General features: G+C 37.5%; 3 protein-coding genes across 10 annotated transcripts; 1 reads left to right on the top strand and 2 right to left on the bottom strand.

Moving 5' to 3' along the window:
• The first annotated feature begins 85 nt into the window (after window positions 1–85).
• LOC110674715 lies at window positions 86–20,966 on the top strand. 2 transcript variants are annotated; one of them, XM_021838771.1, is made up of 3 exons: window positions 86–202; window positions 3,351–4,174; window positions 19,534–20,966. In XM_021838771.1, exons 2-3 carry the CDS (start codon window positions 3,355–3,357, stop codon window positions 20,877–20,879), a joined length of 2,166 nt encoding a protein of 721 aa, XP_021694463.1. In that variant the 5' UTR covers window positions 86–202; window positions 3,351–3,354; the 3' UTR covers window positions 20,880–20,966. The 2 variants fall into 2 exon arrangements, with proteins under 2 accessions (XP_021694463.1, XP_021694465.1); XM_021838773.1 differs by lacking the exon at window positions 86–202 and having other exon boundaries at window positions 3,300–4,174.
• A 22,459-nt stretch (window positions 20,967–43,425) lies between these two features.
• On the bottom strand, window positions 43,426–452,931 carry LOC110674718. Of its 7 annotated transcripts, XM_021838803.1 has the most exons (10): window positions 452,625–452,931; window positions 421,445–422,191; window positions 364,532–364,866; window positions 263,010–263,058; window positions 251,755–251,924; window positions 249,420–249,728; window positions 100,399–100,704; window positions 84,948–85,732; window positions 83,504–84,499; window positions 43,426–44,583 (listed from the first exon to the last, which is right to left on the bottom strand). In XM_021838803.1, exons 3-10 carry the CDS (start codon window positions 364,721–364,723, stop codon window positions 43,470–43,472), a joined length of 3,921 nt encoding a protein of 1,306 aa, XP_021694495.1. In that variant the 5' UTR covers window positions 364,724–364,866; window positions 421,445–422,191; window positions 452,625–452,931; the 3' UTR covers window positions 43,426–43,469. The 7 variants fall into 7 exon arrangements, with proteins under 7 accessions (XP_021694495.1, XP_021694487.1, XP_021694482.1 ...); XM_021838795.1 differs by lacking the exon at window positions 452,625–452,931 and having other exon boundaries at window positions 421,445–422,381; XM_021838790.1 differs by lacking the exons at window positions 364,532–364,866; window positions 421,445–422,191; window positions 452,625–452,931 and adding an exon at window positions 312,992–313,438 and having other exon boundaries at window positions 263,010–263,709.
• A 55,610-nt stretch (window positions 452,932–508,541) lies between these two features.
• On the bottom strand, window positions 508,542–520,622 carry LOC5564150 (F-box/LRR-repeat protein 4). The gene is made up of 3 exons (XM_021838818.1): window positions 519,972–520,622; window positions 518,819–519,753; window positions 508,542–509,574 (listed from the first exon to the last, which is right to left on the bottom strand). The coding sequence occupies exons 1-3, from the start codon at window positions 520,263–520,265 to the stop codon at window positions 508,785–508,787; spliced, it is 2,019 nt and encodes a 672-aa protein (XP_021694510.1). The 5' UTR covers window positions 520,266–520,622; the 3' UTR covers window positions 508,542–508,784.
• Between the last annotated feature and the right edge of the window lie 21,282 nt (window positions 520,623–541,904).

Consider the following 541,904-nt stretch of genomic DNA (forward strand, 5'->3'; position numbering starts at 1 on the left):
GCATTCTCCCTTTCGGTGAGTTGGTCTTTCCGGCGCTTTTCAAATGATACGCGAGATTTCGGTTTGCTTCTGCTACGCCATCACTGTTTTCGACGTCTCTCGCGTCTTTCGTTCAGTTATCGGCTTTTGTTGTTCTCTCCTTTCGCGTCATTGTTTAAAGTTTCTTCTGGTGCAAAATTCGTGAAATTTTCAACAAAAGAAGGTAATTCTAGCGTAACATTTGAAAAGGGCCTATCTGCAAAACGTAAACATTGAGAAATTCTCAATTGAAGATTCCGTACCATATTTATAATTCCTATTTTAAACCCATTCGCATTTTTACTAGTTTCATACCTGTGTTCGACACCCATCAAAGTCTGTTGCGTGGCCCATTATGTTTCTAATCTCAAATAACACAACAACTCGTGAAAATTGTTGAATTCAAACATCATCGGCAGATAGGCCCTTTTATGAATCTTCAAACCAGTTAGGCCCTTTCAGTTAGGCCCTTTGATTGAACATGGTTTCAGTTAGGCCCTTTTATAATTTGCTAATTTTATTGATTTTTGAATTGGTTTGCATAAATCTTGAACAAAATTTAGCGATTATGTGAAAAAAACACTATATAATAGCTATATATTGGAAATTTTCGGTTGAAGATTCAGTACCATATTGATTATTCCTATTTCAAACCCATTCGCTTTTTACTAGTTTCATACTTGGGGAAGATCCAAAAATGACGTCCATCGTTTTTCGGGATTTCTAGAACCCTTCTACCCCCTCTGTCACGCTTTTTCTAATACCCAATCCATGCACTGTCACATTTTCGTACATCCCCCCATTGGAGGAGGCCCCAATTGATGGACGTCATTTTCGGATAACCCCTTGTGTTCGACACTTATAATGGTCTATTACGTGGCTCACAACGATTTGAATTTGAAATAGCACAACAACTTGTAAAAATAGTTCAATTCAAACATCATCCGCAGATAGGCCCTTTTACGAATTTTCAAACCAGTTAGGCCCTTTTTGAATTTGCTAATTTTATTGATTATTGAAGTGATTTGCATAATTGTTCGACAACATTTAATGATTATGTGAGAAAACAACACAATATCATACAAGCTACATATTGGAAACTATTCTATACAAAATCAGCAACATATTGATTATTGATATTTCAAACCCATTTACTTTTTTTACTAGTTTTAAACTTGTGTTAGACACTCATTATGGTTTATTACGTAGCCCAGAACGTTAGTAATCTCAAAAAGCATAACGACTCGTGAAAATGGTTGCATTCAAATATCATCAGCAGTTAGGCCCTTCAATGAATCTTCAAACCAGTTAGGCCCTTTCAGTTAGGCCCTTCGATTGAACATGGTTTCAGTTAGGCCCCTCCAGTTAGGCCCTTTTATTAAACATAGTTCCAGTTAGGCCCTTTTGGAATTTATTGATTTTTTTGCTTATTGAAGTGATTTTCATAGTTTTTAAATAAAATAAAGCGAGAGAAAAACAATGTAATAGCTAAATGTTGGATATTCTCGGTTGAAGGTTCAGTACCTTATTGATTACATCTATTGCAAACCCATTCACTTTTTTACTTGTTTTATACTTGAGGGCCTTCCTTAGCAGAGCAGTTTAAGCCCGCGGCTACAAAGCAAAGCCATTCTGAAGGTGTCTGAGTTCCATTCCCGGTCGGTCCAGGTTTTTTCGTAATGGAAATTTCCTTTACTTTCCTGAATATAGAGTACCTTCGTACTTGTCACACGATATACGAATGCGAAAATAGCAACTTGTCAAAAAAAAAGCTCTCAGTTTATAACTGAGGAAGTACTCATTGAACACAAAGCTTAGAAGCAGGCTCTGTCCCAGTGAGGACGTAATGCCAAGAAGAAGTATAAGAAGAATTCTTGCAGGGCTGTTACAAAAACAAACGAATTTGTTTTTGTGAAAATCGCGACTTTTGGAACTCGATCCACAACTAAAGGCAACAAATAAAAGTTAACAAATAAAAATTATTCAACATTTTTAATGTAATTGATTTTTTTCAGAATAAAAAATCAGTTTTTCAACTAACTTCGCATTAAGATTATGATAAAACTAGTAAAAAGAGAATGGGCTTGAAATAGGAATCAATATAGTACTGAATCTTCAATAAAGAATTTTTAATATTCAAAGTTGATTTTCTCACATACCTAATCGATTGATTTTGATCTAAAACTTTGAAAATCACTTCAATAATCAATAAAATTAACAAATTCCAAAAGGGCCTAACTGGAACTAAGTTTAAAAAAAGGGCCTAACTGGAGGGGACTAACTGAAACCATGTTCAATCAAAGGGCCTAACTGAAAGGGCCTAACTGGTTTGCAGACTATCTGCCGATGATGTTTGAATTCAACCATTTTCACGAGTTGTTTTGTTATTTAAGATTTTAAACGTTATGGGCCACCTAGTAGACTATTATGAGTGTCGAACACAAGTATAAAACTAATAAATAGGAGAAAGGGTTTGAAATATGAATAATCAATATAGTACTGAATCTTCAATAAAGAATTTTCAATATTCAATGTTGATTTTCTCACATAATCGATTGATTTTGTTCTAAAACTTTGAAAATCTATTCAATAATCAATAAAATTAACAAATTCCAAAAGGGCCTAACTGGAACTATGTTAAATAAAAGGGCCTAACTGGAGGGGCCTAACTGAAACCATGTTCAATTAAAGGGCCTAATTGAAAGGGCCTAACTGGTTTGAAGGCTCGTAAAAGGGCCTATCTGCCGATGATGTTTGAATTCAACATTTTTTACTAGTTTTTATGTTATGTTAGATTTAAAACGTTACGTGGCCCAGTAATAGACTATGAGTGTCGAACAAAAGTTTAAAACTATTAGATAGCAATGAGTTCAAAATAGTAACAATCAATATGTTACAGAATCTTCAATCGAGCATTTCTCAATTTTGAAGTTATGCTGATAGACCCTTTTCAAATATTTCACTAGGTTCCATTATGTGAGAAAAACACTACACAATGGCTAAATATTGAAAAATATGGAGGAAAATTAAAAATGCACGGAAGGGCCAATCTGATTTTGATGGAAATTTTCAGTTAGGCCCTTTTATGACCAGTTAGGCCCTCTTAGTTTTATCATTTTCAGATAGGCCCTTTTAAATTTGAATAAAATTACCATTAATAATGCATTTTGCATGCCCGTAAGAGTATGTAGGAGTAATTTACGTAAAAAATGATACGAATAATGAATGATCAAGTTTGTTTACATTTTGCAGTTAGGCCCTTTTCAAATGTTACGCTAGAATTAACAGTTTTAGTTTTATATTACCATTAATATTAAAATTAACGTTTTCAGCATCATGGAGGACTTCGACGCATCTGCGCTTAAGCAGAAAATTCTGTCGATCACTAGCAAAACACCCGATGGCGGCTACAAATGCGAAGCCTCTCAGAACTGTTCCTTCACGTCCGTAAACCGGCTGGTGGTCCGGAACTTTGCCCGGCATCTGAAATCTTTCCACTCAGCTGTGTACACCGCTCTGCTGATGACGAAAACGAGCGAAAGCAGCCGATCGACCCGGCACCGGATTCAATCGGCCAAATCCAAAAAGACGATCAAATCCAAAATTCTGACGATTGTGAAGAAAACCGAATTGGACTACATCTGCAATCTGGGAATGGGTTGCACCTATAAGCAGCCGTTGTTGAGATTGAACCCGGGAAACTTTGCTCGCCATTTGTGTAAATTCCACCCGGAAGATTACAAACGGCTTGACCTGGGTAAAATCGATGCGGACAATAAACCTACTGCCAAATTTCGGAAGACGCTGGATATGGCCGGAGTGCAGGTGCTTGCGAGAGTTAACCGGTACCAGTTCCTGTGCGGACTCATTCGGCTGGTTACTATGCACGGATTGCCATTCGATTGTCTTCTGTGGTCGGGAATGCAGGACATTATCGGTCCGCTGCTGGACGCACTCAAGATGACAATGGACACGGACAGGATCAAGGAGTTTGTCGACAAAACGGCCAAAGAGATGCGAGAGATGATTTGCGAGAGCATACGTGGGAGGTTGGTGGCGCTGCAGCTGCATGGAACTATGGTCAAGGGTGGACAGTACTTGGTGAAGGTGTCCTGTTCGTACATGAACGATAGCTACATCTGCAAGCAAATGTTGGGTAAGTAGGGCTGATGTTCGGTTGGGACTAGGGCTGTGACGATGTCCAAATGTCCTGAAAATTCAGGCTTAACTTTGTTTAAAAGAGTCACTGTGGACTTTCCAGATTGGTAAGCATGTTGATTCACATGAAGAGGCATGTTTGCGAAACAGACATCACGGATGTGATAATCGATAATGTGTTCCAGATATTACAGAAGAAAAGAGGTCAGACTGATTGGTCTGCAACTCTTCGCTTATTCATACGACTCACGTCCGTGATAAACTTCATACTAATATCACGACAGGATCTGGAAAACCCGGTAACAAAACTGCTTACATGTAGCAGGATAATTCCCATCTGCTCCTGGTGATTTGAAAGGAGCAAAACTATTGAGTGCCCATTGAATCGATTCAGTAGCTACGATACTGCGAGCCAAAGCCAGAGACTCATAACTACATGAAACGACATTTGGTTCATCCATAGAAGCTATTTCACACATCCGGGGAAATGTGTATTGAATAAACATTCTAAAACTTATTCATAAAAAAGTAAAGTCCCATCAGGTAAGCGATTTTCGTTCACTTGGAAATCCTTAGATTTTGCAAGGATCTTGTTCAGCCGACTAACTTCACTCAAACTGGAAACATTTGTACAAAGGTTTTTCCAGCCGGATCGTTCAGCAGAACGAAGTGCCTTCTTGTAAGCCTTGCGAGCCGACTTGAACGACTCTGATCCAGCTGAACGGCGTCCGTTCCAACTCCTTCTACATTGTTTCCTGAGTCTAGTCAGATCGGAATTCCACCAAAGGGTTTCCCCCATGCTTCTTCAAAAGCTTCCATAATGTAGGATGTTGTAGTATCAACGGCATCAGATCACTTGGATTTTCAATGGACGGAGAATATCCATAAAATTTAATCGCAACCAATTCAGTGTAGGGTTCCCAGTTTGTTGACCGAGGATTCCTAAAACGCTATGTCTGCGCAGTTACATGCCAATTCGTCAACTCGTGACTGATTTTATTCGAGCAGAGCGTTATGTCTAACACTTTTTCTCTATTAGATACCATGAAGGTTGGGCGATTGCCTATGTTAAGTAATCCAAGATCTGTACTACTTAAGTATTCCATCAGACTGGAGCCTCTCAAATTGACATCTGAGCTTCCCCAGATAATGTGATGAGCATTAGCATCACTGCCCACAATCAGCGGAAGGCCTTTTGTTACGCAGTGTACGACAACTCGTTTGAAGTCATCCGTTGGGGATGGTTCATTATGTGGTAAATATACCGAACAATAGACGTATTTCCTGTTGAGGTCACCAACAGAAACATCGAATGTGGCAGCACATACATCTCTGGTAGTTAACTTAGAAATGAGTGTAGCAACGATTGCTTTATTAACGAGAACGCATGCGCGGGGCATGGAGCGCGAGTTTGCCATTTCAAGTTTGCTGAAAGTAGCAAAAACTGGATCCACAAGGTTACCTAGATAGAAGTTCCCTCTACGAAAGTAGGGTTCTTGAACTTGCTCTACTCTGGCTGTACCATTTTGCATGAGTCTGCAAAGATTGATCGTTGCTGTTCTTTTATGCTGAAGATTGATCTGAGCTAACCTAAACGTAGTCACTACCCGAACTAGGCAGGATTGAGCTTTTTACAATCTTAGCACAAAAAAGACCAGCAGCGAAAAAAACCAGATCGGTATCTATTGAAAGTCGCTGTTCGCGTGTAGTCCATCCCTACATGCTGTGTAGACTTCGTGCACATCCCTCGCAAAACGTCATCATCGCAGCCGCGCGCTGCCAACATTATTCCATTTCTTTTTCCGCTAAGAGAAGACGAGAAAAAGTACAGGCGTCTGACCAATCGGTCGTAAAAAAGGTGCTCACTAAAAGTAAATGTAAAATTAAATTAATGCAGTCCATTTTGAGTTCGAAAGTAGTCCGCCGTGTTTTTTTACGTCCCGTTAGCTCCCTCGCGTACATTTTGGACCTTCGTCGCCGGATAATTCGTGAAACCGCTATGGAAACGATTCGGAAACGGAAGCCTCCTGTCGGCGAAGTGCAGAAATTTCCGAGCTTTGTGAACAGTTTGATAAGGTGCAAAGTGAAATCGAAGATCAAACTGAAGCGATTGGTGAAATCAGCTCGATTTTCAACCACCGGTTGGAATTCGAGGAGTTATACTATTGTCAGTGCAGACAAAAGCAAGAATGAACACAAACTTCGCTCAACTACTTCTCGTGATCAAAACGTCGCTGGTCGCTGGCGACCTTTTCATGTTAGTGCTCGAGCGAAACAGGCTATTTTAATGCGTCGTTGGAGCACTGAACTGCAAAGCGCTCAACAGTCCAGCGACGCGACAGTTGAGCGACGTTGCAGCGATTACTAGTATGCACAATACCAAGTGAAAGGGCGCTACATGAAGCTGCTCGAGGAACATAACCCCCACGGAAGCAGTGAAGGAACAATCGTCGAACCAGCGGATGATCTACGAGAGGCAATATGGTTGCTTTTGAATTCGCAGCGAATCTTAATTACGTCCCAGGCTGCAGCTTCGAAAAACGTGTCGCAGTTGGCTGGCCAAATCGGTTCCGTGAGTCTTTCTCATCCGGTTGCTGACGCTCAAGCGTACGGAAGCCAAGTTCCACTCAAAGTACGCTTGCCAACGATTGCCCTCCCGGTCTTCAAAGGCGACCGGAAACACTGGACCTTCAAGGATCTTTTCGATAGCTGCATTCATTCGAAAAACTTCAAAAATTCCGTGAAGCTGCAGTACCTGCTTTCCCAACCGGATGGAGAAGCGAAAAAGTTGGTTAGTTCTTTCACTATCACCGACGCCAACTATGTGAAAGTATGGGAGAGGCTGAACGAGTTTTACGACAAGAAGAAGTACATACACCGTCGCGGCAGCTCAAAGCTCTAGGAGAGCAATACGAATCCCGTGACCCGTGGCTTATTCATTTGCTGCTGGTGAAACTCGACCGAGAAACCCGTTCGTTGTGGGCACAAAAGCTAGTCGACGAGGAGAATCCTAGCTTCCAAGATTTCATCACGTTCCTTGAGCGACGATGCGATGCCTTGGAAACTTTCGCGTCCTTTTCCAAGAAGGGGACCGACACCGCAACGAAGAAGGAGCAGGATCGAAGAGTGGACCAAAGCACGAAACCGGTAAGCAAATTCAAAGCTTCCTTGCAAGCACTCAGCAGCCTTGCCCGCAGTGCTCTGAGGCCCACACCATATACCAGTGTGCCAGCTTCAAAAGGATAGCAGCGAATGACCGTCGAGATTTTGTGCAACGAGCCAAGCTCTGCTTCAATTGCCTTAAAGTGACCCATAGTGTGAAGAACTGCACGTCTGCAGTGGTGTGCAAACAATGCAAGAAAAAACATTACTCACTACTTTGTACAAGTGGTGACAGCTCTGCCTCCGATTCCGGCCAGCCCCGCGAAGGACCAGCAGCAGCAATTTAGCAACATTCAGGGCAATGGTGGACGCTGCCTGTATGAATTCGCTCATCAGCAAACCAGCCCTCAAACGTCTTGGCCTGGAAAGGCGCAACGCCAACATTCTCGTGAGTGGCATCACCGACGGGAAGTCCAGCAAGACAACAGGAGGCATACCCGTTACGCGATGCTCGGACTAACAGCAACCATGAATCTGGATCGAACGCTCCGGAAATTCTGGGAGGTGGAAGAAGTACCTGATTCCAAGCAGCTTACCCCGGACGAGCTGCGCGCTGTTGAACACTTTCACTCCACCCTCTATCGGAATGAAACTGGACGATATACAGTTCGCCTACCCTTCGATAGTTCCAAGCCGGAACTGGGCGAATCAGCTACCGCTGCCATCCGGCGGTTCAAGGCCATGGATCGGAAATTCAGCATCGATCCAGAATTACAACAGCACTACCAGAAGTTCATGACTGAGTACGAGGCTCTCGGTCACATGGAGAAGATACCGCCATGCGAGGTGGCGATTGCACCGCAACAATCCTTCTACCTTCCGCATCATGGTGTGTGGAAAGTGGACAGCGAAACGACGAAACTTCGCGTCGTTTTCGACGCCTCGAGCAAGAGTGCTTCCGGGGTGCCACTGAATGATCGCCTGCTAGTGGGACCGAACGTGAACGAATCGCTCTTCAACGTTTTCACTCGCTGGCGCACCTACAAGATTGCCTTCTGTGCCGACATCGAAAAGATGTATCGGCAAATTGTTGTCCGATTCGTCGAAGTTCTTCGATCCATTCGGGTGGATCGCCCCGATTGTCATCCGAATGAAAATACTGTTCCTCTTAGTATATTGTCGTAGAAAGAACTACTGTTTGGTTAGAGAGTTGAACAGTGAATGACAAGATTTATTTTTTCATTTTTTATCTAGGGTTACTCACGGCATAAAAAATTAATTAAATATAGTACACCGTGGGGTTACTATGATTAAACTCAGGTCCAAACGCCTACACTCAAAAAAATCCAAACGTCATTGCTACGTGAAAAATCACGTAGATCATTCCAAATTCATTTTGCCTTCACTTCACCTGACTAAGATAAAGATCACTAATAAGCGGTTTCTTCACCACCGCTTAGGCCTTAAACCTGGTTTAATCGTATGGGTAAACGTGGTTTACGGCGTAAGCGGAGGTGAAGAAATCGGCCCTAAGCCATTCATAACCATCAAATAGTGAATCGGTAATTGTTACTGAGGTTACCTATCGCACTTACATGAAATTCACGTAGGTGCCTAAGTTCATTTTGACATCTGCATATTGTACGTACATTCGGTGTTGAGCGCAAATCCTAAGATGGCGCCCGCTTGATTTTTGTAGAACTTCAGAAGCTGCTGAACTTTAAACCCTGTGTTAGATTGATTTTAAGGTAAATATGCTTTGAATACCGAAGAATCCCTGCATTACTTCATATTTTACACCTGATTTATAACCTCTACCAATTATAGCACGCGAAGGCTGCAACAAAACAGAACATACTCACAACATTTGGGAAACAAGATTCACAATGCTCAGATTGAATATAAAAATATCACAATCATTTAGATTTGTTCACATTTTCTAATTGGGAATTAGTTTTCTTCCAAAGCCTATTAGAGATAAGGTTGGTCTATTTTCTATTTAATTTAATGCAAAACCATCTAGGTCCTATTGAAACGCTTCGTAAAGGCTACCGAAAAATCCACGTAGCTCTTACTTGTAGCGCCGGTGGAATGGACGAAGTTCAAAAGTTCATGCGTTCATTCTGGGCTACCTATGATTAACGTAAGAGCTACGTGAAAAGTGCGATGGAAAAAAACACGTATGTTTTCACGTAACAATGACGTTTGGATTATTTTGAGTGTACTGATAACACTCCTCGATTGGATCTGGTCAAGGTATCTAGAAGGGAGGTACTTCAATGTGTCAGAATGTTTAATTCGCCATTTTGAAATACCAGGTGACAGTTGGCGAGTTTGTTTTGGTTTGAAGGTGCTAACTCAAGACGTACCTCCAAACATTTTTCACAGCCATTCTCCATCCCGTTTCGTTCGGCTTTTAATTTCACTAGTCATAGAAGAAATGTAGCATCCTAGTAGCTTTTCCTCACTTTAATTAATAAAACACTTGCATTTTACATCCTCTAAAACACACGAAGAAGGTAAACGTAACTCAGAAATGCGGTAGAAAATTTTCACTTACCGGTAGGATTTATTTTCTGTGGTAAACAATCCCTAACATTCCCATGGTAACGATACATGAAAACGTACTCGCCAGCTAGCCAGCTCACCAGCTGTCACTTTCACCTCCCCTGTAGCTGACCTCACTTCGCACCCACTGACTGCTTAGATCACTGAACCTCCCTTCAATCAATCTTGGATCTGGTAGTATTTCGATCATCTTTCGTATTTGCTCCAAACGTACACGTTGCCGAGGCTTCGTAAGAATATCTGCCAGCATTGTTTCGGTTGGACATTATTTCATTTTGATGACTACTTTTTGTTGCAGATCTATCACAAAGAAATGTCGTACATCAATGTGTTTGCTCCTGCGTTCGATTCGGTCACCTTCAATGAGTTTTATACAACTTTGATTATCTACAAATACGGTGATTGGTCCAATATCTTCTTCAACAATTTCTTCCAACAGTCGCTTAGTCCAAATTAATTCTTGGCATCCTTCAGCAAGGGAAATACTGTTGAACTCAAAGCTACGCTTGTCTGTTTTCTCGAACCCCAAGCAATAACTCCTCCTTCATATTTGATTAGGTACCCGGAATTCGACTTTCTGTCTCTGCAATTTCCTGCGTAGTCAACATCAACGTACATGCATAGGTTCTCTCGTGATGATCTCAGCTTCAGCTTATAATCTCTTGTTACATACAAATATCTCAGTACCTTCTTTGCTTCATTCCAATCCTGTTGACTCGGTGAACTTGATTTCTGAGCCAGTCACGAAACGCTTACGGATATATCCGGTCTGGTTTGCACTGCAATATACAGGAGACCTCCGATAAGGCTAAGATATTGCGATTTGCTAGATAACGGTTCTCTCTCCTCCTTCTCCTGTAAATAGCTTGTGTCCATCGGAACTTTGGATGGCTTCGCATTTTGCAAATTGAATCTTTCGGTTAACTTGCGAATGTATGCTTGCTGATTGAGTTTATATCCTTCATTGTCTTTCTCTACTTCGATTCCCAGAAAACTTCGTACGTCTCCTAGATTTGTAACGGCAAAGTTCTTCTCTAGCTGGTTGTAGATCGACACAAATTCCTCTTCAGTTGCTGTAATAATAATCATGTCGTCAACGTAAATCAGAATAAATTTTGTCGCTCCTCCTGTGGTCTTGCGCTTGTACAAACATTGATCAGTTCGACACTGTTTGAAACCTAACGTCTTGAATACTGAATCGACTTTTCTGTTCCAGACCCTCGCCGATTGTTTCAATCCATATAAACTTCTCCTTAATAGGGTCCTAAAGCCCTGTCCCAATTTTAGTGCCAAACGCTTAAGATTAGGCCAATAACATATGTTTACTCAATTTTCTAATGTTTTCCGTTGGTTTGAGCCCAAAAAAACATTTTTTTAGATTTTGTCACACCCCTTGGCTTAAACTCAAATTTTGGGTGTATTTTGTTTTCCGTGTCTCTTCCGAAATGTCAGATAGGAACAACCTCAGTGGTAAAACTAAAACCCCTGTGGTGTTTTTGTCGCCTAAGCGAACGTCAAACATGATCTTAAGTGTCAAGGTTCATTTATGGACCCAATTTTTAAATTAAAGTTTAAACATGATATAGCCGTTATTTGAGCGGGAAAAATTGCTAAAGTAGTTGCAGTAAGATGCTTTTTCGTGTTATTGAATAAAAACAAGATTTTATTCAAAATTTTAGGACCCAATTGACAAACTTTGCGCTCGGATCCTTCAGGTTGCCGCATATAGATAGTTTCCTCCAGTTGTCCATTAAGATAAACTGTTTTAACATCTACGTGCTTCACATGCATCTTTCTATGGCTAGCAATACTCAGCAATATGCGGAACTAACTTGTTTGGCTACATGAGCGAATACTTCATCATAATCCACTCCGTACTTTTGACTCAAAAGTTTTGAGTAAATCCTTGTGCGACAATTTTTGCTTTGTATCGGACGACGTTCCCTTTTTCATCAACCTTGGTCTTGAACAACCACTTGCATCCAATCGTTTTCGCACCGGTTTATTAACACTTCAGTCGTCGCGCTGTTGTACTTTGTACAACAGTGGTGAAAAAACCTCGCTTATCGTACACAGCATCAGCGTGGTGGTTCTGACGGTGGCAAACCACGCGACGACTGAAGGGTTAAATTATCTAAATCCCACGTATTATTCTTTAATAGCGCTTGAAACTCCTCATCCATGGCAGCTCTCCACAGCTCCGCATCATCACTGTTCAATGCTTCTGTTGGAGTTCGGGGATCTTTGATATTCCGTACTGCCTTCAAACCATGGATTGGTGGTGGTTCCTCATTCGTCTGCTGTTGTTGATGCTCACGACTGCAATTGTAATCAAGTTTAATCATTCATATTTAAGGTGAAGATAAATCGAAGCCAAACCTCAAATTTTCAAGAGCACGGATCTGGAGAACCAAGCATTCGTTTGAGCTGAAAACTTAATCGATTGGTCACTCGCTGGTGGTGACCAATCGATTAAGTTTTCAGCTCAAACGGGTGTTCGGTTCTCCAGATCCGTGCTCTTGAAAATTTGAGGTTTGGCTTCGATTCATCTTCACCTTAAACCTTAGAATCTAAGAAAATGTTTGTTAAGAACGAAATGATTTTTTAGAATCCGAAGGTTTTTCCATGCCAAAACAAACATATTTTCGAATTTGAAAAAAATGTTATCTTTATTATCGAGATTTGCAGCCAGAGGCTGACTCATTTCAGTAGTGAGGCTTTTGAATAATTTCACCAGGTATAACTGAATATCTTCGAGTAGAGTTGTTGCGATAATTATAATTTATATAAATATGTATGCCTAGAGTGGATGAGAAACGCTTGAGTTTGCATATAGTGTTACGTTTTTTGTTAACCTAGCAATATTATTATGTCTGCATGAATTTTTTTTTTCACCCGATTTTCTTTCCCAAAAATATATTACCTTCAAGTTCACAAAACCCCCCCTAGAACCAAATCCTGGTTGAAATTGTATAAAACAGGCATAATGTCGACACTTGTAGTGACGAACCATACAAAGTTTGTTTGAATATTACATAAAAGTAACGCTGTCATGAAAAAATGTGTAATCATGAGCATGAAACGAGCTCACCAGTTGGTAATCCGTCCTCGACAGAACACGAATATATTTTCGCGTTCACGCAACGCGAACCGCGTTTTCGGCGTGCCGAAAACAAAACCGTCTTGCTTGAGCTTTCCGTAGCACTCGATGTTGTTACAAACTTTGAAATTGGTTAGAAAATAACAAAGTTATGAAGACTTCGCTGAACGTCGTATTTTATAACTTGAAAATTCACTTTCAAATCGCTTACGCCACCTGTAAAGCTAGATATTTTTAGCTCAAACTTTGAAGTTTCTCTTTTTATGTGATTTGAACTCAGAAGAGCACTCGAATTTATAGTTTTGAGAACTTTCAAAAAATAAGCCGCACCTAGGCTTACCAGATGGTATCCTTTGGGAGGACATGTCCTCCTTTTTGATCATGCGTCCTCCCGTCCTCCTTTAAGCTGAAAATGTCCTCCTTTTTCAAATAAATCGAATATTCAATTTATCCATTTGTTTTCTGCTCATTTATTCTTGAGAATCTCTAGCTATATATCAGTCTTGGATACGGATAAAGGATTTATCAATTTGAAACCAATGTTGGTGGCTTTGTGAATTTTCACTTTTATCTATACGTTTACGAATTTGAAATTTTAAAATATGTTTATATATTTCCAAGATTTTTGAATCGTTTTTGAAAAAGTGTTTCTGATTTGTTTTGCTAGATAATATTTAATTGTTAGATAATGAAGGATATCTTCATGAACTCTTTCTTATCTCGTCGCTGTGCATATTCGGTCAACAGCGACCTCTCCCATGCTGCATAAAGATCTATCGGGTATAAAATGCTTTTGGGTTATCAAGATAAAAATGGTTGCACTTAAATTATGATTATATAGCACAATATTCTATAATAATAATATTGGGATTATATCAGGGCAAATTTATCAACCAAATTTAAAGGGTATCAGCTAAGTTCTTCTTGAAAATGAGAAATACAGGTCCATGTATGTTCTTATTTAACAAAAAAATAGTGAAGAAAAAACGTTTCTATGGAAATCTGTCTAGAAGAAGCACACCATCTATTCATCTTATCGAAAACGCTATTATGCAACAATTAAACCTTAGGTCTCGAACGGAATAAAAGTCCATTTATTTAACAATACAAAAGATCCTAAACATTTAGGGAAAAAAAAATCAAAATTACAAAATGATTTCCCCGTTTGCTCAGGAAATCGAAACAAAAATTTTTGCACTTCTCAGAGTAAAATAAAATATGTTTTCTAAGTATGCCCTTAAATTAAGTTTTGTATAAAAGGTAAAAAATTAAGATTCGTCTGATCATTATCACTGTTGTAAGTAGCTTTATCAGTGTTCTAATTATCACTTTGTCTAAGTGTTCTAATTGTCATTACTTAGTGTTGGGTGTAGAAACTTCGCTATTTTTGCTTCCTCAAACTGGTTTTGATTGATTCAGGTTGATTCTTGAAGAAATGGTTCACTTATCAGTATTTTCCAATAGCATTTTTTTTCCAAAAATAAACATTTGTTAAGATATGGCAAATTTTTGAAATGTCCTCCTTTTTCAAAACCAGTAAAGCAAAATGTCCTCCTTTCTGAAAAATTCTTCTGGTAAGCCTAGCCGCACCGTGTATCAAGGTATAAAAAACTGTTAATAAGCAATGGAAGCTCTCAGTTAATAATTGTGAAAATGCTTATATAAACACTTATTTGAGGAGTAGGTAGAGTAGTTGATTTATGTAATACATGTTTCAAATCATACTGAAATTTGGGTGTCATCAGAACAGATATTTAATATATTTGGAAAACTAAATCCACAACAGCACCATGGACATCAGCTTTCTCGCTGTGTGTTTTAGGAAATTTTAATGCATAACTCTTAGGGATTTTTGATGTTTTTTAAATACTGTCAAACGAGGTAGCTTAGAACAGGGGTGGAACTTGCAACATATTGACATGCAACCGATTTGACGTTCTCTGTAGCATTGAGTAAACATCTTTTAATTTATTAGACCGGTATAGACTTTATGTATAAAAAAAAAGATTTTGGCTAGAATTTAAGTTTGTTTTTTGTTATTGGTTTGCTGGAAGTGAAAATCATATCACACGTTTGATCGCATAAAATCAAGACTGAAAATCGTGCCTATACCACAAAAACGGTAAAAATATATCATTCGAAGTATTTACTATTAGTTACAGTATCTAATAGTGTACAAAAGCACCATATAGAAGATTTGCTAATTTCACGCTTGAACATTAAACAAAATCCAACTTTTGAATATCTTTGTAGGATAACTTGCAATAACAATTCTAATCACAATTTCCCTATATTTCTAGCCGTTTGTTATCAAAAAGCATGAAAGAACAAAGCTGCATTATTGGTACAATTATGTTAAAAATGTTGTATCCTAATAATTTCATTACACGTTTGGTATAACATATTAGAAGATTTACAAGGATCGCATTATCATTACAATTATTTATTTTTTCTTCCTGAAAACTGTGAATAATTTTATAAATCTGTACGAAGAGTAACCTGTAAATCTGCCATTGTGCACATTTTGCATGAAATATGTTGGAACCTTTGTCAAAAAACCAACAGGCTCAAAAATATATGGTACATTAATTCAATTTAAATATGTATAAAAAATAAGTTATATGAAGCATGACCTATGGTATATGTAGAAAAAAATGCACTAAAGCTGTAGAATGACTCCACTAGCTATTAAGTCTTGTGATTTGCCAGGGATGTTTGGACACTCATGACAATACAAATTGATTTTTCAATCGAAAAGGCTCGATACTCAGAATTATATTATTATCAATTTTCAAAGAGATTATCAATTATAAAAAATAATTAAATAAAAAATAAATAAAAAATAAAATAGATGTGGGCTTCGTGGCCGTGCGATTAGTGTCGTCAGGCATTTAGCCGCATCGTGTCAAGGAGTGTAGGTTCGATTCCCGCTTTAGTCCGGTAAACTTTTCGTGAGGAATGTTTTCCGACTGTGCCACTGGGCGTTGCATGCTAGTCCGTTGTCTAATGTGGTGCTTCCTCCAAAGGACAAATCTGTCCACTGGAAGCATTAACGTGTTGGTGTCTAAATAGATAGTCTGCTATTTCTGATTATTGTCATACTTTCACTGCACTGCCTATAAATGCATACCAGTCCCACTAGCAAAACAACGCACCTAAGAAAAACGCGATAAAAGACGTGAGCATACAAATCTTGCTTTATTCACTCCAAGTTATTTGAAAATGTGATGTTTTCGCACCCAAATTTGCACTCAAATGGTGCAATGAACTATTGACTACAGTATTAAATACATTTTGTTAATACATTTTCTCAAATAATAAGTTAATATACGGGAAAAATGTAAGTGTGACTGATATGCGTTTATTTGCTCTCGAATGAACGAAAATAAACGCATAACAGTATCAGCAGGTCCGTTGCACTCGGGCTCAAATTGGGTACCACTTCTAGTACTGCATTCGGTCCCTCGGTAGTGCAAAAGGTACCCAAGTTTGACAGATCGCAGTACACTTTTCACGGCATTCTAGATTACCTTTTGAGCCATAAAATTTTGGGCAACTGCAAGGGACATGGAGGTCTTTAATTTGTCTTTGGTATCAGTGCTTACTGTGATGAATCGTTCTTCGCATGTAAATTATTGTTGTTTTGACAGTTTAATGTCCGTATTGGCGGCCCTTTGGACAATGACGCGGGTTCTGTAGACAACTTTGGTGGCTTCGACGATAAGGACGGCTGTGACGGCAATGCTGACGGTGACGGAAGCTTTCAGTTTCCCCCGGAGCGGTACCTGAGCATCAGGTAAGCTATTTGAAATCGTTGGAGAACATTGAATATGCGACGAGGACTGATGAAACGGATTTAGCGGAAGTTATACGGCCGTTGTCATCAACGCCAAAAACGCAAGAGAACACGGTGTTCTGGGTATTGGATTCACGAGAGCAAACTAGCTGTATTCGTAAGAGTGTGGAACGAGTGTTCAAAGACGGCGTACGAGGAAGGCGGTCCAAGGAAATCCAATAGCTTTGTATTTCATCTAGCTGTATCGAACGGCTCCGTCTAAGTGTCGGAGATTTTTTTCTGAACACTCTGGGTTACGGCAACAATTGTGGGTAAAAATATTTCCCTTACTTGACTTCCTTATCAACACAATTTGTCGTGAGTCCTTATCACACAAGTCGCGAGACTGACATGCGTTTATAAGTAACGTGGGACAGACCAAGTTTGATATTGTTTATAACATTTCTAGAACAAACGTATTGTTTCCTTATAATACCATGCAAGTGCATGCAATTTAATGACGTTTCCCATAATTAAGGCCCAAGTAAAAATGGTGCAAAAGTCAAAACTGAAAAAGCAGTTTTCTCTTTTTAAACCGACAAACCGAAAAAAATAAAAACACACAACTCTTTTATTTGCCAAATAGAAAGGCTGTGTGTTCTTATTTTCATAAATTTATTGATTTAAAAGGAGAAAACTGCTTTTTCAGTTCTGACTTTTGAGCCATTTTTTCTTGCACCTTAACTAAAAATTGGCGAAAACGCACCTGGGATTGTTATACATTTATGGACAGTGCAGTAAAATGTTGAATGCTCAAAATATCACGGTATTGGTTAAGTATTTGATAGTTAACTTGAGGTAGCACTGTGTGGTACATGTAATCCTTCATGAGTGGTAGTATCAAAAATGTATATTTTCATTCTCTGCTGATTCCAGGAAATCAAATTTTAATAAAATAAATACCGCGCGGCATTATTTACGTGGCGATGAGAATACCAGATTGTTTTTGGTTAATTTGAATCTTGAAATTTTTCATCCATATAGCTTTGAAGTTGAAAAGTGCTGCAAGCTAATACCCCGTTTAAGTGTAGAACTAGCCCTCGTGCGTTAAAATACACTCTAATAAAGATTTATAAAAAAAAAAAAAAAAAATAATACCCCGTTTGACAGTAGGTACATTCAAAGTAAATTATCATCATCAAGCAGAAACATTTAATCAAGCTTTATTCAAGCACACAAATAAGGGTTCCAGAAGATCAATCAATATTTACTCTACTAGAGTTTGTTCTTGAGTACTTCAATTGACCTTCAGCGATTTCCACAGGGATTACATTAATTTTTTTCCAGCCGTTCAAAGGTTTCTCAACAATGTTCAAATGAATTCATTAATAGATTGCCTTGCAAGAACCATGCAAGAATTCCTTCAGCAGAACTCCAGACTTATTTTAATGTAAGTCTCTAAAAGTCTCAATTTTTAATGGAAGGTCACTAAAGTCTTTTTTAAACGAAAATGGTCTTTAAAGTCACTATTTTCCTCACCTTGCGTGAATTCTAATTGGAAATACTTAGCCAGAAATTGTTGCATCGATTGCTCTGAAAATTTCCCAAAATGTTATTCCAGGATTTCTGACAGGCAAATTTGTCAAACAAAATTAAACTTCCATGCCACTAACGCCGCCTGGTGACAAAATCTCGAATTTCTTGGCTCAAATAATGTTAGCCTTTGTGCTACTGAACAACTTTGCCGAAGACGCCATCTTTCCAAGTGATCAGGATCCTGAGATATTTGCAAAACTCTAGTTTCGTGCACATTAGCGCCGTCTGGTGGCGTAATTCCGTATCAGAATGATCACCGTAGCCCTTGAGCTACTAAACAACCCTTCCGAAGACATCAAATCAACCTTCCAAAATAACTAGAAGTCAGAAAAAGCGCCCTACCTGCCAAGTTCTCAAATAAAAGGATGATCCTCAATTCCTAAAAGTAGATCGTACTTAGCACTGAAACTTCGCTGAAGACAGTACTATGCTATCTCTTAATATAGATATTCAACAACACCCCCAAATTGATGAAATCTCATAAGCCATGGGTCTCGTATTTATAACGGCGTTTCTATAACGCCGCCGAACCATGTGTCTAATAGGAGACCTTACTGTATGGCGCGTACAGGGTAGTTACTCTAGCAGATCTTTCAAAGATTCATACAGGACTTCTTTCAACCAAATCCCCAAAACTCATTCAAGAGTTTCTGAGTTCTTTGCGAAATTTTCCAAGGAAGCTGAACTTTCTGTAGAACTCATTGGAGGATTCCCTGGAATAATTTCTAAAGGTATACATACATACATCAGAAACTCGAAGCCCAGATAGCCGTAGCGGTAAACGCGCAGCTATTCAGCAAGACCAAGCTGAGGGTCGTGGGTTCGCATCCCACCGGTCGAGGATCTTTTCGGGTTAGAAATTTTCTCGACTTCCCAGGGCATAGAGTATCTTCGTACCTGCCACACGATATACACATGCAAAAATGGTCATTGGCATAGTAAGCTCTCAGTTAATAACTCAGTTAATAAGCTGAGAAGCAGGCTCTGTCCCAGTGGGGACGTAACGCCAGAAAGAAGAAGAAGAAGAGAAACTCGAAGTCGTCGATAATCGGGCATTTTTCGAAATAGAATCAATTTTTAATGAAAATTGTAGAGTAGGAGTAACATTTGAAAACTCTTATTGATTGTAGGGAATCTTCAATATACCATAGGTACATCGCCATAGCCATCATTGGGTACGAGTTTTCTAACTTCTAATTTGTTTCTTTTCATACAGGTGTCTTTACCCTGGACGACACCAGCACGTGCATGGATTTCGAGGACAAATTCAACAAGATCAAGGAGCGATGCGATCTGGAACAGTGGCAAATCTACACGATCTCGATCGATTACGGTCGGGTTACCTTAAACCAGGATGAAATGGAAGAACAGCGCAATGACGCAGATGACTCAAAATTCATCGAGATCCTAGGTCAGTATAATGCCACGCTGACGGATGTAAACGTGCTCCAATGTGGTAGACATTTGCTCAGCATGGTGGCCACGGAAGCCACTCAGGAATGCGCCGATGTCGTTGAGGAGGTCATTGAAATGGTGAAGAGTTTCCGCCACGATGAGCACAAAGCTTACTTCCAATCCTGGCACGGCCGATATCCGACAACCCCGGATAAGAATAACTACGGCTTCGGGACGTATCTGATGATGAAAGCCCTGAGAGACGATCGATCGTTCTATGAGCAGTTCACTCTGAATTATCCAGGATTTGCTTTGTACATGCATTGGGACTTCATCGATGAGTTTGTGGCTGCCTTTGAACCCTTGTACGAATGTGCAGAAAAGATCGGAGATTGCGGCTTAAGCGACTTCCATCTACAATGGCTTCTAGCCTATGGGAGAATAGGCTGCTTGGAAATTAATCGCTTCAGAGACTGCATTCTCAGGGCCATGCAAACTCGACAGCAGCAGTTGCAAGAACTTGCACCATATAGAGCTGCTCTGTATATGGATCCCCGTTTGAACTTCCGCGGTTCGAAGCTCTTCGACCACAGCAAGAAAGAGAAAATTATCACATTCCTGCAATCGATCTACACCATGATGGAGGACAGCTCTGGGGACGATCAACAGGATTGCCCCACGCCATCCTCTTCCACGTCCATGCAGTCGCCGGGAGATTTTAGCATGAACGCCTTCCTGACGGAGATGCTCGGCGAGGGTTCCCCCGAATCAGCCATGGAGGACCTAATCCGGGAAATTCAACACCAGGAACGTTGCGACGCCGACGACCAGGACTTCGACATCATCAAGTATTGGGCCCAGAAGAAGATGCACGACACGCGACTGTGGACGCTGGCCAGAGTGGTTTTTGCTCCGTTGGCCACGCAGTGCGAGGTGGACGATGACCTAGGCGAAGCGATGGCAGGTTCCGAAGGTTACGTGTCGTTCCCAAAATCCCCCGCGGAAGATGATTCGCTGCTGCAGGAGGAAGGTCAGGCGGCGAACGGAAGCGGAGAGGATGCCGCGTGGAGTGCCGTTTTCGTGAAGAAGAATTCAAACTTGCTGGCAAAGGCCGTGCTGCAGGTGATCTGTAATGATAAGTCCTATGAAATGTCGTGTGACGTTTAGTTTGTAAGGCCGATCTCTGTAATCCATCACTTGTCTTAATGGTTTTTATCGAATATGACGAAATATAATTATATTTAATCAACCATAGGCGAATATTTTTCTTCTATAAGTTGAGAAATTTCTACAACTTTGTTTGATCCCGAAAGGTTAGTTCTAAATATGAAACCCAGAGTTGCATTTTTAACAGTGTATAGGGAAATACAAGTCAAATCTTTTTTGTTTGTCAGATTAAAAATGGGACACAATTTGATGCTCTATTATCAGGGTAAATGTACCATAAATGGAGCTGCTATGAGAAGACAGCTAGAATAGGCTGGTCAATTAATTTTAGAGGATTCGACTGGTATTGAATGATGATTACGGATTTTCTTTTAGATCATTGCCAACGTTTGCGTCCTATGGATTACCTACTTTGATCTTGTCCACAGTTGATCAGCAGAAGTTTTCTCGTTTTATTTTGTATGGGGAAAGGCATCTAACTTCAAATTTCTCGTAAATGAAGGCATTAATTGAAACAATATTTGGTAAGCGTGATAGTCATTATCATAACGTGCAACCGGAACCAAATATTTTTTCGAAAATAGTTCCCAATTTTAAGAAATAATTCGTTAGATGCTTTTCGCCATATAAATATTTTTCGCGTTACCTTTTAACGATTTTTCGTGCATAGGATAGAAATAGAATATTTTATTCCTTGTCCTACATGATTCAACCTCCAGAGTTTTACTTCTAGATATTTTCAAAAATAAAAAAAACCCTTGTTTCTTTTTTAATTTTTTGAAATTTTCAGTCAGTTTTTCATATCCCTTCTGTTTTAGTAAGATACAATTTTGTCGAGTGTCATTCAGCTAAAAAGGATGGTACACAAATTATGTCACACTAAATTTCGACTCTTTAGACTCCCCCCCCCCTTTGTCACGTTTTTTGTCCTTCGAAAATTTTGTAAGGCTTATAACGCTTGGCTTGACCGCCCCCCCCCCCTTGGAGCGTGACGTAATTTGTGCATGACCCCAAAGGGTCATCTAGTGGAAATAGGCCAATAAAGTGAGCATGTTACTAATTAGTATCAAAAATGCTAATAATCACTAATTAGATAGAAACCAGTTGTCTTCATTAAGAGTTGATCGAAAGCTTCAATAATATTGAATCATAATAATAGAACCTGTAGTAATCACTTTTACAATAAAACTTGAAGGAATAACATATAATAAATTAATAATCTGAGTAAATTGTAGTAGCTCTTTGAATATTTAGTGACGTATTTATCTGTACATCCATTCCATGAAAAACCGATCTAGTGGGTCACCGAGTTCCGTGAAAATTTGCTATTTTGTTCCTTATCCGAAATAAGAATACACGTATTTTTTATTTTTTGATTAGGGTGGCCATATTAAAAATAGGGTGACCAAAAAAATCGCGACATTGCATTTTTTTTAAATTATAACTATAATTTGAACCGCTTGACCGATTTTCAATTTTCTTGGACGAAATGAATGCTAAAGATTTTGACTTTTCAAAAACAATACAAAATTCCACAAAGTTTGGTTTTAAAAAATAATAAACATTTTCGTTTTTTCGTGTTTTGAAGTCCTTAGAACAAAAGGGGCTATTGCTGTTCTCATTTTTTCTCGAATGTTCAGAAAATTTTACGTTTACTGTAAAATTTTTAGCAATGTATGTTTTTTAGTTTTTGAGTTTTTTTTTGTAATAAAAAATCAGTGTTCTTATCGGTACTCACTGTAGATCTCAGCGCATTAGATTTTTTATTTTAAAAATATCATAACTTTTGAACAGCTCAACCGATTTTCAATCTTTGTTTATGGAATGAAAGCTTAAAATTTCAACTTTTTAGAAAAAAATATAAAACTCTAAAAAAAATTAGGGGAAAATATATAAATTATCAGGTAAAAAAATTGTTTTTCAGAATTTTATATTTTCTTCTAAAATGTTGAAATATTAAGCTTTCATTCCATAAAAAAAAGATTGTAAATTGGTAGAGCTGTTCAAAAGTTATAATTATTTAAAGATAAAAAATCTAATACGTTGAGACCTACAGTGTTTGCCGATAAAAAAGACTGATTTTTCATTAAAAAAAATAAAAAAATATACATACTTATGCATGGATTATCATCACTTAGTTTAAAAAAAAGGTTGTTCTAGGGTTTTTACCCTTCATTCACTGTACATCAAGAAGAACCTTCTTCACATAGATCGAAACTAGGACTGACTGACTTTTCCCTGATTAAAAACTTCCTAGGTCCTAACTGACTGACATGGAAACTGCTACCTCAGCTGATCGGGGTGCGTCGTGTCGAAGTGTTGGCCGTTGGCTTCCGTTGCTGGGCGATCAACTGCTGACTCTTCGGTTTGCTCCTGGCTGATGCAATTATGATGGCCGGATGTAAGTTGCTATTTCTGCACACCTTGTCGTCTGCTGGTAAATCGATGCTCACTGTCTCCCAGAGTTGCTTGCTGTCACTATCAACGCGCGAAATTTGCTGATTTGTACAGGCCGACTGCGATACAATTCGGATCATCCCATATCACATCAACGTCATGCTCTCTACTCCATCACCAGTGCATTGATGGCGATAGACTATGGATATCACTGATGGCCCAAGTTTAGCCTTAAATCAAGCATCTAAATTGGCAATTTATCAGTACGATATTCTTGATAGTGCTGCAGACGGATTGAAACTGTGTGTTGGTCACTGAAAAACATTAATAGCGTGGGTATTACCACGTGATCATTCATTCTGCTGTGATTGTGATCTAGAGTGCGATGTCGCATCACAGCTGTTGGTTGTCAGATCCAAGTGATATTGATAGCTCGAAACTGATATTGATAGTTTTAGTTCATCAGCCATCAGCTGATATGACCGATATTGTGCAACTCTGACTGTCTCCACGTGTTGGTCGGTTGGGTATGCGCTTCCCAACTAACAATTCAGAGCCACAAACAAGCATGCATGTTTAATTATTGTTCAATAATGGTAATGGCAGCTGAATAAAAAAATTGCTCTATAAAGAGCTGAGAAGGTGCTTTTTTAACACAAACTTAGATCAATGTTCAACGTTTTGCATTAGAATGAACAAAAGTTGAATCGCGACTTATTAAACGTTTCCAAAGATTCTCATTCGACTAGTCAAGATTGTTCTACAAATGAGCTGAACAAGACATGTTTCCCCCAATTGAAAAGCCAATATTCCACTAAACAAATGTATATGTATAAAAGGATATTCAGAAGACGAACTAACGTTTTACTTGCGTCGCACTTCAGCTATTCCCATATGTTTAACATAAGCATGAATAAGAGCTGAATAAGTATCTTATAAAATCTTATATCTTATAAGAACAGTTGATCCAATAGAGGCCAAAATGACGATTAACAAACACATTGTTCAGCAATAAATAAGCCTTGTAAAAGCGATCACACTATAGCTAAATTTCATAAAATGGACAAAATATCCGAAATGCGTGTTGAGTTCCGAATTTCAAAGCTCATAAATTATGATTTCTTAAAACTTTTGAAATAGCTGTTCAGAAAATAAACATGGTCAGTCTTCAGAAATGCAGAATTATTGTGAAAAACAAAAATATACATTTAAGCTAAGTATTCCGAGTAGGAGCAAAGTACTGACAAACAAAGCGTAATATTGACTTGATTGACATAAGAGATAAAATATCTGAATACAAAATCAAAATTTTGTTCCTGGAACGAACTGGAAGCTCGCAGCTATTGGTAAAATCTTGCAGAATCTAAATATGACATGCCAATTTTGTCCTAGTAGTTTATTTTAGATATCATTTCCAGATATTTTATATCATATATCTATCAAGTTAATATCTCTTTTAGCTATCCATATTATATTTTCTATTGCTAAGCTTTTTTCGCCTGCTCGGGATGTTTTTCCGTACAAGATAAATGGAAATTTCTTTGACAGAATTGATTAAATAAATTTCTATAGCCAGCTACATTTGAAATGACATTTCTTCACAACTGAATAAATACTACGCTCTAAGAAAAATGATTTACTTGGCCATTTCTGAAAATAAAAATCGCATCAAGATATTCGAATATTTTTCTATTCAGGTGGGTTCTGAGGACTAACCCTTAAAATGATTCAAATATATTCATTTAGAGAACTTTTACTTCAATGCATATGTAATAGGTTTATGAAAAATACAAAAAAAAAATAATCAAACTATAATTTATAAAATTATTTAGGTTAATTAATCAGTTTTGAACAAACTAAAACTTATTATGAAATTAGATTAATCATTTCAGACTGTTTTAACTCTGTGTAAATAAACATCATTTTGACCAACATCGACATAAATTTTCTCACTGTGCGCTAAAAATAGCCGACTGAACTCAGCTTGGATCAGCACTAAACAGCAGCTGAATAAAATGCTTGTTCAGTTGTAGATTAGCGTACCATGTGTTGATTAGACGTTGTCGAATAGAAGCTCGAACATGGTCAATATTCAGCTATGAGAAGTTTATATTTTGCACTGGACGGTATAATCATCAATTCTAGGATGGCGCAGATGGCAAGGCATACCGCTGACGAGGGAAGCTTCCGGGGATGAATACGTGGCGAAAAGACGTATGGTTGCTAAGGGAAAAGTGACCTACGCGTCTGTCCTCCAAAGCGGAAAAGCTGGCACGAGCCAAGCCCCGCGATCAAGAGGACATGGCAACAAAGGAGAGGCCAACACCAATCCTAAGGCCAAGAAAGCCAAGAAAAAGGAGCCACCGGTTAACCGGAACCAGGCAGTGCATCCACAGGAACCACGGGCGCAAGGCAACAGCAACCCGTGGATACGAGTTGGAAATAAGAAAAAACAGAGGAAACCGAAAACGGAGCCCAAGGAGAGCGCTAAACCGAAAACAGCGAAACGTAGGAATTTAGGCGAAGCCCTCGTTATCAAAACGGAGGAAGCAAAATACGCCGAGGTTCTGAAGGCGATGCGAAGCACAGAGAAGCTATCGCCATTGGGCGCAGACGTGCGAAGCATAAGGCGAACTAGGATTGGTGAAATGATCCTAGTCTTAAAGAAGGACGCCAAGGAAAAGGGTGCAGTCTATAAGCAACTGGCACAAGAAGTACTTGGTGACGAGGTTGATGTAAGATCCCTTACTGCTGAAGCGACTCTCCAGTGTAAAAATCTGGATGAGGTCACCGATGCAGCGGAGGTCTCGGCTGCCCTCAAAGAGCAGTGTGACATCGACGTAGCCAGTAAGGCCATCCACCTTAGAAAGGGCCCGCAGGGCACCCAGGTGGCGGCAATCAGGCTGCCGGTCGCAGAGGCCAACAAAGCGAAGAACTTGGGCATACTCAAGGTAGGCTGGTCGGTTTGCCGGCTGAGCATACAACAGCCTCCTGAAGTTTGCTTCAAGTGTTTCGGGAAGGGCCATAAGTCGTGGAATTGCAATGGTCCCGACAGAAGTAAGATGTGCAGAAAATGCGGCGCTGAAGGCCATAGGGCAAGCGATTGTAAGCAAATCGCTAAGTGCCTAATATGTGTCGACAGAGCAGACAACGGACACTTAACGGGCGGACCCAAATGTCCGGGCACAAGCGGAGTATCAAAGCAGCCAAAACGGAAGTAACACAGTTAAATTTAAACCACTGTGATGCAGCCCAGCAGCTGCTTTGACAGTCAGTCTCGGAAACCAAGACTGACGTGGTGTTATTATCGGACCCATACCGCATACCAGCCAACAACGGGAACTGGGTGGCGGATAGGTCTCAACAGCTAGCAGCTATAGGGACGACAGGACGATACCCAATCCAAGAAGTAGTCTCTAGCTCAAATGACGGTTTTGCGATAGCAAAAATCAACGGCGTGTTCTATTGCAGTTGTTACGCGCCCGCAAGGTGGTCGATTGAGGAATTTTCCCACATGGTTGACAGGATGATGGCCGAACTAGCTAATCGGCAGCCAGTAGTGATAGCTGGCGACTTTAATGCATGGGCAGTGGAGTGGGGTAGCCGCTGCACCAATCAAAGAGGCCAGCTATTGTTGGAATCCCTGGCCGCATTAAATGTAGAGCTGGCAAATGTGGGTACAGTGAGCACCTTCCGCAGAAATGGTGCAGAATCGATCATCGACGTGACGTTTTGTAGTCCTAACCTTTTAGGTACCATGAACTGGCGCGTTGATGACGGTTATACTCATAGCGATCATCAATCGATCCGCTATAGTATAATACCAGGCGGGCAGAAGGCAGCGCGATGTAACTCCACCCAAGCCCGAGGATGGAAAACAGCGCGCTTCGACGGCGAAGTATTCACTGAAGCCCTGAGGCGCGAACGAAACACTCTGGACCTAAACGGTGAAGAGCTAGTTGCTATGATATCACGAGCGTGTGATGCTTCCATGCCGAGAAAAGCCCCTCCTAGAGAGAACAGGCCGCCAGTGTATTGGTGGTGCGAATCAATTGCAAATCTTCGAGCAATCTGCCTTCGGGCTAGACGAAGAATGCGACGCGCACGCACAGAAGCACAAAGAGAGGAACGCGGTGCAGCATTCAGAGAGGCAAAGTTGGCTCTCAAAAAGGAAATCAAGAGTCGAAAACGGGCATGCTTTGAAAGTCTATGCGAGAGTGCCAATTCTAGTCCATGGGGTGACGCCTATAGAGTGGTAATGGGTAAGACCAAAGGAGCCATAGCGCCCCAAGAGAAATCGCCCGAGTTGCTGCGATCGATAATCGATGTACTCTTCCCGCACCATCCCATAAGCCCATGGCCCCCAGCGCCGTATGCGGCAGATGAAGGAGAAGAAGTGGCGAGAGTGACAAACGAAGAGCTGGCAGAAGTCGTGAAATCATTCGCGTCAAACAAGGCACCGGGACCCGATGGTATCCCGAATGTTGCCTTAAAAGCGGCAGTGAACACGGATCCGGACATGTTCAGAACCACGATGCAACGCTGCATTGATCAAGGAATCTTCCCGGATGTATGGAAGCGACAGAAATTGGTGCTACTACCAAAGGCGGGGAAACCACCAGGTGACCCGTCGGCGTATAGACCTATCTGTCTACTAGATACGACGGGCAAGTTATTGGAGAGGTTGATTCTCAACAGACTAGTACCGTATACGGAGAGTGCGGACGGCCTGTCCAACAAACCGTTTGGATTCAGAAAAGGTAAATCTACTCTGGACGCCATCCAGTCGGTCGTTCAAACAGCTGAGGTGGCAATCGAGCATAAAAGGAGCGGCATCCGTTACTGCGCGGTTGTCACTCTGGATGTGAAGAATGCGTTCAACAGCGCAAGCTGGGAAGCAATAGCACACGCGCTTCACCGCCTCAAGGTACCGGTGCAGTTGTGTAAGCTTCTAGAAAGCTATTTTGATGGTAGGATTCTACTGTATGATACAGAGGAGGGGCAGAAAAGCGTTCGAATTACCGCGGGAGTACCTCAAGGTTCAATCCTGGGCCCGCTGTTATGGAATGCGATGTACGATGACGTACTGAGGCTGCCCCTTCCGACGGGTGTTAAGATTGTTGGCTTCGCCGACGATATCACCCTAGTGGTCTATGGTGAATCGATGGAGGAAGTAGAGTTGACAGCAGCGCACTCTATTTCCCTGGTTGAGGAATGGATGAAGTCTAGGAAACTAGGACTGGCCCGTCACAAGACTGAGGTGGTGGTGGTCAACAACCGCAAGTCCGAGCAACGGGCGCTTATCTCGGTAGGTGATTGCACCATAGAGTCCAAGCGATCCCTTAGGCATCTTGGGGTAATGATCGATGACAAGCTGAGCTTCGCTAGCCACGTTGAATATGCCTGTAAAAGGGCATCTACTGCTATAGCGGCGCTTTCGAGGATGATGTCTAACAGCTCTGCTGTAATTGCCAGCAAACGCAAGCTGCTGGCAAGCGTGGCGCTATCCATACTAAGGTATGGAGGACCAATCTGGTCAAAAGCGCTTAGAACGAACAGAAACCTAAAGCGGTTGGAAAGCACGTACAGGATAATGTGCTTAAGAGTAGCAAGTGCATACCGGACGGTATCTAAAGAGGCCGTGTGCATCATAGCCGGGATGACGCCCATCGGGCTCATCATCAAGGAAGATGTTCAATGCTTCAACCAAAGGGGTACCAGAGGAGTCCGCGACACGTGTAAAGAGGAAACGCTCAGAAGCTGGCAGCAGGAATGGGATAACTCCACTAAGGGCAGATGGACCCATCGACTAATACCAAATGTGTCAGATTGGTATGGTAGAAGCCATGGGGAAGTGAACTTCCACCTGACGCAGTTTTTGTCAGGACATGGTTGCTATAGACAGTACCTGCATAGGTTCGGGCACTCAGAATCTCCTGCGTGCCCCAATTGTGCTGGTGTAGAGGAAACAGCGGAGCATGTCGTGTTCGATTGCCCCCGTTTCATTGTTGTGAGAGGTCGCATGCTCACTACATACACTCCCCCGACAATATTATAGAGAGAATGTGTGCGGATGCCGAGTGCTGGAATGCAGTAACTACGGCTGTCACTCACATTATGTTAGAATTGCAGCGTCTATGGCGCGCCGACCAAGAGTTGGCTGCAGAGGATTAGCCCTGCCGAGGCTGGTCCCTTGTAACATTGTATAAGTCGGCTAGGAGAAGCAGTTTGCCTAGGCTACTTCTGCTACACGTGTTGTGCTATATGCACTGGTCCCTTCCCGAAGAAATATCGTAAGGTGGTTCCGGGGAGATGAGGGTCTGAGTCCAAGGGTCATGTCGATGCACTGTTCACCACTTGAGCAATTCTAAATGAATTGCTCATGCACAGTGCATAGGCTGGTTTTAGCGGGTCGTCGTTGGTGCGTCATCCCCGCATTCCCTGAGTTATCTTCTCAGGAGATCTGTTTGCAGATTTCCCCCTTGTAAAAAACAAAAAAAAAAAACCGCTGACGATTGGAAGGTCTCGAGTTCAAATCCAGTATACAAGCAATTTTTAAATAAGATTGTTATACTATCACAATAATAGTGCACACTACATTTATAAAGTGCCTAGAAAAATAGTTTTTTTGTTTTTATTAGTCTTTAATTATTTTTAGACCAGCCGTATAAAAGCTGAACTAAATGCTTGAAAAACGTTTTTAAAGCTGAAAAATAAAGTTGGTATTCAACGACATGCTTTAAAGTTTCTCCAAATTTGTGTGAACAATGCTTTAACAAAGGTTGGCCATGGAAATTATTAAAATGTTATAAAACATGATGCTGGTTAAAACTGCCATAATGGTGTTTGTTGAATGAGTGAATGTTAGTTGGGAATTTACTGTTACTGCATGAACCATGAACCTCAATATGTAATTCATTACTTTTTAATTGTGTTTTTGTTAAATCTTTATTTTTGCATTGTTACTTTGACATTTTTAATGTGTTTTTTTTTTTTATTATACTTGTAAGTGTTTCATTAATTAGTAGTCTGTACGATCTAGTAGGTCGAAGACGAAATAAATAAATAAAATAAATAAAAATTTTGCAAAGTCGCGATTTTTCTGGTCATTTTATTTCGGAAATGGTCACCCTAATAAAAAAAAATCCAAAAATACGTGTATTCTTATTTCGGATAAGGAACAAAATAGCAAATTTTCACGGAATTCGGTGACCCACTAGATCGGGTTTTCATGGAATGGCTGTATGAAGTACAGCCTTCCATTTAAAGAAGGGGAAATTTCAGTAGAAATTATTAGCAGCTGCAAGCAAACACAGCCATTCTTCAAAGAACTGCATATGATTAAAAGGTAAGATTAACTTTTAAATTATCGCCTGAGATGATTCATCTCGTTTGATGCGAATGATTATTTGTCAAGTAAAATAGCCCATGTTCTGAAAATGGGATATTTTAATTTTGAAAACAAGCAGTTTTTACATTATCAATTATATTTTGAGAGAAAAAACTAAAACATCTGTTCATGTTTTACGGAACACACACTACTAACGTTGAGGTAGTGATCGACAATAGCTTCAAGATGATGTGCTTAACTGTCAGATGCGTCCCAATTCATTCATACTTTTTTTTTTTTTTTTTTTTTTTTTTTTTTTTTTTTTTTTTTTTTTTTTTTTTTTTTAGTACCCTCCGCTGACCCCCACACCAAAAAGCTCAAGTTGAGCCCCCTGGTAGTGGACTCCATAACAAAACACAAACAAACAACACAGGGTGAGGAGGACAGCTACAAAACAAAAACAAAAAAAAAAACATTGATGAGATCCCAGTGGAAATCTATTTTCCTTTTAAGGGACTCGTTATTATTTTATATAAACTATACAAACATATTCTGGCAACTTTCCAATTTAACAAATAAATTTAACAGATAAGCTACTTATACATTTTAACATTTTAAGTTTGTTTAAAATTTTATAATGAAAGGATCGAGTGATTGAAACGGTTTATATAAATTCTGTGACTTTACTTTTCAGGTATAACTTGAGTTTGGCTTTGAAACTTATTTTATTTTGATTGCATTGTAAATTGTTGGGCAGAGAATTGAAAACTTGAGGTCCTTTTACAGATATTCTATTTTGACCAAGTGTTGTATGTGCTCTAATACGCATAAGATGATTAGCTTGCCTGGTGCTGCGTGTACTATTTGATACTGGAAGATTGAGATTATGATGTTTATTATTGTTAAATTTAATATCATGAATAAGTGTACAAATTTGGAGTTCCAGTAATCCACGGATTGGGAGTATGTTATGAGATCTATCCGAGTAGAGGTTTATGGTAGGAAATAGATGTGGAAGTCCATAAATAATTTTCAAGCACCTGTTCTGTATAACTTGAAGCTTTCTTAGTCTTGACTTGCAGGCGTTTCCCCAGGCAACAACAACGTACTGGAATAAAGAATGAACACATGCATAGTAGAAATTAAGCAAAGCTTTCCTACTTACAAAATTGCTGACTTTACGCATAGCCCCGCATAGCACAGACGCCTTGTGTTCAACATAATTTATATGGCTGTTCCAAGTAAAAGTGGAATCGAAAACAACACCTAGGTATTTGAATTCGTTTACCTTCTCAATTATAAGTTGTTCGAATTTAGGATCAGAATGAGGTTCAACTCTTTTTCTGGCAGCATGAAATATTAAATACTTGGTTTTCGCGAAGTTCAAAGATAATAAATTGTTGGAGAAGTAGTCTACTAATAACTTCAGGTCGTGTTCAATATCAGACACAACTGAATTTGCATTGTTACTGGGATAAAAAATTGCTGTGTCATCCGCAAACAGCCTTGGGACGCCTATCAAGGGAATAGAGCCAAGATCATTAACGTAAATCAAGAACAGTAAGGGACCTATATTGCTACCCTGAGGAACGCCGATATCTGTTGTTTTCAATTCACTTTTAGAATTCCCAATAGCTACATACTGTTTTCTATTTGACAAATAACTTTCGATAATGCGTTTTGCAATCCCTCTAATGCCATACCGTTCTAATTTGTCCAACAGAATGTGGTGATCCAAAGTATCGAAAGCCTTTTGTATATCTAAAAATAGGCCGCCTACTAACCTTTTAGCCTCTATGTTACTTATAACAAAATCCACGAGCTCGACAATAGCCGTGCTAGTGTTGCAACCACGTCTGAATCCATATTGCAAGTTATACAGTATATTGTTGTTTTCGAAAAAAGAAACCATTCTGGAAACAAGCAGTTTTTCTAAAACTTTGGTAAATACCGATAGCGTTGCTATCGGACGATAATTGCATGGTATTGCGGTATCACCTGCTTTGAAAACTGGGGAAATTTTCGCAATTTTCAGGCAATCTGGATAGTGCCCAGTGGTAACAATCAAATTAAAAATATCCGATAATATTTTTGCAAATTGTGTAGGGTTACTTTTAAGGAGTTTTACCGAAATACCATCGTATCCGCAACTTTTCTTTGAGTCCAACGCATCGATTATGGTAATCACTTCATTTACTGTAGAAGGGCGTAGGAATATAGAGTTTCTTATACTCACAATATTAGTGCATGGATCAGTACGAGAACTATTAGGGATTTTATTCGCGAGTTCATGTCCTATCCTAGTAAAATATTTATTAAAAATTTCACACGTTTCTTTATCATCTTTAGTTTTGACTCCTTCACTAATCAAGCAAATAGACGTATTTTCCCGAGTTCTTCCAAATATAGTGTTGATGTTTTTCCAAAACTTCGAGTGGCACGTTGATTTAAGTAAATTTTCATAATATTGTCTCTTACTGAATCGTTTTGCTTTGTCTAATTTTTTACTAACATGATCAAGCATTTCTTTTAAACCACTATCATTAGGATTATCTCTAACTTTTTTTAGATAATTATTTTTCATTTTTATGAGGGCCCACACATCGTACGATAACCAGGGACATGTTTTGTTCTTAACGTTTATTTCCTTTGTAACAGTTTTTGTACAGTTTGTCAGTATGGAACTGTATTTAGACATGATGATAGATAATGTTTGCTCTGTGTCTGTTATCCTGTTTATACCGTTAATGAAGTTATTGAAATCGTGTTGAAGCTTTGCATGATTTGTTATTTGTTTCGTAACAGTCATTGTGTTTCTATAGTTTTTAAGCTTAATCGATGAAAGTATGGGAAAATGATCACTTATATCGGCGAATATCGTATCGTTGCGAATTTTGTTGGTGTCCTCTATTCTACCAACAAAATGATCGAGTATGTTTTTACTTGCTTGTCTTGTTATGATAGTGTTTGTACAAATGAAGCCGTAGGATTCCAATAACCTCTTGTATTTTGTTACAACATTATTTGATATAAGATTTATTGGTATGTTTAAATCACCAGCTATGAAACACGATCGACTTTTATTAGTGTTGTGCAACCAAATTTCTAAATTATCATGAAAGCGATGAAAATCATAGTTGGGAGGTCTGTAAATGCCATGGTAATCAATGCAACAGTTTTGATGATAAACTTCAAAATAAATATGATGCAATCCATCGGAGAATTCATTAAGTATAACTCGATATTTTATTTCTTGTTTCAAATAAACCGCTAATCCGCCACTCGAATTTGGTCTGCAAGAATGTATTGCTGTATATCCCGGTATACGGTAGAGTGAAGTATTTTCAATTTTTAGCCAAGTCTCACTCATAACAATTATATCAACAGCCACATTTATATTGTCCAAACATTGCAAAATATTATCGAATTTATTCAAATCGTTCAACCCTCTAACGTTCCACTGGAAAACACGTAAACTTCTTTCATTACTATCATTGTAGCTATTGTTGAATTCTTCAACAGAGCCGTGGAAATAGTTTTCAAGAGCATTAGCCATTTTTAAATATATATATATATAAACAAAAACAAACTTATAGAACCAAACAAAAACGTAAATGAATAGCAACCAAGATACTAATATTAACACTTAAATATTACCTACTACACGAATTAATTTTGGACTGACATGTATCGAAATTAACACGAAGTAAATGTTCGAGATCTGCCTTACATTTAATGGCAAATGGCTTAGACCTATCGTCTTTTCTTGTAAGAATTACTCCTCCTTTTCCTATCCATACATATTTAATGCCTAGCTTGGACTGTTCCTCGCGTATTTTTTTGAAAAACGACGTTGCGAGAGGAGTTAATTCATCACGTATTGTAATATTCATTGCTTTACCTTTTCGGGATAACGAAGAGTTAGTTATTTTCAATAGATTTTTATTTACAAGCACTCGATTTTTAATTGCGGTATTTTTGAACACAACTCGGATAGGTCTCACCACGTTGCAATCTGTGACACTGGAACCCATTCGCGATGCAGAAGTAATTGCATCTGATGGTATGTCAACTTTCATCACATCATTGATTAAATTCGAAACAACATCACTCGTTTTTTCATACTGTTTTTGTGGCACACCATAGATAACCGCATTGTTTACTATATTTAACCTGTTGACTTGTTCATATTCATCATCTAATTTCTGCACTACATTTTTAAGTGAAAGTTGGTTATTTTTCATGCTTTGCAATTCCTTTCTTAATTGCTCGTTTTCTAACTTCAAAGTTTTAAATTCTTCCAAAATAAAATCAAATTTTGAAGCCAAAAATTCTTGGGATTTCTCAACAGCAGAGGTTACAGATCTGACAGACTCTTTCATAGTTTGTGTTTCAGTTAAAATAGCAGTTTTTAACTCTGCACCAAGCAAGCTTATCGGTTTGTTGTTTGAATTTAGCGTTGTTGCTATGCGATTATAGTTTTCGATGCATTTAGCAGAGCAGAGATAATCGTCATGCATTGAATTGTTGATGTTTGGAGGTTTATCACAGCATTTTGAATGAGAGGCGGAGAAACAATACTTACATATAAACATTTTATTTTGATCGTTTTCAATTCTCTTGCACACAACACATGTATATTTTTTGTTGACCATGTCGCTTTTACCCAAAAGTATATACCACAGAGTAGTGAGCTACAGTTTGAGTGGAACACTACACAGAATTAGTAAACAAATTACTAACACAACTGAACACGAACGTTACTGAGTATGAAAAGTTATCGAATCAAAAATAGTTCTAATAACGATTATTAATTTATCAATTAGCTTCTGAGGATCGTCGCCCTGGTGACAAAGCTGGTACTTCAATTTATTGATGCTTGTTGTACCTACCCGAGTCCCACGCTGTTATTCACTACTCCTTGATCGCCTATCCCGCTTAACTTTTTCTGCCACACAATTAAATCCGACTCTCTATTGAGCCAGAGCCCCTCTAAAGGTGAAAACCAATAGCGGCTCTACCCGGAGTAGTCAGAACCGCTTCAGTGTATTGACGACGTACTAGAGCAGTAAAGCTGTTCTGTCGTGCAATCAAATCTGACTGCAAATTGAGCCAGAGCCCTCTAAATGTATACCAACTACTTGGTAATAGCAGTATACAATAGCGGCCCTACCCTGAGCAGCCAAAACCACCTCAGCGTATTGTTGACGTACTAGAGCCAACTAAGACAAAGCTAAATCAATTTTCGTTTTCACTACACGGAACCAACGAATAGCAAGCACAGCACAGCAGCAACAACAGCAACAGCAGAATCAACAGTTTTGGCCACTACCACTACTCTACTAAACACAGAGTCTTGCTTTTTGTTCAAGACTTGCTATTTAAAACATGTTTTTTAATACTATTTAATCGCCAGTACTAACAAATCTCGATAACATTCCAAAACTATTGCACTTTGGGCATACATAAGACGTACGATCACAATTAAAATCAAAACGTTTCACAACGAATTAAGTTAAAACTTCTAGACACTTAATGAACCGTTTCAACCACTATCAAGTGTTGCCAGACTTTCAACTTCTTGTGGAGTAACTACCATGATGGCCCTTCAATTTTTAGGTCATGCCTCTTAATCAGGGATTGAATCCAGAGAAAATTGAGAGAATCTCTCACGTATCGCTCTCTGTAACTATCATAACATGCTGCACATTATGAAAGACTGTTTATCGTATACTGCTACAAGTTTGATCAGATTGGGGGGATATTAGTGCATGATAAAACCCCTCTAAACATGCTCCAAGCCTGGGGGACACTGTTGTTATTGGAAGTTCGTGGATTGTTTATCGTGCCAGTAAAGAAAAACACCTATCCCCAACGGTAAACAAGCGAGAAAAATGGATTTTATCATCGCTCTCTCGTTGGGGCTCTCGCTCGCTGCTTCCATTTATCAGACTTGTTACACCTTGCGATACAATGACGATCGGCCTGGGGGACACTGTTGTTATTGGAAGTTCGTGGATTGTTTATCGTGCCAGTAAAGAAAAACACCTATCCCCAACGGTAAACAAGCGAGAAAAATGGATTTTATCATCGCTCTCTCGTTGGGGCTCTCGCTCGCTGCTTCCATTTATCAGACTTGTTACACCTTGCGATACAATGACGATCGTGGACCGCAACAGATGGGATGTTTTTCTTTGCTTGCTTTGATCGTGCTTCATTCTCAAATGAGAGCGAATTCTGCAACGCCTGCTCTTAATACAGTAAACTGAGCTGAGCTTATTTTTTTAAACAAACCTTCTTTCAACAACAGACCTGCCAATAGAAGTTGTCATCAATTTTCCTCCAACTATAATATCTCGGCTCTCGATTTTTGGTTCAAATCATACATAAGAAAACCATTCATTTTAAGCGATAATTAAACTTCTGTTATACTAATAAATCTGGGAAACTCTTTTGGATAAAGCTTTTGGGGAAGCAGTACATTCGGGGAAACAGTTCATTCGGGAAAATGGTTTCCGGGAAAAAATCCTTCACGGAAAAATCATTCGGGGAAATGGTTTTCGGGGAAATGTCGGACAATCGTAATATAGGGGAACCTGGTCCAATTCGGACCCTGTTCTGTCTCAATACTGGCGCAACTGTAAAGATCGTGTGTACTGTTTTTGTATCCACCGTCTGGCTTGGATCTAACACAATAAATTTGACACCTTTCAGTTAATTAGTTTGATTTTTATATTAGTTTGTTGTTTTGAAGTGCTCTAGTGTGCTGTCGATTAACAGTATTTCCAAGATGATAATAAATCTTCGAGCTGTTTAGTAGAATACCTATAAGTAGATGAAAAAACCGAATTTAGTACTATACCATTTAATTCCACTAGAGTTTGTATCCTTTGACAGATACGCGTATTTCGACCTCAACTGTAAGGCCGTCTTCAGTGTCGTGTACTAGACTCGAGTCGAGTCTCGACACGAATTCAGACTAAAATACCTAAATTTTCACATATTTTTATCGCTAGCAAAAAAACGATGCAAATGTTCATTTTACCTGCACTATGTGGGTAAAATGAACAGCTGTTGGTAGTAAACTGAACATCATGCAGAAAACGTGAGCAAAACGAATATTTTTGAAAAGTTTTGAAAAATATCCCAAAATATAACCATTAGAGATTGTAACCAATTTAAAAAGAAATTAAAAATATCAGAATTGACATCATATCATAACGATATTCACCTCACTGAAAATCCGCAAGACCTCCGAGGGAGAAGTTACGCCACACGCTATGTCTGAACCAGACGATTATAAAAATCGAATGTACATCGGATTTTTCCTCGCCAAAGATCAATATTTGGTCTATATTTTCATACTCGGAAGGTTTTAAAATATTCTATCGGTGAATTTTTTTTCCCAGACATTTGTATGGGCGAAAATGCGTCGAAAAGTTGATTTCCATGGGATTTAGTATGAAAAATGGATAAAAAGTGGAAAAAATCAAAATTTCACCGATGGAGTATTTTAAAGCTTTCCGATTATGAAAATTTAACCCAAATACTAAACTATGACGAGAAAAAATCCGATGTACATTCGATTTTTTTAATCGTCTTGTTCAGACATAGCGTGCGCCAGTTCTAATTTTCAAACGTGATTTTCTAAATTCTTAGTTTCTGTTGATATTTTCATATCAATTGACCTCCGTATCAACCAGAACACACCGATTTATGCTCTAAATCGTCCGTGCATGATAAAAATTCATTGAAATTTGATTTTTCTCGGTAAAAGGCACGGTGTTCATTTTACCATCCCTGTTCATTTTACCAATAAACCAGCTACTTGAAAAGCATCTGCAGCCTATTTTGGATACAGCTCGCCTAAAATAGTTTGACAATACGATACAAAAAACGTTTACTAGTGCTGAGAACAATACAGCCAACTTTCCCTTACTCGCTATAATATATTTTGTGCTTGAAAATTTGAAGTTTGGCTTCTTTTTATAATTACCAGGGATGGGAATGGTAATAGTAGTAGGCTTGAATTTCGCGAAAATCACGTGGCTCTCTCACTACAGTAGTTTTAAATCGTGAATCTCATCAAGTAGCCTATGTTGGGTACATGAATTTCTCTAAATTAGTAGTGCCATTGTAGGCTGTAGGGTAGATGTACCAATAGTGGAGGTATTAAGCACGATTGAACTTCATTTAACCGCCTAAATTCATGAAGCGCAATTAATGTACATGTTAATGTTGTAACGGAAAGTAACGAGCATTGACTTAACGAGAAAAATGATTTCATCGCAGTAATCCACGGCATGTCAGTGAAAAATAATACCTCCACTATTGGTACACTGTTCCTTTAGTTGCGGTATATTTTTAATTTGTGTTCCTATAGTTGCGGTATCCGTTGTTTTCTTATGGGATCCTCCACTATAGGAACACTTTACCGCAACTATTGGTACAAGTAAGAAAAGTTTTGACAATTATAGTGATATTTCATCAGTTTTAAAGCAATTTGAACGGTGTTTTCAGCTATTCCGTGTATCAACAACCTAATACGTCGATTGGCAGTGTCGGTTCTGTGAAAAGTGTAATAAAATTAGTGAAAACGGTACTACCGCAACTATAGGAACACCCACAACTAAGGGAACGCTTACCCTAAATGCGGGAAATGCAACGGGAAATAGAACATATTTCTACAGTAGTTTTGGGTTGCCCTTAGCAACGAGTGTTTTGCTATTTTCAAGGCATTTTGCCTACGGGGCTCTGTACTGTTTTGATTTTGTATGCGATTTTGACGTTTACTGGCCATGTTGTTCATTAATTTCGTGAAGGAGTAAAAGAGAGGGACAGATTATTGTTCAGAGCCCCAAAGCAGCGATAGCAGTGAGTTTCACTGGCTTTGCTGACAGTGATTTGTTACGCTTGTCTACTGTAGTGTGAATCTCATAACTTTTCCCAACCCTGATAATTACTTCAATATCGCGTACTTTGACCCTAAAATGTAAGTCGATACTTCTCCAACTTGATGCCCGACACTCTTGCTATCTTTTTTCAGTTTCCCGTACAAGTTCACTTTTTTAACCCGATATTTTCATACAATGTTTTAACGTGTTGAAATTTTACTATATTCAAAGCTAAAATGGCATTTTTGAATGTATTTTGTCATAATATCAAACAGCTCCAAAATAAAACAAAAATATGTTTTCTTTATCTCTATATCTTCCATACACGATTGTTTGTTCAAAACCGAGTTAGGGAGACTTGACTGCATTTAATGTTGAGCCAGTTTCGGATTTCAATTTTTTTTAAGAAATTCACATTTTACTTGAGCTAGTTCTGACTCGAATTAAATTGATTTTTTTCACGCATTATTTTTCAAGCTTGAGCTAACAGAAGAAGTTCAATAAGCTTAGACACCAAACAAATTGGAGTTATATTGTAAAATTACCACAGCAAAAACGATATAACAAAGGTTGGTCCGAATTAGAACATGGGAGGTCCGAATTGGAACAGGGTTGGTCCAATTCGGACCTTCTGGAGAATTTTGTTCAAACATGTCTAGTCATGTCCTGGTAGGAGATATCACAAAACTCTCTGAGAGAAAAGCGTGCGCGCTGAATCAGGCTTTCACGCATACCGTCAAACGGGGCTTCTTTTGACATTATTTCCACATTCTTTAACTTTGAGGATTTGTAACTCTTAGAATTATGGATAGATGTTGATAATTTTTGCCTATATTTAAGTTGTATATGTACGTAACAAATGTGCAAAATATGAGGCAAATCCATCAAGAAATAACAAAAATGCTTGAATAGCGAAAAAAGTGTGTCCTTCAAGACTAAAAAGGGGCTACTTTGGACATTTTCACAATTTGCTAATGAAATGATTTTTCCTTATAACTTTCAAACTGATTCAATAAATTGTCGTCCACTGTGATGTTATGGAACGTTTTTCATTGATAAGCTTAATGTAGAAAATTGCAAAGCTAGAATCAATTACACATATATAACAAATTTCAACGAAACATGCCATTCACTATTCTCAGTTTGCAGTATGAAACTTACATTTTTAACTTCCTCTACTATCAGTTACGAATGCCCGATTTTCAAGTTGACATAAACGAACGACGTAACTACTAGGTACTGCGATGATAAATGAGTTATGTACAAAAACTTTTTTTTCTATTCTTACCGTTATATGAACGATATGTTGAAGGATCACATTAATACCGGTAACTAATTCAATACCAGTAAAGGCTGATACAAATATTAAATTTCTTTTATGTCCGAGACCACTTGGAAGGCACGAGGGGGGGGATAATAATAAATAAGGAACAAAAAAATAAAAATGAAAATAAAGTTATTTTTTTGAATTTTGATTTTTAATGATAGTTGTTAAACTGTTTTTAATCGTCTTCTGGTTCATTATTTTACTTGTTTTTTACTTTGTAAATTGAAAAAACCTAACTGATGTCAAAAATATGATGAATCTTTTTTTTCTCCCCTTCAAAATTTTCGGATTTTCGAAGGGGGGGGGGGTGACATAAAAGAAAATTAATATTTGTATCAGCCTAAGTAATTTTCATTAAAAACGCCATCTATGAAGTAAAGTTTTGCAAGATCGTAAAGAAGTAAGTTTGCTTTTGTAATATGCTTTTAGCTTCTTAGCAGTTTAGAGCTCGCTTAAGAGTAGTTTAATTTAGGCATTTAAAGTATGCAACTGTTCTGTACTACAAATTCATGTAAATATGACGAAAAATAGATTTTTAGAGATTATGTTGTGAATTTGCCATTGGTACGTATTGCAATATATGTGTTTTATGTCTATTCACTTTTACAAACATTTTTTTTATTTTTTTAAGTTGTAAAATACACAAACCAAAACATTATAACAAAATAAAAGTCGCAAAAATAAGACCTTTGATCAATTATTTTAATAAAACAACAATTTTAAGCAAAACAAATCACAAGATTTTCATGAAACATGACGATTCGATAGTTTTGTGATGCTACCAATAAGTTTCCAAGACATGGGTTAAATTCAAACAATGTTTGTATATCCAATGTTTTATACCTTGTGAATATTTGTTCGGGCTTTTTTGAAATGTTTTCTTGTTTATCCTGTTATTGTTGATGTTGTTCCAAGAAAAAAATCATGCCTAGTGGTAGAGCATATATTGGTTAATAAAAGTGCTGAAGACACAAAATTGCTTTGATTAATATTTACGCTACTAATAAATACAAAAGGTGAGTGTCCAAAGTAGCCCCCTGAATCAAAAGTAGCCCCGTCCGACGGTATATAAAACTTTTCATGCCGTTCATCATGCCGAAAAGATATGGCCAAAAAACTGTTACTAGGTCCAAGTTGGACCATGTTCCCCAACTTATTCCAAATGAGCTTACTCACGACTAACATTTATCAGCTCTTCTAAATAAGTTTTAGGCAAGTAGTAAAAGGCTTTCTTTCGATCTATTGCACAGCAAAGACATGACTTCGCGCACACATGTTACTTTATTTCACAATATTTTTTAATCAGTTTGATTACACTGCCCCCATTGGGCTGATCAATGTTGTATTAAATACCTAAACATACGCTTGATTAAAAAAACGTGGTATGTATATTGTCACTGTTGCTGGGTGGAAGATTAGTCTGTTCTTCTATTGCTGTTTTTCACAGAAGTTATGCAAGAAATTAAAGGTGATATTCTAAAATACCGTCAAACGGGGTGACTTGCAACACTTTTCAACTTCAATCAACCAAAACCATGATCTAAACGTAATCTAAAAATCTAAATTCCTTGTAGAACTTTGAATGGCCGGGTCGCCTACAGAATGAGATGATAGAAAATTGAACCGAATTATTTTGTCATATCAAAAGTCATCAAAATGGTGAAATTTTTTAAACGTCCTTGTGCGGGGTGACTTGCAACACTCAATGCTAATTTAGTTTTTTCCAACAAAATGTTGATATTTTTTATTAGTCACACTTGTGAAGTATTGTTATTCATGTATTTAAAGCATTCGAACCAGTACAAGAGCATTTAGAATACATTTTTGTAAGAAAATAATTGAGCTATTTTTGTATGGGAAAAAAGGTGTTAAATCATCAAGGTCCAATATCTTAACTGAACAATATTTTTAACGAGTGTCTGTACTTGATTGATGAATTATTACTCTTTTGATTATAAAGTAGACCTAACACAAAAGTTTTTAACTTTTATAAAACTCTAAATTGCTTAGAAATAAAGTGTTGCAAGTCACCCCGCATAGGTACATGTATATAAAAATTATTTTTATTAAAAAGTTGTTGCTACAATTTCGTAAAATAAAGTTCGTCATATTATCACTTATTAGTTATAGAAACAACATGTAGAGTATTACTTTTGTACAATAAATCTATCTCATGTTTTCAGGTCACGATTTTGAACCTCCATCAAGTATCAGTTTTCAAGACATTTAAAAGAATTATGTTTATTGTATGAACATATTCATAATAACTGCTTTAATCGTGGCCCCTCCTTGAATTGTGAGTCACACGTATTGAAGCACCGATTTGAAACAAATTTTCTATTGAAAATTGTGTTTTATAGTGAAATTTTGTTGTAAATTACAATGTGTTGCAAGTCACCCCGCCGTTGCAAGTCACCCCGTTTGACGGTATGCAATTTTCGAACTCCTCCACTCCCGACACGAGACTTGAGAGACGATCTTTTAGGCATGCGTTTTATAGTTAAAAAAAGTTATTACAACAGTTTCGTAAATTCTGGCACAATTGGAAAATCTTGTTTTTACGTGTGTTGTGTGATTCGTCTTTTTTTTCGTTAAAAATGTGATTTAAAACCCATGTTATCCCCATGCATTCCCTGCAAACCTTATGAGTTTCCCCGAAGTTCAATAACGACTCCACCGCCGCCATTCGTTCCGTTGCTATGGCCGTTGCGGAATTCCTGATACTTGAGGGCGGCCGGTTGATCCGCTCGGTACCGGCTGCTGCTGGTCGTGCGGACTTCGCTGGTCTCGATCGTTTGCATACCCCATCCGTCCTTGGTGGGGACCGTTTTCTTGCTGAAGTTCCGGATGGTGTTCGTAACGCCTGGGCGGTTCGGGTCTTCCGACTTCTGCGTAATGCGGTAGCTTTCATTATGGTCTTCGGTGCTGGAGCTTCCGCGGCGCACGATTCCGGCCGTGTCCTTGTTGATGGTGATGGGCGATCGAGATCCGAGTGACGATTCCTGCTCCCGGCTGATGTACGTGTTGAGGTACTCCCGCGAGGGACTTCCAGCGTGACCGTTGTGATGGGCGTCGTGGCCATTATTGGTGGTTCCGTGCAGGGTCCGGTAAAGTTCCGGGGCTCGGTTCTGGAGGTTTTTGAGGAAGACGTTCTTCTTGTTGGTGGAGTACTCGTTGTAGTACTCGGTTCGCGACTGAACTCGTTCGTCTTCGTGGAGCGGACTCTGGGTGAGATCCCGGGTGCTTCTGCTGATCAGATTAACGATGGAGGGGCTCTTCAGCTGCATGGATTCGTTCTGGTGACGGGAAGGGGTGTGCTGGAGGTCGTCCAGATGGGAGTTGGACCGGTAGAAGGAGTTGTAGTTGTTTTTCGTGATCTTCTCCAGATAGATTGGACTAGGATCGTTGGTTCCGTTGAGGCCGTGGACGTTGAAGGATTTGCTCCGGTTGAGTGCCTTGTAGGTTCGAGCGGGTTTGACTGGGCCGGTATTGGCCGGGGGTGACTGGGGACTGACGGTGTTGACGATCGATACGTTGATGGTGGACGAGTGGAGGGGTTTGGCTTTCTGCTTCTGCTCGTAGAGCTTCCGGGGCAGGGTTTGAGAACTGCTCTGGTAGTGGTTGGACGACTGCTGCATGTAGGAGGAAGAGTTTGTGTGATGGTCGTGATGGCCGTTGCTGGATGGAAGCCGGTTGGTACTCTTACTGAAGCGGCCCAGGGTTGTGGCCGTTGGAGGTGGCGGTTGACTGTAGCTTCTGGAAGTAGATAGAGGAGTAAAGGTGGACGAGTTATTTTTAGTTGCAAAATCAACTAGAAACAAATGAGCTACCATGCGTCTCCACTGATCTAATGGGCTGTTACGGATAATGCATGGAGAACACGTGATACAGGTATGTTCCGTTTTTATCAACACGATCGGCAATTTTCAGTTGATAAAAACGGAACCGTGCCAAAAACGGAATAATTTTCTTAGACAAAATATTTTACAAATTTGAAAACAAAATTGCAGTTTTGTCAGGACAATACACATTTTCATCATTTAAACGCGCAGTATTGATGTTTAAGAGCTGTGAGGAGCATTTAGATTGTTCATTGTTATAGGTTCCTAATGAAAATTGATTGCAGACTCCTATCAATCAATATGATTTTGTAATGAATCATCAATAGTTTTAGCAAAGACAAATTAAAGACCTCCATGTCCCTTGCAGTTGCCCAACATTTTATGGCTCATAAGGTAATCTAGAATGCCGTGAAAAGTGTACTGCGATCTGTCAAACTTGGGTACCTTTTGTATGACCGAGGGATGAAATGCAGTACTAGAAGTGGTACCCAATCTGAGCCCGAGTGTGACGGACCTGGTTTTAGTTTTCTTGGTTAGAATTTCAATAAATGTAATATATAATTTTAAAATGATAATCACATAAATGTCCTATGTATCATGTGCATCGTATTTGTAAAAATAACTACAAGGAAGTGAGTCAAGCTGATCTTTGTTATTTTTGCGATTCACGGCAGTATACATAATTTGAACCACTTTTTTAACAGCTGGCGAACTTTGTGTTAAATAAATTGTATAACATTTTTAAACGTGACGAAATCATGACCGTACATTTCTAGGCATTCTGGAATCATTTTTACGAATATTTTAGCTTGACAGCAGCCTAGCTGCTTGTTGATTTCCAGTTCGCATCCCTTAGTTAAATACTGCTGGTCCCGTCAAACTTCGTTTTGCCATCAAGTAGGCTGCTGAAAAATGGCATGCAATCTTCCATACAAAACGACAGATTAGTTTTCAGTTGTTTTTCCAGTTAATCCAGAGAATTTTCCAAATCGTTTCCTTCACTCAAACACGTCGGAACACTTGACCAATGCGACAGTGAAATAATCATGTAAGTCTATTAGTCCGTTCTTGACCCCTTTCGTGACATACAAAAACCACAGACAAACAGATGTAACAGCTAGAACAATTATCAATTCAAAACATAGTCACGTGACCATTTACGCCCAATAAGGCAATCCATGAGACAGCTGCGATCAGCTGGTTTTTTTGTTTACCATGAGATTTTGACGTTTCGCGGTCGGAGTGACCGCTCTGATAACACTCTTAAGTTTTGTTTACCCTTCCGTTTCGGTTGCATGCACACTTTTAGCTGTCAGTCCTATCTCGGAAAATCCTCTTGGATAGCCTTATGCTAAAAATACTTCATTTGGCCAACCGCGAACTAAGTGGTGGTAGTGGGCAAACGTCAATCTCGAACAAAAGTGATACGAGCGCCACTAGTGGCTCGTCGGTCAACTACCAAATATTAGAATTGGGCACTGTTTTGCTGTGCGATAAAAATAATTAGAGTGTTATCTCTGTTTGTCTGTGCAAAAACCATTCCATTTTCTATTAATAAGTTTATCAAAGGCACAAAAGAGTAAAAACTCTAGACAAGCATCACCAAATTAGAACTTTTTGGTAAGAAACTCTTTTGTAAAGTTTCATGAATAAGCGTATGGCTGTTGGTATAAGGCTCTTAAGTAACCTTTAAGTCTTCATGTGGGGAAGGGGTTCATGTCTGCTTAAAGATCAAGATCCCAGTAAGTTTGGGATGGTAACATGCATGACGTGGGATATCGACTTTAAGAAATAGAAGATAATGTCTAAAATATGACGGGGACGACAGTCTCATCAAAAATAAAATAAACTCGATCATGTCTCTTGCCGTTTCCCAAACATTCTTGAGCTCATTCTCAAGTGCATCCTTTATAAAAAATCTATGGCATCGTCCATTAACCACGTAAGGGATTATGGGGGAGAGGAAGGGGTTTGAGATATCTTACATGCCATACACATTATTTTTTATTATTTTCATTAATATTTTCAGACAAAAAAATATACCATAGGGGGAGAAGGTTCGAAAAACCATCAAAATTGTTTTACGTAATTGAAGGACAGTCCCTATGTCTGTCAAATTCTCATACACAATTCTTTGAAGCCATGTTAAATAAGAAAAAGTAGAGGTCTCTGTAACTCTCTTAGGTACGTATTCAACAAATCATAAATTCAAGTTGTTGCTATGACGTAGCCAGAGCAACTCTCGATTGATGAAGGATGGGTTAATCTTGTCCAACAGACCATGCTAAGTTTGAAAACTCCAATTGATTAGTGGATAAGAAGGAGTCAAACCTTATTGAATCGTATATGACTTGACACCTACATCGTAGGTGCTCAACATTAACAAAATGTTGAAAATTCAACTCTGAGGCTTTTGAAAAGCATTTAAATTGCTTCAAAATAAGTATTTATTTTACATTCTAAACATTTTGAAATTAAAAAAAAAAACAATTTTTGTGTGTTGATAAAAACGGAATAATTTGTTGACGAAATCGGAACGTGACAAAATCGGAGAGTGACAAAATCGGAACGTGATAAAAACGGAACATACCTGTAATATGCTCATAAATTTTCTCTATGGACAAGTAGTTGGTTCTAGGTGCGTAAGTATTTTCGATATTAGTTGCAAACGTGTTTGAGGCTTCTTTTTTCTAGAGTTACGTCCCAACTCGGACGATGCCTGTTTTTCAGCTGAGAGTTCTTCCAACACTTTCACAGTTATCAACTGAGAGTTTTCTTTGGCCATTGGACCATTTTTGCATGTGTATAGCGTGAAGACCTTCTTCTTCTTGGCATTAACGTCCTCACGGGGACAGAGCCTGCTTCTCAGCTTAGTGTTCTTATGAGCACTTCCACAGTTATTAACTGAGAGCTTTCTTTGCCAAAGTTGCCATTTTCGCATTCGTATATCGTGTGGCAGGTACGATGATACTCTATACCCAGGGAAGTCAAGGAATTTTTCATTACGAAAAGATCCTGGACCGACCGGGATTCGAACCCAGACACCTTCAGCATGGCTTTGCTTTGTAGCCGCGGACTCTAACCACTCAGCTAAGGAAGGCCTCTATGTTCTGGTAAGGCAAGAAAATTTCCATTCGAACCCGACACATGCGTTTGTTTTAGAATCAAAAGAAGCCCGCAGAAGATTGCTATCTCAAGTAATTATAATTCTACAGAGTAGAAGCATTGATATTGATCGTTGTCGGCGCACTTCAAAAGGTAAAAACAGTATCTCATCAAACAGCTGTTTGCGGAATAAATACCTCGTTGGCTCGTTTACGATGACTAATTCCAGCAGCACGGCGTGAAATCAAAGCAAATTTACTCAATTGATGCTGTGCTTCGTCAACGATCGATGATGATGTTGTCATCACAACAAAACAACGCTAAATGTTAAATGCATTCAATCCTGCTAAGAAAACCAGTTTCCTATGCGTCGAAGATAAGTAATCGGTGTCCCTCGTGAGTGATGTGCATGAGATAATCATCGATATACGATATGCGGAAAAGGCAATTTTGACAAAGAAAGTTCTCAGTTAATAAGTGTGGTAGTGCTCTTAGAACACTAAGCTGAAGAGCAGAGTTTGTCTAATTTGGCACTTACGTGGTCAAAAAAAAGAAGACGAAGTCGCGCAACAAGAATGTGGTCGACCATATAACATTTTAAGGAATAACTTGAAAATGTTATGAAGGCTTTTTGAAAACCATAAAATATGTAACTATTTACATTATCTCAAGGTACTATGGCTATCAACGGAGATCAACTGCATGTGTGGAGTGGAAACAAATGATGCTATTCATGTAGATCTTGAAGGCCATAGCTGCAGAGTATTTTGGATGACATTGATTTTCTAGAAATTATTGCAACAGCATTCTAATTATTTGAGAGTGTGTGTGAATAGTATAAAATCAATTTCACAAACTTATCCCGCAATTTTGATTTTGCTATTGACTATTCAGGAATTGAGGAACAAACGTAAAGGTATAATGGTACTCTGATGCCTTAGGATGGACCATTATGAACTATTGTCTATCTATGAATCATTACGTCTGTTCATTTGTGGTCGCACGTTCATTCCATCGTACGATTACTAACTAGAACTATGCATTTTTGAAGCAATTAGAAATAATTTAATTCAATATACATCTTGTGGAATTGTGCTACTCTATGGTAGACCCTTCGCTTGTAGGATCAAATGCTGTTATAACTTTTTTTAACAACGTTTTTATTGCACCGTTATAATATCTAATCGATTGCAAAATCCTCATTCAAAACAATCACTCAAGTGCTCTTCTAGCGATCACTTGAACAAAGAACGGTTCTGGAACCCGAACGGCAAACATACACGCGAATCCCATATTTGGAAACGCGATCAACTTCCTATAAAAGGACCACGCGACGTTCAGCCTGACTGAATCAGTTCCTCTTTCCCATCCGCCTAAGATTTACCGTACAGTTCGGGTTGAGATATTGCGTTCACCATTAATCAGGTATTAGAGAGATAGACGGACGGCGACGATGACGACGAAGGCAACAACAATAACGGTGGATTAACCCATTGCGTCCTAAGTGTTAGCATCGGGAATTTGTAGGAAGAAATTTAGTATGAGTTACCGGAGGAATTCTTAGTAAATTGTATAAGAGGATTCATAGAGGGAGAACTTCGTTACAATATTATAACTTTAACTTTTTTCTATGGAAAAGTTTATGGTGGAATAACTTGTGATATTTTAGGAAAAATCTCTGGATGAATACTTGATCGCTTTTTTGAGGAATTCGTGAAGACATTCTTGTAATGAAAACCTGGAGGAATTCATGGAAACTTCCCTGGAAGAATGCTTAAAGCGTTTCTGGGATAAATCAATGAAAGAACTCACAGAGAACTTATTGAATATCGTCGTCGGGGTGAGATTGGACCAAAAATGCGTATGCCCTGATTTTTTTTAAACGACATTCTTAATGTTTCTTGAAATGTTCTTCTGAATATGATAGACAGAAATGCATAATTAAGCAAGACCAAGCTGAGGGTCGTGGGTTCGAATCCCACCGGTCGAGGATCTTTTCGGGTTGGAAATATTCTCGACTCCCCAGGGCATAAAGTATCATCGTACCTGCCACACGATATACGCATGCAAAAATGGTCATTGGCATAGTAAGCTCTCAGTTAATAACTGTGGAAGTGCTCATAAGAACACTAATCTGAGAAGCAGGCTTTGTCCCAGTTGGGACGTAACGCCAGAAAGAAGAAGAAGAAATGCATCAATCAATCAATATCTTATAGGTTTTTTTCCCTTGCCCCTGCATGATTTTTTGGAGTGATTCCTGGAGACTTTCAACGTAAAATTACTGAATTGTGTTTAAAAGGAATCGCTGGAGGAATTCACGAAATAAACTTTTGACAGTTTCGGCAGGAATCCAGGAAATATTTTAAACTTTTCTTGATCGAATGCCCAGTAGAATGCTTAGATATATCTGTCAAGAACCTTCTGCAGAAATACAAAATCTACGAAGAGAATTGCTTGAAAACTGTTCCTGGACATGACCTAAGCAAAATTGGTGGAATTCCTGGAGAATTTCTTGAGCGAAAACTTTTCTTGGAGGAACTCCTGAAGAATCTTCAAGGGAATATATGAAGGCAGTACAGATGGGCCTTCCTTAGCCGAGTGGTTAGAGTCCGCGGCTACAAAGCGAAGTCATGCTGAAGGTGTCTGGGTTCGATTCCCGGTCGTAATGGAAATTCCTTTGGCATAGAGTGTCAGTACGATGCCACACGATATACGAATGCGAAAATGGCAAATTTGGTGAAAAAAGCTCTCAGTTAATAACTGTGGAAGTGCTCATAAGAACACTACGCTGAGAAGCAGGCTCTGTCCCAGTGAGGACGTTAGTGCATATTAGAAGAAAAAGAACAGATGAAATCCTTTTAGGGATTCTTGAAGGAATGTGCAGATTTTTTTAGAAGAGCTAATAAAGGAATACAAACATGACCGACAATATTTTCCGGAACCAGTGTTACGGAAATGGTCACATTTCTGAAGATTTTCAACGAATCTTAATGCGTCCGCCGGCATTCAACTTCCTATTACCTAGTTATAGTTTCTAGGACATTTGTAAACATCTAAAAAAACATAAGCGACAGAAAAAAAAATGCTATTTGGACATGTCCTTGGAAAATGCGATAAATCTGCGGTGACCAATATGCATGGTCAACAAGTTACTGAAACTAGACCAAATTTGCCGTTGACTTCTTCCGGATGCATCTACTTTCATACATTTTTCATAAAGTTATAAGCATTTGAATTTAGAGAAAATTTTGCCTATCTTGATCATTTTGCCTATCCCCTGTACCTATAACAATCATAATGGATTTATAGCACGAAGCTCTGAATATGGTCATGGAAAAATCCTTGTAGGTGTTTTAAAATGAGTCCTTGGAGAAATTATTGGAGGAATCTTTGGAAGCATCCTCGGAAGGATTCTTAATCGCATCCTTATAGAAATTCCAAGAAAAATTCTGACATTGTTAGGGGAAAAATTCAGACGAGTTTCTGTACACCGATACACTGATAGAAAAATCGTAGTATGTTCAAACATGTAATCGTTCTTATTTTTACTATGCCATAAAATAGTAATCATGATCATGAAAACGTTTATGTTTGATCAAACATTATGACGACAACCACAAATTGGTAACATTCGAATAGTGATGATTACCATGAAACGTAATTGACTATAGTGCTTTGAAAGACTCCATTTTTTTGTAGCTTGTTCGGCCAGATGGCATTCGGGTAAACGCCAAAATGGCCAGAGACCGTGGCGGTAGAGTGAATGTAATTTGGTAATATAATAGCAAGTTCTAGCTCAGGGGTCATGCACAAATTACGTCACGCTCCAAGGGGGGGGGGGGGGTAAAGCCAAGCGTGTCAAGCCTTACAAAAGTTTCGGAGGACCCACAAAAAAAAAACATGGGGCGTTCAAACCAGTTGAAATTTAGTGTGACATAATTTGTGTACCATCCCTCATGATCCCGACAACTTAGAAAGCTCGTGTCTTTAGCAAGGTAGTTCAGAAGCTTGAAAGCAATTTGAGGCAGCTCTGTTTATTTAGCAATTTTGTCGCCACGTGGAGCTAGTGTGTAAGTGATTTGGTCATGTTCTACCTCATGATCCTAGCCATCTAAAAAGCTCATGTCATGTCTTCAGCACAGTTGTTTGAATGGTTGAAAGCAATTTGAGACAGCACTGTTTTGTTAGTAATTTTGCATCACAGAGTGTTGAAAAATATAATTTTGAGTAAAAGAGCAAAATATCCGAATAGAATTATGAACCATGAATGTTTAGAAGAAAGTATGTTTCTACGCAAGTTCTATCAGAAGCTCAACGCATCCCGTAACGGCTTCGTGCCGCGAGCCAAGATGTGCAGGGATAAGGATGGGAGAATTTTTACGAATGAGCGTGAGGTGATCGATAGGTGGAAGCAGCACTTCGACGAACATCTGAATGGCGCTGAGAGCACAGGCAACGAAGGTCGGGACAACGGAGCAAATGCCTTCGTCGGTACTGCGGAGGATGGAAACCAACCAGCCCCCCGTTTGTGGGAAGTTATCAAGCCGGCTTCGTTGACGGCCGATCGACAACGGACCAGATCTTTACTGTACGGCAAATCCTCCAAAAATGTCGTGAATACCAGGTCCCAACGCATCACGTTTTCATCGATTTCAAGGCGGCATACGACAGTATCGACCACGTAGAGCTATGGAAAATCATAGACGAGAACAGCTTTCCCGGGAAGCTCACTAGGCTGATAAGAGCGACGATATAAGGTGTGCAAAATTGTGTGAAGGTTTCAGGCGAACACTCCAGTTCGTTTGGATGATGGGTGATGGGCTTTCGTGCCTGTTGTTCAATATTGCGCTAGAAGGTGTTATGCGGAGAGCCAGGCTCAACAGCCGTGGTACGGTTTTTAACAAGATCCAGTCAATTTGTTTGCTTCGCGGATGATATGGACATTGTCGGCCGAACATTTGAAACGGTGGCAGACCTGTACACCCGCTTGAAACGCGAGGCAGCAAAAGTTGGACTGGTGGTAAATGCGGCCAAGACAAAGTACATGTTAGCTGGTGGGGCCTTGCGATTTGTATTGATTTTATTTATTTGTTATTTTGTCTCATTTCGCGGTGCATCAATGATATTTGTAAATTTATATTTTCGCTACGGAAAAGATTCATTCTTTTTGTAATCCAGTGAAAAATGATTCAAGAATTCTTGCAAAAAAAAACTCACAAGGAATGTCCAACAATTTTTTCTGGTAATCAACCATGTGGTTTGAAGAGATTCCTTTTAGGACTACTACGGGAATTTCAACATGAATTATTTTCGTACTTTTCAGTGATTTCTTCAAGAACTCCTTTTCACTGAGTTCGTCCTGGGATTCTCACAGACTTTTTGATCTCATCATAAAATTTCTCGAAAAATCGAATTGTTTAAAAATTCTCAAAGAATTCCACCAGAGAATGCTTTAGAAATTCTTTTGATCATTTCTCCTGGATGGCCCTGTACGTAATTATCAAATATAATTTGCAATTGTAAGTTTAAAGTATCCTCCAGTTGTTTATAAATAATTTGTTTAGAATGTTCAGAAATTACTGAGCGTTTCTCCAAAAATTGGTACTAAAAATTCAAAGAGTCTCACCAAAAATGTCTTCCAGATCACCAAGCAAGGATTCATTTCACGAATTCTCCAGAGAGTTCACCAACAGCTGAAGCAAAAAAAAATCGAAGCAAAATAATTATTCAGACTTTCTGCAAAAAAAAAAAGATTCTTCCAGGTGTTGCTCTAGGGCTTCCTCGTAATATTCCACAAAAACATCATGAGCAATTAAGAAGAGTTCAATTGGGAAAATGTTATTCATAATTTCTCAAAGAAGTTTTCCGCAGATCTATCTGCATTTTTTCACTAATATTTTTTTTTTAGATTTCTCTAAAGACATCCACAGCAACATCCCACATGCCTTCAAAACTCTCACGGAAATATTTTTTTATGTTTTCAAAAATGCCTAACTAAAAGTGTTTAGAGAATTCTAACATTCCTTTGAAGTTACTAGCGGAATACGTTCAACTGTTCTTTCAAAAACTCTTCCACGAAAAAAGTTTTCCCGAGTAATTTGTTAAAGGATTTCTTAGAAAACCGTATTATGGTTTTCCTAGGATCCTCCCGAAAAATTTACCAAAAATTAATCTCAGTATTTTCCAGAGATTTTTTTCTTTAAACAGCTCTAAAGATTAATTTGGGAATTTATTGAAGAAATTTTTCATCAGATTTACTAAGATTTTGCAATTTATTCTTGAAATTCTCGAAGAATTTCTTCAGAAAATTTATCAAGTATTTTTTCAGACTCTAGAATCAGCTCCATTTGTTTTGGAATGGTAATCTCAGGATTCTTCCATAAATAACATTTAAAAATTTACCTAAACTCTACATATTTTGGTTCAAAAACTTCTCCAGGAATATTTCAATATATTTAGCGATTGCTTTATAAATTCCTCTACGCATCACTCCATATCAGTTTTCTATACAGGGTGTCCGCAAATTATCCGAACAGCAAAATATTGGAAAAATGATCTCGCATTGAAAACAACGAAAAATCAATGTCCATGTACCTTTTATAATACACCTATATGTTAACACAAAGTACAACTTAAAATAATTTCTAAATGGTTGCTAGTTAATGAGATAGGCAAATTTAAATTTTTCGGAGACATTATTCCTGAAGGCCGCTAGTCATACTGGAGATGTGCTATCCCTAAAATCTAAAAGAGATGAATCCAAATGTCCTTTTATTATTTGAAGTTACCTGTAGTTTAGTGGCTTCAAGTTAGATTGGAAATAGAAAATTATACGGTTCAAATCCAGTGAGTTCTATGGACATTTATCTTCCCTCATAAAACTCGAAAAACAGCTCCTTTTAAGACACCTCAATACATTTAACTTGGTTTTGCAAATATTTGAAATCGGAAATATGTCAAACTTACTTCTTAAGAATATAGTGTAGGCCAATACTCAAAACCATGCAAGAATATTTTATTTATTATACTTGATTGTATAGAGCCATGTCTTCAAAGTTTGTGCGGATAATTTGCGGACACCCTGTACATACAAAAAATGTTCGAAGGAACTTTGTTGGTAATTTTTAGAATAATTGCAGCTTTAATACCATTCGGAAAAAAATACTAAATTCCTGTCGTAGATTCAAGAATTAAACCGTAGAGTTTCTGAAACTTGCTGACATTGTACCTCTGAGAAAAGCTTAAAAGGTCCTTAAAGGATTTACAACAGACAATTTTGTTTCTTTTTTCTTCGGATTTTTTAATAGAACACGATTGGTGTTAAAACGGATGGAACTTATTCAGTATAATAAAAATGTTAGCTAATTTTTTATATGAACTTTAAAGTTTCATGATACTACTGTGAACATATTGATGTAGAAAGAATTCATTTTCCCTACCTTTAGAAATTCCAAACAAACTTTTTTATCGATTTTTTTTTGTACTACTGTAGAAGTTTAACGCGAAAAAATTGCCGGTATTTTTAAGAACATAACCGAACATGTAGTGTAGTAAAACTCATAATGTAATATTTTAATGAATTTTAAACTTGGGGGAAACTTTTACATTACTTAAAAATTGTTGAGTAATTTCTTATGGACTTTCAGAAATCAAGAACCATACGCATAAAAATTCTGTATTTTTTTAACCTCTTCTATTTTACCTTTGTTAAGATTCTTCAAAATGTTTCCTTTTTGAAGTATGGAAAGATTTTTGTACGAAGTTTCTCAAAGCGTCATGCGAAGAAGGAAAAACAACAAAATGTTGAAGCAGGTAGAACAATAGATGGGTAACGGTGGAATGAAAGATAATTTATAATCTAGAAATTATGTAATTTACAGGATAGTTAAAACCTCTCTAATAATTTTACAAATAAAACAATTTTTTAAGAAGTTCTATCAAAATCTTAAATTATTCTTGAAATATATCCTTCCTTGACCTCTGGTTTTCTAGAATTCTATCAGAAAGCCTCTATAAATTCTGCCCTCGTATCGCACAAAAATTCAAACCAAGAATATGGATTCTAACAATTCTAACACCGACCAATTGGTGTTTAGATAGACTGGAGCAAGTATTTCTGAATGATTTCTGGAAAACGTACTTCAAGCATTTGGAATAACCAAATATTTGCCTTGTTTGCTGTAATGTTGAAGCTCATGAATTTCGTAACACATCTGTATCAAAATTTATACAGTCCTCTACTTATCTTTAGAAGGCTAAAATATCATTTAATCCGGTCTGTCTGAACACCGACCAATTGGTGAAATTATTATTAGAAGTGTTTCAAGGAAGATCAATAAAAATTTCTTTATGAATATCTTAATAAATCTTTTTTTTCATGGGGGTTGTCATCAAATTTCCTCTGAAGATTCGAAGGCAAGAGAAATTTCAAAAACAATTTTCTTTCCATTTCTGGAATAATCCGGGGAATTGAAGCAAAATTTCAAGAAAAAAAAAAAAACATAGAAGATATTTTGACGCAATTTGTGATGTATTTTGGACACATTTTTTTAAGGACTTTTGATTAACTTTGCGGATGAATTTGTAATAAAATTTTTGGGAAAAATATTGAAAGAAATTCACAGAAGAATTTCTAGTAGAACTTTCAGCAAAATGTCTCAGTATTAGATTTGACAGAATGAATGATTTTTCGGAGGAATTGCGAGGGAATACTGAACTGTTGAAAGATTTTTTTTAGGTAAATCCGGGAACATTCTCCGGAATCAATTTACCAATAAAAAGAAGACATGAAAGGAATAGAGCTTTGAATAGGTCCGACAACATTACTTGACTATTTTCCAAGAAATTTGCAAAAATTCTAAAGCTACCCTTCAATATTCCTTGAGGAATTTGACTACACTAAAATTCTATAAAGAATATTGAAAAGTTTTCTGAAAAATGTTGTTGAAATCTGTAAAAAAATAGTCAAATTATTCAGTAAATTTATTCATGTGAAAATACCTAAACAATTGAATTAAAATCAACCAAAGATTTTTTTGATGGATTTGTTTGGATTGGAAACCAGGTTAAATTTCTGCCATTCATCTGAAGAAAACTTGGCCATGCCGAAACTCCTTGAAAGTTCAGCCTTTTTTTTCGACAAGAATTCCCGCTATGTATTGTTTGAGAAATTCCTCTAGTAATTTTGTCTATTTTTCCAATTATTTTTTCGAACATTGAGCATGAGCATGAGCATGATTGACCGCCCGCAGTTGCTACTCCGTTATTGCAAGAACAGGGAACCAACAGACACTACTCGGGATCAGTAGCATCCTCAATGTGTAAGTACTGGTGCTCTCATTATTATAACAAACAATACCGGCGCCGGCTGCGTCCGAATGCAGGTCAATTAGGGAATGGGAGGGAAATGTTGACGTGTTACTTGCTTTACAGAAGCCAAGGAGTCCTCTGCACTTCCACAAGAAAACACTGGGAGTTTGGATATGGGAAAGGATTCGTTTTGGTAAACGATAAATATATAATTCGAAATGGATACGTGAGCATATACACGAATGATCGACACTGATAGTGCGGTTACCATGCAAACCGGACACGATACTGATTTCGTTGCTCGCTCGACAGGAGCATACAATAGGTTCAACGTATCAAACTCTACTGACGCGTTTTTTTTTGTTTTTCACCGGCGCATTTCGTGTTTTCTTCCGCGAAACGCGATCCGGACACAATGGATCCGGATTCCGCCGCTCGCCCACAAGGAGCAATACAGTAGACTCTCTACATCTCGATATCTCTCCATATGTCGATGATTGCTTCGGTCCCATCATTCTGCATACGATTTCTCTCTTCATATCTCGATATCTCCATATCTCTATGTGTTCCTGTTGATTATTGATTCCTAATTTTCTCTCTATATGTCGATATGAACATTATCAAAGGTTACTAGAGCAGATTTAAGTAATTTAGAATAATTTGGAAACTCGAAATCAAGTTTGTTTGGTTATTATTTTGCTAGTAACGGAGTGATTTTCAATCTAGTGTTCATAAAATTAATGTTCTTTGTCTCGATCTCTCCCTATCTCGATGGTCCCTTCGATATCGAGATGTGGAGAGGCGACTGTAATAATTGATTTCACGATCAACGCTTCATTTATCCAAGAAAACTTGAACAGTAAACTTTGAATGACTCTACTGGTAAAAACTAACTCAAAACTAAACCTTCGTAGGATTGGGCGTAGCTTTTTTGTTTCATCGTTGTAGTTGACGGCTATACGTTTGAGTGTTGGTTGTTCTTGTGTCGGAGTAGTAAGTGAACGTCTGTATTGTTCTCGTGTTCTTTTGTCAATGAGTTGTTGTATTGTTTGTCTTGTGTAACCGTTTAATTGTCCTGTTTCAAAAATGTAGTTAAGTTCCTTTCTTCTACCAGTTTCACTGAGGGGGATTGTTAGCATTCGATGTATCATGTGATTGAAGGAAGACATTTTGTGTTGGTGTGAGTGATTTGATGTATTTGGAATACAGGACATTAGATTTTGTCAGCCCCATGCTGCATTTAGAGTTGACAAAATCGGGAAAAAAATTCGACAGGTTTCAAGTTTTATTTTACCTTAAGGACTTAGTTTTATGATTTTGTAAGTATAAACATTGTTTTTTTTTTACTTGCATTTTCTATGTACCGTGATCCAAGGTAACATTGATCAATTTCTCGAATAATTATAAAAAAATTCAAATTTCAAAATTTCGGTCTTCAGATGATTGTATAGACGTGGTGAAGGTCATAATAGACTTTATGCACTCAATATTGCCGGTATAGATGGTTTTACTCTGATTAAAATAAATATGAATTTGAGGCTGACAAAATCGGGAAAAAGGATGCCAAAATCGGGGGTAGACAAAATCGGGTCATTACTGTAATACGTTGAGTGTTAGTTGGTTTTCTATAGATTTCAAATGTAAGTGATGAGTGTTCCTTTACATTTTACAATAAGTAAGTCCAAGAAAGGCAATTTGTTATCTTGTTCCACTTCGTAAGTGAATTCAATGTTTTTGTGAGCCTTATTAATTGTTTCTAAAGTTTTGGGTAAGATGTTTTTTTTTAACGATACTGAAAACATCATCAACGTATTTCCACCAGATTTCAGGGAGCTGATTTTTATCTTCTAATCGTTTCTCTAAATTTGTCATAAAAATCTTAAAAATGGAGAAAGAGGGTTTCCCATTGGGGCTCCATTTAACTGTTTATAAGTTTCATCTCTAAATCCTGATTTGCTACTGAATAGGAATCGCTGAAGTAATTTCTCGCCGATTCCTTGCAGAAATTTTCTACAGCGACTCCCATTTGAACTGACATTTCTTTTCAACTGCGTACTGCGATCAGAAAAAGCGCATTCTTGATCGATTCCTTGCAGAAATTTCCCATGCATCAAGATAGGCCGAGAAATTACTTGTCAGCAGCGAATCAGGCTCAAAGGAAAAATATTTCTCTTCCATGCAAAGTTTAGTTAATTTAATGTATGTACATACTTGTTTTATCCAATCTGTGCCTTCATATTGACTAAGTAGCCAATCTTCTAATAGGCTTATAGCCTTTTCAACAGGAATGCTGGGGAATAAAGATTTGACATTAAAAGAAACCAAAACTTCATCATCGGCTATTTTTAGATTTCCAATTACTTCTGTAAAATGTTTGGAATTTTTAACTGTTTTACTATGAAACTTTTTTGGAAAATTTTGGAATTTCTGGACTAAATACTTTGCAATCTTGTGGGTGGGTGATCCAATAGCTGAAACAATCTCACGCATTTCATTACCAGGTTTATGAACTTTAGGAAGTCCTTTAATTCTAGGTAATGAAGGGTTAGATTTGAATGACTGTTCGACGTAACTCTACCAAGTCTGAATGAGAATCGGAAGGGCCGAATATTCAACCAGTAGTTTTCTTTCCTAATGACTCCAAAATGAACGACAGGATTGGGACTAGGTCCTGCAATTAATATATCCGTATCTATGGTAACTACAGGCAATAATCGAATGCGCGAAGGCGATGTATTTCACATGTACTTCTTGGCTAGTATGGAAATGCATGCAATTACTGTAGGAAGTTACTGAAAAAAAGTTCAGTAAACCTATTTTGAGTACCTGAACACCATGAATTGAAGAAAACGAAAAAGCAGACTTTTTGGCAAGACTTGGATACTCTAAATCTTTCCTAAGTCCAGAACCATAGTTGTGAAACAGCAGAATGTACCCTCAATATTCAATTAAAGAATTGGGTAGTAGAATGATCAATTGCATTGAATCAAATGGAACGATACGATGAGAGCACGACAATAAAAAAGATTTGTATGACCTAATAAAAAAGTTACCGGAAACTGTTGTGTTCGTAAAAATTTAACCACATTATGTGGCATAATAACGGGACACTATCCTAGTAAAGATTGTTTTAAACAACTAGGTCAATTAATCGATTGTGTAAGAAAGACGGGGAAGGTCCGGAACATTTGAACAGAAGAGAAGAAATTAACACTTTGGGTCACAGTGGGTTAAAACAAACGCCTAGCTGATCTTTGTAATTTCGCAATCACGGCGTTGTTCTCAGCAGAATAAAGGCACCCACCCGGGTAGGCGAACTGATCGCGATCGATCGCTGTATTTCTCTGGGCTGTCCAACGCGAAATGCTGTTAACTCCACTACGAAGCATTAAGAACGATCGGTCACACGGAAGAATGTCCGGCGGTGCCGGCTCGGTGCTAAATAAGGAAGGCCAATAATCACACCTCACGGCCCAAAATGGGTATCGACATGAACGACAAGAACGGGCACGGTGAACCTTTACGAGCATTCTATACGACCAACGGGTGTTCATCATGATGGGATCAATTACAGCCACTCAGAGTGTATGTTCTCTCAATTTCCATAAACTAGGAGTAGGTTGCCGTAGAGTTTTGATAAAAAGGAAAGCTCCGTTCTTGGGTCGCAAGTCGCGACACGATCTTGACCTTTGCCGGGTGGATGCACTAACGATTCTTCCGGAATCATATCGTATTCATGTTTTTTAAACATCCTCCTATTGTGCGTGAGTGATAACTTCCGTCAGCTGATGGGTAAGTTTGTCAATTAATAATATGAATGCACAGATTTTAATTCGCTGCGTTCACATTCCAATCAGTGTGAGCGATCAGTAGTGAATGGCAAAACGCCTTAACGGGAATGGCGCCAGATTTGCGGAAGATGTCACCCGCACCGGATGATGAAGTTCTGTATACGGTTAGTTCTTTGTCGCACATTGTCTGCGCGAAAAGGGATGCACTGTGGGTCAGAAGTTGAAATAAGCGCTTTCATAATGAACAAAAATCAACATAAAAATAAAAATAATACAAACTCAAATATACAAAAATATAAAAAGTAGAGTTTAAAACGATTAAGATGTACAGGTCGAACTCGATTATCCGGAGTACCGTAAAACGGGGTATCTTTGATAATGCGGGTAACTTTGATAGTGCGTAACCCACCACATACTAAACGAAATATCATAATTTCTGTTAATCAGTTGGGCAAAACGAATGTAAAACTAAAGAATATTAGTATGACACTTCATGTAAGAGCGGTTTTCACTCGAATCAAGAAGATTTGAGGCTTTTTAAACGAATATCAAAAATTGACACAATTTTAGCGTTTTCGAAACGCTTACAAACAATCTGTTCTACGATCACTATTTGATGTAGTTTTGAATAGTTGGCCACTTATCTTTGACATCCTAGTTATCATAGAACATCAATACGGTATCGAATCTCTTAGCGAAAAGCATTTTCACAAACTGGGACCATTTTTGTAATCTAAGTCAGAAATTTCCATATAACGTTAAACGCCTAGAGGTATGCAATACCCTAAAAATGTTCGTTATTCATTCAATTTTGTTCGATTCATACTCCATTATCAAAGTTACCCCAAAACAGAAAACCAACTTTCGATTATATGAAGAATTATATATCTATTCAAAATAAATCTGTTGGCAATCTATCGACTACAGTCGATAGCTAGGATGCCAGTACTTTTTTTAAAAATTTAAATTATAATTCTTTGAAACAGCATACATAAATATTCAAGTTTTCTTCGAAAAATCTATCATAGTTACCCCGTTTTACGGTATCGATTTTTTTTTCACTCCGGATAATCGAATCCTCCGGATAATCGAATCACTAAGAAAAAAAAATGATATCTTTGAACTTTTTTCTAGGAAATAGTAGGGGTCTTTACAAGAAACAAAAATTTTGACCAGCATTAACAAAAAAACACTTTTTTGACCCCCCCCCCCTTTTCCTAAATACGTTCCATACTGCAAAACCATTCATATTGTATATTGCAATACCAAATTATCTCAGATTTATGCATAAAAATTGAAAAACAATAACATCAAAAACGAATTCCGAATAATCGAGTCTAAAATTCCGGATACAGTGGGGATTCGTTCATTGGAGCTCCACTACATGGAATGACTCGGAGGTTGGATGTCCGTTGATTGGAAAATATTCCAACTAAAAAGCACCCGAATGTCAAGAGTAGATGTCAAACTGACTTCGACGTCTGAGCACCGTCGCATTAAAGTCTCCATATATAGAGCAAATGTGCATGTATATGTGCCAATCGTGACGACTTGCTCTCCAGATGCGTGAGTCTGGAGCATTTTCACCAACTGTCAGTCGTTCCAACTAACGAGTCGGATTCGCTAGATGGAAGGCAATCGTGTTCCAACCAGCAAATCCCCGCTGTAATCGAATCCCGGATAATCGAGTCCCCGGATAATCGAGTCTCCGGATAATCGAGTCCGACCTGTATTATGAATTGAATTTGCCCTCAGAACCTGAGAATAGAGTAAGAGAATTTTCCTTCAGAACCTGATTTGTGCTCTTCAAAATTTTAGGTTGGGCTTCGATGCATCTTCATTTCAGTGTGTAGGCTTCCTTAAACTGATTGCAAGGCATACTAGTAATAGTAGTAGAAAATAGATGCAAAATAGTACACATTATGGGTACATTGTAAAATCAATGGACAAATCTAGAATTTGCATTTCTTTTATTTCAGATATGTACTACGTTCACATTGACATACCGATGATTTCATCGTAAGATTTTGATTTCTGGCCCATAGTGAGATGGGGCACAATGGTCATCATCGCCGCATGCTGAGCTGAAGCCAGTTGATTGGATCGCCCCCGCATACGGGAGATCGTGCGGGAAAGTGGTGGGGTCCGAGAGCAGGACCGGTTTTCCGATTATAACGAGAGGCGATTTTTAATCGGAAATTTTATGAATCGCAAAGTCGGGTACGCTGCCTTTACGATTGAATGGCTACGAGAGAACTAACAACTAGCGGACAAGTTTTATTAGCAACTCTGATCGCCGAGACTTTGTTTACGGTGTTAATCTGCTGATCTTGCATATGTAGTCAGTAATTAACAGCTTGAAGAAACAAGCATCAATTTGTGGTCGTAATGTTTGACATTTTTGCAACACTGCTTTATCAAACAACAACCGCTGCAATATGCCTGTGTGCATCATTCTCTCCTAGGGTGAAAAGTATAATATGGAAAATTTTATCGAAATGAGTAATCAATTCGATGCAGTAGTCAAATTTTCTGAGCAATAAATCCCAGTTAAGGTCCCCATGAAGGTGTTGGGGTTCGATTCCTAGTCGGTCCAGGATCTTTTCGTAATGGAAATTTGCTTGACTTCCCTGGGCATAGAGTATCATCGTACCTGCCACACGATATACGAATGCGAAAATGGCAAATGTGGCAAAGAAAGCTCTCAGTTAATAACTGTGGAAGTGCTCATTGAACACTAAGCTGAGAAGCATGCTTTGTTCCAGTGAGGACGCTATGCCAAGAAGAAGAAGAAGTTCAAGAAAAATTTCAATTTTCTGTAGACAAGAACTCAACTGTCATGTCTAGGATTGCGTCAACGCGATTAGTCTTACTTCTCTACTAATTTGACTCTATGAAAGTATCAATTTCCAACAAGTCTCAATGAATCCCGCAATCAGTGTCAGAGGTATCATATTTCCAAACCCATAAAAAATGGTATCCAATCCAAGTGTCCAATCTGCACTACACCAATGCAAATGGCACAACTGGGATCTAATCAACCATCTCTGGCCCAGATCAAATTTGCATAGTTATTGCTGCTGCTGCTAGTGCGATTGCCAGTTGCTAGTTGTCATGTATTTCAATGTGCAAAATAGTTCGGTAGATCGAGGGAGACGAAGTGGCGACATTGCTAGTGAATGCGTTGGTGTCACTTGTCCACCCGGTCAACCCCAAAACCTGCAAAATCTCGACAAAGTCCGAAGGGGCTGGACACTTTTCTCGAATCCCACACGCGATCTCTAGCACCCTCTACATGGCGAGATTTGATGCATATGAACGGACATTCAAGCGGTAGGGTAGATGTGCCGGATTTGGCCATATCACCAAATCAGCATGAAACATTTCGTGGTCATTAGAACACATTCACATGATAGAACTACATTCATTTACTTGTCCGAAATGTTTGAAGAATAATTCATTTTCTTTTTAATTTGAAATCCCACTCCTATTCTGGTCAGGGTGTTCTAAATTTGGACACTACCGTATGAAATAAATAAGATTGCCAATTTAGGAACCGAAGCTAAATATCTAACCGAAACTGTTTTTTGGTGATCTATATTGACTATCGAGATTTTCAATACGTAAAAAGGTTTCTGCACAGTTTAGATAATTTGACATATAGGACCAAAACCGGTGCTTCTACCCTATGGGTCTCTAAGCGCAACTAGACACCGAATTGTAGGTGCTCAAAAATCAATCATTCATTTGTCCCCGCAACATCGGGGGGACCTCCCATTCCTTCTGTGTTCGGACTTCAGGCCCACAATCAACAACGTGGGAAACCGTTCAGTCAGTTAGATGCGAGAATAAGGTCGTGATGTAAGGAATGACGCAGGTGTTCGAGCGTTGGGCAGTTTTAAAGCGATGTTCTGGTAATCAATTATTGTTTGCGAACAAACGGTTTATTGAATTGATATTTAAGGTACTAAAAGTCGAGTGAATAGAATTTCTGCAATCGAGTTTTTGATTCGATTTAATCTACACTGGACTCTTCACATCTCGATGTTCTACATCTCGATATCTCTCCTTGTGTCGATTTTTCGGTCCTTTCATTCTGCATACACTTTCACTCTCCTCATCTCGATATCTCCCTATCTCGATGTGATTTTCATTCCCGTTTTTCTCTCCGTATGTCGATATGCCCATTTTCAAAGATTACTAGACTAGATTTCAGGGATTTAAAACAATTTGCGAAGACGAAATGACGTTTGTTTTGTTGAGTGTATGTTTCAATCATCCCTCCTCGTATCGAGATAACTTAATTGTATGAGTACACTATGAACGTGTTGTCAGTGTTGTTATTGTTTATGCTAAGTTGAATGTAAATAAATATCATTCGTTCGAGTACTGTTGAGAAGTACACCGGTGTTTTGTTCTTTCTCCGGTCCGTTTGCTTTGTGGTTTGTTTTCTCGTTCGCTGTTGTTGTCCGCTGTGTGGTGCCTCCAACATGTTTGTTTTCAATTTTCCTGATAACGGAGTGATTTTCAATCTAGTATTAATTAAAAATTTATTCTTTGTGTCGATCCCTCCCTATCTCGACGGTCCCTTCGATATCGAGATGTAAAGAGTTGACTGTAGTAGGGCTGGTAATATAAATATGGCATATATTTTGATTTTGTATGGGATTTTGACGTATTGGCCTTGTTGTTTACTAATTTCATGGAAGAGTGAAAGATATCGATGATTTTTGTGCAGAGCCCCATAGGTCCAGTGATGTATCCAAGTAACCATGGGAGTAGTCAGGATTTCAAGGGACTTCAAAAGTTTATTCACAAATTTACACAGTCTCTGCACTCTTTTCTGTACGAAACTTTAAACTATGAAAAACATTTTTCCTCCTTTTGCTTTCACGGTGAGCCAAGTGGAGTTCAAAACATGTCTTAGTTCAATTTGTTGACCATTCAACGCCTTGGAAATTTCCAGATTGAAAAGTTTTGATTAGTAGAGTTCCTTTTAATAGTAAATTTCAGTTTTGTCAATTGAAATGGATTATAACGATTTCATACAGTTTCTCAAAAAATTCCACCAGCATTTCTTCCAGAAAAAAAACTCCCGAATTTCTCCAGGCATTTCTCTTGCTCTAGCAAGTATTCCTGATAAAAACTCAACAGAAAATCCCACAGGAAAACATCTAGGGATTCCATTAGAGATTTTTCCACGATTTGTTCTTAGTTTACCTTCTGGACAATTTGCTTCGCTTCAATAGATGTTATGAAGTATTTCCTCTTGAACTCCTTCAGGAAATGAACTCAGAATATTTTCAAGGATTGATTCAAGAATACCGTCAATGTATTTTCTGGAATCAATTTAATATTTGTTCAAGGAATTTCTTCAGACAGTACTCTTGGTAATTTTTCTGTGACTCTTCCATAAACTTTCCATTCAGGGTTCTTCCATCGATCATGACAAATTGTTCCTAGGGAAACTACAATTTTAATTACTAGACCAACGAATACGATTCGTTTTAGAGATGTCATTCTTATTTGAAATTAAATTATAGTGGTCACACTATCATGGGTCACCCACTATTATGGGTCATTTCCATTTGAAATGCGTGTTGAACAGAGTGGCTAATAATCGTGACAAGGTGACCCATAATAGTGTGAGCAGTGTAAATGAGAATATTTTTTCCGGAAGATTTCCTGGAAGTTTTAATTTTTTTGGGGATTTTTTTTAGAATTCCTTAAGAAATGGAGGAAGGGTTTCTGAAGTGATTCTGTAAATTACGTTCTTGAAAAAATCTTTCATAGATTTCCAAATATTTGTCTGGATAAATTTTCTTGAATCGTTATATGATATTTTTATTACCTAGAGTAATTTCTTTTCAGGAAGAAAGTTTCAAAAAAAAAAAAACAAGCGAAATATTTTAAATTTACAAACAAATTACAATTATCGGAGGAATTCTTTTTTTGAAGTAGTTCAAAAGGTATTTATGGGCAAGTTTTAGAATAATTTCAAAAAAACTATTTTCAGCAAATAAATTAAAAGAATACCAAGAGAAATTTCTTAGGAAAACCTTAAGGCAATATGTTCCTAGTGCATTTCCTAATTGCATGCTTGAAAAAATCTCAGAGTTATTCCTGTAGGAGTTCTTTGACAATCTAAGTAGTTTGTGATGAAATTGTTCAGTCTACTCACATTAAATTGAGTGTGAAGTCTTTAAAAAATCAGAAACAGTATTTATAAAATTTCTGTTTGAATATCTGAGAAGAATGAACGAAGGAAATTCTTGAAAAATTACGCAGAACAATTCATCTTAAAAAAATACATGGAGGAATCCCTATAATTTCTCAGTAAGGTCTTTCTTATAACTCTTGAAGCAATAAATGAAGGAATTCTTTTTGCTGTGATTTTTTTGGCAGGGATTAAAAAAATCCTTGAGGTGCTCGTTGTAGAAACTGGAAGTATTTCGAGGAACGATTTCTGGATTTAAATTCTGGAGTAGACCACTTTGTTTTTTAAGAATGATAGTTATAAATCACATGTGCTTCATTACGTTACTAAACAGCATTGCGTAATGAACCATTACGCAACTAAAATGCGTTGCGGAATGAGTCATTACCAAAAGTTTTTCAGTTGGATAATAGACTCATACGACAGGTTGGGAAAGTAGGCCATTCCATGACGGGTTGTTGTTATGAAAAACAACCTATTACGATGAGAAATTGCAAAGAATATTATAACGGAGTACGGAAAACTTTTACAATGTTGGAGAAATTCGCAACTGCTTTGTTAAATAAATGTTAATAAAAGAAACATTTCAATCAATTTGTTTGAGTAAATGTTAAGTCATAAAAACTTTGAAGAACAAACAAACTATTCAGGACCATTGATCATACGAAATGTTAAGTATTGAAAATTAAAAATTTAGGTGTACATACAGACTGGCTTTCGCAGTCTAGTGTTATGAAAACAAATAATGTTTAAGAGAAATGCAATAAATAACCTTCGCAATTAGACTAATAAGAATATGTTTTACTTATTTGGTGATTTAGTCTTTTCATGAAAATAACTACCGTAATTTCGGGTGAAATTGATCATTTTTCACGGTTCTTTCAGTCTCTTTTCTATAATGTTCACAATGCCAAACAACTAAATGCAGGAAAACAAGTACGAAGGTGAGCCTCATCGACTTATGTAACGAAATTTCCTAACAAATGTCATTTTAGTGTTAACAAATACATCTAAAATAAAAAAATCAGAGGATCTCATTTCGGGGTGAAATTGATTACTTGTCAATGCTATTATTGTTAGTTTTCAAAACAACTCTATATGATAAATTTGAGCTCCCTGAATCCGAATATGCTTGTAAAATTCTTAACAATGCAATATTTATATAAATAACGAATAGTTAAATCACAGAGAACAGACATGGAGGCTCGAACAAAATTTCATCTGAACCATGTGTAAAGGTTCGAATCAACCATCAGCGCCGCCAACGCAGACTGCCCGATATACAAACTCGTTTCGACAACACGATGTCACTAGTGAACGTCAAAATGCATTAGCACACAAAGCAACGCTAGCGACAAGTGGCAAGTTTTGATATCGACACTAGCGCCAAAGTGTAAAAAGCGGCAAATTTGTGGCGTTCTCAATCTGACGACAGCGCCACGTAACAGGAGCATAACGACACACTTTGAAATGACCAGTACAATGGTTTACACACGCTGACCGTCTGTTCTCTGTGCTTGGTCAAGAAATTATTTTTTGGAAGTACAGTGGAATTCCGTTTTAGGCATGCTCCATTTTTGTTACCCACCGATTTTGTTTTCTAGATGGTCGTGAGCTCACAATGTTTTATACCTTATTTCCAGCGAATTGTTAGTGGTATTCCAGGAAGTTCATGAGCTTTTGAGAATTTCCATAGGAGAAAATAGAATTTTCAGCAATATCACAGCGGAATCCAAGCAAAATCTGCAAAATTCTTAGCAGGCCCTTGTGTAGCCGTCAATTTCTATCTGATCCCTTAGCAAGGTCCTGAGGATTCTTAACAAGCTACTTCAGAGTTCTAGTGCGTTCCTAAGGATTATTACCGGACACCTGAAGATTCTTTTCGGGTCTCGGGGATCCTGCGCATTTCTGTTAAATTCATAAGAGTGGTTTATAACGTACAAGATCAACTTTAAAAGAAAAGACACGGACACCGTCTTCAGCCATTTAGCTGCACAGTCTGTAACTTAACACTATACAACGGACAAGCATGCTCCAATGGCACGGCCGAGAAACATTCCTGACGAAAAATGGCTGAAGCGGGAATCGAACCCACACCCCATGACACTATGCGCTTAAATGCCTAAGACACTAACCGCACGGCCACGAGGCCCTACTTCTAAACACAATTTAAAATCATTTCAACTTTTTTGTGTATTCTACGAAATAATGTTCCACAGTTGAGGGGTGCTCATGCGGCTTGCGGGTTCGCAAATTGACCACCACTGTTATATGCCATTTTGTAATTAATTCTAGAGGAAACTTTATTTCTATGGAAAAATCAAGGCTTAGTCAATATTCTGTTTCGAAAAATATCATAGTGTTTGTGTACAGTAATTGATTCCAGCGGTTTCTGTGTGCCCTTTTAATGTAGTCATTCATTTGATATGAGATGCCTTACAATGCAAGAAATATAATCTTTAAGAGCCATTTTCAAGTCACCGGATTTTGCCAGATTTGACACTTGAGCTTATAAGATGAACTGATTTGTTATGTTCATTACATTAGAAATATCATTCAGTTCTATACCACCTAGAACTATTTTTTAAATACTTCTCTTATCAAATATATTGCATTTCTGTATTCTTATACTGTTTTGAGGAATTGTACAGTTCTTGAATAAACGTCACTTAGGCTATTTGTAAACAAACAGTATATATGAAGCTTATAGAACATCATTGAAGATATTTCAGCAATGAAAAGGGTGTGGAACGTCTGTCACAATTAATATGACGGGTGTATAGATTTATAGAATAGTCCTAGGGTTCATTCACTACTTAGCCAAACTTCCGAAATAGCTGATGTATAACTGCTCTCGAAACTTTAGCCCGAAACCATCGGTTACCAAGTGGCTCGATAGCTTAGTTAGTATAGCACTCATCTAGCATACTAGATGAGTCGTGGGTTGGAATCTTTTTTCATAATTTCACTCAAAATTTGTCACGCGTAGTGGGTAATTAATTCATTGAAAATAGTTAGTCATTGTCGGAAAAAGTAATAACATTAGTAGAAATGCCTTCAAAAAAGAGACTGCAACTTAAAAGTGATTCGCTACCAGACCTGATATAGTGAAAAACAAGTGAGATTTAGGCATCGTACACAAATTACGTAACGTGTGCGCGGTGAAGTTGTAATATTGTTGTTGTCAAAAATCTCGGTTTCTAGCGTTACTTAATTTGTGTAGGGGGACTAAGGTAATTTGCCCACGTTAGGGAAAACAGCGATTTTAGATGTGAAAAACATTATTTTATGATATTTTTTAAATTATGATCAGATAAACAAACATGTTTTCTATCTAATAGTAGAAACAACTATGCATTATGCTTTTCTGGAGTTTAAAACTCAATTTAAAAAATGCTTGATTACCTGCATATGCATTGTTTTGCGAGGTAAAACGCCCCGCATGAGTTTGGCTTTACTCGTGCTATAAACGTACGCACACAATCATGCTTGCATATATGTTCCGGGCGCATCCGGGCGTTTGTTCAGATGGTATTGTTCAACAATGTATACATGCTGATGCGAAAAATGCGCATTTGTAAGGTTGAATTCCAATTTAGGCTGTGAACCGTTTCACCAATTCGTTTAACTTTTAGTTAAAATTTGACAGTTCGAGAGTTATTTCCCCTCCGGTTATAAATAACCCTGCTCTGGAGCATGGTTAAACTTGACAGTTCGAAAGCTATTTTCTGCTGCCGTGAATTTGAGAATAACTATCCATCTGTCAACTTTGTTCTGAAATAACTACTCGAATGTCAAAGCTCAAATGGGCCGACCGCGAAGTTCAATTTTATCATTTGAGGGGAAATAACTATTGAAATGTCAAATTTTAACTAATAGTTAACGAATTGGTGAAACGGTTTACAGCCTTAATGTCCAATTTGTGCGTTACTTCAGCGTGGCATTACGTTTGGTGGAATTTGAATTTAAACGGTTGTTTTGGTGTTATGAAATAGTGGTGGGCTAGTTTATTAAAGTTTGAGTTCTTCGATAAGCTTTTTAAAGACAAATTTAAGATATTTTTGCATCAAATACAAACTATGACACTGCACAAGTTGGCTCTCGGCGATAGTTTCAGAAATTTGGTTATTTATCGCCCTAGAAAATGACCTTGAAAATTGCACAAAATTGCAACGAAAACAGTGAAAAACGTTTTTATACGTTATTTACGATTTTCTTGAGAAAAACAAAATATATAATTTTTACCGATATTCTATAAAATAGGGTGAAAAAACATTCTAAATCAAATCGTTCGTCCAAATCGAGGGTTGCGCGTTTTGCTCCCTATGGGAAAATTACCCCCAGTTCCCTTACCATACTGTTACTGACTTATCGAAAATGAAATTATTGATGTATTTCGAATTGAATTTATTTTGAATTTTAAGAATAATTATAATCAAGAAATTAATGAAACTATTCGTTTGCACAAGTTTCGTACAATCTAGTAAATTACATCGATTCTTTTTATTGATTTTATAAAAGAATCAATACTGATCGTTTTGCTTTTCTTTTATTGATGACGTAGTCCTATGTCAAACCATACAATGATAGAGCTGAGGTGACTTTGGAACCACTTTGTCGTCCCGTTGATTTTTTCCAATCGAATAAACAAAACAAATCGTTGAAAAAAATCAACACTTCGCGAGCACACTTGTTTACTTATTGGTATGGTAGCTAACCAAACAACAATAATAATAGCAAAAATATATGACGATCAAAAAAAGTGAGAGGTGGAGCGCATGCGACAGTGAGACAAGAAAAAATGCAAATTGATATTTAAATGCTCCTCAACCGTGTGTGCGTCCAGTAGTATAAAAACAATCAAAGGGTAACCATAAACGAAAATAACCCGTTTTGCCACCATCGTCGGGTACCTGATTGAACGAATGAACGGCCCACTACTGATGGAACTCGGACAGGATAGCGCTAACCATCTTATTACTGAATTTGGATAGCTGAAATTGACTGCGACTTCAATTTCCATCGCCTTTTTAACGCACTGTCATCGCGTAACTTTTGGCCACAGATAAACAGACACAACAGCGGGAACAATTATCAATTTTAAACAATAGTACCGCAAAGATTAACGCCCAATGCTGTAAATACTGAGCCACGGAGCCATCCGGCTACTAGGTGGCGGTATTGGGAAGACGTCAAACTTGAATAAAAGCGATACGAGCGCCACTAGTGAGCAATAGGTCAACTACTACAATGCTACACCATGAAATCAATTCGAGTGTTATGTCTGTTTGTTTGTGCTATAGCTTTAGACAAGAGTTCGTAAAAGAAAGGGAAACTATTTTTTTGGGAGTCTAATAAAATTGGTATGCAGTTGACTGAATGCGTCGTTAAAATGGGCAATAGGTACCTAAGGAGGATTTACACAAGTAGGTTTGAGTCACAAAAAAAAAGGATGCAGCCTTTCATTCATCGAGGAGTCATCTCCAAACTTTAGTCATGTTACTGCTCTATAGAGCCGGATAAAGCTAAGTAATCCTCAAGAAGAGAAATTCTTTCATGTATTCCATTTAATTTTCTACAACAATGACTACAGTTTTTTTTGGGGATTATATAAAGAATTCCGCCAAAGTTGTTGAAATTTATATTTTTGACAAATTCCTTAAGAATTATCACAGAATTTAGGTAACTTTGTTTTCTTAGTATACCTTCAATGATTATTAATGATGTTTCCCTATAAACAACAGGTAAATCTTTTAGGGTTCAACGATTAATTCAAACAAAATTTTGAACAACAATGTCATTTCTGGGGAATTTGTCTAAAGAAACATTGCGACAAAAATAAAGTGAAACTGAGAAAAAATCACAATATTCGAAATTCATGTCAAGATCACAAATGCTTAGGTATAGATGTCAAGATCACGTAATTCATTACTGACTATCTGAACAGGACAATGGACGTTTAAATTTCATAGCCACTGCCCAGAGAAGATTCCATTCACATGTAGAATTCGATCTTCAAAAGATCATTAACAACGGCGACGCAAAAACCTGCTGCTCTGACATAACTTGCATCGCGAGCGGCCATACGACGACCCATTCCGAAAAAAAGATTAAAATCAAAGGATTAGTTTTCAATTTGCACCGCAGCAGCCAGCAACGGAGCAAACAAAATTCGCGCCATGCGGGGGCGTCCCTCCATATTACACATTTGTGTACCTACAGCACATTCATAACAAGACCAGAGCAAAAAAAAATCGAAAGAAATTCCTCACTTGTTTTTATGTGACACGACCGACCGTCGTCGGGCGTCGGAGCCGCAGTCAATCGTCTCGGTTTCGATTCGATTCTATTAAAGGCAACAAGCAAAAGAGGCGCACTAAGGAGTATTCCGGGAATATTGTTGGCCAAAACTCATTTTTAAAATTTACTCAGATTTTGACATAATGTTCTGTATATGACAAGTTTGGGAATAATTGTTCATACTCAGCTTTCAAGGTTTGAAAAAAAAAATGCGAATATAAGCTAATTCTTTTTTTAATTTATAAAAGCTCCAGAAAATCTTCAGTCTTGTGCGACCATTCCACAGGTTCTTCAGAAATTTTCTTTACATAATTCTCTCGGAAATGTGTACTTCTAGTAATTTCTCAAGAGATTTCTTCTGGAACACTTTCATGGACTCCTCCAGAGATCCTTCAATAAATTTCTCTACAGACTCTTTCGTCAATTTCACTGCGGAACACGTTTTTGTCTCCAGCGCAAAAATACCGCTATTTACTAAATTAAGGGTTGCTGAATCCATTGCCGTTTCCAACAATATCATAGCACGTCTAGTTTTTGAGATATTGACTGTTGAAAATGCAAAATTTGGCTATTTTAGCCAACTTGCATGCAAGCTTTCCTGCTTGTATGGTAATTTATTCGCTCAATTTGCCACAGAATTTAAACTTCATGTGTATAAGGGACCGTCTACGATTTTGCTACGCATCATGTATTAGGTATGGGAAAAAATAGGCTACGATGGGGGGAAGGGTGTCGAAAAGTGGCAAAAAAATGCTACGTCATTTATGGACGGTCCCTAACAATTATTATCAACAAAGTTCATAATACTTTCGATGCTTCAAAGTTATTTTTTGATGGTTTCGAAAAGTATTGTATTTTTTCATATAAGAGAAACGAAGAATTTTGTATGGAGACTGCAAGCATGTTGGAAAAATCGATTTAATCAAAATTTAATACCGTTAAGTCACCAGTCACCGTGCGGCCTCCATTCACCGTGCACGTATACAAATCCCTACAGAATATTCATACAATTTTCACAAATTATTTTTTTGTCAGCAAAATAAGATAAAACTGATGAAATGAAGTAGTTTTTGTCACAAAGCATTTTGAAAAACCTAGTTTATGTAGTAAAAATCATGTGAATTCTGTTTGATAATGAGATTTTTCAACACTCTTAGTAGAAACACCAAAAATTCACATTTTTTATTTAAACGATAGAGTATGATTTTTTTAAATTTCAACAAGTTTTCATTGTGGATACTATTAGTTTCATCGTATGAGCAATGAGAGTTTATGCAAATTAGAATTTTATATTGTGTTTCAGTCGAAACCCAAGTGCACGGTGAATGGATCCCTCTCAGTATGTATGGTTCCTATTACCGTGCATTAGTGTAAAAGGCATTAAATTATTCGGTAATATTAGATTTATTGTTATATCGTCATTAAACTACTTCATATTTAGTTTTTGAGTGAATATGGAATGATTTGGACAAAACAGTCAAACCTCCTTTAACGATTTTAATGAAAAAATAATTATTTAGCCAATTTTTAAACTTTTTATGGATTTTATTGTAAATGAAGATTTGAACAGTCTTAAAAATGAGTGTGCTCACTATGAGCAACATAGTTGCTCCATCAACAACGTTTCTTCAAGAAACAAAATTAAATCATGGCGAAATCTATACGCACGGTGAATGGTGACATAGAACGGTACGAGGCGACCTTAACATGAGATTTTCAAACATAATTTTTGAGTAATTTTTAGTTATGCATCACTAGTTTTAGATTTTTCCCTGAATTATTATATAATTGTACGCAACGTAGTGGTATTCTAATACGCTTCAAATTATTTGGAAAAGTTATATAATTTTTTGAAGTGCAAATTTTTCTTAAATGCACGGTGAATGGTAGCTTGACGGTAGTGTAATTTCAATCAAATGAAAATTTGAAATGAAAGTTAAAGCCATATATTGCATGCTTGGTGGATTAGATCACAAAAAATGTTTGATGAATCATACTTTAAATTTCATGTAAACATCAGTGAAAACCGTTGTTTTATACAACTTTGGCGACCTGTAACTAAAAATTGTGACGTGCTGGAACATTTCTGAGAATGGCATCAGATTCAGCAACCCCAAAACTACAAGAGACACATAATTTGATCCTTGAGACACGCAAAACTGTCATTTTTGTGCGAGTTGTTTTCAGAGGAATTGATCCAGAAACTCCTCCAGCGTTTTTTTGTGGAATATTTAGGAAATTTCGCCAAAATTTGCTCTAAGAAGCCCTTGAGCACTCCAGCGTTACTACCTTCAGTCCACAGGGATCACAGTTTTCCCAGGGACTACTGTAGTGTTCCCTCCTATTCTAGTGATAATTGGTTTTATTGCCTTTCATCGGTGAGCACAATACTGATTGGATAGTGTAGCTGTTCTGATAGTCTGAATGATTGTGGCCAGACCTATCACAGGGACAGAGTGAATTTTAATCGTTTCAATTCCATATAGGTTAACAAAAATATGCTAGTTGAAAAGGTGATACTCCTCCCGCTAGGCTTCAACATCTATTCTATTTTCGGGGCTACCCCGTTTGGCATAATACTATTTTGCATAATGCCGTTTAGTATAGCGTTGTTTGGCATAATACCATTTGGCATAACAGTCGTTTGGCATAATTGTTATTTGGTATTAATATAATTCTGAAAAACGGCGATTTTGACCGAATTCCTTCCAGTAAGCATTAAAATGCTCGCGGTCTTACATTTTATTGTCAGTTATTGATAGGACATAATATGTACTACTAATTTTCAGTAGTCAAGAAAACATTATCCAATAAAGCTGTAATGGTTATGGAACAGTCGGGCCATCGATATCATAAAATTGTGTCCAACAGTCCTCTAAAACTAGAAGGCACATGCTTTTTTTATGATGCACCTTATGGTCCTGAAAATTTCTGTTCCGCTGCATATTCGCATATCCACCCATGTGGGCCTCGTGGTCGTCAGGCATTTAAGCGCATAGTGTCATTAGGTGTGGGTTCGATTCCCTCTTCAGCCATTGGAACTTTTCGTCAGGGATGTTTCTCGGCTGTGCCACTGCACTGGAGCGTGCTTGTCCGTTGTCTTGAGTTGAGTTACAGTCTGTGCAGCTAAATGGCTGAAGACGGTGTCTGTGTCTTTCTTTTTTTATATATATGTATATTCACATAACAGTCCCATGTTCTATGGGATTTCCTGTATGTTATGCGAATACGGCCTTTTACAAATTATCCCAAATGGCTGATTGTGATATTTTACCCCGAATGTCGTATCCCGAACGTCAGTTCCTCGAATGACCGTTTTCCCGAATGACACTTTTCCCCGAATGCCAGTTCCCTGAATGACCCGATTCCCCAAAAAGTGATGCATTTCAATTGGATACTATAATAGGATTGCTCGACATTTTCCCGAAAACCATTTCCTCGAAAATTATTTTGCCGAATGTACCATTTCCCCGAAAAAATCGTTATATATGCTACATACTGAAAAATATTAATGATTCTGATAGCAAACGCACTAACTGCTGTAATTTTAGACGAAAATATATTAAATTTGTTATGAAATCCATGTGTAAGAAGAAGTTGATGTTCAATGTAGTGTGCACGTGCATCAAACTCAAAGCAACTTGAAAATTGTTCTTGTGCTAGCCTGCACACGAGTGCATATAATTTCATTGAAAGCGGTATGTTAGACATAAATACAGCCATTCCATGAAAAACCGATCTAGTGGGTCTCCGAATTCCGTGAAAATTTGCTATTTTGTTCTTTATCCGAAATAAGGATACACGTATTTTTGGATTTTTTGATTAGGGTGACCATTTCCAAAATAGGGTGAAAAATCGCGATTTTGCAAAATTTTTAATTTAAAAAAATTATAACTTTTGAACCGTTCGACCGATTTTTAATCTTTTTGGACGAAATGAAGGCTAAAGATTTTGACTTTTCAGGAAAAATATAAAATTTTACAAAAAATGTGTTTTTTACATGAAAAAACTCAATAGTTTCCGTTTTTTCGTGTTTTGAAGGCCTCGGGACCAAAGGGGCTATTAATGTTCTCATTTTTTTCTTGATTGTTCAGAAAATTTTACGTATACTGTCAAATTTTCAGCGATGTATGTTTTTTAGTTTTTGAGATATATTTTTTTTGAAAATAAAAAATCAGTCATTTTTTATCGACACACACTTTAGGTCTCAGCGCATTAGATTTGTAATGTTTAAAAAAAATATATAACTTTTGCACAGCTTAACCGATTTCCAATCTCTTTTGGAATGAAAGCTTGAAATTTCAACTATTCAGACAAAATTGAAAAATCTGATAAATATACGTTTAAACGTGAAAAAATATTAAAATTTCTAGTTTTTTTTAGAAATTTTTTTTTTCATTTTTTCTATTCTTTCTATTTTTTTCTATTTTTTCTGAAAAATTGAGACTTTAAGCTTTCATTCCATAAAAAAGATCGGAAATCGGTTGAGCTGTTCAAAAGTTATGATTTTTTTTAAACATTACAAATCTAATGCGCTGAGATCTACAGTGTGTGCCGATGAAATATGACTGATTTTTTATTTTCAAAAAAATATGTCTCGAAAACTAAAAAACATACATCGCTGAAAATTTGACAGTTAACGTAAAAGTTTCTGAACTTTTAAGAAAAAATGAGAGCAGCAATAGCCCATTTGGTCCCGAGGCCTTCAAAACACGAAAAAACGGAAACTAATGAGTTTTTTCATGTAAAAACACAATTTTTGTGAAATTTTATATTTTTCCCGAAAAGTCAAAATCTTTAGCCTTCATTTCGTCCAAAAAGATTGAAAATCGGTCAAACGGTTCAAAAGTTATAATTTTTTTAAAAATAAAAATTTTGCAAAATCGCGATTTTTCTGGTCACCCTATTTCGGAAATGGTCACCCTAATCAAAAAATCCAAAAATACGTGTATCCTTATTTCGGATAAGGAACAAAATAGCAAATTTGCACGGAATTCGGTGACCCACTAGATCGGTTTTTCATGGAATGGCTGCATGAAAAAATCAGTTTTAGCTTATTGAGTACCGTAAAACGGGGTAACTTTGATAGTTTTTTCGAAGAAAACTTGAATATTTTTGCATGCTGTTTCAAGGATTTACAGTTTATATTTTTAAAACAAGTACTGGCATCCTAGCTATCGATTACAGTCGATAAATTGGCAAAAGATTTATTTTGATTGGATATATAATTTTTCATATAATCGAAAGTTGGTTTTCTGTTTTGGGGTAACTTTGATAATGGAGTATGATTCGAACAAAATTGAATGAATAGCGAACATTTGTATGGCATTGCATACCTCTAGGCGTTTAACGTTATATGGAAATTTCTGACTTAGATTACAAAAATGGTCCCAGTTTGTGAAAATGCTTTTCGCTAAGAGATTTGAGACCGTATTCAAGTTCTATGATAACTAGGCTATCAAAGATAAGTGGCCAACTATTCAAAACTACATCAAATAGTGATCGTAGAACAGATTGTTTGTAAGCGTTTCGAAAATGTTAAAATTGTGTAAAATTTTTAAATTCGTATAAAAAGCCTAAAATCTTCTTGATTCAAATGAAAACCGCTCTTACATGAAGTGTCATACTAATATTCTTTAGTTTTGCATTCGTTTTGCTTAACTGATTAACAGAAATTATGATATTTCGTTTAGTATGCGGTGGGTTACGCACTATCAAAGTTACCCGCATTATCAAAGTTACCCCGTTTTACGGTATTAACGTTTAACTAGCAAAAGTTTGAAAAAATCTGTATTTTGCCTTAAAAAATCAAGTTTTTGGACAATTTGTGTTTAAAAAAACTGATTCAAAACTTTGTTTTCATAATTTATTTGTATTGATAATTTAAAAAACAACTAAATTAGCTTCAAAAGTATGTTAAAAGATTTGAAATCGGTTAGGTATCTATGAAGTTTGGTCAAACAAAAATGTTATTATATTAAACAGAGGAAAAAAATGGAGGAAACTACTCTTTACTTAGACTAGTATTGATTTTAGACAAATTTTATGTTTATGTTTTGAAGAGACTGATACTAAGAGCTCTGGAATTGGTAAAAAATAAAGTTATGAAGACTTCACTGTAGATTACATTTTATAACTTAAAAAATCACCTTTAAGTCGCTTGCATCACCTCTAAATCTCAATGTTTTTGGCTCAAAAATTGATGTTTCTCTTTTAATATTATTTGATTTAAAAAAAAAAAAAAAAATTTAAGAGGAGCCCACGAATTTTTGGTTTTCAGAACTTTTTAAAAATTAGCCGAACCCTATTGCACATCGTTCTTTTTAGTAGATTATTCTGGTACAGTTTTGAAATGCATCATATTTAGAGAAAAAGGGCCATTTGGGGAAATGACATTCGGGGAAAAGTAGCAAAATCATATTCAGGTGAGCATGGAATTGCTTGAAAACTTCATCCAGGGATTATCGCAGAAAATTTATTAGGACCTCTTTCAGGAATACCTCTATAAACGCAAGCGGGGATTCCTTACGAAGTTTCTCCGACATTTTTAAGATCAATTACACGAGCTTTTCATCCAGAAATGACTCTTCCTATTCTTTCAAACATTTCTCGAATAATTTCTTGAGTAAATCCTTCATGATTCTCCAAAATTCAATTTAAGATTTCACACGACATTAAGTTATTATTCCAGTAACTCCCCGATCAATATCACATATTTTTTTGGGTTACCTCAAGGTATTTTTAAAGAATCTCTTCAAAAAATCTGCATGAGAAACACATGGATGGAATGTTTGTTTTAATTATCTTAGCAATTTATCTAAAATATCCTTTAAGAGGAAAATAACCATCATCGTTTTACAAATTTTCATTTTTTTTGCTCAATGCCGAAGCAATGTTCATGAAAATCTATCATTGCATTGCCTATCTGTGATGCAATGATGGATTTCTATGAGGGTTTCTTTAAATTTGAACGAAAAAACTGGTTTTTCATTTTTGATGATTGCTGATGATTGAATGATGGATTCTTGAGCCTTAAGACTTGTCTAACAGTACTGGAATACTTTACGAGCTCCGAGCAGGAGTTTGTCAGAAATTTCTTAAAAAGTTTCATAAGATTTCTTGCTTATCATAATTTTCCTGATATTATTCCAATAAATTCTGAAAACTTTCCTTGACAATTCCCTCAAGACAATACTGGAGGAATTCCTGGATAAATTCTTTGGGAAATTTTACCAAGATTTCCAGGGGTAATTCCTGAAGCAATCCCTGGAGTTATTATTGAAGAGAAATTCGTGGTAGAAATATTTCAGTTTAAAACAACTAAATATTAGGAATCATTGGAGGCATCCCTGGATAAATTACTGAATTGAATTCATAAAGATGTTCAAAGCGGATATTCTTGTATAAAATCCATAGGAAGCCGCAGCCTGGATGTATTCCTAGGGGACTTGAAGCATTCTTGTGGAATATTTGAAAGAATATTTGGAGGAATTCCTTTCTAGATATAATCTCATAAATAACATTTGTTGCTATCCTTAGAAAAATACAAGTTAAATTCTTGAGGGTATCATGAACAACATTTTTGGTGGTGGAAGTCCATGAAAGAATCGCCAAATTGACTTTTCAAGAAATCTTCAGAGCACTACCTGAAAGTAACTTGGGGCAACTACCGTTTTGTCTCAAATTCCGAACACTCGGTTTTTGTAAGGCGATTTGGTTGAAATGTTTCGCTGAAATATGTCACCAAATGACAAGGAAATGGCAATCAATTTCAATTTAATTTTAACGTCTTTAATATAATTTATACCGCAGGAGTAGTGACGATTCTCTAGTTTGAGACCAGTAGAACAAGCTCAGATAAATTTATTTGCGAAATTATTCATTTGAATACGATTTATTCGTGCTGTTCGGAATTTGAATCAAGGTATTCGGAATATGAGACAGAATTAAAGGGTGTCCACGATGAAATTGCCATACTATGAAATTGCTCTAAATTTTTAACCGTTGGGTAGAATTTAATGAAAATTTAGGTGGATTTAGTTCATAGTGTATTATTTACATCCTGCAAGTTTTAAAGTCCTGTGATCAAAACTCGCGGAAATGGAGTCGAAAGAACAGCTCGTGCATGATAAAATCTTGCGCATTCATCACGAGAACAAGGATCTCTCGCATCGCTCCATCACTAAAACGTTGGGAATCGCGAAGTGATTAAGCGGTTCGAGGAACGATTGACCACCGATCGGAAGCCCAGAAGTGAAGGAAAAAGTATTCCGTACAACACCAAAATTCACAACCGCATAGTTGGGGCCTTCAACCGAAACCCGAACGCCTCCGTTCGGGATGTGGCTAAGATCCTGCACCTAAGCCGAAGTTTTGTCCAGAAGGCCAAAACTAAGGCTGGGCTTCGAACGTTCAAGGTACAAAAGGCCCCTAATCGCGATGAGAAGCAGAACAAGTCCACCAAAACCCGTGCCAGGAAGTTGTACCTCAACATGCTGACGAAAGTTTAATGCTGCATCATGGACGACGAAACATATGTGAAGGCCGACTTCAAACAGATCCCCGGCAACCTGTTTTTCAAGGCCAAGGATAAGTTCAGCGTTCTCGAGCATGTCCGCACTCAGAAGATGTCCAGATTTGCGATGAAATTCCTGGTTTGGCAAGCCATCTGCAGGGGACGGACCTGGTGTAGTGGTTAGAACACTCGCCTCTCACGCCGAGGACCTGGGATCGAATCCCATCCCCGACATAGTCACTTATGACGTAAAAAATTATAGTGACGACTTCCTTCGGAAGGGAAGTAAAGCCGTTGGTCCCGAGATGAACTAGTCTAGGGCTAAAAATCTCGTTAATAAAGTCAAACCAACCAAGCCATCTGCACGTGCGGGAAGCGGAGTGCACCTTTCGTGACCCAGGACACGATGAACGGACAGATGTACATGAAAGAGTGCCTCCAGAAGTGCTTGCTTCCTCTCCTGAAGACCCACAACGTCCCAACAATCTTCTCACCGGATTTGGCCTCATGCCACTACTCCAAGGACGTGCTGAAGTGGTATGCGGACAATAAGGTCAATTTCGTGCCGAAAAGGTTCAACCCTCCCAACATTCCGAAGCTCCACCCCATCGAGAAGTACTGGGCGATTATGAAGCAGCACCTTCTTAAACGACCTAAGGTAGTGAAGACAGTCGAGGAACTGAAGAAAGTATGGGTTTACATGCAAAAAACGGTTGATTCACAGGTTGTGCAGAATCTTATGGCCGGGGTTAAGGCCAAGGTGCGGGCATTTACGTATGGACTGTAAATAAAATACGAGTAACATGGTAAAATGAAGTTTAATAGTTATTTTTTAATCCCTGAAAATTTGATGGCGATCGGATGAAAACTCGAATTTTGCGAATCAATTTTGTGTGTGGCAATTTCATCGTGGACACCCTTTAACACAGTGTTCGGCATTTGAATCAAAATGTTGTTCCATACTTTTACGTAAAAACAATACTAAAACTAATTAAATTAACATTATTATCGGTACACCCAACATCTAACAATTTGCGAAGAAATTAAAATTTACACAAACATCAGCTAATTTATGCCAATCGGATTCATTTAAAGTCACTGTTGGCCTTAAGTGTTCGGAATATGAGTCAAAACGGTATTGAGTCGATTTTCTTCAAACACGACACAAGCTCGTTTAGCCCCTTTTTAGAGTAGCCGGAATCCGCTCAATTTTTCACAGAAGCTTCTGGAGGAATAATTAAACATTTTTTGGGGGTGTACTTTTGATTTTTATAGTTTGATAACTGTGGGCCACCATTATAAATCTGCTTGATTCATAAAAGGTGTGCTCATATCTCACTGATCAACATAACAGCAGTCGGATAGACTAACTTCTAAATTTTATAGAAACTTTTTCTTTAATTATCCAAAAAGTGATCGTAACTTTAGGGAAGGGAAGTAGAGCCGTTGGTCCCGAAATAAACTAGCCCAGGGCCCATTGATACAGACAGAAAAAAAAAACTGTAGCTGAACATGAAGAATTCGAAAAATGTCTTTTTTGGCCAGCTAGATTGTCTAAATATCCCTTAGTGCGACGTTTGCAAATTAATTGTCTTACCTCGTGTGGGACGATGTCACGATCCGTTCTTCACTGCGCTGCGGTTGTCCCCGACCTTCCCCCACCGCCCCTCCACTTCCCCGCACTTGTTGCCGCGATCCGTCCGCGTACTTATTCTCCTTGCCAAAGATGCTGCCCCCGTAGGGATTCTCGCCGAGGTAGTACTTCTGCTTCGGCGTCGGAACGCCACCACTGTTGGTCGTCATATCGGACACTATATCGGAGGAACCGCGACGGCCACCGGTACCGACGGCGAAACCGAGATTATTACTAGTAGCGTTGACGACGGGATCCGAGCGGTCCCGATCACGATCACGTCTGGAAATGTTGCCGTTCGATTTGTGACTGACACCGTTCGGAGCTGTGGCGACTCGCTGATGCTGTGACTGAGACTGGTTTTGCGCCCCTTGCGGTGCTGCTGGTGGTGGTGAATATCCTCGTCCACCGATGTGACTATCGATGACGTTGTACTGCTGATAGGTAGCACTGGACGAGCTGTTCCGTTTTTGGGCCGACGAGGACGGCGAGGGCGAACGGTGCTTGATCGATGATTTGAGGCGTAGTTTGCGCTCGGCACTGGCGGATCGTATCTTGCCGACGAGCTTCCGAATGCTGTTGCCGATGACCGAACCGACTTTGCTCTTTGGTGGGGTACTCTGGGCTCGTGTGTTGACCCCCGACCCCCGGGAAGCGTGCTGTTGTTGTTGTTGTTGATGCTGATGATGACTTAGATCTTGAATACTGCTGAAACGGGTTTTCTGATAAGGCTTCCGCAAGGTCGTCGCAGCCGGCGGAATCTGAATGGGCGAAATCGAACGGCTGCGGGGCGCATACTCGATGACTTGCGGTTCGGGTGGCGCTCGCTTCGCCAACAGCATCCCGCTGCCGTTGGTTAGCTTTCTTTCTAGGGCTTTCTTGCGCTGCGGGGCCGTTGGACGATCCTCCGGAACGTACTCGATTCGATCCGGTGACACTGAACGAGCGTCCCTGGCGTACCTGAGGGTGGGGGAACAAAGGAAAAACATGCGATAAATCTCCGATGTGTTTGCAACCATTCTACGCATAATTGTCCCATGTTCCAAAATATGCAACCGAGTTGTCTGTGTCTTGGGTTCATATTGATTCCTAATTAAATTTCATGAAATTCAATTGGATCTTCGATCTTTCCGCTGTTTTGCAAGAGAAATCAAATCCAGTTTTAAAATATAAAATCAAAAATTGGGATGGTTCATCCTGGCCTTTTTTAGCCGAGTGGTTAGAGTCTTCGTAGAATTTCTACAATGGAATACATTGACTTGGTATACCTTTCAGAACAAAGTTTTCTTTTTGTTAGTGTTTTCCAAAACTGTACTTATTTGATGACAAAATGGATAAAAAAAGTTACATGAGACTATCATGCGTATAACGGTAGTAGCATCCTTTTCAACAATCGCAATGACCTTACCTGGCATTGAAATTGCTATCCTTCATGGGCTTGGGCGACCGTGGTGTCGTAAAGTACGTAGAAGACGAAACGTACGCCGAGTCTTCCTTGTAGGAGTTCTTGCCCTCATCCATCCTGCTGTAATCCTTCCCTTTCCGATAGCCGTACTCGTCTCCGTCCACTAAATTCTCCCTGGACCCTCGCCCATACCGGCTCCTGTCGTTCCACTCACTCACCCCCTGAAAATACTTCTTCCCAATTGCTTCCTCCCTCTCCGGGGGCACAACCTTCGCCGGTGTACTCATCTGATGACCCTTGTACAAATTGCCACTACTTCCGCGTTCGTCAACCCCGTCCCCACTCTTGATTGTCACATTGAAATAGGTTTTCTTCGTGGGTTCCACAATTTCATCCAAATCGTCTCGGGATCCCCGCGAGGATCTCGACTCACTCCCAAAATGACTCTCCAACCACTTGTTCGTTTCGTTCTTCCGGGTTTCATCTTCCCGGTCGAAATCCAACGGTTTCTTCGACAGGGCATCGGTCCGATCGACCAACGGAGGTAATCCTGGTGCGGTGATGGCCGCTTCCTTCGGCGTGGAATGCCGTCCCAGCCGGCGGGCCTTTCGCAACCTATCCGAAAGGCTGTCCCATTCGGATATCAGATTCTCCGGCCGGGTGCCGTCCTTCTCCATCTGGGTGGTTTCCGCGGCGTAGCGCATTTCGTTCCCTAGCACTTCTCCGTTGGCGCCTATCAGATCGACGTGCTGTTCATCGCGTTGTTTGAAGTAGCGCTGCGACGAAGCCTGGCGGGGTGGAAGATACAAGGAAACGAGTGTTAATTGAGTGGGCTGAGATCAATGGGAAGGCCTTATCGATATCTTTGTTATAAGTAATTCGAAGCACGAGTCAGTTGGTGATGTGTCCTCGAAGGGTTCGTCACCTATGAGGAGTTGAAATCTTTCGAATTGTGGCCGTGTGAACGCTAGTGTAAGACACGGTCATATGAAAAATTTAATTTCTTGCTCCAATTTAACGTTTTGGCTCAAATTCCGAATAATCGAGTTTTGTATGGACATTTTGTTGAAACATTTAATTGAAATATGTCAATACATTTCCAAGAAAAGACGATGATTTTTTTCTTAAGTTTAATGCCTTTAACGCCAAACCAGATTCAAGGAGCTGTAACGACTCTGTAGTTCAAGGTCGTTACAACCAGGTAAGATAACATCATTTGTGATGCTATATATTGAAGCTTTTTCGAATTTGAGTCAAGGTGTTCGGAATCTTTTTCTTCTTCTTGACATTACGTCCTCACTAGGACAGAGCCTGCTTCTCAGCTTAGTGTTCTAATGAGCACTTCCACAGTTATTAACTGAGAGCTTTCTTTGCCATTTTCGTATTCGTATATCTTGGTGGCAGGTATGATGATACTCTATGCCCAGGGAAGTCAAGGAAATTTATATTACAAAAAGATCCTGGACCGACCGGTAATCGAACCGAGACACCTTCAGCATGGCTTTGCTTTGTAGCCTCGGACTCTAACCACTCGACTACGGAAGGCCCCTAATATGAGACCGATTTTAAGTGTTCGGTATTTAAAGCAAAGTTATGTTTCATATTTTCACATAAAATAAGAGTAAGACATAATACAACATACTTTTTAACAGCTCACTCTGTAGTTCAAAGTTTGATTTTGGTACGAGATAAATTTCCCGAGTTTCGGCTGATTCATGTATTTCAAGTCACTGAATGCATTAAGTGTTCGGAATATGAATCTAAACGATACTAGAGGAGAAGAAAACTAACACGAAGGCAGTTGTCATATCTCGTCTCAAATTTGGGACACTCCTGGTATATGAAAGATATAGCTTCTAGCTCTAGTTTTTGTTGGTCGCTTAATTTAAATTGCTGTTGAATTTCAAATCAACCAATGCACAGTGAGACGAATGCTAAAAATCGTGTACTTATTTATTTAGCGTGTTAACAAGTGTTTGTATCAGTATGGTGTCTTGGAACATTTACAGGTAGCGCGGCAAAGTTAAACTTTTTCGTTTGATGATGTTTATATATGGTGTCTTGAATATCCCAAGTAACAAAATTTGTCATAAATAAGGTCAAAATACACCTTTAATACATCGCCGCTGTTTTGGTTCGAATGTACAACACTAAATTTCATACGCCTTTATAACCCAAAAAGCGCAGTATCTGAAGTTGTTAAAACATCTTTCATAGTTCAATTAGATGTTCTACAAAACCTATTTCATACTTCTCATAGCATTTTGATTTGTTATATCTAATTTATATCACGCATCATTATGACCAATAAGTTATAATCAAGTTATCAAGACGTAACTTGTCGTATTTGAATACAAGTGCAAACTGTTTATTGCTTGAAATGTTTTGACAGCTGAAATATTATTAACCACTGACTTCAAGTGGTTCAAGTAGCGTAATAAAAAAAAACAAATGTCTAGCTGCAGGAAATTTAGCTAATTTTTTTTATCAGTTTACACTCGTAAACTCAAAATATAATGCAACCGTTGTGCATGTATGGTGTACTGTATTTTAGGTACCACGAAAGATTTTCAGTGAAACTGAGTGTTGTACTATGTGTTAATTGATGCGCCATTTATTAGATGCGCAATTGTAACTTGTGATCCGTGATATTTATCACATTGTGTGAAATTTTCCTCTCAAGGAACAAGCGAGAAACATGGTGGATTCAATCAAATGCGTACATTGCAGGTAAAAAACAATTTGTAATAGTTATTGGTTTAGACACCTACGATAAACTAATTGGTTTGCATGTTTTGATTCAAGAGGACGTAATATTAAAACACATCAAGCTTTTTACTTAGCTGGATCAAACACATTCTAACCTGCCGTGCTGAAAATCGTAATTCAGCTACGTGTCAATCGCTTGAAATGAAAGTACAACATTTATTGATTTTTATGACCGGTGCTGTAACATGGCATTGCTTTGGAAGGGATAGAAAACGCGGGTATTGGAAGCATTTTTGCGTTTGAATTAAGTTTTAAATATGTATTAAGTACGTGTTTAAAACAACAAACATAAATTCTGTCAATATTCGTCAATGAGATGTAATGGTCGTCATTAAAAAAAAAAACACACACATCAGACGAATTTTCATTCGCGCACGATTTTTTTTTTGTATATTTTCAATCATTTGTCTCTCCGCTTGCATTAATTACCATTTTGCTTAATTTTTCGCTACAGATTTTTTTTCGCTACATCAATTACGCTGCATCCATCTTCTAAATTGGGTTTTCAAAGAGACAAATATGTTTTTCAATTGACAGGAGAAAGCATAATTATAACATCTCTATCAAAACAATCTAACAGATATGTTCGAAATATGTTCTCAAAAGCAACTTTATAACTAAATTTAGATCGACTGAAGTTTAGTTATTGGGAATGCTTTAATTAAGTAATATATGCACTTATCAATCAGAAATATAACACAAATACGGTTTCTGTGTTTGACGAATATATATATTTTTCTAAAACATCACCAGAACTGTTTTAAAACAGTAGATGTATTGAATTTTATCTTCAACACATAGATATAACATAATTTTCAGATAGCTGACCTAGAAAATGTTTTCTGTGTTACTTGGGATTAACCCCTCTATTGGCAGCTTCATTTGTTACCGCAAAATAAATATTCAAACCGTTATAACTTTTTTGTTTTTCAATATATTTTTGCACCATTTTTTCACAAGCTCTCAAACAACTCTTCTAGTTTAGGAATCCGTGTCGATATTAATCATTGGTTATCTGGTTTTGAAGATATTTCGATGTTCCTTGGGGGACTGACATTTTCCATTTAAAATATCTTTTCCGGCGATTTTGTTTTCGGTCAATTTATGAAAAAAATAAAATGCGGGCTAATAAGGAGCTACTGTGAAAAAATCATACAAATCAAATAAAATTTTTTGGAGATATCCGAAAATTACGATATGATGGTTTTTGAAGTTTTTAAGATCTTGATTTGGCCAGCCAGTAGTTCCAGAAACATAAATGCTCATTATTTAAAGACGGTTGCACCAAATTGCTTCATACTCATTAATCACAACACAACATACTCTCATTAATGTATTGTTCCGAAGAGTGAATATCCGAATACGATTGAAATTCTGTAGCCTCAGAAATTAACGGGAGGTTATGGTTACGCATCGGTCCCCAAGGAATTTTGGAATATCTTCAAAACCAAATGACTATTGATCAATATCGACACAGATCCTAAAACTATCAGAGTTTTTTGAGCGCTTGTGAAAAAATGGTGCAAAAATATTAAAAACAAACAAATTATAATGATTTGAATATTCATTTTGCGGTAAAAAATGAAGCTGCCGGTAGAGGGGTTAAAGAAATTGAAACAAATTTGCTGAATACACCAAGTCTCTATCTGATTACGCTATCGAAATACAAAGACATTATCTGAAAAGACGTCAAAATATAATTTTATTTGAATATTTTTAAAAGTTGAATTTTTGATGGTAACGATATTCTACAAAATAAAATGTAATGTCTCCGAAATTTTCGGAGAAAGTTAAAAAAAAAACATGGAATAGCTCTTTATGATTTAGTGCTCACATCCACGAATCAATCAGCGCAATTGTTCATAATATGACATAAAAAGTTAAAATATATATATTACTTTTTCAAGGACAATAGGGTTATAAATAGTATAAACAATTATTATTATTATTATCATTATTGAAGATATTTGCAGCCCTAGGCTGGCTCATTTCAGCCGGTATAAAAAATAACATACTGTCATTTAGAGGCTAAAACAGTGCCGTGGCCCATAATATTAAGCTTCCTCGTTTGGATACTCATGATTTAAAGTGAAACCTTTAGAATATGCAACTGATTATAATGTAGTTTGAACCCAAGAAGGTTTAATCTGCATTCAAAAATTATAATTTTTTTAACCAAAAACTGGCTATAACATTTCTTGTTTGCTTTCTAGAACCCTATTCACTTTCACAAAGTTGTGTATTTTTTTATTTACCGTTGTGAATCATATTACGGACACTTAAGGCCTCAGGGAAGTATAACACAGCATAGAGCATACAAAATAAATCATTCTGAATGATTCCTCAATGTTATCGAGCGTCGGAAACCTTTAACTTTCGATTGGTGGGTAAAGAATACACTTATGCAACTTGAATAATTTAAAATAAATCAAAATGTATGGCCTTTTGATGATTCTTATTCCGGACGTTTCTTAACTTTTGCCTCATATTCCGGACACTTTGATTCGAATTCCGGACATCTCATGAAAATCATTGATAGAAAAGTCAAATCATCAATTGAAATCGTCAAACCACTAACGAGACGCCTAAGGCAGTTGGGCATTTAAAATTTGCATAGATATTTATGGAAATAGCTTATTAAAACAAGCCTCGAAATAGTGAACTTTTGAACGGCAAAAATTGAAACGTTTCGTGTGAAATGTTTCCCATACAAAGTAGAGTGTCCGGAATTAGAAGCTGTCCGTAATATGAATCAAAACGGTACATCATTTTGCAAAAAAAATGTTACCAACAAAAACTTCAACTTTTGAAAATATTTGAATAAAACTATATTTTGAGGTCTGCCCTTGTCTTTGTATTTAGATAGGGTGGCCAGATAGGTAGTTGGTGTGTTCAGTAAACTGGTTTCAATTTTCAATTTACACCTTTGTCAAAGACACCATATAGAAAACCATCAAATAAAAAAGTTAAAATTTGCTACGCCACTTGCTACGTACTAAGTGTTCTGGTCACCCGATTCGCTATATATTTTTTTAGAATTCCTCCGACTACACCATACCGATCAAAAAACGTTTTGACACACTACTGAAAAAAGTTCACGATTTTGAGCATTCGTCTCACTGTGCAATGGAACACAGTGGCGCATGGCCGGACAAAACCTCAAAAAATCATGTTCTCAAAATCACCTGATAATATTTTTTAAACACTTCTGTACCATTGAATGATAGATTCCCAAAATTTTTAGATCGATCTGTTTTGTTTACGATTTTTGGCAGCATCGCAAGTGTGGGAAAGTCAGCAAAATTGGACTGCTGAAAATTCATCAACTATGGTTCACCTAGCAAACTTCAACCAGCTGTATCTTAACTAAATCATAACCGACTCAAGCTCAATAGGCTTCATTTGAAAGCGTAGTCCTAGGCCTTTGATTACATAACTTTTAAAATATTAAGCAATTTTGTTTACAATCTTCTCTAAAATTTTAATAGAAAAAAGTAATAATTATTCGATTGGATAAAAAAAAACTTTGGACAAATTTCACTTAAAATCGAATTTTCAATTTGACAGTTAGTTCCAATGGGATGGTATCAGGTATCCAAGATAGTTAAAAGATTACCATTATCAAGCGATTTGTTTCGTATTTGAGGTTCTGTCCGACCTTTGTATGAAGGCCCGCCACTGTGCATAGGCTACGGGGCTGACATACAAAATTTACATTGCTCGCATTTGAGCATAAATCGATATTTTTTAATGAAATTTTGAGGATTGCTTCACTATTAGTTGTACTCTTGACAAATTTATTCCAGAACATCTCTGGGTCAGGTAGGTCCTTTTTCTTCATTCTATATTCACCCAATTCTCTTGAAACATGTGTTGTATTTGCCAGGTTTGTGATAAATATAAATTATAAATAAAAACAGTATGAAGTATAGCGTGTTCACTAGAATCAAGAGTTTGTATTATGGGAAAAAGTTAATTTTGCTACGAAATTCAAATTGGAACTGTTATGCCAAGAAATACGGGGTTTTGGGTGAATTTCTACGCATAACAGTTCCACTGATAGCAGTGATCAACTATGCGCTAAGCGTAACCTTTCATACATATCCTCAAAACGATATTGAGGCACTTAGTGAAGGCTCAAGTGATATAAACCAAACGGAGCCACATGTGCAGGAGTGGATATATTAACAACATTTTTTGTGTATAATAAGGCTGATACAAATATTAATTTACTTTTATGTCACCCCCCCCTTCGAAAATCCGAAAATTTTGAAGGGGAGAAAAAAAAAAGATTCATCATATTTTGACATCATTTTGGTTTTCTTCAATTTTTAAAGTAAAAAACAAGTCAAATAGTGATTCTTCTTCTTCTTCTTTCTGGCGTTACGTCCTAACTGGGACAAAGCCTGCTTCTCAGATTAGTGTTCTTATGAGCACTTCCACAGTTATTAACTGAGAGCTTTCTTTGCCGATTGACCATTTTTGCATGTGTATATCGTGTGGCAGGTACGAAGATACTTCTATGCCCTGGGAAAATAGTGATCCAGAGGACGATTAAAAAAAGTTTAACAACTATCATTAAAAATAATAATTTCAAAAAAATAACTTTTTTTTTCATTTTAATTTTTTTGTTCCTTATTTATTTTTATCCCCCCCCTCGTACCTTCCAAGTGGTCTCGGACATAAAAGAAATTTAATATTTGTATCAGCCTAAGTCAAGCTGTATACCGAAATTGATGTGTTCTGAAGACCTTAAGATTAACATCTGATTCATAGTAGTACACTTTCCGAACCATGTGAAGCTTTATGGGTAGGGAAGAGAATGTTTTACGAAAATTGGGTGAGTATAGACTGTAGTAGATTTTAAGGGTGTGACCAACGTCCATTATGCCAATCGTCCGTTTGCGAAACGTCTTTATGCGAAATGGGTCACCCCGTAGATTTTGTAGATCATAAGAACCTGAATTCCAGGACAATTTGGATGACTTCCAATGTATAATATCTCGTCAAATTTTTTGGACTTTTTAAGGCTTAATGTGTACTGTAAATCTCTAAACGTAGACATCACTCGCTTAAATAATTTATGAACCTGTTTAGATAATGTTAAAAATTTCAAAATGTTCTGGAGGCCTTGGCATTATTCTAGGTTAATCATACATTCCTTAATCCCCTGACGCATTGTAAATTATTACAAATAACTGGTATGTGCACTTTTTGTATGAAAAAATTTCGTTTCCATAAGATAAATCAGTTCTAAAACGAAGTTTATGTGAGTCTACCCTTCCTGACCCAGAGATGTTCTGGAATAACTTTGTCAAGAATACAGCGAATGCATACTTTCCCATTACTCAGAGACTGCAACTAATATTGAAGCAATCCTCAAAATTTAATTAAAAATTATTGAGTTATCCTCAAATGCAAACAATTTGAATTTTGTATGTCAGTCTCGTAGCCTACGGGTTAAACTTTACAATAAATCTGATTCCTGACTATTATTTGAAATTTGACAAGAGAAACTCAGCTGAATTCTGCGAAAAGATGCAATTCTGAAGCAGCAATTATTGCTGGCACTAGGCTGCTCGACTGGTTCCCCAGAGAAAATCTTCGTAATAATAAGTTGTACTAATTTGTAAGTTTCATTAGAATAATCCTTAATAATCTGTGTAATATTTAGTGATACCGTTGCAAATTGACATTTTCCGCAGTGCTATTGAAATTTAAGTATTGTTTTTTGGTCCTTAAATTTTGCAAACAATTTTCCGAAACAATTGTTCATCATTTCAAGAGGTGTTCAATGTTGCAAATTTTAAGATACTTTTCGAGAAGATTTTTTTAATAAAAAAAAAACTTGAGATAAAGAATTCAAGTATGTTTTGCCTCTTGCAAAGTAAACATGAATTATGGAAGAACAATACATTATCGTGATGCCATTCAACCTATATTTTACTGTATTTTTCTTTAAATATGTTTTAGAGTTTTTAAACATTGAAAATCTTTCGAAAGTAAATCAGCATTGTAAAAATCAACTGCTGGCAGAAGACTAACTGCTCTATCTTACAGAATTGACAATCCAGAAAATCGAGTCCAGAGCTTGAGCTTGATTAGCCGCCAGTGGTTGTTACTCCAGTATCATCAGATCGATGTCCGACCGAACGGGCCATTTGGCCAAATGCCGTTTGGCCGAATCACGAAAAAAAATTCAAATTTCTACACCGCTTGATGATGATGATGATGATGATGATGGTCCCGCTACATACCCCTACAGAGGTTTGAGCTAGACGATATATCTTTTAGATAATTAATTGTGACCAATAATTAATGGCAATTTCGACTGGAACTATAATTCTACTTTCGGATGGCTTTCTCAATCTGGAAGTCGAAAAACGATGTTTTTTACATTCCCGACGTTTCGGCCGATCTATAACGGGAGGCGATAGACCTTACACTCCTTGAAAAAGGCCAAAACCCATCGGCCGAAACGTCGGGAATGTAAAAAACATCGTTTTTCGACTTCCAGACTGAGAAAGCAATCCGAAAGTAGTATTGTGACCAATGTTAACCAGATTGACAAGCAATATTCGGTCTGATTTTTATAACAGGTGTAAACAACATTAGAAATTTCCATACTATATAGCAAAAAAAAATTTTAAACACTGTTGGTCTCCACCATCAATATTCGTAAGCATTACTAGTGATCATGAAAGTCCAACAAAACCCAAAACATTGCCAGATTTGGTAGCCCCGCAAGTTGATTTCAAAAACTATGGGCATTATTTGCATTTTCAAGAAATTTCCGACATTCAACCAGACAACTTACTACTAATTAATGGAATCATCCAGCAGCCTAAATCCCCAAATTGGTTGATAAATAATCAAAAGTCATTTAAACCTGTGTACCACGCGCGGGGCTCAAATCTTTGTAGACTACACAAAAAAAAAAGTAAATTATAACTACGTCAAAATACAAAAAATCCATCATCATCATCGAGGCGAACATTATAGTTTATTAGTGCCCCAATAATATTAAAAAATACAATTAAGTCCATACAAAATATCAGTTAATGTAAACTTCGTCAAATTATTGATTATTATTGATTTGCAAGATGTGGCGGGACGATAATGATAAAATTGAACCGTCTAATCAGGACGAAGTTGTGGACTCCACACATCGAACAAGACTCTAAGCTGATGGTTGGTTCGTCTCTGGGTTATCAATGGTGTTCTAAGGTTTCAAGTGTATTTAATGAATTCATCATAATTTTTTTCCTTCTTTTAAACATAGGCTTTTCTTTCGAGGTAAACTGGTTTCAATGAGTCGAGGGTTCGAAGCAACCCAATCCAGCAGAAGGACGATTAAGTCGTAAAATGTTTTAGTTACTGTCAGAGGCCTACAAGACTACAAACGCGATGCGAAAACCTCTGCTGGCAGCTCTCATCCCTAGCAGAGAAGTTGACGTTCTTCTTTCAGCACTGACTGCTTCTTAAAATAACACTAAAGAGCTAATTATATGTATATCAATGACGCTTTATCTTTCTTTAAGAATAAGCAGAATAAGTTCTTTGAAATTCATTACAAACTCATGCTAACTGTAGTTCACTTTTGTTTTCAATTTCGGCCAAACGACATTCGGTCAAATGACATTCGGCCAAATGACTCTTTCGGCCAAATGGCATTCGGCCAAATGACCCGGAGCCTGCCAGATCAGCTGCAATTAAACAAGGAACCAACCGGATGATTGTTTGGGATTAACAGACACCCTCAATGTATAAGTGCTGGTGATCCTCTATTTTTAGGCAACAATGGCGCCTGCCACGTCAGAATGCAGACCAATGTGAGGAAGGGGGAAGAATTGGTGATGCATTAAACTGGCTCCCACGTAGACCGTATATACCACTGCATCTACGCCAGTTCATGCGGGAGTGTATGGATTGGGGGAAAGGCATGGCAGAGAGGTTTGCTTTTGTGGTTAGCAGACTGCCTAATCAGGCGTAAGGAAAGGCATGCGCGTGGAAGAATGGAAGCGTTAGGGAAACGGTTTCTTGTCCGTCTCTGGTTCCAGCGTTTGCTATGAACGAATAGTTTGAGATAGATAGATTAGATAGATTTAGAATAAGAGATAGAGTTTTGCGTCGTCCGATAGATTTGGCTCACGGTTTCGCGCGTGTTTTCGCCGCTGGAGATTTTTTTTCCTGTTTTGGAGCGTCTTGCTGGGTAGTGCTTCGTGAAGCCCAAGCAGGACAGTTCGGCTTTGCATCGTCGGATAGATTTTGCTCACGGTTTCGCGCGTGTTTTCGTCTCCGAAGATTTTTTTTCTGTTTTGGAGCGTCTTGCTGGGTAGGTATTTAGGAAGGCACAAGCAAGACGGTTTGTTTTCGGGACGCCAAGAAGTTTTGCTGTCAGTGTCAGTTTTGTGTTCAGTCGAGGATGGATTAACAACTGGTGAGTTCGTTTCATGCTTGTGATAACACATATTTTCTTGAAAGCGTAACTTTAAAGTAATATTAAAACAAACTTTGTATGGTTCGTCACTATAAGTGTCGGCATTATGCTATTTTCTTATACAAATTCAATCTACATATATTTTTCTCTTTTTGACATTATCAAAAATTATATTTTGAATTGTTCGACATTGTGAATGTTGACGATTTTTTAAAACTTCTACCATATCGAGACAAAATGCACAGTAATACTCATATGTAATTTTCAAACAAACTATGTATAGTTCGTCACTACAAGCACAGACAAACAGACGTAACACTTAGAACAAATCTCGATCAAAATCATAGTCACGCGGACATGTACGCCTAATGCTAAAATCAGCGTGTTTGGCCGACGGGCTAACAGTTGGCGGTAGTGTGTAAATGTCAAACACGAACAAAAACAAAGCAAGCGCTGCGGGTGGCGGATTGGCCACCCAACATATTTTTGAATCGACCGTTAAAAAGGTGGTCGATGGACAATGATGAGAGTGTGACGTTTGTTTGTCTGTGCTACAAGTGTCGGCATTATTCCTGTTTCATATAATTTAAAATATATACATGTAATTTTCAGTTTTCGTCATTAATAAAAACATCTTTTGAATTGTTCGACATTATAGATGTTGACGTATTTTTTAAAGCTTCTACCAAAAACTTCTCGAGACAAAAATACAAAACTAGCTTTAAATATAAGTCGTATATTCCCCCTTGTCCATGGATCGCATCATCGACCAGAGGTGACTCCCAGATCTTTTCCTTCCTCACTAATAAACACCCTTCCCGTGGTGATTGTGGAGATGCAGAGGTATTCTCGGTCTCTAGAAGCAACAATCAATACAACCTAACATTCCTTCCCTATCCCAACTGACTGTAAGGACTTGGCCGGCGCCGTTATTGATCAATAATATTAGATATGCTAAAATTGCACTTCGAGAGTAAGCGAAAACTCCCATCCCTTATTCATTTGGATCGTAGTGCAATTCTTACCAGTTCCGATCAATCACGGAGTAGCAACCATTGACATGTACAGTCAGTCTATGCTATGCTATGCTATGCTAACAATGGCGCCTGCCACGTCAGAATGCAGACCAATGAGGGGAAGCATTGGAAAAATCACTCACTCACCTGGGGTTCACCGATAAAAAATAGCAAATAATCTGCTGCTTCCGAACATTCAGTGATAGCTGAACCGTACTGGGTGGCGCTTTCATGCTACAAGCGTCGAAACCGAATGTGTAAAAGCGAGAATCGGAAGGCACACGAAGAGAAGTGAATACCAATACACTTGTATCTGCGAGGCACGAGTGTACGCATTTAGCATCCATTCGCCAAATGCATTGAACTGACTGAGCGGATTCCCACTCACTGAATCATTTCGTGGTGTGGATTGCCAGTCAGTGAACGCTCATCAGCACTCAAACCCGAATGCCACTCGAACGGAATCAGAATGTAAACAATCATTCGGTATTGCATTCGGTTGCTTTCGGCCTACAGCATCGGTAGCGACTCAATCAGTTGCCGTTTTTTGTTTTGCTTAGTGCTCGCCGAAGAAGCAGAATGGGGACTGGAAATTGAAACGTTCGGCTTGGTCAAAGAAACGGCTTACTCGTTCCCGACTGTGCGTGGAAGCGAGTGAGGGAAACGCAATAACGGAGTGAGTGTTTCCCATGCTTGTATACCACTGCGTCTACGCCAGTCAATGCGGGGAAAGGTGTTGAGGGGTGGTAAATAATTTTATGGCAGGGAGGCTTGCTGTTTGGTTAGCAGACTGCCTATGTATCAGGCGTAAGTAAAGGCGTGCTATAATGATGGAAGAGAGGAAGTGTAGGGTGGAAACGGTTTTTTAGTCCGTTTCTGATTCTAGCAAATTCTATGAACGAATAGATCAACTGTGATAGATTAAGAATGGAAAGATAGAAGCTAGTGAAAGATACAGCTACAAAGTACGAGGAAAGGAACGTAGCGGTAAACGCGCAGCTATTCACTGTGTTTTATTTTCTCGATTTCATGCCCTTTTTGAATAGCGCCGAAACCGTTGATTTTAGCGATATAGTTTGTTCGGAGAAGTTTCTTGGTATATTAAAGCGCATCTTTTGACGCAAAAAGTTTTGTGATCAATCCACCTAGTAGTGAGATGGAAAAACTATTTTTTTTTTTCAAAATATTTAGATAGACATATGGTGTCTTCGACAAAGTTGTAGAATTGGCAATTTGAAACAACTTTGTCGAAGACACTATTTTTCTATCTCTTTTACTTTTTGAGATATATGCCGTTGTATGTGAATGACCCCTTAAAATCATATTTTTTATCACAACTATTTTTCAAGATTTTTAAAATTTTTTGTGTTTTTTACAAAGTTGTTTGTCATAGAAAAACCCGTGTTTTTGCTGAACATATCATTACCCTATCTTTTGAAGTAACAAAGTTGTTCATGAATTACTCTTTTTTCAAGGGGTAGTTTAGGCCTCCATAACTGGCTTCGGCGCAAAATGGCGCTGACAACTCTTACAAATCATGAAAGTACCATATTTCCCCTTTCGGCAGTTGATAAAAACTTTTGTCTATAAGCGTCTTTGCATGGGTTTTTACTATCAAACAAATAAGCCTTTTTAAAACGAATTCGACTGATAATTCTTTTACCTTAATAGATTGAGAGGTGCGATGTTCAGCAAAATCACGCGTATCAAAATGCTAAACAACTTTGTAGAAGAAATGAAAAATGTTGAAAATCTTGTAAAAGGGTTACGAATTTTTTAACATAAAGTACACACATTTGTATGAAAAAACTCGTTTAAAATCATTTTTGTCTATAGCTTTTTACTTAAAGGCTTTCCCAGTAATCTTGGAAAAGCTTCCCCAGAAAGGTAGGAAAGGTTTCCCCAGGAAACTTGAAAAGGCGTTCCCAGGAAGCTTAGAAAAGGTTCCGCAGGAATCTTGGAAAAGCTTCCTTAGGAAGCTTGGAAAGGCTTCCTCAGGAACCTTGAAAAGGCTTCCCCAAGAAGCTTGGAAAGGCTTTCCTAGGCAGCTTGGAAAGGTTTCAAAAGAAAGCTGGGAAAGACTTCCTCAGGAAGCTTGGAAAGGCTTCCCCTGGAAGCTTAGAAGTTCGGAAAGGCTTCCCCAAAAAGCTCGAAAAGGCTTTCCCAGGAAGCTTAAAAAAAGCTTCCCTAGGATGCTTAGAAAAGCTTTCCCAGGAAGCTTGGAAAGACTCCCCCAGGAATCATAGAAACGAATCTTGGAAAAGCTTCCTCAAGAACTTTGGAAAGGCTTCTCCATGAAGCTTAGCAAGTATTTTGGTCCTCCAGGATAAGTTCTGTATATTCCTAGAATGAATGTCTGGAACATTCATATCAAGTTAATGGAATTTCAATTGATTTCTGAAGCCCCTGCAGGCTTCTGGAACAAACTAACCCACTTCACATTTAAGTCTCATAAAATTCCGATCCAAATATAACTAAACATGCGTTGTATGGCAAAGGTCGATACGTCATGAGTGCCAAATCGGGCCCGCATCGAAAACAAGCTTTCGACACCTGTTTTACAACTCTAGCTGCGGAAGGTGCTAATTTACTCGAAGGATACTCGCCAATCGGGTATTTAAATAAACAATACAGTCAGTAAAAACCTTGCCTCCCCTGCGGCACCATTTGATCGAATTCCAAATTGTTATGTAGTTTTGCATGGCTTTCATACGAAAGGCAAATTCGCGGCTCCGCTCAAGGTCGCGCTGCCCGACCAGTGGATTAAAACAGAATTGTAACAGATTTTGTTACTCAGTTGTTTCATTTGATTGAACAAAATATGTTGTAATTTTCGCTGATAAGTATAAAAAATATACAATATTTTCTCTGTAGTTTAAATCAAATATGCCAAACCAAGACCAAAATAATATACCAAACCAAACCAAAAATTGCCACTTACTCCCCTTTGCTTCTATCCCCTCATTTGAATTATATCAAAATGATTTATGTCTTAATATGTAACAAAACTGCGCATAGATAAGCAATTGCTATCAAATTTCATATAACAAATAATGTTATACCTTTGTTTTAATTAGTAGAAATTTAAAACAGCCTATGTAATTATAACTGATTTTGTTTCAATTGTGTTATAATTTCCTATTATATCAAAATGAGTTACAAAATTTGCTATTTGTAACACATATTGATATAATTGTGATACAATTTTATTTCGATCGGGTCTGCTTACCTTTTGATCGACAATCCGCTCGGCGCTGTCCACCTGATCGATGCCGGTGCTGAGCCTCTCGTCCCCGGGCAGATCGTCGTCGAAGAGCACCTCGTGCTGCCGGGTTTGGGTTTTCTCCGTAACCAGCGTTCCGTCCGGGCGGGCCAACAACTGCACGTCGGTGTCTTCGCTGTCAATGACCTTGCGTGACTTGGTGCTGGTGCTGACCAGCTGCGGACCGGACGGGACTAGCTCGAGGCGGGACTCCTCCGATAGGAGCAGTTCGCGAATGTCGTCCACGCCGCTGTTGATGGCACGCAGGTAGGCCTAATCGAGAGGGGAGAGGGTGAAGAGAAATAAACATGATTAATTTATTCGCTTGATTGGTACTTGGGACGTTGATTGCATACATTAGGAGTGTGACGATATAGAGTACCTAGTGGGAATGAGGTATTGTAACGAAATCATATATCCTTAGCGGAATAATTATGCGTTGGAGTACGAAGAGATTATAAGTCTAGTGCTTCGGAAATTTATATTATTATTATTAGTATTATTAACTTTTTATTTTTATAAGTTCAATGATTCAAACAAGTTTTTTTTATAGAGTTCTGAAATATGAACATTTTATTTACATAATAGAAGAAAGTTTGTTTCCGAACAGATAAAGCGTCAGTTAGTCGGGTAGCACAAAGATCCTGAGAATATCTCCAGAAATTACTCATAAAATTCGTCAGGGATTATTTCAGAACAGTTTCTAAAAGAATTAAACTCCTTCATTAAGGAGTCGTTCAGCAGTTCTTCTGAAAAAATACCAATTCTTCCAAAATATTCCCAGATTTTTTTCAAGCAAGTACTGCAGGATTTCCTCTATGAAGTACTTAAATAATTGCTTCAAAACTCCGTAAAAGATGTCTCATACAGTTCCCTACATTTATCTGTATATCATAACTGGGTGGATTAATCCTCATTCTGACGTTAATTTTAGACACACCCTCTCTCACACATTTTAAATTCCCATCAGCGCGACAACCGAACCACTAATCGCCAATGTCAATCACTCGAACTCGAACCAGTTATCGCAACCATGCTTATTCTAGTGCGTACTCCTCATTCGATGGCAGGTAATATGAGAACAACCGTCTCAAAAAACCGCCAAACGCAATCACAACCGACCGCCGAGCCGAGTACCAATTGAGCCTTCTTACAGTGCTCTGCGTCCATCAAACATACCGTCATCATCAACCAACAGCAGCCAGCAGCAGCAGTAGTTGAACCTAATGAATATGCAAATTATTGATTCTGTTTTTTACTCTTTGAGTCAACCTGCGGGCGATCAACAAACAACGGAACCGTAATTTGGGGTGAAGTTGATCACTCTTTGTACACTTGGGTGCAGTGAGGAGTTTCAAGGAAGCTGTATTAATAAAATGTCTCGTGTTGTCAAATTATTTGATAATCTTGATTTTCCTGAATTTTTCTCCACATTATCGACTATGGCCACACCTTGCTTCTTTTAAAGAAAATTGCCTACCTCTAGGCGTTTAATGTGCCTTATTCTGTAGTTACCAAAATTCAATTCTCATATTTACCGACATATCAAACAGTTGTAAGATTTTCGAGATTAAATTCAGTTTCAGTAAGCACAAATTAAGTGATTAGTATATATTTTTATTTATGTTAATCAATTACAACAGTAACTGATCAATTTGATCCCAGAATCAAAAAGATCACTTCTTTATATGTGAAAATTGTTTCTGTTACCGTAAAATCGGGTGTAATTGATCAGAAGGGTGAAATTGATCATCGTATCACACGATTTCATTTATCCGTAATGGAGAACAAATATCAATGTAAGCTGCAGTAAATGAACGTTGCTTGTCGTAACTATTGTCGAATTGTGTGTTGTGAAGTTGTTTTGAGTTAAAAAATGTTTATTACTATGAACATAATATGAAATTTCAAAATCATGCACGGTGCAGTATTGACAAACACCTATGAACTTCTATTTCTAAGCAAGGATTTGAATATGGTATAAACCTGAAAGTTTGTGAGAATGCTTGAGATATATTCCTAAACCAGATTTCATTACCAAAACTCGTACCAAACAGCTCATATTGTTGAAATAATTGAATTTATGTTAGATATCATTGAATTCCTTAGGAAATTTCATACATTTAGGCGTTTTCCGCGTAATTATTGAAATTTAACTGTTCGTTATTTATATAAATATTGCATTGTTAAGAATTTGACAAGCATATTCGGATACAAAGAGCTCAAATTTATCACGTGGAGTTGTTTTGAAAACTAACAATAATGGCATTGACAAGTGATCAATTTCACCCCGAAATGAGATCCCTTGATTTTTTATTTTAGAGATATTTGTTAAAACTAAAATGACATTTGTTAGAAAATTTCGCTACATTAGTCGATGAGGCTCACCTTTGTACTTGTTTTCCTGCATTTAGTTGTTTGGCATTGCTAACATTATAGAAAACAGACTAGAAAAACCGTGAAAAATGATCAATTTCACCCGAAATTACGGTACTCTTATAACATTTTGTAAAAAAACAGTTTGCTTAATTCGATAAACATTCTATCAGTACATATTTTAAAAATATTTATGTGATAATGTATGCATATTACCAAGTTTTACCAAGTTAGAACAGAATAGTGATCAACTTCACCCCATTTGACGATACCTATAAAAAAGAAAATATTAGCTCACCCACACACCCCCTGCTAATCAGAAAACCACGGCACCGGACGATCGCGCCGTCGTTCGTATTCCTTTCCCATTACCTACTTGTTCGTCTTTGATTAGAGGCCGCCTTATAGGTCGATTCGAGTCGAATGGTTTGCAGTCAGCTTGCGTGCTTCGACAACCCGAGCACGCTGACGTAGTCCGCGTACGAACAGATCATCGAATGAATGATCACCACCGCTGCACTGCGATCGCGATTCGAGCAGTTGAGATCATTTCGCCTAGTGTCCACTAGATGGCTACACTTGTATGGATCTATGGTATTCCAAAACGAGAGCTGAGAACCGCGATCACTTGAGAGGTCAAGCATCGGTAGTTGAAGAATTGCTTCAGAGACATAGGCATAGCCAGGATTTTGATCAGGGGAGGGCGAACGACCTCGAAGGCAGTTTTCATCAGCATCACACAACTTTCTTGAAGCATTAAGAAAAAGTTACACATTAGGAGTTAAGCGTTAGCGTAGTTACGGTATATTTCGTAGATTGGATAAGGTACCGTGGGGTAAGTGGATACAGAAAAATCAATAATCAACTTCATTGTTATGTACAGCTAACGTTAATAATGTAATTCAAATATTTTTCTGTGGATGACAAATGAGGGACTAATATACTTCAAATCGTCTATTATTTTGATTCTTCTAATTGTTATGTATTGAGTATGAGGGACTTGAAAATTTGCGCCAAATGATCCACTTGCCCCACCATGGTGGGGTAAGTGGATCACCAATGAAAAAATCTATTCTCAAAACAAATGAGGTGTAATTATGTATAGTAAGAATAATATTTCTCTCATTCTTGTTATTAGTGCAAGTTATGTTACATTTTGATACTTTTTAAATTAAAAAGTATCTTTATTTTATCAAAATATTATGAAAAATATATGTACACTTATTTACACTAAAAAAATTGTAACTAGAATAATTTGGAGTAAATTCATCTATTTTATTCTCATAAGTTATACAGACGTATTGTAGGGTTATTCCGAATGATGTTTTCGAAAAACACTCGTAGTTTAAAAATATTAGACACATTTACTTTTGTTTAACAAACTGCAAACTTTTTATTCTATTCGTGAATATAATTGTACCATTCGTCTAGAACAATTTATATCGTCAAATAAGGTACGATAATATGCTTTTAATTGGTAAATTTGTTTATTTTGCTCTTTTGCAATTCAGTTTACATTCAGTTTACCACGAAAAGTGTTGTTCGAATTTTGAAATATTCATTTTATTTTATATTTTTTTTGTACCAGAAAGATTGAAAATACTTTTAGGTGGAATAATTAAATTTTTTTATGGAACTTTGACAAATTTAAACTAGGAATGAAGAAAGTTAAAAGAAAACAACATTTCAGAATATTCAAACTTATTCAAATTCACATAAACAATCTGCTAATATGCTTTAAAAATGCTTGATCCACTTACCCCATCCCATCAAAAAGTAGGGGGAAGTGTACCATGTCCAATATATCTGTATTTATTTATAAAAATCACACATTTTTCATTGTGATTCACTCAATAAGAACTGAAATGGTCACCATGTGTTGAAAAAACTAATAGTATTCGATTTTTGACCGAGATACAATAGATTGCTGATTGATACAAAACAATTTTGAAATTAATTGATTTTTGCAGCTTACAAGTTTGCTTGTTTTAGTGTACGTGTTTTACCAGTTTTGCAATAGTATTAGTGTGGACGTAAGAATATTATCTAAAACGAAGCAATGGTGCGAAAAAAATCAACATTTTCAAGTATTTATGCTTAATATGGACAAATGATCCACTTACCCCACTGATACACTTCCCCCACTGTACCTTACTAGCAATATTAATGTTTTTTTCTTTTGATAATCTCATCTAGAATGCTTTCAAGAACAAAGCTTGGAAATAAGCCATGATCCAATCTTAAATGAGAATACCAAAACCATGAATATTGCAATTCGCGGCCACGCCCATCTTTACCGTAACTTGGGATTGTATTCACCGAAAAAAGCCAATACATTTTCATAATATTAAAGTCATGCGGTGATTAAACCTTATAAATGTAGAATATAATTGGCCTATAAATTTAACTTCAGTTCGAATCATCACTAGGGCAAATCAGGGGTATGCGATATTAGACGCGAAAAAATCCAATAAGTAACGTCAATTTTGTATCAATCTCCGAAAATATGCCAACAATCGATAGAACTGTTACATACGCCGAACAATATAGTTAACAGGTCGACGCGTAAAATTTTTGCCTGTCTAGTGTTAGTAGTGACCAACACTACAAAAACTAGCCGTTCAAGACCAGGACGTTAGGCAACGATTTGTCGTTTCGATTGTGTTGTTCACACATATGGCCCTCTGTTAAAACAACTTTTCAACTTCTAATCATTTCTCTCGTCGCTCGCTTGCAATTCTATCCATCTTGTCATTTCATTACTTTCGTTACTCCCTTTCACTCTGAGTATAGGTATTGTATTCACCGAAAAAATCCAATAAATGTTTATAATAGTAACTTGGGATTGGGGAAGGAAATGTTGATGTAGCAATTACTTAACGAGAGGCCTCCGATTTAGCGACACTCTCATAAGTGCTACGGAGTTAGGGGTTGGGAGGGGTATTAGGTCATCAGGATTTGCTTTGAGAGCTAGCGATAGACTCAGATAAGTTGTTGTTTAATGGTTTATAATTTAATCTCTTGAATGCCGGCGGAAAAATGTTTGATTTACAGTGTAAAGAATGTTGTTTCGCGTCAAAATAGTGGATTACGCATTCAACGATAATAACCATCCGCTTTTTGCCTAGTAAAAAGCAGAATAGATCCTTCCAGGGTCATCTAGATACCAAAAAAACGTTTGTGATGATTTACATGGAACTGTCATTTACATGAAATACGACCGACCAGTAAAGCGCTTAGTAAATTCCAAGCAAGCGAATTGTTTTTTTTTTTTCTTATGTAGCCTAAGTGAAAGTTTAGTTTTAGGGTCATTATCAGGGTTGGGAAAAAATCTGAAATTCACTCTACAGTAGCCAAGCAAAGCCAATCACAGTCAGCGAAGCCAGTGAAACTCACGCCCATCGCTGCTGTAGGCAAAATGCCTTGAAAATAGCAAAACACCCGCATTTAGAGCCTTCAATGACACTCATGATTTAGAAAATTCGTGCACCCAACATAGGCTACTTGATGAGATTCACGTTTTTGAACTACTGTACTGGGAGAGCCACGTGATTTTCGACTCATTTTGCTGGACAGCTTCTTGTTGAACGGTCGATGATAGAATATCAACTGGTGAACTCGTTTCATGTTTTTTTTTATGAACTATTTATTTTGGTTCACATAAATATCGATACAGCAAAGAGGATAAATCTTATTTATGTGTTCAACAAAAAGTGAACATTTGGCTGGAATAAACTTTATTTAAAGTTTTGCAAAATGTTCAAATGATTATCTATTGTTTTTTAAATACTCTAACCTCTTTCTACGACCATCCTTTTAAAGACCACTTTTTTACAACCGAATTTTAACCGATTTTTTAAAATGATCAATATTTTAAAGAATAATCAAATTAGAGGGTCATAATGTTCAGCAAAAATGTTCGGTAGATAAAAGGCTAACATGCTGTGGTCATTGAGATGCGGAGTTCTGTCACTAGGCGGCGCTAGCGGGCATTGATATTTTGTTTTTGTGGTAGCTCAGGATCCAACACCTACCAGGAGATTCAGTAGCTGAAAGGCTATCATTGTTTTAGCCAACCAGGTGTCAAAGTTTTGCCACCAGGCGGCGCTTGTGAGCATGAAACTTTTGTTTCGAAAATATCTCAGGATTCTGACGTATTCCTATCTTGCCGAGCATTCTATTTTCTCTAATCCGCTCAAAATTAATGATTTTGAACTTCTCTTAAATTGTCTTAAACAGTGTTGCTAGTAATATTAATATATACATTTGTGTTTCAGCCGACTGTATGACATGCAAAACGGATGAACATTCGATTCGTTATCTTTGAAATTTAATGATATCGACATGTGGGCTTCGTGGCCTTGCGGTTAGCGGCGTCAGTCGTTTAGGCGTATTGTGCCACGAAGCGTGGGTTCGATTCCCGCTCCAGTCGGTGGAAACTTTTCGTCAAACGAAAAATTCATCACTGGGCTACTGGGTGTTCTGTGTTTTCCGTTGCCTAATGTTCGTGATTGTTCAGTCTGTGCAGCCTTTGGCTGAAGACAGTGTAAATTGTCTTTTAATTGGCTCTTTTCATAAAGATTGAGCAGTGTTGCCATCTATTATCAGAATATGAAAACTTGAATGGCCATTTTGGAAATATCTCAATCCATGCTTCAACTATGCCGAATATCAGTATTCAATCAGTATCGGATCAGTATTTCAATTTCTAGACGTTGCAGTTTTGAAAAATATAGTTATAACCCTGACTTTTTTAAGACTTAATTTGGCTTTCGTTAGCTGGGCTATAACCCCCCTAAAACGAAGGCAAATGTCATTTTCTGACATAAGAAACAATTTATCAATGTTGGTTGCTCTGTTTTTCATTTATTCTATGTTATTTGACAGCTCGAAACTCAGCCCGATTAGTTAAAGTCTCTCACTAAGTGGGCTACATGTCTAGTGCAACAAACGTGTACTTGCACACTGAGCGACCTGTCACAAATTCTTCAGCAGTGCTAATTTAACTTCTGAACAGGCAACATTGCTGCACCTGGCGCGAAAGATAGCACGCACAAATCATGGCTACTATTTTTCACTGCATATATCCAGTGATGCCTGCAGAGCAGCCCAATAATTATAGCCAAAGTTTTGCAACTCGTTCAAAAATCAATAACTTATTACTGGGGCGTCCGATGTAAAAACGGTCTTCGGCGAAGTTGTAGCTGATTATTGTATTTCACACTATTGATACTGTGAGATACAATAATCAGCTACGACTTCTAATCTAGTTCTAATCCCCAAGAGCACATGGGCAAACACTATGACCGATTGAATGAATTGGTTGCTTTTCCCATAGTCATTCCCATATAAACTTTGAAGGGCTTTTGCAGTCTCAGTTTTCATCCAAATGAACTCAAATTTCGGGAGGACACTCAGAATTTGATCTAGAATCGAATTAGCGGTATGGAGCAAAAACGATTTTTTGAACCACTCTACTGAGGGTGCACTAATAAAAATGGCATCCGTTGGTTCCTTGTGCAAGTATAGTTGTTCTTGCAATAACGGACCCAGTAAACACGCAATAGTATAGGATAAGGTAAAAGAGTAATAAGAATAATAGGTAAAAGAGGCGTTATACGTACATTTTGCATGCAACTTTATGGCGCATGAACGCATATAGCCTCCACTATTATACTCTTAATCACTATCTCTCATTTTACTGAACCGGTCTATTAAACGGTTCAGTGGCTCAGCGGCTTGCAAAGGAAGAGCGAACTAAACCGAGCGAATGGGAAAAAGAGCGGTTCACTCCCTGCTGCACGACATGCGTCGTATCTTTCGTATCTTTCGTTCGCTCAATCTTTGTGAATTCTTCCCCCGAGACTCACTCGGCCGATTTTCCCTACCCAACCCAAAAGGAAGAAGCAAAATGTGCGTTGCCATTGCACGGTGACGTCATCAGAAAATCGCTCTCTTTCCCTCCTTCGGGAAATTTGAAAACAACGGTGCCTGTATCTGTCAAAGTTGACAGGTACTGGGACCATTGTCCTCAAGTTTTGTTGAAGAGTGAAAGAGAGAGAGAATATCGCCGTGAAATGCCTAATTCAAGTGAGCACTTTTTCTCTCTGACTCTATTTTTCATCTGCCTGTATGCAAGTGGGCGGGGCGAATTAGTCTATGCTGGGAGCGCTGAGAGCACGGAGCAGCATAAAACTGTGCTTGCATGTGTGGTGTGACGCGCAAAGCAAGGTAAGTGTCAAACGTCATAATAAAACCGAGAAACGAGCGGGTCTTCTGGGTCACTTTTTGTCCGATCCGTGATGATTAAATAAACCGACTCTCGCCAAAAAAGAGTCATGGATCACTCGTTCTTTTGAATGATCCGAATCTTTTGAACGGCTCCGATTCTTTCTGCCCGTCTCTAGTAGCAACTGCGGGCCGTCAATCATGCTCAAATCCTAGAATAGTACTGATGGAATGCCAGGAGGATAACCTGAAAAAAATCTAGAGGCAAATACTGTAGGTGTTTAGTTCATAGAAGTATGAATACAAGTATATATTATATTTTTTAAGAAATGGCCGAATGAAAAATTTTATGATTTTATCATTGGAGAATTCAGGGAAAACATTTGAAGGATTCTCCAACGTGGATTACGTGTAGGAAATCCTTAAAGATTTCTCTGGATGAATCGCCAGAGGATGAAACTTAAAAACTCTCCATATTTGAACTTATCCAGAAATCTCTAGAGTCATTCACAGAGATTTTCCATCTGTGGATATTTCTAGAGAATATTTCGGAAAAATATCCGCAGTAATTCCTTGAACAATTTTTATTATGATCTGTGGTGTATATCCTCGAGAAAACCATACAGAGAAGTTCCAGGATAAATTTTCGAGAGAACCACAAGTGGAATATGTCTTGAAAAATTTCATTCAATCTCATGCAAAACCTCTGGAACAATTCCTGAAGGCATATCAGAATCAATTCCAAGAGTCCAGTTGCGATCAAAAGTAGCTAAATCAAGTAGGTATGTTCGTTTTTTTCAGATACAGAATTGTAGCTTATTTACTATTTCGATTGGCGAAAAAATGACCTCAATGCACAAGACAGATAAAATTCAATTGCTGGACTAGGGAACATGATCAGTTGACGATGTTTCTATGTGTTGGAAAAAGTCTAAAGATTTGGTCAGCCAGAAATCAATCTAGGGAAATATCCAGAAGAAATTCATTCAGAGTTTCATCCAGTGATAACTTCAGATTTTCAACAGGGACCCTGCAAAGAGTTCTTCGAAGGATTTCTTCAGGAATTCTTTAAGATACTAATTCAGGAATTTTTGATTCATCTAGGAAAAATCCCCTATCACAAGTTTAACTTTTAAGAATACCTGGCATTATTTTGTGTGTTTTTTTTTACAGAAATTGTAGCAAAGCTTCCTTAACAAAATATCTCAAGGACTTATCGGGAACAAAGCATTCTGGCTTAGAATTCCACCAATGATTCCTACAAGAAGCTCTCAGCATATGCTTTAAGGTGTTGGGGGTTGAACAGCTTCAGAAACAACTCCCGGAATTCCCGGGATATTGCATCCCTCTTTTACCATTTGAAGTGTTTTTGTTCAAAAATATCTACCGAAATTCATTTAACACTTATCTTGAGATATTCCTAGGGTATTTCTTCAGAAATTACTCTTGAGATTTATTCACGAGACTCCATGAATTATTAGTTGGGTCCCATTTCTGAGAAAATACCTCTAAGAATACCTTTAAGAAATCACTAAGGGTTTCTTGCTTGGATTCTTCCAGAATTAACACTAGCAACTTCTCCAGAAGTCTAGATAAGTCTTCTAGATCAATAGATCACGTTTAAAAATCTATTCAAGAATTTCTTCAAATATAGCCTAAGAAAGCCAATGGATTATCTGTTGAAGAAATCCTTCATTAAGTGTTGGTAAAATGTTGGTATGAAATTATGGCAAAATGCCTTAAACGTGCTTACGATAAAATGACTGGATTGTGATGCGAAGATTATTAAGATCATGGAGAACTTCCAAGGTACAACAGGGACAGATGTAGGAATCTATAGACGTAACGCCATAAGTTATTCCTGAAAGGTTATAAAAAAGCACGACTGGTACCAAAAAATAAATTTCTATTATCAGATACCCTATAATAGGTTCGATGGTTTTTTTTTGAAAACTTGCTGCCTAAAGTTAAATTATTGATCGGATTCTTAGAAGATTTCCGGAATTTCTATAGGATTATCATTTTGTAAAACGGTATGACAAATTCAAGGTTGTCCTTAAAGGAATTGGATGTACTACTTTTCCCCGAATTTCGGTTCCCCGAATGTCGTTCGGGCGTTCGGAAAGTTCCCCGAATATCCCGTTTCCCCGAATATCCCGTTTCCCCGAATAGCCCATTTCTCCGAAATGGATTTTGGCATTCATATACGTACTGGTCATCTGATATGCACCCTTCTTTATTTGATTGGCGGTTCTTATGAGTTTTATCGTCCTCAGCATTTTTGGCAACATGTTTATAGTTGAGAATGACCAAATACTTCCTTCTTTTGATTGCTTATCGTTCTTTCTAATTCACTATCCTGCCACTGAAAACTATTAAAGACACCGACACGTTAGGGGTCATGCACAAATTACGTCACGCTCCTAGGGGGGGAGGGGGTCGAGCCAAGCGTGACAAGCTTTACAAAATTTTCGGAGGACTCATACAAAAAGTGTGACAAAGGGGGGGGGGGTCGAAAAAGTTGAAATGTAGCGTGACATAATTTGTGTACCATCCCTTAATGCTTCCAGTGGACGATTTGCCCTTTGAAGGAAGCACCACACTAGACAACGGACTAGCATGCAACGCCCAGTGGCACAGTCGAAATACTTTCCTGACGAAAAGTTTTCTGGACTGAAGCGGGAATCGAACCCACACTCCTTGACACGATGCGGCTAAATGCTTGGTAACACTAACCGCACGGCCACGAAGCCCACGAATTCTAGCACCTATTAGAACTGCATTTTTCGAGGAAAAAGGCCATTCGGGGAAATGGCTTTCGGGGAAACGGGTCATTCGGGGAACAATATTCCAACAATCATCCTGTACCTTTCGAACAGTTCATCCAACCGTCTAAATGTCAAAGAAAAAGTAGATGGGATATTAATGTGGGAAGAGATTAACGTAACATTGTTGATGGAGCATCTGGAATAATGTAAGAAACGGGCGTATTTTCTTAAGTTTTATGATATTAATATAATTCAATCTCAAATATCTTGAAGCGGTAACTTATAGGAAGATCATTGATATTAGAATTTTGAATTGTTTTTGGATAAAAAATCATATTGCAGCATCAAAACGCCTTTTCTATAACCAGAAATTGAATTTTCAGAAATACACCAAAAGTTGCCCTTAGAAAAACTTTTTTATTTTAAATTGCACCATGTTGAAACTGCCCTTAAAATATGGGATATTAATGTGGAAAGAGATAAACGTAACATTGTTTGTGGAGCATCTGGAGTAACTTATGAAACGGGCGTATTTTCTTAAGTTTTATGATATTAATATAATTGAATCTTAAATATCTAGAAAACGGCTAGTTTTAGGAAGATCATTGTTATTAGCATTTTGAATTGTTTTTGGATGAAGAATCATATTACAGCATCAAAACGTCTTTTCTACGGCCAGAAATTGAATTTTCAGAAATGCACCAAAAGTTGCTCTTAGAAAAACTTTTTTATTTTAGATTGCACCATGTTGAAACTGTGCCTAAAACATCTGGTTTTACATTGAAATTTTACAAAAAAAAAATTTGAAAAAAATCGAAGATACCTATTTTTTGCAATTTGTGTTTTAAGGTTTAATTTCGATTTTTTCATGAAAATAAAAGTTTTTTTTCAGTGTATATTGTTTTTACAAAGCCTATTTGATTGTCTACCATCCCTCCTCAGACTATATGAATAAATGCAGAAAAATAAATTCTCTATAACAAACGGTTTGCGAGGTACAATTTTTTTTTTAAATGGTGGTGCCAAAAATACATACGCCCTTATCAGAAGTTACTCTTGATTCTAAACGATCCCCAATTATATGAGATAATTTTCGTCTCATATACTTAATACATCTGCGCAGTTTCATCCAAATCGGAATGGTACATGTCAGATTTCAGCATTTTATGGACGATTTCGCGTGGAACCGCTGAAATACCATTACAATACCAAAATGAGGTATTGACAACTGAACAATACTTAATTATGGTATGACACCAAAATATGGTATGCATAAGTTATGGCGAGTTATTCTTTCCTCCTCGGGATTGGGGCGGTTCAAAATTTAAAAATATTTAAAAATCCAATCTCCCATATCTTTCTTACCACCCTTACAATAAAAATAGTGTTTTATGAAATTTTCTTCTCAGCTTTCTAGGAGGTGATTTAAAGGTGGCCCAAAGACGATGTAGGTTTATATGGGAATTATTGGGAAAAAATTTTGAAAAATGGTCCAAACACGTTAGTTTAGGAATGTAAGCACGAACTTATCTTCCCCTCATTCAGAATAATATTTGATGTATAATGAGAACCACCTGAAAAAATAGGGTGTGTAATGAAAAAAACCTGAAGGAGAATATGGTGTGTAATTAAAACCACCTGAATAAAATATAATGTGTGATGAAAAGTACTCGAAAAAATATGGTATGTAACGAAAATAACCTGAAAAATAGGGTGTGTAATACAAACCAAGCAAATCATTTGGTGTTTCATGAAAACCATCTCCAGGCAGTTCTGTAAAACATTGCCTGGAGGTGACAATCATGGAGTTACTAGACGAAAACTAGAAGGCATCAGTAAAAAAAATCTCTACGTGTTTTGCATAAACCTTTGATTGCTAAAATTATACATGAAGTGATTTGTCTTTCTCTGCGAAGAATGTAAATCCAGAAATTTTAGGATGATTTTTTAGAGGATTCTTTCAACAATTTTCTTTTGGAATATTTGAGAAAAAAAGTCACTATTTCAATTTCTGAAAGAAATGTGAGATTTCTCACAAAATATTCGTAAAAATTCCTATAGGAATCGCTAAAGAGAATGTTCAAAAGAAATCCAAAATGATTACTTAGGAAAAAAAATCAGGATAAATTGCTGAAGTAATTTTTAGAAGATTTCCTGGGAAAATTTCAAGAATGATATGTGGAAATATATCTAAAGAAATTCCTTGATGAATCCGTAATGCATCCTTCCAGAATGTATTTACTCTAAAATAACTGACAAGATCCTTGGCAAAATTGTTGTGAATTTCATATTGTTCGGCAGATTCTTTGCAAGATTCGTTGTGAAATCTTGATGAAATCGTCAAATGATCATTGGCAATGTTATTTTGAATTTATTTACTGTTTCCCAGGAGGGGGTGGATCCCTCTGGCTACGCCCAAGTCCAGAAACCCAACTTCTGAGAATCACTTCTTCCACACAAAGTTGGCTGGCTGATGATGACGTTAGAAGCTGCTGCGCTGCACTGAAGAGGATTTTTATGAAATAATCGTTCCGCACACGGTCTCTTCGCCGACATCATCAGACTGAAGGGTGTTCGAAACAATCCAACAGGTATTCAAATTCAAATTGAAATCGACTCGAGAGTGAGGCGCGCGGTTTGAAGAGTGTGCACAGTTCGATTCAATTCCAAATGAATGCGGTTGGTAATGGTGCAATGCTCCGTGGCTTCAGAATACCGACTGGTTATGGCCGGGTGAGAAAAAGATCTTATGCTGAATGGGAAGAAGTAACCAAGCCGAAGTGAGGTCACAGAAGCGTATCACGCAATCATAGAATTTCAATGGATGATGGGTTTTGAGCAGAGCGGTGGTTTGAAGTGGATCGGGTTATTGCTTCCCATTTGATTTGAATAATAGTTTGTTTGTAAGCTCAACTCGTTTGGTGCTTTGGCTGTTAATAATTCGTTTGATTATTCGTGATGTTTGTTTTGATTTCCAAATTCTTTGGATGCATTGTTATTGCTTTCTTTTAAATTTGGTTTTCTATTCTTCATTCTCGTGGTCGTTCGGTTTTCCGAAAACTTCATGTTTGATAATACCATTTTTTTCGCTTTTAAGAGCTATTTAATTATCAAAAATTTTGTTTCTTAATTGAGGAAAAAGTTTTCAAATCAATTTTGCAGATCCTACCATATAATTTTCAGAGCAGGATCGCGAGTGTGTTGAAATTGCATTCTCATGTTTTTCAAGACTGATCAAGAGTTCAAGATCATCGTCTATAATCATGGATTCGAATTTTACTTCACATTTTGGAATTGCATTGCCCCTTGCTTCAACAATGGAATTTGTTAAGGTTTTCAAGAGAATTGTCAATATCAAGTTTTTTTGAGCAACAAATGTTAACATCAAAAATACTATCGATGTATGTTTCATATGTATTCCATATAGCTCGAAAGTAATTGAATAGGATTGGATTGAGAATCGCTTTAAGAGATATTTGAAATGTAACAGGGACATGATCAGAATCAAAATCAGCATGAGTAATCAGTTGGCTACAAAGATGACTAGAGTCGGTTTTTTTTTTTTTTTTTTTTTTTTTTTTTTTTTTTTTTTTTTTTTTTGTATGTTGCTAGCCGTACAGTGAATACTGTCCAAAGCTCTAAACTAGACTTTAGATAGAAAAGAGGACGTAATCCTTCTGAAGCAGTTCACCAGACGTGCACGGAAAGATGGCTTCCAAGAAGACACTGTTGCGATCTGTCTCAGAAGGTTACGGTAGAAGGTGGAAAACGTTCTTTTCACACTATCACTTCACTTGATAACTATTAGATTACTTCATAGCACTATTCACTGGTATTGATATCACTATCTTTATTATCAACTGAATTTCTACTAACAGCGTCACCATTATCTGTACCAATTTTGTTATTAACATCACATCTATAACCCAGCCGCAACACAACACTACTGCTCTATCAGGTTTAAAGTATAAAACTTCTCGTTACAAAATAATCACTGTAATAAATAAATCATATAAACACTCAATATCATTATCTTCATTAAAATAAAAGTAAGGTTTTTGTTGCTTATATCACTAATATTCATAATATCACCAACTATCATCACTCGAATAATCACCATCTTTGTAGCTTACTACTATTAACCACACAAACTTATTCGACACAATAACGTCATCTCACTATATTATTACATTATCACTATTTTCAAAACCAGCAACGAGATTATTCATATATCTTCTTAAGGTGATCTCGTCGAGGGGCTGAAGGCCGCAATAATAATGAGAACAATGTCCTGCAATAATGAAGCGCATCGCACAGCAATCACAAGCGCAGATTATACTAATCACTTACACTGGGCTACCTGTTTTCACTAAAACTACCTCCGAGTACGCGTCTAAGATAACACTCCTTAATCAGATTTATTTTAGAATGGAATTAATGGAATAGTATATGTGCTTACCTTTTCAGTGTTGGGGGTGTTAGTGATTATTTCCTACTCACTTATATCCTAGTTTTTTCTCATGAGTTACTATTCCTATTTGCGGTTACGGGTACCTATAAATAGAGATAGCGATTAGTCACAAGTTTTTTTAGTCTGACGGCATTCGTTTGACCAGCACAAAACTTCTTTCATAACGCATATTCAATGCTATGATGAAAAACTTAATCCTGAAATGACGCTAGCTGACGAGAAGAGAGTGTTATAATTAGTAATTAGTAAATAGCGATATTATTGATATAAGAAACGGATTTAATAAGATTCTGCTGTATCCTTGTACGGCCATGCGTGTTCCTGTTCAGCGCGATTTCTTCAATGTTAGGAGGTTTTGATGCACATTAAAACAAATAAAATAATGCTCCGGATGAGTGTCTGGAAGTATAAATAAAATGCGTATAGAAAAAACAAACAAAGGCCGCTTCATCATAGACCACGTAAAGTATCAGTTCACGGCGATGGTAATCAATAGTGTTCATTAGAAAACACTTTTGATTATTATCACCATTGACACCACTAGTGTGCATCTTTCTCTTCAGAGTAAAGATACATTTAAGCCCCGAGACCTGACAGCAATCAAGCTGATCACAAGGTTGTGCCTTTGCCCAGGGACAAAGATGACTAGAGTCGGTTGAAACCAAATCAATCGTAGAAGGGTTTCTAGAAAAGGAAAAACCAGTAGGGCCATCAAGGTATTGCATTGAGAAATATCACGAAGAGCACTCATCAAATAAAATTCTGCCGTTGGAATAACGTTGCGAATTATTCCATGAGCGAAAGGAGTTGAAAACTAACAAAAAATATGTTGTTTTGTTCTTTTGGATGGTATCAAAACTTCAGTAATAAGAAACAATTTTTATAGCCCTGTATCGCCCAAGTTGCGACAACGTGAAACATCGTTAACGACTAGTTTGATTCTTCCACCAAGCCCCGGTAGCCACTTACGCAGTGACATTATCGCTTATGTTAATCACCCAAACAACGCTCATTCGGTCTGTCAAACATCCTCTTGTGAGCCAAAGCAAACGAACAGAGAAGGGAACTCCACACTTTGTACGGGTCCATCAAAAAGGTTAGCCAGCGTGCGCCACGCGCATTTCCGGGCCAAGCGTCTCACGCGCCAACACGCGCGAACCCTTTCGACTGCAAGTCCGATTGATGCTTTGTTTGGAAATTTTATGAGCCACGAAACAATTTAATCTTTTCCTTTACACCCGTAGCTGGCTCTGAATGTCACGGTCATCGTTGGGCGGCCAGCCCCTGGGCTTGGACCCAAGTCTACGCTGTGACATTGTGGAAAGGGTAAGGTGGGGCAAAAGTTCGATTTTAGTGGAATGATCAATATTTTCAGAAAAAAAACTGTGACAGTTGAAAAGGGCTCTCTCAAGGGGCTCCGCAGTTTGTAGCTTGAAGTGCCCATCTAGCGAATAGGGAGCATTGGGTTCGATCCCTACCGGAGCACGTGGTTTTCTTTTCTCAGTTTCAATTTCCATTTGTACATTTGACACGTGTTTCATCGTGTAATGTAATGTATACTTCAGAACTTCAAAACCTTATAACAGCAATTTTTGTTATGCTGGAATTAATTAACTGTGCAATTTACATTTTTTTTTAACGAAATTACATACGGCTTGAACTTTGGCCCCAATATGCACAAAAAAAAACGATTTCCAAGCACTGTATGTAAAAATTAATACACTTCTAAGCATCCTTACGATAGGCCGTTTACAAATCGAATTAGATTTCGTTTTCAGTTTGTTCTATGCAATGAAAGTTTGACAGAAAATCACAATTTTTATATAAAAAAACATCAAAAAACCACAACTTACCCAAATCTCAATCGATTTCTATAATATTTGGAGTGAAACTCTTTTACTTGAAAGACATTCGAATCATCATGACATTTATAGCATTTGTTTTGAAGTGAGCTGGAAATTATAAAATAATATTTAGTTCCACTTGAAGTTTTGCTCCGTTTTACACTATGTTTATCATCGTCTGGTGATTCCAGTGGCCGATCATCACCGAGGAAGACCATTCCAAGCACCAGGGTCATTAAACATTATCACCTCCCGGCCCCCTTTGGTTCGGCTCGAGCTGCTTTTAATTAGGGCTTCCAATGCGGGAGGTCGGTCGACGCCAGGTTCCACCGAAAGATTGTAAGGTTGTAAAATTGTAAAACTGTGCAATCAAGCAAAAAGGAGGATGGTTTCACCGATTATGCGGATGACCCCCACTTGGACCGCTTGTTTGTTTTTGGAGGGGAAATGTTAGACTTTTACTATTGCGGCCGTTAAAATTATTATCTTCGATGTTGGCCAGTTAAGATTTGTATCTAATGTATGTTTTGATGGTCGGAAAACCGAGGTTTTGTTGTGGTATTAAATCTTTAAACGACGATAATTTTGGGTATTCTCACAGTGCAAATCAAGGCGTTGACGTCTATATCATAAATTTACAGTTGTTCACTGTCTTGATCAAAGCTTGTTCGTGTCCCCGGGCCCCAAATTTTAGGGGAGCACCACAAAATTGAAATATCATAGTCGCAAAACGAAGAGCATGGGCTTGCGGTCCAAGGGTCCCCTTCGTTGGCTGCTAGGGTTTCCAAACATTACTTAGCCCTGGCATCTTGAAGAAAAATTCGATCTTGCTTGTGAGAGGATGCAGATTGATCTCACAACTCGTGGATTTGACCAATGTCCAAGTTAAACTTTGGAAACCAGAATAATTCGCTTTAATTCAGGCAATTTCTCTAGATATAAGTTTGTTGTTGTTTGATGAGGGGGAATTTAACCCGAGGGTCATTCGTCCCTTTCTTGATATAAGCACGTCTTACTCTTTGAACGGTTTATGAATGAACAACTATGCTTGTTTTGCGGTATGTTTTCGAAAACACTTCACAAAATAAAATACTCTCAAAGTTTTCATATAAGCATAAGTGGATTGTTTAGTATTGACTTTTCCAATAGTATTGCTAAAAAAATGTGAATGTTTCTGTGCAAAACTAATTTCATAGAAAGTGAAGTTGTTTAAAACAGTCATTACACATTTATAAATTTGAAAACATGGAATGTCTGTAATGCGAACGAGATATTCAACATCCTTGGTAGTAATTGCTATTTGGTACCGACCTGATCAAGTTCGTCTATGTTAATTTCGAAATGTACAATTCAAAAGTCCATTATGCGAAACGCACACGTCCAACACAAACTGCTAAATAATACAATATGTCTATAATGACGAACGTTGATTCGTATCTCTAACTGCATAGGTTTAAAACATTGTATAAATGAGTCAAAAAATTGATATTTTTCAACTTCTAGCTCGTTATTATGTCGACACACTTGAATCATACACCATATTTACAGCAATCCAAACGCTTCACTACACTGATTCCAATTCCGTTTCTTCAAATTTATCTAATCTTTCTCCATCGGACCTTCCCAGCAACGACCTCAAAAAGCACACCGACCAACCTTTCCCAGAAATCAATTTTATCTCTCCAAAAACCAACAGAGAAAAAAAAAACCCACACCTGAACCCGGAGACAGCAGCAGACCGCAAAACCGGGTGAAAACGACCGCCGATGACGATGGCTATGCCGGGGTCATCAAGGGTCCCCTTTCAACGCGGCTAAATTAGGGCGGTTCAAATAAAAAAAAATAACTGTCTGATCTCTCATATCTTCCTTACCACCCTTACGATTTCAAGCGATTTAAAAGTGAAATTACTATGGAGATATTTTAAAAAATGTTCCAAACACAATATTTCTGTAAAGTTAGTACTGATAACTGATAGTTTATCAGCTCATAGTCAAAACTCACTTTTCAAACCATAAAAATAATAATATTAATTTTCATAAAAACCTACGTCTTTGTGCCACCACCAAATAAACCGAAAATTTCACAGAATACTTTGTTTATCGTAACGACAGTAAAAAGATGTGGGAGATTGGATTATCGAACTTTTTTGAATTTTGAATTGCCCTAATTCCACATGTGCCCCTTCACTTATGTGGGACACGCGCCAGAGGAGAACGGACATTGAGGGTCAACACTACAGTGCAGAGTCAGTTTGAAAACCAAAGCATCCAACCACCGAAGATTCTTCATATTTTCACCTGCGGGCCCGTAGCAATTGTGATGTCTTGCATCATCACTGCCTGAGGTCTCACTTGGTTGAAAGGGGTAGTGTGGGGACTGTTGACGACGGTGCTGGATGTTATTCGATCTGTGTCCCCGTCGTTCTCCTGAAGATAATCCAGAAGACAATTTCAAGCATTCTTATTATACAGAAAGGTGTCAATATCACTTGATTGCAGTGCATTAATTTTAAGTTCAGATGCTGAGATACATGGGAAGATGGTTCCATATGTCAATTTGAGCTCAATTACAGAGATACATAAACGAAGTTTTACAAAAAAAAACTCTGACATTGGGTTCCGATCTACTCCATCGCAAGCGCTAAATTGTTGCCACTACTGCGGATATTTGAACATACGTATGATATAGGGGAAAGTGGGGCAGTTTGGCCACCTTAAGAAAAAGTCGATAAAAGTGCTGAAAATATTATGTAAACTTCGGATTTTTGCGTGATTCCCAGACATCTTAGATAAATACACTAGATCTGTATGATTTCCCTTGTCTTATAAAGTTCCCGAATAAATAAGAGATTTCTAAAAAATTGTCATTTTTTGAGTCGATTTTTTACCGATGGGGTGAAATGAGCACCCTAACTTTGGTTATGAAATTATCTCATATAATCTAAAAATTCAATTATTTTTTTTCAACTACACTTGAAAGTTATTAGTATTAATTAACACTCCGTGCAAAAAAATTAAATTTAAAAAAACATTCCAACAGTTAAATTTTATCATTCCAAAATGATGAAATTTGAATGAGCCATTCGGAGCAATAAGAGCAGTTTTTTATAAGTTCATTTATTTCTTGTGGCATGTCCATTGCTTCATTTCCTTGTCAGCTTTGGGGTTGCATGTTATTTCTGATGAAATTTCAAGAATTTATACAGTTTTAAAGGGATGCTCATTCCACCCCATTGGCCAAACCGCCCCGACTACCCCTAGATTCATTTTCCAAGAGTTATTTTGTGAAAGCTGCTATCAGGGTGGCCTGTGAATTTTTCCCGGTATTTCAAATATTGTCCCGGTCGTGTATGAGAGGTAAAAAACGTTATATTGAATAAAAACACGTTAAAAAATATTAAAAATTACATAGAGCATTGATAATTTGGTATCTTTCACAAAATTTCCTAAGAATGTCTAATTTTAATCTTGTCTCAGGTAGTCGATAAGAACATTTTGCAGACTAAGATTGAATGTAAGTGTATTATGTCATTCTGGTGCAATAGCTTGATGCAATGTTAAGCCCTCTAAACTTAATTAGAGTTATTTCACAAATTTTCACATTATTTCTCGTTTAATTTGAAATTTAAAACTTATTCAAAACTTGTTATTATCAACAATCTAGTCTATAGCAGTTTAACCCTTCTTTTCCCACCACTATTTCTTTGCGAAACGACTATTTTTTTTTATGGTAAAGGCGTTTTTATTGATACTGCTTGAACACATAATGTTGCAAAATGGTTAATTTTTAATCAAATTAAATATATGTCGTTACTTTACAATAGTGAAATGCTTGTTTATCAATGGTTCTACTATTGTAACAGTTAGTTGCCTATAGAATCAATCTGGCGAGTATGGAGTAATTCTACTGTTCATATCATTTGGTTTGCCTCTAGTTCGTCGAAAATCAGTGGAATTGGAATTACTTAAAAAGGAAAGTTTTCAACAAATGTTTACATCTTATCAAAACTGCAAACTTTATCGTACATCGTATTTTTAAAATAATTTCAAGTTTATTTATTTAACAAAAAATCCAAATTTATATATGTATAACTTCTATGACTTTTGAAGCCGCGAAAACAAGTTTGTTTTGTTGAATTCAGGTCACACCTATCTAAAAAATATTCACATAAAACAAAGTTTTTACTTGAGTTCGTGAGATATCAGAAATATTTGTAATCAAATTAGATTATCCCCCCGCGTAATCGCTAGTGTTTGGAGGCGTTATTTTTTTTATGGAATCAGCTTATTAAAAAGGTACAGAACGATTTTCTTTCCCCACTTTCACCAGTTGCAAGGACATGTCCAAGATAATTCTCGACCAAAAACCAAAATGAAACTTTTTCCCGGTAGTAATTGAAATTCCTGGATATTTCCCAGTTTTCCAGATTTCCAGGTTCACTGGTCACCTATTTTTAAGGTACTACTACAGTATTTTGATAAATAACTTCAATTGAATCATCTACTTTGCACTTTTTTTTTTTTATCAAAAACGCATGGACGAAGAAGTACCGAACGAAATCTGATTATCTACCGACTGAGCCACGCCACATTACATTTCAAATTTCCTCCCGCTCCTCTGGGTGACTTTCTACATCGGGCACTTATTTAAACTATCGAAAGCCTTCGTACATTTTCATTGAAGGATTTCATTCCGTAGAACATATATAACTCTCTAAATTTTAAGAAATGCCCTCAACGACCGCATTTAGCTTAGAGAGTAAACGAATTTTTTATTCGTCCGGACTGAAAAAAAAAATTGCGCATCAATGCATGCTTTAAGTTCTGTGCAGAAAACGGTTCCTTTGATTGTGTTGTGAAAGATTGTTTCCGCATGCTGTGACCAGCTGTCATGATTTGTTCGGTCAAAAAGAGTTGTGTTTATATGTTCAGGCTGTATTTTGATGGCGCCAATGAGTTTTCAGGAAAACCCACATATAGCATCATGCTTTAGGAATGGACGCCCGAATATTCTAGTAAAACATTTTATTATACCGTCGAAGTGTTGTATGTTGATCACTTATTATGTCAGAGTGGACCGTTCGTTGTGTGACGAATAAAAACTGATTGTGACTGAAATAAAATTGGATACGACAAATATAGGCAACGGTAAGTGATAATTTAATTCTAGAAATTATCAATCCTACGTACTGCTCTGAACCAACTCGATTTTTCACTTTAAGGACGTTTGATTTCAGAATTTACAAAACGGCGTTGCCATGATATTCACCGCTCCGTTGTATGGAGAGACAAAGTTACTTAATCACGAATCAAAATGAAACATTACTTGAGTCGATTTTACACTGGCACAAAAACGTCGTAAGTAACTGAATGAAATGGCTTATCATTTTGTCTTACAATTTTTTTAGGGGAAACGATAGAAACTACCCATTTTTTTAAACGCGAGCTGAATGCATGCAAAACTTAAGCGATGTACATGGCGAAAAATTGTTAGCAAGGGGTTTCATTTAAAACCCGTTTTAGAAGGCAGGTTGTGATTCTTCTTAATTCATTTTCTCATAACAGTATGGAAGTTATTTAGGGGAACTTACGTATTGTCGGCAGCCTAAGCAGCTGAACTTTTAAGAAGGCAATTTTACGCAACAATGGAGCACAACTATTAGCAGGAGACACCTGAACTACACTTGAGCACTCTTCGTTTATTGATTGTTATACATAAAACACTATTTTGTTCTCTTAATCTTCTATTTTTCCTCACCAAAGTCGGCAACAAAAATGTTCACTTCGGCAATCCAAAACTGTGCAAAAACTAGTTTATGTATTGGTAACATTTCGTATTTGTTGACAATTCCTGAAATTAAACGTCACTCATTATGTTTTACTCGTTGAAAGGGCCAATGCAGAAAAATACAGACTACACTGAGAAAAGAATTGCAGTTAGAAATAAAATAGCGGAGATTCAAATTGAATACACAACGCCACTAAATTTATGCAGACTAAGGCGCCGTCCACATATTACGTAACGCTCTAGGGGGAGGGGGAGTAGGCTCAAACATTGCGGCTCAAACACATTTTTTTTTTTCATGCAAAGACCGTTGCGGAGGGGGAATGGTCGAAAATTGTACATTTTAACGTTATGTCATAAATGGACATTGCCTAATTTCATTTTCATTTATTTTATCGAATGAATTTTGTATTCAATCTCACTATGGCAGCATTTCGGCTTTAAGAATTGCCATGTCATGGTAATAAACTTGCAGCAGGTGCGAATCCAACCTAGAAGTTGCAGCGTGACGTCATGGTTTATTGATTCTTAATATTGTGCTCTGCAAGAAAAATCCACGGAACGCGATTATCGGATTACTTGAATTTCAGAGTTGCGTTTGAATGAGTTACATGCATGCTCCTATTTGCTACTCGCACATGCGCTACAGTCTATTTAGGGTGCGGCTTATTTTTCAAAAGTTCTCAAAACCAAGAATTCGTGTACTCTTCTGAATTCGAATCATATCAGTAGAGAAACCTCGAAGTTTGAGCCAAAAATATTAAAATTTAGAGGTGCAAGCGTCTTGGAGGTGAATTTTCAAGTTATAAAAAAATGGCCTTCAGTGAAGTCACCATAACTTCGGTGACTTCAGCACCATTACCTTAAAATTTTTTTTTTTTTGAAACTTTGTAGAGCATCAAATTTGTGTAAAATCAAAACTAGTTTCAATAAAAAGTAGTTTACTGAAAAAATATCTTTGTTTGACCATAACTTCATGAATACTCAACCAATTCCAAATCTTTTTGCATGGTTTTGAAGCTTATTTAATTGTGTTCAAACTTTGCATACACCGCATTTTACTGTTTTGACCAAGTTATTCAACATTTTAATTTTTATCAGTTAAACAATATTCTTAAAGCTGAAACTGGTTTAACTTATTTGTTAAACCTTTGAAAAGGACTTGGCAACATTTTTTAAATAAATTTGAAACAATCATATATTTGCACATGTTAAAAAATACACTATTCAACTTGTAATTCAAACAAAATGCTTTAGAAACATAAGTTTTATATGAAACATGTAATATTCGGCAAAAAAACCTAAATAATCCTAAGAAATTTGATTTTTTCTTTAAAAAAAATCATGTTTTTGGGTAGTTTTTGTTACAAAACTAAGCAAGGTCCTTGGTTCGATTTCAGGTTGCCGCGAAAACTATTTTTGTTTTCAAATGTCGGTTCCATGACGTAAATTTATGAATTTTAATCCAATTTCTTGTGGCGAATTTTCATATGGGGTTCCTATGTTTAACGATAGTTCGTTTTCCTGAGTGTAGTTTGTTTGGCCCAATGTCACCTTCTCGAAGGGGTGAGTTTGGGCCAATTTTCAAATGATTCCTATTTAAAGGAAAATAATCAGATTTCAATTATTTGTTCAGGTATTACAGTCCAACCTCTTTTTACGATCGTTTTTTTACCGACGGTTCGTTTTACGACCACTTTTTGACGACCGAAATTCAGATTAACGACCGTTTTTATAAATGACCAATATCTTACAAAGTATTCAAAATAGAGGATCATGATGTTCAGCAAAATTGTTCAGTAGTTCAAGGGCTAGCACCACCATCACTGAATTGCGGAATTCTACCACTAGGTGATGCTAGTGAGCATGAAACATTTGTTTTGCGGTTATCTTAGGATCCTGGCCACTTAGAAATATGGCGCCTTCTGCAAAGTTGTTCAGTTGCTCAAGGACTATCATTATAAAAGCTATGAGATCCAAAATTTTGCCACCAGGCGGCGCTAGTGAGCATCAAACTTTTGTTTTGCGGATATATCAGGATCCTGGACACTCAGAAAGATGGCGCCTTCGGCAAAGTTGTTCATTAGCTCAAGGACTATCATTTTAAAAGCTATGAGATTCAAAATTTTGCCACCAGGCGGCACAAGTGAGCATGAAACTTTTGTTTTGCGGATATATCAGGATCATGACTACCTAGAAAGATGGCGTCTTCGATAAACTTTCTGAGAAGCTCAACTTTGCCCAAGACGCCATGTCTATGTAGTCAGGATCCCGCAAAACAAAAGTTCCATGCTCACTCTAGCGCCGCCAAGAGGCAAAATTTTGAATCGCATAGCTATTATAATGATAGCGCTTGAGCTTCTGAATAACTTTGCCGAAGGCGCCTTCTTTCTAAGTGGTCAGGATCCTGAGACATCCGCAAAACAAAAATATCGTGCTTACTAGCGCTTCCTGGTGGGAAAAACCTTATATCTTTTGACAAAAATAATGATAGCCCTTGGCAAAATTTTGAATCGCATAGCTTTTATAATGATAGCGCTTGAGCTTCTGTACAACTTCGCCGAAGGCGTTATTTTTCTAAGTGGTCAGGATCCTGAGATATCCGCAAAACAAAAATTCTACGCTCACTAGCGCCACCTGATGGCCAAATCTCGAATCTCTTGGACAGAATAATGATAGTCCTTGAGCTACTGAATAACTTTGCCGAAGACGCCATATTTCTAAGTGGTCAGGATCCTGAGATATCCGCAAAACAAAAGTTACATGCACACTTGTACTGCCGGTGACGCAATTTCACTTAAGCAGTGTTGCCAGCTACGACAAAATTTTGAACCCTTCATAAAAAACTGGATTACAGTTGAAGAGTATTGCTATGTTGCTAAGCATTCTATTTTTCTGTTCCGCTCAAGTTTTATGGTTTTGATCTTTTCTTTATTCTTCTTGAACAGTGCTGCTAGCCACATGAACATTTGTGATTCGGCCGACTGTATAGCACGCAACACTTCCTTCAACTTTGGTCAACATTCGGTACCGTCATCTTTGAAATTTTTTGGTATTTGCATATCACACCCCCATAAAATTGACTCTTTTGATAACAATCGAGCAGTGTTGCCATCTATTACCAAAATATGAAAACTTGAACGGCCATTTTGGAAAGTTCTCAACCCATGCTTCAACTTTGCCGAATATCCCGAATCAGTATTTCCGCATATAGACGTTGCATTCAAAAACATAATTATTACCCAGATTTTTTTACGACCCCCGATAACGGTCGTAAAAAGAGGTTGGGGTGTATTAAAAAAACCCGATTGCGATGTCCCAGGATTTAATTTTTTTTTGTTTTTGAATATCACTCTCCGAATATGGTTCGATCAGCTAATTCGGATCAAAATCCAAACCTTGCCAGTAATTTTTAAGGTTCATATTCTTCTCAGTGTATGAGAAAATCAGAATAGACCCTTTTCAAATCTACTCACTTTTGATTTGACACAATTACATCATCTACTGATTGCCTGTAGAACAACAGGAGTGTTGCCAAAATAGTAAACCTATTAAAAGACGTATATTTCATATGTTTCTCAGTATTTTGAAGTTTATGCGCTACAATCTTCAAATAAGGAAGGCATTGAAAGACTCAATTATTACCCATGCATGCTTTGTTGCATAATTCCAATAAATTAATTAGTTGTGTTTGATCTTTTCTGTGAATTTAAATCGTGAATAATAATTACACCGCAATTGAATATGGTTTTCTGTCAACCTGGTGCAGTAATAAAAAGTGATTGCCGAGGAAAACAAAGTTCATTAATTTTTACTTGTGATTTGAAGCATAAAAATTGAGTATTTTCGAGTGCTTTATAGAGCAATCAAAAGTTTAATTGTGCATAAGTGATCGGTGCGTAGATCTTGTGAAAAAATTGGCATTGGAGCGGAGAATTGGACCTTTCAAAGTGGTGAGTTTTTCCTAAGCTGTTCTTGTGTTGTTCTGTTCGGCAGCTCACGAATGACGATGATTTCGTAAGCATTTATTTCATTTAATAATAAAACCCATGTTATATAATATTTTCGTCAAGAATGTGATTTATATGAAAGAACATGTTGAGTACATTGAAGGTAACCCTTGTTCCGTAGATAAATTCTAACAAGGACGATAAGTTAGTGTTGCCGAAAATACCCTCAGGGTGCCGAAGCCATCATTTACCCTACGTCGATTTGAAAAAGTAATCGATAATTGCATTATTTCCAATGAACGACCAAGATTTATCAAATTCTTGGGTTATAAGAGAAAGTCATACCACGAATGGAAGATCGTAGAACAGTTTTATGGAATTATGAGTATTAGTTGGAATTTGAATAATTTACAGTATGGTAGAAGCTCCGGTTTTGGCCATAGAGTTAATTGTAGCCATAGTAGATTATGCACAGTTTCACAAAGAAAAATATCGTGTAACATTTCGTATCTAGTAGAACACATTCACATAGTAGATCTACATTCGTTTAGTCGTCCAAATTGATTAAAAAAAAACAAAAGAAAAACACAATTTTCCTTATAGTTTTAACTTTAGAGCAATTCTCGCTGAAACCAGGCTGCCATCGGCACCCATCGTTAGAATTCCAATTTTATGTCACTGATCGCTAGTTTTCGATAAAACTCAAGGGTGGTCTTTTTGGCTTTATTTTATTGGTGGACCCTTCGTACGCCAGCTAGCTAAACAGTTTGCGAAAAAGCCCATTTTTGATAAATCTTGGGTATTTCTTCACGTGATATGTCTCATATTTCGCTTGGAACACATAGCTAACGTAATGGCATCGTATAGAGAAAGGATATAGATTTCGTTTGAAGTTAAAAAGAATTTGGCGGTCATTTTGAATTTGGTCGCCATCTTGAATTTTGTTAGGAAAATCGTTTTTTCATCAGAAAGCTGAGGAACTAGGTGAGCAATGGTATTTAACCTATGAAATGAACGATTTTCTAAATCATGTTCTACGATTTTGACGTACATGGCGAATGCAATCAATGTAAACATAATTCTTTTGTACAACAAAGAAAAAAAATTTCAATCGTTGGTGTATTATTTGAGTCAGATGAAGAGTAGGAGTATTATTTTGAGTGAAAAAATCAGGCAGCTATCTTGGATTTTGACGCCATCTTGGTTTTAAGTAGTAGAATGAGTTTCCACCTTGATAACACTCAACATGTTGAATTTAAATTCCGTTCTTGATCGTGTTGATAAAAACGGACCATAGGTAAATTTTCATATTGTTGTCTTCCCCAGCAACAGCCCAATTGGAACTTCGCTGTGGCCTACTATAATTTATTTTGTGTGTGTGACTGTTATGACCGTGACGTCGGAGAGCCGTAAATCACAATTCACAGAATGTATGGCAAAGCATTGGCTCCCTATGTAAGTGCAGCTGTTCTTGCAATAACGAAACAGCATCTGCGATCATCTATCTTGCTCAAGCCCATGTTTATGATGAATGATGTAAGAAAACATATATGATAAAGGTGATTATTTTGAAATCAGATATCTCAAATATATCAAAATATACATCCGACAATCTTTGACATTTGGTAGAAAAAATTTAACGTATTTCGGAACATTGATAAGTTTTGGCAAAAACTTGCAACTTTTTGAGTAAAGTTATGTTAAAAATTATGATAATTTGACAATAATTTGTTAAAAAATTTAAATATTTAAATGAAAACAAGATTTTCATCCATACAGCACATGCATGTTATCGAATTTGAGCGATGCATGTTGTTTTGAATGAAACATTTTACGATTTTGACGTAAAAAGTATTAAAAACGTAAAATTTAAGTGATTTACACATTTTTTTTATCATAAATTTGTTATTTGAAGTCCTAGAACTTTGTTGTCTTCGACAAGTTGTCGTATTTATACACGATCTAAAACTTTTCTGAAGACGTGAAAGCTTTAGGACGCGAAATAAAAACGTTTGCATCGCAGCGCCACCTATGCGGCAAATTTTCCAACTAACTTTTATCTTCAAATCAAAGAACAAATAAATTCAAGATAAGTCTTCTTTGACACCAACCCGTAAATATGCACTCCTAAGGCGCAAGAGGTTTTGTCTGGCTAAATTCTGTTCCTGGCCCAGTGTGCTTGGTAATATTTTTGTGTGAAAATCAAAATTAATTGGTATGATGGGCAAGAAATCTCGAACTCCCCTCCCCCCATAAACTCTTACGTAAATAATGACGAGCCCTAATATATACATGGTTGAATTTGGAAAACCTAATATTGCTGACTATATTTCCGGAACCAGTTTTACTGAAAAGACCATATTTTAGAAGATTTCGGACGAGTCTTAATGCGCCCACCGGCACTCAATTGCAGGGTTGGGAAAAAATCTGAAATTCATTCAAAAATGTTCTATTTTCCTCTGCATTTCCCGCATTTAGAGCCTTCAATGACACTAACAATTTAGAAAATTCATACACCCAACATGGGCTACTTGATGAGATTCACGTTTTTTAACTACTGTACTGGTAAGAGCCACATGATTTTCGCGAAATTCAAGCCTACTACTATTACCATGGACGGATGCACGAGTTCACTAATTTGACGTTTGAGTGGTGCGAATTCACTACCCAACTAACAATTTTAGCGCTATAAGTCAAGGATTATTTGCTTTGTGCTGTATAACAGTTGAATTGAAGCAGCGAACGCAGCAAAAAATGAAAGCTGTCAAAAATAGAACGATTAGCGTTAATACAGCTGTAACGCAAACGTTTTGCAGCTACAAATCTTAGCTGAATAAATTTCGTCAGTTATCGCTTTTGCTGCTTTCACTTAGCTGTAACTCAACACCGTAAAAGATAGCAACCTAATGATGTGGAATAAAACTCGCCATCATTAATCCAGCAGGTTCTAAACAATATGATTTGTTATGCTGCTCAATATATAATTAAGAAGCGCTTTGTCGTCCGTTATACAGCGAGCATACACTGAAACAAGCGTTGAAGTAATGAGAACCACGAACAAGTTCTTAAATTTACTCAGGGTAGACAATCGTCACCGTCAAATGGAAAAAGTCGTCGACGAAACTAAAAAAAGAATCGTCATCGTCACTCAACCAGCGTTGGATGACGATTTGCTGCAGTGGTCCGCCACAAAGCCTCGGCGTCATGACGAACATATGAGCCTCCTTCGTTATGGTCGAATCTTCGTTCGGGAGCTCTGAGCCGACTAAAAATATGAACCGTGGCGTCGATAGATTATGAGCCTTTTTTGAAAAAATAAAACAAAAACAAAAAAAACAAAACGTGTCCGGAATTGAACAAACGATCTCTGAATCGCCAACTTCACGCGCTTACCAACTGAGCTGTTGTTGAAGCTTGATGAGTACGGGTTAAATTGCCAATACAAGCAATTCTGGGATGGCATTCGCCGTTTTGTGTATAGCAAGCGAATATACAATAAACGCCTCCTTCGTTTGAGAAAGGGGAGCGAACGGAATGAAGGCAAAGTTGTTCGTTGACGATTTTGGATTAACGTGCGTCGTGCATTCTTTCGTCGATGACGAGACGACGACCAGCCAGAGTTATTATACTGGATGACGATGTCTTTTTTTATTTCGTCATCGCACTGTGACGAATCTGACGATTGCCTGCCCTGAATTTACTATTCCAATCACGATTGAGCTATCAAGAACGCTTTTTGTCTGCATTTTGGTCCCTCTTAATCCAACCGCATCGATAACCGAGCGGTAAGCGTTCACGCTTGACAATAGCAAGATCCTCGGTTCGATTCTGGCTTGCTGCCAGTTTTTAACCATGATATAGTAATTTTTACTGTCAAAATGGTACCATGGTAAAATTGTATGCACAAAATATTTGAAACAAATGCAAATTTAGTCTGCACAAATCAAGTGGCGTTGTGTATTTAATTTAACCCTCTAATATAGTATTTTCAACAGCAACGCTGTTCTCAGTGTACAGCAGTAAGCTGTAAAACAACAATTTGTGGCGCATCTACTCAGCTTGTTGGATGTAGACATTGCGTTTGACGTTTCGCACCCTTTTACAGCCTGATGAAGTGGTGTAAGCGTGGCTATGACATCTTTTACGATCATTATAAAATATTGTGTGAACCGATTTCGATGTAGAACAAAACGGTGTGTTTTCTTTGCCTTTCAATATAGACTGTGGTGGCAGCAAGGACAGCGTCGAGACTTGTGGATGCAGAGATCGTGAGTTCGATTCCAAGCGGTGGCAGGTAACGTTGGGAACATTAAATTCAGGTACTTATGATATGAATTCCAGAAGCTGTGAAACAGCTTGAAAATAATATTGAATCGATAGTACAGCGAAGCTGTATAAAAATTATTCAAAAGTTGCGAAATGGTTGAGAAAGCGCCTTTCGAAGATGTTACACAGCTACTTGTCGTATAACTGTCGAGATAGAGTAATGATCAGTATGAATAAGAGCTGCCAACACAGCTTAAAAGTAGCTGAGTAGATTCGCCAGATTTGATGGTAAAAGGTTCACATAGAAGCTTTCGTTCGTCTGTACAGCGCCTTTACTCAGCATAAAGCCGTATAAAGAGGGCCTTGAGAATGTTTACATTTGCACTAAATGTTAGTTGGGTAGTTTCCATGGTCACATAAATAACACGGCACCGCTAAAACGTCAAATAGTCCATTCCCAGGTCAAAGGTCCATTCCCAGCACTGCTCAATTGGTTCTAGTTACAAGAAAAAAGCAAGCAAAAAAAGAAAAGTAATTTGGACATGAACTCGTAAAACCTGGAATCTATTGTCTATGATGGCCAATATGCATGACAAAAAATATTGAAACACTATAAAATTTGCCTTCAAATACTTGCGAATACATCCAATTTCTTCCTTTTTCAAAATGATAAAAGCATTTGAATTTAGGCAACGTTTTGCCTATCAATCATGTTGTCTATCCACTGCACAATACTCTTAGACCACTATGGTGAGAAACAGAGAATGTTCCACATGGGATGTAAAGCCAAAGTAACAATATTATGTGAAAACGGTTTTACACTGCCTAATAAACCAATAAAACTGGCATTTTAATTGAAATTAGTGCTGAGATATACATAGTGGGACAGATATGAGCAGAAGTTCAGTAACGAGACAGTTATGGGTAAAAATTCAACAGTGGGACAAATTAACTTGGAATGTTTTTCATGGAGTCTTCGAACAAAGTTTATTTTATGAATTTGTTTTATAATAATATAAGTTAAAATAAACTATTCGGCTTCAAAAGCTCAAAAATTACAAAAAGTAACATGGGACAATTATGCGTATAACGGCATTCAAACTGTCTAAGAAAATATTTGAGCATTTTCATGATACTTGATAGCTATCCATGATACTAGCTTATTCTGAGATCTGTGTTTCATAAAAATAATCAAAAATTAATAATTTATGTGATAAATTTGGTTCCACGAATGATATTATACTACAAATGCGATGATTTCAAATATTTTCCGCCTGGTGAGTACGGTAAATATGAGTGCATTTTAAACCACTTTGCCCTGTGCATTAGTCAGCCAATGTAGTTTTAAAACTTAGGGTTTCGATGAATTCCATCCAGAATGAGTCGAAAAAAATAAAAATCGTGCTCGATAGTCTTCGATTTGGATTAAATTTTGCAGATGTTTTTGATATGGCAGAATAAGTGTTTTCCATAGAAAAATTTATCATTTTGACTCAAGTGTAACTTTTGAAAATGGCCTATAAATTATTGCATGCAACTTATTTGAAAAATTCTAATTCTGAAACGGTTGATTTTAGAGAAAACTGTTCTATGAAGAAGTTGTAGTGAACCGTTTGAACTATAAGAAAAAAAATATACACTGAAAAAATATTTTATTTATTTTCATAAAAAAATCAAAAATAAAACTTGAATTTTAAATTACACATAAACCCCATTTTTAATATTTTTTAAATTTTCACCATAGAATCTTGATACTAAAAAGATGTTTGGGACAAAGTTCAATGATGGAGAAATTTTTAATAAAAAAGTTTTTCTAAGAACAACTTTTGGTCGATTTTCAAAATTTTGATTTTTTGTCAAAATAAATACGTTCTGATGATACAGTAAGCATCTTGAAATGATTCTTAGCCATTATGATCATATGAATAATGTCTCTAGAAGTAGCCATTTTCGAATTATATCGAGTTTGATGCAAAAAAATATTGTTTAAATATTAAAATAGGCCATTTTTATTAGTTATTCGTGATTCTCCATCAGGGAAATTAAAAAAGTGAAAAGAAATATGGTCTTTACTCTCGAAAACGTATTATTATTAATGGAGAATCGCGAATAACTTATGAAAATGGCCTATTTTAATATTTAAATAATATTTTTTGCATTAAACTCGATATAATTCGACAATGGCTACTTCTAGAGAAATTATTCATATGATCATTATGGCTTAGAATCATTTCAAGATGCTTACTGTATCATCAGAACGTATTTATTTTGACAAAAAATCAAAATTTTGAAAATCAACCAAAAGTTGTTCTTAGAAAAACTTTTTTATTAAAAATTTCACCATCATGAAACTTTGTCCCAAACATCTTTTTAGTATCAAGATTCTATGGTGAAAATTTAAAAATATTATAAATGGGGTTTTTGTGTAATTTAAAATTCAAGTTTTATTTTTGATTTTTCTATGAAAATAAATAAAATATTTTTTCAGTGTATATTTTTCTCTTATAATCCAAACGGTTCACTACAACTTCTTCATAGAACATTTTTCTCTAAAATCAACCGTTTCGGAATTAGAATTTTTCAATTAAGTTGCATGCAATAATTTATAGGCCATTTTCAAAAGTTACACTTGAGTCAAAATGATAAATTTTTCTATGGAAAACACTTATTCTGCCATATCAAAAACATGTGCAAAATTTCATCCAAATCAAAGATGGTCGAGTTCTGTGACTGACCGATTTGACATGGAATCCGTCAGATGCAAGTTAAGTTACATGGAAATCTGATTGCGTTCCATCGATATTAAGACAAGTTTGTTCCTCTTTTAGGTGGCTCAACCAAACCCCCATTGTTTATCGTTCAAGGTGTAGCCAAATCGCACACTCACACTTCCACTCGCACGAGCACGTCCCGAGATGTGAAAGGGGTCACAAGCTGAAGATGAAGCTTTTGGCCGGGTGATCTGTTGACCGCAAATGTGAACGGTTTACGATTACCTCTGGGAAGAGTGCGAGGGACGACAAGCTACAGAAGAAAGGTGGCTCAATTTATGAACATGTCAGCACGTTCAAGCTTCAACCGGGTTCTTTGCTTGCCGACTCCCTCTGTCGAGGTTTTCCGTGGTGCGGTGTTGGTTGTCCACTCAATTTGAGTTTTCATTTTATACACATTCCTGGCGGGGTAGTGCATGCTTCTATATGGAAGCACAGACAATCAGACGTAACAGATAGAATAATTATCTATTTATAATATAGTCATACAAATGTTCAGGCTTATGTATAGTCATACAAATGTTTGGGCTCAATGCTAAAAATACTGTGTTTGACCAATCGAGGACTAGGTGGCGGTAGTGAGCAAACGTCAAAATCAAACAAAAGCTATACGAGCGCCACGAGTGAGTTTTTGCTGGACGATGAACATTATTCGAATGTTACATCTGTTTGTCGCCGATGCAACGTTTGTAAGACTGTAAAATTTTATTATCATATTGATCCATCTAGCTTGTAGTGGAATGAAAGATAATTGTGCATGATCGGTGGATAATTGTTGAGCATTATAAAAGTAATGCATTTAAAGTTGTTTTGACATGTACAGCTTGTTAGACGTGTTACAGAGTTCGCAAGACAAAACTACAGTCGACTCTCAACCAGTGCCGTAGCGTGCGGTTGGCCAGGTTGGCACCCGCCAAGGGCGCCAGCCATTGGGGGGCGCCAAAATGCGTAAAGTATTTTGTTAAATGTGAAAGGCATTTATTAAATAAGGGCGCCTCCTAAAACAAATTTTCAACAGAATTTTTTTAACATAGTAATGGAAAATTTGAACAATTCCTGAATCGCTTTCAGATACTTTTCAGTATTTTGGATGATTCCCATACATTTATTTCAAATTTTAACATTATGGTTACTTGCTTAATCTCTAATGGTTTTTAATAGCTATTAAAACTGGTTTGTGCAAAAATCAAGTTTGTGGTATTTATTTAGAGGTTCTATTGGAAATAAAAAAAAAATTTCAAATTAACTTGATAAGAATTAAACAGTCTTTTTGAAAGCCTAAGAGCATCTTGAACAGGGTTCTCAGAGTACGATAGATCATTATGACAGATAATCTTGAACAGGCCTTTCATTACAGCTCACAGTGATTTATCTCCATACAAATGGTATAGAAAGTCTTAAAATGGATTGTTCATGCCCAAATGAAGATCCCTTACTATGAATGACCAGATAATTGCCGTCTGGAACTATTTATCTTCATCGCATGATAGACTCTTCTTTGATCATGATAACCTCATCATCATCATGATCATCATATCTGTCAAGTTATATGACGCATCAGCCAAGCAACAACAAAACATGATACAAAGACCTTCAACTTATTTGCATTAGAATTTTTCAAATGATTTGTAAATGTTGTTTCAAGATTTAAACAAGAATGTTCATTGGATCCATTTAAACATTTTGGCCATACAGATTTGTAGCACCTAAATTCTTCAACCAATTGAAAATTATGGTGTGCAAGTTTGCTCAAGATGAACCTTTGATTTTCTGAAGGTTGGTATAAAAATGTATAGTTTAAGCGGAGCATGTATTCGAGTGTGTGCTCACATTTGAAAATTTAGTCGAAGTTTATTATAATTCCCCATAAATTTTACTAGGGAGCACAAACACAAGAATTTTGATAACGTTCTTTTAGGAAATGTAAAAAAAATCAGTTTTTATTTATACTTCAAAAAATTCTGGGTTTGAATTCAGAAGAGAAATACAAAAATACTTTCAGAATTGTTAGTGAAAGTTATTTTTAACTTTTCCCCGCCTTGACATCACTGTGCAGCTGGGCAGAATATTCAAAAATTTCTACACGTGGGAGGAACTCTTACAGAATCCTGAACAACATTTTCAGAGAGCAAACATGAGTTAAAAAGATTGAATTTATTTTTTCCCTAGTATGAACATATTCCACGCTGACTGACTATAGTTTTTTTTTAATTTTTGATTCGCTGGAGATGATTTAGCATTAATAAATTTTAGATCACATTAAATACCATTTCTGAAATTCAACCAAGAAGGGGAAGTGTTGGAGATTCTAGAACAGTTGTAATTTTCTTTAAGTAAATTACTAACACGAGTATCACAGAAACAAGGCTATTGAGTAAGGGATGCTTATAAATTCGTTGCAAATTCCATGAACTTTTAATTAACTAATGAAACAAATTCATATTTTTCCATATTACTATTTAGGAATTGAACTTCTAAATGGTATAACGAAACACATATTATCTTATTATTTCCTCTGATTCCACTAAAAAATTGATAAAAAGTTTTTTATTGCATTTTATTCTAAGAATTTGACGAATTTGCTTCCACTTATTGGAAGACTCTAGTGAAAACAACTAAAAAAATGTTTTCTTAAGGAGTTGTTAGGCAAAATCATTACAAAATATTTAGAAGCCTTTGCTTTTTTTAACAAATGAAAATGTAATTAACAATGTCAAGAAATAAAAAAAATGTATTTAAGAAATAAAAAATAAAAAATATTGATTTTAAGAAGAGTTTCGTCAATGCTATGCTCAATTGTTTCCGCAGAAGTGCCTCATGAACAGTAGATTTCTTACAAATATCTTCAAAACATATTTTATAAAATCTTATAAAATTTGTGAATTTACACAATTAGTGAATGCTTGAGTCGCAATTTAATATATGCATTCATTTAACAGTTCAGTAGTCGCGCTGTTGAATTTTGTACAACACACTTGAAAAAACCTCGCTTTTCGTACACAACATCAGCGTGATGCTTCTAGCGGTGGTCAACCACGCGACGACTGAAAGGTTAAGAGTTGTCCTAGTATTTTAAAAAGGATCTTTATGGATTGTCTAGTATTCCAAGCAAAAACAGCAATATATGCATAACGGTATACGTTAAGCTAGCAATACTGTATAACTACAATTAAAGTTTATTTAAAGTGGAAAAGGGCCCCTCTACAGGCATTTTTGTGTTATATTTTATAAAATTTACTCGACCTTTGTGAAGCCTTTTGACACCTTAAGGTAGCTATACAGTAGATGCTAGATTTATGTACACCATGTATATTCATGAATAATAGCTTGAGCCGCATGGTTACTTGGGATGTTCAACGAAAACTTCAATCACATACAAAATTGCATCATAGGGGCGCCCAACGGGAGGTTTGCCAAGGGCGCTGTGAGGCCACGCTACGGCTCTGCTCTCAACATCTCGATGTTCATCGATGTATGCAAATTCGCGCGATGAGTTGTCTTTGCAAGTATCTTCTTCTTGGCATTACGTCCTCACTTGGACAGAGCTTGCAGACACCATCAGCTTGGTTGTGCTTTGTAGCCGCGGACTCTAACCACTCGACTAAGGAAGGTCTTTTTGTAAGAATCTTGAGCTTTTATACGCAGGTTGTGATGTGATTCATAAAGTCACTCTATTGTTAATTTTCGTTGAAATTCGTCAAAATAGGTAACTTTATTGCATTTGACTGAATGTTGTAATGCGGATTTTAGTTTGATCTAGACTGCTTAGTCAACAGTGTAAGACCAACTAGTCCTATTATAATCAAAGTATCAACTAATCGGATAAAGTAATTATAGTTTATCCGTTACAGTCTCAACCAGCTCCATGCCATAGCCTGAAATAACCGGCAATGCCTTCCGTCCAAAAAACTCGTTTCAACTTGATCTGATTAGCGCTACGCGCAAAACTATTTCGAAAAAAAAAATCATGCGGTCAAGAGCCTACACCTTACCAGCGAATACCAGTTCCACAGCTTGGCACCGCAGTTGGAGCAGCTGTAAGTGAGGTTAGTGCACAGCTGTGCACCGTAATGTGCCCACAGAATTCGTACGGAGCTTACCCAAATCTACACGCCAGCTCAACTTATCGATCGCGCCCCTAGAGCAACCGTACCGAATTCGAATTCCGAACGAATGTGCGCGCTAGTGTTTCGAAATTTTGCCTGCAGGAATTCTTAGTGAAACAATAAAATCAAACATAATCGCGGGGCATTATTTATTTTTAATATGGTGAGGACACGCATCGGACCACTCTTGGACCTTACGTTCGGTGCGGATGCTGAATAAGGTCGTTGAAAACGGTACCTACGCACAGTGCTGGACGAAATTTTGTATTCATCTAGATTTATACAAAAAAAAAACTCTTCTACAGCCATTCCATGAAAAACCGATCTAGTGGGTCTCCGAATTCCGTGCAAATTTGCTATTTTGTTCCTTATCCGAAATAAGGATACACGTATTTTTGGATTTTTTGATTAGGGTGATCATTTCCGAAATAGTGTGTCCAGAAAAATCGCGATGTTGCAAAATTTTTATTTAATAAAAATTATAACTTTTGATCCGTTTGACCGATTTTCAATCTTTTTGGACGTAATGAAGGCTAAAAATTTTGACTTTTTGGGAAAAATATAAAATTTCACAAAAATTGTGTTTTTTACATGAAAAAACTCAATAGTTTCCGTTTTTTTGTGTTTTGAAGGCCTTGAGAGCCCCTTTGCTATTGCTGCTCTCATTTTTTCTTAAAAGTTCAGAAAATTTTACGTAAACTGTCAAATTTTCAGCGATATATGTTTTTTAGTTTTTGAGATATATTTTTTTGAAAATAAAAAAATCAGTCATTTTTCATCGGCACACACTGTAGACCTCAGCGCATTAGATTTGTAATGTTTAAAAAAAAATCATAACTTTTGAACAGCTCAACCGATTTCCAATCCTTTTAAATGGAATGAAAGCTTAAGGTCTCAACTTTTCAGAAAAAATAGGAAAAAAATAGTAAACTTTGAAATTTTAAGCTTTCATTCCATACAAAAAGATTGGAAATCGGTTAAGCTGTTCAAAAGTTATAATTTTTTTTAAACATTACAAATCTAATGCACTGAGACCTACAGTGTGTGCCGATAAAAAATGACTGATTTTTTATTTTCAAAAAAATATATCTCAAAAACTAAAAAACATACAGACAGTATACGTAAAATTTTCTGAACTTTCAAGAAAAAATGAGAACAGCGATAGCCCCTTTGGTCCCGAGGCCTTCAAAACACGAAAAAACGGAAACTGTTGAGTTTTTTCATGTGAAAAACACAATTTTTGTGAAATTTTATATTTTTCCTGAAAAGTCAAAATCTTTCATTTCGTCAACGCCTTCATTTCGTCCAAAAAGATTGAAAATCGGTCGAACGGTTCAAAAGTTATATTTTTTTTTAAATAAAAAATTTGCAAAATCGCGATTTTTCTGGTCACCCTATTTCGGAAATATTCACCCTAATAAAAAAATCCAAAAATACGTGTATCCTTATTTCGGATAAGGAACAAAATAGCAAATTTTCACGGAATTCGGAGACCCACTAGATCGGTTTTTCATGAAATGGCTGTTAATATCTGTGTCGATTTTTATCATTGGTCTCCTGGTTTTGGAGATATTCCAATGTTTCTTGGGGGCTGCAAGTCCTTAGGTAAAAATTCGGAAATTAAACAGAAAAGTTTCGGTTATCAAGGAGCTTCTCTGGAAAATCATGCTTATGAGTTGAGTTGTCTCCAAGAAAAAAAAAAAAAATACAAGTTTTTAAGATTTTTATTCGGCCAGAGTGGTACCAGAAACATAAATGCTTAAAATCGTTTTCACCAATTTGCGCCATTTTTACACAACAGACTATGATCAAAGCATAGTTTTGAAAATCAAGTAATCAAATATGAGAAAAAAATTTAGAGTGGAATTCTTACTTGAGTTATGGCGAGTAATTTCGCAATATCTCTAGAACCAGATGATCAATGATTGAAATCGACACATGTTCTAAAGAAAGAAGAGTTTTTTGAGAGATTCAATATCACTGCGGAACACGGTTTTGTCTCAAGCACCAAAATACCGCTGTTTATTTAATTAAGGGTTGCTGAATTCATTGTCGTTTTCAGAAACATCATGGCACGTCTAAATTTTGAGATATTGGATGTTGAAAATACTAAATTGGACTATTACAGTCAACTTGCATGCAAGTTTGCCAGCTTGTATGGTAATTTAATTGCTTAATTTGCCTCAGAGCTCATACTTCATGTGTATAACAATACTTACCAACAAAGTTTATAATATTTTTGATGCTCAAAAGTTATTTTATGAAGGTTTTGAAAAGTATTGTATATTGCCATATAAGAGAAACGAAGAGTTTTGTATGAAGACTGTTAGGATGTTGAAAAAATCGATTAAATCGAAATTTAATCATGCGATTTCAACCAAATAATATCTGAAATAAAAGTTGAAGGTCTATTTTGCATGCTTGATGGATTAGATCACGAAAAAATTTGATAAATAATTCTTTAAATTTCATATGAACATCAACTAAACCAGTGTTTTTAACAAATTTGGCGACCTGTAGCTAAAAATCCTGACGTGCTGGAACATTTATGAAAACGGCATAAGATTTAGCAACCCCAAACCTACTAGAGCCACATAATTTGATCCTTGAGACACGCAAAAAAGTCATTTTTGTTGCGCTGTGTATTTTGTCTTTATTCCATATGAGCGGTTCCACAGAAAATGACGACTTTTTTCCCAAATTTCATTTTTGTATTTTTTGATTTGGATGAAATTTTGCACATGCTTTGTTTATGCCCAAAAATGCCTTTTTGCATCATCGGCTCGCCATTTTGATTCTAGCCTTACTTTTGAGAAGGGCCTAAGAAAAAAATCCTTAATAATTTTCAAAAAATTATAACTTAGAAACGGTTTGTCCGATCAGTTTGGTGCCTTCCGCAAAGTTTTAGGTTATTGTTGGGACTATCTGGAAAAAATATACACTGTAAAAAAAATGTTGTAATTTTTTATATATCGAAAATAAAGCTTAAAAATCAATTTTCTCACAAATCGTATTTTTGATTTTTTTTTATTTTTTTATATGTTCAAGTAGACAAAAAATGAAGTCTTTTGCACAGTGGGTCAAGATGGAGAAATCATGGACAAAAAAGTTATGATTTTCTAAAAAAAGGTTGATTTTTTCAATATGGTCTAAATAAACTTTTTGAATGCTTTTCGACCCGATTTTATGAAAGTACACAAAATTTTTAACAAAAAAGGTGTATGAGAAAATTTTGCTAATTGCTACCGAAACATTTGAAAAGTTTATTATGATCATTTTCAACAAATTCACCTTTTTTTAAAAAATGATAACTTTTTGTCCATGATTTCTCCATCTTGACCCACTGTGCAAAAGACTTCATTTTTTTTCTACTTCAACATATAAAAAAATAAAAAAAATTAAAAATACGATTTTTGAGAAAATTGATTTTTAAGCTTTATTTTCGATATATAAAAAATTACAACATTTTTTTACAGTGTATATTTTTTTCCAGATAGTCCCAACAATAACCTAAAACTTTGCGGAAGACACCAAACTGATCGGACAAACCGTTTCTAAGTTATATTATAATGACCGAAAATTGAAAATTATGTCATAATTTTGTATTTAAATCACTGTATCTTTAAAACGGTAAAAGTTAGCCTGATTTTTCCGTGTACCTTTTTTGTTGTAAATTTTGCGTACTTTCATAAAATCGAGTTGAAAAATATTTAAAAAGTTTATTATGACCTTTTTCAAAAATTCACCTTTTTTCAAAATATCATAACTTTTTTGTCCATGATTTCTTCATCTTGATCCACTGTGCAAAAGACTCCATTTTTTGTCTATTTTAAAATATAAAAACATAAAAAAAATCAAAAAAACAGATTTTTGTGAAAATGGATTTTTAAGATTTATTTTCCAAAGAAAAAAAATACAATTTTTTTTACTGTGTATATTTTTTTCCAGATAGTTCCAACAATAACCTAAAACTTTGCGGAAGACACCAAACCGATCAGACAAATAGTATCTGAGTTTTAATTTTTTGAAAATTGTTAAGGCTTTTTTTCTTAGGCCCTTCTCAAAAGTAACGCTAGGGTAAAAATGGCGAACCGATGATGCAAACAGGCATTTTTGGGTATAAAGAAAGCATATGCCAAATTTCAGCCAAATCAAAAAATACAAAAGTAAACCGACATTCGAATTCAAATGGAACCGCTCATATATATTCTAAATTGGTGGTTGCCATAAATACTCAAGATTTGTGCTCACACTTTTGCACGGCACTGTGCCTAATTGGCCTGGTTGGGTTTAGCCGGGAGCTATTTATCGTTGCCCGTCAGCAAGTCTGCATCTGTCTGATCGATGCCCTGCAGCCCAACATTATGGTTGTTGAAGGGAGAAGAGGTGTTTCGATTTCGAAATTTCGCGCTTCGAAATGGGCGAGGAAGGAGAAAGGTCGACGCAGAGCCTACCATTGAGACAAGGTCGACTGGTTGCGAAGTGCGATCTGAAGTTTATTAATTCATTTTGAAAAGGTGGGATTGATTCAGTGTGAGGAATTTTGAAGGAAACTCTTTGGAAACGTGTCACGAAAAATGTTTTATTGTGCTCAGCATGTCATTCTAATGGAATTTACTGTTTAATTCGTGTATGCTCATCTAAATGAATAAACTGAATAGCATTCTAATCAATGACTGTTTCTATTTCACTCTACTACTATTAGGAGCTCGGTGACTTTTCTTCGATTGCACATGAAACCAAACAGGTTACAATTGTACCTCCTCATCTCGCAACCAGAACAGGGGTCCCATCAACCATATAATACACTTTGTTCATTATGAACGGGGAGTCTCGAAAATGCCAACATTTCTTCTCAGTGCTATTCCCAGCTGCTGCTGCTGTTCTTCTGCCGCGATGGTACGTGCAAAGTTTTTGGGATTACTGTTCGCATGATGATCACGACTCGCCAGTCAGGCAGTCAGTCAGTCAGTCAATCAGTGTGTCGGCTTCAGCGGATCAGGTCGACGATCTTTTGACATTTTTTTTTCTCTACGATCGAAATGCAGGGGGTGTGTTTTGCGCAATCAATCGATTGAAATCAGTGGATTGCAAGTGGGTCTATCAAGTGAATCGAATCTCTCGTCGTCCCTACTAAATTACTAACTGCAGCAGCATACGAAACAACTTAACCCAATTAGATCTCTTGGTTGGGTCTCGTCCTACAAAATCTCTCCACCGACCGAAGCAACAAGGTAACTTCAACTTGTCTGCCCAACAAAGGCCGCTGCGAGTAGTGATGATTATAGGTTCTTCGAGGTAGGGCCAAGCCCATCGCAGTCGTCCTCCTGCAGCAGCAGCAGCAGCAACTTCAGAAGGCCTATCGCAGAAATGGGGCGCACTTCTTTCCACAACAGATATCTGCTAAACATCGTGTTTTGTTCTCTCAACTATCACGACCTGTGCGCCGTGGGTATACCGAGAGCCTAATACCATGTCGATCCGTAACCGCAGGGGAGATGACATGGAGAAGATTGTTGCGTTGTTGCCCTGGATAGAGCACCGGGGCTAAGTCGACCATTTGGCACCTTCCATCAGCATCCAAGTCCCGAGAATCAGCAATAGGCAAGGTGTTGTTCGGTGTCCTCCTTTCGGGAGGCAACTATGTGCCAAGGGAAAAGTATTTCATAATGCACTCATGGGGTAAAATAGCCCGGTGTACATTCTGATAAAATTTATAATATTATGGTACAGTAAGAAATACTTAAAATTACTCCATTGGTAAACATCTGAGAGTGACTCGCGAAAAGGGAAAAACATCAACGTCATATGCAGCCCAGATTCCGCTGTCACGAAACGTCAAATGCAGCCCTTTGTTTTAATGGCTGACAAAGTGAAAAGTATTGTATTCAAAATAAACTGTTACTAAAAAAACTCAGCCAACGGAGCAGCTTTTCCAAAGATGCTGATACATCTAACTACAAGGCTAGTTATTTCTTATGTCTGCTGTTTGCTGGCATGAAATTTCACACAAAAGCCTATTTATGCTTCTGTGTGATCCAAACTCAATAACTATTTGCTGAAATGTCCATGTGAGGGTTTGTGAATGATTGATTTAAACACAGAGTGGGATAAGAAAAAAACTCAGCAATCAAAGAAAAAGAAAACCGTCTCCGCGAGATAATTAAACTTTATAATATCAAGTTGTATGATTTTGTTTTTTTTTCGGCCTTTGCAGTCTTAGACAGCAGAGAAACGGTTTTGCCTTGATGTCCGACAGTCTTTGTCTCTATACATCAGCTATTCCATGAAAAACCCATCTTGTGGGTCGCCGAATTCCGTGAAAATTTGCTATTTTGTTCCTTATCCGAAATAAGGATACACGTGTTTTTGGATTTTTTTTTGATATATTTTTTTGAAAATAAAAAATTAGTCACTTTCCATTGGCACACACTGTAGGTCTAAGCGAAATAGAATATTTATTTAAAAAAGCATAACTTTTGAACAGCTTAACTGATTTCCAATCTTTTTTGTGGAATAAAAGCTATGATGACATGAAAAAATATAAAAATTTACTAAAAAACTAGAATTTTTTATATTTTTCCATGTAAAAAAAAAGTTTTGGAGTTTTATATTTTTTTCCTGAAAAGTTGAAATCTTAAGCTTTCATTCAATAAAAAAAAAAAGATTGGAAATCGGTTGAGCTGTTCATAAGTTATGATTTTTTAAATAAAAATTCTATTCCGCTGAGACCTACAGTGTGTGCCGATGAAAAATGACAGTGGGGCGGAAAATGACAGCTGGCCAGTTAGCGAGCTGGTGAGTTTGTTGACGCAATGTTCCTCTCCCACGGTTGCTATCGTTTCCTTAGTGACATGATTGTTTATTATTGCGATTTTTCATTTTTTGTTTTTCGAGTGATAGCTCAAATACAGGTACGAAATAGTTGCTTTCTTTTCAGTTGTTCCATTTCAGGATGGCATTGTATTCTCTGCAAGGCATGAAGCTATTGGGAATTACACCCTTATTGGAATTTTGATTTCGGTAGTGAAAACGGGAGATTGTGTGATGTGACCGACTACCATAGTGCTCTTTTCATCTCGAAAACAGACATTTTCAGTTGAGGTTGACATAAAAGTAGGGAACTTAAATTGATAGTTTGCAATTGGCTTGTTTAGAGTTATCCTGTTTTTAACATATTCTGATTCTACGTTAAAAACTGAGCCAGAATCCAAAGTTTCATAATTTTTAGTGCCCTGGAACTATTTTTAAAACACGTTTGAATTTAGAAAGGAAATCGCATTTGAATCACCCCTCGGCAACATTTACTTCGGGACGAGCTGTCATTGTGTAAAATGAAATGTCATTCAGTCAACGGAATGAAATCTGTTTTAATCATTTACTATATCAAAATTAAGATATTAAAGCGCAATAAAATCGTGTTACACTTAGAAAAATGTGCTCTTTCGATCAAGCTACAAAAATTGTGAATTTTTCATCACTAAACAACCCAATTAAGCAATATTCTACACTACGTGTAAAACCAAATAGGAAAAGAAAAGCGAGGCACATGAAGCCACTTTTCAAATCATAATATAAGCTGCACCAGTGATATTTTCAAGTATAAACGCTAAAAGATTCGATTTGTTGTTTTACTTAACAATGGCAAGTTTCTTGAATGATACGAAGAGCTGCGTTGTACAGTGCCGATCGATAAATTTCAAAAGTTGATTTTGTTATCCCTGATCGGTCATATAGCCGAATATTGCTATGGTGTTCTTTTTGAATCAGAAGTTTACAATTACCACTCACTATACATTTCGAGGAAGTGTACCTCTCGATTTTATCATCCTCGAAAATGAGATTCTAATAATGCTATGTAATCACGTTATGGGTTCTAAGTAATTATTTCCAACTATCAAAACTATAAATTTTCACTCGCGTTGGTTGAATAACATTTACGTGCGTTTACGAAACATAAAAAATTTGGGGAAACAGTTGCTAGGATCTCAACAACGCTTGCTGACCTGTTGAAGCAACACAAACTCGCCAGCTGCCAAATGCTTTTCCAATATGGTGAATTGTACTAATTGACACATTGAACTACCTCGCTTATAAATACCTTGATTGAGTGTGTAAGGTGCAGTGTGCAACAAAAACGACCGATGAAGAAGTGTATCAGAAAACTTGTGGTGCGTAATGAAAACCACCTTGGTAAAGTAAACGGAAGCGTAATGAAAACCATTCAAACAAAAAAATGGTGTGTAATGAAAACAATCCGGGTAAAATGGGGTGCGTAATGAAAATCACCCGGGAAAAAATAGGGTGTGTAAAGAAAACCACCCGGGAAAAAAGGGGGTGTAATGAAAACCACCCGGGAACAGTAGTTTACGAAACAAGTTGCAGAATGATGATTTTTACAGTACGAGTCGTAAATTTATTGTACGAGGCTTGCCGAGTAGGCTAATTGCGACGAGTGCTGTAAAAATCGAGTTCTGCAACGAGTTACGTACAACATTTTTTGCAATTTCGTAGAAGACCACTTGAGGGTATCAGAAATTATATCGGAATGCATTCATCAATATTTTACAATTTCTGAAAAATTGTTGTATTATGATTCATTACGCAACTCAAAACAGTTGCGTAATGAGAAAGCGTTGCGTAATGAATCATTACAGCACTGGTTTCAGTTGCGTAATGACTATTCCCGCGCTGCATACTTCAGTACAGGAAAGTAGGCCGTTTCATGACAGATTGGCGTGATGAAAAATAGCCTATTACGATGAGAAATTGCAAAAAAAAAAAATGAGTAATGAAAACCAACTCATGAAAATAGGGTGAGTAGTGAAAACCATCTTTGAAAAATAGTGTTTGTATAAAAACCACTTGAAAAAAAAGGGCGCGTAATGAAAACCAGCCAGGAAATAATTTGGTGAGTAATGAAAACCACCTGATGAAAATAGGGTGTATAATAAGAAGCACCCGGGAAAAATAGGGTGTGTAATGACAACCACTCGAGAAAATAGGGTTTGTAAAGAAAACGACCTGAAAAAAAGGGTATGCAATGAAAACCACTCGAAATAAATATAGTTTGTAATGAAAACCACTTGAGAAAAATAGGGTGTGCAATGAAAACCACCCGGAGAAAAAATATAGAGTGTAATGAAAACCACCTGAGGAAAATAGGGTGTGTAATAAAAACCACCCGGGAAAAAGCTGGTGTGTAATGAAAACCACCTGATAAAAATAAGATGTATATTGGAAACCCTCTGGGAATATTTGGTGTGTGATGAAAACTACTCGAAAATGATAGGGTGTGTAATGCAAGACAACCCGGAAGGAAATAGGATGTGTAATGGAAATTTCTCGGGTAAATAGAGTTTATAATGAAAACCCACCTGAAAATAATTGGGTGTGTTGTAATGAAAAACCATCTGAGAAAAATAATGCGAATCACTAGAAAAAAATGGTGTGTAATGAAAACCTCCCAAGAAAATGGCATGTCGGGACAACTCCTAGAGACAGGTAATGAAAATTGTCTGAGGAAAGTCGGTAATGTTATCTGATGCATAATGAAAATTATGTAGATAGAGTGAAATGGTATGTCGGGACAACAGGAAAGGTTGGAATCTGTAGTGTGTAAGGAAACCCACCCAGAAAATTATTTTTTGGTTTATCTAGAGTGTTAAGGAAATTCACTCTCAGATACCGGCTAAGTGAATCAGCAATAAGTGTTCGCAACTATAGCTGCGAAAATGAACCGGGTCTGTGAATTCAACCCTGTATCCCGACGCTCATTTCCCACCCGTCTTATGTATGTATTCGCAATGTCTAAACCATGTGCAAGTGTGAAGGTGGGTGTGTCAACCGACCGGCGATGCGTTTTGCGACAGCGAAGCTTCCAGAATATCCTCGCCGAGTCGGAGCGATCATCATCATCATCATCATCGTCGCCGCAACAGCGGCAACGTACCCCACCACAGGAGAGACTTGTTCAAATTTGCTATAAATACCGATGTGTTTTCCAATGCATTTTTAGTTACAGTCCACATTTTGAAGAAAACAAATCGCAAATAAATCGAAGTTTAAGTAGTTACTCGTGACTTTCCTTCTCCAGCCGAATCAAACGGTCTTTTTCAAGACCAAAGAGTTGTTGGAAATAATTTCTTCCGAGGTTGAGCTATCACCCATTGAGGCCACCTTCAACCGAAGGTTCCGCCATTCCCTCCAATGGTCTAGGACAGACCATTTTTTGGTCCTTCGAACCGGATAGGAAAACCACACCCGTGGTGGACGATCAACCGATCGGTCCGTTCCGAGTCCTTTCCTCGTTGCTCCCGGCAACAATTTGGTGGACAATCAGCCGATTGGTCCAATTCCACTCATCCGAAAACCCTTCCACTGTTGCTCCCGGCAACATATGGTGGACGATCACTCGATCGTCAGAATTCCTGCGTGATCAAGCTCAACCTTGTGCCGAGTTATTAGAAAAAATATTCCTCGGCAATTGTGGAGAAAGGAAATCGTCGCGAGAAGTATCCTTCCAAGTTAGTGCGCACTCGTGAAGTCGTGTGTGAATTCGGTCCGTCGTTTAAGTAAAGTATCGCGGTCAAAGAAAAGTGAAGCCGACACAGCCGTGTCCGTGAAGAAGTGAGTTCCTGTGAGTGGAGTTCCAAGAAGAAGAATAGTGGTAATAAAGTGCAAAAACGGAACCGCCCATAGTGCATAGCGTTTGAGTGTGAAGAACACCAGTTAATGCGTGTGAGTGAACTGTTTCCTGATGCCAATTGAACACACGCCAGTGAAAGTGAGTGAAAAAGTGAAGATGCAGGTCTTGAAGACGATCATCCACCTGCGTGGCCAAGCAAAGGCGAAAGTGACACGGATCCGGAAGGCGATTGAAGAAGCTGCCGCGGCTGGTGCCCAGTATGATGCCGCACAGCTGAAAGTGTTTGCTCGAAATCTGGAATATCATTTCCAGGAGTATTTGAATCTCCATCATCAAGTGATGTCAGTGTGCCCTCCCGAACGAATCGAGGAACAGGATCAAGGTTACTTGAATTTTGAAACTCACTACAACGAAACGTGTGTGCGATTCAAGCAAACCGTAATATTCCCGTGATGCAACCACAAGTGCCAACCAATGAGTGTCCCCAGATTGTAGTCCAGCAGCAGCCATTGAAGGCACCCATCCCTCCATTCGATGGCAAGCCTGAAAACTGGCCTCGCTTTAAGGCTATGTTTTTGGATGTGATGTAACATTCCACCGACTCGGATTGCATCGAACTTTACCACCTCGAGCGTTCCCTAGTAGGAGCAGCTGCTGGCATTATCGACGCACAGTGGCGGTCCTTCATACAAAGGTCGGACAAAACCTCAAATACGTCTCAAATTGCTTGATAATGGTAATCTATTAATTTTCTTAGATACCTGATATCATCCCGTTGAAAATAACAGTCAAATTGAAAATTCGATTTTCTAGTGAAGTTGGTCCAAATTAAGTTTTTTCATCCAATCGTATAAAAAAGCTAATACTACAATTTTTTTTGTTGTAATGCAGAAATTTGTGCATAAACATGAACTAGAGGTACAAATTTAACTTCCTTTTAGTAATTCCACTAAAGTTTCAAACGAATTGTGACAAATTATAAAGATTTGAATGATGAAATCGATAAATTATAATGAAAAATGAAAATAGAATTTTCATCTCTAGGGGCAAAAAGGGGCAAGGAAAACTATTGCACGTTTGAAAGTATGGATGATTTGCTGCTTCATAGTGAGTGACTCATTTTCCCGAAACACTTCACATAAAACGTACGATGTTTTGAAAATTTAACAAAATTTTGGAGAAAGATTGTTTGAAACTTTTTTTGCTACAATTAACAACTTGATATGTTAAAATTTATATAATTATAGCCAAAACTAAGGCTTATGACTACGCTTTCAAATGGAGCCTATTGAGCTTAAATCGGTTATGATTTCGTTGAGATACAGCTGTTTGAAGTTTGCTAGGTGAATCATAGTTGATGAATTTCGAGCAGTCCAATTTTGCTGACTTTCCCACACTTACGATGCTGCCAAAAATCGAAAACAGAACAGATCAATCTCAAATTTTGAGAAATTGTCGCTCAATAGTATAGAAGTCTATAAAAAATATTGACGAGTGATTTTGAGAACATGAATTTTTGAGGTTTTGTCCGGCCATGCGCCACTGTGCGACGCCCGAACTTTCAACGACAACAACTATACCCAGACAACCAAAATGTACGCATAACGAAATCACCTGGAGGCTTTGTGCGTGCAAAATTTCACTTATAAGATGTCGCGAAAAGGCCTTCTACGTACAAAAGTGGAGGCGATATACGTGCATATATTATGTGATGAATAATAGCATACAATGCGAGTGTATAAATTTTCTACCGAAATAACCTGTGTTCTTGTGCGACTAAACTTATGATAACAAATGTTGATTTGACAGCTGCTACGAATTGATTCGACTTACTTTGTACGAGTGTACGAGACGAAACAAAATGTACAAATGAACTCAGAAAAAATCGTTTTATGCGAGGTAACTCACCAATCTGACGATTTTAACCACCGTGTTTTGCGGGTTTGATGTAATGTGTATGAATAAACGAGTTGTAACGTGAACTTTGATGCGACTTCTGGTTGTATGGGTACCCACGCTTGGGAAATACTTGAGGACCGTTTCGAGAACAAGCGTGTAATCGTGGATACTCACATCCAAGGATTGCGTAATCTGCCGAAAATGAGCCGTGAAAATCCAAAGGACCTGCGGGAGCTGATTGGTGAAGTTACCCAACACGTAGATGGATTGGCGCTGATCGAGGACGAGTTGGATACAGTTTCCGAAAGGTTTGTGGTGAATCTTATTGCCGGTGCCCTGGATAAGCAAACTCGGAAGGAGTGGGAAGCTTCAATCCCACACAAGGAAATACCAACGTACAGCGACACGATTACGTTTTTGAAGAAGCGATGTGCCATCCTCGAACGCTGTGAAGGTGTTTCTAACTCTCCATCCAACGCAAAAACGAGTGTTCCAGTGAGAAACCCATGCAACCTGGTGAGAGGCGCACAACCCAAGGCGTGTGCTATCACTGGGAGTTCCGAAGCAGCCTGTGAACTGTGTGCTGGTGTTCATCCCAACTTCAAGTGTGAAGCTTTCCGTGCAATGTCTGTTCCCCAACGTCAAGCGAAGGTTCGAGAGCTGAGATTGTGGTACAACTGCTTACGAAAGGGCCATCCAAGCAGTTCCTGCAGTTCGCCGCGCACCTGCCAGAAATGTCAAGGTAAGCACCACACACTCTTGCACATTGAAACCCAATCAAATGTGAATATCCAAGCCTGTGAAACTCCTCCGACAACCATGTCTTCAACTCCACAAGTTGCTACACCCCCTGAAGTCGAACCTATTCCGTCTATTAGTACGACTTGATTGGTAAGCAAAGCTTCTCGTTTTGATAACAGCCTCTTGATGACCGCTGTTGTAAATGTTCTGGATAGCAGTGACAAATTCCATCCTTGTCGTGCCTTTTTGGATTGTGGGTCCCAGGCTCATATGGTGTCCAGAGAGTTGGTCGATTCATTGCGTCTACCTCGTACCCCTGCCAATGTTGAAATCATTGGAGCCAACGGTAAGAAGTCTATTCTCTCTGAAATGGTCAAGGTACAAATCCGTTCCAGGCATTCTGATTTCGAATCACAGTTGGAGTGTCTCGTTACTGATGAGATAACAGGCGTGACACCGTCTCGTAAATTTGGTACCCAGTCATGGCTTCTACCATCTGGCATCCCGCTTGCCGATCCAATGTTCCACACTCCAGGCGAAATAGATCTTTTGATTGGAATCAAACTCTTCTTCGAGCTGTTGTTGCCTAGTAGGCTGAGAATCTCCGACGAACTTCCGGTTCTTCAGGAAACTCGTTTAGGATGGATAATAGCCGGTGCTGTTGATGATGTGGATCCTTTCTCCACTCAGCAGCATTGTAACATTATTACACTGAAACCGTGTATTGAATCGTCAGAAGCTTATCTCGAAGTTATTGAATCCTCAGCAATGATTGGCGAAGAGCCAGTTAAATTAGTTGACATCAAGACCAATGTACAACCAAGTGAACCATTTCCCTTCCGTGATAATGTTGAGTTTGTCGCTACTGAGTTGACAGCACCCGAAAATGTGTCGAGTAAAGTAGCTAATCCAGTCGCAAATACGTATCCAGCTCAATCTTATAGAGTTGAAGTTAATCCAATGCTGTTGCCGACTCCTACCAGAGTTGATCCGATACTGAAGTCGTTCCCAAAACCACTCGAATCTCATACGATGTTTGAGCCAAGCTCAATAAAATCCGAGGTGCCCCAGGTAATCCAGAATATTCCAAGCTATCGTCCAAGGCCTCAGCATTTCTCATGTGAATTTCGTATGATGAATAACCGATTCTCGAATGCGATGATCACGAAGCGTTTCCCTTGTAGGACTGGATTTTACCCGGTCTCGAAGTTACCATCTTGTTTTACTAGATTCCGCCCAGTGCCACAGCAACTTCCGTATGTGATTGGATGCCATCCGGTACCGAAGCATATCTCTTGTTTCGCCGGACCCTATACCACGGCGAAGAGATTACAACGTGAGAAGAAAGCAACGTGAAGCAGTCGCTCCACGAGTCTGAGTTGGATCCGATGTTGAAACAGTTTCCAGTTGCTATGGATTCTCATGCGGTACTGGACAAGCCTCCTGATGTAGCTGAAACCCTAACGGTATCCGAATCAATCTTGATTCCATGCGCAATCAATCCGACATGCAATACGCAAACCAAGTGTTCGACATCAACCAGAGTCCTGAGGGTACCCGAACAGGTTCTGATACCTCCCGATATCCACATGATGGATATAAAACCATTGAATATGAGTGGTACCTTTCCAATGAATCATCAGCCACCTGTATTCATCAACAATAGCATGACGAACACCGTAAACCCCGCCGAAGTCGAATCTAAGCGTTAATATCTAGAAGATAACCAGAGTTGAAGCCATCTTCAATTTCCCCCCTGATGTTTAACCTGAGATACTCCCATTCATGACCATGACAATTATTGATTCCACTGTGCAAGTAGTAAATGAACCATCGACCACCAAGTATGTATCGTTGTTTAGTATTCAAGTTGGCTCCACTCCCATTTGAGTCCATATCCCCCAATCCAGTCATATTTCTGAGCTTTGCCCGGGGGGTGAATGTTCGCAACTATAGCTGCGAAAATGAACCGGGTCACAAGGTATTGTATCTTTTATGGCATACGAGATATTCAACAACACACCCGAAGTGATGAAATTTCATAAGCCCTGGGTCTCCTATAATGCTCAAGTGTCTTTTAGGAGTGCACGTTATAGAAATGCGTTCAATAGAAAACCCGACTGTAGGTGCAATTTTTAAGGAAAAATTTAACATATTTTTATATGTGATACAATCGATGAAAATCATACAAAAATTCAACGAGAGCAACAAAAACCTTTTTTAGATTTTTTTTACGATTTTCTTGAGAAGAACACATAAAAATACAGGCAGAAGCATTTTTATTCTACGGTGAAAAAAGCATACGAAAACACATCGTTCACCCAAACTGATGGCGGCGCATGTTGGTCGCTATGGGCAAATTTCCCCTAGTTTGTAGGGGAACTTCACGAAAATTGAATTCACGTAAATTCCATTGACCTAATATTACCTACCTAAAAGGAATTTGAATGCATTTGAGGCATTGTAGCTTTGGTTTGGTACATTTTTTGTGTTTTGTATTCTCTAAACATTGAAGCTTGTGCTAAGCCAAGCAGTGTTGATAGACTCACACTCAAAATCTCAATCAATACGCTCTCCCGTGAGAGCAAACTCATTAGAGATCTGCTTCGCAAATCTCACGCTTGAGATTTTGATGTAAAATCAACTCAATCAACTCAAACTGTAAAAAATGATTCAATCGCAAAACCCGGCAAAAACTCGTGAAATCCGAATGCTGTTGTCTACTTTAGAAAGGATTAACGTAATTTTACCAGACTAACAAGAAATTATTGCCGTGTGTGAGTAAACTGTAGAAATACGAGACAATGAGTTAAAAAGGTGATCCAACTCATGCATGATTTTATGACTGCTGAGTTGCATGATTGACAACTCACGCATGAAAAATCTCAAGCGTGAGTTGTGAGAAATTGAGTTTTTCACAACACTGAAGCCAAGGGAACATCTGGGTGGCTATATCCTCCGTCACAATATAAGATATGTCCTCTTGAATACACGAAATCGTTGGTGTATTCAGATTTATAAAAATAACCATTGCTCGTCGGGAGCTTTTTCCTAGCAATTCATGCTGACGTAATATCAAACGACTATTATGATTTCAGTCCAACGCATATCTAAGGTTATTTAAGTACTGATTTGAATTTAGGACATCAAATCTACACGCATGACAAGTAACCTTTCTGACGTTAATAAGTAAGGTTTACACCCAAACAGGCTCAACAAAAAATGTTCTATCAAGTTTTGGTATTGAAGTTGGTATGCGGTAGTCCAAAAATGTCTTTGAGTGAAGGCATCCGTGTTTGTAGACGCGACCGGAGATCTTTCGGAGATTTATAAATTAAGTTCATACTCAAACAGATTCGAACAAACATGTTCCATCACATTTGGAGTCCAACAGCTTTCTGGGATTTCCCAAGAACTCCGATGAGTACAGGACTTCAAAACAACAAACGTAACCAGGAACATCTTAAGGTGAAGATGAATCGAAGCCAAACTTCAAATTTTCAGAAGCACAAATCTGGAGAACCGAACACCAATTTAAGCTGAAAACTTATTCGGTTGATCATCACCAGCTAGTGGAAAATCGATTAAGTTTTCAGCTGAAACGGATGTTTGGTGAGGTTTGGCTTCGATTCATCGTCACCTTAATGATAATACTAATGTGTCCATTTTTATTTTTATTTCAACTATGTTCCTAGGTTATTCATGGATTTCAACGAATATTTGCCTTCGGATCTAGTAGCAAAATGAGTCATTTGGTTTAAATTGGTGTAACACAATTTAATAAGCTATCTTGAATATAAACCACATTATTAGTTGGTGTATTGAACCATCTTCCCCTATATCTAAGCCAACTACGATGGAGGATGACGACGTCGATGGTGTTGCTGGTGTACTTTTTGCTGACTGCTAATCTCACAAACATATTATTTTGAGCCCTCACGTACCTACCTTCACATTGGAAGGAACGGAACGGACGGACAGTTGGTGGTCGAGTGCGAACACAGTCCGTAGGTCTAAGTGAGAGATTATTGGGTGAGTGAAAAATCAAATAATAACCCTCGTCGTGTAATGGCTTTGCTGCATCCATCATCCAGCCTGATGTTTGCCATGCTTAGCAAGGCCAGTTCCAATAAACTGCGCACGGTTGGTGGTACTTTTGACCTTATAACCTGTTTAATAGCGGCGTTGCTATCGGTGGGGAGTATTTGGGAAGGGTTTCGGAGAGCCATGCACGTTTTCAGTAAATAAATTTACCTTCACGAATATTATCCATAACATCTTCTTCAAAAATTTCTCGCACTCCAGATAAAAAATTGCACCACTCTTTAAAAACATGAAAAAATTCTCATATCTCAGCCAATTTTAATGTTTAAGTCAATTTTCAAGAGTGTGGGAGACAAAATGGTTGATGGTATAATGACTATTGCTACCGTTTCATAAGTAGCAGGTCATGAGTTGAATCCCAGGCCCGTCTCGTTCCACGTACTTTGTATTTCTAGAAATATTAATCTATCAATGACTTACTTCTTTATCTCAATATACAATATATTTCATACACTTTCATAGCTTACGAACTAGAACCAGAAACAGACAGGAATCCGTTTCATTAGCTTTCAATCATTTATCAAGTGGACTACAATGCACTTTGGCCCCCTTGTGTGTATATCTAGTATCCCTCACCGAGCAGGAGCACTGCCTCTCGGTGATGGGCAATAAAACAGTAAAGTCGAACAGTATTCGAACGTGTTGTTTCTTCGTCGCCCGGAGTCCCGTCGGTTAAGTAAAATCACAATGTAGGGCCGTCGCATCCTGGACGAAACAGGGGCCCAGATAGCCGTAGCGGTAAACGCGCAGCTATTCAGCAAGACCAAGCTGAGGGTCGTGGGTTCGAATCCCAGGTCGAGGATCTTTTCGGGTTGGAAATTTCCTCGACTTCCCAGGGCATAGAGTATCTTCTTACCTTGCCACACGGTATACACATGCAAAAATGGTCATTGGCATAGTAAACTCTCAGTGAATAACTGTGGAAGTGGCTCATAAGAACACTAAGCTGAGAAGCAGGCTCTGTCCCAGTGAGGACATAACGCCAGAAAGAAGAAAAAGAACAATCCACTTTTCCTCAGGCTTGATAGATTGAGAATCACTTAGCAAAGCAAACACCTCTGTCATAAATCACCGTACCTCGACTTCTATGAACTCGCGTAGATGCAGTGGTATATACGGTCTACAGTAGGTGAGCTTAACCTTTGGGCTATCGTGCTGTTGTACTTTGTACAACAGTTGTGATTTATATGCTATCATTTTGCAACAAAGATATCTATCGAGACCAAACCAAAATGTATTCCTCAAGAATCTTCTTAAGAGCAATACTCGACGGTTTTTATTTACAGTATGGCCCTTTAAAATACGGCCAAATCAACATATGTACATGGAAGTCACATAATAATGAACGCACTATATACGGTTTGAGTAAACCACAGTTTGAAATCGGTATATCTCAAAATCCAGATAATATAGAAACTTGGGGTCTTTAGTAAAGTTGTTCTGGAGGCGAAGCGCTATCTGATGGTACCTCATTTAATTCGGGATTTGAACGGTAGGTGGCACTAGTGGGCATGGAAGTTTTACTTTTGTTTTGCAGATATTTCAGGATCCTGACCATTGAGAAGGATGGCGTCTTCTGCAAAGTTGTTTAGTAAGTTAAGGACTATTATTATTCGAACTAGTTGATTCAAAATTTTGCCACTAGGCGGCGCTAGTGAGCATGAAACTTTTGTTTTTGCAGATATCTCAGGAGCCTGACCACTTAGAAAGATAATGTCTTCGGCAAAGCAGTTCAGTAGCTTAAGGGCTATCATTGTTTGAGCCAAGAAATAGTATATTTTGCCACCAGGCAGCGCTAGTGAGCATGATTCTTTGGTTTAGAGGATACTGCAGGATCTTGACTTTTTAGACAGTTACCTTCGGCAAAGTTGTTCAGAAGCTCAGGAACTATCATTATTTTACGAAACCTCGAACTTTAAGCATTAAACAAAGTAATAATTTGAACTACTGAACAACTCTGCCGAAGACGCCATCTTTTCAAGTGATCAGGCTCCTCAGATATTCGCGAAACAAATGTTTTAAGCTCACTAGCGCCGCCTGGTGGCAAAATGTTGAATCAACTAGCTCAAACAATGATAGTCCATGAGTTACCGAACAACTTTGTCGAAGACGCCATCTTTCTAGGTGGTCAGGTTCCTGAGATCTGCGAAACAAAAGTTTCATGCTCACTAGCGCTGCCTAGTGACAAAATCCCAAATTTCTTGGCAAACATTGCGATAGCCCTTGGGCTACTGAACAATTTTGCCGAAGACGTCATCTTCCTAAATGGACAGACTCCTGAGATATTCGCAAAACTAAGGGTGTTGTACAAAGTACAACGCGTGACTACTCGCGTTACAAAAATTGGCGCGACGACCGAAAGGTTAAATGCAAAATCATTTCCTCTCCCTTTTCCTCCTTGGCCTGCAATCTGATGTGACAAGCGCCATTGTTGCGTAAAATAGATGATGATCAGAACTTATACATTAGTAATGAATGTTAGTCCCAAGCAGTCTTCAAGTTAATTCCTTGCATAAATACAACTGATCTGACAATACTGGACTATTGCGACGGGCGGCCAATCAAGCTCAAGACTAAACTTAGAGTCAATCTCAAGTCAAAGCTTCTTTCAATAATGTCAGTGTATTTCTCGTTTGTTAAACAATCGGAAAAATAGACTCGATCGGCTCCATTTATTCCAATGTCAAAAAGAATTTGTAGTTATGTTTGTCGACTCTATATTCTATGTATTCTTTGCCTACGGGCATCAACTTTACAAAGTGCTCCGGTCGTTGACTATTAAGCCTGCGGAGGGGAACCCATTAGCGATGGCCGTTGGGTTTAAAGACAAATATTTACCGAAAAAAAAAACAGTTTGTCCCTTGCGGGCATGTGTTTGCTCTTTTTTATTTGTCTTGACCGTGATGGTCAGGGGCAAGCTTAACGACAGCGATTTCGTAATTGAAGCTAATGCGACTAATTGATGTGGTCAACCCCACTAATCATATCCGTTATGCGTTTTTCCTTATGCTTTCTGAGAGCTCGGACAGGATTCTTTATGAAACTTGTACGTATTAAAAACAAAAATCAATTAGCAAAAGTAAAGAAACGTCCAGCATAGACATAAATTTCAGTATTATGCAGTCCTATGGGCAATCTCTGTACCAGCGGTCTATAAATGTGCTTCAATCAAACGACTTACCGGAAAATTTCCTTCAACCTATCAAACAACATTAAAGCTCAACGAACAACACTTTAATCTCGCTTTCGTACTTGTGGCTCATAAATTCAGTAATCCCTACAGTCTGCTCCACACTGCAGATTTGTGCACTGCAATCATTTTTATGGCCTGTCCACTCCGTCGTCGTACACACAAATACACTTCTCGGTAAGTGTCGTGTAGGTTCCAGCCCTCATGCACCGAGGTCATCCGTTGTAGGTCGATGAAGTTCTTGCGAAACCCGCACGTCCCAACCGGCAGCTGATATCAACGGAAGGAAACACTTCCAACGCGCGTTCTGTAACCACCTATATGGCTACGAGATTCGATGTCGACCTTTCCAAGCAGATCTTGTTTGCAAGTTTCGCAAAGTCCCGTGGGTTTATGTACCGAACTTAGCAAATGCGCTCGCAAGTCGCAAGTGTTCGACTGGAGGCTACTTAAAAGTACCAACAACAAGACTCGGAAAATACTGGTTTGCGTAAGGCGTCGTCGTCGTACTTTGTGCCCGTTGGAGGAACAGGTTTTTCAATCGCCTTTCTTCCAGCTATGGCGATCTGTGGCCAATGGCGTAGCCAAAGGAGGGCATGGTAGGAGTTCCCCCCCCCTGTTCGATGGAAAAAATACTCTTATTTATGACACGGTTGAATCATGATAGATTATTGGTGAATTACTGGAATACATCAAACTATTAGGATTCTGAAAAAGTTGTTACAAAACATGATTCAATGATTTTATCGATAGTTTGATTGGCATCTGCCAAAAACATTCTTGGAGGTGCGACTGTTGATGTTCGAGGATATGGCTTTCAGCCTTAAATGAAACTCAAAAACGGATTTTCGCTTACATCCTACGTTTCGGACACATGTATTGTGCCTTTTTCAAGGAATGAGCTGTGTTCTGTTTTATCGTTTGCCCACAGCATAGGCAACATTTGTCCAACAGCATAGAACGAATTCCCCGTTCAGGTACTGTACGGGAGTAGAAATCCGAAAAACGATCCGGGTCGCAGAACTGAAAACGCAGTTGCCTGTTTTAGCGCCACTTTTACTCTATGTGTCCGAAACGTCGGATATAAGCAAAAATCCGTTTTTGAGTTTTATTTAAGACTGAAAGCCATTACCTCAAACATCTGCCAAAAACCGTATACCTACATATGCTACTCAAAAGTGTTCTTCAAATATTGCCAGCAGATTCACTAGTTATATTAGCATAATTTGCTAACAGGGAGGTTCTTTCAGAAACATTTGCACCTTAAAGAATTATTCTACATATTCTTCAATTTCTGAATCACATGATTCGTCACCTGAGATGACCAGGGGAATAACATTGTACTTAATAAGATAATAAGATAATCTCTGGATCAGGATCGGATTGATACAATGGCATTATTATGCATTCTTTCTTGTACTTATTTAGAAATTATACTCTAAATTTCTGTTTGGCAATTAAACTTGCAAGGAATTACTTTAAGAAATATCCTTATTAATTTCTTGTTATTTTTTAACCATATCATTTTTAGACTCATGCGCCATTAGGCATTACGGAGCCGACTAGAGTAATGGTTGGACATAAGTCGACACATTACCTCAAAAAAATCTCGAGTAATGTGACACGAGTTCTTTGATATCTGCGGGAGAATAGAATGTAACCACCTACCAAATTCGACGACGAGCAATTGAAAAAATCAGAGGGGGTTGTGTACAAGACACGACCGCATGACGTTAACTACGCTAAGTGATTTTCTGCATTTGAATTTTAGTCGATTATCATAGTTGCAGCCTTCCTTTGTTCAAACTCTAACATGATATCGTGACGGTCGCAACATTTTAGATTTTCAATTGACACCCAGTATAGTGCCGTAAGACGTAGTTAACGTCAAAAGAAGAATGAGCAAAGAAGCAGAAATCGGTCTGCTTTTATAGTGCATTTGCCAACCCAAAAGAATCGTGGGTTTGGTTGCGTAAGAAAGGGGTCGACATTTTCCCAATTTTCGACAGTTCATCGTCAAAAATCAAAAGTTTTCTCCATTTGAGTAAAATGTTGTATGAATTTCCAATTGGTCGGTGGGAAAATATTGAAAATCTACCGATTAATGGCTGAGTTATTAGTATTCAAAATCTTACATAATTTCGTAACGGTCGCAATATTTTAGATTTTCAATTGACACCCAGTATATTGCCGTAAGACGTAGTTAACGTTAAAATCTCCTGGAAACTCCAAAACAGAACTCACTCCAAATTGGAAATTAAAGAGGATTATTATCTTTACAACACTTTGAAACAGAATGTGATGAATTCTCCGCAAAGCACGATCAAACTTATTCGACTCCTTTGTAACGCATTTTGTATGAATATTTTTCGAATTTTGTATGAGCTTTAACATCTTAAGGACACCCACCCACCGACTCCCCTCAGCGTTATGAAATTTGTGACTTAGCCCTTATTTGGCATGCGTTAAACGCAAGGGCATTGGAACGAATGTATTAATAATCTATTTATCTATCTGATCGGGTTTTGTTGTTAATTCTATCAGTGAGATAAATATTATTAAAATAGAGGTTATATCCTGAGACGAGACTCGCGAAGACGGTCTTCTTTTTCTGTGATTGCTGAGTTTTTTTCCACTTTGTGTTCATACCAATTATGCGCAAGCCGTTCAAACCCTCACATGAACCTCTCAGCAAAAAATGATTGAGTTTGCATCACATCGAATCATAAATAGCCGTTTGAGAGAAATTTCATGCCAGCAAACGTAGTAGACATTAGAAATAATTAATCTTCTGCTTAGATTTATCAGCAACTTTGGAAAAAAACTGATCCGCTGACTGAGGTTTTTAATAACAGTTTACTTTGAACACAATACTTTTCACTTTTTCAGCCATAAAAATGGTGGGCTGCATTTGACGTTTCGTGAGAGGGGTATCTGGGCTGCATATGACGTTGATATTTTTCCTCTTCGCGAGTCTCTCTCAGGTTATATCTACCCCATTGCTTCCTATGTTGGTTTTGTATATACGGGGTATTTTATATATGGGATGAATTTTTCATTATTTCTGTGAATAATAATTAGAAATTTGAGATTGCGATATTGTATTGCGATATATTGATGAATTGGAAATTGGAATTGGAATGTGGCCATATTGACAACAATCAAAAATCCAAAATGCGCTTCATGTTTCCACATGCATGTTGTTCTTATCATGACTACCAAATTATAAATAAATATATTATCAGCAGTCACCACAGAGCCACTTCGAAGCTCTCTTATAGGGAAAGTGTACCAGTTATGGCCATAGGGGTTGCATATGTTTGGCCATATGGGAAATTTCGAAATATTTCTCATTTTCAATTTCTTTGAATGTTTTAACATCAAGATATATCTTGAATCTATCTGCTATAACACACTAAACTTTTCAAAATTAGAAGACATTCAATTAATCACTTATGGCGAAATAGGGAACCACTATGTCCATAACTGCTTATTATTAGAATTAAGGAAAACTGTTCAAAACAACTCTTTAATCGTAATAGTGGCCGTTTTCCTTATCACGTTGTTAGACTCTTCCGTACGTGATAGTAACGAGGATGTTGCTACCCCGTCAGAAAACCCTCCTGTCGACACTTACAAACTTCGTTTGCAAGCATTTCCTCCTCCTGCGTTGGCGTGCCTTCTTCTTGATCGTAGAAAGATTTCTACGATCGTAGGTCACGCGTTTCTTCGTGGCGACACCTTCTGGTTTCGTCATCTCGAGCGCTTCAAATGAAAATGATGGCAAACAGATGATGTCTGCATCTTTTATACCCCCAGAATATAGACTTAGGCTCCTCCCCTTCTAGAATTTATCGTGGACATTATGAAACAAGATTATTTATGCTGCTGTGAAGAAGAAGAATTTGCATCTTGTGATATTAGGAAAATTTTTATCTTTGCTTTGGCAATGATGGTGCATCACAACGGAAATTGGAAAACATGCGTTCAAATATTACGTAACGCAACAGGAGGAGGAAGCGGGTCTTTCGTAGTGTTAACATAAAAAATTAAAATCTTTCATTACGTGGCGAAAGAAGGGGAACCAAAACTGACAAATTTTGCGTTACGTAATATTTGAATCATTCCTTAACAATAGAAATATATTGCATCCCAACGGCACAGCAGCAGCGTCCTCGGAAACATCCTCAAATTGCTATATTGTTAATTATTCGTAATAAATCAAGTATTGTATGCTGTTATGAGATGAATTAAGAAATTATAGCAAGTATGTGATAAACACATAAGGGAACAGTGCTGTTAAATGTCACGAATTTCACGTGACTTCGACATTTGAATATTGCTAATATCATCGATCCCCGTGGAAAAAGTAATCGGAAAAGCATTTTTCCGGTGACGTTTTCCAGACTACTATCGGTTGGCATTATGTGCTGATGTGATATTTCGCATAGGAGGGTACTGTGAGCAATCTAATTTTTCCAAAATTTTGACATTTAACAGCACTGTAAGGGAATATTACCCAATCAACTCTTTAAAACACATTTGTTGGCTCTGAAAAAGGCCGATTGAATTGTTGAATTTTCGTAACACGGACACACTTTGACGGCGCACTGGTTGCAATCCTCCTCGCCCGATGAGATTTGCGGTGCGGATGACGATGTGCGCTTCAACAAGCGGCTTTGGTCGATTTTCTTCACCCATCTCGTACAAACTTACCGCCTTTGCGCCCCGATTCCTGCAGGGCCAATTCTGGAAGCGCGAGTCCATTAGGAAATCTTGAGCGATTTCACAATCCGGACGCTGGTGTTTTGCCGCCGCTTGACGATCAACAGCTTGCCTCTGGTAGCGAGGAGCTGACGGCGCACTGGTAGAAATCCTCCTCGCCCGATGAGGTTTGCGGTGGCGATGACGATGGGCGCTTCAACAAGCGGCTTCAGTCACGGCGGCGTGTTGTTGTTCCATTCGCGTTCCATTGAAAACTGAGCTGAGAATGCGAAAGGCACTCGAGACATGCTTGCCAACCATGTTCACAGTCTGACGGCAAAAACAAGAATGAGCGAAGAAGCAGGAATCGGTCTGCTTTTATAGTGCGAAGCGGAACGCAAAAAAAGCGTGGAAAACTGCTTGCACGTGATTGGTTGCGTAAGAAAAGAGTCGACATTTTCCCAATTTTCAATAGTGTATTGTCGATAATCAATAGTTTTCTCCATTCGAGGAAATTGTTGTATACATTTCCGACCGATTAGCGTTCAAAATCTTACATAATTTCGTGACGGTCGCAAAATTTTAGATTTTCAATTGACACCCAGTATATTGCCGCAAGACGTAGTTAACGTCAAAAAAAAAAAAAAAATCATGAAGACGATTTGTCGTTCTTGTTAAATTAATTCGAGATTTTCTTCAGTAATCTCTCAAAAATATGATTCAGATAATGCTTCCGATAGTTCTCTTGGGATACTGTCATAAATAATTTCATAAAATAATAAAAAATATATTTTGTTGGAATTGCTTCAGAATTTTTCAATGACATGCAACCTAGGACTATTTACGTAGGATATTTACTTTTCTATACCTCTGAGAAATATTTTAATACCTCTTTTAGATTCTTCTACAGAAAATTATCTAATTTTCCATTTTCCTTCGATCAAAAAAAAAAAAAAAATCTCCAAAGATTCTTACAGTCAAGAACTGCCTAACTAGTTCCTCCTGGGATTGCCGCGAAAATCATTCCCGGGATTAGTACTTATTACTCAGCAAATTTATTTAGGCTTTCTATTCCCACCAGAAAATTTCTCGAAGCATCTGTATCAACCTGTATTTGTATTGCTTAAAACAATCTCTTATAGAATTCCGAATATTAAACATTTCTTTATGATGGTCCTCTACATACCTATTACACATAAATTTTAATTGTTAGTTCAAAATATCATCCAATTGTTCATTAATAATTAATAATAATCAAAATTGTCTTTAAGATCACAAAGCAAGATTTTTTCCCACAAACTCTTCAGATAGTGCATCAACAGTTTTTTCATTTTTGCCTTTGAGATTCTTCCTGAAGTTTTTCAACAAATTCCTTCAACAAATCTTTCAGAAAATCTCTCAGAAATTCTTCAAGGATAGCTTGAAAAATTCACAGCCTAAATTATTCAGCACTTCCTAAAACATATTCCTCCAGGTTACTTTAAGGATTCCTCCTAATGTTCCGCAAGATTTTCATGAACAATTATACAGGATTCAAATGAGAAATTGTTCTTAGCGATTTTTCAGAGAGAGAACTCCACAGATCTAACTGCATTTTTTCACAGAAAGATCTACAAGTGTTTGTTAAGGTTTATCTAAAAATCAATTTGATATTGCTTCCCGCTTCCTTCAAAAATCTCTCGAAAAAATAATATATTAAAATTTCTTCAAAAATGCCTACTCAAGAAAATTTAAAAAAATTCAAACATTCCTTTGAAGTTTCTAGCGGAATACGCTCAACTCTCGCGTAATAATTCAGAACTCGATTTGTACAGCACTCGGCAAGCCTCGTATGATAAATTTACAACTCGTGCAGTAAAAATAATCATTCTACAACTTGTTCCGTAAACTACTATTCCCATTCAGTTTTTCCATTTACACGATTTGCGGTACAGTGGTTTGCTAAGGCGAATCAAGCCATCAGAATCGTTTACACCACCCCGAGTGAAGAACATTTTATTTGGAAGGTCGATTGAACGTTGGATTGCAGACAGGATTCAAATGCAGAATTCGGTGCGTTCGTTCCAATATGAACCAATGCCAAAATATTATGCATAGATGCCAGAACGTCTGCCAAACGTATCCTATGGTCTTTCCCATCCCATTAACATTCCACAATTTCCCGTAAGACCTATGAGAGGTCGTAGAGTTCTCTGCATCTTTCTTAAGTAGGTGTGCAATTCACCATCCCTTCCCATTCCTCAGCATTTGCAAGGACGTGGCCAGTACAGCTCTCAATTGTTGGAGGATGCGTCAATCTTGTCTAAGAGTCAAGGATTAATCCCAAATCTTTGACTTTTGTAACGGACGGGAAGGAGGCAACCCTCATACAACGGTCTAGGACTGTACCACCTACGAGTTCAGGACTTTACCACATACGAATTGCTTAATGCTAATGCTAATGTTATAAGCTGCAAATTCACCATCTGTATATTGATTACAAGGTTGCGTACGATTCAGTGAAAAGAAATGAATTATGGCAGATGATTTTTAAACATGGTTTTCCGGCGAAACTAATTAGGGACACACGGTCGCACATGCTCCTTGGCTTTGCGGACGATATTGACCTTATCGGATTCGATTGCGGGTTAGAAGAGGAGGCCTTTGTGCCTGTGAAAAGGGAGACAATGAGGACAGGCCTAACCATTCGTTCTACCAAAACGAAGTACATGGTTGCACGTAGAGATAGAAGTTTGCTTGGTTATGTAGGTGCTGAGGTAGTATTTGAAGTTTTCGCAGAATTTGTTTACCTAAATATGAACTAAAAACAACCTGGAGAAATACCTAATTCCTGGGGTAATTTCTGTCGCATTTGTAACAGGAATACAGGTATGTTCCGTTTTATCACGTTCCGATTTTGTCACGCTCCGATTTTGTCACGTTCCGATTTCGTCAACAAAGTATTCCGTTTTTATCAACAAAGGATCAAACTAAGGATGGTCTGTTGGATCCTTCAACAATCGAGAGTTGCTTTGGCCATGTCCTAGCAACAACTGGAATTTGTGATTGAATACGTACTTAAGAGTTGCAGAGAACTCTCCTCTTTGTTATATAACATGTCATCACAGAATTTCCTATGTAAATTTGATAGACATAGGGTCCATTAATTACGTAAGAAAGTGTTGGCGGTTTTTCGATCAACCCCCACCCTCCCCTATAGTATGATTTTTTGTATGAAAATGAAATTAACTTATATGACACGTCAAATATCTCTCAGTTCATCAGCTTGGTCTTGCTGAATAGCTGCGCGTTTACCGCTACGGCTACCTGGCCCCCACGGAACATACCTGTACTTAGAATAACTGATCGAGAGATACCTGGGGAAATTTTGGAGTTATCCCTAAAAGAAGTGCTGATGTAATATATCTTAGAAAATTCTATAACATATCAAAATCTGTATGTAATCCAAAAGTCGTGTATAACAAGGAACAAGGTGTTAATCTAGCTCAGAAAACCGTAGCGGTAATCGCACAACTACTCAGCAAGACCAAGCTGAGGGTCATGGGTTCGTTTCTTGTTGGTAGAGGACTTTTTCGCAATAGAAACATTTTAGATTTTCCATGGAAAGCGTATCTTCGGGCTCGTCACACTGTATATCGTATGTACAAAATTGGCCCATTGGCAAAGAAAGCTCTCAGTTAACAACTGTGGAAGTGCTTATAAGAACACTAAGCTGTAAAGTAGGTACTGTTCTAGTTGAGACGTTACGGCTGAAACTATTAATAGTGTCTTCCTGGCTTTGTCAAATTTACCGGTCAACACAATGCAGCATAAAAATTGAACCAATGCGCGTTTTTGCTTCCACTCACTGTGTTGGATTTTGTCGATTTCATGCGCTTTTTGAATAGCGCCCAAACCGTTGATTTTTGCGAATTAGTTTGTCCGGAGAAGTTTCTTGATATACTAAAGCGCATTCTTTTATGCAAAAAGTTTTGTGATCATTTCACCTAGCAGTGAGATAAAATTAAACTGCCTTCGGCGCAAAATGGCGCAGACAACTCCTACAAATAATTGAAGTACCATTGGAGGATTTCGACAGTTGACAAAAACTTTTGTCTTTAAGCGTCTTTTCATGGGTTTTTACTATCAAACAAATGAGTCTTATTAAAACAAATTCGACTGGTAATTCCTTTACTTTAAGAGATAGAGAGGTGCAATTTTCAGCAAGAACACGCGTTTGAAGATATCTAGCAACTTTGTAGAGTACATGAAAAATGTGAAAAATCTCAGCAAAGTATTTCTATCTCACTGCTAGGTGTATTGTGCACAAAGCTTTTTGCATCAAAAGATGCGCTTCAATATACCAAGAAACTTCTCCGAACAAACTATATCACTAAAATCAACGCTTTGGGCGCTATTCAAAAAGCGCATGAAATCAACAGAAAAAAAACACAGTGCACTATGCTTACTGTGAAAAAGTAGGGTGGGATCCCTTCAAAGTTTAACGTGTCATGCAAATAGGGTACATAGGATGTGTATAATGATCGTTTGTGCGTGAAAGTCATGAAAGAACTTTTAAGGTCATCCATACCTCCTTCCCCTTTGATGTAATCCTGGCTACGTCCATGCCTGTGACCAGTGTAGGTTGTGTGCCCCTTAGCTAGGCAGCGCTACGGACAAATTCTAATGGTTTTCGATATGCAAAATATTACATTATTGAAGGACTTGACGATGCCGGTGCCGGTGGTGCTGGTGGTGGTGAAAAATGTCCAACACGCGCGGAGGCCGTTCGATGTCGAAGAACGCGGTCGATTGGCCGGCGACGCACAGCGGTCCAGTTTTCATAAAAGCTGGCAAAAGAAAATGTTTTTTTCTTCGTTCTTTGACCCTAAGCATGTGTACAAGTCGAAACAACCTTAACAACAACAATAGCTCTAACATTCAACTGCTTCATGATCATCAAAACACGTGCAAATTTAGTTTTCGGCAAAAAATTTCGTGGTTGGCAACACAATTATTGGTAGATTCTACTGCAAACTTATTTTCATCTGTCGTTAGCTTTATTAAATTAACAACTATTTTTGTGGGTTTGTCAAATAATAAAAAAAACACCTTCTTCATATAGTACCCGCAGAGATATCTTGCTCAAAAGCTCTTTTAATCTAAGGAATCGATTTGAGAAGCCTGAGAGCCTCAAATTGTATGGAAAATAGAAATGTTAAAATTTTGCCAAATAATAATTAATTCGCCCAAAACAGGATCTGCGACCCCAAAACATGTTCCACACCACTTGTAATGAACAAAACTTGTCAATTATTGAAAATGCGTAATTTTTTCCTAGTTTTTCGAAATCTGAACCATTGTCCGACGACAGCCACAACGACGATGGTGTGAAGGACCTTGTGCTGGATCGATTGAGTTGGACGTGGATTTACCCTGCGAAAGGGGCCCAGAAGAGAGCTTTGGCGGGCGGGGGTTCGAGTAATAACCCAAACGTGAATGGGTTCTGGTGTGCAGCCGTTTGTTGGCGGATTTTGTTTTTCGAGATAGGATCTCGTTCGCCTGTTTTCGCAATTATAATGCATTGGCTGGCTTACGTTATGACCATAATCGGGAGACCCAAGATGAATTGTACCCTGTTGAGCAACAATGTTGCGGAGAAAAGATTGCGTGCAAGGTTGGAGAATGTGGTTCTGGCTTGTTTCGGGACCTGATTGGCCTGGAAGAATAGGCGATTGGTGCTTCCAATAGGTGTAAATTCCTGAAATGTTTGTAGCCTTTATTGGAATGGGAGTTTAATTATATGATGTCCGATTAGCTTATTCTGAGGAGTTTGCTACATATTCCAAGAAATTCATAGATATTTGTTGGCGTGAATTGCTGCCAAATCCTTATGAAATTGTATATTGACTTTTATTGAGCTATGTACTCCATGATTTAATATTGAAGGAATCATCGACTCATAGAATATTTCGATAATGTTCAATTTGAATACACAGTTAAGTCTTCTATGAAAAAATGTGAAATCATAATTTCTAAACCAACTAAAATGCTAATTAACTTCAGAATATCATAATAAGGCTCGAATCTTTGGCAATTATTATTGACTGTGCATACACCCAAAATAAATCGGATGGCGGATTTCCCTCCTAGCGTATTAGGTGCTAAATCCACCTATTGATGGTAAGATTTGCCTCCTAAGCGTAGACGGGCAAACCCGTCAATTGAAATCGAGCACATTGGACTTGAAAATTCGAGCAATCTAAATGTTTACGCCCGACCCACACAATTGCACAACCAATCCGAAGCCGAATGATGGCATCGGAAACGCACACTTAGGCAAATGGTCACGCGGCAAATGGATGGTGGACATGTCAGAGGAATGGAATGAATATTGCAATATAAAACGCTTTATATATTGCTTTTGTCACTTCACCCATCAAGCCGTCGATAGGTTCGTGGAGTTAGTTCTGGTTTATAAATCGGGAGGTCATTGGTTCAATCCTGAATAAACGCGAGTATATTTTTTGTTTTTGTTTTTTGGTTCTTCAGGCAAATTTATGAAATTCAACCCGATTTCTTGTGGCGAATTATCATAATAGATTCCGGTCCCTGTATTTAGATAATCATTTTGCTTGAGTGACTATCGAAATAAGGTACCGTGTGACAAATGGGTAAAGGAAATCGTATAGAGAGGGTTCTTAAAAAAATAAAATGAATAAGATCTACTATATTCTTCAGATTGTTTCCTACTAAATCTATGCTATATTTAAATTTAATGTTTGTGCCAAAGTTCAAGGTGAATATTGAAAATTTTGGAAACTAGTGGGACAAGTGAAAATATTGTCGTTTTAAATGACTGAACTGAAACTAAAAAAATAACAGTCAGATCTGTCATTTCAAATGGCCTCTTTTGTTAGTGTATGAATACACAAACAATCACACATAAATAATAAACATTTCGTTCTTTTTAAAACAATTTTCTTGAGTTAAGTTATTTATTTAGCAACAATGTTAGTTTTATTAAAAGTAATAACATCATCGAAAATCAAACACCATTCTATTTTACCGATTTTCTACTACTCATTTTATATAAAGTTAAGTTATCTCTTTTCTAAATAATGTATTTATTGCCTTTATCGAGCGGATTTAACCCGGTCAAAAGTGTCAACATTCTTGTACCTACTGAATAAGTCATTATTTGAACTTAGTATCCAAACTCATGCGTCATCCGTTGAAGCCATTCAGAACATTACGATGTACATGTTTTTTTTAATTTCTTTATTAGTATCATTCCAAACATTACATTCATTTCTTCTATCATCCTAATTTGGTAAAACAAATTTAAGATTTTATTAACATTAACATCTACATCTCCCTGGCTCATCACCCGAAAGGCTTTGGGGTTTTACATATTTCGACATGTTGAATCCAACAAAAATAGTCCGGTTGAAAACCCCGTGTAACACCATCGTGACCTTCCCTTGTTAGCTACCCCATATACCCGATTGCCCCAAGGCTCCGCCACAAGAAATGTGCCAAAATATGAAAAACAAAAAAATAATAATAAAAACTGGATTCGAAACCGCAACCTTTGGATCCTTATACCTAAACCCACACCACACGCCTATTGTAGTTTCTCATGGGTATGCTACATCACACAAAATGGAACCATCTTGTCACGGAGGACAACCTGCAAGAGGAGCAAAATACAACACCCGTTGGACAGCCAAGTGCGAGAAGGGGTGAGATGATATGTTCTATAAATATATTTAAAGTACCAACACGGTGCTGCGGGAATTTCTTACTTATACCAGAGTCAAAATCTATATGTTTGTATATCTATATTATCGGCAATGACTTATACATTTGCAGTGGAAATAGAATTTCATACCGTGCGTGTTGGATTGGGTAATATATTAGGGAGAAACAAATAAACACACTTGACTATAACAGTCGGGCGCTTTATAAGCAGAATTTTATCGTTGACGTTTGCTGATTTGGGGACGGTATGAGACTCCTCGAAGTAGGAGACCCAGGGTTTGTGGGATTCGATTCATTTGACGATGTAATATTGTAATCAAACATCTAAGTGTGCATACAGCAAACTGGATTACCGTAATTCTTTCGCAATGTTAGGAGTGGAACAATTATCACGACATGGATGTTTTATGTATCTTTTAACAATTACTTATCAAAATAGAGGCTGTTGATAAACCATGTGATCATTTAGCGGGGAGGGGGTATCTAGCCAAAGACCACGGTCCACCCATTTGTGTTTCAAAGAAAATTCCACCATCAACTAAACCTGAAAGGTTTCATTAGCAGTCGGATGGTTCAAATTTAAGAAAAATGTTTTAACATTCAATATTTCATATCATCTTTACCAACAACGATTAGAAGACGATTAAGATTTCTATGGAAATTACTATGACGTGGTTTATGGACGACCCCTAAGAAAGATATGGGGATTGGAATTTCAAACTTTTTTTTAATTTTAAACCGCTCTTATTAGCAGTCATTCACATTTACCGTTATATTTTTTTGTAAAGAAGATGCAATAGTACCTAACTGGAATTTACATAAATTACAATAAGGTTTAATTATCGCACTCAACATTTAACACCAAAGCCAGATTTTCTATATTTTTGGAATTGATATATATAAATAATAATTCTCAAAAAACTTATGTGTATTAGCTTTACTAAATTTTATCTATGTGTAAAAGTCACGTAGGAAATTGATTGAAGTAAAATTATGAAATCTAATTAAGAAAGATTGGATTGAACAAATGTGTAGTGAAAATAAATCACTTTGTTCAGCAGAGTGTGCTACTACAGCCTTGACAATCAAAAAAGTGTCACGCTGTCGGCCCGAAGGTGAAAAATTTGATGCAATTGATTTTGCTCAACACGTGTGTTTCCAAGGAAACTTACTGTGATGACTTGTCGGCTTACTAGGAGAATTAAATATTTTGTTTAAATGCTATGGCCTGCTATGATACGTACATGGTATATGCAACCTTGTGAAGACAAAACTTCTAAGAAGAAAGAGTGTGGTATGATCAGTTTACATATTTGATGTGAACAGAAAATGTTCATTTTTTTCTAATGCGTTGCATTATTTAGTCTACCGTTAACGGGTAATGAAGTTTTTGTTTATGAAAACTTAGAGTTTGTATGTGTTTGATGAAAGACACATTCAGGTAAGATAATAAAACATTCATGTGTCATTCATGTGTCATTCATGTTGCCCCCAAATTTAGTTTCTGCTGCATAAGAATTGATGCAGAGTTGCAGTTTTGGTGAGAAATTTCGAAAAACTTTTTTTTTTTTGTTCAATGTGATGATTTTGTGGGTTTTTATACACATTTATCTGAATTCACAGCATAATAAGAGAGGGATAAGATTTAAATTTCTTTTCGATTCAGAGAGCGAGTAATGGCGCTTATGCCAAGGCTCTAGAGCCAGGACATACGGGGGAAATACCTGTGTCCCATCCCAGGAAAAGGAACACAGTGATGAAGTGTGCATTAACTTTCTTAGCTACGCCACTTCCAACGATTTTACCTTTCCCTCTTAATGAAACGGTCGGTACGGTTGTCCCCATTTCTTCACTTATAAAATTGAAAAATGTTCGCTCACCATGTTATTCATTCGTGAATAATCTGATGGTCGTAAATCTTTCAATTATCTTAAAACCCAAGTCTGCACAGTGGGCCTGGCCATTTTAATGTTTGTGTCATATTGTATACGATATGCTGCAAATATGAATGTCGACAAGAAAATACTGGAATCATTTCCAGGATGCTTTTGAATATTGGTTGTGCAAGGGCTTAGATAGATAGATAGATAGCTTTACAAAATTTTATCTTATGATCTTATATGAAGAACAACCTATTTTTAAAAGAAGGCAAAATTTATTATTAAAACATTAGGTTATTGGACGTCAAAAATTATTGTGACATAATAAAACGAAAGAACATAAAAAAATGCGTTCAGAATCATCGGAGTAACTGCAGTAATCGATTTCTCTTTTCGCTGATAACTTGAGCAGATCAATGTTATCGATTGTTGCTTTTATATTAGTTGGAAACGAAAAACAATATCTAAAAACAATATAGCTCGAAAGAACAGCCTATGCATAAAAGAAGGCGAAATTCATTTTAATTTTAAATCTTTAGTTTTTATATTTATGGTTACATTTTATTTTGAAATGTTTGGAGAAAGGGTAAATTTGTGCTAAATATTTTCCCAAGCAACACACATGTTATAACTGAGTATAATCAACTTATATATGGCAAGTTTTGGTCATATATCAGTTGATAATGCACAATTCTAACATGTGTGTTACTGGGGTTATTTATTGATATATCAAAATCTTCAGTGCAAAAATATATTCCAATAACGAAACTCAATAAGGTTTGTTCATAAATTTCATAAGGCGAAAAATAGTCATTCTGGACACCCACCCACCCCCTCGTAACGCTTTTTCTATGAATATCATAAAATTTTTGTATGACCTGTAACAACTTACTGACCCCCACCCACCCCCTCAAGCGTTGTGTGAAGTTAGCGAATGAGCCCAAAGAAGAATAAATATTTGAAAGAAAGGATTTCTGAATAAGTAATGAAATAGTTTTGGCAATAACTTTCCCAATATGTTTTATAATAATAAATCTCCGGGCTGTTTAGTAGAATACCTATAAGTAAATGAAAAACCGAATTTAGTACTATACCAATTAATTTCACTAGAGTTTGTATCCTTTGACAGATACGTGTATTTCGACCTCAACTGTAAGGCCGTCTTCATTGTAGTGTACACGACACTGAAGACGGCCTTACAGTTGAGGTCGAAATACGCGTATCTGTCAAAGGATACAAACTCTAGTGGAATTAAATGGTATAGTACTAAATTCGGTTTTTTCATCTACTAATATGTTTTAGTTTATTCAAGAGCATATCATTGTTGGATTAAGTGCCTTTTTTAAATCAACTGACTCTAAAATAAGCCTGTAGTCGTAAGAGGGATTCAATAAAAACGTAAAAACGAATATCATCTTGAGACGTCCTTCGTTTCAGACTCATTATGCCAAACGACTTTAAGTCAAATGATTATTATGCCAAATGACCTACCACCAGATCAACTCTATATTCACTTATAATAATAATGCTCAACATATTGTCGATTTAAAGTCATGCTTTAGAGCATTCATGATGTCAAAACTATGTATCATTGCTTGACAGTTATCGAATGAGTGCAATAAAACTTATTTTAATCTGCATTTTATTATGCATATAAAAATAAACACACATTGTTTGAAAATGTATTGGAAAATATGAAGTTGCTGCAGTCCCATATTGAAAAATAAAGGCATACCAGTCTCCATATGAACTTTTAATTTAAATTTCAGCTGCAAAACGTGAATTGTGTTCAAGTTTATTATTTTTTGCTGATCATTAGAAGCAAAATTAGTTAGCTATGCGGTTGTGTTATATATGTCAGGAAGAAATGTAAGGGGTCGTCCATAAATGATGTAGCAATTTAGGGGGGAGGGGGATCTTTACGAATTAGTGACGATGTATGACGAGGGGGAGGGAGGGGTCATTGCTAGTGGACGTAGCATTTTAAATTATGTCGGTAGAAAGAGAGGCGCAGAAAAAAAAGGCATACAATTATTTTTTTATCAAACTTTATTTTTGTTTGACTTATAAACTTGGTTTATAAAATGATGATTCAGCTTCAAAACATTCATCAAGATTGAAAAGAAATCTGAGAAATTTTAGATTTTCTTGATAATGCAATCAAACAGATTTTTTAAAGCTTTAAATGGTTATGTAAATATTATATTATATTCGTGTCTTAACTGATAAATTTATAAACAAACAAAATCAAAGTTTAATAAATACATTAAAAATCAATGCTTTAACTACTTGGAGTAAATTGTTTTCTCATTTGTTAACAAGTCATAAAGTCAGCCGTTTTCAAGACAATAAAATATGCTCTTTTCGGCAAATATTACATGAAACAAGATATTTATACCGTGTATTATGCATTCAATGTTGCAGGAGATCTCACTCAATCAACTCAACGATTTTTTTTTATGTATCAATGCTCTTGATGGAATAGCCTGAATATTAATGAGGACAACAGATTCGAGTGATATCGAAATTGCCCTATCATTCAATTTTATTGATAACTTGGTAATTTGATATTTTTTTATTATTTAACTGTTTCATTGCAGGTTGTGTAAGTTTATTTTAGTATGAAGAAAGATAATGAAGTTCAGCTGAAATATTAATAGAGATAAATAATTTGTATGATAATCGCTAAAATTTTCTAAACATTCCAAATAAATCAAGTGTAATCTTTTCTATATCTGGCTACTGATTGCCAAATGGATTTGAATTTGGATAATAATTCATTTCGAATTAATATATTTTATTGTTCATTTTCATTGAAATCTATTTCCTTACAAAGAATAATTTAAAAAAGAACAATCCTCTAATAACGAAATTTCTGTTCTAACTAAAAATAAACTAGAAATATATTGTACCCTAACTCAACAATAACGAGCTTCATCAATCCAATCAATTTTTTTTTCACATTTTCTATAGTAAACTTGTTTGTCTTGGTAACAACAGCAAAAGTAATACAATTTAGCCTATATGAAACTACATACCAAAATTATGTAACAGGAACTGTGTTTATTTGAAACTGTTTTCCAAATTACTTTCGAGCGCTACTGTATATCATACTGTTAGATTAGATAATCCTTACATTTTAGTCAGTAATTAATTTCAAATTTCGTATTGAACTTCTGAATTCTAATTTTTTGTTTCAACCCAATCATTGAGGAAAATTAATAAAAAATATAAAGGGGGGGCCTTCCTAAGCCGAGTGGTTAGAGTCCACGGCTACAAAGCAAAGCCATGCTGAAGGTGTCTGGGTTCGATTCCCGGTCGGTCCAGAATCTTTTCGTAAAGGAAATTTTCTGGACTTCCCTGGGCATAGAGTATCATCGTACCTGCCACACGATATACGAATGCTAAAATGGAAACTTTGGCATAGAAAGCTCTCAGTTAATAACTGTGGAAGTGCTCATAAGAACACTAAGCTGAGAAGCAGGCTCTGTCCCAGCGAGGACGTCAATGCCAAGAAGAAGAAGAATGGGGGGGGGGTGCTTGATATGCTACGTATTTTCCAAGGGGAAGTATCAGCATTTGTGACGAAACGGTACGAGAGGGGAGGGGGGTGTAAAAAATCAGTGAAAAATGCTACGTTATTTATGGACGGCCCCTAATAGAAAATTATAAACATTTGTATGAAAGAAAAACTTCAAAGTTTGAGCGCTATTTTCTCAGTGCCTACTTTTTTCAATATGGGCGATGGGCCTTTATGGGCAGCATAAGTTGTTCTTAGAAAAACTTTCTTATCGAAAATGTCTCCATCATGAAATTTTGCCCTGAACAACTAATTCCAACATTAGATAGTCAAAATTAAAAATGATAAAAAAAGATTATTGCGTTATATAAAAATGAAATTTTGTTTTCATATTTTTCATGATAAAAAAATCAGTATATATGTTTTCTTGACTTCTACAAACGGTTTACTACAATCTCCCCACTGAAAGCTCTGTTCTAAAATCAACATATCGGTGCCATAATTCTTAAAATAAATTGCTTGCAAAAACTCTTAGCCAATCTGCAGGAGTTGTTCTTGAGTCAAAATGATCGATTCATCTATAGAAATCTTTTTTACTATTATACTAAAACCATGGTTAAAATTTAATCCCATATATGGGGCACGGTTTCTTATAATCGGCTCATTCTGGGTAGCATTAATCAGCATTGGATCGATATTTTTTTATCAATGTGAAAGTAGAACCGTGATCTTGTTTTCTTTGAATAGCACCAGCAAAAGATTCCACAGAGTTTTCATGTTTTAAAGACTATTCATTTTATAAAGAGGACACCTTGTTTATGCTATATCTTTTATATCCCAGAGTTTTCTGTCTGTCAGTAATGCTTTGAAAGGTTTCATTGAGCAGCATACAACAGCAATTTAAGAGCACAACAACAGTCAAATTAAGAGCACTGCAAAAGTCCATTTGAATGTTACAACATTACAATAGGGTCCTAAAGCCCTGTCCCAATTTTAGTGCCAAACGCTTACGTTCAGGCCAAAAACACATGTTTACTCAATTTTTTTAATGTTTTTCATTTGTTTAAGTACAAAAAACATTTTTTTATGTTTTTATAGATTTTGTCACACTCCTTGATTTGAACTCAAATTTTGGGTGTATTTTGTTTTCCGTGTCCATTTCGAAATGTCAGATAGGAACAACCCCAGTGTTAAAACTAAAACCCCTGTGATATTTTTGTCAACTAAGCGAACGTCAAACATGATCTCAAGTGTCAAGGTTCATTTATGGATCCAATATTGAAATTAAAGTTTTAATATGATATATCCGTTGTTTGAGCGAGAAAAATTGCTAAAGTAGTTGCAGTAATATGATCTCTCGTGTTATTAAATGAAAAAACAAGATTTCATTAACCATTTTAGGACCCTATTGCAAATTGCACTATAACAGCTATTGCACAGGATGTTCTAGAGTTTTCCGGAGCTTTGTCCCTCCTAATTCGTATAAAAGTCACGATCTTTTTATCATTGTAGTTTCCCGGTTTTATGAACTTGGACGGTAATCAAAATGTAAACAACCCAACTCTATGCTGTTCGACCGCATTAAATTCCGATGCAAGTTGAAAATGTGATTCATTACGGGTTTCATCATTTCAATATAAGGTTCAAAAACAAATAAGATATATGCAAAGGAAAGATTAACATGAATGTGGGCCGATTATTATAGTTTTTTTTTTTAATTTACACAACCTTCTTGAGTCGATGTTCCATGGTTCGATATCGACTTATGAAGGCAAAATAAAAATATTTTATATGGTAACTATAATGGCCCCCTAAAAGAGCTTTCCAAAGCATTCCTGTTCGATGACTCGATATATTCATTAGTCGATAGTCCCCTAATTACAATTCGATTCGTTTTAAATCATTGACGATCGCCATCGCAGCACAAAGATCTATACAGAAATTGTAGCACTGGTTAATCGGGATTCAATAGAATATTCTAGAATTTTCAGTCAGATTCTTCTCTCTAATTTATAAAAGCTTCTGGAACTTTTGAAATATTTCACAACAGCATTTAAGGCTGTAATTATTTCAGATCAGAATAACGGCACTATAACAATGGAGTATGGTTAGAGCATAAATTTGGGCGATTTTGCGTTCATAAATATCATGCGTGTCTCAGCTTATTATTCATACACCAATGGCATATTTATCAACAGAGAAAGTTCTCTGTCCATGTTATCATTTTGCAATTGAACATAAACATTATTAATCTTTGAAAGAGGTTTTTGCTTGAAAATTCTTATGGAACGTGAAATCATAATCGGTTTTCTGTGCATCGTAAAACTATTTTTTTCCTCTTAGGGGTCATGCACAAATTACGTCACGCTCCAAGGGGGGAGGGGGTCAAGCCAAGCGTGACAACCCTTACAAAATTTTTGAAGGTCACATACAAAAAACGTGACAAAGGGGGGGGGGCAGGTGGTCGAAAAAGTTGAAATTTAGCGTGACATAATTTGTGTACCATCCCTTATATGGAAATATAAGATCTTACAAAGAAGAACAAAGAAGTTTCGACAAAAACTTCCTAGAAAATATGTTCTTCAAACTTAAACAATATTTTTCACATACCAAAAATCCGAATTTTTATGAATGAATTGTGTTTTGGTATACTCAACTATTATACTTGGCTCCAGACCTACCAATCTTTGACCATTCTAAACATTGTTCCTTATTCGTGTGAATTATAATTATTTTGATGGCTTTTTTGTTATAACACCATCGTGCAATAATATAATAGTCGAACGATATTGTATACAGAAAATCGATTACGATTCTATTGATATATTATAAAGATATAGCATGCACAAGGTGTCCACTTTATAAAATGAACAGTCCTTAAGTAAGTTCTACAATAGAGAATGTGGCTACTCTGGTAGGTGATAAATTATTACGAATATACATTAAACTTGTTCAGCATACGATGATTAACGCTTTACAGGAGACTTGACTGTATATCTTTATTTTGCTGGGGATAACACATGTTCACATGTTTATCAATAGCATGAGCAATCATGCATATGAAACGTAAAACCACATCGACTTTGGTTACACATCATATCAGCAGTAAGTTTGGAGCAGTAAATAAGTAGTGTGCTAGACGATCCGATGATTATGGTTCGAATCTGGTTTGCACCCTTTCGGTTTTTTGCGTATTTCCATACTTCCAATACATGCACTTAAAACGCATATGTGTGGAAGTTTTATTTTTTAATACATGTGTTGGTGATGCACGCACATGAAAAAAAATACACATGCGTCATCATCCAGGATCGATCCATGGTCATGAGCGTGAGAACCAAATACTATACCACAACACTAAACCCGCTTGTTGGTATGCGTGGTGCAAAAAGCATATCAAGTTGTACTTCCCCATGTGTACCGTTAAAACTGCTCGACTCAATGACCGGATTATCTGCCTATCAATAGACGCTCAAAAACGTCATGTCGCTCAGAAGAACACTTTTCCGCCATCAATAGACGCAGAAAACGCCTAAAATGACGGTTTCAACTTTTGGGTGTACTCTTCCTTCAGTCAATTTATCATTAGATAGTTTCAGGACGCGGTTTGATCCTGCGTTTTGTGGTGAGGACTTACTTATCGAATGCTTTTGCGAGACACTTACCTGAAAGAAAAAAAGAAAAAAATATATTAGATACACTAATTGAAAAATTTATTAACGAAGATTAGATGAAATCAATTTTGCTTTCTTATAAGACTACTCTCAAAATCAACTTCCCTTTCGACAGCAAAACATCTCCCCAGAAACACTCAACAGTGCATCATTACCCAGCAGCAGAATTCACCTCGATTCACTTTCCCACCGAACAAGTGCACTTGTGACCAAGTTTCTCACACGGCTCTCAAGAGTGCCCAATTTCTCCTCCAACCAATCGAAACGAAAAATATACGCTTCGCAATCGATTTTTAAAACCGCATCATGGTGGCAGTCAGTGGACCACCAGCCAGCACTATCAGACGTCCGTCATCGCGTAGAAAGACTTCAACAATCGAAAGTGACGAACCCGCCAAAGTATGGAACACGTGCCACCGGAGAGCAACGGCGGCGATATCTAAGTGCGCTACCATCAACGTTCGAGATTGCAATTGAACGCAATGCAAAACCACAAGCACCGTTTTCGGTTGGTCAAGAAGGTGCACATATCCAACCAGCAGATTGGATGGAGTCAATTTCAGGAAAGCTCTTTCGGAGTTGGCAAAACAATGTAATTTCTCCTGCTGGGGTGCCGAACCGGGGCTTCCCGTTTGTGTCGATCGTCATTTAACAGCTGTGTGGCGGAACACAGTCCGCTTTGCGGAGGGAAATGGGAGTAATGTCTGATGGTGTTTTCCCGGTGGTCGCCTTAAATAGTGTCTTAAATACAAAAATCTTTGCCATTTTTCCGCCGACAACAATCCCACAACCACGGGATGTAAATCGCACACATTTGCGAACAAAGCAACGATTCCGCCCCCTTTCTGGGAGGAATCTGGATCAAAGCGAGAATCCCCGCGGGGTTCTCCCCGGAGTCGGTTGGAATTCAATTGGCGAGCAAATGATCTGGCCCCTCTATTGGTTGGATGAAAAATAACTGCACTGCGCGCTGTGTTGGTTTGTTGGAATTCGACGAGGGCGGCGTGCGGAGGATTTGGACTGGAATGCCGACTGCAACGACATTATTTGCAGATTTGTAAGCGACTCCTCCGCGTTCTGAGTCGGTTTTTGAACCGGTATTGGATAGGTTCATCGAAGCTACCGTGTCGCGTCGATTCCACTTAGCGGAAAGGTAATTAGCCTCCACCATATGACGACGACGACGACGATGATGATAGTGCAACATTTTATGGCGCATTCCTACTTAGTGTATGAGGGGCCAAAGGTGTCACCCTCAGCAGCCAGCCGGGGGGTTAACTGTCGTCATTCACATGCTCATCATAATCGTTCGTTTAATGGGGTCTCTCTCGCTGTGGATAACAGTCTACGGTAGGTTAGGAAGATGGGTATACTGCAGTTTGAAAATAACGGACCCAACCGACCGACAACACGCGAGGGCTTGCGGTCTTAATAATTGACAGTGCTGTCCTCCACTGAGGCACTCGCTTGCTTGGTTCGGCAGGCAACCCGACTAGTGGATAATGACAAAACATTATCATACACAAATAACGCAACATGTCTCATACGAAGCATAGCTTAGCATAGCATAGACTGACTGTATATGTCAATGGTTGCTATTCCGTGATTGAAAAGAACTAATATGAATTACATTTCGATCCGAATGAATAAGGGATTGAATTTGACGATTATTCTCGAAGTGCAATTTTAGAAGCTCTCATATTATTGATCAATAACGGCGACGGCCAAGTCCTTACACTAAGTTGAGATGGGGAAGAAATGATATTGTGTAATGATTGGTGCTTCTAATGATCGAGAATACCTCTGCATCTCCACAATCACCACGGGAAGAGTGTTGATTAGTTGTGAAAGAAGAAGGTCGGTAATGTGATTCATGAATAGGGAGGAAACATACGACTTTTACTTCAAACTAATTTTGCATCTTTGTCTCGCGGTGGAACGATGTTGGTAAAAGTTTATTTTTGGTAATGATGCAAGGAGAAAGGTATGGGGATACCCATAACGCAGGTAGGTCACCTTTTCGTGGTGCGTTATGGGGTAAAGATCTACCAATGAATTCTAGTCCTGACTGCTTCAAACGAAGAGGACAGGATGCTATCAAAAGAACACTATTAGTCCTTGTTACATTTTAAACCAATTTGGGGCCCAGATAGCCGTAGCGGTAAACGCGCAGCTATTTAGCATGACCATGCTGAGGGTCGTGGGTTCGAATCCCGCTGGTCGAGGATCTTTTCGTAAATGAAATTTTCTCGATTCCCAGGGCATAGAGTATCTTCGTACCTGCCACACGATATACACATGCCAAAATGGTCAATCGGAAAAGAAAGCTCACAGTTAATAACTGTGGAAGTGCTCATAAGAACACTAATCTGAGAAGCAGGCTTTGTCCCAGTTGGGACGTAATGCCAGAAAAAAGAAGAAGACATTTTAAAGCTTGTTAAAAGTGACAAGTCTCAGTTTTCCAGTTGCCGAGAATGACCTTGAGACAAGGAAAAAAAATGAATCGAAATCAACAATTTGTTTTCTAATCCTTTATTTACTTATTTATCTAATTTGAAAAAGTAAGGACTAGGATTCTGACGCATGGACGATGTCGGTGTCATTTCTTGTCGTTATGAAGGGATTTGATTTTGACTGATAAAGGGGTGCGCCTTCGGAGAGTGTACCCACCATACTCTTCGAAGGGTTCAAAAAGTGGATCCATTCAATTAGAATCCTGTAAAACTGTAAAAAAAAACGAATACTTTATCATTTCTCGATAGTGACAAAGTAACACGACATGCACTATACAAAGGACACGGGATATACTACAATAGATCAAATATTGGTCGCAATGGTTTATGATCCGAACAGAAAAAAGTATGGGTATTTTATTATTATATTTAACAGGAATAAGGGTTCATGCTGTCACTTCTATTGATGAATTATAGTTGTTTGAAAATTATATAAACCTAGAGGAATTTGGGGCAAGTGCGCCACTTTAAGCAAATTTTTATCTAACTTTGTCCAAAATGTATAGAATTCACCAATATAGTGTCATTTAAAAAGAAAATATGTTCGAAAAGTATTAGTTTTTGAGCTTCTCAAATATCATCCAAAATAACTTGTTTTTCAACACTATGGGGCAAATGTGCCACCCATATGGGGCAAGACGGTAACTGAATGAACGCCCATGTAATTCTACTTGTAATGAAGTTTTCTTTACTAACTGTTAATGTTATTTACAAAGTAGACGAACATGCGGAACTCTCTACTAACCAATTCGCACAACTAAAATGGTTATTTTTGTCTCCGTTCAGTACGATATATGTTGTACTCTTATATTATGGCGGATAGGTATAATATTACACTAGATCAGCACTAAATAACGGTAAAATCTTGACGTAGTTAAGTAAAACAGTAGTTAACACGCCAAAACGTTATTATTGAACACTTGGAAAAAATCGCTTATGGATAAAAAATGTCAGCTACTCCCCTCTTATATTTAAGAAATCACTACTGTGCCTTATTTTGGTTTTGTTTATGATGTTTACATTTTTATAAATTTCAATCCAATATTTTACCCCAATAAGTGTAGATTTCAACCAAACTGAATTTAGTGTAAAACTAAATACTTTTTTCGCTCAAATGTCTCAATACCTTACACATTTGAATAGTTTCTCGATGTACAGTGTGTTAAAATCTGTTAATAATTTACCGTTTACCATGCTATTTAGAAACAACGAAATCTTATAAAAATCCACTGAAATTTAGTTGTTTATACAAAAGTACAATTTACAGGTGAAAAATACATCAATTTTCATCATATTCCAAACGATTGTACCCCGTTTGGCATAAAGTCGTTTGGCATAAGGTCGTTTGGCATAAAGCCGTTTGGCATAAAGTCGTTTGGCATAATGGCCGTTTGGCATAATGATTGACTTAAAATAAATATCGGCTTTTTTAAAGCTTTTACCGAGATCAACACCACCGAGCCCATAGCAAAACATTTTGGTGGGTAAGAGTGGTGTTCGTTCAGAGATTTTCCAAGCTAAGAATTTTAGAAATTGTTGTGACATTGAAGAGCATTACTAAATAACACTCGCGACGGTTCTCTACATCTCAGAACATAGAGTATCTTTGAGCTTTTTGCGATATACATATATGAAAACAGTAAATTGGCAAAGAAAGTTCGCAGTTATTCATCAAGGGAACGCTCATAGAATATTTCGCTGCAGATCAAGCTCTGTCCCAGTTTGGACGTAGCACTAGATGAAAATTACTTGAAAATAGAATGGATTTTTTTTTTTCAAAATATCAAAAGCTCTAATCCAAAGATCTATCAATGCGACCTAAGGCAAAAATAGCGTATATACGAGAGCAGATTATTTTTCGTTTAAAATGTTTAAGGCTCTAACGCAAGAAAATCTGTTCACAGCATAGCTCAAATGAACATCACATCTTTAAAAGAAAATATTTGTGGCAAAACTTTCCAACGGTTCTTTATCGAGAGAAGGGAAAATCTGTTATTGAAATAATATTTTTTCCAGCTTATCTCGGAAGGAGATCGAGCGTTTGCCTCAAAACAGTATGTGTTGGATATTGTCAAGTTTTAAAGTAATTATCATTCTTACAACACATCTGGCAAGAATTGATAAAACGGCAAAATATAAAAATGGTTAACATTTAGCTTTACTGCATAATAACATATCAAACGGTATAAATATAAAGAACTGCCTATTTTTAAAAGAAGGCAAAATTTATAATAAAACCAATAGAAGAATGGACGCCAAAAATTATTGGGGAATAAAAAAACGAAAATACATAAAAAGTGGGTTCAGAATCATCGAAGCGATTGTGCTACTTTTCCCCGAATGCCATTCCCCCGAATGACTGGTTTCCTCGAAAAGTGGTGACGAGAAAGAAACAGTCAAAAGAAGTAAGTATTCTGTCTTTATCGGCTATACACATATTGGCAAAAATGCTTAGAACGGTAAAGCTCGAAAGAATCGCCAATTAAATAAAGAAGGGTGAATATTAGATGGTCAGTTCGTTCACCACCCTGAAATGTATAAAGTTACGACAATTATGAGTGCTAAAAACTTTTCGGGGACGTGGGCTAGTCGGGGAACGGGATATTCGGGGAACTGGCATTCGGGGAACTGGCATTCGGGGAACTGGCATTCGGGGAAACGACATTCGGGGAACTGACATTCGGGGAAAAGTAGCACAACCCATCGAAGTAACTGCAGTAATCGATTTCTTTTTTCGCTGCTAATTCGAGCAGATCAATGTTATCGATTGCCGCCCTTTCAGTTGGATACAAAAAAAAATATTTTCAAAAAATTTAGCTCTAGAGAACAGCCTATGCATAAAAGAAGGTGAAATTTATTTTTAAAATTTAAATATATCAAATAAATCAACAGTTTTCATACCTATAATTATGGTAACATCATATTTAGAAAAAAATAGAACAATTAAAAGAAGGGTAAATTTGTGCTTAATATATAAAAATCTTCAGTGCAAAAATTTGATCCAATAGCGATACTCAAAAGAAGAAATAATATTTGAAAGAAGGGTAATTTATGAATAAATATTTAAATACAATTGACAATAACTTTTCTAATTAACCCTGTTTATTCAAGAGGGAATGATTGTTGAATAAAGTGTCATTTTGTACCAATTGACTCCAAAACAAGCCTGATGTCATCAGAAAGACTCAATAGAAACGTAAAAACGAAAAATTGAGAAATTCTTGGTTTCAGACTCATTATGCCAAACGACCATTATGCCAAACGACTTTATGCCAAATGACCATTATGTCAAACGACTTTATGCCAAATGACCTACCACCATTTTAAACATTGTATTGTGAAATTTGTTATAATAAGCATGATACGAGCTCACCAGTTGGTAATCCATCCTAAACTGGATTCCGCCTCTTGTTCCACAGGAGTATGCAATAGAATCAGAAACCCAGAAACCCAGTACCCACTGCCCCGAAAAACGCGTAAATGAAACAAAGTATAGACTTAAAAGATACGAACAATAAACTCGCTTTGGGCTTTATGAACTGCACTGCCCAGAAAAGTGAAAATCGAGGAAAAAAATCCACTCCGGTAACGCACAAAACGAACTCACTTAGGCTTTACAAAGTGCAGCACTGAGGCAACAAGTGCCAATAACTCCAATATGATTAGTGAACATGTTATGTTTTATAGCGATTAAAACTGTTTTTTTAAATATTGATACATGATTTTAAAAACGCAGAAGCTTGTGCTAAATATTTTGTTGTCAAAATTATTTACAGTCGACTCTCCATATCTCGATATCTCTCCCTATGTCGATGATTTTTCCGGTCCTGCATACATTTTTACTCTCTATTTTTCGATATCCTCCTTATCTATATATCTCCCTTTCTCGATGTGATTATCATTCCAGATTTTCTTTCGTGCCCATTTTCAAAGGTTACTAGACTAGATTTAAGGGATTCAAAACAATTTGCGAAGACGACATGACGTCTGTTTGATTACAATTTTTAGGTAACGGAGTGATTTTCAATCTAGTATTCATTGAAAATTTGTTCTATGTTTCGATCTCTCCCTATCTCGATGGCCTTGTTCGATATCAGGATGTGGAAAGTCAACTGTATTATATGACTTTAGGAGTACTTAAACATATATTATACCTTGCTCAAAAGATAAAAGAAACGCAATCCTGTGCTGTGAAAATATGGTATTCCTAGACGTGGAGACAAATTTGGAATCATTATTAATGTCCTAGATCTTGAAGGTTTTTTTCATTTGAGCTCTTATTACACACGAGGGTGACCCATTTCGCTTATGGATGTTTCGCATACGGACGTTTGGCATAATGGACGTTTTACATAAATCAGCTTCATACAAGAACAGGTACCATATTAAAGAAGTCATATAATTCTGATTATGCCAAATGTCCATTATGCCAAACGTCCGTATGCGAAACGTCCTTATGCGAAACGTCTTTATGCGAAATGTCCCACCCCCATTACACACTTAGTTTTTTCACGTGTTTTTTATAAGAAAACACGTAAAACATGCACGAACACACTGTGGAAGAATTATGTACAGTTAACTCTCCCTTACTCGATATTCCGTATCTCGATATCAGGTTAGAGAACCATAATAAAAGTTGGTTTTCATGGCTAACTCGATGATCCCTTGGATCGCAGCTGAGAGAGAGGAGACAGCTGGCTTAGATTGCGAGCTCCAAAAAGTCAAGGGAACCTGTCATCAACTGTCACTGGAAAACCGCACATTCGAAGGGCAGAGCGTGAAAAACCGTCAAAATTTGGTCAAACTTAAACTGGATGTGATTGAATATTCAGGTTGTTTTTCTGTGCTCTTGCATATAAAATCGTTGATTATTTAAATATTGTCGATTGGACTCAAATTGCTATTGAAATTGTTTAATTTTATGATCTTTTTGATAACAAATAGGATATGAAAATGGTTTTGGCCCAGTTTGTGCTCTCCGAACCATTGTACGCAACCCAAACATGAGAAGAAGAAATCAAAGAAGCCAAGAAAACAAGCCAGTTGTCAGTGAGCTGTCTCCTCTCTCTCAGGATCGCAGTTGCATTGGTTTTGTGTTCTGTAACTCGATACCTCCCTAACTCGATGGTCCCTTCAATATCGAGTAAGGGAGAGATTACTGTAATTCCATTCACCTTTCGTCATACTGAACCGGGGTTTACATTGTGGACCTCATGTCCGTGCGAGTAGTGCCGCCAGGCTTTTAAGCGCATCGTGTCATGAGGTGTGGGTTCGATTCCCGCTTCAGCCATTGAAACTTTTCGTCAGGAACGACTGTGCCACTGCAGCATGCTTGTCCGTTGTCTAGTGTTAAGTTTAGCTTAATGGCTGAAAATGGTGTCCGTGTCTTTACACCATTCCATATTTAGGTACATACTAGTGGTCTCAGCAAACTTTGTCTTGCCATCAAGTAGGCTGTTGAAAAACGCTATGGACGGTTTCGTACAAAATGACAGTTTCGTTCGCTCCTGTTTTTTCCCGACTTTCTCGTTCAAACACCTGTGCTTTTTACCTATTTTTTGTTATGTTAAGAAAAGCTCACTGAGTAACAAAATCTGTTACTATTCTGTTCCAACCCAATGATCGGGAAGAGCCCTCAATCGTTTACGGGGCTAACGGCAGTCGATGTTCAAGAGCGCGCTGCGCTTCAGCCTGGAGCGCAGCGGGATTTAGAAGGGTGTTGGGATTGCTCACACTGACTGGGCCAGCAGCAACAGCATTGACTGCTAGTACAATGGAAATCTGTGTTTTAAATGCGCAACGTGCTGATAGGGCTGCTATGGCGAAGAGACGACCGACGATAGACAAGAGCTTTGCCTCTTAACCTATCATCAAAGTTGCTGGGTCGGGTTTTGGGGATTAAGTGGGCAGATGGAGCCTGCTGAAGAAGCTTATTGCTTTATCTGACTGATAGGAATCAGATTTAACACTGGTGGATATAATTGGATGCATGTATTGCTAAGATGTCATACCTCGTGTCAGATTAGAACATTATCAAAGTTTTCTAATTACGTCAATGGCTGACATGATAGCCACACATGGGTAGCTCATTAAAACATGTTAAAGTTAAGAAGGGTCAAAAAAAATTCTTTAGAAACGAAATTCATGTTCCATGTCTTAATTGGGGCATGTTTCAATTATGCAAACGACGGCCAGATAACACTGGAAATCAACGTCTAATTAAAAGCAGTACAACATTCTTGGTTGCGTCCGACGCATGTTTGCATTCTAATTATACAAATTAGCCCACATTGTGGGCTAATCAGCTTCTCGTGTGACTTGGCTTAACCTTGTAAGAATGGCTTATTAGAGACGCTGACATGTTATTATGACTGTACCAAATAGAAACATCGGTTCTGTTCAGTGATGGTTCTGATTCTAATGATAGTATTCGGGATTTATGATTGTCCGATTTAACGATTATCTTATTTTAATATTTATCCTGTGGATCGCTGAATACTGATCTTCTAGATATCAAAACCAATGAAAACGAAGGATTTGTCGGATTTTCAAACATTGTTCTATAAAATTTAAAAATAGCACAATATAATGATCAATAAGGGTGAATAGTGGGGCCTTCCTTAGTCCGCGGCTACAAAGCAAAGCCATGCTGAAGGTGTATGGGTTCGACTCTCGTTCGGTCCAGGATCTTTTCGTAATGGAAATTTCCTTGACTTTCCTGGGCTTTAAGTCTCATCGTACCTGCCACACGATATACAATGCGAAAACAGCAACTTTGGCAAAGAAAGCTCTTAGTTAATAACTGTGGAAGTGCTCATAAGAACACTAAGCTGAGAAGCAGGCTCGGTCCCTGTGAGGACGTTAATGCCAAGAAGAAGAAAGAATAATTGTCTTTGTTCTTCTACTTCTCTGGCATTATCTTCCAGCTGGGACAGTTATTCTGCCACAGTTATTACATGAGAGCTTTCTTTGCCAATTGACCATTTTTGCATGTGTTTATCGTGTGGCAAGTACGAAAATACTATATGCCCTGGGAAGTTGATAAAATTTCCTTAACGAAAAGACCCTGGACCGGTGGGTTTCGAACCCACGATCCTCAGCTTGGAGGCGGCCATATTGGATTTTATCGGAAAAACTAAATTGTCATGATGTTCACATCCACCTATTTTTAAAGTTTTTGCATCATTGGAAACCTGAGCTAGTTTTACACAAAATATGAAAAAATCCGAGGTGTATATTTTTGAAAAAAAAAGTTATGTGCGATTTTGTAAAACATTTCTTATCGGGCTGGTGCAATTTGCGGTAAAATAATGGATGCAAATACTATGAAAATTTAGTTTTTCCGGAAAATCCAATGTGGCCGCCAAAAATTTTTATTTTTGCAAACGAAGCTCTTATGTTTTCTCTTTCCAAAACTATGCTATTGTGGAGGGGTTGTTGGAAAAATTTCTAAGTTATGGCAGTTTGAGTGAGTCAAGAATTGTCAAAAATCGAGGGGTCCTCAAAAACTGTTTTGATCATAATTACCAAGGGGTCCATCAATTTGACCAACCGAATGCAGTTAATTTACTTACTCGACAGGAGCTTTCGAGTGATCATAAATTTGAACATTTTAAAAGACCAAGTGTACATAGTGGGCCGGTTTCAGCGAGAATTACTCAAGCCTAAAAAGATTTTTTTCAAAATCTAAGAAAGGTGTTTAAAATAAACTAAGAAATTTTGTTTTAGAAGCTGAAAAAGTTAGTTTCAGAAACTGAGAAGAAGAGAACGCTTCTCGTGCAAGTCATGAAACCTTCTTTCAGATGCTGAGAGAGCTTTTTACAGAATCTGTCAAAGCTTCTTCCAGTAGCTGACGAAGCTTCATCCAGCTTTTCAGAAGACACGGTGTGTTTCGTAGAACAAGTTTATTACAAAAAAATAGGTAAGTCTGAAACTTCTCCACAATAAAGTCTAGGTTTCTCGCGTTCATTTGCTGCTAAAACCAAAATAATCGGTCGGGGGGTCCAGAGTAATGATTTTTTTGTTTGATTTCGAGAGACTTGCACATATGTTTGAATTTGCCTATCTATGTGTTTATGTACATTAGGGCGGTTCAAAATTGAAAAATGTTTGAGAATTCAATCTCACATATGTGCCTTACTATCCTTACTATAAAAATAGTGTTCTGTGAAATCCGCAGCTTTCTAGGTGGTGATTTAAGGTGGCCCAAAGACAATGTAGGTTTATATGGAAATTACTATGAAGAAATTTTGAGGTATGTTCCTTGTACTGTAATGTAAGTACAAACTTATTATCCCATTGTAAAAGCTCATTCTTCAAACCATAATAAAGAAATTTGCTGAAGAGAGAAATTCAATTCAACGGATAGCAGAAGTGATATTCATGAGTTTGTTTGCTATTATTTAGCTTAACCCCTCTACCGGCAGCTTCATTTTTTCAGCATAAAAATATATTTGAATCGCGATAACTTTTTTGTTTCTCTATATTTTTCCACCATTTTTTCACAACTTCTCAAAAAACTCTTCTACTTTTGGAATCTATGTCGGTATTGACCATTGGTCAACTGGTTTTAAAAATATTTCGGTTTTCCTTTGGGCACCGACACTTCCCATATCAAATTTCAATATGATGTTTTAAGAAGTTTTCAAGATCTCGTTACGGCTAGAGAGGTACCAAAAACATAACAGCTCATTGCTCAAAAACAGTTACACCGATTTGTTTAATTGTTTCACAATAGACAAGTTTAGTTTTGAAAAGCGAATAACCGAATATGAGAAAAAATCTGTAGTTAGAGATAATTACGAGAGTTATGGCTATGCGTCGGTCCCCCAAGGAATTTTGGAATATCTCCGAATATAGATGACCAATGCTCAAAACCGATACAGATTCTGAAAATAAGAGAGTTTGGAAGAAAGAAGTTGTGAATTTTTTTTTTCAAAAATATTGAGAAACAAAAAAAGTTATCGCGATTTGAATATTTTGAAAAAAAAAAAAAATGAAGCTGCCAGTAGAGGGGTTAATATGGGGTTATACTACTGCAAACAAGTACAAAAATCCCAAACCCATTTTAGCCTCATGATGTTAGTTTCTGATCTTTTCATAAGCACTGTGCCATTAAAAAAATAACATAAAAAATATAGGATTTGAAACTTCTCAAATATCATCCAAATTAGCGTATTTTTCAGCACCATGGGGCAAGTATATTACATGCCTTATAACAAGGTTTATCACATACGAAGCCCTCTACTAGTTAATTCGAATAACTGAAATTGTGTTGTTTGAAAGGCGGATAAGTCACTTTTGTATCTAGGGGTCATGCACAAATTACGTCACGCTCCAAGGGGGGGGGTGGTTAAGCCATGCGTGACAATCCTTACAAAATTATCGGAGGACTCATACAGAAAGTGTGACAAACGGGGGGAAGGGGGTCGAAAAAAATGAAATTTTGTGTGACATAATTTGTGTACCATCCCTTACGAGTAAAAAGAGAAATCTCGCATAATATATGATCTCGTCCTAAAAGCCATAGCTTGTTATTACTGAGCAAACGAATGGATTTACACTATATTTCACAATGCTACGACGAAGAGAAGATCCTCATCTGTCTCCCAGCGGTGACGGTTTTTATTTTGGTCCGTTTATCTGCTTAATAACAACGAGCTACACACTCGGTTATCAATGGTTTTGAGGGTGAATATACATAGAAGCCAAACCTGGAATTTTCAAAAGCACAAGTCTAGAGAAGCAGACAACCGGTAACTCACTGGTCACTCGCTGGTGGCGACTAATCAATGAAATGTTCAACGCAAAAGGTTGTCAAGTTCTGAAGATACAAATCTACAAACAAGCTCTTGAAAATTCGAGGTTTGATATCGATGCATCTTCACCTATTAAACATATTTCCTAATAACTTCTTACATCATTATGACCAATTTAAGTACGATTTTCAAGGTTTTTCGTGGACAATAACTAAAATGAAGTTTGAGACAGTTTTGCAATTATGCGTATATCATATGTCATATATGCTTGCTGTAGAGCTGTATTTTGAGCAAGAACAACTTTACCTTCCAAGCCAAGGTGTTCAAATGGTTTGATCTTGCAGTTTGTCCCGTATCTATGTTCAACGCAATGTGTGTCGGTACAAAAACACAAATCCATGAATACTTCACACAAAATAAAAAAAAATGTTCTGGACCCCCCGACCGATTATTTTGATTTTGGTCGCAAATGAAAGAGCAAAGTCTAATTGTTTTTAGTTCGAAATTTCAGACTTACCTATTTTTTTTTGTAATAAAGTTACTCCACAAAGACACCGTGAAGAGCTTATTCTACATTCCAAGATCTCCTTGGAGCTAAAAACCTTCACTCAAAAGCTGCTCCCAGAAGCTGAGATAGCTTCTCACAGAAGCTGAGGAAGCTTCTCACAGAAGCTGAGAAAGATTCTCCCAGAAGCTGAGGAAGCTTCTCGCAGAAGCTGAGAAAGTTTCGCACAGACTCTTAGAAAGCTTCTCACAGAAGTTGCGAAAGCTTTACCCAGAAGCTGAGAAAACTTTACCCAGAAGCTGAGAAAACTTCTCCCAGAAGCTGAGAAAGCATCTCCCAGAAGCTGATAAAGTTTTTCCTAGAAGCTGAGAATGTTTCTCTCAGAAACTGAGAATGCTTTTCCAAGAAGCTGAGAATGCTTCTCCCAGAAGCTGAGAAAGCTTCTCCCAAAAGCTGAGAAAGCTGCTCCCAGAAGCTGAGGAAGCTTCTCCCAGAAGCTAAGAAAGCTTCTTACAGAAGCTGAGAAAGCTTCTTCCAGAAGTTGAGAAAGTTTCTCACAGAAGCTGAGAAAGCTTCTCCCAGAAGCTGAGAAAGCATCTCCCAGAAGCTGATAAAGTTTTTCCTAGAAGCTGAGAATGCTTCTCTCAGAAACTGAGATTGCTTTTCCAAGAAGCTGAGAATGCTTCTCCCAGAAGCTGAGAAAGCTTCTCCCAGAAGCTGAGAAAGCTGCTCCCAGAAGCTGAGAAAGCTTCTCCCAGAAGCTAAGAAAGCTCCTAACAGAAGCTGTGGAAGCTTCACCCAGAAGCTGAGGAAGCTTCTCCCAGAAGCCGAGAAAAATTCTCCCAGAAGCTGAGAAAGCTTCTCCCAGAAGCTGAAAAAGCTTCTCCCAGAAGCTGAGAAAGCTTTTTCCAGAAGCTGAGAAAGCTTTCCAGAAGCTGAGAAAGCTTTCCAGAAGCTGAGAAAGGTTCTCCCATAAGCTGAGAAAGCTTTTCCCAGAAATCGAGAAAGCTTCTCCCAGAAGCAGGGAAAGCTTCTCCCAGAAGCAGAAAAAGCTTCTCCCAGTAGCTGAGACAGTTTTTCCTAGAAACTGAGAATGCTTCTCTCAGAAATTGAGAATGCTTTTCCAAGAAGCTGAGAATGCTTCTCCCAGAAGGTGAGAAAACTTTTTCAGCAGCTGTTGCTACCTTCGTCGTTCGAGCATCTACCAGAAGCCGGGGGTTCTTCTTCTAAAAGCTTCTCTCAGAAGCTGAGAAAGCTTCTCCTTGAAGCTGAGAAAGCTTCTCCCAGAAGCTGAGAAAGCTTGTCCCAGAAGCTGAGTAAACTTCTCGCAGAAGCTGAGAAAGCTTCTTCTGAGAGCTGCGAAAGCTTTTACCAGAAGCTTCTTCCAGAAGCTAAGAACGCTTTCCCCAGAAGCAGAAACGGTTTTTCCTAGAAGCTGAGAATGCTTTTCCCAGAAACTGAGAACGCTTTTCCAAAATGCTGAGAACGCTTCTCCCAGAAGGAGAAAAAGCTTTCAAAAAAAGCTGAGAAAGGAAGAGAAAGGAAGCTGAGAAAGGAGAGAAAGGAAGAAGTTTTTTCAAGGAGTCTGGAAGAAGCCTTCCCAGCCTTCTGGAAGAGTTTTTCCCAAGCTTCTGTAAAAACTTTTCCCAAGTATCTGGAAAAAGCATTCTAAGCCTTCTGTAAGAAATTTTCTCAGTATTCTGGAAGGACTTTTTCCAGGCTTTGGAAGATGCTTTCGTAGACTTCTGGAAGAAGCTTTTGCAAGCGATTAGAAGAGTTTTCCCAGGGTTCTAAAAGAACTTTTTCCAGGCTTCAGGAAGAATTTTCCAGTCTTCTGCTAGAAGCTTTCCCAAGCTTCTACAAGAAGCTAACCTAGGCTTCAAGAAATAGCTTCCATAGGCTTCAGGAAAAACCTTTCCCAAGTTTCTAGAGCAGACTTTCTCAACTTCTGGAAGAAGTTTTCCCAGACTTCTGAAAGAACTTTTTCCAGGCTTCTGGACGAAGCTTTCCCATCCATCTGAAAGGAGCTTACACAGGCTTCTGGAGAAGCCATTTCCATGTTTTTGGAAGAACTTTTTCCAGAGTTCTGGATGAAGCTTTCCCAGCCTCCGGGAAGAAGCTTTCTCAAGCTTCTGGTAGACGCTTTCCCAGGCTTTTGGAAGCAACTTAACCAGGTTTATGGAAAAAGCTTTCACAGGCTTCTTAAAAAAGCTTTTCAAGACTTCTGGAAGTACCTTGGCTTCTGGAGAAGCTTTCTCATGTTTCTTGATGAACCTATCTCAGGCTTCTGAAATAACCTTCCCTGGCTTTTGGAAGAAGCTTTACCAAGCTTCTGGAAGAAACTTTCTCAGGCTTCTGGAAGAATTATTTCAAAGCTTTTAGAAAAACCTTCCCCAGGTTTCTGGAAGAAGCTTCTCCTGGCTTCCGGAAGAACTTTTTCCAGGCTTTTGGAAGATCTTTTCACAGCTTCTGAAAGATGCTTTCTCAGGTATATGGAAGAACCTTTTCCAGGCCTCAGGAAGAACATTTCTCAAGCTCCTTGAAGAACCTTTCAAAGGCTTCTGAAAGAACCTTTTCCTGGCTTCTGGAGGAAACTTTTGAAAAAAGTTCTACAAGCCTTCTGGAGAAAGCTTTCCTAGACTTCTGGAAGAAGCTTTGCCAGTCTTCTGGAAAAAGTTTTCCCAGCTTCAGGAAGAATTTGCTTGCTCTGGTTTCCGGAAGCAGCTTTCCCAAGCTTTTGGAACATGTTATTCCAAGCTTCTGGAAGAAGCTTTTTCAAGCTTTTGGATAAACCTTTAAAGGCTTCTGGAAAAAGCCTTTCAGATTTCTGGAATAAGCTTTCTCAGACTTCTGGAAGGAGCTTTCTCAGGCATATGGAGGTACTTTTTCCAGGCTTCTGGACACAGCTTTCCCATGCTTCTTGAAGAAGCTTTCCCATGCTTCTTGAAGAAGCTTTCCCATGCTTCTGGAAGAAGTCTTCCCATGCTTATGGAAGAAGCTCTATCAGCACGGAAAAAAATCGGTTGCCGGATTCATGAACAAAAAGTCATGAATTCATAAAATTTTATGTTTCATGATATCATGACTAAAAGTCATGAAATCGTGAGTATTATGCAAGAATTTGTATGCTCAGGGCGTTACACAAATCTAACTGTCACTTTCTTCATCTTAGTCAACGCGTCTCATGGCGATCGGTGATTTTTTCTAGTAGTTTTGTTTTTGAAAAAGTTTAAATTGAAGACACTGCTCTGCGGTACCTTGCCATCGTATCGATGACATTCTTGGCGAGATTTCCGTAAGTTCCCACGTTGTGTCACGACACAATCTATCTGCCGGAGCTGTTAGATGTTCCAAAATATATATAAGTATACTTACAAGCCTTCATCATGATTTTGCAGAACCGGGCAATGTTTGACTTTGAGCGAAGATTTCGCTTCACAAATTCGTCGGCGATTTTAACTGCTCGGATGTGATTCCTTCCCTATGTCCTATAGCAGAGCAGCTCAAAAAAAGCCTTCGGCAGCCGGATGTTCCAGTTCACTTTCCATATCCACAGTATTGTTAAGGAGTGTTCCATTACTCATGCAATCCACCAGCATTTTGTGAGCCCAGGGACCATTTGTCAAATCAATTGATATTCGAAATAATATTTTGCGTACAAACCTAAGCACTGAATGTTCGCGTTCCTGCTAAAGATTTGGCACTCGTTAGGTTAACGATTGTGGAATGTGTTCGCGGTTTATTACGAAACTACCGGCGCAAAAGTCGCAACGATTTTAATTTTCATTGCATTTGTTTACCAATAGCAAATATAAATTGGGATTTAAATTGACGTATAATGTTCCGTTTTCATGAAATTAGTTCATGATTCAGGGATTCTGCTTCATAATTTCATGACTCAATTTTCCACTTTTCAGCACCAAAATCGGAATCATAAATGAAAGCCATCTAAATACATGAATAGTGCTTTTGTTTTCATGAACTTTGTTCATGACATCAGATCCTGCTTCATGATATCATGACCGAAATTGCCACTTTTCGTATCAAAAATAGGAATCATAAATGACAGATGACTAAATCCATGAATAGCGCTTATGTTTCCATGAATTTTATTCATGGTTCCAGCATACATGCTTCATGATTTGAGGATTCCAGCTGACATTTTTCTTCGCTTTAAATTGAAAACGTAACGTACAGCCGGCGTTACGGTAAAATGCTTCATGATTTCATGACTTTTGGTCATGGTGTATTTTCATAACATGAAAACACACTTTCCTCCCGAAATCATGACTCATTCTCCTTATTTCGAGTGCCGCATTTTTACCCGTGAGGCTTCTGGAAAATGCTTTCCATGGCTTCTGGAAGAAACTTTTTTCTCGGCTCCGGACGAAGCATATTTCTCAGATTTTAAAAGAAGCTCTTCCTCCAACTTCTGGAAGATGTTTTTCTTTCAGCATCTTGAAGAAGCTGTCTTGCCTGTTTCTCTTTTTCGATTCATTGCCAACATCATCTCACCTCGTTTGAACTCTCACTTGACGCATTCGCGACACAATCTCAATACAAATTGATTTAATTTTGATTCTTCATAAAATAATTTGTTTGCAATTATAACGCTTAATTACGTGGATGGATTTCACACAACCATTCTCTCGCCTAGGTATCGATTTCAAAGCTCATTTCGCTCGTCCGGATCACCGCTCCAATTTATATTGAATCAAATTATGGAATTATCATCGTTCACAGCTGTCACAACTGATGAATCCATTTCCTGATTGCTCAGGTGTCCGACGACATCTCGATAGGAGCCAATTATGTATGAATAACTGCAACATTTTCGCGTCCCGTCAAGTTGATTGTTATCATCGGAAAAGGTGCTTAGTCACCTCGTTAGTTGGGTGCGAAAATACCTACATAATGTTCGCTCCTAAGGCTTGGCTGAGTCACAGTCTCGGAATAATTGAGCCCGACATAGCGCTAACTACACACAGTCACCATTCATAACCATCACGGTCGTTGAATTTCTGACGGCATTTTGTCGACGTCGCGCGCAGATACCGCAGTCAAACGCGGAAGAACTGCGCAGGAATGGATTGATTGTGAACGCCACAGTAGACCGAGCGACGCAAAGCATGCATTGGATGCGTGTCCGTTAGAGTGACCCAAAATGTCTGGTTATCTTTGCAAGAAAACTGTATTAATTGTATTTAATTTTTATGGTTAATTTTACAGCTACAATCAAACAGCATAGATATTCGAGTAAAAAATAACCAAACATTTGAACATTACAAAAATCATATTAAATTCAATTTGTGTTGAATGCTTTTTCCTTGCAAAATATACTAAGAATTTTCATTATTTTGTATGATTCATGAAAATGTGATGTGGTTCTGTGCTAACAGCATTACAACATAACTTGAAATTGTAGACCAAAATTTACACCCTGCCTCAACAACAATTATATACCAATCAAAATGCACCATCAAAATTCCATCTTTTCGTTAGATAATCAGAAAAAAATGCCAGAAAAAATTACATTCGAACCCTCAGTAGATCTTGAATAACTTTAAAACACATACAATCAGAAGTTTAATATCTTCGGCAAAGTTTTTTCAAACCAAATTTTCCATCAAGGATAGAGCATTAAACTAGCATTAAGCGAGTTACCCACTTTTGATGATTTGAAACAAAAATGTACCAATAACAATTTTTTTGTTAGTTTTCAAAAAAAAAAAATGTTTGCGGAATATGCAGTAATTATGTTTTTCCAAAATCGTTTATATTATTTGAAATCCACAAAAATGTGAAATTAATAGGTAACACGGATATATCTCTGAATAAGATTTATTTATTTTAGCTACATAAATCAATTTTTTTTTTCCAAAAACCCTAACAAAGCAACCACTGAACCTTATTTCCCAGAGTTCTCCCCTGTATAAATTTTGGGACACCCTAGACTCCATAGTTCAAAATCGAAATCACGCCCCCGATTTTATTTTTCGGTTTTCTAAATTTTTCACTACATTTAACTCGGCATATCGAGACAATACCGCGTACCAAGTCAAGTGATTGCAATAGCAAGAGCAGCAGCTAGGAGGAAGTATCCCACTTTCGTCGCAGATCGCTCAGATCGTGAGTAGTTTTTCGTAACCTCCAGATCAAAGTCGGAGTCGGATAATCGACGCACATAGATGATGATGATGACGGCGAAGACGGCGTAGTGATGCAAAAGTGTCGATCATTCCCCGAACAGACGTCGATTTTGTGCGCCCCAGATTCGGGCTACCACCCGACCGTATTGTCTGCTCTGTAATGCTTAGAGCGTAATTAGTTTTTCGTGAACACGTAGTTGATGACTGTCTCATCCTTTGAGAGTGCATCATGCAAAGTAAAGGCTGGCACGCTAACTTCGCCATTAACCAATCAAAATGGGCTAATAATTTGACGGTTTGGATGGGCCAATATTAGGCATGCACTAGTTAGTGGCTCATTTCATTTAGCAAATTAGTCGAATCTAATGAGAGGTGCTATTAATTTGGTCATATTCCATTAAACTCCGGATAAGTAGATGGTATGAACGACGTGCGTCAGAGGTTTGATTTCTAAATTATGGTGCTCTCATTTCGGGTCCATACTCAGCCGGCATTTGTCGCATATATAGTCATTTTGGTGGATGCAGCCTAGAGATTCCATTAGTTGATTTGCTTTTCAATTATTTTTAATTAATGCTGCTTATTGTTGTGAACTCATTTGAGATGAATTTCGTTTTTCGCGTGAGATTGAATGAATTTCAATAAAAGAACAACATACATTTGATTGGAATACCAGAATTTTAAAATTATTGAAAGACAGCGCTATTGAGATAATATGGAAAAAATATTTCAGAAGCTGAGAGAGTTTCTCAAAGCTTTCTTCTGAAATTAGGGCGGCTTCTTTTAGAAGCTGTTAATGTTGTTTTTCAGAACCATGAATGTTTTCAGAAGCTGAGAAAACATCAATCAGCTAGATATAATCATTCCAAAACACTCAATTTCTCGGGGTTAGTATTAACCCTCTTATATCCAAATTTTTATTTTCGATCTAAATATCTAAAAGCTTCTTTCAGACAATCTAAAGACTATCATCAGACGATGGCAAAGCTTAACTCAGAAGCTGAGAAAGCTTCAGAAAATCCAGGCTTCAGAAGGTGAAAAATCTACTTTCATAAGCTGAAAATCTTCAATCGAAACTACTTCTTTCAAAAGGTGGAAATGCATCACTCAGAAGCTGGGAAAATTTCTTTCACAAACATGGGAAAGCTTCGTCATGAAGCCTGGGGAAACTTTTTCCAGAAGCTGGGAAAGCTTTTCCTAACAGTACACTATGATTTATTTCGTCGATTTCATGTGCTTTTTGAATAGCGCCCAAATCTTCGTTTTAGCGATATAGTTTGTTCGGAGAAGTTTCTTGGTATATTAAGACGCATCTTCTGATGAAAAAAGTTTTGTAATCAATCCACCTAGCAGTGAGATAGAAAAACTATTTTTTCAAAACATTTAGATAGACATATGGTGTCTTCGACAAAGTTGTAGAATTGGCAATTTGAAACAACTTTGTCGAAGACATGATTTTTCTATCTCTTATACTTTTTGAGATGTATGCCGTTGTATGTGAATGGCCCCTAAAAATCATATTTTTAATCTTAACTTTTTTCCAAGAATTTTTACATTTCTTGTGATTTCTACAAAGTTTTTTGTCATGAAAAAACCCGTGATTGTTCTACGTTCAATCGAATTCAGGTTAACTTCTACGTTCATGAGTCCTCTCATGGCGTAGGGGTAACGCGCCCTAACTAGAGATCAGGGAGTCGTGAGTTCGATTCTCACTGAGAAGACGTGTAACTTTTTCGCAAAACTTCACATCAATTTGTCCATTTAATCCAACTGCAATTTATATGTAATGTTTAACTTTTCGGTAGTTGTAACACTTCCACTCGGCTGGTTAACCGTAAACCACGATTCATAATAAAAAACAAGTAATGATTCGAGAAGCTTGGGAAAGCTTCTTTCCGAAGCCTGGGAATGCTTCTACCTTAAGGCCAAAATTATTAACATACAAGTGGTCCCGGCAAACTTCGTCTTGCCATCAAGTAGGCTGTTGGAAATCGTCAAGAAATTCCCCATACAAAATGACACCTCAGTCTCCTTCCAACAGCTGGGAAAGTTGCTTCCAGTGCCTAGAAATGCGTTTTATAACAGCTCAGAAAGTTTATTTTACAAGAATGAAAAACTTTAAGAGTTTTCTTAGCTTAAATTTCTATTCATTTGCTTTTTGATCAACTGTTGTGTTTCATATAGCACCGAATACTGACAAACTTATCTCTATTTTGCAATTTCAATCAATCAAAATACCTCGCCCAAAAAAAAACGTCAGCCGATGAAAGCAAAAGTGCTATTGATTTGGCGCAAATTCCCACAGAAGAAGAGTGAAAAAAAAATGTAACACCCATCCAATCAATTGGTTATATCCACACTACTCACTGGTGCGGCGGCACTTGTGCACTTTATTTCGTACCCGGTGCTTTTCGCGCGCTTACCCATTATTAGTAAGTAAGTGTATATGGGGCTCACCGAATCGGCCGAGTAAGACGGCAGAGGCCCCCCCCTTGATTGAAGAGTGAAATTTAATTAACCACATCGCTGCCCCATTCGTCTCAAGTTGCCTCATTGAAACCGGGACAGAGGGGATCAGCTGACCGATGTTGTACATCAGTGGTTCTCAAATCAAGTCTTTATGTGGGTCACCTTGGTGTCAAAGCAAAATGGGCTCTAAGAGAATTTAAACCCCTTTTCTATCTGCAAACATTTCTTCTAGAAACAACATTTGGATTCTACATAAATCTCTCCATAATCGAAAAATGTCAAAAATTGTATGAAATTATTATTATTTATCTTTATTAACGTACCTTTACGCCCTTGGTGAGGTTGCCATTGTAAATTTTAGGTCTGAAATTTACATGGATTTTTCTTGCTGTGTTTCTTTTAAAGCTAAGTATGCTGTTTAGCTCAAGAAAAGTTAAGAAATTTCTTGACCTAATGGGTCAAGGAATTTTCTACAGAGAGGCCCCTTTGAAATGACATTTCTCCTCAACTGCGTACTGCGATCAAGAAAATATGATTTTCTAACCAATTCTGGGAAGAAATTTTCCACCCATCGAGATAGGCGATTCCTTATCTCGTCGGTAGCAAACCAGCCTTAAGTCACGAAAAGCTCAAGGTTTTAGTGAATTTTGGGTCATCTACAATCTACAAGATACATGTTTGGTTCAGACAGTCGATAATATCAAGCGAATTTCATCATACTTATATTGCAAAATCAGTCCACGGGCCATACAAAACCTTCTCAAGGACCGCATGTGACCCGCGTACCACCGTTAGGTAATCACTGTTTGTACATGGAGACGAGGTGACGAGAAGCGAGTGGATCTCCAAATTTGCACGCGCCAAGAGCCCACCCACTTGAACGCGGTGGCCGATGCAGCAGCGATGATGATGGTGATTATGCCTTGATAAAAGCGAAATCAATAACAGAAATCACTTTTCCCGCTGGTGGTAAGTGGCAGTGTTTTCGGCCAATTTTGGGTTGTTTTAGGTTTGTCTATTTTTGGCGAAAATTTCACTCTTTACGGTGATTAGCGATAACAGTGCTGGAGGCAATTTGAAACAACAATAAATTGCCGCACAGTTGATTGAACTCTTGAGCGTTCCTATGATTGGCGGATCTGTCTTATAATCTAATCTTTTCGTATGGAATTCGATTCGAACCAATTATATGAAGAGTTTCAGGAAGGAGAAGTCAATACTTTTTCAAGATCACTTGCTACATTTATATTGAAATACTGCAGCCATGGACGGCATCGACAATTGTGTTCAGAACAATAGCAGTGAAATTTTCTTACAAAATGCTTAACTTTGACGTATCGTTTTGCCTCAAATTCCAATTCGACTCATAATCCGATCACTCGGTTTTTGTATGGCGATTTTGTTGAAATGTTTCACTGAAATATGTCATCAAATAACAAGCAAATGGCAATCGATTGTTATTCAATTTTAGCGTCTTTTTATATATTTTATACCTTGGGATTTTTTATTTGATTTTGAGTTTGATTCTTTAATAAGTAAAAGTAGCTCAGATAAATTCATTTGCGAAATTATTCATTTGAATACGATTTATTCGTGCTGTTCGGAATTTGAATCAAGGTGTTCGGAATATGAGACACAAAGAACACAGTGTTCGGCATTTGAAATGTTGTTCCACATTTTTACGTTAAAAAACACATAACAAGTTTAATTTAACATTTTTATTGGCACACCCAACAGTGAACAGTTAGACGAAGGAATTAAAAAAATAAATCACAAATATCAGCTGATTTATGCCTATTAGCTGCATTTGAAGTCACTGTTGGCCTTAAGTGTTCGGAATATGAGTCAAAACGGTACTGAGTTCCTTCATTGTTAAAGTTGCCACTTTGCATTCGTATAGTATATAGCAGGCTCAATGATTTTTATAAAATCAATAACACTTGAATTTAAAAAAAGTGCATGTAAAAGCACTCAACAACTATCAATAACGGACCACCAATACGACCGTCAGCACAACCAATCAGGAAGAAACACTTCCTCGGATAACATCAATTACACTTCCCCCTGAGAATGCGAACCATTTCCTCCCACCGTCCTACCAGTCGAAGGTATTGGATTGCAATAATGGCGATCCCACCGATCCACTTTTTCCACCCAGATTCGCTCACCAGGCCGACTTGTCAAAGGCATTGTCAATAGTATTAAACTTTTCCTACCGCAACATCAATTCTTCCCATCTCACGGTGGCAAGCATAACGTGTCGCTTCCTCTCTGTCAAGTGTTCAAAGGCGGGGGGGGGGGCTCGTTGACAGCATCCCCCCTCTGAAGTTCGAGAGAAAGGAAAACATTGACGCGCGCTAAGCCAAGCCTGAAATGAAGCGATTTGCCACACCCCAACGCGGTTCCACTCTGAGCCACGCCGCCGTCGCTGCAGCGTGCCGATTAAAGGTATGCGATATGGTTTCAGAGAGGCGTCTTTGATAACAGGAGGCTTTTCTAGAAAAGTGATCAGACGATCCGGATTATGCGGGACAGTCCCTGATCCTAAAAACTAGTTGCGCATTACCAAACGTCTCAAAAAACTTCCTGCATAGTACAGGTGTCCAAATGTAATTGAATGTGTAATTAAGACTTTAAATCTCTTGTCATTGAACAAATTGTGTAAAGTGTTTTGGTCATACCGGTATGAAAAAGTCTAAATTATATACCTGAAACGCTCTGTTCAATATACATAAACAACTCTAACATTTCCAAATTTTTACATCCCCTTCTGGTCCTGATTGGACCCTTCACATAATTCGACACCGTTCCTTCGTAAGGGCTTCCCACTGATCTTTTCATCAATTCTCTAAAACAAATAAATTCGTAAACTACATTGCAAACGACACAATATTCTATGACCCTTTATCGTACAACACTAAAATAATCAGTTGTCTGTAATAATGCGAAGAGAGCAACAATGAAAAGAAATCGATCATTACATGTAATCCGTTATGAAAAACCAAAGTTGAATTAGGGTCTCACAGGATTCTAGTCTGGTTCTTAAAAGAACTCTTGCTCCAGATGATTTCATGTCAAATCGGTCAGTCACAGAACTCGACCATCTTCGATTTGGATTAAATTTTGCTCATGTTTTTGGTATGGTAGAATAAGTGTTTTCCATAGAAAAATTGATCATTTTGACTCAAGCGTAACTTTTGAAAATGGCCTATAAATGTTTGCATGCAACTTATTTGAAAAATTCTAACTCCGAAACTGTTGATTTCAGAGAAAAATGTTCTATGAAGAAGTTGTAGTGAACCGTTTGGACTATAAGAAAAAAATATACACTGGAAAAATATTTCATTTATTTTCATACAAAATTCAAATATTAAACCTAAATTTTAAATTACACAAAAACCCCATTTTTAATATTTTTTAAATTTTCACCATATAATCTTGATAGTAAAAAGAGTTTTGAGACAAAGTTTCATGATGGAGAAATTTTTAATAAAAAAGTTTTTCTAAGAACAACTTTTGGACGATTTTCAAAATTTTGATTTTTTGTCAAAATAAATACGTTCTGATGATACAGTAAGCATCTTGAAATGATTCTTAGCCATAATTATTATATAAATAATTTCTCTAGAAGTAGCCATTTTCGAATTATTTCGAGTTTAATGCAAAAAATATTGTTTAAATATTAAAATAGGCCATTTTCATTAGTTATTCGCGTTTTTCCATTAATAATAATTCGTTTTCGAGAGTAAAGACCATATTTCTTTACATTTACTTATTTTCCTTGATGGAGATTGAACATAATCTAGTTCACGGCGCATTTTTCCTTGTTTTTATTTTGAGTGCTAACATTAGCATTGAACAAGGGTTGTTTCCTTCTTAACCGTTTAAAGGGATGGACCTGAGATTTAACGTGAGGACCCCTCCCCTTTAATTCCTATCTTCGTATGTGTTATACTTAAGCCACCTACCAGCAACTTAAAACGTCCTGGAAACTATTTAAAATCACTACATTTTCAAACAGTTTACGATAAAAATATAAACAAACATATGCAGCCTTACGCACAAATCCAAAACACGTATGCAAGAAAATATAATATAGTAGAAATCTGTCCAAAATATTCCCTCTTTTACATCGTTCCAGCCCACATAACTTGTTCTCCCACGACGAATATTTTTGGCACCATATAAACTTTTTCTTATCTCAATTAGATCTTTCAAATGATGTATGTGTCATTTGTGTACATTCCGGGACCAGGGTTGTTAACGTTAATCAACGATAAACGCCGTTAACGTTGATTGTGCACTGGATCAACGTCAACGGCGTTGCCTAAATTTTCATGGCTGTTAACGTGTTTGCGTTGAATCAACGTCAACGATCAACGCTAACCTAAGCGTTGTTTGTATGTTTCGAAAAGGTTCTCAGAGAATGTTTCGAAAAATCAATAAACATCACGTTTCTATGCTGATACCCCGTATCCATGGAAAATTGATTGAAAAAAATCTAAGTTCACGGTGCAGGCACACCAATGTGATATAAAGGAGGTGAAGAGAAAGTCGATGTGTGCTTGTATTAGTGCAGTGTAAAATCAAAGTAAATATTGAGGGGAAATGGGTGACGTCATACGGGATCATTTAAATGTTGTGAGTGGGCAATGTGCATATTGGTGAGAGGGTACAAAATGTCCTATATTTTAGAACTTGTCAAGGGTAGACGTCAGTTTTGTCACAAAGCATTTTGAAAAACCTAGTTTATGTACCGTAAAATGGGGTGTTAAGGGATGAAAAATAAGTTCAGCTCGAATTTCAAGCAACTTCTAGTATGTCAATAATTGAACAAAGGAAAGTCCTACCATTCTCTCATCGTGTATATCAAAAGCCAAATACATTTATGAGGATACTATGACAGATTTCTGAGATAATCATTAAAATATGTGATTTTTGACGGAAATGCAAAATGGGGTGTTAAGGAATTTGAGTTTCATAAACAAACCCTATTTTGCCTACAACAAAACATAATCTTTTCGGTCAATAACTTTGATGCTTTCATTCAATTTCAAACTTAATCAGATTTTACTTCAATATTACAGGAGAGTCGACTCCACATCTCTATATTCTACATCTCGATATCTCTCCCTATGTCGATGATTGCTTCGATCCCTTCATTCTGCATACGATTTATCTCTTCATATCTCGATATCCTCCTTACTCCGATATCCCGATGTGTTCCTGTTGATTTTTTTATTCCCAATTTTCTCTCCATATGTCGATATTAACATTATCAAAGGTTACTACCAAATTTCCGTGGTTCATAACAATTGTGAAACTCTAAATAAAGTTTGTTTGTGTATTAATTTTTTCTAGTAACGGAATGATTTTGAATCTAGTGTTCAATAAATTTATGTTCTTTGTCTCGATCTGTCCCATTCGATACCCTTCGATATCAAGATTTGGAGAGGCGACTGTATTAAACTTAGAACTCCTACAAATGCCAACCGTTTTGTTTAAACTGCTAAATTTTTCATAGTTTTTGATCCACTTGGGAGCTAACAATACATCGAAAAATTGTCTAGAAATAATTTATTTACTTATATTCAAAAGAATCATAACCAATACACTTGCAGTTTACGGATCCTATAAGCTATCCAGAGCAACTTCGGTAATAAGCTATCATATAAAAATAATTTCAACAAGCTTTTAGTTCTAATAAGGAAAATAGCCAATTTGCCCTGAAAAAAACACTACACTAAACTACGTATTTGCATTCAACATCCAGTGGCATGGTCTAAAAAATACTAAAGAAAAGTGTTCCAGTAAGGAGCAGAAATCTAACGCACACTCTAAAGCATAAATGCGCTCTCAAAAAGAGCTTGAGAATGACAAAATATTATTATTGTTTTCCACTTCATAGGATTACCACTGAAAGGATTAATGGCTTCAAAACCATTTCCAAATAAAATATTCGTTCCAACATTCCAAACATTTTACTAGTGTGATCGAACAAGTTTTAAAAACAGTATCAAGAAAATCCCTTACTTACTTTATTACGTTGTTCCTACCAGTTTTACCGATTTTCGAGATTAGACATTTTTGGTGATAATCAGTAACAAATAAAATATACTCCTCAACTTTTACAATATAGTTTTAGTTCACGGAACAAGCCAAATGTTTATTGGAGTATGTTACGACATTAATTTAATGAGTTTAGTAACTTGGAAAAAGTAGAAAAGATAATCCCTTAACACCCCTCTTATTTTCAAAAAGAGACTTTTTCCATAAAAATTATCAGAAGTCGAAATCTAGATGAAATTTTCAAATGTTTTTGTCTGCATTATGATCTCAATTAAATATACTTATCTTCTAATATACTCACATATTTTTCTTAATATTGTTTCATAGTTTTGTAGTTGAATGTATTTAGCCTATAAAATTCGAACAAAAATGTTTTGAAACGTTTTCAATATCTAGACTCTACAATACTTTATTTAATCAGACATTCCCTATCACATAATGCAGGTCACACTCCTCCGAACAATTGAAGCATTTCAGATGACTGATATATCGACTTTCGACGTTTTTGTGACTTGTCAAACTTGATGGAGAAGTTCAATCCCTTAAAACCCCACGAGTCCTTAACACCCCATTTTACGGTAGTCAAAATGATGTGAATTTTGTTTAATAATGAGATTTTTCAACACTCTAAGTAGAAACGCCTAAAAATCACATTTTTCATTTTAACGATAGAGTATGAATTTTTTCAAAATTTCAACAAGTTTCCACTGTGGATATTATTAGTAAGACGTGAGCAATGAGATTTTATGCAATTAGAATTTTTTTATTTCTTTTCAGTCGAAACCCAAATGCACGGTGAATGGACCCTTTGCAATATATATATGGTTCCTATTACCGTGCATTAGTGTAAAAGGCATGAAACTATTCGGTAATATTAGATTTATTAATACGTTGTCATTAAACTACTTCATATTTAGTTTTTGAGTGAATATGGAATGGTTTGGACAATACAGTCAAACCTCATATAACGATTTTAATGAAAAAATAATTATTTAGACAATTTTAATTTTTTTATGGTTTTCATTGTAAATGAAGATTAGAATACTCTTAAAAATGAGTGCGCACACTACTTGCAACATAGTTGCTCCATCAATAACGTTTCTTCAAGATACAAAATTAAATCATGACGAAAACTATACGCACGGTGAATGGTGACATAGAACGGTACGAGGCGACCTTAACATGACATTTTCAAACATATTTTTTGAGTATTTTTTGTTGTGAATTACTAGTTTTAGATTTTTCCCTTAATTATTATATAATTTCACGCTACGTAGTGGTATTCTAGTACGCTTCAAATTATTTGGAAAAGTAATATATTTTTTTGGAGTGCAAATTTTTCTTAAATGCATGGTGAATGGTAGCCTGACGGTATTCGTCCTATGACCTCTCGCCCTTCCAGCAGCCCACAACAATTAGCTAAAACCGTCACCAAAGAGCGGCTTCCTTTACCTCCAGCCAGCACACGGCGTCCTTTTTTACCCATCCAGCAACCAAATGTTTCTGAGTGACCGTCCCCAGGATGACCCGACTGCTCATTTCTAAATACAAGTTGCCATAATACCCTAGCAGACAAAAGCAGACAAAAGTTCTCATTGCAATCGAAAGTGTCAATGGTCGTAGAGCAGATTTTCTCACTTCCGATATTGTGGAGCTCTAATATAAACGGCATTTTTCACCATATCTGACTAAGAGAAAATCAGTTAACTTTCCAAAAAACCTGCAATAAGATCAAGCTTTTTTTTCTTCTTAATAATCGTTTCTGAACATGGCATGTTTCAGTAGTGTCTAAGTTGAAAATGTCCACACAATTCGCAATTATCTTGTTTTTATGTTAGTAATAAAATGTTCACTCGTTATTTATTATTATCTAAACTGCATCATTTTCTGGGTTTCTACATTTACTTATTTATAAATCTATCGAATATGACAGCACAAAATTATTTTATTTTTAGATATTGGAATCTTCAAATCTTTAACGTTAGAAATTAGTGATGGGCAAAACAGGTCACTTTAAGGAACGGATCGGACCCGGTTCATTCACGAAGGTGAACCGGATCTTTTAATCGGTTCATCAATCTTTTCCCCCAAAACTCTCAAATTCGTAAAAATAAAAACACAATTAAGAATAACGGTTATATGGTCATATATTTATATGTTTCAGCTTTGAAATCTTTCAAAGTTATGACGAATTGTGGCTAACAAACAAGATTTGCGAAATGTTCTTTGGGCAAAGCCGGCTACGCCTTTCCGAACAAATTTGACCTGCCTTTGAAAACAGTCGTTCGCATGGAACTGATGTTGCTGGAATACACAGTCGTTTTTGCATTAGGCCGTACAAATTAGGATAGATGAGTTTTCTCATTTCCCACCACTCGAGGGGATCCTTGTTTCGCGCGAGGATTGGTTCAGCCAAATATTTTTCGATTTCAAGCGTTGCCGACGATTCCGGATCCTTATTGCCTTGTAGTTTCATAACAGTTGCATCAAATTCTTCCCAGACAAGAGACTTTGGTATATCATCCAGGTCCTCAGCATTTGTTTGTTGATCAGTCGAATCGCCCGGGTCGTTTTGTATTATCATCCGAATCAGCGATTTATGTATTTGATTGAAATTTGCCTCCTCGCCAAACCCTTGCTTCTTGAACCTAGGGTCCAAAAAAACAGCCTGGCCAACGAGTTCGATGTCTTCCATATTTCCAAATCGTTTCACGATTCCGCTTAGAAGTTCTTGTCCTAGCTTACGCACACTCGCAGAAAGTGATGGTAGTTGGTCCAAGTTTTGCTGAACTTGTCGTTGCATGATTCGTGCCAAAACAACAGTTTTCGATAAAGATACGTTCTTTTCTGCAGAAATCTCCTCCGTGACTTCATAGAAAATTTCTAACATTTTAACTGAGCCCTCAATAACGTCCCAATCGCGGGTATCCAAACGTAGTTTTGATTCCAGCAGAGCCAAGGTTGAAACAATAGCTCTCTTATTTGCCAAAATACGTTTAAGCATATCGTCAGTTGAGTTCCACCTTGTAGGCACGTCTTGCTTCAACTTAAGGTGTTTCATATTAAGATTCTCCATCATTTCTTGAAGCTTAGCCAAAGCATGGCTACTTTTTTTGAAATATTGCACGATGTTTTTGCATTTATCAACAACTGATTGGATAGAGTTCGCGATGCTGCGTTGCACGACTAAATTCAAAGAATGTGCAAAACATGATAGATGATTCATTTCCAGTTTGGTTGCAGCGCTTTTCATGTTGGCTGCATTGTCAGTAACTATTGCCGTCACTTTATCAGCAATAGAAAACTTCTTCAATACAATTGTAATCCAATTGGCGATATTTTCGCCAGTATGTTTCTCACTGAACTCTGAACATTCTAGTAAGTAGGATTGAAGTACCGTTTTGGAGTTCAGAAAGTGCACCGTGAGTGCATAAAATCCAACATTGTTCGAATTTGTCCATCCATCGCTTGTTAGAGAGACAGCATGAGCTTCTGACAAACTGCTCAAAACTTTGGTAAAATTTTCGTTGTTAATAACGGGCAGCAAACTGTTCGATAAAGTTTTCCGGCTAGGCAAGGTATAACTCGGATTTAACATTTCTACAAACTTCCGAAATTCCTGATCTTCAACTAACGAGAAAGGTTGATACTCGCAGCAAATCATCCTCAACAATTGCATATCGATGAGTCTGCTTTTCTGCACGGAAAGTGGTTTGATGATATCGACATACCTTGACATTGTTGCCTGCGATTCCGTGCGACAGTGCGCCTGACCAGCAGGAGGAATATCCGCAGGACGATTGACCGAGATTTTCGAAGCAGTCTCAAGGTTATCGTTAGTAGTTGGAGTGGGAGGCTTCGTTGAAACAGGAACATCTTGTCGACAAACAGTGCTCGGTCCAGTAGGATCATTTTCCACAGGCTTGATTGTCGCAAAAGAAGTCGTTGTTCTTGAATACTGAACCATGGGATACTTGCTGCTCAGGTGTCTTTTTAAATTGCCGGTAGATCCAGCTGATAGAGCAATTGAAGTTCCGCAGTATCGGCAGCGACCTTTGCCTTCCTCTCGCGTGAAATGGTACCAAACTTCACTTGTGCTCCTTCCTTGCACCGACATTTTTCTCCTATGAATAATTTCCATAAGGTTAATGAATGTTGCGTCCATGTATTTTTATTTAAAATACTCACGGTCTTGATTTAATGATGGAAATAACTTTATTTTAACTGACAATCTAGACAAATGTCGATACCGAGGCACTTTGCACGTGAAGAACTGAGATGAGAAGTAAACAAAACAGAAGCCTGACATTCTAAAATGTCCCATGTGAGAGACTAACGAAATCGTTTTTATTCAAAACTTTTATAAGAATAATGCAGCAGATTATCTTCGACCATAATAAAACTCATTATTCACGTTTTATTTAATTAGCTTTATCAGTCGTTAGACATGGTTAATGCATTTTAATCATGAAATAAGTATTTTACACCCCGTATTGAAGGACGCATTTTAAGCTTGTGGGTTTTTTCGAAAGATAGACTAAACTAATGCAGAGTGAAAGCATAGAGAGATGCAGCAATCATTAGAAGAGTAAGGATAGAAAAATACACATGCTAGATAGAGCAAAATATGTTTTTCTCCTTGAATGAACTTAATTCGACTAGTATGTGTGCGTAAGTTGATTTTGTTTGTTTATTCTTACGCACAGTCGAAAGCGAGAGAGAGAGAGAGAACCATAAAAGGTAGAAAAAAAACCAGGCAGATGAGAACGGCTCGGATCGGATCTTTTTTTTCTGAGAATGATAGAGTGGTGAACCGACTCTCATAAAAAATTGAGCTACGGATCACTCACTCTCTCTAGTGATCCGGCTCATTTGAACGGATCCGGATCTGATCGCCCATCTCTATTAGAAATAACGAAGTCGTTGACGTTGAATCAACGTTGTACGTTAACGTTATCGTTAAATTGTTTTTCAACGCAATCAATGCATGCTTCGTTAATCGTTACAGGTTAACGTCAACGAAATAACGAAACGTCGTTAATCGTTAATTAACGTTAACAACCCTGTCCGGGACCAAACTCCATACAACTTTGCCCAATCTCCTTTCAATAAAACAGTGAATCCAGTCATCGTGCAACATTTGGAGTCTTTTGTATGTTTTTAGAGAATGTTGTCAATTTTTTGTTCCGGAGTCTAAATTCAGGTCAATATTTCAGAAAATTCCGGTGGTTACCAGGAAATTGCAACGAAATTTTATCAATGTGGTGCAACGAAATGAAACCTGAAAGCATAAATTTTGCCTCGAAACTCCGTTTCGAACGCTAAACAAACAATTCGAAATATCATATACCCTCAGTGCCAATGACGTCTAATGAAGCTGGCAAATGTCGGCTGGGCGGCTCACTGTTTATCTGTTATCCGCTTTTTGATTCCCTTCGCTTGCCCATGTCGGAGAAGGGCGAGGAACCGCAAACAACTGTTAGATTAATTGCATTAAAGCTCACTGGCTTGCAGGCTGGCTGGTAAATGTCGCTTGATTTCTTCTATGCTGATGGGTGTGTGTCGCCGAGATCTCGGTGGATCGTGAGATTCAATTTTATCACTCCATGCATTGTAATCACATTGGCAACGGTTGGATGAGGCATTTGAATGAAGACCTGTTGTTTGGGCGTCTCTTCTTGAATAGGTTGACTTCCCGAGCAGAATCTGGTTTCGAAATCAAAATTAAAATGCTATCAAATTTTGTTTTTGATAACCATTTTCTGAATTTGAGTTTAGTTTAACGATTTGATAAGTGTATTATGTTGTTTATCCTTCAATACCCAAATTTATGTTTCCGACCTTCACAGTACATTGAGATACAAAAATATAAATTCTTAGTTCTGAAAACTGACTATTACAACAGGTTATTTCCAACAGGTATTCTGAATTATTCTGAAAGTTGTATTATGATTCTACGTATTGCCCAAAATGGGGCCCAAATAGCCGTAGCGGTAAACGCGCAGCTATTCAGCAAGACCAAGCTGAGGGTCGTGGGTTCGAATCCCACCGGTCGAGGATCTTTTCGGGTTGGAAATTTTCTCGACTTCCCAGGGCATAGAGTATCTTCGTACCTGCCACACGATATACGCATGCAAAAATGGTCATTGGCACAGTAAGCTCTCAGTTAATAACTGTGGAAGTGCTCATAAGAACACTAAGCTGAGAAGCAGGCTCTGTCCCAGTGGGGACGTAATGCCAGAAAGAAGAAGAAGTATTACTAAAACCCTAACAATAACCAATCTAATGATAAAAATGAATATGAGGAAACTGGATCTTGATATTTTCTAAAATATATCAATCATAAAGATTATTACTTGATATTACCATTGTTAATTCATTTGTAGAGTCAATTATCACAAAGATTACTAATAATAATTTCTGTTTTTTATGCATTGTCGTAATATAATTGATGACTGATAAATTACTTATTTTGATATTCCTGATAAAAAACACTACATAAGTTTTAGGTTTGAAATACACAGTGCGAACGAAACGTGTAAATTTCTGAGTCATATAATGCACATAATTGGCATTGATATTTACATGATATGTCATGTAAACTTCAATTATATGTCATGTAATCTAGCAGGATCTTGAGTGATTACATGACATAGAACACATTTTTACATGATTTCAAACTGAAATTTACATGACGTCATGTTTACATAGCATAAATGAAGTTTACAAGACGTGTAATCTTCATCATTTTTAACTGTGTAATCAAAATTTGTTATTGTAATATTTACGTTCGTACGAAACTTAATTCTAATATTTTAATCCCAAATTCAAAACAAATTTTGCAATAAGTTTTCATCCCCAGCTCCGGGTTGGTTTCTTATTTCGTTTCGTATGAATTGATTGGAAACACTGAAAAAATGCGCGCTGACCCGATAGCCGCGGATCAGTCCACAATATCCGGGGCTTATCTAGTTCACAAACCCCGATTTCAACGAGCCGTGCCCAATTCCACAAAAAGGGTTTCCACGGAGATGTTCAAACTGTGAAGGTCTCTTTCGGCTCTATTCGGCCTAATAGGTAATGTGTGCCCATTGAGATACGGCCTTTTGAATCCGAAAAACGGACCACGTCAAGCTGCGCGTGCTAATCTCGTTTCAGGTGTTCACGCGTTCCAGGCACGTTGATGAGGGGAGGAAAATCGATTGGCAACGGCACGCGTATACGCGCGCTCGCAATGTACCCAGCTCAGCGAGCTTTCGGTAACGGTTTCCGACGCGCGAACAGTCGCGGTTGGATGTCTTTTTTACGAACGTGAACCAGAAGCAATTTGGTACATATTATTCAAATGGATTTGTGTACTTGAACTATAAGATAAACGCTTCCGCAAGTCTTGGAGCTCTCAGCAGATTGTTAGTTTTGAGATATTTTGATACCCGCATAGAGTCGAGTCCAGTACACGAAACTGAATTAAATTCGGTTTTTATATTTTGATATTTTTGTTCTTCATAGGAAAATAAGAAAGTTACACTAATTTTGAGACCAATTTGGCCAGGCTTTGGAAAATTTAACAATCTTTATAACATAACACACGAGGCATAATTTTATCCCATTTATCCGCTTGCATTCACACAACACATATGTATCGTTCGTGGAAGATAAAGAGCCACGATAGAAAAAGGCAGAAACACACCACCCTTTGTTTGGCGCCGATCACTGTGTGTCAATAATTGTAACATTCGCTGACACCCTCTCATTCTGATCAAGAAACAGAGGCGAATATATTCCATTTTCTGTTCTATGTTTGCAACCAAAGGGGTGTTCTATGATGCAATAGATTATAATTAAGTTGTTTAAGGTTGCATTAGGCGGAAAATATAAAAGTTGTAACAAATTTTATGCAAAATATAAATCACCCGAATGGCTCGATATCGTATGAAAACTACAGTCTGTGAGCGTTGCTGCCCTTGAACGCTCTCTCGTCACGTACCAAACGAGAGAGTGAATATGAAAATTCATAGGGCTCTTCGATTGACATGTGCCACAAGCTGTTTTGGTTCACGAACACTCTTTGAATATGATTCGGTCGGTTTATTTTGATCGAAATCAAAACACTGAATTTGACACATCATGAAACCGAATGAATTATAGGACGTTCCAAATTGTGCATAAATTTTACCTACACCCATACAATATGGCCAGCCCATTGCAGTATGCCTTATTATAGACTTAACATTCACTGACATAGGGTAATTTAAGGCTTAGGAAACCTCCGACTATTAAAGTCAACCAAATTCCAAACGCCAAAACACAGCATTTATTTTATCAAAACACACCGATGAAAACATTCAGATGATTTTTTGTTCTGTCAGCTTCCCACTGACGAGATTTCCGAAACTGGACAAACCATTCCGTCAATTCAAATGAATACGCCCCAAAATGCGTCTGATGTGGAACTGCCGAACAGATTTGCCTGCAGTTCATATGGGAAAGCTGCCGAAGAGAAGGAGATTGCCGACAATAGTCACACGGACAAGAGACGTTCGTAGCATTGTCAAAACGTTTCAAAAAAAAAACTTCTAACAAGTCTGTCGGTGTGAGAGAGGATTGAGCAGCGCATAAATGTAAGCAGACAAACATGTAATTTGTCTGTTGATGTCCGAGAAAATTACAAAAGAAGCGCGTCATCGGCTTAGAATGCCGAAAATACGTAAATTTCCCTAATACGTTTTCATACGTATAAAATTAAGGTGAACATGCTATCACATATCAATATTATCAAGTTTCTCAATCCTCCTCAATAATTGGCCTTGTCGTTTACAGATTTTATGAAAGAGTGTAAGACTAAGATTTTGCATCCGCTGGTTGGGTGTACGTTGTGGAACCTCACATGATTAATGTATCCTTATAGTAAATTCATCCACCTAAAACTAAATACTAAAATTAAGGTTTTCATGTTTGTAATGATGCATTCAGTTAAGAATCAAAAACATAGTTTTCTTAATAAGTGTCTTCTATTTATACTTTCTTTTTCGGAAGTATTGCGCGCAACTCCCGATACTGAAAAACAAGTGCTAGTCAAATAATATCATAATATTAAAACTTTTATTTCTTTTCTAAATCTTCGAAAAGTGAGAGAGATAAAAAGATATATTGTGTGATGAATTTGATCAGATTAGGTGAAACCATTGCATTGAAGCATCCAGCGTTGACTGTAGCTGTAAATTATGTTGCTTCGCGGTCTTCGGCAATGTTTTTCATCGTAAAAATATCTATCGAGGGTCTGGATTTATATTAGTATAGAGGCCAATGGGCTACCCCTAGCGATTTTTCATTGCAAAAGTAAATTTTCCCATACAATATTCCATAGGTATAAACTGTGGAAGGCTAAATAAATTTTTTACCGATTAGGCTGAAATTGTGCACAGTTATTGCGGAACCCAAAGGAATCATCACAGTAGTTTGGAGCAAGTAGTTTTTATAGTGAAATAAAGGAGCAATTCCACCGAACATGACGAATTTTTTTTTAATTTAATTTTTGTATTTTTTGAATCGCCTGAAAATTTGCATACAGATTCTTTATGACCAAAAATGCCATTTTGCGCCTTCAGACCGCCATTTTGAACCTCGCCTTATTTTTGAGAAGGGCGTATCGGAAAATGCATAGCAAATCTTTAAAAAACTGTAACTCGAAAACGGTTTGTCCGATCGATTTGAGATCTTCTACAAAGTTGTAGGTATTGCTTAGGACTATATGAAGAAAAATATGCACGGTAAAAAAAGTTATAGATTATTTTTTATTTCAAAACCAAAATTTTAAAATCGATTTTCTCCAGAAAAGTAGTTTTGATTTTTTTTATTTTTGGATATTTTTTAAGGGACAACTTATGTGATTTATTGCACAATGTTTCAAAATGGAAGAATTATGGACAAAAAAGTTATGATTTTTTAAAAAATTACAGATTTTGAAAAAAAATCGAAATAGAGAAAAACAATAATTTTTTATGTGATTATTTGAAAGTACAGAAAAATTGCAATCGAAAAGTGCTTAGGTAAATTTTTTCTAGGTTGCATCAATTACGAGATATACTCATATTTATATAAAATTTTCAAATAAAAAAAGTAAAATAGGCCCTTTTCAAACATATTTCGTGTTTGTCCATTCCAGAAATATTTTATTTTGATTGAAGCTGAATTGTTTATTGTTTGATCAAAACCTATATACTAGAGTATTTAAAAATGTATGCACGGTAAAAAAATATAAACGAAATTTTCAAATGAAAATTTGAAGTTCATTGTTCTTAAAAACCGCAAAATTGATGTTTTTAATTTTTTGATATGTTTTGCAGCATATTGTTTGTAATTTCTTGCACAATGCCTCAAAACGGAAAATTTTTGGATAAAAAAAAAATAAAAAAAAAAATAAATAAAACGAATTTATGTAAAACGATATTTTTGGTGCGTTTTTTGAGTACAGAAAAATAACTATATATTTTTAAATATGAAAAATTTCTATCGAAAAATACTCAAGTAAAATTTACCGAGATATACACGGTAAATCTAAACGTGGCATTAAAAATGTGATTCTATCACAACGGTGTACCTCCCCAGGGCTAAGCCCGGCTAATGGGTAAAGCCCTCTCATCGCGTTTTTTGTTATATATATATATATATATATATATATATATATATATATATATATATATATATATATATATATATATATATATATATATATATATATATATATATATATATATATATATATATATATATATATATATATATATATATATATATATATATATATATATATATATACTGCAATTTTATTTCTTAATTATATCAACTACTTTCTTGTTCTCGTCACAGCTCGAAAATTGTCTAACTTCAATTTGTGTTTCAGAGATAGGGATAAACGAGTGATATTTCTGAGTGCCTTGAACTGTTTTTTGCACTTGAAAATAGTTGGTTAAGTTCTTGTGCAATGATCATATTCCTCAGTAGTTGAATCACAAAAGAAGATTCGTGTAAGCTGCTCTTCTTTCCGATTTTGAGCCCAATCATATAGTTCCTTAGCATTTTTTATCGGATGTTCACGTTCTTTGGCAAGACTAGCTCTGGTAGCCATACGTTTTAGTGTCCCTCCTATGGCATCGCATGGCCATTTTCCATGTAATGTTGCAAAAAAATGCCATTCAACTTCTATATGATATTTGATTTTAAATTGCCAAACAGTTGAAAAGTTCTTCCTATTTTTATACTGTGATGCAGCTCCGTCAGACTTAAAATATATCTTGTTGACAGTTATTTTGTGATCCAATCGCAAAAAATCTATCATTTTAGATATGAATAAGTTGACAGATACATAATCGTGGCGCAAATCTTCTGAAATTACAACAAAACTTAAATGATTGACTTTGCCATCTTGACGATAATATATTACAAACGGATGCAAAGTAGCTTGCTGAGCATTCCAATGATAGCTTTGAACTTCATCTTGAAGAATAAATGTGTAGTTTTCCGAAAAATCACAAATTACCACAAATTCACCTTCTATCAAATTGTTTTTTGTGTTATTTAAAAATGTAGCTTGCTCTTTTTTTTATGAAATCATGAGGTATTAGTTTCTCCAATTTACGAGTAAAAACGTGTTTGTTCATCATACCTACTAACACAGGCAAAAGTGATAAAACCCCTTGAAGAGCCTGTTTAGTAGAATGCCTGTAAATATACAAAAAGATGAGTAGAACTGTTCCTTTTAATTCTACTATTGTATCCTTCGACAGATACGCGTATTTCAACCTCAACTGTAAAGCCGTCTTCAGTGTTGTGTACTTGACTTGACTTGGTTTGTGTTGTTGAAATCAAAATAAATTTTTCCGGAATGGAGAAACACGAAATATGTTTGAAAAGGGCCTATTTTTTTTTATTTGAAAATTTTATATAAGTATGAGTATATCTCGAAATTGATGCAACCTAGAAAAATTTTACTTAAGTACTCTTCCAATGCATTTTCTGTACTATCAAATAATCACATAAAAAATATTGTTTTCCTTTATTTCGATTTTTTTCAAAATTTGTAATATTTTATAAAATTATAACTTTTTTGTCCATAATTCTTCCATTATGAAACATTGTGCAATAAATCACATAAGTTGTCCCCTAAAACATGTCCAAAAATAATAAAAATCACAGATGCATTTTCATAGAAAATCGATTTTAATTTTTTTTATTTAAAAAAATCTGTCATTATTTTTTACCGTGCATATTTTTTTTCCAAATAGTCCTAAACAATACCTACAACAACCGAAAAATATATCCAAAAATTAAAAACATCAATGTTGCTGTTTTTAAGAACTATTAGCTTCAAATTTTCATTTGAAAATATCGTTTATATTTTTTACCGTGTACTCTTTTTTCAATACTTAAGCATAAATATTTTGATCAAACGATAAACGATTCGCTCAATCAAAATATTTTTTTTCTGGAATGGACAAACACGAAATATGCTTGAAAAGGACCTATTTTTCATTTTTTATTTGAAAATTTGATATAAATATGAGTATATCTCGAAATTGATGCAACCTAGAAAAAAATTACCTAAGCACTTTTCGATTGCAATTTTTCTGTACTTTCAAATAATCACATAAAAAATTATTGTTTTCCTCTATTTCGATTTTTTCAAAATCTGTAATTTTTTAAAAAATCATAACTTTTTTGTCCACAATTCTTCCATTTTGAAACATTGTGCAATAAATCACAAAAGTTGTCCCCTAAAACATATCCAAAAATAAAAAAAAATCAAAACTGCGTTTCTGGAGAAAATCGATTTTAAAATTTTGTTTTTGAAATAAAAAATAATCTGAAACTTTTTTTTACCGTGCTTATTTTTCTCCATATAGTCCTAAGCAATACCTACAACTTTGTAGAAGATCTCAAATCGAATAAATTAGATGTAGGATGATGTAAAAATAACTAAAATTTTTCACAAGAGTATATCAAAATTGTAACATATTTTGTTACAAACACCACTTTGGGTGAAAATCAATCAGGGTATAAACTATTTTCTACTCATTATTGGGAAGATAAGTTGAAGTTTGTAAATATATTTTCGTAAATGGTTAACATGAAAACAAAGCTTTTTTTAAGCTTAAAAATAACAACACATCACCGGGATTTGGAACTGGGCATGTACCAAATCTATCAGGATCCGATTCCCCTACCATTGAGGCTTTAGGCACACTTATAATGAAGCGTGATATATGTTCAACTGGTTATAAATCTTCTTATCTCATCTGAACATGGACATGCTTGTCTTTAAATTGCTTCTCTTGCTGAACGGAAAATATGATGTCACGATTAGTGACATAATTAAATGACAAACTTGCTTGTTTTTGGAAAAAAAAAAACAAAAATTAAACTTAATAATATTATGTCCAGATGTTATGATAAACAACTTTGCTATAACTCTAAAGCTCTGAGCCCAAAATATAATAAAATTTGTTAAATTTTTAATTACTAATGTGTTTTTAGATTAATTGTAGCAAATTCTGATATAATCTAGGGTAAGTGTTCCCTTAGTTGTGGGTGTTCCTATAGTTGCGGTAGTGCTGTTTTCACTGATTTTATTATATTAGCCACCGAACCGACACTGCCAATCGACGTATTGGCTTGTTGATACACGGAATAGTTGAAAAGAGCGTTCGAATTGCTTCAAAACTGATGAAATATCACTAAAATTGCTAAAACTTTTCTTGCTTGTACCAATAGTTGCGGTAAAGTGTTCCTATAGTGAAGGATCCCATAAGAAATCAACGGGTACCGCAACTATAGGTACACGAATCAAAAATATACCGCAACTAAAGGAACAGTGTATCAATAGTAGAGATATTATTTTTCACTGACATGCCGTGGATTACTGCGATGAAATCATTTTTCTCATTGAGACAATGGTTGTTACTTCCCGTTATAACATTAACATGTACAATAATTGCGCTTTTTGAATTTAGGCGGTTAAATGAAGTTCAATCCTGCTTAGTACCTCCACTATTGGTACATCTACCCTAGTTATGAATCATAGAAAAAAAAATACCACATCTAAATTATTACACCGATAGATGTTTATATCTCAATATAATACATATGTGATAAAAAATTGATATGATTTGCTAGTCGGGATTGCCAAGTTTGCCGAAATGATAGTAAAGGTATACAAATAATTAATTTTACGCAAAAAATAACTCCCTTGCTCCTGCACCGTGATGTTCCAGTAGTGGTAGTGTTCACTAATTGAATCAATATTTAAAATAGATGTATTAAAATAAAGAAAAGTCCCAAAGATTATTTTTATGCATCTTTCAAAAGTTTAAATTGCTGCTACTAGGAAAAATATGTTTAACTTATGTGAAAATCAGTTAATTTCTTCAAAACTCTTTGCATCATATCCGAGCGTCTATTACTGGAGCACTATCTAAATTTCCAGTAGTGTACGTGTACCAATAGTAACTCAAGTATTTTTTAATTTTCAAAGGCACGGACACGTTGCCTCACGAAAAGTTTTCCAGACTAAAGCGGGAAGCGAACCCACACTCCTTGAATTGATACGGCTAGATGCTTGTAACACTAACCACACGGCCACGAAGCTCTACGTGATATATCACATCATATCTATATTGCTTACTTAAGCTAAGTATGCTGTACCGCTCAAGAGAAGTAAAAATTTCTACCCAAGAAATGGTCAAGAAATTTCCTATAGTGAGCTCCATTTGAATTGACATTTCTTTTCAACTGCGCACTGCGATCAAAGAAAAATGCTTTTCTTGAGCATTTCTTGCAAGAAATTTCCCACGCATCGAGATAGGCGATTTCTTTTCTGTTGAAGTACTACTAACAGTTCATACTTCGCTTTAAGGTGAAACTCCCTTGAACCCAAAAATTCCAACGTAAATGTAGTGGTGTACTGCTATGCATGAGTATTAGTAATATACATATATTTTGCACATGGTTGCCAGTTATTTTTCAACGGTTTGTATCATTTATGCTTGTGATATTTTAGGTTGTTTTGGAACAATCAAAATGACAACCATAAATGAAAACAAATACAAAACCAATGTGAACTTTTATTATTTGCGTCACACGAAAAATGAATTTTCAACTATTTTACACTCATGACATGGGAAATACGTATTTGTATGGAACGTTTTTTTCGTTAGTTCTGTGGATGGATTAATGCGGAAATTCACTTTCAAGCTCTTCTCTGCTGCTTGAATAATTTTTTACTTTCATTCGTACTATATTTAAAGTAAACAACACCACTCCAACGATTCTCGAATGTCTACGATAGAGGATCCACAGGATCTTTTTTCATTATTTTAGCTTGTTCGCGCAAAAACACCAACTTCTGTTTTTTCGTAAGCCGCGGCATTTTCCTTCACTAGAAATATATTATTCAAACAGTTGAAAACCGGAATTTTCGACACGCCAAGAACGGATTTTCTCCGAATACATGCGTCGGAGCTGCGTCGGACAAGGTGTGCTGTGTAGGACACCAGAACCGCTGTCCAGCGCACTATGCCCGACGTTAGGTTCAACGCATAGATTTAGAGAAAAATCGGTTTTCGCGTGTAGATAATTCCGACTTTCAACCGGAGACGCGATATCAAAGGGAACAACTCGCAACGCTAATACCATTGCACAGCACACGAATACGAAAACGAATCAACCATACAGCGAGCAGCTGACGTTAAATTAGAAAAATAAAAAAGGCAGTTTTTGCGTTCGCGGGATTTATTCAATCACAGTTTTGTGTAGATTTTTGAATTTTCTTCGTAAATCAACCTGTACGTGTCGCTTGAAGCGTGAAGAACCTAAGTAAATCATGGCAGAAGTGTTACGGAAAGTGAAATACGAAAAAAAATGTTCCCGGCATTCCCGGGTGTGAGCTAGTAAACAATCGAGGAAAGTTTTATCCGCGGTTTATCCCGCGGAAGATAAATTGGCACGGTTTGTGAAATTAAAAGTGCGAGTGACGAATTTAATATCGAAATTAGTTAGATTTATAAGTTCCGATGTTCTATTAGCAATTTGACGCCAATTAATGGCAGGTAAGTACAATATTTTGTGAAAAAATCACGAATCCCTGGCAATTGCGATTCTTTTCACTCTCACTATCGAGCGGAGCAACAATAGACAATAGCTCATTACATTTTGAGATGAACCATGACACTATATATGAATTATTTAAGAACGGGAAAAACGATAAATTTAAGCGTGTGCTAAAATAAGGGCGTAAGTCGCATGATCGATTTCTCTTCATCAATTCTTTCTTTTGTGAATAAAGGTGACAAGATGCAAGTTTGTCAGCATTTTTTAACCTCAGGACGCAAGATTGCATCGCTGCCAATCGGTCTGAAGTGAAAAATGCCAACAAACCCACATCTAGTCACCTTCACTCACAGAAGAGAGGATCGATGAAGAGAAATCGATAATGCGACTTAAGCCCTTATTCTAGCACACGCTTGAATTGACTTATCCATCGATGAACTGAATTCACTCGGATGTTATTTCCCAAGTAACACAATTGGTCATAATTAAGTACAAAATACACCTTTCGTACATAACCGCTGTTTTAAATCGAATGTCCAATACCAAATTTCATGCACATTTATAACCGAAAAAGCGCAAATCTGAAGGCTTTTAAAACATCTTTTTCGTCTCAACAGATGTTTTACAATACATATTTCCTACTTCTGGAAGCATTCTGATTAGTTATATCAAAGTTAAATAATACATAATAAATACCACTATGTTATAACCAAGTTATCAAGACGTAATCTAGAATGATAAAATACAAGTGCAGATTGTGTTTTGCTTGAAAACAGAAATGAACAGTGATTTCAATTGCAAGTACCTTGATCGAAAAGAAATATGATGCATATTATTTCTTCTAACTAGTTTTGAATAATTAAAAATAAAGCGGCTTTCGTGCATAAAGTGTACGATATTTTATGTGCCGGGTTAGATTTGCAGTGAAATCGAGTGTTGTACTTATTGAAAATTAACGCGCCGTTCATTCGATGCGCAGTTGCAATTTGTGTTCCGTGATATCAATCCAATTGTGTTTAATTTTTTAACTGAACGGCAGGCGAGAGGAATGGTGACCCCTTCCAGAAGTAAACAGTGCTGGTGAAAAGTGTTTGTAATGGTTATTTATAAAGCACCTATGGAAATGCGATGTGTTTTCTTATTAATTGAAATTTGAGGCTCAAAACATACTAAACCTAAAGATGAGGTCTACTTCATATTTGGTTTTCCGTACTGGAAATCGTTATTGTATTGACGTTAATTTGTGAATCGCTCGCTTTGAAAATTATACATATATTATTATTTTGCTCGGCAATGTAAAATGTCATTACTTTGGTAAAGATAGAAGAAAACAGTTGTTGTGTCTGAGTAATGTTTTAATTACGTATAAAATACGTGTTCACAGCAGTATATTCACAGGCTCGAAGCATGCTGTTTCATTCATCTAAGATGTCAAATATCGTCGTTGAAACTGTTCATTCACCATTGATAACACCTGGCGGGTTTTACTGCATAATCTGTTTTTGAGATTATTATCTGTAAATTTTCATTCTTACCTTGCATGAATTATCATTTAGCCTTAATGTTCTCAATTGATTTTCATTGACTTCAAAGCCGATGAAGCCAATGCTAAACATGTTTCACAACTGACAGAAAAAAGCATCATTATAACATCTTCATCAAAACAGATTTGTACGGGATGGGCTAAATATGTTTTATTTTGTTGAATCTAATTATCATGTTTTCAAGAGCATATTTATAACTAATTTTACTTCGATGAAATTTTGGTTGTGTGGTATGATTTAACTAATTGATATATACATTAATCGGCCAGAAATATAACACAAATGGCATTTATAGTTTGCCAAAATGATATGTTTTACGAAAACATCGCCTGAACGGTATTAAAACCAATGATGTATTGGATTTTATCTTTAAGACTTAAATATAACTTCATCTTCAGAAATCTGCTGAATAAGATGTTTTCTGTGTTACTTGGGATTTGACTTCAATATCCTCGTCTGTGAAGCATGTAACGGTTGGAGTCCAATATTTGAGCTGAAGGACTAATGAAATTCTGATATTGTCAAATATATATTTGGATCGCTATCAGATCCCATGTATACATCTTGCACCTCTGACATTTTAATTCTTTATGTATCAATTTTTTTTTTCAGAGTTATATGGACAACACAATTTAAAAATTTGTTGGATCCTCACCATAGACTTGATTTTTCTTCGGTGAAATAAGGTTCAATTTCAATTATGAATAACAAATAGGGATCTGAATTCCATTGTGAGATACATTGACGATTAACGGGTTAATAAAATCAAAATTAACCAATATGTCTGCAAAATTAGGATTTTACTAAAAATTTAATTAGAAGCCCGCAACTATTATCTGTATGTATTCCTGCAAGTACAGTTTAATTCAAGCCTGCCTAAACTTTTTGTATCACAAGTTGTATCACACACAAGTTCAAGTTTACCCAACACATCTCTAATGTCCTCCTTTTCTGGTTTCCCTTGGGCCCTGAGGGATGTACACAAATTATATCTGGCAATACCGCATTCGAGGCACTCCCAAACTACGTGGTTGATATCTTGGTAACCTGCACCGCAGCTGCAGTGATTGCTATCTGTGAGTCCTATTCGATAGAAGTGAGAGCCTAGAAAGTAGTGGTTGGGCATAAGACGACACATTTCCTTAATAATATCTCGACTTAAGTCCAACCCCTTGAACCACGGCTTCTTCGATACCTGCGGGAGAATGGGATGTAACCACCTGCCCAATTCCAGGGCATTACCATGTTGATGAGCAATTGAAAAAAAAAAATCATTGAAAGCGATTTGTCGGTCAAAAATATCACCTTCCATAGCGCCCACCTTGGCGAGCGAGTCCGCTTTCTCATTGCCCGGGATCGAGCAATGTGAAGGGACCCAGGTTATAGTATATGAATACTTCGATAGAGCTCTCAATTGAGATCGCATTTCACTGAGAAAATACGGGGAGTGCTTTACCGGTCTCATTGAACGTATAGCCTATATGAAGCTAAGGCTATCCGAAAAAATGAAATATTGGTCAGAGGGAAGAGAATTCGCTCTAAAGCGTAATGTGCAGCCGAAAATTCAGTGGAATATACGGAGCAAGGGTTCTGAAGTTTATATGTGGCGCTATGAAACTCGTTATGTACACCAAATCCAGTGGAACTATTTGTTTTTGACCCGTCGTTGTAAAACCTTCTATCGCAGCTGATGTGAAGTAAAACAGGATATGTCTCAGTAATGTTTGGATTCAGGTTCACAAACATAAATGAAGAGTTATTAGAACAGGCCTGGCCAACATTGTTGGCTCTTTATCGACATAAATGGTTGGTGCATGTAGAAATGTGAAAATATGAGAAAATTTTACCTCAAATGAAAGTTTAGAATTATATCTGACTGATCCATGTATGGAAGTTCATATTTTTATTAGACACCAACCAAGGCTTATCGGGTTCACAATATAACTATTTATAACCTATAACCTACTGAAATCTCCTCTCAATTTTTGAAGTTAATGAAAACTAAGGATTTCATTCCAGTTAGTAGATTCACAGCTATAATACAAAACCATTCATAAGGTTAAATTTCGGTCCGGTTGGACTGTAACGTCAAAAATGAAAAAGAATGCACATAACCATTTTTAAACCAACTATGGCGTTCCATCCCAAGGACTATGCATTGAATACTAATTGCTAAACAAATCCGCTAAAACGCTATAACCACCTATAACTATCGACGGCGGTTAGAAACCCCCCTTCATCCGCAAGAATTCCTTTATAAAGTCATAAATACTAGTTGCCTACCTTACAACTAGCACCTTGTTAGCGCGGTGCAAACGACGATGACGGTCGGTCGACCGAAATTAGAAATTCCAATCACAGCAGCGGCAGCAAACTTCTTCCAAATTGCCTCGTCCAGCAAAAGCCAAACAATCACGCATTAATATTTTTCCTCGAATCGACTCCTTCTCGGCTGTTGCCCAATCGCCAATCACTCTTCACTTCTATGTCGCACAACTAACTAAACTTGGGGCCACCACCACTTCACCTTGCACTTTGGATCACTTCTTACTGCTCCGGCTGTGTAAATCTTCTCGGAATAAAAAAAAAACTGGACCCTTTCGCTGGGTGCTCGTCTTGATCGGTCACTACCGCAGAGCTCTAAGGAGACCAGCAAGCAAGCAGCAAGGGGCTAATTTAAATTTCGTCCACGATTATTTCTTGCCAGCCAGAAGACCTTTGCGTGCTGCGTCGATGCAGTTTCAGTAATGACCCTCTTCTCTTTGCTCGGGATCTGGCTACGGCTACGCTAACTAGATGCACGGTGTTCCTCGGAGCGTTATTATCAGAATAATTAAATCCATAAAATCTGTGCTCATCAGTCGATTTCTAAGGCTAAACTGCATCTCCTCCAGAGATTCGGAAGAATCTCATCCACAGATTCGGGTGAATCTCATCCAGAGATTAGGAAGAATTTCATCCAGAGATTCGGAAAACTCTCATACAGAGATTCGGAAGAATCTCATCCAGAGATTCGGCAGAACCTCATCCAGAGATTCAATAGAATCTCATCCTGAAATTCGGAAGGATTTCATCCAGAGATGCGTAAGAATCTCATCAAGAGATTCGGAAGTATCTCATCAAGAATTGCGGAAGAATCTCACCAAGAGATTCGGAAGAATCTCATCAAGAGATTCGGAAGAATCTAATCAAGAGATTAGGAAGAATCTCATCGAGAGATTCGGAAGAATCTCATCAAGAGATTCGGAAAAATATCATCAAGAGATTTGGAAGAATCTCATCAAGATATTCAGAAGAATCTTATTCAGAGATTCGAAAGAATCTCATCAAGAGATTTGGAAGAATCTCACCAAGAGATTCGGAAGAATCTCATCAAGAGATTTGGAAGAATCTCATCCAGAGATTCGGGAGAATCTCATCCTGAGATTCGGGAGAATCTCATCCTGAGATTCGGAAAAATCTCATCCAGAGATTTGGAAGAATCTCATCCAGAGATTCGGGAGAATCTCGTCCAGAGATTCGGAGGAATTTCATAAAAAGATTTGGAAGAATCTCATTCAGAGATTCGAAAGAATCTCATCCAGAGATTCGTAGGAATTTCATCCAGAGATTCGGAAGAATATCATCCAGAGATTCGAAAGAATCTAATCGAAAGATTCGGAAGAATCTCGTCCAGAGATTCGGAAGAATCTCGTCCAGAGATTCGGAAGAATCTCGTCCGGAGATTCGGAAGAATCTCATCCAGAGATTCAGAAAAACCTCATCCAGAGCTTTAGAAGAATCTCATCAAGAGATTCGGAAGAATCTCATCCAGAGATTCGGAAGAATCTCATCCAGAGATTCGGAAGAATCTCATCCAGAGATTCGGAAGAATCTCATCCATGGCCTCAAATCGATAACTCAACATCCAAATGGGCTAGAAGTTTGGTGTCTTGGGCAAAGTTATTCAGCATATAAAGGGCTATCTGGCGACGAGAAACCTGATTGAGAATTCATCCGCTAGGTGGCACTAGTGACAAATTTTATTCAATCATCTGTATCTCAAGATTCTTATCAGCTAGAAGGTTGGTGTCTTCGGCAGAGCTGTTCAGCAGATCAAGCGCTATCTAGCGGTGAAGAGTTGGATTGAGAATTCATCCACTAGGTGGCGCTAGTAAAGAGAAATTTCCAATCTTATAGTACCGCTGATTTTGAATGGCCGTTCAAAACCTGATTGGACACATGACCGTAGTAATTCAGCAACAATTTGCAACAGTATAGTTGCTCAAGATCCTTATCTGCTAGAAGGCTGGAGTTTTTGGCAAAGATACTAGGCCAAATTCAGCTGTCTTCGGCCAAGTTGATCAACAGATTAAGTGCTATCTTGTGGTGGATAATCAGATTAGAAACAAATCCACTAGGTGGTGCGAGTAACAATTTTTTAAAGAGTCACTGCCTCAAGATCCTTAATAGCGATAAGATTGTTTTCTTTGGCAAAGATATTCAGCAGAAAGTAACTATTTTTCTTCATTTGTCTGTATCTCAAGATCCTAATTAGTTAGCGAACTTTCTTCCAAGGGTGAAATGGAAATGAGCAATCAGTTCGATGCTCTAGACAAATTTTCCGAACACCAAATCGAAGCAGTCTCAAGCCCAGGCTCTTTGATTCTAGTGAGGAAGCAAAGAGTGCCGCCTATCGTGGTCAGTTGTTCCGAATTTGCGAGATTTAGACAGGCGATCTTGAACTCCATTAAGGGAATCAAGGTTTCCTTCCAAAGGAAAAGGAGACTGTCACGTTTTGCCGGAAACCCTTAAAGATCGCGAACTTCTTCTCAGACATCTTGATGAGAAGAAGCACATTTTTTTTACTTATGATGACAAAACTGAACGTTTGTTCAAAGTCATCTTGCAAGGTCTCTCAAGTGACTATAAATCACCTGAAGAGATCGAAAATGGAATTAATGATTTACTTGGATTTCCCCCAAAAAACAAAAAATTGTCGCATGGATTCTAAATGCATGATTTGCGGAGATTCTTCTCACGCCAAGGACGTCTGTCCAGTGAAGGGAGATACCGATAAGTTCATATGCGCCAATTGCGGGGGTAATCATGAGTCCAATTTTTGGGCTTGCCCTTCGCGTAGGTGAGTCGTCCAGGCTCGTGCCAGGCAGAAAAACAGTAATATCCTTTACGATAACGGTCGTTTCCGGAATTTGCCTGGTAGAGTATCGAGCAATACTCATTTTTCAGTTAACGATCGCTTGATTAGGAATCATACCCATCAGGAAGATCATAATCATGCTAATTCACAAACTAATTTTAATCCGTCGGGTAGCCATTAGAATCTTTTAATTTCTAATGCATCTACCCACGGAAAATCCTTTGCCGATATCGTAGGAGGTAATTTGAACTCCTCCCCTATTTGTTCTATGAGTACCCATTCTACTTGTTTCAAATCAAATGGAAAAAACCCTACCACCACAGGTAACATCTACTCCGCCTCTTCGTCTACCGAAAATTCTAACGGAAAATCATCAAATGTACCCACTTCAAGTGATATGTCTACCTCTAATTTAAATTTTCTAACTGAACAATTGAATCTAATGATTGATGCAATGTTCAAAGCCACCACTATGACTGAAGCAGTCCAAGTCGGTGTAAAATTTACAAATCAAATTGTTATTGGATTACGTTTTTCTAATGGATTCAAATAATAATTTAAATATTTTAAATTGGAATGCTCGTTCTCTGAATGGTAAAGAGGACGAGCTGTTTAATTTTCTTACAGCTAAAAATGTGCATATAGCAGTTATTACTGAAACGTATGGGAAACCTGGATCCAAACTCAAAAGAAATCCTAACTTTTTTGTTTATCGTAATGATCGACTTGATGGGGCATGTGGGGGAGTTGCAATCATCATTCATAGGCGTATAAAACATCAACTGTTTTCGTAATTTGAAACTATCCTTTTTGAAACTTTAGGTGTTTCTGTTGAAACACAACTTAGGAAATATACTTTCATAGCTGCCTATTTGCCTTTTCAATGCTCCAAACTGACTTGCAAAAATTGACTCGCAATAAGTCAAATTTTTTTGTCATTGGTGACTTTAATGCCAAACATCGGTCATGGAATAATTCTCAAAGTAATTCCAACGGCAGAATTTTATTTGATGAGTGCTCTTCAGGATATTTCTCAATTCAATACCCTGATAGCCCTACATGTTTTTCCTCTTCTAGAAATCCATCTACGAATGATTTGGTCTTAACCGACTCTAGTCATCTTTGTAGCCAATTAGTTACTCATGCTGATTTTGATTCTGATCATGTCCCTGTTACATTTCAAATATCCCATGAAGCGATTCTCAATCCTATCAGCTCCACTTTCAATTATTTTCGAGCCGACTGGAATATATATATATAACGTATATTGACTCTAATCTTGATGTTAACATTTCTTTACAAACAAAACTTGAAACTTTAACAAATTCCATTGTTGAAGCCAGGAGCATTGCAATTCCAAAATGTCCTAAGTAAAATTTGAATCCGTGATTATAGACGATGATATTAAACTCTTGATCCGTCTTAAAAACGTGAGGAGAAGGCAATTTCAACGCATTCGAGATCCTGATATGAAAATTATATGGCAGGATTTGCAGAAACAAATCAAGAAACGTTTTGCACAATTAAGAAACAAAAATTTTGAAAACGAGATTTCTCAATTGGACCCTGGCTCTAAGCCCTTTGGGAAATTATCTAAAATTTTGAAAAAAAAACCTTCGAAGCCAATACCGGCATTGAAAGAGGAAATCAAATTATTACTAACCAATTGCGAAAAACTCAAAAACTTGCTATGCAGTTTGAAAGCGTGCACAATTTTAATTCAGGAATTACTAGTCCAATTGAAAATCAAGTTACTCAGGACTTCGAAAATATTCCCAATCAAGAGAACGTTTTCGAAAATGCCTGGGAGACTGATTTGGAAGAATTGAGAACTGTTAATAAAAAAATCAAACAAATGAAAGCTCCTGGCGATGATAGAATTTTCGACATCCTCATCAAGAAACTTCCAGAGAGTAGCTTATCATTCTTAGTTGATGTATTTGACCAATATTTTAAATTGGCATATTTTCCTGACAAATGGAAAAATGCCAAGGTTGTACCAATTTTATTATCAAACAAAAATCCTTCAGAAGCTCATTGCTATTCTTCTATCAGTAAACTTTTTGAAAAGGTTATTTTGAACAGAATGATGGCCCACATCAACGAAAATTCAATTTTTGCCAATGAACAGTTCGGATTCCGCCATGGACATTCGACCACTCATCAACTTTTACGTGTAACAAATTTGATCCGTTCCAACAAATCTGAAGGCTATTCTACTGGTCTTGCTGTTCTAGACATAGAAAAAGCATTTCGACAGTGTTTGGCATGAAGGTTCGATAGTAAAATTAAAGAACTTCAATTTTCCAACATACATTGTTAAAATAAATTCAAAGTTATCTGTCAAATCGTACATTTCAGGTTAATTATCAGAACTCCAGGTCTGAAAGACTTCCTGTAAGAGCTGGTGTTCCTCAAGGCAGCATTTTGGGACCAATATTATACAATATTTTCACATCTGACTTACCAGAGTTACCTCAGGGATGTCAAAAATCCTTGTTTGCGGATGACATGGGCCATGGGCCAAAGGACGAAGCCTGCGTGTCATCTGTAGTAGATTACAAAAAAGTTTGGGTAGTCTATCTTCATACTTGCAAAAATGCTTCCAAAATTCAACTAATAATTTTCCTACATAAACCAAAAGCTCTTTATTTGAAACCTTCAAGTAGACATGTTGTCACGATGAGAGGGGTTCCAATAAATTATTGATCAGATGAAGTTAAGTATCTAGGGCTCATGCTAGATAAAAATCTAACTTTCGAAGATCATTCTGAGGGCTTTCAAGCCAAATATAACACACATCAGAAAGGGAAGACGAGCCTGGGATTGAATCCACGACCTTCTGCTTGGGAAGCAGAAGCGATAACTATTAGACTATCTACCCAACGTTATTTTTGATGTTGAAACTGACTGATGGGCACAGATTTGATGGATTTTTTTCTCTGACAATAACAGTCTGCGGAGCACCGTGTAGACACAATTCCACTCGCACCATCCCTTGACATTATTTCCGTCGATTTTGCCTTTTACGAATCTGCCAATTCCTTTTTTGCACTCGTCCGAAAATCACTCACCAACCAAACCATCGATCGACGCGACGCGAACACTTGAAGCACACTGTCAAGGATCACCTCCGGATCGCGATCCTTTCCCTTTTTCTTTTGTGTTGCCGGGAACAAGAACGGATCGATCGATCGATCGATCGCCCGTCCGTCACAAAAAAGCTTTTGTCAAAACAAGTTTTCGCTCTTCTTCCGAACCTGAAGTGTCGTCCCTTCTTATCACAGTGATTGCATCTTCTTCACGTATGCTTTGAGCCAAAACGGTTCACTTCTTGCCCTTACTCCTCAATCATCCCTTGGACTTTCTTCCGCAGTTCCTCATCCTTCGCTAGCTTGCGCTCCAATGCTTCCATTCTTCGCACGGCCATATTGTAATTATTTGGGAGCGACGGTTCATCACTTCGCCACAGCAACCCAGTTTCCCATCTACCAGCAACTCTTCTGGTGGTGTTGTGTAGGATGTCCAGCGCTCGTTGATCTTCCTTCGATTGTGGACTTCGCTTGACGCTCGCTTCATCGACTGCAAGAAACTGCCTGAACAGATTGGTCATCTCGGCGTCTTCCTCTGGCAGCTCAGCATGAATGTTAACGTATTCTTCAGGACTGCTCCCGCTAGAGCTTTTTCCGAAAAGACACCATCCTAACCGAGTCTTAACCGCCACTAGTTCTCCTGTGTTACTTTCCCGGCTTTTCAGTGCCCTTATCAGCTTCGCGTTATCAACCCCGATGATGAGACGAGGTGAGGCATTGTTGTAGCTACACAGTGGCAGCTTCCTCAAATAAGGATGGTCTGAACAGAGCGCGTCGTAATCCACCGTTTGGCTCGGTAACTTCAAGCTGCTCACAGTTCTAGCCTTCAATGGAAATTCATTTTCCATGTTGAGTCCGGAGATGACGATTTGGATGTGCTGGGATTCTTTCTCGGTCCTTGTAATATCTCCCGTCCAACCGAGATGGAGCGGTTCGCCAGGTCCTACAGCGCCCAGCTGATCCGCTACTTCTGCTTCAACCATGGTCGAGGAAGATCCGTCGTCAAGAAATGCGAAAACATCCACGCTTTTTCCATTGAAGTGCAACGTCACAGGAAGATAGCGCAACAGTGCACTAGAAGTTGCTGAATGTAGATGTTGCTGAACAACGTTCTTCTCCAGCGTAGATGACGATGGTACTCCAGACTCCTCCTTCCTAACGTGTAGCAAACCATGATGACGCATTCGACAGTCTCCTACTCCACATTCCAGTTTTGATCGGCAGGGCCAAGATCGATGAGGTATTAAGCATATCCTACACAATCCTTTCTGCCGTAGCACCTTCCATCGCTCGTCCACATTCAATCGCCGGAATGCCATACAGTCGGCGATTCGATGGCCCGTTTGACCGCAATGGATACAGGGTTTTGCCGGTAGACTCTCAGGGGTAGACGTCCCAGCCGCCGTTGATGACAATTGATGAACAAAAAGTTTCTCCTTCGTGGGTCTCTCTCGCTTTCCTTTTTCTTGTTTCTTGATCGTTTGCAGTCCCAAATCAGCAAAAAGAGTGACGTCACTGGCCATCGCAACAAGGTCTTTCATAAAATCGTTAAATGTGGCCAGGTTGACTGGGTTGTAGTTGCGCTTGAAGCAGGCCCACTGCAGTTTTAGATTCGGTGGAAGCCTATCCACCAATTCCTGCAGTAGCATAGGATTGCTAATATGCTGATATTGTTGCGCCAGGATCATGTGTTCCACCATGTTTCCGACGCCCATTCCAAACTGGATCAACGTTTTGAGGTCGTCGCCCCGAGGGGAGGAAATCTCTCTCATCTGCTTCAAAAGAGCATGGATAACCACCTCTGGTCTTCCATATAGTCGCTCGAGTGTCTCCAATACAACAGGAACTGACTCCGGAATCAGCAACCGACTTTTTACGCTATCCAGAGCATGTCCACGTAAGCACCGCTGCAAACGCGCCAGGTTTTCGGCATCGTTGTACCCACAGGTTTCGGTCGAGTTGTTGAAGGAACTAAGAAAAAGTGGCCAATCTTTTGGATCTCCCGCAAAGATTGGCAATTCCTTTCCGATGACTTGTCGAGCAGCCATTTGTTCGGCTGTGGGCCTTGTCCCACGTCGCGGTTGAGAATCACTGGTATGGTTCCACTGCACGCGAGCTGACTGATCTGGCACATACTGATGAGTTCGTCCCGTTGGTGGTCCCGATTGATCCGGTCCAGGTGCCGGAAATGCTTGATATCCTGGTTGGGCTCCCAATATCGTCGAACTCGGTAATTGGCATTGCTGATGACCAAACGCTGGTGGATATTCCGTCGAATTTAAAGCATGGTCTGGGAGGCGGCGTGTCTGCTGATACGAACCTGATGTCCGGAAAAGGTTTGCTGAACCAGGATTCGCGAGCGTTGGATACGACGTGTTCCAGGAACCGGCTGGTGCTGTCTCGGAATTCCTCACAAAATTTTCGTATCCCGGTGGGGGCTGGATCACTGATTGGTTTCGTTCACTAAACACCATACACTGTTCTTGTCCCAACGGAGGTTGAGATTCTTGGGGATTCGACACACTGAACTGCTGATGTCCCGACGCTGGCAAAACAAGTGATGGATTTGATTGACCGCACTGTCCACGTTCCAATAAAGACGTAACTACCGACGTTTTTCGACCGATCGTTTGACTGTTCGGTTGTTGACTAATCGATGGATTTGAATTAGTTAACAAGGTTGATTTAAAGGGTGGTAGTAGACCAATCCCCTTTGGACCCGGAGGAGGTTCTCCTGGCAAGATATTCAAGAGAGTAGAGTGTGGTAGCTGACCCTGAACTGCTCCTATCGTATTGCCTGATTTGGCTAGATAATCTGGTTTTTCTCTAGGCCCTGACTGATTTCCTACGCTTGTTTCTACTACAGGTGCATGTTTCGGCGTACTAGTTTGAGCAGCCTCGTCTATCGGCTGTAATCTGACGTGTAAAGTACTAATGCTAGTTCTCACCTGGTCTGTAGACAAACCTACGCTTATTGGTGCTCCCACTCGCTCACCGCCGATGCTCGCCGACATGCTGCGATCGGTCACCGTCCGAGCTGCTCCTGCTATCTGCTGCATTCTGCCCGGAAGTTGTTGGTCAATCTGCAGATTTGCCGGAGGAACAGCTCGCGTGATCATTCCTTGGTCGCTGTTGGTTGTCGTGGTGGTACGAACTTCCGTAGGATGGTTGGAATGCTGTTCCCCAGAATTGCCGATGACCCTCATCGCCATGACTGGTGCCGGCACTCGACTGGTTATGCCACTGGAGAACGGAACTGCTAGGGTAGCTTCAGTGCTACCTTCGAGAGCGATAGCTGGATTCTGCGAGGTCCCAGTGGGAATTGTGGAACCAATTTGAGTCGATGTGGTAGCTATTGGACTTTTCACTCCACTGGTCTGACTCGCTGTTCTGACCCACTTCTGGTGTTGTCGCGGATCCTTCTAGAGCTTACTCTGCTCGTACTGGTGCTACCATCTTCGTCCTCTTCTTGGAGTTGTTGCTCCAGGATGGCATACTGTTCCTTCTCGAACTCCAGTTCGACCTGGCGGCGCATTCGCTGAAACTTTTCCGCGTCCTCAAGCTCTCTGAGGCGGATCTGTCTCTCTTTCTCCAGCTGCTGGAGACGTAGTGCTGCTCGGGCCGCACTGCGGCTGCTGTTTGAAGTCCTGCGGGAACTATGGGAGGATACCGTGACGACTTCGTCGCTCTCGATGCACCTCTTGCAGGTGAAACTCCGATCGGGATCGGCTATCGAGTCCCCCACTTCGGCACAGGAATAGTGCAAATACCCGTCACATCGGTCGCACTGAACTAAATTGTCGACGTGGTTCGGCCGATCGCAGAGCATACAATGGCTCTCTGACGGATCCATTCCTGTCCGGATGTTAACCACGTGCGCATGGAATCCACGACAAAATCTTTGAAGATTTTTGTTGGGAAAAATCGCAGTTCGGACTATAATTGAACACTCCTTGGTAGCAGGTCCTTTGACACAGCTTCAAAGCTAAAAGTTTTATTTATTGCATGTTAGATTAAGTTCAATTCACATAGTTTTAGTCAGGGATTGAATCCTGATAAAATTGAGAGAATCTCTCACGTATCGCTCTCTGTAACTATCATAACATGCTGCACATTATGAGAGACTGTTTATCGTATACTGCTACAAGTTTGATCGGATTGGGGGGATAGTAGTGCATGATAAAATCCCTCTAAACATGCTCCAAGCCTGGGGGACACTGTTGTTATTGGAAGTTCGTGGATTGTTTATCGTGCCAGTAAAGAAAAACACCTATCCCCAACGGTAAACAAGCGAGAAAGATGGATTTTATCATCGCTCTCTCGTTGGGGCTCTCGCTCGCTGCTTCCATTTATCAGACTTGTTACACCTTGCGATACAATGACGATCGTGGACCGCAACAGATGGGATGTTTTTCATTGCTTGCTTTGATCGTGCTTCATTCTCAAATGAGAGCGAATTCTGCAACGCCTGGTTTTAGTTCATTACTTACATTTTGGTGTTCTTTTTAGCTTTTAGGTTATGATTTTGTCCTTACAGCGTTTCCCTGTTATTTCAACCTGTGATATTAGTTTTACATTTAGAATAATCATGTTTTTAACGAATATTATCAATAGTTACCCTTCGAATTCAACCTGTATACAATCCAATCAATATTTATAAATCCGTACTATTTTAGGTTTAGCTTTAGTTTTTGACTTCTAACTTCTTGTTAATAATTTGGAAGAATGATAGGCAAAAAAGGTGAAACAAAACGTCAAACTCCCGATTACAGTTGACGTAGCTGTCAATGGATTGACGTCAAGTCAACGGATCGTTCAAACAAAAAGGGCGTAGTCGGGACTCACTCATTCGAGTGCGAGAACTGCCCTGTGGTTTCGCCAACATATGTTTTATATCTGGATTTCTCCTGAAATTCCACTGAAATTCTCTGAAATTTTTCCAAAAATTTCCCTGAATTTTTGTCTGAAATTCTCCTGGAATTTTTCCTGAAATTCCCTGAAATTTTTCCAAAAATTTCCCTGATTTTTTGTCTGAAATTCTCCTGGATTTTTTCCTGAAATTCCCTTGGAATTTATACACAAATTACACAAGAATTACGTCTGAAATTCCCCTGGAATTGTTCTCCTGAATTCATCCGGAAATTCTCTTGGAATTTCTACCGAAATTCCCCTGGAATTTCTCCTGAAATTTCTCTGGAATTTCTCCTGAAATTTCCCTGGAATTTCTCCTGAAATTTCTCTTGAAATTCTACTGGAATTTTTCCTGAAATCCTCCTGGAATTTTTCCTGAATTTCCCCTGGAATTTCTCCTGAAATTTCCCTGGAATTTCTCCTGAAATTCCCCTGGAATTTAACCTGAAATTCTCCTGGAATTTATCCTGAAATTTCCCTGGAATTTTTCCTAGAATTCGGCTGGAATTTATCCTGAAATTCCTCTGAAGTTTCTCCTGAAATTCTCCTGGAATTTATCCTGAAATTCTCCTGGAATTTCTCCTGAAATTCCCCTGGAATTTCTCCTGGAATTCCCCTGCAAATTCTCCTGAAATTTCCCTGGAATTTCTCCTGAAATTCCCCTGAAATTTCTCCTGAAATTCCCCTGGAATTTCTCCTGAAATTCCCCTGGAATTTCTCCTGAAATTCCCCTGGAATTTCTCCTGAAATTCCCCTGGAATTTCTCCTGAAATTCCCCTGAAATTTCTCTTGAAATTTCACTGGAATTTCTACTGAAATTCCCCTGGAATTTCTCCTGAAATTCCCCTGGAATTTCTCCTGAAATTCCATTGGAATTTCTCCTGAAATTTCCCTGGAATTTCTCCTGAAATTTCCCTGGAATTTCTCCTGAAATTCCCTTGGAATTTCTCCTGGGACTCCAAGGTACTCAAAATCACTACCAGTCAATGTTTTCTTTTGCTGTAGACTTGCTTTTTTCTGCTTACTAGTTGGCGGATTAGTCTCTTCTGTTGCTTGTAGATTAGCTTCCTCCTCAAAATCACTGCATGAGATAGTTTCCGTTGGACCAGTCTCAGTTGTTGTTGGGAGAGTGGATTGTTCTCGTTGTTCTTGCAAATACTGAGATGCTATTTTCTCCTCTTTAGTTTTTAATTTATACTTCTTCGCGATGTCGAAAAGGTTCCGCAAAAAATGAGAAAATTCATTTCTCTTTTCAGTTTCTTTCGCCGACGTCCTTAGTATGTGCTGCTGCAAGCTTTTCCAAGCTTCATAGTATCGCAAGATTTTTTGGTCCACAGTTGATAAATTTTTTTGACACACGAATTGCTCTTCTTATTCACCACTGAAATACAATTTATTTGCAGCTTCTCTTTTGAACACGCTTAGGTATAGACAAAAATCTGCCGATTTGATTTTCTTCACTTTATGTATAATTTATATTCTATGTAGGTAGAAAAAGCAGGAGCTTTTAGCTACATCTTTGAAGAATAAACGAGAACTGATTGTTAAAACTGGAATTGCGTTTTATTTTAACTATTCAAAAGAAAACCTGAATGAAAATATCTTAACGAAGAGTTGCATGCCAATAAAGAATAATGATTCAAAACTATACAAACAAAGTTTATTTGTTAGATCTGTTGAGAATATATTTTTATTAATTTACAAATTAAATGATCACCCTTATGAAAAACTGAGGACAATAGCCCTAATGAAATATCACATATTATATGTTAACAGTGGCCTACGATGACATAGGAGATGTTTAATTACTCTTGTATTTACTATTCCATTCAAATTCTCATTTTTTTTAAAGGACCACCGTAATGGAATATAAGTGAGCCAGGTCAATTTAGGAATGGGAGGGAAATGTTGACGTGTTACTTGCTTTATGGAAGCCGAGGAGTCCTCTGCACTTCCACAAGAAAACACTGCGAGTTTGGATATGGGAAAGGATTCGTTTTGGTAAACGATAAAGATATATTTTTAAATGCATACGTGAACATATACACGAATGATCGATACCGATATTGCGGTTACTATGCGAACCGGACACGATCCGGATTCCGTCGCTCACCCATAAAGGAGCATGCAACAGATTCAACGGAACAAACACTACTGACGCGTCGATTTTTTTTTTCACTCGGACACTTTGTATTCGTTTTTTTCTTCCGAAAAACGCGAACCGAACACAATTGATCCGGATTCCACCGCTCGCCCTCAAAGGAGCATGCAACAGATTCAACGGAACAAACACTACTCTGAAGAATGTTAGCGATGTTCCAGAATGAAAATTAAAAACACAAAAACCGATAGGAAATTGAACTCAGACACCTTCAGCATGGCTTTGCTTTGTAGTCGCGGACTCTAATCACTCGGCTAATGAAGGCCCCAAGAGAGTAGCTCCAATATAGTTTATGAATTCTTGAACTCCATGATAATGTGGTTGACATATTATAATCTAGATAAAGATTTCATCTTCATTTTGAAATGTTATGAACATAGACATACTGTTTGACTTCATATTACGGACACTTAAGGCCTGAGCTGTTCATGTTTGCAAGGTTGACGTTGACGCCATTGACAATTTCAGCAGTCTGACTACTTTGCAAATATTATGATTTATTATCGATTACGCGTTGGCTATAATCCTAATCCAAATGCCTGCGTGAAGCAATCATAAAGTATTCATAATTTTCAGTTTAAATAACGGAAATGTGCTAAAACATCAGTGGCACTTACGTCGACCTTGCAAACATGAGCAGCGCGTGCTAATGTAGTGCTATAATATAGCTGATTTAGCCCTATAATTTCGAAAAGGCGAATAAGCGTGGCTAAAATTTCTAACTAATATTATCTAGTTGCATTATAACAAGGTACTATATGAATAAACAAATTCCTATCGCGATGACAAAAAAATAAATGTAAAAGATGAACTCTAGTGAGTGAGTGAGATCTGCTTCCAATACCTCTCGGTCATCTCACCACGCTTAGGAAAGAGCGTGAAATTTACTACAAATTTTGTGTTGCTACTCAAAATGGGTTATAAATAATTGTTGCTGTGTAAAACTGCTAACAAACTATCACTTCTCGAAGCAGCCGTAATGAGAACAAACTGTTAATTTGCAGCAAAAATTTCAATCCATACCATACATCATACGATCTGTCCCCAATTCGTTCGCCAGTTCATAACACGTCTAATTAAATCATCACTACTGGCCGTCCGTTCGGGTAAACGTTTCTCACATCTTGGGTTCTCAAACATGCAACCAATGCGAAGCCGTTGTTGTGAACCCACAAACCTCCCAAAGCAATCAATGGGAAAGCAACATTTCCCGCTTGAACTCGCGCGAGTGAGAAACCACCGCAAATAGCATAAGAAGAGCGCATGCTTCTCATCGCCATTCCACTCTATAGGGTCGGCTCCAATTCTATCGTGCCGAATCGTTTCGTGTCGCTTATCAATCCGGTCCAACCGAGCAACGTGTTGTAGACATTTGTTAACTCTTGCACTCCGCGGAAAATACCTAGTAGGTAGAAGAGGCAACCGATGATGACGACGGCGATGATTATGATGCCTGAGATCAGAGTGCAACTATGTAACTGAAGTTTACTATTTATAGGTAATCAAAGGTCTGAAGCATAGAGCATAGCGAGCACCACTGAGATCGACATAGTGAGGCTGTCGGAGAATGTCGATCACGCTGCCTAGTGGTATGGATGCTGGTGAAGATGTGGCTCGAAAGATATGAGTTAATAGTCTATCGGTCTATCAGCAAGGGTGAATGGGAAAAATTCACTTGCTAGCATCGTCGGAGCCTAAACATAGCTGAGCGGGTTGCGCGACTAGGGTAAAACATTTGCACCAGTACAGTTGTTGGAATGACTACTCGGGGTCTCAGGCGTTTCAGTGCTATGCCACAGCCGGGAAAATTGTTGTGGCATCAGACAAGTGTAATGGTTATTACGACTAATTATGACTTAATGCGGATTCTTCAGATTTGTACTATTCCCGCCATCTCAATTAGTGGTGAATTATCTGTAGATTTTTATGTTTTGCATTACTATCGTAAACTGTTCAATCAGCTGCGCACTTTCGTTCCAACACCAACATCAATTATGGAACGTGAGTACTACATGAACAAATCGTTTTTCACGTGTCATGTTCGGAGCAAGTTTTGCAGGTTCTCCAAATTGTTTTAGACTTTCTTTTTGTTCAAATTCAAATTATTCGTATCATAATGATGATCATTCGTGACATAATGATCAAAATATGACTAGTGATACTTTATGATGGACAATAAGATATTCAAGGATCTCCAAACTGTCCTTGAGTTTGAGTCATTCAAACTAGAAGTGTAACCAAGACTTGAAAGATGTTCCACTGTACCATAACAAGTCCAAGTAGACCCATTAGGTCTGAAGGTCCAGTGTGTACTTTCTGGTTAAATGATTGGTTACCAAAAATACATCACAAATATAACGTAGGTATATTATCAGAACTCCAAGTCTGAAAGACTTCCCGTAACAGCTGATGTTCCTCAAGGTAGCATTTTGGGACCAATATTATACAACATTTTCGCATCTGACCTACCTGCGTTACCTCAGGGATGTCAAAAATCCTTGTTTGCGGATGACACAGGCTTCTCCGTCAAAGGACGAAGCCTGTGTGTCTTCTGTAGTAGATCGCAAAAAAATGTGGATAGTTTTCCTTCATACCAAAATTAAGGCATAGAATAATACACGCACGTCATAACAATTGAACAAAACATACAAAACACGATACTACACGCATGCTCAGCATATCTTGGATCTTGATTCTTCATTACCGTAGAAAAGACTCTACTTAGCCATGAGTGAGGAAGTAAACCTCCAGGCATCTCGATGAAGCTGCCATAATTCCATCGGAATCAAACCCCTAGAAGTGTATAATGATCGTAATAACAACCAAAAGAGATCATCGCTCAACCAAACCGAGTGGTTTCGAAGCAACTTTTTATGGGCACCTACGACTCAATCAACAATCTTCGTCTACACTCCAACTAACCAAAAGCCAGTGCAAAAAAGTTCTAACGTTAGCAGAACAGTTAAACTTCCGAGGCGGCGTTTTTTGATGGCTGACCACAGAAACCTACTCAAATGCGTTGATAGTAAGCAATCGAGCCGCGGTGATGACCAGCACAAATTTGAAAGCCCAATTACAACGCAGTAGCAGAAGTAGCAAAAAAATACAGCAAAGAGATCACCCGCGTGTAGAACCAATCACAACTATAACTGCACCATCACCACCAAAGCAATTCGCTTGATTTCCGCGAGAAGCATCTAGTGTTGTGACTTCATCGATAAAGTTGGAAACACCGACCGCCGAGAACGGATAGGTACCGTAGGTACCCCTTTGCGAATTGACATTTGATCAAAGTGTGATGATCTTTCGCGTTCGCGATCCATAGTGTCTCTTTCTCTTCGTTTGCAATCGGGGAGTGATCTTTGCGGCACGACGACGGCGAGGGGAGTGGAACAATCGTGGTGACGACAGTTATTAAGCCTTGATCACACTTTAATTTAAAATTTCGATCTATAATTATGGAAATACATCTATCAAGCTTTTTACCCAAAAAATCTTTAATATTTTTTTCTTAAAATGCAACTGTTCTGAGAATTCCTCCAGAATATATAAGAAAGCATCTAATTTGAAATTTGCCGAGTTTTCTTTTTTTAATGTGCTTGGAATAGTGAATAGTGACATTGCACCTTATCATATGATGAACCAATGAATAACAAGGAAAAAATCTTTCATTCTTTTCTGACTCTAATTCCTGCATACCCATAGTGAAATTTTTATTTTCCTGTTACGATCAGAAATTCGATATTGATCATTGATCACTTGATTTTGAAGATTTACAGAAATTCCATGGGGGATCGACATTCAAAACTCCTTTGTTCGCCATTTTGTTTTTAGTCGACTCATAAAAAAAAAAAACAAAGTATGGACTAAACAATGTTAGATATTGAAGAGTTTCTCTCATAAATTCATGAAGATTGGTTGAGTTATCTTAACGAAAACTGAAAATTACAAAATGATGTTTTTTTTTAAGTTAGTATGATCACTATATGACCAGAGCGGAACCGAAATGCTCATTATTAAAAGATGATTGCACCAATTTGCTTAATTTGTTCACAACAAACTCTAGATTGTCTCCAGCACTCATATTTATATAATTGTTACATGATGATAGATTGGAAAACTTATGGAGTATACCAAACAATCAGCCTTTTGAGAAACTACTTGCCATAAATTATTTGAAGGGTTTATTAAATCTGTTGGGAAACTCAAGAAGGTTCTACAAAATTTATTGTCAGCAGAATATTATCATTAGAGTAATTGGATAAAACTTCTCGTATTTCCCACAGGAATTCCACTCGAAATATCATTCATAATCCACCCGATATTTCTCCAACGTGTTTCTCCAATTATTCCTGAAATTATTCTATAAATCGTTTCTGTCTGTACCTCGAATTTTTCCAGAGATTCCTCAACAAACTTTAAAGGTATGTTCTGGAGGTGATTCTAAAAATTCTTCCATAAAAACTCAATTTAATATGCCAAATATTAAACGAGTTATGTACAGCGATCTCAAGTATCATAAAACTGTGTTTCGTTACTAAGCAACTTGGCAATTCGCTAGTTAAATCATGATTAAAATTAAAAAAAAAACGGGATTCATACAGCCGAGTTTATGACAAAAAAAAACGTGTGTAGGTTCATTCATGAATTCCTCCGAGAATTTCTCTCAATACTATTTCAAAAATTAATCTATGGTTTCCTGTTGAAACTTTTTTTCAAAAATTTCCAAGCAATAATTTTATAAACTGTTCCAGAAACATACTGGGTACACCGAAAGGGCTTTGCGTCTAAATTAAAATTTATTTTTGCTTGAACTTGAACTCGAGCACAAACTTCACTCAATATTCTAATAGAATTTTTTTATTTTTCAAGTAATTACTTCAATAACTATCTTCTTTTAGTCCTTGTTGAATTCGTTCCATTTTTATCTTCAGTATGTCTCGAGATAAACTTCAAAATTTGCTCACGAGATTTTCAGGAACTTGACTAGGAATTTCACTAAAATCATTTTGAAGCTTTAAATCATCCCTTAGGTATAGGAATAATTTATGAGATTTATTCACAACTTCATGTTATGTAAATTATCAATACTTCTGCGCTAAAAACCCAGTAAAAAAAAATCCAAGAAAACTAAAGAAAATTTCTTGATTTTCATACAGTAAGAAATATTTTTCATACATTCCATTTCCAAACATTGAAATTTAAAACAATGTTTAGGAAAAATAATGTGAAAACTCCGTATGAAACATTCTTTGAATTATACTAAAATGAATTCCAAGAAGAGCTTCGAGGCAATTATTTATGCTATTTCGAAGGAGTTTCTAAATCAAGAGGAATTTTAATATGAACCTGTTTAGGAATTTCTGTGAGAAATTCTTAGATAATTCATCGATCATGTATAACCAGGAACTCAGGTTGATTCCATTTGTCTTACTGGACAAAGCGAAATTGCCGTTCAAAGGGACCACAACGAATCGAATCTTTGGAATTTTTCCAATAGGTAAATCTGCAAGACATTAAATAGACCCGTCACTCAACATTGAAATAAGACGCGTTCAGGACTTTACTTAGCTTACTATGGAAAAATACGGTGGGTATTTTGTATAGTTTTATGTTTCATGTAAAAAGAGTGTAATGTATAATGATCGTTTTGTCGTGAAAATCGTGAATGAAATGTTAAGAACCGATCTTCTAAAAACCGCCCCCCACCCCACTAATGAAAAAACCTGGCTACGCCAAAGGTCATCGACCCCTTAGAGAGCGTTCAAATATTACGTAACGCAACAGGGGGAGGGAGGGGGTCTTACATAGTGTTACGGTTATTTAAAATTTTCTATACAAAAGTTGTTACGTAGAGGTGAAAGGGGGTCTAAAATTGACAAATTTTGCGTTACGTAATTTTTAAATGAACTCTTAAAAGTCCATGCAAGTTCTTGACGCGGTTCACAAGCAATCATTAACACGTCGAAATTTGAAAAACAGGAACATAATAAAATGACCCGATTTTGTCAGGTTCCCCATTTTGTCAGCCTGAAATTCATCGAGCGGCTGACAAAATCGCGGCTGACAAAATCGCGGCTGACAACTGTATTATATTCCACAATGTTTTGAATTTTGTCTAAGTAAACAGTTTCGTAGAAAATGCCTTCTTCTAAATATTTGCTGAAGATACGAACATTCTAGGTGGTCAAGATCATGTGCTAGAGCCCGCGAAAATATAACCAAATCTACCTGCACATCTGAGAGAGAGGAGACAGATGGCTTTGATTGCGAGCTCCCAAAAGACAAGGGAACCTGTCATAAACTGACACTGGAAAACCACACATTTGAAGAGCAAAGCGTAAAATACCGTCAAAATTTAAGTAAAGATAATTAAACTTACTAGGTGTTTTTCGATGACTGCACATTTTAAAAAGTTGAATACTTAAATATAGTCGTGTGTTGGCAAACTGCTATTGATTTTTTTTATTCATACCTTTTTCATAGTGAACAACAAGAAGTGAATGATTTTGACCAAAATAAGATCATTAGACCGTTGTGCACAACCCAAGAACTAAAGAAAGAAGTCTAAGAAGCTGAAGTAATTAGGTTCATGAGCTAGATCCTGCTAGAATATGATCAAATGACATACACACTAGCGCCACGTAGCGGCAAAATTGCTAACCAATCAGTGCTGCATCAGATTGCTTTTAAGGTGAAGATAAATCGAAGCCAAAGTTTAAATTATCAAGAGCACGGATCTGGAGAACCAAACATCCGTTTGAGCTGAAAACTTAATCGATTGGTCACCACCAGCTAGTGATCAATCGATTAAGTTTTCAGCTTAATCGGATGTTTGGTTCTCCAGATCCGTGCTCTTGAAAATTTGAACTTTGGCTTCGATTCATCTTCACCTTAAGCTTCTGAACAACTTTGCTGAAGACACGAACATTCTAAGTGGTCAGGTTCATGACCAATTTACATGCACACTAGCGCCACGTAGCGGCAAAATGGCGCATTAAAAATTGCAGCTGATGAACTCCGTAAGGCTTCTGAACAACTTTGCTGAAGACCGCAGCTTTCTAGAAAGTAAGGTTTCCAAGATATTGCATTATTAGTGTTATAGTTTACAAGTGATGCTAAACTTTTCGGGGTGCTGCAATATTCAACTGGGGTGTTGCAATACTGAATTATGCGATTCCATACTTATGGTGGGTAGTGTATATCTACTTCATAAATTTCCATGGTTGCTATACAACGAATCAACATGTTTGACTGCTTAAATAAATATGTGTTTGCAAAATGTTTGCTAGCAGCTGCGTAGTGTAATCAAAGCTTTAGGAGCCCAGAGGCGTGCGCAATTCCGAAGGTTTGTTCGATGCTCTAGGGTCCCAAGGCTCCTCGTTACTCCGATTTGCTCGTGACGAATCGCGAAGAAGAACGTGCTCAACTGGGACCAGTCTGCCCCTTGTGGTCCCAATCAGATCGGATCGAATCGAATCAGATCCGAGGAGCAGGAGACGAGTGTGAATCGGTAAGACACAGCACACGACACCGCCAGGCACCTATCTCTGAGCTGAGCCCGAAATAGACTTAGGGAGACCCAACTGCGATTACGTCAGCATCACCGTGGCGAAAGATGGTGGCGGCAAAAGACTGATCTCCAGAGGCCGTCGTCAGTCTTACCCACTGTGGTGTTATGTAAAAAAATGTACGATTCGATAGTTCTTCTATATAACTAGGAAAGCGTGCACGAAAAATGCTAAATTAAGTCTTGCGATTTGCGCGGGAGCCCCCAACTGACTGGGTCCAGATCGATAATTGACCTACTTTAGGGTCAATTGAGGTTACCGAACCGTGTTACTCTTCTTGGGACGAGCAGTCGAATGGATATTGAACTCTTAGAAATACTTAGTGTACTCACATCATCGGTGAAATCCCCGAAGTGCTTCCGCTCTTCGTGCACCGTTCGCTCCTTGGTCTCCTCCCGGGAGACCTCCACCTCTTCCTTGATGTTCTTCAGCAGTCCATCGGGCCGGGCCACGATGGCACTGATTGTCTTTGGTTTGTTGCTGCTATCGCCGGACACCATCCTTCCCCCCTCAACGTCTGCATCACTGACTAGTTTTTGCGGACCGCCGTCGCCAATTGGAATCGGCTTCCCGTCCGAGTCGACAACGGCCGCATTTTTGGTAACTTCTTCCTCCGTCGTTGGGTCGCCCAGAGTACGGTGCTGGAAGCGGGAGCAAAACAAACATGCCATTAAACGGACGTTCACCTTTCAGTGTGTTTCGAGTTTTGAGGGACGGTTGATTAATAATTCTAATTGAAACGATGACGGCTACACATGTTTTTTTTTTGAGTGCAAATTAACACTTACTTGTCTCTCTCTTTTTTCTATCCTGTATCTTACTTGTCCCTTACTTGTCTCTTATTTTTCCCTTACGTGTCTTTTACTTGTCTCTCACTTGCCGTTTACTTGTCTCTTACCAGCCTTTCACTTGTCCTCTTACTTGTCTCTTACTTGTCTTTTACTCTCACTTATCTCTTTCTCATATCTTACTAGTCGCTTACTTGTCTCTTACTTGTCACTTACATTTTACTTTTCTCTTAGTTACCTCTTTCTTGCCCTTTCTTGTCTTTTACTAGTCTTTAACTTGTCTTTTACTTGTCACTTACTTGTCTCTTATTTGTTTCTTACTTACTTTTTGCTTATTTCTTATTTGTTTCTAACTTGCCTTATACTTGTCTCTCACTTATCTCTTTCTTATCTCTTACTAGTCACTTACTTGTTTCTTACTTATCTCTGTTAAGGACAAGTTACATGTCTTTTACTTGTCTCTTACTTGTCTTTTACTTGTCACTTACTAGTCACTCACCTGTCTCTTATCTGTCTCTTACTTACTTTTTACTTGTTTCTTATTTGTCTCTCACTTTTCTCTTCCTTGTCTCTTACTTGCCTTTAAATTGTCTCTTACTAGTATTTCACTTGTTCCTTACTTGTCTCGTACTTTTCTCTTAGTTGTCGCTTACTAACATTTTACTTGTCTCTCAGTTTTCTCTTCCTTGTCTAGCACTTAGCTCTTTTTTGTCTCTTACTAGTCACTTAGTTGTATCTTACTTGTCTCTTACTTGTCTTTTACTTGCCTCTTACCTGTTTTTTACTTGTCTCTCACTTGTCTTCTTATTTGTCTCTTCCTTGTCTCTATCTTGTCTCTTACTTGTCTCATACACTTGTCTCTTACTTGTCTGACACGAAGATCTGTCTTCAGATCCAAAGATCTGAATATCCAGTGATCTGAAGATCCAAAGATCTGAAGATCCAAAGATCTGAAGATCCAAAGATCAGAAGATCCAGAGATCAGAAGATCCAAAGATCTGAAGATCCAAAGATCTGAAGATCCAGAGATCTGAAGATCCAAAGATCTGAAGATCAAAAAAATCTGAAGATCCAAAGATCTGAAGATCCAAAGATCTGAAGATCCAAAGATCTGAAGATCCAGAGATTTGTAGATCCAGAGATCTGAAGATCCAAAGATCTGAAGATCCAAAGATCTGAAGATCCAGAGATTTGTAGATCCAGAGATCTGAAGATCCAAAGATCTGAAGATCCAAAGATCAGAAGATCCAGAGATCAGAAGATCCAAAGATCTGAAGATCCAGAGATCTGAAGATCCAGAGATTTGTAGATCCAGAGATCTGAAGATCCAGAGATCTGAAGATCCAGAGTTCTGAAGATCCAGAGATCTGAAGATCCAAAGACCTGAAGATTCAAAGATCATAAGATCCAAAGGGGCGATCCATTAATTACGTAAGACAATTTTTAGGGTTTTTCAACCCCCCCTCCCCCCATGGTAAGATTTTTTGTATGAACATTAAAAATAAATCGTATGGCGCGTAAGAAATCTCAAACCCCCCCCCTCCCCCCATACACCCTTACATAATTAATGGATAGCCCCAAAGATCTGAAGATCCAGAGATCTGAATATCCAGAGATCTGAAGATCCAAAGATCTGAAGATCCAGAGATCTGAATATCCACAGATCTGAATACCAAACGGTTTTAGAATCTAGAGTTTGGAAGATCCAACGGTTTGAAGATTTGAAGGTCCAAAGATCAGTAGATTCAAAGACCTGAAGGTTCAAATATCTTAAGATCCAACGATAGAAGATCTTAATCTGAGAATTTAGATTTACAAAAATTACCAAATTTACAAAATAAGTATTAACTGATTTAAATTTGTTTAAGTTTGTCCTTACCTCTGTTTGCACCGTTTCCTGCCGATCGGTATCCTCGGTGGTGTTGGTGGACACGATCGGGCCGGAATCCTCGATAACTTTGCCATCCTCGAACTTGAGCTGCCGCTGGACGCGGGTTTCGATCTGCCGGGTGGTGATCAGTTCGGTTTTGCGCTTCTTGATGATCTCCTCTGGAAGTGGAAAATTGTAGCAAAGAAGTGCGTTAGTGTAATGTTGTAGCCTAGGAAGTGTCACGTACAGTGACGAATTAAGGATTGACCATTATTCAATGATAAAATAAACAAAAAACTTTACTATTCTTAAGAACATGCCATCGATTTTGACGAAAGAAGACTTTCAAAACACTTCAATTTATTTATCAAAATCTAAATTTTCAATCAGATATGAAACTTGACGTTCAAGAACCCCTCCTAATAGCCGTCTATGGTGATACGACAAAACACTGAACCATGCAACGCTTTTGCTCTATGCACTGAGAAATACGCCTAAAAGTAGGCAATGATTGAACCGCAGTACATGTTGCGTAGCACACCTCACGACATCGTAGAGACTTGCTTTGTAGTGCAAGCGACGAACTGATTTGTACAATGCAACACCAGTCTGCTTGATGACTTCAGAGAGGATATTGCATCTGAACGAAAAAAAAATATTAAAGAGGCTCGAAAGGTTATCGAAATATTGACGTTATAGTCGTCAATAAAATGTCGAATCCAAGAGGAAAACGATGACATTCAGTGGTTCAAGGGCTTGAAAAAGCAAAAAAAAAACACTGCTTTATTCAAGTTCAATCGCTTTACAATGATCAATTGACTTTTAATGAGACACGCATGTCAAGTGCAGCGATCAGCAGGTGACCACTGACTGTGCTGAGACTGAGAGTAAGTCTCGCTCACCGATAGATTGTTATGATAAGTAACCGCGTGCGGCGCGGTATGAAAATAATAAGTGAACTGTCCTTCGGATGGAACTACTTTACATTTGATACGCAATCCATCACACGTCATTTAATGCAACCTATAGCGTATATTGTAGTGACCAACGTTGATTTAACGACGATGCAAAATACAAATTGCCGATTGGGGACAATGGGGTCACGTTCAAGTCAAATTGGCGTTTTTTTTTTGTGCGTTGTCACTGTTAGTCGATGCTAAGTGGATTGGATGAGTGGAATGTAGATTACCAGGTGAATCACTCACTGCCCAGGCGATGGCAATGACAGACCGAAGTCATGACGAGTGAATTGGATCAATGGGTATTTTCACGTCAAGGCATCTAAGGTGAACAAAATGGGTTTTTCGTTTTCCACTATCTGGGCTCGTGTTCCGGCTGATACAGAACTTGTCTCTCAATTTAATGTAGGAGAAGGGGAATTCCGAATTTATTTTTTGCTCCACACCGCTTAAACTATTCTAAATGGCTTCTTAGAATTTGAACTTATTTGTATAAGAACTGAAACTGAATTTTTACAGGTTTCTCTAACGTACTGTACATTGTGAAACTATTCAAATGTGTAAGTTATTGTGGCATTTGAACGAAAAAAGTATTTAGTTTTACATACAAAATCCTGTTTGGTTGAAATCTATACTTATTGGAGCAAGTGTGCCACCTATTTGGTAAACAAAAAAAATGTTGATGTGAAATTTGTTGAAAATGTAAACATCATCAACAAAATCATAATAATAAACTAAAATAACATGTTTTTTGGCGTGTTTAGTACTGTTTTTCTTATCTACATCAATATTTTAACGTTATTTACAGATGATCTAGTGTAATTGACCAATTCTCGCTGAAACCAGGCCGCCATCGGCACCCATCGTTAGAATTCCAATTGTCACTGATCGCTAGTTTTCGTGGTCCTTTCTGTTTTCTCAAATTGGTGGACCCCTCGTACGCCAGCTAGCTGAACAGTTTGCGAAAAAGCCCATTTTTCGATAAATCTTGGGTATTTCTTCACGGGATATGTCTCATATTTCGCTTGAAACACATAGCAAACTTAGTGGCATCGTATAGAGAAAGGATATAGCTTTCATTAAAACTCGAAAAAATTTTGGCGGCCATTTTGAATTTTGTTAGAAAAATCGTTTTTTCACCATTAACGCACCGCTAGTTTTGAATTCTGATATCACCATCAGAAAGCTGAGGAAAAATTGCGTAAGATAGGCTAAAACTAGGTGAGCAATGGTATTTACCCTATGATATGAACGATTTTCTAAATCATGTTATACGATTTTGACGTATATGGCGAGTGCAATCAATGCAAACATCATTTTTTCGTACTACAAAGAAACAAGTTTTCAATCGTTGGTGAATTATTTGAGACAGATGAAGAATAGGAGTACAGGTATGTTCCGTTTTTATCACGTTCCGATTTTGTCACGCTCCGATTTTGTCACGTTCCGATTTCGTCAACAAATTATTCCGTTTTTATCAACACACAAAAAATATTTTGTTTTATTTTCAAAATGTTTAGAATATATATTAAATACTTATTTTGAAGCAATTTAAGTGCTTTTCAGATATGATTTTCGACATTATGTCAATATTGAGCACTTACGATACACGGTAAGTGTCAAGTTATATACGTTTCAACAATCCTTCGTATACACTAATCAATTGGAGTTTTCAAACTAAGCATGGTGTATTGGAAAAGATTTATCAATGCTACAACAATCGATTTTTTCTCTGGCCACGTCCTAGCAACAACTGGAATTAGTGATTAGTTGAATACGTACTTAAGGAAGTTGCAGAGACCTCTCCTTTTTCTTATATAACAAGGCATCAAAGAATTTCTATGTAAATTTGATTGGCATAGGGCTGTCCATTAGTTACGTCAGACAATTTTGGCGGTTTTTCGACTCTCTTCCCCCTATGGTATGATTTTTTGTATGAAAATAAAAAATAATTGGTATGACACGTTAGTTATCTCAGAAGGGGGGTTCCCTCATAGTCCTTTACGTGATCCCATATACGTACAGTTCTTTTTATAAGAGATGCACTTGGGAAAGAACTCACGAGTGTTTGGGCAACGGCAAGAGGCATGATCGAGTTTATTCTATTTTTGATAAAACTGTCGACCCCGTCATATTTTGGAAATTATCTTCTATTTCTCAAACTCAAACTAGATAGCATTGCACATACTTAAGTAATCAGCTATTGATTAGAACCTGTTCTCAGGGGTAGGGGGAGAGGTCCGGCAAAACTAAGCAACTATAGAAAATTTTGCTATCTCAATATAATAAGTTTACATCGAGAATGAGGATGAACGACTGAAATGGCTGACAATTTGAGAAACTGTTGATACTGGACGTTCCCACGTCACGCTCGTTGCTATCCCAAATTTGCTGGGATCTTGATCTTTGAGTAGACATTAACCCGTTCCCCACATGGATACTAAAAGGTTTATTAGGAGTTCTATACCATCAGCCATACGCTTATTTATAAAACTTTACAAAAGAATTTCTTACCAAAAAGTTCTAATTTGATGATGTTTGTTCCAGAGTTTGCACACTTTTGTGTTTTTGATTAACTTCTATATAAATATAAAATGGCGACGGGGTTGGTGGTCCAATGGCTACCGCTTCTGCTTCATAAGCAGAAGGTCATGAGTTCAATCCTAGACCCGTCCTCGTACTTTGTAGTTGTATCTTTCACTTGCAGATGCAGTGGTATATACGGTCTACCGTAGGAGCCGGTGAATGCATCATCAACTCCTTTCCTCCCCTTCCCCTCATTGGTCGGCATTCTGACGTGGCAGGCACCATTGTTGCCTAAAAATAGGAGATCACCAACACTTATACACTGAGGGTGTCTGTTATTTCCAAGCAGTCATCTGGTTGGTTCCTTGTGTAAGTGCAGCTGATCTGGCGATACTGCAGTAGCGACCACGGGCGGCCAAGCTATATAAATGTTAAATGGGATGGTGTTTGTTTGTCACGAAATGGCTTCAGAACGGACTAATAGACTTACAGGATTCTTTCACTGTTGCATTGGTCAAGTGTTCCGACGAAGGAAACGATTTGGAAAATTATCTGGAATAACTATAAAAATAAATGAAAACTAATGTGTCGTTTTGTATGGGAGATTGCAGGCCATTTTTCAACAGACTGCATGAGACCACTAGTATTTACTATTATTTTAACTTAACAAAAAACGAGAACTTTAGGTTAGTTTATTGCCAGTCTATTCGTGATCTAACATGAGGATAAAAGGCGATGGTGGAGCTGTACTACATTCACGATAAGTGCATCTCTGTCGAAGTTGATAGTAACAACTTTAGAAGTAAGATGATAAGATTTTGGCAATTCAAAGTACAGAAAACATTAAATATGCATTTCAGTTTGAGATGTAATGCCATAAAGAAGAAGCAGAAGGATGATGATGAACAGGAGTTGTTTCTCTTTTTATCTTTCATGAAAAAACAATGATCAGCTTGACCCACATCCTTGTAGATTTTTTCTTACAAATATGACGCACCTTTTGATGTAAAGGACATTTATGTGATTATCGTATTAATATTCTATGTTACAATAATTGAAATTTTAACCAAGAAAACTAAAACTATTAATGATTTATAACAAAATCATATTGATTGATAGAAGCCTGCCATTAGCTTTCATTAGCAACCTATAAGCATGAACTATCTATATGCTCATCACAGCTCCTAAACATCAATACTGTGCATTTATATGATACAAATGTGTATTATCCTGTCAAAATTGCAATTTTCTTTTCAAGATTGTAAAATATTTTGTTAAAGAAACTTTTTCCGTTTTTATCACGGTTCCGTTTTTGTCAACTGAAAATTGCCGATCGTGTTGATAAAAACGGAACATACCTGTATTATTTTGAGTGAAAAAATCTGGCGGCCATCTTGGATTTTGACGCCATCTTGGTTTTAAGTAGTAGAATGAGTTTTCACTCAACATGTTGAATTACCGTTACACTTATTCTTCTTCTTGTTCTTCTTTTTCCTGATGTTACGTCCCTACTGGAACAGAGCCAGCCCCTCAGCTTAACTAGCTTTGAAAACAAATTATCAAATATGATTTTTTAACGCTTATTTGCTACCTGAATGATTCTTCTGCATATCTTCGAGTTGAAAATAGCATTATTTCTTTCATTTATTTGGTCTAAAACCATTGATAGAAATGAACAATCAGCTGAACAGCTGAGATAACGGAGGCCTCATTATACAACATGATGAGCACTGAGAAGGTAAGAAATCATTCAACTGCTGAAAACTAAGATGGCGTCGTAATCCAAGATGGCCACCAGATTTTACAACCTCTAAATAATACGCCTGCGTTTCGGCATTACGTCCACATTAGAACAAAACCTGCTTCTCATCTTTCAATCTCGCTATATTTCACATGCATGTTGGGCGGTACTCGTTTTTTAGTATCGTTTTAACTTTATGGCTCAGAAAATCAAGGATGTTGTTTATGCTTCAACATTTAAGATTTCCATTCTGAATAAATGCACTTTTGTCAATGTTTTACGTTAAAAATACAGATATTACCACAAGACTTACTAATGTCCCGACGCGCAATCTATAAACTTCATTCAATGAACAACAATGTATATGGTAAAAAAATGTTTGTTTAATACAATCAATGTTTATGGACGGTTTTCATTTATTGAATTTATTTATTCATTATTACTGAATTCAAATATATGTCGAAGAATTATTCTGTTGTCGAAAATCGTATTATAAAAGAAAATTCCTATTTAATAATCTGGATTTATGACCAATCAAGCTGAGTATCTGGCTCGGTTCCAGTAGGGACGTAACGTCAGGAAAATTAATAAAAAAAAGAAGAAGAGTATACGTAACCTTTTTTTATTGATAACCTCTAATTTCAACATGCTGAGTGCTATCAAGGTGAAAAATTCATTCTTCTACCTAAAATGAAGATAGCGTCAAATCCAAGATGGCCGCCAGATTTTTTCACTCAAAATAATATTCTTATTCTTCACTCGACTCGAATAAAACACCAAAGGTTGAAAACTTGTTTCTTTGTAGTACAAAAAAAGATTTTTGTATTGATTGCACTCGCCATATACGTCAAAATCGTATAACATGATTTAGAAAATCGTTTATTTGATAGGGTAAATACCATTGCTCACCTAGTTTCTGTAGCCTATCTTTCGCAATTTTTCCTCAGCTTTCTGATGGTGATCTCAGAATTCAAAACTAGCGGTGCGCTAATGGTGAAAAAACGATTTTTCTAACAAAATTCACGATGGCGGCCAAATTCAAAATGGCCGCCAAATTTTTTTCGAGTTCAAATGAAAGCTATAATCTTTCTCTAAACGATGCCTCTAAGTTTGCTATGTGTTCCAAGCGAAATATGAGACATACCTCGTGAAGAAACACCCAAGATTTATCGAAAAATGGGCTTTTTCGCAAACTGTTCAGCTAGCTGGCGTACGAGGGGTCCACCAATTTGAGAAAACAGAAAGGACCACCCTTAAGCTTTAAGAAAACTAGCGATCAGTGACATAAAATTGGAATTCTAACGATGGGTGCCGATGGCGGCCTGGTTTCAGCGAGAATTGCTCAATTATATATGTATTCGCCGTACACACTTAAACGGTTTCGCCGAGAACCCAACAGCTGATATCTCGGTAATAATTTGACGATTCTCGGTAAAAGTTTTACCGAGATCTCGGTAAACGTTTACCGAATCTCGGTAACGTTTGCCGAGATCTCGGCAAAAAATTCGGATTGCCGAAATATCGGTAAAATAAGTACCGAGATTCGGCGTTAAAAATTACCGAATTCTCAGCTGTTGGGTTCTCGGCGAAAAATTTTACTGAGGTCGGTGAAATAATTTAAGTGTGTAATAAAAGGGTAATACATATATCGTATTGAATGGAGACAAAAATAAACATTTTAGTTATTCGAGTTGACTAGTAGAGAGTTCCGCATGTGATGAACCTTGTTATAAAGCATCCCCTTATGACGGTATACTTAAAAATATATTCTAAATTATCAATAAACCTCTGATTTGTAAGAAATATTGAAAGGAAATAGAGAAAATCGCATTAAGAGTACAATTACATGCGATGTTCGTTCGATGGCTGTCTTGTCCCATAGTGTAGAAAAATAGGTTATTCTGGATGATATTTGAGAAGCTTCAAAATCAATACTTTTTTAAGTTATTTTCTTTTCAATAGCACAGTGCTTAAGAAAAGATGCGAAACTAACATCATGAGGCTAAGTTGGTGGGTTTTTATAAGCTTTAGACAAACTTCCCATAAAAGCAACTGTCCCATTGGGCATTGAGAAAATAGTCTTCTCATAGAAATTTTCATAATTTTCAAGAACATTTCTGCATGTCATACACAGAAAGAAAAATCCATGTAAATTTTAGCGTAAAATCATGCACATAAAGGGAATGCCAGATTTGTCACAAATTTATATGGCACATCGTGCAAAAATTACATCATCATGTAAATTTATGCGAATTATCGTGTAACCGGTTAGAGCCCATGCTAGATTACACGATGTATAGCGGAAACTTACATGATGTTTTTGTAATTTTACACGATATGACTTGTAAATTTGCGACATATCTGGCATTCTCTTCATGTGCATGATTTTACGCTGAAATTCGCATGGATTTTTCTTTCTGTGTATTCATTTGGCATCACTGCACAGATAACTTATTTTGCGAAAAATATAAACTTGAACACAATTCACGTTTTTCAGTTGCTATTTGGATTGAAAGCTCATATAGAGACTGTTATGCCTTTATTTTACAATATGGGACTGCCACAACTTCATATTTTTCCACAACATTTTCAAATAAAGTGTGTAAATTTTTAAATGGGTCGTAAAGTACATGTCAAAACATGAATGTTGCGATGAAAAAAGTGTTGGTTCGAAAATCCAGGCTTAAGATGGCACATCTGCCCCAAATTTTGCTACAACTGTCTCTCGGATGGTAAAATCTTTTAAAGAGTCCCAGACGATCGAGCGGTGGTCTGAGAGTGGAAGAAAATCGAAGACAGCTGACCCTGTGAAGGCCCGGAAGGCAGAGGCGCGTCCACGTTCGAAACCATGGGTAGGACAAACGATGACAAATATGTTGTGCACAGTGAAACTAAAAAAAAATCCTGGACTAGAAATTAAAAGTTACTATATTTAAGGGGCTTAAACGCGAAGGGTGCAAGTGACATTTTGGTCGGTTTTGAGTTGAGGAGATTCTATTGTTTCAAAGCACTCTGACGATATTTTCAGATGTTTTTTTCCGCTCAACAGAAAATAAAATGATTCTTAGAAGACTGGCTTGATTTTTTAACTCCCATACAATTTGTATAGAATTAGAAAATGCCTCAAAGTAATGTTTATCAAAACTAGGTTCTTGTCACTGACACCCTTTTTCTTCTTACCCTGTTCGTCTTTACAAAGCTGGTAGCGATTGAGTACATTAAAAAAGAGTTAAATTCAATCATTTGAATTTCTCCAAATATTCTCTGATTTTTTTTTTTAAGAAAGTCATAAATCTATCGATTTTTCTGGGGCATCGTCAAAGATTTCCGGTCAAAACTTCTTCTAAAATTCAATCAATAACTTCTTTATAAATTTCTTGTGATTTCCTTCAATATTATATTTTAGGATTTAAATAGATTTCGCTTAGGGATTTCCTTCAACAATTGCTCCAGAGATTCCTCCTTAGTCCTTAGAAATAGATATTCCTCCAGTAATTCTTTAAGATTTTCTCACGTAAGCCTTATTTTTTTATGAATTAATCCAAGAATATCTCCAGGGAAATGCCAAGGAAATTTCTTTGAAATATGAATCGTGATGTATTTGTAACTAAAATCCTAGAGCAACTTCTGATAAAACTTATATAAGTTTTGAAGTCACACTTAATAAACAATAATCTCTGAAATAACTCTTGGACTCTTGAGGAAGTTTTAGAAGATTTCCTAGATAACTTGCTAAGATAATCGAAAAAAAATCAATCAAATCTCTTTATAGTATTCGGCAGGATTTTCTAAATAAATTTATCGAAAAACATTGGACAGAATGTCTATAGAAATTTGTGTATAATGATCTGAGGAATTATTGGAAAAAAGTATGTAGTATAAACTAGATTGAAAACTTAAATATATTTTCGAAGATTGTAAGGTAATTTTTTGAGAAACATTTTCAAGAAATGTTTGGTAGAACTGCAGAAAATTATATGTTGCAAACAGTCCTGGAAGAAAAAAGAACTCTTTTTCATATCTGGGAGGAAAGGTGAATATTAGAAGAAATTTTTACAGGAATTCTTGAATAAAATATTAAGCTATATTTTTCAAACACTCTGGAATAAACCTCGTAATAAACCTAGGTGGATTTCGTCGAAAGAAATTCTGTATGTTTTTTTGGAAGATCTCTAGAGTACTGGAAAATTTGGTTGAAGGATTAGTGAAAAAATATCTGGCGAAAATTCTAAGATAGTTCTGGAAAAAAAATCTAAATAATACCTGAGGAAATCACTGATACTACAAGAGGTGTTCTTAAAGATCTCCTGGAGCAAATTCTGGAGAAAATCTGCTCAACATCGTTTGAAAAATCGCTAGAAGATTTCCTAGTAGAATTGGTAGAGAAATCTTTTTGTGTTTATTAATGATGGCACAAAATATCAGTAGAAATTTGGTCAAATCATTTATCAGGAATTAAAAGTGGATTCAGCCAAGAACTTCTAGAAAGTCGTATTTAAATTTTAAATTATTTAGTTTTTTTTTCAATCTTTTTGCTAACCTTGAATTATTTTTTTTTTTCGTTGAATCGTGTGTAGGACAATCCTCTGACTGTCCTACCCAGGTGTTTTTGTGCGTAGTACATATCCTACCTGTCCTACCCACTTCCCGCGCCACTTCCGGAAGGTGTTGAATTATTTCAAGCGTAATCCGAGCCTTTCGATTCGCAACGCGCACCTTAAGGTGAAGCGGCGTGTAACTCAAAGAATCATTAGAATCATCATTGATGTAACAGTAGTAGTGTCGCCTTTCCATGTATATTTTCAAAACAAACAAACAAAAAATATAACATTTGTGTTTAACATATTTTTATGTAAACACATGGGAAATTTAGTAGATTGACGAGTATTGGAAATCAAAATCAACTGTTCAATCGTACATATCAAAAGAAAACATTACAATTTAATGAAGGGCAACGGAATTTCTCTGTTTTTTATTGCATTTATCGCATATTTTTGTTATGCATCGATACGGTTTATGTTTACAAGGGATGACGGTGTTGCCAGGTGATTGGTGACAGATTTTTCTAGCAATTGTTATATGCTTGTTTTCGGAACATTTGCTCCATATTATAAAAATTTATCATTTTGCAAATAGTTTTCCATCACAAGATCACTGATTTAATCAAATTTTAATGATTTTATTGATTAAATATTGAAATACCACGTGAAGCATTTTTCTTCACATAAATTATCCATTAAGTCAGGTGTAGTTATATTTCATCGATGTTGCAGATACCAATACTATCATAACAATATGTTAATGATTTTGGAAGAAGCCATTTTGTGATGACGCACCAAAAGGCCTTAAGGCCAAGTGTTCCGCCTGATTCGTTCAAAACGAGCTGAGCTTCGTATATTCGTATATATATCGGTCCGGAAGGCACCGAATCGACGTGATCAACAAAACACGGCGGCCAAATCCCGCGCAAGGAAACTGTATCGAGAGTGGTTAACGAAACCGAAATGTGTGGTTATGAATGACGAAATCTACATCAGATACCGGGGCTGGAGTTCTACGTTGCCAAATCAGGGTTTGATGTTCGAGGTTCAAGAAAATCCGATTTTAAACAAATGTTTGGCGAACATTTTTGTCAGGTGCATTTTTTCCTAGTACAAGTTCTGCTTGAGCTTCTGAACAGTTCTGCCGAAGATGCCATCTTTCCAAGTGGCTTCAGGCTTCTGCGATACCCGTAAAACAAAAAAATCCAGTTCACTAGCTCCACCTGATGAAAAACTCTCGAATCTCTTGACTAGAATAATGATAGATTTTGAGCTACTGAAAAACTATGCCGAAGATATTAACAAATCAAACATTTTATGCGTCACTCGTTGGCTTAAAAACTTTTCAACGTGTTTATCCAAAAATACATGAATTTCTCCAAAATATTTTCATGATTTTTTTTCCAAATATTTTTAATAAATTTCTACTTCAAGCCGAGCAGTGAGATTCAGAATCCTATGATTGATAATTACAAAAAAAAAAGGTGATACACTTACCTTCCCGGCTGACGGCCTCCACCTCGTTATCGTCCGACTTGATGTCCACCTGGGAAAAATCATCGGAAATGATTACTCTCGATGTGTACCGAAGGTTATTGTTATCAACACTATCGCTACGTTTCGTTGGCCGATGTCGATTGCTGCTGCTGTCTTGTACATTACTTGTGCTGCTAATGTTAGTATTAGGAACCTGCGCAGGTCGCTTCCACTGTTTCCTCTTGAGACTTTGGCGTTGGGGCAGTGATCGTTTCCACCGCTGCTGGTTAGCATTGGCGGTAGTGGGGTTGGGGGTGGTATTATTGTTACCATCGGTCGTTGTAGATGGCGAAGGTGTCCACGGAATATACCTTAGCCTTGCATAGGACACCGCACTTTCATCCGATCGCCGATAGGGGGATCGCACAGCAGCAGCTGTCGCCGCACTGATGATCCTGTGCGTTCGGATGGGTTCGAACTCCGGCCGTGGCTGTTGCTGGACGTGGCTAGTGTCCTTTCTTCCGGCATGGTGAAACACTGACGAAGACTGTGATTGGGCGGTTGGTGGCGGGGGCGGTGCACATGGTAGGACAATCAATATCACCACCATTCGAACAGCATTTGGTTGCGGTAACACTTCAGTTCAACAATTTCGAAATGTTCCTTCGATTGCACTGCACTTTGAACACTAATGGCAAATTCGTTTTCGTTGGGGATTCTTCTAAAAGTTGGGGAATAACTGTGATTTATTGGCGCCTGAGAGACGATCGAAGTGGCTGCCGAACAATTGAGCGGCGGCGATCAATAATCGATTTAGGTATAATTGGCGGACTGATCAATCGGTGCATTTATTGCTAATTTCCGCTACGTGATCAATGCAGGTGCGACTTTGGCGGTTCGTTTTCGGCGATGATTCGGTAGCTTGAAGCATTATTTGAAATGATTCGCAGTTGAATGGTATAATTCGGCGTCTTTTTGTATCGTTTAATTAAAGGATGGTCGAAATTGACCATCAGACAGTCAATAAACATTTAACTTAAGAGTGATCAAACAGTTTACTGAGTTGGTCCCCGAGTGGAAGTAGATGATTTTAGGAATTTTTAGTTATGTTTTTAGTAACTAAACTTGTCATTGATTTGGTAGAAGTTTGCGCAGTAAATTTGTAAAAAAGTATCATATTTCCAGTTCAAAAGGTAATTTGAATTTTCAGATTAGAGTTCTTGAATATTCTTGGTATGACTTCGTCTTATCTTCATCTCTAGATTTTGTGATGTTCGTGAATTTTGCTATTAGGACAATCAAATCTGGTACAACTAGTTTGTATTAACACAATGGGTTCAATAACTTAATGTATGGTTTACTCACTAATTACATATGATTATGAGAATTCCGATGTAATATTATGGTTGATTAAATAAATAGGATAATTCTCTGAGAAAAATGAAACTTTTCCTATTATTCCAAAAACGTTTGTGAAATTTTATCTAAATCTTAAATTGCCGTTCATGATTTCTCATTTGCTCATTCTGAATGGAAATCATCAAAAATTTCTGAGTGTCTCAAGAATGTAAGCAACAGTCTAACAAAAGGAATTGAGAAAGATTCTTGTACAGATTTGGCCACTCATGGCGCCGCCAAGTGCCCCGAGGGAACCTTGCATAGGGGACATTGCGATTTTGACACCAAAGCATATTATGCGACGGCTAATTCTTCATGTCTTGTCGTAAATAGGGCAACTGTAGACTCAAAACGGATAGTTGACTACAGTGACTACTTCCGGGACCACCGGATGTCCCCGAGGGAACCTGTAATTAGGGACAATTGAAATTGAACTCCAATACATATCGTGCGACGGTTCATTTTTCATGTCTCGTGCTAAATAGGGCTAATGTAGACCTAAAATGGATAATTGACTACAGTGGCCACTTTTGGGACCACCGGAATTTCCCGGAGGAACCTGTCATTGGGGACATCACAGCCTCCCTCAGGGATATCCGGTGGCCACTGTAATCAAATATCCACTTAAGGTCTACAATAGCCCTATTTAGCACAAGACATGAAAAATGAACCATCGCACGATATGTATTGGAGTTCAATTTCAATTGTCTCTAATTACAAGTTCCCTCGGGGACATCCGGTGGTCCCGGAAGTAGTCACTGTAGTCAACTCTCCGTTTTGAGTCTACAGTTGCCCTATTTACGACAAGACATGAAGAATTAGCCGTCGCATAATATGCTTTGGTGTCAAAATCGCAATGTCCCCTATGCAAGGTTCCCTCGGGGCACTTGGCGGCGCCATGAGTGGCCAAATCTGTACAAGACTCTTTTTTAATTTATAATAGGATATTTTATGATAAGCTAGGGAGAAAACAATATTGCGCGACATATTTTGAGTGAATAAATTGTTTAATCCCAATTCGGATCCACTACCGGCACCGATTCCGGGGAAATGGCCATATCTTGGTTGTTTCTGGATCGATCTTAATACTTGGCGCACCAATCGCTTCAGAATTTGATCTTCTATCTCCATGTGTAGTAAAATTTTGAATTTTTAGCCGAGACCTTTACTAAAAACATGTCATAATTTTACTGCATAAGACATGCTTCCGGAAATCCGGATTATCACCGGTATCCGGTGGTCATAGTTCATCTCCGTGGATGCACCTCAAAACTAGATTAGTTGACCCGTCCATTACTTCTTAAAGAATTGAAATCGGTCAATTTTTGTCAAAGTTACAGCATTCCAAAGTTGGCCCAATTTTTGCCTGTCCCAGTTATTTTGACAACCCCCTGTATATCAAATATTCCATCATTTGCGATACTTTAAAAATGGGGAGGGTGCAAAAAAAGGGGGGAGGGCTTCCTGCAAATCTTATTACAACTCTTCATATTGGACTTAACGTTTAAAACATTATATGGTACATGAATTCCGCTGTCCTGAATATAAAACACCGTGTCAGTTTATTGATTAGATTAGATTTTTAAATATAAAATGCAAAAAGTTCAAGTATATTTTAAAAATGACCTGGGGCAGACACGAACATTCTGAAAACGCCATTATTTTTGTTTATTTTTATACTTTCAAGCCCGAGTTGTCCGGTCTCTGTGCATTCAGATCGACTTTTTTTGTCGAACAGTGTAATGCTGGACAGTCACAAAGCAGATGTTGAGAGGTCTCTTTTTCACAGCCACAAAACCGACAGACATCAATTTGACTTCGACTTATCTTTTTCAAATGATATCTTGCCGGACAGTGTCCCGTAAGCAGCCCAATAAATATTCTTAGTGATTTTTTATGTAAATTCAAGATTTTTTCCGTTATTTGTTTGTTTGGAGTTATGGAGAGTTTTGATTGCCTTTTTTTTTTTTTTTTTTTTTAAATGTGTATTTTTTAATAATCGTTACAAAACTTAAAACAAAATTCTTAAAATACTAAAGCGTGTGTTCCGAAAACTTTTTTAAAGAAATACCTCTGATTCCACCTTTGATTCCTTAACATGTGTTGAAAAACGTATAACGAAGCGTTTTTATAGTGCTTTGTTGTATATGCGATTCCTTCTACTATTAGCCAAAGAGCTGCTTTTAAGTCTTTCCTACCTTCTCCTATATTGATTCCTATAATCTCAGTAGCACTGCTAAAGTTAACTTTTATCTGTTTCCTCACTACTTTTTCAATACAATTCCATATTTCTCTGGAATATATACACTCTTTCATCCTATGCCTTAAATTTTTTATAGCTTTCCAATTCAACTGAATCGTATTGTCCTTCCATTGCTTCAATTCCAATTGTGTTACACATTGAGATATTCCACAGAAAGGTTCTGGTCCTACATACTGAGAACTTGCGCCTTGTCTAGCAAGTAAATCGGTTTTCTCGTTTCCTTCAATCCCACAATGCCAGTACCCAGTACAGATAGACTTGGTATTTCATAGCCAATTGCTTCAGAATTGTTATACATTCCAAACCAATTTTGATTGGCATGTTAAGCATTTTAATGCATTCAGAGCCGCCTGACTATCTGAAAATATGCAAATCCTTGCATGTCTGTAGTTTCTTTTCAAACATATATATATATGCACATTCTTAGATGGCGTATACTTCTGCAAAGAAGACGGTTGTCCATTTTCCCATAGGTATTGAAACATGAATCCCTGGTCCTATAATACCAGCTCCGGCACTATCATTCATTTGGAACCATCTGTGTAAAAAATAATCGATCCTGGTGAAATAATAGGCCCTCCTGATTCCCATAGTTGGCGATTCGTATTAATCACTTCATATGGTTTATCTAGGTTCAGGATTTTTTCCTTCCAGTCTACGATCATCTGTACTGATTTATCAAATCTTTCAGTATACTAAGATGCCCTGAAAGATTGCCTTCTAGAAAAATGGCAGTTCTTCGCAGCCTTAGCGCACTCCTTTTAGCTTCCATTTGCACGTATTGATGGTTTTTAGGAAAGTTTGTTCAGTAAATTGAGAAAAACCTTATAGGTCAATAAAATGTTTCATTGCTTTCAGGAATGCTTGCAAACTTGAGTGAAACTGAAACATTTCATGATCTTACAGCAAACATTCGCCAATATTGCATGCTTTCTTGCTTCTTGAAAGTGAAATTGCAAGCGAAAATGCTTGGTTTACACGATTTTACTGAATATCATGCCAAAAATAATGCACTTGTATGGATCGGCGGCTCCTTTATTCTATGTGCATTATTTATGATTGATTTTTCAGCTTAAAATCATGTAAACCGAGCAGTTTTGCTTGCAACATTCTTTGAGAAGAGACGTTTTGTGTTCAATATTTAGGATTTCGTTAGGAATGTTGGATAAAATAGCTATGTTTGTAGGATTTATCATTGGATAATACAGTACAAATGGCTTTACATGATTGCAACTAAAAATAAATTACGTGTATATCTAAGAATTTTTTGGTGTGTATTGAACAAACCTTAATAAAACAAATCAATTTCGCTTCCAGCGAATTTTTATTTTCAACAAAGCTAATATTTCCCTATATTTTACTCACGGAAATCTATTTTCTTTTCTGACAACTACAAATCTATTTTATGAGAAATTTTGCTTTTCATCCAACATTGATCTATAACTGTAGTCCGACTGTAGCAAACCAGGCACAGTGATCGCTACACTGACAAGTGCAGATTTGAGCGGAAATTTATGACAATCGGTGGTTTTGTACCACACACAAAGCTTCACCTGACGATGGATGCCTACCATCAGCATTAGGTGGGTCACTCGGTCGAAAGAACCACGTTTGGTCCCCCCTTTGCCTAGTGTTAGTTTGCTGTAAAGTAGGTGCCGGAGGGCTGTTGTTGCTGCTGTTAGACTATAGCGAAGGATGCAGTTCGGTGTCGTGTTTGCGGTGCAGCATAAAGGAAAACTATGTATGACCTTATTATTGGCGAACGATTTTACGATTTATTGCCTTGTCGAGTTTGGTAGCGTGAGGCGTGGCGGTGCCGTGAGAAATTGCGACTGGAATAATTTGTTGTACGACAGCTTCCATTGTAAGCTGGAAGGAAATCCATGTTTCACATTTTATCGTCTATTTAGTGACATAAGATTACAGGGTCACTGGCCAAATTTAAGGTTCAATACACGCTTGCCAGATTTCACATACCGTTCTGACTCAAATTTCGAATATGACTTTCATTCTGAACATTCGACTTTTTATGGCAACTTTCCATAAAAAAAAAACTACTCAAATTTCATCAGATCAAATATTTCTTCTTCTTCTTCTTATTCTTCTTATTGGCATTACGTCCTCACTGCGACAGAGCCTGCTTCTCAGCTTAGTGTTCAATGAGCAATTCCACAGCAGAGTTGCTTAATATCAATCATATCAGCTGATGGCTGATGGTCTAAAACTATCACTATCACTTGCCAGCTATCAATATCACTTTGATTTGACAACCAACAGCAGTGATGCGACATCGCACTCTAGATCATAATCACTGCGGAATGAGTGATCACGTGGTAATTATCCATGCTTTTAATGTTTTTCAGTGACCAACAAATAGTTTCATTCTATCTGTAACACTGTCAAAAATATCGTACTGATAAATTTCCATTTTAACTGCTTAATGTAAGGCTAAACTTAACCCATCAGTGATATCCATAGTCTATCGCCATCAATGCACTTGTGATGGAGTAGACAGCATGATGTTGATGTGATATAGAATGATCCGAATTGTATCGCAGTCGTCCTGTACAAATCAGCAAATTTTAGGCGTTGATATTGACAGCGAGCAACTCTGTTCCACAGTTATTGACTGAGATCTTTCTTTGCCAAATTGCCATTTTCGCATTCGTATATCGTGTGGCATGGCAGGTACGAAGATACCATATGCCCAGGGAAGTCAATTTCCATTACGAAAAGATCCTGGACGGACCGGGAATCGAACCCAGACACCTTCAGCATGGCTTGCTTTGTAGCCGTGGACTCTAACCACTCGGCTAAGAAAGGTCCCATTTACCCCGGATATGGAGAAATGGCGTGGTAATTTAGACCAATTTAAATTTTCATATCAATGATAAACAAATGGTTGTTTCTCGTAAGAAGCTTTTATAACACTCGTAACTTTTGCTTGCTGGTGATAATTAGATTTATTCAACAATTATTTCATTGGCAATGCAAGACGTGAAACGTGTCAGAATTAACCATGTCTTAACCTTGAATAACCTATCACAAATAAGCTATGACGGAATGTCCCGGATTCTCACTTGCCCCGGGGTACCATATATAAAAAAAACTCCCAGGTTAGGGAAATTTAGCACAAATACTTGCTAAAGTAGATAGTAAATCAATTATTTTGCAATCGAAATTTACGACCCATGAAAGCATAAATTCCAGTTCTATCCATCCGATGAGGAACAGAGCGTAAAACCAATAATCACGCCACCTTCAACAAGATTGATGGCACCAGAATATACGTACACCGTCAGTGCCGTACCAACAAAGTATCTAAACACATCAGACAGTAAACTATCATTAGAGGTTGTCGTTTCGAAAGCCGTACACATACTCACTTACTACGGTTCACTTGCAGAAGGCTAGAACAATGGTGTATGCCCTCCTACCATATAGAAAAAATATCAATCGACAATCGATCGAACAAATCGGCACGACCTTACCAAGAGTTATGGGCTCAGAGAGTGGAGACGAGTCACTTTTACGAGCAACCTCCATTAGGTCCCACAAGAATAACTACGCTAGTAGGTACCACATTGCCATGTGGTTCAGTGACAGTACGTAGTTTTGCAGGCACAGACAGGGCTGGTAGCAGAAGAGGTGCCAAAAATAGTTATTTTAGTGATCATATTGGCGAACATTTCATGTTCCTAGATCCATATCACAAAAATTGGGTAATTGATTATTATATGAATGATGTTTAGAGGGGCCTTCCTTAGCCAAGTGGTTGTAGTCCGTTGCTACAAAGCAAAATCATGCTGAAGGTGTCTGAGTTCAATTCCCGGTCGGTACACGATAAGGTACCCCGGGGCAAGTGAGAATCCGGGGTAAGTGGGGCGTTTCATCATAGCTCAACTAGGAAAAGTTTTTCATGGGGGTATTCTTCTAGAAAGTTGAAGATACAATGACAAGGAATGTATTTAGTACTAAGAATATTGTTATTTTTATTACTATGTGGTTCATGTAACAGTTGTCAGTTCAGCGCCATTTTCAACTTGCATGACAAATTGTGACACGTTTCACGTTTTGCATTGACTCGCAAAAAATAAATGTGTTTTAAATCGAATTTCCATCAGTAAGCTATAATTTTTAGTATTATTATAAGCTGCTAACGATAAACCAGTATTTTGTTTTCATTTCAAATGCAATTTTCGATGGTCTATCTTACCTCAAAATATATTTGTGCCTGGGGTAAGTGGGACCTATCAAAACAAAAACCAGAATCAAAACTTTTCGTACACGTTTCATACATTTTGCTAGAGAGTAGCACTAAAACATTCAAACAAATGATTTTTACCAAAAAAGATCAACCTCTAATTACGTAATTGCATAAAAGGGAGATGAAAAGTGTTATTATTCTTTATTGTTTAATTTATTTTTTATTTTTGAAATACGACTTCAAAATTGAACAAACACACAGCTGAAATTTGAAATGCATCATGAGAACGATTACTTTTCTATGTTATTTGAACTTTATTTGTTATTTCTACCAAAAAAGTAGTGATGGAAAACAATTCAATCCCATAAGGTGGTTTTCTGCCATGCATATAAATAATAACAAAATATATTTATAATTTCGTCAATTATTGATTGTTCATGTGCTACATTTTAATTAACAACTTAAAAATGATATATTTTAAACATGTTTAATTCCTCTTTACGCTTTTATTGATGAATTTTCAGTTAATATTAAATGTGAGGTGACATACTATTAAATAAAGGGTTTCTTCCTAAAACGTAACGTAGTTTATGGTTGATCCCTTATGTACATCAAATATGTACTTAAAATTAAAAATCTATGACTTATCAATCCTATTATTGTAATGGTTAACTTACTGATGTGGATTGACGCATGAAACTGGATGTGTCCCACTTGCCCCGCTTAGCGAGGTAACTGCGTCCATTGGCTCATTCTAAAACTTTGTTCCAAGATTTTCACATTTTCGAAATTATTCGATTAGTTTCATGCACACACCAGCAAATATGTTGCCAAAACGTGACGAATTCCATCCAGAATGAGTCGAAAAAAATAAAAATCGTGCTTGATAGTCTTCGATTTGGATTAAATTTTGCACATGTTTTTGGTATGGTAGAAAAAGTGTTTTCCATAGAAAAATTGATCATTTTGACTCAAGCGTAACTTTTGAAAATGGCCTATAAATTTTTGCATGCAACATATTTGAAAAATTCTAACTCGGAAACTGTTGATTTTAGAGAAAAATGTTGTATGAAGAAGTTGTAGTGAACCGTTTGGACTATTGGAAAAAAATATACACAGAAAAAATATTTTATTAATTTTCATAAAAATATCAAAAATAAAACTTAAATTTAAAATTACACAAAAACCACATTTTTAATATTTTTAAATTTTCACCATAGAATCTTGATGCTTAACAGATGTTTGGGACAAAGTTTCAGGATGGAAAGATTTTTAATAAAAAAGTTTTTGTAATAACAACTTTTGGTCGATTTTTAAAAATTTTGATTTTTTGTCAAAATAAATACGTTCTGATGATAAAGTTAGCATCTTTAAATGATTCTAAGCCATGATGATTATATGAATAATTTATCTAGAAGTAGCCATTTTCGAAATATATCGAGTTTAATGCAAAAAAGTATTATTTAAATATTAAAATAGGTCATTTTCATTAGATATTCGCGATTCTCCATCAAGGAAAATAAATAAGTGGAAAGTAATATGGTCTTTACTCTCGAAAACGTATTTTTATTAATGGAGAAACGCGATTAACTTATGAAAATGGCCTATTTTATTAATTAAACAATATTTTTTGCATTAAACTTGATGTAATTCGAAAATGGCTACTTGTAGAGAAATTATTCATATAATCATTATGGCTTAGAATCATTCATAGATGCTTACTGTATCATCAGAACGTATTTATTTTGACAAAAATTCAAAATTTTGTAAGTCGACCAAAAGTTGTTCTTAGAAAAACTTTTTTATTAAAAATTTCTCCATTATGAAACTTTGTCCTTAACACCTGTTTACTATCAAGATTCTATGGTGAAAATTTAAAAAATATTAAAAATGGGGTTTTTGTGTAATTTTAAATTTAAGTTTTATTTTTGATTTTTTTTATGAAAATTAATAAAATATTTTTTCAGTGTATATTTTTTTCTCATAGTCCAAACGGTTCACTACAACTTCTTCATAGAACATTTTTTTCTAAAATCAACAGTTTCCGGGTTAGAATTTTTCAAATAAGTTGCATGCAAAAATTTATAGGCCATTTTCAAAAGTTACACTTGAGTCAGAATGATCAATTTTTCTATGGAAAAAACTTATTCTACCATACCAAAAACATGTGATTGTGATTGGATTAAATTTTCCAAATCGAAGATGGTCGAGTTCTGTGACTGACTGATTTGACATGGAATTCGTCACGTGATTGTGTTGTTGGATTTGAAAAATATTGGCATTTGAAAATTTTATTGAACAATTTGTTTGAACTATCGTTTTTTTCGTTCCCACTTGCCCCGCGGTACCTTATACGAATGTGAAAATGGCAACTTTGGCAAAGAAAGTTCTCAGTTAATCACTGTGGAAATGCCGATTGAACACTGAGCTGAGAAGCAGGCTGTTTTCGCACATAAGAGCGTCTGTAGGTTTGGATCACTGTCGAGCGGTACTTCTTCATACGGAAACACAATCGAGATTCGTGCGTAATTGTATTTTATTAACTGACTGAAACGACGGATATTTGCTACACAAACTGAACTGAACAAAAAGTGTACTTGCACAAACAATTACTTAACTTTAATTGACTATGATTTATTGTAATGATAATGATTGATTCTAACTGCGCGCGCGTTCTTACTGTGAGTCACTTGTATGGAATCTCAAGGACTATTAACTGATCTTAATTGCTATGGCGATTTTATAGGATTCTAAAATATATACATTTTTAGATGAACAAACATTGCAGTAACTGAATTGTAAAGGAATACTGAATACATAGAATTCCACATACAAGCATAACGGATTATGGCGCGAAATGAACACTGATGCAGTTATGTCGACTATTGTAATGGAGTTGCTACAAACTAGGTACAGTTCAACTTATCTATCCCGATTTACGCGTAAACACAGGCTAAGAAGAAGATGAATGACGTTTGTCCTTTACTGGGATATACTGGATTTGCTGGTATGTCTTAGATATACTTTGACACTTGTTATCCGAAGGCATATAATTAGGTTGTCCCAGAAAGTATGGGCACTACTTCACCATACTGCCATTTCAAGACCAGTTAAGATAAAAAACGGATTTATACACATTTGATTACTGTACCCAAAAAGAGTAGATTGCGATTTTTTAATAAATAATTTAATTATTAATGTGTTGATTGCGTAACACTTCTTTGAAGCATCTCTTATCAGTCTTGCAAAAATTGCGTTTTTTTTTTGAGCGACTTTCTTTCACAAAATGTGTTCTATGTCAGAAAGTGCGCATAATAAAAATCTGAAAACATATAAAAATTGATCGGACTATCACTTATACAAATTGAAATTTTAAACTTAAGCATGTAAAATTTGTATTAGAACTAAAAATCCGATTCTAGCCGTGGTCGATTTGAAAATGGTCAAAAAACAAATCCTTATATTTACGTAAAAACATGAATAAATAAAAAATTAACGTTGCCTATTCAAGAGAATATGGATTAACCTTTCGTAGATCTGAAATGTATTATTCGTATTACTAGTCAACATACTTGAAGAGTTATAGCTTTGTGATGTTGTCTTATGTGGAAAAAAAACGAGATTTTTCGAATTTTAAAATTTTTTCAAGTGTTCTTTAACAAAGCTAAATAAAATTTCAAACAAAAATTTATGTGAAACATCCTTGATACAATGTACTTGAACTCACCACGGCGAACGATATTGATAAAAACGTATTTTACTAGTTAATTTTCCACAAAAACGAAATGTAGGGTCGGTGCTGACCTGATAAGAATTGAATTTTCAATGTAAACGATAATTAAATCAAACAAATTTGTCACAGATGCTGGATGAAATGGTCTTTAGAAAAGTACAAAAATATAAATATATTTGATTGTTTGGAAAAGTACTATGATTATCATTATCAAAGTCGTGCCCATACTTTCTGGGACACCCTATAGTGTGTGTTTGATTGAAAAATTGTGACATTAATTTGCAAAAATTCACTTCATTTGTCAATCAAACATAAACTGTGCCTTCGTATTCTAAACTAATTGATGATTATTCAATGTTTGCATTTACAAATGAGGATTGAAGGTCGAAAAAGTTTGTAAATATTTCCTTGAACCAATATTTCACAGAACGCGAGAACAATCTTGATTTCAGTCAGAGTGAAATTGAAAATTTCTTCTAGTAGATTCTATAAAAATCACATACAGCCATTTCATGAAAAACCGATCTAGTAAGTCACCAAATTCTGTGAAAATTTGCCATTTTGTTTATCATCCGAAATAAGGATACACGTGTTTATGGTGCTTTTGAACCGCTTGCTTTCTTGGAGAAATGAAAGCTAAAGATTTTGACTTTTCAAGAAAAATATGAAATTTCACAAAAATCTTTTATACATGAAAATACTCAAAATTTCAATTTTTTCTTGGAAGTTCAGTAAATGTAACGATTACTATCAAATTTTCAGTGATGTATGTTTTTTAGTTATTGAGATGCATTTTTTTTTTTTGAATAAAATAAAAAATCAGTCATTTTCTATCGGCACACACTGTAGGTCTCAGCACATCAGATTTTTTAATTTAAAAAAAAAATCATAACTTTTGAACAGCTCAACTGATTTCCAATCTTTTTTTATGGAATGAAAGCTTAAGATTTCAACTTAAAAATAAATATAAAAATTTGAAATATTTTTTTTACATGAAAAAATAAAAAAAATCTGGTTTAGCCTTTTTTTAGTTTTTTTTTTTGGGGGCTTTGTTTCGGTTCTGGGACCAAAGAGGGAATAACTGTTCACATTTTTTGTAGAAACTTCAGAAAATTTTACGTATACCCTCAAATTTACAGCGATGTATGTTCTTTAGTTTTTGAGATATATTTTTTGAAATTTAAAAATTAGGTTTTATTCAGAAAAAGTTTACAATGCAATGGAACGGAAATTTAAAAGCCGTTATCGGGAACCCATTCAGACCATTGCTTCAAGCCTGAGAATGAATATTATATTGAGAATGAAGAAGAAAAAAGTGTCAAACTATGATAAATATATTGCTTATATACAGTGAGACAAATATATGATAAAAATCAAAGATATCGAATTTGAGTTAGAATTGGTATTATTAACTGATCGTCCCTGCCTATTTTTACCTACCTTAATTTTTTTCCATTTTATTATGAATTTCCCAAAACTCCAGTTGATTGATAAATACAAATCAGTATTAGCTGTGTATCGTCAAAGTTCACTTGAATTTTAAATAATCATATTTAAATTAAAAAAAATGTATATCGAAAACAAAAAACATACATCGCTGAAAATTTGAGGGTATGCGTAAGGTTTTCTGAAGTTTCTAGAAAAAAATGAGCACAGTAATACTCTTTTTGGTGCCAGAACCAAAAAAGCCTAAAATCTAGAAATTTTTATATATTTTTATGTAAATTTTTTAGAGGTTAATATTTTCTCAGGAAAGTTGAAATCTTAAGGTTTCATTCCATAAAAAAATATTGGATTTGGTTGAACTATTCAAAAGTTATGAATTTTTAAAAATAAAAAATCCAATGCGCTGTAGGTCTCAGCGCATTAGATTTTTTATTGTAAACCGATAAAAAATACCTGATTTTTTATTTTCAAAAATATATATCTCAAAAACTAAAAAACATACATCGCTAAAAATTTGACAGTAAACGTAAAATTTTCTGAACTTTCAAGAAACAGCAATAGCCTCTTTGGTCCCGAAGCCTTAAAAACACGAAAAAACGGATGTTTTTGATTTTTTTTTTCATGTAACAAGAAAACAATTTTTGTGAAATTTCATATTTTTCTTGAAAAGTCAAAATCTTTTGCTTTCATTTCGTCCAAGAAAATTAAAAATCGGTCAATTTATTAAATACTAAACAAATTGCAAAGTCACGATTTTTCTGGTCACCCTATTTTGGAAATGGTCACCCTAATCAAAAAATCAAAAAAACACGTGTATCCTTCTTTCGGATAAGGAACAAAATAGCAAATTTTCACGGAATTCGGTGACTGGGCGCAAAAATATACTTCAGTGGAAATGCCAAAAAAAAAACCTTATAGTGACCAAGTCACTAAAAATCGACTCGCTACCAGCCCTGCAGCCATCGTAGTAGAACGCGAAAATTATGGTCCTGCATCCCAATTGGTCATTGCAATCGCGATGTGTGTGGTGCCATATGGCGGTCGTCCGTCAATCCTGTCATCGTCGAGGTTAGGTAAACGTTGTTTACAGGTCCGCACCGAAACAAATGCGGTCCGAAGCCGAACCAAAGCTAGCTGATGGCATGACATAGGGGTCCACTCCTTTGCCGCGGGCCTCCGAATCTTAGCGCTTAGATGCGAGCACATAGTAATTGAAAATGGCGCAAGTAAAAGGGCGCAATTTGCGGTGCGATGACTGGCGTACCGAAAGTTCAATAAATTGGTTCAGTTTTATGATGGGGGGTTGAAGGGTTTGTTTGTTGAGGATTGTTTTAAATCACCAGTGTGGTTAGAGTCCGCAGCTACAAAGCAAAGTTATGCAGAAGGTGTCTGGGTTCGATTCCCGGTCGGTCAGGATCTCTTCGTAATGGCAATTTCCTTGACTTTCCTGGGCATCCCAGTATCATCGTACCTGCCACACGATATACGAATGCGAAAATGGCAACTTTGGCAAAGAAAGCTCTCAGTTAATAACTGTAGAATTGCTCATTGAACACTAAGCTGTGAAACAGGCTTTGTCCCAGTGAGGACGTAATGCCAATCAGAAGAAGAATACTTCAGTGTGGTGTTTCCAATTTAACTATAAAAACCAGAAAGAATAATTTCGATTTTTTTACTCACTCAATCAACAAGATGGTTTGTGTTCAGTACATTATTCACTAAAAAAGGGTAAAGCAAGAGGTGCTTTACCAGGTCACACATTCCATCGCAACTTTTCCCTCCAGGGTCGGTTACTTCATCGTCAACGACGGTCATCGCGACCGGAAACCTTCAGGTTATGTGTTTTATTTAACATCTTGTTACTTAATTTGTTTTCCAACCTAGAGCATTTTCTGTTTCTCTCACCTCTCGAGTTGAGTAGGTATTGGAAATTTGAATCGATGTGATACCGACTAACAGAACAGTCGGACTTATTTCGAAGCTTGTTCTGTCAGTCTCCCTTAAAAAATAATAGGTATCGTGTCCATAAATTGTTGAATTCTAGCACAATTGAGTTGTTTGGTTCAGAAGGGCTATGATTAGAATTGCGGCTAAAGCCACCGTCTCGATTATCGTTCCGATCGAAAAATGCACCTGATCTGCAAGACCGCCAATCGATTGCCATGAATGAGATCGAATTAAATTGCAGCGTGATTGGAAAAGTTCATTGATCCAAGTATTGGCCTACCTTCAAGTTGGTTCAGGGGTGGAATTGCACTGGTTTAGGAGTTGAACGAATTATCTGCTTGTCGGAATCGGGTTTCAATTCAATGCCTTCACAGAGTCGTGCACATTGCAGTGGAGGGTGTGGCGTCGTGAACGACTAACGAACTTTTGAACTATTTATGGAACTGTAGAAGCATCAGTGGAATTGCACCCAGCTTTGAATTCAGCTTAATTTGAGATGTCTTTACTCGAACCTTTTTGCAGGTAATATTGTGCAACCGTAGGCAGAAGATTATCGATTTTGACGCAACAGATTTCTTATATGTCACAGAACACAACATAGTCTTTTTAAAAATGATGATTAGAGGCACATTCTATAAAACCTTCATGAATGATTTTATTTTTAATTATCATATTTATTTTGAGTAAAAATATGGCGAGCCGCTTATAATGTTCATGTTTGGGGGCCTATATATTTAGTCTACTAATCCGAATGTCTTGAAATTTTGGCTGAGAACCAAAAATAACTTTAGATTTTAATATTTGCTGGATTTGGAGGTTTCCATACATGGGCCCATTTTGCATAAAGACATTTCCGTAAGAACAAAAAGAACAGATAACATTTAAAAAAGGCAGGCCTATAAATCCCGAAAAATGATGACTTCAGTTAAATTACTATGCTTCAATCGGTGATATTCGATCTTAGAATGTTATGTCAGAAATAAAAAAAAAAGGGAAAATGGCATTCATCAAATATTTGCCGTTAGGCCCGTTTAAAGCCAAAACGCTGAATTTTTTTTTTTTTTTTTAATTTCTTTATTAGTATCATTCCAAACATTACATTCATTTCTTATATCTAGGTGTTCTGTGTTATTTGACAACACTATCATCCTAATTTGGTAAAACAAATTTAAGATTTAATTAACATTTTGTTAACAACATATTACATTTCATTTGCCGTAGCAGTTCAGTTTTTTTTACAGGTGAGTTGATTTCACCTGCTTATAAGAGAAAGAAAAAAATGTTTTTAATATACTTAACCTAACTTAACCTAAACATATAACGTATTAATCGTGGCAATAGAAGATTGTAACGATTTTTGCCTGAAATTACCAAAACGCTGAATATTTCTCCGGATCTTGGCGCCTTTGTTTCTTTATCGGAACTGGCACCGGAAAAGTTTTAGTTACGACTTTCTTCGGAAAAGAAGTGAAGCCATTGGTCCCGAGATAATCTGGCCAAGCGCTAAAAATCTCGTTAGGAAAAATATAAAAAAGAACATTGAAGCGTTTAACGATTGTAAAAGGTACATAAACTATGAAGTCAATTATGAACAACACATTATCCTACCATTTGATGCTCTCATTATACTTGCCATCGCCATCCTATTCCATCAAGTTATGAAGCCTATTAAACGGTGCCGTTTGGCCGAACGCCATTTGGCCGATTGTCGTTTGGCCGAATGCCGTTTGGCCGAATTACGAACAAAAAATATTAAATTACTACAACACTTATGTTGCCCAGTAATTGATCAGCTAATTAATTCAACAACTACCGAAAAGCTAAACATTACATATAATTTGCAATTGGATTAGATGGACAAATTGATGTGAAGATTTGAGAAAAAGTTACACGTCTTCTCAGTGAGAATCGAACTCACGACTCCCCGATCTCTAGTTGGGGCGCGTTACCACTACGCCATGAGAGGACTCATGAACGCAGAAGTTAACCTGAATTCGATTTCAGCTCAATAATCACGTGGTTCTTTTTCGCAAAATGCACCTCTTTCGGAAGAATTAGATGCCCATCCAAACACAACGCTTTCTATATATATCCAATGCCTAGCCAATGCCCCTGTTTGGATGGGCATCTACTTCTTCCGAAAGAGGTACACTTTGCGAAAAAGAATCACGTGATTATTGAGCTGAAATCGAATTCAGGTTAACTTCTGCGTTCATGAGTTCTCTCATGGCGTAGTGGTAACGCGCCCCAACTAGAGATCGGGGAGTCGTGAGTTCGATTCTCACTGAGAAGACGTGCAACTTTTTCGCAAATCTTCACATCAATTTGTCCATCTAATCCAATTGCAAATTATATGTAATGTTTAGCTTTTCGGTAGTTGTTAAACTTCCACTCGGCTGGTTGGCCGTAAACCACGATTCATAATTAAATCAAGTAATTAATTCACTTTAATGATGTGACGGGACGTCATGTTTGTCACTATATAAGTGCTCCAAGAGAATGATAAAATTGACTCGTTAATCTAGGACGAAGTTGTGAACTCCACTCATTGCATCAAGACTCAAAGCTCATAGTTGTTTCATCAAGATATCAATGATGATAACCTTCTTTATAAATATGCTAAAAAAGTTCTTTAAAATTCAGCTTCGAAACTTACTACAATAATATGCTAACTGTAATTCACTATAATTTCCTATTTCGGCCAAACGGCATTCGACCAAATGGCATTCGGCCAAATGGCATTCGGCCAGATGGCATTCGGCCAAATGGCGTTCGGCCAAACGGCATTCGGCCAAATGACCCGGAACCCTATTAAACTATGTAGCAATAAATTATGCAGGTTGCCTGCTTTATCAGATTTCTCCTATAAGTATATGTCTAGCAATAATTTAAATATGTGAGTTCTACTCTTAAGTACATTTCACATTACGTTACTTTGCTCTAAACGGTCACCATTAGTTTTATTTTTATGTATTTTCGCTTTATTTATCTCGAAATAGATTGAAAATATTTTTAATGTGTTGCCAAAATCGTGAAGAAATTGTTGCCATTAACGGGTGTTGCTAAAATCGGGAATAGACAAAAGCTGGTTTTGCTAAAATCGGAAAGGTGCTGTACGACCTTCGGTAAAGTCTACATAACTTTGTTTTTTTTTTTTGTTTATTAAAGCTTTCAGCATCATTTTTTTCAAAATTAAGTTCATTGAAAGTTTGTAGAACATAAAACTCGTTTGAAATCATAACCAAATAGGCTTACTTTAAAGTAGTTTTATTTTCGATGTTTTCCTTATTTTACTAAAGAATGCAGCTTTGTTTGATTATATTTTTTATGAATACTCAACCGATTTTAACCTTTACATTACTGGGTGCCAACATCAAAGTTTAAAAATTCTGTAACTTGGCAATCGTCCGATCGATTTTGAAGAAATTTTCTGGAAAAACTAACAAATGAGATATATTTTGTTTCATGCATTGTAAATTTCGAATTCGGTGATGGTTTTGGGCTTAGGTCCAAATGTTAATATTGGGGTACTAAAGATATACTTCGAAATCAGCACCCAGTACTGTAAAGGTTAAATACTTTACATAGTTTTAAAGATAATTGAAAGCGATTTTGAAACTCTTTCGACTCAGTTATTTAATTGAAGCCGAGTTTTTGATATCTGACAAAGAATACATACTGTACTGAACTCAAATGTTACTGTAGGAAGATAAAAAATTCATGGATACCATACATGTGGGTGAAAATGGATCAATACGGATAAATATGATTTATGACATGTTCCAGCCAATAACGTTAATATTACCCAAATTTAAAAATCATATGCTAGATGACATATTATTACACATCATTGATTAAAAAATATACTTTTGTAAATTCCGTGCCGTGTGTAGCTACTCCTTCCTCATTAAGGGATGGTACACAAATTATGTCACGCTAAATTTCAACTTTTTTGACCCCTCCCCCCCCCCCTTTGTCACACTTTTTGTATGAGTCCTCCAAAAATTTTGTAAGGCTAGTCACACTTGGCTTGACCCCCTCCCCCCTCTTGGAACGTGACGTAATTTGTGCATGACCCCCAAGATGTGTTTATTCTTTTTAAATACTGCATCGCTGAAACATCAAACAAGTCTATTGAGACAAAAATCGTTGCAATCTTCTATTACCACGATCAATGCGTTAAATTAGGTTAAGTAAATTGAAAGCATTTTTTTCTCTTATCAGCAGGTAAAATTAACTCACCTGTAAAAATTCTGAACTGCTACGGCTAATGAAATGTAATATGGGACCGTTCATACATGACGTAGCATTTTACAGACCACCCCTCCCCCTTCCATATTTTTTATAATTTTTTTCTCCAGCGATATCAATATGACCAAAACGAAACATTAAAATTCATAAGTTGATAACAAAGTTAGACATCAATTACTGACTGAAATTCCAGAATAATCTGATGAGTGATTGTTTGTTAAACTGTAGTGCTCAAAAGTTATTAAGGAAACAGCTTTTAACAAACTTGATACATACAGATCAGATTTAATTTGTAGTTGATAATAATTGCTCAAGCTTTATAATGGAATCAAGTATTCAAATAAATAAAAACCAAATTTAGTGCGTGCTCTACCATTTGATTTTACTAGAGTTTGTATCCTTTAACATATATGCGTATTTTTCAATTTGTAGTGTTTTGATTGTTGTTTTCATTGAACAATTTTAAAACAGAAAATTAAAAAGAGAATTTTTTTTGGCTTTCTAAGGTTACCAGAAAAAGTTACCATACATTTGTATTTGTATTTGTATTTATTTATTTATTTCATCTGACCCTTTCAGTCTCATAATAAGTTATAGACGAATTTCATGTCAAATCGGTCAGTCACAGAAATCGTCCATCTTCGATTTGCAGTAAATTTTGCAAATGATTTTGGTATGGTATTATAAGTGTTTTCCATATCAAAATCGGTCATTTTGATTCGATAATAACTTTTGAAAATGGCCCATAAATGTTTGCATGCCATTTATTTGAAAAATTCTAACACGAAAACTGTTGATTTTAGAGAAAAATGTTCTATGAAGAAGTTGTAGTAAACCATTTGGGCCACAAGCAAAAATATACACTGAAAAAATATTTTATGTTTTTTCATGAAAAATTCAATGATAAAACTTAAATTTTAAATTACACAAAAGCCTAATTTTTAATATTTTTTTTAAATTTTCACCACTGAATCTTGAAAGTAAACTGAAGTTTTGGACAAAGTTTCAAATATTAAAATAAGCCATTTTTTTTCGCGATTCTCCATCAATAATAATATGTTTTCAAAAGTAAAAACCATATTTCTTTCCACTTACTTATTTATCTTGATGGAGAATTGCGAATAACTAATGAAAATGGCCTATTTTATTATTTAATTTATCAATTTTTGCATTAAACTTTAGATAATTCATAAATGACTACCGTTTTGTCTCAAATTCCGAACAGACTCATATTCCGAACACTCGGTTTTTGTATGGAGATTTGGTTGAAATGTATATTTTTTTCTTATAGTCCAAACGGTTCACTACAACTTCTTCAAAGAATATTTTTCTCTAAAATCAACAGTTTCGGAGTTAGAATTTTTCAAGTTTGCAAGCAAAAATTTATAGGCCATTTTCAAAACACTTATTCTATCATATCAAAACTATGTGCAAAATTTAATCATAATCGAAGAACATCGAGCACGATTTTTATTTTTATTTTTCGACTCATTCTAGATGGAATTCGTCTATATTATATCGGACAGAACTTTGAAGGATCGTTCGTCTTCAAATTATTCTTGTCCAGAAAAAGATTTCAGTAAATGTAAATTATGTGGGCTGGATATTATTCAATTTTAAATCTTTTCAACAAACAGTAATATTTGGAATATTTTGTAAATCTCATTGATTTTTCCACAAATTTCCCATTTTTATAACGATTTAAACTAAACTTCTGTATCGTTCCAAACTGAAATATCCTTACACAAATCACAATGAAACAATTATATAATAAAAATGTTCTTTTCCTTAGTTGCCGAGTGTTTAAATAATTTGGATGCTAGTGAAATTTCGATAACAATGGAGTTTGATGTCATTATTATAAAGGCTAATCCGTCAAGAACTTAAACATATCTTAACATACACACCAAAAAAATCTTAGATTTACACGTAACGTAATGTTAGCCTCAATCATGCAAAGCCATTTCTCGTGTATTATTCAATGATAAAACCTATAAACACATCTATTATATACAACATTGTTACCAAAATCCTTAATATTGAATGCGAAACGTCTTCTCTCGAAGAATGTTGCATGCAAAACGGCACGATTTACATGATTTTCACACTGAAAATTCAATCATAAATAATGCACATGGAATGACAAGCCGTCGATCCATCCATGTGCATTATTTTTGACAGAATATTCAGCGTAGAATCATGTAAACCGAGAATTCTTGTTTGCAATTTCACTTTCAAGATGCAAGAAAGCATGCAACATTGGCGAATGTTGGATGGAAGATCATGAAATGTTTCAGTTTCACTCAAGTTTGCAAGCATTATCGAATGCAATGAGACAGTTTACATTAATTATCGTTGAATGGGTGAGTTGATTTAGAGAGAGATTTCTTGCGAAATTGAGTGCATAATTTACTAAATAAATATCTTATTTTAGTATATTATCACAACAGAAACACAAAAACGATTGTTCAATTAGTTGTTAACATATAGAAAACAAAATGTTTTCTAAGATGAAAAACCACTGATTGTCAATAAACTTTCCAATATTTTGAACAGCATTTATTATGAAATCGGCATTTTTCTATAACTAGGGTCGATGTTCCAATAGACGCATAGCTAAGAACAAATATTTGTATTAAATCGAAACATAAAACTGGTGACATAATTTTTACATCATATGAAAGCTTTTCATCTTGGCTTTGTGGAAAAAATATGAAAACTACCAAAACCCATATTTTTGTATTTATTATCGCTTGTGCCACTATAGGAATACATGTGCCTAAAGTAGCACTGTTATTAATTTATGTTCCTATAGTAGCACTAGCGTCACAACATGGACAAAATTGTTATATTTTTTTTTTAAGTGTCGATCAAAAGCTTTCGTTTGATCTAAAAAAGTTCTTAATTCATCGACTATTTTGTTAAATAAAAAATAGTTTCTTTTAGTAGAGCTACTATAGGAACAATAGGTTTACTATAGGTGCAAGGGGACTTAAATTTTAAGCAAAACTATTTATTTCAATCATTTTTGAACAAAATTGAGCTGTGTATCAATGGTACTTAGATAAATAGCTGCTGAAAAGCCACTAGTGCGACTATAGGGGACTGTCTACTAAGCGAACACTGATCCTATTAGAATATAAATCACAACGTTAAAATTCTGAACCAAGTTACATTTGGTATAATTATTTCAAGTTTCACATTTTTTTTTTCATTGCATATATTAAGTTGATTTTTTTTTATAAATGTGAATTAAGTTCAATCATCATTTTGATGTCTAAGTTAAATTACTTAACCAAGAAAAGTTCGTTAAGAAATTGTTTATGCCTCAAAAGTTCAATAATGAACGCAGTGGCTCAACCATCCAAAGAAAAAGAAACTTATTAACGGTGAATCAAATTGTCATCAAAACAAACGAAAAACAAACAACAAAGCAAGCGCAGTTAAAACCATATGTCACAACCTGAGAGAGAGAGAGGAGACAGCTGGCTCGCAAAAGTCAAGGGAACCTGTCATCAACTGTCACTGGAAAACCGCACATTCGAAGGGCAGTGCGTGAAAACCGTCAAAATTTGACCAAACTAAAACTGGATGTGAATAAAAATTTATGTTGTTTTCCTGTGCTCTCGCATATAAAACCGTCGCACATTCAAATATTATCGATTAGACTCAAATTGCTATTGATTTTTTTTTTTAATTTTATATTTTTTTTGATAACAAATTGGATGTGTAAATGGTTTTGACCCAATGTGTGCTCTTCAAACCATTGTGCATAATCCAAACATGAGAAGAAGAAATCAAAGAAGCCAAGAAAAGAAGCTAGTTGTCAGTGAGCTGTCTCCTCTCTCTCAGGTCACAACTTTTGCGGATTGGGATACAATAAAAAAAAAAAACTGTCATCACAATCACAGTGGCAACATTGTTGCAACATTTTCAAGTAGTTATTAATTAGTTATTTCAAATACAACATCAACTTTGTTTTATGGATGCTGTTCGATACCCAAGTAGCACACGAAACATCTTCCAAAGAGATGCTTTTCAAAAATGGTTTCAATCGCGTATCAATAAAAGCATCTGTAACTTACATGGTTTTAGTTCGGTTGCATATCAATATCAAGGCTCATAAAGTTTCATTTCCATTCCAATAAATATGCATTTCACTTCTTGTTTGACGTTCAACGTTTTTGAAACGACAAGATTTGCTGCAAATGTTCTTTGCAAATAGCAATGAAGTCAAGTTTATCAAGATGTTTCCAGCAACTATTCAAACAAACTCTTGAAACTTCTCCCAAAATGCCGGTTTTAATGTTATGTTTCAAATAACTTTCATTTAAAGCATCCGCAACTTGCATTCAATTTTCTTTTCCATACCCACAACTGAAGAAGATTCATCCCAGTTGCGACCAAGTTGCACTAAACTACGTGTATGACAGCTAGAAGTTTGTTTGTTTGAATCGAGTTGCAATATGGTTGAGTTGCACCTTACGTATCATCTAACAACGGAAACATGGTCTAGCAACAGTTTGTTTGTTTGAATGGTGTTTCTCATATGTTGCGCGGAAGTTTTTGCAAAAAGTTTAGATTATTTCAGGCGTGGTCTAATTTCGACAGTAATGAACTTGTATTCCGAAGGGTGCAGTAAAGTTAAAAGCAACAAGCTTTGATTAATTGATTAATTAATGCCATGTGGTTGCTTTTATAGTGCATTGGCGAAGCGAGAAGTTTGGTGATCTTGAGGTCGGAAGTTTGGTTCTCGTTCATATTTTTGTTTTCATTTTTTTTTCTCTCAAGTATTGTGCCACAAATAAGCAATTTCGATATAACTTAAATATGTTGCAAACAGACTCCACCTCTTGCGCTTTTTGCGTTGCTGTTCAGTGCAATTGAAAGTCATATTTTCAACCATTGACAACTTGGATTAGTTTCAAGAGATTATTTTATTCTTGAGTTGAAACAAACTGTGCTGCTTGGGTAATGTTGCAATGTTTACCAAGCCAGAGAAAGTTCTCGAAAAATGCAATGCGATGTCTAGAAAACCGCTGCGCACGCGGTGTGCGATCATTACCATATTCTGTTCAAGTGGTTAAAACGGTGGAAATGCTTTTAAGAACACTAAACTGAAAATCTGGCTCTGTTTCAGGTGTGGCGTAGCTCCAGAAAAAAGAGTGCGTCCAAAACATATAAGGCAATGATACTTTTTTTTTGTGTACCGTAATCCGGGGTAACATTCATCAGTTTTTAGGATATTACTTAAATTTTTCATCCAAAAATGTAAATGTTGAGAGTTTTATATTTTTAAAACAAGTACTGCCACCCACAGCTCGTGACTATTTACTATATTTTGTTTTTGAAAGATTTAAGCATGTTTACAAAAATGTTTTATGAGTTTTTTTTATTTAGCTGATATGGGGTAACATTGATCATTAGACTGATGCAAATTTTGAAGTTTTTGCTCCCCTATGCTTAAACGATGTCAATTATGATGAAAATGATCCTCCCAAAAAAAAAAAGCGATTCGGAAGAAATTTGGTTGTGCACACGCTATTTAAAGTTTATATGTAAATTACTATGGGAAAGGCAAACCTTTTGTGTTCAGTCCTCTATCTGCTCGTCATAATAATCTATGGAAATGTGAACACACTCATCTCATGTGAAAACTTCCCAGCTATAACTTTGCCGAAGATCACATTTTGATAGGACGTAAGGATAATTTGTTGTTATTGATAACAAAGTCTAAATCATGCTGAGATGATCATTCAATTACATTCAGAGCAACACTGCTTTTTTGCTGTAGAACATAGTAGCCTGGATTACTTTGATCTATTCTTCTCGTCAGGAGCACCACTGTTGCCTGCCGAATAGTTGATGGAGCATGCTACATGCAAACCAGCTTTATGATGTTGAATAACAATTTATCCTGACGTCCAATCAAAAAGTGGTCTTCGGCAAAGTTGTAGCTGGGAGAATTTCACATTAGATTCTTCTAATGTTCACTTTTCCATAAAATATTATGACGAAGAGATTGGCGTTTCCATAGTAATCTCCATATAAACTTCAAATGGCGTGTGCACAGTCAAATTTCTCTCGAATCACTTCAAACTTTGGGAGGATGCTATTTACCTGGGAGGGAAAAACCAATACAAAATTTTTGTACGTCACAGTGAGCCGAGATTTTGCTGTCACGAACTGTCACTGTGAGCCCGGATCTTAAACAATGGACAAACATGATAAAAGCTCGTAATTAGCCTAAGCATATTTTTGCATTTCATCAAAAGTAGCAAAAATCGAATTAGAATCAATTTATGCACATTTAAAAGTAACGTCACGAGAGCACCGGTAATTTTTATTGAATGTAACGTATTGGAATGAGGCTTTTTTTTTACTGTTATCATTAAAACTGGAAATAAAACGCATAGAAAACTGTGGCCCTTTTTCAATGTTTGTCCAGAAAGATCGAAGGCACACAACAATTGAAAACTAGCGATTTTCACTAAGCCTGCCTTGATTGTCGTTTGCAAACTGGCGTTATCTTGCAATTTGGAAAACAATTGTATCCAATTTCGTGTGTAGTATCGGTGCCTCCCTCCCAGCTATTTACCGTAATAAAAATCGTTTAAGCATAGGAGAGCAAACATGTCAAAATTTGCATCACTCTATTGATCATCCATGTAAACAACGTTCGGTAATATTGAAAATGTCGTTACTTACATAAATCATGGCCCCTGAAGCCGAATATGATGCCCAGACGCTTACATCTTATTTACTTTTTGAGTAATTTTAAAATTAAAAACACCTCGAACAGCAGAATACGCCCAAAGGTAGGCAATTTCCTAAGGAAATTCTATATTCATAACAGTAATTCGTTAATGTTGCCTAATTGAACATACTTATAAAAGTTTTGATAGCCAAATCGTTTTTGGCGATGCCATTTTTAGTGAGGACCGCATTTTCCTTGCTCATATCGCTTGCAGAACTCATGTGAGACATGAATCCTCGGTAGTGTCGTCCTTAACCATTGAAATCATTGTTTCGCAAACTTGACAAATTTACGCATAAAATTAACGCAATTTTCGCAAAAATCTTAATTTTCATAAGCTCATAAATATAAGAAAGAGAAGCTTTGGAAATGTTTCATCAATAAATGACGATACCAACTTATTAAGAGATGAGTCATTCCGATCAATGTTACCCCGCTGATCAATGATACCCCGGATTACGGTAAAGGAAAGTTGAAGTGCAATTTTTAAGCCAATAAAGACATTTTGACGTATGAGCTGGGTGGTAAATAGGTTCCCCATCCTAATATAAATGAAACAAAGTCCATACTGTGACAGAGCCTGTTTGTCAGCCAATTAACCCGTATGGGCCAGAAAGAAAGCAAAAATACTGAAATTCTCGCCAATCAGCGAATACTTAACGGATTCCAATAATACTTTGTCAGTATACTCTTACACACACCTAGTTTCTAAAAGTGGCCAGAGGAACTCGGCAATGTTCCTATGGCCGGAGTTATTCCGGTGAGTCTCTGAGTCAGATCGGGTAGATCATATTCAATATTTTAAATGAAGAGCTATCTGTGACTTGAAATTTACCTACACAGCAAAAAAATCTTAAATTTACATGTCACGTAAACTTTCATGATTGTCATGTGAATCGAATTATCATTTGACATTAAACGATAAATAATGTAAACTGCCTCATTGCATTCAGGAATGCTTGCAAATTTGAGTGAAACTGAAACATTTCATGATCTTGCATCCAACATTCGCCGATGTTGCATGATTTCTTGCATCTTGAAAGTGAAATTGAAAACAAGATCGCTCAGTTTACATGATTCCACGTTGAATATTCTGCCAAAAATAATGCACATGGATGGACCGACGGCGTGTCATTCCATGTGCATTATTTATGATTGAATTTTCAGCGGGAAAATCATGTAAATCGAGCCGTTTTGCAAGCAACATTCTTTGAGAGAAGGCGTTTCGCGTTCAATATTAAGGAATTTAGTAACAATGTTGTATCACAGATAACAGATGTTTATGCTAGAACAAAAATCTTCTGAAAACTTGTGTAAATATTCAAACTAAAACACGTTGAAAACACTAGCGCCACCACCCAACGTATTGCTGCAATCAGTGGTGAATATAAGTATCTTGAAATGTTTCATATTCACCACAGATATTACCATGGAAACTTAGCGATAACAGCGCCACCACGATATTGCTACTTGTGTTGCCACTTAAAATCACCATTAAATTGTCTTACACAGTTTTACAATCGGACATAAACATCTGTTATCTGTGGTTGTATATAATAGATGTGTTTATAGGTTTTGTCATTGAATAATACATGAGAGATGGCTTTACATGATTGAAACTAAAATAACGTTACGTGTAAATCTAAGATTTTTTTGGTGTGTATATACACGGGCACAAAAGCGCAGAACCTGAACCAGTGAATAACTCCGACCACAAGAACATTCCCAAGTTCCTTCCTGACTACTTTTAGAAACTAGATACTGACAAAAACTACATATATTGCAATCCGTTAAGTATACGCTGAACGGTGAGAGTTTTAGATTTTCTTTTAGGCCATAGGCCTATACGGGTTAATTGAAAACCTTTCCAGTTGACCACCGGTGGAATTCGAGCCTACGATGCTTAGCGTTATCTAGCTGAATAGCTAGACGTATACCACTGCGGCTATTAGGTCTAAATTCTACTTTTTTAAGTGAACTAGTTTTAAAAATTTTGAATTATAGGTCAGAAAAACTTTAGAATAATCAATCACATTCCGGTTTATTTAATCAATGTCTACACCTTCAGAATATATCATTGAAATCATAGAAGATGTTTGAGTTGGACAATATACCCCAAAAAGAACCTATCATTACTATTATTAGCGATCATTCAACAATCAAGTCTGGAAGCCAACATGTAATTAATTTATTAAGAATCTCATGTGAAATTTGTCAAAATGTCGTTAAAAATTCCGAAAATTTCTCCAGAAGTTCATCGATCGCATTTCTCAAAGACAAGATGTTATCAGGATGGCAACGAATTTGTAAATGTTTACCAAAACTGCAAGAAATCTTATTAAACCTTCATTAGCAATATTAAAAAATACACATAGGGAAAATTAAAAAAAAATCAACGACCTTGTTTCCGAGTCGCTAATATCTCAAAATTATTCCGACTAGAATATTGTAATAATCCTGACTCAAAGGTTTTTGACCAGAGCCCAACCCAAGATTCTTCCGAAGTCCTGTAAATTGCGTTCAATGTTCACAAAAACAAAACCTTACTAGAAATTTTTAGAAATCTAAAGGTGATCTCGCCACAAATTCGCAAAGCTTTATGAGAATAATTTTAAGAATTCATCAAGATTCTTGAGTGGAAGTTTCCATGAACGCTGTTGATTCAAATGACTATCAGTTTCAAACAAAACATTTCAAAATTCTTCTTATTCATTTTTAGAAATACGCCACTATACATTTCTAATCTTAATGCTGTAAGAGCACTTCCACATTCCTTCGTCAGAGCTATAATCTTCGCATGTATGTATCGCATGGCAGATACGATGTTACTTCATACCCAAAAAAGTCAAGGAAATTCTCAGAATGCAAAGATCCTATCCTGTTTGAAATTTAATCCTTCAACATGAATTTGATTATAGCTGGGAGCATTGGTGAAGAATTGAATATCTGCGAATTTTCGCTCCTGAAATTGCTTGCCTAAGTTTGCTTTCATAGGGCCAGAAGGTTAACAATAACCCTCATACGCTAAATATTTCACATTTTGAAATTTCTGTTTAGCACCACGATCATCTTGCGACACCGTATCTTCGCGTCAAGAGCTGCATCAATTACCATCTCCATTCATCAGTCCATCACCGGGCACAACTGAAGCATAAGGCACAAAGCTCACTCACTCACTCACTTTGTCCGTCAAAAGTGTCACCAACAATAACAATAACAAAAACCCGCCGCTCTCATTGATTATGTCACTAGCTACTGCTGCAGTGTGATTCGTCTTCGGCCCGAATTAGCATCCATTTATCTTGGCAGCTCTAGCTGACAATTTATTTGGTATTGTGTCGCACCCCTCACGCACTGACTATTCACTGACCTTCACCACCACTGCACTGGTTCCGACCCGATCAGAAATACAGAACAACAGAAAAATAACTCATTTATTTCAAAAGTTGTTACTTATAAAAACGATTGTTATATTCTGATCTTTCGTAAAATGTGAGAACATTTTCTTAATGATTCCTAATTTATAACATATTCTGATATAAAACATGGTTTGAAATATCTCTGGTTGTTATAATGCTGTTATTCCATTCTGATCGGGGAGCTCTCATCCGTCGTCGCACAACAAAAGAGAAAAACCTTCACTCCGGTTTGTTCAATTCTTTGACCGAAAACAAATTTGTATTCACTACACGATTCACCCGCACTCTGTAGCCTCAACCCTGGCTGGATGCACTGGTCCTTGACCAGAAGTAACACAGTTTCTCACGCCAAAAAACTAAAAGTCAACCATTCTAGTTGATTGTGGTCTTCTTCGCTTTGATCACTCTCCAAAAGAACGCATAACTCGAATCGATATCAAAGAAAACACATGTTCTCGGCCCCGTTTTGCGCGCAAAACTAATCCATCTTGGTCGATGCTGGTGCAGCGAAGCGCGAAGGGAGGTCTCTCCAACTCGGGGGACCCTTTGGCATACCGGAGTTCATGGGCGTAGCAAAGAAGGGACTGAGAAGATATAACTGGTAGTACCTCGAAGTTCTCTAGCGATTCTTTGGCTTTCCGTTTAGTATCAAACTCCGAACTTGGCTTTTTATAGCAATTTTTCAAGAAAACCACTCAAATTTCTTCACAAGATGATTGAGTCTTCTATGATTCAGGTTCTCTACAGTTAAAAGTTGGGAAAATATCAATTATTACCTCTGAAATCGCTACTGTCGGAATTAGATATAAGACGTTACTTCAAATCGTAAGGAATTGCTTCATAAACTGTTTCAGGTATTCTAGCAAACATATTATATATAACATAACATATTTAATAACTCGGCTCAGAATCACACCTGCTTTTAATTCAGATAAGAAAAAATAGGGTTTGGAAATAATATTTTTCAGGAGTTACTTTAATTTACCTTATGTTTTATCCCTTGTAAACTTTGTTCGGTTTTGTTTTCAGACATCCTAAACAATTCCTTCAGAAATTGCTTCTGATAACTTTCTGAGGTCTCAATTATCCTAGTTATAACGCCCTCAAAGCATACCAATATGAAGGTGTCTGGGTTCGTTTCCTGGGCGAACCAGGATAATTTCGTAGTTTTTTTTTATTTCTTTGGGCATGGAGTATCATCTTACCTATTAGAGTTTGCAATCCCGAGAACATTTCCCGGGATTCCCGTTTCCCGGGAAATGATTTTCTGTTTCCCGGGATTCCCGTATTTCCCTGGATTTCCGTATTTCCCGGGTAGTTCTATCAAAAAAAGGATTGACCATCTATTTTCAAATAAAAACCTTCGCACAATTTATTTGTCATCTTCGTTAGCCGAGTGGTTAGAGTCCGCGGTTACAAAGCAAAGCCATACTGAAGGTTCGATTCCTGGTCGGTCCAGGATCTTTTGGTAATGGAAATTATCATCGTACTCATCGTACCTGCCACAAGATACTTCTTCTTCTTCTTTCTGGCGTTACGTCCCAACTGGGACAGAGCCTGCTTCTCAGCTTAGTGTTCTTATGAGCACTTCCACAGTTATTAACTGAGAGCTTTCTGTGCGAATTGACCATTTTTGCATGTATATATCGTGTGGCAGGTACGAAGATACTCTATGCCCTGGGAAGTCGAGAAAATTTCCTTTACGAAAAGATCTTCGACCGGTGGGATTCGAACCCACGACCTTCAGCTTGGTCTGCTGAATAGCTGCGCGTTTACCGCTACGGCTATCTAGGCCCCCGGCTATCTGCCACAAGATACACGAATGCGAAAATTGCAACTTTGGCAAAGAAAGCTCTCATTTAATAACTGTGGAAATGCTCATTGAACACTAAGCCGAAAAGCAGGCTTTGCTCCAATGAGAATGTAAGGCCAAGAAGAAGAAGATCATTATAAGCAATAAGTTCACTAGATAACTAGTTATAAGTCGATGTTGGTTTGTTGTTTTCCGAAATCAAATAGTTGTTGATAAAATGTATATGTTTTTTCTAAAAAATATTATAAGCTATAGCACGCTATGTTTGAACCAGACGATTATAAAAATCGAATGTACATCGGATTTTTCCTCGCTAGAGATCAGTATTTAGTCTATATTTTCATAATCGGAAGGTTTTAAAATATTCTATCAGTGAAATTTTGATTTTTTACACTTTTTGGCTATTTTCCATACTAAATCCCATGAAAATCCCGTTTTTCGACGAATTTCAGCCCTTATAAAATGTATGGAAAAAAAATCACCGATAGAATATTTTAAAACCTTCTGATTATTAAAAAAAATGATTTCTAGCGAGAAAAAATCCGATGTACATTCGATTTTTATACTCGTCTGGTTTAAACATAGCGTGTATAGTGAACAAATGATTTTTCGAAGGATTTTTTTTTTTCATGAATTGAGTGGGCTTGTAAAGTTTTCATGTATGTGTAACAGTAACATTTTTCAACACAAGACTCTAGTTGGTTTTTATTCTAGTGCTTAAAAGGATTGCTTCGATGTTGGTAAACATGATTTGAATTTCATTTAAAGCCTGACGATTAAAACGAGGCCAACAGTTTTTTTTAGAAACACAAACTCAAAAAAAAAAGAGAAGTGACCATACGAATTTACTGGCATAAAATATATGTACATGAAATACGAATGACTCAAAAAAAAAATTCCATCAAATTTGCTTTATTTTCTCGTTTTTGAAAATTTCCCGGGAAATGGCAATTTCATTTCCCGTTTCCCGGGAAGTCGAATCCCGGGAAAATTGCAAACTCTACTACCTATCACACGATGTGTAAATTCAGAAAAGATAAATTTGGCAAAGAAAGCTCTCAGGTAATAATTGTGAAAGTGCTCATAATAACACTAAGCTGAGAAGCAGGTTCTGTCCCAGTAAACGTAATGGAAAAGAAAACAAAGATATCGCTATGAAAAAATCTCATAAACTCCTCCAATGATCCCTAAAAAACTATTCATAAAATTTTCTCTGGAAATTTTTGAAAGAGATCTTAGAATAATAAAATAAGTTTAGAGATACCTCTGAGAACTCTTCCAAGAACACTTTAAGAGATTCTTACAGATATTCCACTATTTTTTCCTCAGGATTTTTTACAGAAATAACACCAAAATTCCGTCAGATCATTATAAGCACATCTCTAAGCATTGCTAAAGGCTCACGGGGATAAATGTAACTCATGATTTCAGGAGAAACGTGTATTTTTATGTTATTAAAATTAAAAGACACCTGTCATTTATGATTCTGATTTTGCTGATGAAAAATGGGAAGTTGAGTCATGAAATCATGAAGCAGGATCGCCGAATCATGAACTCATTTCATGAAAACAAACAATATACGTCTATCAAGATTCCAGTTTATATTCGTCATAGGTAAACAAATAACATGAAGATTGAAATCGTTCCGGCTTTTGTGCCGGTAGTTTTGGTATAAACCGTTAAAAACATTCCAAAAATGTGAACCGTAACGAGCACCACCAATAATGCCCCATCTTTAGTAGGAACTCGAATTATTTCGTAACCAGTGAATCAAATTGTCGTCAAAGCAGACGAAAAACAAACTACAAAGCAAGCGCGCTCACAAGCGTTTGTTTCTTCTTTTGCGAATTGGGATACAATCTAACAAAAAAATTGTCATGACGATCACAGAAGGCTACCTTGTTGCAACCTTTTCAACTCGTGAATAATCAGTGAATCAATAGTCAACCAACTCTTGCTGCGAGACATTATCCTCTCTTATTCTTGTTGCAACGATTCTACTCCGCAATAAGAGTTTATCACCATTTGAACAGAATATGAAATGATCGCCCACCACGTGCTCAGCGATTTTCTAGGCTTTGCAGTGCAATGTTCGAAAACAACATCCATAAAACAAATGATTCACGAGTTGAAAAGGTTACAACAATGTTGCCTGCTGTGATTCTCATGGCAATTTTTTTATTAATTGTATCATAATCCGCAAAAGTTGGGACAAACGGTTGTGAGCGCGCCTGCTTTGTTGTTTGTTTTTTGTCTGCTTTAATGACAATTTTATCACTGGTTATTCTAAAAAAAAACGAATTTATTTCATGAATGCTGTTCGATAATATGGCAATGTTTACCAACATGGAGAAAGTTCTCGGAAATTGCAATGCAAAGCCTAAAGCGGTGAGCGTTCTGTTCAAGTTGTGATAAACTGTTGTTGCGTGATATAATTCAGACTGTACAGTAGAGTGATGTAAATTTTGAAATGTTTGCTCCCCTATGCTTAAACGATTTCTATTAAGATAAATAGCACCGTCCCAAAAAATGAAATGATTCGGAAGAAATTTGACTGTGCACATGTCATTTGAAGTTTAAATGGAGATTACTGTGGAAAACGCCAACTTTTTGTGTCCAGGCGTCTATCTCTTCGACGTAATATTTTATGGAAAAGTGAACAACCTCTGTTCATGTGAAATCCTTTAAGCTACAAATTTGCTGAAGACCACATTTTGATAGGACTTAAGGATAAATTGCTATTCTTAATCATACACTGGGTGCAATGCTTAACCCCTCTACCGGCAGCTTGCCGTCAAAAAAATATTCAAATCGCGATAACTTTTTAGTTTCCTGATAGTTTTGCACCATTTTTTCCAAAGTTCTCAAAAAACTTTTTTGATTTCAGAATCTGTGTTCAAATTGATCATTGGTCATCTGGATCCGGAGATATTCCAAAATTCCGTGGGGGACCGATGCATTACCCATAACCCACGTTAATTTCGCAGGCTACAGAATTTTTAACATTTTCAGATATTCACTCCTCGAGATGATACATTAATGCGAGTATGTTATGAAAAATGAAGCAATTTGGTGCAGCCGTCTTTGAGTAATGAACATTTATGTTTCTGGTACCACGATGGACAAATAAAGATCATGAAGACTCTAAAAAACCTCATATCGTAATTTTCAGATGTCTCAATTAATACTGAACCGATTAGTATGATTTTTTCAGAGAAGCTTTTTATTACCTGGTATTATTGACATTTTATTTTTTTGATAAATTGACAAAAAAAAAACAAAATGGCCGCCAAAGACATTTTATATGGAGAAAGTCGGTCCCCCAAGGAACAACGGAATATCTTTAAAACTAGATCATCAATGATTAATATCGACACGGATTCTTAAACTAGAAGAGTTTTTTGAGATCTTGTGAAAAAAAATGGTGCAAAAATATCGAGAAACAAAAAAGTTATCGCGATTAGAATATTTTAGATAAATTCCTGATGAAAGAGATCGATGGGTGAATCCTAGATTCGTGAAAAATATATGACAAAGTCCAAGATAAATTAGAATTAGTTTTGAGGATATTTGAAAAAAGTTGAAACAATCTTGAATTGTCTTTGAAGTATTTTTTGGATCGGGACCGTTTATGGTGGCAGTCGACGCCATTCTGAAATCCATTTTGGTGATTTCTAGTTTGTGGTTTCAAAAATACCCATATTGCGTGGGTTTTAACTTTTTGGCACAAAGAATATGTCGTCCATTTCAGAAATACCCAAGTTCAAGGGTTTCAAGTGATTATCACGAATCGGAGGTCGCCATTTTGGAATACAAACTGGCGTCAGGCATAGATTTCCGACATCTCCTCATCGGTCCCGTAACAGAAACACCCATATTACATTGGTTCTAGTGAGTCGTCATTAGGCAGGAGCGTAAGTTAGACATTTCTGAGAGTAGATTAGATTAGAATTTGAAGCGTAAAAATAGGGTAAGTTACAAATGACTTAATTTTCCGTCACATTGAACTGAATATTGGTCGAATCACAAACAGTTTCAGTCACATTCGACGTAATTTTACAAGTTCGACGTGCTCTTGGATTCAAATACCACCAAATTTACGTCATTTCATTTTTTACATCGAGTATTTTATTCATTATGAAATTTACGTCAGATGTAATATTAACTTTTTCTTAGTGTGTATAAATAAAAATGGAATGGTGTTTGTATGTCACAAATTGGCTATGAAAGGTAAATACAGACCTTACATTTTGAAAAGGGGTTCGAAATAGCCTACTAAACTGGCTACTATAAGGCAATACAGCGATTGTCGGACTAGTCTATCTATATAAATAAAAATGGAGGGGTGTTTGTATGTCACGAGTTGGCATGAGAACTGATTTGCATAATTTTTTAACTGTTGAATTCATCTAAAACTCCAACGTATTTGTGTGGAATAAAATTTGTGGTAATCCATTAGAAAACTTGAAAAAACGGTGAATAGAAATCTGACATTTTGTAAAGAATTGTTTTATAGCCTACTTCAGAGCTTACGGGGAAAACAATATGTGCCTGGACAACTAGTTCAAAATATAAATGTACTGAAAAAGACAAAGTTTTCACATATCTATGACTAGGGGTAGTGCATTTGTTAGAACTCATGCCTCTCACGCCGAGGACCTCGATAGAATCCCATCCCTGAAACAGTTACTTATGACGTGAAAGTCGTCATTTTCGCATTCGTATATCATGTGGCAGGCAGTGTTGTGAAAAACTCAATTTCTCATAACTCACGCTTGAGATTTTACATGCGTGAGTTGTCAATCACGCAAATCAGCAGTCAAAAAATCATGGATGAGTTGGCTCACTTTTTTATTCATTCTCTCGTATTTCCACAGTTTACTCACACACTGTCATAATTTCTTGTTAGTCTAGTAAAATTATAGTAATCCTTTCTAACGTCAACAACAACATTCGGGTTTCACGAGTTTTTAACGGGTTTTGCGACTGAATCATTTTTACAGTTTGAGTTGGTTGAGTAACTTGGCATCAAAATCTTAAGCGTGAGATTTGCGAAGCAGATCTCTTATGAGTTTGCTCTCACGGGAGAGCGTATTGATAGAGATTTGAGTATGAGTCTATCAACACTGGTGGCAAGTATGAAGATACTCTATGCCCAGGGATGTCAAGAAAATTTCTATTACGGAAAGATCCTGCACCGACAGGGAATCGAACCAAGACACCTTCAGAATGGCTTTCTTTGTAGCCGCGAACTTTAACCACTCGGCTAAGGAAGGGCTAAAAATCTCGACAGTAATGTAGTGAAACATTTTCCTCAGATAGATTGGACCCCGAGATATACCCAAAAAACTTGAAAATAATGGGTATCATAAAATTTTGTAGAACTATACGTATTTTTTTGATATTGGAAAAAAAAATCTCAACGAGGCAACCTTTTCACGAATTTTCATAGCACAAAAGTTTGTTGGAAGTGCTCAAAAGAACACTAATCTGAGAAGCAGGCTTTGTCCGAGTTGGGACGTAACGCCAGAAAGAAGAAGAAGAAGACAAAAGTTAGTTCGTAACATCCTCAGCCATCATTTGGAATTAGAACCCCAAGATTGTTGAACTTTTGAGTTTGCTCGCTCCCCCATCCTGATGGAAAATCTGGCTACGCCCATGCCGTACTCTCCGCTTGGAATAGGTAAATTCACTTTCCGTTGGAATGGTGCAGCATACAGCCACCAATTACCGCAATGTGCCCCCAGAGGCCGCCGGGCGAGTTGCTCATATGTATGCACCGATAGGAGAGACCCTTCGAAGACAAGGAATCGTGATCGCGCTCGCGCCAATCAGGGCCCTTAGCGGTATTCAGCACAATCAACACACGTTCCGCGATCATGTCACGCGAAGTCGCGCTCTAGTTTTGAACAAATCTCGCACACAAATATCACTCACTTTCGTACGAATGCTGATTGGGTGGAAATTGTTGCTTTTATTCTGATAAGGTTCGTCACTTGTTGCGCTCAAGTTACTTACGCCCGAAACTTGACACCGCGGAAAATGCACGTTCGGAAAAGCTCTGACCCGCTCGATTGCCTAACTGCAACACGTCTCAGACTTACGAGCAGACTGAATCCACACACGGACAATCAATCACTCAACAATCGATCAATGACAAAAGTAGAATCACTACTAAGCTGCTCGAAGTTCTACGCCGCGCTCTGACTGCTCTGCGACGGCAACGACAACGACAAGTGATTTCAAGTGGTGCGGGTGGGGAAATGCTGAAAGCGCACTAATGTGAGCTTAGCGTGGCGCACAGTGGTTCAAAGTTGAACAAAACTATGGGTTTTAAACGATTTGAGTTTGATTTGTACTATTGTCAAACTGTTATATGGAGTGCAGCCACTGTGCAACGATCAGACCAACTATTTTACGTCGCAAGATTGCCAGTAGCTGTGTGTGGTACACGGTTGTATGATTGGAGGAAGGTGCTAAGTGGCATATGATAGTTGATGGTAATGCTATGGTGTTCCGTCAGACCGAACTAGCTGTTTTAGCTGTTGTAAGATGGCATAAGAGGCAAGGCGGTGTCTTCAATTAGAGTGGGCTGGTCGGTTGATTTGCCTTCGGGCGTGGGCATGTACAATCAAAAATCGATTTGGGTAGTACAAGTCCTGCGGCAGCCACCCGAAACATTTTGGGCGGAGTGGGCTTTCCCTCGTTTGATGATGGTCAATGGTCTCTGACGAAAACTGTTTGGCTAGGGTAGTGGATTCAATTTAGTTTTATCGTGCATTTATTGAGGGACCCAATAGCAAAGGGGTGTAGCGGTATAATTTGGTCTGCTTTGAGTCAAGTACCGTATCTTAAATTCCAAACAGACTCATAATCCGAACATGTGTATAAAGATTTCGTTAAACATTTCATTGAAATATTTCAATATGTAATTGTGCAGAATTCTCCCACGTCTTTCGCGCTCAATCTTCAATAACTTTGGCAGATATGTATGAATCTCCATGGAATTTTCACCATTGAACATACAATTCTTCCGGATCAAATGGCTATAACAAGTTTCTTGCAATGACAACCAGAGGCACTACAGTAATTTAAACGAAGAGGCCAAATACTAACTGAAACAGACTTATACAAAGTTTGCACTTTTTTCACACCATTTTCTTCATTGTATATCAAAGTTAAGACGACTTACGCTCATTTTAAGTTATATTTTTAATTGCTTTTTCTAAATACATATCGATAGATAGTTCTAATAGTATCAGTAATTTCAATCCAGTTGTTGTCGAAATTACGATTGATACAACTTCATTATCATTGAATATATGATTCTCAAATTGATATCATCGAAAACATAGATGAACACACGTGATACATATGTGACACCACAAGAATATACACCACCCTAAAAGTTGCCAAACACTGCCCATATACTGTCACAACTAAGTGGCCAATTTTAGTTAAGAAATTTACCGCACCGTAAAAAGTCAACATAAGTCGAAGCAATTGATGCCTAAGCAAGCACCTAATAAGCAAACAATGATTTTAGCACTCTCGCCTTCTACCGGCAAGCGGTCGACTCCTTGCGAGCAATTTGATGGGTATCATATGTATTCGAATCGCATCATCATAACCATAAACCACCATCGTATAGTCATCGCGATTCATAACTTCTTATGTGCACACATGTCAGCATGACAGGCACATGTCAAACCAATGTGTACAGAACCCATCAAACCTACATCCACCCATCGATTGAACTGCGCTTAAGAGCTAATACTGGGTACCACCGAGGGGGTATTACTCAATTGGCCATCCGGTATGGTTGCGTGCTTCTTCTACTTCTAGCATGATCATCAATATCTTCTTCTTATTTGGGCCTTAAATGTTGAACATTCTTCGACAACCATATGTGCAGTGATGGCTCGTATTGGTTTTTGGTGGGTGAGCAAATAGCAGCGACAGACTGCTGCTAGTTTGTTTAACTTCTTTCGAGGGACAACCGGAGTTTTTGGCGCGAGTGTCGTTGTCGCTGACGAGCTTTTTTGGGACGATCAATAACCGAAATTGATGGTAATGGACTTCGACCGCACCATTAGTGGAACTCATAATGGCAATGCAGGAGGATGCAGATGGGTAAATATTCTCATTACTCTTGCGTAGTTACGTTGTACACATTGGCAAAGGTATGTATAAAGAGGCATACTCAACACCCCAATCCATCAACAACACCACACCTCCCCCCGCCCTCCTTTCGTTTTTTTAATACAAAAAATAAAAGCAGAATTTATTAAGTATTAGTTTTTTTATTTTATTTTTATCAACAAGATATTTAGCCCTAAACCAACGGCTTTGCTTTCCTTTCGAAGGTAACCGTCACTACAACCTTTACGTATGAGTGATTATCTTGGTGATGGGATCCAGGTCCTTGGAGAGAAAGGCGTGAATTCTGACCTTTAAACCAGGCCCTTCCACCATAGTATTAGTTTGAATCTTTCTTGGCGTTACATTATGATACGAACTGGCAGACTTTATCAAAGAAGTTATGCTAAATTTGCTAAATTTGCAAGCTTTGTCTTGCCATCAAAAAGGCTTTTGAAAGACGCTATAAAGAAGTCACTTACAAAGTGACAGATTAGTTTCTCACGGTTTTTAAATAATTTCGGAGACTTTCCTAGACATTTCCTTTCCACCAACACGCCGGAAACCTTGATGAATACAACAGTGAAAGAGTCACGTAAGTCCATTAGCCCGTTCGCAAACCATTTCGTGACATACAAACACCATTGTCAATCATTGCTACCCCTTGATTTATCGGAACTGGTAAGAATCGCACTTCGATCCAAATGAATAAGGGACTTTCCGCTTACGCTTGAAATGTACATTTTTGCATCTCTTATATTATTGATCAAAAAACGGCACCGGTCATGTCCTCACAGTCAGTTGGGATGGGAAAGATATTAGAGTGTAATGATTGTTGCTGCTAGAGACCAACAAGAATACCTCTGCATCTCCACAATCACCACGGGAAGAGTGCTGATTAGTGAGAAAGGAAAGAGATCTTGGAGTCACATTCAATTGTGTGCATAGTATGCCGATTTTTATCATATAAAATTTGTACATATATCGCTTTCACTTTTGTACGTATAAGGCCTTTTAAGGTGATTATAGAACGAAGCCACAACTCAGATTTTTAAAGGCACAAGACTTGAGAACCAAACAGCGCTTCGCGTTGAAAATTTATCCCATTGGTCACAACCAGCAAGCAAGCAATTTGATTGATTTTCAACGCAAACTGTTGTCAGATTCTTCTGTCTTGTGCACTTATAAATTCAAAGTTTGGCTTCGTTTTATAATCACCTTAACTAGAGAGGGGCAAAGAGAATCGAAGCCATTCAAAAGATCCGGATCACTCAAAAGAAGTTTTTTCACATACTACAAGCTGTTGTTACCACCATATCGTTAAAACTCATTTTAGAACTTATTAGTTTAAACAACCTTAATAAAACTCCGTTAAACCCCAAGAGGCCCACACTACAGGAGGTTGTTAAAACTAAACCTTAAAACCGTTTCTAAACTTCTTAGTTTTGTATAGTATGAATACATCTACCCTTGTAGTGTACGTTAAAACATACATAAGAGCTATTGTATAGTCTTGTTGAGCTCTACTAGCGGTATTAAATCTTTTGCGCTATCCTAAAACACGGAATAAAACCGATGTTAAGAGCTGACGATCGAACAAACATCGGCCAACTAGTTGTTTATCAATCAATTTTTTTTTTTTATAATATTGAAACCACCATGATGTCTGCCGACTCATAATATCAAATTAAAATAATCATTTTTGCGTGGCAGTAAATTTTCTTGCAATCGCGTGAAACTCATGCCAAAGAAAATTTACTGGTGGAATGACAAAAAAAAAATTGATTTACGGCAACGCGCCATAATTACAACATCATAATTGCCTGTCTAATATTATATTCCATTACATTTTTAGAATCATTTCATGCTCTTTTCAATCTTGAATTGAAATTTCCCACGCATATTGTAATTATGAACCCGAAACGGCGTCAATAAAAATGGATTCCATCCAGTTAAATCTTGCAGGTCTTGTCTGAGATGGTTTAAGATCAATTCTCGAAAACTTATTCGAACAGACTCAAGTCAAAAAAGTATACAAACTTACTTAATCGATTCTACGTGTTTCGCAGACGAAATTCTACACATTTCGCTCTGAACCAACTCGAATTTCACTTCTAGAACGTTCAATTTCCAGATTTACAAAACGACGAAAGTAAGATTTTCAACTTTCGCAACCTAACTACTACTTTCACCGCCTCGCTGTATGGAGAGACAAAGTGACTTAACCACGAATCAAAACAAAAGACTACTTGAGTCGATTTTACACTGGTACAAAAACGTCGCAAGTAGCTGAATAAATCGGCTTATCATTTTGTAATATTTTTTTGTAGGAAATAATAGAATCCCCTTAGTTTTTGAACGCAAGCTTATTGCGTGCAAAATTTAAGCAATGTACACAAGGGAAAAATGTTAATAAGTTGTTTTTTTTTAAACAGTTTTAGAAGACAGGTTGTGAACCTTCCGAATTTATTTTCTCAAAACCGTATGGAAGTTACTTACGTCGATTTGAAAAAGTAATCGAGAATTGGTGATTATTCCGTACAATATAATCATTCATGAGAGGTTTTGATCTTAAGAATCCTTGCACAAAATCCTCCTCTAGCTATTATATTCTTAAATCAGATTAATTTTTCTGCAGTAAGACAAATAGGTGTTTTTTTGGGAGCCTTGGCTTAAACTTAATGCACTCAGGAAAGCTAGTGCTGTCAAAAAGGTAAACATTGCGGAAGATTTGATTTTGTTATGTAGTTTAATTTAGTTTATTCGTTCCGTAGTGCATCTAATTACATTTTTACTGGCATGAATTGTTGCGATGAAGCCCGTGGTTGATCTTTTCTGACGCAGAAAACGGTAAGTGATAAGTGGCTGAAAATGAAAGCTTTTTTTGAGTAGCTCACCTGTTATGTGCAGCATAAATTTCCCACGAGAACTGGAAGTTCAGGCAAGCATGAGAAAAATATACTACACACGGTAGTCAGATAATTCTACGAGCAGAATGTTTATTATTATGCCGTTTTATTTTCGTGTTTTATGGTTCTTTACATGATTATTATTATAGACATAATGATAATGATGACCACACGCAGACCATAACATGCATCAGACATTTTAGTTTTAAGAAGACTTTAACATACAATTTATTGTCATCAAATTCAGCTAGCAAAAAAGTTTTAACAGAAGCACTTATAGGTATCTACAAAGCAATTTAAAGTGGTTTTTACTGTAAAGATCGATTAGCACTTTCACATCCATTATTAAATCTGTTGGGATTTAATGCATCACTAATAAAACCTCAATAAATAACACCTAAGATCAAAGAGCATTGAAATTGTTACTTGGGGAGTAATCCATGACTCTTTTTGGCGAGAGTCGATTCATTTGATCAGCACGGATAAAACAAAAACTGACTCAGAGATATGCCCCGTCCACTTACACAAAGCCAGATAATAGAGATAATAGATAGAGTGAAAAATACGCACATGAATGGCATATCACATTTTGCTTCTTCCTTTTGGTTCGGTTAGGAGATATCGGCCGAGTAATCGTGAGTTTCTGGAGAAGAATGTTCAAAGCATAAGAGAGCGAAATGTACGACGCATGTCGTGCAACAGGGAGTAAACCGCTCTTTTTTCCGTTCGCTCGGTTTAGTTCGCTTTTTCTTTGCGAGCTGCTGAGCCACTGAACCGTTCAAAAGATCCGGATCACTAAAATGAGTGATTCGGATCGGATCCATTCACTAAAATGAGCCGTTTTGCCCATCTCTACTTTTAACGACATCTTATCTTCGTACACATAGGCATCGTATAACGAAAAAGGTAATTTTGTTATACGTACATTCTGCGATTTTATTGCGAATGAATCTATAATCTTATGCGACTTAATTTACGGTAACAAAAATTTATTTGACAGCTGCTACGGAATGATTCGACTTACTTTGTACGTGTATACGGAACGATACAAAATCCACTAATAAGTTCAGAAAATAGCGTTTGAAACTCGTTAATTATACGATTTTATTCAGTTCACATAATTCTTATACGACTCCTAGTTGCTTGGCTCATATTAAATCCCCGATATGATATTTTGAAAAATTCGTGCGATAATTGTTTGAAATTTTCAGAAAAATTCTGGGTAAAGCTCTGGAAGAAATCTAACGAACTTCTTAGATAAACACGAACAGAAACAACACCTGATAAAACTAATGATGAAAATTTATTTTACAACAGGATTCCCACAGTATTTCTTAAGAATTCTCAAACAATATCCACCAGATTCCTGAAGAATTTCGCCAGAATGCTCATAGAAACCACATGGGATTCCCATAGGATTTTCACAACTCTCGTAGCATTTCTACACAATTCTCACAGGAACTAAGGGTTTCGAATTTTCGGATTATATCATGATTTCCACAGTATGTCCATAATATTATAATAGTTTGCCATATAAATCTTACAGGGTTCCCCATGATCTCACACTGGATCCTCTCAAAATTTATAGAGGATTTACTCAGGCCATTCAAAAGAATCTCAGGTTTCCGGTAAGATTCCCAATGTATTTAAACGATTTGCTCATCATTTCCGCAATATTTCAACATAACTCTCACAGGATTCCCACAGTATTGCCACTGAAAGCCTAGGATTCTCACAAAGTTCTAGAATTACTCATTTCCACTGGAATGAAAGAATCCTCGTATAAATCTCAGGATCCCACTGAGATCTCAAAATCCACACAAAAATTCCAGGATCCATACCGTAATACCAGGTCCACACTGGAATCCAAGTTAACTCCACTGGTAACTCAAAATCCCCACTGGTATTCCATTAGCCACTGAAATCCTAGGGTCCACACCGGAAATCTAGGTTCAAAACTGGAATCCTAGGATATACACTTGAATCCCAAATTTTCACTTAAAATCCTTCCTGAAATCTCAGGTTATCACATCGGAAATTCAGGCTCCACACTGAAAGTAGTTCAGACTAGAATCCATACTGAAATCTTAAGATCCACTCTTTAATCCCAAGATTTACACTGTTACCAAAGGATCAACACTGAAATACCAGAATGGAGGTGGCCCAAGTAACCAGATAGTACTTTAATTCGCCCTCCGTGCTATAACAGAGCTGGCAAGCCCTATATTAGCCGAATAACAGTCCTATAAGCCCAAAAAGGTGAATTCGCGGGCTAGTGGTTACTTGGGTGGTATCTAAAGATTCACACTGTAATTCCAAAACGTACACTGGAATCCCGGGATGTCCTTGATCCGCTGAACAACTTTTCTGAAGACTGGTTCCTTGCCAATCATAAGGATCTCGAGATATAGCAATTTAAATTTACCTATTTTGAGGTGATGCTAAACTTTTTGGGAGATGATTCCATATTCAACTGGGTGTTGCTATATTTATTTTAGTGAGTCCGTATTTATCAGTGTAAAAGAAATAGTTGTATGACAGTACTGTGTGAATTATCATAGAAACATAGAAGGGATGTTTGTTATAACAGGTGTGGGTTTGTAACGAAAATAGGTATTGATTTGATGGTGCTCTTGACAAACCATAACATAACCTTTTATAAATCAATAGAGATGTTCTAGTTTTGTGATGGTCGGGGCTTTAAACGCTACTCAATGGTGTTATTCTCTGCCGTCATAAATATCTCATAAAATGTAAATCAATTCGAGCAGCTCGGAAAATGTTACTAGGGTTTTGAGCTGCTCGGTAATTTCATAACCAGCCTGTAAATGCTAATGTATGTTTCTTGATTTCGTTCTGAAAGTGCATTATGACTTAATCGTGGTGCTTTCCCAAAATTTTCACTATAAATTTCCGTAGCCATTGTTCCAAGATTGCTGCTAAGGCTTTCTCAAAGTTCCAACCATGAAAATCTTAGGTATCCTTAGACTTCCGAGATTTCTCTAATGATTCGTTAGGAGATTGCTTCAGTAATTCCTCCGAAGAATTAACTTTCTCAAGAAAGTCCAGTCTTCCAGGATTTTCCGCTGAGAATCTTTAAAGTAATCCTTTGCGAATTAAGGTAGGAAATCCTGGAAGATTCTTTACAGGAACTTTTGAGATAATTTCTGGAGAAACTCCTAAAATAACCCGTGAAGACACTTCTTGTAAAATATCTGTTGTAATTCTAAACAAAACTCGTAAAAATCTTCGAAAAAATACTTAGCAATTTCAGAAAGTTTTTCTTTAAAATTTGCCGGATGAATTTCTGCAAAGTGCTTCGTGAAGCCTAAGCAAGCTGGTTCGATTTTTCGGCGCTGCAGTAAAAGTTTTGTTTGGGAAGTTCAATTGGTGAGCTCGTTTCATGCTTTCATTTCAAATCTGTTAAACATAAACTCGAAGTCCCTTCACCCGATTGAGTAGTTTTGGGTCATCATGAAAGCCAATCTTCCTAAAACACCTAAGGTATCCAAGAACGAGCTAGCAATGAAGAATAGTTGTATAAAAAGGTCGGCCCTACCACTGTGCAAAAATTTATGAGCGGTGTCATGGGTGAAATGCGGCTACTTGGTTATGGAGGAGATCAGAGAACAAATGGAAGAGGACCATAACCAAAATTTTGAACTTTATTCATCTTTTGAAGAAAATTCTATCTAAGTACAATGAGCTTTTATCGGTCATTTTTGTGTCTCTCGTTTTTTCTCAAGTACAGTCTTTACTGCTTGTGCTGGTCGGTTATGATATTATGTATAAGCCTATGTATTTTCCTTACTTTTCTCTTGAAATTCTAGAGTAATCTAGAGTTTCTCTTGCGATTGTCTTGGAGTTTTCCTCATGGAATTTCGCGAAAAAATGGAATAACTATCCGGAATACATTCTGCTGGAGGGTTGAAGATATTTCTAGAGCAAACACTTAAGGAATCATTGAATTAAACAAATTAAAAATTACTGAAAAGATATGCTAGTGTTAGCTCTAGATTGATTATTGGAAGAAAGTCTGCAGAAATATTTAGTGAATTCCTTCAGAATATCCTTAAAGAAAATCTTTTTGGATTTTTCTTGAGGTTAAGGTTTGATGTCGTGTAAATCTCTGGAAAATCATTTGAATAAATTCTTATAGTAATTATTTGAAATTGTTCGAAGAATCAGAGAAAATCTCTGGAGGAAATCGACCGAGCGGAATTTCTGAGTGAAATTCTACACATATAGAAAACAACGTTATAAATTCTATTTTAATTCACTTTTACTATTCTTTAGGTCACTCTAGCTTTCATCGAAAAAAATAACAAAGAATAATAATGGATAATGGCTATAGGGTTCAGCTTAAGAGTTCCTAGAAGAGACAATAAAAGATTTCGTAGAAGAAAAATCTCTTTGACATATAGCTGGAAAAAATCCTTGTCGGATAAATCTTTGATACATTACCAAGAAATCTCTGGATCTTCTTAAATACTACCAAAATTCTTCCAGGCAGGGTTGGGAAAAAATCTGAAACTCACTCTACAGTAGCCAAACAAAGCCAATCACAGTCAGCGAAGCCAGTGAAACTCACGCCCATCGCTGCTGTAGGCAAATGCCTTGAAAATTGCAAAACACCCGTTGCTAAGGGCAACCCGAAATAATTGTAGAAAAATGTTCTATTTCCCGCTGCATTTCCCGCATTTAGAGCCTTCAATGACACTCATGATTTAGAAAATTCGTGCACCCAACAGAGGCTACTTGATGAGATTCACGTTTTTGAGCTACTGTACTGGGAGAGCCACGTGATTTTCGCGAAAAGTCAAGCCTACTACTACCGTTTTGATTCATATTACGGACACTTAAGGCTTTAGTGAAGTATAATTCAGCATAGAGCATACAAAATAAATCATTTTTTTGATTTCTTAGCGTTATCGAGCGTCGGAAGCCCTTAACTTTCAAATGATGAGTAAAGAATACGCTTCCGCAACTTGAGATATATTAAATAAATCGAAATGTGTAGCCTTTTTATGATTCTTATTCCGGACGCTTCCTTACTTTTGCCTCATATTCCGGACACTTTGATTCGAGTTCCGGACAGCTCATAGAAATCATTGATAGAAAAGTCAAATGATCAATTGAAATCGTCAAACCTCCAAAGAGACGTCTAAAGCAGTTGGGCATTATAAATTTGCATAGATATTTATGGAAAAAACTTATTAGAACGAGCCTCGAAAGTATGCACTTTTGAACGGCAAAACTTGAAACATTTCGTGTGAAATGTTTCCCATACAAAGTAGAGTGTCCGGAATTTGAAGCTGTCCGTAATATGAATCAAAACGGTATTACCATTCCCAGCACTGCTTCCAGGAACTTCTTATGATTCGTACAGGAAATTCTTTTAATAAGTTATATAGTCCTATAGAAATTTATCGAGGATGTCCTGAAGGGATTTCTCCAGAATTTTCTCATGATTTTTTAAGGGATTCCTAGTGAAAATCCTCTAGAGATTATGTAATAAATTTGTGATAGATTTTCCAAAGAAACTTAAGTGCCCCGGAAAAATGTTTTTCAAAACTCCTGTTATGATTCCTGGAGGAGCTCTTCAAAGTTTCTGATGAGGAAGTCTAGGAGTTTTCTTAATAGAAAATCGCTGGTGAATTACGGGGCGAAAACTTTAATAACGATTGGAAGAATTACAGAAGATATCTTCAAAACACATCCTGCAGGAAGTTTTACTGGAGCAACTACCGGAAAAAATATACTGAAAACTCTGGAAAATTATGCTGGTTAAGGTGGCCCATTTTTATATCCGAAAAATCAATCGGTAATAAAATAAAATTATATCTCCTAAATGTGTCCATTTGAACCCTCAGAAGCAATAGTGACAGTTTTCCAATTCCGTCGATGAATTTTTTTCATTATTGGTTTGAAGATTCTCATGTATTTGGTTCATACAAATTCAACCAAGTTTCTACCGTAGCTTCTCAGTTTAAAAAAAAACAAATGGAAGGGGGGGGGTGGGTATGGTTAACTTTAGATTTTTTTTTTTGTTTTATCGTTATGGCTGACGTTGGTTCTTTGTGGGATCTCGTGATTAAATTCTTCTAAAAATTTCTTTCTTCTGGATAAAAATTCAAGGATTATCCCTGGTGTAAATCACTAGTATGATCGGCGTAGGAACTCTTAAAAAAAATCTTGAAGGGCATTGACAAATAAATTCCACTCTAAATAAATCTTACAAAATGTCTCGATAAATCTAAAAAAAAATCCCTGAAGTCTCCCTTAAAAATGTTCTTTTTTTTGAGGTTTCTGTCATTTATTTCAGAAATGCTTCTAGATTTTTTCCAGGTACTATCCTGAACTCGAGCAGAAGTTTTTCTAAGATCTTTTTTTTCCAATAATTTACGGAGAAATCCCTACTAGAACTCCAGTAGATTTTCTTGTTTGAATATTTGTAGAAATTCATCATAAAACTCTTGAAGGATAAGACGGGGTTGGTGGTCTGATGGCTACCGCTTTTGCTTCATAAGCAAAAGGTAATGGGTTCAATCCCAGGCCCGTCCCTTTCCTCGTACTTTGTAGTTCTATCTTTCACTTGCTTCTATCTTTCACTCCTGAGACCAGACGGGCAAGGAACCATTTCCCTACATTTCGGTTAATCATTGTTCCGTCATTACAGTGCGCCTTCCCTCACGCCTGATAGAATGCAGTCTGTTAACCGAAAAGGCAAACTTCTCTGTCATAAAATTACTTTACCCCTATACCTTCCCGCATGAACTGGCGTAGATACAAGGGTATATCCGGTCTACTGTGGGGGCCAGTTTAGTGCACCATCATTCCTCTCCCTTCCCCTCATTGGTCTGCACTCTGACGTGGCAGGCGCCATTGTTGCCTAATAATAGAAGATTAGCACTTATACACTGAGGATGTCTGATAATCCCAAGCAGTCATCTGGTTGGTTCCTTGTGTAAGTGCAACTGATCTAGCGATACTGGAGTAGTTACCACGGCTGGTCAACCAAGCTCAAATATCTACTATAATTTCAAAAGATTTTCTTGTTTGTCTTTTTGGAGAAATTCATCATTAAACTCGAGGAGGATAACTAGAAAGATTCTTTAGAGTTTCCCTTCTGACAATTACCGTCCAATGAAATCGCCACCAATCGATTGGTCAATTTATAATGGTCCAAACCAAAAACTCATCCAGTTATCTTGCCAAATTTAATTGTTATGGAGTCAAATTTTCCTATTGCACAAGAAAAAGGATGTATTTCATTGAATTAAACAGGATAATCTTCCAGAGCACTGTTGGTGAGAGCATAGTATATCAATAAAGGCCGTTATCGTCTTCAATATCGCTGGCCTGTTTCTGGCTACATTTGTGATGAAATCCTAAAAACAATGATTACACATTTGCTCCCAGGTTTGTACACAGCTATTCGAAAACGTTTGATTATTATAAGCTTTCGTTCTAATCGGAGAAACTGCGAATCATTCCCTAGCTACATCACTTCCGCTTTCCGTTTCTAACACAATTACGGTCGCACCGATTATCACCGCTTTTCATTGCTCGAGGTTTCACCAGCCACATTGATTACGCGCCTCTAGCCTTGTATTAGCAAGGTGGGCATCACGATTACATTCCCCCCGTTTCAGGGGGGGTTCAGTGTAGACACAGGTGCACAACCATAGATAAGAATAGAACAGCTTACATACACTCACTCCATTCACATGGGTATCACTTTCACACTGGGATACGATTGTGTTCTGAATTGCAATTATTTTCGAATTTGGACACGAATTGAAAACACTTGACGGAAGGATGGTTCACTGACTCGGACTGTAGCTGCGGACAATTGCTTCAAGCGATCTTACGATCTGTTGGTCGGGTATCGACGGATCAGCTTCTGAATGTATACTACGCCAACAGACGGTCGCTTTGAGCCGAGCCCCGCCTTGAGCCTTGTCACAAATTTTCTTCGACCGGAACCGGAAACGACGCCGACGACGACGAAGAACACCCGAAATTCAAACCACGAAATCGTTCTAAACTCTGAAGATCAGAATATTGAAAACCGACGAAACGAAACGAAAAACTCAATTCGAAGACGTACTGCGCCACCCATCCACCCGATGGGGGAGTAAGAAACGATTTGTGAGCTTCCAGCGTGAGACCGCGATCTCGGGGGGTGGTGAGACTTGCACTTATTCTCCTCTCGGAGTTGGCACCGTAGTTCACAACTAACTCACTAGTTCCACTACGGCGGGAAGGGTTCGCCGCAGTTAGTTAGACGTGTTGACCTATAGGCTCACCACCGTAGACATTAGCAGCACCAGCAGCAACAGCGTGTACTAAAGCTACGATACGCGAGCTCTGCTGAGACGCACAGTGGGACCATTTCAGAAAAAAGACGATCAAAACCACGAATGGGATTTAGACGAAGTTAAAACGTGTCGGTGTCTTCAGAGAATATGTATGCTCAAAATTTTATTCTACTTTTAAACCTATATTCACGTAAATCCCCTTTATAATGCCATTAAAGACCCTTAAAGGTTTTGATCGCGTTTTTCTGAGATGGCCCCATTGTTCGGCGGCTTGTACTAGGTTAGTCGGTCTCTCGTGCTCGCTCTCACCGATGCACCATCACTATAGTTAGGGGTGGCTGGCGGGCTGTGAGAAAAACAGATAGGAACAAAACAAACGGCACGAAAATGAGGCAAAACGAAAACATTGGCTATCGGAGGGGGAGGCGAAGGGTAGAGAATACGACGACGACGAGAGCGAAAGCGGGTGGAACCAGTCTACTAAGCACCGAAAAGGGGGTGTGTGAGTGAGCCAGTAGTGCACGGCGCATACCACGCAGGGGTTGTTCTCACGCGGGATGCTAGAATCAGTGGTGGCACAGAGAGAATTCTTTAGTGGAATTTAGATGCGTTATTTATTTCTCAAAATCAAACTTGAACCTCGTTTACCTCGTTCAAAGAACAGTAATAAAAAGTTTAAACGGCAATACCTCTCCGAACAAAGTAAGATAACTGGATGATATAAAATTGATAACAATTTACATCATCGCTGTTATCATATTGATAATATGTTATCGATGATAACCGAATTTGTTATCATTGTATCCATGATAGACATGTTTGATAACAGGCTGATAACAAAATATGTCATCTCACATATTTTCTTTAACATTTTAATAAAACTTTTCATAATACATATTTTAAATTGTCCGTAGTGTAAATTTAAGCCAAAATACTAACCTCTCGAAAAAAATAATGACCATAATACTAAAAAAAAAATATATAATATGACACATTTTGTTATCAACTCGAACTCGATGATAACAAAATTAACTGTTTCTTTTTAATTCGAGGAACAAATTTGAGTTCTCATTTTTGTTGAAGGTTAGTTCAGCCAAGATGATAAAAAAATCAGTTATCAAATGATGATATCCCGGTAACAAGACCCACCTTTTTGTCCTAGATGATAAGGAGGACGAAGTGGAAAAAGTTGTTTCAATTCATGAGCATGCGCATGCGCATCGATGACCGTATAATTCGTAGTTGCTGCTCCGTGATTGACCAGAATAATCGAAATTACACAAGGATCCAACAGATGGAGCTTGGGAGTAGCTTACCATCTTCAGTATATAATTTCGAGCATTCCAGATATTATGAAGTCAATAACGGCGACGGCCACGTCCTTACGGTCATCGGGGAAGGAATGTTAGTGTGACATCCATTGTTACTAAAGACCGAGTATACCTCTGCAGGCTTTGGAAAATTTAACGACACACGAGCCATAATTTCATCCCATTTATCCACCTCAAGGATGGAAAAAAATCGTCTCTAGCGACAAACAACACGGTATTTGAACGGTCGAAGAAGGCCGCCGCTCTTGAAGCAGCATGATTTGAACACATCACCACGCGCGTTGTACCGACATATGGAGCCTCCGATGCACTGTTTGTCGCGGGACAAAGAGTTCATCGGATATTGTTACAAGTAGCGATCAAGTAGCGATCAACTTGAATCATGGTGCATTCGCGCTATTATTTTTCGCTAAAACCATGCCCAAATAATTTTAGACTTTCAAATAATATATCCGAAGGGAAATCAACAGATAAAAATGGAACAATCCTCACGTGGAAAGCGATTCAAGATTCGGATTACGTTCGATGATTGGATTTGAAGAGAGCGATCGAAGTATTCTGAATCAAGTTCAGATTGTGGGCTTTGGGAAGTTTTCAAGCTTGAGGTGGTTTCTCTCAAGAAAGAATTCATCAAGTTCTCTATTGAATTTGAAAAGTATAATTTTATTTACTCTCTTTTTTTATAAGTTTTAGTTGTTATTACTTCTCGATTGTTGATTTTTTTATTTATATTCCTCGTTGTTTTCCTAATATGGAAACTGACGGGGAATCGTCGAATTCTAAAGAGGATGATCATTCGAATCTTCCTCCTTCAGTTTCTAAACCATTTAGAGTCAAAATTTTCCCATCTACTTTTCTTGGTCCTTATCCTGTTTATTTTAGAAAAAAGGATAAGCCAATTAATGTTCTCTTGATTTCTGCAGAAGTTTATAAAAGATTTAAATCAGTTAAAGAAATCAAGAAAATTTTGTTAGATAAATTAAGGGTAGTTTTTGGTTCTCGTGGAGATGCTAATACTCTGCTGGAATCCAACTTATTTGGTAGTTCATACCGTGTATACGCCCCTTGCGACTCATGTGAGATTAGTGGCGTCATTTATGACGAATCTTTAAGTTGCGATGACATTAAAAATTTTGGTTTAGGTTTTTTCAAAAATAAATCCATTTCTCCCGTCAAAATTTTAGATTGCAATCGTTTATCTAAATTAACGTTCAATGGCAACAGTTCTAGTTATGTTCATTCTAATTGTATAAAAATAATATTTGCCGGATCTGTTCTTCCGGATTTTGTTTCAATTAATAACGTATCATTTAGTGTAAGACTTTATTTTCCTGAACTTATGCATTGCACTCATTGTCTTTTATTTGGACACACTTCTTCCTATTGTTCAAATAAACCTAAATGTTCGAAATGTGGAGATTCTCATTCTTCATCTGTTTGTGATAAACAATCTGATGTTTGTATTTATTGTAACCAGAATCATTTTTCAATTAAAGACTGTTCAGTTTATAAAACTAATCAACAAAAATTTAACCTACAAATTAAATTTAAAAATCGATGTTCTTATTCCGAGATTTTGAAAGCATCTGGTGATTTTAATTCTTCCAATGTTTATGAAGCATTATCTGATTATGATAATGATGACTTGAATGAGGATTCAAATAAATTTATATATAAACCTCCTACTAAAAGAAAAAGGGCTAATTTATTATCTAACAAACATAATGCAAATTCTGATCCTCAACCATCAACATCTTTTGATAAAAACTTTCCTCCACTTAATGTTTCTTCCACTTGCCATAAGATTCCTGGGTTTCAAAGAGTAGAGAATGACAATTCCTTTAATAATGAAAATAGGGATAATGTTGATAATTCATCCAACAATAATGATAATAATGACATTTTGAATATTTTGGAGCAAATTATAAATTTATTAGGATTCAGTGATTTTTGGAAAAATTTTATTAAAAAATGTTTACCTTTTTTAGCGTTTATTTTTGAAAAGTTAAATTCTTTTGGACCCCTCCTTTCTTCATTATTTTCAATGTAATGGCTACTTCCAACAAATTAAATATATTACAATGGAATTGTCGTAGCATTATACCCAAAATTGGTAAATTAAAAGTTCTGTTATTTAATCACAATATAGATATATGTTGTTTAAATGAAACTTGGTTAGTGGAATGTAAACACTTACGTATCCCTACTTTTAATATTATTAGAAAAGATAGAAATGTTTCAGCTGGAGGAGTGTTGATTGGTGTTCGTGAAAATATTCAATTTAAATATTTAAATTTACATTTTGATTTTGCAATTGAATATATTGCTATTTCTGTTAAACATTTGGGTAAGGAATTTTCTATCATATGTTTTTATATTCCTCCAAATTCTCCTTTTTCATTATCAGAAATAAAGACTATATTAGACAATGTACCTTCTCCATTTTACATATTAGGAGTTTTTAATGCCCATAATTCTGCTTGGAGTAGTAAGAATAGTGATGGTAGAGGTAATTTGATCATGGATTTGGTTGATGAATTGAATTTGAATATTTTCAATGATGGATCATTTACCAGAATTGTTGTTCCTCCTGCTCATCATACTTGTATTGATTTATCTCTTTGTGCTAATAGTTTAACATTCCTTCCTTCTTGGAAAATAATTAATGATCCTAATGGTAGTGATCATTTACCTATTTTGATCGAGATTTGTAATAATGACAATAAACAAACATATAATGAATCTCTTAAACCTGATTTATGTAAAAATGTTAATTGGTCAAAATTTTCGGATCTTGTTTCATTTTCGTTAACTCATTTTGATTATTCATTATCTCCACTCGATAATTATAAACAATTTTGCGAGATTATAATTAAATGTTTAATAAAATCTCAAAAATACAAAATAACTCCAATTTCTTCTAGAAAAAAATGTCCTTCATTTAAAAAATAAATCTGAAGCCTTTAAAAAATTTCGTCATTTTGGATCAAGGGAAAATTATTTTTTATATTGTAAAGCTGAAGCTCAATTTATTCGAATTACTAAATTTAAAAAAAGGAATTATTGGAGAAATTTTATAGAAAATCTTGATGGAGAATCTTCTCTATCTTCTCTTTGGTCTGTTGCTAGAAATTTAAGAAATTGTAATTCTTCTTCTCCAAATATTCAGGAATATTCTGAAGAATGGATTAATAAATTTGCCTCTAAAATTTGTCCTGATTTTGTTCCTTGTTCCATAAATTTTAAAAATTGTCAGAGATATAATTATTTTCCTGAACTTAGTGCTTCATTTTCATTAGGAGAATTAGATTAAGCATTATCTGTTACAAAAAACACATCTCCGGGAATTGATAACATTAAATTTATTGTTTTGCAAAATTTACCATATGATGGAAAAATACATTTGTTAGAATTATACAATTCATTCCTTTTTCAAAATATTCTACCTTCGGAATGGCGTTCTATTAAGGTTGTCAGTATTGTAAAATCAGGCAAGGATCCTTCATTAGCTGATAGTCGTAGACCAATAAGTTTATTGTCATGTCTTCGTAAGCTTATGGAAAGAATGTTACTTAATCGTTTAGAATTATGGGCTGAAAGTTATAATTTTTTTTTCTTCTTCCCAATATGGTTTCAGAAAAGGTTGTAGCACTCGTGATTGCACTGCTCTTCTAGCTTCACAAATTAATCTTTCGTTTATTAAGAAGCAGGATATGGTTTCAACTTTTCTTGATGTTTCTGGGGCTTATGATTCCGTGTTATTAGATCTACTTTTTGAAAAATTTAAAAATTTCAATATTCCAAATATAATTGCCAATTTTTTATATAATTTATTTTCTTTCAAAATTATGCATTTTTTTCATGATGGCTCTTCCAAATTGATACGATATAGTTATTTTGGTCTTCCTCAAGGGTCTTGTTTGAGTCCATTTCTATATAATTTATTTACCAGTGACATATCATCTGTTATTCCAAATGGATGCTATTTTTATCAATTTGCCGACGATAAAGTTATTTCTATCAGCGGTAATAATAGAGAAATTATTCGTCATTTTATGCAATGTGCATTAAACAATATTGAAATTTGGGCAAACAATAATGGTTTTTCTTTTTCTGTTTCTAAAACTAAATTTATTTTATTTTCTCGTAAACGTTCTATTGTTAATATAAATTTATATCTCAATGGTCACGAAATTGAACAAGTTGATGATTATAAATATCTAGGAATATGGTTTGATTCAAAATTATTGTGGAAAAAACATATTCAATATATCCAGATAATTTGTGCAAAAAGGATAAATTTCCTTAGAACTATAACAGGTACTTGGTGGGGGGCTCATCCTACTGATTTAATTACACTTTACAAAACGACCATTAGATCTACTATTGAATATGGATGTTTCACTTTTGTAAATGCAAGTCAATCGCATTTTTGTAAGCTAGAAAAGAATAAATTTCGGTGTCTAAGAATTTGTTTAAAATTAATGAATTCAACTCACACTCAATCTATTGAGGTTTTAGCTGGAGTGATTCCACTTAAAACTCGCTTACATGAATTAAATTGTAAATTCATGTTGAATTGTTTTATTAAAAAACACCCAATAATTGATGTTTTGAAATGTTGAAATGATATAAATCCAACTTGCAAAATTTTAAATTCATACAAATATTGTTCTTTTTTGAATATTGTTCCTACAACAATTTCTACATTCAATTATCATAATTTTGATATTAATGTTCACTCGTTTCACCCTATGATCGATTTATCGTTATACCGTTTTGATTCATATTACGGACACCTTTTTTTTTTAAAAAAAAAAGACACCTACACGTTAATGCTTCCAGTGGACGGTCATGTCCTTTGAAGGAAGCACCACACTAGACAACGGACTAGCATGCAACGCCCAGTGGCACAATCGGAAAACGTTCCTGACGAAAAGTTTTCGGACTGAAGCGGGAATCGAACCCACACTTCTTGACACGATGCGGCTAAAACGCTTGGTAACACTAACCGCACGGCCACGAAGCCCACAAAGGCTTAAGGCCCACAAAGACTTAAGGCCTCAGTGAAGTATAACTCATCAGAAAGCATATGAAAAAATCAATCTGTATGATTCCTCCGCGCTATCGAGCCTTTAAAACAATTCACTTCAGAATGGTGGGTGAAGATTTTGATTCCGCAACATGAATAATTTCAAATAAATAGAAATGTGCGGACTTTTTATGATTCTTATTCCGGACGCTACCCCACTTTTGCCTCATATTCCGGACACTTTGATTCGAATTCCGGACAGCTCATGAAAATCATACAACGAAAAGTCAAATAATCAATTGAAATCGTCAAACCACTAAACAGACGTCTAAGGCATTCGGGCATTATAAATTTGCATAGATATGTAGGGAAAATGTTTATTAAAACAAGCCTAGAAAGTAACAACTTTTAAGCAGCAAAAATTGAAACATTTCGTGTGAAATGTTTCCCATACAAAGTGCAGTGTCCGGAATTAGAAGCTGTCCGTAATATGAATCAAAACGGTATGAAGAATTGAAACAAATTCCTAGTAATAAGTATTTTCGCTTCGCTCCTTTATTTTTTCGGCGTAAATTTGTTGGATTAGATTCACATCAATTTTACTTTTCTGATGGATCATTAATCCAAAATGTTGCTGGTTCTGGAGTTTATAATTATTATTCTGCTTATTTTTTCAGATTACAATATCCTTGCTCAGTTTTTATAGCTGAACTAACTGCCTTGTATTTCATTTGTTCTTTGATTAAAAAAATGTTCTCCAAACATTTTAATTATATGTTCAGACAGTTTAAGTTGTTTGAAAGCACTCAATTCCGTTAATTTCAATTCTAAAACTCATCACATTATGTTGTTGCTGAAAAAAGAATTATGTCATTTGAATTCTCAGGTTTACATTATTAAATTTATTTGGGTTCCTGCTCATTCTAATATTTATGGTAATGAGCAAGCTGATTCTTTAGCAAAATTAGGGGTTCGTTGTGGCAGTATGTTCAACAGACAAATTTCTTCGTCTGAATATTTTACAGATTTAAAACAATATTCTTTAAATAATTGGCAGCTTTCATGGGACTTTAGTGATAAAGGACGATGGTGTCATTCAATTTTACCTAATGTTAGTCGATTTAGTTGATTTAAAAATTTTGCTGTCGGAAGAAATTTTATTTGTACATTGTCGAGGCTTATATCCAATCATTATGTTTGTAATAGTTATTTATATCGTATCAATATCAATGATTCTAATTTGTGTGATTGTGGTGTTGCTTATGAGGATATTGACCATATTGTTTTTCATTGTACGCGTTTTACTATACCTAGAATTGCTTTCTTTAGAAATTTGAAAATATATCATCGTTTGCTCCCTAAATCTGTTCGTGATATTCTGGGAAGTAAATTCTTACCCTCGTTAAAAATACTTTATAGATTTTTAAATGATGCTTTGTATTACGTATGATTCTGCTTCTTTCTTTTTCTTTTTTCAGGTTTGATGGAAACATTTTCAACACACCCATTTAATGATGGAATCAAGCAGTTTTCGAGTCATGGCCCTTTTTCAAGATTTTTGGCTCTGTAATGGATAAATGCCGCCTGAGCCTATAGATTTATATTTTATTATTATTACCATTTTATAATGTTATTTTGAAAAGATAAAGAGGTTTTGTGCCTTTTTGAGAAGAATTTCAAAAAGAAATCACTCAAAGGGGCTTTTCCCTCTTTCAAAATTTTTAGTTAAAAAATAAATAAATAAATAAATAAAATACTGTAAATTATTGACTGAAGTTTACTGCTGTGAATCGCAAGTCAGTCCTATCTGCATTTTGGTCAAAATTGAGTTGATGTTTCATTATAGTTTTCATTATATCTTCTAATGATCTTTCAGCTGCACTAACGAGAAATCACTTTTTGTTCAGCAAAATTAGGAAAAAACACCAAGTCGAATTGTCCCATAATGAAAAGTAAACGGAAAACGAGATTAAAAACTTCTCAGTCAATTTTCGCAATGCCTACTTCTTACAGATGATACTGACTTGCGATTTGCGGCAGTTTAGGTGTACTTTCAATTTTTTTTTATGCTTTTTTTAATGATTTCAGGAAAACGTACCCCAAGCGTCCAGAATAACAATATATTCGATTTTTTTGCTATAATAATGGAACTTATCTGTTTGATAAAACATATGTATCAAAATAGCATCGGAAAAATCAGAATCGGCGGAGTTCCTGGCTTATCTTTACAAGGCCAATATATCATCTAGTTCGGTCTGTCTGAACACTGACCAGTTGGTAAATTAATCTTTTCATGAAAATTATTATTCGTTTATTCTATTTTCCATTATGCTTTACTACTTAATCAAATAAGGTTGATAGTGAGGAAAAATGTCATTGTTTTTCATTGAAATTTAGTGGTTTTCATCAAATTCTACGTACATTTCGGGAATCCCGGGATTCCCGGGATGTCAAAAATAAAATCCCGGGGAACGGAAAATCCCGAAATTTGTCAAATCCCGGAATTTCTTGTCCCGGGATGTCCCGGGATGGACACTCTAGCTTATTCGAATCGAAATCCAAACACTGTATCTCTGCATCTTCATGGTTGTCACGGAAGGAGTTTTATTTAGTGGGAAAGATTTAGAAGCTACACAATCACCTTGGCTTTCACCTTGGCAAGTGATGCGATTCATGTAACCTTAATTTAAAAACGTATGCATTTACATAGTCTTCTTCTATTATATTATTCTGTACAAAATTATGCCGACACCTCTAATGACGAACCATTGAATGAGTTTTTTTGCGCTTGGTAAGTAACTTGATTCATGGAATATGCACCGAAATAATCTTCTGTCAGTCTATGAAAAATATGTCGGACTATTCAAGGTTTTTATGTAATTACAAGCAGAAGTAAAGCTATGTATCCTTCAATATGTATTAGGTAAACTATGAATTATAGTATGCCGACACCAAGTGTCGAACCAATCATAATTGTTTTGAATAAATACACACATGTAACATTCATACCGTTTCCAAGATATAGATATGTGTACATTTATTTCACTCTTTGGAAATATAAGTATGAAACGAGCTCACTAATTGATGATCCATCGCTGACAGGGGAGCTCCAAATCACTTCAATTCCGTCACCATCCAGCTTCAAGCATACGAGCAAGCTTGCTTGAGCTTCACGAAGAACTTCCCAGCAAGACGCGCGAAAACAGAAAAGAAAACTTCTCCGTCGACGAAAACACGCGCGAAACCGAGAACGAAACATCTCCGGCGACAATAAAAAACGAACCGTCCTCTTCTTGTGTAATATGCTAGCTTTACGTATGATTTCACTATATTGGTGATTATTTTCATTCTATTATTTCAATCACAGATTTTTCTTTCCTTAGAACATGAGAAGCCTTTCAGTTTTTGATCAGAAGGCTATCAGCTTCTGATGAGAAAGCTATTAGCTTCTGATGAGAAGCTTGTCATCTTCAGATGAGCTTATCAGCTTCTGATGAGAAGCTTGTCAGCTTCTGATGAGAAGCCCGTCAGCGTCTGATGAGTAGCTTATCAGCATGTACAGTCACCCCACAGTTATGGATAGCACACAGATATGGATCAGAGTTGGATTAAAACGGGAATATCTCATCAAATATAGTTGCAATTACGCAGAACACATTTTACTAACGTGAAACATGAATCGATACAGCATCGCAATCAATTATAATATGCTTAAGCATATTTTTTTCCGTTCGTAGGAAATAAAATGTCATCCGTATTCCCAGAAGCGTTGATTCATAACTGTGGGGCATTGAAACCCATACCACAGTTATGAATCAAAGATAAGACGATTCCGAAACAAACGCCAAAACGTACCGTAAAATCGGGTGTAATTGATCAGAAGGGTGGAATTGATCATCATATCACACGATTTTATTTATGCGTAGTGGAGCACAAATATCAATGTAAGTTGCAGTAAATGAACGTTGCTTGTCGTAACTATTGTCGAATTGTGTGTTGTGAAGTTTTTTGCGTTGAGGAATGTTTATTACTATGAAAATAATGTAAAATTTCAAAATCATGCACAGTACAGTATTGACAAACACCTATAAACTTCTATTTCTAAGCAAATATTTAAACATAGTATAAACCTGAAAGTTTGTGAGGATGCTTGAGATATATCCGCAAACCAGATTTCATCAGCAAAACTCGTACCAATTATCTCAATTAGGTTGAAATAATTGAATTTCTGTTTGATATCATTGATTTACTTAGGAGATTGCATACATTTAGGCGTTTTCCGCGTAATTCTTGAAATTTTACTATTCGTTATTTATATAAATATTGCATTGCTAAGATTTTGACAAGCATATTCGGATTCAGGGTGCTCAAATTTATCATGTAGAGTTGTTATGAAAACTAACAATAATGGCATTGACAAGTGATCAATTTCACCCCAAAATGAGATTCCCTGATTTTTTATTTTAGAGATATTTGTTAACACTAAAATGACATTTGTTAGAAAATTTCGGTACATGAGTCGATGAGGCTCACCTTCGTACTTGTTTTCCTGAATTTAGTTATTTGGCATTGTTAACATTATAAAAAATAGACTAGAAAAACCGTGAAAAATGATCAATTCCACCCGAAATTACGGTATGCTTTCACTAGCTCACCATTCGTTTACCTCGCAGATAAATTGCTGTTATAGTGTTCTGATCCATAATACGAATCCTTCTCTCCCACTGATCCACATCTGTGGGGTGGACATCGTTTGCAATTTCCATCGAAATCGACACTTTTTCGTAAATAACCGGGTATTTTGAGGTGTATTCTCAAAACAACTATATTTAGTAGTGCCAGGGAAGTAATTTTGTTTTATACAGCGTTCTGATGAGAAGGCTATCAGCTTCTGATGAGAAGCTTGTCAGCTTCCAATGAGAAGCCTGTCAGCCTCTGACGAGAAGCCTGTCAGCGTCTGATGAGAAGCCAGTCAGCTTCTGATGAGAAGCCAGTCAGCTTCTGGTGAGAAGCCTATCAACACCTGACGAGAAGCCTATCAGCTTCGGATGAAAAGCTTGTCGGATTCTGATGAGAAGTTTGTCAGATTCTGACGAGAAACCTGTCAGCTTCTGAAGAAAAGTTTGTCAGCTTCTGATACGAAGTTTTGGAAAAAGTTGTTTCAATTCATTAGACAAATTCTTTCCGAGTTCATGTGCTTATCTTTCGATACTTAGGAGGTAAACGATTCCGTATCAGTAGAGTAGCAGATCTCCCGTGTTCTGAAATATGCTTCTTGTTTCTAAAATAAGGTAAGAAACCAAAATGTCCGATGCGACGAAACCTGTAAACAGTTTGAAAAAAAGACTTCGGACCTTTTAAATAAGCAGAAACATTAATTTGATACGCTAGAGTACCGATGCATGGTGAAAATCAATATCATTCAACCAGCTCAGTTGCATAATCTGAAACCTGTATAAAAAACGACTTCACTAAACAAAAGATACGGGTATACCACAAAATATGAAAGAAAACTGGTCGTAGTGGATCATCCCGAACAGAAACAGAAATAGAACCATAGACGGATTTCACGCCAACTCGACAAAGGGATTGGCAACACCCCTTCAGAATTCAATGAAACTTTCTGGGTGTGAAGACTATGTGAAATACTTTACATACTTTGTTTTTTCAAAATCGATCTAGACTAACATTTGGAAAGGGTCAAAGTTTTTTTTTACTTTTTTATAAACCCGTGTAACTCGAAAACGGTAAGACCTACAAAAAAGTGTTGTATGGGGGACTGTCGTGAAATTTCCTGACGTTTTAGTAAAAAATATTTAAAAAAATAAAAACACATTTTCTACACTGAAAGAAAAAATATTCAAAACTTTAAAGTCGATTTAAAAAAAACGGCCACTTCTGATTGTGATCATCCTTAAGCAAAAAGTTTCGTAATTAAATTTACTAAAAGTCGTCCATACATCGCAAATTGGGCATATTTTAGAGAAAAAAGTTTTTCTAACATCGAATTTTTTAAGTCCAATATGAACTTTTTATTTAATTTTTATTTCGCTTCAAATTGTCGTATGTCGTAGTATGATCATATTTTCAAGTGATAAATGAGTTTTAATCACAAAATAGATTATATTTGTTTTATTGGGAGTAGTTAAAAGAAATAAAACGGAATTATACAGTTTTTTTTTTTTAATTGAATTCAATTGATCTCGCGCCATACCGCTTATGAGAAAATCAACTCCGTCTAACAATCCGATGGGTTTTTTATGGTTGGAAAGATATCACAATAATATTTAATTTCTTATTTGGTCAAAGTCAATCTTAACAGGTGTCTGGAAAGGGTCAATATTATGCTTATGAAAAAAGTCGTGGTTTGTTTTTATTTTTATTATTGCTATATATCCTAAAACGTAGTATCTGCACATGAATATTTACATTATTTTTGGGCTTTACTGAATAAATTGAATATTTTTGGTTCATCCTCTGAATTGGTATACCGTTTGGCTGCAATTTGTGTATCACTAATAGGCATAAAACAATGATATTTTTGGGTACCAGGGACAGTTTTAACCTTATCAAACAATTCCACCAATTCCTCTGACATTTTAAAATATTGTTCATTAGATATATAACAGAAATTTAATTTGGTGATACATGTATCAGTTTGTTTCACTGCCCAGTCGAATAGTTCTCGCGGAGTTGCGATTGTGTTTCCATAGTATTTTGCAAGACTTGCTTTTGTTGCCATTCGCTTGAGAGTGCCACCAATAGCGTCACAGGGGCCTTTGCCGTGGGATGTGGCAAAAAAGTGCCACTCTGCTTCCAATCCATGTATTTTCTTGAAATTACATAAGCTGGCAATTTTTCTTCTATTTTTATAATGAGCTGCAGCTCCATCTGACTTAAAAATAACTTTTGATTTGTTTAACAAAATTTATCAATTTTGAAATAAATAGCTGAACTGCTACTGTGTCATGGGTCTGATATTATAATAAAACTAACATTTTCCAATTTATTATCTTTTTTATGATAAATTTAGAATTGGGAATTATTCCAGTGATATCCTTGAGCAGCGTTATAATTTTCAGAAAAGTCGCTAATTACCAGTATTTAACCTTGTTTTAAGGAGTCTTTTTTGTTTCGTGAAAATGAAGACTGTTATTTGCAAATAAAATCATGAGTTATGAGCTTATCAACTTTTTTTAGGTAGATAACAATACAAACATATTCATTATTTCTTATTCATCTGGCGTTTAACGCAGGTACGTTTAGTAAGTTATTTTTCACAAAACTTTTTCTAGAAGAGAATTTAAAGGGATATGGATAAGGTTGTAACTTTTCAATGTTTGCAATACTGTTGTGATACCTTTAGAACCATAAAAATCCGTCGGATTGTTAGACGGAGTTGATTTCCTCATAGGCAGAGGCGAAGTCCATTGATTGCCTTCATTTAAAAATCATAATCACTGTATAATTCAGTTTTTTAACTATTCTCAATAAAAAATACAATCTATTTTCTGATTCAAACTCATTTATCACTTGAAAACACGATCATATTTGACGGTTTAAAATAAAATCTTTGAAATAAAAAATCAGGTTTGGACTTAAAAAATTCGAAGTTAGAAAAACTTTTTTCCCTAAAATTTGCCCAATTTGCAATGTATGGACGACTTTTAGTAAATTTATTTACAAAACTTTTTGCTTAAGGATAATCAAAATCTGAAATGGCAGTTTTTTTTTTTAATCGACTTTAAAGTTTTGAATATTTTTTTTTTCAGTGTAGAAAATGTGTTTTTATTTTTTCAATATTTTTTTCTCAAACTTCAGGAAATTTCACGACAGTCCCCCATACAACACTTTTTTGTAGGTCTTGCCATTTTCGAGTTATACGGGTTTATAAAAAAAAGTAAAAAAAAACTTTGGGACTTAAAAAATTCGATGTTAGAAAAACTTTTTTCTCTAAAATATGCCCAATTTGCAATGTATGGGCGACTTTTAGTAAATTTAATTACGAAACTTTTTGCTTAAGGATGATCAAAATCTGAAGTGGCCGTTTTTTTTTAAATCGACTTTAAAGTTTTGAATAATTTTTTTTTCAGTGTAGAAAATGTGTTTTTATTTTTTCAATATTTTTCTCTAAAACGTCAGGAAATTTCACGACAGTTCCCCATACAACACTTTTTTGTAGGTCTTACCGTTTTTGAGTTATACGGGTTTATAAAAACAAGTAAAAAAAACTTTGACCCTTTCCAAATGTTAGTCTAGATCGATTTTGAAAAAACAAAGTTTGCAAAGTATCTTAGTTTCACATACTTTTGACATCCAGAAAGTTTCATTGAATTCTGAAGGGGTGCTGCCAATCGCGTGTCGAGTTGGCGTGAAATCCGTCCATAGTAAAAGTTACTTCTCATGACTACCTTGATGGTCCCCGGACTTTGCATTCTAAAAATCTACAATCTTCCCCAATACATCCCTTCAATGATTAGTTAGGAATGGAATGTAAGACTGTTTAATCTACAAAATGTTTAAAGATAGTTTTATTTATCAACTTTAAACTCCAGCAGTCTCTGGGATATAGGTTTTCAGATCTACAAACATAATCGATGATTTCTCGATATTTCTAAAACCCCATTTCTTACCCAGAAGACTTACTATGACAAACTCTAAGTTGGCATTTTCGGACGCCCTATGGAGCAACAATAATTCAGTGGGGTACTGCGGTAAGTTGTTTTTCTGTGTACCGTTTTGATTCATATTACGGACAGCTTCAAATTCCGGACACTCTACTTTGTATGGGAAACATTTCACGCGAAATGTTTCAATTTTTGCTGTTCAAAAGTTCTCAATTTCAAGGCTCGTTTTAGAAAACTTTTTCCATAAATATCTTTGAAAATTTATAATGCCCAACTACCATAGATGTCTCTTTGGTGGTTTAACGATTTCGATTGATGATTTGACTGTTCCATTAATGAGTATCATGAGCTGTCAGGAACTCGATTCAAAGTGTCCGGAATATGGAGCAAAAGTGAGGAAGCGTCCGGAATAAGAATCATGAAAAAGCCACACATTTTGATTTATTTGAAATTATTGAAGTTGCGGAAGCGTATTCTTCACCCGCCGTTCGAAAGTATAGGGCTTCCGACGCTCGATAGCGCTAAGGAATCATACAGAATGATTTATTTTGTATACTCTATGCAGGGTTATATTTCCCTGAGTCCTTAAGTGTCCGTAATATGAATCAAAACGGTAATTAGTGAAGTCTTAATTAGTTCATGTTGACTTATAATTTAAAGTCATTCCTGTAATTTAACTGATTTTAACTGTTGTGAGTCCTGAGCTAATCAAATAATAGACATATAGAATTTGATTAATCTGCATGTAGTTCAATGTCGTGTAGATAAAAAGACTATATTTTGTAATTATATTTTTAAATTTGACATAGACAATTTATTCAGTTTTAAGGCTCAAGAATGTATCATCAGCAATCATCGAGGATTCAAAATCAGTATTTCGTTAAAATTGAATGAAAACTTTACGAAAACCATTTCACTGCATTTCTAAAAGCAAGTGCAGTAAAATGATGGATTTTCCAATTGAATAAAACCAGATGGTTATGGGAATGTTACTAGGGTGGTGTTTTTACCGTACTTCAGTTTGAACGCTTACACATATTTTAGATGTTCATTCTCTTAGCTCCCATTGGTTTCCAGAGAATTTCCAAAAAGTTTTCACTTTTTCCCTGGCGTTAACAGGTTCTTTGAAGTTACCGAGAGTTTGCAGCCAAGGGGATCGAAGAGTTTACAGGAGGCACCTAAGCGTTCCAAACTGTTTCCAGAATGTTTCCTTCAGTTCTTAAGAGGATTTTAGAGGTTTCCTAGGAGTTCGTAAAATTTTTAAGCTGTGGGCCGCCAATCCACAGCACTGCTTTCGATGTATTTTGTTCAGGCTGACCATGGATGAAACATCAATTACATGGCAATCCTTCAGAAATTTCTTAAACAATAACTCTCTGAACTCAACGCTAAATTTCTACAGAAATTTCTTCTATGTTCTTGGGCGATTGTCTTAGTTTTTACTTTCTCGAGGAATTAATCAAGTGATTTCTTCAGGAATTCAGGAACGTTAGGCATATTTCGGGAATAACTCCACGAATGGTTCAGAAATTTTTGCAGAGGTTCTCTAATAATTACTTCAGGGATTTCACCATATTTTAAGCGAATATCTCCAGTGTTTCTTTCATGGACTCCTCCCAGGTTTTCTCAAAGAACTAACCAAGTGATTTCTTCAGGAATCTTAGGAATCGTTCTGAGGTTAACTCTAGGAATGCTTTCCGAAATTATCGCAGTGATTTTCTAACAATTTCATCAAGGATTGATCAAAAAAATCTCCACAAACTCCTCAAGAAAATCCGCAAAATACTCATGAAGAAACTCCTCTGTAATACAAAACCGTATACGACATCGCATAAGAGTAAAAACCTTGAGGCGATAAACGCACATGTACCATAAGGCTACATGTAAAATGTACGTATGTCGCTCACGCTTCAGCAGAAAGCTTAAAATAACATGTGCAGAAGTAGCAGAAAGCTTAAAATAAGATGTACAGAATATTTTTATTTTTGCAAATGGAGCTCCTATGCTTTCTCTTCTCAAAACCATGTTATTGTAAGGGGGTTGTTGAAAATATTTCTGATTTATGACAGTTTGAGTGAGCCGAGTATTGTAAAAAAATCGAGAAGTCCTCAAGAACTGTTTTAATCATAACTACAGAAGGGTCCATCAATTTGACCAAACGAATGCAGATTCTTAACTTACTCGACAGGAACTTCCAAATGAGCATAAATTCTAACATTTTGAAAGACCAAGTGTGAATAGTGGGCCGGTCTCAGAGAGAATTACTCATTGTTTACAGAGTTTCAAAGGACTGATCCAAAAACTTAACAGGGGGCTCCAAAGAGTATAAGATTGCATAGGTATTCTTAGTGTTTTCCATGAAGTTTATATGGTTTAAGGGCTTCCAGACGTCCTTTGAGTTCCTAGAAATAGTCAGAATTCCCCAAAAGATTCCCAAAAAGTTCGTAGAATATTCCAAATTGTTTTCAGTGGTTATTGGAGGTTTCCAAGGCCTTTCTGGGTGGTAAATGACTGGACAATGCGTACCATTGGTACTTCGCGTACCTGCAGGTATAAAATAGACCCCATTTGTGGTCCTTAGCCTCTTGTCCAGTAACTCCTATCCCTACCTCCCCGTGGTGCCGCCTGGGATACGAGTAACCGTAGGGAAGATCGGGTAATCAACCCTGGTGGAACCTTGGTCGTATGCTGACAGGGACGGGGGGCTCCTCTCTTCTGAGGGTGTAGCTTATCAGAGCGTCTGTTCTCCATGTTAGGGGCGGCTCAAAACAGCGTCTGTTCTCCATGTTAGGAGCGGCTGATCATCGTCCTAGTGCCAGCGTGGGACTCTAAACAGTGCTGTGCACGATGATCTTCCGGCGAGACAGGGGGTTGGTGCAGGCCTTACAAGCCAGCCGTAAAAATCATCAGTACAGGAAGCATACAATGTAAATTCGGACCACAACAATCGGCATAGACCCAGGCATCGAAAACGGACTAACGATTGGAAACTCGGATCACGGAACTGTAAGTCTCTCAATTTCTTGGGAAGTACCCGCATTCTTTCCGAATTATTGAGGGTCCGCAAGTTCGACATCGTAGCGCTGCAGGAGGTTTGCTGGAAAGGGTCGACGGTAAATACGAATAGGGATGGTTATACCATCTACCAGAGCTGCGGCAATAGACATGAGCTGGGCACAGCTTTTATCGTGATGGGCGAAATGCAGAGGCGCGTGATTGGGTGGTGGCCAATCGACAACAGAATGTGCAAGTTGAGGATCAAAGGCCGTTTCTTCAATATCAGCATAATCAACGTGCACAGCCCTCACCTAGCAAGTGACGATGACGATAAGGACGCTTTCTACACGCAGCTGGAACGTGAATACGACGGCTGCCCAAGCCATGATGTCAAAATCGTTATCGGAGATCTCAACGCTCAGGTTGGCCAGGAGGAGGAATTTAGACCGATTATAGGGAAGTTCAGCGCTCACCAGCTTACGAACGAAAACGACCTTAGACTGATTGATTTCGCCGCCTCCAAAAACATGGCCATACGTAGTACCTACTTCCAGCACAGCCTCCCGTATCGGTACACCTGGAGATCACCCCAACAGACTGAATCACAAATCGACCACGTTTTGATTGATGGAAGGCACTTCTCGGACATTATCGACGTCAGAACCTATCGCGGCGCAAACATCGATTCGGACCACTACCTTGTGACGGTTAAAGTGCGCCAACGACTCTCCGTTGTGAACAACATTCGGTACCCACGCCCGCCCCGGTACAATCTGGAGCGACTCAAGCAACCCGAAGTCGCAACTGATTACGCGCAAAGCCTTGAAGCAGCGTTGCCGGAAGAGGGAGAGCTCCGAAGCCCCTCTTGAGGACTGCTGGAGTAGTCTCAAAGCAGCCATTTACAACGCAGCGGAAGGTGCTGTTGGGTTCGTGGAAGGAAATCGACGGAACGGTTGGTTCGTTTTGTGCCGCGAGCCGAAATGTGCCGGGATAAGGATGGAGGTATCTTGACGGACGAACGTGAGGTGATTGAAAGGTGGAAGCAGCACTACGATTAACACCTAAACGGCGCAGAGGAGGAAGATCAAGACAGCAGGAGGAATGGCTTCATCAGTACGGCGGATGAGGAAGACGTGCCAACCTCCACAATAGGTGAAGTTAAGGATGCTATCAAACAGCACAAGAACAACAAAGCAGCTGGAAAGGATGGTATTGGAGCGGAACTTATTAAAATGGGCCCGGACAGGTTGGCCACTTGTCTGCACCGATTGATAGCCAGGATCTGGGATACAGAACAGCTACCGGAGGAGTTGAAGGAGGGAATAATATACCCAATATACAAAAAGGGTGACAAGTTAGAATGTGAGAACTATCGAGCGATCACCATTCTTAATGCAGCCTATAAGGCGGCATCCATTTATTACGTAACGCTAAAATTGGAAAATTTTGACCACCTCCCCCCCCCCTCCGTAACGCTTTTTGTACGAAAAATTTCGAATTTTTGTATGAGCCGTAACGCTTGAGCCTACTCCCCCCCTCCCCCTAGAGCGTTACGTAATTTGTGGATGCCGCCTAAAGTGCTTTCCCAGTTCATCTTCCGCCGTCTATCGCCACTGGCAAGCAGATTTGTTGGAAGTTATCAAGCCGGATTTGTGGACGGTCGATCGACGACAGACCAAATCTTTATGTTGCGGCAGATCCTCCAAAAGTGTCGCGAATATCAAGTCCCTACGCACCACCTATTCATCGATTTCAAAGCGGCCTATGATACCATCGACCGCGAAGGGCTATGGAAGATTATGGACGAGAACGGTTTTCCCGGGAAACTGACTAGACTGATCGAAGCTACGATGGATAGTGTACAGTGCTGTGTGAAGATATCGGGTGCTTTATCGGACCCGTTTGAAACACGCAAAGGACTTCGACAAGGCGATGGTCTTTCCTGCCTCCTGTTCAATATTGCGCTAGAAGGTGTTATGAAACGGGCGGGCTTCAACATGCGGGGCACGATCTTCAATAAATCCAGCCAGTTCATTTGTTTCGCTGACGACGTGGACATTGTCGGAAGAACGTTCCAGGTGGTTGCTGAACAGTATACCAGGCTGAAACGTGAAGCAGATCGGGTTGGATTGAAGGTAAATACGTCGAAGACGAAAAATGTGCTGGCTGGAGGAACCGAGCGTGATAGAGCTCGCATAGGCAGACGCGTGACGATCGACGGGGATGAGTTCGAGGTGGTGGACGAATTCGTCTACCTCGGATCATTGATAACGTCGGATAACAACTGCAGCAGAGAAATTCGAAGACGTATCATCGCCGGAAGTCGTGCTTACTATGGACTCCACAAGACCTTGCGGTCTGGTAAACTTCACTTCCGTACTAAGTGTACCATGTACAAGACGCTAATAAGACCGGTAGTCCTCTACGGGCATGAGACGTGGACAATGCTCGAAGAGGACCTGCAAGCGCTAGGAGTTTTTGAACGATGTGTGCTTAGGACGATCTTCGGCGGAGTATGTGAGAACGGCGTATGAAGGAGAAGAATGAACCACGAGCTTGCGCAACTCTACGGTGAACCCAGTATCACAAAAGTCGCCAAAGCTGGAAGGGTACGATGGGCGGGACACGCTGTGAGAATGCCGGACAACAATCCCGCAACAATGGTGTTCAATTCAAATCCGGCCGGTACAAGACGAAGGGGAGCGCAACGAGCTAGGTGGTTTGACCAAGTGGAGCAGGATCTTGGAAGTGTGGGGCGATCGAGGAATTGGAGGTTAGCAGCCATGGACCGAGTTAGTTGGCGTAACATTGTGGCGCAGGTCATGTCTTGAAGGACGTAGCGCCAGCAAAAGTAAAGTAAGTAAGGCCTTTCTTTGGAATGAAGGATTCAAAATACGCAGATAATTTCTTGACATCCTTTAAGGAAATTTGGGGTTACTATTTGAAAAGGAATTTAACGTGAAATGAAATTGACTAAATTTTTTTTATTGCCGAGAAATGATTTCCGATTTTCCAAAATAGCAGTTTGCAGCGTTTCTCAGACAATCCAAATAGGTTTCAAGCAAGGTTCCTATGAGTCACTGCAATATTCATGGGATTCTAGATGGATGTACATGATTAGTCAAAACGCTGCATTAGCTTGTTCATCAGGCTCCCAAGAGTTTCCATAGAGTTTCATTGCATTTTCACCGGTTGCCAAAAAATGTTTGAAGATGTTGTTTTCAAACGGTTCCCAGGAACTTTGGAGGCATACAAGAAGTTATCGAAGCTCTCTAACAGGTTCCTGAGGTATTTCCAAAGCATTTCCTTGTTTTATCCAGACTCATTTCCTGGAATGCCATTTAACCGAATGTCGTGACCCCGAATGCCATTGTTCCGAATGTACTATTACTCAGAATTACATAACCTCGAATGTACATGTTTCCCGCATAGCATATGTACTATATTATGTAGCTTGATGTGGACATAAAGTCTAGTAAACTTCTGCAAAAATCCCAAACAAAACTAGCTCAAAACGGATTTGTTCCTTCAGAAATTTTCTTCATTAAAGCTTGAGTAATAAGATCCAATAATTCATACTAGCATTAACATGGATATAATGGATAGGTTCGATTCCCGGTGGATCCAGGATCTTTTCGTAAAGGAAATTTCCTTGACTTTTCTGGGCATAGAGTATCATCGTACTTGCCACACGATGTACGAATGCGAATATGACAATTTCGACAGAGAAAGCTTCCAGTTAATAACTGTAGAAATGTTCATTGATGACTAAGCTGAGAAGCAGGCTCTGTCCCAGTGGGGACGTAGTGCCAAAAAAAAGAAGAATTTCAAAAAAAAATTGGATTTGAACTGCTCTACTCTTCATCTTTATCTCAGTGTCACACCTCAACGAGAATCCATCTACTACACCATTAGTACACAATGATTCCTGATAGTCAAGTATGAGAGTATCTAACTAAACTCGTTTTCCAATCCGCTTAACGAACTGCAAGGCACCGCACAACGGACACCGTTAAGTAAACATTTGTAAAGAGCCTACAGCCAGTTCGGAATGGTGACACTGAGAACCACCACCGTAAGGAACACGTTTGCAAAAGTAGCAAATTATCAACCATTTTTGCGGTTTCATTCATCGTAGTGGAATTCTATCGAACCAAGTTTTCCCACAACACAGCTGGTAGAACACACTCATCATCAACGGAGACGTCGATGAAGAACGATCACCGCCGGAGCAGTGCAGCTATTTTTATAAGGTCAACGCGATATTCACACGATATTATTAGATAGATACCAATGCTGGCTGCATGAGACCGCGCGAGCTGCAACTCACGGTCTGGTTGGTTTGCTGCACCACTTCGACAGCACTGCACGTAGGTTTGTTGGAGATTTTGCGAGAGTGAGACATTTCACGGGTGCATCCAGAAGTAAAAAAAACTAAGAATCGTGAGTGGCTTCTCACAGGGCTTGCCAATCCCAGTTCGCACATAAATCCTTTCCCGAGAGCATATTGTGAGGTTTGTAGAGTACAGAGGATCAGCGTGCAGAGTAGATTAGGAATTTATTTGCCAGCAGCAACTTTATTTAGTTCGGCGGTTAGCGTGTGATTGTTGTTTTGTGCTCGACTTTTACGATTTTGCACTAAACGGATCGGTTTTATACCGGCTTTAATTAACACACTGTATGAATGAAAACTGGACTTGGGGGTGATGAGAAGTAACTACAATATGCAACTCGTGCTTCCTTGTGCCGACACGTGACTCAGTAATGCTTCGTCCAATCGAATTAATGTTGTTCAAATATAAGGCATTGGGTAACAAATGTTGACTGTAATTGCAGTTCCAGAAAATGTATCTAGAAAATACCTTCACAGCTTCTGGAAGAAGCTTTCCCAAGTTTTGGAAGAAACTTTCCCAGCTTCTGGAAAAAAAAACCTTTTCCAGCTTATGAAAGGAAGCTTTCCCAGCATCTGGAAGAAGCTTTTCAGCTTCTGGGAGGAAGTTTCCCAGCTTCTGAAAAAAAAAACCTTTGCCGGTTTCTGGAAGAAGCTTCCCAGCTCCAGAAAGAAGATTTTCAGGCTACTAGAAGAAGTTTTCCCAGCTTCTGAAAGAAGCTTTCCCAGCTTCTGGAAGAAGCTTTCCCAGCTTCTATAAGAAGCTTTCCCAAATTCTGGAAGAGGCATTCCAAGTTCTGGAAGACGCTTCCCAGCTTCAGAAAAAAGCTTTCCCAGCTTCTGGAAGAGGCTTTCCCAGCTTTTGGAAGAAGCTTCCCCAGCTTCTGGAAGAAGCTTTCCAGGCTCTGAAAGACGCTTTGTCCCAGCTTCTGGAAGAAGCTTTCTCAGCTTTTGAAAGAGGCTTTTCCATGTTCTGGTAGAAGTTTTCCTTAGCTCCATAATTTTTAGCATCCATTGAGTAATATCAATTCACACATTCGTACGCTTTCGGCTGAGTCATAACGTCACCCTCCGAACCATATTGCCCAATGTTCCGTAAAACCCTCGAAGTCGTGGCTCCAAATCATGCCCCGTCGATTAGACTGCCACCTTTCGCATGCAAATGAGTCTCTCCTCATGCATGCACAAAGCATAAGTAACCGATGCCACACACACATTTCTCAATCTTCACCATTGCATCTGCCCGGCGAAACGACCAAACGATGCGGCGATCGATATCAAACTACACACCGAAAGCACAGACAAACAGACGGTAACACTGACGAAATTTCTATCGACCACTCATTTAACGATCATTTCAAGTTTGCTATGTTTCAAAACTCAGAACCAGAGGCGCACGCATCGTTATTCTTTGTATTTGACATTTCACACTACCGCCATCTGCAGGTTGTAGTCACCAGATGATGGTGGTGTTTACTGCACGATGGATTTCGAAGAAATTTGTTCCAAGTGTTACACGCAGGGTTGGGAAATAATCTGAAATTCACTCTACAGTAGTCAAACAAAGCCAATCACAGTCAGCGAAGCCAGTGAAACTCACGCCCTTCGCTGCTGTAGGCAAAAAGCCTTGAAAATTGCAAAACACCCGTTGCTAAGGGCAACCCAAAATTACTGTAAAAAAATGTTCTATTTCCCACTGCATTTCCCGCATTTAGAGCCTTCAATGACACTACTGATTTAGAGAAATTCATGTACCCAATATAGGCTACTTGATGAGATTCACGATTTTAAACTACTGTAGTGAGAGAGCCACGTGATTTTCGCGAAATTCAAGCCTACTACTATTACCATTCCCAGCACTGGTTACACGTCTGTTTGTCTATGTCAAAAAGGGCTATGGAAAGATACGAAGATGATGCTCATCTAGTGTGACCGGCGGCAATAACACGACTCTACTCAGATTCAGTCAGTGAGTCAGTGAGTCAGTCAGACGGCTGCGGAATTCGGCCCGCATTTTACAGTATGGGACAATAAATTAGTAACTTTTGCGACTTTCTATACAAAATGTTCAACTTTGAAGGGTTAGATCTAAATGATTTATAGATGATTTCCAGCTCAAAACGCAAATCGCATAGACGCTTCTTCTTTGTCTTCTTGGCATTAGCCTAAGTATATTGACAGCTATAGAAGGTATGCTATTCACGACTGTGCATTAGTATTAGTAGATAGTTACGAACTTTTTCCGGATTTGTATGGCATTTGCTATATTTTACTGCAATTCATGTTTATTTAGGTGTATAGGATAACAAAATATCGATATTTTAGCAGAATAATTTGTTACGTATTCGATTGGGAGGTCATTTAATGCATTTGTTCTATTTATGAGGAGTATTAAATGTTTCTCATCACAACGCATTACTTCCCTCAGAAATAACTAGCCGTGCAAGTTGTTTTTTATTCTATACACAGGAATATATTCACTATATGTACAAAGAAAGGCCTTATTTTACCGAATGCGGGAATTGAACCTGATAAAATTCGGGAAATTTGACCGAATGTCTAGATCACATAAGGGGCCCACATACCAAGGAGTGAGAGTGACAATTAGGTCGGTTTTGAGTTAAGTATAATGAAAAGCTTCAAGCACCTTCAAGCCTTACAACAGTGTTTTTGGAAGATTTTCGATCGACTCTTTAGATATTTTAGATAGGTATGTATAATAAAATAAATAACACAAGGTGCATTTGCTTGTTGGTTATTGTTCAGTGTAATTTAATTTTCGATTGTTGTTCAAAACTTACATTAGGATTTTCTATATTTTCTTCCGCTATGGTCCTGCTATCTGATTCTCGGAAGTGCTTGGGAGATTCGTGGTATATGTTTTCAAGTTTTAGACCAAAAATGTTAGCCATCGGTTTCTCTACACATTAATCGTTGGGAAACTATGGAACGTAACCGGTTCACATGGTTCTGTTTTAGGGTTTCATCGAATATAATTTGCTTCAGCATGTCGTAACATGACACGACATTTTGATGGTGAAATTTAAGCACTTTTCTAGTTCCAAAACGGGTAAAAATTGGCACTGAAGAAGTTTACGTTGCTTGTTCGAAAGAGTACATTTTTCTAGGTATAATACAATTTGATAGCGCTTCAATATATTAATTTCGTTACAAATAATTGTTATAAATGATTAATAAAGATTTAAATCTTTAGACTCGATGACATTTCAATTTATATAATGACAGCTCGTCCCGAAGCAATGTTTCAAAAGCGATTTCCATACTAACTTCAAATGTGTTTTAAAAATAGTTCCAGGGCACGGAAAATTATGAAACTTTACAAGCCAATTGAATAAATTGAATTTATATTCCGATTTCAGTACAAAACTTGTGGATGTTCATAACTATTCCATCTGTGTGAGTATGTTGGTGTAAGATAAATAAAAATGCAGCGTACCTTTAGCAGCTGTCAAAATACGTTGGGCATTAGCGTCCTCACTGGGACAGAGCTTTCATTTCAGCTTAGTGTTCCACAGTTATTAACAGAGAGCTTTCTACGATTATATTCTATGCCCATCGAAGTCTGGGAAATTTCCATTACGAAATGATCCTGGAAAAGGAATCGAACCCAGACACCTTCAGCATGGCTTTGTGGCCGCGGACTCAAACCTCTCGGCTAAGCTACCTTTTCTGAATTAAATGAACTTTACATATGTATCAGTAGTTCTCTGTTATGACATTTTTCATGTAAAGTTTGATGATCACATTTTTAGAAAAGGGCCTATTAAATAACTCGATTTTTATAATTTGAAAATTTGTCACTCAAAATCGGTGCATTTGATTTAAATAATGTCTCAAACAAAACTCTTAAAACTAACACGGGCTATGGGGCGATCCATTAATTACGTAAGACAATTTTCGGGGTTTTTCAACCCCCCCACCTCCCATTGTAAGATTTTTTGTATGAAAATTAAAAATAAATTGTATGGCGCGTAAGAAATCTCTAACCCCCCTTCCCCCCATAAACCCTTACATAATTAATGGACCGCCCCTATCAAAAATAAATACAAACAAAAAAAAGTGTAATGAATCCACGTTTGATTATATATAAAGCCTATTTTCTTAGAACCACATTCTTTGATTATACTTTTTTTCTTGTTAACTCCTAAGTTTTGACATATAGCCGTGGATGGTCAAATACATAAAAAAAAATTTTTTTACGGTAAAAAGTGGGCTTCATAGCCGTGCGACAAGAGGAATCTTTTCATCAAATGATAAATTGTACAGTGGTCCAGTTTCTTCTCTCTCTTCTATCTCTTTTCTATCATTTCTCTTCTTCCTCTTCTCTCTCTCTCTTCTCTCTCTTTCCTCTCTCTTCTCTCTTCTCTCTCTTCTTCCTCTTCTTCTCTCAGTTCTCTCTTCTCTCTCTTCTCTCTCTTCTCTCTCTTCTCTCTCTTCTCTCTCTTCTCTCTCGTCTCTCTCTTCTCTCTCTTCTCTCTCTTCTCTCTCTTCTCTATTTTCTCTCTTTTCTCTCTCTTCTCTCTCTTCTCTCTCTTCTTTCTCTTCTTTCTCTTCTCTCTTATCTCTCTCTTCCCTCTCTCCTCTCCCTTCTCTCTTTTCTCTCTCTTCTCTCTCTACTCTCTCTACTCTCTCTTCTCTCTCTTCTCTCTCTTCTCTCGATTCTCTCTTTTCTCTCTTTTCTCTCTTTTCTCTCTCTACTCTCTTTTCTCTATTTTCTCTCTCTTCTCTTTCTTCTCTCTTCTCTCTCTTCTCTCTATTCTCTCTTTTCTTTCTCTTCTCTCTCTGCTCTCTCTTTTCTCGAATCTCACCAGTTGTCATCAGTAGCCAATTGAATTGTACGAACAATTCTCGCGTAACTTTTCAAAAGGACCTACGTAATAATGAAAAAACCTCTGCTATCTCGCTCTCTTTCGATTATTAGAGCAATACTAAAGCTAGTTTTTCACAATATGTCGAAAGACAATATTCTTGACCAGCGTTTCATACAAAAAAAAGCAACAGAAGAGGTTAATGGTGCTCTATTATTGATTAGCGTTAGTGTTAGCGTAGTTACGGTATACTCCGTATATTGGATACTAGCAATATTCATGTGTCATTTGATAATTTCATCCAGACTGCTTTCAAGAACAAGGCTGGGAGTAAACCTTGGCCCAATCTTGAACAATATTACCAAAAGCATGAGTACTGCTATTCCTGGCCACGCCCATCTTTACCGTAACTTGGGATAGGGGAAGGAAATGTTGATGCAGCACTTACTTAATGAGAGGCCACCGACTCAGCGACGCCCTCATAAGTGCTACGGAGGTGGGGGTTGAGAGTGGTATAAGGTCACGTCAGGATTTTCATGAAAAGCTGGCGATGGACCCAGAGCATTCGTGATTAGGTGGTAATTGTTTGGTGTTTTGAATGCCGGCTTTCAAAAGAGTTTCCCTGTTTATTTACAGTTTAGTTCATATCATTTGAAACGGTTGTGATTTTCTGCTCAGAGAATAGTAAAAAGATTAATGGTGCCTAGTTATTGATTAAAGAGAAAGTAAACAAAGAGAGCCTCTCAATGTTAGTTGAGAAGTTACGCGAGAATAATTGTCTATAATGTCGTACATAATAAATTAGCTGTTAAATAGGGTCCTAAAGCCCCGCCCCTATTATAGTACCAAACGCTTGATTTTAGTCCAGAAACACATGTTTACTTATTTTTTTAATGATTTTCGTTGGTTTAAGTCCTTTATCTTGGTGGACTTGAGTTTAGTTTTGGGTGTATTTTGTTTTCCGTGTCCATTCCCAGGATTCAGTAAGATCATTTTTCTATGAGATTCTTGCCTATAACCTATCCAACATACAGACTATTTTTCAAACTATCATCAGATTGATAAAGTTGTTCTTTGCTTTCAGTTTCTGTTATTTTTTTTCTTATCTCGTTCAAATTTCATGTAATAACAGCCTTATCCATCCATAAACATCAAGACAACATTTTCAATAGTTTTCTGCAGCTTTGAGGTTTTGTCCGACCGTTTTACAAAGGCTTGCCGCTATTCGTGAATGGGAAAGTTATTCAAAAATATAAGTTGAAACTCAAGGTAATTTTGACGTTTTGATAAAAAATATTCAAATCTTTCCATAAATAACTGAGATCTAGCCAACTAAAATTGACCATTGTGCAAAAACCAAAAAGTTGCAAATGTACCGTCCAATACTGTACCTAGGCAAGGTAGCATCTCCGGCATGGGCTACTAATTCAAACCGATGCGATGCATTTCTCATATGCACAAGTGCAGCAATGTGCAGCACAATCGATAGGTACCACTTGGTCTATCGTTTGACCATCCGATGGTCCGGGGAAATATGCAGGGAAGCTCACGTACCTACCAGTTGTACTTAGATTTAATGAGCCCTCGAAACGCCGACACTAGACAGCAAACGAGCCACGATTTGTTACGTAATCTTGCAGTTCACAGCAGCGCAAGGTTTCTATTGTGGACTGGATTGTGGATGCAAGGTGCGCGGAAGAACTGTGGTGGAGTTTTAGTACTTCGTTGATTGTTTGGTCAGTTTTCGTTTTCGAATGACAGTTTCGATTTATTTACGTTGATATTGGATAGGCTATTTTTATTATTATTGTCATTATCGGGGATTTGTATATCGCATTTTTACCACATTTGAAGATTTTTCTATTATGATTCTTAAAGGATTTTTCTTAATACTAATTCTGAGTTTCTGACTCTAACTCCACCAAAAATGCCCCTGGAAATCCTTCAAGCTGATCATACCTCTTGTCAAAGTTTTTTTATGGGTATAACACTCTTTTAACTAAATAACTAATTTAAACAATCTTGGGCAAATTTCTAGACTCGGTAAAACCAATAACTTCGATGTAGATACCATGAAGCTAGTTCTTCATTTTTTAAGTTATGTTAAATTTAACAAAACAAAACACTTGTCAAACCGTTCGAAGTGCGCTAGTACTCAATAAACACAATATCTGAGACGAGACTCGTGAAGAGGAAAAAAGTAATTTCAAGAGGCTGTCACGAAATGTCAGATGCAGCTCGACGATATTATGGCTAAGGGAGTGGAAAGTACAGTAATAACCCCCCAAGTTTTATGATTCCCAGGTAACTACTAAGCATTTGAACAAGTCGTCCAACAGAATGCTTAGAGCATTTGATCTGCTATTTGTTTTATTTGAGCAGTTTGATTGCTTATCTGACTGAAACCAGCAGAAGCACTGCTATCTTAAATCACTCTGTTATTATTGAGCATTTTCAATGCAAGGGGTGTCTTAGATTCTAAGCAACCAAAATGCTTATTTGTTGCTGTACGAGTGCCATGATAGAAGAGTACAGTTATATGTTACTAATTCTAAAAGAGTTTGTCTCTCTCATGCCAACGCCTCGTGAGTGGGATGCCCTACCATCTGATGGAACAGAACAAGATATGTTCACAACACACAAGAATGTTGTCGCATAATCGAATTTATAAATATGTTTCGTTCTGACTCATAAATATGTTCTAAATCAAGTTATTCACTCTTAAGGAGAAATATTATAATTTGTCACTTTTAGTATCAAATTTATCAGGGATCGACATGCCGACATATTCTGCATCCGATACTTAAGTGTGCTCAGGACTTAGCTTGAGTAGGACATACAACCATCGCTTGATGCTGAACCTTCTGTGGTATACTCTGCAACGCGAAGCACAATTAACTCCACAACCCCACCAGTTCGTGATTTCAAAACTCAATCCAGGATAAAGCCAAAAAAACTACACCTCAACAACAAAAGCATCCGAGACAAGCAACGATGATATAGGCCAGGAGAAGTGGATGAACTTGTCATTCATTTTTCTGTCAAATCTCATACAAAATCTACTTTTTCTTTGACAGAAATTCACTCTAGGTGAACCACTTCCCCTGGCCTATGTGAGAAAGAGAAAATGGTGTTGATATTTTTGTTTTATTTCTCAACGGTGGCGTTACTTTTTTGACAGTAATAATCAACGTTTCTGAAGGACGAGCATTAACCCTTTGGGGCCGGCGCGGTCATATATGACCGCAGTACAAAAAAGGCTGAAAAAAAGTACCAATGAACAAATGTATATACTGTCTTCGGCAAAGTTGTCCCAAATATACTCTTTTATCAGAGAAAAATATGAAGTATTTGTCTTTATGACCTAATTGACAACCTAGAACATCCTGAACATCCTGAAGATTGGAAAATTGAACTATAAGTACATACGAAGCGTGAAATGCTGTTTGTGAACATAAATGATGTTCAGGCTAGATAATACAGAATTACTCTTTTAACGAAAACACTATTTCACTTGCTTTGCTATGTCCTGGGATGTTCTAGGACGTCCAAACTGTCCTGAAGCACACTCATTGAAATCTACAACCGTAACAGTAATTGTTTGGGTTAAAAACAATAACATTACAAATTCAAATAGAATCTACCAATCTCTGAGAATCTCAAAAGCTATTTCAAGGAACGTTTGGGATATTCCAGGCCCTCCAAATTACCCTGCAGTTCAGAACTTCAGGTCTACACTTGTTCCAGTAGTTATTCTTGCTAAACTGAGTGAAGTTATAAAATCTACAATGTTTACTGAACCTTATCACGGATCAAAAGACTACTTCAAGAAACGTTTGAGGTATTCCAGGCCCTCCAAATTACCCTGGAAATCTGAATTTCATGTCTACATTTATTCCAGTAGTACTTCTTGCTAAACTGGGTGAAGTTATATAATCTACCATGTTCACTCTCGCACGTATCAGTAGGATGTTTTAAAGAACGTTTGGAGTATTCCGGGCCCTCCAAATTACCCTGGAGTTCAAAACTTCAGGGCTACACTTATTCCAGAAGTTTATCTCGCTAAACTGAGTGAATTTATAAAATCTTTCCTGTTCACTAAACCTTGTCATGCATCAATAGGCTGTTTCAAGGAACGTTTGGGATATTATAGGTGCTCCAAATTACCCTGGAGTTCAGAACTTCAGGTCTGCACTTGTTCAAGTAATTTATCTCGCTAAACTGAGTGAAGTTATAAAATCTAACCTGTTCACGGATCAATTAGCTGTTTCAAGGAACGTTTGGGGTATTCCGAGCCACCCAGATTACCCCGGAGTTCAGAAATTCAGATCTACAATTGTTCTAGTAATTTTTCTTACTAAACGATGAAGTTATTTAATGTTCACTTAGCTTTCTCACGAAACAAAAAAATATTTCAAGGAACGTTTGGAGTATGCCAGGCCCTCCAAATTACCCTGGAGTTCAGAACTACAGGTCTTCCCTTGTTCCAGTAATTTTTCTTTCTAAACTGAGTGAAGTTATATAATCTACTATGTTGACTGAACCTTTTCATGGATCAATATGCTGTTTCAAGGAACGATTGAGGTATTGCAGATCCTTCAAAATTTCCCCAGAACTTCAGAACTTCAGGTCTACTATTTTTCCAGTAATATTTCCTTCTAAACTGAGTGAAGTTATATAATCTACCATGTTCACTGAACCTTCTCACAGACCAATTGGCTATTTCAAGGAACGTTGGTGATTCCAGGCCCTCCAATTTACCCTGGAGTTCAGAACTTCAGGTCTACCCTTGTTCCAGTAAATTTTCTCGCTAAAATGATCAAAGTTTTCCCTTTGGGGCCGGCACGGTCATTTATGACCGCAGTCGGAAAATGGCTGTATAAAAAGAACCAATGAATAAAATTTACTGTCTTCGGAAAAGTCCTTGCAAATATACTTCCCTGTCAGGGAAAAATTTTAGGTGTATCAAAAAAGCGTTCTGGAAAACGTGAACTGTCAAAAATACACCGTGAACTACCATCATTGGTCACAGATACATGATCTAGTTCACGGTGTATTTTTGCTTGTTGACGAGTTCACGTCTGCTGTTCACGGATACGAGAACGGATTTTTTTCTGTGCATACTTTCATGGACAACGAAATATATGTGAAGGCCGACTTCAAACAGATCCCCGGCAACCTGTTTTTCACGGCCAAGGATAAGTTCAGCGTTACGGAGCATGTCCACACTCAGAAGAGGTCCAAATTTGCGAAGAAATTCCTGGTTTGGCAAGCCATCTGCACGTGCGGGAAGCGGAGTGCACCTTTCGTGACCTAGGACACGATGAACGGACAAGTGTACATGAAAGAGTGCCTCCAGAAGCGGCTGCTCCCTCTCCTGAAGGCCCACAACGTCCCAACAATCTTCTGGCCGGATTTGCCTCATGCCACTACTCCAAGGACGTGCTGAAGTGGTATGCGGATAATAAGGTCAATTTCGTGTCGAAAATGTTCAACCCTTCCAACACTCCGGAGCTCCGCTCCACCGAGAAGTACTGGGCGATTATGAAGCAGCACCTTCTTACACACTTAAATTATTTTGCCAACCTCAGCAAACGGATTGCCGAGAAACCAACAGCTAAGATTTCGGTGAAAAAATTGCCGAATCTCGGTAAACTTTTTACCGAAATATCGTTAAAATTTTATCGAATCTCGGCAAACCAATTTTTTTACCGAGATTTCGGTAACGTTACCGAGATTCGGTAATGGTTTACCAAAATCTAGGTAAAAGTTTTGCCAAGATTCAGCAAATATTTTACCGAGATTCGGCTGTTGGATTCTCGGCAATCCGTTTTACCGAAGTCGATTTCGGAAATTAAGTGTGTAAACGACCTAAGGTAGTGAAGACAGTCGAGGAACTGAAGAAAGTATGGGTTCACATGCAAAAAACGGTTGATTCACAGGTTGTGCAGAATCTCATGGCCGGGGTTAAGGCCAAGGTGCGGGCATTTCCGTATGGACTGTTAATAAAATACGAGTAAAATGGTAAAATGAAGTTTAATAGTTATTTCTCAATCCCTGAAAATTTGATGGCAATCGGATGAAAACTCGAATTTTGCAAATTAATTTTGTGTGTGCCAATTTCATCGTGGACACCCTTTCTCTTCATGCCTGCCACACTGTGGAAGTACTCAAAAACACTAAGCTGAGGAGACGTTACGCCAAGAAGAAGAAGAAGAAGAAGAATCTACCAGGTTCAATGAACTTTCCGTGTGATCAAATGGTGTTGCTAAATACTTTTGAGATACTCAGGGTCATCCGCAATGCCCTGCAGCAGTCCCTGAAATCTACAGTCGTAGTCCGTAATAGCAGTTGTTTTCGCTTACATAACCAATCGAAATCTGTGAACCTGGGGGTCGGCTCTGGTCGCATGGTTTGCTGCTAGGGTTTGATTAACATCAATAAAAAGGAGTAAATATCAATAGAATGATTCGTTTATAAGGATTTTTCAGTAACACCTTCAAAGAATGCTTCAGGAATAGTTCTTCTTTAGCCCTTTGGTGCCTCCAAGTTTTGACGCTATTCAAAACTACAACACACACTCAACCTCGAATCATCTGAAACGTTTCCAAACCATACTTCCTCTTCTGATATGTATTGGAGTTTTGTAATAAAAAACAAGTTTTTTACACGTTTTACATCATTTGTTTTATTTGCTTGAATCCTTGTAATTCAGACCAGCTGGTTATGAAAATCATAAAAACAATGCTTACATATATACTTATCACATGCAATACACCGAGTGTCAGTCTTCAATTTACTTCCGTGTGCCGACTTACAATGCACACATTCCACACACACAGGTGGAGATAAATAATGTCGTCACTGCGCAAGCTTCCATTGAAGTGTTAGCTTATGCGTGCGGAAGAATTTGCACCCTTGGCAAAGAGTGTACCAAGTGCTTAACTGACAATAAGGCAATCCATGAGACTGCTGTGATCAGCTAAATTTTTTTGTACCATGAATTTTTGACAATCATCGCTTGGGGAACAATGGAGATTGGTAAGCACTGATGACGCTTAACGAAATTTTGGTAAGTTTAGTGTTCACTGTGCTTGCACTTTGAGCTGTCAACCCAATCGAGAAGTGTCCTCATGGATAGTCTTATAGTCCACACTGCCATCTGTTGCAAGAACCGCGCGAAGCACTGTCTGCCATGATGGATTTTTAGTTGACGTTTGCCTAACACGCACACTACTATACGAATTGCCTGTAAGTTTTGTTCGCATCATTCAGCAACGTTTTTTTTTTTTCTTCTAAGCAATGGGGGGATAATCTGCTCAACAGACGCCGTGTGGGGTTAGGGACCATTTACTACATGCAAGCAATAAACAGGACTACACCCCCGACCCACTAAACCATTTCCATTGCCACCAAACCCTTCGTCTCTCCGGGACCACCAAGAAGGCATTGCTTCGGAGAGTTCAGCAACGTGTACACTATCAAAAGTCAAAGCGGTCGAACACTAGCGCCTCTGGTGGAATGATCGCGTCGGTCAAATGAAATTCAAATTCATCGTTATACGCATGTACCATGAGCTTCTCAAGAGTGTTACGTCTGTTTGTCTATGACAGTACAGTAGTGACGCCTCTACACGGATAGTCGTGTTGCACGATTGCAAAAAAGAAGTAGATTTGTATGACGATTACCGGATCTTTTCGTAAAGGAAAGAGTCTTGACTTCCTTGGGCACAGAGTATGGGCGCATGCCTGCCACACAATATATCCATGCAAAAAGGACATTAGCTGAGAAAGATCTCAGGTAATAAATGTGGAAGTGCTAAACTAATACTAAGCTGAGAAGCCAGCTTCCTCCCAGTGGGAACGATATGCCAAGAAAAAGGAAGAAGATTCGTCGACAAACACATATATTCAAAACGTGTTTCTACTCGTTTACGCATTTAGACTCTACTGACGTTTTCACAAATTGTTCTCAAACAAAAGGTGAAAAGCAGGGGGGTTGAAAATAGAATATTTTTACGTGACATAATTTATGGATGCTTCCCAATAGATGTCGCTAATTATGACTGGAAACTTTGTCGAATACACCATATTTCGGAAGTGCTTCGTTTCGTGGTTAGGGGCGATCCATTAATTACGTAAGACAATTTTCAGGGTTTTTCGACCCCCCCTCCCCCCATGGTAAGATTTTTTGTATGGAAATTAAAAATTAATTGTATGGAGCGTAAGAAATCCCAAACCCCCCTCCCCCCATAAACCCTTACATAATTAATGGACAGCCCCTTATTAATTTATTACCACTAAATCCTGACTCTCATCGCGTTGTAGATCTTATGTACTGAACATCCCGACAAGTTAGATGATCTAGAACATTCGAAATGATCTGATAATATTTGCTGAACACTCAGAAGGTTCAGAATATACGGTAGATTACAGTTCATCACCTTGTATGATGAACAAGGTTGTTATTACAAGCATAGACTTCAAGTTATGAACTCAAGAGCAGTTTGGAAGACCTAGCACCTCCCAAAAAAATATTTGTCATTATTTTTTGTTATGTTTAGCTTTTTGAGCACCAAAACTATTGAAAGGCGTTCAAAAAACTGTATAATAGTTCTTGGAAAAAATCAGGCCCCAAAGGGTTAAAGCAGCCCGTTATTTCGCCAAAACATGCTTTGGTGCAGCAATACTGGCAGCTATATGTTCAACGAGCATTTAATGTATTGTCGTACATACGCATATAATGCTTGTTGAATGCTATTTAAAATGCTTGTTGGTTACTTGGGTTATATGTGCCCCAATTCCCCTATTTTTCTGATTTGTTGAACTGATACGTTTTATTTAATTTTTATGTACTTTATTGTTGATTTAGCAGATAATAAGTAGTCGACACTCCACATCTCGATGTTCCACATAAGGAGAGATTATGTCGATGATTTTTTCGGTCTCTTTATTCTGCATACATTTCTACTTTCCATATCTCGATGAGATTTTCATTCCCGATTTTCTCTCCGTATGTTATCAAAGGTTACTAGATTTTGGGGATTCGAAACCAAAATGACGTTGGTTTGTTTTTGATTTTCCTGGTGACGAAATTATTTTCAATCTAGTATTCAATAAAAATTTGTTCTGTGTCTCAATCTCTCTCTATCTCGATGGTTCCTTCGATATCGAGATGTGGAGAGTCGACTATATTTTAAATCTGAGGGGTACGGTCTAGAACACTTTGATCATTCAATTTGAACACAAATTTTTCTACCAGTGCTAACCGTTGTTTGTTTGCTTTTCTCGCAGGAAACCATTTTCAAGATGCACACTTAAAATACTTCACACAAAGCTTCTGCAGTTTGGGACTAGCAATGAATCAGCTGAAAAGATTGATTCTGACCGTATGTTAGTTAAAAATATATTTCACATTAGTGCTGAAAAACTTACGCATCAACAAGACCAAGTAACCTTTTTCAACAGTGGATAGTTTTTGTGCTATATAATATGTATAGCAATTTTTAGCGTGACGAAGTAATGGCCGCACACTCCTAGGCATGCTCGGATCAATTTTGATGAAAATTTTAGCTTGACAGCAGCCTGACTGCTTGTTGGTATCCAGTTCGCACCCTCTAGTTTTAAACTATGAACGTTTAAGGGGGGGATAAGGGGGTTAACAGTTGTTCGACAAAAAATAAGATCTTTTTAGTCACAGCAAAAAGAAATTTTCAACGAATTCAGTTTTTTTTTAACATAACGTTGATTTTTCTAAGAAACGTAAAAAAATATTGGAGGATAAATATTCTGGAATTCTTGAAAAAATTCAGAAGGAAATATCGGAGAACTTGCTGGCGCATTTTTTGGAGAACTTCTGGCGGTATTCCTAAAGCGTAACAGGTGGTATTTTTGATGAAATCCTCTACAGTATTCCAGATATAGTCTCTGCCGGTATTCCTGAAAGAATCTCTGACGGTATTCCTGACAAATTCTCGAGAAAAATGTTGATTCCTCAGGAATTCCTCTGAGAACTTCAGGCATACCAGGAATATCCACCAAGGGTTCTATCTGGATTTCCTCCACAGATTTCCTCCGAAATCCCTCCAATATGTTTTTTAAGTACTTCCTGCCAGTATTTTGTCAGAAACCATTCCAACGATTCCTGATTACTTTAAAAAATCCCTCAGAAATTCTTTCAATGATTTTTTCTAAAACTCCTTCAATTTTTTTTTCAAAAATTTCTCAATTTTTTAGTAATTCTTTAAGAGTTTTCGTCAGTTATTCTTCCAGCGATTCTATTAGGAATCCTTGAAAATCCTCCTGGAAGAATCCTTAAAGAACTTACTGAAAGGAAGGAAGGAATTTTCGGTTGTTTTCCTTATGAAATCACTTGCGCAATTATAAAAGGAATTCCAAGCGGTATTCCTGGAGGAATCTCCAGAGAAATTTCTGATGGAATCTCTGGAGGAATTCCTGAAGAAATCTCTGAAATAATTCCTTTAGGAATCTCTGCAGAAATTCCAGAATAATTCCATGGATGAATCTTTGGCGGTAATCCTGAACAAATCCCTGGAGGATTTTTTGCGGAAACCCCTAGACTTCTTGAAAGTATTTCTCTCCAAGAAGTAATTAGTGAACTACTCCGAGAGCCCCCGGAAGGATTTCCTAGAGGAATCCGTCCAGGAAGTTATTCGAAGATTCGTTTAGAAAGTGCTTCGTGGATATCTTAAGAAATTCCTGAAAAAATCGGAATTGGAATTCCAGGAGGAATTTCTGAGGGAATCCCTGGAGGAATTCTAGGAAGAATTCTTAAAGGAATTCTCAAAGGGTTTCCTCTAAGAACTCTCTGATGAAATTCCTAGAGGAATCCCTGCAGTAAGATCTTTGAGGATTAATCAAGGAAGTGCTTAGGGAATATCTGAAGAAATTCTTGAAACAGTTCCCGTTTCATTCACAATTTGCCTAAGAAATCTCAGGAATTGCTTCAAGAAATCCTCCAGGAATTCTCCTGGGTATCTTCAAGAATTCCTTCATAAGTTTCTTCAAGAATTCCTCCAATGATTCCTTCAGAAATCACTCCATAAATTCTTTCACGAATCCACGAAGTATTTTCTGAATAAATCCTCGGAGAACTTCGTGAAGGAATTTCTTCAGGAACTCCTCTATGGATTGCTTAAGAATTTTCAATAAGGATTGCTTCAGGTATTTCTAACAGAAATCTTGTATGAATTTCTCCTGGGATGTCTTTGGATGTTTTTCCAGGGCTCCCAAAAGTCTTTCAGCCATTCTCGTAGAGATCTCCCAGCAGATAAATTTAAGAGTTATTGTGTATTCCTGAAGGATAATTGGTGATATTTTTAAAGGAATTTGTGGTAATATTCCTGAAATAATCCCCTATATCACTAAGGAGAATACAAGAAAACCTTTGAGAAATTCATGAGAGCATCACTCAGCCCTGTCGTCCTGCTTAGTCGCGCTTAGTCGACGACTAAGAAGCTTTTCTCAGATTTTTTTTTATTTTTTCACCCGAAGTCATAGAAAAAAAGTGCAAAATCAAAAATAATCTAACGCCCCATAAGATATCAATCGAAATTTCCAACCTGTACCTACCAACGCTCTGTTACCCTATTTCTATTTCTTTCAGAACTTCATATAGAACATATTACCGCCCTGTAAAAATTCCATCGAAATTTTTAAGCTGTATCAACGCCCTAGAGCAATTTCACATTATTCCACGTAGATCAAAATTGAAAACTTCAAGCTGTATCAACACCCTGGAGTAATTTTGCTTTGTCCCATATAGATCCGTAGCATCCTACCGCCCTGTATGACATCAATTAAAATTCAAGTTTTATCAACGCCGAAGAGTAACTTGACCTCCCTTATGTAGACCAATCCAATGCATCCTTACGCCCATCTTTACGCCCCACATCACATGAATATTTTAAGCATTATCAACGCCCTGGAGTAACTTGGACTCGTGCCATGTAAATCATCTGCATCTTAACGCCCTGTGGGACAAATGTCAAGATGTACAAACGCCCTTGACTTATTTGACCTTGTCTCACGTAGATCAGGTGTACCTCAATGACCTACATCGATTGAAAGCTACAATCTATTGACGCCCTAGAGTGGTTTGAACTTGTCTCATATAGATCAGCAACATCTTAACGTACAGGGCTGTAGGACATTACTTAAAAATTTCTAGCTGTTTAAATGCCCTAGACTAATTTAACCTCATCCCAAGTAAATCAAGTGCATTTTGACGCCCTGTGTGACCTCAATAGAAACTCCAAGCACTATCAACGCCCTGGAGTGATTTGACCTAATCCTATGTCGATCAAATACATCTCATCGCCCTGTAGGACATCCATTGAAAATTCAAGCTTTATCAACGTCCTGGAGTAATGTGACCTCATTTTACGTAGACCAAGTGCATCTTTACGCCCTGTAGGACATCAATTGAATATTCAACGCCCTGGAGTGAATTGATCTTGTAACATGTGAATAAGCCCTTCGCTTATTTGACCTTGTCTTACGAAGATCAGGTGCACCTCAATGCCCTGTATCGATTGAAAATTCTAATCTGTATTGACGCCCTGCAGTAATTCGACCTTGTCTCACGTAGATCTTAGGTAAGGTGCATATTAATGCCCTGTAGGACATCAATTGAAAACTCCATGCAGTATCAATGTCCTGGAGTAATTTGGACTCGTGTCATGTAATCAATTCATATTAACGCCCTGTTCGATATCTATTTTCCTTGTCATACGACCTTGTCCAATGACCTTGTCTTACGTAAATCAGGTTCAACCTAATGCCCTGTATCCATTGAAAATTCCAAGCTGTATCAATGCCCTGGAGTAATTTGAGCTTATTTTATGTAGATCAGGTACATCGCAACGCCCTGTAGGACATCAATTAAAATTTCCAAGCTTTTGCAACGCCCTGGAGTAATTTGGCCTTATTTCACATAGTTCAGAAACATCTTAACACATTGTATAACATCAATCGACCAAGCTATATCAATGGTCTGAAGTAATTCTATTTATTCCATTTAGATCTTTGCAAGATCTGGAGGATATTTACGCCCTGTTTAAAATCAATAGAAATTTCTTAGTAGTATCAACGCCCTGGAGTAATTTGTCTTTATCCTTTGAAGATCAGGTGCATCTCAATGCTCTGATTGATGTCATCGAAATTGTCAAAATATATCAACGCCCTGGATTAATTTATTCCTTTCTCACGTATATCTTAACGTCCTATTTGCCATCAATTGGAAATTCTAGCCTGTTCAACGTCCTGGAATATTTCAAGCTTATCTTATGTAGTTCAGGTGCATCTTAACGCCCTTTAGAACATTAATTGAATATTCCAAACTGTATTACCGCCCTGGAGTAATTTGACCTTATTCTATGTAGATCAGGTAGATCTCAATGCTCTGTAGGTCATTACTTGAAAATTCCATGCTTTATTAACATCCTGCAGTAATTCAACTTAAGTCCACATTAATGAATTGAATCGTAACGCCTTGTAAAAATCAATCAAATTTTTCATTCTGTATCAACGCCCTGAAGTGATAATACTTTGTTTCACGTAGATCAGCTGCATCTTAACGCCCTGTAAAGAAAACAATTAAATTTTGTTTGCTCGCTAACCTTAACTAACGTATATCAAGTGGAGAGTAGTACAGTCGACTCTCCACATCTCGATGTTCTACATCTCAATATCTCTCCCTATGTCGATAATTTCATAAGTCCCTTCAGTCTGCATATATTTTCACTCTCCATATCTCGATATCCTCCTTATCTCGATATCTCCATATCTCGATGTGTTTCTGTTGATTGTTTGTTCTAAATTTTCTCTCCGTATGTCGATATGACCAATATCTAAGGTTACTAGACCAAAGTTTTGGGATTCAAAACACATTAGGAGCGCAAAATGACGTCTGTTTGTGTATTACTTTCTTGGCAACGGAGTGTTTTTTAATCTAGTATTCATCAAAAATTTGTTCTTTGTCTCGATCTCTCCCTATCTCGATGGTCCCTTGATATCGAGATGTGGAGAGGCAACTGTATTTGGTACTTTAGTTGCGTCGTCTGCTCTTGCGAAAACGAGCAAGCAATCAAGATCAATGTTGATTGTGTATGCTGAGCAATTTATTTATTATATTCATTTATTTATTTATTTATTTATTGTTGTCAATCATGTTTGTAGACCGTTACAGAAAGTTTCTAATGCGCTAGTTACACTGTATTATTGATGAGTTCTTTCCGTTTTATAGGGCTCATTTATTTATTTTATAACGCTAAAATTGACCATTTTGGACACCCACCCACCCTTTTGTAACGCTTTTTGTGTGAACATTACTCAATTTTTGTATGAGCCGTAACATCCTTAGGACAACTACCCACCCCCTTAAGCGCTACGATATTTGTGAATGGGCCCACACGTTGTTTATAATGTCTATATTTTGTCTCATATTATATTTCCATACTATTTGTCAAACGATTTTGCTACTTTTCCTCGAATGTCGCTTCTGCGAATGACAGTTCCCCGAATAATTCTTTTCCTCGAATCCCATTTTTCCGAATGACCTGTCACTTCGAGAAGTGATGCAGTTCATGAAGGTGCAAGAATAGTTCTCAGCGATAGAGTGCTACCAGATGACTGGTCCGTTCACTACTCTGAAATGTAGGAAGTTGTGAAACGGGATATTCGGAGAACAGACATTCAAGGGACTGACGTTCGAGGAAACGACATTTGGGGAATCAATATGTAAGGCAAAGTAGCACAATCCCTTAATTAAATGGGCTGTATGCGCTTAATTAAATGCGCTGTATCCCAAATATTCGGTATTATTAAAGAAATTGTTGGTTAAATTATCTTGAGAGATCCTTCGATAACAGCACGTGATTATTAAGAGGCCCAAGACCACTCTTGAAGTTTGATGAAATATGTGAATGTTTAAAGCTGACAAAATTTCAACTTATATGTTCTTAAGATAGTCAGTTCATACCCTTGTTTATTTTGGACCAATAATTTTCAAGTGAACTTTCCTAATCAGGTATGCAAAAAAGCAGCATTTTCGTGTTATTAAATTTGATAAAATTCTGTAATTGATACTTGACAATTCCAAGATTCACAAATATATCCAACGTAAAACTACAAAAGATAAAACCATAGCGAAATATATTGAAATCCAGTTGTACATTTTCTCGACTTCCCAGGGCATAAAATATCTTCGTACCTGCCACACGATATACGCATGCCAAAAAGGGTCATTGGCACAGTAAGCTCTCAGTTAATTACTGTGGAAGTGCTCATAAGAACACTAAGCTGAGAAGCAGGTTCTGTCCCAGTGGGGACGTAATGCCAGAAAGAAGATTTGGCTGAAAATTGAACACCTCTTCTTAAAGTTAAAAAAAGTTCGAACGTTCTAGATGTCCTGCTTTCAGAAAACTCAAAAAAAGTCTTTGTTAACTTAATTATTTGATTTATTTTTTTAAAGAAAAAAATATAATATTTTTCCATATGTATGTATAATATATGAATACTTTACGTTTAAATAAAATCAATCATTTGAAACATTGAATATTAAGTATTAATTTATTAAAGCTTAACTTTAAAACTTTTCTTTGCTTCCTAATCAAATTTTCTTAGTCTGACAGGACTGAGAATACACATAATACTTCGTAAAAAATGTTTCGAGTTATGGTTGAGTTATTATCGCTGAAATGTGATTACCATTGGCATACAAAATTAGAATTACAGTTTGTGTCGTATTTCGCTTCAATTTCGTAAAACTAGAGGAGAAGTGTTTTGGTTGATTAAAATTGCGAGGCGAATGAACTGGCTAATAAAAAATAAAAAAATAACTCAAAATGCTGAACCCTAAGCTTAACAGTTTGCAAAAAACTCAGTTTTTTGAAAAAAAAATCTTTGTATTTCTTCACGTATCTTCCTTGAAACACAAAGCAATCTTAGGGGCATTTCGAATTCGACTCCATTTTGAATTTTATCAGAAAAACGTGTTTCACTGTTAGCGCTTCGTTTTGAATTCTGAGATAAGCATCAAAAAGCTTATAGAAAACTGAGTTTGAACAGCTGCATAAACTCTCCAATAATATTAACCGAATGAACGAATTTCTGATTAAATCCAAACATCATATTTTGTACAAGGCCATTTCGTTCTTAGTCAATTTATCAAACAAAAAGAAATACAAGAAAGTCAAGTAATAAAAAATATCATACTATTCAGTTGTATTGTCAAAATTATGCTTTTAACTTTTGACTGTTGCATCAATTTGCTTAACTTTTTCACAATTTTGTTTAAAAAGCGAAATGCAATAACAATATATTGTTTTAAAAGCAAAATGCCGAACCTAAAAAAAAAAAAAAAATTTGAGGCGGACACAAAAACGTTTTCAAATAAACGGTTCGATGAGGTTTTTGGATTTGCACTCGATGATCCGTTTTACATTGATTGATAGGTTCTAAAAGACTGAGTTTATTTCATGGATTGAGATTAACTTTAAAGTGCACATCGTAATAGTCTTAGTTGTTAGACTCTAATAAATAGTCACAGGCATTGTTATGGTAGTTTCAATTGGTACAAGGAGTAAATAATTTTCACTTTTTACATTAGCAAATTCATCAACTGAATCCATATCGTTCCATATTTTAATAGAAATGGAATACAAACTAAATACGTGCAAAAGCATATTAGTTCTCATTTCTTAGGAATGTCTATTGAAGTATTTGTGATATTTGTAATTTTTATATATTAAATGTTGCTTAGGTTTTTGGATTTCCGTTTATGATATGTACAGACTAAAAGTCGAAAACCCATAGCAAATATAACCTCCGTCATAGTTGATCCCTACATACTAAAATATGTGTGATATTTCTTATGAGAGAACAACATAACGCCTGGAAACAGAAGCGCCCTCTGGGCTAAAGTAACGCCCCCCTGAAAAAGGGACGACTAAGAAGCTCAAATTTTACGACGACAGGGCTGGCATCGCTGCAGATAGCTCTTGAGGAATCTCAGGAGGAATTCCCGATGGAATCATCTTGGAGTATTCTGTGGAAGGATTAATTAAGGAATCCCTGGAGGAATTTCTGAAGAATCCCAGAAGTTTTTTTTGATGGAATCCCAGAAGGAATCTCTAAAGAGATCCTGAAGATTTTTTGAGGAATTTAGGAAATATTTCTAAAAAATACTGAAACAATTACTGGAAAGTTCCACTAGAAATTTCTTCAGTAATAAGTCATTAAATTGTCTTCGAGGATTTCATAAGCGATACCTGCAAAATTGGCAAAAGAGATTCCTTAAGAAATACCAGCAGATATGAATCTAGAAATGTTCCCCAAAAATTATATATTATAAGATTCCACTGAAGATTCCTTCAATAATTACACAAGATTCTACCAAAAATTTCGCTAAGAATTCTAAATATGAAGGATTCCTCCGACGATTTTATCATGGAATCATCCAGAAATTTTACCAAATTCTACCTGGTATTTCTCCGGGAATTCATCCAGTAATATCATTAGAAATTTCATCAGGGATTCCTCCGATGATTCTATCAGATATTCCTCCTATAATTCTGTCAGGTATTTCTTCAGAAATTTTATCAGGGAATTCTACAAAAAATTTTCCAAGAATTCGATCAGGTATTCCTCTATGAATTCCAACAGGAATGTATTCAGTAATTATGTTAGGAATTTTACCAGGGATTCTTGGATGGATTCTATCAGGGATAATAGCATAGCATAGTATAGCATAAACTGACTGTACATGTCAATGGTTGCTACTCCGTGATTGATCGGAACTGGTAAGAATTGCACTACGATCCAAATGAATAAGGGATGGGAGTTTGCGCTTACTCTCGAAGTGCAATGCTAGCAGATCTAATATTATTGATCAATAACGGCGCCGGCCAATTCCTTACAGTCAGTTGGGATGGGGAAGGAATGTTAATGTGTAATGATTGTTGCTTCTAGAGACCGAGAATACCTCTGCATCTCCACAATCACCACGGGAAGGGTGTTTATAAGTGAGAGAGGAATAGATCTGGGAGTCACCTTTGGTCGGTGATGCGATCCATGGACAATGGGGAAGTATTCGACTAGTTTTGTATTCTTATCTCGAGAAGTTTTTGGATTCTTCCAAAGACTCTATCAGAGATTACACCGAAAATTCTATCAAGGTTTTTTTTTCAGAATTTTACCAGCAATTCCTCCATATATTTTTCCAATAATTTAACTGCAAATTTCTCAAATAATTCCACTAGATTATTCCAGAAACACTTTCAGGGATTTCAACAGGAATTACCAAAAACTCCTCCAAGAATTCTACCAGATATTTCTCCGGGAATTCTAATTGAGATTCATCCAGTAACTCGACAGACTTACCAGGAATTCTTCCAAGGATTCTATCAGGGATTCCTCCAAGAATTTCGCCAGATATTTCTTCAGAAATTCTATCAGAGCTTTCTCTAGGAACTTTTATGGAAATTCCTTGAGATATCCTACCTTAGGTTTCTACTAGAATTACCCGAAAGTTTTATCAAAGGAAACCTACATAGAATATTAAAAAAGCCCACCTGTAATTTCTCTATGAATCAATAATTATATTCCTTCAAATGATCCATAAGTGATTCCTGGACGGTTTCCAAAAAGGGTTTCTTCGAAGAATTCTAGCAGGGATTCCTCCAGTAGTTTTTTTTCTGAGATTTCTACAATAATTTTACCGACATTTTCTCCAGAAAAAAAACCACTATGAATTTTGTCGGGGATTTCATGAATAATTTCAGAATACCACAAGAGAATCCTGCGGAAATTCTACCAGAAATTTCTTCAAGAGTTGCATCTGAAATTTCTTCAGGAATAAGTTTCATAATTTCCAAATTAGATTCCTTGAGCAACACCAGCAGGGATTATTTCTGGGATGTTCCCCAGAAATTTCTCCAGGAATGTCATGAAGGATTCTTCCAGGAATTTCTGGTTTTGAGGAATTCTTCCAGAGATGTCTCCGATAAGTTTGATGATCGATCTAATCCCTAATAGAAAGCAAGCTTATTTGCGGCGGCCATTAGCGCTCGTAAAAAGCTGAATTGAAATCTTTCCCATTTTTTACTGAACACCCTTAGTTTAGTGAAAACCCTTCATGATCGAAATCTTCAAATAAAAATCTTTATCTGGAATTTTACGAAGGACTGTCCAGGATTTTATACAGATCCTGTAAATAATTCTGAAAGAAATCGATCTAGCCCAACATGAGTTTTCAATCCTGTCTTTGTAGAATCTTGCAAACAATGAAAAACAATTCACCCTGTTTAAGATTCAGCGTGAAACCCGTTTATATAGTCGATCATCTCTAGCAAGAGTTATTTGTCCATATTCAAACTGTCCGGTTAATCAAACTGAAAAAAAATGCTGAGAATCATGCTGCCAAAAATATATTCCATATTTTCACAATTTCAAATTGATTCATTTTGAATTTAAAACCATGATTTACTTTTTTTTAAACGTATGCAAAATTAAAGAATTACTGGGATAAAATCTTGATATTTGTTCAAAAATTGAAATAATTATGCCTTGGAGATTCATCCAGAGATTCCTTCCGGAATTCACCAAAGATCCATTCAGAAACTCCACCAGATTCCTTCAAAAAATCCTCCAGGATTTCTTTAGAAATTCCTCTAAGGATACCATCACGAATCCCTTAAGAGATTCCATCAGAAATCTTTTAACCCTCTTTTTCCAGCTCCATTGATTGTTGACCAACTTGAGACAAACCGAATTAGATCAATACTTTGCAATAGTTTCTATAATATGATTCCATACCATCAGATTAATGCAATAGTTTTTCAGGAATTCTTGGAAAAATTTCGGAAGGAAATATCAGAGAACTTGCTGGAAGATTTTTGGGGAACTACTGGCGGTATTCCTAAAGCATAACAGGTGCTAGTTTTAATGAAATCCTCGGCAGTATTCCAGATATAATGATTTCAGGTATACCAGGAATTCACCAAAGGTTCTTTCAGGATTTCCTCCATAGATTCCTTCCGAAATTCTTCATATATTTTTCCAGAACTTCTTTCAAGTATTCCATCAGAAACTATTCCAAAGATTCCTGATTTCTTCAGAAATTGCTCAAAAAATCCCTCAAAAATTCTTCCAATGATTTTTTTCTAAAACTCCTTCAATTTTTTTCAAAATTTTCTCATTTTTTAATAATTCTTTTAGATATTTCGTCAGATATTCTTCCAGAGATTCCATTGTGAATCCTTGCCAATCTTCCTGAAAGAATCCTTAGAGAACTTACTGGAATCCTTTGAGGAAATCTGGTGATATTTTTAAGGAATTTTCGGTTGTATTGCTCATGGACTAACTGAAGGAATTCCAAGTAATCCTAAAGGAATATCTGAAATAAATTCTGTAGGAATCTCTGCAGAAATTCCTCTTGAAAAAAAAATTCCCTCCAAGAAGTGATTAGTAAACTGCTCCAAGAACCCCCGGAAGTATTTCCTAGAGTAATCCTCCAAGAAGTTATTCGAGGATTCGTTTAGGAACTGTTTCGTGTATATCTTAAGAAATTCCTGAAAAAAGGAATTTCTGAGGGAATCCCTGGAGGAATTCTAGGAAGAATTCTTAAAGGAATTCTCAAAGGGTTTCCTCCAAGAACTCCCGGATGAAACCCCTAGAGGAATCCCTGCAGTAAGATCTTTGAGGAATCATCCAGGAAGTGCTTAGGGGATATCTGAAGAAATTCTTGAAACAGTTCCCGTTTCATTCACAATTTGCCTAAGAAATCTCAAGAATTGCTTCAAGAAATCCTTCAGGAATTCTCCTGGGTATCTTCAAGAATTCCTTCATAAGTTTCTTCAAGAATTCCTCCAAAGATTCCTTCAGAAATCTCTCCATAAATTTTTTCACGAATCCACGAAGTATTTTCTGAATAAATCCTCGGAGAACTTCGTGAAGGAATTTCTTCAGGAACTCCTCTATGGATTGCTTAAGAATTTTCGATAAGGATTGCTTCAGGTATTCCTAACAGAAATCTTGTATGAATTTTTCCTGTGATGTCTTTAGATGTTTTTCCAGGGCTCCCAAAAGTCTTTCAGCCATTCTCGTAGAGATCTCCCAGCAGATAAATTTAGGAATTATTGTGTATTCCTGAAGGATAATTGGTCATATTTTTAAAGGAATTTGTGGTAATATTCCTATATCACTAAGGAGGATACAAGGAAACCTTTGAAAAATTCATGAGAGCATCACTGAAGATAACTCTTGAGGAATCTCAGGAGGAATTCCCGATGGAATCATCTTGGAGTATTCTGTGGAAGGATTCATTAAGGAATCCCTGGAGGTATTTCTGAAGAATCCCAGAATTTTTTTGATGGAATCCCAGAAGGAATCTCTAAAGAAATCCTGAAGATTTTTTCAGGAATTTAGGAAATAATCTCTGGCGGGATTCCTGGAAATATTTCTAAAAAATACTGAAACAATTACTGGAGAGTTCCACTAGAAATTTCTTCAGTAATAAGTGATTAAATTGTCTTCGAGGATTTCATAAGCGATACCTGCAAAATTTACAAAAGAGATTCCTTAAGAAATACCAGCAAAAATGAATCTAGAAATGTCCCCAAAAATTATATATTATAAGATTCCACTGAAGATTCTACCAAGAATTTCGCTTAGAATTCTAAATATGAAGGATTCCTCCGGCGATTTTATCATAGAATCATCCAAAAATTGTACCAAATTTTACCTGGTATTGCTCCGGGAATTCATTCTGTAATACCATTAGAAATTTCATCAGGGATTCCTCCGATGATTCTATCAGATATTCCTCCTATAATTCTGTCAGGTATTTCTTCAGAAATTCTATCAGGGATTCCACTAGTGATTCGATGAGGGAATTCTACAACATTTTTCCCAAGAATTCGATCAGGTATCTCTCCATGAATTCCAACAGGAATGCATTCAGTAATTATGTTAGGAATTTTACCAGTGATTCTTGGATGGATTCTATCAGGGATTCCTCCATGAATTCTAATAAGGATTTTACCAGGGATTCTTCCAAAGACTCTATCAGAGATTACACCGAAAATTCTATCAAGGATTTTCCCAGAATTTTACCAGCAATTCCTCCATATATTTTTCCAACAATTTAACAGAAAATTTCTCAAATAATTCCACTAGATTATTCCAGAAACACCATCAGGGATTTCTACAGGAATTACCAAAAACTCATCCAAGAATTCTACCAGATATTTCTCCGGGAATTCTAACTGAGATTCATCCAGTAACCCTACAGACTTATCAGGAATTCTTCCAAGCATTCTATCAGGGATTCCTCCAAGAATTTCGCCATATATTTCTTCAGAAATTCTATCAGAGCTTGCTCTAGGAACTTTTATGGAAATTCCTTGAGATATCCTACCTTAAATTTCTCCTAGAATTACCCGAAAGTTTTATCAAAGGAAACCTACATAGAATATTAAAAAAAGCCCACCTGTAATTTCTCTATGAATCAATAATTATATTCCTTCAAATGATCCATGAGTGATTCCTGGACGGTTTCCAAAAAGGGTTTCTTCGAAGAATTCTAGCAGGGATTCCTCCAGTAGTTTTTTTTCTGAGATTTCTACAATAATTTTACCGACATTTTCTTCAGAAAAAAAACCACTATGAATTTTGTCGGGGATTTCATGAATAATTTCAGAATACCACAAGAGAATCCTGCGGAAATTCTACCAGAAATTTCTTCAAGAGTTGCATCTGAAATTTCTTCAGGAATAAGTTTCATAATTTCCAAATTAGATTCCTTGAGCAACACCAGCAGGGATTATTTCTGGGATGTTCCCCAGAAATTTCTCCAGGAATGTCATGAAGGATTCTTCCAGGAATTTCTGGTTTTGAGGAATTCTTCCAGAGATGTCTCCTGGAATTTCTTCAAAATTTTCTAATGAGACTCCTGGGAAGGATTTGGAAAGGATTTCATCCATTTGATACCTGCAAAGGTTTTTCAAAACAAGCTTTCAAGGGTTCTTTCAGGAATTCAAACATGCGAAGATTCTAATAAATTTATCCAAGGAATCCCTTTCAGGTATTCTTTCAGCAATTGCTCTAGGATATCATCTGGGAGTCTTTTGAGTTTTCCAAGGAATTTCATTGGTGTCTTCCAGAAAGTTCTCCAGGGATTTCTCTAAAAATGTATCCTGGGATACCTTCAATGAATACTCAAAGGATTTCTCCGTAAATTTTCCATGGAATGAGTGCTAGGATAAATCGATGGAAGGATTGTTTCACTTATTCCTTCAGAAATCATTGGAGAGCTTTTCGAAGCAGTTTTTAGATATGTGCGTAGAGGCATCTTTTTAGAAGTCATGGAGACATTGTAACTCTTAATTCTAAATGGAATTGGTACATATTAATAACACACGGCTGTGAATTATGTTTTTTGACGATTTCTCCGAGTTGATCAGTCGCCATCGTAGAATGACTCATTCCTTACCACTGAAATTCTTGCCAACACCATTCCTAAGTTTATTTTTGAATATCTACAATAGTACAATCGTGACGCAATTAACCTGCAAAACGAAAGTGAAACCACCCGCAACGTCACGCTAAATAGAACAAACGTAGAGCGAGCAGCAATCGACATCGGCGAATCTGAAAGCGAAAACAAACAAACGGCACCAAAAATGGGCGACGCGAGAAGGATCGTGACTTACCAAATTCTGGTTGACGCCCTCGAGTGCAAGTCCTTCAAACTTGGCTTCGGTGACGATAGTTTTGGGCGAAGAACCTCCACCAGAGGAGATGGGCGACGCCACATGGACATCTACGGTAGGGGCGCCCCTTTTGGCCCTTCGCTGGGTTCCAGGTGTGGCTGAGGCAGTAGGCTGCTGGAATAGGTCGCTCATGATGGCGAATTACGTCCAGAGGCGAACGAACTGCTGCTCAAAAAAACGTGAAAGGGGTGCGTCCCCCGGTGTTTGGTTGTTTTGTTTGGATTCGGACTCTTGGTTGGTCGTGTGGTGATCAGAATGGAACCATGTGTGGTAATCTGTAAATAGACACGCGGGAAATAAACGAAATGTCAATCAAAGCCATTTTTGTGCATCACCGCGACGAGGTGGGACCGTAAATAGAAATTTGCGCAAAACGGTTGGCGCCGCAACAGGGATGCCAGATTGGAAGACGTGTCTTCCAGTGGAACATATATACTCTAATCAAATTTTATTTGAGATATTTAAAAGTCATTCCAATTATTTTAAAGACATTCCAAAGACGATTTCAAATAATTCTTTTAGAGATTCCTTCAGCCGAGTGGTTAGAGTGCGCGGCTATAAAGCAAAGCCATGCTGAAGGTGTCTGGGTTTGATACCTGGTCGGTCCAGGATCCTTTCGTGATGGAAATTTTCTTGACTTTCCTGGGCATAGAGTATCATCGTACCTGTTACACAATATATGAATGCGAAAATAGCAACTTTGGTAAAGAAAGCTATCAGTTAATAACTGTGGAAGTGCTCATAAGAACACTAAGCTCTTTCTGACTTTGCAGAAATGATTCGAGAAGTTCTTCTAGTATTCTTAACATGTTTAGTATAAATTCGTCAGAGTATTCTTACATAGATTCTCATATGATTTCCTTCTGAGATTTCTACAAAGCTGGCTTTTGGGATGCCCTCATGGATTTGCCCAGATTTTCCGGGTTTGTCCAGGCATAAGTTCCAATTTTAGGGTTTTTTGTAGGTTATCTTTAGCAGATTTCTCTAGGACAATTTGAAGCAACAAAAATTCGTTAAAGATATAGGAATATCTGCATGAAGATCCTTAACGTTAACAGATGTATACGAAATTATTTCAGATTCGTCATAAGGATGTCCTTCAACTCCACAAACCGTAATTATCAGAAAAAAATGTACATCAAATCTGCGCTCATCAGTCATTTTTTTGGGTAAAAGTTGAAAAAAATTGTAGGGTATGTATTGAATTACGCCCTTTTGAGAGTTACATCCATATATGTATGGTTTGTCATTGGTAAAACCAAAACTTGACAGAAAATAGAGAAAACACACGAAGAATTCTACAATTATTTAAGAATTTAAACCACTTGATGGTAGCCCAGTCAACTATGCCGCAGAACAATTTAAGATTTTTTGGAAATCAAAACTGAGCTTTGCACCAAATCCATGTACAACTATGTATTAACCACATTTAGCAAATGTTGTTAAAGTCACTTCGAGCTGTAAAATTTCGATTTCCAATTTGTCGATTTTATGTTTGCTAAAATTGTAACTTGTGTAAAAATATTTTAATTTTTGACACTTACCACGGTTTGTAAGTGGTACGATTTCATAATAACAGATATTCCTTCAATTTCATAAGCATCTTTGCTGTGGCTGCTTAATTCAGTTTCCGTACACTGTTTGGCCATTGATTTAGATTGTACTGTTCATTAGAGTTACACTCGGTCAAAAAGATCACGACGGAAAGAATAATTCAGCGAAGAGAGACGGATGGCAGCAAGCTTAGACAATATTAAATTTGAAAGCTCACCTTTTTTCAGATTTACTTACTTACTTACTTACTTATTTGGCTTTACATCAATTATCTTGATAAAGCCTCGCCAACAATATTTCGCCAATTCCCTCGGTTCATGGCCGCTTCTCTCCATCCTCGACTGTGACCCACGCTCTCCAGGTCCTGGTGTACCTGGTCCATCCACCTAGCTCGCTGCGCCCCACGCCTTCTTGTTCCGAGCGGATTCGTGGCGAACACCATCTTTACAGGGTTGTTGTCCGGCATTCTTGCAACATGCCCTGCCCAGCGTATCCTTCCAGCTTTAGCTACCTTCACGATACTGGGTTCGCCGTAGAGTTGAGCGAGCTCGTGGTTCATCCTTCGCCGCCACACGCCGTTCTCGTGCACGCCGCCGAAGATCGTCCTTAGCACTCGGCGTTCGAAAACCCCAAGAGCTTGCAAGTCCTCCTCGAGCATAGTCCACGCCTCATGCCCATAGAGGACTACCGGTCTTATGAGCGTTTTGTACATCGTGCATTTGGTGCGGGGGTGAATCTTTCTTGACCGCAGTTTCTTCTGGAGCCCATAGTAGGCACGACTTCCGCTGATGATGCGCCTTCGTATTTCCCGACTAACATTGTTGTCAGCCGTCAACAAGGATCCGAGGTAGACGAACTCGTCTACCACCTCGAAGGTATCCCCGTCTATCGTAACACTGCTTCCCAGGCGGGCCTTGTCGCGCTCAGTTCCGCCAACCCGCATGTACTTTGTTTTCGACGCATTCACCATTAGCCCGACTCTTGTTGCTTCGCGTTTCAGGCGGGTGAACAAATCTGCCACCATTTCAAATTTTCTCCCAATAATATCCATGTCGTCCGCGAAGCAAACAAATTGTCCGGATCTCGTGAAAATCGTGCCTCGACTGTTAAGTCCGGCTCTCCGCATGACACCTTCAAGCGCAATATTGAACAACAGGCACGAAAGTCCGTCGCCCTGTCGTAGTCCCCGCCGAGACTCGAACGAACTGGAGTGTTCGCCCGAGATCTTCACGCAGTTTTGCACACCGTCCATCGTTGCGCTGATCAATCTTGTGAGCTTCCCGGAAAAGCTGTTCTCGTCCATGATTTTCCATAGCTCAATGCGGTCGATACTATCGTATGCCGCCTTGAAATCGATGAACAAATGGTGCGTAGGGACCTGGTACTCACGGCATTTCTGGAGGATTTGCCGCACGGAAAAGATCTGGTCCGTTGTCGAGCGGCCGTCGATGAAACCTGCTTGATAACTTCCCACGAACTCGTTTGCTATAGGTGATAGACGACGGAAGAGAATCTGGGATAGCACTTTATAGGCGGCGTTTAGGATGGTGATTGCACGATAATTTTCACACTCCAGTTTGTCGCCCTTTTTGTAGATAGGGCATATAACGCCTTGCTTCCACTCCTCCGGTAGCTGTTCCGTTTCCCAGATTCTGACTATCAGCCGATGCAGACAAGCGGCCAACCTGTCCAGGCCCATCTTGATGAGTTCGGCTCCGATACCATCCTTGCCAGCGGCTTTGTTGTTCTTGAGCTGTTGAATGGCATCCTTAACTTCCCCCATAGTGGGAGCTGGTTGATTTCCGCTGTCCGCTGTGCTGACGTAGCCATCGCCTTCGCTGTCCTGACCTTCTGTGCCTGTGTTCTCTGCGCCATTCAGGTGTTCATCGTAGTGCTGCTTCCACCTTTCGATCACCTCGCGTCCGTCCGTCAAGATGCTCCCATCCTTATCCCGGCACATCTCAGCTCGCGGCACGAAGCCTTTGCGGGATGTGTTGAGCTTCTGATAGAACTTCCGCGTTTCTTGAGAACGGTACAGCAACTCCATCTCTTGGCATTCCACCTCTTCCAGGCGGCGCTTTTTGTCCCGGAATAGGCGGGTTTGCTGTTTCCGCTTCAGTCTGTATCGTTCCACGTTTTGCCGCGTACCATGCTGCAGCATTGCAGCCCGCGCTGCATTCTTCTCCTCTAAAACCTCCTGGCACTCCTCGTCGAACCAATCGTTTCTTGAGCTCCGTTCCACATATCCGACAACGCTTTCGGCAGCGTCGTTAATGGCTGCTTTGACTGTCCTCCAGCAGTCCTCAAGAGGGGCCCTATCGAGCTCGCCCTCATCCGGCAACGCTGCCTCAAGATGCTGCGCGTACGCATTGGCGACATCCGGTTGTTTCAGCCGCTCGAGATTGTACCGGGGCGGGCGTCGGTACCGTACATTGTTGATGACGGATAGTTTTGGGCGCAGTTTCACCATCACCACGATTTAGTTTGACACGAATGCACCCTGAGGTGTAAAGTGTCGGTAATAAACAAACAAACAAACAAACCATCACCAGGTAGTGGTCGGAGTCAATGTTGGCGCCACGATAGGTTCTGACGTCGGTTATGTCGGAGAAGTGCCGTCCATCGATCAAAACGTGGTCGATTTGCGATTCTGTCTGCTGAGGTGATCTCCAGGTGTACCGATACGGGAGGCTGTGCTGGAAATTTTCAGATTTATGTGCAATAGAAAATGTTCTGCAGTAATAACTATATAAATTTGGCTCCGTAATGTCTTACAGTACTTAAGCCTGTCAAAATGAGTAAGTTGTGAAAAGCTTTAGAGGCATTTAATTGCAGTTTGTCATTGACAACATTTAAACATATTTACCGGTATTAGTATGCTTCATTATAAATTAATATTTAATGTTTTTGACAGTTACGCAGTCACGCCGCAAATAGGACGTATCTCTAAACTTTGTTGATATTTTTACTCAAAACTCCGCTCTGATGTTACAAATAATTGAACAAATAAACTTTGAACCTAGTTTTGATGGTATATTTAATTCGATATGGGGTGACTCATTTCACATAAAGACGTTTCGCATACGGACGTTTGGCATAAAGTAGTTTCATAGAAGAACAGGTAGCATTTTAAAGAAGGCATATAATTATCATTATGCCATACGTCCTTATTCGAACCGTTTTATGCGATACGTCTTTATACGAAATGTTCCACCCCCAATTGGGTCCTAAAATGTTAAATGAATTCTTGTTTTTATTTAATAATACAAAAGAGCATGTTATTGCAACTACTTTAGCAAATTTTCCAGCTCAAATAACGGCTATAACATTTTTAAATTTAAATTTTAAAAAAGGTTCCAAATATGAACCTTGACACTTGTGATCTTGTTTGACATTCACTTTTTCGACAAAAATGCCACAGGGCATATAGTTTTAACACAGGGGTTGTCCCTATCTGACATTTCGGAAGGGACACGGAAAACAAAATATACCCAACATTTGAATTTAAACCAAAGGGTGTGACAAAATCTCAAAAATCATAAAAAAAATGATTTTTGTACTTAAACCAATGAAAATCATTTAAAAATTGAGTAAACATGTGTTTCTGTCCTAAACTTAAGCGTTTGGTACTAAAATTAAGACAGGGCTTAAGGACCCTATTTGATGACCACAGCCAATGAAAACCCGTTTAAATATCTATAATTTTCTTTGAATTTCTGGGGAGCCCTAAGTTTTTTTTTATTTAGCCATGTCTGGCAGGATAACCACAGAAAACAACTGGTGAGCACAGATCTGATGGAGATTGTTTTTTTTTTTCGGGTAATAACGAGCCGAAGAGCTCAGTGGGACCTTTCAAATGATAATTATTCAAATAATTTTGAAGAAATCTATTTACAGGCATCCTTGCAGTAGCATATGGAGTAATTTTTATAGAAGTTTTTTTAGAATTTTCAATGCAATTCAATAAGCTGATGAAAATAAAAATCACCGTTAATCTCGATACGTGAGCAAATATTTGTAGAAATGGTCAAGAAAAACATATCGCTTTGATCGAAATATGCAGTTGAGGGGAATTGTCATTTCAAAGGGGTCCTTCTGTGGAATATTTATTCACCCTTCCGGGCAAGATTATTTTTTCTTGTTCGAAACTACATAAGAAGGATTTTATTTTTCATCTGGGCGTCATGTCCTCACTTGAACAGAGCTTGATTTCAATTAATTAACTCATTAAGCGTGGTAAAAATGGACATATTAGGGATGAAATTATGAAAAAAATCCACGTGCTCGGCTGGGATTTGAACCCAGGACTCTTGTATGCTAAACGAGTGCTGTACCAACTAAGCTACCGAGCCAAACGGTAAAGCGCTCGTCTAGCATCCAAGAGTCCTGGGTTCAAATCCCAGCCAAGCACGTGGATTTTTTTTTCATAATTTCATTATGATAATTACATACATTTGATAATTACATCAAAAGCTCTGGAGGTACCCAAAACAATTTATGTTAAGATACTACTTACACAAACAGAAATGATTCAAACGTGCCTGTTTGGATCCGTTTTACGTTACTTGAATAATCTCTGAAGGAATTCTTGAAATTTTCTGAGCATAAGCATAAGCATTGATGACCGTACAATTCGTAGTTGCTACTCCGTGACTTATCAGAATAATCGAAATTGCACAAGAAACCAACAGAAGGAGCTTTGGAGCAGCTTACCATCTTCTAAGTATAATTTCGAGAATTCCAAATATTATTAAGTAAATAATGGCACCGGCCACGTCCTTTCGGTCATCAGAAAAGGGAAGGAATGTTAGTGTGACTTCCATTGTTACTAAAGACCGAATATACCTCTGCATTAGGGTGCGGCTTATTTTTCGAAAGTTCTCAAACCCAAAAATTCGAGTGCTCTTATGAATTCAAATCACATGAAAAGAGAAACCTCAACGATTGAGCTAAAAATGTTAAGATTCGAGGTGGCACAAGCGTCTTGAAGGTGAATTTTCAAGTTATAAAAAAGGCCTTCAGTGAAGTCACCATAACTATGTTATTTTCTAACCATTATCTTTTGTATTCAGAATCGGTTGAGTATTCATGAAGTTATGGTCAAACAAAGATAAAATTGTTAGTAAAATGAGAAATAATTTGGAGTAAAATACTTTTGACTCAAACTAGTTTTGATTTTAGACAAATTTGGTGTTCTAAAAAGTTTTTGTAAATTTAATTCTGAAGATATTGGTGCTAAAAGTTTCAAAATTGGTTGGAAAATAACGAAGTTATGGTGACATCACGGAAGGCTATTTTGTATAACTTGAAAATTCACCTTCAAGACGCTTGTGCCACCTATAAATCTTAATATTTTTAGTTCAAGCTTTGAGATAAATCTTTAATTGTGATTCGAATTTTTGGTTTTCAGAACTTTTAAAAAGTTAGCCGCACCCTACACTGCATCTTCATAGTTGAACCAGAAAAAAAATTTGTTAGTGGTAAGGCTTAAGATGCTTCACCATCCAGATGGTGAAAGATCCACCTTGGTAAGTGATGCGATTCGTGTAACCTCAATTGAAAAAGTTATCTCTTTGCATAGTTTTCAGAAAATATGTCGACACCTCTAGTGATAAACCATTCAAAGAGTTTGTTGCGTTTGGTAAGGGATTCAATTCATGGAACATGAACCGAAAAAATCTTCTATCATTCTTTGCAAAAAGTCGAAACTTCTTGTGTCGAACTATTCAAAGTATTGTTTGTACTTGCATACAAACAGAAAAAAAGTCCTCAATATATATTATGTTAAATATGACTTATAGCATGCCGACACTTGAAGTGTTAACCAATAATTGATCTTTGAATAAATACTTATGACAGCCATTTGCAATGCATATTATGGCTAAAAACGTCTTAAAACTAATCTATGACCATCTATAGGCTATTTACAATGTATTCTTGAAGCTTGAAACATTGTTTTGATAATTCTAACATTAGCTTACTTTAAAAATATAGCATAAGCATAAGCATAAGCATAAGCATAGATGACCGTACAATTCGTAGTTGCTACTCCGTGATTGACCAGAACAATCGAAGTTGCACAGGGAATTAATGAATGGGGCTTGGGATTAGCTTACCATTCTTCAATGTGCACAAATCGAGAGCTCAAATTTAAAAGTCAATAACGGCGCCGGCCACGTCCTTATGGTCATCGGGGAATGGAAGGAATGTTAGTGTGACTACCGTTGTTACTAGAGACCGAGATCACCTCTGCATCTCCACGGTTGTCATGGAGAGGATATTGGGTTAGTGGGATAAGGTAAAGATCTGGGAGTCACCAATGTTTGGTGATGCGAGCCATGATATAATCACGCCTAACCGGATTCGCGAAATAATTCGATAATCGCATTAAACGCCGAACAAGTGTTCGTCACTCGCCCACGCAAGAGCAAGCGACGCGATCAATAGATCAAACACTACTAGCGATCCGCGGCGCTTTTTCATTTCTCTGAGCGAACGACGCGCGACAAGTTTGATCCTGCCCCCATCGCCCGCCCCCGCAGGAGCAAGCGTCAAGGTCGAAGGATCAAACACTACTTACGAACCGATCACTTTTTCACCGCTTCACTACCGACACGCGACATATTTGATCCTGCCCTCATCACCCGCTCCCGCAGGAGCCAGCGTCAAGGTGGAAGGATCAAACACTACTAACGAACCGATCACTTTTTCACCGCTTCACTACCGACGCGCGACATGTTTGATCCTGCCCTCATCACCCGCTCCCGCAGGAGCAAGTGTCAAGGTCGAAGGATCAAACACTACTCTATTCAAAAGATGTTTTTATTAATGACGAAAACTGAAAATTACATGTATATATTTTAAATTATATGAAACAGGAATAATGCCGACACTTGTAGTGACGAACTATACATAGTTTGTTTGAAAATTACATATTAGTATTACTGTGCATTTTGTCTCGATATGGTACAAGTTTTAAAATATACGTCAACATTCACAATGTCGAACAATTCAAAAGATAATTTTTAATAACGTATAAAAGAGACAAATATATGTATATTGAAATTGTATAAGAAAAAAACATAATGCCGACACTTATAGTGACGAACCATACAAAGTTTGTTTTAAAATTACTTAAAAGTTACGCTTTCAAGAAAATATGTGTTATCACAAGAATGAAACGAACTCACCAGTTGGTAATCCATCCTCGACTGAACACAAAACTGATACTGACAGCAAAACTTCTTGGCGTCCCGAAAACAAACCGTCTTGCTTGTGCCTTCCAAATACCTACCCAGCAAGACGCTCCAAAACAGAAAAAAAAATCTTAGGAGCCGAAAACACGCGCGAAACCGTGAGCCAAATCTATCGGACGACGCAAAACTGAACTGTCCTGCTTGGGCTTCACGAAGCACTACCCAGCAAGACGCTTGAAAACAGGAAAAAAAAAAATCTCCGGCGACGAAAACATGCGCGAAACCGTGAGCCAAATCTATCGGACGACGCAAAACTGAACTGTCCTGCTTGGGCTTCACGAAGCACTACCCAGCAAGACGCTTGAAAACAGGAAAAAAAAATCTCCGGCGACGAAAACATGCGCGAAACCGTGAGCCAAATCTATCGGACGACGCAAAACCGAACTGTCCTGCTTGGGCTTCACGAAGCACTACCCAGCAAGACGCTTGAAAACAGGAAAAAAAAAATCTCCGGCGACGAAAACATGCGCGAAACCGTGAGCCAAATTTATCGGACGACGCAAAACCGAACTGTCCTGCTTGGGCTTCACGAAGCACTACCCAGCAAGACGCTTGAAAACAGGAAAAAAAAAATCTCCGGCGACGAAAACATGCGCAAAACCGTGAGCCAAATTTATCGGACGACGCAAAACTGAACTGTCCTGCTTGGGCTTTACGAAGCACTACCCAGCAAGACGCTTGAAAACAGGAAAAAAAAAAAAAAATCTCCGGCGACGAAAACATGCGCGAAACCGTGAGCCAAATCTATCGGACGACGCAAAACCGAACTGTCCTGCTTGGGCTTCACGAAGCACTACCCAGCAAGACGCTTGAAAACAGGAAAAAAAAAATCTCCGGCGACGAAAACATGCGCGAAACCGTGAGCCAAATTTATCGGACGACGCAAAACTGAACTGTCCTGCTTGGGCTTTACGAAGCACTACCCAGCAAGACGCTTGAAAACAGGAAAAAAAAAAATCTCCGGCGACGAAAACATGCGCGAAACCGTGAGCCAAATCTATCGGACGACGCAAAACCGAACTGTCCTGCTTGGGCTTCACGAAGCACTACCCAGCAAGACGCTTGAAAACCGCATTAGCTTACTTTAAAAATATTGGCTCAAAGTCACCCTTATGGCCCAATGTCACCCCGCATGACGGTAATTTAGATATAAAGTTTAGCCTACAAAGCGAACTGAACCAGCAAAAGAATGTCATTATTTACGAGCTTGGATCTCTCAGAGTTTCCACTAAATTGATGTCCAATCAATCTTTGTAAGATTTTTCTGAAGAAATCCAAGAAGATTATTTTTTTCGAATATATGGACGAGGTTGCCAGTCTAATGGCTGTCGCTTCAGCTTCCTAAGCAGGAGACCGTCGGTTCAATCCCAGACCCGACCCTTTATCATATTAGTTACATTCTTACTAACCGCGTGAGCACGCGCTTCGACTCACTCTTCAACTGGTACGCTTTGCTGTTCACTTTCGTACTCTCCACGCACCTATGGGCAATGTTTTCATGCGCGAGAGAAAAAGAGCAATATGCGATTCGCTCCCGAGTCACAACCACCCGATTGCAATGTGTTCCGATTGCTTTGATTGCACTCAGGAGTCCCGTACTCCATCGAATACGTCGCTAGCACGAAAATACATCATCCGCGATCATGGGAAAGCAACTACTGTGAGAAAACCGAAAGTCACGCGGAGTAGCAACTACGAAATGTATGTACCATCGGTTGATCGTTTCGATCGTTTTGATCGTTATATAAATAAATTTTCAAGGAAATTGAATAAGAAATCCCTGAGAAATATCTTTAAAGACATTTCGCATATGTATTTGTATTATTGTAAATTTTCTAATCAGAGGAAAAAATCTCAGAACACTCTAGAGAGACTGAGATATTACTTCAGAACTGATGGGTACCGAGAGTAATTATTAGAGGTACTTCTGAACTTCTGAAAAAAAAATCCAAAAACCAATTCATGGGTTCATTTTTAGAGAAATAAATTGCTGAAATTTTTGAAAATATTTATGGAAAAAACAATACTGAATTTAAGGAGAACTTGCTACACGGGTAGAAATCAGAATCCAAAAACAAGATTATGACTCATTATATCATAATTCCAGTGTGTTTTCATCTTATAAAAATACACTATGATTTGGACTCATGATATCATGAGTCAGATTGCCGTAACGCAACACACGCGTTACGTTTTTGTTACTGATTGCTCAGAATCAACAAAATAAAAAAACAAAAACAAAAACACTGCACCGAGATTTCGAACCAAGAACCTTCCGATTGAAAGTCACGTACTCTACCACTCAACCACTTCGTCATCTTGAATTATGGGTGATCGATACGAGTGAGTTGAAGCAAAGTGCACCGCTTAGTGTTTTCACCCTGGGTGTTACGCTTATAAAGATTCATGGTTATGACTCCAGGAACCATGATTTCTGATCCTGATATTATAACCTAACCAATTTACGAATTTAATGATTTGTAAATCATGACTTGGGAATCAGATTTTTTCCCGTGTTGGAGAATTCCATGAGGAATATACGGATAATGCTTGAAACATTTTTCTTTTGAGAATTTTTGAATAAAGTGCTGTTGGTATATAATAATATCCTAGAACATATCTCAAGAAAACTAAGGAAAAAATCTATGTAGGAGTTTCTAGAGGAATCTCTGACAATACTCCCACAAAAATTCTTGAAGAAATTTTGAGAAAAACTTCAATGACATTTTGGACGAATAGCTAGAGAATTTCTTGAACTAATTCCCAAAAAACTAACTGACCAGTTTTTCATGAAATTTCGATGCATAGATGAATTCATTGCGGATAGGAAAACAGTGCTTCAGAGGAATTATCAGTAAAACAATTTTGAAAGCATGTGAAAAAACTCCTAATACAGATCTCAGAGAAATTTCTCTAAGAATTGAAAAAAAAAAATCTGAAGCAGTTTCTAGAATTAAATATTCTTTAAAAAAAATCCAGATTTCATTTTAAAAAAAATCCAGATTCTTTAAGAAAAGTTTGACTTTTTCTCGGAATGTATAGCCTTTATCCAAAATGTATAGTTTTCGTCAGAATCCTATGCTACCATAACTTTTCTATCTGAGATGACCAGCTTTATACCGGAATCTCTAATCTAATGCGTTTTTTTTTAATTCTCTATTAGTATCATTCCAGACATTACATTCATCTGCGACTGGATTTACAAAGGAATGCACAGTGGGTAATAAAGGTAGCAAACCGACGAAGATTTCTTCTTGTGTCTTGTGAACGCAATGCGTAATCATTGAGAAAATACCTGTATCTTAAGTAAAAATGTCTAAGGAATCAAATTAAAGTGGTTCTGATGGTCGCACGGATTGTTGTCATGATCATTTTATCCAAATTTTCCATTTTCATTAGGTTTGGATAGAATTTATTACATTAGTATAACAAGGAGTAGAACCCAAGTACCATTGATAGCTAAATACTAGTTTATTCAACTGGAATAAGCTTAAGAACGATTTAGTCAATTCTTATTCAGCAAAAATGTTTGTTGGGAAAATTGTGAGTGTCGTAGTTGGACCTAAACGCAAGGATCATTATAATGCCCATTTTACCCTAATTCCCCACATTTAAATCATGCACTCCCCTTTCTAGACTATTATCGCTTAGGAAACGTTATGTTTATAGCTCATAAATGGTTTCCCATGGAAACCATGACAAAAATGGGGAATTTGAGTGAAATGGGCATAATAAAAATCCGTGCGGTCAGTTTCAACTCCTGCACTCATTTACTTAGACTGTTATCACTCAAAAAATGTTATTGCAATAGCTCATAAGATAAAACCTACCAAAAACCTGACAAGTTGGGGAATTTGGGTAAAATGCGCTTGGTACCGATCCGTGCGGTCAGTTTTAATTCTTGCACTCACTAACACAGACTGCTATCGCTTAGTAAATGTTATTGCACAGCTCATACACAGTTTCCCTGTGAGAAATCTTTTCAAAAACCCAATGAAAATGGGGAATTTCGATAATATGGGCATGATAACAAACCGTGCGGTTTCAGAACCACTTTCATTCAGTTTCTTAAACATTTTACATAAGATACAGGTATTTTCCTTTTTTGGGGCCTTCCTTAGCCGAGTGGTTAGAGTCCACGGCTACAAAGCAAAGCCATGCTGAAGGTGTCTGGGTTCGAATCCCGGTCGGTCCAGGATCTTTTCGTAATGGAAATTTCCTTGACTTCCCTGGGCATAGAGTATCATCGTACCTGCCATACGATATACGAATGCGAAAATGGCAACTTAGGCAAAGAAAGCTCTCAGTTAATAACTGTGGAAGTGCTCATAAGAACACTAAGCTGAGAAGCAGGCTCTGTCCCAGTGGGGACGTTAATGCCAAGAAGAAGAAGAAGAACAGGTATTTTCCAAAGGACGTTTCGCGTTTCGTTCGCAAGATACAGAATTGTTCGCCAGTTTGCTACCTTTATTCCCCACTGTGGAATGTTTGATTCTCTGTCTTGGTGCAAAATAAGTTTTATATCCTGCAATTAAAGAATAAAATAATGTGTTAATCCGTCCACAATCTGGGAAGTCTTTCTTCTGCGCCTACAGTAGCTAGTATTTGTAATACAGAAATTCCGTAGGTACCAATAATTAAAAGGTACCAAAATCATAAGGAATAATAAAGACCATTGGTAGTCATAATAAGTATTTGATTTTAATCAGTGAATGAAGTTGTTCTGATAAATTACATAAAAATTCGGCACCCATTAATGAAGTGTTGTGTCAGTGATGTCAGATTAAGAGTTTTCAGCTGTTATAAAAACTAATTGGATAGATTCAGTGAAATAAATATTGAAGAATCATTTTACAAACATTCCTACAAAATGAGGATTGATCAACTCCAATGTCATTGGCACCGAAATCTGGTCACACTGGAAATTCCCCTTGCGATCAAACATCCGATTCCCGTGACACTGACTGGAATGGATGACCAAAAATGCCAAAAGGAAATGGACCATAAAAGCCAACTACGTCTCGTGAGGCGGGGTATACTTAGGCATCGGTAGCTCATTTGCAATTGGACAAAAAAGAATTATTCAACGCATTTTGCGGTAATTTACGATGCCGACGGTGACTCATCCACCGGGTAACGATGGGAGAATACCGTTAAATATGCTTGGATGTCACAATGCGACGTTTATTTGCGTGGTCATCAGAAGCGATGGTCGGTGACATAATGGAGATTTGCAAATTCAGCCACAATGTGAGGACAAAAAATTATTAGAAAGATTTTATTTTGATTTCTGATTATGTCAGTTAATCCCTTTGATGGGATTTCCATCCATTGAACTAAATCACACCGACAAACAGACGTAACACTGGGGATGTTTAATTCGACCCCATGCACTTACAACGATCATTTCCAAAAGTGTCGCAATCTTCACAACCAGAGGCGCTTGCATCGTTGCACTTCGTGTTTGACGTTACATACTACCGCCATCTGCAGGTTTTGTTGCACAAACCAGTATTTCATGCAACATGCTCACCAGGTGACGATAGTGTAAACTGGACGATTTTAAAGAATGTTATTAGAAGTGTTACATCTGTTTGTCTGTGCAAAACATATATGGTATAATTATCACAACAAAAGCAAACTGTCATTGACAGTAAAGAACGTCAATGTCAAGGGAACAGTCCAGTGCATGGCACTTTGCAGCGTGCAAATTGCAGGTGGGTGTTTCGTGTACCAGAGGTACGGATGACAAAACTGTATAGTTTGTGTTGAAACAATGAAATGCATTGCTGCGTGGGGAAACGGAATGGTTTTCTGTTGAGCAAGTTGGGCGTAGGCGCCACTAAATAGTAGCACGCTCGGCAGAGAGAAGAGTAAAAATCGTAACAAAAATGAATGAGATAGTTATGTGAGTAAGTTAAAAATGCTTTAACATAAAACTGATAACAAGAATGAGGATAATATCATTCTTACTATGCATAATTACATCACATTTGTTTTGAGAATACATTTTTTTATTGGCGATCCACTTACCCCACCATGGTGGAGCAAGTGTGTTGTTTGGCGCAAATTTCCGAGTCCCTTATACTCAATATTTAACAATCAGAAAAATCAAAACAAATACCAATTATTATAACGATAGTCCCTCATTGAGCTTTACACAACTGTTATTGTAAGAGGTCAAGGACGATCCGCAATCCCAACAGTCGCTCACTACTACGGAATGATAATTCATTACTTCTACAAAGTACCCACCGGAGGCTTTTGAGTGCTGCCCCACACGCAAAGGCCTCCTCAATTTCCGCTCAAAACAGACGAATTGGCTTCGTAAAACCAACTTCGTGAGAGCGCGACCAGCAAGAGGAAAAGCATGATCCAACGAAGGAGGAGGTCGTCCTTTTGTCGTTCATTGTCCTACATCGACTTCCAGATATGGGAAGTCTCGCTCTCCGGACCGAACCCTGGCGAATGATTGTCTACGACTCTTCAGCGTCTCTCGCAAGCCATTCAATTCAAAGCTAGGTTCAGCCACTCATACGAATCGTGGAATCGAAATAAACAACTCGAAAAACAATCATCACCCGTCGCAGTCGGTGGCGATGATCACGATGATGGTGATGATCGCATAATTGAATAACCCACAGCGATCATTCTCATTCGAGCTGCTAATCGAAAACCCGTTTTCGTCGTTTCCATTCATGCCGCCGGGACGCGAATTGGATCTGGAGAGAAGAGAGTTGCTCAACTACTGTGAGTTGCACAAAAGTCACGTCATCGCTATCGGTATGACAAATGATGCCGAGCGAGGCTTAAGCGACGAACTCGATGACGATCATGATGCGAGCAACTGAGTAGCGAGGATCGATTTATGACACTGATGGCATTGAATTATTGTCAACTGAGCGCGTAGGTTCGTAGGTCAGGCTCATGCATTAACCATCTGCGTGTTACGATACGATTACGCGATCGCGATCCCTCTCGGCCCATCGATGGTCATCAGAATGTTACGGATGAACAAATCCTGCGCCCACTCTGAAGCTAATTATCTCATTTAAATTGTATAATAAAACAGCTCAATCATCTAAAATCAATGCAAATTTTGAGCGCACCTCCCCGAATGGATAGGTTCTGATTGTTATCGAAACCGGTGGAATGCGTTTCAACCTTTGTAGGCAAACAAACAAACAGATTGGTGGCATTGTGGAAGTCATTAGATTTTCAATTTGTCCATCATCTTTGACTTCGGTGAGCGTTTTATTGCCTTCCGTTTCGATTTGATAGGTGTGATGGTTGTGTGCTCGCGTGTGAAACTTCCACGCTGCTAAACTTGACCTTTGGTTGATTGGCTCAAGTGGAAGTGATAGCTGCAGAGACCCGAGCAGAAATTTATGTGAAGGGGTTTAAAACTGATGTTAGATCAGAAGATAAGAAATTCAGGAAACCAGAAGATCTGAAGATCCATCCATCCTCAATATCTCAAGATCCCAAGATCTCAAGATACGAAGCTCCGAAATCCCTAGGGAATCCGAATCCCACAATGTTCCAGGATCCCAAGATCCCAAAATTCCAAGATCCAAAGATCCCAAGATTCAAAGATCCAAAGATCTTAAGCTCCCAAGAGCCCAAGTTTCTAAAATCCAAAGATCCAAAGATTCAAAGATCCAAAGATCCAAAGATCCAAAGATCCAAAGATCCAAAGATCCAATGATCCAAAGATCCAAAGATCCAAAGATCCAAAGATCGAAAGATCTTTGGATCTTCGGATTCTTAAATCTTTGAATCCTTGGATCTTCGGATCCTTGGATCTTTGAATCTTCGGATCTTCGAATTTACAAAATTTACAAAATTTACAAAATTTAAAAAATTTACAAAATTTACAAAATTTACAAAATTTTCAAAATTTACCAAATTTACAAAATTTACAAAATTTACAAAATTTACAAAATTTACAAAATTTACAAAATTTACAAAATTTACAAAATTTACAAAATTTACAAAATTTACAAAATTTACAAAATTTACAAAATTTACAAAATTTACAAAATTTACAAAATTTACAAAATTTACAAAATTTACAAAATTTACAAAATTTACAAAATTTACAAAATTTACAAAATTTACAAAATTTACAAAATTTACAAAATTTACAAAATTTACAAAATTTACAAAATTTACAAAATTTACAAAATTTACAAAATTTACAAAATTTACAAAATTTACAAAATTTACAAAATTTACAAAATTTACAAAATTTACAAAATTTACAAAATTTACAAAATTTACAAAATTTACAAAATTTACAAAATTTACAAAATTTACAAAATTTACAAAATTTACAAAATTTACAAAATTTACAAAATTTACAAAATTTACAAAATTTACAAAATTTACAAAATTTACAAAATTTACAAAATTTACAAAATTTACAAAATTTACAAAATTTACAAAATTTACAAAATTTACAAAATTTACAAAATTTACAAAATTTACAAAATTTACAAAATTTACAAAATTTACAAAATTTACAAAATTTACAAAATTTACAAAATTTACAAAATTTACAAAATTTACAAAATTTACAAAATTTACAAAATTTATAGTAATTCTTTCTTATCGGTCCATCCCAAAATTCCACCACCTTTTTGCGTTGATAATTCAAAGATATAAAATTCCGTTCCAAGCTCAATTAATTCTGTGATGCAGCGGATACGGACCACCACCTACTACTGCTCGAGTTGGACGTGTGCTGCTCACGACCGAGTCTCATTATCATCCGCTCATGGCGTGAAGTCAAATAACTCAACAAGAGCGGGTCACTTTTAGTCGCCATCATCATCCGTACACGGGGCAAACAATGATATCCGCTGCCGCAGTCAGTGGCAGGCCTCGGAAATTCCGGAAGAGTTTGACCGCGGAGGTGTCACCGTGCACCTCTGACTATTCATCATGACTGGGGAAACGAGCATCAGCAACGGTTCTTGCGTCAAGTGTGCTCCGGAATTCTATTTGTGTGCACGTGTGCTACTCCCACTATGTTTGACGGAAGGTTTTTTTAGCGAACGTTGTCCCTTGATAACCGTCATTTAAATACTTTGAAACAATTTTTTGAATCATATAATGAAACTGACTCCGTAATGATTTTTCGACAAAAGAACTAGAAACTCAAAGTTCATCAACACTTTAATATATTTTGTCATACGAAATCACCCAAGTAAAAATCCAAGTTTTAAAACGGTTTTGACATAGCTCTCAAACTATTTTTTTCTCCTCAAGATAGTTATAAAACCTCAAATATTATAAATTTTACACCATGTCCATAACACAAACCCGTACGGTACCGCAATCAGCAGCAGTTGACTGATGATGGACGATAAAGTTGCAGTCACCTAACCTAACAAGTCACGTCAGCTAATTGAATGAGAATGCATTTGATTAGCATAAACGCAATTAGAGGGCAAAACTACAATCGTGTATGCTGTTGGTGGTGCATAATGCTAACCCAGCAATCGGTAAATGAGGTCTACCATATGTCACTGTAAATGATTGAAACAAATGAAGTGACGATGAGTTGAGTTTACATATTTATGTGCATCAGCAGCGAAATGCACTTTGACGGATGACGCTTCATTTGCCATTGGAGGCGGATGCATTATTGGAATCGTGGGATCGAATGTAGCAGGAAGTTGAGCTTGCAGCTGTAATCTCTCACGAGTTATCTGTGGGCAAGGTCACTGGAACTGTGAAGCATCTGTGTCTGATTCGAGTTGTGTAATACACATAGCGAAATAAAAACAGTACCACCCCGTAACAGTCGAACTATTTAAAAACCTTACATAGTTAGAGTACGGTGGGGCAAAAGTTGTGTCAAAATATGTACCCATCTTGAGTTATAACAGTTTCCAAATCAATTGTCTTAAAAGAACTTTTGTCCCACCGGTGGGCTAAGAGCTCGAATATAGTGGTGGCAAAAGTTCGCTGGTCGAAACATAAAATATCCACCTTTTCATGGCAAATATACTTTATACCATCCAAAAACTTATGTTTACAAAAAATACTCATTAAATTCTATTTGATTGCTCAAAGCAGAGTTAATTGTAATCTACCCAAAAATAGTAGTTTTTCGCAAAACTAAGTGAAGATGTGAAAGTTTAGTGACTCTTTTCGCATGAAGAGGCAAACATCGCTAAATTTGAAAATAATATGTAGATTTTAGGCAATTTACAAGTTTTTGCGCGAGTTTATATATGGGTAGAACTTTTGCCCCACAATGGACCAAAAATTGTTTCCAAACATTTATGCAATAACTAATACACCTCAAAGCATCCTTATGATAGGCCTAAAAAAACCCGAACACAAAAAAGTCGAATAAGCATTCAGAAAGTTCGACCAAAATTACAATTGTATTGTCAGAAATCAACAATTAGTCATAACTTTTTCAAATCTCAATCGATTACACAGCGTAACAAAAATGACACTTTTGCGTGTCTCAAGGATCAAATTATGTGTCTCTAGTAGATTTTGGGTCGCTGAATCTGATGCCGTTCTCAGAAATGTTCCAGCACGTCACAATTTTTAGCTACAGGTCGTCAAAGTTGTATAAAACACTGGTTTTATTGATGTTTACATGAAATTTTAAGTATGATTTATCAAACTTTTTTGTAATATAATCTACCAAACATGCTAAAGAGGACTTGAACTTTCAATTTAGATGCAAATCAGTTGAAATTATACGATAAAATTTAGGTTAAATCGATTTTTTTCAACATGCTTGCTGTCTTCATATATAATTCTTTATTTCTTTTATATGGCATAATACAATACTTTTCTGAACCACCAAAAAATGACATTTTACCATTGAAAATAATATGAACTTCGTTGATAATTATTGTTCTATACATGAAGTTTGAATTCTGTGACAAATTGAGCAAATCAATTGCCGTACAAGTTGGAAAACTTGCATGCAAGTTGTCTGAAACAGTCAAATTTAGCATTTTCAACAGTCAATATCTCAAAAACTAGACGTGCCATGATATTTCTGAAAACGGCAATGGACTCAGCAACCCTTAATTTAATAAATAGCGGTATTTTGGTTCTTGAGACAAAATCGTGTTTCGCAGTGTTATAATGATATTTGTAGTGAAAGTCTCTTACTTGAATAGCATTCGAACCACCATGACATTTATAAGTTTTGTTTTGAATTGAGCTAGAAATCTCAAAAAGAAACTCTTGCCCTACTCGATCTTCTGCCCCACTTCAATCTATTGTTATATTCTCTCATCGATTATGTGTTTGCGTTCGGACAGAGAAAGTCATGATCGGGCAGTGAAGGCCATAGTGGAGCGGCTGGAAGATGCAGTGACTATGAGTGATTTTGCGAAATCTAAAGACAGCTTCATGGGCCGTCAGTTGAGTGACGAAGGTATAAGTCCAGCGGAGGAGAAAATGGTCGCTATCCGCCAGTTCCAAAATCCAGAATACCTCGAAGAGCTTAGTAGCTTTTTAGGCCTGATCAACTATCTTGTTAAGTTCATCCCAAACTTATCAACTCTCATAGCACCAGAACAGTTATGTAAAGAAAAGAGATTCAAATGGGAGGATAAGCATACTCTGTCATTCGAAAAAATCAAAGATGAAGTGGCTAACCCAAGATCTCTGGGATATTATACACCCATGGATGAAACCGTGCTGCTCGCGGATGCTATAGGGCTTGGAGCTGTTTTCTTCAAGAGAAAGAGGGTAAACAGAGTGTAGTATGTTATATCAGTGAAAGAATTATCCAAAACTGAGCAAGCATACGCACAAAACGAGAGGGAAGCATTAGCTTTAGTGTGGACGACAGAACGACTTGAAGCATATTTAAGATGATTGGAAATCGAACTTATCACTGATCATGAAGCTCTAAAACCCATATTTGGGAACGAAAAAACCAAACTACGTTCAGGAAGTAAGGTTCCGTGGCTAAATATCGATAGATATGCTGAACAAACAGTGAAGGCATGTCTTGACTGTAAGTTGGTCAGTTGTGCTGCATCACCAGAGCCGTTAGAGTCTGTTAGAGAATTGCCAAACCAGCCGTGGCACACATTATCGATGAATTTGTTACGACCACTATCTTCAGCAGAATCAGTTCAGAATCAGAATTCCCCAAGTTAGTAACAGTGAATGGAAACTGCTGTACTCCTTCATCTTCCGAAATTCTTTTGGTCGAAATTTTCGGGATTGGGTTCCGAAGATAGAAGATGGAGTAGGCAGGGGTGATGATCACGGCACACAATATTAACAAGGCAGGCTCTTTACTAGTGTTAACCTGGGAGAGAGGATACAGCTGGCTTAGATTGCGACCTCCAAAAAGTCAAGGGAACCTGTCATCAACTGTCACTGGAAAACCACACATTCGAAAGGAACAGAATGAAAAATCGTCAAAATTCAAGCAAACGTAATTAAAATTTCTAGGTGTTTTTGATGATTTCACATTTTAAAAAGTTGAAAACCTAAATATAGTCATGTCACAGACAAACAGACGTCACACTCTCAATGCTGTCCATCGACCAACTTTTTAACGATCAATTCGAATATATGGTAGGTGGTCAATCGACCATCCGCAGCGCTTACGTCGTTTTTCTTCGTGTTTGACGTTTACACACTACCGCCACCTGTTGGTCCATCGGCCACCTACAGTGTTTTTAGCATTGGGCGTACATGTTTTCGTGACTATGATTTTGATCGCAATTTGTTCTAAGTGTTACGTCTGTTTCTCTGTGGTCATGTGTTGGCAAACTGCTATTGATTTGTTTGTATTCATATCCATTTTCATAGTGAACAAAAAGATGTGAATATGATTTTGACCTAAATAGATTAATCTGACCGTTGTGCACAGCCCAAATGTTAAAGAAGTTTTACAGTTTTGTAAAGCAAATTTAATTGAATTTCACTAAAAAATATAAGAAAATACAAAAGGGAGATGGTTTATAGCGGGGAGGGGTTAATGTAAAAAAGGTCCAAAAACAGCGAATTTTCGAAACGTTGGACGCTTATATCTCAGAAAAAGTTCTATATGAAATAATACCTTCTTCGGTGAAGATTTGCAACAGGGAAAGAGCTACTATATAACGCATTGATTAGTTGGGAATGTCACCGCATGATGACGCTAACTAAAAGAGATGATTTTCTGATTCTCCTCAGCGACTGTAAAGTTCTGTAACTAGATCTTACGATGGTGGTAGGTCATTTGGCATAAAGTCGTTTGGCATAAAGCCGTTTGGCATAAAGTCGTTTGGCATAATGGTCATTTGGCATAAAGTCGTTTGGCATAATGGTTGTTTAGCATGATGGTCGTTTGGCATAATAAGTCTGAAACCAAGAATTTCTCAATTTTCGTTTTTACGTTTCTATTCAATCTTTCTGATGATACAAGGCTTGTTTTGGAGTCAATTGATACAAAATGGCACTCTATTCAACAATCATTCGCTCTTGAATAAATTTAAGGTGATTATAAAACGAAGCCAAACTATGATTTTTAGGTGCACAAGACTGGAGAATCTGGCAACAGTTCACGTTGAAAATCAATAAAATTGCTTGCCTGCTGGTGGTGACCAATGGAATAAATTTTCAACGCGGAGTGCTGTTTGGATCTGGAGTCTTGTGCTCTTGAAAATTTGACGTGTGGCTTCGTTTTATAATCACCTTAAGCACATTAGGAAAGTTATTGCCAATAGTATTTTATTATTTATCCAGAAATTACCCTTCTTTTATATATTAATTCTTCTTTTGAGTTTCGCTATTGGAACAAATTTTTGCACTGAAGATTTTTATATATTTAGCACAAATTTACCCTTCTATTAATTGTTCTATTTATTTTCCTAAATATGATGTAACCATTATTATAGGTATGAAAACTGTTGATTTTAAATTTCAATAAATTTCTCCTTCTTTTATGCATAGGCTGTTCTTTGGAGCTATATTATTTAAGTATTTTTGTGAAGAAATGACAAAAGGGCGGCAATCGATAACATTGATCTGCTCAAATTATCAGCGAAAAGAGAAATCGATTACTGCAGTTACTTTGATGGGTTGTGCTACTTTTCCCCGAATGTCGTTTCCCCAAATGCCATTTCCCGAATATCCCGTTTCCTCGACTAGCCCACTCCCCCGGAAAATTTTTAGCACCCATAATTGTCGTTACTATATACATTTCAGGGGGGTGAACAAACTGACCATCTAATATGCACCCTTCTTTATTTAATTGGCGGTTCTTTCGAGTTTCACAGTCTTCAGCATTTTTGCCAACATGTGTATAGACGAGAATGACAGAATACTTCCTTCTTTTGACTGTTTATCGTTCTTTCTCGTCACCATTTTTCGGGGGAACCAGTCATTGCCGCAATAATTTTTGGCGTCAATTCTTGTATTGGTTTAATTGTAAATTTTGCCTTCTTTTAAAAATAGGCTGTTCTTTATGTTTATACTGTTATAAATTTTATTATTTAGTAAAGCTAATTGTGAACCATTTTTATTATCAACTCTTGCCAGATGTGTTATTAGAATAGTAATTATTTCGGAACCTGCCAATATTCAATATATACTTTTTTTTGGGGCAAACGCGTGATCTCCTTACGAGATATGCTGGAAAATATATTATTTCAATCACAAATTTTCCCTTTTCTCGATAATAGACGGTGTTTTTGATATACACTTCCAAAATTAGAATTTATATTGAACCATTGAAAAGTTTTGCCACAAATATTTTCTTTTGAAGATGTGTTGTTCATTTGAGCTGTGCTGTGAAAAGATTTTTTTTGCGTTAGAGTCTGAAACATTTTAAACGAAAAATAATCTGCTCTCGTATAAAAGCTATTTTTGCAGTAAGTCGCATTAATAGATCTTTTGATTAGAGCTTTTGATATTTTGCAAAAAAAAATCATTCTTTTATCAAGTAATTTTCAGCGAGTGTTACGTCCTAACTGGGACAGAGCTTGATATGCAGCGAAACATTCTATGAGCGTTCCCTTGATGAATAACTGCGAACTTTCCTTGCCAATTTACTATTTTCAAATATGTATATCGCAACAAGCTCAAGGGTACTCTATGTACTGAGATGTAGAGGCCCGTCACGAATGTCACAACATTTTTTTAAATTCTTAGCTCGGATAATCTCTGAACGAACACCACGCTTGTTTAGAACCTACCAAATTTTTTTGCTGTGGGCTCGGTGGTGTTGATCTCGGTAAAAGCTTAAAAAATGCCGATATTTATTTCAAGTCAATCATTATGCCAAACGGCCATTATGCCAAATGGCCATTATGCCAAATGACCATTATGCCAAACGACTTTATGCCAAACGGCTTTATGCCAAACGACCTTATGCCAAACGACTTTATGCCAAACGGGGTACAATCCTTACGATGGTTCTAAATTCTGATGATTTGAAATATTGATTGCTTCGGCAAAGTTGTCCATAAGTCTAAAGGCTACCCGACTAGAGGCTTGTAACAAAAATATAATAAAATTTTATCAGAATATGATATGCATATTATATTATGATATAATTTTGTTAAGCTCCGTTATCCATAGCACATAATAAAACAGAAATATAACGTTATGTGATTTATTCCCCTTTAAGATATTTTTTTTTATTTTTTTTCATTTCTAACAACTTTAGAACAATTTAAATAGATAGTTATGCATTTCATTAATATACAATATTATCGTATATCGAACAGTATTATAATTTTGATACTTTGTATCAAACATTATAACTTCGTTTGATATGTTTTTGATAGAATTAAAACACATTTTGTTATGTTTATGTTACTATTCATACACTTTTTGTTATAATTTTAGTTATTTTACCAACATCCTTCATCAAGTTTGTAACAACCTATGTTCGAAAAAAACTTAAAACATAATAACATATGCTGATATAATTTTGTTAAGTACCTTTAGTCGGGTATACAATACATGTTTGCTTAGTTTAACATTCTACAACTAGGAGGCGCTATAGTGAGCTACAAATATTTCAAACACACATATTTCATAGCTAGAAATTCGGCATTTTCGGCAAATTTGATGGTTAGGCTTAGGACTAGTTAGTGCTGCACGCTTTGTTAGTTCGGAATTCTAAAACTAGGAGGCGCTAATGAGCATTGAAAATTTGTTTTTGGTAAACTTGTACATTTGATCAACGGCTATATACTGCATGTCTAACATGCTAAACAAACTACCGATAGGTGGTGCTAGTGGTCATCAAATATTTTCAACTCATATCTCACAATGCAAAACAATTATTACCCAAAGTTTTCAGAAAAATTGTTGGTAAATTCAGGACTATTTATTATTATGCGGTATTCGTTTGCTTCACCATATTTTCAGAATATCAGATTATGGAAAAACTACATATCAACTTGACTTAATTCGATAATGGCGAATTAAAGTACAACATTTCCGAAAGCTTGAGTAGATCTTGAGGCATATGGGTTTTAAACACTTGATGTTCATAAATGCCAACTACAGTCAACTCTCTTCTACTCAATATTGACGGGACCATCGAGTTAGGGAGGTATCAAGTTACAGAACATAAAACCAGTGCAACTACGATCCTAGGGACTATCGAATTAGCCATGAAAATCATCTGTTACTATTGTTCTCTAACTCGATATCGACATACGGAATATCGTTTAAGGGAGAGTTGACTGTAGTGACTAATCAAGTATGCTTATTATTACTCTTGGCTTATCTAGCAACATTACTGAAAACGCAGCTTTCTATTTGATCTTCGTCCTGAAATATATGAGTTTTTCATTTTAATGTTCACTAGCTCCTCCTACTGGAAACATATGGAACCAACTGAGTAGCCATCGAACAAATGAACAACATTGCTAAACACAATAGTCTTCTAAAATAACTTAAGCTTTAATATCTCATGTATACATATGAGTTTGAAATATTTTATGCTCACCAACGCTTCCTAGTGACATTTTTTTTAGTTAAGCAGACACGCAGCTTACTGTCCTTGATTTAATGAGCAATTTTGCTGAAGTATTCATTCTTCCAAATACTTAGTATGTTGAAATACTGAATGTCATAACAAATATATAACATTTTCTAAGCTAAGTTAAGGTGAAATTTCCAACTAACCATTGTGTACTATGTTAGTTCTTTTTTTGTTTTCCAAATCTTCACCAACGAAAATATATTTTTTTTATAAAACTCATTCCAAAGTTTCGAAAACTCACTGTTTTTGGACCTTTTTTCACAATAACTCCTCCCCGCGATGAACCAGCCCCCTTTTGAATGTTATAATATTTGTTTGGTAATTTCAATTAAATTCGATTTCTAACACTACAGAAAAATCGATTTGTTTTTCGCTAAGTTACTGTGATTTGAACTTGAGGTCTTAATGACCTGCACAGACATCGTACTATATTCATAAAAATTACTCTAAAAAACTATTTTTCAAGATAATTGAAAAAATCCTTGCGCAAACAAAACAAAAACTCGCGGAAACTCACGAACATGTGAAAAATTTCACAAATTGGTTCACTAACAGCTCCGTCAAAATGCTCTGGGACAAAGAGTTAAAATAAGTACTTATATGATTTCCTGTAGGACAACAAAAGGCCTGGAAGAATAAAAGAGCGATAGCAAAAATATAGATTGTTTCATTAAATTCTACAAGCTGCAGGGAAAATGTTTTGAAAAACTCCTTGAGAAGTTCTCAGAAGAATCTTACAAAAAAGTATAAGGTAAAAAAAACCGTGATCCCCATTCAGGTGAAGAACCAGCTATGTGTTAATGTGCTAAAATACACCTTAATGAAGAAACAAAAAAAAGTGATCCCAATTATTTTAGAAAATCTGTAGAAATTCCACCGATTTTTTTTTTTGGGAAATCTCTAGAGTGGTATAAGAAACAGCTCAGAACAAGTTCTTGGTAGAAACCCTGGAGGAACATGACGATAAATTCTTTCAAATATGCATAAATTGGATCTTCTAGAAAAAAAAAATCCATTAATATGTCCATGAACTGTATTAAGATAAACTCATCAAAGTTTATTTTGAGGTTCATCATACTCGATTTTCTCTCTTCAAGCTCGTTATAGGATAACATCTTGAATATGTTCTATTGTGCATGTTCTAGAAGAAATTTCAATGATAACCTAACAGATTTCCTGAAGATGTTCCTAATCCTTTCTCTGAAAGAATTTTCGGATTAATCCCAATATAATAAGGCTGGTGTCCGGGGTTCGAAGCATCAGGTCATATAAGCGTTTATTGTGCTTCATTGGCCTAAAACTATTTTTTGGACCATGCTCCCCTAAACATATTTTAAAATACCTGGTCAAAGCCACCAAACCTTTGGGATGCAGATGCAGACTACTAGAGGCTTGGGCCTTCGAAAACAACGATCTGCCACAGTTTGCGGCAAGATTTCTCGATTTTCTCCTAACGCATTTTGTATTAAGATGAAATCTGGTAATTTTTGAAAAATTATAACTTCTAATCCATCTTCACGTTCTGAGTAGATAATTTAAAAAATATAAATTATTTGATATTTCTATAGAAAATTCAAAAAATATTTAAAATATAGCCATCATTGTTTTCCAGAATATTTTAAGACATGTACAAAAAATACTCATTGATTTTGAACATTGAAGCACGGTGTTTATTGAAAGCGAGCGATTGACAGTAATTACGTGCAATTTTAATGGTAGTTGATATAGTGAGTTATTTTAGTGTTATAATGTTAGCCCATTATGGTTAACCATTTAAATTCGAAGGATATTTGACTAAATCATTGATCATTGCTTAATCATATGATTGAAAGGTGGGAGCAGCACTACGATGAACACCTGAATGGCACGGAGAATACAGGCGCAGAGGGTCACGACAGCGGAGGAAGTGACTACGTCAGCACGGCGGATGAAGAAAACCATCCTGTCCCCACATTGAGGAAAGTTGAGGATGCCATTAACCAGCTCAAGAACAACAAGGCCGCTGATAAGGATTGTCAGAATCTGGGAAATGAAACAGCTGCCGGAGGAGTGGAAGCAAGGGGTTATATGCAGCATCTACAAGAAGGGCGACAAACTGGAATGTGAAAACTATCGTGCGATCACTATTCTGAATGCCGCCTACAAAGTGCTATCCCAGATTATCTTCCGTCGTCTATCATCAATAGCAAATGAGTGTGTGGGAAGTTATCAAGCTGGTTTCATCAACGGCCGCTCGACGACGGACTAGATCTTCACTGTACGGCAAATCCTCCAGAAATGCCGTGAATACCAAGTCCCAACGCATCACCTGTTCATCGATTTTAAGGCGGCTTATGATAGCATCGACAGCGAAGAGCTATGGAAAATCATGGACGAGTACAGCTTTCACGGGAATCTCACAAGTCTAATAAGAGCAGCGATGGACGGTGTGCAGAATAGCGTGAAGATTTCGGGCGAACATTCCAGTTCGTTCGAATTCCGCCGGGGACTTCGACAGGATGATGGACTTTCGTGCCTGCTGTTCAACATCGCGCTAGAAGGTGTCATGCGGAGAGCCGGGTTCAATAAACGAGCTACGAGTTTCACAAGATCCAGCCAATTTGTTTGCTTCGCGGATGATATGGATATTGTCAGCAGAACATTTGGAACGGTGGCAGACCTGTACACCTGCCTGAAACGTGAAGCGACAAAAGTTGATGGTGAATGCGTCAAAAACAAAGTACATACTGATAGGCGGAACCGAGCGTGACAGTGCCCGCCTAGGAAGCTGTGTTACGATAGACGGGGATACTTTTCAGGTGGTTTATGAGTTCGTCTACCTCGGATCCTTGTTAACGGCTGATAACAACGGCTGATGGGCTCCAGAAGAAGCTGCGGTCGAGAAAGATTCACCCCCGCACCAAATGTACCATGTACAAAACGCTAATTAGACCGGTGGTTCTCTATGGGCATGAAGCATGGACCATGCTGGAAGAGGACCTGTAAGCAGTTAGAGTGTTCGAACGAAAGGTGCTTGGGACGATCTTCAGCGGCGTGCAAGAGAACGGCGTGTGGCGGCGGAGAATTAACCACGAGTTCGCTAGGCTTCACGGCGAACCCAGTATCCAGAAGGTGGCGAAAGCCGGAAGGGTGCGCTGGGCAGGGCATGTTGCAAGATTACCGGACAACAATCCTGCAAAGATGGTGTTCGCTTCGAATCCGGTTGGCACAAGAAGGCGGGGAGCACAGCGAGCGAGGTGGCTTGATCAGGTGCAACAAGATCTGGAGAGCGTGGGCCAAAATCGAAGTTGGAGGGACACAGTCATGGACCGAGTAAATTGGCGTAACAGCGTAACCAACTAAATAAATGAATATTAAAAATAACTAAATCATTACAATTCAATGAGTTAAATTTTGTTTGCTGCGTCAAATACGCGGGTAATGGAATGTTAGAAGTGTCCATTACTTGATTGATGATAGCCATTTTTGTATCATATATCTCAGTTCAGTGGCAAACAATCTCAACTGGAATAGGAATGTCGCCTAATGATCCCGATTCCAAGAACTTCTAATCGCTGAATCAAGCGGAATAGTTCCAATAATTATTTCTGTAGGGGAAAAACACTTTCGTTCAGCATGATAAACTTTTCCGTTCCATCATTGACTGAGAAAGAATTCTACACTAATTCCTTCCTCATACCTCCACTTCAGGCCTTGCATGTTGCCACTTGTCGGTTGATTTCCCAGCCAACAACTTATCCATATGGATTTCAACCCGCTGCTGTCAGCCATCAAAAGTCGTGAGAATTAATGGTCGCCTAGATGGTGGTGCTCAACTTAGCAATGCAACAGTTCGGTTCGGACCCATTAGACACAATTACCTCCGCGTGGATTTGATGCGACGCTGCTCGCGCTGGAATTGAATTAATTGTTAGACGAATCGAATCAGATATGGTGAATTAATAAAAATAATGTTTGCCCCCTTCACCTCGACCATATCCCCCGACGCCCCCACAGATCGTCTTCAAAGTCGATTGCTGTCGACTGCGCGACAAGTGATCACGACATTTATTGGGAGTTTTATTAGCGCGGAGGCGCAGGGGGACGCACTTTGGGCGATTAGGTGGTCAAAAATCGTTAAAATAGCTTGTGTTGATAGATTTTTTGCTCATTATTTCGTACTTAATACTTCTAAAATCATATTCTTGAGATTCTTGGTATTTGAGCTACTGAACAACTTTGCAAAAGACCCCATCTTTCATAGAAATCAGGCCCTCAATATATAGGCAAAATAAATGTGATCACCACTTACTTAGCCGAATGGTTAGAGTCCGCGGCTTCAAAGCAAAGCCATGCTGAAGGTGTCTGGGTTCGATTCCCGGTTGGTCTAGGATATTTTCGTAATTGACTTCCCTGGGCATAGATTATTACCGTACCTGCCACCGATATACGAATGCGAAAATGACAACTTTGGCAACGAAAGCTTTCGATGATTAACTGTGGAAGTGCTTATTGAACACTAAGCTGAGAAGCAAGCTTTGTCCCAGTGAGGACGTAATTCCAAGAAGAAGAAGATGTTATCTGAATATGTTATTTGTTTTTTTATTGTTTCAGAAGGGACTACATAGATGACCCGATTTTGTCAGCTCCTTTTTCAAATCGTTTTTCAGCTCCCATTCAAATTTTCAGAGAACTTTTTTTTCTCACCTAAAGGGGCTAAAAAAATCGGATCAGACGGGGTTGGTGGTCTAATGGCTACCGCTTCTGCTTCATATGTAGAAGGTCATGGGTTCAATCACAGGCCCGTCCCTTTCCTCGTACTTTGTACTTGTATCTTTCACTTGCTTCTATCTTTCACTCTCTATCTATCACACTCACACCCAACTCGTTCATAGCAAACGCTAGAACCAGAAACGGACAAGAAACCGTTTCCCTACGCCTGATACATAGGCAGTCTGCTAACCAAAGAACAAACCTCTCTGCCATGCCTTTTCCCCAACCCATACACTCCCGCATGAGCTGGCGTGAACGCAGTGGTATATACGGTTTACGTGGGAGCCAGTTTAATGCATCATCAATTCCTCCCCCTTTTCCTCATTGGTCTACATTCTGACGTAGCAGGCGCCCTTGTTGCCTGAAAAAAGAAGATCACCAGCACTTATACACTGAGGGTGTCTGTTAGTCCAAAGCAGTCATTCGGTTGGTTCCTTGTGTAAGTGCAGCTGATCTGGCGATACTGGAGTAGCAACCACGGGCGGCCAATCAAGCGGAAGCTCAAGCTCAAGCTCAAAAGGGGCTAACAAAATCGGGTCAGAACTGTATTCACATAAAACGTAACATTTTTGATCCGTTTTTTTAACGCGTTTTTAATGGAAATGCAATAAAGTTAAATTGAAAGTTAAAATTTTGTTTTCTTTGGTTAAAATTTTGTTGGCATCAAAATGTGTATGAAAAGTGGATAGATATATTTTAAATGAACTTAATCTGAAAAATATCAAAATTTATATAAAATATTGATTTATTCAAATAGCTCTAACTTATAAAAAATCTGCAGAAAATTTAAATGTGTTTCGTACTATCAATGTTTTTGTACTAATTTTTTTGATGTGCACTATTCAAAACGGCAGTGGCATGACACGACAAGAGTTGTGTTCATGTTAAAATTCATGAAAAATACTTAAGTGTAATATTGTATAGTGCTAAAGCTTCAACTATTTTTTCCCATTCTAATGGTCGATAAAAATGTTAACCATTCAGCATTCAGATAGTGCCCAACATTAGGGAAATATTGCATACCTTCAATATGAATTTGATATGTTATCATCATATGTTTCAATTTATTGACTTCAGCTGATTTGACGGCATAAAAGTCAAAGAAATTTAACTTTTAGTTCAATAATATAAAACATTAAACGTAATTCGCGCCAACTTGAACAGATTTTGGCAGCACCCTCTCAGATTTCAATGAATCTTTCTGGATGTGTAGTCCTTGACATAATGTCAAGCCACTTTGCACACTTAGTTTTTCTAAAATTTACCTAGACTATCTTTTGGAAAGGTCCAAACTTTCTTCCAGATTTTTTGTTTTCAAAATAATGTAGTCGAAAAATGACAACTCCTACAAAAAAGCGTGCTATGGAATGCTGACGGCTGAAGAAGGATTAAAACAGCTTTAATAGCTTAAAACGGCCTAAAACGACTTACACGGTTTGAAACAGCTCAAAAATGAAAACAAAAACGGTTAAAAACGGTTTACAATTCTTTTAAACTGCTTAAAATAGCTTAAAAATGGCATAAAATGACTTGAAACGGCTCAAAAAGTCAAAAACTAAAAAAAACTGCCCAAAATGGCTTCGAATGGCTTTAAATGCCTTAAAATTATTCAAAATGGCTGAAAACCGGCAAAACAATGGCTGAAAAAGGCTCAAGATGACAAAAATCAGCTTTAAATGGCTTGAAATTACTTACAATAGCCTTAAACGGCTCAAAATAGTTTTAAACTGCTTAACATGGCTTAAATTGTTGAAATGCCTTAAAACTGCTTAAAATGGTTTAAAAACGGCTTAAAACGACAAAAAAATACTTAAAACGGCTCAAAAAGGCTAAAAACGGCTCAAAGTGGTTTTAAACTGCTTAAAATGGTTCAATCTGCTTAAAATTGCTCAAAACAGACATAAAACGCCATTATACTGCTTAAAATGGTTTAAAATGACTTAAAACAACTTTAAGTTTTTTAAAAACGCTAAAATGGCTTGAAATTGCTTAGAATGGCTGAACATGGTTTAAAATGGCTTAAAATGGCTTAAAATCACTTAACATGGCTTAACATGGATTTAACCTGATTAAAATGGCATAAACCGGCTTTAAATGGCTATAAGCTGCTTAAAACTTCATCAAATTACTTAACCCAAGCAACCAAACGCTTGTATAAAAGGACATGTTTTGGCTTAAGCAGCTCACTTTTAATTAGCCGAACTTCAGTTCACATAAAGTTCATTTAAGTTGCTTAAATAGCATGGTATTTATCATCAAATGAAGAAAAAGTTCGAATGGAGCTTGCTCTGAATTTTTTAGTTTTTGATAAGCTCATGAGTAACTTTTTCGAGAATCAAGTTCTGGTAGGTTCTCTTATCAAAAACGGGTTAAAACGGATTAAAATGGCTTTAAACACACAGTTCGAACGAAACGTGTAAATTTCTGAGATATATAATGCACATAATTGGAGCGTGGTATATAATGGATATTTACATGACATGTAATGTAAACTTCAATTACATGTCATGTAATCGAGCAGAATTCTGTGTGATTACATGATATATAACACAAATTTACATGATTCCAGACTTAAATTTACATGACGTCATGTTTACATCGCATAAATGAAGTTTACATGACGTGTAATCTTCATTATTTTTAACTATGCAGCTTAAAATTGTTTGAAACGGCTTAAATTGCTTAAAACGGGTTTAAACAGCTTAAAATAACTTAAAACGGCTTTAAATTTGTTAAAAGTGCTGAAAACGGTTTAAAGTTTAACAACTATCGAAAATCTAAACATTACATATAATTTGCAATTGTATTAGATGGACAAATTGATGTGAAGATTTGCGAAAAAGTTACACGTCTTCTCAGTGAGAATCAAACTCACGACTCCCTGATCTCTAGTTAGGGCGCGTTACCCCTACGCCATGAGAGGACTCATGAACGCAGAAGTTAACCTGAATTCGATTTCAGCTCAATAATCACGTGGTCTTTTTTTGCAAAGTGCACCTCTTTCGGAAGAATTAGATGCCCATCCAAACACAACGCTTTCTATATATATCCAATGCCTAGCCCGAGAGCGCATTGTTTTTTAGGTATTGGAATAGCACACTACACTAGCCAGCAACTGCGCTGGCTGAGGTTTCTATTGTGTGGGCTTCCAATGGGTAGTGACGTTCTCAAACGACCGGTTATGGAACATGAGTCCGTTGCTCGATAAAGACTTGTTTTTAATTATGAATCGTGGTTTACGGCCAACCAGCCGAGTGGAAGTTTAACAACTATCGAAAAGCTAAACATTACATATAATTTGCAATTGGATTCTGCGTTCATGAGTCCTCTCATGGCGTAGGGGTAACGCGACCTAACAAGAGATCAGGGAGTCGTGAGTTTGATTCTCACTGAGAAGACGTGTAACTTTTTCGCTAATCTTCACATCAATTTGTCCATCTAATCCAATTGCAAATTATATGTAATGTTTAGCTTTTCGATAGTTGTTAAACTTCCACTCGGCTGGTTGGCCGTAAACCACGATTCATAATTAAAAAACAAGGGTTTAAAGTTGCTAAAATGACTTGAAACGGCACTGGTACAAAAACGTCGTAAGTAACTGAATGAAACGGCTTATCATGTTGTCATATTTTTTGTGGAAAATAATATAAATTACCCAGTTTTTTAACGCGAGCTGATTGTATGCAAAATTAAAGCGATGTACACGTCGAAAAATGTTTGAAGTTGATTCATTTTAATACAGTTTTGGGAGGCTTTTTAATTAATTTTCTCAAAACCGTGTGCAAACTACTAACGTCGATTTGAAAAAGTAATCGAGAATTTATTTTGTGAATAGAAAGCATATTACATTAGTGCAAACCACCCTTTTGAAAATAAAATTAAAATAGCCAATTTTTAGAAGAAGGAAGAATAACATATGAAAACATTGAAATATTAATTTTTGTCGACAGTTTGATAATAAAACATGGTGTGACATATGTAGGAGTAGATTATGTCAAACAGCGTTTTCCCTCTAAGATTTTGGCCAGTGCGTCAAAGTACTTAAGAAGCATTCCATTAGGGCGTCCCAAAATTCCACTTTGTTTTAAAACTTGGGGGCTCATCCTCCAAATAGTTGCAAAGGAAGCAGCAGCTTTTTTTTTTTTTTTGAGAGGAACACTGACAAATGACGCTTAGGGGTTGCCTCGTCGAGATTTTTGGGAAAGTCCGATTTTCTTGAGTTATGTCAAACAAATATTTCTATTTCAGCAAAATTTCGAGAAACCCATACCGTCGTTAGGGGTGAGAATGGGTCAAAAAGGGATTTGTACGTTTTATTTATTGAATAACTATCGCAATTTAACTCCAATAAACTTCAAATTTGGTGTGTATGAACTTTGATGGTACTTTAACAACTGTTCAAAATGTTGAAGGAAAATATTTATTCTTAGCGGCTCCATAAGTGAATGAAAAATGACCCAATCTCACCCCATAGAGGGGGTGACATTGGGTCACTGTAATTGAAATAACTTGTTTTTGAGAATATGATTGCAAAACCATTCACAGCTGAAAAATATTGATGAAATACGATGCAAAGAAGACGAAAAGATATCTAAGATGTTTCACAGTTATGATAAATCCACTTAAAAGAACGATTATACCAAAAAATTGGAGATCTATGAGAAAAATTATGTAAACCCAACATTTATCGTCAAGTTTACATAAATTTTCTTGTTTTTTTTTCCTCAAATTGTCTTCAAAGTCTCATTCTCTTTGCCATAAAGCCTATCCAGTTTCCCCAAAGGTGTACTGAAACAGTGATTATGTAAACCTTCGCAAATTGTTAAATTTCGGTGCGGCATTCCACGATCAATACATTCCAGGTAGATGAAGGCGTCATAATCTCAATATTTCAGCGATCCAACTCATTTGTATTTCCGTGAGATGTTTCTATAATATGAAAATACAGATAATTAATTAAATTCCAAAAAATAAATACATTTGATAAAATTTTACGATATTGCTTAGCAGTGTTGATAGACTCACACTCAAAATCTCAATCAATACGCTCTCCTGTGAGAGAAAACTCATTACAGATCTGCTTCGCAAATCTCACGCTTGAGACGTCGATGCAAAATCAACTCAATCAACTCAAACCGTAAAAAATGATTCAGTCGCAAAACCCAGCAAAAAATCGTGAAACCCGAATGTTGTTGTTTACGTTAGAAAGGATTAACATAATTTTACTAGACTAACAAGAGATTATTGCCGTGTGCGAGTAAACTGTGGAAATACGAGACAATGAGTTAAAAAGGTGAGCCAACTCATCCATGATTTTTTGACTGCTGAGTTGCATGATTGACAACTCACGCATGAAAAATCTCAAGCATGAGTTGTGAGAAATTGAGTTTTTCACAACACTGTTGCTTAGCACGGAACACAGTTGCTGGTTTGAGAGGTTTTTAAAATGCGTTGCATTGTTATTCAATGCACGGACTACTCAAGTAGACTTATTTAATATTTCAGAGATGCTGTATTTAAAAAGCATAAACACATCCTAATGAAAAAAGAGAACACTCGGCACCGTAAAATGTCAAAAAAGTGAGCTTGAAATCTCATTTACTATCGTTCGTGCTTGACCCAATCTCACCCCCATTTTTTATGTTTTAGACACCTCACCGAAAAAATGAAATTTTTGTGGAAAAATAAAATAGATTCCGGAAAATACGTGTGAAGTGTAATGAGAAGACTTTCAACCTTCTACTAATATAACGATAGAGGTTAAAGTACATGCGTGATACTTTGCACAGGATAAATTTAATGTTGTAAATTTTATCTAGTTTCAACATACAAGTTTATTGATATAGTAAACAAAAACTATTATTGCTAAAAATGTATATTGTGACGAATGACGTGCAATAATATGTTCCCTAACATATGAATTTTTTTTGTAATATCAGCGTTATTAGCTGAAATATTTCATAAATCATATTTTTCCGTTTTGACCCAATCTCACCCCCCAGACCCATTGTCACCCCCATCGACGGTAGTTTTTATATTTTATTCAGATCACTTGAGATCCTAGCTAACTGGGAAAAATCATTAACTAATAATTTGTTGAGTGGTAGAAAAATATGATTTTTTCACGAGTGGGCATAAAGCTTATCGCTAGTATTGTTCGTCACTTATTAAAAGATGGTAAATTTTGTAACAAACTTTGGCGAAAACATCATGCCCCTAATTTTATGCGTTTTGGAGTTATTCGATGCATCATGAGATATTTGAATAACGCAAGAATATTTTTGGCCACCAGACTTTATAGAACCTTCCCACAGTGGGACCTCTCCTAATCCATTGCAAACCTTGGTTTGAGCAGTTTGCTTTTTAAAATGATGATGACGGGCATTGACGACGCCTGGTCGCAAGTGCAGCAGAAACAAGGGATATCTTCACCATGATTCACGCTAATAACTGCCACTCGCGATGGGTTAGATTTTTCCCACCGCCATCACCCCGTTTATTAGCGACGGCCGACGACGAAGACGACGACGACTTAATTGGAAAGGTGGGAATGAAAGCGCTCTAGCGCAAATGGTAAGCTCCCGCGTCACGATGCAATGATGATGGCGACGACGACGTTTCCTTCAATATTTGCACTTAAATGGAAATGCACTCGACGAGATGGCGTGGTTTGCCTTCTGGTTCTAGAAAAGGACAGTACCTGTCTGGAGGTTGAGGAAATGAATCATTGCTGGTATGGCACCAAATGTTAGATTGTACTGCTCTTTAAAGCCGACGAAAAGTTCTTTAAAATAGCAATTTGTTTTGATAAATTTTGAAGATAATCCCAACTAGGTTTCTTTTGGAATTTTCAAATTTTCCTTCATGTTGTCTTGTTGACATTTACCAAAAAAAAATCTGTAACTATTTCTGCAAGTTCTGGAGGTGGATACGCCCTTTTCAAAAATTTGTTTGAAAGAACAAAAGATTGAAAATCAGTTTAAAAAGCCGGCTGAATACCAATGAAACAAATTATTTTCAAGTGACGAACTTGTCACGGGTAAAATGCTACTATGTTAAAGGTAATAACATTCATTATTACAATAATTACCATCGATCTTTTGACTTTTCAATCTATTGCCTTTCAATCTATTATCCTTTCAAAGCTCTTTTTCGACATTCATAGGGCAAAATAGTCGTGGTTTCTGAAGATAATGTTTAAAATTCTAGAGTATTGAATATTGAAATTTTCAAGAATTCTAAACCACAGGTCATTCAAGAAATAGTCATATAGTATCTCTCAATATCGACAAACAAATGAGTCACAAACTGCACCGCAAAGCCTCCGTCAGCCAATTTGGGAAGCCATAAAACCAGGTCATTATCCCGGCGCCGCGTTCACTGGTCACTCGTAAAAAAAACCTACATACTAAGCTGTTAGTTTCGCTACACAACTTTCAGCACCTGATTAGCCAAGGTCACGCACAGTCAGTCAGTCGGTGCAATCGGTAGGGAGAACTGGGGGTAAATGCGCCGTTGGGGTGAAATGTACCACCGTAATATCTCCAAGATATAAGGAATTTTAATGTAATTGATTCACTTCATACTTTCCTGTGAACCTAATTAAATTAAAAAAAAAGTTCTAAGGGGCGCACATTACCCAGTCCTCCCCTTGTAAGGTAACATTCCCCCGTACTGTCCAACATGTGTGTCGATGAAACGCTCGCATATCACTTTTATGACGGACATGGACGAAACGGAGTTACAAGGCTGTAGTGGACTCTTGTTACCATGTGCAGGTCCATGGCAAGTGCGAATTTCGCCGTTAGGTAAATCATACTGGATAACTGGAGGAAAAAAGGTAGTTCGTGGCTCGATTCGGTTACTCAATCGTATAGATAGCGAAGCATACGTTATAAGGTACTAATTGAACACGCATGCCGCGAACAAACCGTGATCGATACAGACCAGTCACGCACAAGTTGTCCAACATAGGTTTCAACACTTACCGTTCGTTCTGATGTCCTTCCGGCTCCTCCCTTTAGTTGTTATGCATTCACTCTCGTCACTTGGATCAAACAGACGGCAGCTGTCGATAACACCATGACTGAGGCGAGAGATTTCAGATTGGAAGAGGTTCACTTCACTTTCATTTATATAGGGAAAGTGTACCAGTTATGGCTATAGTGGTTCCCTATTTGGCTATATGTGACATTTTGATAACTTTCACATTTTAAATCTTTTTGAATGCTTTAGACTCAATATTTATCTTAAATCTAACTACTACAACAAACAAAAATTTTCGAAATTTATAGACATTAAAGTACATACCTAGTACACTTACCCTATTGTGTTCATACAATTACCTACACTAAAACCAAGTTAACCTTGCTTTTCATGAGATAATTTCTTCTATATTGATCAGTATTCCATTCAAGGATTTCATACAGAAAGGTATATTCCAAGTGACACTAGTTCCAGAACCACACTTTCGTAACGAAAACTTCTAGCTAGTTGACATTGTTGACCCAGTTTTTGCTACTTTCAGTAAACATGAAATGGTAAATTCGGGTGCGTTCAATCATGTTCGTTGATAACGTAATCGTTGCTACATTCATTTCTGAATATCTACCAGAAATGTAGGTGTGCTCTCACAATTGATGATACTGTTTGTGGCCTTAATAGAAATACGTCTACCATCCTGATGGATGATTTCAAACGAATTGTCGTACACTGCATAACAAAAGGCCTTTCGATCATTGTGGGAAATGATGCTGAACTCTCCGAGAGATACTTTAAAGAAAACTCTTGGCAGAACTTTCAACTCACATAATTATCTTTCCTAATGCATTAAGAAATAGTTACGTATTATGCAATAAGGGTAAAAAAAATGTCCAATGACTTTGAAACGCTCTCAAAACCCATTTTTTTAGCTGATTTTTGTTCTTTTAGCTAAGAGACCCAAGAATGAATCCCGAACATTTTTTGTAAGTTTCGCAATTTTGGCACACCATGCACCAAGAACCTTAACATCATATTTAGAATCGCATACGCTTGTATGGTATGTCGACTCAAATTTCATGATATTTTATTCCGATTTACAAAGGTATCAAGTCATGGACAATTGGATTTGGCCATTTCGAAATATTTCGAACCCGGTTGTGTTAGCGCGTGTAACGGCCATTTCCATAACATCATATAGTACCATCATTCGATATCTCAAAATGTATGTTTATCCAGATGCAAAACGTAGACCAAATATTGAGAGCTTGAGCTTGATTGGCCGCCCATGGATGCTACTCCAGTATAGCCAGATCAGCTGCACTTACACAAGGAACCACAAGGGACTAACAGACACCCTCAGTGTATAAGTGCTGGTGATCTTTTATGTTTAGGCTATAATGGCGCCTGCCACGTCAGAATGCAGACCAATGAGGGGAAGGGGGAGGAAATTATGTTGCACTTATACTAGCCCACTGTAGACCGTGGAGTCCGACTGCATCTACGCCAGCTCATGCGGAGAGTATGGATTTGGGGAAAAGGCATGGGAGAGAGGTTTGCTTTTGTGGTTAGGTATCAGGCGTAAGGAAAGGCATGCGCGTGGAAGAATGGAAGCGTTAGGGAAACGGTTTCTTGTCCGTCTCTGGTTCTAGCGTTTGCTATGAACGAATAGTTTGAGTGTGATAGATTTAGATTGGAAGATAGAAGCAAGTGAGAGATATACAACTACAAAGTACGAGGAAAGGGACAGGCCTGGGATTGAACCCATGACCTTCTGCTTGTGAAGCAGAAGCGGTAGCCATCAGACCACCAACCCCGTCTACAAAACGTAGACCAAATATTAAAAAGCTAAATTCATAACTGGTTGCAATCCTGTGAAATTAGGACAATTTGATAATATAACACAAAGATGTCATTCAACTAAATGACATTTTTTGCCATAAGCAAAAAGACCTAAACCCCAATAAGAACTTTTGACTGCTACCGAATTCTTAGAAACAGTTCCAATAGAGCTCAGGTATAACTCCGGAAATTCCAATAATCCTACAAGCAGAGATTGGATTTTGAGAAAATCGAGAGTATCTCTCACTTAACGCTCTCTCGAACAATCATGGAGTAGTGTGTGGTCTTTCGATTCCATGGCATGCTCCTGCAGGGTGAGCGACGGAATCATGATTAATCGTTTTCGGTCCACGTCGCGCGAGCGTGAAAAAAGAATCGCGTTTCTCAGTTAGCATGAATGCTTCAAACAAAGCTGAAAGTGGATTAAGGCTGCTCAATCAAGAATGAAGGATCAATTGGTGAGCTCATTTCATGTTTTTTTTTCAAATCTGTAAAATATGTATCACTTTTATTCGTATTTTTTTTTACGTTTTATATATTTTTTTTTATAAAATATCTTTCCTTTTCCCTCTATTTTAATAATTAAAAACAACTTTGAATGGTTCGACAATATAAGTGTCGGTATAAAAATATTCTGTGAAGGTGATGGGTGATGGGCCAATCGATTTTTTTTTATTTGAGTAAAATATTCTAATACATGCTTTCGTCCTAATAGCTGTAGGAATGTTGCATTTAGCTATTTGTTCAACAAACTTTAAATGGTTCTCTTCAAGTAACGACATTATTTTCTCCTATTTGGAAATTTGTCATATCAATTGAAAATATTATATTCCAAAGCATGTTTGTATGATTGTACGACATTTCCCAGAAACTCATTCCCCAGAATAGGACATACCCCAGAAATGCATTACCCAGAATGGGACATTCCCCAGAAAAAAATAAAAGATTCTAGGACTGCTTAAATCCACACCGATAGTAGGGTGGCTGATCCAGTGGTAGTGTGTGTCCCAATAATAGTGGTAGTGCGGCTTTAAGCATGTTAGAGGCAATTTATATTTTTCTGTGTATTTTTCTAACATTGCCCTTGTTTAAAAAAATATGAACGTGAATAAAAAAATCTTGGAAGTAAGGAAATAGTAGAAAACAATTAAAAACCTTAACTTTTTTGCTCCCTTGCACCAGTAATAGTGGGTCGTTCCTATAATAGTGAGTCTCAATGGGAAGTCAATGTAAATCACTATTATAGGAACACAAGTTAGCAAATACCACTATTACTGGAACATGTTCCAGTTATGGAGGAAATGATATTTAGAAGATTCAATGATTTTATTATTCTAAGATTATTTTTTACGTAAAATATAATAGAATAGCTTTCAAATGACGTATTCAGATACGAAAAATGACCTTCCGTTATTTATTAGCGATTTTTTATCCCTCAGTCCGTTATTATTGCCTCTATCACTGGCCCTATAGGGGAAGGGCACCAATTTTCGACCTAGCATTAGTGTTTGACCCATCCAGACGGTTTTGGCCTTTGACTTTGTGTAAAAATCCGAAAATTCTTACAATACTTGTAGATAGAATTGAAGCTTTTCCCCTACAACATCATTTAACTGGAATTAATATAAGACGATAACAATGTTCATATTAGGATGGTCCATTCTTGTATGAAAATCTCAAGTTTGTTATACCCCAAATTGGATTATTTGGATTCCCAGATGCTACTCTGAAAATTAAAAAATCATTTTTAACGAAAATTAAACAGAAAACCAAAACAAAACCAAATTTATTTTATTTTTTCGTATCTTGGAAATAAATATAAACGATTCTGGGAAATGTCCTATTCTGGGGACTGTCCCATTCTGGGGAATGGAATTCTGGGGAACGTCATTCTGGGGAATGTCGTTCTGGGGTTTGACTTTCTGGTAAATGTCCTACAACCGTTTATATCTCACAAATAATCGCTTTTCAAAGTGAATCCTATGACCCAAAGATCCTTCCAATTACCAACCATCCCTCCGTAACCTTTGTGGAGATGCAGAGGAAAACACGGTCTGCAAATAGCAAAGGTTACACACTCATTCCTTTCACACACATTCCTTCCCTCAATCCCACCTGACTGCAAGTACGAAGCCGGCGCCGTTATTGACCAGAGGCACTAAATTATGCACACTGGATAAGATAATGGCAAATCCCAGCCGACCTTCTAGTTGATTCTTTGTGCATTTTCACTGACTTCGGTCAATCATGGAATAGCAACCATTGATACCGTTTTGTCTCAAATTCCAAACATACTCATAATCCGAACTCTCGGTTTTTGTATGGCGATTTGGTTGAAATGTTTCGCTGAAATATTTCACCAAATAACAAGGAAATGGCAGTCAATTGCAATTCAATTTAATTGTCTCCAATATTATTTATACCACGTGAGTAGTGATTATTCTCTAGTTTGAAACCAGTAGAACAAGCTCAGGTCATATTTGCGAAATAATTAATTTGAATATGATTTATTCGTGCTGTTCGGAATTTGAATCAAGGTGTTCGGAATATGAGACAGAATGAACACAATATTCGGCATTTGAATCAAAATGTTGTTCATACTTTTATGAAAAAAAACATACTAAAACTTTTTAAATCAACATTATTATTAGTACACCCAACAGCTAACAGTCAGACTTTGCAAATAAATTAGAATTTACACAAATATCAGCCAATTATTGCAATCAGATGCATTTGAAGTCACTGTTGGCTTTAAGTGTTCGGAATATGAGTCAAAACGGTATGTGTAAACAGTCTGAACTAAGCTAAGCTAAGCTTATCGCTCTCTGTAACAATCATGATCTGCAGTGCATCATGAGAACCTGTTTATCATCTACTGCTATAGCTATAATTGAATTAGGGGGCTAACGCATACAAACAAGTTCCGAACCCGAGGAGCACTGTGCTCTAGGATGTTTGGGCTTATTTGTCATGAAAGTGAAATAAAACACCTACCCCCAACAGTAGATGAACACAAAAAATGGTTTTATCATCATCATTTATATTTATTGCTTTGGAGTTCTTGTTTGCAGATGTTACATATTTATCAAGCTTGTTACAACTTGCGAAACATTGCCAATCATGCATGAATACAGATGGGATGTTTTCATTCGCTTGCTTTGATCGGTTTTAGAAATCAAAAGAGAACGAAGTCTGCAATGCCTGTCTACAAAAATTCCACCAAGAACTGCACCAGGGATCCCACTAGGAATTCCAACAGTGATTCCTTCAGGAACTCTGCTAGAAACTCTGCCAGAGATTGCTTCAGGAACTCCATAGATGGGTTAGACGTAATGCTGGGCAATGCATAGCACTAGTGATTATGCACGTATTTTTGCTAGAACGTAACACGAAAATTATTTGCGTGTCGAAATGCATCTAAAGAATTATTTCTCAAGATGTGAAAACTTTAAAAAAAATATTTGGTACCGATTAGGCATAATGATGATGGCTATCACACCCACCAAATATGTTCTTAATTGAAGCCTTTAAGTTAGATTCCTTTCCACATAAAAAATAAAATGATTAAATTTCTGCTGATCAAATGTGGACATTAGCGAAGTAGGCAATCCATTATTCCAAGGATTCTTCCCGGATTTTCACCAGAGAACTAGAAAGGGATTCCTTCTGGAATTCCTTTGGGATTATTCATCAGGGATTCCTCCGGAAATTCTATCAGGTATTCCTCCAGGAATTTCAAAATGGATTGCTTTATAAATTGCAGCAGAAATTCCTCCAGGAATTCCACTTGAGATTCATCCAGGAATTCCAACAGGTATTCAGGTATTCCTTTAGGAGGATCTCACCAGTAGTTCCATGAAGACTTTCTCCAAAACTTCCACCAAGGATTTCTCCAAAAATTTCACCTTAGGTTCCTTCGGGAAACCCACTAGAGATATTTTTCAAAAAATAATCCTGGGATTTCTATAGAAATTCTCCCAGCTCCTCCTGGATTCCTGGTATTTTTTTAAAAGAATTCCTGCAGAGATGTCTCTAGAAATTTTTCTAGGGTTTTTTTTTTTCAAAAATTCCTCCTGATGTTCTTTCAGCAACTCCGCCAGATATTATTGAAGGCATTTCTCTAGGATTTCACCCAGACATTCCTCCAGGGATTCTTTTAGGTATTCATCTACTCTACAATGTAGTCCGAGAATCTTCCACTCCTTTCTGCAGAAATTCTGTCTGGGATTCCTTGAAACATTTCTTCGAAAATTCCTCATAAGTTTTTTCAAGTTCAAGTTTCTTCCAACCCCGAAGATCTTCCTCTGTTGCTGCCAGAACTGGTCCGTCGTATTACCGCAACTGAATAGAGTCTCTCAAGGGCTGATATGTCACCCGTTGACAAAGGCCAGTGACGAAAGAGAATATAATGATCATTATCAATTGAGGATGTGGAACGTGGTAGAAGGTTGCATGTCCTTGAACGTGATGTGCAATTAATTTGGTTAGACACTTGAATTACCCTTTTCTAAAATGTATTTACAGTTAAACTTATTCCTAAATTTGTAAGGCTAAATTAATCCCTAAAAATTGAATCACAGAGTTATTCTCACAGCAGTAAGTTACATTTGTACAATCAGAACTAAAACTAATCTTAAAATTAGGATAACAGGTATACGTAGACGGAATCTACGGCAGGAAGAAAAGTAAAGTTTCCTGAGAAAGTCTCACCGAAATTTGTAAGTTACGTTTACAACTTAGAAACCCCTATCTAATGTTGAATACAACCTTTTCCTTAAACCTATACACGCACCACAAATTCGAGTTTGCGTTATGTTGAAGACGTCGGAAAAAGTCTTTTTGTTCTAGGAACATCCTCCATAAACACTTCACTTGCAGAAATGCCTGCATGAATTCTCAACGAGTTTTCTCCTGGAAAATCTTCCAGAAAAAAACTGCTACTGTTTTTTTTTTGTCATAGACTCTTGCATAGGCTCTGCCAAAAATGCTTAAAATTATTTCTACCAAGATCCTGCACAATTTCCGTCTTGAATTTATCCAGGAATTCCTCTTAAGGTTCCTTCGACAACTCCACCAAGCAATCATCCAGGAATTCCTCCAGTAGATCCTTCATAAACCAATTCCTTCAATAATAATTCTAGGAATTCCTAGCAAAATTTCTCTGAAATAGATGTAGGTATTCTGCCACAGATTACAACAGAAACCCCTTTTGAAACTTCTTCAAGAATAACTAAAGTTACTCAAGAAATTTCTCAAGCGATTCTTCAAGGAATTCCTTCGAAAATTCCACTATGGATTTTTACAGGATATTTATTCCCCCCAGAAAACCCCCTAGGGACTCCTCCTGAGATTCCTCCAGAGGATCTCTAGGAATATCTTAATGGATATCTTTAGTTATAGTCACAAATTTCTCCCTGGATTACTTCTGAAATTCCTTCAGAGAAGCCTGTAGGTATACTTTCACAGATTTTCCGAGAAATTATCTCAGGAATTCGTACATAAGTTCCTCTAGACATTCATCTGGAAGATTTACCAGGAGTTCCCCTAAAGGTTATAATGTGATTGCATCAAGAAGTCCATTGCCAACAAAATATAAATTAAAACAACACCTGCAATCATCCCTCTTGGCTTTTTTCCAATGATTATTTTTAGGTTTCTATTAGAATTCCACCAGGAAATTCTTTTTTCAGCGATATTTTAAAGGACATCAACTAATAGTTCGGTGAGGAATTTTTTCCACATATCGCAACCTGTGAGCTTCGTGGCCGTGCGGTAAGTGTTAACAAGCATTTAGCCATTGAGTGCAGGTTCGAATCCCGCTTCAGCTCAGAAAACGTTCTCCGACTGTGCCACTAGGCGTTGCACGCTAGTTTGTTGTCTAGTCTTTAAAGGACATAATTGCCTACTGGCAACATTACCGTGTCGGTGCATCTTAAAAAAACTAATAATATTCAAATTGGTATTCTCGATCTAAATATCATCTAAAATCGATCCAAGCACTTAGAGAACAATGATTTATTTTTTTCGCGAATTTATAAATTTTGAATTAATTAACTCATTACGCGTGGTAAAGATGGACAAATTATGAAAAAAAATCCACGTGCTCGGTTGGGATTTATACCCAGGACTCTTGTATGCTAGACGAGCGCTTTACCAACTAAGCTACCGAGCCACTTGGTGACCCAATAACTGAGTTGGTTACAAGTTTAGAATTCAAATCCCTCCAGACCACGCGAACCCCTTACATAACCCATATCCATCCATCACATGTTACTACACACGCGGAAAGAGCGAGTGCGATTTATTTAGTGTTGATACTGCAATCACTTGAGTGAGAACGACACCCATAATTTGTCCATCTTTACCACGCGTAATGAGTTAATTAATTTAATAACCATGCGGATTGGATTATCGAACAGCTCAATATAAGCGTCAATTTATAAATTTTGGTTTAGGATTTTTTCAATTTCCTTATCATCCTATTTCACTTTTTCTTGGAGCCTTTTCTGGTTACCGTTTCAAACAACAATTAAAATTTTAGTTTACATCAGGCCAGCTCAACCTTTTTGGTTTTAATTTGACATAAATAGATGATGCGTTCGCAAAATTAGAAATTTTTACCTTAAACGAAAGCTCAATTCTATATCTAACTAATCCAGGTAGTAACATTTAAATTTGTATCAAATATTTTGCTAACGAGACAAATAAAGGCAAAAATCAGTCCGGCTCGCGGGCCGCACAATTTTGTTTACCAAATTTCTTTGATACCGTTGTGCGGGGTGACATTGGGCCTAGGGGATGACTTTGACCGCCTCTTTCGATGCATCTCATGGCTAGTAGAATCGCCGTAAAACCTATCTGTGATCATCTATTGGCTATTTATAATGTACCCTTGAAGCTTGACTTCATTATTCTGACATCAGCTTGCTGTCAAAATATACCCTTATGGCCTAATGTCACCCCGCACGACGGTAGCCTATAATATAACATTAATTTTAACCTTATTTCATGGATTTTATAGATAGATGGATATAGATACATCTATTATGATTAGATATTATGGATCAGCTGTCAAAATTACCGGCTTTACTTGTGGAATAATTAAGCCGCACATTTTTCCGTGCGGTAAAGTAATAGTTCCATTTGATTTGCATAGCGGGCATTACCGGCGTTATGAGATTAGTTCTACTTCTTAGCAGCGTACAGCTCAAGTAATTTAGATAGAAGAATCCTTGACCGTAGATTGTCCTACCCTTTTGCACAGTACTTATGATAACTTATGAAGAGCATACTACATATTTGCAGGTTAGAAAACGGTATACGCTCATTAGCCCGAAGCATATTAGATCGAAAGGGTTATCAGGCCGAAGTCTGCAAAACTCAATTAGAGCAGTTCATGCGATGATTTGTTTATGTTTTTTAGCATTTTGGAGAATTATCTAGAAGAATTTGATTTTATTTGTGAAAAGTGTTTGTCATAATAATAGAAATATTAGTAGTAGAACGCTAATGGCGGTGTTCTCACAAAACTGAATTAGTTTTTTATCACCTTTAACTGTATCTTTTCATTGTTTGATCGAGGCTATGTTGTAGTGGATGATTTTAAAATTTATTTGACACTTTGACGACCGGTACTCAAGCTGTCAGCGCGTGGCAAACTAGATGTTGGTAACACGAACAGCAGCGACTTTAGCATTCTTAGGTTAATGCTTCTACTGTCATAATATAGGTGGTCCTCAATTGCTCCGTAAGAGATTTTCCTTGACTGAAGCTAAGTGCAAGGAGATTCTTCCACAGCCAAAAATGCTTTATTCTCAATGTCATGTAAATCACGAAGGTAGTGAATTTACAAGCATTGAATCGAGAATACAATTCAATTTTGAGTTCATTTTAATGCACATAATGAGAGCATGGAAAAACAATAGAAATATTGGTAGTAGAACGCTAGTGGCGCTGTTGTCACAAAATTGATTCAACTAATTATTACCTTTAATTGTATTTTTTCATTAATTTATCGATCCCACGCAACAGAGAATGTTTTGTTTTAGCCTTTGACACTTTGAGGCCCGGTACTCACGCTGTCACATCGCAGCAAACTAGATGTTGGTCACACGAACAGCAGCGACATTAGCATTCTTAGGTTAATGCTTCTACTGGAAAAACATACAATTTTAAACTATTTTAGATTTGATTTCACTATAACGTGTAAATTTCAACATCTTGCCCAATAATGAAGGGATATCAATTTAGTTTTCAATTAAATTAACTTCATTTTTCAACGATCATGTAAATTTAAAGTACCATACAAGAGTAAAAAAGTAAACATGGCTGCCGGTCGTCCATAGAAGTTAATATTCAATGTTATCTGCTTGGTCGTCCATAGAAGTTAATATTCAATGTTTCTTTCTTTTCTAGGCTGCGATAGCCGTGTAGTGTCGGTAGTGGTTGTCTCAACTGGCTAAGAATAACACTACGGATTGCCTGATCCTGTAGTAAAAATCTACTAATCAGGTAACCCCAATCCCAAGGTGTGATGCGACCCGTGCTGATGGATGAATGGTTGAGGGGGTTTAAAATATGCTCAATCGCTAACGGAGCCTGGAGAGCACCAGGGTGAACTCTCCAGTATGTAGCTCTTACTGCATTAGGGCGGGGCAATGATGCAGCGGACCGTCTTTCCCCAGCGACTCGTGGGACCAAAAAATGAGTGCAAATAATCAAACCAAAATAAAAGGTGTCGACTGCCTCCCTCAGTTCGAAAAAGGTGACGACTGCCTCTCCCAGTCGGACGAAACGGAAACAGAGAATGCTTTTGGTAAACTTGGACTGACCGAAGATGAGCTTCTCAGTAGTTCGCATGAAAACATGGAAACCGACCACCCTCTGACACTCCCGAACGACTCAAGACCAATGGACGACGAATAGGTTGGAATTACAGTCACAATAAACTTGACAGGATCGCAGCCATCAATCATCTATTGATGGAAAGACGGATCAACATCCAACAGATGACGCGAACAAACAAAAACCTACTGGCACCAAAAAGATCACTCGGAGCCAAAGGAAGCAGCTAAAAGCACTCCGACAAAGTGACTTAAGCCGCCCTGAGGCCCTATCCAGAATCACGGGGGGTGAGGCTATGGTGTCAACTCCTTTGAAACGCACTCAGCAGGACCTTGACAAGTCCACAAATGCTGAAGAAGAACATAAGCAGAAACGGTTGAAACAACACCTGAATCCGAGAAAGCGAGTTGAGCAACAGGAAACAAACAGCTCAACAGCCTCGACGATCAACAAACCTCCACCAGAAGATAAAAAACAGACTAGTCCAAGCTACGGAGAAATGACCAGTCGCAGGAGAGTCGGAATAATCCCAAAAGACTTCCCCATGACCCAACTTTCAACGACTCAGCTGGACGTTGTCCAGGAGGCACTGCTGCTTCGGGTTGAACAACAACGGAACGCGACAATGAAGCCCAAGTTCTCTAACCTTATCTACAAGTCTGGCCATATGGTTCTTATTTGTAAGGATCAGGAGACTGCGAAATGGGTAAAGGAGAAAACACCTGCATTAAACCCCCTGGAAGGCGTTGAGTTGGTTGCAATGGATGAGGATAAGATTCAACGTCCAGAACTGATTCGAGCCTTCTTCCCTCAAAGCGCGCAATACACCGATGATCGTATCAAAGCTCTCATCGAGAGTCAGAACGATCTGATAACCAACAATTGGCGTGTCATGCAACGGCTCACTCCTAACAACAAGCATGTGGTGTGGGTCTTTTTTTTTCTGAAGACTATATAATAGAGCCGAATATTCAGACTATTATACAGTTAGAAGCAGCTTCGGGTTCTATTAAAAACAAAATTCTAAATGCTTATCAAGAGAGCTGTCCGATCAAAACAGTTAGTTCGCACTTCTGATTGGAGTCCATACCGAAAGGCTCTGACAGAGTATAACAAAGAAATGAGACGAGCAAAACGGAAATCATGGGTTCTCATGTGTGAAAGCATTGAGAAAACTCCCGTAACTGCTCGACTTCATAAAACTCTTTCGAAGGATCACTCCAATGGTTTGGGAAGTCTTCAAAGGACTGACGGTTCACTCACTGTGGAACCTCGTGAAACACTGAGTGAAATGCTAAGAGTTCACTTTCCTGATTCAATCCCACATACGAGTCTAAATGCCATACTTGACGTCTCAGTTCCACACGGGTTCCTATCAGGGGACTCAGGAACAAAAAGGGACGCAATAAAGGTTGCCAAAGAAGCTCTTACTCGCGATAGGGTTGTTAGGGCAGTGAGATCTTTCGAGCCATTCAAATCTGCTGACATGGATGGAATCTTCCCAGCGCTTATCCAAAAAGAGGAAGAGACACTGATTCCACACATGGTAGAGATTTTTAAGGCAAGTTTAGTTCTGGGACACATTCCAAACGATTGGCATCAAGTTCGAGTTGTCTTTATTCCAAAATCAGAAAAAAGGACAAAACCAACCCTAAAGCATTCCGACCGATAAGCCTATCCTCGGTAATGCTTAAAATCATGGAGAAGGTATTATGCGAGTATACCTACCTTACCTTACCTTGATGGCTACAGCGTAGCATCACGATTATGCGAGTGTATAGATTCTAAATTTATGAAAACTATGCCTCTTTCTAAATCCCAATTTGCTTATCAAAGCGGAAAATCAACGGTCTCAGCACTGCACACGCTAGTGAACAAGATCGAGAAAACCTTTAATGCAAAAGAAATCGCTCTTATAGCATTTCTTGATATTGAGGGCGTGTTCGATAACGCTTCTTATTCGTCTATAGGTTCGGCAATGTTGAGGAGAAACTTCGACCCATGCATTGCAACCTGGGTACATGCTATGCTAGCAAATCGACAGATCTCATCTGAGCTGAGTGATTCGCGCATTACTGTAATGGCTACAAGGGGATGCCCTCAAGGGGGAGTACTCTCTCCCTTATTGTGGTCATTAGTGGTGGACGAACTGCTAGATAGCTGAGAAAGAAGGGGTTTTGAAGTTGTTGGATACGCAGATGACGTTGTCATTATTGTACGAGGCAAATTTGACAGCGTTATTTCATCAAGGATGCAAATTGCTCTCAATCACACACTCTCCTGGTGTCAAAAAGAGAAACTAGGAATAAACCCTTCAAAAACAACAATTGTACCGTTCACAAAAAGACGAAAGGTACAACTCCACCCTCTTTTCTTGAACCAAATACAATTAGTTTACTCAAATGAGGTCAAGTATCTTGGCATCACACTTGACGCAAAACTAAATTGGAACACCCATCTTCAAACAATCATAAATAAAGGTCTCAATTCACTCTGGGTTTGCTCAAAGACCTGTGGTAAAACATGGGGTCTAAAACCCAGTATGATCATGTGGATCTATAAAACAATCGTTCGGCCTAGAATAACCTATGCGTCCCTTGTTTGGTGGCCTAAGACAAAGGAAGCTACGGCTAGAGCTAAGCTGAAAAAAATTCAACGTACTGCCTGTATTGCCATAACCGGTGCAGTTCGTAGTACCCCCTGGTTTGCCCTAGATGCTATACTCAATCTGCCCCGGCTGGATCAATTCATAAAGCTGGATGCTGAGAAAAGTGCTCTTAGGCTAAAACGATCAACAGTCTTACTTTCAAGGGACTTAACAGGTCACCTGAGTATATTAACCTTCCAGTCGTCGCGCGGTTTGCCACCGTCGGAAACACCACGCTGCTGTTGTGAACGAAAAGCGAGGTTTTTGCAGCTGTGTTGTACAAAATACAAAAGCGCGACGACTGAAATGTTAAATGAATTTTCGATAAATCCTATTGTTGAAAAATGTAGTGACTGGATGGAAAAAGTGGTAAACTATGACTCGCCATTCACGGTGCTCTTTCCTTCTCGTGAGGAATGGGAAGGAGGTGGACCCACCATTTCACCGGGATCTATTAAATTCTACACAGATGGTTCAAAAATGGATAATTTGACAGGGTCTGGAGTATACGGACCGAAAACCAAAATCTCTGTCTCTCTTGGACAGTGGCCTACAGTATTTCAAGCAGAAGTCTATGCAATCAAGGAATGTGCGCAGCTGTGTCTTAAAAGAAATTACAGACATGCCACCATCTGTATTTTCTCTGATAGTCAAGCAGCGCTTCAATCTTTGAAGGCTTTCACTTGCAACTCAAAACTTGTGTGGGAATGCATTCTTGCACTGAAATCCCTAGCTGAACGCAATCGAGTTAAACCAGGACATACGGGTCTAGAGGGTAACGAAATTGCCGATCAGCTAGCAAGGAATGGATCAACCAAAATGTTCATTGGTCCAGAGCCATTCCTTGGCATTTCAAACTCTGCACTAAACACGGAATTGAACAACTGGTTGTTCGATCAAATTCAATCAAATTGGAATACAGTTTCCAATGCGAATCAGTCCAAAAGGTTCGTAACAATAAACACGACACAAACACAAAAACTTATAGGTCTCAACAAAAGGGATCTCAGCACATACATCGGTCTAATAACTGGTCACTGCCCAAGCAGATACCACTTATACAAGATCGGTGTCGTCCAAAACACAAATTGCCGTTTCTGTGACGAGACGGACGAAACCTCACAACACCTTCTCTGCTCTTGCAGTACACACATCCATCGTAGGTTCAAAATATTTGGCAAGCACTACTTACAGCCAGCTGATATTTGGAACGCATCCCCCAGGGAGGTGGTTAGCTTTATTAGGCTGATCACGCCAGATTGGGGGAACTACAACACTGCAACCTAGGACTTCTGCCCATCAATGGCAGATGGTTCAAAGTTCAGTCAAATGCGCAAAGTATTCCGGAGGCACATTTGCTACTGGAAAACATTGTGTACATAGAGTAATAGGGTATATCACAATAGTCCTAACAAATGGACGCAGTGATCCCACACCCGACAGAAGAAGAAGAAGAAACATGGCTGACGCGTTTCTGTTGCGGTTGTTTGGCAAAATTAAGAATCTTCGTGGTGTGTTAAGAAAGTTTTTTTTTTTAATTTACCGACGGAAATGAGCTGGAGTGTATTAAATAAATCAATCTTCTGGAATTGCAGGTGAGAGAAACCTATTTGTGTCTTCGAATTTACGATAATGAGGTAGCTATTTGTTTGCTTGGAGACCGGCGATAGAATTTTTGCCACACAACACATCATTCCATTTTGCAGCGCGATAATATCAACTACGGCAATGTAATGTATAAAGATTATCAGACACATGTGAAAAATAAACATTATTGGCATTGATCAGTTTTGTTTTCTTTTATCGTCATCCGGAGCCCTATGGGAACAAACGAAAATGAAACAAGAAAGAGGAGCACTGCAGGCTACGCTGCGATAAAATTCAACGACGTGTATTTTCATGCTCTAAACATGTACACGAAAATAAACTTAAATTTACATTATAGTTTTAACTGTGTATCGTTCTACATTTTTGTTACAATTCTTGTCCTTGTTTACAGATATCATCATGTGACTCAGTGATTTCTTTTAATAAGTCTGTTCTTCCGAGTTTTGCTGTCAAATTGCTTCATAGAAATTTTAGTTACGGTTTAGTTAGAAAACATTTGGAGCGAATCTCGTTGTTTCAATAATGTTGAATCCCAAACTCGGGGTGAAATGCAAGTTCATTGGAACGGCAATGAAACGTTATTAGCTTTTGATATTACTATGCAACGGAACTAGAATTAGGTAAGTTACAGATGCTTTTATTGATTTATTGATCTCTGAAGCCTTTTTTAAAAAGCATCTCTTTGAAAGATGTTTTGCGTGCTTCTTGGGATTGAATGATCAATTCTGAAAGCAGTTGTCAACTATCATTTTTAAACTTATTCGGCCTAATGAACCTTTTGGCTTAATGATCCATTTGGCCTAACGAACTTCGACCTGATGACCCAGAATCTTAGAAAACAATTGAATTGTTTTCAAATATTAAAAAAAAAGTTTAGTAAGCTATAAAAACTTTCTCTCGTTAATAAAGATAGAAATTATTAACGAGATTCTTAGGCATGGACCAGTTTATCTCGGGATCAACAGCTTTACTTCCCTTCCGAAAACAGTCGTCACCCTAACATTTGTTCATAAGTGACTATCTCGGGAATGGGATTCGATCCCTGGTCCTTGGCGTGAGTGGCGTGTGTTCTAACCACAAGTCCGTCCCCAAAACTTCCTTAATATGCGTGTTGTGGCCTTACATATCAGTCAAAAATAAAACAGGAAGGACCTGCTTTAGGGATGAGACTGTTAAGGTCGGCACGTTGGAGCTGGTCAAAAACCCAAGTAAAACTCACTTTCTTGGCTTTTAACTTTATATTTTTCCCAAATTACTGGTGTGTGTAGTGTCTGGGTATGGCGTGTGCAACGCTGCGGCCGGCCGGAAATGGAACACGTGAGGGTTGTCCTGGGGGTTGCTGGGCTGAATTCGGATTTCTGAGGCGAGCGGCACGCTCTTCGAGTTCACGACTGGGCGATGGCTGCGGAGATAATTCGATCTCTTGGATGTCGGAGGACTCTCAACGACGGTCTGGGTATCTGGGATGACTTCTAGAGCCACTCGGATGCTCTTGGTGGCTTGTAGTACACCACTCGGAAGCCGACGGTCCGGGAGTGGTCAATACCAGGCGAAATCGGCCTATAGTAATGGGTCCTGAGGGAGAACGGAATCGGGCAACGGTTAAACCAAGCGACAGGATTTACTCATAACTGTCGTTGATAGTTGGTTCCTTCATACCTGATTCGGATATAGTTGTCGAACGAACTTTAATTTCAACGGTTAATTTGAGTACACTGGGCATACGGTTAAATCTGCGAACTGGTTGTCTCGAAGTTCTAAATTGAATAGGCTTTGCTCTTGGCTCAGTTCGACCCAGATGCCTGTCCCTTTTCCCTCTATCCCTTTCATCCTTTATTTTCTCTTTTCGACGAGGATTTAACTGTGGTAACCCTTTTTCATCTTTTTGGCTCAATCTTATGTGTGTTGTCTTAGACTTGTTCAATGTGTGGTGATAGTGTATTAACAAATTTTGTTCTTATATATAATAATAGTTTAACAGATAGGGGGGTCTGTAGCCTTGAGGTTACGCTTCCGCTTCATAAGCGGAAGGTCATGGGTTCAATTCCCAGCCCCTCCAAAAAAAACCCGTCCAGCCACCAGAAGACGCCTCACGGAGCACATCCATCCTCCGTCAGTATCAGATGGTGACTGAGACAAACTGACCCTCTTCGCAGGCAGCTAGCCTCACTAATAGCAGAGCTCTCTCCTACCTGCTCGGTGTGAGAGTAAAAGAGTAGGAGAAAGTGAATCTAGATGTAAATATAGATAAGTTGAAAATAGATCTGTATCGATAAAGCAGCTACAGATCAACTGAGTCCGGCACAGTAGTGGCCACGAGCACGGAGTGCCTATTAAAAAAAAAAAAAAAAAAAAAAAAAAAAAAATAGTTTAACAGTTTACTAACATTTAACAAACAACAGAATAACAATTAACAGTATCTCAAGATTTTCCGTTATGGTTTTTGAAGAAATTTCAATAAAAACCTATCAAGGATTTTTTAAGTAAAAAATTATTAAAGATATTTGATAAAATAATCCTAGAAGAACAGCAGCAAAAAGTTTTGAGTTTGAAGAAACTCTCCAGACTTCTTTTTTTTTTAATTTCCGGAAAAAAAATTGTAGACAAACTCGTTGATGAATTCTTTGAATAATTAATGAAGAAAAGCCTAGCGAAATGTCTAAACAATAGGAAGAATCTCCCATGTATCATGTTATTGAGCTTGAGCTTGATTGGCCGTCCGTGGATGCTACTCCAGTATCGCCAGATCAACTGCACTTACACAAGGAACCAACCGAATGACTGTTTGGGACTAACAGACACCCTCAGTGTATAAGTGCTGGTGATCTTCTATTTTTAGGCAACAATGACGCCTGTCACGTCAGAATGCAGACCAATGAGGGAAAGGGGGAGGAATTGATGATGCATTAAACTGGCTCCCACAGTAGACCGGATATACCCCTGCATTTACGCCAGTTCATGCGGAAGTGTATGGATTGGGAGAAAGGCATGGCAGAGAGGTTTGCTTTTGTGGTTAGCAGACTGCCTATGTATCAGGCGTGAGGAAAGGCATGCGCGTGGAAGAATGGAAGCGTTAGGGAAACGGTTTCTCGTCCGTCTCTGGTTCTAGCGTTTGCTATGAACGAATAGTTTGAGTGTGATAGATTAAGAATGAATAGAAGCAAGTGAGAGATATACAACTACAAAGTACGAGGAAAGGGACGGGCCTGGGATTGAACCCATGACCTTCTGCTTATGGAGCAAAAGCGGTAGCCATTAGACAACCAACCCCGTCGTTGATCTCCCGTGTATCATGTTATTGAATAAAAACAAAAGCCTATTTATTGGCGGAAAACATGCCTCTGAATTCGGCCTTCTGATACCTGTATTCCAACACTTACCGTTCGTTCTAATGTCCTTCCAGCTCCTCCCTTCGGTTGTTATGCGTTCACTCTCGTCACTCGAATTAAGTTGCCGATATCACTGTAATTCGGCTGAGAGATTCAGACACTGGGAGAGGTTCGTCACTTCACTTTCGTTGAAATTTTGCGTTCGCAAAATTGCACTGAAACCAATTGATACTTGCTTTTTGTGGGATAACTTTTTCAATATCGATCCTGAATCCTTTTCAAGGATTTCTTCGTACTTTCACCACCTTTCACTCGCGTTCAATCGCACCACTTCTAGAATCTTCCCGACGACGCTGAAACTTGTCACCGCGCGCGCACACTGACACTTTCGTACTCGTATTCTAGTGGGATCACTTCGCGAACTGCGTACACCAGCTGCTAGCTGCTCCGGTTCTCGACCAGAACTAGATTCCTCCGTTGGCACTGAATCCGATCGCTGATGGCCGCAGTGGCACCGAACACATTTCCACCCCCGCACTTTCGCGCATAAATTGATATTCTCGCGTACTCAAACGTGTTTTGATTGATTCCGGCTTCGATCCTTGTTCGTCAAAACGCAAAACTCCCACTAATCTCCGTGCGGTTTGGATGCGAGTACAAATTCTTCACTCTCGGTGATTGACCGCCGAGAGTTCGCTGTATCCGAATTTCCTTGGTTAAATCGCCGCCTCCTCCTCAACTCACGCACGCTTGTAGATCACAGATCACCTTATGCTTAGGCGACAGGTTCTCTCCGATCTGAAATTCAAACCAAAAAACGAAAGCACTTCAGTTAAACGCACAATACCCGATTGCCTGTTTGCAACGCGCGAGCTCAACAAGCTTGACAGATATAATTCTGATTCGATTTGGACGGGTTCGACCAATCAACTGATCAGCGGAGCGACGAAAAATGGTGCTTCAGTTGTATAATGATCTTGACGCCGTTTGTCGTTGGTCGTTGATCGTGTTGCAAAATATGGGAACTGGACCTTCCGGACGCGGACAGCCAGCGTCGTCATCATAATACACGCGCGCGCTCCAAACGGATGACTTTGCGTGCGCAAACACCTTAGCTATGGAGCGCGTAGTCAGTCTTCGCAGAGTCGAACCAAGCATGTCACGGTGTGCCACTTATTGTTATTATAAAAAATAGACTTAAAAACTTTAAACGCCAATTTGTTGCTATAGTTGTTCTGCTTCTCTAAACTGATTTAAAACCTACATTTTTGAGTTACGCCCTCTTGAAGGAGTAAGCGAAAAAATCAATTATATGAAATTATTCAATCCCATGAAACCTTATTATATTTATCACATATGTTAGTTTTTACCTGGTTATGATATTTTCATAGAGTGGAACCTCCATGAGTCGATATTAATGAAACTATTTTTTTGTAGCTGGTTATTTAAGCTTTTTTCTGATGCAACTAGATTGCGATTTAAATTTAATATTTGAATTAATAGTGAAGTTCTGAAGAATTCAGTGGCCCCACTAGCAATAAGTTTATTTCCGGAGAATTTCATAGAAATTTCAATAGCTGTCTATTTGTAATTTTGTAACATTTTACAGATACCGATGATATTTGTTAACCCGTATCCGCCTAGCAAAAGGAAAAAAATAAATTGTCATCATCTTGGCAATTCATGATGGATTGCTTTCGTTTTAGTTCGAATGGAATCGTCTGGATGTCTAGTTTTTTGAGGATCATTGGAATTTTTAGAAATGTCTACGGGTTCGGAGTTATTCCGGTGGGTCACTGTGTGTAAAAATAATCCCAAATTATTTTTCAATCAACTTTTATCCAACTTATTAGTATAAATCTGACAACAGCTCAACTTGTTTTTATAGCTTCGATTACGGACATTATGCGAGAAATAAGATACTCAGATACTCAGCTTTGGCTTTGTGTATTTTTTCGTTTATTAACGGGACCTTCTCAGAACCGGCCGACGATAGGTCAATTTGATTTTTCTTCTAAACTGTGTAAATTTGGGGGTTTAACTTCATAAAAAAAAAACAAAATTATCCTGTTAGAGTCCCGTTTTACGAAGCCCAAGCTGTCCCTTTATCTAATTAAGTTACCATATGATGTCGGCATTCAAAACTATAAAAACAAAGTGAATTATTGTCAGATTTATATCTGTTAGTTGGGTAAAAGTTAATTAAAAAGGAATTTTGGGTCTTTTTTACCCGACTTAACCCGGTAACCCACCGGAATAACTCCGAACCGATGAAAATTTCCAAAAATTCCAATGATAGTCAACAATCTAAACATCCAAACGATTCCATTCGAACTAAAACGAAAGCAATCCGTCAAGAATAGTCAAGTTAGCAACAATTTGAACTTTTTTTCCATTTGCTAGACGGATACGGGTTAACGAAAACTGTAAAAAAAATAGCGCGCTTTGTTAATTTAGATTTGTTGAGACTTAAGAGGAATCATTAAAACAATCTGTAAGTATGTAAATTGAATTTCGAAGGATAATTATCCCGGTTCTCATATTTGGAATTTAAACTAAAAATAAATGTACAGAATTTATTGATGAAAATTACGTTATATGTTTTGGACTTTCACAAAAAATGTCCCGTTCTTTTTCTATTACGTTATCGCCTACAGTTGAGACGCTTATCAATATGACACTCTACACACTTATACCTTACTTTTTCAATCAGTGTACCATTAACCACGCAATCAAGACAAAACTCTGTCATATTTGAATGAGCTGGAAATTATCATTTTGGATATCTTAAGATTCAAATCTAGCAGATTTTTTCCAAATATGTTAAGACAAGCTTCATCGACAATTCTTTCCGCGTAAGGACTTTTGTATAAGATGGCGGTACCATCATCAGGTACCAGTTTACCTCAAAGTGGCAGTTCTGATATGTCGTTCAGATTAATAAAGAAAGGGGTCTAAGTTGTTCCCTTGTGGTACACTGAAAGTTACTGGGTAAACTTTGCTCTTCATTCCATTGACCATGATGTGTCCTGATCAGCGAATCAATTGTCACCCAACACTCAGCAACAAAGGCATTGTCATCTCCTAGTCTTGTTGTAACAATTTTATTCCGCAACATCAGTTTTTCACCACTTGAACATAATATGACAATGATCGATCACCACGTGAGCAGCGATTTTCCTGGCTTCGCATTGGAATTTTCGAGAACTTTCTCCGTGTTGGTAAACATTGACACATTATCAATCAGCATCCATAGGCCTATTCAAATGACGTCTCTAATCAGCTGATCGGGAAGCACTTTGACATTTCTTCTATGAAAATGACAGGCCCGTGTTAGCACCGGTCCTCCACTGATGTAAACAAATGCAAACGGATCTGTCACATGAAAAGACCTATAAAACAAATCTGTTTTTGTTTAAAATAACTGACTACGCGCGAGTTGAAAAGGTTGCAATAATGTTGCGCTCTGTGATTGTCATGACAATTTTGCTTTTGATTGTTTCCTTATCCGTAACAGTTAGGACAAACGGTTGTGAGCGAGCTTGCTTTGTTGTTTGTTTTTCGTCTGTTTTGATGATAATTTGATTCAAAGGTCCTGATGCTAAAATGATAGGTACATAAAGAATTCGTATTGCAATAATCGTTCCACCTTCCAAAAAGCAATATGTATGAATTTCGATAGTCCAGTTTGCAGCGTCAGCGTGTGTGGATGATTTTGTGAAATGATAACAATGCTTATATTTATGTAGTTTTGGCACATTTTTTCCCTTTTTATTGGGAAACGTAATTGATGTTTTGCTATTTCACGAAAGGTCTATTACTATGAAAACAGACGCACTCGCAAAACCGAGCATTGTGCATAGGGTGAGATTTTGAATCTCATTTGTACTTAAAACTGTAGTTGATACGTTATTGCGACTATTGGAAATTCATCAATTCCAGTTGCCTTTGTATCCCAATTTCAAATAATTGGTAACATCTCAACCTTCGACGACGTCGCAAAAAAATAGAAATAGATTGCATCTTTCCATAATATTGAACCAAATAATAATATCTTCGTCTGATGCCAAGGTGTGCTTGTTATTCACCGACCGTCGTAAAAAAGTATCGCCAACCTTAACAAGATCTGTAATTTCCAGTTTTCGACGCGTCCGGCAATTCGATGCAACACGGTACTTTTTCCAATAGGGTTCTAAAGCCATGTCTCAATTTTAGTATCCAACGCTAAAGTTTAGACCAGAAACACATGATCTTACAATTTCTCATCGTTATAGGCTGTTTTTCATCCCGCGATCACTAAATTTTTAAATGATTTTCGTAGGTTACGCTGTCCAAAAATCAGTTTTTTACGGAAAAAGTTTTGCGTTGAGATTTTGTGTTGGTAAAAACAATGAAATATAAACCATATAAGAATAATGTCACTGGTGTTCCCTTTGTTCTCGTTCAGAAACATGTTGGGTACATAATTGTCAAACTGTCAAACTGCATACATTTTCGCGTTAACATTTATCGCCTCGCCTATCTCCGCCAGCAAAAGATGTTCCTACTGCGACGCCAGTGACATTCTTCTTCTATGGTTTATTACTTCTATTGTAAAAACTCAAATTTTTGGTATGTTTTGTTTTCCGTGTCCCTTCAGAAATGTCAGATAGGAACAACCCCAGTGTTAAAACTTAAACCCCTGTGGTATTTTTGTCGACAAAGTTAACGTCAAACATAACCAAAAGTGTCAGGGTTCATATTTGGAACCATTTTAAAAATTAAAGTTTAAATAATTTATAGCCGTTTTTTGAACTGGAAAAAATGCTAAAGTGGTTGAAAGAACATGCTCTTTCGAATTATTAAATAAAAACAAGAATTTATTGAAAGTTTCAGAACCCATTTAACTCGTTGATTCCATTCCAAAGAATATTTGCGTTATCGATCGATAAAATTTTGTGATGATACGCTGACTTGGCTTGTTTCTTGTATTCAGCCAGTTTTTAGCTTGAGTGTATAAGAATATCTTGCTTACGATTGCATTGCCATCTTTGGTATAATATTTTGCGTATGCCAAATTGCGGTGGATCACTGGGCCAGGTCGAATAACAAGGGTTCTGTGCTTCTGTGCCCCTAGAAGCAGCAAAATTCAAGTCACAGATAATTTCTCGCGCAACGTTTTAAAAAGACCTATCTAATATTGAAAAACTCTCTTTTTTACTATCTCTTTAATCAACAACTGAGTCACATTAATTTCTTCTGTTGCGGTTTTTGTAGGATTGGTAATTGCCTTTAGATCTATAGTAAAAAACTTTCCACAAGTTTTAGTATTCCACTGTTATAATCGAACGAGAGCGAGAGAGGAGAGAATCTCTGATTTGTACATACGTCCTTTAGTAATGTGTAGCGAGATTTCCAGAAGTGGCTATAACGTGGCCACTATGTCAAGGAGTTTAAGAAAATCTCATCAGCGTAAACCTTCTGATAAACGATTAAATTGTATAACCATGTCTCCTGCATTTCATTGATCCTATGTACAAATGATCATTTTCAGGTCCTCGGGATGCCTTAAATCTATGTTAAAGTAGACAATTTGTATCTTAACATCTGTGTCAAGCTTATTGGAACGTATTTTAGTGAATTATTATGTTCGATGTCTACTTTTTGAGAATAGGGTCCTAAAGCCCTGTCCCGATTTTAGTGCCAAACGCTTAAGTTTAAGCCAAAAACACATGTTTACTCAATTTTCTGATGTTTTCCGTTGCTTTAAGTCGAACAAAACATTTTTTTAGATTTTGTCACACCCCTTGGCTTAAACTCAAATTTTGGGTGTGTTTTGTTTTCCGTGTCCCTTCCGAAATGTCAGATAGGAACAACCCCAGTGTTGAAACTAAAACCCCTGTGGTGTTTTTGTCGACTAAGCGAACGTCAAACATGATCTCAAGTGTCAAGGTTCATTTATGGACCCAATTTTAAAATTAAAGTTTAAATGTGATATAGCGGTTATTTGAGCGGGAAAAAATGTTAAAGTAGTTGAAGTAACATGCTCTTTCCGGTTGTTAAATAAAAACAAGATTTTATTAAAAATTTTAGGACCCAATTGAATTCGGTTTAGTATTCAATAAATCTAGACCCTGTTCGTCAGACCATTAAGTCCGAGTTGCCGCATCCAGTACACTCTAAATGTTGCAAAACTATTAATTTATAATTTTGAATACCAGTCCTTAATGATGCTAATTAAAATAATTGCCATTGGAAAGAAATAAAGATAACTTGGCATGTCCCAAATACTCGGCTATTTTTACCCGACTTGACCCAGTAACCCACCGCAATAACTACGACTACATGAGTATTCCCGAGTTCCTCCGGCCACTTCTAGAAACTAGATATGTGGGCCAGTATACTAGCAAAAAATTGTTTGAATCCGTTAAGTATTCGCTGATCAGTGAGGGTTTTAGTATTTTTGCTTTCACTCAGGCGGGTTAAGTTCTTCATTGCGCTGTTCAGATGTGGTAGAGTAAATTTTTGTTTAAAGCGGAAATATTTGAAACTTAAGTAAATTTAATAAAACTACAACCTTTTTAATCATGTTTGCTAAACAAATCCAGAAAGTTGAACAATAATGTACATTTTATCAAGATCCCTTTCTTAAGAATGACTATTTCGAATACTTAACAAGTTTCAGAAACCTATAAGCAGTTTTGGAGTAGCTACGAGTGGATATCGGCATCTTATAAAAAAAATTCCTATCAAAACAATGCGTTAATAATTATTTTGTTTTACATTTTAGTGCCAAACATTATTATAGAGATTGATAGAATAAATATTATTGCCGTAGCCGCAACAAATACGTTATTCGAAATAATGAAAACAATAGGATATACGAGTAAAAAGTCCACTCATTTAAGTTATTTTGTATTTTTATTATAAAATCAATAAACTGTAAAATGGGGTCTTATTTCAAGTATTATTTGAATTTACATTGATTAAAAATCATATTTTAGAAGAGCTTTAAAGTTATGACAGTTTTCTGAACTCAACAAGGATGAAAACTGCTTATAATTTCTTTAAACTGAATACATTTCAACCAAAACTCTTCAAAGCTCACGGATATAATTTATATATTGGATCCAACAAAAAAAATAACATTGTTGCTCGAATTATTGGTTTTGGTAGCAAAAATATTTCTCATAAATTTACCTAATCTCCATATATATCTACTTATAAATTGTTCAAGTGTTCTTTAACAGCGTAATAAAGGACTTAAGCAATGAAATAGCATTTGAATGTTGTGTGCTGGAATTGGGTAAATTTTAGACACAAATTCAATACTTCTCCATTAATCCAAAGATGAAATGTATAGATATGGTGATTATAATGACGTCCTTTGTGTTAATCGTCAGTCATTGATTGAAACTGATGGATTTGTTTGCGGTCTACGGCAATGTCTTCATCATAAAATTACTCTTCGAGTTCAGTGATTAGATATTTTATAAAGCTCAATGGGTGACCTCTGACGATTTTTCTATGTTAAAGTGAGTTAGGGTCAGTGTTCTCTTAGTGGACAGTCCCCTATAGTCGCTTTAGTGGCTTTTTACGGCCGTTTTGCTTCAAATCTTTTCAAAATATTTTTTGAAATGAAGGTCAGGAGCTATTTATCTAAGTACCGTTGACACATAGCTTGATTTTGTTCAAAAAATAATCGAAATAATTAGTTTTGCTTAAAATTTGAGCTTCCTTGCGCCTATAGTAAACCTATTGTTCCTATAGTAGCACTGCTGAGAGAAACTATTTTTTAGTGTACGAAATAATTAATAAATTAAGAACTTTTTTTACATCAAACGAAAGCTTTTGATCCATACTTTGAAGGAAAAACATAAAAGCTTTGTAAAAATACGGAATTGATTAGTATTTTGCCAACGCCGTGATGCCAGTGCTACTATAGGAACAGAAATTAGAAATAGTGCTAATATAGGCACATGTATTCCTAAAGTGGCACAAGCGATAATAAATACAAACATATGAATTTTATTAGTTTTCATATTTTTCCCACAAAACCAAGATAAAAAGCTTTCAGATGATGTAAAATTAATAGCGATAACGTTATTTTTCGATTCTATACGAATATTTGTTCTTAGCTATGCGGCTATTGGTACATCGACCCTATTCCATAATAAATCCCACATAAACTGAAGGGCTGGCGCTGCATTATAGTTTCACCGATAGACCTGAAATTTTGCACAGTTGTTATGAGACACAAATGGAATCCAGAAAGTGCGCTAGAGCGAGAATTATTCTACGTATTCGAACCCTCTGAGCAGAACTTCAATAAAGAGAATCGAAAATCAAATTGAGTATTTTACCTTATTTTTTTGCAATTTCTCATCGTAATAGGCTGTTTTTCATCACGCCAATCTGTCATGAAACGGCCTACTTTCCTGCACTGAAGTATGCTGCGCGGAAATAGTCATTACGCAACTGAAACCATTGCTTTAATGATTCATTACGCAACGTTTTCTCATTACGCAACTGTTTTGAGTTGCGTAATGAATCATTGCACAACACTTTTCAGAAATTGTATAATGATGGTGAATGCATTCCGATATAATTTCTGATACCCTCAAGTGGTCTTCTACGAAATTGCAAAAAATGTTGTACGTAACTCGTTGCAGAACAACCTTCCTGTATTGTTGGAACAATAAGAGATCATTGCAGCCAACACAATGTGAAATAATTGACTTTATGTCAAACATAGTTAATTTTACAATGGATCAATGCACCAGTTCACTCGTTGACATTTGGTCGGTTCCGTCTTTTCTACGTGACCATGGTAACTAGTGAATATGACACTACTCAAACGTCAAATTAGTGAACTCGTGCAAAAGTCCATAATTTTCTCTGCTGTTCATCTGATCATGTTGACAGTCCATCGCAGTTTGTTGTTTTTTAAACTGCTCACTCTTCTAAGCGGAAACACATACATCGGAGTTAATGGCGTAGCTAAATGACAAACTAACTCGTTCTTGGCAAATGTTCATCATACAATACACTGTTAAAAATAATGAAGATTACACGTCATGTAAACTTCATTTATGCCATGTAAACAAAATGTCATGTAAATTTAAGTCTGAAATCATGTAAAAATGTGTTATATGTCATGTAACCACTCAGGATCCTGCTGGATTACATGACATATAATTGAAGTTTACATGACATATCATGTAAATATCCATGATACTCCACGCTCCAATTATGTGCATTATATGTCTCAGAAATTTACACGTTTCGTTCGAACTGTGTACAATTACATCAAGTCCTGTTATCATATAATGTTGTTACAATGAATAACGAGGCTAGTTTTCTGTTCCAGATAAAACAGAATTGGTTATGACTTTTTGTAACATTAAGTGCTTTAAATTAATTTGTAACACATTCTGATAAAATCTTGTTATTAAATGATTTTTGTTAATTAATAATGCACAGAGGTGTAGAATAAATATTTCAACAGTCCGGCGTTTAATATTTTAATGGCTATTTTTTCTGATAATAATAGCAAACGAAGCACCGCGATCCGAGCGTCAAGTCGCAACTCGCGACGAGTTGTGTGTTTTAGTGAGCAAGTGGACAAATATGGGCATATTTACGAGGTTGAACGCGCGCGCGCGATTCCGTTCCTGCCTACACACGCGGTCGATTGGTCGGTTCGGTTTGGTTTGCCACTCTCGGTAGCTCCTCCGCCGGAGGTGGAAGAAGAGATCTCTCCCCCCAGTTGGTACAACTTGCACTTGAAGTTGGATCCCCCGATCAGATGGGAGGACACATTTTTTAATATTTGCGAAGGTGGATTTACTTTTAGGGGAACATGGCTGTTTGGATTGCTTTGTCCGATCCGAAGTGATAAAGGAGGATTTTTATTGCGTTTTCAATAAATGTCGGCCAATGTCAGAAATTAATTCGTTCTCGTGGATGTGCAAATTATACGTTGGGGGCGCTCTTTGTTGATGTCGTAAATAAAGCAAATCAGTATGATTTCTTTTGACTTTGTACTGAATTACATTACGAAAATAATGTAATTCGAAGCAGTACAACAAGCAGATCAAAAGAAATGTCAGTTCAAACGAGGAGTTACTGTAAAAAAATGTCTTCAAGGAATACCAAGCTGGGGGTCGTGGGTTTGGTTCCCACTGGTCGAAGATCTTTTTGGGTTGGAAATTTTCTTGACTTCCCTGGGCATAGAGTATCTTGATACCTGCCACACGATGTACACATGCAAAAATGGTCAATTGGCAAAGAAAGCTCTTAGTTAATAACTATATAAGTGCTTATAAGAAGCATCAGGCGCTGTCCCAGTTGAGACATACCGACAGAAAGAAGAAGAAAATGTAAGGAACTACTGGAGCAATTCCAGGAGAAATCTGTGATGTGTAGTGATTCAAATATATGGACTGCAGTGATTCAAAATACACCGAGCCTCCGAAAACTTTATTTGGGTGAGATGACTGTGAAAGCTTACGACCTCCAGGCATTTCCAAATGTCGACACCTCTCTTTGCGTGACCTTCGATGACCCGTATTCGACCAACTTCATGCGACATTTTGTGTTTGCATGCGCACATGTACGTACGTACATACCCATATGTCACACAAGCCAGCGAGCATTTGACGACCATCCGCAAGTGCATGACTCAACTTTTTTTAAGGTGAAAACAAACAAAATCCCAAACAGCGCATCAACAACAACATACCTAGTCATAGTCAGTCTTCCTCATTAATGAATGGGACAAATTTTTACCCATAACTCAGAGAATCGGCATAAACTTTTGACGACTCGATGTTTTTTCAAGCATTTCAAAACGCTCGTAAGTGGGAAGTCTGAGCGGAATAGCCAATGAGATCGACTATCGACCAAAACTGAAGCCCCTCGGGATGGGCGTTCGTTTGCACGCGCGATCTGTATCTGTAAATGCTTCGAATACGGACCCCAGACTAGGTCGTCGCGGTCGGTTCAGTGAAGTGTCAAGTGTAAAAGTTTGTCAGACGGGTGGTGGTGGTGGCGTCGTGGAAATGAGGCATGCTTCCTTTTACGGTTAAGGCGCCTTCCGACTTGTTGTTGGCTGATTTACAGTTCCCCCAAGTCGACTCAAGGTCATGGTACAAATTCAGGTCAGGTCGTTGTTTGAATGGCGATAATGCTTGTAGCTAAGATTGTGGGTGATATGGAACTAGGTTATGGGTGAAAGAAAGCTTGAAATATCGACATAAAGTAAATTTTACAATTCGAATCATGGTGATACCTTATCGTACCATGAAACTCAGATATTTTTCCAATGCGTTCAATCTCTTCTAGTATTTCTTCACACGTTCCTAAATGTTGGCAGGAATTTCTGAAAACACCGAGAAAATTGTAAGAAAATAGTGGTCAAATATGTTTTAAACATGTATCGTGGGATCTTTAGGAAAAACATTCCTGTGATGCGTTCAGAAATTCTGAAGATCTATTTTTTGACAAAATATTACTACGGTAATCCTTGAGAACTTTCTGATGGAGTTTTCTATTATCTAGAACCTCAATTGGCTTATTTGGGGTTATCTAGATTTTTTACATTTTCGGATTCGGCCCAAAGTTTCAAAGTTTTCAGTGCCCTGAAATTATTTTAAAAACGCATTTGAAATTAGTATGGAAATCACTTTGGAATCACCCCTCGACAAATTTTGCTACGGATCGAGCTGACATTATGTGAATTGAAATGTCATTGAATCAAGAGATTAAAATCTTTTTTTTTTTTTAATAAAAATTCATGCTGTGAGGCGCAATAATTGTTACTTAGAAAAATGTGCTCTTTTGATCAAGCTGCAAAAAAATTGCATGTTTTTTCATTAAACAACCCAATTCAGGAATATTTTCAAAAGTTCTGATAAAATAAGAGACAGAAAAATTTTGCGATTAGTTTTTTTTATTTATCTACAATATTTCAGGCAATGCAGCTAGAAATTCATTAATGAACTTTTCAGCAAAAACGTCAAATTTCTACCAGATAATATTTCATTCAATTTCATGTATACCCGAGGAGGAACAAATAACTCACAGCTATCTATGTACACACGGATAAAAATCTGATCCCCAAATCATGATTTACAAATCATGAAATTCATAAATTGGTTAGGTTATAATAGACGAATTCCATCCAGAATGAGTCGAAAAAAAATAAAAATCGTGCTCGATAGTCTTCGATTTGGATTAAATTTTGCACATGTTTTTGGTATGTTAGAATAAGTGTTTTCCATAGAAAAATTGATCATTTTGACTCAAGCGAAACTTTTGAAAATGGCCTATAATTTTTTGCATGCAACTTATTTGAAAAATTCTAACTCAGAAACTGTTGATTTTAGAGAAAAATGTTCTATGAAGAATTTGTAGTGAACCGTTTGGACTATGAGAAAAAAATATACTCTGAAAAAATATTCTATTGATTTTCATAAAAAAAATCAAAAATAAAACATAAATTTAAAATTACACAAAAACCCCATTTTTAATAATTTTTTAAATTTTCACCATAGAATCTTGATAGTAAACAGATGTTTGGGACAAAGTTTCATGATGGAGAAATTTTTAATAAAAAAGTTTTTCTAAGAACAACTTTTGATCGATTTGAAATATTGTGATTTTTTGTCAAAATGAATACGTTCTGATGATACAGTAAGCATCTTTAAATGATTCTAAGCCATGATGATTATATGAATAATTTATCTAGAAGTAACCATTTTCGAAATATATCGAGTTTAATGCAAACAAATATTATTTAAATATTAAAATAGGCCATTTTTATTAGTTATTCGCGATTTTCGATCAAGGAGAATAAATAAGTGGAAAGTAATATGGTCTATGCTCTTGAAAACGTATTATTATTAATAGAGAAATGCGAATAACTTATGAAAATGGCCTATTTCATTATTCAAACAATATTTTTTGCATTAAACTCGATATAATTCGAAAATGGCTACTTGTAGAAAAATTATTCATACAATCATTATGGCTTAGAATCATTCAAAGATGCTTACTGTATCATCAGAACGTATTTATTTTGACAAAAATTCAAAATTTTGAAAGTCAAAAACAAAAACTTTTTTATTAAAAATTTCTCCATTATGAAACTTTGTCCCTAACATCTGTTTACTATCGAGATTCTATGGTGAAAATTTAAAATGGGGTTTTTGAGTAATTTTAAATTTAAGTTTTATTTTTGATTTTTTTATAAAAATTAATAAAATATTTTTTCAGAGTATATTTTTTTCTCGTAGTCCAAACGGTTCACTACAACTTCTTCATAGAACATTTTTCTCTAAAATCAACAGTTTCCGAGTTAGAATTTTTCAAATAAGTTGCATGCAAAAATTTATAGGCCATTTTCAAAAGTTACACTTGAGTCAAAATGATCAATTTTTCTATGGAAAACACTTATTCTACCATACCAAAAACATGTGCAAAATTTAATATAAATCGAAGATGGTCGAGTTCTGTGACTGCCAAAATGAGAGAAAGGTGTAATAAAAGCGCCTTGTTAGTCACAGCTTCCAAAATATTCGTAGCCACATTTTTAAAGAATTGAAACTATTTCTGCATTGCTTTCATCAATCTATGCTGCAAAACAAAAGTTTGGGTGATTGCTGCTGAATTAGTAGATTTTTGAGAGAAAATCGTGAAATCATTAATACAAAATCGTTGAACACTATTAAACGTAATTGTAGATATCAATGATTGGTAAATATGTTGATATCTATATGGAGTGATCAGGTGTTTTACTATCCTGGAAAAGATTCACATAGAATTCTGGGCCAGATTGTCGCATAATCTTATGTAAGATTCTCGCAAAATTTTGGGACGGATTGCTACAAGATATTTAGCAGGATTGCACAGAATTACAAACAGGACTCTCTTCGAATCTGTGTGCTTAAATTCAGGACAGAGTTTTCACATAACCCTAGCTGTCGTTCTTACAGAATACTAGGAGGATTTTTGTCGGTATTCTGAGCAAGATTCTTTGTAAATCCTATTCGTCAACTCATATCGTTTCGAGCAGAAAAAAAATTTGGGGTTCTGACGGAATCAAATACTCAAATGTCTAATAATTCTGGAAGAGTTTCTTTCAGAATGCTGTGCAGGATTCTATAATAATATTATTCGCCAATTTCTTCGAAAAAACGCTTGACACTGACAACCATTTTGCTTTATGATAATTGAATGAGAATTATTCATTGCGCATTTCCAAATCCCTTTTTGCTTTCTGAAAATTAAAAATATTTTTTTTATGTAAATCCTTCCACCTACTTTGACGGGGTTAGTGGTCTAATGGCTACCGCTTCTGCTTCATGAGCAGAAGGTCATGGGTTCAATCCCAGGCCTGTCCATTTCCTCGTACTTTGTAGTTGTATCTAGAGACGTTCCGATACTTCCGATATATTGGAATAACGATATTTTGCTTTCGATATTCGATATTTTGGTATCGATACTAACCTTCCGATATATCGAGGCTTTCGAAAGATGAAATTGTAAAAACATAAACAACAAACGCCCTGGGTCCATCGCCAGCTTGTCAGGCGACCCATGACCTAATACATTTCCCAACCTCCTCCTCGAAGTATACCGTAACTACGCAAACACTAACGCTACTGTTCAGTTCTTGAATAAAGGAGAAACCTTTGAAGACTTTTAAGCGATATAAAGTATGGGGAACGTCTGCCATAATTAGCATTATGGGTCTATTGATTCATAGCATAGTCCTACCCTACATAAATCTGCTTTGAAGTGGAGAATTTCGGCAACTGAAAGTTTCGACCGTGTTGCCAAAAACGGAATGCCACTATATTCGACTGTAATAAAAACGGAATGTTGTCCGTATGACACGAGTTGAAAAAATAACAGGTCAATGTTTTACTTAATTCTTCATTGTTGCATTCGTTTTCGACATCTTTCTTCGATGAAAAATGTCCACTCGTAAATTTCTTGTTTGTGGGATTTTTCTAAGGGAATCCTTATCAAGATTCTGATGAAATGATCTTCTGGAGGCGACGGACCTGGTGTAGAAGATAGGATGAGTTGGGTTCGAATCCCATACCCAAGATACTTGTGACTTATGACGTAAACTGTTAATTATAGTGACGACTTCCTTCGGACGGGAAGTAAAGCCGTTAGACCCGAGATGAACTTGCCCAGGGCTAAAAATCTCGTTAATAAAGATAAAAAAAGTTCCCTAGGGTTTTGAGATAATTCTCCTTAGTATTTTGTTAAAAACCTTTACAAAAGTCGGATAAAATACATTTTAGGAATTTGACAAATCCTTCTCAGGATTCTGAGAGAATCTTATTAAAATTCTGGAAGAGTCTTTGTCAGGATTACGACCATCCATCTAACGATACTGAGAGAACTCTTCTCAGGATTCTGAAAGAATCTTTTTCAGAATTCTGAAAGAACCCTTCTCAGGATCCAGAAATAGTACTTCTGAGAATTCTGAAAATATCTTTCAAACGGATTCCGAGAGAACCCTTCACAAGGTTCTGAGAAAATCATTCTCAAGATTCTGAGAAAACCCTTCTCATAATTCTGATAAAATCTTTATGTGAGATAATCTTTCTCAGTGTTCTGAATGTGTCAGCAAGACCATGCTGGAGACTGGAGGGATCTAGTCCCGCCGATCGAGAATCTCTCTGGATTGGAATTTTGCCAGAAATCCCATTTTTCACCATTGGCGCACCACTCGTTTTGAGTTCTGAGATCATCTGAGTGTCCCTATAGTGGAGGATCCCATAAGAAAACAATGGATACTGCAACTATAGGAACACAAATTAAAGATATACCGCAACTAAAGGAGCAGTGTACTAATGGACCAATGCAAGAGTTCATTATTTGACGTTTCAGTGGTGCCGCGTGATTTACGAGACCATGGTCGTGGATAAGTGTACTAAACTAGCTCAGTTGAAGCATTTTGACACTAGAGCTGGTCCAGATCACGTGGAGATCATACGGGAGCATGTCCGCTCAAGTGTCGCAATTCTTGAATCGAGTGAATTTAGTACGACGGTGGATTAGACCATGGATCGATGCACGAATTCATTAATTTGACGTTTGAGCGGTGCGGAATTCACTGGTTTCCATGGCAACATAAATAACACGGCACCGCTAAAACGTCAGATGATGAACTCGTGCATTGGTCCATGCACGAGTTCACTAATTTGACGTTTGAGCGGTGCCGAATTCACCCGTTCCCATGGTCTCGTAAATATCACGGCACCGCTCAAACGTCAAATAATGAACTCGTGCATTGGTCCATAGTAAAGCCTGATTCGCTGCTGACAAGTAATTTCTCGGCCTATCTTGATGCATGTGAAATTTCTGCAAGGAATCGATCAAGAATGCGCTTTTTTCTGATCGTAGTACGCAATTGAAAAGAACTGTCAGTTCAAATGGGAGTCGCTGTAGAAAATTTCTGCAAGGAATCGGCGAGAAATTTCTTTAGCGATTCCTTTTCAGTAGCAAATTAGGTTTAACAAGTGAATTTGGCACCACTCAAATGTCAAATTAATGAACTCATACATCGGTCCATGGACCAATGCAGGAGTTCATTAGTTTGACGTTTGAGCGGTGCCGAATTCACTGGTTTCCATGGTCACATAAATAACACGGCACCACTAAAACGCCAAATAGTGAACCCGTGCAAAGGTCCATGGACCTATGCACGAGTTCACTAATTTGACGTTTCAGCGGTGCCGAATTCACTGGTTTCCATGGTCACCTAAATAACACGGCACCGCTAAAACGTCAAATAGTGAATTCGTGCATAGGTCCATAGTGGAGTTATTATTTTTCACTGATATGCCGTGGGTTACTGCGATGAAATCATTTTTCTCATTAAGTCAATAGTCGTTACTTCCCGTTACAACGTTAATATGTACATTAAATGCGCTTCTTGAATTTGGGCGGTTAAATGAAGTTTCATCGTGCTTAGTACCTCCACTACTGGTACATATACCAAAGACAAATTAAAGACCCCTTTGTCCCTTGTAGTTGCCCAAAATTTTATGGCTCATGAGGTAATCTAGAATGCCGTTCAAAGTGTACTGCGATCTGTCAAACTTGGCTACCTTTTGCACTACCGAGGGACCAAATGCAGTACTAGAAGTGGTACGCAATCTGAGCCCGAGTGGGACGGACCTGCATTTACCCTATTTATTATTCTTGAATTCATAGATATGTCGTAGAATCGTTCTGTTATCAAAAACGCATTTGAAAAAAAAATCCTATTATTGCAATTTTAGTGAAAACTTTCCGTTTTACGGTGCAACGAAAAGCTACCGCAGCTGTCACATCACTGATTTTCACTGGTGAATCATCATTAGGCTTCAATGATACCTTGGATACCGTCTTGATGATCGTTGTTTGTTGCTATTTTTCATAGCGTTTTCTCTTTCAAGCATACTATGATTGAATTGTTTGCTTCAATGATGGAATGATTTCGAAGCCTGCGGTAGAACTTTGACAGCTGCGGTAGAACTCTGCGGCTACCGCAAACCGGAAAATTTTCTTAACAACCGTAATAAATAAACTGATTTTATGGTTTACGGACAAAACGTCGAAACCCAAAACGTGGAATGCCAAAGGTAACTAGCGTTGCCAAGGAAAAAATGGTTGCGATGCGAACGGCGTTGGAAACAGTAAAGTTTACAATTTTTATCCAACTAAGCATGGATTTTTTTTTTTTAATAAAATGTCAATCTCACATCCATTTCTATCCAGAGAAGAAGCAGTACAGCACTTCGAGAAGAAGATTGGAAATGAAGCCTGAGGTTGAAAGTAGAAATGATAAAAGTATGAACGAGGGCCTCACACAAGGGGCGGATCACTCTTGATGTATTTGATGCATCAGTAGATTTTGATGCATTTGATTGCATTTAAATGCACAGTTTTTTGCTAATCCATGGATTGCTACAATGTTTGATTTTTATCGTTGTCGAAGTGTCAAAAGTCCAACCAAAAAGTTCATAATGGCCCTTATGGGTTTGATTGATTGATGGAGAATCGGATATTCATGGCAATTTCTATTCCTTGATTATAATAGTTAAATATTCTTTGATGCAGCTTTGATGTCCAACACGATCATTTTTGCCAGAATATCATTCTTCAGAATGGATCATTCGCCAGAGATGCAAGAGAGCGGCCGTATTATTGGAAAATTGACAAACCGTGCGAGGAAACAAATATGTGCACTGATTTTAAGCGGCTGATATATATGTAGCATATTGCATAGTGAAGAATAATTTTTATGAGGATTCTATTGTAGGGTGAAATGTCAGTGAATCTGGGTCTCGATTACAAGTTCAATATACGCAATCATTAACACTTGAAAACGCAGACGGACACTCCTAACGAAGAGCCTCATCTCCAGTTGACTTACGGGCGTTCTGCTTAGTATGGACCAGAGAATATGATTATAGGGTAAATGATGGCTTCGGCACCCTGATGGTATTTCGGCAGCACTAACTTATCGTCCTTGTTTAAATTTATCTACGGAACAAGAGTTAACTTCAATGCACTCAACATGTTTCTTGAACTATAATCTTCCATGTAAATCACATCTTACACAAAAATATTATATAACATGGGTTTTATCATTAAATGAAATAAATGCTTACGAAATTATCGTCATTCGTGAGCTGCCGAACAAAACAACACAAGAACAGCTTACAAAAACTCACCACTTTAAAAGGTCCAATTCTCCGCTCCAATGCTACTTTTTTCACAAAAGCTACGCACCGATCACTTATGCACTATTGAACTTTTGATTTGTATAAAAAACACTCGAAAATACTTATTTTTTATGTTTTGAATCACAAATTGAAATTAATGCACTTTGATTTCCTCGGCAATCACTTTTTATTATGGGACCAGGTTGCCAGAAAACCATATTCAATTGCGGTGTATTTATTATTCACGATTTAAATTCGCAGAAAAAAAAAACGAACATGACTAATTAATTGATTGGAATTAGGCAATAAAGCATGCATTGGTAACAATTGAGCCTTTTAATACTTTCTTATTTGAAAATTGTAGTGCATGATCTTCAATATACTGAGAAACATATAATATATATGTCTTTTAATAGTTGAATTATTTTGGCAACACTCCTCTTGTTCTACAGGCAATCAGAGGATGATGTTTTTGTGTCAAGTTATAAGTGAATTGATTTGCAAAGGGCCTATTCTGATTTTCTCATACACTGAGAAGAATAGGAACGCAAATAAATTTGACTGGCAAACTTTGGATTTTGATCCGAATGAGCCGATCGAACAATATTCATAAACCAAAAAAAATCGTGGAACATCGCAATCGGAATATTTTAAAATATTAACATTCATTCTCTCGGTAATAACTTGATGATAGAGCGTTCAAGAGCAGAAACCTTTACAGACCACAACCATATCGAGCCGTTCAGCGTGTCAGCGAATAGTTCAATTTACGGTGAAATTATTTACCTCTCGAATTTAAAGAAATTTGAAAACAAATGTGAAAGTACCGTCGTTGGGGGTGAGATTTGGCCAAAAATGCGTAAGTCCTCATTTATTTTTCAACAAATTTTGCAATTTGACTTGATGTGTTCGGCTAAATATGAGAAAACATTGTAAATTCTGAACAAATAATTTAAATTTGATTTTTTTTATTGGAGACGTAAAATTGACCCCGTGGGGGTCCAAGATGGCGGTCTCCGGTTAAGGAAAATCGTAGAAAACCCATGCAATATGGGTATTTTCGAAACGGGCGCGATGAGGGGATGACGAAAAACGATGTCCGACGCCATTTTGAAATCCAAGATGGCGGCCTCCGGTTAAGGAAAATCGTTGAAAACTCATGCAATATGGGTATGTTCGAAACGGGCGCGACGAAGGGATGACGGAAATCGATGTGCGACGCCATTTTTAAATTTTAGATGGCGGGCTCCGGTTTGGTAAAATCATTGAAAACCAATGCAATATCGAGGTAAGAATTACGTTATATCGAGTTACGATATAAAGAGATTACGTTATATCGAGGTATTACTGTAATTACAATCCTTAGCTGTTGCTAGAACATGGCCAGAACTGATCTTGTCTAGCAGCCCTAGTCAAGTTTGAACATTCTGGGATTGTTTGGAAAGCAATCGAGAAGAAGGCACCCCTCATTGAATGGTACAGGTCGGACTCGATTATCCGGCGATTCGATTATCGGGAATTAGTTTTTTGATATTCTTATTTTTAAGTTTTTATGAATAAATATGAGATAATTTATTATCACAGACAAACAGACGTAACACTTAGAACAAATCTCGATCTAAATCATAGTCACGAAGACATGTACGCCCAATGCTAAAATTAGTGTGTTTGGCCGACGGACCAACAGATGGCGGTAGTGTGTAAACGTCAAACGCGAACAAAAACGATGCGAGCGCTGCGGGTGGCGGATTGGCCACCTAGCATATTTTTGTATCGACCGTTAAAAAGGTGGTCGATGGACAATGGTGAGAGTGTGACGTCTGTTTGTCTGTGTTATTATTGCAAAATATTACGGTTCTTCTGAAAATTTTCCGTTCTGTGGTAGCCGCCAAGTTCTAGCACAGCTGGCAAAGTTCTACCGCAGGCTTGAAAATTATTGTATCATTGAACGAAACCACCTAATCAAAGTATGCTAATAGAGTCCAAAGCTTTTAAAAACAGCAGATAACAACAGTCATTAGCTTGGTTTCCAAGGCATCATCGCAGCCGATCGATGATGAAATTATCCATGTGACTGGTTTGAAACAAAGAGTTTTTTGTGTATGCTGGTCAAAAAATATATTTTCTTCTCAGGAGCCCTAATGTTCATCCCCTCGTCGCACCCGTTCCGAAAATGCCCATATTGCATTGGTTTTCAATGATTTTACCAAACCGGAGGCCGCCATCTTGGATTTCAAAATGGCGTCGGAAATCGATTTTCGTCATCCCATCGTCGCACCCGTTCCAAAAATACCCATATTATATGGGATTCCAACAATTCTTACACTCCTGAAGCCGCCACCTTGAATTGCTAAATATGGAATTTAGTTAATTTTCTATACTAAATCATGTTAAAACGATACATAAAGCTTTCGTATTGCAATAACCGTTCCATCTTTCTTAAGGCAAAACATATGAATTTCTATAGTCCAGATCGCCACGTGTAGAATTGATACGCAATAAGAACCCATCAAGAGAATCGTGTTCGACCATTCCTCCCTCCACAACGGTCTATATACAACGGTATAAAAAAAAAATGAATTTTGTATTTGAGTCGCAACGTTTGAGCCTACTCCCCTTCCCCCTAGAGCGTTACGTAATTTGTGGACGGCGTATTTTTCTGCATTGGCCCTTTCAACGAGTAGAACATAATAAGTGACGTTTAAACTCAGGCGTTATCAACAAATACGAAAAGTTACCAATACATAACCTAGTTTTTGTACAGTTTTGGATTGCCGAAGAGAACAATTTAGCTGCCGACAATAGTAATTGCATTGCCGATAAAAGAACAAGTGCCTCGTGACTTTGGTGAGGAAAAATAGATGATTTAGAGAACAAAATAGTGTTTTGTGCATAATAATTAATAAATGAAGAGTGCTCAAGTGTAGTTCAGGTGTCTCCTGCTAAGTGTTGTGCTGCATTGTTCTGTATAATTGCCTTCTTCAAAGTTCAGCTGCTTAGGCTGCCGAGAATACGTAAGTTCCCCTACTAGAGAAACGCGGAGAGGATTTTGACTTTGTTTATAAACAATATTTGCAATGACTATCAATAATTGAGGTCATTCAAACAATATTTTAGTGTGCGTATCATCCTATCAGTCGCCATTAGAAACCAAGCTTATCAATGACGTCACTTTCGTATCGCTTTTCACTAACACACATCCATCGTCTTTTTTGCGATACATCTCTTTGAGTCTCATTGAATTTGCTCGATTGGAACCACGTTTGACGGTTCAATTGGAACCTTTGGTTTCAGAATCCGCGCTTCTCTATATATAAACAAATTCTCTGGTATGGACCAGGGGGCCAACAAAAGACGATTTCACCGTAGCTTACAACAAAAGCACGTTGAATATAGTTTCTCCCTTTATTTAGTGGCTTACACAATTGTTTACTCATTAACTTGTATATTTCCAGGAATTGTGTAACTTTTGAGCAACAGCACACTAAAATCAATTTCGTCATTATGCGCCTTACCCAGCTTAAACCCACGTTAATGAGTAGTTATAAGTTAACGTGAACAACCCAAAACTGTCAGATTCCCCAAAAGCGTCAAACTCCCAAGAATGTCAAAATCATGTTGGCCACGGTTCATATATATGGGGTTGACACGCCTGGAGGGCCCGTGGTATGGACCATCCCCAGGATTTTCACGGAATACCTTTTTTCATATGACAGAGTTCTGAACTGGCATTCGCCATGCAAAAAGCCGCAGGTATAGTTAACAGAACGTCAGCCACTGTTAGCCGATAGAAATTTAAAGCATTCAAATTATTCGAAAGTCTAGACATCTCGCGTTCAGTATCATAAGGGCGTAACTGCAATGATCGATTTCTCTTCATCAATTTTCTCTTCAGCTAATTTCTCGACCGGGCGATTGTTTTCGATTGCTATTTTTGATTCAGTAGAAAGTTCTCATCGTCCTTCTTCATGCTACATTGTAAAATGTTACAAAAATCGTTTGATTTTCGCGTAATAATGCAAAGAGAAAATCGACGAAGAGAAATCGATCACTGCAGATACGCCTGTATGATACTAAACGCGAGATATAATAAACACCCTCATACTTCTAGAAACTTTATTGATTAGTTATTATATCAGTTCTTTTTCTGCTCCCTGGATTTATTTTTCCAATCGATTTATATTCTTGTCTTTAGAACTGTTTATCATACCACATTAATGCAGACAGAAACTCTACGTAAGAATGGTTCACTAGCCAGCCCATCAAATTCCATGATTAGCATGCCTCAAAATGCTGCGCTGTACCAGATGTGCCTTAAATTCAATTTATGACCTGGAAGGAATAATGATTAAGTTAAATAACGATTAAGATTTTAATTGATTGATAAACCATTAACCAATATTTTAAACCACGAAAAAACAGAAACTTTCACAATTTTTCATAACAAACAATGACGTGTTGCTATGATGATATAGTGATATCAGGGCTAAGTTGATGTGAATAAAAAAAAATGCATTTGATGCCAATTGATGCACATTAGATGTGCACTGAAAAAGTGGCCTCACATGACTTCTCCGGTAACTCATCTTTCGGCAGACCCTGTAGGACATGCGAAACTCGTTATACATTGAAGCACTCCTACTATGAATGCCCACTAGAGTGATGCAAATTTTAAAATTTTGGCTCCCCTATGCTTAAACGATTTTTTTTATAGTAAATAAAATCCTCCCAAAGTTTGAAGTGATTCGGAATAAATTTGACTGTGCACACGCCACTTGAAGTTTATATGCAGATCACTATGGAAAACGCCAACCTTTTGTGTCCAGCCCTCTTTCTCGTCGTCATAGTATTTTATGGAAAAGTGAACAAATTCTACTCATCTGAAATTCTTCCAGCTACAACTTTGCCGAAGACCACATTTCGATTGAACGTCAGGATAAATGGCTATTCATCATCATAAAGTGGGTTTGCATTTATCATGCTTAACCAACTGCTCGGCAGGCAACAGTGGTGCTCCTGGCGGGTAGAATGGATCAAAGCAGAGTGGATTTAAATAAGAGTGGCGTCGATGTCAAAATTGGAACAGCGGCGAACTGTCATTTCCATACAAATCCGCGTTCCAATCGAGCAGGAGACCTGTCAAAGCTGGAACAAGACGTCACTCTTGTTTACAGGCACTCTAGATGAAAGTAATCCAGCCTGCTATGTTCTACAGCAAAAAAGCAGTGTTGCTCTGAAAGTAATTGAATAATCATCTCAGCATGATTTAGACTTTGTTAGCAATGATAACAAATTATCCTTACGTCCAATCTAAATGTGGTCTTCGGCGAAGTTTTTGCTGGGAAGATTTCATATGGGTTGTTCACTTTTCCATAGATTATTATGACGAGCACTTAGAGGACTGCACACAAAAGGTTTGCCTTTTCCATAGTAATTTCCAAATAAATTTCAAATGGCTTGTGCACAGTCAAATTGCTTCCAAATCACTTCAAATTTGGGGAGAATGATTTTCATCATAATTGACACCGTTTGAGCATAGGGGAGCAAAAACTACAAAATTTGCATCAGTTCAATGCCCTTGACCATCTCAGGACCCTCTATCAGTTGGGCACAAGGGGTGGATCACTTTTTCAGTGCACATCTACTGTGCATCAACTTGCTTCAAATGCATTTTTTCTTCATTGACATCAACTTAGTCCTGATACCACTATATCATCAAAGCAACACGTCATTGTTTGTTGTGAAAATTTTGAAAGTTTCTGATGTTTCGTGGCTTGAAATGTTGGTCAGCTGAAAATTTTAATATTCGGTCAATCATTGATAATTACAAACGTTATTTAACCTTGTCATTATTCTTTGCAGGTCATCAACTAAATTAGTGGCATATCTGCTTTAATGCAGCGTTTTGAGGCATGTGAATCATGAATGTTTTGAGCCGGCTAGTGATTTATTTTTTCTTAAAGCTAAGTATGCTGTTCCGCTCATGAAAAGTAAAAATTTCTGCCCAAGAAATGGTCAAGAAATTTCCTACAGAGTGCTCCATTTGAATTGACATTTCTTTTCAACTGCGTACTGCGATCAAAGAAAAATGCTTTTCTTGAGCATTTCTTACAAGAAATTTCCCTCGCATCGAGATAGGCGATTACTTTTCTGTTGAAGTGCATACTTCGCTTAAGATTGTAATTGTTTAATTCTAATTCTTAAGATAATGAAATAATTCGAATGGCAAAATAAATTCATGAAGCAGATAAGGAATGTAACTACAGTTAACTCTCCCTTACTCGATATTCCGTATCTCGATATCGAGTTAGAGAACCATAGTAAAAGTTGGTTTTCATGGCTAACTCGATGGTCCCTTGGATCGCAGTTGCATTGGTTTTGTGTTCTGTAACTCAATACCTGCCTAACTCGATGGGCTCTGCACAAAAATCTGTCTGTTTCTTTCCCTCCTTCATGAAATTAGTAAACAACAAGGCCAGTAAACGTCAAAATCTCATGCAAAATCAAAACAGATCAGAGCCCCATATCGAGTAAGGGAGAGATGACTGTATAATAACTTATCAATAAATTTCCCATCTGCTTAAATATGGCTATGGTTCTGCAAAACCATATACAGATCTTTTTTGCATGGCATATACCAGTCAATTTTAATGATACGTTTTGCCGTAGTATGTAAATTTCATTTGTGACAGACTAATTCTAAGGATACTTTTGTTGTATTCAAAAATATATGGTGATAAGCCTTTCACATAAGGAATGTTTGAATCAAATCTTATTTTATATTTACATTAGTTAAACATTACAAAGAACAGAACTAAAGGCATGACAGGCGGAACGGCAAAGGTAACATAATTGTCGACTTAGTGTTGGTCCACTTTCATCCGTTGATGTGATTCATTATGAGTTAAGCTAACCGGTTCCGCTTCCGTTGCTATTCCGCTATCATTGCGTTTGAGCCTCAATCCATAACAAAAGTGTCCATCGCCGACGATTTATTGTTTTAATAATTGTGTTTTTTTTTTTTTTTTTTTGTGGAAACTTGTAATCAAGGCCTCAATAACGCACAGATTTGTTATCTCGCCTGGCACATCAATTCTCCAAAAATACGGCAACTTTCTTGCTTCACATGAACCTATCGTGATATGCTTCTCAATTATGCGAAGGATTATGTGAAGGTATCCATCACTCTTTGAATTGAATATCCGATTCTCCTACGATTGTCGGGCGTCGCCTGAGAAGCCTAATAGGCCTGGACCCGGTCCATTACATGTTTTGTTGAGGTTGCAATGTATTTCTATAAACTGTTGTGTTGTATAGTGAAACCTCCATGAGTCGATATTCCATGACACGATATCGACTCATGGAACCATACTGAAAACAAAATTTCATGGTTACTATGATGGTCCCCTCAAACAGTTTTCCAAGGCATTTGTTTCCACGACTCGATATTTATATGAGTCAAAGGTCCGTTCAGATATCGACTCATGGAGGTTTCACTGTAGTTGTAGCTTTTGATTGGACTGATTTGACACTTTGACAACGACGAAAATCAAACATTGTAGCAATCCATGGATTATTAAAAATGCGTGCATTTAAATGCATCAAAATCAGAAGATACATTAAATACATCAAGAGTGATCCACCCCTTGGTTGGGCAGCATCAGAAATGTGTCACAAAACGACCAAGCACCTCTGGTCTTACAGACCTAACAGCAGATGAATAGAATATCAATAGCAGTGCACAATTAACATTTTTTTCTACAACCTTCTAGTGGGCAAACAAAATTTCTATTCCATCACAGCAAGATGCATATTTGCAGCATAAGCATTTTGCTATAGCTTTATTTGTTTTTATTTGAAACCAGTTTTTTTGTTTTACCTCAATAAGCTTAAATGTTTTTTTATTTATTTTGTGAATATTTCACAGCTAAATAACTTGCCAAAATCGATGCAACAATTGGTTGAAAGCGAAATGGATTTGCTACTGTTAAGCTGTTTGTTGGTAAATAGTGTATTATTTATTCTTATAAAATAGAATCATTCTTTCAACAAATTAGGAACAGAATTTCTTAAAACTTATAAGTGGATGTTTCACAATTACTTAGTTATTTTGTCATTCAAAATTTGCTCATTCTTCCATCAAATAAGAGTAAATTGCATCGATTTATTATTTTGCCTTTCAGAAATAGAAATTCTTCATCAGTATATGCAGCAAGTTTATTGATATGTACAGTGGCTACACTATCATCGGCCTATTTTCGACTAATATTCGTGACTAGGTGACCCATAATAGTGTGAGCAGTGAACTATTGAATAGACTCCTATACATTTGACAGCATTGATTTTTTTGTGTAGAGAATGTATATAACTAGTCATATCGTTTAAACACCAAATAGTAAGAACAATGCAAGCAAGTCCAACAGGTTTGGGTACAGTCAATTTATTTTTTTACCATCTCTTGCAACACCAGAAAAATATTACAATACCAATAAATTAAGCCAATTGTCTGTGGTGGAGCATGGTGGGGCAAGTGGATCATTTGGCGCAATTTTTTAAGTCTCTCATACTCAATACATAACAATCAGAAAAATCGAAATAAATAACGATTTGAAGTAGGGGGAGATCCCCCAGTGCCGGACAGCACCCAATACCGGACAAAGTCGAAACATTGAGAAATCATGGTCCAATTAAGATGATGTATTAGCAGAAAAGAAAGCTATTATGTAGACTAATGTTTGCGTAGAATAACACATCCTTGAAATATGTATGCCTTTTTAAAAAAGTAGAAATGTTTGAAAATCTTTGAAAAATTGACGTATTTTCTTAATTTTGAGCCTATTTAGTAATTATTTCGAATATGAAAAAATACTTTGGATCGCGCAAGCATGATCAAACATAATCCTAATTTGATTGTATGAATGTATTTTGTACCATAATTGAACTAAATATGGACAAATTACAATTTTCGTTAAGCACCCCCTGTCCCTCAGATTCGGACAGCTTGATTTGTTATACGATATCTTTGTAATTATTGCGTCAGTGTCTCAAAATACCTTAATTTTTCATGGGTTCCGTTGATCATGGTACCAAACATGCAATAAAATTAAAAACAATGAACATTCAGTACAACATCGTAAAATGTGCTATTTTTCATCATATATAGAAGAGGTTTTTGATAGGCATCTTGCAAACTAAGAAAAACTCAAATTATTGTTGTAAATGTTGCAAATGCATTGAATTGGTAATTATAAACTATTCCTATAGTGTTCACATTCAATGATGTTCGAATTTGCAGAATTCGAGGCATTTCCAGATCGTGTCCGGTATTGGGTGCCACCTTTCAAGATCGATCAATTCGGTACTAAAATACTTCATCAAAATGCATTGTCAAAATTCATTTTTATATTTTCAAATTTATTTTTGTACACTATTAAAATGATAATATACATCATAAATGGGTAACACGAGCCAATAAAATCAATAGTTTTCGAATTATGAATTTAGTGGCTTAAGTGTCCGGTACTGGGGGATCTCCCCCTATATTAGTCCCTCATTTGTTATCCACAGAAAAAAGTTTGAATTACATTATTCACGTTAGCTGTACATAACAATGAAGTTAACTATTGAGTTTTCTGTATCCACTTACCCCACGGTACCTTTCTAGCGATCAGTGATATAAAATTTGAATTCTATAGATTGTTTCAGCGAAAATTTCTCAGTAAAAATAAATTTACAATTCTTTATGGTATAGTATAAACAACTATCTCCCTGTGAAGAACAAGCATTCTCCAAATGCGACACTAGGGACCACCTTCATAAACGCGCAGCTATTCAGCAAGACCAAGCTGAAGGTCGTGGGTTCGAATCCCACCAGTCGAGGATCTTTTCGGGTTGGAAATTTCCTCGACATCCCAGGGCATAGAGTATCTTCGTACCTGCAACACGAAATAGGCATGCAAAAATGGCAACATTGGCATAGTAAGCTTTCAGTTAAGGGATCGTTCAAATATTACGTAACGCAACAGGGGGAGAGAGGGGGTCTTACATGGTGTTACGGTCCATACAAAAATTTAAAATTTCCCATACAAAAGCTGTTACGTGGGGGGGAGGGGGTCTAAAATTGTCATATTTTGCGTTACGTAATATTTGAATGAACCCTAATAACTGTGGAAGTGCTCATAAGAGCACTAAGCTGAGAAGCAGGCTCTGTTCCAGTGGGGACGTAACGCCAGAAAGAAGAAGAAGACCTTGATAAACAACTCCAAAGATTTCTGAAGTATTCCACTTAGTATTGAACTGAAGGCATAAAGGATTTTCGCGACAGCTTACTTCAAATGTTGCCTCTTGATTTTCTTCTGGAGTTATAGAACAAAATGATGGACATATGACATTTGCTTCTCTGAATAAGGAGATGGTGAGAATAGGCTTGCAGGTAGGTACAGGGGCACGGCTGGTACTCTATAGAAATGTGTTTTGTCTGCGATCGATGTATCCATAACTCGATGGCAACTTCAATATCAATTCACGGAGGTTTGACTGTAGATCAGTGATTCCCAAAGTGGGCGAAAATGTTAGAAAGGGGGCGAAAATTATGGTATGACAGCAATTGAAAAACAATAATTAATTCAAAGTTTGTAAGAGACACTCATATTTCAATAAAAGCATCTAAATCTAAAAAAATAACTCCTAACTATTTCATCTGTTCTTGTGTGTACCTCTAAACGCGCTTGATTTTTAATTATGATAGACAAATTTGACGATTTTAATTGAGATCTGAATGGTTTTTGACTAATATAACATTTAATGTATATTAAAAGAAGAAAATATGTGAGAACTTCTAGCGATATTTTAAATTTATTTCCAAGTTTAATGTAATGTTTGGTAGCTTTTTGGCGATCTTTGGAATATGGCAGTGCTTCTCACGCATTTGTTTCACTACTCATTTTGATATTTTGTTTTTAAAAATAGGCCTTGGTGTCATAAAACTGCATGGATCAAAGCCTGAAAAATAAAATTTGCGCTGAACGTTATATTTCGGTAAATGGAAAGTTGAAGAATAGTCTGAGTTTACTTATATTTTTTATACTTTGTATTATTTTTATATTTGCGATAATTTTTGCAATTTTGTACAAATCTTTTCGAATTTTATGAATTTTAAATCAGAACAGACTTTAGATTGGGCTGTTTCCAGAACTACCGAAAATGTATTAAAAACATTCTTAAATGTATTTCTACAACTTAATAAACTTTTAAAAGAAGACAAAAAAGCAAAGTGAACTACAATTGTTTCGTTGATCGAACAGTAGCCAAAATAATAGATTTCTTGATACGAAAACAATTGATGCATAATATAGATATTGCACAACTCTTTTATGGATATACAAGTAGAAGACATTCTCTTTGGGGTATTTTAAATGAAGTATTATGATTGACTACTACACCCTTTAAATTTGACCAATTTTCGGTACACTTATGATGAGATTTTGATCAATACTCCAACGTAAGTTTACTACTTAATACAAATGATTAAATTTCGTATCAGGAGGGCGATTCCAAAAAATATTGGTCTCAAGTGGGCGAAAGTCAAAAAAATTTGGGAAACACTGCTGTAGATAAACATTATTCATCATACAATCAAATTTATGTTGATTTCATAGAACTTGGCAAATATTGAAGATTGAAGAAATTGGAGTTTTACAAGACACTCAGTACGAATACGCTCAACGATCCTAAATCTCCTAAATTTATACCTAACAATAACGCTAGTGAAATTCTTTTCCTCTAGGGACGGTTCAAATATGACGTCCATCGTTTTTCGGGATTCCTAGACCCCCCTCCCCCCTGTGTCACGCTTTTTCCAATACCTAATACACGCACTGTCACACTTTCATAGACCCCCCCCCCCCTCCCCTAAATGATGGACGTCATTTTTGGATGACCCCCTAGTTGATTGACACGAGGTTGCGCAGTCCACAATACTTTCACGGAACAAAAAATTAGTGCAAGATCTTTCAACACATGTTACATAATGACTCAAGATTCTGTCGTCCATACTCATTATCCTATCACACTGTCGGACTGACTGGTTGACAAACGAGTTCCGTAGAAATGACCCAACTTCTCAGAATCACTCAGAACCGGTTGTACCAGCTCACTGGGCTAAACAAATCAACCGCCAATCGCCCAGTCACACTTTCCCTATCACCAACCAACGCACCCCCAATCAGCAGCACCCTTGTTCGATACCTACTGTTCGAAGAAGTTGAATCCCTCTCTCGCGACAGTACCGTTTTGTCTCAAATTTCGACCAGACTTAAAATCCGAGCACTCAGGTTTTGTATGGAGTTTTTGTTGAAATATCTTAATGAACTTCCAACAAAAGACGTCATCTCAAGTTTAAAACTTAAATGCTTATCTGTACTACATACTTTTTTACAATTAGGGTTGAGAACTACTTGTACAATTCCATGATTCACTGTACGGAATTAAATCAAAACGGTACCCAATAAACCTACCGAGCAAGAGACAGCCACAGAATCCCTCGCGCTTCCGATAAAAGCACACTGCGCGCGCGCACTTGCTTGCTTACAACTTGCACTCAGTCAGTCTTATCCGATCCGAGGCAATAATTTAATCACACCGAACATGTTAATCGTTCAAAAGTCGCGTCGAAACTAGCTGAAGCCGATGGCTCTGGGCTGATATTGCCATATAGTGTTAGCAACCAACTGATTCCGCTTCCATTCCATCATCGTCGGCCGCCGATAGCCTGAAAGCCGCCTTCAGCTCCGCCGGGGTGGTCAAAACACTCAAAACAAGCCGCGCTCCCTCGCCTCACTAGTGCTATCTGCTGCGTGCTTGCTACGCGATCGCGTCGTCCGCGTGTGTAGGTCGCTGCTGCACCTCATCAGTGTCGTTGTAGATCAACTCGCGATCGCTTATGATACCGGCCCTGTACTCATTGGTGTATGAAGAGAGGGTCCAGGACTCCCTTCTGGATCTTACAGCCCCACCGCACATTGAGGAAATCCGAACCCAAAGGTGGAAAAAATTGATAACTTTCTCAATAGAAAAACTAAAAATAAGTTTTATAGCTCGTTCGAAAGGAAATTTTCCCAGGAATCGATTGGTGATGGTTTTATAAACGTTGAACCGCTCTGGGATAAGCTATGGTACCCGTTTTGCCCCGATTCCTTGGCAATATTAGATTTTCATGTTGTTTTGTGTAAAATTGTTTTATTATGGAGATTATTTCCCATGAACTTCGTCATTTATGGTCCATTCAACAATTTTTGATAGAGAAAGTTATAAAAAGATGGAAATTTAGGGGATTATGGGGCCAAATGTACAAAAACATATTTTTGTAGAGAATTTTTTTGTTTTTGATTTTTTCAACTTGTTTTTTTTTATTGAAATAAATTCTTAAACAAAATATTGTGAATAATTTACCTTCTTATATCACACATTCCAAACATTTCCAAACGATATGCGATAGTTTGGGTACACGATATTGATCTAAATAATCGATTGCCGTTAGACTCATTGATAGGAGATAGTGGGAGCATATAGTTTTTTTTGGCTATTTTTGCCCCAATTCCCCTAAAAACGATTTGTTTAATAATTAATTGAACAGATCAAATCAGATCCGAATAAAATTTATTATGTAGGGTCGGTGTTCCCTTAGTGGACAGTCCCCTATAGTCGTACTAGTGGCTTTTTACGGCCGTTTTGCTATAAATCTTTTCAAAATATTTTTTGACATGAAGGTTAGGAGCTATTAATCTAAGTACCATTTATACACAGCTTGAATTTTTTCAAAAAATGATCGAAATAATTAGTTTTGCTTAAAATTTGAGCTCCCTTGCGCCTATAGTTAACCTATTGTTCCTATAGTAGCACTACTGAGAGAAACTATTTTTTATTATACAAAATAATTGATGAAATAACAACTTTTTTTACATCAATCGAAAGCTTTTGATCGAAACTGTGTAGTTTCGTAAAAATACGATTTCGATAAGTATTTTTCCAACGCCGTGATGCTAGTGCTACTATAGGAACAGGAATTAAAAATAGTGCTACTATAGGCACATGTATTCCTATAGTGGCACACGCGATAATAAATACAAACATTTTAGTTTTCGTAGTTTTCATATTTTTCCTACAAAACCAAGATAAAAAGCTTTCAGATGATGTAAAAATAATGACGCTACCGTTATTTTTCGATTTTCTATGATTTTTTGTTCTTAGCTATGCGACTATTGGTACATCAACCCTACTGGATTGTTTATTCTGTATCTGATACAATATTTAAATCATAAAACAAAGGAGATTATTGGGGGAATCCCGAATTCCAAATCCCCCAACGACCCATAACCCCGAATGACATTACCCCGAATTCCAAAAACATGGGGAAATGTCATCAATGTCATCATGCCAAGATAATTGTTAATTCGGGGAAACAGCATTCGGGGTGATGGAATTCTGGGTAATGGTACATTCTGGGTAATGGCATTCAGGGAAATGGGATACGGGGTAATGGGGTAGAATCATATAGAACAATCCATATTATGTATATTGGAGCTGAGCATGAACTTTTTTTAGCATTGAAAGTATATATTCCACTACCCAAGCAAGTTCGGATTTTAATTTAACAGTGAACTCAAAAGTTCACTCTTAGTAGTTTTTTAGTTTCATTGAAACTATATCGCTGAATAAGAGAACATGCGGATACTAACAGAATTTGATTCTAGAAAAAGTAGCTCTCGCACTTATCAACAACTTAGAACAAGTTCGGGTCGAACTTTTTCCCTACTTTATGGTATGCATCACTCTATTTAAGCAACTTAAATGAACTTTATGTGAACTGAAGTTTGATTAATTACCTGAAAAGTGTGCTTGTCAAGCCAAAACATGCCCTTTAATATGAACTTTTGGTTGCTTGTATTCGGAAGGAATAATTATTATATTGATTGTATCGGCAAATTACCGACTTCTGAACTACCAGATTTTTTATTAGATTTTAGGAAAATTCTTTTCAAAATTCCCTTACGGAACACTTGGAAAGACGATTCATTGGCTGTATCCACTATAGATAATGTAAGAAAAGAACCTGAATCTTCTTTTCCAAGTGTTCAGTAAGAGAATTTTGAGAAGGATCTTGCTAAAATCTAATAACAAAAATTGGTAGTTTAGAAGTCGGTAATTTGCCGATATTACAATCAGTATAATAATTATTCCTTCGAAAACCACCTAAAAAAAATCATGAAAGACTTCTTCAGGTATCTCCAACGGAATGCACAAGTATCCGTGAAAGTCTTGCCAAGCTATTTATCAAAGTATTCACTAATTGGCTTTTTAGGAGCCAACTAACGAACTGTATAAAACTCTTTAATTTTGTCTATTGAAGATATCATATATCAAAAATCCTGCTGGTGTACTCGGGAAGATTTCACCAAGGATTTGAGTGGATGTAGTGGGTAATTTTGAATTTCTTCAATCTTGTTAATAGATTGTCAAGGAACTTTTTTCGAGTATCTCGCAAGGAATCTGGTGGAATTGAAAAAGTTTTAAGCCAAAGACATACCTGGAATTTTCTATGAATACCATTAGGCAGTGCTGGTAGTCTTACAGTGGAAAACTCGTTTGAGTTTTGCCCGAGTCTTATACTATAGATTTTAATACAAAATTACTCAATTAAGCTTGAGGCGACTTGTCACACACTTAGATTAAATTACTGGGGTCGGTAAAATTTTACTGGGTTTTGGAACTACCGAAAAAGTCAGTAAAATGAAAACTGTCACCACGCGTAATTGAAAAGCAAATATCACTATGTTTTATTTTTGATCGATATATGATATAAAAAGAAAGCTCTCTGCAAAATTTCAGTGAAAAATCTCTGTTTTTCGTTTTCTGACATTTTTTTTAGTTTACTGACTTTTTCGGTAGTTCCAAAACCCAGTTATTTTTACCGAACAGATTGAGTGTGCATGGAAACACGTTGTATCCAAATGTTGTTGACATCATAAAGGTTCGTTGCAATGACAGCTGTTTACTATAAATAAGCGAGAGGTTATTCATATTTGATATTTCTTGCCTACCGATTTTATGGCATCATCAAAGTAGGTCGTATTTGTCGTTGTCGTATTTATTTTTTTTTTTAATTCAATTGTCAACTTTTTTCATTGGATTCATTTTGGAAACAAAATATCTTAGTTTATTAAGTTTTTTATATGTTCTCATTTTATGTTTTTCTTTCTTTTTCAATGTTTTATGAGTATTTTGAGCAAAAACTTTACAGAGTCAAAATAGAGTGAAATATGCTGAAAATCAAAACCAGTCACAAGTTGTACAATGGCTTGTATCATGTTTGACAACCCAAATTTAATTCAATCTTACACTAAATGCTCCTAAAAACTCGGTCGTTATAAATGTATCGCTACTTAGATGTGCATAGTTTCAAAATCAAAATTCTGAGAAACTTACTTTTGGAAAAAAAAAAAAATGACAAAATGATTTATTAACTCATAATAAAACAGATTTGTCGAGTTTGCTGTGCGTCAAAACAATATTGAGCAACTTATTTTTCATAGATTTTTGTAAGGATCGCAAAACTATCTTTTCTTTCAACGATACGATACTTATTTTTTGTGATAGGCTCCATTATTTGTCTATTTTGAGAAACTAGTTCTGCCAACTCAAACAATTGCGTAATGAGAAAGCGTTGCGTAATGAGCCATTACAGCACTGGTTTCAGTTACGTAATGTCTATTTCCGCACTGCATACTTCAGTGCAGAAAAGTAGGCCGTTTCATGACAGATTGACATAATGAAAAACAGCCTATTGCGATGAGAAATTGAAAAAAAACTAAAACAAACTTGAAACTTTGTGACATTTTATGTTCAGCATTTTGTTTTTCGATGCTTGCTGTGATCCATCCACAAAAAATATAGTGTAGGCAAGAAATGTCAAAAAGAGGTGATCAAACAATTATGGCGAACTGGCGTAAAAATGTTATATCCAGATGAAATCGCAGTTTTATACGAGAATAGTACTGAAAAACTATGGAATATGTCAATCGGGCGAACCTACTTATCAATCAATATTCTCAAACATAAGATAATTTGTTTTTTTTTCTAACATTTCCCTTAGGAATGAATATAGTTTAATTTTAAGGCTCTAGTAAGAATCGGTCATTTGTCAAAACTGAAAAAAAAACTGTGTTCTTTCAATTGATCAACAAATCAACAAAAAAAGAACATCCATCCATCATAATTCGGGAGAAAACTTTGTTTTAATTTTGGCACATGCATATAAAATTTAGCTCGTAATCTCTTTCAACAGAATAATACTCGCATAATTTATGATCCCACCCTAAAAACCATTGGTAATCAAATGTGTTTTCACTGAGCAAACGAATGAATTTACACGTTATTACAATGGTACGTTGCAGAAAAAAATCTTATCTATCACTTAGTGGCGATAGTTTTTATCTTTGATCATTCATTTGCTTAAAAACAACGTGTTACACACCTCGGTTACCAATGGCTTTTTGGGCGAGCTCATAAGTTATGCGAAAATATAACAAGTATTTTATCCGTAATTGTGTAGATTAAAAAAAACATTTTTAGGTTATTTGAAATATCGAAAATTTTAAGCAATCGTTACCTTTATTCATCAATAAAAAAAAACTCTTAGTAAAACACACTTTAATATTTACATGCCGCTATAAGGACATTGAAATGTCAAAAAATTTTGCCTCCAATTATCATTCAATCAACATTGTATTGAAATGAACCAAAGATATGTCCAGAGGGTCCAATAAAGGAAATGGAAATAACTTTTTATGTACAAATTTAGAATCAGATTGAAGCCACTCATATCCAAGATAATTGAGTAAATGTATAAGGTATCTATGTTGTCTCTAGCATAATGCATTTTTTTAAGGTGATTGGAAGGATTTTGAAAAAAAAAAGCTTTTTCAAGTAATGAAATAGGAAGTATTTTGATTGGAAATGACATTTTAGAAAATGAACGTTTTTTGTCTTCAGACTTTGCTTCCCAACGTTTTCGAACGTCCCCCGATCCTAATGTCTACAATTTTGGCAGCAACTAGTCTACTGCTCGAATCATAAGGTTTGTCTTTACAATATACCATTTGTCAGCAGCTGGAAGTGGGTACCATTTTTTAACTCGCTTTTACTTCTAAGTTCCACATATGTTATGTGCTGCTTCTCAGCTGAACGTTCCCTTGAGCACATCGATGAACGATATGACCAATCAATCAAATTGTCAACTAAGACCACTGTTTAGTTCTCTTAATTTGTGCTATTCAAATTCTTAGGAGGCAGTTTTAATTTATCTATCCCTTATTTATTCTTTGCTTGTTACGCTTCGTTGTTCTGCGGCGATGGGTTTTGAACTGACATCTCGCCAGAGCCTGCGCAACTTCTATTGATCTCTTCTGCGCCTGCTGCTAATCCACTGATTCTCGAGCTCTCCAAGTTTGATCAGATGGATGCCGAGTTCGGTCCTGCGAATCCGGTTGGAGGATGACATCCGGTTCACAGGCGCCCAGCTAACCATTTTTCGGTTATGTTTCGCGATCTACTGAGCTAGTCCCCAGTGGAGGATCTAGCCTACTCCGGTCGCGCCCCTTTGGTCTCCTTTATACGCATCCTTCAACAGACTGACTTGACAAGTGCCGAGGTCGGTCCGACGATTCCGGCTACTCCAACGACTCAGAGCCATGTGCTGTCCACTGCGTTAAGTGCCGCTACTCCTCTCTGTAATGTATCAGAAAACCCTATTATAGCAAAGATACTATAATTGTTTCTCTTACTAAACACAGATGTCACCATAGAGAATAAGCTATTGTAAGGAATATCTATTGTCTACTGTGTAGACTTCCTGTACATATTGCCTATAAAAGATGTATGAACCCTAGGATAGCTCTCTTAGTCCTAGACGATCCACCGGACTGTAAATATAGATAAGAAGTGGAAGTTCTGGTTTTTCTATAGTAAGTCCGAACACGTTATATTTTGACGACGAGAAAATCGGTACGCGTGTGCAAGTTTGAAGGTTAGTCCACCACGTTGTAGTGATACGGTTATGATCGAAGAAGCAGGTAACAACAAAGTGCAAGTAGTGAGAGTGATTGAACGAGCAATGATCGGTAATATCGAACCGTATATCCCAGGCGAAAGCTTTCCTGAGTATCAGGAACGCCTGGAACAGTTTTTCGAGCTAAATGAAGTGAAAGAGGAAAAACGTGTCGCGATGCTCATCACGCTTATTGGTCCAGAAACATATCGTATTCTGAAGTCTCTTGTGCTTTTTGATGCACCGAAGAGTAAGAGTTATAAAGATTTAGTGAAAGCTTTAAACGATCATTTTGCTCCTACGGTTAACATAATCGCGGAACGGTATAAATTTAATTTGTGTGAACAGTCTGTATCCGAATCAATATCGGATTTCGTCGTCGCACTGAAAACGTATGTGTGAGTTCAAAGCTTTTTTGGACGATGCTTTGAGGGATAGATTTGTGTGTGGGGTACGAGACTCGAAGCTAAGAGCATTGTTGTTAAAGGAGAAAGATCTCAAGTTTAAATCCGCGTGTGAATTAGCTTTGAATTTTGAATTAGCTGAGTCTGAAAGTACAACGCTTGAGCAATCATCTCGCACTCAAGCTCAGTTTGTGAACAAATTGACGCCACGTGTTAGTAAAGAAGACTTCAATAAACTATCAAGTCAAAAAGGTGCACCGGTGAGTAGGTCTTGTAACCGGTGCGGTAGATCACATGATCCGAAGAATTGTCCGGCTCGCGAGTGGAAATGTTTTTCATGTGGGAAAATTGGTCACACATCGACCGTCTGTCGATCGAAGTCGAAAAAGTTTGGTAAAAGTGCTTTGAAGAAATCGTTGAAAATCCATAATGTTCGATCGGACTCATCCGGAAGTGACGAAGAAACAGTTTTTTAAGAAGAAGAATTATTCGCAATGAAGCATCTAGTGGAGGAAATTGCCGTTATGGGAGAAAAGAAGCAACCACGTGTTAATCCAGCAGTTCAGATCGAGGTTATGATCAACGAAAAATCAGTTTGGATGGAGGTCGACACCGGAGCGAGTGCATCGGTTATATCGCAGGAGAACTACCTAGCCCTGTTCCCTTCGGTGCCTCTGCAGCGATGTTTCAAAACGTTTGTGACCATTACGGGGGATAAGATTCATACAATTGGGAAAATGAACGTTCGCGCGTGGCTGTCAGGTAGGAACAAGGTAGCAGAACTTGAGCTAGTAGTTTGTGAAGCTGGAAAGCAGTCTACTGCATCGTTGATGGGCCGGCCCTGGCTAGATAAGCTAGTTCCACAGTGGAGAACCACTTTTGAAGGTATTTCATCGATTCAACATGTAAGTAATACGAGTGTAATTGAGGTAATCAAGAAGCAATTTCCAAATATCGTGTCCTCTGATTTACGTGACTGTATCGAAGGCTTTGAAGCGGAAATCATACTAAAAACAGATGTTGTTCCGATTTTTCATAAGGCTTATTCAGTGCCCTTTGGTATTAGGGACAAAGTTGAACATGAGCTCGTGCAAATGTGTCAAGATGGAGTATTAGTGCCCGTGAAAAGTAGTCAATGGGCATCACCTATTGTCGTGATCCCTAAGTCTGATTCTGTCAGAATATGTATTGATTGCAAAGTTACCATTAATAGATACATCGAAACTGAGCATTATCCTTTGCCTCGATATGATGATTTATTTGCCAGTATGGCTAACTTCAATGTATTTTGTGTAGTTGATCTATCCAAGGCATATCTGCAGTTGAAAGTTTCACAACAGTCTCGCAAATAGCTGACCATAAATACGCATAAAGGTTTATTCCAATATACAAGATTGCCTTTTGGCGTTTCCAGTGCTCCATCAATATTTCAATCCGTAATCGACAGAGCTCTACATGGTGTTCCTGGAACTAAGATTTACTTAGATGATATTATCATTGAAGGAAAGACTTTGAAAGAATGTAAAACATTAAATCACATTAAAATTAATGTGGAAAAATGTAAATTTTTTGAAACTTCTGTTGATTTTCTAGGACATACAATAAGCAACAATGCAATCCGCTCTAGTGCCAATAAAGTAGCAGCTATTGTTAATGCTCCCGTTCCAAAATGTCTGACAGAACTTCAAGCTTACTTAGGTTTATTGAATTATTACCATCGATTCATTCCTCGATTGTCAGAAGAACTAAAAGACCTATACGCTTTGTTGAAAAAAGGATCAACTTTCAATTGGACCGCATCATGTCAATCAACCTTCGACAAAAGTAAAAAGCTTTTGTAAGCGAATGATGTTTTAACATTGTATGATCCTGAAAAGGGAATTGTCGTTTGTGCAGATGCTGGGCCATACGGCGTAGGAGCTATTCTGGCACATGTCGTGAATGGAGAGGAGCGACCAGTATTATTTGCTTCCAGTACATTATCGTCTGCCGAACAAAATTATTCCCAACTACATCGCGAAGCCCTTGCTATCATATTCGCTGTCACACGTTTCCATAAATATCTTTATGGGAAAAAATTCAAGCTTTGCTCTGATTCCGAAGCACTGAAACAAATTTTTAGTCCAACGAAAGGTACGTCAGTAGTCTCTGCTTCTAGATTGCAAAGGTGGTCGGTAACACTATCCATGTACAGCTATACCTTTCAACACCGTCCTGCAAAACAGATGCGTCATGTAGACGCCCTCTCTAGGTTGCCACTACCCGAATCAACCGGGATCGATGATGAGCCCATCAATCGTCTAAGTGATGATTATCCTTTGAATTTGGAAGAAATTAAGTCAGCTCAAAAACGAGATGATCTTGTAAGCGAATTATTAGCTTTCACTCACCGTGGTTGGCCAAGAAGTGTATCTGGACCGCTAAAACCGTACTTTGTACTTAGAAAGGATTTCAGTATTGACACTGATGCACTCTTTTACTGTGATCGTATTGTCATTCCTAAGAATCTTCAAAACAGAGTCCTTGAAATAATGCATGAAACGCATACTGGTATTGTTCGCATGAAAATGTGTGCCAGGTCTTATGTTTGGTGGAAGTCTATTAATATTGACATCGAGAATTATGTTGCATCTTGCTTAGTTTGTCAAAAAACTCAGATTAGTAGAAATGCAAAGGATACGATTGATTGGCCGAATAGTCAACGACCATTTGAACGAATTCATCTTGATTTTTTCCATTTTGAGAATCAAAGTTTCCTGGTAATAGTTGATTCGTTTTCTAAATTCATAGATGTGAGGCGCATGAGCAAAACAAACGCAAGAAGCTTAATTACAACTATGCGACAGTTTTTCGCATATTTTGGACTACCTGGTCAAATCGTATCTGACAATGGTCCACCTTTCGGTTCAAACGAATTCATTCAATTTGGGGAATTAAATGGAATCAAAATAACCCGTACGCCACCTTATCACCCACAGAGTAACGGTTTAGCGGAAAGGGCAGTGCAGACAGTCAAAAACGTTTTCAAAAAATTTCTTCTTGATTCACCAAAATGCACCAAAATGGATTTGGACGAACTTATTAAAAAATTTATAATTACATACAATAACACACCGTCTACTGTGACATCAGAAACACCAAATAATTTGATTTTGTCGTATAAACCCAGGACACTACTAAGTAAACTTAATCCAAAAGTTGATATAGCTACAGCACAAAAAGAAAAGCATAGTAAAGTGAAATCGCAACGTAAGAATAAACATGAAACGAGGACGAAAGGTAGAGTAGAAGACAATTGTGCATTCACTGTAAACCAAAAAATTATGTATAGAAATGTTTTCAAAGATTTTGTAAAATGGATTCCAGCCAGAACAGTAAAGAAAATAAGCTATTGTACTTATTTGATAAACGTTAATAATAACATAAAATTTGTCCATAGAAGTCAGATTAGAAAATCCAGTCTAGCAGATAAATATCATCCAAATTATCTTACTCGTAATGTAAATGAGGAACAACCATGTAGTCAAGAGAATGAACCACCCAAAGAAAGGGGATCACGGTATGAATTGAAGTGCAAACCTCTAAAAAGATTAAGAAGATCTACTCGAAATCGAAAAGCACCTTTAAGATTTGACTTTAGAAATTATATGAAGCGGTAAATACTAATTTATGTACTAGTAATGAGCCTTCAAGACTGGGAGGATGTAATGTATCAGAAAACCCTATTATAGCAAAGATACTATAATTGTTTCTCTTACTAAACACAGATATCACCATAGAGAATAAGCTATTGTAAGGAATATCTATTGTCTACTGTGTAGACTTCCTGTACATATTGCCTATAAAAGATGTATGCACCCTAGGATAGCTCTCTTAGTCCTAGACGATCCACCGGACTGTAAATATAGATAAGAAGTGGAAGTTCTGGTTTTTCTATAGTAAGTCCGAACACGTTACTCTCGCCATCTTCGTTGAAACAGAGGCATCAGCTAGATGATTGGCTTGTTTACCACGTTCAATTTTTCTTCGTCAGCAGAGCATTCTTTGAATAATATTGTGCACATTAACGTCATTGCCGCGGACATTCAAAGACCGGAATTTCGCTCAAGAGTTTCCTCAATAACGCCGCACTCGGTGTATAACGGAGACCTTGCGTGTCCAAACCTATTCACGTATTTCTTAAAGCAGCCATGACCAGACAAAAACTGCGTCAAGTAGAAATTCACTTCTCCGTGTTTTCTGTTTACCCATATCGACAGGCACGGAATTAGTCGGTGGGTCAATCGACCGTTCTCTGCGCTATCCCATTGCTATTGCCATTTTCTCATTGTTTCTTCTCTGGCTCTTTTCCTAATTCCCCGCGTGCCTCAGTCCCTGTAGCACTTGCTGTCCTCTTCCAGTTAAAGGCTTATAGGGATCAATCCTGCAATCACATAGACTGCTTCCGATAATATCGTACGATACGCATTCGACATACTGATGAACATGCATCAGTCATGAACGTAGGTACTGTTCAGCCGAGAGCGGTTCCTCTTCGTCTGCAGTGCTGCCACTCACACAAGGCCAGCATATCTAAGTATCGCTGTTAACACGCTCGCCAGTAGTCGCTTCTTGCTACTGCTGATCGCTGAGTTGTTGAGCATGATCCGGGATAGAGCTGATACTACCTTCACGGTCCTCTCGCATGCATAATCGACATGATCATCACTCCCAGGTGTCTGACTTCCCGCACTGCCTTTCGGTTGCTTATCATCACTACTTCGGTTTTGGGATGGGCTAGCACAAGCTTCTTCCCTCGCATCCATACTTCCACGACATCTACTGCCACAGTAACAAGTATATCTACTTCATCTAGTGATTCGCCGATGACTACGAGCACCACGTCATCCGCGAAGCCGACGATCTCCACACCCCGGGGGAAGCTCAGCTTCAACAATCCGTCATAAATAGCGTTCCAGAGAATCGGGTCAATAAAAGAACCCTGTGAGACGCCCGCCATGAATGTTGTGCATATTTTCCCAGCGTCTTTTTCATAGATCAGTGTACGATTCTAAAAGTAGCTCCTCAAAATCTTACAAAGATACTCGGAGACCTTCAATATGTGCAGCGATTCGGCGATCGCAAAGCAACTGGCACTTGAAGGCATTTTTTACGTCCAGAGTGACTACATCGCAGTACCGTTTGTATGCCATCTACGGTGGATCTACTTTCAGAAAGCCGAACTGCATGCCGTACAAGCCGTTTTCTTCCTCTGTATATTTCGCAAGCCTGTTTAGGATTACTCGTTCCAGCACTTTGCCAAATATCGGACTATATGCTAAAAGATCTCCAGGAGGCTTGCCTTGTTGCGTCCGTACTCTATGTTAAGAGCGGCTCACAACAGCGTCTGTTCCCCATGTCAGTGGCGGCTGATCATCGCCCGAGTGCCAGAGAATGACTCTAAACTAAGCTTTACAGTATGGCCCTTCGAGCATTTAGGAGGATTGATCCTCCGAAAATCTAGAGAGCTGATGGCCCTGCAAGTCAGCCGTCAAAATTCAAGCAACGAATAATCAACGAAAGAATACGAACCGAGACAATCGACGAAGACCACAGCGACGTAAAGGGACTAGCGATTGGAAGCTCGGTACGTGGTACTGTAAGTCTTTCAACTTAATCGGGAGCACACGAATTTTCGCCGACGTGCTGAAGGACCGTTGATTCGGCATCGTAGCATTGCAGGAAGTGTGTTGGAAGAGATCAATGGTGCGAACGTTTAGAGGTAACCATACCATCTACAAGAGAGCGGCAACACACACGAGCTGAGAACAGCTATTATAGTAATGGGTGATATGCAGAGGCGCGTGGTTGTGGCCAATCACGTGGGAGAATGTGCAAGTTTAGGCTCAACGGCCGGTTCTTCAATTTCAAGTCGTGCACAGCCCTCACTCCGGATGCACTGATGATGATAAAGACGCTTTTTACGCGCAGCTCAAACGCGAGCTGTCCAATCCACGACATCAAAATCGACATATGAGATCTAAACGCTCAGGTTAGCCAGGAGGAGGAATTCAGACCGACTATTAGAAAGTTCAGCGCCCACCGGCTGACGATCGAAAACGGCTTACGACTAATTGATTTCTCCGCTTTCAAGAATATGACCATTCTTAACATCTAGTTCCAGCACAGTCTTCCATACCGATACACTGTAACCGTTTGGTTACAAATTGTGGATTTTTGTTTTTATATTTATTTGTGTGTTTTGGAACCTTCACGTTTCTCGTGTAATGACAGCAGAAAATACCACAGAAGCGTTAGGTTCAGTACCGCTGTAAATGTCTTCGTCCGCTATTAATACATGTCGAATCATGGCATGGATGCATGGGAAAGAAATACGCTCAGGACCTCTTGTGTCTTCGTTTCGGATCTTGATTAGGTTCCGCCGTCCAGCACACGGCTCGGCTCGTGAAGCCATTAGGCTTCCGGGCCTAAATGTTAAGGACCCTGAACTCTAGTAGGCCCAATATCTCAGGCCGAAGGCCCTAAACGTCAAGGAATTTCCCCTCTTGGCCGTCCAAGGTGGCCATGCCACGGCCGGCCGATAGCGCCTAAGAGGGAAGAAGCCTGCCCACCTAGTCCAGCCCCGTCCGTACATCCGCCCGCTTCGCCATTCCGGCGAGAGTTCCGGCCGCACAGCAGGATTGAGGCGCTTTGTCGGTCATTCGTCACAGCAATCATCGGTAGCGGTATGTACCGGTACAATAATTAGAATAGGACACACTTAACAGAACAACACGCACACGCCACAATTAGGGAATTTTATAAATAAATGCACAAGTAAAGTGAAAGTTCCCTGGTGTTAGTTTTTGTACGCGTAAACCCTTAATTACCCAGTAGCTTGCCGACACTGGGATGGCCGGAGAGTCTCTTGTGTCCTGATTTGAAGAACGCGATATTGAACCGGGACACTTTAGGAACAACGTCATAATATCGCAACTTTACAAACGCGGTACGCTTTCAATTCAACTGACATATTGCAAAAAAACACCGAGAGAAAATCAACTTTTAAAATCAACGTCAGGACCAAAGACAAATTAAAGACCCCCATGTCCCTTGCAGTTACCCAAAATTTTATGGCACATGGCAAAATCTAGAATGCCGTGAAAAGTGTACTGCGATCTGTCAAACTTGGGTACCTTTTGCACTACCGAGGGACCGAATGCAGTACTACAAGTGGTACCCAATCTGAAGCTGAGTGTGACGGACCTGTCAGGACGTCAACGTGGCTATCGTGGCGATAACATCGTCTCTGACCACTATCTGGTGATGGTTAAACTGCGCCGAAAACTACTCTCTGTCGTTAACAACGTACGGTACCGACGGCCGCCCCGGTATGACCTAAAGCAGCTAAAGCAACCGGATATCGCAGCGGCATAGCGCAGCACTTCGAGGTTGGGATGAAGCCCCTCTTGAGCTGGAGGAGAAGAATGCAGCGCGGTCGGTCATGCTGCAGCAAAGGACCCGGCAGAACGTGGAACGTTATAGACGTAAACGACAACAGCATACTCGCCCCTTTCGGGAGAAAAAACGCCAACTGGAGGAGGCGGGGTGCGAGGAGACACAGCTGTGTCGGTCTCAAGAAACTTGCGTCGCAAGTTTTATCAGAAGCTCAACGCATCCCGCAACGGCTTCGTTCCACGAGGCGAAATGTGCAGGGATAAGGATGGGAGCTTCTTGAAACACGAGTGTGTTGTGAAGCAACACTTCGAAGAATACCTGAATGGCGCTGAGAGCACAGGCAATGAAGGTAGGGACAACGGAGGAAATGCCTTCGTCAGTACGATGCGAACGATGGAAACCAACCAGCCTCCACTTTGAGAGAGGTTAAGGATTGTTGAAATATCAATTTCTGCACCGGTCTAATCAAGATGCTGATAATGGACCACTATGGACAAAAGATTGTATGCCAACCGGCTGGACAATAGTTTCGCTTTGCCGTTCGTCTATTGTACACACATGACATGCATAAACGAAAGAGCGTGGATAGGTTTGGAGTTTGTGATAATTTGTATATATAGTTTTATCTATCGCTATCACTCCATGTATTGTAAATATGATACCGACCAAATTGAATTGAATAAATTGTCTTCTGGGTATCGATCTGAAGAAAACATTAATAAGGTATATTGAGATTGATGTCAAACCTCAACAGGTGATGGGCCCAGGAGATTAATTTAATCACTGGTTAAATCTAGGAAGGTAGAAGTGCCGCTAGATTGTTTTTAGATCTCCTGGCGATGATGGAATTTTCTACATCCTCATCAAGAAACTTCCAGAAAGTAGCTTATCATTTTTAGTTGATATATTTAACAAATGTTTTCAATTAGCATATTTTCCTGACAAATGGAAAAATGCTAAGGTTGTTCCAATTTTAAAACCAGACAAAAATCCTGCAGAAGCTTCTAGCTATCGTCCAATCAGTTTGCTTTCCTCCATCAGTAAACTTTTTGAAAAGGTTATTTTGAACAGAATGATGGCCCACATCAACGAAAATTCAATTTTTGCCAATGAACAGTTCGGATTCCGCCATGGACATTCGACCACTCATCAACTTTACGTGTAACAAATTTGATCCGTTCCAACAAATCTGAAGGCTATTCTACTGGTCTTGCTCTTCTAGACATAGAAAAAGCATTCGACAGTGTTTGGCATGAAGGTTTGATTGTAAAATTAAAAAACTTTAATTTTCCAACATACATTGTTAGAATAATTCAAAGTTATCTGTCAAATCGTACACTTCAGGTTAATTATCAGAACTCCAGATCTGAAAGACTTCCTGTAAGAGCTGGTGTTCCTCAAGGCAGCATTTTGGGACCAATATTATACAATATTTTCACATCTGACTTACCTGAGTTACCTCAGGGATGTCAAAAATCTTTGTTTGCGGATGACACAGGCCTCTCCGCCAAAGGACGAAGCCTGCGTGTCATCTGTAGTCGATTGCAAAAAAGTTTGGATATTTTTTCTTCATACTTGCAAAAATGGAAGATTTCTCCTAATGCTTCCAAAACTCAACTAATAATATTCCCACATAAACCAAAAGCTCTTTATTTGAAACCTTCAAGTAGACATGTTGTCACGATGAGAGGGGTTCCAATAAATTGGTCAGATGAAGTTAAGTATCTAGGGCTCATGCTAGATAAGAATTTAACTTTCAAAAATCACATTGAGGGCATTCAAGCCAAATGTAATAAATATGTAAAATGTCTCTATCCCCTTATTAATAGAAAATCAAAACTTTGTCTTAAGAACAAGCTGTTGATATTCAAACAAATTTTCAGGCCAGCCATGTTGTATGCTGTACCAATATGGACTAGCTGTTGTAATACCAGGAAGAAAGCTCTGCAGAGAATTCAAAATAAAATTTTGAAAATGATTCTGAGGCTTCCTCCCTGGTATAGTACCAATGAGTTACATAGAATATCCAATGTTGAAACATTGGAACAAATGTCAAATACAATCATTAATAATTTCAGGCAAAAATCGTTACAATCTTCTATTGCCACGATTAATGCGTTATTTGTTTAGGTTAAGTTAGGTTAAGTATATTAAAAAGGTTTTTTTTTCTCTTATAAGCAGGTGAAATCAACTCACCTGTAAAAAAACTGAACTGCTACGGCAAATGAAATGTAATATGTTGTTAACAAAATGTTAATTAAATCTTAAATTTGTTTTACCAAATTAGGATGATAGTGTTGTCAAATAACACAGAACACCTAGATATAAGAAATGAATGTAATTTTTAGAATGATACTAATAAAGAAATTATAAAAAAAAAAAAAAAAAATTGTTTTTAGATTGGCGGGGAATTTTAGAGAACTCTACCGGAATTCACAGATCAGTCGAAGAGTGATCTGGAACTGTTTGAATTTTCATTTCAGATTATGAAAATTATCGGTTCATCTGCAACAATGAGCGAAGTCGGACAGGTGCAGCGAATGGTAATGATACCAACCTTCCAGGGAGCAGTCGGTAAGGACTATCCCTTTTGGAAGGTGAGAGTAACGCACTACCTTAAGCAACATGGTCTTCTGCACTGTTTGGAACGCATACCACCCATGGAAGAGTATGCTGACAACCCAGAAGGCACCACGGCAGAGGAAGCAGCGCTACGAAATGCGCATTACGAGGAGCGGCTGAAGGAAGACGATGAAGTGGTAAACATCTTCTGGACATCCCTGGACAACGACGCTATGGCTCACGTGCTGGAGTGTGTTTACGCCAAGCAAATCCTGGACCGCCTGGACACGGTGTATCTGCATCATGGGAGACTGGCACTATTTTCTATTAGGCGCAAGCTGTACAATCTTCGTATGGCTGGCTATAGATCACTAATGGAGTTGTTCTTGGCCCACGAGAGGCTCATCCAGGAGTTGGACTGAGCAGGTGAAGCGGTATCGGCTAGCGAAAAATTGAACACCTTGCTAGTTGCCATACCGGATCGTCACCAAAGCATTTTGGATGCGATTGCGGTGATGAGGCAGGGTGACTTGGCAACAATGTCTCTGTCTGAAATCCGTAGCCTTTTCCTGGACGCCGAAGAGAAGAAGGAGGAACACCACGAGCTGGAACCATCCAACGTGGCAATGGCTGCCGGCAACCGAAAAATGCCCAAGAAGAATAAGAAGAGAAAGAAGGATACGAGGACGGGTTACGAGTGTGGCAAACCAGGTCACACGAAACGGTACTGTTACCTAGAGGGTCTTGTCCCGGGAATCCCGGGACAAAAATCCCGGGAAATCCCGGGATCTAAAAAATCCCGAATCCCGGGATATTTTCAAAAGTCCCGGTATTTCACGAAATAGCATGTTAAACTAGGAAATATTGTTCTATTATTTTCAAATAATGGCACATAGCAAGCAGAATGCTTTCCTGGTGACTGTTGATAATGTATTTTAGTAATTGCAGCTTACTCAATAAGCGTTTTTATTGAGGTTTACGGCCACTTATGCTTGAACTTGTTATTTTTTCTGGTATGTTAGTAACGTAATTTTAAATAAACTATAGCAGGGTTCTCTACAGTGCATCCCATTTGCAACAAATGCTTTGGCGCTTGATTCTTTCATAATATTGAAATTTTATCGATGCCATTTTATCTTCCCATAACAGTTTTAGTTTGCCCGGTGTACCTCACACTTTTCCAGGACTTACATGCCTGTCATTCCAATAATTTTGAAGCATGAAGATTCCATATCATATAACAATGTAAGGAAATTGCATAATTATTGGTTGGTATCACTTATACCTATACCTTTTACATCACAATTATTTTTCGTCTCAAATTAACTATAATAAATAGCATAAGCATAGCATAAGCATTGATGACCGTACAATTCGTAGTTGCTACTCCGTGATTGACCAGAATAATCGAAGTTGCACAAGGAACCAACAGATGTAGCTTGGGAATAGCTTTCCATCTTCAATGTACACTTTCGAGAACTCCAAGCATTATAAAGTCAATAACGGCGCCGGCCACGTCCTTACGGTCATCGGGGAAAGGTGGGATTATTAGTGTGACATCCATTGTTACTAGAGACCGAGATCACCTCTGCATCTCCATGGTTGTCACAGGGAGGAATTTGTTAGTGGGGAGGGTTCAAAAGCTACATAATCAGGATTCACCTTGGTAAGTGATGCGATCCATGCAGCCTTAGTTCAAACAGTCACCTATTAGTCACTACAGACAACGTGTTCCTAAAGTAAGTCTACACTTTCAGTGTCGAACCATTCAAAACGATTTGTGTAATGAAAAATGTTCGATGAAAGGTAAGGTATGTGTATTTGAATACTTTTTAAACAATTACAATAGTCTTTGCCGACACTTATTGTGAAAAAACATTCATGTTTTGTTAAAAAAAATATACATAAAAGTGACTTTTCTATCGTTGTCATGATTAAAAAGTGTTTCACAATAAAATATACATTAAAAATGAAAGCATGAAACGAGCTCACCAAATTGATCCTTCATCCCTGACTAAGCAGCCATAAGCAACTTTATCAGCATACTTGATATGCACACGGCGACGCGAAAACCGAACTAGCTTGCTTGGGCCTTAAAATGCACTGCCCAGCAAACAAAACGCGTGGCAGAAAAATAGACGTCACTCCGGCGACGCGAAAACCGAACTAGCTTGCTTGGGTCTTGAAATGCACTGCCCAGCAAACGAAACGCGTGGCAGAAAAATAGACGTCACTCCGGCGACGCAAAAACCGAACTAGATTGCTTGGGCCTTAAAATGCACTGCCCAGCAAACAAAACGCGTGGCAGAAAAATAGACGTCACTCCGGCGACGCGAAAACCGAACTAGCTTGCTTGGGTCTTGAAATGCACTGCCCAGCAAACGAAACGCGTGGCAGAAAAATAGACGTCACTCCGGCGACGCAAAAACCGAACTAGATTGCTTGGGCCTTAAAATGCACTGCCCAGCAAACAAAACGCGTGGCAGAAAAATCCGTCTCAAATTAACCCCATTAACTTAAACAGTAGATAACTGAAATATGATTGAACGGAATCGAAGACAGCATTGTTTTTGTCTAATATAATTCAGCTTAACCTTTGTAAAAAGATTCGGTTATTATGAACCCGCTCTTTAAAATGAAACATAGCTTAAATACCAGATCCGGCCATTCTTTAGTCGTTTTGGAACCCTTTGATTTTTGTCCCGGGATCCCGGGAAATCCCGGGATTTTTGAAAATAATATCCCGAATCCCGGGATTTTTTCGAGTCCGGGAAACAAGACCCTCTACTGTTACCGTCTGTTGAACAGAGAAGTGCCGGGGAATAGGCATGCTTCTGAGAGGGAATATGTCCCAGCAGAACGCGCCAACATTGCCTTAGTTAGTGTTTCTAAGAGGGAATATGTCCCAGCAGAAAACAAACGTAAAAAGGTCGGAATTGAGTCTATTGATTCTGAGAAGGAAATTGTTCCAGCAGAATACAGACGGGAGAAATTCGAATCCGAGCGTGGTTTGATTGCTGGTTCTGAGAGGGAACGTGTCCCAACAGAACGAAGGCATAGCAAACCGGCGGATAGGAAGGTGCGCCTCATCGTGGATTCTGGTGCTAGCGAACACATGACCTGTGACGAATCGATCATGGAGAACAGTCGGACCGTGGATCCCATTACCATTTCGACAGCCAAAGATGGGCAAGTGATGGTGGTAAGGAAGAAAGGAGTTGTGAAATTAAAAAGTGTTGTTGTAAAGCCAGAAAAAATAAAGAAATACGAATTGTATGATGTGCTTTTTATTCCTAATTTACAATATAATCTCCTATCCGTTTCCAAACTTGTTTCTGCTGGCAAAATGGTGACGTTTATTGATAACGGTGTTGTAAGGGTTCATTCAAATATTACGTAACGCAAAATTTGTTTATTTTAGACCCCTCCCACCCCCACGTAACAGCTTTTGTATGGAAAATTTAAAATTTTTGTATGAACCGTAACACTATGTTAGACCCCCTCCCTCCCCCTGTTGCGTTACGTAATATTTGAACGGACCCTAATATCCGAGAAATCTGGTGAAGTCATTACGTCAGGGAAGAAAGTCGGTGGTTTGTTTGTTCTCGACCTGGTAGTTGATGATGATGATAATGGTAATGAGATTGCTTGCGTTACAGTGGTTGGAAGTCCACTCGATCTTTGGCACAAAAGACTAGGGCACTTAGGGTACAAAAATCTAGAGAAATTAGTTTCCCAGCGAATGGTTGAAGGTATAGAATTCGAAAGGCTTTCACATATTCAGGGGAAGCGTAGCGTATGTTCTCCTTGTGTTATAGGTAAGCAAAATAGAAAACCTTTCAAAACCAATTGTGTTCGATCGACTAGACCGTTGGAAGTCGTGCATTCTGATGTGTGTGGACCAATGAGTGAAAGAACATACGATGGTTAAACACGCAAAAAAATTGTGCGGTAAAAACTACCATTTTAGGGGGTTAACTTAAGCGCTCGCACCGGCAATTTTCAGCAGACCATAAATTGATTTTACTATGTCTGTTGTCGAAATCAGATTGTTGTAAATTATTTCTGTCAAATGTACCAGTAATGTGGTGGGATGTACCGTAAACATAGTAAATTGGTCTGAAATTCCATGGTAGTTTCAAGAATGGGCGTAGTCAGCTAAAATAGTAATTTTTACCACAGAATTTTTTCCCGTGTAGATATTTTGTAGTGTTCATTGATGATTTTACTCATTTTGTTGTTGTTTATCTGTTACGTCATAAGCATGAGGTGCTGGACAAATTTAAGGAATATGAAGCAATGGCTTCAGCTCACTTTAATTTCCAAATCTCTAGGATTATTTCAGATAATAGTGGAGAGTATTATGGGAAGAAATTCCGAAGATTTTGTACAAGTAAAGGAATTCAAATGATTCCAACTTGTCCATATACTCCACAGCAAAATGGGGTGAGTGAAAGAATGAATCGCACTCTATTAGATAAAACAAGAGCAATGCTTAATGAAAACAATGTACCTAAAGAACTATGGGGAGAGGCAGTATACGTGTCTGCCTATTTAACCAATCGTTCCCCAACCTGAAAGATAAAAGGTTTGAAAACTCCATTCGAAATGTGGTTTTACATCAAACCAAAAGTCGATGGATTACGTATCTTTGGTTGCTTGGCCTATGGGCAGATAGCAAAAGAAAGACGTAAGAAATTAGATGATAGAAGTAAGAAGTTAACTTTTGTAGGGTATGCCACGAATGGATATCGATTGTGGGATAATGAATCTAAAAGGATAATTGTCTCACGCGATGTAATTTTCGATGAAAATAAATCGAAATTTCGCACTACCCAAGATCCTGTTAAGGTGGAGTACCAATATCACAAGATTGTGACGTCATCAATTCCAACAATGCCCACTGATGCTTCAGACGTGAGTTCAAACGATGAAGATGATAGTGACGAAGATGAAGTCAAGCATGATGTCATCAACGGCGATGTCGAAGGCAATGTGCAAAATCCCGAAATTACTGTACGCCGCAGCAAGAGAATCCAGGAGAAACAAAAGCAGAAAGAAGAAGACGTGCAGGGTGCGTTTTCAGCAGTAAGTTTCGTTGAAGACATTCCTCAGACAATACCGCAACTCAAAAACAGAGATGATTGGCATCTATGGAAAGCTGCAATTCAGGAGGAACTAGAGGCATTAGAAGCGAACAATACGTGGAGTTTGGTAAACAAGGTCCCATCTGGATTCAAACCGATCAATTCCATGTGGATATTCGGAATCAAAGATGGAGAATCCAGACGATATAAGGCAAGACTTGTTGCTAAAGGATGTTCCCAAAAGATATGGTTTGGATTACAATGAAACCTTTGTTCCTGTGGCTAAGATGGTAACTATTAGAACTATTCTTTCTATGTGTAATTAAATATATGCTCGTACATCAAATGGATGTAAAGACAGCCTTTCTCAATGGAAATTTGGAAGAAGAAGTTTATATGAAGTTACCATATGACGAAGATGGACTAAGTCCAATTTGTCGTTTGAACAGAAGTCTTTATGGGCTGAAGCAAGCTGGAAGAAGCTGGAATCAATGCTTCGACGATTTCATGAGAAAGCTGAACTTTTCTAGGTTATCCAGCGATACTTGTGTTTATGTATTCAATGATTATGAATTGTATGTCGTGCTTTATGTGGATGATATCCTAGTTGTAGCAGACGATTTTACAAGAGTTAACTGGATAAAGCAAGAATTAGCTAAAAGATTTCAAATGAAGGATATTGGAGCAGTTAAGACCTATATTGGGTTGAAAATAGAAAGGAATTATAAGACAAAAGAAATGAAAATTTCTCAGTAAAATTATATTGAGAAAATTCTTAATCGTTTCGGTATGCAAGACTGTAACCCTGTTGCTACACCAATGGATGTCAACATTAAATGGGAAGCGTGTGAAGGCATTAGAACGGATGAACCGTATAAAGCTTTATTGGATTGTTTACAGTACTTAGCTTCAATGTCTCGTCCTGATATTTGCGCTGCTGTAAGTATCCTCAGTAGATACCAAAATTGTGCAAATTGTGCACAATGGAATAGTTTGAAAAGAATCTTACGGTACTTACGAGGTACAAAGGATCTATATCTTTTATATAGTTTTCACGAACAAGCAAGAGCTTTAGAAGGATTTGCAGATGCTGACTTCGGGAATAATTTTGAAGATATAAGATCAAATTCTGGAAATCTGTTTCTGGTCTATGGAAATATAGTTTCTTGGTCTACAAAGAGACAACCTACAGTAAGCCTTTCGTCAACAGAGGCTGAACTGATTTCTCTTTGTAATGGGACGAAGGAAAAAATTTGGTTATCAAATTTATTGCGTGAGATTGGAATTGAATCATGTCGTTTCACAATGTATGAAGATAACATCCCTTGCATTCAAATTGGTGAAGAACCAAGAGAACACCAGAGAACGAAGCACATCGATATTGAGCAATTCTCGCTGAAACCAGGCCGCCATCGGCACCCATCGTTAGAATTCCAATTTTATGTCACTGATCGCTTGTTTTCGATAAAACTTAAGGGTGGTCCTTTCTGTTTTCTCAAATTGGTGGACCCCTTGTACGCCAGCTAGCTGAACAGTTTGCGAAAAAGCTCATTTTTTGATAAATCTTGGATATTTCTTCACGGGATATGACTCATATTTCGCTTGGAACACATAGCAAACTTAGTGGCATCGTACAGAGAAAGGATATAGCTTTCATTTAAACTTGAAAAAAATTTGGCGTCCCTACTGAAACCGAGCCTGATACTCATTTTTATTAGTTATAAATCCAGGTTATTAAACAGGAATTTTCTTTTATAATGCGATTTCTGACAACAGAATAATTCTTCGACATATCTTTGAGTTCAGTAATAATGAATAGATAAATTCAATAAATGAAAACCGTCAAAAAAACATTGATTGTATTAAACAAACATTTTTTTACCCTATGTATTGTTGTTCATAGTAAGAAGTTTATAGATTGCGTGTCGGGACATTAGTAAGCCTTGTGGTAATATCTGTAGTTCTAACGTAAAACATTGACAAGAGTGCATTAATTTATAATGAAAGTCTTAAATTTTGAAGCAAAAAAACATCCTTGATTTTCTAAGCTAAATCGTTTTTAGTACCGCCCAACATGCATGTGAAAAATAGCGAAATTGAATGATGAGAAGCAGGTTTTGTTCTAATGTGGACGTAATGCCGAAACGCAGGTGTATAATTTCGAGGTTAGAAAAACTGGCGGCCATCTTGGCTTTCGTCGCCATCTTGGTTTTTAGCAGTTGCAGGTTTTTTTACCATCTCAGTGCTCATCATGTTGAATTATAAGGCCTTCGTTAAAAAAAAAAAAACAATCAGATTCTATCTTTCTTATCTTATCTCAGCTGTTCAACTGATTGTTCATTTGTATCAATGGTTTTAGACCAAATAAATGAAAGAAATAATGCTATTTTACAACTCGAAGATATGCAGAAGAATCATTCAGGTAGCAAATAAGCGTTAAAAAATCCTATTTGATAATTTGTTTTTAGAACTAATTAAGCTGAAGGGCTGGCTCTGTTCCAGTAGGGACGTAACGTGAAGAAAAAGAAGAAGAATAAGTGTAACGGTAGCATTGAAATTCAACATGTTGAGTGCTAACAAGGTGAAAACTCATTCTACTACTTAAAACCAAAATGGCGTCAAAATCCAAGATGGCCACCAGATTTCACTCAAATTAATACTCCTATTCTTCATCTGTCTCAAATAATACACCAACGATTGAAAACTTGTTTCTTTGTTGTTCAGCTTTCTGATGGTGATCTCAGAATTCAAAACTAGCGGTGCGCTAATGGTGAAAAATCGATTTTTCTAACAAAATTCAAGATGGCGGCCAAATTCAAAATGGCCGCCAAAATTTTTTCAAGTTTAAATGAAAGCTAGCGATCAGTGACATAAAATTGGAATTCTAACGATGGGTGCCGATGGCGTTTCAGCGAGAATTGCTCATTAAATATATGTTCAAACGAGAAGTCATCCAGTCCAAGAAGTTGAGGATCCAGTTTATCAAGAGTGAAGATCAACTAGCAGATATCCTCACGAAGCCATTAGGGTAACGGTCGTATTTTGGACCCCCTAAGGAAGTGATTTTAGTGTTGTGTCCCAATCAATTAATTGCACAGCGTAACCAAGTCAAAGAACATGTCAAAATGTAGAGAAAAACTTCCTCTACGAGATAACAATACCCAAACGGTCATGTAGGATCCAAAAAACGTTGAAAATAATTGAATTGTGAAGCACTGTTATTCATTATTTTGGACACACCAATACATTTTGGACCCTCAAACTATATATATTGGACCTCCGGCATTTTTTTATCGTTTGGCGACAAAGTCCATGACACTGGATGTATAATATGCTTGCCCATAGTCTAATCAATCGATCGACAATGGAAAACCGAAGAAATTCTACGCTTTTTGTCCAGAAAATTGAAAAACGTTTTTGTTTACATTTGAACAATTTCTGACGGCTTCAATTTTTGTGTGTAACGTTGTGTAACGGATGCATGGATGCACCGATTAAATTAAATTGATTTCAGATAAAATAAACACATTTTCTTTGTACAAACGGTTGATGCAAGTGCGGAATAGTCCTATCTTCCTAAATAGCATGCAAATTGAGTTGGTCTTTCGATTTAAACTGGGAAATTTGCAGGAAAATGGCCAAGGGGGTCCAAAATATATAGGGGTCCAAATTATATTGGTTACCCTACCAAGGATGAGGTTCGAGAAGATGACAGCGAGACTACAATTGCAAAATTGAGGGGAAGTGTTGAAATATCAATTTCTGCACCGGTCTAATCTAGATGCTGATAATGGACCACTATGGACAAAAGATTGTATGCCAACCGGCTGGACAATAGTTTCGCTTTGCCGTTCGTCTATTGTACACACATGACATGCATAAACGAAAGAGCGTGGATAGGTTTGGAGTTTGTGATAATTTGTATATATAGTTTTATCTATCGCTATCACTCCATGTATTGTAAATATGATACCGACCAAATTGAATTGTATAAATTGTCTTTTGGATATCGATCTGAAGAATACATTAATAAGGTATATTGAGATTGATGTCAAACCTCAACAAGGATGCCATTCACCAGCTCAAGAACAATAAAGCTGTTAGAAAAGATGGTATCGGAGCTGAACTCATAAAAATGGGCCCTGAGAGGCTGGTCATTTCACCGGTTGGTACCAGAAAGCGTGGAGATAGGTGCACAACGATTTTGAGCGTGGGGCAGAACCGAGAATGGAGAAATGCAGCCACGAACCGAGCATTGTGGAGTGAAATTGTTGATTCACTGTTATCTGTTTAGATATCAACTAAATAAATGAACTACAGTCGACTCTCCACATCTCGATGTTCTACATCTCGATATCTCTCCTTATGTCGATGATTTCCTCGGTCCCTTCATTCTGCATATAAATTTTCTCTCCATATCTCGATATCCTCCTTATCTCGATATCTCCCTATCTCGATGTGGTTTTGTTGATTTTTCGTTCCCGATTTTCTCTCCGTATGTCGATAAGCACTTTATCAAAGGATACTAGACCAGATTTTTGTGATTGATCAAAATTGAGGTCAAATCGAGTTGTGGAGAGGTGACTGTATTGATGTTTTCTATATTACAAAACAAAAATTTAACAGAAAATAATGAATATACACAGCGATTTAAGACGTAACGATCTAAGAATTAAAGAAAAACCAATAACTCTAAACTACACAATTCGTGAAAAACATGATTATTACGATGGATGTTACATCTCCGGCACCGGAACACGTTGCGTCCCCCTACAGAAAAATCCTAGCTCCGCCAATGGCTTGTACTGAGCAATGCGGGGAAGCGTCAAGGGTGACATGTAATCTCTGGCTGCAACAACGATGCCGATTCTGGAATGGCACGGTCGTCGATCGGGTAACGTTCATTGTGCACTTTAACCATAGTTTAAGTATACGGCGATCGCTGATGATGATGATGACGATGACCAGGTGGCGGATAGTCTGTCCATCGGTGCTTGCAAAATATAGGCAAAGGTATTTGTTCCGCCTTTCGTTTGACAGTGTTGCACGCCGCGTACATTCGCGTAGTACTTCTTCATACCTTAACCTCTCTAACAGCAGCATCTTTTTTTGTTCTTCGATATTTTGCACCATGTTTGTCATAAGTTCTCAATAGTCTCTTCTATTCTTAAAATCTGTATCGACTTTAATCATTGATCATCTGGATCCGGAGATATTCCAAAAATCCTTGAAGAACCGACACTTAATGATAATCCACGAAAATATCTTAGGCTACAATATTTTTTCAGAGAAGATTCTTATTACCTGACCCACATATATAGCCCACATTTTATTTGTCGGGTAATTTGACTTAAAAAAGGCCGCCAAAGAAAATTTGTATAAGAGGTGTCCGTACCAAAGAAGCTTCGGAATATCTTCAAAACCACGGTGTACTAAATTAATGTTTATGTCGTGTTCAAAACCAAATGACCAATGACAGATTTTGAAAATAGAAGAGTTTTTTTTTTTTGGGAAATCTTAAAAAAATGGTTTTGAAACATCTACCTAGACACGAAAAAGTTATCGCAATTTCAATATTTTTTGTGGCAAAAAATTAAGCTGCTGTTGGAGGGGTTAACCGAGGTTGGACCCTACCTTCTTTCTACTTGGCAGCACAGTGTGTCATGTCATTGGCGAGTCATCAATTTACGAGTCTGTCAATTGTGCACCGCTCTGATGTCTGTGTATTAGCACCTTATTGGATGACGTCCCCGTCCTCTGGATGCTGCCAGACTTCTTACCCCAGGAATGATGGTCGAATGATAGCTCGTTTTGCGATCGATGCGATGGGAATCTCTGCAAGCGGCGATAGGTAGATGACATCAATTCAATTTGCATCGCCGAGCTGATTGAGTAATTTTGAGCACATGAGGTTGATGCGAAGTACCTACATAAATATAAACAGGAATATGTATGAGAATTGTGTAACGTTTGGCGATATGGTGTTTTGGACTTTTCCAAGAATTAACTAAACTGGTTCTACGTAATCTCCTCCTCTATCTGGTTCCCTGTTGAATATTATTTTCGCAATTCTTTCTTCCGAAATTCGCACTAAGGGCGTGAACCATTTGGGGTCTTCGTTTAACTTTCGGTTAAAATTTGACAGTTCGGTAGTTATTTCCCCTCCGGTTGAAAATAACCCTGCTGTTGAGCATGGTTGATTTTGACACTTCGATAGTTATTTCATTTTCTGCACAGTAGGCGGCCAGAAGTGAGACAGAAAAAATATTTTGTTGTATATGGTTGCAAAACCATTCACAGCTGAAGAATATTGATGAAATAAGATGCAAACAAGACGAAAAGATATCTAAGATGTTTCACAATTATGATAAACCCACTTAAAAGAACGATTATACCAAAAAATTGAAGAGCTATGAGAAAAAATATGTAAACACAACATTCATCGTCAAGTTTACATAAATTTTCTATTTATTTCCCTCGAATTGTCTTCAAAGTCTCATCCCCATTGCCATGAAGCCTATTCAGTTTTCCCAAAGGTGTACTGAAACAGTGATTATTTCAATTCTTCGCAAATAGTTAAATTTCGGAGCGACATTCCACGATCAATACATTTCAGACAGATGTTGACGTCATAATCACGATATTTCAGTGTTCCAACTCATTTGTACTTCCAGGAGATGTTTCTATAATATGAAAACACTGATAAATGATTAAAATAAAAAAAAACAATCCATTTGATAAAATTTTACGATTTTGCTGCGCACGAAACACAGTTGCTGGATTGAGAAGTTGTCAAAATGCGTTGCATTGTTATTCAATGTACGGAATCCTCAAGTAGACTAGTTTGATGTTTCAGAGATGCTCTATTTAGAAAGAATAAACACATCTTAATGAAAAAGAGAACTACCGGCACCGTAAAATGTCAAAAAAGTGGACTTCCAATTTCATTTACTGTCGTTCTTGCTTGACCCAATCTCACCCCCATTTTTGATGTATTAGACACCGTACCGAAAAAAATAATTTTTTTGTTGAAAAATCAAATAGATTCCGAAATATACGTGTGAAGTGTAATGAAAAAACTTTAAACCTTCTACTAAAATAACGGTAGAGGTTAAAGTACATGCGTGATACTTTGCACAGGAGAAATTTAATGTTGTATTGACCATTGCACGAATTTTTAGATTCTAATGAAATTTTTGATTTGTCAGATACAATTTGCACACTCACTAATAACAGTAGGCGTGTGCTTCAAAAGCTATGACGCTTCAAAATTGTTCAAAGCAGTGAGATAAATTTTATCAAAACATGTCCATTTTCGCGTACGTTTACATTTCGGCATGATTTTTTTATAGAGGTATTGAGATCAAATTCAACCATAATATGCATCGTATTAAGATTGGAAAATGCTAGATAAGGCATACCATTGCAACCTCGCGTATCTGCATGAATAGAAAAAGAAGGCTGTTTCGCCCAGGGTTGACCAGGCCCTACGTAGTGTCTAACTTTGGTCCCGAAGGGGTAGACGAATAACGAAAGAACTTCTCCTTCAGCTAATTTATTGCCTCCACCGAGAGGCAGTGCTCCTGCTCGGCGGGGAAACGATATGAAACGATTACAACAAAAACTTAAATCTAATTTTATACATGGAACAGGTGCCTCTTTAGCCCAATGCAAGAGCATCAAATAAATTGCTACTAGCTGGGGCAGAAGGAACTAGGGTAACCAATATAATTTGGACCCCTATATATTTTGGACCCCCTTGGCCATTTTCCTGCAAATTTCCCAGTTTAAATCGAAAGACCAACTCAATTTGCATGCTATTTAGGAAGATAGGACTATTCCGCACTTGCATCAACCGTTTGTACAAAGAAAATGTGTTTATTTTATCTGAAATCAATTTAATTTAATCGGTGCATCCATGCATCCGTTACACAACGTTACACACAAAAATTGAAGCCGTCAGAAATTGTTCAAATGTAAACAAAAACGTTTTTCAATTTTCTGGACAAAAAGCGTAGAATTTCTTCGGTTTTCCATTGTCGATCGATTGATTAGACTATGGGCAAGCATATTATACATCCAGTGTCATGGACTTTGTCGCCAAACGATAAAAAAATGCCGGAGGTCCAATATATATAGTTTGAGGGTCCAAAATGTATTGGTGTGTCCAAAATAATGAATAACAGTGCTTCACAATTCAATTATTTTCAACGTTTTTTGGATCCTACATGACCGTTTGGGTATTGTTATCTCGTAGAGGAAGTTTTTCTCTACATTTTGACATGTTCTTTGACTTGGTTACGCTGTGCAATTAATTGATTGGGACACAACACTAAAATCACTTCCTTAGGGGGTCCAAAATACGACCGTTACCCTAAATTGAATAAACCGCTGCAATTATAGCTGACTGCGCCTAGATAACAATTAATGGGAGATGTCGTTGCGGTGTGACCGAACAACCCCTTTATATAGCCCTAGCCTCCTGCCCAGCAAATCCTATCCCTACTAGCCGGGGTACGAGCAACCTTAGGGATAATCGGATAACCAATCCGGTGGGAACTTGATCGTATGCTGACATAAGGGGGGTAGGTTCGCCGTTACCAGATTTAGGTCGTAATAACTACTCATTGAAGCATTCTTCCGGGGGCTTCAGGTCGTTTCAGGCTAAGTTCGTAATTTGTCGATGATGGCTAAAGCAAAATAAGTTGTGAGAGTACGAAATCACTGTTGATCACGAAAAACAGCTCGAATTTCAAACGAAACACTTACCAGAGATCGTTAGCACAGAAAATAAACAGAACAGATTCGAAAAGCGTTGGTAACAAAGCAACTGTCAAACTGTTATGCAGGTGTATGTGTGAGGTGTGAAAATGTTCACTGTGCAAAAATGTTTTGCACAGTAGTCTAATATGGTGCAAAATGCTCAATAAATTTTATCTAATTTCAACATGCAAGTTTATTGATATAGTAAACAAAAACTACTATTTCTAAAAATGTATATTGTGATGAATTATGTGTAATAATATGATCCCTAACATATGAATTATTAATTTTAGTAATATCACCGTTATTAGCTGAAATAATTCATAAATCATATTTTTCCGTTTTGACCCAATCTCACCCCCATCGACGGTACATTACTAAGCGCATGTATAATCTCAATGTGACTGTTATGCGGTTATAACTCGTGAAAAAAAGAAATTTGACAGTTGTATGCAAAAATTGGAATATCCAAGCAAGCCTAAAATTTCCAAATATGACACATTCAGTTTATTTTGTAAGCCAATCGGCTCATTATATTTTCTACTTGAGATTTTTTTTTCGTATTCCAATGTCCTTCCATGACATCCGCCATGACGACGAGTGTTCGAACAAAAACGGTTTAGACCGGAACTACAAACGCACCCTCGGCTTCCTAAAGCAGCACATTCTATCGCTACGTGACGCAAACGAAATCCTTATCTGCGCTAAGTGGATCACCCGACTCAATCAAGCACCTGATGAGGAAAAATTAAGCCGCAACCATTTGGCAGAGCTGCTGACGAAACAGTTGGAAGACAGCAACCTCAATTACCCATTTACCTACCCCAAGAACTTGGAAAGGTCGTTGCGATCGGTAGTCCTTGAAGTTCAACAACTTTTCAAAGCAGAACATGGTACCGAAGCTGACGACAGTCAGGTCGATGGAGAACTGCGCGACATCTTTTCTAATCTTCAACAACTGCTAACGGATGCTGAAACGTTGAATCTTCAAGTTGAGGATGATTTGGAATCTATTCGGAGCGAGGCACTGTCTGCAAAAACGACTAAGCCACTCGAGTACAGCTTATTGTTGGGGAAAGAACTTAGGCACTTGCTTTCGGAGGAGATCCCGAAGATCATTCGAGTTCCAGATAGGCAGGTCGTCGTTGAGATCAACGAGCAGCTACGGCAGGAAGATTGCGACTGGATTCAGGATTCAGTTGAAGGCATTCGACGAGCTATTGAACAAAAGATCCCGAAGGCGCCAGAAACTGTGTCCAAAGCTGTGCAGACTCCGCGGAAGATTAGGAGGAAGTCGATGAAACTGGAGGAAACGCTGGAGAGAATGTTCTCTCGATTCTATACGGATTATATGCTGAGAGATCATGCGCTAAAGATACATGGAAAAGCGAAGGAAGGCTTTGAGCGAATTGAACAATCTAAACATTTTGAAAACTCGTGTTTTAAGAGGAGTCCGGGAGGGTCAATAAATATCATCTAACTAGAAACATTCTTATAAGATTTTTTTAAAAATACCTCCGAATATTGAGGGGTGAAATGACAAAAATCTAGTTTTATTAAAATCGACTTTGAAGGTTTTCCAGCATTTTTTCATTCCACACAAATTTTATGGGATCCAAAATCAAGCCAATCTTCTACGAATTACAGTCAACTCTCCCTTACTCGATAGTGAAGGGACCATCGAGTTAGGGAGGTATCGAGTTACAGAACACAAAACCGGTGCAAATGCAATTCAAGGGACCATCGAGGTAGCCATGAACACCAACTTTTACTATGGTTCTCTAACTCGATATCGAGATACGGAATATCGAGTAAGGGTTAACTGTATTTTTTTTTCTGTTGGACGGAAAAAATCACCCAAAATACCGCAGTAAAAGCTTGAAAGTTAATCATTTTTATGAATATTTATTGAAATTCTCATTTGAAACTAAAAATGTTGCAAGATTTATATTTAAAAAATAAGTGTCTAGACTAAATACTGTATTTTGTTTTCTGAGAATTTTAAGCATGTTTGAAAAAATGTTTTAAATATTGTTTTTATTCAGTTGCCAAATATCAAAACAAAAACTTTACAAGTCATTCAATATTTGATTTGTTTTTATTCAAAATAAATCAAACATTGAATAATTTGTGAAGTTTTTGTTTGTTGTTCAATTTTCAAAATTAAAACATCTTGAACCGCGGAATACGCCTAAAAGTAGGCAATTTCCGAAGGAACTAGGGGCCGTCCATAAATGACGTAGCATTGTTTCACTGATTTTACACCCCCCCTCGTAGCATTTCGTCACAAATGCTGATACCCCCCCCCCCCTGGAAAATACGTAGCATATCAAGTAAATCCCCCCCCCCTCTACATTTTTTATTTATTTTCTTTAGCAATTCTCGCGTAACTTTGCAAAACGGCCTATCTAACAATTTACACATTTCGAGTAAATCGAGCTTGAAGGTTGTGAAAATATATTTTGAAACTGTATCAAAATGAAACAATTTTTCCCCACTGTGTAGCTTGTAGAGGGAAGCAGTGTAATAGAGTTCAACGTAAGAAATGAAATTTGGTCAATTTATTTGGAAATTACTATTCAAATAGGACGTTTTTACCAAAAATATGTACATAGGATAAATCACATAGGTCGTTCTGTTTCAACAATTGTTACATTGGACATTCACTTCGGTCATTTTTTTCAGTTATAGTAACATCGGACATTTTGATTTGAGCACAAGGCAAGCATGTTTTATTTCATTTTGTATCCACATGCGTTGAACTGCTTCAACATTCAAGTTGAACTGCTCATTTTGTTGCGGTGTGATAATCGCAGGCACCAGCTGTGCTTTGTTTTGATTCATTTGAAGATGGGACGAATGACCTTCGGGTTAAAGTCTCTCACGAACAACAACAATCAAATTTTGATTCATTCAATGCCACGCCGTCACTTTTTCCCCTCCGTCTATGTGTCCTACACTGAGGAAACGGAACGTATGAAAAGTATGAACAGAATTTCTTATGGAATAAAGACATAAGAAGTATTTTGTTCTTCATTCGAGAATCTTATAACATTCCACAAAAGACTTATGAAATAACACTCATTACATAGACAGATATAATTCCATAAGAAACTCTTTTTGGATATCAAACGCATTGATCATTGGCATTCATAAGACAATCTAATGGAGTACGATTTTCTTAACAATTTCATACGAAAATCTTATGAATAACGTGGAGAGATGCTAATAACAAAATATTCACGATTGAGATTCATAAGTGCGCGTATGACAATGATTAGTAACACTTGTGAAAAACAATCGACTTCCTATCAAAAACCACGTAAGAATTTCATACGAAATTCTTTTGGAATAAAGACATAAGAAGCATCTAATGAGACTCATAAGAAAAACTTGTGAACTTCCATCGATCATTGCGTTCATAATACAAATAGGTATAATATCATAAGATACTCTTATGAAGGATCATAGATATCAATTATGGAATTCTTTAGGAGAATTATGTATTTAGAGAATCGCTCTTTGAGTTTAGGAAAATAAAGATATTCATAAAATCTCTAATGATAACGACAAGAATCTCTTGTGAATATCGGACGTTTTGTGTTTCATAAGAGTCTTATGAAAGAGAGAAAACCAGTCAAGAAATCAATTCACAAGCGTTCTCTTATGGAATTCGTACGCAATTTCTGGCTCAGTGTATGTAACAACAGAAGGAGGGGAAACGTTGAGCTGTATTTGGGAATTTTGCTTTCTCGCTGTTTCTCTCTCAATCTTCCCCCCGTTTCAATGCTGGTTTCACCCACACTTCTTCGTGTGTGAGTTACCCACTGCACGACGGGTGGTGACGACTGTGTTGCATTCGGCACCAGCCGTCGGCGCAAACAAGAAATAGCGGTGGGAAATGATTATTATTGGATTAAAACAAAAAATTGAAATTCAGAAGTTCAATACAGATTTTGATATTAATTACTGACTGGAACGTAAGGATAATCTAACGAATAAATGTTTGATTTGCAGTTGCGCTCAAAAGTAATTTGGAAAACAGTTTTAAGTGAACTTTTCCTGTTTAAGTTGTTGGCTAAATTGTATTTGTTTTGCTGTTGTTACCATGAAAAAATAGTTTACAGCTGAAAATATAGAAAAAAGCAAAAATCTTCGATTGGATTGATGAAGCTAACAGTAACGAGTTAGGGTACAATAGATTTTATAATATGTTGAAAAGTCATTTAGTTATATTAGAGGATTGTTTTTTAATTATTCGTTGTTAGGAAACAGATTTCAACGAAAATGATCAAGAGATGATATGTTGAATTTGAAATGGATATTCGTCATTATTATCCAAATTCAAATCCGTTTAGCAATCAGGTTCCAGATGTAGAAAAGATTACACTTGTAATATTTGGAATGTTCAGATAATCTTAGGGATTAATATACAAGTTATTCAACTGAATAGTTCCCCATACTGAAATAATCTTACACAACCTATAACGAAACAATTAAATACTAAAAATAATCTTTCTTCAAATTACTGAGTTAGTAAGAAAATTGAATGATAGAACAATTTCGATAACACTCGAATCTGTTGTCCAGGCTTTTCCATCAAGTTTTATTCAGGCTATTCCATCAAGAGCACTGATAAATCAAAACAAATCGATGAGTTGATTGGGTGGAGATCTTCTGCAACATTGAAAGCATAATTCACGGAATGAATATCTTGTTTTAATGTAATATTTGCCAAAGCGAACATATGTTTTTTTGAGAAATAAGCTCTAACAGAAAATATGAATAAAACTAAAACTTCCTTTCCAAGTCGTTAAAGTCTTGATTTGCAATTAATTTATTTATTTTTCAATTTATATATTTATAAATAATTTATTAATACAGGAATATAATGTTCACATAATTATTTAAAACATTAAACAAATCTGTTTGATTGCACTACAGAAAATCTCTTAGATTTTCTTAGATTTTTTTTTTCAATCTTGTCATATAAATGTCTTGAAGCTGAATCATCATTTTAGAACCCAACTGTAGTCAAATAAAGAAAAAAGAAGTTTGATAAAAAAATAATTGTATGCCATTTTTTTCAGCGACTCTCTTTTTCCGACGTGATTCAAAATGCTACGTCCACTAATTAGGACCCCTCCCTCCCCCTCGTCACACATCGTCACAAATTCGTGAAGACCCCCCTCCCCCCTTAAAAGCTACGTCATTTATGGACGACCCCCTACTAGATTGTTCATAGTAATTCGTCAGCCCCCGATTTTGTCTACCCCCGATTTTATCTGCCCCGATTTTAGCACCCTTTTTGACCCGATTTCGTCAGGCTTATATTCATTTCAAAGCGAAGTATGCACTTTAACAGAAAAGTAATCGCCTATCTCGATGTGTGGGCAATTTCTTGCAATAAATGCTCAAGAAAAGCATTTTTCTTTGATCGCAGTACGCAGAAATTTTTACTTTTCTTGAGCCGAACAGCATACCTAGCTTAATCAGAGTAAACACATCTATACTGCAAATATTGAGTGCATAAAGTTAATTATGACCATGGCCACGTCTATACAATCATTTAAGACCGAAATTTTGAAATTTGAAACTTTCAATAATTATTCAAGAAACTGATCAATGTTACCTTGGATTACGGTACATAGAAAATTGAAGTAAAAAAAACAATGTTTATATTAGCAATATCATAAAACTAAGTCCTTAAATTAAAATTAAAATATTTTTTCCTGATTTTGGCTCTTTCCCGATTTTGTCAACCCTAAATGCAGCATGGGGCTGACAAAATCGGAACATTACTGTAATTGAAAATACTTTAGTTTTCCACGATGCCATTTTTTTCATGCTTAAATCATTTGCATAACTCATGTGAGACATGAATCTTTAGTAGTGTCATTCATACTCATGAATATCATTGCACATTGGTCCAGGAAGCTAATTTAGGCGGACATGAGGATTTCGTCAAGATTTATTGATTTTAGAGCCATAGTTTATTCTGAGAATATGTTCAGAATTTTCAGTACTACAAAATGTACGGAACAAAAATTTTTTTACGGTGATCGCAAGAGTGACGCATACGCCAACTTTTTTATTTTAACGAATCGTAAGTTGGTATGTTCAGCAAAGTTGTAGCAAATGATCATAGAAACAACTTTGCCGAACAAACTTTTTCTCGGTTTTGCTTCAGAGCCGAGATAATTAAGTATTTTTAATAAAAAATCGTTTTTTGCTCTTAAGTGTTTTATTTTTTAGTTTTATTGGCCTACTATGTTCTACAAAGTTTTTATGCTTATCATTTGCTACAACTTTGCTGAACATACCAAAGTTGTATTTCTTATGGTTTTCATGTTATTTGAGTTTTTCATCTTAAAATTAGCTATTTTGTATACCTTGTATCTCAACTATGAGCACCTCAAAAAATATATCTTTCCACCAAATGATTTTGCAGTCTTTCAAGTACCTGTGTGCAAAATTTGGAGAAGATGATATTTTTCTATCTCGTTTAAAATCGATTTTACTAATAGACGATATGAGATAAATCCATATTTATTCAATATTCATAAATGTTCAACTCACAAAAGTCATGGCTACCTAAGCATATCAAACCAAAAGTAACACGTGTATTTATATAGAAATATAAAGTACATCATTTTTCAGTTGTTTTCGATTAACTTGGAAGCTTCTGCAAGAAATTCATCGTCTTTTCCTCTACCTGTATTTAATCTATTCCTAAGCAAGATCACCGGGTTGGAAGTCAACATAAGCCGTATAAAATACACATACAAAATTTACAGTCCGATTGAATTCTGTGGCATGATTTTCCCAGAATCTTCTGATGGATTCCACGTTTCATGTTTTTCTTTGGTAATGCGGCATGCCGGACAACACCACTTCCGTGCAATAGTTGTAGACGTATCAGTAAGTGTAACAGCATTCTAAAGGATCGCCACGAAAAGCCCTCGAAGGAAGGTTAGGGCTGAGACTGTACGAACCTCTTCCAGCTGGTAGGAACTCAAATGGTCGTAACACGGCATGCCGCTTTTTACGGGAAGTAGATATTGTGTATTTCTTTCACTACTGAATTGCGAAGTGCGGCGTCATAAGTCCGAAATTGTGAATAAAAGTGAGGGATTGCATTGAATCCTGTTGGTGTCTTCAGAGAACTTATTCTTCGATTTACGAAGAATAAGTCCCCCGAAGACACCTACCCGATTTGATTCAATTGCGCACTTTTGTTAGCGTTTCCGCACTTCTAATAACTTCTTTTCACGGATCTCAATCATTTTAAAAGTGGTCAACTTTAATCGGAAGATTAACGAGGAGGCATTTGAACAGTTTTTGTCAGAAACGTACTGTTAGTATCGCCAGTTCTACGATTGGTATGTACTATCTTCAACGGTGCAAAAACTACTTTCGCATGGAGTGATGTTGTCCGGCATGTCGCCGAAGAAACATAAAAAATGCGGAATAAATCCATCAGAAGATTCTGGGAAAATCATGCCACAGAATTCAATCGGATTGTAAATTTTGTATAAGTATTTTATTCCGCTTATGTTGACTTCCAACCCGGTGATCTTGCTTAGGAATTGATTAAATACAGGTAGAGAAAAATACGATGAATTTCTTGCAGAAGCTTCCAAGTTAATCGAAAACAACTGAAAAACGATGTGCTTTATATTCCTATATAAATACACGTGTTACTTTTGGTTTGATATGCTTAGTTAGCCATGACTTTTGTGAGTTGAACATGTATGAATATTCAATCAATATGGATTTATCTCATATCGTCTATTAGTAAAATCGATTTTAAACGAGATAGAAAAATATCATCTTCTCCAAATTTTGCTCACAGGTACTTGAAAGACTGCAAAGTCATTTGGTGGAAAGATATATTTTTTTGAGGTGCTCATAGTTGAGATACAAGGCATACAAAATAGCTAATTTTAAGATGAAAAACTCAAATAAGGCTGATACAAATATTAATTTTCTTTTATGTCACCCCCCCCCCCTTCGAAAACCCGAAAATTTTGAAGGGGAGAAAAAAAAAAGATTCATCATTTTTTTGACATCAGTTAGGTTTTTTCAATTTACAAAGTAAAATAATGATCCAGAGGACGATTAAAAACAGTTTAACAACCATCATTAAAAATAAAAATTCGAAAAAATAACTTTTTTTTTCATTTTTGTTTTTTTGTTCCTTATTCATTTTTATCCCCCCCCTCGTACCTTCCAAGTGGTCTCGGACATAAAAGAAATTTAATATTTGTATCAGCCTAACATGAAAACCATAAGAAATACAACTTTGGTATATTCAGCAAAGTTGTAGCAAATGATAAGTATAAAAGCTTTGTAGAACATAGTAGGCCAATAAAACTAAAAAATAAAACACTTAAGAGCAAAACACGATTTTTTATTAAAAATACTTAATTATCTCGGCTCTGAAGCAAAATCGAGAAAAAGTTTGTTCGGCAAAGTTGTTTCTATGATCATTTGCTACAACTTTACTGAACATACAAACTAACGATTCGTTAAAATAAAAAGTTGGCGTATGCGTCACTCTTGCGATCACCGTAAAAAAATTTTTGTTCCGTACTTTTTGTAGTACTGAAAACTCTGAACATATTCTCAGAATAAACTATGGCTCTAAAATCAATAAATCTTGACGAAAACCTCATGTCCGCCTAAATTAGCTTCCTGAACCAGTGTGGCATTGTTTCGAAAAGTTGAAAAATCTACCCATGGACAAAACTCATTTTTCACAAAAATGCTAATTTTTGTTAGCTCATACTTATAACAAAGACAAATTATAAGAAAGAGTAGCATGATTTCATGTATTGAACATATTCTATCGATAAATGTTCATTCGAACTTCTTACTAGGAGGGACCCTTTCATGGTATACTTAACTGAAAAGCGATCAATATGTCACTTATACTCCCGTGCAAAAGTTTCGGTTCACCCTCTCAAAAACATACAAAAGTCTTTGTGATTACAAGTCTAATTGATACTCTCTATGGCGCATGCGAAAGATGATGAGTTAGCCTTACTTCGTAGATATTTTGATAACAAACATATTTTAAATTTTGTTCACTAAAATTTTTCTTAAAGTTGTGACATTTTTAAAAAACACACTGAAGAATCATATGTAATTTTCCTAGCAATGGATCGACAAAAAATTTAAATTATTGCGAAAAATCTGAAAACAACTCAAAATTAATGAAACAGTCATTCAAGTCATCGTGTAAAAGTTTGGATTCAGTTAAACTTACTTGAGCACAAAAATTCTGTGAAATCTCAAACCAATAATGTACGCGCCATTATTTGCCTTTGAAAGAGCTATCCAGTTTTTTAAAAGCGCTAATGGCTGCCGCAAATGGCCTCGCTTTCTGGTAGGGAAAAGTCGATTTGACGTTTGGCTTTGGTCGTTTTATATAGTGGATTCTGCGCTCGTGTACATACACGTTACATGTCACCAACACTACTTCAAGAATGCTGGTTGAAAATATAAACAAAGATCAGCTGTTCCCAGCAAAATCAAACGGCAGTTTTTCAACCAGCAAATTTGCGCACGTGTTCGTGAATCCTCGAAAAAAAAAATTGATATTCAAAATCCTTGGAGTAATTCCTCTGGGAGAATTCATGGAGGAAACTAATGGGGAATTTGTGAAGTAATTACTTATATAATCCTTGAAGAAACTCCTGGAGCAATCCCTGCAGGAATACCTGAAGAAATCTCCGGAATTATTTCTGGAGTTATTTCGACAGAACTACCTGGGGAAAACCCTGCAAGTATCCCTGGAGGAATTTCCGGAGAAATATCATTAATAATCCTGAATAAGTTGTAAGAATTCCTGAAAAAATCCTTGATGGCAACTCTGCAAGAATCTCTTTGAAATTTTTCTAGGAGAATCCTTCGAGCAGTTTTCGGAAAGATTTCTAGAGAAATCTTAAAAATCCCTGGGGAGATCTTTAGAGGAATCCCTGTCCCAGCTGCTGGAGGAATTCTTGTGGGAATCTAATTTGAAATATTGCCAGAGCAATCTACGGAAGAGTAACTGGAAGCATTTCTGTAGGAAATCCTCCTCTCGAGAGATTTTCCTTGACGAATCTTTGGAATAATCCTTGGTGAAATCCTGGAGAAACTCTTAGTAAAACTCCTTGAGAAACTGCTAAAAGTGCTCTTGGGGGTCTACCTGAGCCGGACTGAAGAAATCTATTTGTGATTGAAAGTTCTTGTTGGAAGAATCTCTGCCAAAATATCTAGTGGAATCCATGGAAAATCGCTGTACGGATCACTGTAGAGATTGTCTCGGAGGAATGGAGGTAGAATCCCTGGTGAAATATTCGAAACAAAGTTTTTTTCTGACACCAATGTTTTTATTTATCAATCAAACTAAGGCGAATGAATAATTTGGTTTACGAAACGAAACACAACTTGATATGGTTGCTATGCAACGCAAGTTGGAGTCTTCCTTAGCCGAGCTGAAAAGCAAAATACAGTCGACTCTCCAAAAAGACATAAAGATTAGACCGCTATTGTCGCTGCTAATACTGTGACCAACATCTAGTAGGGTAACGGTCGTATTTTGGACCCCCTAAGGAAGTGATTTTAGTTTTTTGTCCCAACTAATTAGTTGCACAGCATAACTAAGTCAAAGAACATGCCAACATGTAGAGAAAAACTTCCTCTACGAGATAAAAATGTCCATACGGTCATGTAGATTCCAAAAAACGGCGAAAACAATTGAATTGTGAAGCACTGTTTTTCATTATTTTGGACACACCAATACATTTTGGACCCTCAAAGTATATATTTTGGACCCCGGCATTTTTTATCGTTTGGTGACAAAGTCCACGACACTGATTGTATGATATGTTTGCCCATAGTCTAATCAATCCATTGACAATGGAAAACCGAAGAAATTCTACGCTTTTAAATCAGAAATTTGAAAAAAGTTTTTGTTTACTTTTGGAAAAATTCTGGCGGCTCCAATTTCTGTGTGTAACGTGTTGTAACGGTTGCTGGATGAATCGATTAAATTAAATTAATTTCAAATAAAATAAACACATTTTCTTTGTACAAATGGTTGATGCAACTGCGGAATAATCCAATCTTTCCAAATGGCATGCAAATTGAGTTGGTCTTTCGATTTGAACTGGGAAATTTGAAGGAAAATGGCCCAGGGGGTCCAAAATATATTGGTTACCCTATAGAGGTCCCCAAGCAAACTGCCACGAACACCAACGCACAATCAATCTTACACAAGTCGATTTCCTCAGAATGAAAACGTATCGATGTTTGTTTGACGTTATTGAGCTTTCGGTCAACAGCAGGACAACAAGGAAGTGGTTGTTTTGCAGCAATTCTGTTTATATTTGGATTCTCACAGCAAACAAAAGCAATGTTGTGACAGTTCTCACAGCAAACAAAGAAAATTTTGTCAACATTGCACTACTACGCAGGCAACTGGATTGGTCTATGTGGTTTTTTGGATGTGGTACTCAAAGTGTTACTTTTTTCAATTTCACCATAGCAACCTGCTTTCAGAACCAAAACATTTACCCCGTCCGGTTTTCTTGCCTTCGTGCGCCTTTCATGGCTTGTTGAAACAAATAGTTTTTCGTGTGTCCTGAAAATTATATTCTACCTACAGAAGAAACTCTCGATTAGGTGTGCTGTTGCACAGGTGATTATTGTGTTAGATGGATGATCAGTCAAACATACGACTGAAATATTAAAATGCTTCTTCACTATTCTAGGTCGCTCGTAGATTAAGCCCTCACAAGGTATGATGCGTATCGCTTGTGTTCGTGGGACACACGAAAGCTTCCATGTAATTCAAATTGCGACCAATGGAGTACTTCGAACTGCGACTCAAAAGACTTCTTATCATGTGAGTTTTCTATCCGTAGTGTTCCGGGGACAGAGGTCATTTTACCTTTCTTCCCGCGCCAACACATAAGTTAAAAACAACATAATCAATTTGACACTTTGCGTACCGTTGGATCGCGTCAATAAAAATCAAGGCTACTGTGGTTAATTCATCACCATCACAGCCACAGTATGGGACACACAGCGCCTCTAGCGTTCTAAATCTGATATTTCTATTACTCTCCACAACTCGATGTTCTATAACTCGATGGATTTTTCGGTCCCTTCAAATTCCCATATGTGATTTTTCAACCATTTGGAAAAAAGTTATCAAATATAATTTTTCAAAATGCTATCAACAAAATAATAATGCTTTCTTACAAAAGTGACCATAAAAGTATTGGAAACACAGAAATTTAATACTTTCATTTTTGGATTTTTTTGTCTCGGTATGTTCTATAACTCGATAATTCTATAAGTCAATGGTCCCTTGAATATCGAGTTATGGAGAGTCGACTGTATACGAATTATTTGCCGTAATGATGCAACTTATCTATTTGATGAATCATTTGTGTCAAAATGGCGTCGGAAAAATCCGAATAGTGTTATGTCGTCTACTTATATAGAACAGTATTCCTTATCCTGTCTTATGCTTTGGGTACCTTTTATTTGTTCGTACCTATGAGATTTCAGAGCTATATACACTGGATGAGAGAAAGTGCAGAAGAGAGACTTCCGGACTGTGGACTGATTAAAATATTATTTAATATATAAACTCCGGTCTATCTGAACACCGACCATATGAAACCCCATAGAGCTTGGGACAATTATGCAAATAAAGGCAGTTTTGGTATTCATCAAAATGGTTGTGTACAAAAATCTAGCAAATAATAGCTACTGATCATTGTTGATTCTAGTCATCTTCAAAACCAGAATTACATAGATGCTCATGAACGTGATATTCTATGACTCTTCACGCATTCAACTTCAAACTTTGTAGATATTGTAGAAACGATTCTATAACATTCCCCAGAATTTCATTCCTCAGAATGAACCATTTCTCCGAAAACCAATCCCCAGAATGTACCATTCTCCATAAAACTATGTACCTACTTCAAAGTTGAAAAAACTAGTTAAAAATATTTATTTGATACTCCATACAAAAATCAAAAGTTGTTTTCGAGTACACGATAGCCATTAGTAGTATCGTCATCATGTTATACTTCTTTGAACTGATTAGCTTCTTCTTCTTGGCATTTACGTCCTCACTGGGACAGAGCCTGCTTCTCAGCTTAGTGTTCTTATGAGCACTTCCACAGTTATTAACTGAGAGCTTTCTTTGCCAAAGTTGCCATTTCCGCATTCGTATATCGTGAGGCAGGTACGATTATACTCTATGACCAGGGAAGTCAAGGTAATTTCCATTACGAAAAGATCCTGGACCGACCGGGATTTGAATCCAGACACCTTCAGCATGGCTTTGCTTTGTAGCCGCAGATTCTAACCACTCAGCTAAGGAAGGTCCCACAAACTGATTTTGGCAAAACAAATAGTTATTCATCATTTTCTGCACATTTAAATGACCCTTCTCTACGTTATTGGAACGGAAAGTCTTCATTCCGTTACCAATGATAATGGCCTGCGGCTAGTAACCATCGCTGCTGCTAGAGGGATGGCAATCAGCAGTACCTACTTCGCACGAAAGAATATCCGCAAACACACCTGGCGACACCCGAGTGGCGGTACCTGCTCCCAAATAGACCACGTGCTGGTTGATGGGCGACATTTCTCAGATGTCATGGATGTCAGGACCTTCCGAGGCCCTAATATCGACTCGGATCATTATCTCGTTGTAGCTAAAATTCGGGCGCGGTTATCCAGCGTCACGAGTTCCACAACAAAAAGAACGCTGCGCTTCAATATACAACGCTTGTTGACTGATGGGGTAGCTGCGCAGTACTGTCAGCAACTAGACGAGCAGTTGGGAAGAATCAACGTTGTTGGAGACGTCGACAGCCAGTAGGACCCTATCCACAAAGCTGTGACAACAACGGCGCTGGAAGTGATTGGCACTGGTCAACGACAAAGACTAAACGACTGGTTCGATGAAGAGTGCCAGAGAGTGACAGACATGAAGAATGTTGCCAGAAGCCGTATGCTTGTGGCCGGTACTCGCAGAACAGAGAGCGGTACAGGGCAGCGAGAGGCAAAGAAAAGCGAATCCACCGCTGAAAGAAAAGGCAGCACGAAGAAAGTGTGGTAGCTGACGCTCAAGAAAGCATGAACCGGAGTGATATGTGGAGATTCTATGCAACGGTCAATGGTGCGCGGCACAATACCGTACCAGTGCCCGCCATGTGCAATGATCGAGAAGGGAATTTGCTAACCGATAAAACGGCGGTGGCTGCCAGGTGGAAGGAGTACTTTCAGCAATTGTTGAACAGTGAAAATGGAAATGTAGCGAGGAACATGATGAACATAGTTGATGGCGATTAAGCTGTGGACCCACCGACCACAGGAGAGGTTAAAAAGGCTATCAGCGAACTGAAGAACTGTAAGGCTGCTGGGAAGGACGAGATCCCGGTCGAGCTTCTCAAGCACGGAAGTGAGCAGCTTTACCAGTCGATCCACCGAGTACTTCTGAATGTATGGGAGGACGAAAAATTGCTCACCAGCTGGTTGGATGGCCTCATACGCCCTATCTACAAGAAAGGGCACAGACTGGAGTGTGCCAATTACAGAGGAATTACCCTGCTGAATTCGGCGTACAAAATTCTGTCGCGCATCCTGTTTAACAGACTGCGACCGCTCGAGGAGTCCTTCGTCGGCGAATACCAAGCTGGTTTTCGTGAAGGCCATTCGACAATGGATCAGATGTTTAGCCTGCGAATGATCCTAGACAAATTCCGGGAGTATAACTTGCAGACTCACCATCTGTTTATTGATTTCAAGGCGGCGTACGACTCAGTGAAAAGAAATGAGCTTTGGCAGATAATGTCTGAAAATGGTTTTCCGGCGAAACTAATTAGGCTGATACGTGCTACGCTGGATGGTTCGAAATCAAGTGTTCGGATCGCAGACGAGGTGTCAACCTCGTTCGTGACGTTAGACGGATTGAAGCAGGGAGACGCACTTTCGAATTTACTGTTCAACATTGCACTGGAGGGCAAGGATGTTTTCTCTCGCCTCAATGCACACTCAATCCGAAATTATTGACGAATCGATTGTTGCACTTGGAGAGGGCAACCGAGTTCATCCTCTCAGGCGAAAGGCGACATGGCAAAGAGAACGTTGAAATGAACATTGCGCGAGAGCCAGCACCGTTCGATTGGCACGTATGTTCATTGCAGTCCACTTGTGTTGACTGGTGATCCATTCTTCATTGCCAGCAGGCTGTTCATTATCGTTTCGTGATCCGATCCTGCGCGTCAATTTGCACCGCTCGATCGGATCACTATTCGATTGTGTGAAGATACTATCGGTACCTGCATCAATGCGTCGGTCGCTCGGGCGCTCTTAGGAATATTTGCAACCATATAGGATTATGGACGGTGCGTGTCAGCAAACTGGCAATGTTTTGGAAACTCGACCCGTTCGTCACGTGTTTTTAAACTTTGTAACAGAATGCATAAGAGACTCTTACGGTATATCAGAAGATACCTATTGGCGTGGTAGAGAATTAGAAAATGTCTGCCGAATCTTGGATGTGATTCTTATGATTAGAATTAAAATGTGTACTCGTATATGCGCTGGTATTCAGTACGGCATCTCGCACGGATTTCAAGATTTTTTTGCTTTAATTACTATGAGAATTAATATTTCAACAATGTCAATGCTCAAAAATGTTTTCAATTTTTAAACAAAAAATCTTACCCTAGCAACGGGGAAGAAGGGTTCGAGAAACCGACGAAAATTCTAACCACGGCGTGTATATGGGAAAGGTTTATCACAAAAAAAAATAGGCATCGCTAAATCTTTCACCATTCGAAAATATAGGTTTTTAGATTTCATTTGACGTGTTCCCCAAAAAAATCCACCGAGGGATCCCGAACATTTTTTTTTATTTAAAATTTTTGTTCTTTAGAGTACATTATTTTTAAAAGTAATCATTGCAAAAGACAGCTTCGTTGGATAAAAGTTCTATTTCCATATAAAAGTTCATAAAATAAATATATATACATATCTATTGAGTTTCGTTTTGTAAAAAACAAAACTGTCCTATGTGATTTTGAGGATTTATTGACTTATTCGATTAGATATGTTGTAAGTTCGACTGTTCACTTATTCATACTGTGGAAGTATATCTAACCGAGCCCTGTTTCTTTTCATGGTTAGAATACATTAAATTTATTCTTCTTCTGTCTGGCATTACACCTCTGCTGGGACATAGCCTGCTTCCCAGCTTAGAGTTCGTTCAGTACTTAGATATTGATTGAGAATTTTCTTTGCCAATCAACCGTTAAAGATTAAAAGTAGAATGGATCAACATTACAACGGCCTACGAAAGTAAATGGAATATGCTTAAACGCCCTGATACCTAAGCCTTAGCAAAAAGCTTAAAAAATCCTCATTAAGAATATTATCCAGGCACCCAGAGTAAGTGACACTACAAAGACTTTTTTAATAGTATTGAAGTTATTTTGATGTTTTTAGCTTGGAATTTCAAAATTTAATAAGAATTTAGTGGAAGATATTGCCTGTTAAATCAAATCATAAAAATAATTTCACCGTGAAAGTGGTTTTCTGACAAGCAGAACAACAATAATACAATTTTCACAATTACTGCAGTAATTAAAACACGTAAGTAGCTTACAAACAAGAAAGTTTTACCATTTTATACTCCTTTTAGATTGATATCATATTCATATAATATATGTTTTCAACATGAGATATGGTCAATTATGTGATTATTGGCAACGGTAAGTGTTATGAGGAAGAGTAAAAAGTTAAATATCATGTGCCCACTTGCCCCGTAGAGTTGAGTAACTGTAATTTACAGTAGATTTTTATGACTTTATTCTAAGGATTTCAATATCTCGAAAAGATACCTTCCCATTCGTGCGGACATCAGCGAATACAGGGTGAAACTTTTGCAATTTTTTGGGCTATTTCATGAAAGCAACATCCATCAAGTGGCTGCATTTATTGGTCGTAGCAAAATGAGCTCCATACAGCATGTATTTTACATTACCTTTTGGAGCTTTTAGGGTGGTTTTGCGATGATAGCGACTCAAGAGTCTGCCTTGAGCTCTGCCTCTGTTTTTACAGTAGCTCCATAAACTTAAGTCAGGAGGAGTCAAATTAGGATCTCCAAATTCAAATCATGTGTCCCTTTTTTATGTCAGATGTCCATGGAATTTCCGTCGCAGAGACATAATGAACAAACTTTCAAAGATATCGAATTTATCGACTGTTTCGTACTGATTGAAAAAACAAATTGACTCAATGATTCTTTTGGTCTGGTCCAAACCGTTAGTACTTACTTGGTCATGGAATGGCGTTTCTTGAATCTTGAATAGATTTTCTGTTCCTCAAATGTGGCATTTTTGCTTATTTATGAAGCCAGATTGTGCCTGTTGACCACGATATTTTTTTAGGATTTAACAGTTGAGTTAACACAACTGCAAGACTATTTTCAAAGAGTCACTATTTTCGCATGTTGTTTTTTATATCATATTAATTGTGGAAAACATGACAATATTAACCCAGCAGCAAGTGATATTGATTTGGTTAAGTTGGTAAAAATGGTTCAAAAGAGCTCTATTTCGTATCAATCGTTTGGCAGCGTCCATTTATTACGTAACGCTAAAATCGGAAATTTTTGACCACCTCACCCCATCCCCCTCCGTAACGTTTTTGGTATGGAAAAATTAAACGCTATCCCCCCCTCCCCCTAGAACGTTACGTAGTTTATGGAATTTTCAGGATGGTTGATTTGATCTCATCGGTCGAGTATATTTTTCTTACACACAATATAAAAAAAATAAAACAATCATGATAGGCGAATCAAATTCTCAGTTAATGAGTAACCGAAGAACTCTTATTTGAGAACTTGGCTTTGTCTCAATAGGGGTGTAATTCCAGAAAGAAGGAAAATAAAATCAATCTTTTCTAAATATGAACAGAAACAGTTATACACTAGAATCAAATACACACTTAAAACCGAATGCCGATCTCAGCTGTGCGGTAAAAGGTCGTCTTTTACCATGATTAAAAAAACTGTCTTTTACCATGATTATATTTGAAAATATTGTACATCAAGGAACAAAAATTTAAAATAAAAAAAAATGTTCGGGATCCCTCGGTGGATTTTTTTGGGGAACCTGTCAAATGTAAGCTAAAAACCTATATTTTCGAATGCTGAAAGATTTAGCGATGCCTATTTTTTTGTGATATATTGTTCTACCAGACACGCCGTGTAACGTGAACAGTCCTTTAGTATAATGTTTTCACAAATGTCTGTGATATATGAAGTATCGTCTTCATCTTCTTGTAAATTTGAACTTTCAATTCAATCTTGTGAAATGATTTAGCGAGCTAAACATTCCTTTTTCCATTCCAATGAGCATTTGAACGAATTTTGATGCATAGGGTTAGTTAGTTGACGATAACCAATTTATAGCAATTGAAATCGTTCTGTAGGTAGGAGTATAACATATTCATTGAAAATTTTACATTTTATTTTTATAGCATTATTAATTATAACGTGATAGAAGTTTTCTGGATGAATAATGATCGAATGTTTAATTATCCAGTGCTTTAAGGCTAAGTAGCCAGTCATTTTTATGGCAGCCATGTTGGCATAGCAGCTCGCAATTTCAAAGTGATAAATCTCAGTCCTCATGGATCATATTGAACCGGAAAAGTATTGCCTGGAATTGAATAGTGTAACTGGTGGTGGTGAAAATAATTTTTATTTATTTTCAGTTATTAAACTTTCAAACCTTGTGATATTATGTAATGAAGACAAATCCAATTTCTGCAACATTTAATTCCCTTCAGAATGTTTCATTGTGATTTACTAATTCCAAAGTTTAGTCACCGTACGTTTAATTAATTTCTCAATCAACTCTCCTTAACTCTATATTTAATGGACAATCGCGTTAGGTTGGTATGGAACACCTTTTTTCTAAATCTTTCTAATATTCTTCAACTTTTAATTACATTGACATAATACATTAAAAATAGTAATTTTAACGTGAAGAATAGTAACATTTTTATCTACGTAACAGTTTTTAAGCAGCATCCAAAAATTTCAAATTTTGGTGACCTGAAATGAGTTATAAACCTTTATATAACTATTAAAGTTATAAACCTTTATATAACTATTAAAAAAAACATTACATTTAATTTTAGGAAATTTGTTATTATTTGGAGAATATTTGTAAATTTTCTTGAAAACATCGATTAATCTCTATAGGAAACTGAAACAGATCCCATCGAATTTGGTAACATCGACTTAGAGAGGTATTTGACTTAGAGAGGGAAAATTGCACGTTTTTAAGGGTAAGTAGCCCATCATTCGTTCTGGCAGCCATGTTGACTTTGCAGCTCGCAAATTCAAACTAATAACACTCAGTGTTTATATTGAATATTGATTCAGAAAACCATCACTATGTGCGCTCACATGCAGAAAGTATGCTGATACTTTTTCAGTTAGGTCAGTGAAAAACCATCTGATTTTCAATAATTTGTCAAGAGATGAACTAGCCACAATCATCGATGACGCATAAAAATGTCAATGACGGCCTGCTTCGCCTTAACCATTATCTTTTTGCTAAGTTACATGAAGTTGATACTAGTGAAATTTCACTCCATCATTGCCCCAGCGATAGGTCTGGACGCAATCCTTCCGACTGCACTACCGTTTGACAATTTATGAAAAAAAAAACAAATGGGTTGATCGAACTGCATGGTCATTAATGTTTATGATTAGTCTAAGTTATTCTCTGAGTTTAACAGCAATTTGAATTCGACAAATTTCTTCCCTCGCTGTGTAATTCTTGCCGCATAGAGTGTGCGTAACCTTAGTGTAACTATAGGCACTAGTGGCTTTTTACGGCCGTTTTGCTAAAAAACATTGCATAATATATATTCCGAATATCCCGAGATTCGGGATTTCTAAAATACCCGGGATTCTGAGATTAAACCATTTTAATTGAGCATGAACATAGATAACCGAACAGTTGCTACTCCGTGATTGACCAGAGCAATCGAAGCAATTGCACAGAGATTCAATGAATGGAGCTTGGGATTAGCTTAACATTCTCAATGTGCACGAATCGAGAGCTCAAAATTTAAAAGACAATAATGACACTGGCCAGATCCTTATAGTCATCGGGGAAGGAAAGGAATGTTAGTTAGATAACGATTGTTACCAGAGACTCCACAGATGTTATGGGGAGGATATTGGGTTAGTGGGATGAGGGGACCCACCTTTGGTTGGTGATGTAATCCATGATATATTCACGCGATATTATTCGATAAACACATTGCACGCCGAACAGGTGTTCGCTCACCCTCGCAAGAGTATGCGACACGGCCAAAGGATCAAACCCACTGAGATTAAACCAAATTCTATTAAAACTAGTGTTTTTATTAATTTATGATAAGGCAGCGTCCATTTATTACGTAACGCTAATTTGAAATTTTTGACCCCCTCCCCCCTCCGTAATGCTTTTTGTATGAAAAAATTCAAACTTTTGTATGAGCCGTAACGATAGAGCCTACTCCCCCTCCCCCTAGAGCGTTACGTAATTTGTGGATGCCGCCTAATAAAGATGAATATATGCGATGACGTTCAAAATAAATACTCAAATTTGACAATGTGAATGTTGAAATTGAAATTTATTTGTAAGATTTATTATTTATAACATTTATCATAAACAAACCCATTTCTGATATTATAAATGATATTTTATAATATGCCTTTTCGACGATTGCTATATTTTACTTAGTTTTGGTTTACTGAAATAGTGTTGTACAGTGAACTCAGTTTAAATGTGGTCAAACCAATGGGAGTATCCGGCAGATTTTATTATTTGTTTATTTCTAGATGTTCTCTTTTCAATTTTGATAAAATTCTTCTCAACTAGTTCAAATTACTGTGAACGAGATCGTCCAAATAAACTACACACGATCGCAATTCGTCTTTCCATTATTCTTATCAAAGTATCCAAAAGTATCTACAGTCGAAGCTTGTTATAACGACATCGCAAGGGACCGTCGTTATAGAGAAAAGTCACTATAGAGAATAGTTATTACAATAAAATATTTTTCAAGGTGCAGAAAAATTTCGCAATAGAGAGTTTTTGTCACTATAAAAGTTGTAGTTATAACGAGCTTCGAATGTACAAGACTTTGAGAAAACCTTCCAACTAATCAATCAAGATTAGTCAATGTTTAATGCTCAATGAGCGACCTCCGGCGGTTTTTATTTGCCAAGATAAATTTTCCTATAGTAAATCTCATACAAATTTTGATCGGCTGGTGCTAAATTATAGTATCACCAATCGAGCTGAAATTTTGCACAGTTTTTACACGACCCAAATGCAATCCAAAAAGTGAAATTAAGCGAGAATCTGATTTTTGTCCCATACTAGTGTACACAGCGCAATAAGGCTAATAAGATCAATTTGAGCAATGGTTAAAAAAGTTTCCCTTGGTTTGAATTAAACATAGTGTTTTAATTTGTAGTGTTGTTACTTATACAGGATGCATCAAATATTATGGATCCGACAGAAATAAGGACAAACATTTTGTTTTAAATGTATTTTTTCTCAATCTCCAAGCGTCTCGACTAATATTTGAATATTGCGCGGTGTTCATAAACATCGTAAGAATGCAGCGCCACACATGTCATTATGACAGTTATGTCGGGAACGAGTCACACGTCGCGTGTTCCACACGCACGTTCCGATTTGGCGGGCGCGCGACAATATACTTACCCGACTCTAGACATGACAACAAAACAACATTTTGAATGTCATTGAATTAAAAAAATGTTTACACCAAGAAATCAAAAACAAATATTAACAAGGTATATACCTACCCATTTCATAGTCATCAAATAAACACATTGGAAAAAGAGCCTGATAATTATATAGAATAATAGTTTCGATTGACACCAACATAACTTTAATATACATTGGTCCGTAATGGTGACTATATTTTACAGCAAATTAAAATCAGAATAATGAAAACAATGAGGTATATTTGAATAATACATTATAAATAACTACTGGATGGTCATGGATTATTTTTTTTTACACCCACACGACAATATGCACGTCAGTATTCATATTAGATGTTCTATTTTCTGAGTTTTGAATATAATCATTGAATCCATAAATTTAATTCGCTCAAATGTTCGAAACTTATTTCAAAATGTCCACTCTTCCAAAAGTCTTATAATGTAGGTCGTTCTAAATTTGGCTTTTATTGCAAACGAAAATTGTGAAAATAATACGAAATAAATTGTTGAAAACATTTGAACTCCTGTTTTTACTGAACAATTCGAAAAAATGGATTATTAACAAATAAAATAAAATTAAAACAGTTTTCTTCAGCGTTTTAATAATAAGCAGAACGCTTCGTTGAATGTGAAATAGGGCGATTAAGTATTGCAGTTTGATATTTCAATTTAATCCGTTTAAACTGTGTAACAAATAATATCAAGGATATCTCATGTACGTCTTCTTCTGCAGTATATTATAAGTTATAAAATCTTTTTCAACTGTTTCGGATGAAAATAATTTAACTGCATTTATGCTCAACGCTGAATGAAGCGGCAAATGATTGTCCTCATGATATTGCGCATTTATTTCGCCACTGGCCTATCACAGAAGTTTTTACAAGTGCGGAAACGTTGATAAAAGTACGCAATTGCATCAAATCGAATCGGTGTCTTTAGCGGCATTATTTTTTGCAATTCAAAGCATAAGCGCTCTGAAGACACCAGCATGATTCGATGCATCCCCGCACTTTTATTTGCATTTTCGCACTTATGAAGCCGCACTTCGCAGTCCAGTAGTGAAAGAAATTGACAATATTAAAGTTCATACAAAACTGTCAAATTAACATACAAAAAGTATTATAAAAGGGTGAGAATTGCAGCGTTGTTGAAATTGTGTTGTAAGAAAGTCAATTATACGCACGCACAAGCTGTCGGACTTGCAAAAGCATTGCAAACGGCCAGATGGATCTTCGTAGGTGCGAGCCGTGTCCAAAACGAACAACATAGCAAATAAAAAAATGTATCGCAATACGTACGAATAATGCGAAAACCGCTATGGAATGATTGCGATCAATAATGAGTGGAAATCTCTCTCTTTTTTTTGAAAATTATCGGGCGGCGATTCTCCTGTATGCGATTTGTATGTAGCCGCTATCATGGCATGAATCAATCGGCTACGCTGTGTATCTTTGTTCATTTGCAAGAAGAGAAGAAAATGAACAAGTCAACCGAATGACACAATCCGTTCATTTATTGACTTGCCCATGCGCTGCTTCTCCTACCACCCGGTGCGACGAGGGAAGGTGAAAAAGAGAATAATTATCGTTGGCTCTCGCTGATTCTCTCGCCGATCAACAACACTGCTGGAGGGTGCTATTAGGAGATGCGTGCAGAGAAAAGGCACTGTTATCACAAAGTCACACACGCTCCTTGGCTTTGCGGACGATATAGACCTAATTGGAATTGATCGCAGGTCAGTGGAAGAGGCCTTCGTGCCGCTGAAGAGGGAGACAGCGAGGATAGGCCTGACTATTAATTCTACCAAAACGAAGTACATGGTTGCAGGTAGAGATAGAATCAGGCATGGTGGTGTAGGTGCTGAGGTAGTGTTTGATGGGGATGTGTTTGAAGTTGTTGAAGAATTTGTTTATCTTGGAACACTTGTGACTTGTGGAAGTGAAAAGACGTGTTGCGGCTGCGAAAAGGACCTTTTACGGACTACGTAACCAGCTTAGGTCCCGCAGCTTACAAACGGAAACAAAATTCGCCCTGTATAAAACATTGATTCTTCCGGTGGCTCTCTACGCGCACGAAGCGTGGTCGTTAAAAGAGTCAGACCGGAAAGCTCTCGGTGTTTTTGAGCGTAAAGTGCTGCGGACAATACTCGGTGGGAAACTCAAAAATGGTGTGTGGCGCAGATGCATGAATCACGAGTTGTATCAAGTGTACAAAGATGCGAATATTATCAATCGTGTAAAATACGGCATACTTCAGTGGGCTGGTCACTTAGTGCGAATGTCGGAAGAAATAATTGCGAAAATAATATTCAGCCACAAATACGATGGCTGTACGCAGTGGAAGAGGGCCTGGCGACCCTAAACGATCGGGGCAACTAGTAGAAGCATTAACCTAAGAATGCTAATGTCGCTGCTGTTTGTGTTACCAACATCTAGTTTGCCACGAACTGACAGCGTGAGTACCGAGCCTCAAAATGTCAGATTAATTTTAAGAACCAAAACAACATCATGGTATAGAACAAACAATGAAAAACCATAATTTAAGGTAATAAAATTGAAATCAGTTTTGTGACAACTACGCCATTAGCGTTCTACTACTAATATTTCTATTGGGCAACTGGAGAAGTTTCGCCCAAGACCGACGAAGATGGAGCTCTACAATACGCCCGGCAATGGCGTGACGCTACGCTATAGCCATCAAGGTATCAAGGTAGGTAAGATAAACAGAGAGACAGGTATCAGAAGGCCGGCTCCAAAAGCACGTTTCCCACCAGTTAAGAGATTTGTGCCATCGCCATATTTGAGCCAATTTTAATCTTCTACCCGATGGGAGAGAAAAGGGAAGGGAAAGATGGGAGGAAATAGGAGAGGGGTCCCTTGAAGAGGGAAGATCGCTTTAGCGAAATGAGAGCATGTAGCTCCATACCACAATGGGTTCGAACAGCTAAAACAAATCCATCAAAAAACAGTAGTAATGAACCAATGCACGAGTTTATTATTTGACGTTTTAGCGGTGCCGTGTTATTTATGTGACCATGGAGACCAGTGAATTCGGCACCGCTCAAACGTCAAATTAATGAACTCGTGCATTGGTCCATTAAGCACTGGGATGTCGGGTTCTAAAGTATCAAATAAGTACTGTGTCACACTGCTGATATAAATCAATTAGATTTACAGAAACAACTGGTCGATTGAATTAGCAGGAAATTCTTTCGTGTTTCAAAACGTCACTACAATAAATATTTGATATCTGTTTAATAAACCTCTCTTTTGGCCAAATCTACTCGCCATCGACACAATTCAGTCACATAAATATAGATAAAATACCTTCTAATCGTATCGTGCTCTTAAAATACTTCATTCCTAAGGGATCACAACAATTTCAAAATCGGAAAACAAAAATCTCTTCACAGAACACAGAATGAAACTAAAACTAAGGAATGCTTGAACCGCCTCTCTTCTTGTCTCCAACCTTCAAAACTCCGCTCCGCGCGTCAGCCCAAAGTCCACAAAGCTGCGCTTGATGGCCACGTCAAAGCAGTCCCTCCACAGCGCAATCTGCAAGTTGTCCAAATTATCACAGAAGCTCAAATCCAGCAGTTTCAACTTCCGGCAGCGGCACAGAATCCGGTAGCACATCTCCGTCGAAATGCCCATGATGCCCATCAGGTCCAGCTGTTCGAGATTCTCCCCGTTGGAGGCGATCACCTCCAGGTCCCGATCCGTCAGGCCACGGATCGCCGCCAGGAAGAGTTTCCTCAGTCGGGGACAGCTTTTGACCAGCAGTCGGACGGATTCGCCCGGGGAGGGTTCCTCCCGAAGGCACCACCCGAAGTCGACCTCTTCCAGAAGGGTGCACTTGCTGAGGGCTTCTAATCCAAGGGAGGTCAGCGAATGGGATTTCCACATGTCCAGCGAGATCAGGCTGCGGTTGTATTTAGAGATCTGCAGCGCGATGTCGTCCATATTGACGTCCATGGAGCAGAAGGCCAGATTCAGGTGGCGCAGGTGTTCGTTTCGGGCGAGGACTATCAGGAGAGATTGAGTGCTGATGGTGGTGCGGTTCAGGTCCAGGCGTTCCAGATTGCGGAAGTAGTACAGACCGGAGAAGTCTTCCGCCTCGGGGTGGTAGTTTTGGAGGGTCAGTTCCCGGAGGTTTTCGAAGCAGTGCGAACCGATCGACTCGAGGCAGCTACCGGTGGACAGGAACTTGCAGGAATCCATCCGGAGGTGGGTTAGGTTGCTGCCGCAAACGGCGAGAAAGCTGTGAAAGAAGGGAAATTTTGTACTGAGTGTTGGAAAGAGCGAGGGATGCCGGATTGGAAGACATACAGGAACTCTTTGAAGTTCTTGAAGGATTTCTGCAGTGATTTATCTATAGCACGTTTCCCAATTACACCAGAGATTCCTCAAAGAAATCACTAAATCACTAAACCAGAGCGTTAATGATTAACGGGTTGCAATGATTGATTAGGTGATTAATAATTAAATTCAATCTCATCATGATTAATGATTATGATTAATGAATAAAATTTTTGAAGTCATGATTAATGGTTGTGATTGATTATTAAGCCAAAGTGTGATTAATGATTATGATCAATGATTAAATTACAATTTTAGATGATTAGTGATTATGATTAATGATTAAACTCAGTATAACGTGACCAGATATATTTAGCTCCTAAGCGGGACAAAATTTCAGAAAATGATTAAATATCATCAATCTTTTTATGTACGCACACATCACTGATGTACAGTGGAAAGTATGCCTAGAGGGCGGATCTTCAAAGCAAAAGCATGGAAAATGATTTCAAATTGTTTGAAGTTGCAAACTCAAATACACAAGTATTGCTTGCGATAGTCATTTTTATTAATGATTCAGTTTGACTTGGTATAGCTGAGTTCAAAGTTTTGAAGTTTTGAACAAGTCGCATTCGATTTTTGCAATTCAATGCGTTTTTACTTAATCATGAGCACTCCGATGTTTATACTTTTCATCAATTGTGTCCACCAGTCTTCCAGAAAATTTGGATGAGATACATTCAAAAAAAATCTTGTTTGACATTGAAACGCAATTGGGGTTTTGAAGCGAACGGTACTCAAAATTGTTGAAGAGCTAGTCCGCTAAGACCACGCAGATCCTAGCGAGGCTAGCCCGTCCACATCCGATTGCAAATCACAAAGAAATACAATACAGTAGATGTTTCCTTCAACTGGGCAGCTAACTGACTGATGCCTCAACCAGCAGCTGCAACTCTCTTTATTCAAACCAGGTATCTATTTTTACAATTCAAAATCCTACACAAATATTATACCTCACAACAAATCTTCCACACTTTTACCTACGACGACGCATGCTTCTCAACCGACGATTCTTCTACCTGAGGTGCGACACTACCTCTATTCCAACAAAAATAGAGCGTGTTCTAAACAAAACAAGAGAAACTTTTGTTCGTTCTGAAAATTTGCATAGCGTTTATTTTAGCTGCCTGAAGTACGATTTTTAATTTAATTGGAAGCTTAACTAAGTTTCTTGTAGAATTGTGAAAGAAAGTTTTAAAAATTCTAGGCAACATATTCACATAGTCATTTGCAGGATTTTTAAAGTATCTTGGTGAGATTCTGATGGATCGTAAACACATATAAATCACCTTTTGCGTTATGCGATGCTTATATAAGCAAAGTTTCCGTATAATATATCGCCAAAAGGCCGTATACGTACAAAAGTAAAGGCGATATATGTACATATTTTATATGATGAAAGTTGGCATGCAATGCGAATGTATAGGCTTTTTTTGCGAACTATTCTATAATCTTTTGCGACTTATTCTATTATAACAAAGTTGATTTGACAACTGCTAGAGTGCAGAAACACTTGGGCACTTCCATGATTCACTTTGGCATGGGGTTTTTTTCTAGGCCGAATTGCCTGAAACTTTGCAAGCACTTCACTACGACGCATATTGTGACCAAATATGAGCTTTATAGCTTCCAAAAAACCCCACTGCCGAAGTGAATCAAAAGTGCCAATAATTGGGTCCGGCTCCCTACTTTGTACGTGTATACGGATCAAAACAAAATGCACTGATGAACTCAAAAAACGGCTTTCTGTGCGAGAAAACGCGACATTCAAATTTCGGTGCGATGTTATATGTATAAGTAAACAAGATTTTTTCGTAAATTCTTCTGCCTCAATTTATATGGCTTGCAGGGATGCTTGAAATTGTAAGGTTTTACTATCTGATTTGCTGCGAACGAATCATCAAAAGGCAAAGGATTCATAATTCAAACTCTGTTGCCAATCCATTTCTTTGATGTTCGTATAAGAAGTTAATTCGGTAGGTAATAATAATAATAATTGCGCTAGAGATGCGGGACATTTTAATGATTTCAATGAAATGCGGGACATTCCGCGGGACTCTTTTCAGCGCGGGACAAATGGTTAAAATGCGGGACTGTCCCGCAAAAAGCAGGACGTCTGGTCACTTTAGCTCAGTATGATTAGTGATTATGATCAATGATTATGATTAACCCTTACGTGCCTAATGTCAAATTTGATCAAAATTTTCAATTTCAAAATAATACGTTTTTTAATTATCTTTTATCGTATTTATATTGAGAACGTCGCGACCCATTGTGAGCCCGCACTATACAAATCTCGTAACGGGGTAACGCGCCCTATCTAGCGAACGTGAGTACGATTCTTATCGAGAAGACGTGTACATTTATCGCAAATTTTGCTTTTTCACACGTTTTCATTGTTTTCCATTTAATCCAAATGCGAAGTGTATGTAACGTTTAGTTTTACGGTAGTTGTTCAAAATTATGTTTTTCAGTTGTCTTCTAACGTAATTCCGTAAATATTAGGATTGCTGTTTGTCTTTAAAACTGCGGGTATCGATTCAAAAATTACAATAGTTCCGGATTGAATTACGGGGAGTACTAGAGTAGTCCCCCCTAAGAGTCTTTAGCCATTTTCCTATCGAGTCCCAAAAGTTATTAATGATTAATCAAGCTTCATTTTTTTGCAGACCGAGTCTAGACCGAGGTTCAAGAGCAGAGCGTAAGTTAATCATGATTCAAAAATTGATGATTAAACAAAAGATCATGATGGGAGCTATTTGATTCATATTTGAAGTGTACCGTAAGTGTACCGATAATTTTTCAAGAGGGTGATGCATTTGTTGCATACTTAAATGTGTTTTGGGCATCTCAAGTCATTTAATCTTTGAATAATCATTCATCAACTAATGATTAAATTCCCGAAAAGATTCACTAAGCGACTTGAAGTATGCAACCAATGGGTTATACACTAAGACTAGATAATGATGATCATATTACTCATGATTAACAAACAATCCTATATAAAAATCTTTTGAACTTTGTTACGGCCAATTGATTACAGTGTTTAAGTACAAATCAAGATTAATTGCTCTGGTTCAAGAGCTAGTAACCTGGAGGTAGAGGTCAATATATTGGCATTGTGAAGCGTAGCTTGCGACACATCCAACTTCATAAATTATCAAGTTTTAAACGGATGTTTCAAGCGCTATTGATAAAGAAGGATGCCGGGTTGTTAAGGTTTGTCGATTTCCCGGAGAAAGTATTCAAAATATTGGTAATTGAACTTTAACACTTCATTTCATAAAAGAACGAAGAGTGTTGAAAAACTCATTAGTAAGGCGAACAAACCGCGGTAAACTCTAATATGTTGCTTATCTTGTGATTATAATATTATCATAGGGGAAAAGCTCTAATTTTCGACCAACAAGAATTCTGTGCCAATTTGCGGATTTCCATACAATGAATGGGTATTAATGGTATTTGCTCGCCTTTCTAGTGATTATTAGTATTTTTTTGGTAAAGTGAAGTGTTAAAATTCCATTAGTTGTTTATTCATACTCCAAAGTGAAAGTAAAGCACTATATTGGCAGTTATGAAACCTATCACACTTAAACGGTTTCGCCGAGAACCCAACAGCTAATATCTCGGTAATAATTTGACGATTCTCGGTAAAACTTTTACCGAGATCTTGGTAAACGTTTACCGAATCTCGGTAACGTTCGCCGAGATCTCGGCAAAAAATTCGGATTGCCGGAAATAAGTACCGAGATTCGGCGTTAAAATTTACCGAGCTCTCAGCTGTTGGGTTCTCGGCGAAAAATTTTACTGAGGTCGGTGAAATAATTTAAGTGTGTAGCTTTCCATATATTGAACTTCATGAATTTTTCAAACCAAGCCATTGAATTCATTCTCAAGGGAATTATTGAAGTATTAGATATAATTTTTTTCGGGAAAATTTGCTTGTTTAGGAGTATCTATTTTTTTGTATATTCTGAATCTATTTACGTTGAAGTTTGAACCAAAACCCAAAATTGTAAAATTGTCCGTGTCCTGAAACTATTTTAATAACGCGTTTGATATTAATATGGAAATCACTTTTGAATTACCTCCGGCAAATTTTGCTACGAGCGAGCTGTCATTATGTAAACTGAAATGTCTTTGAGTCAACGGATTGAAATCTTTTTTGATATAAAAATGTGATCTTTAGAAACAAGCTACAAAGCACTGCAAATATTTCATCACTAAACAATTCAATTCTTGGAGAAATGTTGGGCGAAATCAGTTTGGACATTTGCTATAAATTTACTTACGAGATCTTTATGAAAAACTGGAAAATATTGTTTCAAACAATGTTTTAAAGAAATTTCCGCCCTTGCTTGATTTGAATCCCAAATCAGTAAAAACGGATTGAGATTAAAAATTTGCTGTTACAATGTTCAAAAAAATTTTATATCAGATTTATTGCTAATCAAGGCAAAAATTTTTGTAATGTATAACTTGTTTGTTGCATACTTCAAGACGTTTGGTGCATACTTTTGGGCATTTAATCATTAGCCTTTGCATGATTAACCATTGATCAATGATTATTTATAAAAGTAATGATTAAATGGCATCTCCCTAAGCCACCGTAAACACAAATAACGTTATGCTCGAAGGGGGAGGGGGTAGGCGTAATAAATGGATGCTATTTACACTCCTTGGCCTATGCAACGAATGAGCCATAAACACTTTACTCATTATTAAAGAGAACAATTCAAATTGAAAAGCTTCAAGCATGGTTTATTTTTTATAATCATCAAATGTTTAATCAAGATTATCTTAATGCTCTGCTACATTCAGTGGATATGTGCAAGCGATGTTAGATTGCAAACATCAAACGTGAACAAAAACAGCCAGGAGCTATTGACAGAAATACTACCTACTAGGGGAAAAGGAATAATTTTTGATCTCAAAAATGTTGCGCCAATTTTCGGAATTTCATACAAAGTATACACAAATCTTATGAACGGCTAAAAAACTAGTGCTAGGTCGAAATTTGGTGATCTGCCCCTATAAATAATCCTTCATGTAGAATAGTACCACTCACAAGCTTCCAACCGGATCTTCGAATTCGGATCAAATACAACTCAGAAAATGCACCATCTTATATGAAGGAAATATTTGAGGGTCGTTTTTGTCTTATGGTAACGTCCGCGGATACAAAGCAATTGGATTTGGAACTTCCTTGGGCATAAACTATCACTGTTCGTTAGAGATGTACCGAATATTCGGCCGGCCGAATATTCGGGCCGAATATCTCGATTTTTTTGAGTTTGCCGAATATTCGTTCTGCCGAATAATAAAATCCGTTATTCGGCCGAATAGGCCGAATAGTGACCGAATAATAACAAAATAAACTAAACTGTAAAAAAATATTATGTTTATGAAAGGAAAATTTAAAAAATCAATAATTTATTCAAATGATGACCGAATTTTTCTTTTTATGGACACCTTGAATAGAATAGACTTTGATGTCAAATATTGAAAAAGTGAGAAATTCTCTGTTCCATGGCGTTACCATTTTCTGCAAATCAAATTGTATCTCATCTTGCAGGAGCTGTAACGTACCGCTTGGCTAGTTAGAAGCGTTTGAAAATTTGTTTTCAAGGTATAGATGCATCGAAGCTAAACCCGGCATTTTCAAGAGCACAAATCTAGAGAACCAGACAACCGTTTGTGCTGAAAATTTAACTTTCTGGTCAATCGCTGGTGTTGACCAATCATTCCAATAATCAGCGCGAACGGCTGTCAGATTCTCTAGATTTATGCTCTTCGATGCAGGTTTGGCTTCGATGCATCTTCACCTTAAAGTCCGTCAATTATCAGGACTTTCTATACGTTCTATATTCTTTGCAAAACCTACTGATCACGTTTTTCTATTATTATGAGAGTCAGGGGTCTGCCGTCTATTTGCCACAATTTTTATGAAACACTTCCAAAAGTCGGATGAATAGTAAACCAAATTTCTTAAACAAAAATCAACAATAGGATACAGCTTCCTAGCTTCAGAAATACAGAAATCCTCAGAACTTATGATTTCTGAAAACGGTTTCAAAAGCTCAAGAAGACGATCATTCATTTCCATTTATACTTCGTTTAATTGTTCAGCTTTCCCTACTTAAAAAACTGCACATACGGGTGTTATTCGGCCGAATATTTAGGTTTTATTTGACCGAATATTAAGTCATTATTCGGCCGAATGTTCGGCCGAATATTCGTTTGGCCGAATAATAATATTTCAACTATTCGGTATTCGGCCAAAGGCCGAATAGTGCTATTCGGTACATCTCTACTGTTCGTGTCATAGCTTAGCTAGCTTAGCTTAGACTGACTACACATATCAATGGTTGCTATTCCGTGATTGACCGAAGTCAGTGAATCAAAGAATCAACTAGAAGTTCGGCTGGGATTGGTCATAATCTTCTTCAGTGTGCATAATTCAGTGCCTTTATTTATACAGGGTCAATAACGGCGCCGGCCACGTCCTTCCAGTCAGGTGGGATTGGAGGAAGGAACGTTAGTGTGTAACCTTTGCTATTTGGAGACCGTGTTTTCCTCTGCATCTCCACAAAGGTTACTGAGAGGGAAATTTGTTAATGGGGAGGATCGTTGGGTCACAGGATTCACTTTGATAAGCGATTAGACCATGATAAATAATTTGACGCGAGCAAAGGATCAAACACTACTAACCTGCTTCGCGATCCGCGCCACAAATTTATCATGCCACGCGAGCGACGCGCAACACGATTGATCCTGCTCACTTCACCCACCCCCGCAGGAGCAAGTGACGCGAGCAAAGGATCAAACACTACTCTAAACTATCACTGTTCGTGTCATAAGATATAAAAATGCAAAATTTATTTTTACATTAGAAGGCAATTTTGTAAAAATTGTTAAATTTTGTTCATTGATTGATTGATGATTGATTAAATTGTTGACTTATGATTAAAATTATGATTGCTGAATAAAATTAGCTATCTTTAAGATTATGATTAATGATTAATGATTAAAACATAATATTTCAATGATTATGATTAATGATTAACGATCAACGCTCCGTCATCGTAATCATCGTCATCATCAAAACTTCAAAAGCAGTTTTTCTGATCAAAACTAAAAATTTTTCGATAAAAATGTGTTTACTGTGTTCCGGTTGGGTAATAGAATACATTGAACACATTTATTTCATTTTCATTTTGCAGCGTTTGGTGGGGCAATGAGAGCGCAAGTCAGTCCAAAGCCGGGGTAAGGGATAGGTAATGGCCGTAATAGTCTATGCGGACCACTTGAACACCATCGGAAAGGATAAGAAGGGTTGGGGTAGGGTATAGGGAATGGAGAAGACTTGACACAGTAATGCGATTAATGCTGCAAAATGTAAATGTGCTGAAAGCAATTTAATTTGAGTTTTGAAGTTTGATTTGACTTATTAAAATTCCAAATAGATCGGCCATTGTACAAGTAAGAAAGAATATGCTGATCGCTTTCTAGAAATTTTATAAACAACAAAATAATAACAATATGAGAGTGATGCTAAGGGCTGCTGATGGCACAATGCGACGCTTTAGGAGATTTTGATACTGAATGAACATTACTATACAGAGCGCAATTTAATCGATGGTGATAACTTTACAAACTTTATCTGTTTTTACACTGATTGACGATGCTGATTTATGTAAAAATATTTAAAAAATATTTGATATTAGTTCATTTGTTTGTGTGATCTAGGTGTTAATAATGGAAAAAATTTACATACCCTTGATTAAATACTTCCCTGACCAGAAATATTATATTTTGAGCGCCCTTTTCGAAGCTATTCTATCCAGGTATCCATGTACTGCTTTCAATCCTGAAATTATTCTTATTGTGCATGCTCATGCATTATATTAGTGATGCTCATAATCATGCAACAGATAAGAAGGAGAGAAAAAGAGAATATAGGAACAGTGATTAGTAATGAGTTAATTATGTAGTTTTGTTAGAATTATAAACAATTAAACAGCAGTAATGAATAACTTATAAAATTACTTTGCAGCATAGCTGAGCCTTTCGGAACGTAAGACCGATGTATAAAAATAATTTGTTTCGAAATTGTCCGCGTGGTCTTCTAGTGCCCCTATTAGATCAGAATCAGTCATAGACATACATATCGAATGCTCGCCATGACCCTATGACCAACATTTGTATATGTATAGACTTAGCTGATGTGGCTTTTCTAATAGGTAGTTCTTTCACTCATTGATTGTCTTCAAAACCTTGTCAAGTATAGAAAATTGATTTTATTTCATTTATTACTACATTAAAGCTACATTGTACTTATTAAGTATTAGGTATTATTTTATGTTTTTATCACTATTGATATTATCAAGGCCAGAATTCCCAGTGAGTGAAGAATTTTATAGTACTAGAACACCATAGAAGATCGCTTAACATTACCTAATCATGGAACGGCTTTTTGCTCTATTATTTTAGGTAGATGCTATTGATCTCCCTTTGCTCCTATCCGCAACCCGGTGCACGCGCCCTGTTGGTTTTCGAAAACCTCGTAGAAGATTACAAACCGTCAATGGCATTCCCAATCACTACCCCACATTGCACATTCAAGGGTCTGATTGTGCTCCTAACCCACCCTCAGTCTGTAATCTTCTCGCCAGTTTGAAATTATATTTTCCCGAAGTGAAAGTAATTTTGATGAGTGATAGCGTAGTGCAGCCCAACTGCATAGTACAGTAGTTTAACCAGAATCTTTAGGTCAGAAGATAATATCTAAATTTTGTAATAAAAAGGTTGCCATTGCTTTGAAATTTACCCAACATCTAATCAAAACTACTAACAACAGCGATCAATTATCAAAATTCATCGCTCCCTGGAAAATATAATCCCAAGCCCAGGGAGAATACATTGAACACATTTATGTATAAATTTTCTTGGTTTTGAACAAAAAAAACTGCTTTTGAAAATTCCGAAATTAATGACGGATCCTGCCCCCTTAATGATTAACTTTTGATTTGTTGTGATTAATGATTAAAATTTTTGATTAATCATAATCATTAATCATTAATCATGATTAAATTTATGATTAAACATTAACGCTCTGCACTAAACATAATAGCTTTTAAACTTACTCTTTGAAATCGGTGGCGGTGAGTTTGTTGAACGTGCCGCACCACGATAGGTCCAGCTTCTTCGTGTAAGCACATCTCTTTTTCAGCGAGTTCAGCAGCGCCGTCGAAACGCAATTCCAGTATGGTTTCAGGGTGACTTCCGAGTAGAGCAGCGAGTTCACCGCCACAATCTGATTGAAAGTACGACAAACTCGCCCACAGCGGTACAGCGATTTCAGATCCAGAAAGGACATTATCTTGAAGAGGACTTCATAGGGCAGTTGTTCAAGGGTCAATTCGGCAATTGTAGAACTCGTTTCGGCATTCGGTGTCTCACATCGACTATCACTCTCCGCAAGGCTTTCATCTTGTTCTTCGTTGGAAGATTGCCGTTGGTTTAATCCTTGAACGAACTCATCCAATCCATTTCGTAGGAACTCTTGAAGAATCTCCTCCCGATTCGCCGTAGCAACCGGACGAAATTTCTCCAACTCTAGCTTCTTCTGGATGGGACCCTTCTCGATCAACAGACTCAACGGATGTTTCCCCCTGGGGACACCACAAGGCACAAACTTCTGTCCGACCAGAAGAACCGCGTCCAGCTGGGTGGAGTACTGAAGATGAGCATGATTGAACTCTAGTCGGATGTAGCGAGTTGGCTCCGAGCAGTGCCTTAACCGAGGAGCAAAAACCCGAGCCTTGTTCCGATCGATCAGCGTGCAACTCTCGTCCGCTTCGCTGATGTCCCACAGGCAGATCCATTCCTCGGTGTAGGCCCAGATGCGGACAATTCCTCCCGGATTGTACGTCTCGAAGACTTTGATCGATTCCGGATAGACGGCCTCTTCGAAGCGCAGTAGAATGTAGTCATCCACGAAGGGTGCCTCGGTGAAATTTTGTGGGCTGAATTCTCTCTGCGCCGATGGGGCCAACTTCCACCACGGACCGTAAGTGCGCTGCAATTTGAATCAAAATACCAACTTTAAGTTCAACTGAACATAAAGTTACTCAGGATTTCGAAAGCATTCTCAATCAAGAGAACGTTTTCGATAATTTTCGGAGACTGATAAATAAAATATAAGAATAAAAAATAAGAAAATCCCTAACGATGATGACATATTTTACATCCTAATCAGGAAATTTCCGCCCAGCAAAACCATCTCATCATACTCACGAAAGCAAACGTTTCCGGAAAGTCACCATAGTCCGGAAACTTGGAAGGTTTCCCCGTCACGTTGAAGGCCGTGTAGGAGATGCTCGTGTCGCTCCCGTACTGCGAGCTGAAATCCACCACATCCTGCGCGTACTGATTGATCGTAACCAGTTTCCCACGATTTCCCCCGCTATCTTCCACTCCGACACCGCTCAGCTGGAAGAACACATCCTCCTCCGTGTCGTCCTCGGTGTTTTCCGCGTAGCTGCTAGATTCGTCCCCATCGGACGATAGAAGCGAGTAGTCGCTCAACATCACTGAAGCTTCACTCCCAGTGTTTGGTAGCTAACTGCAAATCGATCGATCCAACCCAGGAAACGCACTCCTTCGCCTAATTAGATTTGGTCACTAATTAGAGTGTTTTCTTCTGCGCTTGGAACGGATTAGTTTCATCATACGCTAGCAGGAACGAAAATTACCAATCTTTTAAATCACTAACAAAGTGCATAATATCATCGATCACAAAAAATAACAAAAGTTAACTGTTCTTTCTCCAAAGTTGCACACAATGGCGAATGCACTTTTTCTTCTGTCTGACACGGTCAAGCTCGGAAAACAAACTGGTTCTCTTTGCAGTGTTGCACTGAAGATGCTGAAGATGCGTCAGTCGTAAGCAAACAAAACACCAGAGCAAAACAAAAACAAAGCCACCCACGCACGGTGTGACACAACCGTGATGTGATGATGTTGCGCGACAAGCGTAAAGTCAGCCCACGTCTTGTGCGAGCCGTGAATCGGTAAAGAAGAGTTATGAAGCAACAGGCGGTCAACTGTGGCCTGGTGGTTGTTGCACAGTGAGAAAGATTGAATCATTTTCGGTTATGATTCGGTTGTCTTACTAACAAAAGGGTTTATTCACAAATTTCATAACGCCATAAATAGCCATTTTCGACACCCTCCCACCCCCTTGTAACGCTTTTTGCATGAACATTTTACAAATTTTGTATGAGCCGTAACAGCACGAGGGCACCCACCCACCCTGTTAGCTGTTAAATGTCATGAATATCACGTGACTTTAACAATTCAATATTGCTAATATCATCCTTCCCCGTGGAAAAAGTTATCGGGAAAAGTTATTCCCGGTGACTTTTTCCGAATTACTATTGGTTGTTAATATTTGCTGATGCGATATTTCGCTTGGGAGGGTGCTATAAGCCATTTTACGAGACGTTCGATTGACGTTTTCTGGCGGGCCGCTCATTGTTGTTGTTCAAAAAACATTCATGATATTTGAATGGCGCTAATCACATTTTTGTTAGCGGTAACCTCCCGTCTCTTTCAGCGCATGTTTCTACACGGTTTACATGTTTTATGTTATTTGTAAAATATCTTCCCTGTCCGCCGATTTCAATTTTACAAGTGAAAATTATGAACTTTGTTGCATTAACAACTACAGCGGGAATTCGCTGGTTGGAACCTGGGAGGTGTGGGAGAGTATGATTTACCGCACAGGGGAATCTGCGTATGTTTCGGATTACCGGAAAAAGGAACGACCACGAGTTTTAGGAAAACTGAATAAAGGAAACTTTTACTCTACGTGTTTCTCGTCGGATGTACAAAGTTGAACTGAACACTGTCTCTTTCTCTACACACTGCTCTGCCGTCGCCGTCGGGGTGCGGCAGTCGCCCCAGTGGAAAAGTAATACACAGGATGTGATGGACGAGGGGCAAGACACTGCTTATTCTCTTCACTCCTCCTCAACGTTTGACGCTCGTCACACCGCCAACCAATCCAAGCTCGCTCACGAAGTGATGATGCTTGACTCTTCCCAACGGTTTCGTAAGAACGTCCGCCTTCATGTCCTCCGTCGGGCAATACACCAACGCAACCTCGCCTCGTTCACATAGGTTCTTCACGAAGTGGCGCTTTGTTTCTATGTGCTTTGACCGCTTGCTAGAACGCTCGGACTGAGCAAAGCTGAGGCATCCCTGATTGTCCTCGTGAACAACCGTCGCTGTAGTTTGCTCCTCTCCAAGATCACGAAGCAGTCGTCGCATCCAGACCACCTCTTGGCACGTCTCCGTTAGAGCAACGTACTCTGCTTCTAAAGTCGACAGCGTGACACAGTCTTGCCGGCGACTTGCCCACGAAACGGCTCCTCCTGAATAAAATAGCACGAAGCCGGTAGTTGACTTTCGTGTCCCGGTATCTCCTGCCCAATCGCTGTCCGAAAATGCCACAAGATCTTCGTTATCACCGCCGAGAATCAGCCTCCAATCGCGTGTTCCTTTGAGGTAACGGATTACGCGTTTGGCTGCCGTCCAGTCACTCTCCGAAGGTGCACTGAACTTTCGGCCAAGTATTGCAGCACTGTTCATGATGTCGGGGCGAGCGCATACGGCAATATACATAAGTGCACCCACCGCGCTTCTGTATTTCGTAACGTCTTCTAACTGTTTATCGTTCACTTCATCACCAAGTAAACCCTTGTCCATCGGCGTTTTTGAAACCTTTGCTTCACTGAGTCCCACTCTCGCTACCAACTGGTCTATATAGTTTGTCAGACTCACACTATACACATTGCCTTTCTTCTGTATTTCGAGGCCCAGGAAACATTTCACATCGCCGAGGCATTAAATGTCAAAACTCTTCTTCAATTGTTCGAAAACACTGGTGATGACTTGTTCGCTCTCACATGCCACGAGAAAATCGACTACATAAACAATCAAGTACACTTTCTTCCCGTTCACAATGCCCACGAACAGACACGCATCAGCATCGCTTGCCTCGAACCCCATCTTCTTCAGCACTTCCGTCAGCCTCTCGTTCCAGCAGCGGGCCGATTGTCGCAGCCCGTATATGTTCCTACGCAGCCGGCATACAAGCTCCTCCTTGCCTTGAGCGACATATCCCGGGGGCTGCTTCATGTAGATTTCCTCGCTTATGTTGCCGTACAGATAAGCGGTTCGGACGTCTAGGTGCTTCACTACGAGATTCTTCTTTCCAGCCAATGCCAAAAGAGTTCGCAGAGTGGCATGGCGAGTCACCGGAGCAAACACGTCGCCAAAGTCCACACCAGGAGTCTGGGTAAACCCCTGCGCCACAATCCGTGCCTTATAGCGCACGATCTCGTTGCATTCATTCCGCTTGAGTTTGAATACCCATCGGCTTCCAACTAGTTTCTTGCCTTTCGGGAGAGGAACTAGCTCCCACGTACCATTCTTTTTGTGGGACGCCATTTCACTGTCCATAGCCGATTTCCAAGCATCTCATTCCGGGAAAGACATCGCCTCCTCAAAAGTTACCGGTTCCAACTCCGAATGTGCTGCTACACCAACAACGTAATCTGATAGGTGGTTGGGTAGCACACCACGCGTCCGGCGGCCTGATTGCCGAACGCCTGCTCCTTGATTCAATCGCGCTGCTTCTTCACGGTCTTCTTCCTCCGAGTCCTCCTCCTCCTGCTTTACAGCCAGGGGGTCAGCTTCGGGCGATGACATATTGCAGGAGTAGAGAAGGGATAAAAGGAGAGAAGAGAAAAGAGTCAAAGCTCTCTCAATGCAAACTATATGGAAAACGCGCTTACCTGGTATACTGAAGGCGAAGCAAAGAGGTTCAAAGAGATCTGTGGAAATCATTTGCTGCTTCGACGCGCAAGAACGCTAGTGAACGCTAGAGAAATATGATATGACTGCGCTCGTTTTTGGCGTAAATGGAGCACGGATCAGAACGTTTGCTAGTAAATTAAATCCACAAATAGGGAATTTTATAATTAAATGAATTAAGTTTAGTAACTTATCATAATTACAACTGATTTATTGATAAACTGTTACCGTGATAAATCAAAATCCGGACAGGACCAATATCCGGACACTCTGGTGAAATTCAATCATTTCAATGTTAAATATCCTTCCTAGTGTGAGAATATTATTAATACTATTAATGTTAACTATTGTTGACCATTGTAACATGAATTGACATCAAGTTAGCCTTGTAAAACATAATTAAAGACAAAAACAAAAGTCGGTTCCGCTAGGACGCGTTTGCTTTCAAAATTAACGATAACCAAAGAAATTCTACTCAATGCGCCATCGTGTTTCAGCGATTCATCACGCGTTTGTTACGTGCTTATCATATGTGATTCATGTTCTGTAGTGATTTGTTTGTATTTTGTTCTCGGTAAAGTCAATAGTTTCGAAGAAATTTATGAAATGCATGTAATTCTTTGCCAGAAGAAGACTGTCCGGATACTTATATGTGTGGTTTCGAATCCTGACACAGTGTGTTAGCATACAATTTTTCAAAGTTCAAAAAGAAATACACCATCATAATTGTTCGAAAACCTGGAAAACTCGTTGAATGTTGAACCGTTGTGATTTTAAATAATATTAACTGAAAATGTTTGTAAATTATGTGTAATTATTGGGGGAACGATGCACATATCACAAGTATTTTTTGAAGACTTCAAAACCTACGTTTTATGATGTTTCTGTATAATCCAACAGAGGAACAACATTAATTTTACAAATCCATGAATCTTTGTATCGTGATATCAAGGTATGTTTAATGGTTTTTATTTTTTTTAAGAACTACTGCGATTTTTTGAATGTCCGGAATTTAATGCACCGATGTCCGGATTTTGATTCATGTGTCCGGATTGATGGACACGACATGATGCAGAATTAACTCAATTTTTATTCAATTCATTGTAAATTTGGTGAAAATTGTCAAGTTCTAACCTAAAAGCTATCATCTCAAAGTAATACATAATAAAATAACGATTAACCAATCGTATGCAAGCATTTGAATATGTGTATCATCTTAGGTGTCCGGGTTTTGATGCATCACAGTAATCAGTATTTTCGTTTTCTATATTATTTTATTGCTTTCTCCAGTTGATAACTACTTCAAAACATCTTTTATCATTAAATGTGGTGAAAGAATCCCTACTTGGTATTGTTGGCGAAAATGAAAAACTGTTTTCGATCGAAATGGCATTTGAATATAAACAAGAACAGGGGTGACTAATATTTTGCTTGTTCAGCACTAATCTCCCTTTTAAATATCTAGATTTTTCAACAATTTTATTACAATCATGAATAATTATAATTCGTCAATCATCTATTCCTTATTTCTATTTGTCTTGTTTCCTGTATACATTTTCCTCATAAATCGAGATAAAAAGATGTCGAAGAATATGATCAGTTGATCATGTAAGCTCAGGCTTTGATTTAAACTTTCATCAGTTTGAACATTCACTCTTGTGTAATTTTCAGAGTACTCTTGGCTTTATGTGACTCCATTTTGCTGATTTGAAGAGCAGATTGTTTGCTGTTAGATGATTTGACAGCAAATAAACAGAAATACAGAATGATAATACTGACATCTAAATTTGAAAAGAAAAATATTCAGAAGAATTTTCCATCGAAAATTGAAATTCAAGGTAAAAGCAATATTCTCCGTCCCAACCTCACCTCCTAAATAATCTATCCAGCCCAATGTGAAACAAAACAACGCCAATATGGGTTCCGGGCAATTCGATCGGATAAGTAACTGTTTGTAAAACGCCTAAAAAAAACAGGAAATCTTCCAAGAGTTCTTGATTACGATTCAATATCAAGCACCAGTTCAATAAAATTTTGTGAAATATCTAGATATTTTGTGCAACACTATGGCTTACGTAAAACAAACTTGCTCCTTGTGGATCACTTGTCAATGCGGTATATAAAAAATCGACAAGGCATGTTTGATAAAATCTCAAACTATATTACTTAGTACAGACAGAAAGCGAGGATGTGAAAGAGGAGCGTACGCGTTGAAGGTCTCTCCATGCATGTTGTATGAAAATCGCGCTTACCTGGCATACTGAAGCGATGCGAAGAGGGATGGAAAGTGTGGTCAAGCGTGAAAGCAGTTCGTGTGGTGCTTCGACGCGCGAAAACGCTTGAAGATAATTTGAACTATTATTGGCAGCACTAATATTGCGCGTGAATTTCAAACTGATGAAAACAGTTGGGAGTAAACTAAATTACCAAACACAAAAGAAAAGTTCTTTTTTATATTTGAAAAAAAAAATGTGTGCTTTGTACCACTGAACTGATCTTATACAATAAAATTCCCCAACTCAAAATTATCACTCGGCCATTCCGTAGAAAAAAAAGAAAACCGCACAATGTTCCTTGACTTATAAATAAGAGAGTCGATTTGTTATAAATCATTAAAACCATAGCTTTTACTTTAATAAAGCGGGAAATTGCTCTCAAATTTGATCGATTATTACCCGTTCGGAAAATCAATATTTACTTAAATATTAACTGCAATTGGAACCATTCGTGATCTTGTTTATAATATCGATGATTCAAGCTTAGAAAAGATTCCCATAAAACATTTACAGTACTCGTAGAAAAGGTATGCAATTAACATACTATTTCATTCCATAGATACAAACATAATATTATATCTATAACTAGTGTATTGTTTAAACTTCCAGTCGTCGCGCGGTTCACAACCGTCAAAACCACCACACTGCTGTTGAGGACGAAAGCGAGTTTTTTTTTCAAAAGTGTTGTACAAAATACAACATCGCGACGACTGAAGTGTTAAGTGAATTTAAAGAAATTATTCGTTCATAACAGCAGAAGTTTAATAATTTAATTTTGTGTGGAAAAAGGCATTCAATTTCAAAATTCTCGAAAATTATAAGCTTTTTGAAAAAATATTCGGTAGGCTTGGTAGATATCATTTTTTTTTTAATTTCTTTATAAGTATCATTCCAAACATTACATTCATTTCTTCTGTGTGTTCTGTGTTGTTAGACAACACTATCATCCTTACTTGGTAAAACAAATTTAAGATTTTAATAACATTTTATTAACAACATATTACATTTCATTTGCCGTAGCAGTTCAGATTTTTACAGGTGAGTTGATTTCACCTGCTTATAGAAGAAAAAAAAAACACGTTTTCAATTTACTTAACTTAACTTAACCTTAATATATAACGCATTAATCGTGGCAATAGAAGATTGTAACTTTTTTGCCTTAAAATATTAATTATTTTATTTGACATTTGTTCCAATATTTCAACACTGGATATTTTATGTAACTCATTAGTACTATATGTACAAGGGAGGAAGCTTCAGAATCATTTTCAAAATTTTATTTTGAATTCTCTGAAGAGCTTTTTTCCTAATTACAATTACAACAGCTAGTCCATATTGGTACAGCATACAACATGGTTGGCCTGAAAATTTGTTTGCATATCAAAAGCTTGTTCTTAAGACAAAGCTTTGATTTTCTATTAATAATGGGATAGAGACATTTTACATATTTGTTACATTTGACTTGAATGCCCTCAATGTGATTTTTGAAAGTTAAATTCTTATCTAGCATGAGCCCTAGATACTTACCTTCATCTGACCAATTTATTGGAACCCCTCTCATCGTTACAACATGTCTACTTGAAGGTTTCAAATAAAGAGCTTTTGGTTTATGTGGGAATATTATTAGTTGAGTTTTGGAAGCATTAGTAGAAATCTTCCATTTTTGCAAGTATGAAGAAAAAATATCCAAACTTTTTTGCAATCGACTACAGATGACACGCAGGCTTCGTCCTTTGGCGGAGAGGCCTGTGTCATCCGCAAACAAAGATTTTTGACATCCCTGAGTTAACTCAGGTAAGTCAGATGTGAAAATATTGTATAATATTGGTCCCAAAATGCTGCCTTGGGGGAACACCAGCTCTTACAGGAAGTCTTTCAGACCTGGAGTTCTGATAATTAACCTTAAGTGTACGGTTTGACAGATAACTTTGAATTATTCTAACAATGTATGTTGGAAAATTATTTTTTTTTAATTTTACGATCAAGCCTTCAATACCAAACACTGTCGAATGCTTTTTCTATATCTAGATAAGCAAGACCAGTAGAATAGCATTCAGATTTGTTGGAATGAACAAATTTGTTACACGTAAAAGTTGATGAGTGGTCAAATGTCCATGGCGGAATCCAAACTGTTCATTGGCAAAAAATGAATGTTCGTTGATGTGGGCCATCATTCTGTTCAAAATGACTTTTTCAAAATGTTAACTGATGAAGGAAAGCAAACTGATTGGACGATAGCTAGAAGCTTCTGCAGGATTTGTGTTTTGTTTTTAAATTGGTACAACCCTAGCATTTTTTCATTTGTCAGGAAAATATGCTAATTGAAAACATTTGTTAAAAATATCAACTAAGAATGATAAGCTACTTTCTGGAATTTTCTTGATGAGGATGTAGAAAATTCCATCATCGCTGGAGCTTTCATATTTTTGAATTTTTAAATAATAGTTCTCATTTTTTCCAAATCAGTATCCCAGGAATTTTCCAAAACGTTCTCTTGATTGAGAATATTTTCGAAGTCTATTTTGAAGAACTTGATTTTCTATTGGACTAGTAAGTCCTTAATTAAAATTGTGCGCGCTTTCAAACTGCATAGCAAGTTTTTGAGCTTTTTTGCAATTAGTTAGAAGTAATTTGTTTTCTTCTTTCAATGCCGGTATTGGCTTCTGAGGTTTTTTTTTTTCAAAATTTTAGATAATTTCCAAAAGGGCTTAGAGCCAAGGTACAATTGAGAAATTTTATTTTCAAAAGTTTTTGTTTCTTAATTGAGAAAAACGTTTCTTGATTTCTTCCTGCAAATCCGGCCATATAATTTTCATAGCAGTATCGCGAGTGCGTTGAAATTGCCTTCTCCTCACGTTTTTTTAAAACGGTTTATCATCATAGTCTATAATCACGTATTCAAATTTTACTTCACATTTTGGAACTGCAATGCTCCTGGTTTCAACAATGGAATTCGTTAAAGTTTCAAGAGTATTGTTTATATCAAGTTTTGCTCGAAAGAAATGTAAACAGATTAGAGTCAATTTATGTTCCATATATATACCAGTCGGCTTGATAGCTATCATCATTATACACAACCAGTACCATATATGTTTTGATTTATTTTTGTTCTCTTGAATTAATTAATTTAACTTTTTAGTAGTTGTTTTGATAATATGTGATGATGATTCATATTTAAAAACTATGTCACGAAAATCTATGAATTGGTTATTTAATTAATGTAGTCAATCGTGTATTCAATCAGAATAACAACAACTTATTTATTCTGTTATATTTTTTCCAATTTTTATGTTGTACCATGCCCACACAGTTACGGATCACTTTGGCGTTCAGCATCGAATAACTTGCCTAAAACATAAACGTTGACGTAAAACATATTTTTCCCATGTTATACTATTTGTCTTCTACCATTTTTAATGTTAAGCACAACATTCAACCGCTAAATAACGGTGTATTTGACAAATGTTTAGTTGGTACCACACAGCTATCATTATATGGTCGTTTTCTGTAAGAAGTGCCGTCAGCATTCATAAACTCCCACAGGTGGTAAAATTCAAATGTTATAGCATAAAACATGCTTGTTCGCTTCGATTCAGTATGAATTCATCATTGGAAAACATTTTTTCTTGATTGTTGATTCTAAATACCAAATATTAGCACTTCTAACTAGTGATCCATAATATGGACCAGGAAATGATTGTTTACCACGGTTATGGATCACATCCAAAGAATGTAGATTTCTGCCATTTTAAGCATTGGATTCGACATTTTTAGACAAAAGCACTAAGGATAAAACTAATAAAACATCAAGGTTTGTCAATTTCGTTTTTTTTTTATTTTTAACTTTCGCCAAATCAAGCAAAACAGATGCATTGAGTTGAAAACCTCTTGATTTTGCGCACTGATCCGTAATATGTCACAATTTGATCCATAATATGAAAATTGATCCATAATATGGTTTTCAGAAACCGATACAATTTTTAATTTTTATGCAATCTTATGTAAATATTACATTCAAAACAGTTTACTATATGAAGAACCAATTTGAAACGATTCAATTCGTGCTTTTAAATTACGTTTACCATGTAGTTTTATTGAATTTTATAGGTTGGACTCCACACTATTTGATCCATAACTGTGGGGTCATGGTATATACTCTGAATGATAGCCTATGATTGCTATTTCTGCTTGTTTCATCCAAGTTGTATCGGCCCTACATTGTAATTTCTAGCGGACTTGAGTGCGGATGTTGACGAAAAATAAACATGCTTAGTGATTTAAAGGGGTTTCTTCGCACGCCATCGAGAAGCAGTCTTCCTGCTTGATGAGAAATGATTTTAACAAACTTGCTACATTCTACAGAGTCGCCTTTACAAGCCTCTGTTGATGCGAATGGGACATGGGAAAGGAGAAGAAACCGAATAAAGCAGCCGTGCGCGCTCTCTCTCTGGTATGCTGCTGCCGAAGCACAATATCAATGAAAACACGGAGCGCATTGAAACTCTTTCGAAACCTCTCCCAATATGCCATACCATTTTTACCTCTTCTCTTCTCTTTTCGCCAACACTTCACTTCACTTCTCTTCTCTTTCGGTATGCCATCGGCCTTCGGCATCCTGATCTTCCAGGTCGAAAAACATACTATCCTCGTCTTGATCTTCAGGCAGTTCCGCAGGAACATCCTCTTCTTCAGCTTGCTGGTCCGAGTTTTCCTTGAGCGGCCATACCACATCAGAGTTCACGGGCTCCTGGCTCGGATCCTTCGCCAGGCTGTGTTGAGAAGATCCATCATCCAATTCCAGGAATCGCGCATCCCGGCTTATGGTGATCTTGTCGGTAGAGGTGTCGACAAACCTGTACCCCTTATGTTCTTCGGAATATCCAATGAAGCGAAGTTTTCGCGCTTTCCCGTCAAACTTACCGCGTTTAACATCTGGGACGTGTACGAACGCATGGCACCCATAGACGCGGAGGTATCCTAACTCTGGTTTGCGTCCGTGCCATTTTTCGAAGGGAGTAGTATCCACAGCACGCGAGGGAAGCCTGTTCTGCAAGAACGCCGCTGCCACCACTGCCTCTCCCCAATAACGCGTGGGAAGACTAGCATCCAGTAACATGGTTCGAGCCATCTCCTGAAGCGACCTATTTTTCCTCTCCGCAACGCCATTTTGTTGCGGAGTATACGCCGTGGAATATTGGGCCTTGATTCCCTCTTCCGCAAAGAATGTGCGCAATTCCTGGTTACAGTATTCGCCGCCGCCATCAGATCGGATGATCTTGGGTTTGCGGCCGAACAAATTTTGGACAAAACGAACATATTCTTTGATCTTACCTGGTGCTTCCGATTTCTTGGCGAGTAGGTAGACCACGGTATAACGACTAAAGTCGTCAATCATCGTCATGATGAATCTCTTACCGCCGGGGGTTGTCGTTTTCATTGGCCCACAGAGATCTTCTTCTTCTTTCTGGCGTTACGTCCCTACTGGGACAGAGCCTGCTTCTCAGCTTAGTGTTCTTATGAGCACTTCCACAGTTATTAACTGAGAGCTTACTATGCCAATGACCATTTTTGCATGCGTATATCGTGTGGCAGGTACGAAGATACTCTATGCCCTGGGAAGTCGAGAGAATTTCCAACCCGAAAAGATCCTCGACCGGTGGGATTCGAACCCACGACCCTCAGCTTGGTCTTGCTGAATAGCTGCGCGTTTACCGCTACGGCTATCTGGGCCCACAGATCTGTGTGGACCAAATCCAACGGCAGCGTTGATTTGCGTTCCGCCACTTTCGGGATCGGATTCCGAGCCAGTTTGCCCTCGACGCACGGCTCGCAGGTAAGCCGAATGCCGCAGTCTACGACCTTCATCCCGTTACCTAGCTTCTCATCACTAATCCTGTTTATCACTCCCGGATGCCTGTGGCCAAAACGCCGGTGCCACTGGTGCTGGCACAGCGGATTATGCACCTTTTCTTCCACCTTTCTCGACACTTCACCAAGCTTCAACCGATACAAGCCACCATATCGGTCACCGACAACAACGACCTCACCAGTTTTATCACGAATTTCACAACCTCTGGCTTCAAAAACAGCCGTGAACCCTTTGGAGGTTAGCTTATCAACGGATATCAAGCCGCTTGTTAGCGACGGCACAAGCAAAACGTCGGTTAGCTTCACATCAATGACGTTACCACTTCCACTCATACCACGAAGTGTGCCATAACCACAACCCGCCGTTTTCACAACTTTCCCGTCTGCCAACACAACACTCGGGCCACTTAACCAGCTTAGTGAAAAACTGTTCGTCATTTGTCATATGACAGCTGGCACCACTGTCGACATACCATTCATTGTTTTTCGCACTGTTGGTAGCCGAAAAGCACACATAACTTTTGTCATCGTTGGCTTTCTTCGCACTCTGCTTAGCTTCCGGCTTCTTCTTTTCATCGTCACCCTGCTTTGCATTCTTCCATGCCCGACAATCACGCCGGAGATGACCGGGCTTCCCACAGTGGTAGCATGTTTTCACCGCACTACTCTTCTCTCGACTCTTCTTTGTCGCACTTTTCATGGCGGTAGCTTCACTGCTCGCCGATCCACTCACTCGCCCAGAACGCTCATTCCGGCGCTCAAATTCTTCAAGCACATTCACTTTAACTGCCTCCATCGTCGTACCCGCATCCAGCTGGCTTTGCAGCAAAGTTGCCAGCCCCTAATACGATTCAGGCAAACTTCTCAACAACAACACAATCTTGAAGGACTCCGTAAGAACGTGCCCCGCGGCCGCAAGCCGGTCATACACTTCTTCTAACTCGCGAATGTGACACTCAACGTCACCACCTTCCGAAAGATTCATGCTCCACAATTTGTTCAGCAATGCCACTTGTGTCGTGATTGTCGATTTTTCATGGTACGCACATAACTTGTCCCAGTACCCTTTCGCCGAATCAACACTTTTCACTAGACTATATTGGCTTTCTTCAATGCAAAGCCCAATAGTCGCCCTCGCCTTTTGATCAGCCTTTTTCCACCGGTCGTCCACTGGCTCTGGCTTCGGTTCGGCAATCACATGCCAAACCTCCTCACGGGTGAGCAACATTTCAATGCGAAATTTCCACGTGCTCCAATTTCGATTGTTCAATTTCTCGAAAGCGAGTCCCTTGAAATCCGCCATTTTGCAAACTCACTACCACCGCCGATTAGCCACTCGCGACGCCGCCAAACGAAACGAAAATTTCTCAAAAATTTCCTCCCGCACTTTCCGAAACGCAAACCGGGCTCATAACCTGTGGGAGAGTATGATTTACCGCACAGGGGAATCTGCGTATGTTTCGGATTACCGGAAAAAGGAACGACCACGAGTTTTAGGAAAACTGAATAAAGGAAACTTTTACTCTACGTGTTTCTCGTCGGATGTACAAAGTTGAACTGAACACTGTCTCTTTCTCTACACACTGCTCTGCCGTCGCCGTCGGGGTGCGGCAGTCGCCCCAGTGGAAAAGTAATACACAGGATGTGGTGGACGAGGGGCAAGACACTGCTTATTCTCTTCAGGAGGGAGGCACCGATACTACACACGAAATATAAGATAACGTTATTTTGAACTGCAAGATAACTCCAGCTTGCCAACAACAATCAAGACAGGCTTCGGGAAAATCAGTAGTTTCCTTTTGTTGTGCATCTTCGATCTTTCCTGACAAACATGAAAAAAGGGCCACTGTTTTCTATGCACTAAAAATTCATTTTCATTGGAAAAAGTAGAACGATGCGTTTTTCAATGCTTTATGTTCAATCAGATTAAATGGTGCTCACGTGACATTACTTGCGTTATGTGCATGAATTGATTTTCATTCGATTTTTATCACTTTTGAAGAAATACGAAAATGTGTTTTAATCAGTTACGCGCTTTTTTCATGTTAGTCCAATGTTTGAGATCTGGGCTCACAGTGACAGTTCGTGACAGCGGAATCTCGGCTCACTATGACGTATTTTGTATTGGTTTCTCCCTCCCAGGTCTGTACCGGCTAATAATCTCCCGGCAGACTTTGGAAGATTTAACGATCATTGACACACGAGCCATAATTTCATCTCATTTATCCGCCTGCATTCACACAACACGCATGACTTTTATCGTTTCGAATCATATGTTTGTCGTTTGTTTACCCGCTTTGATACTTACTGGCGGGCCCATTTATTTACGTTTCTTCTAGCGCCACATTTGTAAAGAGTCTATTCAACAATGGCGCTGGTGTCTATGCAGCTGTTTAATCTAGAGTAAAGTGGGGCAAGAGTTTCTTTTTAAGATTTCTAGCTCAAATCAAATCAAAACTTAGAAATGTCATGGTGGTTCGAATGCTATTCAAGTAAGAAACTTTCACTCCAAATATCATAAAAATCGATTGAGGTTTGAAAAAGTTATGGCTATTTGTTGTTTTTCGACGTGAATATTGTAATATTTGGTCAAACTTTCGATGCATGGAACCAAATGAAGATAAAATATTTTTCAATATTTTATGTAAGGGCGTTTCTAGGCCTATCATAAGGATGCTTTGACGTGTATTAGTTTTTCCATAAATAGTTGGAATCAATTTTTGGCCCATAGCGGGGCAAAAGTTCGAATCTGCGGGGCAAAAGTTCGACCCATGTATAAACCCACGGAAAATTTTTCAAATTTCCTGAAATCTACATATTATCTTCAAATTTAGCGAAATTTGCCTGATCGTGCGAAAAATGGCACAAAAATTTTACATTTTACTTAGTTTTGCGAAAAACTGCTATTTTTTTGGATGTATTATAATTAACCCTGTTTTGGGTATTTTTTGATGAAAATTTAGTGTGTATTTTTCGGCACACATAAGTTTACGGCTGGTATAAAGTATGACTGGCATAAAAGTATTGATATTTTGTGTTTTAGCCAACGAACTTTTGCCCCACACTAGATTCGAACTTTTGCCCCACAGGTGGGGCAAAAGTTCGTTTAAGACAATCAATTTTTAAACTGTTATAACTAAAAATGGGTAAATATTTTGACACAAGTTTGTTCAGCAAAGTTATAGCCAATATGTTGAAAGTTCGCTGTATGGTATTTGTTTTGTTTCATCTGCTTTTATTTTCCTGGAAAATTTGATTATACCACTAAGGTCGAACTTTTGCCCCACCTTACTCTATCTATGTAAAATTAGAATAATCATTTAGGGATGATTTTCTTTCATCCACTGGAAACTTCGCACATGGAAACCGGGTAGAAACATGCCCAGAAATAGACGGGAACGTCATCACCAACAAAAATGTGATCTGCAACATTCATATATACTGCTTCGCGATATAAAATGGGTTAACCAACGTGCGAAGTTTGATTTTTGACCAACTTCGCCGCGTCGCAACTCGATTCTTAATAGTGCGCATAATGCACACGGCGGAGGGCATAGATGCGCACTATAGCGAAGTGACTCGCGACGCGGCGAAGTTGGTCAAAAATCGAACTTGGCACGTTGGTTCATCCATTTTTAGTCGCGAAGCAGTATATCATGGTAGTTTTTTGAACAACAACAATGAGCGGCCCGCCAGACAACGTCATTCGAACGTCTCGTAAAATGGCTTATTAGGAAACTGGTTCAGAAAGATAGTGATTAGAAATCAAGCGTAATGTGAATACAAAACTTTCTGTGTATAATTCGTCTTCCCTGTTGCTTTCTTTGCTTCAGGATTTCATTTTTACTATCACTGAAAAAAAACCATCTATTGCCGTTTTAGTTTTGAATATCACTCTATTAGGTTGTTTAAGGTTTAATTACCAGAAAATATGAAAGTTGTTACCAATTTTATGCAAAACATAAATCTCCCAAATGCTGCTGCTCTTAAACGCTCTCTCGCCACGTACCAAACTTGAGAGTGAATATCAACATTCATATATTCATTCATTTATTTAGTTAACATCTACACAGATAACAATGAATCAACAATTTCACGCCAATATACTCGGTTCGTGGCCGCATCTCTCCATCCTCGGTTCTGCCCCACGCTCGCCAAATCGATACGCACTTGATCCGCCCACCTAGCTCGCTGCGCTCCACGCCTTCTTGTACCAACCGGATCCGAAGCGAACACCATCTTTGCAGGGTTGCTGTCCGGCATTCTTGCAACATGCCCTGCCCATCGTATCCTTCCAGCTTTGGCCACCTTCTGGATACTGGGTTCGCCGTAGAGTTGGGCGAGCTCGTGGTTCATCCTTCGCCGCCACACACCGTTCTCCTGCACACCGCCGAAGATCGTCCTAAGCACCCGACGTTCGAAGACTCCAAGTGCTTGCAGGTCCTCCTCGAGCATCGTCCACGTTTCATGCCCGTAGAGGACTACCGGCCTTATGAGCGTTTTGTACATGGTACATTTGGTGCGGGCGTGAATCTTTTTCGACCGCAGCTTCTTCTGGAGACCATAGTAGGCCCGACTGCCACTGATGATGCGCCTCCGTATTTCAACGCTAACGTTATTATCAGCCGTCAGCAAGGATCCAAGATAGACGAACTCGTCGACCACCTCGAAAGTATCCCCGTCTATCGTAACACTGCTACCTAGGCAAGCCCTGTCGCGCTCGGCCCCACCAGCTAGCATGTACTTTGTCTTGGCCGCATTAACCACCAGTCCAACTTTTGCTGCCTCGCGTTTCAGGCGGGTGTACAGTTCTGCCACCTTTTCAATTGTTCGGCCGACGATGTCCATATCATCCGCGAAGCAAACAAATTGACTGGATCTCGTAAAAATCGTACCTCGGCTGTTAAGCCCGGCTCTCCGCATAACACCTTCTAACGCAATATTGAACAACGGGCATGAAAGTCCATCACCTTGTCGTAGTCCCCGGTGGGATCCAAACGAACTGGAGTGTTCGCCTGAAACCTTCACACAATTTTGCACACCTTCCATCGTCGCTCTTATCAGTCTCGTGAGCTTCCCGGGAAAGCTGTTCTCGTCCATGATTTTCCATAGCTCTACGCGGTCGATACTGTCGAATGCCGCCTTAAAATCGATGAAGAGGTGATGCGTTGGGACCTGGTATTTACGACATTTTTGGAGGATTTGCCGTACAGTAAAGATCTGGTCCGTTGTCGATCGGCCGTCAACGAAACTGGCTTGATAACTTCCCACGAACTCGTTTACTACAGGTGACAGACGACGGAAGATGATCTGGGATAACACTTTGTAGGCCGCATTTAGAATGGTGATCGCTCGAGAGTTCTCACAATCTAACTTGTCGCCTTTCTTGTAGATGGGGCATATTACCCCTTCCTTCCACTCCTCCGTTAGCTGTTCTGTTTCCCAGATTGTGCCTATCAGCCGGTGTAGACAAATGGCCAGCCTCTCTGGACCCATCTTTATGAGTTCAGCTCCGATACCATCCTTACCAGCAGCTTTATTGTTCTTGAGCTGGTGAATGGCATTCTTAACCTCCCTCAAAGTGGGGGCTGGTTGGTTTCCATCTTCCGCAGTACTGACGAAGGCATTTCCTCCGTTGTCCCGTCCTTCATTGCCTGTGCTCTCAGCACCATTCAGGTGCTCGTCGAAGTGCTGCTTCCACCTTTCGATCACCTCACGCTCTTCCGTCAGAATGCTCCCATCCTTATCCCTGCACATCTCGGCTCGCGGCACGAAGCCGTTGCGGGATGCGTTGAGCTTCTGATACAACCTACGCGTTTCCTGAGACCGGCACAGCTGTTCCATCTCCTCGCACTCCGTCTCCTCCAGGCGGCGTTTTTTCTCCCGAAAGAGGCGGGTCTGCTGTTGCCGTTTCTGTTTATAGCGTTCCACGTTCTGCCGGGTCCCTTGCTGCAGCATGACCGCCCGCGCTGCATTCTTCTCCTTCAAAACCTCCTGGCACTCCTCGTCGAACCAATCGTTCCGTCGACTCCGTCCCACGTACCCGACGTTGCTCTCAGCTGCATCGTTGATGGCTGCTTTTACTGTTCTCCAGCAGTCCTCAAGAGGGGCTTCGTCCAGCTCACCTTCTTCCGGTAATGCAGCCTCGAGTTGCTGCGCGTATGCCGCTGCGACATCCGGTTGCTTGAGCCGCTCTAGGTCATACCGGGGCGGCCGTCGGTACCGTACGTTGTTAACGACGGAGAGTTTTGGGCGCAGTTTGACCATCACCAGATAGTGGTCAGAGTCGATGTTAGCGCCACGATAGGTCCTGACGTCGATAATGTCGGAGAAGTGCCGACCACAGACAAACAGACGTAACACTTAGAACAAATCCCGATCAAAATCATAGTCACGATGGTACGCCCAATGCTAAAATCGGTGTGTTTGGCCGATGGACCAACAGATGGCGGTAGTGTGTAAACGTCAAACGCGAACAAAAACGATGCGAGCGCTGAGGGTGGTGGATTGGCCACCTACCATATATTTGAATCGGCCGTTTAAAAGGTGGTCGATGGGCATCGGTGAGAGTGTGACGTCTGTTTGTCTGTGTGCCGACCATCAATCAGAACGTGGTCGATTTGCGATTCTGTCTGCTGTGGTTATCTCCAGGTGTATCGGTACGGAAGGCTGTGCTGGAAGTAGGAGCTACGAATGGCCATATTCTTGGAGGCGACAAAATCAATTAGTCGTAGGCCGTTTTCGTTCGTCAGCCGGTGGGCGCTGAACTTTCCAATCGTCGGTCTGAATTCCTCCTCCTGGCCAACCTGAGCGTTTAGATCTCCTATGATGATTTTGATGTCGTGGCTTGGGCAACTGTCGTACTCGCGTTCAAGCTGCGCGTAAAAAGCGTCTTTATCATCATCAGTGCTTCCGGAGTGAGGGCTGTGCACGTTTATTATGCTGAAGTTGAAGAACCGGCCTTTGATCCTCAACTTGCACATTCTCTCATTGATCGGCCACCACCCGATCACGCGCCTCTGCATATCACCCATCACTATAAAAGCTGTTCCCTGCTCATGTGTGTTGCCGCAGCTCTGGTAGATGGTATGGTTACCTCTAAACGTTCGCACCATTGATCCCTTCCAACATACTTCCTGCAACGCTACGATGCCGAATCCACGGTCCTTCAGCACGACGGCGAGTATGCGTGTGCTCCCGATGAAGTTGAGAGATTTACAGTTCCACGTACCGAGCTTCCAATCGCTAGTCCCTTTACGTCGCTGTGGTCTTCGCCGATTGTCCCGGTTCGTATTCTCTCGTTGATTATTCGTTGCTTGATTTTTTTACGGCTGGCTTGCAGGGCCTGACACCAACCCCCTAGATTTCCGGAGGACCATTCCCCCTAAATGTTCGGAGGACCATAGTGCGCAGTTTAGCTTAGAGTCCTTCTCTGGCACTCGGACGATGATCAGCCGCCCCTGACATGGGGAACAGACGCTGTTGTGGGCCGCTCCTAACATGGAGTACAGACGCTCAAGGTTTGCAGAAGCAAAAGCAAAAGCATTCATATATGACTCAGGCAAATGGACTATCAAAATACATAGGAACTAGGAACCACTTATGAAAATTCGCCACATTAAATCGGGTTGAAATTCATAGCATTGCCTTATGAAACCAAAATTTTAAAACAAAAAATGTTTTCGCGGCAACCTGGGATCGGAACCAAGGACCTTGCGATCATTAGGCCCGTGCGTACACCACGACGCTTTGATGTGGGGTGATGCTAAAACGATACATAAAGCGTTCGTATTGCAATAATCGTTCCACCTTTCATAAGGCAAAATGTAGGGGAAGCGATGGTAAAATGAACACCTTAAGGATATCATCTTGTTTCTTATAGAAAAACGAGGAATTCGTATAGTATAAACGCACAACTCAAAAAAAGGGATGTTATCTGTAGCAGCAACACGAATTCAGACTAAAATAGCTAAATTTTCACATTTTTTATCGCTAGCAAAAAACGATGCAAATGTTCATTTTACCTGCACTATGTGGGTAAAATGAACAGCTGTTGGTATCCTTTAAAGGAGGTAATCCATTCAAAAAAAATCTAAAGGTGTCAGATTTGACATCATATCATAATGATGTTCACCTCACTGAAAAACCACAAGACCTCCGAGCTAAAAGTTACGTCAGTTCTAATTTTTAAACGTGGTTTTCTAAAATCTTAGTTTTCGTTGACATTTTCACTTCAATTGACTTCCGTATCAACCCGAACACTCCGATTTATGCTCTAAATCGTCCGTACGTGATAAAAATTCATTGAAGTTTGTTTTTTCTCGATAAAAGGCACGGTGTTCATTTTACCACCCCTGTTCATTTTTCCACCACTTCTCCTATGAATTTCGATAGTCTAGTTCACAGCGTGTAGGACTCTGCGATGAGATGTGCCACGAGCTGTTATGGTTTACGAACTGTTACACTGTCCGAATATGGTTCGATCGGCTTATTCGAATCATAATCCAAACTTGGGTTTATTCTACGACTGGCGTGAGGTGACAATTTCGACTCGAGTGAAGTGACTGGCCGTGTAAATCAAATGGAGAGTCACTTCACTCCAGTCGACAATAGGGTCCTAAAGCTCTGTCCTAATTTTAGTACCTAACGATTAAGTTTAGGCCAGAAACACATGTTTACTCAATTTTTGAATACTTTTCGTTGGTTTATGGCCAAAAAACATTTTTTTCTAATTTGTCACACCCTTTGGTTCAAACTCAAATTTTGGGTGTATTTTGTTTTCCGTGTCCCTTCGAAAATGTCAACTTGGAACAACCCCAGTGTTAAAATGATGAGCCCCTGTGGCGTTTTTGCAACTCAGTGAAAATCAAACATGATCTAAAGTGTCAAGGTTCAAATTTGAACATATTTTTTAAATTGAATTTTAATTGTGATATAACCGTTATTTGAACAGGAAAAATTGCTGTAGTGATTGCAATAACATGCTCTTTCATCTTGTTAAATAAAAACAAGATTTTATTAGAAATTTTAGGACCCTATTGTCACCTCGCTATACGATACCGACAATTGTCACCTCACGCCAGTCGTAGAATAAACCCAACTGGCTACCGGAAAAGTGAAGTGATTGATAATATGCCCTACAATATATCTACAAGAAAGGCGACAAGTTAGATTGTGAGAACTTCCGAGCGATCACCATCCAAAATGCGGTCTACAAAGTGTTATCTCAGATCATCTTCCATCGTCTGTCACCTGTAGTAAACGAGTTCGTGGGAAGTTATTAAGCCGGTTACGTTTACGGCCGATCGACAACGAACTAGATCTTTACTGTACCCCAAATCCTCAAAAAAAATGATGGATACCAGGTCCCAACGCATCACCTTTTCCCGCGTAGAGCTATGATAAATCATGAACCAGACCAGTTTTCCTGGGAAGCTCACAAGACTAATGAGGGCCGATTCATAAATTTCAAAAAATTTCCTTGAAATGTTACAGCTCATACAAAATTTGTAAAATGTTCATGCATAAAAAGTGTTACGATTACGAAGGAGAGGGTGGTGTCATATGACCAATTTTGGCGTTATGAAATTCGTGAATGAGTCATTTTCACAGGCTCACGATACAAGTACGTCTGCCACCCTTTGGGATGTTCGGTCGACATTGTCCAATTCATCCGCGAAGTAAACAAATGGACTGGATCTGTTGAAAATCCTTCCCAGGTGGAATTCACACTAATTAGAGTGTTCCCCTGAAATCGTTAATACAGTTTTGCACACCATCCATAGGCGCTCTGATAAATCGTTTAAGCTTGCCGGGAAAGCTGTTTGAAGCTGTGTAAGATTTTGTTTTTCAGATTTTATGACTGTAGGCTGGTCTAAAATGTACGCGATTATAAAATCACCGGTTAGAATGCAAATAATTTCCTCCCACAAGGCGAATTCTTTCGTTCCTATTTTCCAACATTAGCAGCCCATTTTAAATAATAGTTTATTTTTTATTTTAATTTTTTAATAATTATTACATATAGAAGATTTTTCATATCTTAAATAATTTATTATAATTATTTATCTGTGTGTTGTTTTTTTTTTGCATTAATTATTAATAGTTAATTAATAATATTTTTAATTTTTTAAATGTATTTTCCATTATCGACATTCATGTGTGTATTCTCTTTTCTCCATCCATTCGTGCTTGCTTGCTGCAT

This window comes from Aedes aegypti, chromosome 1, assembly GCF_002204515.2.
Source record: "Aedes aegypti strain LVP_AGWG chromosome 1, AaegL5.0 Primary Assembly, whole genome shotgun sequence".
NCBI classification, from domain to species: Eukaryota; Metazoa; Arthropoda; class Insecta; order Diptera; family Culicidae; genus Aedes; species Aedes aegypti.

Coding starts and splice junctions, on each gene's coding strand:
- LOC110674715 (XM_021838771.1), top strand. CDS start 3,355: ATGGAGGACTTCGACGCATCTGCGCTTAAGCAGAAAATTCTGTCGATC. Junction 4,175..19,533: donor CATCTGCAAGCAAATGTTGG/GTAAGTAGGGCT, acceptor CTTTTCATACAG/GTGTCTTTACCCTGGACGAC.
- LOC110674718 (XM_021838790.1), bottom strand. CDS start 263,598: ATGGTGGTGATATTGATTGTCCTACCATGTGCACCGCCCCCGCCACCA. Junction 85,733..100,398: donor AGCGGATTGTCGATCAAAAG/GTAAGCAGACCC, acceptor CCACCCCGCCAG/GCTTCGTCGCAGCGCTACTT. Junction 84,500..84,947: donor GATAGCAATTTCAATGCCAG/GTAAGGTCATTG, acceptor CCCCACCCTCAG/GTACGCCAGGGACGCTCGTT.
- LOC5564150 (XM_021838818.1), bottom strand. CDS start 520,265: ATGTTGAGCGACTACTCGCTTCTATCGTCCGATGGGGACGAATCTAGC. Junction 519,754..519,971: donor TTCCGGAAACGTTTGCTTTC/GTGAGTATGATG, acceptor TTCAAATTGCAG/CGCACTTACGGTCCGTGGTG. Junction 509,575..518,818: donor ACCGCCACCGATTTCAAAGA/GTAAGTTTAAAA, acceptor CTTCTTTCACAG/CTTTCTCGCCGTTTGCGGCA.